The sequence below is a fragment of the Anabrus simplex genome, chromosome 3 (assembly GCF_040414725.1).
Source record: "Anabrus simplex isolate iqAnaSimp1 chromosome 3, ASM4041472v1, whole genome shotgun sequence".
Taxonomy (NCBI): domain Eukaryota; kingdom Metazoa; phylum Arthropoda; class Insecta; order Orthoptera; family Tettigoniidae; genus Anabrus; species Anabrus simplex.
The window spans coordinates 105,614,052-106,101,638 of record NC_090267.1 but is presented as its reverse complement, the minus strand read 5'-3'; the positions used below and the strand labels follow the sequence as shown (position 1 = coordinate 106,101,638).

General features: G+C 38.6%; 2 protein-coding genes across 5 annotated transcripts; one reads left to right on the top strand and one right to left on the bottom strand.

Moving 5' to 3' along the window:
• Positions 1–1,386: 1,386 nt before the first annotated feature.
• Positions 1,387–114,320, bottom strand: LOC136867070 (deoxycytidylate deaminase). Of its 4 annotated transcripts, XR_011017966.1 has the most exons (6): positions 113,592–113,834; positions 113,195–113,295; positions 74,001–74,236; positions 43,508–43,721; positions 2,756–2,911; positions 1,490–1,621 (listed from the first exon to the last, which is right to left on the bottom strand). XR_011017966.1 is itself a non-coding variant. In XM_067144175.2 (5 exons), exons 2-5 carry the CDS (start codon positions 113,272–113,274, stop codon positions 1,525–1,527), a joined length of 627 nt encoding a protein of 208 aa, XP_067000276.1. In that variant the 5' UTR covers positions 113,275–113,295; positions 114,208–114,320; the 3' UTR covers positions 1,387–1,524. The 4 variants fall into 4 exon arrangements, 3 of the variants coding, with proteins under 3 accessions (XP_067000276.1, XP_067000274.1, XP_067000273.1); XM_067144175.2 differs by lacking the exons at positions 2,756–2,911; positions 113,592–113,834 and adding an exon at positions 114,208–114,320 and having other exon boundaries at positions 1,387–1,621; XM_067144173.2 differs by lacking the exons at positions 2,756–2,911; positions 113,592–113,834 and adding an exon at positions 113,405–113,499 and having other exon boundaries at positions 1,387–1,621.
• A 2,205-nt stretch (positions 114,321–116,525) lies between these two features.
• On the top strand, positions 116,526–444,791 carry otu (ovarian tumor). The gene is made up of 16 exons (XM_067144171.2): positions 116,526–116,657; positions 172,832–172,979; positions 179,527–179,610; positions 184,544–184,641; positions 249,844–249,998; positions 261,191–261,323; positions 327,180–327,367; positions 329,439–329,601; positions 329,863–329,993; positions 351,735–351,876; positions 355,838–355,907; positions 371,767–372,046; positions 383,496–383,536; positions 397,415–397,508; positions 408,235–408,354; positions 442,624–444,791. The coding sequence occupies exons 2-16, from the start codon at positions 172,854–172,856 to the stop codon at positions 442,974–442,976; spliced, it is 2,178 nt and encodes a 725-aa protein (XP_067000272.1). The 5' UTR covers positions 116,526–116,657; positions 172,832–172,853; the 3' UTR covers positions 442,977–444,791.
• Positions 444,792–487,587: the final 42,796 nt, after the last annotated feature.

Below are 487,587 nucleotides of genomic sequence, written 5' to 3'. Positions count from 1 at the left end.
CACATCATCTTGGGTAATGTGTCTGGCCACTGATTGCAGAGTGAGGTGACCACTTAAAGTGGATATTAACGCAGTCTTTGTGGGAAAATTAACTGGTTCGAAAGAAAAAGGGTCTTTATTGAGGTCACCACAAAGTGAAAGTGTCTGTTTATTAATATTTTTGTGCCAGCCCCGTGGTGTAGGGGTAGCGTGCCTGCCTCTTAGCCGGAGGCCCCAGGTTCGATTCCCAGCCAGGTCAGGGATTTTTATCTGGACTTGAGGGCTGGTTCGAGGTCCACTCAGCCTACGTGATTAGAATTGAGGAGCTATCTGACGGTGATATAGCGGCCCCGGTCTAGAAAGCCAAGAATAATGGCCGAGATGATTCGTCGTGCTGACCACACGACACCTCGTAACCTGCAGGCCTTTGGGCTGAGCAGCGGTCGCTTGGTAGGCCAAGGCCCTTCAAGGGCTGTAGTGCCATGGGGGGGGGGGGGTAATTATTATTTTGTATGGCAAAATAATGATACATTGGAAAAGTACATATTACAATAAGCTATATACAGTATTTACAGATCAGGTAAATTAAAATGTAATGTCCAGTGTATTCAGCCAGTTCACAACTTCATCGGTGGCACAGTGTATATCCTGAATAGTTCTCTCAAATCTTCTGCTTGGGCACTCCGTAACAACGTGCTAGATGGTCTGGGGAACATTGTCACAATCGCAGTATGAGTTTTCAGCTTTTCCTCACTTGTGAAGCCAGAATTTGCATCTTCCGTGGTTTGTCCTAATTCTATTTAAAGATGTCCATGCCTTGGATTAAAATGTGATTCAGCAAGCCTTTCTCCTAATTTCCATGATGGGTTCCTCGATTTTTTTTTTTTTTTTTTTTGCTAGTTGCTTTACGTCGCACCGACACAGTAGGTCTTATGGCGACTATGGGACAGGAAAGGGCTAGGAGTGAAGGAAGCGGCCGTGGCCTTTATTGAGGTACAGTCCCAGCATTTGCCTGGTATGAAAATGAGAAACCACGGAAAACCATCTTCGGAGCTGCCGATAGTGGGGTTCGAACCTACTATCTCCCGAATACTGGATATTGGCCGCACTTAAGCGACTGCAGCTATCGAGCTCGGTATCCTTAATTTCAATCTCACTGTTTTCTGAAATTTCACGCCTGATGTAAGGGTAATTGAGGGTTGCTGCGACATTTCTCCCATTCTCTTACCAGAGCTGATTTCCTTCGTATATGAGTGGGGTGGATGTTGGATAACACAGGTAGCCATTGTAGGGGTGTTTATTTGATAGTGCTGCAGGGATATCCCAGCTCACAGAGGATACACTACAATTATACTGTATTAATAATAAGAAAAGAGGATTGTATGAAACTCTTGAACTAAATTAGGAAGGTTCTTTAAAGTATTACTCTCACATCAAGAATTAATTTATATTTCACAACTTGTGTTCGTACCTTCATATTATACATATTACTCATAATATACAGAATTAGTATTCACCATATACACAGTATATGTTTGTATATTTTTAATTTTTGCAAGGAGTTGGAGGAAGCTGAGTCATGTTATTCCAATCAATTTCTGTGAAGTCTATAACAATTTGCTTTCTTCGGGGAATATACTGCCTGAAAATAAAAAATAAAATAAAAAAATCACTTTTAAATGAAAGATAACGACCATTCTCCAAAAATATAAAACAAATATAATTCTATGAAACAAAAATGTTCTGATGATTATTTGAGCATTATCATTATCATCATCATCATCATCATCATCACTGTTCCATTCCAGTCACCCAGGTGTGGTTAACAAGACTCCTCCACTCCTTTCTGTCCTTCCACTTTTCCTGCTCCATTAATGAGCATTAATGATGGTCAAATTCAATAAAGAGAAATATAAAGGAAAAACAGCATATGCACATTACATAAACTATTATGTGGTTTGCTGTCATGGAGTTACTTTAATATATTCTTCTTGTTCTTGTGGACTTCTATGTAATAAAATATGCAACTGCAGGAGTTATTTATGCCATGGTTGTATATGGATTACCAGGCTAGTTGGCCGTCCGGTTAGAGGTGCACAGCTATGAGTTGCATCCGGGAGATATTGGGTTTGAACCCCACTGTCGGCAGCCCTGAAAATTGTTTTCTGTGGTTTCCCTTTTCCGCACCAGACAAATGCTGGGGCTGTACCTTAATTAAGGCCACGGCCGCTTTCTTCCCACTCCTAGGCCTTTCCTATGACATTGTTGCGATGTAAAAAAAAAAAAAAAAAAGTACATGGATAACGAGTTTAACAAAATTAATAATTATGAGAGAATTTCTGGCAGTTTGAGAGCATTCTGCATTGAGCTTAATTTTAGGAATTTCTTTACAATTGATTGGTAGGGGTGGTATTTTTTTACATCACACTAACACAGATAGATCTTAGGGTGACGATAGGATAGGAAAGGGCTGGGAGTGGAAATGAAGTAGCCGTGGCCTTACTTAAGGTACAACCCCAACAATTTCCTAATATGAGAATGGTAAACCATGGAAAAATATCTTCAGCGCTACCGACAGTGAGATTTAAATCCATTATCTCCTGAATGCAAGCTGACAGCTATGTGACTCAAACTGTGCAGCCATTCATTTGTTTACCTAGTTTTTTCTTTAAGGATTTCAAAGAACTTGAAAATTTGTCAAATTATTCCAATTCCTAATTCCTCTGCCTATAAATAAATATTGTCCTCAATTCACCTTTTTGAAATGCAACTTTACCTTCATATTATGATTTTTTCTACCCCTGAAAGCTTTACTCAAGCAAATTTGTCTACGTCATTCCACGCTATCTCTCCACTGACAGCTTGGAACATACTGCTTGGTCGAGCAGCTCATCTCCTTACTCCCAAGTCTTCCCAACATTTTCGTAGCTACCTTTAAAAAAAATACAATTATTTAGAAGAATGTATTTGTATTTCTCCACCTGTACATTTGGTCCATTATTCGACATAAACTATATTAGTATTATAAATTTACTAATTCGGGACAAATATTTCAGGTTACCTATGGGATCAACATCTGTATCTTTTTCCACCTGTTCAATACAATGTTGATACAAGATGTATACTCATAAAACTAGTAAAACTAGAACATGTTTCAGCTAGTATACATGAAATAAAGGCATCTTAACATTTCTGAAGTGAAATACATGGACAACGAAACATGATTAAAAGTTTAGTGCTGACACATTCGAAGTTTCATAACACAAATTCCAAAATGAGAACAAAGGGGTAGTGATGACAATTACGGTCATGCTAATTACAAAATACACTGACTGACAGTGACAATGCAACACAAAGGAGGAGTGGTTCGAAAGGGATGAAAGTTGGGGAAAAAACAGAGACGGCACGGACGAATAATTGATGTTTATTTCAAACCGATATGCAGGTTACACAATGCGCACGGCAGCGACTCAGTAGGATGTAGGACCACCGCGAGCGGCGATGCATGCAGAAACACGTCGAGGTACAGAGTCAATAAGAGTGCGGATGGTGTCCTGAGGGATGGTTCTCCATTCTCTGTCAACCATTTGCCACAGTTGGTCGTCCGTACGAGGCTGGGGCAGAGTTTGCAAACGGCGTCCAATGAGATCCCACACGTGTTCGATTGGTGAGAGATCCGGAGAGTACGCTGGCCACGGAAGCATCTGTACACCTCGTAGAGCCTGTTGGGAGATGCGAGCAGTGTGTAGGCGGGCATTATCCTGCTGAAACAGAGCATTGGGCAGCCCCTGAAGGTACGGGAGTGCCACCGGCCGCAGCACATGCTGCACGTAGCGGTGGGCATTTAACGTGACTTGAATACGCACTAGAGGTGACGTGGAATCATACGCAATAGTGCTCCAAACCATGATGCCGCGTTGTCTAGCAGTAGGGCGCTCCACAGTTACTGCCGGATTTGACCTTTCTCCACGCCGACGCCACACTCGTCTGCGGTGACTATCACTGACAGAACAGAAGCGTGACTCATCGGAGAACACGACGTTCCGCCATTCCCTCATCCAAGTCGCTCTAGCCCGGCACCATGCCAGGCGTGCACGTCTATGCTGTGGAGTCAATGGTAGTCTTCTGAGCGGGCGCCGGGAGTGCAGGCCTCCTTCAACCAATCGACGGGAAATTCTTCTGGTCGATATTGGAACAGCCAGGGTGTCTTGCACATGCTGAAGAATGGAGGTTGACGTGGCGTGCGGGGCTGCCACCGCTTGGCGGCGGATGCGCCGATCCTCGCGTGCTGACGTCACTCGGGCTGCGCCTGGACCCCTCGCACGTGCCACATGTCCCTGCGCCAACCATCTTCGCCACAGGCGCTGCACCGTGGACACATCCCTATGGGTATCGGCTGCGATTTGACGAAGCGACCAACCTGCCCTTCTCAGCCCGATCACCATAGCCCTCGTAAAGTCGTCTGTCTGCTGGAAATGCCTCCGTTGACGGCGGCCTGGCATTCTTAGCTATACACGTGTCCTGTGGCACACGACAAAATGTTCTACAATGACTGTCGGCTGAGAAATCACAGTACGAAGTGGGCCATTCGCCAACGCCGTGTCCCATTTATCGTTCGCTACGTGCGCAGCACAGCGGCGCATTTCACATCATGAGCAATTGGCATAAAGTTCTGACCACTCCTTCTTGGTGTTGCATTTGCTCTGTCAGTCAGTGTATGCCTGGCTGGAGGAATTGTTTCTTGTGTTGTCGGACATTTTATATGCTAAACTGTGACCGTCAATATGTAACGTGCGTACGGAGTTTGAACACGAAGACTCTATTCCTTTTCTATGACTGGTGAAATGTAATTATCTCTCCTCCAGCTACTTTAGTGGGCTCCTTAAGTTGTGTTGATGTTTGAATCTAGGTAAACGCTCTGTTATTTTCTATGTGATAATCTTCAATCAGAAGTCCAGTGACTTGAACTTCTGATTCTATTTCTCTGAGTGTGGAAAGTTTTTGTTCTTGTTACTGCCATGGGGCTCCTTTAAAAAGTTCCTTGTTTAGCGTCAATCTCCAAGATCTTTTGCTACCATGTGTTGTAACCATACAACAGGGTTACAGATTCCATTCAGTATTTATTATTATTATTATTATTATTATTATTTATTAACCCGATTCATTAGATTTTATATTCTGTTTTTCATCATTTAGACTGTAATAATTAGGTATCACACGTATTATATTATTTATTCATTGGTTAAGGGAATTTGGTTTGTAATTATTCTGTATGTTAATAAGTGAGATTTGTTGGTTTCAAATAGTCATGCTGTGGCTTGTAACTCTGGCCAGATGAGCTGGCATAGTATTTTGCAATCGAGGCTATGTTTAACCAAGAATGTATTGAGCAAGTAGGTTTCCCACTGACACATGCAGGGTAGTCATCGGTAGTCCGCGTGGGCAAGCTTATAGGACACATGACTGATGACATCAGTGCGTGGGCAAGTGATTTCGACCAAGTGTCTGTATTCGCCAGCTACTGTATGTTGAGGTGGAAGGGATGACGAGAGAGTAGGGAGAGGAGTGATCATCACGAGGTTATAAAAGTCGATGCAATGGTGGTGAGAGCTATGGAAGAAGTGAAGGAAAAATGATGGTCAGTGGTGTGTTTGAAGAGGTCTACGAGTGGTGGTTGTATCCGAGTAGAGACTGGTACTGTGCTGATAATGAAACATCATTTACTTGTGAGGATGGACTTCACAAGGTGTTTCAATAATATTTTCCAATTTCTTACAATCTATTGAGTGGACGTAACTACATTGGAGCTTACTACACTCGTACGGGGAATGTAGGTCAACTCCCGGTTACATAAGAAGATAACAGCAGATGGCTCCCGACTTCAGCTCATTGGTTTTTCCAGGAATTTCAAGTTCAACAGCGGTGTGTGCAGACATCAGGTAATTAAAGCATCAGACATGTTATGCATTAATAACATGAAGAAGAATGTAATCAGCGGCGAGATCATATTTCACTTTAAGTTCATGCCAATAGCTTTCTTTGTTTAGATTAAGTTTTCTTTTTGATTGTAACAGCAAATCTCACAATATATTTTTCTTTTGTTAAATTAAAATACGGCAATGCTTGTTCATTGTGACGTAAATTATAGTCATAAACTCAGTTTTATTTTAATTATAATAAGTGATTCTATTTCCAAGTGCAATCCTCAATTGTGGAAATGCAACCGTAATCTACCATTGTCCTGATCCATATCCCTGTATATTGCCAGATGTGTGAGTTTATCACCTAACGCCTTGAGATAATTGAGATAAGAAGCATGCTCTACCAAATTGTGTTGTTTTTTTTAAAAAAAAAGCAACTGGTGCTCAAACAAATGTTATGTATATTGTGTGAAAGAGATGAAGGTATATGAGTAGTGGTAGGAGTAGTCACAGCGTTTTTCTCTGTTCCCACCTACTAATACCTGCTCCCTTCATAAAGCTGCAGATTGTTCTTTTTGGGTTTTCTTGGATCCTTCTCTCTTCACCAGGATGACATGGTGTAGAAATTTGAATTCTTTCAAGCTCTTTTGCTGATTCCTCCTCTTGATTGCCTTTCCTACATAAATTGTCCCTTTCTACTCCAATTCTGCATAGGTGCTTTTTAAGATGGCAGTGGCCAGTAAGCACACCCACTATCCATCTTGTACACTGGATACTACAATAGTAGAGTATCGGCCTCTGGATCCCAATACAGTGGGTTCAAAGGGCAGACGAAAGTCCATTCGGCATTCCATGTCGTACGATGTCGGCATGTAAAAGATCTCTGGTGACACATTTGGTGTTTACACAACAAAATTCATCAAATCTCAGCCATAGACGCCCAAGAGATTTTCGGTTTACTCTGCTGCCATCAACTACTAGGCCTAGAGTAAAATGGAACATCGAAATTGACGAGCAGACAGCCAGATGGCATAAAATAGAAATGTCTGCACATGGTAGCTGAGGCCATATGGTTGTTATTATTATTATTATTATTATTATTATTATTATTATTACTACCCATCTTGTATTCTCTCTGCTAAATGCAAGCAGTTCTTTTGCATGCTTCTTCTAGTTCCTTTGAAGCCTGCATCTTGGAGTATTTTTCCAGTTTTTCAGTTTCTTCTTTTGTATCCATTTACTTATGTAATTGCAGGCATGCCCATAAGAGATCCCACACACTGGTTCTGGGCCCACAAAAGGTGTCTCTGATCCTTTTCTAGCTAGTTTTTCTGTGTTCCCATTTCCTTCTATTCCTGCATGCCCCAGTACCCACATCATTTTGACAACATTGTACTCTGAGAGCTTCAGGAGAAGCAAGTGGCAATACAAAACAATTTTGGATGAGTTTTGAAAAGCCTCAAGCATTATAATGGCTGCTTCGCTATCCGTGAAAATGAGAACGTTCTTACCTCTGTATTCCATTTTCAAGTTTTCTTCAAGGCACAGGGTAATAGCTACCAAGCTACGAAAAAGTTAAAGATAAGACACATGAAATTCTAGGTGAAAGGCTCATTTCTAAAGATAATAGGCAACTTGATATATTTGGAGTGTACAGATCGGGAAAGGGTAGCACTGACACGGATTCGGAATTATTTGATAGGATAGTCAGCTATGTGGGAAACGACATGGAAAGCAATGTGATTGTAGCAGATCTGAATTTGCCAGATGTCAATTGGGAAGGAAATGCAAACGACAGGAAGCATGACCAACAAATGGCAAATAAGTTAATATGGGAAGGACAGCTGATTCAGAAAGTGATGGAACCAACCAGAGGGAAAAATATCCTGGACGTCGTGCTGATAAAACCAGATGAGCTCTATAGGGAAACTGAAGTAATAGATGGTATTAGTGATCATGAAGCTGTTTTCGCCGTAGTTCAAAATAAATGTGATATAAAGGAAGGTCTTAAAAGTAGGACTGTTAGGCAGTGCCATATGGCTGATAAAGCAGGCATGAGGCAGTTTCTAAAAAGTAACTATGATCGGTGGAAAACGGTAAATAAAAAAGTAAACAGACTTTGGGATCGGTTTAAAGAAATTGTTGAGGAATGCGAAAACAGGTTTGTACCTTTAAGGGTGGTAAGGAATACTACAGACCCACCTTATTATAATAGAGAAATAAAGAGACTAAGAAGGAGGTGCAGACTGGAAAGAAATTGAGTTAGAAATGGCTGTGGAATTAAGGAGAAATTGAAGGAACTTACTAGAAAATTGAATCTAGCAAAGAAGGCAGCTAAGGATAACATGATGGCAAGCATAATTGGCAGTCATACAAATTTTAGTGAGAAATGGAAGGGTATGTATAGCTATTTTAAGGCAGAAACAGGTTCCAAGAAGGACATTCCAGAACATGGGAGTGTGTATGTGAGGATCTTCAAAAGGCAGAAGTATTCAGTCAGCAGTATGTAAAGATTGTTGGTTACAAGGATGATGTCGAGATAGAGGAGGAGACTAAGGCCAAAGAAGTAATAAAATTTACATATGATAACAATGACATTTACAATAAGATACAAAAGTTGAAAACTAGAAAAGCGGCTGGAATTGATCAGATTTCTGGGGATATACTAAAGACAATGGGTTGGGATATAGTACCATATCTGAAGAACTTATTTGATTATTGTTTAGTCGGAGGAGCTAAACCAGATGAATGGAGAGTTGCTATAGTAGCCCCTGTGTATAAAGGAAAGGGTGATAAGACATAAAGCTGAAAATTACAGGCCAGTCAGTTTGACATGCATTGTATGTAAGCTTTGGGAAGGCATTCTTTCTGATTATATTAGACAAGTTTGTGAAATTAATATCTGGTTCAATAGAAGGCAATTCGGTTTTAGGAAAGGTTATTCCACTGAAGCTCAACTTGTAGGATTCCAGCAAGATATAGCAGATATCTTGGATTCTGGAGGTCAAATGGACTGTATCGCGATTGACCTGTCTAAAGCATTTGATAGGGTGGATCATGGGAGACTACTGGAAAAAATGAGTGCAAATGGACTAGACAAAAGAGTGACTGAATGGGTTGCTACATTTCTAGAAAATAGATCTCAGAGAATTAGAGTAGGTGAAGCTTTATCTGACCCTATAATAATTAAGAGGGGAATTCCTCAAGGCAGTATTATCGGACCTTTATGTTTTCTTATATATATAAATGATATGAGTAAAGGAGTGGAATCGGAGGTAAGGCTTTTTTGGATGATGTTATTCTCTATAGAGTGATAAATAAGTTATAAGATTGTGAGCAACTGCAACGTGACCTCAAAAATGTTGTGAGATGGACAGCAGGCAATGGTATGTTGATAAAAGGGGTTAAAAGTCAGGTTGTGAGTTTCACAAATAGGAAAAGTCCTCTCAGTTTTAATTACTGCGTTGATGGGGTGAAAGTTCCTTTTGGGGATCATTGTAAGTATCTAGGTGTTAATATAAGGAAAGATCTTCATTGGGGTAATCACATAAATGGGATTGTCAATAAAGGGTTCAGATCTCTACACATGGTTATGAGGGTGTTTAGGGGTTGTAGTAAGGATGTAAAGGAGAGTGCATATAAGTCTCTGGTAAGACCCCAACTAGAGTATGGTTCCAGTGTATGGGACCCTCACCAGGATTACCTGATTCAAGAACTGGAAAATATCCAAAGAAAAGCAGCTTGATTTGTTCTGGGTGATTTCCGACAAAAGAGTAGCGTTACAAGAATGTTGCAATGTTTGGGTTGGGAAGAATTGAGAGAAAGAAGAAGAGTTGCTCGACTAAGTGGTATGTCAATTTAAGATTATTTAAATTTTATTAGTCAACCTATTCAATACAAATGATATTTGCAAAGTTAGGACTTACATCCTATTAAACTAAGGTCTAAAGGGACATGTTTCGCCCTTTAAAGGGGCATCATCAGCCTTTTTACACTCATGCTAAAGGTAAAAATGAGGATCCTGATTGTCGATATAAGAAAATGTATATAAAATGTGAATAAAAATTAGAATGAATATTATGCAATATGTGCAATCATGAGTTCTTAAATGACAATTGACAATTAAAAATCATTTAAAATGTTTGCAAAGAAATAAGAGTTGGTATGGTAATTACATCAGCAATCTTAAAATGATCTTATAAAACTGTACAAACTAGGCCTTGACCAAATAAATAATAAGAAAGTCTATGGCTAAAGTTGCCGTATCAAGGTTCTTGAAATTCGGCTGGAAGCAACCTGATTTCAAATGGAGAGCAAATTAGAATCCAATGGCCACTCAAGACAACATAAAACCTCTCTCGTTGAAAAGTCGTAATGAAACTGTAGTATGGCGCATGTAGATTATAAAGTTGTGTCCAATCAATCCATTACGACTTTTCAACGAGAGCGGTTTTATGTTGTCTTGAGTGGCCATTGGATTCTAATTTGCTCTCCATTTGAAATCAGGTTGCTTCCAGACGAATTTCACGAACCTTGATACGGCAACTTTAGCCATAGACTTTCTTATTATTTATTTGGTCAAGGCCTAGTTTTTACAGTTTTATAAGATCATTTTAAGATTACTGATGTAATTACCATACCAACTCTTATTTCTTTGCAAACATTTTAAATGATTTTTAATTGTCAATTGTCATTTAAGAACTCATGATTGCACATATTGTATAATATTCATTCTAATTTTTATTCTCATTTTATATACTTTTTCTTATATCGACAATCAGGATCCTGATTTTTACCTTTAGCATGAGTAAAAAAGGCTAATGATGCCCTTTTAAAGGGCGAAACATGTCCCTTTAGACCTTAGTTTAATAGGATGTAAGTCCTAACTTTGCAAAAATCATTTGTATTGAATAGGTTGACTAATAAAATTTTAATAATCTTAAATTGATGTACATTCTCAATACGGACCAAATATGAAGTTTGTAACATGTAAGTAGTATGTTACGAGCTGTCAGCGGAGAGATGGCGTGGAATGACATTAGTAGACGAATAAGTTTGAATGGCGTTTATAAAAGTAGGAAAGATCAAAATATGAAAATGAAGTTGGAATTCAAGAGGACAAACTGGGGCAAATATTCATTTACAGGAAGGGGAGTTAGGTATTGGAATAACTTACCAAGGGAGATTTTCAATAAATTTCCAATTTCTTTGAAATCATTTAGGAAAAGGCTAGGAAAGCAACAGATAAGGAATCTGCCACCTGGGCGACTGCCCTAAATGCAGATCAGTATTGATTGATTGATTGACCAATTTAGTTTGAAAAACTGTAGCATGTCCGCCCATACTCATTTGGATTGATCTCTCAGGTATTCCTCCGTTAATACCTCCTCTGCTGGTCCTGTTTCCGTCCTTGAGTCATTCGTCCACCACACCACGTCTTTCCCATTAGTTCTCCACTTCTCTTCGGATTATCCGTATCTCAAATGGTTTTTCAAAAATACATTTTGGAGCCATATGATAAAATGGCATGTGTAAAAATTCCCCCACCGAGCGAGTTGGCCGTGCGGTTAGGGGCGCACAGCTGTGAACTTATATTTGGAAGATAGTGGGTTCGAACCCCGTCGGCAGCCCTGAAGATTGTTTTCTGTGGTTTCCCATTATCGCACCAGGCAAATGCTGAGGCTGTACTTTAATTAAAGTCACAGCCACTTCCTTTCCCCTCCTATCCCACCATCGCCATAAGATCTATCTGTGTCGGTGTGATGTAAAGCAACTTGTAAAAGAAATCTTCCCCTATTACAACACTGTTAATTTTTCAGTGACCAAGATTGGGCCTTTCGAATTTCCAACATCCAGTTTGCTCCAATCTATACGAACTCATTGTAGCCTGTTCCTCAGTAAAGTTACTTAGTGAAGGGAGTTCTAGTAGTGTTCTAAGCTTCTGTCGACATAGTTTTCATAGCCCCAATCATGGCTATACATGCCATTCTCTGCAGGCAATTTAGTTCACTAGTGGAATGTTCCCTGAATATCTACAAAATAAAGAGTATAGCAAATATCAGCAAGAGTAGTACTAAAATTTAGTCTGTCAATGTGGTACAATTGAAAATTTATAAGTTTAACTATAGCATTTATAAGCTGTAAATTTCATTTTTGTTCTGTATTGAACTGCAATTATAAGAAATAAATTGACAAGAGGGTCCAGCTTTTCAATGCAATATATTAAGTAAATAATATTACATCAGTCTTGGGACTAGTTTCAGCCACCTAGTGGCCATCTTCAGCCAAATAAAAATTGAATAGATCATGTGATAACTAAAACATTTACAATATGTATACAAGACAAAGACAATGTTGCAGGAATAATTATAACATTAAAATAAATATAACAACAAAAATTATGGTTGTGATCTTGTCATAATATGGTGTCTTTAAGTTGAGTTAGGACCTCAGGCAAAGAAGTAAATCTGGAAATGATAGCCAGAATTAGGAATGAATGAGGATTGGCAAAAAGGAATAATCATCCTAATTTTCAAGAAAGGTGATAAGAAAGTATTGAAGAACTACAGGGGAATTACTCTGTTATCCCATGTTGCTAAGATAATGGAGAGGATACTGGAAAGTAAGACTTAGGTTGAGGGTTGAAAGTCAGATACAGGAAAATCAGTTCGGTTTCAGAAGTGGAAGGTCAACAATAGAGCCCATTTTCATTATGAAACAACTAATGGAAAAGCAATGGGAGTATGGGAATGATATGGTGATGACATTCATTGACACTGGAAAGGCATATGACAGTGTCTCCAGAGCTAAAGTTTGGGATAGTCTGGTGCAAAAAGGAATTGGACAGGGATTAATAAAAATAAAAATGATCATGGCAATGTACAAGGAATGTTGTAGTTGCGTGCAAACACAAGTTGGCAGGACAAGTTGGTTCAAAATCACTAGTGGGCTGAGACAGGGAAGTGTTCAATCACCAATCTTGTTTACAATAGTAATATAGTGAAACCTCGTTAGTTCGTTCCTCATTAACAAGTTTTCCCGCTTAGCACGTCGTAAATTTGAAGTCCCCACGCCCATTGTATTAAATCCGTATAAAAAATCCCTCACTTAACACATCACGATTTTTCACCTTTACCGCTTAGTACGATCATGTACTCCCCGGACCTGAAAATGTTCGTTGTAATCCCTTGTGTACGGAATGTGATTTCCAACAGAGATAAGAGCCCTCGCCTCGGGTTGGTCGGAGAAAGTTGCGCGATAAGAGGAAATGACCTTGAATTCTCGAACACCGAGTATATTGCGCCTTCGAGGGGCAAGCTATTAGCTTAGGTAAAGTTGAGTTTTGCGTCAATGATTGGCAGCAAAGACTTTACACTATAACAAGACAGGACAGTGCTAAATTAAAGCACAGTAATAGATTCCACTGCGGCTAGAAGCGCTGAATTCAGTTTTCACACTTTTTCTTTTCAAAGCTGTCCTGTTGACATACATGGCTTATGGCTGGCAGTCATCCGAAATTATGCATAACAGAAGTTACCGCCACAAAATGTGTAACGGAAGTGTAACTCTAGCAACTGTGCAGCCGTTGGTGGATGGTCATGACCGAGAGACACGGTATGCACTAGCCATGCGTCTTGGTGGGTGTGCTATTTACCAACTGATGAGCCCAACTTAGCACACTGGAGCGAAACGCTGGCGACCAGGAATGAGTTAGCTGGAAAATTTATAATTTCCAACAACGGACCATTTATATTTGTATTAGTAGGCTGTCACGCGACAAATAATCACTTCACTTATTTTTACCACTCAACACAATAAACTGAATGTAAAGCAGTGTACCATTCCTACAAAAATACAAACTGCTAGTTGACATGTTTATTCACCGGCGAGTCTGTCCTAACCAATGCCGAGTACTGCCGAAGTTTCGTGTTCAAGATGCAGCCGAAGGTGCTTAATCGCGAATGGCGAGTATAACCTCGCGAGAAATTCATGCTCGAACAAAGTGACCAGAAAACAGTGTTTACCCACTGGTCAGAAACCTAAGGCTTCAACTAACAACTTATACAATTGTTTTAGGAAGAAAGTGATTTGCTATAATATGTAGTTATTGTAGCTACTTCTATAAGCCGAAAGGCAAAAGAATATTGTATCTGTTTTTTAGAGTTTTTCACATCATTTAATAGTCTCGTTATTACTTTAACAGGCTCCAGTAGAGAACTATTGATATTTGTTCTCTCGACTCTTTCATACTTTTTAGTGCTCTCCTTTATCTCCTGAAACACTACACACACACACACAATGTAAAATGTACTACTGTGTAAAGTGATACGACCTTCCTGTTGGATAGTTTTTCATGGAATATTCTATAGTATGTTTTCCCTCTTAACACATTGCTGTCCAGCCCATCTGATGTATAACTGGCCTCTATGGCCGGAATGTTTGGCAGAGACATGGAGTTATTGCAGGGTATCATAATTTAATAATTTTGGTTTTATTCACAGTTATATCTGTCCACTTTAATGTTTATGGTGAGATCTTATATTTCGGTACATTCTGGTAATGATATCTGTTTGATTCCTCCACCATATACGCCAACAAATCATTACAAATGAACAACTTGACATCATAACCTATATTTTCAGGTCCACGCGGCGAAATTTTAACGCCAGGCGTCCACGAAAATGACTCCAAAACAGTATATTATCCTGTTAGGCCACTTACTGCCAGAAATAGGGAGAATATTATCAACAGTACTTATATCTAGACCATCTTTGCAATCTGAATGAACAGGTCGTTGTTCACATGGTGCAATAAACGTGTCATTCACCGCATCACTTCCACATAAATGCATGACACTAGCACTAGAATTATCATTAGACAATGCATCTTCACTCTCCTTACAATCACGGGAAACATATGACAAATTATCAGGGTATAATTCATGTATAATATCACCAGGAGTCAATCCACTGTTTTCTTTTACTGGCGCTGCCATTTTTGTTTACTAGCATTGATGGATACACGGAAGATATTCGAAGGCAAAAACGAATTCCACTGACGCACTAAAACGGGCAAAACCAGTACTAAAAGAAGCGGAGATTTTCTACCATTTACGTACATCAACGATAATCTCCAAATAGTTCCTTAATAACCGTTAGATGGCATCAGAAGACAGACTTGCACCAACACGTATTCATACGTGATCGGCTGCAGAGCACCATGCTTGGAAACACGTATTGATACGTGAGCGGACAGCATTGTGTTAACACAATTTTTTCATCGTCCCCTGCAGAAACGTACTAACCAGGTTTCACTGTAGATGACATCATGAGAACAGCAAAGGCAGTATATGGAGGGAGAGAAATTAACATGCTGTTATTTGCAGATGATACTGTGATTCGGGGAGAAGAGGACATGAATATTCAAGAACAGTTGGATGTGGTGAATGGGAAGATAGAAGAATGTGGATTGAAAATAATTATAGAAAAGAGTAAAACCCTTGTCATGACTAGAGGGGAGAAAGAAGGGAAAGGTCAGATTAGACTTGCAGACAAGCACCTGGAAGTAGTGGAGATGTTCAAATACCTGGGGAGTGAATTAATGGAGAATGCTCGACTGGATGCTGAGAGTAGTAAGAGGATTCAAACTGGAAGCTGTTTCTATCATAGTGTAAGAAACATGTTATAGGACAAAGATGTGCCAATGGAAGCAAAGGAAACTATGTACAAGATGCATTATGTACCCATAACAACTTATGGAGCAAAAACTTGGACAATGACAAAGAAGGATGAGGGTCTAATACAGGCAGCCAAAATTAAGTTCTTGAGGAGTATGATACAGAAGATTAGAAGAGACAAAATAAGGAATGAGAAAATCCGGGAAGAAATTGGAGTGGAAAAAATGAATGACAGAATAGAGAAGAGCCGACTAAGATGGTTTGGGCGCATACAGCCTGTGAGTGATGAAAGAATACCAAAAAAAGGTGACGGGAAATGCAAATGCAAGGAAGGAGAGGCCACGGACGACCATGACTGAGATGGAAGGACACAATCCAACGCAGTATTAGAGAAAGAAACCTGGACTGGGACACAGTGTTGGAGGAGTGGTGGAAAGACCGAAGAAAGTGGAGAGGAACCATATTTGCCCCTACCCGGCTACAGCTGGATGAGAAATGATGATGATTGTATGGAAAAGGTGGACCTCTTGTCAATTTATTTCTTTTGCTTGTGGCTTTACGTTGCACCGACACAGACAGGTCTTATGGCGATGATGGGATAGGAAAGGCCTAGGAGTAGGAAGGAAGCGACTGTGGCCTTAATTAAGGTACAGCCCCAGCATTTGCCTGGTGTGAAAATGGGAAACCATGGAAAACCATCTTCGAGGCTGCCGACAGTGGGATTTGAACTCGCTATCTCCCGGATGCAAGCTCACGGCCACACGCCTCTAACCGCATGGCCAACTCGCCCGGTTTTCTTATATTTTGTAGCAATCAAGTTGATTTTTTTTTTTTGGTGGTAATTCACAAAATATACTCAACAAGCCAAAACGAAGAAATAAATAAAAAATCATGCACCACCATTACAGAATGTTGGTTACTAAGTCAACAATGAAGAACATTTGTATTTAAAATAATGTTTTCACACTAAAGTAGTTTTTAACATCTGAAAAGAAAAGGAGGAAAGAAAATAAGGAATGGAAACGTAACAAGAAAGAAAAATAAAGTTAAGACAAAGAGGTGAATAATTAAAATAATGCACACTGTTTCTCTGCCTGCCTCACTCATGTGTTGTTGACATCTGTACGAGTTACAAGCATGAGTCAGCCTTATTGGAGGGGAGTGGCGAAGAGGGGAAAGGAATGACAATGGTGGGGACGTTGTGTTTACGACAACTAATTAGTCTTAACTGAGATTTTATTATTACCTCGTCAAACACTTTTTTTTTCCTTCTAAATTTTGTTTAGATTGGACACACATACGTAATCACTATAGACCGTTATGCCTTTCAGCGTTCAGTCTGCAAGCCTCTGTGAATTTACTAAACGTCACCACAATCCTCTATTTGTAGTGCTGTGGCCTCATTTAGTTTTATACAGCCTCTTATATTTAAATCGTTAGAAACTGAGTCTAACCATTGTCGTCTTGGTCTCCCTCTACTTCTCTTACCCTCCATAACAGAGTCCATTATTCTCCTAGGTAATCTATCATCCTCCATTTGCCTCATATGACCCCACCACCGAAGCCGGTTTATGCATACAGTTTCATCCATCGAGTTCATTCATAAATTAGCCTTTATCTCCGCATTCCATGTACCCTCCTGCCATTGTTCCCACCCGTTTGTACCAGCAATCATTCTTGCTACTTTCATGTCTGTTACTTCTAACTTATGAATAAGATATCCTGAGTCCACCCAGCTTCACTCCCGTAAAGCAAAGTTGATCTGAAAACAGACCAATGTAAAGATAGTTTCATCTGGGAGCTGACTTCCTTCTTACAGAATACTGTTGATCGCAACTGCGAGCTCACTGCATTAGCTTTACTACACCTTGATTCAATCTCACTTACTATATTACCATCCTGGGAGAACACACAACCTAAGCTCCATTCCGTTTTGCAAGTCTTTTATGTTATCAGTGGCTAGTGCCATATCATCCGCATATATGTATATGTTTACATTTTGTGCTCCCTCTTTGATTTTTGTAGGGAAGTCCTGGGTCAGCGCATTGAACAATAAAGGGATCAATGGGGCCCCCTTGTAGCACTCCGATAGTTTGATCTGTCCAGTCTGATTGGGATACCCCGTCACTGATTTGGACTTGGTTTGCCGCTAGTATGTTAGCTATCAAATTCGTCATATCCGAGTGTCGCACGAGGCTTTCCAGTTTCTCGATTAATTCCCTTCTATTAACAATGTCAAAGGTTTTGATGTAATCAATGAAGATTACATACTTCTTCCCCTGGGCTTGTGTTCTTTCTTGTACGTCCTTTAGCAGGCAGCTTGCCGCTATCAGGGTGGATCTCACTTTCTGGAATCTAAATTGTTCATCAGGTAACAGTGGTTCCATCAGGTTACTTATTCTCTGTGCTAATAGTTTGGTGAGTATTTCAAATGCCACCGATTCCAGGGCTATACCTCTGTAAGATTCTGGCTTGCTTGTGTCCCCTTGTGGACAATGCTAATGAACAAGTGCGTGGAATCCAATAACATACCCAATGTGTTGTATGTCCGTCGCGCCCTTCTCGATCCGCCAGCCAGCTACACGCGTGCCAGTGTGTTATTCTTCGAGCCTCGACGCGCAGCCCTCAGTGCGCGTGCCTGGAACGTTGTGTGTGCTATAAAAAGGAGCTCCTAGCCTGTCCAGGCCCACTGACCCCGGTGTCCAGCTCCAGAATACACCCTACGTTGAGCACGGAGGCTACTCCTCTTAAAAATGTGCTTCGGCCAGGTGGACTGAATTTCTGGCAGTAAGAGGTCTCAACTCGGGTCACCGCTCCTCTTGCTTGTTCCACTGTCCATGTCCAGTCTTACCATTATATGCCACTATCATTCCCTAGCTAATGCAAGCTCCCATTATCAACTTAGTTTCGCTAAGTAGGAACTCTTCAGTCATTGAACTTACGTTAATGAACTCAGACACTTCAACAAGGAAGGATTCTCTGAGATATTTACGTCAGTGCTTCTGATAGTTTTCGACTATCAAGAACTTTTCATGTCACAAGGACTATCTTTCCGAGATAGTAGTGAATGTGAATACTCCAACGTGTATATAGTGTACAAAAGACAGACTCTTTCTCCAAATTCATAGTTCATTTTGCTTCGAGATAACTTTCAGTTTTGTTAGTGTAAATATTGTAATTTTACATGTGAAGCAAATAAAGAAGTTGTGTTTTTGTAAACCCAACCTTGTTTACAACACAACTCTGTGGCGACGAGGTAAAAAGAAAAAAAAAAAAACAAAACACAAAACTACAATTCATCGGCCTCAGTCGCCAACTCTGTGGCAACGGGATAACAAACTTGCAATTCATCTGCCCCAATCGACACTCGGTGGTGACGAGAAACAGCACGAACTTTATAGGCCCCGTCATCCACTCATTCACCACGAGGTACAGCAAACTTCGTGCCCTCAGACACTTATACATTGGCAACGAAGTCAATCCGTGCTCAGTGTGTCGCCCACTCAGTCGACACAAAGTGCAAACCTGTGTCCATTCGGTTCTCAACTCATTTGCAACAGACCAACAAACGCTTGCGGGATATTGTCCACTCATGGGCACAGTGACATTATACTACGTAAATATCATCCTTCCACATTGGCACCAGTACGGCCTATCACAGCGGTTCGCTTTTCTCCAGTGAAGCTATTAGACTTGTTCACACTACGGAACGTCAACCGACATTCCACAGCTCTCTGTCGTGCGCTCCACCTGTGTGGCACGCTCCAGTGTGTTTGCTTGCTCTCTCTCTCACTCCCAGCTATACCGGTCAAGGTCTCGCCTACAACCAGTTCTGACACACAGCTATACTTGCTCTTTATTGCACGCATCTCGCAATGGCTACAGCTGAGCAACTCGCTACAGTATTCCAGGCCTTACAGCAGCAACAACAACAGTTTATGCAACAACAACAGGCAGCATTAATTCAGGCTATTCAAGCTATTTCTGTCTCTACACAGCCATCAGCTATTCCTCCGTTCTCTGCTTTTGATCCGGCTAAGGAAGAATGGTCCGTTTATTTAGCCCGCTTACAACAGCATTTCATCTGCCATTCTGTCACAGATGATCAACGCCGCCGAGCACTATTTCTTAGTTCGGTTGGCAATGCTACGTGTGAATTACTACGTAAATTAAGTCCAGAAGAAAACCTATCTGAGGTACCATTCGCACAGCTCTTGGCCCGTCTCACTGAACACTATGCCAAAGCTCCTCACATAGTGGCTGCTCGCTATAAATTTTTTCAGAGCAGAAAGCAACCCCATCAGACACATACTGAATGGATAACTGAATTGCGTGGTCTAGCTAAGCCCTGCCAGTTCATATGCTCCAAGGACGGTTGTGGTTCACCCTACACTGATTCTCTCATTCGGAACATGGTAATTTTACATACTCCTGAGGACAAAATACGTTTTGACGCTGTCAAGAAGAGTAACCCTTCTTTAGAAGACGTCCAGCGTATTGCTACGGTTTATGAGCTTACTACCAAGACTGCCGCAGCCATAGCTTCTCCACACGAAGTTGCTCAAGTCTCGACTCAAGTCCGCAAGTCCTCTGCTACGGTGAACCGCGCAGACAAGGCGCTCTCTACCAAGCATTGTCGCACGGTTCCCTCTCGTAATTCTACAAGGAAACCCAATTCTAAAAGCAACTCGAAACTCCTGCCTTCCTGCCGAGGCTGTTTCAAGCATCATGAACGTCGTGACTGTCGTTTTTTCAAAGCCACTTGTGAACGATGTAATAAACTTGGACACATTAAGACTGTATGTCAGAGTTCGCTCCGCCCTGCTAAGACTCCTGCAGCACGCCGGCAACATCTACAGCCCCGCCAAGACATGGAAGTTGATCAGATCAATCTTATTCTTCCCACAATGAATTCTCACAAGATCATCGTTCCTCTCTCATTCTCTGATCGATCTGTCGATTTTCAATTAGACACTGGATCACCTGTCTCTATTATTAACCTGGCTACATACCACGACTTAGGTTCACCTTCATGCTCTCCAGCTGACATCCAGCTCGTGACATTTAACAAAAGGAAAATTGACATTAAAGGTCAAATCAAGCTTCAGGCTAGTTATAAAGGAATTCAGAAGGCCATTCCTCTTCTCGTAGTTAACAACTACACTGCATCCAACATTATGGGCATGGATCTATTTAACTTATTTGGTTTCCGGATACATGACAACATTAACGTCGTATCTACATTGCATCCTAACTTCTGACGTTACCGCTCTCCTGGAGCAGTTTCCTGAAGTCTTCGACTCTCAGCTCGGAACAGCAAAAGCCTATACAGCTCACATACAGCTGAAATCCGGAGCTAAGCCTCGCTTCCTCAAAGCACGTCCAGTACCCCTCGCACTTCAAGACCAGGTCACGAAAGAATTAGACGGATACAAACTGGAATTGTGGTACCAGTTACTTCTAGTCAATGGGCTACTCCACTAGTGGTCATCAAGAAACCTGATGGTAATGTTCGACTTTGTGGAGATTTTCGATCTACCGTCAACGCACAAATCGACACAGATATCTTTCCTATTCCACGTCCAGAAGACTTATTCCGTCGTCTCTCTGGTGGACAATTCTTCTCTCGAGTTGATCTTAAAGAAGCATATCTCCAGCTACTTTTAGACGAAGAATCTAAGAAATTTCTCACACTCAACATTCCTCTCGGACTGCTCCAGCTCCAGCGGCTCCCATTCGGTGTTTCATCCTCAGCGGCTATTTTTCAGCGCTATTTAGCTCAACTCATCGCCTCCATTCCCGGTTGTGCTAACTACCTGGATGATATTATTGTTACTGGAAAAGATCATCAGGAACATCTAACCAATCTACGCCTCCTTCTCCAGAAATTGAAAGACAATGGCCTACGAGCGAATCTCGCTAAATGTACATTCTTTCAGCCTCAAGTTCACTACCTAGGACATATACTTGATCAGACTGGAATTCGCCCTAGTGCACAGAATGTCTCAGCTATCGTAAACATGCCGGCACCGCAGAACCTCAAGCAGCTCTGTAACTACCGCAAGCTATTGAAATACAGAACAGATAAACGTTGACTCAACTAAGTGAAAATAACAAGGATAATGGGCGCCACCTGTAAAACAATTACAGGAATATATAACTATATAGAGCAATGAGTAACTCCCTCTCCCAAGGCGACGGTCATCAGGCTGACGAAGCTCCAAACTTACTTCATAACCATACCTGTTTACCCCTGAAATTAGATGAAGGTAGCATGCCAGGTTCATCCTCACTCCACTGATAAAAAGATTTACTGCAAGTTTGATACCAGAACTTTACTCCCAAAATAATAAACAAACATATAATAAATACCACAATAATCATCACTTAAAGAGACCCCCTCCTGATTGCCGTCCGCAAAGGCAACGTACAAACAACTACGACCAACATTAATCAATTCCTCACGAGACCTACTCGCTTGTCGTTTACAAAAGCAAATATACACACCACTAACAACAACCAAATCATTACTTCACGAGACCTACTCGTTTGTCGTTTACAAAGGCAATATACACACTACTAACAACAACCAAATCATTACTTGACGAGACTTACTCGTTTGTCATTTACAAAGGCAAATATACACACTACAAACCATCAATAAAATTGTTGATACTATATATACATTTCTTAACATGCCTCCAGGTAAGAGTCCCACTACACTCACTACTGTTATAGAACAAAAAATCGTATTCTGGTAGAGAAAAGTACGACGACTTTCTCTACGTACGGATGCAACCTTCTTTACGAAGAGCATCCCTAACCTTATTTACACACTTCATCGACGTCTTGAGTTCTTCTTGAGTGCCGCACAGATTGGTGTAACGCCTCAGGTTTCTGCAACTGAAAGTGGATACTCGGCCGACGATTTCCTCGACCAAGAATCAGCTCTGTGCTCAAACACACATCCACTACCGAATCTCGATTCTGTACGCATCACCACATCCACTGTACATAATCTCGTAGAAGAATTGTAGTCCAACTTATTATACAGAGTTGGAGTTACAAATAAACACTTAAGTAGCGTCTTTGACCTAACAGCCGCCAGAAACTCATTAGCATCAGCAACATATAGCGTGCTCACTCCGAAAACGATACTCAAGAACAATACAACATTGCCTAGGACTATGCGCAAAGTAGCTCCCGCACGCCGGTCCGAGTGAGAAAACACACAGAATCAGAGACAGAAACACAATCAGAAACAGCATTAGAGTTCGAATCAGAATGACTTGCCGCACACGCGTACATGCTTATATAGGCTTGCTACACGTGGTAATCGCGTCCTGAAAAGTTTAGTGGTAGCAACGCTCACACCGGCACTTCTTCCCGCGTCACTCTGTCAACACAAACCTCGCTCAAAACAAAGCCCTCGCATTGGCTATCGAGTATATGATGTGACATAGACCGTCCACTCATGTATGTCCACATTGATTCACTCCATTTCTTCAACCGATACAACCTGCCGTAGCCCGTGTTTTCAAGCCACTTGTTGCAACACATCCAACTGACTTCAACCGTCCTTCCCGATATAGTCGCAGTTTTCCCAGTTGCACAATCCTTACGGCTAGGCCATATTTACGGACTCTTACCCAAACGGAAATTTATACAAAATATAATGATGAACATATGCAATATTCCCTAACTATACATTCTTCTTATAATATTACGTTTTTACATGGTAAATAAACAAAATTACATGATTTTAACGTAACAAACTATATACGAAAATTTCCTAACCTAAAAACTCGGGAGTCGTACATACGTACGGTTACAGCTCCAGTCATTCATAGGCAAAGCGAACTACTATAATAAGTTCATTCCCCGCTTCGCTACAGTGGCAGCTCCATTAAACGCTCTACGTAAAAAGGTGTTAAATTTCAGTGGACTCCACAATGCCAACAGGGATGGAAAACCATCAACAACGCCTTAATTCAAGCTATACAACTCACTCATTTTCAGCCCGACAAGATCATCACGCTAGCTACTGACGCTTCAGCCTACGGTATCGGTGCCGTTCTCTCCCAGAAGGATCGTCATGGACAGGAACGCCCCATCGCCTTCGCTTCGAAAACACTTAATGACCATCAACGTCGATACTCACAGATAGAGAAAGAAGCTTTAGCCATCATCTTTGGTATTCGCCGTTTCAATGAATATCTCTATGGCAACCATTTCCTGATCATTACTGATCATAAGCCTCTCGTACACTTATTCCATCCTGGTAATAAGATCCCTGAGAATTCCCTCAGAAAGCTTCAAAGATGGTCCATGTTCCTTTCTGATTATTCCTATCAGATTGTCTATCGAGCCACATCCCAGCATTGTAATGCTGATGCCCTCTCACGCTTACCAGTTGGTCCTGATACTGCCTTCGATTCTCAAGAATCTGAATGTCTTCAGTTGGACATAGAACTTGAAGATACTGTATCCAGTTTTCCTATTGATGCTACCTGCATAGCTAAAGCTACGGATAGGGACAGTACACTTGCTACTGTGAGTACTTACATCCGCAACGGTTGGCCTCTTCAGAGCAAGCTTCCTGCCCACCTTGCACCTTATCATCGTATGCAGCATCGTCTCACGACTCGTGCTGGAGTCGTACTGCTAGAAAAGGGCACCATCTTCCGAGTGGTTATCCCACTTAGCCTACAGAAACAAGTTCTCGAATTATTACACCAAAGCCATTGGGGTATATCCAGAACAAAGCAACTAGCACGTCAACACTGCTACTGGCCCGGTATTGATGCCGCCATCGAAAAGCTCATCCGTCATTGTGAACAATGTCAAATGAATCAGAACGCCCCGTCTTCTGATCTAGCTTCATGGCCTCCTGCTACTACTCCATGGGAACGAGTTCACATCGATTTCGCAGGTCCTTTCCTCAGTTCCATGTGGTTAATAGTCATCGATTCATTATCGCACTTTCCATATGTAGTGGATATGCATTCGACTACTACGACAGAAGCTACCATTCGTGCTCTTCAGAAAATATTTACTACAGAAGGCTTACCTCAAGTACTCATTTCGGACAACGGACCTCAATTTACAGCTACTGCTTTTAAGAACTTTTGTACATATAATGGCATTCGTCATATCCTAGCACCACCTTTTCACCCTCAATCTAATGGTGAAGCTGAACGCTTTGTACAAACATTTAAGAGAAGTATGAAAAAAGCTGTCTCTTCAGGCTTAACTAAAGACCAAGCATTGCTCCAACTCTTAAGCAACTACAGAACTCTGCCCGGCGCTGATAATATCACTCCTGCACAGAAGCTCCATGGACGACCTGACAGAACTTTACTTTCTCTGTTGCAGCCTCTTCCGGCCCAGCCTCAGACCTCACCAACGAAGTTCTCCGTCAACGACAAGGTCTACACCAGGACATTCAAGTCAAACCCACTCTGGATACCTGGAGTCATCTGCAGATCGTTGGGTCATCGTCTATACGAGATACAGACTACGGAGAAACGTATCTGCCGCCATCAAGACCAGATACGTCTGCGCTACCGCCCATGTCCAGCTATTGATTCTATTGCTAAGCCAGATAAATCTATTGCTGAATGAGCTTTAGACCATTTAATAACCATGGGTTCCTTTCAGGACGAGGCAGCGCCACTCCGCCCAGTCCCAGCTCCGGACAATACAACAGAGACGTCAGCAGCTCCGGCCCAGCATCGCAGCCGCCGCCAGCGCCGCCGCCGTTTCACGCCGTACCGGCGTATTTAGGAGGGGAGGGTGTTGTATGTCCGTCGCGCCCTTCTCGATCCGCCAGCCAGCTACACGCGTGCCAGTGTGTTATTCTTCGAGCCTCGACGCGCAGCCCTCAGTGCGCGTGCCTGGAACGTTGTGTGTGCTATAAAAAGGAGCTCCTAGCCTGTCCAGGCCCACTGACCCCGGTGTCCAGCTCCAGAATACACCCTACGTCGAGCACGGAGACTACTCCTCTTAAAAATGTGCTTCGGCCAGGTGGACTGAATTTCTGGCAGTAAGAGGTCTCACCTCGGGTCACCGCTCCTCTTGCTTGTTCCACTGTCCATGTCCAGTCTTACCATTATATGCCACTATCATTCCCTAGCTAATGCAAGCTCCCATTATCAACTTAGTTTCGCTAAGTAGGAACTCTTCAGTCATTGAACTTACGTTAATGAACTCAAGACACTTCAACAAGGAAGGATTCTCTGAGATATTTACGTCAGTGCTTCTGATAGTTTTCGACTATCAAGAACTTTTCATGTCACAAGGACTATCTTTCCGAGATAGTAGTGAATGTGAATACTCCAACGTGTATATAGTGTACAAAAGACAGACTCTTTCTCCAAATTCATAGTTCATTTTGCTTCGAGATAACTTTAAGTTTTGTTAGTGTAAATATTGTAATTTTACATGTGAAGCAAATAAAGAAGTTGTGTTTTTGTAAACCCAACCTTGTTTACAACACAATGCATGGCAGAAGGCAGTCATAAAGGACAATTAAATATTTATTGTAACGGAATAGTTCATTATAGTATTGAATAGGTGAACGTATGATGAACAAAGTTTCCTTCGTTCACAATCCACTCCCAATCCTGACCTCTCTCCTCTACATCCTTCTTCACTAAGTCTGTCCATTTTTCTCTAGGTCTGCCCACTGGTCTCTTTCCCCTGATTTCTCTTTCATACTCCTTTCTTGCAGACCTGTTGGCACTCATTCTTTTCACGTGACCAAACCAATTCAGTCTTACCTTTTGGATCTTCTGGACTAAGGAGTCTTCTAGTCCTACGTCTTCTCTGACTTTTTCATTCCTGATTTTATCCCTCCTGGTCTTCTGGATCATTGTGCGTAGGAACTTCATTTCTGCTGCTTGGAGTTTCGAGTTGTCCTTTCTTGTTAATGTAGCGATTTCCAGGCTGTATGTGAGGATAGGGGTGTAGTAAGATTTATACAGTGTCATCTTGGTTTTGGGTGGTACTTGTTTATCCCATAGTAGCTGTCTTACTTCGAGGTAAAAATGTATTGCTTTGCTGATTCGACTATTTACTTCATATTTAGCTAAGTTATCACTGGACATAATATTACCCAAGTACTTAAATTCTGTGACACTCTCCAGCTTAGTGCTATTTAGCATGATTTCTGACTGATTGTCACCCTTCTGTACCTTCACCACCACTGTTTTAGCCTTGTTGATGTTTAATCCATATCTCTTAAACTCCTGACTCCACCCCTGCAGTCTCTCTTCTACACCTTTCTCTGAGTTACCCCAAATTACTACATCATCTGCAAATGCAAATGCTTTTAAGTCTTGTTGCCCCTTTTCTTTTAGCACCTTTAATATGGTATCCATTACAATGATAAATAATGGGGGGGGGGGGGGGGGAAGCACTACCTTGTTGTACTCCCCTTTTTGTCTCAAACCAAGCTGACAGTCCAGAACCGACTTGTACACAGCCTCTGGTTTTCTCGTAAAGCACCTTAACATTTGAAATTAGACTGTCTCGAACTTCAAGCTTTCTCAGGCACTCCCAAATAAGCTCCCTTGGTATGCTGTCATAGGCCTTTATGATGTCAAGGAACAGCATCCTGACAGCAAATATAAGATCTGTTGTTGATGTTCCAGGCCTAAAGCCATATTGTTCCTCTTCTAAAAGTGGTTCTACAATTTCTCGTAGTCTATTCTCTATAATTTTTTCCAGAATTTTTCGTCCATGAGAGAGTAGTGATGCCACGGTAGTTGGTACATTTCTGTCTGCTGCCTTTCTTGAATATAGGTACAATTATACCTTTCTTCCAGTCTTCTGGGATGGTATTTTTCTGCCATACTACATTTAGGAGTCTACCATAGCCATTGGATTGCTGGGGTTCCTCCTGCTCTTAACATGTCCACACTTCACTCATCTATTCCTGCAGCTTTCCCTTTATTCATACTTTTAAGGCTCTTCTCTATCTCCAGCCATGTGATTGGTGGCTCCATATTTTTACTGGGCTCTTTGCTTTTTCCAGATTCTTCTCTGCTTTGAATTATATTTGATGCCTCTCCATTCAGGAGCTTGTCAAAGGAGGTCTTGAATTCTCTCCTGATTCCATCTTCCTCTCATACTACTGATCCACTGTCCTGCTCTATTACCTTGATGTCTTCTAGGTTATTTCGCTTGTTTTTAATTACTCTGTAAAGAAGCTTCTTGTTTCCTCTGCTGTCCTCTTCCAACTTTTCCACAAACTCATTCCATTTTTTCTCTTTCTCTTCTCTTACTATCCTGCAAGTTAATACACAACAAAAAATGAAATTCATTTGTTGTAACTAAATATATAATATACGAAAATCTTAATTCTTCTCTGCTCTCCACAGGGATATTTCTCGACTTTGAAAAGGCATTTGATGGTGTGTCACACCGCTTGCTCCACCAGAAATTGGAAAAATACGGCTTTAGGGGTAATGTGCTGGATTTGCTTGAGAGTTACTTGACAAATCGAGTACAGTATGTCAAAATGAATCAACATCTAAGCACACCGATGAGGATAATAAACGGTATCCCAAAAGGCACAGTATTAGGTCCTTTATTGTTTATTCTATTTATTAATGATCTAGAGAAAACAATAGCAAATGCCGAACATATGCACATCGTAACATATGCAGATGATACAGTCATTTATGTTGAGGGTGATAGCTGGAATCTCGTCAGACAGAGAGCAACTCGAGCACTGCTTAAAGTTATAGCATAGTTAGATAATAATGAATTATTTCTAAACATTAAAAATCAAAATTTATGAATTTTTCGGTAACAGATACATGAAACGATTTTAATGAATTTATTGTGCACAACATCAACTGTAAATTTAATTGTAACTCCTACAAAATTTATGAAGTAAATAATGTTAAGTATTTTGGATTATTAATTGATTCGAACATGAAATGGAAAAGTCACATTACCGATTTAAGAAAGAAAATAAGAACTGTTTATATATTTCATAATTTAAAATGCATATCCAGTATAAAATTGTTAAGAGAGGTTTATTACGCTTTAGTTCAGTCTATTCTTAGCTACGGAATTTTGGCATGGGGAGGAGTCTACAAAAATGTAATAAAAAAATACAGGTTGTTCAAAACTTTATATTACGAATAATGTACCAGAAAGGAAGATTATACCCAAGTAGTCAATTACACTGACTGACAGAGCAAATGCAACACCAAGAAGGAGTGGTCAGAACTTTATGTCAATTGCAGGGTAGACTGACGTCACTGAGGTATGATCATGATGTGAAATGCGCCGCTGTGCTGCGCACGTAGCGAACGATAAATGGGACACGGCGTTGGTGAATGACCCACTTCGTACCGTGATTTCTCAGCCGACAGTCATTGTAGAACGTGTTGTCGTGTGCCACAGGACACGTGTATAGCTAAGAATGCCAGGCCGCCGTCAACGGAGGCATTTCCAGCAGACAGACGACTTTACGAGGGGTATGGTGATCGGGCTGAGAAGGGCAGGTTGGTCGCTTCGTCAAATCGCAGCCGATACCCATAGGGATGTGTCCACGGTGCAGCGCCTGTGGCGAAGATGGTTGGCGCAGGGACATGTGGCACGTGCGAGGGGTCCAGGCGCAGCCCGAGTGACGTCAGCACGCGAGGATCGGCGCATTCGCCGCCAAGCGGTGGCAGCCCCGCACGCCACGTCAACCGCCATTCTTCAGCATGTGCAAGACACCCTGGCTGTTCCAATATCGACCAGAACAATTTCCCGTCGATTGGTTGAAGGAGGCCTGCACTCCCAGCGCCCACTCAGAAGACTACCATTGACTCCACAGCATAGACGTGCACGCCTGGCATGGTGCTGGGCTAGAGCGACTTGGATGAGGGAATGGCGGAACGTCGTGTTCTCCGATGAGTCACGCTTCTGTTCTGTCAGTGATAGTCACCGCAGACGAGTGTGGCATCGGCGTGGAGAAAGGTCAAATCCGGCAGTAACTGTGGAGCGCCCTACTGCTAGACAACGCGGCATCATGGTTTGGGGCGCTATTGCGTATGATTCCACGTCACCTCTAGTGCGTATTCAAGGCACGTTAAATGCCCACCGCTACGTGCAGCATGTGCTGCGGCCGGTGGCACTCCCGTACCTTCAGGGGCTGCCCAATGCTCTGTTTCAGCAGGATAATGCCCGCCCACATACTGCTCGCATCTCCCAACAGGCTCTACGAGGTGTACAGATGCTTCCGTGGCCAGCGTACTCTCCGGATCTCTCACCAATCGAACACGTGTGGGATCTCATTGGACGCCGTTTGCAAACTCTGCCCCAGCCTCGTACGGACGACCAACTGTGGCAAATGGTTGACAGAGAATGGAGAACCATCCCTCAGGACACCATCCGCACTCTTCTTGACTCTGTACCTCGACGTGTTTTTGCGTGCATCGCCGCTCGCGGTGGTCCTACATCCTACTGAGTCGATGCCGTGCGCATTGTGTAACCTGCATATCGGTTTGAAATAAACATAAATTATTCGTCCGTGCGTCTCTGTTTTCCCCCCAACTTTCATCCCTTTCGAACCACTCCTTCTTGGTGTTGCATTTGCTCTGTCAGTCAGTGTATATGCTGAAGCAAATATTTTTAATGTAAAACAGCTCTATGCCCTTGAAATATACAAATATACTAGCAAATGTACCCGTGCTTCGCTACGGTATTCTACATTGTATACGGATATCGACGTAAATACTGTGCGTGCAGCAAATGAGATTGTTTTAAAATTGCATGTCTCTTAGCCTTATCCGAGAAATAGCATGGGGAGGTCCCCATACGTTGTTTCCAATGTAAAGTGAGGGTTGCGGAGTTGTGATGATAACGGCAGGCTCACTTGCCTACTGCCATTCACAATTGAGTTGGCAAGTTTACATTATAATTGCAGGCCCCATTGCCTACTGCGCGGTCACAATCGATTTGGGGAGTTTTAGTTACAATGGCAGACCCATTTCCTACTTTCAGACAGGTTACCGTTGAGGAGTTTTTATTATAATAGCAGGCAACTTCCCTACCACCAGTCAAAATTGAGTTGTGCAGTTATCATTATAATGACAGTCCCTTTTTACTGCTGCCAGCCAGCTTACTGCCAGTCACACAGAATTAGTGAGTTTCCATGAAAATAGCAGGCCACTATGCCTAATGCTAGTCAAATTTTAGATTGGAACATTTGTTTATAATGGCGGGCACCGAGGCCAAGAGCCAAACACAATAGGGTAGGGGACTTTCGAACAAAACTGCATGATCCCTTGCCTTCTACAAGACAAATCGAAAAGTGAATTATTCATTGAAATGGTAGGCCCTCCTTACTAATGCCAGTTACACAGGAGTTGGAGAAGGACCCCATTCCTACTGCCAGCTGTCAAAGTCGGTGTAGGGAGTACTGATTACAATAGGAGACACATCCTTTCTCAATTGCTACAAATCGACATCAATGAATATATACAGATGGACATACGAAAGTATATGAATGTTTACAATATTGCAGACCTTCATTTACAGATTAACTGCTGCTAAACGGTACGTCATATCGACAAAGGATTGTACCGTAAGGCGCAGTATTTAGCGATCTAAATGGCTGGTCCTATGATATTTTCTCGCATCTAATCTATTCATGGGTCAGATTGAATCAGAAACGTTGAATAGGTTGAAATTTGTGTAAGAATATCTTACATTACATTACTTTTCGGATAATTATGTGACATAGCATTTGGCTCACATATGGGTACTGGGTGGGACAATGTTCGTGTAGAGTTTGATCATACTATCTTTCCTGTAAGTGATTGAAATGATGCACATGAGAAGAAAAGGTTTAGAAATTAATTTCCATTAAGGCAGGTAGATTTCCATTAAGTTTGGTTGTGTGTATTTTGAGGGAGTGCAAAATCACGGTTTCGGTTTCGTATAAACCCCCAATTAGTTCAGGGATTTAGAAACAATATTTGCCCTATAACCTCCCCAAGGACAGGTGGATTCTAAATATGAAGTTTGGTGGAAATATATCCAGTAGTTTTCAAGTTAGAGAAAGACAAACAGATCAACAAACAAACAAACAAAGAAATAAACAAACAAACTAACTAACTGACACCAAGAAAACCTACCCTTGGACAGATGGATGCTATATATAAACTTTGGTTCAAATATCTTGTTAGTTTTCAAGTTGTAAGAAGTACGCTTTACACGCACCCGCTCTTGCGATAAGTCCGCTGGGATTTGTCCCGAAAAACGGTCCGTTAATGATACATCCCTTACTAAATCCTGTTATCGAAATGATGCAGATGAGAAAAAAAGGTTTAGAAATTAATTTTCATTAAGGCAGGTTGATTTCCATTAAGTTCGGTTGTGTATACTTTGAGGGAGTGCAAAATCACGGTTACGGTTTCATAAAAATCCCCACTCAGTTCAGGGATTTAGAAGCGATATTTGCGCTAAAACCTACCCAAGGACAGGTGGATTCTAAATATGAAGTTTGGTGGAAATATATCCAGTAGTTTTCAAGTTATAGAAGGACAGACAAACAGACAAACAAACAGACAAACAGATACCAAAGCTAAAAATGATGCAGATGGTCATTATTACACCTGAAACGGATAATTGTACGGAAATTTCGCCAAAATAATCAATGTACAGACACACGGTCGTTACGATTCTATTTATATAGATGACGGATAAGCATGAGCACGTTGAAAAGTGCAGACTTCCACTTCGAGATTCATATCTCCTAAACGGTTTATGATATTAAGAAACAGTTTGCGCCATTAGACGCCTCATTTATCGCTCTACATGTTTGTTTCTAAATCATATCCTCGTATCTCCCATATTAAGGGGGTAAATTGAGTTCAAATTTTGAATAGGGTGAAATTTGGGTGCATTTTTAACATTTTACATACTTTTTGCCTACTTATGTATAAGCTAGAATCATGAAATTTGGCACACATATGTCCCTTAATCGTGCCAATGTGCGCACCCAACGTGATGATCCTATCATTCTTATAAGTATGTCAAACAATGAAATATACTTGTAAAAATCACCAAATTTACGAACAATCCAGAAAAACGGCCAAATTTAACGTATAAGGGAGAGAGATACGACAAAATGTCACAGGAACAAAGTTGTAGATCACTCCGAATTGAAGGGACATTGTGCCATCCGTTTTGTGATACGACTTACCGTTTAGCCAAAAGATAGCTCAAAAGGAATGTCTGCACAGTCATTAAAATTGCCTCCATATTTCGATATCTTTGGGGGTAAAAAGTGAAAAATTTGAACATCTTGGAATTTTCCCGTCGGTTAGGGACCAAAAGCTATAATTTCACCAAATTTCAATTGTCTACCTCGTCTGGCAGGTTGTGCCGCCATCTTGATTTGGGGGGATGGGGGATAAAAATGAGGAAATTCCCGAAAATTTTTAATCCCACGAAACCTATAGGTTATCGTTTCGGATATACTATACGACTGTGTTCTTATGCTGAGCCCAAAATTTGAGCCCCCCCAGCGTGCCCCATTCAGGGAATTTGAGAATTTCCGATTTTTCTAGGGATCCTGGGGTCATCAGTTTCCCCCGTACCAAGTTTCAAATTTCTGAGATTTCTGGAAGTGCCTCATTAATTCACGTCTTTTTTCATTTAATATTTATATATACATCGCTCCAGCCCGACTTGCTTTTATATATATATAGATGACGGATAAGCATGAGCACATTGAAAAGTGCAGACTTCCACTTCGAGATTCATATCTCCTAAACGGGGTATGATATTAAGAAACGGTTTGCGCCATCAGACACCTCGCTCTACGTGTTTGTTTCTAAAAGGGGGTAAATTGAGTTCAAATTTTGAATAGGGTGAAATTTGGGTGCATTTTTAACATTTTACATTACTTTTTGCCTACTTATGTATAAGCTAGAATCATGAAATTTGGTACACATATGTCTCTTAATCGTGCCAATGTGCGCACCCAACGTGATGATCCTATCATTCTTATAAGTGTGTCAAACAATGAAATATACTTGTAAAAATCACCAAATTTACGAACAATCCAGAAATACGGCCAAATTTAACGTATAAGGGAGAGAGATACGACAAAATATCACAGGAACAAAGTTGTAGATCACTCCGAAATGAAGGGACATTGTGCCATCCGTTTTGTGATACGACTTACCGTTTAGCCAAAAAATAGCTCAAAAGGAATGTCTGCACAGTCATTAAAATTGCCTCCATATTTCGATACCTTTGGGGGTAAAAAGTGAAAAATTTGAACATCTTGGAATTTTCCCGTCGGTTAGGGACCAAAAGCTATAATTTCACCAAATTTCAATTGTCTACCTCGTCTGGCAGGTTGTGCCGCCATCTTGATTTGGGGGGATGGGGGATAAAAATGAGGAAATTCCCGAAAATTTTTAATCCCACGAAACCTATAGGTTATCGTTTTGGATATACTATACGACTGTGTTCTTATGCTGAGCCCAAAATTTGAGCCCCCCCAACGTGCCCCCCTCAGGGAATTTTGAGAATTTCCGATTTTTCTAGGGATCCTGGGGTCATCAGTTTCCCCCGTACCGAGTTTCAAATTTCTAAGATTTCTGGAAGTGCCTCATTAATTCACGTATTTTTTCATTTTTAAATATTTATATATACATCGCTCCAGCCCGACTTGCTTTTATATATATAGATTAACAAAAACAAAAATATAATTGAGAACATTAAACATGAATATTCAACACGCAGTAAGATGTACCACCATTGTATGTTATACAAACCCAAACTTAGCATAACAAAGCGCAATTTCTTGTACTTCATTCCAAAATTCTTTAATGTCCTTCCCGGTTCTTTACCAACTACTTCATTAGGTCAGAAAATGAGTCTGAAGTGTCTTAAATCCATTGTCAGGGATAATAAAACTGTTATGGAAGAAATAACTAAATGAGAATATCACGCCACCATATCCAATTTCTATTCAATGCTCCACCATGTGCTGTTGATCATATCCGTCATTCACTCATACACATACTCGTATTGCAGGCATCATTTTAAAATACATTTCTCTTTATGTAATTAATATTCTAAATTACCACACACAAGGTTTCACCTTACGTGGTATTTTAGTGATATCTACTTGACTCTGTGGAGGTTGGTGTGATTTTGTATAATAATAATAATAATAATAATAATAATAATAATAATAATAATTGATTTAACGTGTGCAAGAGATACAGTAGAAGTCCGCTATAGCGAGTACGGCATATAACGAGAACCTCGTTATAACGGTAACTTTTGTCCGTCCCTTCAAAATTCCTATATTAAACTGTGTATTATCCTTCGGTTACAGCGAGAGCTCAATCACTGACGCATCCGTTATTACGGGCGATTTACGCCCTCGATATTTTCCGTTGCCGATATTTATGCACGCAGTCACTGTACTGCATGCGATCGATCATCTTCGGTACCGAATCGTTTTCTCGCTATGCCCACCAGCGAGCTCTCTCGTCGACATTCGAAGGCAATGTTGGAGTCTATTAGTAATATCCGTCGACTGCTCTTACGCAAGGAAAGTGAAGGAAGAGAACATTTTTTCGTAATAAATGTGTAAATAACGTGTCCGATAACCGCTGTTAACTCGTTAAGCTAAACGCTGTATAAACGATCGCTTAATTTTAATGCTAAATACCGCAATTACGTAAGAATGAAATAGGCCTACACCTCAAGATATGGCAGAGTGCGTCGTTGATTACGAGGTTAGTTTATATTTTCTCGCGTCCCGTAAATTACGGAAAGGCTATTATCATGTCAATTTATAGCGAGAAGGTTATAGTTTCTCTACTGGCGCTTGACGTTTTTCATCATACATATAGTACAGATATGTTAGGATAGGTGACGCTATTTAAATAACAAAACTGAAACGTTTGCCACAAAATGCGATCGATCATCTTCGGTACGGTATAATTTTCGATCTGTGTGCATTTGCGAGCTATGTCGTCAACATTCGAAGGCGATATCGGAGTCGATTAGTAATACTCGTTGACTGCTGTTCTCTAAAGAAAATTCGAAATGAAAGAGGATAACACGTTTTCGTAATCAATGCGTAAATAACGCGGCCGATAGCAGTTGTGAACTTGTTAAAAATAAAGTCTGAAGTAAACGGTTGCTTAATTTTAATGGTATACCGTATACTGAAACTAAGTAAGAATGTGATACACCTCAAGATATGGCAGGGCACAACACTGATTTCAGAGGATAATTTATATTTCTTCGCGTCTAGTTAAATTTCGGAAAGCTATTCCTATGTCAATTTTTAGCGAGGAGGTTATCATTTCTCTATATGCGTTTCTAATAGGCTTTCATGATACATGTACGTTTAAGTTAGGTGATACCGTTTGAAGAAGTAAACTGAAATGTTTGCCACAGAAGCCTCTGGAGTGATACCGTATTTCTCCGAATCCAAGACGACTTCTTTTCTCCGAAGCTCATGTGAAAAATCAAGCAAGGTTCGCTTTGCATTCACGGCCTGATAGTAATGAACACCACTGGCAACTACGGTACCGCAGTAACCACGCTGTTCACCCCCCCCCCCCTCCCCCGCGTGCACCAAAAACTCGTTGACAATAAACGACCCCCTCTTTATCATACATCGCTAGCCACGGCGACCGGTTGTACAATGCCTTTGTGTAACGAAATAGTGATCTCAAATCTGCAGAATGGCATCAAAACATGCGAGACTTCGAATTCTTAGAAAGGCCACGGCTACTCAGTAGCAGAGTTTTAACGCGTCTGCTGTACGAGTACCTGACGCTTAGTAAAATTAAGTTTTTTTTTTTTTTTTTTTTTTGCTAGGGGCTTTACGTCGCACCGACACAGATAGGTCTTATGGCGACGATGGGATAGGAAAAGCCTAGGAGTTGGAAGGAAGCGGCCGTGGCCTTAATTGAGGCACAGCCCCAGCATTTGCCTGGTGTGAAAATAGGAAACCACGGAAAACCATCTTCAGGAAATTAAGTTTTATAGACAGCAGGAATATTTTCGTGATGAATCGTTGTATTGTAAAGATACGCGGAACAGGTATTGCCGGCAAATTTTCAACGGGTTCTCGTCGATGTTATGATGCCAATTTTAAGTTAATGGCTATTAAACACTCGGAAATGTATAATAATTGTGCAGCCGCAAGAAAATACGGCATAGGCTTAACTAAAGCCAATATTCGGCGTTGCCGTGAAGACAAAGATAGCTTACAAATGCGTACAGCATAAAAAATTTATTCAGTGGCCCGCAACAAGGACGCTTTAAAGAAGTCGAAGATGAAATTGTGAGGAATGTGCACAAAAATGCAAGGGCAGAATTGCCATACCGCGGCGCAATAAACTCGTTCGTTGACTTTCAAAGTCCGCGATTAAGACCTATTTGTACATCGTTAGCCGCTGAAGTTGGCCGAATCCGGCAAGCAAGACGTGCGTGTAGCGCCTGAGTGAAAGTAACAGTTTTATAGTAAGCAAGAATATTCTCCTTATGGATCGTCGTATTGTAGAGACGCGTGGAATGTGTATTGCCGGCAAACTTTCAACGAGTTCCCTTTGATATTATGATGTCAATTTTAAGTTAATGGTTATTAAACCCGCTGAAATAAAGCATAATTGTACGGCCGCAAAAAAATACGGCATAACTACAGCCAATGCTCGGCGTCTACAAATAGTCTAAAATGCGTACTGTATAAGAAAGACATTTATATGATTTTACAAAGCACTTCTTAAGCCTGATTAAAATTTTTTGAAGGCAAAAGTGGGGGTCATCTTGGATTTGGAGAAATTCGGTAATATATATTTTTCAGAATGAAATTAAACACACGCTGTCATGTAGTATCGAATTTCGAAAAACACACAAGTAAGCCGTAGTGTGGATATTACCCGCGAAAACGCAAGTTTTGAACAAACTGATTGCTATTTCATACTGATTTTAATGTGCATGGGGGTTTTCCCGACTTTTATAAAATCGGATATAACGACAATCCGTTATAGCGAGTAAATTATTCGCCGTTATGGATTCTCGCTATAACGGACTTATACTGTAGTTACAAGTTCAATTTATTTTAAGTATTAATATGTTAATAATAATACCACTACTTCTGTAATATATGTGGTTAAGTTACAAGATTAATATTTCTCAAGTAATAATGTTATTAGAAGAGTTATGTATATATAAAACAGAGTCCTGTAAATATGTAAACAACATGATGAATGAATGAAATGTAAAATTCCAATATTACTGCCATGCAGAACGCCCCATTTTATCATAACAGGACCAGATAAAGCTTCACCTACTCTAATTCTCTGACTGTTTTCTAGAAATTTAGACCCCTGTTAAATCACCCTTTCGTCAGTAATCTCCCATGATTACCCTATCAAAGGCCTTCGATAGGTCAGTAGCGATACAGTCCATTTGATCGCCTGAATCTAAAATATCTGCTATATCTTGCTGGAATCCTACAAGTTGAGCCTCAGTGGAATAACCTTTCCTAAACCTACCTATTAACAATCAAGTTGGTAATTTTGCAAACACGTCTAATAAATTAGAAAGAATGCTTTCTCAGAGCTTATGCAGCATATGTCAAGCTGACTGGCTTGTAATTATCTGCTGTATGTTTACCAGCCTTTCCTCTGACCACTTTGGTTACTACAGCAAGTCTTCAGTCATTTAGCATAACTCCTTCATGCAAGCAGTAATCAGATATGGTATTATATATTAGCCCATTGCCTATAGTATATCCCTAGAAATCTTCTCAGTTCCAGCTGTCTTTCAAGTTTTCAACTTACATATACTTTTGTAAATATCTTTGTTTTCATAGGTAAACATTTCCTAATATTACTCACTTCCTCTACCTTATATCCAACTATCTTTACATACACTACTGACGTAATACTTTTGCTTTCTGTAGATCCTCATATATTCCCTCCCCTTGATCATTCTCTTACGTAAGGCCCTTTCTGTTTAGGTAGTGACAAACAGGTCTCGCCTGCAGCAGATGGCACCTCAAACTGATGTTCCTCACTAATGAATAGTCCCAGCCTATCAGAACCAGTCACAAAAGGCCTTCTCTGTCTCAATTTCTTTCAGTGAATGGCTAGCTAATGGGACATGTAAATTGAATACAACAGTTTAGGGCCGTTTTTGCACAATTTGGATTATTTCTTCCTTTGAAATTCAAAGTGTGGCTTTACTGCAGTGAATGAGATCTTTTTCTTCTCCTCCTCCCTCCTAGAGTTTTTGCTGCGACACTGCAGAATCAGCTACTTTGAAAGAGATTCTCCATTTGATTCTGATAAGAACATCATTAAGTCTGACACCCACGATCTTCATGTCTTCCTTCAGACAATCAAGCCACCATTTCCTGGGACAGTCACGTGGTCAATTTCCTCCTGGGTTGTACTGGAGAGGTGTCTTAGTAACTGATCGATCTTTTCTTCATGTGACATGTCTGCACCATCTGAAGTAAGTTTATTGCAACTACTTTCGTGGAAAAAAGTCTAGACACCCAAGTTTATACGTTAATAAAAAGTTTATTCTTTGTCCCACATAGAAACTTCCTAATGGGTGGGTAGGAGATAGAGATCTGCAATCAGATGGCCTTCACTTAAACCACAGTGGTACGTATAAGTTAGGAAATTTGTTTGGAAGGGTAATAGGGAGGTACATTCAGAGAAACGGGGTGGCCTAGGGAGCGGTGATAAGGGAACAGGGAACTGGAAATCAAGTAGGGATGAGATAAAATTGTTAGTGTTGAACTGTAGAAGTATTGTAAAGAAAGGAATAGAATTAAGTAATTTAATAGATATATATTTACCAGATATTGTAATAGGAGTTGAATCATGGCTGAGAAATGATATAATGGATGCAGAAATTTTCTCATGGAACTGGAGTGTGTATCGTAGAGATAGGATAGGAAAGGTGGGAGGGGGAGTATTCATTCTAGTGAAAGAAGAATTTGTAAACTACGAAAAAGTTGAAGATGACAAACATGAAATTCTAGGTGTAAGGCTCATTTCTAAAGATAATAGGCAACTTGATATATTTGGAGTGTACAGATCGGGAAAGGGTAGCACTGACGCGGATTCGGAATTATTTGATAGGATAGTCAGCTATGTGGGAAACGACATGGAAAGCAATGTGATTGTAGCGGCAGATCTTAATTTGCCAGATGTCAATTGGGAAGGAAATGTGAACAACAGGAAGCATGACCAACAAATGGCAAATAAGTTAATATGGGAAGGACAGCTGATTCAGAAAGTGATGGAACCAACCAGAGGGAAAAATATCCTGGTTGTCGTGCTGATAAAACCAGATGAGCTCTATAGGGAAACTGAAGTAATAGATGGTTTTATTGATCATGACGCTGTTTTTGTCGTAGGTAAAAATAAATGTGATAGAAAGGAAAGTCTTAAAAGTAGGACTGTTAGGCAGTACCATATGGCTGATAAAGCAGGCATGAGGCAGTTTCTAAAAAGTAACTATGATCGGTGGAAAACGGTAAATAAAAATGTAAACAGACTCTGGGATGGGTTTAAAGAAAATGTTGAGGAATGCAAAAACAGGTTTGTACCTTTAAGGGAAGTAAGGAATGGTAAAGACCCACCTTATTATAATAGAGAAATAAAGAGACTAAGAAGGAGTGCAGACTGGAAAGAAATAGAGTGGAAGTAAGGAGAAATTGAAGGAACTTACTAGAAAATTGAATCTAGCAAAGAAGGCAGTTAAGGATAACGTGATGGCAAGCATAATTGGCAGTCATACAAATTTTAGTGAAAAATGGAAGTGTTTGCATAGGTATTTTAAGGCAGAAACAGGTTCCAAGAAGAACATTCCAGCAATCATTAATGAACAAGCGGAATGTGTATGTGAGGATCTTCAAAAGGCAGAAGTATTTAGTCAGCAGTATGTAAAGATTGTTGGTTACAAGGATAATGTCCAGATAGAGGAGGAGACTAAGGCTAAAGAAGTATTAAAATTTACATATGATAACAATGACATTTACAATAAGATGTTTGATAGAAGGCAGTTTGGTTTTAGGAAAGGTTATTCCACTGAAGCTCAACTTGTACGATTCCAGCAAGATATAGCAGATATCTTGGATTCAGGAGGTCAAATGGACTGTATCGCGATTGACCTGTCTAAAGCATCTCATAGGGTGGATCATGGGAGACTACTGGCAAAAAGGAGTGCAATTAGACTAGACAAAAGAGTGACTGAATGGGTTGCTATATTTCTAGAAAATAGATCTCAGAGAATTAGAGTAGGTGAAGCTTTATCTGACCCTGTAATAATTAAGAGGGGAATTCCTCAAGGCAGTATTATCGGACCTTTATGTTTTCTTATATATATATAAATGATATGAGTAAAGGAGTGGAATTGGAGGTAAGGCTATTTGCGGATGTTGTTATTCCCTATAGAGTAATAAATAGGTTACAAGATGGTGAGCAACTGCAACGTGACCTCGAAAATGTTGTGGGATGGACAGCAGGCAACGGTATGTTGATAAACGGGGTTAAAAGTCAGGTTGTGAGTTTCACAAATAGGAAAAGTCCTCTCAGTTTTAATTACTGCGTTGATGGTGTGAAAGTTCCTTTTGGGGATCATTTTAAGTATCTAGATGTTAATATAAGGAAAGATCTTCATTGGGGTAATCACATAAATATGATTGTAAATAAAGGGTACAGATCTCTGCACATGGTTATGAGAGTATTTAGGGGTTGTAGTAAGGATGTAAAGGAGAGAGCCTATTTGTCTCTGGTGAGACGTCAACTTGAGTATGGTTCCAGTGTATGGGACCCTCACCAGGATTACCTGATTCAGGAACTGGAAAAAATCCAAAGAAAAGCAGCTCGATTTGTTCTGCGTGATTTCCGACAAAAGAGTAGCGTTACAGAAATGTTGCACAGTTTGGGCTGGGAAGAATTGAGAGAAAGAAGAAGAGCTGCTCGACTAAGTGGTATGTTCCGAGCTGTCAGCAGAGAGATGGCGTGGAATGACATTAGTAGATGAATAAGTTTGAGTGGCGTTTATAAAAATACGAAAGATCACAATATGAAGATAAAGTTGGAATTCAAGAGGACAAACTGGGGCAAATATTCATGTATAGGAAGGGGAGTTAGGGATTGGAATAACTTACCAAGGGAGACGTTCAATAAATTTCCAATTTCTTTGAAATCATTTAGGAAAAGGCTAAGAAAACAACAGACAGGGAATCTGCCACCTGGGCGACTGCCCTAAATGCAGATCAGTATTGATTGATTGACTAATTGATTGATTGATTGATTGAAACAAGCTACACCAAATTTTAGCTTATTTTATTCTACGTTTAATTATGTGTAGTAGAAATTTTTATCATACCCAATTCAAAGGTTAATGCAGGTTGAACCAAAAAGTGCTGGGTTTTTTCCCTTTCACTTTGCAAATACATAACTTTTGAAGTTAACAAACTTAAATACGTCTCAAAGTAACTTAATTTTGATCTGTATATGAAGTTTTTATTTCACCTGATATTTGTGAAAAAATTGTTGAAATTTTGTGGAACAACATTTTCTCGTTACTGGGTGATCATAGCCGTAAACAATTCGGCTTGTTACAAAGCCCATGAGACTGTCAGGCTAAAATTAAAACTATTTTTGCCTGCACGTAATTGTTGATTTTATATTGATTTATATTTATGAATATGATCACCCAGCAATGAGAAAATGTTTCAAAAATTTCAACAACTCTTTTCACAAATATCAGATGAAATAAAAACTTGATTACAGATCAAAAGTAAGTTGCCAAATTGAGCACTACGTTGGAAATGGAAAACATATCGGCAATTTTTTTGTTCAACCTGCATTAAAATTTCAACTGGGTATGATAAAAATTTCTACTACACATAATTAAATGTAGAATAAAATAAGCTAAATTTTGGTGTAGCTTGTTTCTATGTGGGACAAAGGATAAACTTTTTATTAAGGTATAAACTCAGGTGTCCATACTTTTTTCCACAATAGTAGTCCAAAATTGGTGCAGCTCCCATCAGTTGTTTGACGTGGTCATTTTTGATGTGGTTTAATTTCATAAGTCCAAACAACCAACAGAGCATTTTCATTTCTGCAGTGACCGACATCATCCAGGTAAACTGTCACCAGCTCACTAAACTTTTCTTGTTTGCTATAGCCGAGATTTTCTCTAGGTGAAAGTGACAAAAATGTCTACAAAATAACTTTATCTTCGTAACTCTTTCCGATTTGTTATTTTTTAAATACTGGTTTTTAAGTCACACCGGCACAAGACAGGATGTCAGAATCCCAGTAGGATAGGACATGGAAATGACCGTGGCCTTAATTAAGAACATCCCAGCATTTGCCTTGTATAAAGTGGGAAAACAAAGAAAAGATTCTTCAGGACTTCCAGCAGTGGGATTTGAAACCCCAACTCCTGAATGCCAAGCTTACAGTTTCATAGTCCCAACCGTGCAGCTAACTGGCTCAGTTAACTTGCTATTTACAGAGAAAAATATCAAACACCTTTAATACACTTCCTTGTTGTTGCATAATATATACATCGAGCTTGCCTTGTCAATGTCCTCAGTATACTAATGACAAATCCCATATCATTGCTTCTGTCGAGTGCTTCTTCAAACAGGCTACGAATCTCAAGATTATTTCTAATGTTGCTAACAAGTTCAATAAAGTTTCATGCTTGTTCAATAGCAGAACCAAGTTATGTATCTGAACATTGCAGAATTTTGTTCAGAGACAGTGTAGCTGCATAATTTCTCTGCGCTCAATTAGGCTATGTTGAAGTCAGGAAATGCTTTTGTAGAAGCACTAATGAATACATCATTTTCACATGAAATTACTTGCAACTAAGACATAATGAAGAATCTCACCAATATTTTACACCAGCTGAATCAAACATGCGCTTGGCTGCAACAGTTTCTGCTTTATATGAGTGCTTGTCAGACATGTAGACTACTTCACGAATGCCAGACTGGATGATTAATTTTGCACATTCATTGCATGGAAACAATGCCACATAAATTGTGCAGTCTTTGACATCAACAGAATTTTTATTCAAAATGGCATTCATCTCAGCATGACACACTGGAAGAGGAAAACAAAAGAAGTTACAAGATGAACATTAGAAAATGCACTGGTGCGCAAAATATGATGATGAAATATCAAAGTAAATGTAAAAAATAACAGTTACAACCAAATATCAATCCACTCTAAACACAGTCCATTAGAGGAATTACTAAATTTGAATTACAGCTTGTGAACGCTATGGGTGAGTAGAGTCCATGAGCAGCTGTTGAATGGAAGTGCATCTTCTTTCTCCAGACTGATGGTGTATAATTAGACTGTTTTGGTAGGTACATCAACCAGCCTCGTGGTGTAGGAGTGGTGTGACTGCCTCTTTACTGGAGGCTCCAGGTTTGATTTCTGGCTTGGCCCAGGATGTTAATAGCCAAGAGGAGGATAGACATTGTATTACACATGTCAAAATTGCTAAGTAGGCATATAAATGCCCCTGAAAAAAAAAAAATCAGTAGAAGGAACAGCTATGACACAGAATGCTGTTTTTTCTTTATGTTGCACCAACAGAGATAGGTCTTACAGTGATGACAGGATAGGACACAACTAGGAATGGGAAGGAAGTGACTAAGGTCTTAATTAGCAGGTTGAGAGCACTCAATTTCTTGAACTTGACGTCCCCATGTAGGGTAGTATGTTTGTTTGAAATCGAGAACTATGCAAACCCATTTGGGTGTGCAGTAAGTGTGTGTTTCAAAACTGTATAATGCCTCTTCCTGCCCTCTGTCGGGAGTCAGTTTGTTTATTACTATCTTTAAATCATTATGAGTAAATCAAGCAGTTTGTAATAGTTTGGATGATTTATTGAACAAGTTGGACAATGATGATATCAATGAAGAATGTAATTACAGTGAACTAAGTACAGACAATGAGATTGTAGAAAGTGCTGAAAGTGAGTCTCAAAGTGAAAACGAGGAGATAAGGTTACGATATAAGGAACAACAACAACAATGGGGGACCTTGCATTGGCGCTTGGCGTGACATTTCCTTTTCAAGGAGCAGAGGCACTTAACACAGGGATGGCTAATGATTCTGAAACTTCACTTTCTGACATTTATTGTTTATTTGTTATAGATGAAGTAATAAATTTAAGGTAGAGGAAACGAATCATAATGCTCACAAAGGAGGTACTGTATCAGGTAAAACAAGTCAAAACCAACCTTGAAATGTTTTTAATACAATCGTTGTACTGTAAGACGATAGTGTGCAGAGAATCGGCCTCCAGATTTAACTGCAAGGCTCTGAAATTGTACCTGGAATCCTGGTACGCAAGCATGGCGGGTGGCGGAGTTGGACATCCCTGAGCCAGCACGGAGTTGTGGTGTGGCGGAACATACATGCATGCAGTCTCTCTACCTGCTCTGAAGCTGTATTATTTCACTCACTTGTCAGTTACTCACAAAAGAATAGCAGAAATGATTGCATGATGATAACACAAGTTTTTGTACACCAAGCACACCAAATTAGAACTTCATTGTCGCACTGTGCTTCACACGTTTCTTTCTTATTCTCCACGCAATATTTAGCAGGCACTACAAACTCAGGAGGTTGCTCTCTTGCATAATTCACTGGAAATGATGAATATTTTATCAGATCTTGACATCGTAGAGATGAAAACTGAAAATCTGTAAAGGACTGCAGTTTAAAGGTTGTCTCTCTGTGGTGAACCTCAACTTTAATATCATTAGGAGAGGTTAGAATTTCTGTTAATCGGCAGTTAAAAGCTTTCCAATGCCAGAAGAAGAATTTGTCTAACGGTTGAATTATGCCCGTGGTACCTGGAGGAATATGAAACAGTTTGATTGTTTTGCGTGGAGGGATGTCTACATGACAAGTTGTATCACTGTATGTGGTCCACAAATTAAAAAGCAGGATACGGTTTTTCCTTCAGAGAATGGAAATGTCACAATACAAATCCACTTCCCTCATGGATCATGACAGACGACTGGTTTGAGGAAGTTTACCTCCAATAATGTCGCTGAAAATGTTCCAAGCGCTTATTGGACAAGAAGGCTGAAATGCACCAGTTGTAGATGAAAGTGAGGACGGAATGTCAATGTCTGCTTCTCACTGGGCTGGGCGTTTCTCTTTATTAGATCCACTACTAAATTACATACTCCCATTTTGACGTTATCTAGTGCCACAGGGTCTGAAAAACGTGGTAATTAGAGCGTGGATCTAACAGAGTGCATAAGGCAAAGGTGCTGTTGTGTTCAATGTTCTTGAACCTTTCTCCTAACCCTTTAGTAAGGCTAGCAATTATCGCCCTCACTCCTTCTGTGTACTTGGCTGATGGCCCGAGTTTTTCGCATATACACTTTAGGCACCCGACGACCACAATCACAGAACTTCCAGTCATATATGCTTCTACACTCAACGAATTAGTCAATTCTTGAAACAGAGCTAGAACATTGCAAAGGTGACGGCAAGCTTGCCACACTTCACCAGTTATTACGGGCAGATTTTTATCTAAGAAAACAATAGTGGCCCTGATAGCATCTTCGAGTTCAACAAATTGACGCAGCATATAAAAAGTTGAATTCCAGCACGTTGTGACATCTTGGGAAAGGTGTTTAGGCGCTGCATGTCCAGTTGATATCTGGTACTTCAATTGTTTTTTGCTTGCTAGTGAACTTCTCTTGAAGAAACTGACAGTTTTTTGATTTTCTCAATGGTGACTTACATTTCCTGAAGAGAACCCTGGACAATCAAATTCAGTTTATGAGCAAAACAGCTATAGTGTTCCCTCTTCAGACTTTCCTCAAATGTGTTTGTTATATTACTAGCAATATCACAAATGGAAAAGTTAACTTTGTCATTCAGCTTCCAATTGGTTAGTATGCTCTTTATTTCGGTTGCCAACGCAACAGACGTATGGCTTCCAGAAAAACTAGAACACTTCAGTAAAACAGTTTTGAAGGAAAACTCCTTTGCAATGTAATGCTCTGTTATGGCAATGTTAACTCTCTGCAACTAACAATTTCCACAAATCGGTTGTTATGCACACACTCTCTGCTTCATTGGTCACTGTGTCTCTTATTAAAGAATGTTGTTGATGATGATAGAGTGCTGGAATCATCACATTTGAAATAGCATTTCTACCAGGTAATTCCCTCCCTGTGAAACATGAGTATACTTACCGCGGTGGAGAGGTCTGCATGTCCCAATGAAGCAGGTAGCCAAGCCGTAGGTGCAACCAAATAGGATGGGTATCTATCAAGAGACCAGACTAACGAATGGTTCATCGAAAGGGGTGTAGCAACCTTTTGGATGTTGCAAGGGTGGCAGTCTAGGTGATTGACTGATATGGTCTTGTAATATTCCGTAACATGGCTTAGCTGAAAGCAACATGAAACTATAGCCGTAACAGACTCCCGAGCACATGCAGCTCTCTCTCTCTCTCTCTCTCTCTGTATGAATGATGTTCTGATGATGGCTTCCTCCTGGGTAAAATATTCTGGAGGTAAAATAATCCTCCATTTAGTGATGCACAGAAAAATGCCCAACTGCTTGGAGAAAACAGTTTTCCAGTGGAAAACGAACAAACTGTTTTTAAAAGTTACACCGAACAGTTTTTCCTTCAATACAGTCCACAGTTTGTCTTTCACTGTTCGCTAGTGAGTAGACACTGATGTAATCTTGAATGGAACGTACCCACACTTTCGGAGCTATTCAGCCTGAAATCGGCATTGTTCAGTACTTAACCACTCCCATTCCCTCGCTATCAAATCAACTGTTTGTCTCGTATTAAGCAGGCAGTGAGACAAGAGCTGTTTGGAAAAGCAGTTTTTAACTAAACAGTTCTTCAATGTTTTTGCTAATTGTTGGTTACGAGCTGTTGGAGGGTGATTTACAGGTGTTTTCAAAACAGTTTTAAAATGGAACGGTGTTAAAGTTTGCCAAGTGTTGAGGGAAACGAGTTGTTTTATAGCATGTCAAAATGAAGCGAGGTGTGGAATTATTTCATGGAAAGTGAAAATGATAAGGTGCTTTGCACCATCTGCAAGCAATTTATTTCATACAAGTCAACTATTACCAATTTGAAAGGACATTTGCAAAGAAAACATATAGCAATATATACTGAACTAACGTGTCATAGTGTTAAGGAAATACCGTCAGTGCAAAAACGACCAAGAAGGCCTACAGAGGATAGAGAGGAACCTAGTGATAGCAGACCTGATAGCGAAGCCTCGATGGCAGATTCATGTCTTGCACCTAAAAAACAAAGATTAATTAGGTTGTACAGCAACAAAAATGTTTCATCTGCCCAAAAGAAATTAACTTGATTTATTTACTGTATTTTATATTATATGTTTATAATACATGTTCTTGGATTTTAAATGTTCACTGTTCCACATTAAACTTTAGGCTGAGTTGATAAAGCATTTTTGTAGCAGAGGTAAGTTCATACGATGTTTTCGTATTTTGTACTTATGTTACTATATTACATCATATGGTCAGCCGTATTTGCCTACTAATGACCCAACTATTATTATAAAGGATTGCTGGATCCAGTGATAAGAGTTGCTTAAAGTGATGTTAACACTTCTGTTGAAGTATTATCAAGTTCATTGTCTGTATTTGATGAAACTTTGTCGATTTACATTTAAATGAAACAGAATCTATCAGGTACACTGTTGTTCAGCATAAAGCTGTTGCATGGCATACTTTAAGTCAATGTTAAGGATTGTAATTGTGCTAGGAAACATTGTATAAAAAAGCTTAGTAGAATTTGTGTAAAATTGTAAGTAGATGGTTAATCTTGCGACGTGCTTCCCTCAGTCTTTATGTTATCTATTTTCGTTAAAATATCGTGATGTGTAGTTTGATTTTGTGACATATCGTACGTTATATGATTAGTGTGACCAGGCAAGTTGGCCATGCAGTTAGGAGCGCGCAGCAGTGAGCTTGCACCCGGGAGATAGTGGGTTCGAATCCCACGTCGGCAGCCCTGAAGATGGTTTTCCATTTTCACACCAGGCAAATGCTGGGGCTGTGTCGGTGCGGCATAAAAGCAAATAGAAAAATTATTAGTGTGAAAGCTCCTTCTCCAGTTTTATATTGTTGGACATGTTTAGTATCTGTAAAAATAGAAAAGTAAAGTGTAAGAAATGTACGCCTGCCAAGTTGGAATGTCTATTAAACATGAAATGAGTGCATGTATACTTACTGCCGCAGTTGACTTCTTGATGTGTGCTACTCGGGAGCACGTCGTGCACTGTTTCGTGTGCGTCTGGGGCTGATGCTTATGGTTATAGAGGGGAGGGTTGGAAGGGTAGGAGGAGCGGCTGTTAAGGGGGTTGGGGTGGAGCGGGGCGTGTCTTCTGGCGGTTCTTTAATGTGTATTGGGTTCTGTTTTTTGACTCTTTTTAGATAAGTGTTTTTTAGGGAAGGAATAACTGTATTGAGAATGATATTGATTCTGCCGGTAATTTCATTTAGATTGAAATTTGGATTGGCGCATTGATCTAAACTGATGTAAAATTCTTCCGTTATGTTGAGTAAGGGGCCCTTGGGGTTTACACTTAGGATTTGCATGTTGTTTTCATTGTTTGTAAATTTGTTTGTAATCTTCAATATGGCTGAAAAATGATTATGTTTTACCACATTAATATGCTTATTATAAAGTATCTGAAAGTTTCTTCCAGTGCGGTATTGTGTAAAATGTTGGCGTAATTATATATGGTTCTGTAGGCTATTTTTAGATTTAGTTTCTTAAAAATGTTAGTTGTAGTATATATATGGGTCTTCTTAGAAGTGAAAAGTACGTAATCTTTCTTGCATTTGTTAGCTCTGGTTAGTTTTGATTTAGGTTGATGTTTTATCTTTTGGATATTATTTTGATCATTTCTTTTTTATATCCATTTTGTCTGGCTATTTCATGAATCAAATTCAGTTCTTTGTTTAATTCTTCTTGTGTTAGTGGTATATTGAACGCTCTGTATATCTATGGTATGCTGTTTTTTTTGTGTGCGTTAGGGTGGATAGAATCTATTTTTATTGTGTTGGACATATGTGTGGGTTTTCTATATATTTTATATGTTAGATGATTTTCGTGCCTGGTTATAGATGTCTACGTAGTTTATGATATGATTATTTTCCGTTTTCATGGTGAATTTTATGTGTGGATCTCTTCTGTTTAATAGTTCTAGTAATTTGATTTCATTGGTGAATCTATTTTCTATTAAAACAAAAATGTCATCTACGAATCTACACCATAACATGATGTCTACTTTGCTGATTTCTTGATGTTCTAGGTGATCTATGTAGATTTCGGCTAATATGCCTGATGTTAGGGATCCCATTGGTAAACCTTGTTGATACATGGTGTCATAAAATTTAAAGTAGTTGTTGTTGATAGCAAATTCAAGTAATTTTATGAGCTCTTCTATTTCGAGGATGCTCCATTTGCTGTGGTTTTTTAAAATGGATTCTATTAATTTTATAGTTTTTTGTGTAGGTATATTAGGGTACATATTTATTATATCATATGATGCTAAGCAGTGATAAGCATATGATGCTAGTTCTTTTGTAATATTGCAGAAATCTATTGAATTCTGTACTGTTTTTTAGCTAGAAATACAAAACGTATTTTAAGAAATGTTTGGATGAATATTGATTTTAAATCCAAAAACATGTATTTTAAACATATATCATCCATGTACAGAATAGTAGAATTTAAGTCTTAACTCTCATATCATTTAACTTGATGATTGTTTAAGTCAGGAAGAAGAATATTGTAAATTGATAATGCTTCTATTTATAATACTAGCTGATGTACCCGTGCTTCACAATGGAACTCTAAATTTTATACAAAATTCTAGGTTAGGTAGTGTAAACGTTGTGAGCAAGATTGTATTAAGTTGCATAGCTCTTAACGTTGCCCTAGAAGCACGACAGGCAAGTCACCAACGTCTTTTCCCATATGAAGACTGGGTTAGGGAATTCTCATTGTAATGGTAGGCCAGCTTGCCTGCGGTCAGTCACAATCAGGTTGGGGAGTTTTCATTATAATGGCAGACACTCACTCTCCGCCTGCCTTTATAGATTCTCAGAAAGACTCTCTTAGTGGTTTTAACTGAAATGAACATGGGTCATTACAATGACATCGGTAGGAATGGCACGATTAAAAGCAATGCCTTCATATGAAATACTCGATCAAATGAAAAACTACACATTTTCTCACTTTTAACGAACAGTACTATGCTGCCGAACTAACAGTCCAAAGCTACAGAGCTGCAATGACCAAGACGCAGATATCCATGATCCGTGAACAATCTTCGTCCTTTTTTCGGCAGGGGTGCGTGGGTGGGGGTTGAAATAGTGGATAGTTCAAGGGCAAAAACTATGCCCGTTTACTTATCTGTTTCCTGGGAGTACCCGATGAGTCGGAAAATATCAATTCACTACACTGCGGGGGAAAGAACTATCTGACGTGGAGGCAATTTTTCCTCCAAGTCAGAGAAGAAACCACATCTTCACTGCTAATTTGGAATAAAATTAATGTGGATTTAATGAAAGTGAAGAGGAAGAAGCTTTTCCTAAGGAACGGCTCTTTCAGGGTTGAATTTTGAGTTATTTAGTGAATTGTGGTACTATAATTTGGAATAGGGCTAAACTGTAATTCCAGACCAGTTCATACTACTACTACTAACTGAGCCTCTAACTTAAGTGCGTACACTGCTCATTCAAAATAGCGTGTCAGAGTAGGTATCGAATAGGTGGCATACTATGATGAACCAGTGTGATACGTACCAGCAGTATCAGAAAATGTATGAACCAGAGGGTTGGCATGCTAAAGAAGAAAGTTATCTAACTCCTTAGCTATTTCCCGCCAATATTCAGTTAGGCTGTTATACTCGGTACGCAACAGTAATCCCATCTATCGGAGTTGAATGTCAGCATAAGAGACAAAGAACATTACAACAAACAACGGTCAGTGTAATGTTATTGTTGATCTGTGTTACGCGCTTTCGATATTGTAGGTCTTTACATTATTAATTGTCTTCCGGTTCTGAAATACCACTCTTATCATAGTCGGTACGGTAAAACTGAATAAAACATAAATGATCGGAAATTATATTCTCTATAACTTTTGTTATGTAGTACTTTTCCATAGGACCAAGAACATAGGTAATTAAAAATTAAATTTTAGGTGCCTTCCCCTAAACTACCATTTCACTCAGCGTGAATAAAATAATTTATAGCCTAGATTGTAGTGGCTCACCCCCCGACTCTACATACCAATTTTTATTAAATTCTCTTCAGCCGTTTTCTCGTGATGCTTGTACAGACAGACAGACAGACAGACAGACAGACAGACAGACAGACAGACAGACAGACAGACAGACAGACAGACAGAAATTACGGAAAAGTGAAAACTGCATTTTCTTGTTATTGTGGACATGATCGATACAGAAATACCATTCTTTTCAAATTCTGAGCAATGTACAGAGAAAACTCTTATTTTATATATATAGATGTATTTATTGTATTTTTTTTTTTTTTTGCTAGGGGCTTTACGTCGCACCGACACAGATAGGTCTTATGGCGACGATGGGATAGGAAAGGCCTAGGAGTTGGAAGGAAGCGGCCGTGGCCTTAATTAAGGTACAGCCCCAGCATTTGCCTGGTGTGAAAATGGGAAACCACGGAAAACCATTTTCAGGGCTGCCGATAGTGGGATTCGAACCTACTATCTCCCGGATGCAAGCTCACAGCCGCGCGCCTCTACGCGCACGGCCAACTCGCCCGGTATTTATTGTATTTAGTGATGTTTTAATTATATGTTATGTTAGCCAGCTGAGAATGGCCTTCAAAGGGGTTGAAACTGGTCCTGTACAATAATAATAGATAAATAAAGTATTGATTAGGTGGAAGCTTTAAAACTTCAAATTTGTGAATATTAAAATTGATACGAACATGAAACTGATAAGACTATGATATCGTAGCCAACCAGGCAAAACGATCTGCCTATAAATATCAAAACCTGAAAATCAAAATAACGAACGTAATTAAAAGCATCACCTTTCTAAAAGAATGTCTATTGAACGACCCCACACCTAAATTCCTTAAAAAATACAACGAACACAGAAACACCAACCAGACTCGTAATACACAGAAAAGGACAAACAAAATTTGGCTAAGAGAAGAAATAAAGTTTCTATATAGGAAAAAACAACATCTCAACAATAAACTGTATGAAGCACATCTAAAAGCTTCTCGCGATCTACCCCATAGTTACTGGGACAACTTTCAACAAATGACCAATGAAAAACTAACAGATATAGCCAATCGAAAAAAGAATACATTAAACAAGAAATTAAACGCACTCAAACAGTCACAGAATCAGAATATACAAGACAAAGTTCCCAACAGTAACTTCCCCATTACAAGTAACGATATCAATAAACATATATTTCAACCATCCATGAAAAATCTAAGATACAATTTTTGATGAAACAGAATCCATTATAATGAGTAAGGGACCCAAACATAATTGGGGAAATACCTCAGCCTTCCAGAACAATGTCGCTATCATTACGGAAACTGAAAATGCCATAAAAAAATTCCTCACGAACAGCGCGATGGAGTCAGACACAAAATTAAAAAAAGATTACCACAATACATTAAAAGAATTAGTAACAATAACAACAACCAGTCAAGATGGCAGTGACTTACATGATGTTCGCGTGTAATATTGTCGCTTGGAACTATTGAATAATCGGTCATTCTAAGCTAAAATTTACCGTCTGAAGCACCAGAGTGAAGCTGCTAAGTACTTTTGTAGTGAGTGTGGTTTTAAATCTGTGTTGTGGAGATTAGTGTTCATTAAAGGATCACTCTCATACCTATAACCTCATCTTGTTAGCTAACCGATAATGGCCGCCTCTGTTGATGGAGGTCGGCAAGTTTTTTCTAACTCAATGAATCTAAATAATGAAAATCAGCAAGTCTCAAGTAACCTCACGAATGGACAGAATAAAGAAAGCATAATTCCCACCCGTACCGGTGAACCAGGTAACCTCATGACAACCTCTATTACTGTTCCTAACACACTTAATCAATCTCCTAACAACCCAAGGTTAAGTTACTCTGCAGCAATGCAATCCTACCCTACCAAAGATCAAGCTATTGTTATTGAATCTTGCGATGGTATTAGTATCCGAGATTATATACTAGCAATTGGAAAAGTCACTAGCCCTAGTAACATCCGATTTGTCTCACGGATATCTAATGGAAGAATATGTATCTTCCTTGCAAGTCAAAAGTGTGTTGAAGAATTAATTTCAAAACATCCTAAGATTCTCATAAATAACGTCTCCTTGGAAATAAGACCTCTCCTGACTAAAAACAAACGAGTTATTCTATCCAATGTTTGCCCTGTGATTCCTAATATTGTTATTGAAGAAGAATTTCTCAAACTCGGCATGAAACCAATGTCAAAGATATCACCTATTAGAGCAGGTTTAACAATCCCCGGATTTTCTCACATTCTCAGTTTTCGGAGACAGATTTATATTCAAAATGAAGACTTTAACAAACTTCCAGACTCACTCCAAATCGAATATGAGGGTACCAATTACTGGATTTATTTATCCTCTGACACACCCACCTGCTTTCTTTGTAAAACTGAGGGGCACTTAGCTAGAAACTGTCCTGATAATGATGAAATAATAAATGAAGGCTCCTCATTAAATCAAAACAGTCATTCTCGTGGTAAGATCAATCTAACAGAATTTCCCCAACTAGTAGAGGATACACAAAAAATTGAAACAAACTGTCAAGAAAATATTACCTGTACTCCCTCACAAACTACTGTTCAGACAACTGCTACATCTACATCTCTTCAGTGTTCTCAAAATCAAAACTGTGGGCCTTTACCCTCAGGTGAAACGACTCTAACCTCTCATTTGGAATGCCCTCAAAACCCCTCATGTGTTCATCTTGCTGGATCGAAGAGACCAATATCACTATCTAGCAGTGAAACTACAGGCAGAAAAGACCTTGATTTTAAGGAACCTCCCCTAACAACTGAACCTAAGACAAGCAAACAGACAGGGAAACACAAGACAAAACAAACTTACAAGAAACCAAAGACAGAAAAAGAAAGCACAACTATTAGTGATATGCTTAAGCCAATTAAGCAAGTTCTAGAAGCCAACCCTCAGTCCTTTCGCCTCAATTACTTACAGCTCCAATCCTTTTTTGAAAACAGTATTGGAGTTAATGACATTGCAGCAATAGCTTCCAATTACACCCAAGATCTAGAGGGTTTAGCCCAAGCCCTTCAAAAACTATATCCATACTACACTGAAAAATCCATTAAGAACAGGAGTACTCGAATAGTCAACAAACTGCTTAAGGCTAGCAGTGAAAACCGAGGTGAAGCAATTAACAGTTTAGTTCCAGATTACTCCAGCGATGACTCTACTTCCCTCACATAATAATGATAAAATTCCCTCTACACTTGTTTGTCATTCTTATGACTATATCATTACTTCAATGGAACCTCAACAGTTTTCGATCACAGCGAGAGTATTTACAACTTCTACTAAATAAACATCAGCCTTCAGTTGTCTGTCTACAAGAAACTAACTTTAGAGACAACTTTGTTTCCCATTTAAGACAGTTCAACGTACATTATAAAAACCGAATTAATCCAAATCATGCAAGTGGAGGCGTAGCCACCTATGTTAAAAATAATTTACACCATCAAGAGGTTCCTTTAACTACTGATTTAGAAGCAGTTGCACTTTTATTATACCTTCCACAAGCTATATGTGTATGTAATGTTTATTTTCCTACGAATAGTACATCTCACGCTAATGATTTAAGAAACCTAATACACCAACTCCCCAAACCCTTCATCTTGATGGGTGATTTTAATAGCCACAACAGTTTATGGGGTAGTCGCAATACTGATGCAAGGGGGAAAGAAACAGAGAAGATACTAGATGAATTTACTCTAGTATTATTGAACTCAACTGCTCCAACTCGTTTTGATATAGCACACGGAACATACAGTAGCATAGATTTAACTATATGTACGCCAGACATAGCTGCACTATTTAACTGGTCCATTTATTCAACTCTACAAGGAAGTGACCACTTCCCCATCATAATTAATGATGATCAAAGTTCTTCAGACAACACATCAAAACTCCAATACTGTAAATGGAATTTAAAGAAGGCAAATTGGCAATCATTTAGAAAGATTGTAAATAACTATTTAAATGATCTAACTCCAACAAATAAATTTCCTTCTAAGCACATCAATGATATTGTTCAAGACTTCACTGAAGTAATAATTAAATCTGCTGACCAGAGCATCCCAAAAACAGCTCCTATGCCCTTCAAGAAAACGGTTCCCTGGTGGAATGACTCCTGTAAAGAGGCTATCAAAAATAAAAACCGTGCTTACTACCTATACAAAAGAAATCCTACGCCTGAAAATAAAATCAATTTTCAAAAACACCGAGCAATAGCACGAAATAAAATAAAATTAAGTAAGAAAACCTCCTGGTTAACATTCATCTCCTCCTTAACCTGCCAAACTTCACAAAAAGTTATGTGGAATAAAATCCAAAGAATAAGTGGCAAATACAATAAATTCGGTATTACCTCTCTAAGAGATCCAGTCGCTGGGTCAATTGTAAATGAACCTCAACAAATAGCTGATCAACTGGCTAAATCATTTTCAAAAATCTCTAGTGATAACAATTATGAATCTGAATTTCTTCGCATGAAAACAACTCGAGATCCAATAGACTTAAGTGAAACTGTACCTACACCGAACTATGCTTATAATGATACTTTACAGTTACAAGAAATGGTTACAGAACTCAACAAATGCGGCAGATCTAGTCCTGGCCCAGACACCATTCCATATGAATTTTTAAAACAGCTTCCACATAGTGCACTCAATTATCTACTTGCTATTTTCAACTACATATGGAGTTCCAAACTATTTCCAGATCAATGGCGTTGAGCTATTGTAGTGCCTATACTCAAACCAGGAAAGGACATTTTGATCCCAGATAATTATCGTCCCATCGCCTTGACAAATACAATGTGTAAGCTACTGGAGAAAATTGTTAACAAGAGATTACGCTGGTATTTGGAACATATACACTTTTTTAGTGATGCACAAAATGGTTTTCGTCAAGCACGTTCAACAACAGATACTCTGATATGTTTAGAATCAGAAATCCGAGAAGCTTTCCTAAATAATCAGCACCTCATAGCTGTTAGTTTAGACATTGAGAAGGCATATGACATGGTGTGGAAAGACTATCTAATTGAAACACTGATGAAACATAATATTTCAGGAAACATGCTTCACTTCATTTATAATTTCCTTAAAGATCGCCGAATTCAAGTCAGGACAAATGGAACTCTTTCACATGAAGTAACCATTGACAATGGAGTTCCCCAAGGATCAGTCATCAGTGTCACATTATTCCTCGTTGCAATAAATGGCATTGTCTCCAACATTCACCTACCAGTAAAGGCTTGCCTTTTTGCCAATGATTTGACTATACTAAGTGCAGGAAGAAATAAATTAACTACTCAACAGTTACTTCAAGAATCAATTGATAATATCCAAAAATGGGCTAAAGTTACAGGGTTCAAGTTTTCCAAAACTAAAACCAAATGCATACTCTTCTCCAAATGTAAACAAACTGTACAAGACCCTGAGCTGTACATGGACAATCACAAAATTGAAACAGTAACAACTATGAAAATCTTAGGAGTTTTATTTGACACTACGTTAAGTTGGATACCTCACCTGAAAAACCTTAAAGATGACTGCTTGCAAAGGCTGAACATAATGAAGATCCTGGCAGCAAAGAACTGGGGGGCAGACTACCAAGTGCTAATGAACACGTACAAAGCCATTATTAGGGCTAAATTAGACTATGGCAGCATTGTAAACAATTCCGCAAGAATGTCTTCACTCAAAATCCTTGATTCCATCCAGTCCTCAGTTCTTCGAATTGCTCTAGGAGCCTTCCGTACCAGTCCAGTAGCCAGCATTCAAATAGAAGCAAATAAACCACCACTCACAATTAGACGTAGACAACTAAGTTTGACTTACGCGCTCAAGGTAGCAACTATGAGTGAATCAAGAATTAAGTTGTATGCTCTTCCTAACAAGCATCAAGGTACACTCATTAAATCAGGATCACAACCACAGCCTTTCAATGTCAGAATAGCCAAGTTTCTTGAAGAACTAAATTTAAATATCCCTCTAATACTCCTCACAGACAACTCTCTTAATGTCCCACCATGGACTATTACCCTTCCAAAAATTAACTTTGAAATAAATTACAGTGTCAAAGATGAAACTGACAGAACTCACTACCATCAATTATTTCTTGAAATTTCTAATAAATACCCAAGGCACACTACAATCTATACTGATGGATCAAAATGTGAGGAAAGAAATGGATGTGGGATTATATATCCTGAACGTACCATGCTATACCGATTGCCTGACTACTATACAGTCTTCTCTAATGAGCTGTACGCAATAAAGCAGGCTATGCTATATATTTTGAAAACCAGCACCTGTAATAACACCATCATTTTTTCTGATTCAAAAGGTGCATTAAACGCAATAGAAAGTCCATCATCGAAACACATCCTTGTACAAGAAATACAACTGTTGTTTAACAACATCATGAAAGAAGGCAAACAAGTCATCTTTGTGTGGATACCCTCTCATAGAGGTATTCAAGGCAATGAATCTGCTGATCAAGCAGCTAAAGACGCTACTTACCTCCCGCTAGGCGATCTAACAATAGCTACCCCTCACACTGACATTATTGCCTATGCTAAAATAAAATTATACCAACAGTGGAAGATAAAATGGCTTCAAACTTCGAACAGCAAACTCCACGAAGTAACAACGGAATCTACAGTACAACACTATCTTCACAACCTTCACAGGCAAGATCAAGTCCTAATAACTAGAATATGGATTGGCCACTCCAAGATAAGTCACAGCTACCTCCTTGAGAAGAAACTGCCTCCCATCTGTACAACATGCAATAGTGTGCTGACTGTGAAGCACATCATAACAGACTGTTCACTGTATGACAAATGGCGCCAGTACCACGGTATACCTAAGGATATTAAGGGGACACACTCATCTCCTTCACTGTGCAAACAAATTATCAAGTTTTTCAAAGACACTGGTCTGTATTCAAAAATTTAACTGTTCAGTTTAAAATACCACTTTTATATTTTTTTCATTCTTCACCCTACGGTAATTTAATGTAAATTCTACAGTTAGAAGTCACGATAAGACCTTAGGGTTAAAGTAACTCTAAATTATCTTAATAAAAAAAAAAAACAACAACGAAAACATCGTTCACAACTACAAATAAAAAAACTTGAAGATAAAATCAAACAGAACAACTTACTAATAACTAAAGCAGATAAAGGCAATACCACACTCATTATAGACAAAAATGAATATGTAGCTAAAACTAAACAATGTTTCCTAGATAATACTTTCCAAATTAAAAATAAAAACCCAACTACCAGCATCCACAGAAACCTTAAAATATTATTTTAAAAAACACCCACTTTCTTCTAAATGAACAAGAAACTGCAAAACTCGTTATAATGAACCCTAAATTACCGACCGCCAAAGCTTATCCAAAATTTCACAAAGAAAACGTACCGATGAGACCCATTATAAACTACAGACCGAGTCCAACTTAAAAATTGTCATAATTCATCCAACATTTCTTAAAAAAACATTACAGTATGTATTTTTAGCTAAAAAACAGTATGGAATTCAATAGATTTCTGCAATATTACAAAAGAACTAGCATAATATGCTTATCACTGCATAGCATCATATGATATAATAAATATGTACCCTAATATACCTACACAAAAAACTATAAAATTAATAGAATCCAATTTAAAAGAAACACAGCAAATTGAGCATCCTCAAATTAGAAGAGTTCATAAAATTACTTGAATTTGCTATCAACAGCAACTACTTTCAATTTCATGACACCATCTATCAACAACAAGTTTTACCAATGGGATCCCCAACATCAGGCATATTAGCTGAAATCTACATAGATCACCTAGAACATCAAGAAATCAGCAAAATAGACATCATCTTATGGTGTAGATTCGTAGATGACAGTTTTGTTTTAATAGACAACAGATTCACCAATGAAATCAAATTACTAGAACAATTAAACAAAATAGATCCACACATAAAATTCACCATGGAAACGGAAAATAACCATACCATAAATTACCTAGACATACAGTATCTATAACCAGGCACGAAAATCATCTAACATAAAAAATATAGAAAACCCACACATACGCCCAACACAATAAAATTAGATTCTATCCACCGTAACGCACACAAAAAGGCAGCATACCATAGATACACAGAGCGTTTAATATACGACTAACACAAGAAGAATTAAACAAAGAACTGAAGCTGATTCACGAAATAGCCAGACAAAATGGATGTAAAAAAGAAATGATCAAAAAGAATATTCAAAAGATAAAACATCAACCTAAATCAAAACTAACCAGAGCTGACAAAACCAAGAAAGATTACATACTTTTCACTTTTAATAAGACCCATATATATCCTATAACTAACAATTTTAAGAAACGAAATCTAAAAATAGCTTACAGAACCATCTATAGGCTATATATAAAATAAAGAGTTTTGTCTGTACATTGCTCAGAATTGGAAAAGAATGGTATTTCTGTATCGGTCATGTCCACAGTAACAAGGAAATGCACTTTTTACTTTTACCGTAATTTCTGTCTGTCTGTCTGTCTGTCTGTCTGTATGTACACACATCACTAGAAAATGGCTAAAGAGAATGTAATGAAAATCGGTATGCAAAGAAGGGAAATAAGTCGCTACAATCTAAGCCATAAGTAATTTTATTCTCGCTGATGAAAATGGTAGTTTAGGGGAAGACCTAAAACTTTATTCTCAAATATTTATGTTATTAATGGTCCTATCTTAATGAAAATCAGTATGCAAAGTCGGAAAATAAGTCGCTACAATCTAGGTCATAAATACTCTTATTCATGCTGAAAGAAATGGTAATTTAGGGGAAGGCCTAAACTTAAATTCTGGAATTTTTAAGTTATTAGTGGCCCTATTGTAACCGTACAACAGGGTTACAGACTCCATTCTGTATTTATTATTATTATTATTATTATTATTAACCAGATTCATTAGATTTTATATATTCTGTTTCTCATCATTTAGACTGTAATAATTAGGTATCGCGTATATTATTGTATTTAATCATAGGTAAGTGAAATTAATTTGTAATTATTCTGTATTGTAGTAAGTGAGATTTGTTGGTTTCATATTGTCATGCTGTGGCTTGTAACTTTGGCTAGATGAGCTGGCATAGTATTTTGCAATCGAGGCTATGTTTAACTGTGCAAGGAGATTTCCCGGTGACGCATTCGGCATAGTCATTCTCGGACCGCTTGGGTACGCTTAGACGACACATGACTGATGACATCAGTGCGTGGACACGTGATTGCGACCAAGTGTCAGTATTCGCCAGCTACTGTATGTGGAAGTGGAAGGGATGAACAGTGAGTGGGGAGATGAGTCGTCATCGCGAGGTGATATAAGGTGATGCTACGGTAGGGAGAGGTACTCAGTCAGATGATATCAATCAGTTCATAGTACTCAGTTCATAAGCAGTTGATATCGTGCAGATCATATGTAACAGTCAGATGTATCAAATGGAAGAAGTGGTCTTAGTGTGATGGTCAGAGCTAAGAGTTGTGTTTGAAGAGGTAATCATCGAGGAAGTCTACAAGTGGTGGTTGTATCCGAGCAGAGACGGGTACTATGCTGATAAAGAAACATCATCTTCTAGTGAGGATGGACTTCACACGATGTTTCAATAATATGTTCCAATTTCTTATAATATATTGAATGGACGTAATTACATTGGAGCTCCCTACACGCGTACATGGTATGTAGGCCAACTCCTTGTTATATAAGAAGATTACAACAGACGGCTCCCGACTTCAGCTCACAGGTTTTCCCAAGAATTTTCAAGTTCAACAGCGGTGTATGCAGACAACAGGTAATTAAAGCATCATACATGTTATGCATTCATAACATGAAGAAGAGTGTAATCAGCGGCGATATCACATCTCACTTCAAGTTCATGCCAATAGCTTTTTTTGTTTAGATTAAATTTTCCTTTTCTTAGTACCGCAAATCTCACAATATATTTCTCTAGTTAAATTAAAAGATGTCAATGATTGTTCATTGTGACGTAAATTATAGTCATAAACTCAGTTTTATTTTAATTATAATAAGTGATTCCAGTTCCATGTACAATCCTCAATTGTGGAAATGCAACAGTAATTTAATATTTTCCTGATCCATATCCCTGTATATTGCCAAATATGTGAGTTTATCACCTCAGGCCTTGAGATAATTGATATAAGAGGTATGCTCTACCGAATTTTGTTGTTTTTCTTAAAAAAACAACTGGCGCTCAAACAAATGTTATGTATATTGTGTGAAGGAGATGTAAGTATAAGAGTAGTGGTCAGAGTAGCCACACTATCTTAGTGAAAATCGGTATGCAAAGTCGGGAAATAAGTCGCTATAATCTAGGCCATAAATATTTTCATTCATGCTCAGTGAAAATGATAGTTTAGGGGAAGGCCTAAAATTTAATTCTCAAATATTTGTGTTATTAGTGGTCCTATCGACAAATACTACATTACTAAAGTTATATAGTATTAAATTTCCGATCATTTATGTCTTATACATTTTTACCGTACTGGCTATGATAACAGAGAGATTCATGAATGTGGATTTTTGTTGCTAAGTCCATATCAGCGCTAAGTCACAAAATGGGTAAACAGAATTTAATGAAAATCGTTATGTGAAGTCGGGGAATAAGGAACTACAGTCTATACTATAAGTAATTTCGTAAGATGCCCTAATATCACAGAGTCGAAAGAAAACTAAATATGAAGGCCTACAATACGGAAAGCTCATAACACTGAACAACGATAACATTACATTGACCATTGTTTGTTGTGATGTGTTTTGTGTCTTTTGTTGCCAGTCATGTCCGATAGACGGGATTACCGCTGTATATTGAGTATATTTTTAATTTGCTTTACGTCGCACCGACACAGATAGGTATTATGGCGACGATGGGATAGGAAAAGGCTAGGAGTGGAAAGGAAGCGGCCCTGGCGTTAATTACGGTACAGCCCCAGCATTTGCCTGGTGTGAAAATGGAAGACCATGGAAAACTATCTTCAGGGCTGTCGACAGTGGTTTTCGAAACCACTACCTCCCAGATGCAAACTCACAGCTGCCCGCTCCTAACTGCACGGCTAACTCGCCCGGTCATACCGAGTATAACAGCCTGCCTGAATATTGGCGGAAAGTAGCTGGGGAGTTAGATAACTTTCTTCTTAAGCATGGCAATTCTCTGGTTCATCATAGCAGTCAATCCATACCCTGAGGCACTGATTGGAATGCGCAGTGTGTATGTTTAACGGAAGAATAGCAGAGGAGTGTTCATGCCTGTCTGCGGCCTGGTCATTCCAGCACTGGAACTTTGGACTGTTAGATCGGCATCGTTGTAATGTTCGTTAAAAATGAGAACATGTGCGGTTTTTCATTTGATCGAGTATTTTATATGATAACATTGCTTTTAAACCCTACATTGCTACTGATGTTTTTGTAATGGCCTAAGTTAACTGTAGTTAGGAAAACCACAAAGACAGTCTTTCTGAGAATCCCGTAGCGAAGCACGGGTACATCACCTAATATATAATAATGCCAACATTTTACACAATACCAAATCTATCAACAACAACAATAAATACAATCATTCAGGAGTGTATCGTATGAAGTGTAACAGTTGTGAGGCCGGTTATATCGGACGCACTGGAAGAAACTTTCAAATACTTTATAATGAGCATATTAATACAGTAAAACATAATCATTTTTCAGCAATAGGGCAACATATTGAAGATTACAAACATAAATTTACAAACATTGAAAACGACATGCAAATCCTAAGTGTAAACCCCAAGGGCCCCTTACTCAACATAATGGAAGATTTTTACATCAGTTTAGATCAATACGCCAATCCAAATTTCAATCTAAATGAAATTATAGGCAGAATCAATATCCTTTTCAATACAGTTATTTCTTTCCTAAAAAACACTTATCTAAAAAGAGTAAAAAAACAGAACCCAATACACATTAAAGAACTGCCAGAAGACACACCCCGCTCCACCCCAACTCCATTAAGAGTCGGTCCTCCTACCCCTCCAACCCACCCCTCTACAACCACAAGCATCAGCCCCACACACACATGAAACAGTTTTCCTTTGTTCAAAGAATTGTTTGATTCATCATGGCCTCTCAGAGAACTTGTTTAGCCAAACAGTAAACAGCATCAATTCTTAGCACCTCCATGTTTTATTTTTTACTTCCTTGTTTTTATTTCCATTATCTCTAAAGGAGGGAATCGACAAGTGGTTTTTTTTCTTGCTTATGGCAACCCTAACCTCACAGCCAACTCACTCGGTAAATGAACAAGACGTCGCTTCTCTGTTTTTCGTTTTGCATTAGAAATTATTCCATATGTACTTCTGACTGTTCATATCAGTGTTGCGCTACAGTTAAATGGCTACAATCCGAAAATCCTAGTTTGGTCTAAACTCCTTTTTCATGAAAAAATAAAAGGCAATTTTTTAAAAAATAATCTGCTTTATGTTGCACTGACACAGATAGGTCTTATGGCAATGATGGAATAGAAAAGTGCTAGGAGTTGGAAGGAAACGATCATGGCCTTAACTAAGGTACAGCCCCAGCATTTGCCTGGTGTGAAAATGGGAAACCACAGTAAACCATCATCAGGGCTGCCGACAGTGAAGTTCAAACCCACTATCTCCCGAATGCAAGCTGATAGCTATGTGGCCCAAACTGCACAGCCACTTGCTCGGTCAAGACAATAATTTATTCAGTTTGGTGCAACCTGCCAAGCAAGGAATCAGAGCGTACTGCAAAAAAACACACACAAAAAAACTGTTGTATTCTTCTTTCTTCCCTTTAGGTTTAGTAGTTAAATTCGGCATTTCAAGACAGGGTCTTCATTCGTCATGTTTTTTCTTCAAAAGTTCTATATGAAAATCCCCATTCGTCACCAAAGTAACATATTAAATTCATATTCAATCGTCCAATTACCTAACAGGACACACACAAGGCGGACAAGGGTTGTTGGTATAGATGTCCTACATCGTCCCCACAACGGCAAACTAGCGAAAGTGACAAAGTAGGGAAAGTGTAGTTGTGAAGTTTTGGTCTAGATTTTATTATTTATATAATGTCTAACCCTCTAAAAATGTATCACATTTGCAGCTCGTTCTGTATGTCTAACACACGAAACCAATCATTAAATATCAAATTGATTTGACATGAGTAATCACAACTTCTTTGAACTCTCCTAATGTTTTGCCAATTTGTAGATTCGTTAGTTTGCCAGAGCTGGGACGATATGAAAAGATTTCGCACTATCAGATGACAATGTTGGTACAGTTACGTGTTTATGATACTCCGAATTGTCACTAAAATACTCATTAATACCTATAAACACACCAACAAAACAAAATCACAGTTGGCTTCATTAAATTCCTAGCATACTGCATTATTGCTATAGAGAATCGCACACAAGGCAGGGGTATTTCTCGGCAAACCCACCACACGCATTACAAACAACACTGAAGCTGAGTAAGTTCTCCAGCCAGCACACACCCGGTTGTGAAACAAAGAGAGTTTGTTCTCATGTCACTTTGTAGTTTGTTAGAAGAATCATTTATTAATATCAACTGCATATAATAAATAACAGTGTATATTCTACTATCTTATCCAAGAATTTCACGTTAAATGATGTACCACCTCCTTTATTCGAAAGTGTGCACCACACGCATTGCGTCTTCAAGGCTTCAAGTAAAGATTTGCTTTTAAGCTTCTATGGTTGGCATTTGTATTTTTGTACTCATACAGATGTTAACAAGACTTGACTGTGTACCAGTACACTTCCGAGGCAGGAGGATAATTCAGTGAGCAATTTTAATGAATTATTTACCTTGGTTTATTCAACACATTATTGTCTACATTCCTTATTTTTCTTCAATCAATCAATACTGATCTGCATTTAGGGCAGTCGCCCAGGTGGCAGATTCCCTATCTGTTGCTTTCCTAGCCTTTTCCTAAATTATTTCAAAGAAATTGGAAATTTATTGAACGTCTCGCTTGGTAAGTTATTCCAATCCCTAACTCCCCTTCCTATAAATGAATATTTGATCCAGTTTGTCCTCTTGAATTCCAACTTTATCTTCATATTGTGATCTTTCCTACTTTTATAAACGCCACTCAAACTTATTCGTCTACTAATGTCATTCCACGCCATCTCTCCGCTGACAGCTCGGAACATACCACTTATTACATGTTATAAACCTCATTTTAGGTCCGTATTGAAAACTTAACAGTTCAACAATGACAAAGGTGTTTTAATTTATTCCACCTATTCAATACTTATATTATCACGTATAGTTGTTACATAATTAAATTCTTAGTTACATGGGACATGTTTCGCCCTCAATTAAGGGCATCTTCAGCCTAAATACAATAATCAAAAATACAACTAAATTAAAAGTGGACGTTAAATACAATCATCAAAAATACAACTAAAATAAAAAGTGGAAGTTAAAAGTTTAGTCTGTTCTTAAAATTCAGAACAATAAAATTGTGAAAAATGATAAAATAAAAAGATGCTAATGGAAAACTGTCTTATGATTAAACTATAATCTTGTCAGAGACTAAAACTTCTATTAAAATTCGAATTAAAACAGTTCATATAAAATATTGGAAAATCAAAGTGGTAGTAATAAAAAGCCAACGACATGAGGGCGTGTACACAAGCATAAACTTGATTGTCATGAATACAATCTTTTCAAGGCCGTTGATGAAATTCGTAGTAAGTAAGGCAGAAGCATCTATTGAAAAATTGTAAGAGGCCGTTAGCACCGGTAGGTAATAAAATGGCTGAATCCTTGCCAGAAAATGTCAACAGATGCAGAAATAAGTTTTCTGTAAGAGAAGGAAAAGAAGAAATAAGAAATTGAACGTAAGGAGAGAATTCAGTCTTACATAATTTTGAAACAGATGAGGACTTACATGTAAGTGGAAGTTGTTATTTCTTAACTACTGTTGAGTTGGTTGCTGCCCGTCTGTTGGCTCTAAGTCTGGTGTTATAACTGTGCTGCAGAGGCGGTAGCGAACTCGGAGGGGAAGGAATAGGGGAGTGCGGAAGGGAGGAGAGGATGGGTGGAGTCAAATGTGACGAGGCTGACAAAGGGGCGGAGTCAACTGCATTGCTGGAAGTAGGCCTAATATCTGTAGGTATGGGAGGAGTATTAGGGTTTGAAGAATTAAATATATTAGGTATCCTAAATTTATTCGAACTAACTGACTTTAATAATTTCGGCATTAATTCATGTAACATACTTTTATTGTCCGTGGTTTCATTGAGATTCTTTTGCTTATTGTACGTCTGATCTAAATAGATGTATAAACTTTCTAATTCATTCAGCATTCTTCCTTTTTGTATGTTTCTAATTATCGTTAAGTCTTTCTCTATGGATTCAAATCTGTGGCCAGTCTCCCTCATATGCAAACTCATCGCTGAGTATTTCCTATGTTTTTCCGCGTTAACATGTTCCATGTATCTTGTCATAAAATTTCTCCCAGTCTGTCCAACATATGAAAAATTACACTGAGTACATTTAAGTCTGTATACTCCCGATCCTAAATAACGATTCTTATCATAATTAACTTTTTTATGATTAAAGAATATGGACTGGTTAGTATTAGTAGTTTTAAAAGCTATATTAAAATTATGTTTCTTGAATACGCTAGTAATCTGGTGTATAGCTGGATTATTAAAAGTGAATGTAGCATACTCAGTTTTTTTGGTCTTTTCTGGTATCAGATTCGTAGATAATTTGTTCTTAATTTTATTGATTAATTTGTTGATCATTTCTATTTTGAAACCATTTTGTTTAGCGAGGTATCTAATATAATTCAATTCTTTCTTCAAATTCATGGGAGATAGAGGGATTCTAAATGCTCTATAAATTAGACTGTGAAAAGATGCTTGTTTATGTGAACTCGGGTGTAAGGAGGAATTGTTTATAGTTGTAGATGATTGTGTCGGTTTTCTAAATATTTGGAAATCAAAAGTGTTAACCTTACGCGTAACTGTTATATCTAGAAAATTCAATGAGTTATCGACTTCGTCCTCTTTCGTGAATTTCAAATTAGGTTCGATTTCATTTAATTTATTTAAGATTTCTTGACTATTAGTGACATCTTTGTTTATGATTACAAATGTATCATCTACATATCTCAACCATAAATCTATTCCTTTAATTTTTGCTATTATTTCATTGTGTTCGATTGAATCCATAAATATGTCGGCAAGGATGCCCGATATTGGGTCACCCATTGCTAATCCATTCTGTTTATAAATATTATTGTTAAATGTGAAGTAGTTATTGTCTAATACGAATTTTAACAATCTAGTGAATTCTTCTACTTTCATTTTACTAAGATTACTGTGTTTACAAATATTATCATGAATGATATTAACAGTTTTATCTGTCGGAATATTCGGGAACATATTCACTACGTCATACGAACACATCATCTGGTTTGGAAGTACGCCAAATCCAAGCAAAATGTCACACAAGTCAATGGAATTTCTTAATGGTTGTTTATTATTAAAAGTGTAATGTCTTTTCAAAAAATTGTGAATGTATTTGGAGACTTTATACGTGGGAGAATTACGGCAATTGATAATCGGGCGAATCGGAATATCTTTTTTATGTATTTTGGGCATAGCTCTAGTTTCCGGGAGCCTAGGATTCATATTGACAAGTTTTAATTGTTCTTGTTCAGTAAAGAGAGATGTGGATCTTTTAAGTAAGGCTTTTAAGTTGCGTTGAATTTTAGTTAGCGGATTTTTTGTTACTAATGTGTATTTATTATTATCAAAAAAATCTTCAGTTTTTTTGATATATGTATCTTTATCCATCAAAACGATCGCACCCCCCTTGTCAGCCTTGGTTACTATAATATTGTTATCTTCAATTTTCGATTTCATGTTTTTTATTGTTTTCTGTTGTTTGGGATCAAAATTGGAATAAATTTCTTTAGCCAGTCTGGGTAATTTCTTCTTTAACTCCAATCTTACTTCATCTTGTACATCGCGTGGGAGTTTTGATATGTTCGCCTCCGCTTCTGCAACTGTGTTAATGATATCTATTTCTCTATCTTTATTAGGCCAATTGTATTTTGGACCCCTTTTAAGTAGGTCATTCTCTCCTTCCGTAAATTTTACCTTGGTCAAGTTAACTACCGTGGGAGTGACATTGTCCGATGGGCCCTTAATTTGTTCTTGTTTCGTTTGTTTACTACGACGTATTTGTGTGTCTATTAAATGATTCAATTTCTTATTCAATGTATCCTGTTTCTTACTAAGTGCGTATGTTAATTTGTGTTCCATGTGTTGATAAAAAGACTGCCATTCTAATGGGGCTAAATCCTGTGTCACCGCTAAGTGAACGTTATATAATTGCAAATTCAATTTGGACTTCTTCCTGTAATATGCCTTGATTTCATTTTTAAGCCATAATTCATTTACCTTATTTTGGGTTACATTATGGCTTGGATTGCTTATGTTCTTACGTTGTGTTGATTTTAGAAAAGTAGGTACAAGTTTTAGTCTCAGACATTGTTTAAGAAAAGCTAAATCTTTTCCTAACTTACAAATCTTCATTTTCAGATTGAGAAACTTATTTAATCTACATTTTGCCTGGTTGGCTGTCACATTACATGTTATAACCTCATTTTAGGTCCGTATTGAAAACTTAACAGTTCAACAATGACAAAGGTGTTTTAATTTATTCCACCTATTCAATACTTATATTATCACGTATAGTTGTTACATAATTAAATTCTTAGTTACATGGGACATGTTTCGCCCTCAATTAAGGGCATCTTCAGCCTAAATACAATAATCAAAAATACAACTAAATTAAAAGTGGACGTTAAATACAATCATCAAAAATACAACTAAAATAAAAAGTGGAAGTTAAAAGTTTAGTCTGTTCTTAAAATTCAGAACAATAAAATTGTGAAAAATGATAAAATAAAAAGATGCTAATGGAAAACTGTCTTATGATTAAACTATAATCTTGTCAGAGACTAAAACTTCTATTAAAATTCGAATTAAAACAGTTCATATAAAATATTGGAAAATCAAAGTGGTAGTAATAAAAAGCCAACGACATGAGGGCGTGTACACAAGCATAAACTTGATTGTCATGAATACAATCTTTTCAAGGCCGTTGATGAAATTCGTAGTAAGTAAGGCAGAAGCATCTATTGAAAGTTTATACATCTATTTAGATCAGACGTACAATAAGCAAAAGAATCTCAATGAAACCACGGACAATAAAAGTATGTTACATGAATTAATGCCGAAATTATTAAAGTCAGTTAGTTCGAATAAATTTAGGATACCTAATATATTTAATTCTTCAAACCCTAATACTCCTCCCATACCTACAGATATTAGGCCTACTTCCAGCAATGCAGTTGACTCCGCCCCTTTGTCAGCCTCGTCACATTTGACTCCACCCATCCTCTCCTCCCTTCCGCACTCCCCTATTCCTTCCCCTCCGAGTTCGCTACCGCCTCTGCAGCACAGTTATAACACCAGACTTAGAGCCAACAGACGGGCAGCAACCAACTCAACAGTAGTTAAGAAATAACAACTTCCACTTACATGTAAGTCCTCATCTGTTTCAAAATTATGTAAGACTGAATTCTCTCCTTACGTTCAATTTCTTATTTCTTCTTTTCCTTCTCTTACAGAAAACTTATTTCTGCATCTGTTGACATTTTCTGGCAAGGATTCAGCCATTTTATTACCTACCGGTGCTAACGGCCTCTTACAATTTTTCAATAGATGCTTCTGCCTTACTTACTACGAATTTCATCAACGGCCTTGAAAAGATTGTATTCATGACAATCAAGTTTATGCTTGTGTACACGCCCTCATGTCGTTGGCTTTTTATTACTACCACTTTGATTTTCCAATATTTTATATGAACTGTTTTAATTCGAATTTTAATAGAAGTTTTAGTCTCTGACAAGATTATAGTTTAATCATAAGACAGTTTTCCATTAGCATCTTTTTATTTTATCATTTTTCACAATTTTATTGTTCTGAATTTTAAGAACAGACTAAACTTTTAACTTCCACTTTTTATTTTAGTTGTATTTTTGATGATTGTATTTAACGTCCACTTTTAATTTAGTTGTATTTTTGATTATTGTATTTAGGCTGAAGATGCCCTTAATTGAGGGCGAAACATGTCCCATGTAACTAAGAATTTAATTATGTAACAACTATACGTGATAATATAAGTATTGAATAGGTGGAATAAATTAAAACACCTTTGTCATTGTTGAACATACCACTTAGTCGAGCAGCTCTTCTTCTTTCTCTCAATTCTTCCCAACCCAAACTTTGCAACATTTTTGTAACACTACTCTTTTGTCGGAAATCACCCAGAACAAATCGAGCTGCTTTTCTTTGGATTTTTTCCAGTTCTTGAATCAGGTAATCCTGGTGAGGGTCCCATACACTGGAACCATACTCTAGTTGGGGTCTTACCAGAGACCTAGATGCCCTCTCCTTTACATCCTTACTACAACCCTTAAACACCCTCATAACCATGTGCAGAGATCTGTACCCTTTATTTACAATCCCATTTATGTGATTACCCCAATGAAGATCTTTCCTTATATTAACACCTAGATACTTACAATGATGCCCAAAAGGAACTCTCACCCGATCAACGCAGTAATTAAAACTGAGAGGACTTTTCCTATCAACCTGACTTTTAACCCCGTTTATCAACATACCATTGCCTGCTGTCCATCTCACAACATTTTCGAGATCACGTTGCAGTTGCTCACAATCTTGTAACTTATTTATCACTCTATAGAGAATAACATCATCCGCAAAAAGCCTTACCTCCGATTCCACTCTTTTTCAGATTGCTTTTATAAATTTGTTTGGATTTTAAACAACGAATATTCTCAACTGTTTCATAATGAAAAACCAGCAGTAGTATTACACAATGAAGGTTACATTTAGCCGCAACAAAGGAACATTTTAGCTTTGATATCGTCACCAGTGATTTTAGTCCTTTGTATTGAACACCAAAACCTTCAGTTTTTTATCCTCTTTTTAGACGCTAATCAGCAAGAATTTTGAAAGATGTTCTAAACTTTGAATATTGATATTTCACGACCTCATTGTAATAAAAATCGACTTCCAACCTATTAGATCGTGTTATACGTTCATAGTACGTGTTGAAGAGATGTTAGATACAGAACAAAAATGGCCAACCGGACACCAGTCGGATCCAAACCCACAACCTCCCTATGTTGCGTCCATACAAGGATCGGAACATGTCCTAATTAAACATTAAAGTGACTATTTTTATAAATAAATAGTTTTACAGTTTGAGCAGGTAGATATACAGTATATAACAATTTCCTTGTGGAAATTTTTTGTTCTGAAAAAAAAAAAAATCATTACTGGTGCTAAATAGACGTTTAATGCCTAACAAATACTGTAGGCTATTATTTATTTGAAACAATATCACTTCATGCATCTGCTAAGTTTTGTTTTAACAATGGCAGTATACAAGCGGATATTCACTTGATCAACAATGACTCCATGGAAAGTGTAAAGTTGTAAGAACATACTCTGTACCATCTAAAATATTCCTTTTTCCAAAAATAATCAACTAAGTGAATATTAGTATTCAGTTTGGATCTGGAATATCCCAGACCTAATCTCAGAAATTGTGCACTGTCCATTTAGAGTCAATTTGTATGGCTGCATTATCTCTTAAGTCTTGCAAATTACATGGCAAAGGTGATCTTGCTGTGTTCTGCTCATGATTTACTGATCTTAATAACACCTGCCTCTTGGGCATCAACAACAAAGCCTCTTCATTTCTGACGGTTTCTTCTAGAACAACTGCTGGGGGTGCCTGGTTTGGATCATTAGCAGCTCATTCCTTTATATTGGCACAAGATTTCCTGACAAGGATCTGAGTTCCTCTACTCTGATGAGTATGTGTATCGACTTTGTAAACTTGAATATTATCAAAGTCCTCATTGGTGAACAAGGATCTCTGAGTGAACATCTCCAGTAGAACTTATTGCAGGTTCTATTACTCAATCTCAAGTGGCAATCAAAATCTTTATGAACAAGAATATTTTTATGCATCCATTTCGCTAAAAAAAAAAACTGGTAAGATACCGTATTACTAAGGAAACGTACAGTTATTATCAAAACAATATCAGCTTCTCAGGTTGCTTTTGTTAAAAAAAAACTAGATATTTAGTCATTATTTAGAACTGTTGGGCTATTCATTCTGTCGGATCTAATTTATGAATACCTGGGGAAAAAAAATAAATCATATAACAAATTATACTTGAAAAACAAAAACAACTTAATTAAATTAGAATAACTTTTTTTGTTCCTGAAAGAACATCATCATACCTTTTAAATTTAAAAAATATACCTTATGTATTGAAAACATTCTAAAATGTGTGATTTCACAGAATCTGATGATATTCCTTCAAGAACGAAACATGTCATTCTATTTGAATAAAGTTGTTTCTTTTTCAAGTATAAACTCATATTTTATGTTTTCTTTCAGGTATCCTCTAAATTTTATTTATTCATAAATCAGTTTTGACAGACTGAACAACCTAGCAGTTATAAATTAACTGAGTCGAAACTGAAAAGAAATGCCTTTCACTATAACAAAAAACGGAAATTGAGTCAGACATTTACTTTTTAGACCCGAATTACTGTTGGGCATTCTTTTCACTAGAATTCATGTTTTATCAGACCAGCTGTCCTTGAAACCATTAAAACACTACGACCAATACTGCAAGTGTTTCTAATAATAAATGCTGGAATAAAACATTTCACTTTTAATTACAGGAAAGGATGGTAGGTATCAAAAAATCAGGAATCTCTCATCAAATGCAAGACAGTTAACTTATTTTTAATCAAATATTTAATCACAAGTAAGTTGTGCCATTACCATAAAAATATTTTGTTTCCAATTTTGAGTTTGATGACTTTCCCCAAGGGTATTCATCGTCATCACATCCTATTGGCATGCCATTATAGCCCACACCAACAATCTTCTTCTCGCGGTTGACTATACATGCTCCCACTTGAGAACAGGGATCCTTACTACGTTTGGCAGCAAGAAACGCTGTAGCCATGAAATAGTCTGTCCAGTTTAAATAGTCTTCCCTCTTCTTGTCAATATTCCTAAACAGAAAATTAAGCACCTACGTGTTAATATTACGAAAGATGGATCTTTATTGGGGTAACCTCATAAAAGGGATTGTAAATAAAGGTTACAGATTCTCTTCATGTGGCTGTGAGGGTATTAGGGGTTGTAGCAAGATATAAAAGAGAGGGCGTGTAAGCCACTGGTAAGACCCCAGTTAGATTATGGTTCTAGAGTATGGGACCCTAACCAGGAATATTTAATAGAAGAACTGGAAAAGATTCAAAGAAAAGCAGCATGATCTATACTGGGAGATTTCCAACAAACGCTGCAAACTTTGGGCTGGGAAATCTTGGAAGTAAGGAGATGGACAGCTTGACTAAGCAGAATATCTTAACAATTATACTGTTGTATTGATAATTATAAACAATAAAGAATGTGTATTTATGGGTCCATCTTTCCAATACTATTTAGACTAAACACTAAAATTAAGTGTTGGACTTAGTCATATACAAATCTTTTCATGTGTTTCAACCCTTATTGAGCCATCTTCGGCTACTTTGAACAAATGAAAAACGTATCTTAAAAACTACAAAAATATATATATAAAGCAATACAAAATGATGATTGAGAGCTGTTGTTGTTGAGGGAAGGTGGCTAAGAGATGGAAGAGAGAGGAACTTGTGGGGAAGCAATGGCTTGCCTGTCACATGTTTTAACTGATTATTGTTTTTCGATTCTGACAACATTTACATTAATTCATGATAAATAATGATAACTTTTACGGAAATTTTGTTAAGACTGAGGTGAGGGTTAAATCACTTGTCAAAGTGCATATGGATATTCTCAAATATTTGTCGTTGGCCGCTACTCATTTCAGAGAATATGTTTTTCTCCTGCAGTTCTTCTTAAAGTCTGTTGGCTCTGTGGAGATGTCGCTGATGAATGATCAAGCCAATCTTTGCATGAAAAATGCGGCTTCATAGGTCACATCTAAAGGTGGGTGAAGGACGCAATTGGATCTGACACAGTTTCCGCTTTTCATGGGTTTCAATTTCTTCTCTGTGACGTACCTCCTGAAACAGTGAGACACCTTCTGCAGTACCTTTGCACCAAAGAACATGGTTTTGTTCAGTTGTTAGCATTTATTCAGAGTTTTCTTAAGCTGGTCTTTTTAACGTTTCAAAGGAGCAGCTTGAGGCATTTTGCCATGACCAATCTCACCATAGAGAAGTTGTTTAGGCAGTCTGCTATCATTCATACGCTGGATGTGACCAACCCATCTAAGCCAATGAGTGATGATGAAGGTTTCTATGCTGTTCATATGCGCCTTGTCAAGAACAGTCACACTGCTAATGCAGTCATCCCATTTGATGTTCATGATGGATCTAAGTTTCTGCTGATGGTAGCGTTCCAGTTTCTTTATGTCACGATGGTTCAAGTGTCCAGGTTTCACATCCATATGGTATTGTTATGACTACAGCTCGGTACACCATTAGTTTGGTATATATTTTGTGATCCTTATTCAAGAAAACTTGGTGGGAGAGGTGGTCATAATCTGCAAGGGCAGAGCAAGGCCACACTAGATTTGCAGGCCACGCTGCTCCCCCACCACCTGAGATGCCATATCACAAATATGGATGGTGCGAGCGCCTTGCTTCATGCCCATTCATTGTCTGCCAGCAATCTTGGATATTTACGTGTAGTTCCTTCGATAAAGTCACCCTGTTCTTGATGTGGTTAATAATTTCTAGATCTAGTTATGTGATACATTGTTAAATTCAAGTGTGAATTACATGACAGTGACTGAATATGCCTTCTACTTGTTGCGTCCCAGGTTGTAAATGTAACTATGATCCTAGAAATCCTGTTAGTATATTTTCATTTCCTAAAGATCCCACTAAATTTCAAATGGCTTAGAAAGTTACTAATTTGTCAAAGGTATGCATCAAACATGTGGATGAAAGGTACATAGTGCGGGAAGATTCGATGACACGGTCTGATGATTCTCTACTAACTGTGAAACGTGACAGGTTAAAATTAACTAATGATGCCATAACCACAAATTCTGAACACTTGCCAGCATATTTATCGAAAGTTTTGCCTCAAGAAAGAAAAGATCCCGAACAAAGGCAGAAGGGAGCAGAAGAAGGAATTCAGAATTCCAAGAAAGAAAAGGAATTAGTAGACAACATTAATGGCTTCCAAAAAATAACAAGGAATTTTGCAGTAGTGTGCATCTGAACTGGAAAATGTATATGCAAAAGTAAACCAGCCAAGTTTATTTACAATTAGTTTAATGGAAAAACAATTTCCAAAAATAGGAATATCTTTGATAATCAACCCTGATCTGACTTTCAGTGTTGTTAAAGACGATTTAGTGATAAATGATAAATAATCTTCTATAGTTTGTAAATGGTCTCAGTTCAAACAATTATGGAACTTGATATTTCAACAGGGGAAAAGGGTTACAGTTATATGAACTTACTTTACAGGGTTCGGAAAGGGACAAATTAGCAACTTTGAGTAACTTTATGAATGATATTACGGATGAGACTGATAACCAGAACATTTGTGACAAATGAAATTTCTACAAAGAACAAATTAACTTACCCATGTCAAAAACTATCACCTATTCTTCTAAACTTTGATTTGGTTTTCAACAAAAATTTTCTCCTTCCCTGCTGCAAACAGAAGCATTAGATGGTCAAAATTGCCACATCCATGATATTTGAAAATATTTACTTCTAAGATAGGCTGCGAAAGCTCTGGAATAGATGTATCTCATGCAAATGATTTAAAGATGAAATTATCTGCACTGAGTGAACAAGAAAGACATTATAATTTGCTTCTGGATTAAATGTATGTTAGGTCAGAAGTAACATACAAAGGGGGCAATCTTGAAGATTTAGCTGTACAACCCTCCAATGATTATTCACTCGATGTAGCCACTACTATAAAGACTTTTATGATATCCTCTTTACTGTCAAACAATAAAGATGCTGTAGGTTTATTTGCTTGCAAAGATTTAACAGATCAGTTACGTGAACCTACAGACTGTACAGGTCTTGAAGGTGTTGACCGAATTGGGCTATAAGGTATTTAGTTTTATTTCATATAATAACTGCATTAATTAGTCAATGTTTATGAACTTATGTGGTGAAACTTTAACTTCTAAGTTTGTTAATCCCTACAACAATACTCAAAATATGTTTGTCCTGTTCGACTTAGTACACATTTTTAAGTGCATTAGAAATAACTGGTTTAAACAGACTGATAGTAATGCACCCTTGAAAATTGGTTATTTTTGTATGGAAAGAATATTTTATTACTTGAGTGGAACCATGCATAAAATTGTCGTCCAGGAAGGTGACTTCAACTCTGCACTATCTGATAGCCAGCAGGAAACAGGTTTTTCCCGTGCCGTGTGTGCGAGTCTGGGTTTTTTTTTGTGCCTTGTTGAAGACATCAGAAGGGTGGCACGTGGACAGGAACTCGACCAGATTAAAAGCGATCAATACTTTGAGATTTTGACGTCATGATATTTAACCAATTGGACCGCAAGGTTAGCCCGATCGCAAAATCTCAGCCAATTAAATTTAATTAACAAACACACCTACGTCTTGAAGAAATAAATACCCATGTACTTGGGAAAATCTTTCTCATTCTATTCTGCTCATTCTGCTCATTCTGTTGCTCAGTTGTCTACAGGAATAATTGTATGAGCACGTGTTATTGGAAACGACGTATCCGACGTGGAATATTACCAGCATTCATTGAGGAAAGACGATAAATTTTCTGCTTCTGAGGAAATTTTGTGACGCCGAAATATCGGAAACGCAGCAGTTCAGATTTCTTTAAATTTATAAATCTGAAGAAAATTTTTTAAAGTAGGTAAAACTGTGCCATCTTGAAGAATCGAGTGTGTGTCAGGAATTATTTCTAAGACAAATCTTTTAGTTTCAGCTTTCACCAGAAGACGCAAGATTCCTAGCAGTCCTGAAATACTTTGGAAGAATGGAATTTCAGCATTACGACGGAGTTTGTATTTGTCCTAAGTCCTCGCCTGCTGCAGCCATGTATCATTAAAATGTGAGGCATAATTCAGCCCGGGAGAGAATAACATCGGAGATGGATTTTGGTTAAATATTCACTGATCATCAACCGAGTCCAGAAGCCAAGTCTACTACAGCTAAGATTTTAAATTATACTTTTCTCTGTTTTCTGTTGTAATAATTATGTAGACATAGTCCTTGCTTGAATATTTGAAATCATTTCTAATAGTCTTTGTAGTTAGGAATTTCACCCTTCTTTCACTGGTGTTGGTAGATTTGATGTGTGTGAGAGTGTATTTGGGACCTATAATTTGTTCTATTTGAGTGAGTGCTTCGTGACATGTTCTCACTGTCCCATGATAAGTCTAGGGAAGTGTTAAAAATATTTGACCCACGCGATAATAGTTATTAATTTATAAATTAATGATGGAATAACTTCTGAATTATTTGGGACAGAATATCGACGTGTTCTGTGAATTTAGGATTTTTCCTTGATGTTTTGTGGTTTACCATAGATTCGAGATAGAATAGAGTCATCTATGATTTCATTAAACCATAGCCTGCGATGACGCAACCGCGCGCGTATAATAATAATAATAATAATAATTATAATAATAATAATAATAATAATAAGTGACATTATTACGGTCTAATAGAATGTTTAAAGGTCATGAGTGTAATTATTGCTGTGCTTATAAGTGATTAATGTGTGCTATATTGAGGTAGATGTTGGCCTGGAATATTGGTCGTGGTTTGAATGTCCACAAATTTTGCATTTACTGTTATTGGTGTTTTTCGAGACTTGTAAATGGATCTTAAGATAGGATTTTATTTGTGTGTCCATTACATGAGTCAGTTAAGGAAGAGAGTGTGTTTGTGAACATAATTTCTTTTTATGCAGCACATGTTGATCAATAATTTGTGATAATAAGGGATTAAAAATAACGTAGTCGTGACTCATAGACCGTATGCGCGAATGTTTATTTATCTGTGACTGTAGGCAGTTCTATGGAATTTTTAGTGACGATTTCTACTGTAAAATTATCCTGGAACATCGTTGAGGAATTTATTTCATTGGAAAAGTGATAATCCTGTCACAATCACACGTCAGACGATCGTAATGGTAGCCTTGTCTGATATGGTCATCGAGAGAAGCTCTCATATTTCAAATAAAATTTAAAAATAAAAATAAAGAGATAGGATTCGATAAATTTGTTTAATAATATTACCGTGGACCAAAGCTTGAATGTGAGATGGATGAATGACTGATTTTACTTGTAATTGTGATTTCCATGGTTATATTTCGTCATGTTGTGTGTACGCTGAGCGCGTAAAGTTTCGATTTTTTTTGTTGTTTTGTGGCGAGCATATTTGGCTCAATTATGAATCTTTAAGTGATTTTATGACGGAATAAGATAGATTAGGATCTTTGCTTCGAGGGAAAATACTTAAGCAAGGATCGCGTCAATGAACTAAGCTCACAAAATGTAATATGTTTAACGCTACAATGCGAGAAATTTAAGTCTTTATTGTGAGTTGTGCACAACACTAGGACAATTGACATAAAAATAAGAGTTAAATGAGTTGGATATTGGAGTTCAAAATATTTTTATGATATAATTTGAAGCTTAAATAATTAATTGAAATAATATTTAATTAATAAAAATGAGTTATTGGATTTTTCGTGTGAGGTAGAATTTTGACTCACAGTAAAATGAATCGCAGAGATTTGTTAATTTAAATGATAACTTAAAAGAAAGATATAATTCGGAATTTTGATAATTTGAGATAGGATTCTCTCAAATAATAATTTATTTAATTTCTTAGGACGATTTACTAAGACTTAATTTCGTATTTTTACAGAATGAAATATAATGGAGAACTGTGGGGAATTTCCAGCAGGGAAGAGATAAATAATTTATTTCAAGATTTTGGAAAATATTTGTTAAATCTGGAAAGTGCTAATGTTTTATTTAATAAATGTTAAAACCCATTTCTTTTTAGTGTTTTCATTTGTCGTCAGTCCTTAGATTGTCCCTGCCCTCTATAATTTAGCGTCGCCTGTAAGCGAACGTTCCGCCTCTGGGAACTTTTGCTTACCGGCTGAGCTGCCCGGCAAAACGGGGGCAGTAAACAGACATTTTATCTCCCAGATTTTACAAAGCATAATGCCACTCTTATTGCCAGTGTGTCCAATTTAAAAATGCTATAACAAAGTGAACAACATGATGCAATTAAATTAGCACCCGCTCTTGATAAAAAAAAAGTATTGTTCCCAACTTCCTTGGAAAGGCAGAGTGGGAACTTATGTGCCAGGATTTTTTGATGAAAAAACGTGGCTGCTCTCGAACAATGTCAGCTAGAGCATAGTGACTACAATGTTGAGGGTACCATTTGTTATTTAGAAGTTATAATTAAATGGTGGAAACTAATGAATGTAAATCATGAATTAAAGGGAACAGATTTAATGACAATTATTGCTGCCCGTGTACTGCTGCCGGTAACATCTGTGGGTCTTGATAATTAATTACATTTGAGAAACGTTTTGTTTTGGCTAGAAAAATGGAATTATGTTGTAGTTCCAGGAGAAGGTGAAAAGTCGAGGAAAAGAAACGGTTAACTCACATTAGATACTAAGCTTTGACTCATACTGTTGTACTGTACTAGAAATAGTTAAGTATTTATTAACTGTGTTAAGTTTCAAATATGTGTTGCTAAGTAAATTTCGGACGATTTGGAGGCTAGGTTCGGACAGTATTGTCAAATTAGTGGAGCTTGTTATAATATTTCAGCTGCGCAAGTGATCAAATCAGAGAAAAAGCTCAAAACAATTAGTATTATTAAGGTACTTTTTTGCTAAACATTCTGACGTAGAAATAAGAGATTTTAGTGTAAATGAAGATGATGTCTACTATGATGAAAATGTTGAAACTTGTGACATGTGAAGGAGTTCTTCATGAACTTTATTATGTACATAAAAGTGAAAATGATATTGTCAGCATTACGTACATATGGAGGCTATCTATGTGTGTCATAAATTACTTAAGTACGTTAAGTGTGTAGGATGTATTTCATATTTGTATCACTTGATAATACACCAGTTCTTAGTTCTGACGTTCTTTCCTGTTATTTAAGGTCATAAACAGAGGGAGCCTGAAATATCCATCACATGTTGTGATAAATACTTTAGTAACTGTTCAGAGTTATGATAATCGAAAGGTTGAATACGCATCTTATGTCATTCTAACCAGTAGGAGCTTCCATATAAGATGCTTAGAGCATGTTAATACCCTTAATCTTAAATTGTAAATGTCAGGGACCAGAACTAGTATGTGTGATGTTCAATGTCCTTGATAGACTGGACTTTGATGTATGTCAGCCATGTAGCAAGGATTTAAATTTGTTTAAAGGAAGGTGTATATTTACATTTTGTAATGTGTTACTAAACAATTATAGTAAGTTAATAAAGAAAAAGTTAGGTGATGAAGGAAAGAAAGACATAAAAAAAGAGAGAATTGGACAAGCCCAAAAAGTTCCTTTAATTTGACGTACAAATTCCGAAAGTCTCTGGTATCGGAAAAATTTTGGAGTTCCTTGGCTTTCTACTGCCACCATTTATTTTTCATCTGTCTTATATCAGCCTGACATTTCATCTTAAGCTCTTGGAAACATGCTTTCTTCACTACCGAGGAAGGGTCTTGTGTAAGGGATAAGTAGGCTTCCCTTTTTTTCTTACTAATTAGTTTCAGAATGTTTACATAATTATCATCAAACCAGTCACTTCTCTTCCTTTTCTCATAGCCAGTTGTTTTCTCTGCCGAATCTTTGATGATAGTTTGAAATGTGGCCCAGTCCAGCTCTACATCTTTGGTATTGATTGGATTGGAAGTCAGTTGCTCTGTTACGGCATTTTGGAATTATTTAGCAACAGTTTCATTTTGAAGTTTGGAGGTATTAATTTTCTTCCTTGAATGATTTGTGAAACGAGTATGTGGTTTCTGGAGCACCATAATCTGAGTTGGCTGATTGTTTCGAACATGGGTTCATCCACGTAGTCTTGTATCTGGTTGGTAAACGGAATACCGGGCGAGTTGCCCATGCGGTTAGGAGCATGCAGCTGTGAGCTTGCATCCGGGAGATAGTGGGTCCAAACCCCATTGTCGGCAGCCGTGAAGATGGTTTCCCATAGCTTCCCATTTTCACACCAGGCAAATACTGGGGCTATACCTTAATTAAGTCCACGGCCACTTCCTTCCCACTCCTAGCCCTTTCCTGTCCCTTCGTCGCCATAAGACCTCTCTGTGTCGGTGCAACGTAAAGCCAATTGTTGGTAAACGGAATTGTGTGTTGGTGATGAGTTCAAGCTCAGCACAGAGGCTAAGAAGTAGTAATTCATTTGCATTATAGTTTCCTATGCCCCTCACAGCTGACTTGCATCGGGCCTCCTACTGTGCTCAAAGCTGCTCCTGAGGAAAGATGAGGGGGTATTGGGTGATTTGGACGTAACCACATCACAGAGAGCTGCCGTCCATCTTGAACTCGATTAGTCCATTTCATCTGACAAGAAAATTCCCCCTTTCCATTCACATCAAGTGTTGAATGTTACAAGAACTTGCACAGCTGTACGCTACTGTTTCATTTATACATTAAGAAATTTTAATATTCCTTTATCTTGGATAGTTTTTAAGTGGCATTTCATGAATAACATATCTTTTACATCAAGAGGTATCAAATAGTGACAATGAAGAGAAAACCAGACTCTTTAGACATTTAGACCTTTTATCTAGTCAAGGACAAGTTGTTTTTAATATTGTGTTTTACTTATGTAACTTGTGTTTTTGTGTACATTTTAACTGTTATTGAAGGTCACGACTGAAGATGTTTTATATTAAAAACGAAATATGTACCGACTAATTTTAAAATAAATTAATGTTATTTTAATCTAAGAAAAACCGTAAGATTTTAAAGTGGTGAAAAGGTGGAACTTCCCAAACATACAAGTTGGAATTTGTTATAAATAACCCCACCACAGTTCAAGATGAAATTTATTACTTGCAACATCACACATCTGCCGCCAATGTGCAGGTCCATACTGGAAACTCCCAATTTCACCCCAAGTCCGCTTCCACCATCCTTATCCCATCGCCATTGGACGTTGTAGGAGTAGCAGGGGAAAATGGACCTCAACTTGCAGGGAGGAGGCCCACACACTATGATTTCAGAGCCTTTCAAAGAGGCCCATGTAGTATGAGACAGGCAGTAGTAAGCTCCAAAACTGCAATGGACTGACACAGACTATAGATTAGTTGAGTAGCACCTTTATAGCCAGTCCGTCTGGCTTTATCCTCTTCTGTCTCCAAAGCCATTGGGAAACCGTAACATTGGAAACGGATCCTCTTCCGTCTATTTTGCCTATGGGCATATTACCTTATGTTAGGGCCCTCCCTATTTGTCCCCTGGAGAGAATGTGTCCCAGTATTTTAAAGTAGATAGGGGATTCCCTGTAGGGATGATCTTCGGATCCGTGGACCAATATTCTTGAATATATTAAGTAAAATGCATTTATTGGCTATTGTAGTTTGAAAGTCAGTTTTCTGCTCCATGTGTCAGCATTAAAGAAAAAAGGGAATAAAGAGCTTATCTGGATTCTGAAGAAGAAAGAGAATTGGCCATCACAGGTTGTGTTCAAAATGATTACCACCAGCTTCAATACAAGCTTCCAGTCTGCCATGTAAAGGTTGATGCACATGTTCTAGCATTTCATCCAAAATTTCAATGCAGGCACCAGTAATATGTAATTTCTAGGGCCCGGATTTATATGCACTAAAAAACATGAAAATATGCGTGCAAATATGCACTACAAAGTTAGAATATATGCACAGAAAATAAGGAAATATGCTCTAAAAACAGGCAATTTTATTCACTTACCTATTTACAGGTTCAAACCCGGCAGAGGTAGTCGGATTTTTGAAGGGCGGAAAAAAGTCCATTCGACACTCCATGTCGTACGATGTCGGCATGTAAAAGAACTCTGGTGATACATTTGGTATTTACCCGACAAAATTAATTAAATCTCAGCCATAGACGCCCAAGAGAGATCCGGTTTACTCTAGGTCCGCTAGATGGCAGACAGAGTAAACCGGAACGTCGAAATTGACGAGCAGACAGCCAGATGGCGTCAAATCGAAATGTCTGCAAACGGTAGCTGAGGCCATACGATTATTATTATTATTATTATAGGTATCATTTATTGCACAAAGAAGCATCACAATAGGTATCTAGTAGTCTTTCAATGTTTTCTGGGGACAAACTATGTCTATTGTCCGTCAAAATGATTTTATAGGCTGAGAATGATCATTCTACATCAACTGATGTGATTGGACAGTACTTATACATGGGCACCAACGTTTCGGAGCATACATCTGGCAAGGATACCCTAGTTCCACTCAAGTATTGATTAATTAACTTATTCTTCTTCAGTCCTGGGTTAGAATTCAACACCTTTTCTAACTTGCATTTTTTCTAACTTGCATTTAATCTTCTCTTCAATTTCGCCTGGAGCGGAATTCAATGAAGATGCAGCTTTCTCAACGAGATCAAGTGATTCATGGAGGGGAGTACCAAAAGATTCTAAGCTCTCAATGGCTGTTGGAAGTTTAGAAAAATGTGTATGAATGAAATTCACATCTTGATAAACAGTAGCGGTTTCAAACACAACTTTTGCATCACGGACACACGCAATATGCTCATCTTCAAGTTTTGTAACCACTTCTTTCACTTCATTAAAATTTACCTGATAAAATGATACTGCAGATAACCATGTCCCCCACCTAGTCAGTGTTACGACCGCGCTACTACGTCTTACCTTCTGCCGCATTCTTCTGCTTGCTCGCCCAGCTGTTCACTAACTGGCCTGCTATCTCACACTGCTGCTTCCTCGTTGTGACGTCACACCTACGTATTTTTCATCGAGTAACTTCTCGAATATGTTCACCACCTATATAAGCAAGCTATTCCTTACTCTCGGCGGTCAGACATTCAGTTGGAAAACAACTCGAGTGGAGAGAGCGGAACTGTTCTCCAACGGCTGGTCCGTTGGGACGTTTTACCTACTTTTATTTGTGAATTGCTGCATTGATTTATCAACAGACTGGGTGAGCAAAAGTTACAACCTTTTATATCTTTCAATATCAAGATTTGAACTTTGAATGTTAAATTATATGGGGTTTCGTGGTTTCAATTCTAACTAAGTCCTTCAGACTGGAACCTTTTATCAACCTCATACGCCAGAATCAACTGTGTTTGGACAAGTGAGAGTAGTGTTGCCACACCTTGAACTTTTCACTGACCCGAGTGATCGTTTACATTGCCAACGTGATAGCGTCTAAGCAGCCTGGAAGGATCCCCCCCCCCCTCTTCATCCCTTTTTTTTTCTTCTTCCCTCCTTACTTCGCTTTCTTTTTCTTTCCTTTTCTTCCTTTCGGATATTGAGTACTAAAAATTCTTGTCATCCGATGCGCTATAACCTTCCTGCCCTCCTTTGGGTGCAAAATCGAGATTGTAAGGGTGGCCTTAAATCATTGTTTATATAAAGATTTAGTGGCTTTGTTTCTTAATTAAAGTGTTTGTGTACTTATATAGGTGTTGATTATAGTTTTCCCTGTCGAACCTTGCTCTTGGGCTTTTCTTGAAAGTCATAACAACAGATCCCAAGAAATCTTAATAATTATTACTCTTGATTGTGTCTTGGTTGTCAAACGGGCTGAGCCCTTATCTAATGTTTGTAATTCCCCCCCTCTTTGCTTGTTGTACCCTGCTTATTCTAGTTATTTGAAGTTTAAAATACAACTTGTTTTAAAACCATTCTCCTCTTCTTACATTTGTTCAGTTGTGCGTTCTCTCTCATTCTTTACCTTTCCCTTTTCCTTTCTTCTTTTTAAATAAAAAAAAAAAATTGTACTTAACACGGACACCCCTCTCGGGTAGCCCGCCGTGGCGTCCACTGGCTCTGCTGATTGGTGAATGATAAAATCTGATATACTAGGTTTCACCCAACGAGGCATTGACCGCAAGTCTTTCCGTGGTCCGACAAGTCACCACCAGTGAAATAACTTTGGTATACCTTGAGCGTTGTGGTGTCCCAATGATTATCTTTTGACGATCTTTGTTGTTGTGGGTCGAGCATCTCATTTTCTATGCTAAGGTTTTCGTTCCTTTTGCCACTGGTATGAATAAAATATTTATTGGTACCCCACATTGACCTATCTTGCCACATCAGGACAGGTTGAAGTGGCAAAGGAACTTAAGGTAGACAATCTTTGTAGAACTGGATACGAGCTGGTGCTTTCAGAAACAGTTTCTTCCCACATCCAATTAAATTGTTAACATCTGGAAACTGTGCGCATATTTCTTCTGCAATGCGGTGTAATCCGTGCGCTAAACAGGTTACGGGTATGATTTTTGGATAAAATACTTGGAGGGTCTTTGCTGCTTTCAACATATACGAAGCTGCATCTGTGAGCAGTACAAGCACTTTACAACAATTATTCTCAATTTCAGATGGCCACAATAGTCGCAGATCATCATTTACAAATCTTGCTATTGTGCTATGGTTGGTTTTCTCTAGTACTAGGTTCGTCTGGATGTAATTTACCAAACATGAAATTTCCTATGTAACAGCCACATGAATCCGTTGTCTCATCCACCGATGTCCAGACACAGTTCCTTCCGATATCAGAACGGATCAATTGCAGGGTAGATTCATATAACGGAGGTAGGTAATTTTTCCTAAGAGTTGATTCATCTGGTATTTTTTGATTTATACAATATTTCTCAAGAAATGATCGCAGAACTGGATTGTTTAATTTATTCCATGGAATGTTGTTGCATACAAAAGCCCTAAAAAGATCATTTGAAAATATATTAAGAATACAGGACTTGGGCTTTACCTGTGTAAATAGTAGTTGTTGTGGTGTGCTGTTCTTCTCCTCCTTTGCTTTAATATGTGCAGTTGTTTCTGAATGCTGTTCAAGCTGAAATTCCTTTTCACATTTCATTTCCTTTGAGCAAACTTGACAGTACACGATGACACCATCTGTTGAATAGTCCCTATTACCCGACACCCACTGATTTAGTAAATCTCTTCTGCTGCTCTTTTCATTAGGCATTTTTAGAAACTAACACTTTTAAAAATGAGATGCAGGGCATTGAAATGGAATGTAACTAGTGAACTGAAGATACTTCTGTCCCCACCAAGTGCCCAACCCCCTGAGATTATTATCTGCTGTGGTAGAGAAAGGAATTCAGGGAAGTCCAGCCTGCCTATCCACACCTAAGCTATCAGTCAGCTATGTGGGAAACGACATGGAAAGAAATGTGATTGTAGCGGGAGATCTGAATTTGCCAGATGTCAATTGGGAAGGAAATGCGAACAACAGGAAGCATGACCAACAAATGGCAAATAAGTTAATATGGGAAGGACAGCTGATTCAGAAAGTGATGGAACCAACCAGAGGGAAAAATATCCTGGATGTCGTGCTGATAAAACCAGATGAGCTCTATAGGGAAACTGAAGTAATAGATGGTATTAGTGATCATGAAGCTGTTTTTGTGGTAGTTAAAAATAAATGTGATAGAAAGGAAGGTCTTAAAAGTAGGACTGTTAGGCAGTACCATATGGCTGATAAAGCAGGCATGAGGCAGTTTCTAAAAAGGAATTATGATCGGTGGAAAACGGTAAATAAAAATGTAAACAGACTCTGGGATGGGTTTAAAGAAATTGTTGAGGAATGCGAAAACAGGTTTGTACCATTAAGGGTGGTAAGGAATGGTAAAGACCCACCTTATTATAATAGAGAAATAAAGAGACTAAGAAGGAGGTGCAGACTGGAAAGAAATAGAATTAGAAATGGCTGTGGAAGTAAGGAGAAATTGAAGGAACTTACTAGAAAATTGAATCTAGCAAAGAAGGCAGCTAAGGATAACATGATGGCAAGCATAATTGGCAGTCATACGAATTTTAGTGAAAAATGGAAGGGTATGTATAGCTATTTTAAGGCAGAAACAGGTTCCAAGAAGGACATTCCAGAACAAGGGGAGTGTGTATGTGAGGATCTTCAAAAGGCAGAAGTATTCAGTCAGCAGTATGTAAAGATTGTTGGTTACAAGGAAAATGTCGAGATAGAGGAAGAGACTAAGGCCAAAGAAGTAATAAAATTTACATATGATAACAATGACATTTACAATAAGATACAAAAGTTGAAAACTAGAAAAGCGGCTGGAATTGAGCAGATTTCTGGGTATATACTAAAGACAATGGGTTGGGATATAGTACCATATCTGAAGTACTTATTTGATTATTGTTTGGTCGGAAGAGCTATACCAGATGAATGGAGAGTTGCGATAGTTGCCCCTGTGTATAAAGGAAAGGGTGATAGACATAAAGCTGAAAATTACAGGCCAGTAAGTATGACATGCATTGTATGTAAGCTTTGGGAAGGCATTCTTTCTGATTATATTAGATATGTTTGCGAAATTAATAACTGGCTCGATAGAAGGCAATTCGGTTTTAGGAAAGGTTATTCCACTGAAGCTCAACTTGTAGGATTCCAGCAAGATATAGCAGATATCTTGGATTCTGGAGGTCAAATGGACTGTATCGCGATTGACCTGTCTAAAGCATTTGATAGGGTGGATCATGGGAGACTACTGGCAAAAATGAGTGCAATTGGAATAGACAAAAGAGTGACTGAATGGGTTGCTATATTTCTAGAAAATAGATCTCAGAGAATTAGGGTAAGTGAAGCTTTATCTGACCCTGTAATACTTAAGAGGGGAATTCCTCAAGGCAGTATTATCGGACCTTTATGTTTTCTTATATATATAAATGATATGAGTAAAGGAGTGGAATCGGAGGTAAGGCTTTTTGCAGATGATGTTATTCTCTATAGAGTGATAAATAAGTTACAAGATTGTGAGCAACTGCAGCGTGACCTCGAAAATGTTGTGAGATGGACAGCAGGCAATGGTATGGTGATAAACGGGGTTAAAAGTCAGGTTGTGAGTTTCACAAATAGGAAAAGTCCTCTCAGTTTTAATTACTGCGTTGATGGGGTGAAAGTTCCTTTTGGGGATCATTGTAAGTATCTAGGTGTTAATATAAGGAAAGATCTTCATTGGGGTAATCACATAAATGGGATTGTAAATAAAGGGTACAGGTCTCTGCACATGGTTATGAGGGTGTTTAGGGGTTGTAGTAAGGATGTAAAGGAGAGGGCATATAAGTCTCTGGTAAGACCCCAACTAGAGTATGGTTCCAGTGTATGGGACCCTCACCAGGATTACCTGATTCAAGAACTGGATAAAATCCAAAGAAAAGCAGCTCGATTTGTTCTGGGTGATTTCCGACAAAAGAGTAGTGTTACAAAAATGTTGCAATGTTTGGGTTGGGAAGAATTGAGAGAAAGAAGAAGAGCTGCTCGACTAAGTGGTATGTTGCAAGTAATGAAAATCATTTTATTTTCCGTATTGAAAGATTCTCAATAATAATAATATAAAAGAATTTATTGGACTCCAACCTATTCAATACATTACTGGATGTTAACATTTTTAGTTAAACATCGTTAAAATGGAGACATGTTTCGCCCTCCATGTGGGGCATCATCAGTCATATCAAAGCACCTCAAAATTAAACCAGACGTCTGGTTGGAAATTATGAGCAATATTTATAAGAAAGAATACATTAAAAACACGTACAAAGTCCTATCCAAAACGAAATAACAACAGACTAGTTAGGTACACATAGTAAAATACGCTAGTGGTTTCTTAATATTAAAATGCACAGTATAAAAATGGAAGTAATCAAAGTCCGTATGATATTGAGTTCGATGGTGGTTCTGCGTAGTATATACAAATGTTGGCAAAATAAAACACAATTTATAATTACTGTACACTTATTTCTAATTGTTAAAAATGATGAGGTAAAACATTCCAATTTGACTATTTATAATTTGGCTACAACCAAAATAATTCGCCCTAGAATTCATGAGGTAGTCAAACTCCGTTGGTCACTCTCTATTTGAATGGAGTGCACAGTGCAAGTGAACAGCTTTTGTTGATTATAAACTGAGGCTGTGCTAAGACAGAGTTAAAACAACACCAGCTTCAAATGAAGATAGTTGAAAACATCATTAGGTTCTTCCTAGTTGACTAAAAATTTGCGTATATTTTGTTGTTGAAGTGTCGAACTCAATATCATACGGACTTTGATTACTTCCATTTTTATACTGTGCATTTTAATATTAAGAAACCACTAGCGTATTTTACTATGTGTACCTAACTAGTCTGTTGTTATTTCGTTTTGGATAGGACTTTGTACGTGTTTTTAATGTATTCTTTCTTATAAATATTGCTCATAATTTCCAACCAGACGTCTGGTTTAATTTTGAGGTGCTTTGATATGACTGATGATGCCCCACATGGAGGGCGAAACATGTCTCCATTTTAACGATGTTTAACTAAAAATGTTAACATCCAGTAATGTATTGAATAGGTTGGAGTCCAATAAATTCTTTTATATTATTATTATTAAGTGGTATGTTCCGAACTGTCAGCGGAGAGTTGGCGTGGAATGACATTAGAAGACGAATAAGTTTGAATGGCATTTATAAAAGTAGGAAAGATCACAATATGAAGATAAAGTTGGAATTCAAGAGGACAAACTGGGGCAAATATTCATTTATAGGAAGGGGAGTTAGGGATTGGAATAACTTACCAAGGGAGACGTTCAATAAATTTCCAATTTCTTTGAAATCATTTAGGAAAAGGCTAGGAAAGCAACAGATAGGGAATCTGCCACCTGGGCGACTGCCCTAAATGCAGATCAGTATTGATTGATTGATTGATCTGTTGCTATTGTCAGTTGTGAAAGTAAAGTGCCGTTACACAGAGAGTCGAAAATACCAACTAGTGAGGGATGCACATAAAATAGGCAACTAGCTAAGGATGTACAAAACAGATTTATTTTAGTAGTTCTTGTAATTCAGACATTATGTACCGGAATATGCTGTTACATCTAGAATATGCACTAACCCTCAAAATATATCAAAATATGCAATTGCATATGCGCACATGCATTTTAAAAAATCTGGGCCCTAGTAATTTCATATCATCTGGTGCAGTCAGTATGTCCCTGTAAACAGTATGTTTATCTTTTACCTTCCCCAGAGAAAAACTCTAAATTGGGTCAAATCTCATGAACAGCCTGGCAAATAGTGTTGGCTACTGAATGCATGATTTGAAGCAGTGTATCGATTCAATCAAGTGTCCGAGTGAATCGATTCACAGGAACGGCGAGTTCACGGCACACGATTCAGGTTACTCCCAGCGGAGAGTGCTGAGTGGCGCACTCATTGGACGTTGACGGGGAGCGAGCTTCCACTGTAACGAGACAGTGAATCATGGCACATCGAAAGAATCGTGAACGAGCGCGGCTCAGTGAGACACAAGAACACATGGCTCCTTATCGGCTCACTGGACACTGGTGGAGAGCCGAGCTTCTGCTGCAGCGAGACATACAGTGAACCATGGCATACCGAAAGAATTGTGAACGAGCACGGCTCAGTGAGACAAAAGATACACACGACTCCTTATTGGCTCACTGGACACTGGCGGAGAGCTGAGCTTCCGCTGCAGCGCGACATACAGTGAGCCATAGTACACTGAAAGAATCGTATGCTATAATGGACTCTCGAGCTCCGCTCATTTGAAAATAATACCCATTTGCATTCACTGTCCTCTTCTTACAGGGAGGTTTAAATAATAGATGGATTTATTTGCAGTGTTAAAAAGGTAGTCAAAACATAATTCTGAAGTAGCTAGTGAGTAGGTAGGCTATTAGGTTATACTATTTATTACTTTAATGAATCTTAGTATTATAACTTAGTTGACACTTGACAATCAAACTCGACTCTAGCCTGCCCTATGACTATGAGTCATGCTCATGACCACTCCAAAGTACCTGTTTTATATTGGGAAGAACGGCTCAGTATTCTCTCAGTTCATATGTCACATCATTGCACAAGACTTCAATCATATGTAGACAAATGCAATAACTTAACCAACAGTATGTTGAATCAGAAAACCAGCGGGCTACACAAAATATGACGATTCCAAAAATCCTCAGCTGATAAAAAAATACATATTTTCAAAAATGACTGAGCGAGTTGTCGCACAGTTAGTATCGCGTAGCTATGCGCTTGTATTTGGGGGACGGTGGGTCTGAATCCCACTGTCGGCAGCCGTTATGATGGTTTCCGTAGTTTCCCCATTTTCACACCAGGAAATGCTGGGACTGTACATTAATTCAGGCCATGGCTGCTACCTTCCCAATCCTAACCTTTCCCACCCTGCGTCGCCGGAAACTTTTGATGTATTAGAGTGACTAGCATTTTTTTCTAAGAAAGGAGTTCATTGTATGAAGACCAGATGGCAGCTGCGAGCACTGAATGCTGTTGCTGCTGTCTTACCAGCACATACTACACAGATACAGTAGGAGCGGTGACTAATGTGCCTTGAATCGGATCACGGTATTGATTCAGTAATGTGAATGGAATCAAATGAATCGATTCAGTAAAATGAATCAAATGTCCCATCACTACTGGCAAAGGTACAGGTTCCCTTCGTCCAATCTAATGATTTGGAAACAATCGGTGAAGACTAGCTGTAGTACGTCATGCACAAGACCAACCACAATACTCTGACCTCAAGGCAAGCTTTGATTTCTGGCAATATGGCCGCGGGGACGGGCCATGCATAGGTTCAATGTGATATAGATGTTGATTCCCATAGGGAACCTGAAATATTTGTCCTGAATGAGTAAATTTACAATACCAATATAGTTGGTCCGTTATTGAACATTATAAATTCCAGCTAACTCATTCCTGGTTGCCAGCATTTCGTCCCAGTGTGCTAAGTTGGGCTCATCAGTTGGTAAATAGCACACGAACCAAGACGCATGGCTAGTGCATACCGTGGAGGCCACTGTGCAGGCTACTTGGAGCCACCGGCAGTACCAATGTACCATGAGAGACTTTGTCCATTTTCAAAAATTGATACCTGCCTGGCCATCAGATGATAGATGTTGATTCCCATACGGAACCTGAAAGATTTGTCCTGAATGAGTAAATTTATATTACCAATATAGTTGGTCCATTATTGGACATTATAAATTTTCCGTTGCCAGTGTTTCTCCCCAGTATGGTAAGTTGGGCTCATTAGTTGGTAAATAGCACACCTACCAAGACACATGGAGTGGCCGTGCTTGTTAACACGCTATGGTTATGGAGCCGAGTTGTGCATTCGGGACAGTGTGAGTTCGAACCCCACCGTCAGCTATCCTGAGACTGATTTTCTGTGGTTTCCCATTTTCACTTCCAGGCAAATGTCAGGAAAGTTCCTATTCATAGGCCACAAACAATTCCTTCCACCTCCTTTTGCAATATCATTCAACATGATTACCTGTAATTTTATAATTAGCTCTTCAACTAAGGTTGGTGTCAAGAATGGCATCCGGCCGTAAAACATGCCATATAAATTCACCTCACCTCATCCCCGACCTAATAAAAAAACGGGACTAAGGGGTAAATTTACATACATTATTTGATTACCCCTAACCATGTCATCTTTGGCTCAGTACGGCAGCCATGTTTTTTCCTATACTGTGGTCTGAGTACTGTGGTTGGTTTTGGTCGTGCACTTTGCGCTGGACAGCCATTATGCTGATACCATATGTTCTTCCTAGTCTGCAGTGGAACATCTTCCAACATCTGTGGAAGTAGGTCTGTTAGGTGGTTGAGATACTATGGTGAATCTAGTGTTCCTTCTATGAAAAAAAGGGCCTACGAGCTGATGGTTCGCTATTCTACACCATAAATTTAAACTCCATGGATGATGACATTCCACCTGAAGAAGCCAATGTTTACAGACTAATCCTGACGTTTACCCTTGGCCACGTTTTGTAAATGTTGCTTCATCGCTAAACAAGGTACATGATAAATCTCTTGTCTTAATGCCCATGTACAAGTTAACACTAGGTTCAAAATAGTTTCAGTGCACCTCGTGATGGAGATGAGAGAGACAGATGGAACTTACGACGGTGGAGATCGCGTAGTATACTTGCCTGACCCATGGCACTTCTTCGTGCGATTATGTGGGAACTAACATGCAGATCTACAACAGTAGAGCAGGTAGAACATTAATTTGACTCTCTTCTTCAGTAACTTGTTTGTTTCTGTTATGCTTTCTAAGTATTGCACTTCCAGTTTCACATAATTTGTTGAAGAGGTTCACAAATAATTGTCGAGATGGGTGATGTCTACTAGGATATCATTCTGTTTACAAAGCATTCTTCCTACATTCTCTATACACCAATAACATGTTGACCTTTTAAGCACTGATAAACACCATCCACCACGTCCTACTTCTTGAACTATCACAAAGTAACTGACATGGAAGTCTCAATGCAATCAGTGTACTGTAAGGGCCGATTGTATAAACATCACTGACTGGAGATCAGTTTTGATCTAAGGTCGGAAAATGATCTATGATCAGACCGGTGTCGTGTTGTATAACACAGACCTAAGATCAACTAGTCGAAGTTCAATTCTGATCCCAGTTCATTTTTGAGCGCTTGGCAACAGTGCAGAAACAGCTGAATATCGCTGATCGCCGCGCGCATTTTGACACTGTTTTCCTTCTTATTCACGTGTGCTGTGGTGAAAAGAAGAAAGTTATGTCTGAAATTAAGCAGAAAAAGGACCGTTTGCCTAATTTTTCCAAGGAGGATAAGGCTTTCCTAGTAGAAATTGTATTGGATAAATATAAAGACATTATAGAGTCGAAAATGACGGATGCGATAACATCCGCGCAAAAACAGGATGCTTGGAAAAATGTTGCTACAGATTTCAATTCTCGTAACATACATCGGCCTAATCGGTCTTGGCAAACATTAAAATTGTGTTACGAGAATTTAAAAAAGAGAACGAAGAAAGCATTTGCCCATGATAAGGTAAGTTATAAAATATATTATGGAAATGTTATTTTGTTATCAAAAACAACCCAACTATTAACCTAATGCATTTTTTTAAGATTCAACTGAACAAGACAGGAGGTGGTTATTTTAAAAAACCAACCGTGGATGAGACGGGACAAAAATTGATTGCTGCCCTGGAGGCGCAATTTTTTCCCCTTGCCAATCCATATGATGACGATGCCAGTTTTCATCCTGAGGTTATGTCAGGTGAGCTGCATTTTACTGTGTAAGATGCTATCTTATAGAGACCTAAATATTTGTATCGCCTGCCTTTTAAACCGAAATAATTTTGCTGTTACTTTTCAAAGAAAGTTCCTGTTGATGAGGTGTGTCTATATAGTCCTTTGCTGTTTTGTTTCAGAGTTGCACGGCGGTAATGAGTTTATTTCCGTCACAACCTCAGATGAGTCGCAAGCTATTGCAGCGCAGGAGATGGAACATATCATACTGCTAGAAGATATACCAGCCCATACTGAGGTTGTAGAAAGTACCTGTATTGAAGAAGTAAGTGAAGAAAACTTACATTAGTCCCTTCAACATATGTTAAATTTGTTGGCAAGCAATAGGCCTACACATCTTTGTTTCTTCTATTTCAGGTTTCTGATCCCAAATCAATAGGCCTACAAGATGATCTTCACACTGCTCTTGCTTCCACCTCAAAAACAGCTACTGAAGTCACAAAGTCAAGGTCGCCAAAGAGAAAGAAGACTGGGGACAGTGTACTTGACATGAAGAAAGTATTTTATGAAAGAAGATTGGAATGTTTAGAAAGTGAGCATAGGATGAAAATGGAATGTATACAAGCTGAACATAGGGTGAAAATGGAGACCTTAAACCTTGATAAAGAATTGAAACAATTAGAAATTTTAGAGATAAAAATAAAATTAGGCCTGGACAAGGAAGACTGAGTTTAAATAGTACACTGACATTAATAGGGCAAGTATTGTAAAATAAATATTTTTAAAGCTTTTTTATTTAAATTTAGTTTTTTGTTATTGTAGATAAAGTATTGCAATTATTAGGTTAGTCATACAACTGTTTTATGTACTTTTCACAATAGCTCAACTTTATACTTTCATAAATATTACATTTATTAATAATTGCTATCCTCACAGCATTGTTCTCTCTTTCATGAACGTTGTTTGAAGCATGTACTGGACTTTCTTCATATGCTTTTCTTGCAGCGAACAAAAGTGAAGGAAAAATGGTTATCCGACTTCCCTCTTCTTCTTTTCTTCATGGGGCCTCTAAATTTTAGTTCCTAATTAGCGTCGACCTCTTAAGATCTTTTGCTACCATATTTTTCCTTCATTCCCGCCTAGATATACCTGCTCCCTTCACAAAGCTGCAGGCTGTTCTTATTGGGTTTCTTGGATTCTTTCTCTCTCTTCACCTGGTAGTCCTAGGTGGACAGTCTGATTCTACCCAGCGCCTCATGTTCGAAAAGTATGTGTGTTCAGCTGATCTAACTACCTCAGCCAGCCAGCCTTTTTTTTTTGTTTTTTTTGCTCTCAGTTTTTTGTTAGAAGTTTGGATAGCTAGCTTCTCCGATTCCCAGGATGGAAAGATGGTTTGACGTAGCTGAGAACAAAATAGCTTTAGCAGTTATATTCATACATCTTGGAGGTAACTTCCTGGTTGTGTTTCACTTCGGTTTCTTTAATAATGTATATTTAAGGCTGTGCGAGTTATTACCCCGCAACAACACGAGTTTGGTGGCGGGGCTGCCACCTGAGCCTCCAAGCTTGCTGTTTTCTGTAGGGGTTGTCTCCCTTAGCCTCTGAAGATCCCTTTCCACCACAAGGCAGAGTTTCCCCTTGTTTCTTTAAACCCCACGGAAAGAGGGCTGCCTCATCTTCCAGCTTTGCCATTCCAAAGGTGTCCTTTTCCGCCGCATCTGCCATTGAGGACTTCACCAGAGCCCTGTTAGCCTTCACTTTTCAGAGTTCCTGTAGGGCCTTCACAGCCACCATAGTGGTCATGGGGCACACACAGATCCCGCTGTACATCACCCCTACAGGCAATCCCCTACTTCATGCCATCGTCCACCTCCCACAATGTGAATGAGGGGTTGGGCTTAAGAGAGACATTAATTTCATTAGGTAGGAGCAAACAAAAATAAATGTCCTTGTAATACACATCAGTGGAAGGATAATGAAAGAAAGAGCAGTTAGCAGTATATGAGACAAAACAATCCTGTCTGAGAAAGTAAGTTACATTCTGTAAATAACTAACTTGATTTTATTTTTAACCACTGTGTAAATGACTGAATACGTAGTAGTATACACATGAGTACTATATTTTAATAATTATTGACCTCATCGCATGTAAATGCATATTTTATATATGAGAAGCACTGATTCTCCTATAAACATTACTTTTTGTGGCACAGTTGAAGTCCTTCTCAGCTCAGTATCAAACTGTACTGGAACAATTAGGAACGGTTTGTTAACATGTGCATATGTAGAAACAGAGTTTTATGTCACTAGTTTTAACAGGTGCTGTCATCAATGTACAAAACCTGAACAGTTGTACAGAATATATTAGAGGTAATATGTAAATAACCCTCAATCCTGTATCTTCCATGTTTCTAACTAAAAATAAAAATTAGTATTGCCCTCATAGCATGAGAATGTGGTTGACACACCTTAAATCTTGCACCCTCGACAAGTACAAAGTATGATACAGATGTCGATTCCCATAGGGGATGTGTAAGTACAAAGTATCTACTATGTCTATGATCTGCTGGACAACCTGTTTTATGTATTAAGAAATACTAATATAATGTAGATATTATGTGCTGGTTACATAACATTAATACATTTTTGAGTCATTTGCACTCCAAATTAAAATGTAAATACTGTAAACCTGTTTATTTAAATGATAAATCATCATTATTGTCAGCATAATTACATTTGGATTAGTGTGGAATCACATGCGAACACACTATTCCACATGACATCACAAACCTGCACGTTACTCCACAGCAATTGAGTGGTACGCTCCGGAGTTAAATGGTTATGAACGAGCAGTAGAACATGAAGTTCAAAATACCTCGCACCGACACAGATGGGCTTATGGCGACGATGGGATAGGAAAGGGCTAGGAATGGGAAGGAAGCGTCCATGGCCTTAATTAAGGTACAGTCCCAGCATTTTGCTGGTGTGAAAATGGGAAACCAACCAAGGAAAACCATCTTCAGGGCTGGCGACAGTGGTGTTTGAACCCACTATCTCCCAAATACTGGATACTGGCCACACTTAAGCGACTGCAGCTATCATGTTTTGAAATGTAATATGCTTATAAAATTTGTTTAATTGCACTAATCTACAGTATTACAAAATATTTCAATGTGAAAATATTATACAAGAGTGCAATGCGAACATACCAACAAGTTTGTCTTTTCATAGTGTTCATTATTATTTATAATTCATTACCTTAGTCCTGTCATTCCCTACTGCCACTTCTCGCTGGATGTGAGGAGAGAAATTAGGTGTCATTCTCAGTCCTGTATTGCTGAAAGGGCCTGTCTTACTGTCAGTACCCAATCCTTGTTATACTAAGGAATGACAATACATTTCTAACATGACTTGTGTGCAAAACCCCTTTGTGCTGGTGCTGTCATAGCTAGATGAGTGGTGTATAGTAATTTTCTATGTATCATATAGATGCTGTATGTTATGATGACAATGTTCACCAATGAAGAATATTTTTTGAACTGTAAAAAAAAAAAAAAAAAAGTGGAAAAGAAGATTTAGGTACTATAAGATAGCTATAACAACTAAAACTTTAGCAAGCTTCCATAAGATGTAGGGAGTGTAGTATTTTTTTTACCAGATACTGTTACAATGTTTAATGAAGCAAACACATAATCTGTAAGTATTTGAAGTTAAATTATTTAGGGAGGAAAACATTGCTGACATGCTATACTCGATTGGGGTGGGGAATAGTCAAAAGACTGATCTACAAGAAAACAATTTATGTTGTAGTCCTTCATTCAAAATCTCTGTCCCACAAGTTATTTCCTAATGAATGTGCTGATTCAAACAATCCTTCCTCCACGACTCAGATTCTAAATATTACAGTCAGTGAAAAAAACAGTGTTTGCTTCATCAAACGAAAGCTCTGTTTGTTTCTTGCTGACATAAAAAACATGGATGTAATGTGTGTTCTGTGTGCAATAGTCTAACTGTTCATGTTGTGCGCTCTAGATGATTGGTTTACGTGAATGTAATGATAACTTTATATTTTGATGTTGAGTTGTTTTGTAACAAAGTGTAATGTACCCACATATTAAGTACAAATATATCTGCAGCAATTATTTCATACTTCTTTTGACCTTGTACCTGCCTGGTGAATCAAATTATATTTTGTAATGAACTGCTAGAATGAACAAGCAACAAATCAAAATATGTACAGGAGGTCAGAAACAACGTGAAACGCTAACTTCACTCTTATGTCGATATCTCGTGATATTGTCATTTTATCTGCTGCTCAAGTTAGCCAATCAGATCGCTAAGCAGACAAATTCAAATGGGCTATACGAGGCGGTGTTGCTAAATCTGGACGTGGCTTGGTTGGACTTGAGACCCATGCTGAAAAATGAGCATCAAACCTTATCACACCGTGGGTTTTAGCCAATGCCACCGTAGTACCGTAGCGTGCTTACTATGGGCCGAGTGGTGGCGATTATTGTTTTAAAGAGGAGGTACAACTAGGCAACCATCCTGTATATAACACTAACCAGAGAGAGAAAAAATGGGAGGGATGCGGCACTTCAAAAAAATGAAGATGTCAGCCAAAGAAAAAAAGGGCCACGAAGGGCGTGAAATGAAAGGCTCCCTAGGATTCGCAACCCTAATACCATTGGGGTTGGAAAAGAACAAGGTGGGTGTCGTCCACCCACGTTCCCTAAGTTTAGAGCCCCTGGGGCCCCTTTTTAGTCGCCTCTTGTGACAGGCAGAGGATACCGCGGGTGTTATTCTACCGCCCCCACTTACAGGGGAGAGCCGAGTCTATCAGCAGGGAGGTCTTTGTTCAAGTCCCTCCCCTGGAAAAATGTAATTTCTTCTGTTGGTTCTCGCAAGCCGCTCATAAGCCACGTCCAGATTTAGCATCACTGGCTCGCAAAGCCCATCTGAAGCCCACTTGAACATTTAACGAAAACCACTCATGACGATTCCTACAAACTTCTGCGTTATCACCCCCAGGAGATATCATAGGTATGCGGCTAGAAATTAAAAAATGGATATTTTAATGAAAAGGAGAAAGTTAGGCCTGGACAGTAAGGAAAACTGGGCTTAATTGCGTAGTACAGTGGCGTTATTAGACGCATATAGTTATAAAGTACATTATGTATTTGGCTATTTTTGTTGCAGATAAATTGTTCGTATAATTTAGTTTGAACCACTTTTCGTAATAGCCAACTGTAAATTTTTTGTAAATATTGTTACCTAAATACATTATTAATAATTGCTGCCCTAATAGCAGTGTTTTCTCTTCCATGAACGTCATTTGCAACAGGTACTGGAATTTCTTCGAATGCTCTTCTTGCAGCGAACACAGCCTCATCTCTCTCAGGGATCTCATCTACTGCATTTACAGCGATATTGTGCAAGACGAATGCTGCAACTATGATTACTGGAATACGAGCTAACTTCACTCTTAGCCCCATACTGAGACAAGGGAACCGTCTTTTCACAACCCCAAATGTTCTTTCTATTGCTGACCTGGTTGCTTTATGGGCTCGATTATAAGCTCGCTCTGCAGCTGTTTGGGCATGAAGTACTGGAGTCAGCAGGTAACGACAACACTGATAGCCATTGTCTCCCAGGAGTATGCCTTCTGGAAAGTCGCCTGTTACATGTAATTAATCTCATAATAGAACCGTATTGAGGACAATATATTAAAATTATAAAATCCTTTTAATCACAACCACCTACTCAATACATTATATTACTCATTGAATTATAAAATAATCATGAGGTGTCTTAAATAAAGGAACATGTTTCGTTCGACATAGCGAACATCATCAGCCTTAATTTACAAGGATTAGGTCAGGGCCCTGAGCTGAATGATAAAAATTGTTAAAAGAGTGACAATACCATAATAAAAAGTAAAATGATAACATTAAACATGAAATTATAACAATATGTACAGATTAACAGCAAGTATGCAGAGGAATACTTTGAATGATGGTAGTCTATAAAGTTAAAACAAACATGAGGTTGTAAAAGTAAAAAGATATAGATATAGTAGATCTTATGTCAATGCGTGAAGCGTGGATTAATTGTTGACTATGGAGTTCTTAATTGAGCAAAACAAAAGTTAAAATAGAGTTTATTGAATAGTGCGAGTCAAGCTGAGTCAGTTAAAAGGCGCAAAGCGACGAAGCTAAGGTTGAAATGACGTAAACTTCAGTAGTTAGGAATTCTGTAGGAGAGCCAACACAATGCCAGAAGGAAATACAGGTTGAACTAGTCCGTATTTACAAGCTAGCAGTAGAATTAAACTTATACAACGTAGGACACCAATGTGGACTCGTTAAGCAACTATAACTTGAAAGTAGGGAGAGTTCCAGCAAACCAGAATGGATGGAGCAGATTATGGCACAATTGGAGTTAGAAATCTGAAAAGAAAGAAAAGGGAGGAAAAATAAAATTATGTTATAATGAAAAAAAGGTTAGTAAAAGTTAGAAGGAGGCTTACCCTTGGGACTAGTGTGAGGTGTTCGCTAACGTTGGCTGCGCGAATCAAACTGGCGAGTAACCTTATTGCTGCTTCTAGTATTGTATGTATGTATGTATGTATGTATGTATACGTAGAGGCGGGGAGTGAGTCATGTGAGGAGGAGGGGTGACCGATTCCTTAGGCGGGTCGGGTAATCGTGGAGGGGGTGTCGCATGAGAGGGCAGTAGGGTAGTAGTTGTTGTATTATTAACAGTTGTGTAATTAAAGATTCTCGTAAAGTTATTATTATTTATATTGAAAAGAGAGAGTAGTTCTGGAATTTTCTCGATTATTGGACTTTTAATTTCTGAAGTATCATTTAAATTTTGATGCCCGTTGAAATGCTGGTCTAGGAATATGTAAATGTTCTCAAACTCTGTCATAAGTTTACTTTTATTGACGTATTTCAAGATTTGAAGGTCTTTTTCAATTGTAGTAAAACTGTGGCCAGTCTCTTCCATATGGGTACTCATGGCGGAATACTTTTTATGTTTCGAAGCGTTGTAATGTTCAAGGTATCTGGTCAAAAAGCTACGTCCAGTCTGTCCGATGTAGGAGAATCCACAATGGGTGCATTTAAGCCTATAGATACCAGAGTTCGAGAATTTATTGTGATTAATGTTAACTATATTTGAATTGAAGAATATATTACGGTTCGTATATCGGGTTCTATAAGCGATATTAATATCGTATTTCTTTAGAGGGTTAGTAACTTGAAATAGGCCTGGATTTGTGTAGGTGAAGGGAGCATATTTCGTTTTTTTAGGCTTGTCTGGAATCAATTTTGTTGCAGTTTTTAATTTTATCTTGTTAATGATTTTATTAATCATTAAGGGGTTATAGCCGTTAATTCTGGCTAAATCCTTAATATAGTTTAGTTCTTTTTTGCGATTTTCAGTTGTCAGTGGGATTTTTAATGCTCTATAGACAAGACTAAAAAATGCAGCCTGTTTATGAGATTGCGGATGTAAGGAATCGTTTCTTATAGTGATGGGGGCACAAGAAGGCTTTCTAAATATTTGAAAAATGAACTTATTATTCTCTCTTGAAATGTTTAAATCTAAAAAGTTTAGAGAACCATTGATCTCATCTTCCTTAGTGAATTTGACATCATTGTCAAGCTCATTAAGGGATGTTAGCACACTATGACTATCGTTTTTCTGTGTATCTATAATGGCAAAAGTGTCATCAACATACCTTAACCATAATTGAAGACCATTAATATTATTGATTATTTTGTTATTTTCCAAATCATCCATAAAGATATTAGCTAGAATGCCCGAGATCGGGTCACCCATTGCTAGGCCCTTTTGATGATATATTCTATTATTGAAGGTGAAATAGTTGTTATTAAGTACAAATTCTAACAGACTGATGAAATTATCTATTTCGCATTTGCTAAGGTTACTGTGTTTTAAAAGGTTTGATTTAATAATCTTGACAGTTTTGCTTACCGGAATATTGGAATACATATTGGTAATATCATAGGATACCATTATATGATTATGCTCAAGATTGAATTTCGATAATTTTTCACAAAATTCAACGGAATTTCTTATATAGGCTGTATTATTGAATTTAAAGTGTTTACTGAGAAAATTATGCAAAAATTTTGAAACTTTGTAAGAAGGGCTGTTCATGCAGTTGATGATAGGGCGTATAGGTACGTCTTTTTTATGGATTTTAGGCAAAGCTTTTGCAGTTGGAAGTTTCGGGTTCATTATTATAAGCCTCTGATACTCGTGCTCTTGTAGTAAGAACGGCAGATTCTTCAATAGGTTCTTCAAACTTCGTTGAATTTTGGGGGTGGGATCTTTATTAATAATAGTAAAACTGCCATTAGCGAAGAAATCTTCGGTTTTTTTAATGTAGTCATCTTTATGTAGTAATACTATGGTGGGACCTTTATCAGCTTTAGTGACGATGATATTATTATTATTAATTTTATTTCTTACATCATGTATTTGTTTGCTAAGGGTCGGATTCGAGGTAGTTTTCAGTTCTTTCGCCAGAAAAGGAAGCTTTTTCTTTATTTCGTATTTAATGTCTTTATGCACTTCTACGGGGAGTTTTTGAATGTTAGATTCAATTTCCGCGACTGTAGTAATCAGATCGTCGGTTTTTTTCGGGTTAGGCCAATTAAATTTCAGGCCTTTATCAAGGAGGGATAGTTCATTATCTGAAAAGTCAGTATTAGATAGGTTCACCGTAGTAGGAAAACGATTTAAGTCGGCGGAAGGGAGGTTAGTTTTACTGTTGACACTACTCTGTTTATTCTTAGTGTTTTGCAATTGTATCAGTTTATTGTCAAATGTTGTTTGTTTCGTCTTCACTATGTCATGTACCTTTTCATTGACAAACATGGAGTATGAACTCCATTCTAATGGGGACATACTAGAGGATATTTCAAGATGCGTCTTATAAAGTTGTAGGTTTAGGAACGATTTCTTTTTGTAATGCGCCTTGATTTCGTTTTTTAACCAAAATTCATTAACTTTCGTTTGAGTTTTACGTAAATCAGAAATCGAAAAGTTTTTTCTTTGAAGGTGTTTTAGAAATTTGGGAATTAGTCCATGCTTCATACATTCTTTTAAAAATTGAATATCTCTAGATATTTTGCTGACCTTGACTTTGAGATTAAGATATCTATTCCTTTTCGTAGCCTGGTAGGCAGCTAAGTTACATGTAATTAATCTCATAATAGAACCGTATTGAGGACAATATATTAAAATTATAAAATCCTTTTAATCACAACCACCTACTCAATACATTATATTACTCATTGAATTATAAAATAATCATGAGGTGTCTTAAATAAAGGAACATGTTTCGTTCGACATAGCGAACATCATCAGCCTTAATTTACAAGGATTAGGTCAGGGCCCTGAGCTGAATGATAAAAATTGTTAAAAGAGTGACAATACCATAATAAAAAGTAAAATGATAACATTAAACATGAAATTATAACAATATGTACAGATTAACAGCAAGTATGCAGAGGAATACTTTGAATGATGGTAGTCTATAAAGTTAAAACAAACATGAGTTGTAAAAGTAAAAAGATATAGATATAGTAGATCTTAAATTATATGTCAATGCGTTCAACCTGTATTTCCTTCTGGCATTGTGTTGGCTCTCCTACAGAATTCCTAACTACTGAAGTTTACGTCATTTCAACCTTAGCTTCGTCGCTTTGCGCCTTTTAACTGACTCAGCTTGACTCGCACTATTCAATAAACTCTATTTTAACTTTTGTTTTGCTCAATTAAGAACTCCATAGTCAACAATTAATCCACGCTTCACGCATTGACATATAATTTAAGATCTACTATATCTATATCTTTTTACTTTTACAACCTCATGTTTGTTTTAACTTTATAGACTACCATCATTCAAAGTATTCCTCTGCATACTTGCTGTTAATCTGTACATATTGTTATAATTTCATGTTTAATGTTATCATTTTACTTTTTATTATGGTATTGTCACTCTTTTAACAATTTTTATCATTCAGCTCAGGGCCCTGACCTAATCCTTGTAAATTAAGGCTGATGATGTTCGCTATGTCGAACGAAACATGTTCCTTTATTTAAGACACCTCATGATTATTTTATAATTCAATGAGTAATATAATGTATTGAGTAGGTGGTTGTGATTAAAAGGATTTTATAATTTTAAAGTCGCCTGTTTCGAACTGAGCATGCACTCGTGAAATAATGAAAATATTGCTATCGTGAGCAGATCCTGGCCATCTTGCTACGATATTTAGGGACCTGAGCCTAGCATCACAAATAACTTGAACATTTAACAAAAACCACCCATGACGATTCCTATAAACTTCTGCGTTATCGCCTCCAGGAGATATTATAGGTATGTGGGTACAGTCTATAGCGCCTGTAACACCAGGGAAGTGTTTTGCATCAAAAAAATCATGCATGGTTTTCCTCACGTCAATTTGTTCGGAAGGCATTTTGATGAACTCTTGTTTCAGTGCAGCTATAAGATTAGATACGCGATGAATGGCTCTGCAGACTGTCGCTGCATCTACATGCAGTAAATCACCAACGACTAACTGAAAACTTCCCGTGGCAAAGAATCTCAAAGTTAGTAACAACATGTGCATTGGAGACAAAGGTTTGTTTCTCTTGGTAGGTTTAACTAGATTATCACGCAACCTGAGTTCTAGCTGTTCCACGGTATCTTTCCCCAAGCGATACCTCAGTTTAAATTTCTTGTCACTTAATTCTTCCATTGGATTTCCTCTTTCACAGAAGACATGGGGAGCCCGACGAAATTCATCATTTTCATCATCGGAAGATATATCTGAGAAATCAGAGTAATCAGACATCTGTAAAATACGAACGAGATAAGATAATAACGTAACCAATTTATCGAGGTTATGTTACAAAATTATTACATTACACTGCAATAATAAAAGAAGCTTAATATTGGCTATATACGGACAACTATATCTAGCAATATATGAGGTTAGACTCAGAATAACGTTTATACAATACAAATGTACGAGTTTTGCCTGAACTGGGATCAATTTCGTCTCTGATCTAGGATCAAAAGGTTTATACAATCGGCCCTAAAGGAAACAAACCTAAGAACATAGCCTCAAAACTAAGCAGCTGGAGCAGAGAACTGTTGATATTTATAATTTTCAAACTATGATAGTTCGTTAACTACTTGTTCTAGAATCCTGGGGAGAAAAATAAAAACCATCACTGAAATTCTTATTTACTCAAGTTTTATTTTGTTAATATCAACTTTGTAACTTTGTAAAATAATACAAATTCTAACAATTATTAAAATCTGTATATGGGCTTCAATTATGAGCCCTTGGTTACACTTCATTTTTGTGAAAACAGCACATCGATAGCACCTTCCATTTCAGAAATATTTTGGATGCAAGTTTTAGGTGATTCACCCTATATATATATACGGTGGTCGAAAACAATGTGAACCAGGTATATGAGTGTAGTGTTAGATGGTTGGTCATGCTGATAAATTGAAAAAAAAAAAAAAAGATATTTAATACCGTTGTCATTTAATTAGCTGCTGAAATTAGCCAATCATATCACTTCGTGGGAGAATTCATATGGACTTTGCGAGGCGGTGTTACTAAATCTGTACGTGGCAGACGAGCATGAGAGCACCAGTCGAAGAATAAAACTTCGGCAGGGGAGGGGTGTGAATACAGACCTCCGAGATGACACGATCGCGCCAAAGCAAGTACACTACGGTGACACTGGCTGAAACCGACACTGTGTTTGTGTTTGATACTGATTTCTCGGCATGGCTCTCAACCATTCTTAAGTCATGTACATATTTAGCAACACTGACGTGCAAAGCCTACATGAATTCGCCCAGAAAGCGATATGACTGGCTAACTTCAGCAGCTGATAAAATGACAACGGTACCAGATTGAATTATTTCTTTCAAATAATTTATCAACATGACCAACCCTCTAACATTCACATACCCGGTTCACGTTGTTTCTGACCAGCCTACATATATACAGATGATGATGATGATGATATACTGTATAAAGTAAAAACTAAGTTACAGGATTCTGAGCGATTTTAAGAAGACCTTGACAAAGTTAGACAGCAAACAATGGTATGATGGTAAATGGGGTAAAAAGTCAGGATGTAAATTTCATCAATGGCTTAAGATCACTCAGTTTTACTTCCTGTGTTGTTGGAGTGAAAATAGTTCATGTGGATCGCTGTAAGTAGTTAGGTGTTAAAATAAGGGAAAATCTTTATTGAGATAATCACATTAACAAGGTTTTAAATAAAGGTTACAGATCTCATATGGTCATGAGGGTATTTAGGGGTTCTAGAAATGATGTAAAGAAGAGGTTGTATAAGTCACTAATAAGACCCCAATTAGAGTATGGATGAAGTGTATGAAACTTACTCGATTCGGGAACACCATAAGGTCCACGGGAAAGTAGCAAAATTCTGGGCTATTTCCAACAAAAGAGTACTGTTACGAAACTTTTAACTGGGAAAACTTGGTTGTAAGGAGATGATCTGATCACTAAGCAGTATGTTCCGAGCTGTCAGCGGGGAGGTGGCGTAGGAAGATTTTAGTAGATACATAAGCTTGGATATATTTTATTTTTTAAAGCCACGAACCTACTACACTCGCGTAGCAGGGGGAGAGTGATACTCCCACATGGTGCATCCCAGGTGGCAGATAGGGGGGTCCTAACCGGCTTGCCAGCAGACTTGAGGGAAATAAAATACCTCTCGCGGACCAAATACACAACCCCCTGTGGGTGGGGATGCAGATGAATACACCCACGGTATCCCCTGCCTGTCGTAGGAGGCAACCGGCCCCATGGTGTAGGGGTAGCGTGCCTGCCTCTTACCCAGAGGCCCCAGGTTCGATTCCCGGCCAGGTCAGGGATTTTTACCTGGACCTGAGGGATGGTTCGAGGTCCACTCAGCCTACATGATTAGAATTGAGGAGCTATCTGACAGTGAGATAGCGGCCCCGATCTAGTAGGCCAAGAATAACGGCCGAGAGGATTCGTCGTGCTGACCACACGACACCTACTAATCTACAGGCCTTCGGGCTGAGCAGCGGTCGCTTGGTAGGCCAAGGTCCTTCAAGGGCTGTAGTGCCATGGGGTTTGGTTTGTCGCAGGAGGCAACTAAAAGGGGCGACCAAGGGATGATCAAATTAGAACCATGATACTACTTGTAATTAGTACTACCATGCAGGGAACACCATGGGTCGCTTTTACTTGCGCGTAAACCTCTATGTTAGGTACACAATAGGTTTGTGATTAGTAGCGACAGTGTGTGCTCAGAATGCATTTTACAGTACCTGGGATTCGTACCACTATAAGCGACACCATGGGTGAGCAACACCATGGTTCTGCCTTGCCTATGATTAATACCCACTATGTGAGGAACGCCACGGGATAGTGAGAGTCCCTGTGGTTAGTCCACTTATGTGAAGAACACCATAGGTTTGCGTTGTCTGTAAATAGCGACACAATGTGCAAAACACCATATGTCTGTGTTACATGTACGCATTACATTACCTATGAGTAATACCATAATGTGTGGATTACCGCGAGTCTACGCAACTTTTGATTAGAACCGCAACATGACAAATACCACGGTTCTACTTTCCTAGCGATAAGTACCATTATGAGGGGCCGATGACCTAGATTTTGGACTCCTTTACACTACAAACATCATCGATTCAGTATTGTGCTTTAGAAGCAGTCCCTTGGTCAGTAATACTATTGTTTAACACTAGTTTCTGGGAATGTGGGGCATTGCGGGTCAGATCCGTTGATTGTTTTAACTTCATATCCATCCATTCCTTCTTCGTCCTCACATTTTGAATTCTGGTCAGTGGAGGATTATGGATTTTTAATTGTCCTTACATTTCGTCTCATTTCGTGCAAAAAGGGGCCAATGACCTAGATGTTAGGCCCCTTTAAACAACAAGCATCATCATGTTTTTTAAAGTAAGAAAGATGAAGATAAATTTGGAATTCAAGACAACAAATTGGGGTAAATATTTGTTGATAAGAAAAGGAATTAGGGATTGGAATTGTTTACCATTTCCAACTTCTTTGAAATCATTTAAGAAAAGACAAGGTAAATAACCGATAGAGAATCTGCCATCTGGGTGATGGCCCTAAATGCAGATCAGCAGTGATTGATTATTGGTTGACGATTACATCAAGGAAGTCAAGCTTTTCTTCGCACATGTAAGTTTTGGAACATTTTTTAAATCAACAGAAAAAATCCATACTTCGGCTATGTGCCTTGGTGGATCAGCCAACTAACGATGCAAAAAAATACTGGCACTCCATGCCGTCGTTGGCATGTTAAAGATCGTCGCAGACTTGCGACTCTTAACTGATTGCATTCACTCGCCACAGACTCAATCTAGACTAACAGACGTTCACTGGCTCTACTCTTCATATAGGCCAGCAAGATGGTGTTCGGTGGTTATTAATGTTTTAAGAGGAAGTACAGTAACAACTGGGCAACCATCCTCTATTAACATTAATCAGAGAAAAATATGAAGGGGTCCAACACTCTGAAAAAAAAGGTGGGCAAACATCCTCTATCAACATTAATCAGAGCGGGAAAAAAAAGGGATCCGACCCTTAAAAATGAGGGTATTGACCAAAGAAAGACTAGGGCCACAAAGGGCATGAAAATAAAAGACTCACAGGTCTCGACATCTAATACTGTCAGGGTCAGAAAAGGACAAGAGTTGACCAACCTACGCTCCCAAATTAAGAGATCCTGGTGTCCATTTTATTTGCCTCTTACAACAGGCAGGAGATACTATAGATGTTATTCTACCGCTCCCACCCACACGGGAATAGGCCAGAAAGAGATTTTATAAATATTCATATACAGATCTTTCTGGGAACATTCTCCACCGTCAACTACAGTAGCTTCTAGCTTCTTCTAAGTAGCTTCATTATCATAAGCCTCAATAATTTGCCTATGGTATTGTTTAGCTTGATCCTAGCCCCACACACATTGTCACTTCTTGCCTCCACTATAGGTTCCAACAACCTTCTATACTCTCAGCCTTTACTGTCGCCATACTGTACAACGTTACCTCAGACTTAGCAATATTTTAAAGCTACAATTTCTGTCTTCTTGATCATGTACACTTTTCAAACTTTAATCCGCCAGTGATCGCTATATGAGCAAAATGCTCATGGTCGTAGAAAATCATCTGCACTTGAGCCCTGGTGTACCTGCGCACTGCAGTTTTAAGAGAAGGACAGATGCATTGAAATGCACATCTGTGACCTTGAGAAGGGACAGGGAGGGAGGAATTATCAGCGACCGTCAACGGTGAGCAGTTTGCTTCACATGTGACCAGTCACGTTGGCACTAAATTCAGTGTGTGTTATGCTGTTTCACAGTTGTAACAGCTCTTTGCAACTTACTGTATTAATGTGTTGTGTAATTAGTGCGTGAAGATGGCTTCAAGTCGTGACATTTTACCTTGGTTTGATGAAATTCCTAGTGATCAACTTGAGGGCAAAAACAGTGACTTGGACTGTGAAAGTGAACACAGTGAACATAATACGGATACTAAACAGTCCGAGCCAGAAGAACGTGCTGATGGAAGCGAACCTGGAGAGCAATCTGTAGCTGGCGAACAACATAATTGTGTTGGAGGTAAATGAGAATTTCATTTTTAATGACAATATTTTTATAGGGAAAGATAAGGTGACAAAGTGGGGCAGACTTTCACAGAGAAGAAATCCATGCTCACGCACTTGTGCTGAAAATATAGTGAGTCATCCTCCTTGTGTAAAGGGCATTGCAAAAGACCCACACAATATTTTAGAAAGTTGGGAAATGTTTTTTCCAGATACAGTTATAACCATTTGCGATTTATTACTATTTGTAATTTTATTGGTCTTTATAACCATTTGAGACTTATTCTTATGTTAATTTAATGTATTAATACATTTACGCTTGAAATCAGTTATTATTTATTATGTAAACACGTCGAATCATACCGTGAGCATTTTGCTCAACGCGCGACCACTCGTGTTACTTTCATCCTAGCGACCACTGGCGTGTTGAAAAGAAATTCACAGAAAAGGAACTTGCAAGTCTGAGAATAATAATGATGGTGTGTTTTTGCTTATTTCATTAGGCTTAACATATTCACTTGTGATGACATTTATAAGCGTCAAGAGCATGCTGCAAGACCATGCGGTTTCTTAAGGACCGGCAGTGAACGTGTTAAATGTGAATGTATCGTGATCCTCATTATGAAGAAGAATAACATCAATATAAAATAACGGATCTTTCCACAGTGTTCCCTGAACCTTCAGACTGACAAGTGTTAATCATGACCATACCAGCTATTAGTGCTGCAGTAGAAAAATCTTTCTCCTGCTTGAGAAGAATACGATTTTTATCTTTACAATAACTGACTGTCTGCGAATTCGCAAGCAAGCTAAAAGTGAGTTGGCAACTCTCATTTACACATTGTGCATTATCCTAACATACTAATGTCCTATATCACTCTGGTGGTCGCACGAAGGAAAGTCACGTCAGTGGTCGCGCGGATCACAATTGTGATCCATTTTTCTTTGTGATATACGGCTATTCTATACTATTTATTCAATGAATATGATTATGCATTATGAAAAGTACTCTATTTTCTGTACAATATAATATAATTATGCATGCATTTATAAAAAATACCTGAAAAATTACTGGACATTGTGATTTTTCTCACTTACTCCCTCCATAATATTTTTGAGGTACCTCACTCTCTGGTTAATTCAGCCATCGATTTATATTCTCATAGTCACCCATTTTGTATTTAAATACCAATAATTAATATAAACTCATAAAACAGAGTAGATATATGCACATGAACTGAAATTAGACACCGTAATAAGAAAACAAACAAAGTCAAAATAAGTCACGCTAGTGGTCGCACGGATCACAGTTGTGATCCACAAGAATAAATTGTTCTATAACACAATAACCATCAGTCAAGGTTAGCAGACTACTACATTATCAGAGAGGGCATGGGGCACGAGGAAGGTACACGGACGCTCAAGGTCAACAATCATACAAAAAAACAGGTGCGAAAAAAACTAAACAGCTGGACCACTACTGTGATCCGCGCGACCACTGGAGTGATATGCTTATGATTTGTTTGTGGCTCCAGTGAATTGGATAACAAAGATGCATTTCTTATATAGGCCTAGTATTAATAAGAGATTCAAAGTAGTAATTATTTTAAATAACTTGCCCATTATTTTCAGTGTCTGTACTACATTGTAACCTATGTCAAATACACCTATGGACAACACATTATAGAGAAATCAGCAACCAGCATTTAGGTAATATTCAACATGTAGGCAACAATCTTGAGGATTACTTTTACAATATTAGCTGGATTACATATCCCAGTTTAAAAAGCAGCTTACACCAATTGTTATAAAATAACATCCCATTCAGTGGTATCCCAAGACCAGGGAACAACACAATCACAACACTAACCTATAAAAACAAATATTTGTACACATAATCTTGGTGCCTTTAAGTGACATGACGTACTTTTACAAAACAATTTGTTACCTTTCGGTGCCAGAAAGAATCTCGTTGGCAGAATCAATTTCAGTATTCTGGGATTTTGAAATACCCTCTCCTTCATTCATCGTCGCCAATCAGTTAGTTCACTGCAATCACGAAAGAGCGAAACAGAATATATCATAATTGAAAAATAAAATTAAATATAGGCTCAATGTTTCCGGAGAAAATAACCAAGCAGAAGCAGAAAATAATTACGCTCGAGACAGCATCGGCTACAGCTTTCAGCTTATATCAGCTGAGTAATATCAGACTGTTTAGAAACAACACGATTTTCCCGCGAGGAATTTTCGTTCTTGTTCAAATAATCAGAAAGGGTTCATTTCATGGTGTACAAAGGGCGGAAGTTAGAGTTAACATGCAACTGAGAATAATTCAACTTTACCTTTGGCAAATTAATCAATATACGATTAAAAAACACGTCACTGCTATTGCTAAAAATGCATGAAAAGAACAGGTGTCTCCTCGTGCTCGTGCTAGCCAGTTCCTCTTTGGTTTTGCACGTTGCACCTTACAGATCAAATTCGCGGGTAAACCGCATGGCTAACAAGAAAATACCTCCAAATTTAATCTCAAAATCGACCAGAATTTTTCAACGAAATGTCCATTAACCAAAAGGAAAGGACTGAATCTTTGTGCAAGATTTTTTTTTTACGTCGCACCGACAGATAAGTCTTACGGCGACGATAGGACAAGGGAGGGCTGGGAATGGGAAGGAAGCGGCCGTGGCCTTAATTAAGGTACAGCCCCAGCATTTGCCTGGTGTGAAAATGGGAAACCACGGAAAACCATCTTCAGGGCTGCCGACAGTGTGGTGCGAAATTCTTTTTTTTAAGTGAATTATTCCGTTTTAATTGGTTAAACATGCTAGGTACAGTAGAAGCTTCCACTTCGTAGTTCGCAAAGATGCATATACCGACATATATATACCCAGAGTTTAAATTGAAGATTGTAAACCCTATCAATCAGGCAATTATCAATTTTTTAAAATGAATATTTACCCTATTTATGCTCTTGAAGTCCAACTTTATCTTCATATTATGATCTTTTCTACTTTTAAACGCTCCGCTCAAGCTTATTCGTCTACTGATGTCATTCCACGCCATATCTTCACGCACTGACAGCTCAAAGCATATACCGTAACACAAGTCGATCATCTCATCTCCTCGTTAAGTCCCAAGTTTGCCCATTTTCGAAACACTACTACTCCGTCCGAAATCACCCAGAACAAATCATAGGTACTCATTTTGAACAAATACAGTACCGTAACAAATTTCAACATACAGTATGTCAATTCAAGTGTGTAACAATCAATACCTACAACAAGAAACGGTAAAACATGAGCTGCAGATAGCAAGACGAATTAATCATTTAATAATTTCATTACTGTAGGCCTATAATACAGTTACAGGATACCTATTTATCGTGCTAATCATCGTGCTCTCCAAGACATTTCGGACAAAAATTGCACATTCTCTTTTTGTTTAGATAAATTGGAAATCCGATAGCACGCTTTATTCTCCCATAAGGAAAACATTGACTGTATCAGCTCAATGTGAAAATGATATAGTAAAACGCCAAGAACAACACCAAATCTTACGGCTTGATTTTTTTAAAAAGTGCCGGTAAACATACCGACACGAGGTTGGATTATTTAGGCAACTTCAAATACAATCAATACAATCACATTGAGTCGGGATAAAACTCGCCCACTTCGGTTTAGTAAGCCAGCACTCTACCATCTGATCGCTCAGCCGGCCAACAGTGTTGATGTCACTCCAGCCCCACTATCACGTTCCATAATCACAATGATATTAATGATCATCGTCTGTGGAGGGGAACTATAATGTCAAGGGAAAAGATACAGTAATATGAACGAGAACATCTGTTTCTTTATCCCTCCTGTAATAATTTTAAGTTCTTAAAAACAATGAAGTCATCCTGTCTGTATTGAGTCACGTTGGAAACACATCTGGAAAAGTGAAATTAAAATTACCCCTCAGATACCGAGATAAAAAGGAAGAGGTAATTTTGAAAGTGTTAAAGATTTGGCGTTTTTGTAATACATTTATGTACTCTTTCGTCTTCTGTACCGTAACTAAACATAAAGTTGGTGTAGGCACTAGTTATTATGACGGTGGGCGAATAATTTGATGAAGGATGGTTGGGGACCTGACAAGCGTACCGTTCTTTACACCGTTTCTTACCTCATTCCTTAACATCAGACAGACTTCATATTTATTTATAATATATATTTATTGGTTAGTTAAAACAGCCCTCTTCCAGGTCCAAATTTCAGCACTCCAGCGTAAGACTTTATGGAGGTCAAACATCGTAATATCCAGTGGTATTTTTTTTAAGAGACAGAAGTAAGACTGTGCTACTAAATAGACTAATCAGACTGCGGGCTCGAATGCTACTTTTCTCTGGAATTTCCTATCTCATTTTACGCTCTTGAAGTTAAGACGTTTTGGTTACTAACTTGTTCCGAGCCTCGGAAGAGTTCTGTATGATTGGCACAGAGAAAAAAAAAATGCATTATTACTAAATGTTTTCATTCCTGCCCTAAAGGAGGAGGCGGGTCTCTTAGACGGTGAAGCCGTCTTTCAGGCCCTGAAAACTAAAATAAAACTGCTGTGAATGTACGCTATAGTCTTCCGAACACACAACTAGTCAGGTTTAATCACTGTTTTAGTACGGTATAGGCTCGACTTCATTAAGTTTATTGAATTATGGAAAGTTACGTTCTACTGTACATTTGACACTGAAGATGACCATTATTCCAGAAGACTTCGATTCAGTCTCTCTTGCTGGCTCTGCAGCGGATCACGAATTTACTGTGAAAATGAAAACCCGTAAAAGTTTGGCAACGTTTTGCAGTAAGTTTCAAGGTACCTACGGGAATATACAGCAATTCGGAAGTTGTTCTGGAAGATACAAAATCAGCTAGAAAGAATACAAAGGAAAATATAAATACCAAACCTGTTAAATATTGTTCTCTACCTAATAAACAGGCACGTATCAACTAAGATTGGAAAGGCTGACTACTCTAGATGTAGGTCTCTGGTATATAATTTCACTTACGTTAAATAATGTCGACGTTTAAATTCATCACAGGATGAATAAATAATTTTCTTGCACTGGTAAGTTTAAGTCTGGATTTGTTTCACTTTTCCTTAAATAAAAGAGAGTAATGTACATATTTGGGTTTGAATAGATGAGAGAGTACTTTTTAAACCTGCTAACGCGCCTTGGAGGTTACTCCAAAGAGGAACAAAATTCGCTTCAAGCAGAGCAGCTTGCAAGTACGGTATTACTCATTTTGAGTTTGACACTGCGGGTGCATTCGACAGGTCAATCTGTGTGACAGATGAGGTGTGAAGTGGGGCGTAAAAAGAGTAGTGCTGAATGCTACCCGGCTGGACAAAAATTACGTAGAATCTATTGAAAGGTAAGTTCAAGGCTTGATATTTATCGAATGTTGTATTTTTGTACTTTTCTACAGTAAAATAATGAGTTTATACACGTAAAGAGGAGTTGAAAGCTTGCCTTCCTCTCAGTACGACAGACTACGTACCGTAGGTTACGGTGTCAGATTCGTAATAACCCCAAAATTTAAAAAAATCCAACTCTGCTTTGTAGATCAATTACTAATATTCTCAAGATATATGTTACCTCCTCCAAAACTTTCTTTTACTGAATAAGTGAGAACTGAGAGCAGTAGCAGCAACAGACAGTAAAACTAAATTATGTGATAGGGAAGTATGAAATCCGATTGGTATTATTGTTAAATGCTTTTAGCTTACACTTTCGTTACTGGAGGCCGTAAGGTAGGCTATGTGGTATTTTGGTATTTACTGAGCATTCACTTTTGAAATTTGACAGATGTTACAGCTCCGGTCAATGTATGATTTTCAGCCAAGGGGCGTTCATATTTTACGTGAATAGAGAGAAGAAATATACCGGTAATGTTAAATTTGATTCCGATAATTCGTTGTTAGTTTTTATGCCAGAATAATGCAAATTTATTACAGCAGGTCGTCGTTCAATGCTCTTGGACGAAGACTGGTGGAATAGTATGATACTGATGAGATATTTACGGTCCTTTATCATTGGCAGCACTTCGTTTCTACGTCGACGACAGTGCCGTAGTGTGACAGCGTGGTCTAGGTAAACTAAGCATGTTTTCGATTTTTTTAAACATTTATTTTTTAAAATATCGATGCAGTCGTTTAATACTAAGTAAAAAACTTTAACTGTGAAATTTGATTTTATCTCTTGTCTGTCGAAGTACGGAATTATTCATTTAATTTTATGAATTATTTTATTATTTGTGCCATTATTGTCAATATTATTAAAATCAATTTAGCTTAGGTTTTAAAATAAATATTACTTGGGTAAGCCTGTTATTTTACAAAAATTCTGTTAAATAATCTCTTGAAATTAAGAGAATGTGGCACTTAATCACTAGAGTCGTCCATACTTCCAAAATGAAAAAAACTTTAACACTTGGTCCATTGAAATGCAAATTAGGACTGGTGCTACATAAGTCAAGTACGGTAAGTGATAGGAATGTAGTTCTACTCTTCTGCCTGTCCCCATCCCCTACTGTCAAGTCTGCTCTCCTCAAGAATCTCTCTAGTCTCAGATGTCACTTTTTGGAGATTAATAAACATGCTGAAGATGGAAAGAAAAGGTGTAGCAAAAAACAGAAAACAAAACAAAAAAAAGAGAAAATGAAGGAGAAGGACATACTAAAACAAGGTTACTTTCATAACCTGCATACACCTGTTACCAGTAGCGGAGCCAGGATTGGTTGATGGAGGATGGTGGTTATAGTTACGAAATGATGATAGAACATAATGAAGTTGCTTGTGCATGTATGGTGCGTGCATGCATGAGTGTCATTATAAGGACACTATGCAAGTAAATTATGTTGATATTCAGATTGCAGTACTGTACATACAAAATTTTATATTAAACTACAAAACAAGAACAACATGATCAAGGTGAATAGTTTTACTGTGAATGGTATGTTCAGATTACAATCCACAATCCAACTTTTGAGGCTTTTTAGGAAATAGAGTCAAGAGATCTGTTGGTATTACAATTATCTCTCTGAGCCAACCCATTGAGTCGATTTTAACTTGTTTATTGTCAGTTTCTGTTCATTTTCTTTTGTAAAAATTCCACAGGGAGGGGAATTCTAATCACCATTTTTCCTCCTACCCCAGCTATGCCCTTGTCTATTACTATTTTATTCTTCTATCCTGTCAGTCTTTTGTAGTACTTATTTTAATTTTATTTAATTAAAAAAAAAATTCTACCACATTTATCCCTGATTCATCTGATGATCTTGCTGTTTACTTCACAATGCACATTCGACAGAACAAGAAATGTCTTAGAGTTAAGATGGTGGTCTCACCTTCTACTCAGAAGGCTAGTGCAGAGTGAGCCGTCTAGTGACGAATGAGAGTACAATTTACTATAGACTATAAGTTGGAATTCAAGAGGTCAAATTGGGGCAAATATTAGTTTATAGGAAGGGGAGTTAGGGATTGGAATAACTTACCAAGGGAGATGTTCAATAAATTTCCAGTTTCTTTGCAATCATTTAAGAAAAGGCTAGGAAAAAAACAGATAGGAAATCTGCCACCTGGCCGACTACCCTAAATGCAGATCAGTTGATTGATTGATTGATTGATCGATTGATTGATTGATTGAGAACAACGGTAAAGCATTTTGAGATTCAGACCTTCGTTATTAGAGAAGCCTTGCCCGTGAATAGACAAGGTTTCCTTCTGAAGACTCGGAGCAAAGTTCTCTGCAAAACGCAAAGAATTTCACCCTGTTTTCTGATACGGCAAAAGCCCAAAAGCTTATGTCTTATCATTAAAACTTGTTCAACTTTCAGCTGGTTGATGAGAACAGATGAAGCTGTGGATAGAGCAGATCATTAGTAGATAGGACTGTAATATACACTCAAATATAAATTATACCATATAAGACTCCAAACTCTTTTAGTGAAACTGAAGCAGCAATGCATGCCTTTGTTTGTAAATGGGGCTTATGCATAACATTATGTAAATTATATGCACTCTTCTTCATTGTTCCAATAAAAAATAAAAAAATAAAAATTATAGCTAACAGAAGCCTTTGGGAGTGGTAAACCCATTGTACATACAGCCTATAAAATGAGTGCAAGTGAATCGAGGCCTCAGAAAATGCTAGGGCGTCACCCTGAAGTGACAAATGGTGTTGGTGTTTTATTGAGAGAAGATCCAGTGCAATATGTGGACAAAATTGACCATATCAGTGACAGGATAATTAAAGTTAGACTTGGACTTGAGAATGGGTTCATGGATTTTATACAGGTTTGTGCATCCCAATTGGGGAATGCAGATGAATGTTTAGAAGAGTTTGTAGAAGAACTGGAATGTTGTATTGAAGACAAAGAGGTTATAATAATGGGAGACATGAATGCACATGTTGGAACAGACAGACAGAGAAGAGAACAGATAATTGGTCCCCATAGTTACGGAAACCAATATGATGGAGGAGATTTGGTAATAATTTTGGAAAAGGAATGGGTTGTTGGCAATACGTGATTTAGAAAAAAGAACTCACAAAAAATAACTAGATATGGTTGGGGAGATAGAAAGACAAAGGCAATGATTGATCTTATTCTAGTGGGGAAAGAGAAACGTAGAAACTGGAAGATGTGACAGCAATGCCAAGAGCAGATTTTGAAGGAGACTATAAATTGGTGGTAGCCAAATTAAGACTTGGTAAAATGACAAAGTTAATAGAAAAAAAGGAAAGAAAAATAAAGGGATTGAAGTTAAAAGAGTAAGAAATATGGGAAAACCTTCAAGAGGATCTGAAGAAAGAAATTTCCAAAGATGACTTGAACAGTGTGGAAGAGGAATGGACGTTTCAGAAATGGATTTGTAAAGTGTGCAGTAAACACCTGTGGAAGACTATCAGGCAGGAAAAAAGAAAAGGAGACTCTTTGGTAGAACAGCAGGGTAAAGGGAGCAGTTAAAGAGAAACAAATGGCTTGGAAGAAGTGGAAAGGCAGCAGTAGTACAGAGAATTGGCAGAAATATAAAGAAGCCAAAAAGGTATGTAAGAAAATAGTGCAAGAAGAGAAATGTAAGAGCAGGGAAAGTTTCACAGAAACTTTTCAGGAGGATATGAAGGGAAGTAAAAGGTGGTGTATTGTTTGGTGAAGAATAGTTTACAAAATAGGGAAAATACAATATTTGTAAAAACTGAAACAGGGCAGATATTGATGCAAAGAGAAGGCATACTAGAAAGATGGGAAGAATATTTCTCAGAATTGCTAAATATTAAATACAGTGAACTGGTAGATGAGAAGGAGCAAGAAGAAACAATGGCGAAAGAAGAACAAGAAAAGGAGATATTGATGTTAGAAGTAGAAGAAGCCATAGAAAAGATGAAGAGCAGGTGTGGATGAGGTAACGACAGAAATGATAAAAGCAGCAGGACCAATAGGGCTACAGTGGCTGTATAGATTATTAGAATAATCTGGAAGAAGAAAGAGATCTCAGAAGAGTGGGGAAAGGGTTTAATTATCCCGATATTTAAAAAAGGCGATAAAAAAGGAATGCAATAACTACAGAGGGATCACCCTTATTGCCCACGTAGCTAAGATATTTGAGAGAGTATTGGAAGGAAGACTGAGGAGGAAGCTAGGAGAAATGGAAGAACAGTATGGTTTTAGGAAAGACAGATCAACATTTGACGTGATCTGTACATTAAGACGTATGATGGAGAGAAGATGGGAGTCTGGAAAAGACATAGTGATGACATTTATTGACAATGAGAAAGCTTGTGACAGTGTGCCCAGACAGTTGGTATCAGACACATTAAGGAAAAAAAAGAAGTTAACAGAGTGGAAATGCAGATGATAAAAGCGATGTACAAACATTGTGTTAGTAGTGTGATGACTAGTATAGGAAAAACAAAATGGTTTAAAGTTCAAACTGGTCTCCAACAGGGAAGTGTACTATTCCCCATACTATTTGTCATCGTCATGGATGAAAGTCATAAGAACATTAAATAGAGATTGGGAAGACAGGCAACAAAAGCCATGTTGTTTTCAGATGATATAGTGATATGGGGTGTGGATGAAACTGATTTGCAAAAACAAGTAGATGTATGGAATCAAGAGATAGAAAAATTTAGGGTGAAAGTAAACACAGAGAAAAGTAAAACAATAGCGATGACAAGGGGAAGGAAGGAAGAGGAAAGATAAAACTAAATGGTAAAATTCTGTAAGTGATTAAAAGTTTCAAGTACTCGGAATGTGTGATCACAGAAGATGGAAAGATTACCAAGGAAATTGGAAAAAAGAATACAGCCAGCAGACAGCTTCCACCAGAGCGTAAGGGGTATTGTGTGGAACCAAGATGTCCCGAGAAATGTAAGAAAGTATTATATTCAACTTATTATGAACCATCCTAACCTATGCTGCTGGATCGTGGACTACAACAAAATGAGAGGAGAGTAGAATACAGGCAGCGGAGATGGAATTCCTATGAGGTATTGAGGGCAAGACCAGAATGGATAGAATTAGAAATGAAGAGATAAGGTAAAGGGCAGGAATCTTGAAACTTCAAGACAGGATAGAAACAACAAAGCTAAAGTGGTATGGGCATGTGATTAGAATGGGAGAAGAGAGAGTGCCAAACAAAGCCTTTTCAGATAAGTTAACAGGAAAGAGACCACGAGGAAGACCCCAAAAGAGGTGGACAGATTCAGTGTGCGAGTGCATAGAGAAGAGGAGAGGAAAACCAGAAGATGTACTTAGAAAAGGACGAGAGTGGTGGAGAGACAGGCAGCGATGGAGGTCCTCGATTTACAACCCGAGCCGGGAAGCTGGAAACGGGAAATGAAGATGATGATGATAGCTAACAGAACAGTTTATTAAAATTTCTACACTTTCGTAACTTTGGTATCATATACTTGGAAACAGAAAATGTTTACTGTTTTGCTGCCTGTTTTACGAAGCGGATTGGGACTGGGCAACAATGGTGTAGGTTGGCGTTTAGAAATTAGTTCCTTTTCTTTTTATGGTAGCTTTCAGATCGTTTTAAAATGAATTAGTCAAATTTGCAGTCATAAGGTTTATTTACTGGGTTTTCACTACACATTACAGGCCAGTTTAATATACTAACCTGCACAAAATAATTAATATTGATTTTCTGTTGCACTTACTTCTTCGCATAGACAGGGAACTTTTTGAGGTGAGTCACATAAAAACAATTATGTTATAAGACACAATTTCATATCTTGCCTCATCGGTGAAGTGATTGTTCATAACATTCTTGTTATTACAGGTCCACATTGAACTGGGAACGTTGCTCTTGATAACATCTCAAAGGACTTACTTGCTCGTTTCCACCTCATTAGGATTGCTCCATTAAAGGGACGCTGTATTTTTTATTGAATTATTTCTACTACGATACTGCGAGAAGTTTTAAGAAGTTTGATAAATTACGCACAGAGTGTTTCAAGACTATTCTATTTTATAATTTGTTCTTTTTTAAATCCACTTTATATCATAAGTGAGCAAACCGGTTTGCATATGTTTTTATCAGTTTATGGCATAAGACTCACAAGTCTTTGACTTGTTGACAATATGAACTTAGAGACAGTTTATTTTTAACACAGTTTCATGTTGTTAATATGGTTTTAAATTGTGATGAATTTGACGTTGATAAACTTACATGATTGTCAATTTTTCTACAAACTTCTGTCACCTGATGACACAGTGGGTCATTGAAACTAGTACTGATTGAAAAATATATGTTGTAATTACATCTATGCAACAATTTTTATGTATTGAATAAGGTGGACCAAAATTATAATAAAAAGTTGTAATTACATTTCGTCTCATTTCGTGTCAGGGGCCAATGACCTAGATGTTAGGCCACTTTAAACAAGCATCATCATCATCATCATATGCACGGCATCTAAATTGTTCCGTCGTAGCATTAATCTGCCATGTCTGTCTCCAGCAGTCATTACTGTTAAACCCGTTGTCAACTAACATCCTTTGCAGTTTTCCTGGGGTGGGTGATGAGAGCAAAGCCTTCCTTTACTGATGATTGGGATGTCTGTGTGAACAGGGAGGTGAGGATTTTTCTGTAGTTTTTTGTACTCCCATACAAGTGCTCTTTCCTGCTGCATAGGAGGTGGTATGTGGCTAAGTATGGATAACTAGAAACTAGGTGTAGGTCTGATTGTGCCACTTAAGACTCATGGTATGGTTGAGGTGTATGTCAACAATTCTTGCGTGAGTACTATTCATCCAAGCCGGAGAGCAATTTTCTGCAATGGGGTAAACCAACCCGAAAGCTGAAGTATGTAGTGTCGATGCAGAGGATTCCCATTATGTGCCAACGAGATTTTGGAGAATGTTATTTGCGAGTTTTATTATGGTAGCTGTTCTTAATAGGTGGTGTTTGCAACTGAGCGTTCTATTGAGCGTGACCCCTAGATATTTTGGGGTTATGTTTTGTCCGAGCAGCCTTCCTTCAAATAGACCGTGAACTCTTTGTTTGCCAGCTTGTTGTATATGTGAAATGTTGAGACTTATGTCTTAGCGACACTTGGCTGCAACCTCCATTTGCAGAAATATTCACCAATAATTGTTAAATCATTGGTTAATACGGACTCTGTAACTTCAAGATCTTTATGCCGCATTGCGAGTGCCCAGTCGTCAGCATACTCAAACGTTGTTGTGTTTTCAGGTATATCTGGTATGTACAAACTGAACAGGAAAGGGGCCAGGACTGATCCTTGTGGCAGTCCATTGTTTAGCTTCATCTGTGAACTCATCTTGTTGCCCATTAGTACTTGGAAACAATGGTTATGGAGCATTTCGTTGATGATATTGCCAATTTTTAGGTTTGGAATGACTTATAGAAGTTTTAGTGTGACACCTTGCCTCCAGACAGTATCATATGCAGCTGTCAGATCAATGAATATGACTGATGGCTTTTCTTGATTCTGGAAGCCAGCTTCTATGAAGATTGTTAGGGAAAGGACTTGATCTGTGCAGCTGCGATTAGGTCTGAATTCTGCCTGTTTGACAGGTGTATTTTCAAAGATCTTGTGAAATATTCTATTGTACACCATTCTTTCCAGAAGTTTATATAACATACTATGTAAAGCTATGGGTTGATAATTTTCTGGGTTGTCATTTGGTTTACCTGGTTTCAGTAAGGCTTGGACTTTTGGTCGTTCATTTCTTGTGGTATGTTGCCCATTTGCAGAATGTTTGTGAAGAACTTGGCCAGCCACTTTTTCACATACTTGCCACAGTGCAAAAGGAATTGTGTGAATGCCATCAAAGCCCTTTCCCGTGTTTCATTTCTTTTATGGCAGTAGTTACTTCTTCAATGCTGAATGGTAGAGAATATTTGGTTTCAGCTTTGAAAGCTGTTTTAAGTGCCTTTTAATTACTTCTTAGCCACAATATGTTCTCGTACTTGTGGAGTCCTGCAAGTGGTCACAATGTTGGCTGCAACTTTGTTGGGGGTAACAGCATTATATGTTCGATCTCGTGGGGTGCCACCACCTAGTTTTCTGAGCAAAGACCAAGCTTTCGTACTTGATATACGGAAATCAAGGGATTCAATGGTCTCAGTCCATTTTATATGTCTGTATCGATGTTACTCAGCAACTAGTCCATTTCACGATCGTTACGTTCACAGAATTCTTTGTATAGGTTGTCACACTCTTCTCTCCAGCCAGGAAGATATACCTTACAGAATCCTCTTGGAATAAACTTCTTTGCTGTTCTAATTACAGCTTCAATAAACTGCTTGTAGGTTGAACTTGCTGGTGGGATTCATCCTATACATTTATCCAGATTTTCAGAGAAGGTATCCCTATCGGCGTTTCGAAAATTCAAACTGGGCTGGGAAAATGCTCTTATTAAAGGGATACTAGTCCCAGATTCAAGAAAAATTGGGTGGTGTTGACTGTGTGGGTAGTCTTCAAGGACTTTCTTTGATACTAGAAGTGGTGCATTACCGGGCGAGTTGGCTGTGTGGTTAGGGACGCGTGGCTCTGAGCTTGCGTCCGGGAGATAGTGGTTTCGAACTCCACTGTCGGCAGCCCTGAAAATGGTTTTCCGTCGTTTCCCATTTTCACACCAGGCAAATGCTGGGGCTGTACCTTAATGAAGGCCACGCCTGGTTCCTTCCCATTACTAGGCCTCTTCTATCTCATCGTCGCCAAAAGACCTATCTGTGTCAGTATGATGTAAAGCAAAAAAATAAAAAATAAAATGGTGGATTTGTACTATCAGATGAGACAAAGCAAAGATCAGGATTGTGATCAGTTTTTCAGGCGCCAGATCTAAAAGTGCCCCGATCCTTAACATCAAAGATAAGAAGAGTATCATGTTCTTTGGCCCAGTCCACCAAAACGTATCCATTTTAATTACTGTGCCTGTATTTCCACAGTTCATGATGGTTATTGAAGTCCTCCAGATATGTTGTAGGGTGGTTAAGTATTAAGCACTTTAGAAGGCCAATTTATGCTTGGAGGCTTATAACTATTTACAACAGTCATTTCACCTAGTCTTGTAACACCTTCATGAATACCATCGGCATAGCTTATAAATAAGGTGAGTTTTTTTCTATATTTTGTCTAGCATGTTGCCACACTATAAACATTATTGTAGCTAGCACCCAGTAAGTCATAATACACTTAGGGTTTGTGATATATGTACTATTATACTATCACAGTCTTTCAGCTGGCTTGATGGCCATGATCATTAAGGCCTATGGGGTGTGACTATGTGGTTAGCTGGTTAGATTCCTCTTGGTGGAAAAATATTTCACCATCAGAATGTTGACCGACAGGGTAGGTAGCCGGGCTGAGTGACTCAAATGGTTGAGGCGCTGGTCTTCTGACCCCAACTTGGCAGGTTTAGTCCTGACCCAATCCAGTGGTATGTGAAGGTGGTCAAATACGTCAGCCTCGTGTTGGTAGATTTACTGGCTCGTTAAAGAACTCTCACCGGACTAAATTCCGGCACCTTGGCGACTCCAAAAATCCATAAAAGTACAGTAGTTAGTGGGTCATAAAGTCTATATTATTACCGGTATTATTGACAGGGTAGCAGAGGTAGTGGTATACAATTTCTAGCAGTAAGATTGTGTGCAAAAAGCCTCGATTCAATTCCAAACCTCTCTGCAGTGTTCATATGGAGAGAGGACATATGACACTGTTTATGGTGATTCGTCCATCGGATGAGGATGTTAAGCCTTGAGCAGAACCCTGGGTGTTATTCAACAGAAGTAGGCTATGTGCTGACAGAGTTTCAACCTCTCCCTACGTCGTCATCATCAGTTATCATCCCAGATCCACATGCACAGGTTTCCCATGGTAGTAAATTAGAAACATCTGCATCAGGTGAATCTGGGTTGTGAAAATGAAAGTGATATACACTGAGCGGCATGAAAACTGCAGCACCCAATAAATGACGTGTGTATTGTGTAAATATCTATTTAATCAGAGTGAAGCACTTCAACCAATTTTTTAAGACTGGGTATGTTATTGGCGTTGCTTTGCGAGCAAACAATGAAGTGTTGATTGTTTATTGCACTAGCGTCAATTGTTTTTTCCCATGCAACCTGGAAAACACATCACTGTATGTGAGCCAATAATGTTTTTCCGCTCTTATAGCGCTTATTGTTGTACCTTTAATTGTTCCCCTTTCAATCACACGTGTTTGTAGGATCTTTCTGTGATTGTCTTAATCAGCTTTCTGGAGTAAACATGTCGTTAAGCTCTGAACAAACTGCAAAAACTGTTGCTTTGGTAGAAGATGGTCGCATCATGCATTACATTGCAGAAGTGTTGAGGACTATACCTTCCACGATTTCCAGAACCGTACGAAGGTACAGGGAAACTGGAGGCTTTGCAAGGAGACCAGGATCAGGCCTGAGAAGAGCAACATCGGTGAGAGATGACCGCTTCTTACAACTTCAAGTTTCCCGCAACCATCTCGCCACCGCAGTTGAAGCACGAAATCGACTCCATCAAGTTTGAGAGGTCAATGTTAGTGAGAGAACTGTTTGAAGAAGACTAGAAGAAGCCAATCTTAAGTCCAAAAAACCCGCTACATGTCCAGAACTTGCCAGAGAGCATCGCACAGCTCGACTGCGTTTCACAAGGGAACATCTTGGGTAGATAGTACAACAATTGGATTAGCTGTTGTTCACCGCTGAGTCATGATTTGGCCTCCGATCACCTGACGGAAGAGAGAGTCTGGAGAAGGCCAGGGGAAAGGTATTTCCCTTGCACATTCTCATTCAGGACGCCTTTTCAGGGTGGTTCTGTGATGGTGTGGGCAGGAATCACTACAGCTGCAAGGACGAATTTGGTCTTCGTGGAGAATGGAAGCCTTACTGCACATCGGTATGTGGAGGAAATCCTTCTGGAGCATGTTGTGCCTTTCACTCAATTTATTGGTGATTTTACACTAATGCAGGACAGTGCACGTCTGTATGTTGCGGGAATTGTGCAAGAGTTGTTGAATGAAACAGGGATTTGTGCTATGGCTTGGCCTGCTCGAAGCCCTGATTTGAATCCTATTGTGCACGTTTGGGACCAACCAGGGAGAAGAGCCCGTCAGCACTATCCAGAGATCTTACAGGACCTACAGAACGCCCTCCTGGAAGAATGGGAGATCATTCCTCAACAGGACATTACCGCATTAATTAGGAGCATCCCTGAAAAGTTGAATGCCGTCTTTGGTGCAAGAGGTGGTGATACACGCTTTTGAAGATGCAAGTAGAGGTCCCCGAGATCGTCTCGGAGGTCTGTGAAGTGTATAACATCAAAACAGAAGTGCATTACTTTTATGAGCTTAATATTTCCTTGAAACGTGCATCTCTGGCTTAATTTGTTCAATTTGTTTATTATCGTCTTTTCATTGTTAGACACTTAGATGGGACTGTATGTCAATATTCTACCATAATATAGTGGATTAGTGTCATAAAAGTGTCATAAATTTAAAATAAATTTCAGTTTTGAAAGAAATTGAAGTGTTGTGTTTTTCGTGCTGCTCAGTGTAGTTTAGATGTAGATATAATTTCCTCACTGGGACTGAAAGTGCTATTGCAGCGCAAGTGACTCTACGAGCAACACCTTTCATAACAATCAGACACAGTAGTCCTAAGTTTGCTTCCCTTGTGATTTCCTTCTGATCTACAGATTTCACCACACCTTAACAATACTTTTCAGTGTGCATCATGTAGTGACTTTTTTGGTTTTCTGTTATGTACTTGGCGTTTATATCTATGTATATATACACAAAGGGATAGAAAGTTTAATTGATACACTTTGTAACTCAAAAACTGAGTAGGTTCTGGAACAGAATGATAAATTGGTGTCCAACTTTGTATGTCACATCCCGTGCTATGGTCTGGAGTAAAAAAAATAAAAATAAAATAAATGTTGGTTGAATCTTTCAAGTACATTTATCCTGTAAGCTTGCATTCGGGAGATGGTAGATTCGAATCCCATTGTCGGCAGCCCTGAAGGTGTTTTGTGTGGGTTTCTCATTTTCAAACCAGGCAAATGCTGGGGCTGTATAGTACCTTTAAGACCATGGCCGCTACCTTCCCAATCCTAGCCCTTTCCCATCCTTGCATCACTGTAAAACCTTTGGTGTTATGCAATGTTAAACCACTAGAAACAAAACCCACATTTGTCCAGTACATGTTTGTGTAGTTGTGTAAGTTTTGGGAAGTGGCAAACTTCATTTTGGGCTAATGTTTACAATTCATTGTAAATTTCTCTGTGAATTATGTAGCCAGGAAATCTTTCTGATATTGTGCTCCTTTTAATCATCCTCATACTCAAATACTTCAAAATTTTCAGTTTTATGACAGGAAACATCTGGAAATCTTGGTAAGACTGGGGTCCACACCGTGAATGATGATGATGATGATGATGATGATAATAATACACAAATATTTACAGCAACATTAAAAATGGACACATTAAAAGAATGCATCCAGCCAGACTTACCAAACAAATAGTCAAATTCTATGAAAACACGAGTAAAGCTAAAACAGACACAATGAAATGGATTGGCTAAATCAAAACCGATTTGAAACAGGCAGGAATTACACCAGCAGATGTCCAAAACAGGGTAATCTTCCAATTCAAAATTCACGAATGGCAAGTTGACAGGGTAAAGACCAAAGAAGAAGACCGGAACGACCTGGTCTGAAGACAGAAAGGAAGCAGACAGTAAAAGAATGAAAGAAATTGGGCACAAAGCAAGGCAAATGCATGCCTAATAATAATAATAATAATAATAATAATAATAATAATAATAATAATATATTATTATATATTATATATTATTATTATATATTATTATATTATATTATATATATATTATATATTATTATATATATATTATATATTATATTATATTATATATTATATTATATTATATATATATTATATTATTATTATTATTATTATTATTATTATTATTATTATTATTATTATTATTATTATTATTATTATTATTATTATTGAGGAAGTAAATTGCAGAAGCAAAATCAAAAAGAGCTAGGATATTCAAAGGGGAAGAAGAAGCAGCAGCTTGCGCAAGGCAGAGAATGACTGAGTATAAACATATGAGGAAGGAAGGAAGGAAGGAAGGAAGGAAGGAAGGAAGGAAAGAGAAAACAACTTGAGAAACCGATAAATATTGTGTATTTGTGGCTCATAACTGGTACATGAGAATGCAAAAATTAGTGAAATAATTCTAAGTCACTTTTTTTATTTTTTATGAGGATGTATCCAGCAATTTGGAAGTGTCTGTTTCTCAAATCTCACAGATTGCATATGTAGAGCAATATAAAATAAAACTAGAAGAAATAACCTTGAAAGAATTTCAGAATTCCAAGATAAGTTCTATATAGTCTTGGGACAATGATGGAACTGATGCTGGAACAATTCAGGAGGAGGAAATAATACAAGGTTATGTACTGTATTCCATTAGCAGAATTGTGAGCTTTGGAATTTTACTAGATTTTTATTAAATACCAAAATATGTAGCTACAAAATGCTTCGTGTTTCAAAAATTATGTTCATAATCACCATGATTATACAGAATTTGAGGAAGACTGTATTAGCCCTAACAATACAAAAGTATTTTTTTCCCATGCATTACCAGAAGGATGGGGTGGGGTAACACTCTCTCTCTCTCTCCTTCATCAGCTCAGAGGCTGGTTGGAACCTCAAATAGAACTACCGAAGGTTATGTGGTTATAGCAAAACCACAAAAACCAATGGTGGTGACAGGATGAGGTGTATTAGGCAAGATGAGACTGAGGTAGCCTAGTTTGCCATTACTCTCCTCACAAGGTTTAAAAGTGCTATTGCAGCACAACTGACTTTATGAGTAGCATCTTTATTAACAATCATACACACCAATCATTCTTTGAATGTCATTACTCAGCATCACCCATACTCAGCGGCTTCTGTGTTGTCACTGCTATGGATGAGACGGGACTTTGGTGGAAGCTAAGAAAGTATATTAAAAAAACAAAAATTTCTCTATTCTCAATCACAACTGAGGTATATGGATATTGAATTTTATTAACTCATAAAATAAAAAAGGGTCAACTACTCTATTTTTAAGTTTAACCTCAAACTTAAGGAAATGTCTTAGACATTATTTGTTACATAATGCAAACTGAAACAGATTTTACAAATAGACCACATTTTGTTTCCACAAAGTCTTTTCAGAGTTCTTACCCAAAGCACAAATTACAGATTTTTTGCTTTATTTTCCACACATATTTTTGAAACACTTTGAGCATGTGCTGTAAATTTTCTCAAGTTATATTTCATCTTCTTTATCTCAACCAAACGGCAGCATGCATGTTATCTACCGTGTGTTCGTGGCTGCAATGAAGGTCATGGTACTTGTACAAAATACTTCAGCTTCCTTCCAACAGTGCACTCCATGGCCAAGATAGTGTGCTTCTGAAGACCATTTAAATTGAGGGGCCTCTGATCTATATATAGCCTTATTAGCTCAATTCCTAAGTCAGAAAGAAAAATCTTGAGGCGATTTGAATTATTTTCTCTCCAAATTGGGAATTTCAGAAGCAAAACTGTATAGGCATTTATTCCTACAATGTCAATAATGGTGTAGAAGAGGGACAAAGAACATCTTCATGTTCACTTCATTCTAGAATCATTCCTTGCTATTTAGTGTATTGTATCTGCGTAAGGTATTTTAAGGTGTATGTAGTTTTATTAGTGGAGTAAGCTTGTTACTTTCATATGGAGAATATCTATATCTGTATATCATCATTTCATGTTTCCAGCTTCCCGGGTCGGGTTGTGAATCAAGGACCTCCGTTGCTGCCTGTCTCTCCACCACTCTTGTCCTTTTTTAAGTACATCTTCTGGTTTTCCTCCCCTCTTCTCTATGCACTCCCACACTGAATCTGTCTACGTCTTTCGGGGTCTTCCTTGTGGTTTCTTTCCTGTTAACTTATCAGAAAAAGTTTCTTTTTTTTTTTTTCTTTTTTTTTTTTTTTTGCACACTCTTTTCCCATTGTCATTATATGCCCATACCACTTCAGTTTTATTGTTTCTATCCTGTTTTGAAGTTTCAAGATTTCTCTCCTTTTTCTTATGTCTTCATTACTAATTCTATCCTTTCTGGTCTTGCCCTCGATACCTCTTAGGAATTTCATCTCCTCTGCCTATATTCTACTCTCCTCTTGTTTTGTTGTAGTCCACGATCCAGCTGCATAGGTTAGTATGGGTTCATAATAGGTTGATATAATACTTTCTTACATTTCTTCGGGACATCTTGGTTCTACAAAATACCCCTTACACTCTGGTAGAAGCTGTTTGCTTGTTGAATTCTTTTCCAAATTTCCTTGGTTATCTTTCTAAACTTTTAACCACTTCCAGAATTTTACCATTGTTTTATCTTTCCTTATCCTTCCTTCCTTCCTTCCTTCCTTCTTTCCCTCCCCTTGTCATCACTATTGTTTTACTTTTCTCTGTGCTTACTTTCATCCCATTTTTCTCTCTTGATTCTTCTATACATCTGCCTGTTTTTGCACTTCCATTTCATCCTCACCCCATATCACTATATCATCTGCAAACATGGCTTTTGTTGCCTGTCTTCCCAATCTCTGTTTAATGTTCTTATGAATTTCATCCGTGACGATGATGATTAATATGGGAAATAGTACACTTCCCTGTCAGAGACCAGTGTGAACTTTAAACCATTTTGTTTTTCCTGTACTAGTCTTCACACTACTAACACAATTTTTGTACATAGCTTTTATCATTTGCACTTCCACTCTAACTTGTTTTTACCTTAATGTATCCAGTACCAACTGTCTGGGCACACTGTTATAAGCTTTCTCAATGTCAGTAAATGTCATCACTGTCTTTTCCAGAATCCCATCTTTTCTCCATCGTATGTCTTAATGTAAAGGATCAGGTCAGACGTTGATCTGTCTTTCCTAAAACCATACTGTTCTTCTATTTCTCTTTCTAGCTTCCTCCTCAGTCTTCCTTCCAATATTCTCTCAAATATCTTAGTTACATGGGCAATAAGGGTGATCCCTCTGTAGTTATTACATTCATTTTTATCACCTTTTTAAAATATTGGGATAATTAAACCCTTTTCCCACTCTTCTGGGTTCTCTTTCTTCCTCCAGAGATACAGTGGCTGTAATATATTATTTACAATAATCTGAATATATTAATGCATTATGACAAAGGCAGTTGTACTTGTTTAACACCAAAGAAATGATTCAGTGACCTTTCATAGAGTTCTTATACATATTTATTACATCCTTTTCTTTGTACCTCATAGTGATGTCTGCTCATTTGTGCTGTGTAGATAACATCAAAAGTAGCCTCTTCAGTTTCTCTTGGACCAAAGTTGACATGAGGGCAATAGGTGGCCTCTGCAATTCGGGATCAGTGAAAGCAAAGAAAGATGAGTGGAGAATGTGACCTGCAGTAGACTTCACCTCTTTGGGTACCATGTTTTCTATTGGATCTGAGGATAACAAGAATTGTTAATTTGAAATCTATCCACAGAATTTCTGCAAGCGTCAGTGAAGTGTATTACCTCTCATTAGTTACATTATGTACAGACTGCTCAATAAATTTTAGCAATCTTTTCACTATTTTCGTGTCCGCCTCCATAGCGTAATGGTGTTATTAGCTGCCGTCCTCGGGGGCCTGGGTTCGATTCCCGGTACTGCCAGAAATTTAAGAATGGCAGGAGGGCTGGTATGTGGTTGAAATAGTACATGCAGCTCACCTCCAATGGGGGTGTGCCTGAAAAGAGCTGCACCACCTCAGGATGAGGACACGAGTTTACTTTACTATTTTCGTGTCATCTTCCCCCTCCCCCCCCTCTCTCTCTCCCTCCTTGAGTACTGCTGGTCATCCCTGCATAGGTTTCCATGTTAACAACATGTGGTCTCAGTTAGTTTTCTTATTAGAATCCCATACTTCCCGGGTTTGTCCTTTCTTAAAAATTTTGAAAGGACATTTACCTCTAAATAAGGAGAGCATTTCATCCACAGTAGCTTAGTATAAGGGCCCTGAATAAAATATTTAGCAAAATACTTAGTCTCTTCTCAATTATTGTGATCCACCACAATTGTCTTTTATCCCTAACCTGATTCCTCCCCACTAGACATTACTGAACTTAGAGAGATCATCACTTTGCCCAGAATAATAAAGCTATGGGTGAAGACTCAGTGCTCGCAGAATACTGGAAATTACTAGATGATGGTGTGTTACAATCACTCCTCCAAACTATCCAACAGATTTGGAAGGCCAATCAGATACTCTCCAAATGGAACGCGGCTCTTATTCATCCCCTTCATAAAAAGGTGATACATTGGAGTCAATAGTTACTGCAGCATCTCTCTTCGTCCTGTTACTTATACAATCCTCTCCAAAGCGTTACTTGCTATTGCCGTAGAACAACTTGACTCGCAAATAGGTGAATAACAGGCCGGCTTCCAAAAATCCAGATCTTGCGCAGAACAGATCCAGAATGTGAAAATGACTATTACCTACCTGAAACTCAGAGCCAGACCATTTGTCATCACTTTTGTACATTTCTAGAAGGCGTATGACTCGATTGCCGCACGACCCTTTTCCAAGTTCCCTTAGACAATAAGACCCGGCAGATCATCCAAAGTACACTCTCAATCTTACAATCACCAATGAATTTTTTAATGCTGAGTCTGGTATGGTCTGGATAAGTGTCCGGGATTTTGTTTATTCTTAAGAAATTCAGCATCTCCTTAGGAATTGTCCCTCTAGTGCCAATTATAAGGCCAATAACTTCCCATTTTGTAATTTTGTACTTCTGAGATCCTCAAGGCATGGTTCATATATGGCCTTTTTCTCCTCACACATTAATCAAGGCTGCTGTTCATTTTCCTCAAATCTTACAGTGGGATCAATCACCATACCCGTACCTTTCGCCTGGTCGATGACAACATCAGCTCGTCTTGTGGATCCATTTGTTGAAAGACATCCTACTTCTTTGGATCACCAAATATTGTTTACAGTGACTTCCAGCAATCAAGTGGCGAACTGTATTGTGCCTATGGATCCTCATCAGCTCTCCCTTAAAACAGAACCCTAATACATGAGGTACGGTTTCAAACTCTTCACATCTTCTGCAACGGGATGAATTAAGGCTCCTTCCAGGGAAAGATTTATCTGGAATGACATTACAGTTCATTTATATTGCTTCTGTCGATTATGCACACGACATACCTCTCTTATTACTGATCCAAGCGTTTCCTTTCTTCCAATGTGAAAAGAATATCACTCCCTTACCCTTAGATGGTAACGTGCACCAACTTCTAAAGGAATCTTCGTGGAGTACTTTTCGGATGAGCTTGGAAATAGGGTTTTTTTATCTGTTCATCTTATTCCTTGCTAAGCGGCAGGCATTCAAAGCAATGGACGATTTTAGTACAGAGCTCTCTAGTGGCTTCGATGTATGGGCTTCTCACATGTATCAGCCTTTTGCAAATATTTATATACTGGGCGAGTTGGTCGCTCGGTTAGAGGCGCGCAGCTGTGAGCTTGCATCCAGGAGATAGTGGGATCGAATCCCACTGTCGTAAGCCCTGAAGATGGTTTCACATTTTCACACCAGGCTGTCCCTTAATTAAGACTACGACCACTTCCACCTCCTAGGCCTTTCCTATCCCGTTGTCGCCATAAGACCTACCTGTGTCAGTGCGACGTAAAGCCACTACAAAAAAACTATTATATCCTGAATGAAAGCCTTCCATTAAGCTTTGAAAATTTCAAGTCCTCTAAGATAGCATGGTGCATAAATCATTGCATCTGGGGCATCAGTAGGTAATCCAATAATTTCTTTAACGGAACTCCTTATAATATTGTCAATGTCATCAAGAAATTTCATTGTCATATTTTTCGAAGGTGCACACTGGAATGGGTACATAAGTTGTGGCCAAATATATTGGTTGAGTATACTGTATTTAGCTGATTGATTACTGCAGAAGGATGAAATTTAATTTTGTTGTGATATGTTACCCCAAAGTACAGTGTTGTTTCATTGGGTGAAATGCACTCAATTGTATTCCCATTCAGAGTTTTGAGAGCAGAGGTGATCAGCTGACCTTTACACATCAATATGGCCTTGCTTTTCATAGTATTTATTTGGAGTCTGATCTTGGCTAAAGAAGTTGTTACTAGATCTGTAAGATGATCAGCTGCTGCTTTGTTCTTACACAATAGTGCCAAATCATCAGCAAAAGCAAGCGCTGTCAGATTTTCCATACCCAGTGTTAAGTTGTACCCATATATCTTGGCTATTTCTCTTTCACTTAGTTTCCTCAGAAGATCGACTGCTAAATTGAATAGTATAGGAGAGAGGGGAACAGCTTGAGCTACACCTTTCTTGATAGGGATTCCACTTGTTCTAGTTGTTCCGTTAATTTGTATGCTGGTTGATATTTCCTTAAGGAGATTAATAATCATTCTAAGTTTTGGTGAAACAGGAATGGTGCTTAGGGTTCGTACTTGTAACCGTTACTTCAGCGACTACACCCAACACAGTAAAGGGAGGAAAGTAAGTGCAATTACACAGTACCTAAGACACTACACACACAATAAAACATCTGATGAACTACGCGGAACTCTGCCGATAACAACACTGGTAAATATCAGTAGGAGCAACTTGACGATAATAAACCAGGAACGTGGAAAGAAGGTGGGAACCTACCAAGGGCATGGGGATGACTTAGGTTGCAGTTTCTGGAAAATCAACAGTGATCCTTGATTTTCAAAATATATTATTTACAAATGGACTTTACAAATGAATTCCGAACAAATTCAGCCATACGGAAGGTACCGGTACACAGTTTGTAAATACAATTACGTGTTCTTTGAGACACACAAATTAGACTTTCCTTGACAATAGCTTCCTGTAAGTTCAAAGAGTCAAGCAAATGCCATACATCTAATTACAAATCAAGTTGTACAATACAATTTGGAAGGTAAGGAGAAACGTAATATGCTATTACAATTTAGAGTGAACTTAAACGTACCTTGCAAAATATCTGAACAACACAGTTGAAACAGGGTACAATCAGAAATATCTAAACTTGGCGCAGAGGCTGGTTCAACTTGGTCCTACACCAAAAACACTTCTGATGTGGGCCAGTGGAAAAACTAGCGTGCATCAAGTGACACGGAACTACTAGAGGCAAAACCCCAAGGGAAATACATAAAACTGCAAATTACATGTTTAGCAAAACAAGGAAAGTGGATTGCCTCCAAAACAAACAGGCAAGCCCAGCTGAAAAGCTAAGGCATCTGAAATAATTGGGTGGCGAGTCTGGGTGTGGTTAGGGCAAACTCCTCAATGAAAAAGCAAACGAACATTAAATGTAATTTACGGTGGAACAGAAATTAAGAATGCTTACCCCAAAGTGGCCCATCCCGGTAGCGACGCGTCGCTGACGACGTCAAAAAACTTCGGACAGTCAAGAGATAGAAGACAAACCACGAACTGCTGCCTCACTCTCTTTAAAAAGGGAACCCTGGCCTTAGAGCAGGAGCCTGCCTATCGTCACCCAGATTCACCAATCACAACTCTTACTTTGGTCGCGATGTTTAAATAACTTTCTCGAATACCCACGATCTCAAATCTTCCATTTCCAGAATAGTAAGAACATACTTTCTAGAATACATAGCTAACAAAGGCCAACATACCCTTTTCTAAAATTCTTGTGACAACTTTCTGGACAGTTCCAGTAAATATAGAAATGAAACCTACTAGTTACACTTCCAGTGTGTTACCAAAATATTTACTCTGTACAGGTTAGGTAATTACATGGCATACAAATAAAACATTCTATCACCACACTTCAGATCATACAGTAGGTACTACTTAACAAGGTTTACAAATAAAAACTTCTATAAACACTTTCCCCTTCCAATATATTCTACACCTGTGTCATCTTCCTTCCCCCAGAAGTCGAGCCACGCTCGACCCTTAACATAATTTTACTGGGGAGAAAGGTGATCACTTTTAAAAACATTCTCACAATAATATAGATTAGTAAAGATACAGGACACTAACAACCATGATTTTCTTAAGTTGACTTTCCAACCATAAACCAAAACAAACTGTCACTACAAGAAAGGTCTTTTTAGTAGCCTGGAGTTTACAGTTTACCTATAAATTTCAATAATAATATAAGGTGTTCATTGATCCACCTATTCAATAAATACCACATAAATGTCCACATGGATAGTCACACTACACTTCAAAATGCCTTTTGAACCTTTTACAATTGCTTTGACAATTTCTACTCTGTTCACCAAAGGATGTACACTCTTTCCTTCTGCTCATTGTTAGTAATCCAGAACCTTCTCGCTTTCTTGTCAGACAGTGTTCAAGGCCTCCTTTTAGGCGAGGTTATGGACTAAATACTTTGCACCACTTCTCACACCAGTCACAGCACAGCTAGGCCACAGGTTCTTGCTGATGATGTGGCTGCCGACACGGCCATTTGCTGCCAGCCTCCATTCAATTTCAGTCCAAACCAGATAGCTAGGTAAGTTGCATTCCAGTGGTATCTTGCACCAAATAAACAGATGGGTGAGATACCGTCCAGTCAGACTGCCTCCATTAGTATGTTCGTCACAGGATTGTGGTGCCGAATGGTAGCGCCAAAGGCACACAGTGTGCCTCCCAACTTGGCACTTTAGGTTGCCGTCAGAAGAAGTTGGTCACTGTAACCACTGTAACATACACAAACCGCAGCAGACAGGGGAATACTTGAGGCAAAATTATGCTGTTGGGCTCCCAATGGGTGTCTTAACCCCTTAACTGGGGAATAGTTTCATAACATCAACCAGCCAGTAGGTAATTATTCAGTGCAATGCACACTTTTGGAATGGGTACAGTAGCGTGTGGCAGATGTAATACAAAAAACAAAAACAAAGCATGGCACTACAGCCCTTGAAGGGCCTTGGCCTACCAAGTGACTGCTGCTCAGCCCAAAGGCCTGCAGATTAAGAGGTGTCTTGTGGTCAACACGACGAATCCTCTCGGCCGTTATTCTTTGCTTTCGAGACCGGGGCCGCTATCTCACTGTCAGATAGCTCCTCAATTCTAATCATGTAGGCTGAATGGACCTCGAACTGGCCCTCAGATCGAGGTAAAATTCCTTGACCTGGCCAGGAATCGAACCCGGGGCCTCCGGGTAAGAGGCAGGCACGCTACCCCTACACCATGGGCCGGCGTAGATATAAATACTCAATAGAAAAATACATTTTACTTGATTTATTTAAATTATTAGTGATACAGTAGTAATGCAATAGCATTATATTATTACCGTTTTTCTTGTAAACCCGTAAGTATATACATATATACACAGTGTGTTCATACAAAAATGAATTTAAAAAGTGTTATTTCATTATTATGATATTTTTCAAGTTTTCAGATATGCATGAATAGGTTCTACATATTTTCTGGTTCATAGGCCATTCAGAAATTGCACACAGGCTGGTAAATACGGAAGCAAGGGCAAGCACAAAGTGCCACGTCACATTCCTCACAGTAGTAGACAGTTTCCCATCGCCTCTGGTTTGACAGGCACCCAACACGACATTTTCTTGAGTGATTCCTACATCTGGTAGGCGAATTCTCAGATAATTCAACATCTTTCCTAACCAAGCCATTATCACATCACACAGAACAGTTTAACATCATATACAGACCAATTTATGAAACTTTACAGAACATGGGCAATGGAGTTCGCAGAACAACTGTATCATAGTAACAACAACAACAGCGATGACAACAACTCGCAAATTTAGTTATTTCAATGTACATATATACAAATAAATTATTTACGAAGATTTTGGCGCGGACCGTACGAGGCAACAGGAGATACGGAGACAGCTCTTGGACTGCCGTCGAGGCGCGAACTACCCAACCGGCGTGAGACCGGATAGAAATGAATAGGGCAGCAATAATCACATCTAATATGAATGGAATTTGTTTTAAATTATGATGGTAGATGGCAGAAGTGATTAAGAATAGTCAGACGCCTATAGGAAGCTAACCCTATGCAAGAACTCATTTAGAAGTACAAGAACGCCTAAAGGCATCAAACCCAATACTTGTGCGACAGCTGTTGACGCCTTTAGGTGTCAAACCCAGTTAAGGGGTAATGAGTATGCAGTAGGGGCTCTCCCTCGCACACCAGGGATATTAGGACACCTAGCCCCGGGGTAAGCACTACCTATAATTCATTCATTTAACAAGTTTACGGTGGGGATGAAAGAGAATTACAGGAGTTTACCCTAACCCTGAAAATAATGGGAATAAATTCCAAGCAGTGACCTAAACTAAAACCTACCTAACTTATAATACTAAATCCATTACACTAGAGGATACCTAAAGTATTTACCTACACAACTACTTACAACTTTCTTACCATAAAACTTATTTTACCTTATAATAAACTCTTACAAATATCTTACAACTAAATCTACATGGTCACCAATAATGGTATTTACCCCTTCCTACATGACTTAAGGTACCTTCACCTGGGAAAGGTGGACTCTGCTGATCCTTTTCCTTTCGGGATTGCTCACCAATGATGTCACCGGGGTAAGGAACTTTAAGATGGTGGAGGGATCTCGAAATCTGGGGTCCAACTTACTGATAACATGGTCCGCAGCGCTACTGACGGGGTGCGTTTTAATAAACACCCGGTCATCCACAGACAGATCGTGCGGTCTTTGCCTGTGGTTGTAATTACGCTGGACCTTAGCGTAATAGACCTTCAAGTTCTTTCGTGCACGGTGCCAATTAGCTCGGATCTTTTCTGGGCTGGCATCTTTGGGCAGAAGATCATTAATTGACCACAGATTAGATAGGGGAGAATTTGGAGTAAAAGCCAACATTAACGAAGCAGGGGTTTTCTTGTGGCTTTCATGGACAGCCGTGTTAAATGCAAATGACAACCAATTTAGAGATGAATCCCACTTGGAGTGGTCAGTGGAGTGATAAGCGATGAGGGCAGATCTCAGGTTACGATTCACTCTCTCAGCATAATTTGGCTTCGATTAATACGAGGTAGTGGTTACATTAACAATGGATAGATCAAAACAGAAATTCCGGAACTGGACAGAAGTAAATGCTCTTGCGTTATACATACATACATACATAAATACATACATACATTATCATTATAGACTGTTATGCCTTTCAGCGTTCAGTCTGCAAGCCTCTGAGAATTTACTAAACGTCGCCACAATCCTCGATTTGCAACTAGTATTGTGGCCTCATTTAGTTCTATACCTCTTATCTTTAAATCGTTAGAAACTGAGTCTAACCATCGTCGTCTTGGTCTCCCTCTACTTCTCTTACCCTCCTACCCTCCATAACAGAGTCCATTATTCTCCTAGGTAACCTATCCTCCTCCATTCGCCTCACATGACCCCACCACCGAAGCCGGTTTATGCGTACAGCTTCATCCATCGAGTTCATTCCTAAATTAGCCTTTATCTCCTCATTCCGAGTACCATCCTGCCATTGTTCCCACATGTTTGTACCAGCAATCATTCTTGCTACTTTCATGTCTGTTACTTCTAACTTATGAATAAGATATCCTGAGTCCACCCAGCTTTCGCTCCCGTAAAGCAAAGTTGGTCTGAAAACAGACCGATGTAAAGATAGTTTCTTCTGGGAGCTGACTTCCTTCTTACAGAATACTGCTGATCGCAACTGCGAGCTCACTGCATTAGCTTTACTACACTTTGATTCAATCTCACTTACTATATTACCATCCTGGGAGAACACACAACCTAAATACTTGAAATTATCGACCTGCTTGTATCACCAATCTGACATTCAATTCTGTTGAATTTCTTACCTACTGACATCAATTTAGTCTTCGAGAGGCTAATTTTCATACCATACTCATTGCACCTATTTTCAAGTTCCAAGGTATTAGACTGCAGGCTTTTGGCACAGTCTGCCATTAAGACCAAGTCGTCAGCATAGGCCAAACTGCTTACTACATTTCCACCTAACTAAATCCCTCCCTGCCATTTTATACCTTTCAGCAGGTGATCCATGTAAACTACGAACAGCAAAGGTGAAAGATTACAGCCTTGTCTAACCCCTGTAAGTACCCTGAACCAAGAACTCATTCTACCATCAATTCTCACTGAAGCCCAATTGTCAACATAAATGCCTTTGATTTTAATAATCTACCTTTAATTCCATAGTCCCCCAGTATGGCGAACATCTTTTCCCTTGGTACCCTGTCATACGCTTTCTCTAGATCTACGAAACATAAACACAACTGCTTATTCCTCTCGTAGCATTTTTCATTTACCTGGCGCATACTGAAAATCTGATCCTGACAGCCTCTCTGTGGTCTGAGACCACACTGGTTTTCATCCAACTTCCTCTCAACGACTGATCGCACCCTCCCTTCCAAGATGCCAGTGAATACTTTGCCTGGTATACTAATCAATGAGATACCTCGATAGTTGTTGCAATCCTTCCTGTTCCCTTGCTTATAGATAGGTGCAATTACTGCTTTTGTCCAATCTGAAGGTACCTTACCAACACTCCACGCTAATTTTATTACTCTATGAAGCCATTTCATCCCTGCCTTCCCACTATACTTCACCATTTCAGGTCTAATTTCATCTATTCCTGCTGCCTTATGACAATGGAGTTTATTTACTATCTTTTCCACTTCCTCAAGCATAATTTCACCAATATCATTTTCCTCCTCCCCATGAGCTTGGCTGTTTGCAACACCACCATGATGATTTCCTTTTACATTGAGAAGATGTTCAAAATATTCCCTCCACCTCTCCAGTGATTCCCTGGGATCTATTATGAGTTCACCTGAATTACTCAAAACACTGTTCATTTCCTTTTTCCCTCCCTTCCTAAGATTCTTTATTACTGTCCAGAAAGGTTTTCCTGCTGCTTGACCTAGCCTTTCCAGGTTATTACCAAAATCTTCCCATGACTGCTTTTTGGATTCAACAACTATTTGTTTCGCTCTGTTTCTTTCATCTACGTACATAGCCCTGTCTGCCTCAGCCCTTGTTTGGAGCCATTTCTGATAAGCCTTTTTTTATGTTTACAAGCTGCTCTCACTTCATCATTCCACCAAGATGTTCGCCTTTTCCCATCTTTACACACAGTTGTTCCTAGGCATTCCCTTGCTGTTTCTACTACAGCATCCCTGTATGCCACCCATTCACTTTCTATATCCTGAACCTGTTTACTGTCTACTGTTTGAAACTTTTTACTAACCATATCCATGTACTTCTGTCTAATTTCCTCGTCCTGGAGATTTTCTACCCTTATTCGTTTGCGGACAGATTTCACTTTCTCTACCCTAGGCCTAGAGATACTTAGTTCACTACAGATCAGATAGTGGTCTGTATCATCGAAAAATCCGCGAAAAACTCGTACATTCCTAACAGATTTCCTGAATTCAAAGTCTGTTAAGATATAGTCTATTATGGATCTGGTACCCCTAGCCTCCCATGTGTAGCGGTGAATAGCCTTATGCTTGAAGAATGTATTCGTAACAGCTAAACCCATACTAGCACAGAAGTCCAGAAAACGCTTCCCATTCCCATTAGCTTCCATATCTTCCCCATATTTACCAATCACCCTTTCGTACCCTTCAGTTCTATTCCCAACTCTCGCATTGAAATCGCCCATTAGCACTATTCTATCTTTACTGTTCACCCTGACCACGATGTCACTCAATGCTTCATAAAACTTGTCCACTTCATCCTCATGTGCACCCTCACATGGTGAATACACGGACACAATTCTAGTCCTAATTCCTGCAACTGACAAACCTACCCACATCATTCGCTCATTTACATGCCTAACAGAAACTATGTTGCGTGCAATGGTATTCCTGATAAAGAGCCCTACCCCAGACTCTGCCCTTCCCTTTCTAACACCCGTCAAGTACACTTTATAATCTCCTATGTCTTCCTCATTATCTCCCCTTACCCGAATATCACTTACTCCTAGCACATCCAGATGCATCCTCTTTGCTGACTCAGCCAGTTCTACCTTCTTTCTTCCATAAGCCCCATTAATATTGATAGCTCCCCATTGAATTCCATTTCGTTCGTCAAGTTGTTTCCAAGGAGTCCCTCGCCTGTCAAATGGGAGTAGGACTCCATTACTCCCATAGGTCTGAGGCTTGCTTAAAGTGTTCTGAGCTCGGTAAATTCATGAAGCTTTACATAAAGTCATCCTCAGCTGAACCATGCATACATATCTATGTGATGAAGCTATGATTAAGATAGTATTGTCAAAGGAATGCCGTACGATAATAAACTTTAGGTCTCATCCAAATGGGGCAAATCTTAACGTGAACTGGCATATATGTCACTATGTACACCAATGCATTGTATGTCTAAAATAGTATGTTTAAGATCTTAAAATTAGTTGATAAAACATATCTCACTTAAAACTAACATATAAAAATGTACAAGATGATTACAATATATGGGAGCACTTCATGCACATGAACGTTCGTGTCTTGCTTGTTGGCTGACTCCCGTGTTCAAGTCTTATTTACACAGTTGTACACTCAGCTGCTGTTCCTGGAGTTTAAATGATATGGTTTGCTTGTAAAATTGTATGAGTAAAACATTTTGTCTTCAAGTATGTACATAGAGTAAAACACTTTCCAATTTTAAAAAGGTGCCAGACGTATAGTTAAAATTAGGCTAAAATATATTCAGCTCTGCTGTGTGTGTTGCCTTATGTTAAAATCAAATCATGTTGTCCTGTGACTTCCATAAAATTTGAGTGAGATTGGGTTCAAAGTAGTGGCTCCTTTCCTATTTGTAGCTGTGCAGTGATGTTATAGTTCTCTGTGGAAGATAAGATTGAGCTATGAGTGATATTTATGTTGGGGATCTAGACGAGTATTTGGGACGGGTTTACTGATGTTACGAGTCTTATAGGACTTGGCAAGGGTACGGATTTCATTATCGATGGATTTCCAGATGAAGTGTTTACGAATTTTCTCTCTCGTTTTGAAAACGCCCAGATGACTGCCCACTGGGGATTCATGAAAATATTTGACTAGAGCCAGGACCAGGTTAGTTGGGACTACAATTTTGGGGTCTCTGTGACCGCGAGCAGGACAACGCAATACACCATTCCTAAGGATGTAAGGCTTAGCATGCTCACTGGATTTAATCCTCTCGATAATAGCTTTTAACTCAGCATCGTCCTCTTGATGTTTGGTTATATCCTTGAAAAGGAAGGGAGAGTCGGTGAGAACTACATTGACAAAGGCTGATACTTGTTCAGGAGAGGGGTCTGCAGGCTCTGATTGAGGATCAGAGCTGCCTGGATAGAACATCCTACTGAGCCCATCAGCCACAACGTTTTCCGTACCACGAATGTGGCGGGCTTCAAATAGGAAGGCTGAGATGCGCACAGCCCTACGTGCTAGACGACCGGTCCTTCGCGGCTTGGCCAGTATCCAACTCAACGCCCGATTATCAGTTTCCAGATTGAAAGGAAGATATTCCAGGTACATTCTAAAGTGTTGTAAGGAGAAGACAACAGCTAAGGCTTCCAACTCATAAATGGAATAATTTCATTCAGCAGGATTCAGGGCACGAGAAGCATAAGAAATAGGACGATGCTCTTCTTGAAATTCCTGAAGAACAACACCGGATATGCCTGAGGAAGAGGCGTCAGTCTGAAGGATGAAGTGTTTAGAAAAGTCTGGCATAGCCAGTACAGGAGCATTACATAAGGCACATTTCAAGTCCATGAAGGCTTCGCGTTGGGCATCACCCCACACAAATTTGGCATCCTTTCTCCTCAAGGCATTTAATGTGGCTGCCCATTCAGCAAAATTGGGAATGAATTTTCGAAAGAAAAAAAAAAAATAACCATGCCAATGAATCTGGCTATAGCCGTGATGTCCTTTGGAGTGGGAAAATTCTGGATGGCAGCAGTACGAGACTGATCGATTGAGACACCCCTCCCCGACACAATATGGCCTAAGGAGGACATCTGGGGTTGTGCAAAGGAAACTTTGGTGGTCTTGAGGGTTAGGCTGCTTTATGCAGTCTTTCAAGCACTTCGTTCAGATGGACAAGATGTTCCTCCAAGGTTTCACTAAAGATCACCAAATCGTCAAGTAATTATAAACGAACTTGAACTTAATGTCAGATAAAACATAATCCAGTAACCGAGTAAGGACAGTAGCTCCACTCGCCAGCCCAAACAGGATGTGCTCAAATTCATATAGGTTCCAATTGGTTGCAAAGGCTCTGAGATGCTTGGATTCTTCGGCAAGAGGTATCTGGTAATAGGCCTGATTTAAATCAAAGGTGGTAAAAATTTTTGCATTAGCGAACCAAGAAAAAGAAGAGTGCAAATCAGGAAGGGGGACAGATTGGAGGACCACCTTATGGTTCAACATCCGATAGACCACAACAGACGATAACCAACTTGCGGTTTAGGGACCAGAAACATGGGAGAGGAATAGGCTGACTTGGAAGGGCATATCACTCTGTCAGCGAGCATTTGATCAATAATAGCCTTAAGGGCTTTCATTTTGGGAGATGACAACCGATATGGAGGAGAGCGAACAGGTATGTTATCCGTAACTTCAATTTTGTATTCTAAGACATTGGTGACACCTAACCTATCGGTAAAGACATCAGGGAACTTATAGCAGAGTTTCCTCAGTTGATTGGCCTGCTCTTTGGGTAAATGATTAAATTCAAAAGCTTTGGGTTCGTCAGAATCTTCAGGAACAGTGTGAACGTGACAAGGCAGAATAGGGGAGCGATCACACTGCTCAAAGGTTCTTGCACAAAATTTAAAATGGAATGTGTTGAACTGCAGATCCAAAATCATGCCTGTTTTAACAATAAGATTGGCACCCAATATGAACTGGCAGGATAAATTCTTTGCCACTAGTACTGGCATTTTCCATGTGAAATCACGGACTCTACTCTTGATGTCTAGTGATCCTACAACGTTCAATGAATTGGAATTAGCAGTATGGCAGGTTAAGGACACAGGTTCTAATGTAGGTAACTTGCAAACAGTTTTCACAGAATTGTACTAGTGTCTCGCTCATCAAGTTGACACTACTCCCAGAGTCTAGTAACGCACAGGCAGGTACATTATTTACCTCTATGCATAAATACAGTAATTTACAAGAAGGTATGGCAGAAATCCTACAAGATTACAAGAAATGAGCACGAGTCATACTGGGAGCAAACATTAGCCTCAGAATTAAGTAAATCATCCAAGATACAGTCATGATTGACAAAACAAGATTTCATGCTTTGGGGTTTACCATTAGAACTGGTGGTTAGCCATCTCGAACTACTATTGCCTGGGGGTCCAGTCCCAGAAGTGTTACGTGGGCACTGCCTAGAGAAGTGCCTAGTTGACCCACAGTTATGGCAAGAAGTATTGGTGGAAGAGCCTTTACCCATGGCAGGTTTTGCATTGCCTAATGCCCCTGCCTTGGGACAATCCCGCTTGAGATGAGCCGTGGAGCCACAACTGAAGCACAAACGAGGATTATGCGAATTGGAAGCAGGTGAAGGGATGGTTTTAGAATCCTGAGGAGAGGGCATGCTCACAGGAGGTGGGGCTAATGCGAGGCGTAACTGGTCGGCATATTGAACGCCTTCAGCAGACGCTGTAACGGCTTCCAACTGGGCGAACGTTGCTGGTCGAGGTGAATGAGCCAGACATGATCTATATTTCGGGGCGAGATCTTCAATTATGTTGGCAACCATCTGGGCCTCTGAATAGTGCAGCCGGAAAATCTTAGCCTGGAGCTTAATATCTTGAACATATTCAGATAATGACTTGTTGAGATGTTGTACTCTGAAATAGTGCTTCTGCACTAATGCAGACAAGGCACGTGCAGGAATGAAATATTAAAGCATATGTGCATGAAATTGATCTACAGACCATCTTTCGGAAATGGCCCTGACAGGATGCTCAGAAAGAGCTCCAGATACATGCGGGTATAGAATTTGAAATACGTGGTCGTTAATGAGATTATACACTGTTGCCTGATCCCTGAAATCAGTTAGGAACCAAAGGAAGGAAATAACCTCATCAGCGGAGTTAGCTGAAAATGTAGAGATTCCCTTAAACACAGTGGTCAATGGGTGAGGCAGATTAGAGAAAATATGAGGAAAAATAGGTGTAGGGGGTGCCTGGGAAGGCTTAGATTGCTCCAGAGGGGTTACTGAGGCATCGTACCTTTGATTCGGGTGCCCTTGTGAAAAGGACTGATTACAGGTTAGGTTAGGACTAACGTTAGCCTGTAACGTTACGGGCGCAGACAACCTCATTTGTGAAAGGTCCTCACTAATCTGAGAGAGCATCGGGGCATTAACCACTTGTGTAGGGGTTACGCAACCTAAAAGAGCACTTGATACAGGTCAGGTGGCGCTAAGACAGGGAGGTGGTTTTGCACCATTGCATCCGAACCGGGCTGATTAACAATAGAGGGCAGACACTGAGCCACAACAGAATTACCAGTTACCTCAGGAAAATTAGTACGCTTGCTGACATGCAGAAGAGATAGATCATTTGAATGACTTTCAGGTGTCCTAGTTCCAGACAACGAAACAGAAGATCCCAGGGCAGCCTTGGTCACCTCCGACTCCTGAATAACACCAGCACTAGGTATCACACTTGAGCAGCAACAGATGCAGCACCAGAGTTAACATTTTCACACATTTCAGATGGGATAGACACTTGAACTTCAGAATCTGTGTAATTCAACTTATTGCCTTCAAGCAAACCACTGATTCTGTCGAAAATTCTCAAACTGTACTAGTAAGGCTTGACATTCCTGCCGCTCAACTTCCGGCAATTCGAGAGACAACAAATCCCTAATTCTGTCCAGGTAATGTAATAACTGCCCCTTACCCCGTGCTAATTGGCCATGCGAGGGCTCAGAAGCACAAAAGGACACAAGAATGGCATTAAATTCAGCTAACCTATCTTTAACCACGGTCAAAGACTCGCGCAACTCGTCCGTAGTTACTGTAATTCGGGTATGGTTATAGGTAAGTTAAGAAACTGTTTCAATAGGCTAGTGTTATCTCTGACATTGCCTGTTGAATTAATTTTTTGGATACGAAGTTCATAAACGAGTTCTGTTTTTCTGAAATGGAAAGGATAGGAACAGCGTGAGCCATCCTGATGGGCAGAAAAAAGATTTCAAGCGATATATGAATCAGAACTGTGTTTTAGGTTAGGTATGATCATGGTTCACTTTTCTTCGTCCGCAACCTAGCACTTGCTTCTGCTACCAACATGTAACCGTTACTTCAGCGGCTACACCAAACACAGTAAAGGGAGGAAAGTAAGTGCAATTACACAGTACCGTACCTAAGACACTACAGTTCTATATGCTCATGGGATACATTATCAAACGCTTTAGAGACGTCTAGGAATACAACGCAGCAATCCTTCCTCTTAAGTTTTCAGTCTTTCATGCGCCCATCTACAATAGATGAATTAATAAATGTTCCCGGGCAAGATACAAAACCATTCCGATCAGGACTGAGTACAACATTTTTCCTGAGCATTTTATCTATCACTCTTTCAACAATTCTCCATAATATGGAATATATTGTTATAGGTAGCCAGTTCTGGACGTTTATGAATTAATACAGTTTTACCATGCGTGAAACACGATGGGACGTATCCCCTACGAACCATGTAAGTTGCAATGAAAGAAATGGTTTTCTATGCATTGAGGTCTTTAATAACCTTTAGCCTTACCCCATCTTTCCCAGGGGCGGTGTCTATTCGAATACCCCAACATCCATTAAAAATGTCATTTCTAGTTATGACAACTTGCTCATTTTCAGGATTATCGGCCTCGCACACCTCGTCGTATTTATCAAGCAAGTGTACACTGTTAGAGAGCCAAACAGACTGTTATAATATTCAGAAACAGTTGTAACACTCAGTTTACAATCTACTAAGGATGGCGAACAGATCATTTCCCCTTACCACATTCCTTCGATTATACAGTAATGATATTGAAACTGTGCAAGTTCAAAGTCATATCTATTCCTTTGTCGTTCAGCATTTTTTTTACTGGCTTGTTTAGGGTTTAAAATCTTTTGTAAGTCCATCAGGATTATGTTTCCTGGCCTGCCTCTTTTTATAGTGTTTTACTGATGGGTGCTGTGGTCCTTTACAACAATTCACAGCTTCCTTGAGAAATACTTAATAGTCATTCACTGCCTTATCAAACTCTTAATTTTCAGGTGAATCCAAGGAGGCAAGTCCTTCAAAACTACTTTCCCATTCCTTACATTTAAAAAAAGTCTATTTCTCAAAATGCAAAAATTAGACATTATCAAATTGTAATTAGACCTGAGGCATTATGCAGCAGAACTTCGAAATAGCCTTCCTGAAGAAACTGGCAATTAAGGAAAGGAAGATTATTTGAAAAATTATTGGTCCCAACCTCAAGACTTCGGACCAACTTACAAATATATACTCACACCAAACAGATACCAAGCGTAATCTGGAAAAGGAGGATAACTTTTTATGCTCACCTCTTAAGATTGCCAGCTGAAAGAATTTGTAAATGTTTGTTATCCTACTTCAGAAGTCTCAAAACGATTCCTCCTTGATTGGTGGAGAACAGTAAGGATCTTTTATAGTATGGAATCACAGAAAAACAGCTATTGAACTCTGAGCACCACTCAGACACGAACTTAGACAGGTTCTTCATCAAGAAGTAGCCCTAACTTGACTGAAGCATGTCCATGCTGATACATGGAAGAAAGCACACTCCGAAAGGATGAAAACTTGGTGGGCTCACAAGAAGACAAATAGTTGAGATGTCGCGTTCCTTAGTGGCCCTAACGACAAAGAAGAAATAAATAATTTATGTTTACAATCAGTTTTGTTATGGAGCAAACTTGTCTCTCTGTAAGCGAATTTTTCTAGAATTATAATCCTTAATTTTGGGGATATTAGGTCTTGTAATACTATATAACAGGGCCTCTCAAACATCCAAAATCTCACGCGTGCAAACTGAGGCGCAGAGTTCCTGTGCACAGTGCATTGGTCCCACTCAGCTCGGCTTGGACCAGCGCTTCGTCTCTGGGCTACTCGGGGAAGCTTGGCTCAACTTGGCTTGGATTTGGAGCACTACGGAGCAAGTGAGGAAGAGGGAGACAGGCTGGGCGAGTGAGACAGGTGTGGGGAAAGAGAGAGACAGCGCTATTGCTCCAAATCAAGGAGTGAAGGTCTGCACTCTGGTCAACCGAACAAAGTCGTCTTTTGCACCGTGCACAGCGCAATGCACTGGTACATGCACTCTGAGAGGTCCTGCTATATAATATGCTGACATGTTTCGAACCTGCAACCAGAATCATCCTCAGAGCAATAACAAAGATATTGGCAACTGTCACTCCATAGTAACCACACTCAAGACAGAGCCCCTCTTAGAAATGTAGTTCACTCTAGGGCCTTCAGAGTCAAGGAGAAAGATGTTTATCAGTAAACTGCAGAGGGTAGCCATAATCTACATGTATATAGCTGTCACCTTTGTTAAAGTCATTCTAAGTATAAAATGTTTCTCTTGATAAATGATAGAAGTTGTGCCAAAAATGATTTGGTGGTCATTATGTATGGCATGTTTTATTACAGCAGATTTCTCTGGCTGGCAAAGACGTAAGTGCTTGCGATGTTCCTAACCCTCATTGCTGCATTCCTACATGTTTGGCTAATATAAACCAATCCACAGGAGTAAGGAATTGGAATTCTATATAATCCAGCACAGTTTAAACCAATAGGATCTTTTAACAGATTGCAAGCAATTGCCTTTGACAATATTAGGCTTAAAAATGGACTTGATATTGTGCCTTCTGAGAATATTGATAATTCTATCCATGACAGATTGTACGTATGGCAAGAAGACCAGACTCAAAGACAAGATTCACGTGACAATCTGTCTTTTGGGTTAGGATGTTGCACTTCGTCAATCTGTCTCCTTGAGTAGCCGTTGCTCATGAACGTTCTGGTTAGGAAGTTAAGTTCACCGTTTAATTTATCCTCCTCACAGACCTTGCTTAGCTGATAAGGGTGTTAAGCACAGCATGCTTTTGGCAAGGATGGTGATCAGAGGACCCATGAAGATATCTATTAGTATTGGTGGATTTATGGTAAACTGAATGATCTAAAGTTTCCTCGGATCAAAACATCCAAGAATGGCAAACATGCTCTTCATTCAGTCACCATGGTAAATTTAATGTTTGGATGTATGTTGCTCCAGTGATCCAAAAAATATGGATAATTCGTGTTCACCATGGGGCCAGATAACAAATGTGTAATGGACATATCTCAACCAGATCGAAGGCTTGAGCATGCAAGACTGAAGGTAACTCTCTTCAAAATCTTGCTTATAGAAATTGTTAATGACTTGTGCCAATGGCGATCTCATGGCAACAGCATCCATTTGTGTATACTGTATATATTGTACCGTGTATGTTCAGTCGTCAGCCCTAAGGCTGGTTGGATCCTCAACAGCTCTGTCATCAGCTGTTATAAATGGCCTAGGCATTACTGAAGAGGCGTACTAGGGAAATGAGTGAGATAGTTTCCCGTTGCTTTCCTCACCAAGCCAGTTATTACATATGTCTGCCAAGCCCACTGAAATGCATGCATCAACCAACCCTATGAGCAACATTTTCACACCATTCATGGTAGGACTGGCTACATAAGGAATGGCATTACTAGTATCACTCATACCTCAGTCACTTTCATATTGTAAAAGCCAAAGATAAGACTGAGACAGGTCAATGAAAGTAACAAAATTGCTCTAGCCTATACCAGAAGACATAGTGCACTGTAAACACTAGGTCCCACCAGGAAAGATTTTATCCAATAGAGACAGTGTCCATGATTGGATCCCTAGTGAACAGAGACACAACATCAAAACTGATTAGAATATCACCAGGAGAGACATGCAGATTGGATAAAATACCAATAAACTGCAATGAATTCCTGATGGATGCCCCATTGCGTATGTATGGCTTGATAAGTTCTCAAAGGTATTTGGCCAGGCTGTATGTAGGGGAACCTATACTATTGACACTAGGTCTAAGGGAAACTCCATCTTTATGGATTTTCGGAAGACCATAAATATGGGGAAGTGTGCAAGCCTGCAGTTGCAAACCACGAGAAACATAATTCAGAATCAAGGTAGCTTCAAGAACACAATTGACTGTAATAGCAAGATTGAGGAACTTCTCAGTGATCCCACCTATGAGGTGCTATAAAAGGACCCTACCAACGCCATTGATAGGAAAACAGTGTCTCTTCTTAAAGATAGACAATCTCTAGCAACAGGCTGAGAAGAGATGTGAAAGAGCTGGGACTGATGAGGAGAGAGCCTATCTATTTGAAGACGACAGTGTATGAGATGTGGAGATTGTGTCTTGTGTTTTAATGTTTGTCCTAGAATCCTATTTCTGTTGCTCCCCCTTCCCACACTGACCTGTCATTATCTTTGTCCTATTATATGTGAATTTTTCTTATTACTCTTCCCCCCCCTCCCCCATTCTGTCTCTTTGTCTTTATTTCACTCTTGAGGGGGGGCGAGTTGCAGTATCTGCCTTTGTGACCTTTACAACATTTTAAGAAAAATGAGAAAAACGTGTAACTTCTATACTATTGCCATTCGTGGTATCTATAAGTATCCAGAATATTCAAAGATCTGAAGCCATTCTTGCCAAGAATTTTGTGTATTTTATTTGCATGTTGTCAGTTTTGAAACTCAGATTGAAGGGAACAGTGAAAAAAGTGTTAGGGCCTATAGGATTTTTTTTGGAGCAAGTAAAACTTTCATAATTAATAACATTATGCTTTATTCTATCTTCAGAATTAACAGTGTGAAAATGTTAGTGGTTATTCAAGTTTAGGCATTAAGTTAATGATCCTTTACATTTTGGCTGTCAACACACTCAGTACTCACAACTACAGCTCACAAAAACTAACTGATGCTTTCAAACTCTTTCTTTGTCATTGAAATGCATTTGCTTAGGCTGATAACATAATCTTGTACTAGTTTCAGTCTATTTTACATGTAACAAGCTTTAATATCTTCATTTCTAATAATAATCCCGTATTGACTATATGTCAAATAGAGAATATTTAAGATGAACTTAAATATTATAAACAAATGATCCGCATATTCAGTGCAATTTATCATTTATTATATTAGTACATGTTTCGTCCCCTAAGGGACATCATCAGTTATAATAAATTAATATTAATATATCAGAATACCAAAATAGACATTATTAAAATTGGCAAGACACATTAAGTTTGTTGAGATTGTATTTTAGATGTCGTAACATACACAAATGTTTTTCTTTAATGTGTCTTGCCAATTTTAATAATGTCTATTTTGGTATTCTGATATATTAATATTAATTTATTATAGCTGATGATGTCCCTTAGGGGATGAAACATGTACTAATATAATAAATGATATTAGTTGTATTGAATAGGCGGATCACTTGTTTATAATATTATTAAGTTCATCTTAAATATTCTCTATTTAGTTCCAGTCTATTCAAGGCAGAGAGAGTGGCGTGACCTTACGTGAAGCATTATGATGGGTACATACACGTTGCAGGTTTTGAAAGGAAAAAAATTGAAATAGTTCTGTTCACATTGCAGGATTTGAAACTCACCCCAATATTCAAAGCCTTATATTACAGCAGATGATTGACTTATGCAAGATTACTTTTCAGCACATGGTAGAGTTTGATATTCTCCAACTGGAGCATTAGAGTACTTGTGACAAGTTTGTGAGTAGTTTCCCCAAAGGAAAGTAATTAGAGAGGTAATTTGGATTAGATGTTCTTTTACATGTGCAGCTTTAAATGTGAGTGCCTTCTTCTCATTCTTCAGTATACTGTGAAAATATCTTACAGCACTGTTGGAATCTTGTGAATGTGAGAAGTACTCCACCAGATCCAGAAAAGAATCAAAAATATATTCTGCTGCTTTGATTCATGAACCCCAACTTACCTTATCACTGGAGCAGGAAATATTTGACAGGTTTCACCCCACAATTATATTTCTTCTGTAGAAACTGGTGTATCGATGCCTGGGTTTCCTTATGTTTTCAAACGCTTTCTTTGTCGTTGAAATGCATTTGCTTATGCTGATAACATAATCTTGAAGTACTAGTTTCAAAATCAAGTCTAATTTATGCGCCCAACACTGTAGATGAATAAGGTAATCTGAAATTAGTCCATTCAGAGTCGGTCACTATCGCATTTTGTCGTGCTTGAGCAGTGTCTTGATTAGCATGGAATTGCATGAGAGTACTTAATTCCACGTGACGTCATGAAACTGTACAGCACTCCACAGCAACCAAGTGGTATGTCCTAGTGTTACCTGATTATGAAGGAGCAGTAGAACATTAGAAGTTCAGAGTACTCTGTTATGTCTTGTTTGTAAATAGTTCAATTTTGCATTTAATGTCTGATATTCTTGTTATTGCCCTGAGGTGAATAAATTGAAATTTTATCATATTCATTTTTTATAATCAATCAGTCACAACTGATCTGCATTTAGGCAGTCGCCCAGGTGGCAGATTCCCTATCTGTTGTTTTCCTAGCCTTTTCTTAAATGATAGCAAAGAAATTGGAAATTTATTTGGCATCTCCCTTGGTAACTTATTCCAATCCCCAAGTCCCCTTTCTATAAATAAATATTTGCCCCAATTTGTCCTCTTGAATTCCAGCTTTATCTTCATATTGTGATCTTTCGTACTTTTAAAGACACCACTCAAACTTATTCATCTACTGATGTCATTCCACGCCATCTCTCCAATGACAGCTCGGAACATACCACTTACAAGTAAATATTCTCATATTTGGGCCTGTATTGAAATTAAATATAAATGTAAAAATACAAGTGTTTATTTGTAAGTTCACCTATTCGATGCATAAAATACATTTATAAATAGGACTTCATCCTTGTTATAAATTCTGTATTTGGTACATGTTTTGCCCGTCTACCAGGCTTCATCAGCTGTAATAGTGTCTCAAGGTTAGTTCAGGATTCTGACTTTAATCTTTATAAGTTATTTGTACTTAATTACGGTCTTAAACCTAGTTTATAAAAAATTATATTGTAATTGATCATTTATTACACAGTATATAAAATAACAGCTTGTCTGTGAACAAGAAAATTGCAAGTTCTGTACACTTTCAATTAGATTAATTGCAATAAAATTCTTGAATTCTTTTAAACACTGGATGTCTAAATTTCAATAGTGTCGTTCAGACTTGAAATGCCGAATGAAGGCACTTATGTTGTAAAACACTTTAAGGTTTAGGGCAAGAAATCTGGCTAAAAGCTTCATGCGTTTCCTGAACTTGCAAAATTCTTAAAAGTCTTACGAGCCTTGATCTTCACATTACGTACTATTTATTTAATTATTTGTAGTAATGATCATCACAAGAATTTGTATTTTGTTTCTAATAAATTAATTATTGATGTAATCAACTATGTCGTACTGATGATGTTTACTATTTAAGGACTTGAAAGTGATCAGTTGACATTGTAGAGTTTGAGGTTGGTAGATTTTTACAAGAGCGTCAGTCGAAAGGGACGATCAATTTTTAACCTTCGTTGTTGAATTAATTGCTGCTATTTATGCCAATCTGTGTTGATATGTCCCTTTGACTACTGCTAGGTTGACTACTCTAGTTATGCTGCAGTAAACACAGTATTACATAGATGCAAGAAGTATTCAACACATTGATAGGCAAGAAAGCTAGCTGAATGACCGATCACATTTCTGGAATGGCTATGATCTTCCATTGTTTACAGAACACACATGACTCAAAACAATCTCAAACATAATTTACAAACTTACAATCTCATCTAACCATAGAACGTATTTTTCCATTATCCTTCATGGTACATATGATGCATAATGGGGAACTCCCTTTACGGTACACCAAACATTTAATGAAGTCTCATTTCTCATTGTAAAGGTAAATGTTAGAGGATTGTTGAGTCTCACAATTTGGAAAGTGGGATTGTGTGAGTATTACAGTAAAGAACAAGTGTTTTAAATATTTTATAGAATTCATTTGATCTACTTAGTCCTAAATACTGTATTTCATATGTTTCACCTAGATACCATAGCCAGGGGGAGATCTCTTACGTGGAGGGCAAATACTTGGCTTCCCTGTAAAGTCAGCCATCATTTCACAATTGCAGGAACATTAGAAGGTGAAAATTAACAATTAAAAGCTTTGACAAGTATTACTCGTTAAAAAGAATAAAAATAGCCACTAATGATGAATTAACAGATGAAATTCCCTTGTACATACAGTAAATAGTAATTGCATATTATTGTATTACAGTAATAATGATGGCGTGTGGCCTCTTCAGAAGCATGGTGCAAGACTTTCGAGTTGACACCAGTGAGGGATCTGTGTCTATGAGGATAGGGCTGTACACAGAATGCAATCTAATGTTGAAGACAGCACAAAAACTTGATCCTCGTAAATATCCCTGAATGAGCTGGGAATTGAACCAGAGATCCCTTAAACCAAAGTCCAGCATACTAACAAGTTAGCTACAGAGCTGGATTATTGTACTTATTTTAATAAATAGTAACAGTGAAACAACGAAGTGCTATGTATTACCAGCAGCATGCACTGGCAACTTATGCTCTAGATATGCAATAGGAACTGAGGGATCACCCATTTTATTCACTTTTACCATATCTTCCCCTGATTTGATTCCTTGGCATTTACCATGTATAGCCTAAATCTGCTGTTGGGACTTGATGAATGATTCAGGGTAGACCTATGTTGGTTTATGGTAGTTTTGACTAATTTCGGGGAGGTATCAACAAAGATCTAGAAAACAATTTCACATTTACCTGCGTCTCACAAGCAGTTCTTGGATTATTGACAGCTACATCAGTTCTTCTCCCTCTTAGCAATCTGAAGTTAGCTTTTTTTACGAGGGTGAGTCAATAAATAAGTCGCAAACGTGTGTGCCTTATACCATTTGAAATTACGCGTGCAAGTTTTGCCAGCAGATGGCAGCATACGTATGCTTGTCGTATGACATCTCGCAGGCACTCAGTCAGTCGGAGGCTGTTAGTGCACGATGACACGTGTTGCATGACTGTACACGAGAAGAACAGCGTGCAGTTTTGCGTTTTTTGTGGGCCAAAGGGTTGTCCACAGAAGAAGTGCATCGCGAAATGCATCCCGTCTATGGTGAAAACTGTTTCTCATGGAAAGCTGTGTTTAATTGGATCCAGAAGTTTAACCATGGAAGGAAAAGCATCAGAGATGGGGAGCACTTGGAACATCCACCGTACAGTCCTGACTTAGCCCCCAGTGATTTTCATCTGTTTGGGCCCCTAAAAAATCATTTGGGTGGCCATCATTTCGATACAGATGATGCCGTAATGTATGAGGTTACATGTTGGCTGCGACAGCACCAAAGGACTTCTTTGCTGCTGGCTTTCAAGGACTTGTAAAGAGATGGGATAAGTGCCTGAATGTACAGGGTGACTATGTGGAACAGTGAAAAAAATGTCAGAAAGTTACTTCGATTATTTTTGGCTCAATTCAGTTTTGCGACTTATTTATTGACTCACCCTCGTATGTAATTCTTAGGTCATACTGCACTGACCAAAGTCGAACGCGCTGAGAAGACTTCTTTTCTATCTTTCCCTGCAGATTGTAACAAAGAAATTCACCTTCTTTCTCCAAATTAACATCAGATTTTCTTGTAGGTGTCATGAAATTAAATTAAGATATTGTGTACATTTTCCTCTCTTCCAGTTATTACTCCATAACGATAAGAAATACATACTTATATCACTTTCCTAGCGATAAGTACCATTGTGAGAGGCCGTTAACCTGGATTTTGGACCCCTTTAAACAACAAGCATCATAGATTCAGGATTGTGCTTTGGAAGCAGTCCCTTGGTCAGTATATACTATTGTTTCTCTCACTGAACCCACTGGTTTTTTTTGCAAGTTGCTTTACGTCGCACAGACACAGATAGGTCTTATGGCGATGATGGGACAGGGAAGGGCTAGGACTGGGAAGGAAGAGGCCTTGGCCTTAATTAAGGTACAGACTCAGAATTTGCCTGGTGTGTAAATGGGAAACCACGGAAAACTATCTTCAGGGCTGCCGGCAGTGGGGTTCAAACACACTATCTGCCGAATACTGGATACTGGCCGCATTTAACTGACTGCAGCTATCGAGCTTGAACCCACTATTAAAATATCACACATTGTATTACCTCACCATCCAGAACAGCCTTTCTAATTATAATGTTGGTAATGTTGTAAATATGAAATATTCTTGTCCTAGAAGTTGGTTAGTGATAATGATAATAGTTCCCGCATGATTAAAAGTGCTCTGACAAGGTAATGAATATATGTAAATTTATCATTCCACATAATGGATGTCAACCTTCAAGAACTGTTCATGTTTGGAAAGTATTAAGTTTAATTTTTTTCAATACATGTTGCAATGTGATATTAAACATAATATTTTAAGAAGGAGATATCTTTTTATATAATTTTAAAGATTTTTGCACTTGCCAGTTACCCCCTCTGAGCGGGGGATGCAGACAAAGAATACACCCATGATATCCCCTGCCTGTCATAAGAGGTGACTAAAAGGGGTGACCGAGGAATGATTGAATTAGAATCATGAGACTACTTGTAATTAGTACCATCACTCGAGGAACACTATGGCTCACCTTTACTTGCGAGTAGTACCACTAGGTTAGGTATACAATAGGTTTGTTATTAGTAGCAACAGAGGGTGAATCGGTGTGGGTTTTGGGCCGATGACCTGGCCCCTTTAAACAACAAGCATCAATATGGGTGTTATAGTACCCGTGATCAGTACCATTATAAACGGAACACCACGGGCTTACGTTACCTGTGATTACTTCCGTTGTGAGAAACACCATGGGTCTGGGCGTTGCCTGGGATTAAAACCACTGTATGAGCGACACCGTGCATCCGAGTTGCCTGTGACAAGTACCCACTATGTGAGGAATACCACGGGATGGTATGAATCTCTGTGTTTAGTACACCTGTGTGAGGAACACCATGGGTTTGCATTGCCTATGAGTGGTGCTGTTATGTGAGAAACACCATAGGTTTGAGTTACCTGTGCATATTACATTACCTGTGACTAGCATCATACTGTGTGGAACACTGTCAATCTACATTACTCATGATTTGTACCACTACATGAGAAATACCATGGTCCTTACTTTCCTAGCGATAAGTACCATTATGAGGGTCCGTTGACCTGGATGTTGGACCCCTTTAGACAACAAGCATCCATAGATTCAGGATTGTGGTTTGGAAGCAGTCCCTTGGTCAGTATATAGTATTATTTTAGGATAGATTCTGGAAAGGTGAGGTATTGTGGTCAAATCCACTGATTGTTTTAAGTTCATGATCATTGTTAATCATCTCTTTATAAAAAAACTTCTAGTCAGTGGATTAATTTTCAAATTATTTTTAACTTTAAGTATTGTAAACTGGATCTGCTGATTATTTTAAATTCAGATTTATCCATTCATTCTTCATAATCAAGTTCTGAATTTCGGTCATTGGATGAGCTTTGACTTCTAAATTGTAATTACATTTTGTCTCATTTCATGCCATTAGGGGGCGATGACCTAGACGTTAGGCCGTTTTAAACAAGAAACGTAGTCGTCATCATCAGCACTTGACAATTGAGGTTTCTGAAGTTGTAATCCCATTAATGGGAATGATACGAGTGCTTAGGTGATGAGTTATAACATTTCCTATATTTTTATTTGTAAGATATTTGATATTATAACTAGTATGCAGTTTGATAAAGTCCGCAGAATATTTTATGAACGTTTAGTCACTGATGAAGAGAATGTAATGGTTTTCGTGAAACATGTACAATGGATTAATTGAATTCTGGTCAGTGGATTAATTTTGGAATTATGCTAACAGCTGTGGAGTTGGGCAATAGGAATAATGACGACCTGTCATACAAAGTATACAGAAAACCCACTCAGACTTCACACACACACACAATAGACAATGAATCCAACAACTCAAATGCACACAAATTAGCAGGACTGAATACAGTGATACACAGACCATACCAATAAGCACAACAGATTTTGAAAACGAACAATATGCACTGAAACTGCAAAAGAAAACCACCACCCATTTGACACAGTACATTGATTAACCCTTATCAGATGAGTGGTCACAATATCAACCAGAGAATTACCCCTCGGAAAGGACGAGCAGTCACAATTTCAACCATAGCCAAACCCCACCAAAAGGACAAGCGGTTGATATATCAACCACGTAATTTATCTCACATTTTGCCGTGAATTCTGGGTTATGAAAATGATCTATTGCATCCGAGAGATAGTAGGTTCGAATCCCACTATCGGCAGCCCTGAAAATGGTTTTCCGTGGTTTCCCATTTTCACACCTGGCAAATGCTGGGGCTGTACCTTAATTAAGGTCACGGCCGCTTCCTTCCAACTCCTAGGCCTTACCTATCCCATCGTCGCCATAAGACCTATCTGTGTCGGTGCGACGTAAAGCCCCTAGCAAAAAAAAAAAAATCTATTTGTTTAGTTACTGATATGAGTTTCTACAGTGCGCAATGTTGTAAATTACAGCTTATGAAAATGCGCAGAAGTATTTGGCGGCTGATTTTACCACTAGAAATAAAGCAATTAGTTCCTCAAAAGCAGTGAACACTGTTGGACATGTGAGAGAAGGGAGATACTACTAGCAAAGCAAAGGGAAACCTGTGCACAGTAAGCTGGAAAGATAAGAGGGAAGTGTATTTGCTAACTTACATGAATAACCCCCACCATCCTGTCACTTTATGGATGACAGTGGGATTGCACTGAAGCCTACATTAATTGAGAGCTACAGTGCACATATGGGATACTGTGACAAGAGTGATTGTATGGCCAATAGTTACAATATTTCCTGCCAAACATGGAAGTGGACAAACTATCTATTTTTCCATCTGCTAAATATAGTTATTTTGAAGCCCTTCATCATTCACACATCGTGTCTCACAAGCAGTTTTGTGAGCTATTCCTTAAAAATCTGATAAATGCTGCTCACGACATGAATCCAGAACTACCATCCACTAATCTTGGCAGACTGTTTACCAGCGTTGCATGTCTATCTTGCCTTGAAGTGAAAAGTTCTAAACATTGGCCTCAGAAGGGATCATCTCGCATTTGCAAAGAAGGGAAAGAGATCAAAATCTAATTTCCATTGTGAGGAATGTGGTGTAGCACTTTGCGTGTATCCTCGGTTCAAAATGTATCATATCAAAAGTACCTTCTAAGGTCCGTGTTTTCACCTTCTTTATGAAATCAGTCATTTGTTTGAATGTTGTTTTGTGCCTCAAGAAGTGTAATGTGATACAAAGCAATAAGAACAAAATAACACGCTACTTCATTGTAGAATCTTCACCTCAGCATGGCCTGTTTCCTGTCATCGTGTAAGCGCATTGTTTTCCTGTTACTGATCTTGCCTGACTTCAGAACATAAATTGCCATGTCAAGCAATACTATTGCTTCATATCTAACAAATGACTCGGGGAGGTTTTCATATCATTTCGCCACAAACCTACTATGCTGGCGTAGCAGGAGGAGAGGTGATAATCCCACGTGGCGCATCCCAGGTGGTGGATGGGGGGTCCCAGCGGGCTTGCCCTCGGACTTTAGGGAAATAAAATACATCTCGCGGACCAAGCACACAACCCCCTTTGGGTGGGGGATGCAGACAAAGAATACACCCATGGTATCCCCTGCCTGTCGTAAGAGGCAACTAAAAGGGGCGACCAAGGGATGATCAAATTAGAACCATGATACTACAGTACTTGTAATTAGTACAATCATGTAGGGAACAACATGGGTCGCTTTTACTTGCGCGTAGTACCACTATGTTAGGTACAAAATGGGTTTGTGATTAGTAGCAATTGGATGCATTTTACAGTACCTGTGATTCATACCCCTATATGAGCGACACCATGGTTCTGCCTTGCCTATGTTTAGTATTCACTATGTGAGGAACACCACGGGATAGTGAAAATCCCTGTGGTTAGTCCACTTATGTGCGGAACGCCATAGGTTTGCGTTGCCTGTAAATAGTGCTGCAATGTGTGAAACACCATAGGTCTGTGTTACATGTGTGCATTACAATACCTATGAATATTACCACAATGTGTGGAATACTGGGAGTCTACGCTACTTTTGATTAGTACTGCAACATGACCAATAGCATGGTTCTACTTTTCTAGTGATAAGTACCATTATGAGGGGCCTATGACCTGGATTTTGGACCCGTTTCGACTACAAGCATTATCGATTCAGTATTGTGCTTTAGAAGCAGCCCCTTAGTCAGTAATACTATTGCTTAACGCTAGTTACTGGGAATGTGGAGCATTGCGGGTCGGATCCACGGATTGTTTTAACTTCATATCCATCCATTCATTCTTCGTACTCATGTTTTCGAATTCTGGTCAGTGGAGGATTATGATTTTTAAATTGTCATAACATTTCGTCTCATTTCGTACCATTAGGGGCCGGTGACCTAGATGTTAGGTCCCTTTAAACAACAAGCATCATCACCCTCATATCATTTTGAAGGTTTTCTTACATGCAATATTTTGTACAGTATGTGCAAATTCAAAGGTAATGTAGTGTAATAAGAGATTACCTGGACTTATTAATAAATTGTAACTATTGTTTTATAAATCATTTACACCTATTATCATGGCGTTATCCATTTTGTATGGAATCATCCAATCCTTATTCGAAATTGTTCTTATGGGCTCGAACCTTACCAATACTCCGTCCGCTATGGGACATGCACGTGCACACATGCATGCTCGTCCGATAAAGGTTAAAGAAATAAAAGAAAAACCACTAGAAAAAACACACTTAAAAACAACGAATACATATAGCAATTGAAGCTTTCACAGCCGACGTTACAAATCATATCTGTGTTTTCTGGGCTTGTAGTCCATGATCCGGGAGCATGTAATGGTCAAAACATTTCACCAAAGACTGCGATCGGTATTATCAAGGGTTACAAGTTATAAATATTGTAAAACCGTATTGGATTTCAGAATAAGAAGTTATTATATTAATAAAACCACCTTTCCAGTACACAATAGTCCTTTATATTTAGGATAAAACCATTTAATTACAAGTAGGACATGTTTTGCTCAATCTTAGTGAGCACCATCTGCTATAGATAACATAATCCATGATGAGTCAGGGCCCTGATCCTGGTATATATATAACGAAAAAACGTCTAATATACATTGATAAAATATGAATTTTAACAATTTAAAAATAATCAGTAAGATTATATTATGTCTATTAAAACAAATAGTGATCATTAAAATTGCTTAAAATGTAAGTGGAATGAATGACATGAAATGTTACTATAGTATGTAGTGATTAAATGTTCGTATAAATCAATGACCATAATTGTACCGGGCGGTACACCTCCACGCCGCTAATTCAAAAGGTGCGCCAGTTGAAACTCCTCTGCTGGAGGAAACCTGAACTTTATTGGCAGTATTAATTTTCTACTTTCTCAGAAGATGTCACTACCTGTAAATTTCGGAATTTTAGAACTGTGTCATTTTTTATGTGTTTTTGTTTTGCTTGAAGTAAGAAGTGTGAACTTTCTCTTCTAGAGGACACTACTGAAGAACTACAATAGTGCACCCTAGTGCGAAGAAAAAGAACTGTTCTTTGGAGAAATTTTTATTTCAAAAGTTTGTTTCTTGTTAAATTTCCTTCTGTTATTGTTTAAGTTGGCTGTATACCCCTCTCTTTCTCCTTGTTTTGTATTCAACCAATCCCGAATTTCTTAACTTAATTTTCCACCAATAATGTGTTTCTTCTTCATCTTGTGTAGGGGTTTCTCTTTATTCTCCAATAAAGTGATTGTGGGCGGGTGTTCTCATTCCCCTAACGCCTAGAACCTTCCGCGAGAGTATATAAACTGCTGATTTTAGGGTCTCTGCGCCACTTCTGTTCCATCTTTCAGTGTGTAAAGTACATAGCAGGGGGCGGGAAGCGCCTCATTCTTCGGCGGCGGTCAACAACCAGGTAATGGCCGATTAATTACTTATTTTCTTGCTTGCTCAGCAGTTTAACTCTCGGGGCGGGTCCGAAGCTTTTTCCATTATGTAACCTTCCTTAAAATGTAAAGAAACTTGTATCTATTTCATCTTTTAAACTGCATATCGGGATAGAGAGTGCTTTACCCTCTCGAGCTCCCAATCATATTGTTTTGAGGTGAACTTATCTTTCTCAACCTATTCTTCGTTAATATAATGTAAATTGTTCTTTTCTGAAGTCACCTCGGTAGTATGGGATTAGCCCTTGCATTAATGGCCTAGTGCCAAGTAGGTTTTAAACAAAGTGTATTAGGAGTGCAGATCGCCTCCTCTCAAATTGTTATTTTGGAGGTCATGTAATTACCCCTTTTCATTTAATAGACCTCAGTAGGTTGGGTATTTTACCCCTGTGTCTATGTCCAGTGAGGACAACTTGAAGGTGGAGTTTGGTGTGGCCTTTGAGAGGCTTAGAGTTGAGAGCGAGGGGCTCTCTTTTTTTGAAAATTGAGTGTTTTAATGCCTCGTGGAGGCTTTTCAGTGTAATTTGGAGCAAATGTTCCTGAACATGAATGGGGTTTTCTGCCCCTCTGGTAAAACTTATTTTGAAGTAAGGTTGGGCTGATTGCCCACGAATGGTGAAGCAAGGGCGCTGAGCCCAAATTCTGTAAATATTGTAACTACCCTTTTGACTTGCTACTCTGTACCTGCCATGTTTGTTATTTCTTTATTTTAAAAAGAAAATATAACCTTGTTAAATTTTACATTTAACTTTAATTCCGTAGTTGGAGACCTATTCACACCCGCACCTTCTTTCACCTCTACCTACCACGGAAAGCTCCGTAACAATAATAATCTTCGCTCAATTGCATTAGACTGTTTATGATTAAAAACAGTTATTCACATAAGGGTGAGCTCTTGTAATGAACTATGATGTTGTTTTTTAAAATAAACATGATGAGGAATGCTAAAATCACATATATTGGTTGAAAAACGAACTGCTCTGATGATAAAACGTCGTCTGGATCGGCGTAAATAACGCTATGGGACTTCCTCATGTTGTGTTTCAAACATTATTATATATATATGGCTGTACCTGTTAGCGAATAGTGCCATATTTAGGTGTCTGAGCTCCTCGTTTAAGTGCTGAGGTTGACAAATTCTCCCTGCACAGTCAACTAGTGTCTAAATCACTCCTTATTTTTGTCGTGGGTGGTGGTTGGATGTCTTCTGAAGATAGCAGTCTGTGTGGGTCAGCTTGTACACTGTGTGTCCCAAGTATAAATCAGCCGTCTTCATCGTGGTAAGGGAGTTTTCCTTCATTTTTTGTCTCCATAGTGAACCGAATATTGGTGTTAATACTATTCAGATGCTGCAGAAACAGCTGTAGTTGTTCCTATCCATGCCTCCAGATTATAAAGGTGTCAGCTGTGAAGCGCAGCCACACCTTAGGTTTCAGTGCTGCAGTCTTGAGTGCTGTTTGTTTGAACTTTTCCATAAAGAAATTTGTGATCACCAGATTCAAAAGGACTGCCAATGGCGACACCATCAATTTTTGTAGAAATTGTCATTCCACAGGAAATACTTGTGGTGAGGAAATGGTTGAACAAGTTGGTAATGTCCTCAGAAAAAATCTGAGCGATGTGGCCCAGGGCCTGTTTTACAGGTACTTTAGTGAAGAGTGAGACCATGTCAAAGCTGACAAGCAAGTCTTCGGATTCTAACTGGAAGTTCTTTAGTTTCTCTATGAAGTGGCCTGAATCTCTGACGTACGACTGTGTGCCACCGATGTAAGGGTGTAGAAAGGTGGCCAAATGCTGCGACCCATTATGTGCCCTTGGACTCGAACTGGTGGCCTCAATTGCACCATCAACTTGGGACCCTGCAAATTCCTATCTAAGTTTTCGTTAGGAAGAGTAACTCCTAAATATGACATCCATTTATTCAAATCTTTATTGTAGCAAATTAGGAAACGGTTATCAATGCCTCTTCTAATATGAGCTGCGTTCATGTGAGCACCTGGCATTCATCTCTAACATGGAGACCTTCGTTCAGCACGGCAATCCCTTTAAAAAGAAACCACGTTCGTGACCACTCCCTCTAAAACCATAAATCTTCAGGCAGGGTCTCGCCTCTAGTCAGGTGGAGAACCTCGTCTTAAACCAAATCTCATAACAAGGAAGCATATTCTCAATAAATATTTGTGGCTATTATTCAATTTGACCGCACCAGTGCTCAAATTCAGTAGTGCGTTCACTGCACCCGTCAATCATATTATCACGTCATGCCATCTCATCACATCTCTTACTTGGGTTCACACACGGTTCATTGCATAGATTATTTCCCTACGGTTTTCCTCACTCTTAGAATAAAATACTCGAAATTCAGAGATATTTAAAAGTAAGGAAAAGTGACTTTAATAAAATAAAGGCAACCAAACTCAACTAGTTAAAGGAATGAGAACCTATCTACATGGGGTGGATGGTACTTCTTGTCCAGGCACGGCACATTTTCACACACATATATACAGTCATCACTATCTCTATTTATGCAAACTAAACTACAAAGAAATTGAACTTTACAGAGTGCATTGCTATTCCTGCAATTGATACATTGCAACAAGTAATTGTAAGGACCCTGTCATCATGCTATCATAAATATAAGTGAATATTTGAACCAGAAGAAAATATACTTCGTTGGGTTATCAACAACCTTAAAATTTTCCCCTCTATCTAAAGCACTCTCAAAGCTTATTGAAAATTTAACTCCGTGCACATGCACTACTATAAATTAAGTTAGGTTGCTTGAAATTGATATCTGCTTCTCTAGTATCCATTTCCCAACTAAGCTAACCTGATTTGATTACATCCTATTGACCACTCCAAGCTATTCCCTATTTGATTATCTCAATTCAACATATTCTTATAATTCTATTCTAACATTATCTACATATTTACAAAAAGGAAATTACCCCGCATTCACAAATATTTCAAGTGAATGTACTTAATGTCATGGTGGGTTGGCCATCGTTCGAGCCTTGAGAGGCTTCTGGGCATTGTTTACTCCATGTTAATGTTGGTGGAGACCGTTTCTTGCGTCCATTCTGGGTGTCTTCATTCTCCTTGGTTCATCAGCACTGAAAACACACTAAGCAACACCATGTTCAATGTTAATTAGTCTTCTTTCGTCATCGTTAATTGCGCGTCAATCCTAACACTTTTTGCAATATCCATTTCAAAGATTAAGGAATGCTCCTTCACGGTAAATTATTTATACTTCCACGAGCACAGTTTCTGCATTACCCGTTTATGAAACATCACTCCTCTGAATTCAACAGATAATTCCACTTCTTGGTTTTTTATGCGCAAAGTTACTTTACGGCAGATTATTATAAATTTACTGCTACAGTTTTATGCGACACAAAAATTATGGTGGATTCCTACGTGTGAGTCTCCGTTGCAGTTTCTGTATTTCTGCAGACAGAAAATTATCTGTACATTCTGATACTAACACAGTTTATACACTTCTAGTTTACAGTAATATCATTTTACATGGGATTTTTCCCCTCTTAATTCGCGTGTCCTTCCACACTATTTCACCCAGCTTGTTCGTGATCACCACCACGGGCTTCGTCTTGAATACATGGCACTGTCTGGATGACTGCTTCTCACTCCCGAACAACAGCGTGTTCTCACGTCCTGATATCATGGCATGAGTCAATGTCACAGTCTCATGATATTTCAGTACGTCGCGATCGTTCCGTGAATCAAACTTTCACCACCGTCTACAATGTTTCCACAATTATCTAAGTCTTTACTACCGAATTACCGATAACTTGCGCATTACACGTTCGAACAAAGGCTAGGTCAGAACACTCGCCGGCTGTGTGTCTGCCTTGAAAACTTTGCGTCAAGTGTCCTTCTCCCCTCACTAGCGGCCTCTTTTATAATTTCGCCCTGGTTCGGAGATTAGTTAAGGAGTCGTCCCCACTCCACACTCCAATTTTTACTTCTCATGTTCTGCAAGTCCTACAGTACAGGCAATGCAACTGATTGTGTGGCCCATCGATCACTATCACTTGATGTGATGCGGAAACCAAATCGATCGGTAGATTAATTATTATCCGTGATCAAAGGTTAGCACCGCCCCTGGGATTTCCCATTGGGCGTTTGGGTGCTGCTCAAGCGTGGGCACGCTGTTGCCGATTGCATCATCCTTGACGGCGTTATTTCACTCACAATGCTGTGTTAAGCTCACTTATAATTTTGTCGAAGAGCTAATATTCACAATTTTGTCATGACACCTTTTCTTTATATAATTTAGGTGATGTTCTAAGAATATATCATCTAAAATCACACTCTCACGTTGGCATTACTGTGATCTGGCATTTGTTTTTGGGGCGGAGCTATCCACCTATATCTTCCTTCCTTATCTTTCCTTGGCTTACGCTCTCATTTTGGGGGTTTTTCAAGGCACGAAACTCTTGACTTTGGCACTACCCAGTCGAGTATGTTGCGCAATATGAAGCAACCTCTCTTCCATACAGACAAAGAAGCTCAAAAAATATCTTCTTCCCATACATTAATTACCAATAAATATCCACATTACTCATACGGTTACATCATGTAGTTACAAATTTGTTTTAATATGGAGTTTCTGTCAATTTTCATATGAATTTCACCAATCAGCCCCTCCGATGTTAAATTGTTGTCTGTTGTAATACCCAAAATCTTTGTTGGAGTTTTTTCTTGAATATTTCCACATTTACAAGTTAGGTCAGTATCTACCTCCAAATAGTTTTCTCTTTAATATTCTATTCTATCTTTGAAATGCTTATTCAAGTGACCAATTCTGTTCAGTAAACTAGCAATATTTGAGTCCAAGTTCAAAATCGAAATATCATAAACATATACTGTAGCATAATGAACTGTGTTCTGATTGTGGTACATCAACATGAAGAATATAAATAATAGAACCTTTTGGTGTGCCTTTATAAACTATAATCCTAATATTAAAAGAATCATTCTGACAGTAAGCAGAGGGAGGGTCCAATTATTGTCTGCCCAGCTGGACAGAAGGGAGTAGGAGTATGGTTCCCATGGAAACATGGGTGGGCTCACTGCGGTCACCATGGAGGCAATCCTGCTAACCACTTGAAGTTGCCACTTCTTAGCAATGGCGCTACCGTAGCCTCTCCCTCCCTCCTGTGTTAGCTGTCAGAACATTTCTTTTAAGATTAGGACTATAAATATGGCATTGATCTAAATTTTGTGTATTTATTTTCCCTTTTGTTAACTGCCGTCTATTAGTCAAATATGATTTTACTAAATGAAATGTTATCTCTCAGATACCATAAGTCGTATCTCATCTAGCGATGTCCTGCTGAACAGAGTTGTCCCCCCCCCCCCCCCCAATACCACCCCTGCAGACAAGTTAGTGTTGGCAAGCCATACTTAAAACAACTGACCTGGGTTCAGTCCAGCTGTTGTTAGAGGTAATAGATGTGAATTTCTTCAAATTTACAATGGCTGATGACCTAGACATTAGGCCCTTTTAAATAACAACCAAGCATCAATTTTATTTAAGTGTCAATAACAGACTTCTACATTTGTACTGAAAATGAAAACCTACAACCTGTTTTCCAGTCACTGACTGGGTCAGGGATGTAATGAATGAAACATATATAGGCTGTTATTACAATAGGGTCGCCACTCCCAAGGTGATTTCTTAATGAGTGATAAATGCTATGAAATGATGATGGAGAGTGTTGCTGGAATGAAAGATGACAGGGAAAACCGGAGTACCCGGAGAAAAACCTGTCCCGCCTCCGCATTGTCCAGCACAAATCTCACATGGAGTGACCGGGATTTGAACCACGGTATCCAGCGGTGAGAGGCCGACGCGCTGCCGTCTGAGCCATGGAGGCTCCTCTACATTTGTATTATTTGTCTCATTAGTACATATATACGGCTACTCATGGTTAGTAATGGTGTGTGGCCTCGAAAGAGGCATGGTGCAGATCTTTCGAATTTGACACCGTATAGGTAATTTGTGCATCTATGAGGTTGGGGCCCTACCTATAATGAATTCTAATGATGAAGAAGGCACATACACCCAGCTTCTAAGACATTGGAACTAAGCAGTGAATGTTAAAATCCCAAAACTGACCGGGTATTGAAGCTGGAACCCCCTGGACCAAAGGCAGCATGCTAACCCTTTAGCCATGGCGCCCGCGTGGTGAAGTGATTTGATAGAAGTTGAGGATGTTCTTGTAGAACGAAACATGTCGTTTATTTATTTATTTATTCATTCATTCATATATATATATATTTACAGGTATGTTATAGTGTTCTAAGTGTTATATTTCATGTTTCAACTGACTGAAGGACTTGAGTTACATTAACATTGAAAAAGTGGACCCACTCTTACCCCATTAAACATGCATTAACTGAGTCAACACTTGAAAAGAATGGCTTCTTTCTTAACAAATAGATACATGGTGTAAGATTTTGATCAGAAATTTAAATGACAGGAGCTAAGTTAAAGATCAAGTAAAAATTAAACATACTGATTGGCTCGGTTTCATAAGGAACTATCTGCTGGTGCAGTACCTCATTTGATGATTATCTATTCAATTATCTGGAACTGAAAAAATTTGTTTTTAGTTTTGGGGTCTTCATTGACAATGGTAGTTATGCCTATTTTGTACTTGCTGTCAAGATTTGCCTTTCTATCAGGGATTACAATTTAAATACAGGGCAGCAACCACTATGACCTCCCTGTTGACCTCCCCTTTATTGGTCAACATTAGGAACATTAGACGTTAGACTTAGACAATTAATCAGTTAACACCGATCTAAATTTAAGATTGTAGTACAGGTGGCAAATTACCTGTAAATTGTTTACCTAGTCCTTCTTTAAATTATTTCAATGGAAACAATGGCAAGATTTCAAAGAAGTTGGAAATTTATTGAACATCTCCCTCGGTAAATTATTCCAATTTCTCTTCCTATAAAGAAATATTTGCCCCAATTCGTCCTCTTGAATCCCAACTTTAACTTCAAATTATGATCTTTTGTACTTTTAAAAACTATATTCAAGTTTATTTGGCAACTATTGTCATTCCATGCCATCTCTGCACCGACAGCTCTGCACATACCACTTTAAAAAAAAAAATGCTATTGGTGGATCTTTTGCCCCTATTGTATGAACCTGTGTGGAATTGGAATGGCGGTAGTGTGGTATGTTGTATATGAGGAAAGGAAGAGTAAGGATGTCACAAATACCCAGTCCCCAGGCCAAGGATATTAATCATTACAATTAAAAACCCCTGACCCGGCTGGGAATCGAACCCCTACACCACTTAATTCGAGCAGCTCATCTCCTTACTTCCAAGTCTTCCTAGCCCAGATTTGCAGCATTTTTGTAGCACAGCACTATTGCTACTGACCTCTTAGAAGCTAGAACCATGAGAGCTGATTGCTCATTGTGGTTACCCAAGCCTTAGAAACATACTGAAACATGCATTCATTCAGGAAGAACCATCCATGAGGACAATAAAATCTGTTTTCAATATACTGAAAAACCTCTTTTGTGTTTGTGTGGTAACTGTTGCAAATTATGTTCATATGTATAATATTATGATAAATGTTTTGATTTGACAATAATGACAATATTGTGTCAAAGAAGGAACTTAATTTCTAATGAGTTGTGACAAATGAGTGCTTTTTCTCCTCTCTTTCCAGCATTATTCAACAAATCTTTAAGATGCCTCAACGGAAACCTTATGGCAAGGTTTCGGAGCCCATTGATCAGTGGCTGGATTTACAAGGGTTATATCGTAAGCATACTGCTCGTGATGCGTCCTGCTTGTTCCGAGCTGTGGCAGAACAGGTAAAGATAATGTGTCAAATAATTGAAAAATGGTATTCGAGGAATGGAAAGTTGTTTTGTTGATATACAGAGTGATTAGATATGCTTTACTCCAGTGTGTGCAGTGTTTTGCCTATAGGGGGCTCCCTGTTTGTTCACCCTGCATGGGACGAGGATGCCATCCCAAATTAGAGTTTGGAATTCAACCATAGGGCAACTCAATTACATGTACAGTATATAGACTTTAATGTTTTCAATTTTACATGGATAAAAACATTATTTACCTAATTATACCTGTGTCACTGGTGCAGGTCTTAAAAAAAAAAATGGAATTTTGGATAAAATATTAACATTTAAAAGAAATGAAAGTGTCATAGCAATAATAATAATAATAATAATAATAATAATAATAATAATAATAATAATAATAAATGAAATTTACAACATTGAGTCATTCCATGGTCACTGAAATACAAAATGTGTTATATGAATAAACATGAGTATTAAGCATATACTCAAATTTTCTGATCAAATACTGCACTTCATAAGAATTAACTTCTTTAGATTGTACCCTTCAGCTGAGCATATGCTCTTGATAAGAAGGTGGTGGTGTATGAACTCACATTTCGAACAGGCTGAGAGTAGAGTGGTGGTATGAATGAAATAGGGTATCCCTCCAATTGACAGTATATGTTCTCTTTGGATTGGATTTTATTACATATATCTGGCATCTAAGGCATATCTACTGATTTCTTGCTTTTGAGAGAGCTAGAACGAACATTTCCTTACAATTTTCATATGTGAATTTTTATATTAGAAAGGACAGGGCTGTTAAGAATTATTTCACTGCAAAGCTGGAACACCCTAATTTTCATGGAATGGCTCTTACAGTGCTACAGTGCCGGGCTGAGTGGCTCAGACGGTTAAGGCGCTGGCCTTCTAACCCCATCTTGGCAGGTTCAATCCTGGCTCAGTCTGGTGGTATTTGAAAGTGCTCAAATACGACAGCCCCGTGTCGGTAGATTTACTGTCACGTAAAAGAACTCCTGTGGGACTAAATTCCGGCACCTCGGCGTCTCCGAAGACCTCAAAAAGTAGTTAGTGGGACGTAAAACAAATAACGTTATTATTATTACAGTGTTACAGCTGTCTGGCTCCATGGTTAGCGTGCTGGCCTTTCGTCAGAGGGGTCCATGGTTCAATTCCTGGCAGGGTCAGGAATTTTAACTATCATTGGTTAATTTCACTGGCATGGCGTTTGGGTGTATGTGTTGTCTTCATCATCATATCACCCTCATCATGACATGCAGGTCACCTGCGGGCATCAAATCAAAAGACCTGCACCTGCCGAGCCAAACATGTCCTCGGACACTCCCGGCACTAACGGTCATATGCCATTTCATTTCATTGCTACAGCTTAGTCCTTGTCTACTTCTATTCTTCATTCTTCCTCCGACTCGTTGCTTCCATGATAAATTATAACTTTTACAATTCGCTTTACGTCACATCGACACATAGGTCTTGTGGTGACTATGGGATAGGGAAGGGCTAGGAGTAGGAAGGAAGCGGCCATGGCCTTAAGGTACAGCCCCAGGATTTACCTGGTGTGAAAATGGGAAACAGCAGAATACCATCTTCAGGGTCACGAACCTACCACGCTGGTGTAGCAGGGGAAGAGTTGATACTCCCATGTGGCAAGTCCTAACTGGCTTGCTGGTGGACTTAAGCAAAATAAAATAGCTCTCGCGGACCAAACACACAACCCCCTGTGGGTGCGGGATGCAGACGAAGAATACAGCTGCGGTATCCCCTGCCTGTCGTAAGAGGAGACTAAAAGGGGCAACTAAGGAATGATAAAATTTGAAGTATGAGACTACTTGTAATTAGTACCATCATGCAGGGAACACCATGGGTCGCCTTTACCTGCGAGTAGTACTGGTATGTTAGGTACACAATAGGTTTGTGATTAGTAGCAACAGTGTGTTAATCAGGATGGGATTTACAGTACCCGTGATTAGTACCACTACAAGCGAAACATCACAGGCTTTTATGTTGCCTGTAATATTACAGTAGTACCATTATGTGAGAAACACCACGGGTCTGGGCATTGCCTGTGATTAGTACCACTATATGAGCGACACCATGGGTCTGCGTTTCCTATGATTAGTACCCACTGTGTTAGGAATACCACAGGATAGTAAGAGTCCCTGTGATCAGTACACCTATGTGAGGAACACCATACGTTTGCATTGCCTGTAAGTATCGTATTGTATCTATCTTATTATTTGCTTGTAAGTGATGCCACAATGTGAGAAACACCATAGGTCTGAGTTTCATGCGTGTATTACATTACCTGTAAATAGTACCATAATGTGTACGCTACTTGTGATTAGTACCGCAACGTAACAAATACCATGGTTCTACTTTACTAGCAATAAGTACCATTATGTGGGGCCAATGACCTAGATTTTGGACCCCTTTAGACTACAAGCATCATCGATTCAATATTGTGCTTTAGAAGCAGTCCCTTGGTCAGTAATACTGTTGTTTTACGATAGTTTCTGAGAATGTGGAGCATTGGGGGTTGGATCCACTGATTGTTTCAAATTCATATTCATGTATTCATTCTTTGTCATCACGTTTTGAATTCTGGTTCGTGGATGAATTTGGACTTTTAAATTGTTCTTACATTTTGTCTCATTTCGTACCATTAAGGGCCAGTGACCTAGATGTTAGGCCCCTTTAAACAACAAGCATCATCTTTATCTTCAGGGCTGCGACAGTGGGTTCGATCCCACTACCTCCCGCATACAAGGTGTTAGCTTCGTGACCCAAACCACTTACTCAGTTAAATGACAAATTCTTCCACTTCAGGAACACCTCATCATTATAGTACTTCATAGTTATTTCCTCGGCATATTTTACTTCATTTCTCCATACCTCTGCTGTCATCTGTTGGATATTTATATCACAACTTGACAAGTATCTCGTTAAAGTCCAAATGCCCATATCCAATAACACTTTCACTTCCCATATCTGATCAAGAGACTCCTTCCATAGCTCTGTGTAATCCATGGCCTGACCTTGAAACCACTGTTTTGTATGAATACTGCTTCGTTGCAGACTAGACCAATTCTATAGCATTGAAAAACTAGTGATATGGAGGGAATTGTAGGTAAGTATGGCCTTCATTGTGTAGTATCTTGTCAACAACATACCTGCTTTACAATATTAGCTAAACTCTTATTTCGATGCTCTTTAATCTTCTATGAATGTATGTCAATATATAATCGACAAGCGTAATATGCTTCCAGAGTCGGTTGTCAATATATGTAGTCGACATCTATTTTTTCCATTCTGTGTGGTCGCTTGTCGATTGTATAACACAGCGGCACCAAAGGATGCGTTCAAGGATCCATGTAGTAGCTTCTATTGCCATCTCCATGCAGTATTTGCAACTACTAGGAAATCTACATAGAGAACAAGCTACGAGAACATGCACATGGCCAGATGGCATCAGACCAAGTTTGAGCTGGCCCTTCCGGGGTGAATAGTAAATGGTAAAAACATTCAGATGAGGAACCGATAAATGAAGTGTTAGGAGAAGACACCGGCAGAGATGATAGCAACTTTAAGATTGATTTACAAGGGACATAAGAACAATCAAGTGACGAAAGCGCCTAATGACTGGAAACCTAATGAACCCACGTTCTGTAATAAATCGCATCCTGTACAGACGAACCTATTACTTTATGCAGAACGTATCAATTATTTTTAGCAGGGTTTTGACAATGACTAGTTCGCTACAGTTGATGGATGTAAACCTTATGCATTGTATATTAATTGGAAAGGTCCCCATTTTGAAAAGTAGTAGGATTTTAGGCATAGAAATTCGTATTTTTAGTGCACATAAATTTTGTATAAAATTTTATGAACCTGCTTGTTTACTTCAGACCAGGTAAGTCCTGGCTGCAGAAATTTCTCGGACCCATACATCTGCAAAGGGTTAAATGACTTCACTTCATATGACACAACTTTTGAAGCTCATTTTTCATTGCATTTTTTGGGAGGACACACTGTTCTTCCTCAACCATGAATATAAAATGAAGGAAATTTTAAAATTAAATTTATAACATTAAATATCGTTCATTAGAAATTTTTTAAAAAATGTATAATTACAACTAATTAATACTTGGTCCATTTCATTGTCAGTTGCTGTACCACAAGTTTACATCGGTATGGTATGCTGTATTATCCATCACAATTACACAAGATCCTATATTTCTTAATCCTATTATTATTTACACCCACGTCTGAAATTTGTGACTATTCATAGCACCATGGTACTCCTGATTTACCTTCAGATTTGTTGCAAATATTAAATAAACACCTGCAAGAATTTTGAGATTTAACCTGAAGTTGTCATAAAATGTATTTACAAAAAAATATAAAGTAACCTTCTTTAGGGATATTAAAGGACAAAAATAGTGATTTGTGATGTATGGCTGAAAAAGATGTCCAATTTTAAGTCAAAGCAACTTAAATGCAGCAACGTCACTTAAAGTTGATGTGATGGAATTAGTAGCCTACTCTAAAATGTATTATGAATGTACCTCTGTTATTATTATTTCTATATTACAAGTCCCTCACTTATTTGAATATATCAGACACTAAGAAATAAGGTGTTTAGAAAGTAAATGTCTGACAGGCAACAGTTATACGAAGTACACTGACAAAATTATTTGGCTTGCCTAAGGTTGAGATTAATTGATTACTGTTAGGTTCTTCAGTATGCCAAAACTAATTTTGAATAAATAAATTTATAGACTATCTGAAAAAGAAAACATATGGTAACAGAATTATACCCAAAAAAAGGAATAATTAAAATAGAATGACATTTTCGTTCTTGAAAGTACATAATCAGGTTCAATCAAATCACACTCACATATATTTAGAAATGGGTAAACAGTTATGTTTATTTCCTTAAAAACTTGAAATTTGGAATATAATAAAGTCCTCACTGCTCTCCACTCCAGCATAAAATGCCAGCTGTTGCAATACCGCTACTCTGTTATTGGCGTGATTCGGCTGGCTAGCCAGTCTGTTGACCCACCGCCATGCCACACTCCCCCAACCTGGCTAGGTCAATGACATGCTGTAGTTTACTCACAGGTGTTCTATTTTTCTGCTCCCCTAATTATTATTATTATTATTATTATTATTATTATTATTATTATTATTATTATTATTATTATTAGCCTGCCTGGTGGCCATGATCGTTCAGGTGTTGGCATAAATGGTCTGACATTGTGGTTAGCCAGTTCAAGTCCCGTTGGTTAAAAAAATGTTTACCATCAGAATGTTGGCCGGCAGGGTAGGGAAGGTGGTGGTATACAATTTCTAATCACTAGATTGCATGCCAAAAGACTGCTTTAATTTCCAAACCTCTCTGCAGTGCTCGTATGAAGTGAGGGCATATGATTCTGTTGATGTTGATTCGTCCGTCGGATGAAGACGTTAAGCCTTGATCAGGCCCCTTGGTGCTATTCGACAGGTGTCATTTTTACCATCGTATTAAAATTGTTTTGCCAACTATGCAGTGGCTCATAATGACCATTTAATGGGTTGCCAATTATACTGGTAATTTTCATTGTCATTTTCTGTTTACGTCAACTCTTTTGGAATTGTACTTGCAGTTTTATTATTATTATTATTATTATTATTATTATTATTATTAATTTTTTCTTCGTATTGTTGTCATAAATTAAGTTTTTAACTTTTTATCATTGTAAATTTAGTTGTGGAAATTCAGTTTTGATTTTCCAAAATATGTGGCACTGGAATTTGTTACTTGACATTTGAGTTCATTCAAATTATGCTACCATGTTGTTGTTGTTGTTGTTGTTGTTGTTTAAATTGTTTTTGAAAACTATTTTGAGGTTGTCTAATGAGTTTTTAACGGGCTGGCTAATTTTCTTAAAATTTTTTGTTAGTCATTTTCATTTACGTGAATGCCTCTCGTGGGATTATATTCATAGTTTCGTTGTTGCTGTTATTTTTGTGTATTTGGGATTAAATTTATGTTTATTATTTGACTGAGCAAAGTATGAATTAAAGTGTACCTTGTAAGACATTATTTTTATTGGTTGATGACAACCTAATGAAAATGCCTGTAGTGGCCAAGTGAGTACACGCATGCAGTCCAAGCTTATTTTCTAGCTCATTTTGTCATGTCAGGTTATGTTTTTTTTATTTAATTGTATGGCAAGAATGGTAGGTAGGTTTTATATTTTTAAATATACTATCAACCTGTTACTATTAAGTGTAACTTTTCCTGTTATGGACATACAATCTGTCACACGCTGTGTCACTGTGGGTAGCTGTATGGACTAGGATCAGAAGTAGTAATAATTGTTTTAATTAAATATACTTTTTGTCTCTTACAAACACTGTGCAAGAATGTGTTACAAGTACTATGCTATCATTCTTTTTATTTTGAGTTATAATACTGAAAAGTCACTGTGTGCGTAGAGCACTTGTACTGTATCTTTTTTCTTATGTTTTACAGCTGTTCTACACTCAAAGTTGCCATGAAACTGTGAGGAGGCATTGTGTGGAATTTATTCAAAGAAAAAGGCACCTATATGAAGAGGTAATAGCTTAGTTCTATAACATTTGTTTTATTCATCTTATGGTCCTCTTGAATTTTTGTTTCAAATGGTGTCTGGTGTAGTATCAGTAGCTCCCAGAATAACCGTTGACAAATGAATGGCTTGGTTGGCTGTCATTTATGGCTGAAAAATTCTCGTTGCCTATCCTTAAGATGATAGCTGGGCGGGGTTGGCCGGTTCTACTCACAATCTGACCAATCCCTCTCCTACTTGAACCGGGTTGCTTGTCTGTCGTGTCTTGAGACGCATTCCTGTTCCCAGTCCCATCCCCCCCTCAATCCAGAATGGGCCGGACCTAGTTTTCTGACATCAAGGCTGGGCACTTGTTCTTCAAGTATCGTGTTCTTCCACACTGGTAGCACTTCCTAACTGCGCTGGTCTCTTCCGTAGCTTTGATGTTGTGTTTCTGCCGTTGTCCAGTTTTCATTTCAAGTGACTGATATTTCACCCCTAAATTTCACTTTTGATTTGGTGTTAGTGAGAGTCAATTTTATCATGTTTATTAGTTTGGGGTGTAGTTCAAGGTGTCTTAAAATTTTAAACAGGGATTCTCTGTGGATGCAATCGTAAGCTTTCTTGAAATCTACAAATGTTATCACTATATCTGTGTTTCTTCTGTTATAGTCCATTATCATCCATTCTGTTCTACCCACTGTTTTCTTCGCACAGCTGCAACAATTATCATATATTGCTTTTATGATTGTTATTAGTTCCTTGCGAATGCCCCTGTGTGTCAGGTTTTCCCATACATTTGTTCTGGGGATGTTGTCGTATCCTTCTCTAAGTCTATAAATGCCATTACTTATATCCCAAGGAACTTAGAATACTCAATAGGTAGGTTGTTCCGGGCATGTGTGCTGCCATTGGTCATCGGCTTGTGACGTCATCGGGAAGACCACATCTGCGGTCTGTAACATTCTCTGACTATATCCTTTCCATATTCCCAGCTCTTTTCCATGATCTGTCGCAGAATGAAAATGGATTCCACTTTGACCTTCCAGTTCTGAATCCAAATTGTTCCTCTTGTAACTGGCTTTCCACTTATTTCCAATATCCTTCCATTATCTTAGCAACATGGACAATGATGGTGATTCCTCAGTAGTTTCTGCACATCTTCTTATCTCCTTTCTTGAATACTGGTATTAAAACCCTCTTTTCCCAATCCTCGGGCACATTTTTCTCTTTCCGTACATGCTTGAGAATTCTATAAGACCACTGGAGTCCCATTAGTCCTGCTGCCTTGAGCATTTCTATGATTACTTCATCTATTCCCACAGCTTCTCCTGTCTTTATCTTTTTAACTGCCCATTCCACCTTTGTCATTGTAATGTCTCATTCCTTTTCAGTTACTACTTCTATACCTGCTGCCTGGATAGCTTTCTCCACATGTCTAGTTTCTTACGTTTATCAGTTCACTGAAATATTCTTTCCATCTGTTCATTATCTTTCCGGGTTTTATGTATTACTTGTGGGCTGGTGACCTAGATTAGGCACCTTTAAACAACAAGCATCATCAGTATTACTCCTTTATTCTTAAAAAAATCCTGTGTTCTCTGCTTCATTACCATGGTTTCTTACAATTACAAATAATAATTTATTTCCCCCACAGTTCAAATCTTCCTTCTCTTCTTGGGTGAATGTTTCTAAACTTTTCTTTGGCTATTTCTTTTTTTTGCAAACTCTTTTCGCTACTATGTATCTCACTCAACTCTCTTCATTCTTTTGTGTTTCCCATTCTTTCTAATTTTTCTTCTTTTCTTTTACATTATCTTTCACTCTGTCATTCCATCATGTTGTCTCTTTTACCCTTCCTGATGTTCTGCCACGTGTCTCTGCACACCTTACAAATGCACTCTTAAAATTATTCGATTCATCTTCAGTATCTGTCCTTGATATCAGTTTCTGTAATTCTGTCCTAAACTCTTCCTGAACCTCCTTTTTCTTTCAATCTCTAGACCATAATCTTTCACTTTTTTCCTTGTAGTTTTGTGACCTTGCCTACTTTCAACTTATCTATCACTGCTCTAAGGGCATTCCAAAGGCTTCCTCAGGCTTAGCTTAACATCCATAAGACATTTCTGATGACCTTTTTCCACTAATATGTAATCAGTCAGTGTTCTTTTGTCTCCCCATCCATTCCTGGTAATAATCTTCTGGCTATTTTTCTTCTTGAACCATGTGTTTCCTTTTATCAGTTGGTTCCTCTGACAAAAATACATTAAAATATCTCTTGTTGCCATACCCATATGGCCCCAGAATTTTTTCTCTCCCCAGTGTCTCTCTTCCCACTTGTGTATTCAGATCTCATTGTATTTCTCCACTTCAAGAAATTGTTCTGTTTTCTTTTCTTTATTTCTAGCTTGTGGAGCATATACTTGGATCATATCTGTATTCCTGTATCAGACTGTATCATTGCTATAATCATTCTGTCAGTGATCTTCCTCACCACCTCCACATATTCCAGGATGTCTTTTCTAACGTTCATTCCCACTTCGTTTACTGTATCCCCTTTAAAACAGCCTGTACCTTTCAGTTTTCATTCCCCTCTTCCTTTCCATTTTGTTTCACTGAGACCAAGGATGGCTATGTCCTTTTCATTCATATCAGCTCTTCGGTCTTGTTTGTCAGAGTTAGGTTATTGACTGTCTCGATTCAGATATATTGTGATAACTGGTCGCTCACAGCTTCCTCAGTCCCTGAAGAACTGCGCATTGTCTGCAGCGGACGCCCTAGCATTTTCTGAGGCCACACCATATTTGCACTCATTTTAGGCTCGTATTATGATGGGTTCGTCACTCCCAGAGGTATTTTAGAGCTGCTGCCAGCAGGTGGTGGGGTCGCTCCTAACTTGGAGTACAGAAGTCTTCTGCAGCCACCCCTAATCTGGGGACAGACGCTGCTTGATGGGTTCCAGTGTCATTTCTTTTACTGAGGGGAGCATCACCCCGATCTAAGAGAACTCAATTGGGAGTTCTAAATTCCCATGGAGGGAATTAGATATTTTTCCACCAATAGAGCATGCTAGGCGGGCATTAATTCCATTGTGGAGTTTTATCTCCCGTATGCAGTTATCAGACTGTGCCTCATAAAGAGGCTTCTGATAAGTTCACCTGCATACACCCCAGCATCGGTGGGTAGGGTCTGACACATCCCACTCTGACGAGTCTAGTGTCACACCTAAGACGAAATGCTGGTTAATAGAGCAAACGCCTGAAAAGCCATACATCTAATTTTGATCTGACTAAGAGAACTCATCCGCCCGAAGCCGTTGGTCCTCTTAGAGGGTAGAGTTATTTCTTGCCACCCGACACATGGCACAGTCACTGGCTGTACTGTATACTGTATTATCGTAGCAGACTGGACCAGCCAGACAGGCTCAGTTTACAGGACACATTCTTCTTTTAAAAATGGTTGTGGTTGTTGTTGTTATTATTATTATTATTATTATTATTATTATTATGGTTATGGTTTGTCGTTCAATTGTATCACCTGAGAACTGAGCATGGACGCTGCAATTTCTTACACTATAAGTAGGGTTGGATGGATTCTCCTATGTGTGAATGCAGTGAACAGGAGCAGACCACGAACCATGTCATCCTGCGCTGCCCTCTTCATGCCTACTCCGCAAGCCCCAGCGACCTGTTTCATCTTTCATAAAGTGCTGTAGAGTGGCTGAAACACTTGGACCTGGACTTATAAATTTGTAGTTATAATCACCAAGCGATTAAATAAATAAATAGATAGATAGATAGATAGATAAATAAATAAATAAATAGATAAATAAATAAATAAATAAATAAATAGATAGATAGATAAATATTAATTAATTATGGTCTGTATATTGCTTGTTGTTTAAAGGCGCCTAACATCTAACGTCATCGGCCCGGTTTGTATATTACCATAGATTGTTGTAGAAATAATATTGTAGCATAGTTATGTAACTTTTGAGGGTGGCAGTGGCAGTATCCTTATGATCTGCCTACTAAATTTAAAAAAACTGAGTAATTTTCAAAAGTTCAACATTTTAGATTGGATATTTAGTAAGATCTGAGCAGGGAACCACTGGGAATCGAACATCAGCCATCCAGGTAGAAAGGCTAAACCAGTGCCAACCATGGCCATAAGTCTTATAAATATATGGATTGGTTCCAATTCACGTACTGCCAGCATGTGGACCATTCCACCCAAAATCTGGCAAAACACTGCAATAATGAACCTGTGTTTTAATATTTTTATATAAATTTTAAAATTGATTTAAAAAAGAATCCAAATCAAGATTCTGTAAAAAAATATTTTCCTAACTGTTATAGCGCTCGCAGAAGAAGTCGTTAAAATTATTGTATACCGGTAATATTATTTTCAGTGATTTCTGAGGCCCTTATTTCAGTTATCCTTAGAGACAGAAAATCGAATGAGTTTTTATTTTCTGTGATTATATATTTTATGCTTTAAGTTTTTCTCTGCAGGCATTTTGATTTAAGCTGCCTGTATGTCAGTAATGGGGTTTCATTTTATTCCACCATATGGCAGAAAAATTGGGCAGCCTATTAATGAGTTTTTATTTATTATGTAAACACTTATGGTGTTACCGGAGATCTTTTAGCTGATAGCACATCTTTCTGTCCAACTACTTCTGCCTGATTTAAACCTGCATTCTTGGGTTCTGGAGGCTGACATACTACCACTGATCAACAGGAAAATAGGTTAATCATTGAATGAGAACCAGGCAGGTTTATTGATGTTCCAGATGTTCATTGGCAGTATGGTATGTGGATTTACTGCGTACATTTTCTTCTTAAAGAACGAATAAACTAATTGCAATTTACCATTATAATAGACAGATAATTTGAACAGTTTCTTAGTAATTATTTGGCAAGTATGCTCTTAAGTTAGTAACATATTCATGGTTTCCAGATGATCGAATGTTCCTTTGAGACTTACATATCGAGGATGTCAAGTGTAAAGGAATGGGGTGGTCAAATGGAGATGGATGCCATGTCTCACTTGTATTGGTAAGTACAATTATGTAGAAATACTGTTTCTGGTGCAGTCTGAATGTTCGTAACTGGTTGAATTCATACCCCCAGAAATATTTCTTTCATTAATGATAATAACAATGAGTATCATAAACATGGATGAATCTAATAAAGGCAGGTGATAACTATGATTAGTGCTCTTAGGTCATTTAAAGAGTCATGAGTGGGCTAAGATGGCGCTACCCAGACTGACCGCATGTTTAGATCCAGAAGGAATATTTAATGAACTCTATACGGATAATTATTCGGAATGCCCAAGTAACGTTGAAGAATGCAAGTTCAGTATTCAGTTCTCTTCTGAGGAAAGTGTGAATAGTTATTTATTTATATCGTGTCAGAAGCATACATAAGTTTAAAATTAAATATAAGGAAAAAACATAAAACAATATAAATACTTCAATGACAAAGAGCCATGTTAAACTATGCGAGCCCAAAATCTTGTGACATCAAGTGCATTTGGCTTCGCTTTAACCAGGTCTTCTTTTGTGCAGCTGAATGGGCATGAACTACATTGCAGCAAATGGGCTGTGGTCTGCTCTTCTCCACATACACACAAGGTACTGTCCACTTCAAAACCCCATTTCTTCTGGTTTGCCCTGCACTGCGTAACACCAAAGCGCAGTCTATTCAGTGCTCTCCAATTCACCCAATCTGTGACATGGCCAGGAGGGAGCTCCTCATTTGGGGTCATCCATTGACTGATCCTCGTATGTTGACTCCTGACACGCCATTCTTGAATTCTAGTGTGAATAGTGATGCTGAAGATATACACCCTACGTACAAGTTACTGTGTGTCCTTCACCAAGATCAGTGCTACACAACTTACCACACCAGAAGCCAGGCTCATTTGATTGTATGTATGCGATTTTGCATTAAGTTGCTCAGGAAATGGCTGGGCAAAGGGGATGTGAAGCATATGGAGCACTCGGTCAGCAATGTGTTAAATATCATGGTAAGTTTTTATGTATTTCATTTTGCTGGCATATCGTCTACGATTAATAATAATATTTCAAATGTGGTAGGTTTGATGGTTACGTTGATCTGAATGAAAAATTGTTCTTTTGTTCATGGGGCTTCTAAATATTAGTTCCCAATTAGTGTTGACCTCAAAGATCTTTTGCTACCATGTTTCCCCTTCATTCCCACCTGCTCCCTTCACAAAGCTGCAGGTTGTTCTTATTGGGTCTTCTCGGATTTTTTCTCTCTCTTCACCTGGTAGTCCTAGAGTGGAGAGTCTGATTCTACCCAGTGCCTCACATTCGAAAAGTATGTGTTCAGTTGATTCCTCTGCTTCATAGCATTTCCTACATATGTTGTCTGCAAAATTGTTGCTTTGTAAGGCAAATCAGATCAGTATTGGGAATTAAAAAAAGGGTCCAATGGAAGATTGAATTATAACTCCATATACACAAGGTCAAATCCAACTTACAGGATGTCTGAAGGACCTAGAGATAGTAAAGGAATTTGTGTACCATGGGTCAGTGGGTCAGTCATCAATGACACAGGAAGCTGTGAAATAGAGATCAAAGAAGTATTGTTTTAGGTCGTGCTTCAGTGGTTAAACTCACTAAGATCTGGCAGAACCGGGCAATATCAAATGCAACGTAGATGCGATGGTGGAATCACTAGCGTTCTCAGTCTTTTTATACAGTTGTGAGACCTGGACCGTAAATGCTAGAGATAAAAGTTGAATTGATGCCTTTGAGATGTGGTGTTGGCAGAGAATTCTGCATGTACTGTGGATAGAAAGAAGAACCATTGTTTCCATTCTAAATGAACTGAGCATCCAGAAATGTCTATTTTCCCATGTGAGTGAGTATTTCCTTTAGTTCCTTAGCCACATTTTCAGAAGAGAACTTGGAAAAGACCATTTTGCAAGGCAAAGTTGAAGTTAGTAGACCCCAGTGAAGAACAGCAAGTAGATCAGGCAAAGAAGATCACTATCATGCTAAGGAAAGCTGAAAACCTTTCTGGATTGAGGCATCTCGTCAAGGCTGCAACGCAGAAATGAGGGAGTTTGAGGTCTCAACGCTCAGCAATGAGCAAAATGACTGATACATAACACGTTGAATTTTATCAAGTCAGGAAAGTTAAGCATCAAAAAAGCATATGAAGAATATACGACCCTGCCTAAACAATAAATGCAAGCTTCCCCCCTTTGGGTGGGGCGCAGATGAAGAATACACCCACGGTATCCCCAGCCTGTCCTGAGAGGCAACTAAAAGGATAACACCCCCTGCAGGTGGGAGATGCAGATGTAGAATATACCCCCAGTATCCCCTGCCTGTCGTAAGAAAGAGGGATACTGACTGGAAGGTGATTGGGGATTTAAATGAGACTATGGAGTGGGTTGCTGAGATGTGTGGAAGTAGGAGGAAGGGAAAAGTTAGGAAAGGGATATGTAGTGTAGTGAGGGGTGACCTAGGCACAGACAGGGATTGCGGTTTGGTATTATGTGTTGGACCCCCTGTGGATGGGAAGGGCTGAATAGATTCATAGGTAATCCCTGCCTGTCGTAGAAGGACTAAAAAGGTGATCTGGCCATCATTCCCCTCTTGATTTATTATTATTTTTTGAGGGTTAGTTGGAGACAGATTCAAATTTCTTAATGTGCATGCTGCTCGGAGATGGGCTTCTTACACGTGCAAATATGCCTGAAAGCTCTCTCGTGACCGCCCAGGAATCTTGTGGGGGGGGGGGGGGGGGGGAGGGCGCTATGTACCCGTGCAGTAGTATCCGCCTGACAATAAAGGTCCCTTCACAGCTGAATGCCGGGACATATTGTTATTGTTTTTTATTTTTTCTCTATATTTTTCTGTACATGCTATGGGTACATGCTATTGTGGGTTATTGGAGGAAGGGAGCACTTACCAGATATTGTAATAAGAGTTGAATCATGGCTAAGAAAAGATACAACGAATGCAGAAATTTTCTCACGGAACTGGAGTGTGTATCTTAGAGATAGAATAAGAATGGTAGGAGGGGGAGTATTCATTCTGGTGAAAGAAGAATTTGTAAGCTACAAAAAAGTTAAGGATGAAAAACATGAAATTCTGGGTGTAAGGCTCTTCTCTAAAGATAATAGGCAACTTGATGTCTTTGGAGTGTACAAACCGGGAAAGGATAGCCCTGACGCTGATTCAGAATTATTTAATAAGATAATCGGCTATGTGGGGAAATGATAAGGAAAGGAACGTGATTCTAGCAGGTGATATCAATTTACTAAATGTCAATTGGATAGGTAATGCGAACGACAGGAGGCATGACCAACAAATGGCAAATAAGTTAATATGGGAAGGGCATCTGATTCAGAAAGTGATAGAACCAACTAGAGGGAAGAATATTCTGGATATGGTGCTGGTAAAACCAAAAAGCTCTATAGAGAAACCGAAGTAACAGATAGTATAAGTGATCATGAAACTGTTTTTGTGGTAGTTAAAAATAAATGTGAAAGAAAGGAAGGTATTAAAATTAGGACTGTTAGGCAGTACCAAATGGCTGATAACAGGCATGAGGGAGTTTTAAAAAAAAGTAACTATGATCGGTGGAAAATGGTAAATAAAAATGTAAACAGACTCTGGGATGGGTTTAAAGCAATTGTTGTGGAATGTGAAAATAGTTTTGTACCTTTAAGGGTTGTAAGGAATGGTAAATGAAATGAAATGGCGTATGGCTTTTAGTGCCGGGAGTGTCCGAGGACATGTTCGGTTCGCCAGGTGCAGGTCTTCCGATTTGACTCCCGTAGGCGACCTGCGCGTCGTGATGAGGATGAAATGATGATGAAGACGACACATACACCCAGACCCCGTGCCAAGAATCGAACCTGTGACCAAAGGCCAGCACGCTAACCATTTAGCCATAGATTCACACATAAGGAATGGTGAAGATCCACTATATTATAACAAAGAAGTAAAGAGACTAAGAAGGAGGTGCAGGTTGGAAAGAAATAGTTAGAAATAGCTGTAGAATTAAGGAGAAATTGAAGGAACTTACTGCAAAACTCTATGAAATTAACTCCAGTAACAGAATTGAAAGTTCTTAAAATCATACAGTCTTTGAAGAAAAAAACTTCCACAGGTGTATGTGAAATTTCCATGAAACTCGTTAAAAAATGTGCTCCATATCTGGTACAGCCATCAATACATAATTTTCTAGTGGTCAGTTTCCTAATCTCCTAAAAATAGCTCAAGTTATCCCAGTCTTTAAAAGTGGAAACTTACACTTTACATAATTACTGTAATTTAAAAAATATTTGAATGTGATATGAATGTTCGGCTTACTACATATTTAATCAAATATAACTTGTTAAATAATGCACAACACGGGTTTATAGCTGGCAGAAGTACTTTGTCTGCTTTATCACATTTTACACAGTTGGTCGTAAATGCTCTTCTTAATGATGAAACTGTGATAGGACTATTTCTTGACCTTTCAAAGGCATTTGATACTGTTGATCATGAAATATTGTTGCACAAATTATATCAGACTGGAGTTAGAGGAATTGTTAATGACTGGTTTAGATCATACCTGGATCCCAGTTTGTTGAAATTACACATCGTAACAGTAAAGGGCATAACGAGACATATTGCTCTCGGGTAAAAAAAAAAAACATAGACTTAAGTATTCCGCAGGGTAGTATTTTGAGGCCTGTTCTTTTCTTGATCTATGTGAATGATCTCCCTCACAATAATCAAGTAGAAACTGCAGTTCTGTATGCTGATGATACAGACATAATTATTAATAATCCTGACCCTATGTCTATAGAAACTGCAGTAAATACAGTCCTGTCTAGGTTAGAATCATGATTCAGGAAAAACAAATTAACATTGAACTTAGAAAAGACCCAATACATGGAATTCAAGGCATCTAACTACCATGACAAAACTGCAGAAAGAAAACACAACCTTATATTAAATGCAAAAGCAATTGAAAATAAGTTGACCACAAAATTTTTAGGTGTCCATATAGATGAAAAATCAAGATGGGTTTGTCATGTTAAAAAAATAGGGAAGTCTCTGAGTTCTGTTTGTTTTGCCTTAAGGATTTTGTCTAATAGTTGTAGTGAAGAATATGTTAGAATAGCGTATTTTGGATATTCAGTCATCACTTATACTATTGGTCTCTGGGGCTGCTACAAATCAAGTCTTGATGTTATTTTACGAATACAGAATTATATTGAGACGTAACAGGTTAGATCATTGTAGACCATTATTTAAGAGACTAAGGATACTCCCAGTACCAAACATATGCAATGCATTCTACACATGAAGAAAAAAAATTGATCACTTCAGAAAGAATTTTGACAATCACAGTTACCAGATGCGAACAAGAAATATTTTTATCGAGCACAAAAGTAAAACCATTGCCTTGAGACATGTAGACTCTGTTGGAATCAGATTGTACACTGACTGACAGAGCAAATGCAACACCAAGAAGGAGTGGTCAGAACTTTATGCCAATTGCAGGGTAGACTGACGTCACTGAGGTATGCTCATGATGTGAAATGCGCCGCTGTGCTGCGCACGTAGCGAACGATAAATGGGACATGGCGTTGGCGAATGGCCCACTTCGTACCGTGATTTCTCAGCCGACAGTCATTGTAGAACGTGTTGTCGTGTGCCACAGGACACGTGTATAGCTAAGAATGCCAGGCCGCCGTCAACGGAGGCATTTCCAGCAGACAGACGACTTTACGAGGGGTATGGTGATCGGGCTGAGAAGGGCAGGTTGGTCGCTTCGTCAAATCGCAGCCAATACCCATAGGGATGTGTCCACGGTGCAGCGCCTGTGGCGAAGATGGTTGGCGCAGGGACATGTGGCACGTGCGAGGGGTCCAGGCGCAGCCCGAGTGACGTCAGCACGCGAGGATCGGCGCATCCGCCGCCAAGCAGTGACAGCCCCGCACGCCACGTCAACCGCCATTCTTCAGCATGTGCAAGACACCCTGGCTGTTCCAATATCGACCGGAACAATTTCCCGTCAATTGGTTGAAGGAGGCCTGCACTCCCGGCGCCCGCTCAGAAGACTACCATTGACTCCACAGCATAGACGTGCACGCCTGGCATGGTGCCGGGCTAAAGCGACTTGGATGAGGGGATGGCGGAACGTCGTGTTCTCCGATGAGTCACGCTTCTGTTCTGTCAGTGATAGTCACCGCAGACGAGTGTGGCGTCGGCGTGGAGAAAGGTCAAATCCGGCAGTAACTGTGGAGCGCCCTACTGCTAGACAACGCTGCATCATGGTTTGGGGCGCTATTGCGTGTGATTCCACGTCACGTCTAGTGCGTATTCAAGGCACGTTAAATGCCCACCGCTACGTGCAGCATGTGCTGTGGCCGGTGGCACTCCCGTACCTTCAGGGGCTGCCCAATGCTCTGTTTCAGCAGGATAATGCCCGCCCACACACTGCTCGCATCTCCCAACAGGCTCTACGAGGTGTACAGATGCTTCCGTGGCCAGCGTACTCTCTGGATCTCTCACCAATCGAACACGTGTGGGATCTCATTGGACGCCGTTTGCAAACTCTGCCCCAGCCTCGTACGGACGACCAACTGTGGCAAATGGTTGACAGAGAATGGAGAACCATCCCTCAGGACACCATTCGCACTCTTCTTGACTCTGTACCTCGACGTGTTTCTGCGTGCATCGCCGCTCGCGGTGGTCCTACATCCTACTGAGTCGATGCCGTGCGCATTGTGTAACCTGCATATCGGTTTCAAATAAACATCATTTATTCGTCCGTGCCCTCTCTGTTTTTTCCCCAACTTTCATCCCTTTCGAACCACTCCTCCTTGGTGTTGCATTGTCACTGTCAGTCAGTGTATATTAAGCTTCCAAAATAAGATAAGATATTAGTCCCGTCAGTTCATTTACCACAGCTTTAAAAAATCTCCTACTGAGTAGCTGCTTCTAAAGTACAGAAGAATACATGATGAAGTGCTGGTAATGATGCTATTACTTATTAACTTGTAAAAGTTCTTAATATCTAGTATATAGCCTTTAAAATATGTTAATGTAACATTGTGTACATATTATGAACACCACACCAATAGATTTTTTATTTTGTCTTGTAAATATTGGTTATTAATATTATTTATGTTAAAAATTAAGATTGAGGTATTTGGTGTTTCTGTTTTTCGTTTCCTTCTTTCTTTTTTAAAATGTTCATTATTGTGCATATACTGTATTATTGTTAGTATTAGAAAATCACTCGACAACTCCTATACTGAATGTAGGATGCTAAATGGTTTATTTTGTCACCTATTCAATACATATAAAATATTTTACATTTAGGAATTTATTTTAATTCCGCTTGAGACATGTTTCGCCCTTCATTGAGGGCATCATCAGTCAAATTACCTTCTCAAGGCTAAAATCAGGTACCTGATTAGCATTTAACATGCACAAATTAATACACATTACAATGACGAAATTAAGTATGAGAAACACTTGTACAATGGTGATGGTTAAACAATATAAGTTTAAGAATAAGATTAGCACCAATGCTTAAAATTACTGGGTAATTATAGCAGAGTTCTGTAGTGGTGCTCTGAAGAATAATTGACGCACTCTTGGGAAATTATAAAGTTTATAAAATTATTTACAGTATAACAGTCAGGGGGGAAAGGGTATAGTGCTCGGCGTCTATGTTTGTAACAAAAATTACTATCAATATTCGGAAACTATACAGTAAATTTACATTATCCAATTGAACAGTTGAGAATATACAGTCCCGGGATGCACTTGGTACTAGAATTTTTTTATATCCTTGCTCACCAAGCTGCTCTCTTGTAAATATGTATATAAACTGTATATTCTCAACTGTTCAATTGGACAATGTAAATTTAGTGTATAGTTTCCGACCATTGATAGTAATTTTTGTTACAAACATTGACGCCGAGCACTATACCCTATCCCCCCTGATTGTTATACTGTAAATAATTTTATAAACTTTATAATTTCCCAAGAGTGCGTCAATTATTCTTCAGAGCACCACTACAGAACTCTTCTATAATTACTCAGTGATTTTAAGCATTGGTGCTGATCTTATTCTTAAACTTATATTGTTTAACCATCACCATTGTACAAGTGTTTCTCATTTTTAATTTCGTCATTGTAATGTGTATTAATTTGTGCATGTTAAATGCTAATCAGGTACCTGATTTTTGCCTTGAGAAGGTAATTTGACTGATGATGCCCTCAATGAAGAGCGAAAAATGTCTCAAGCGGATTAATTTCCTAAATGTAAAATATTTTATATGTAATGAATAGGTGACAAAATAAACCATTTAGCATCCTACATTCAGTATCTTCAATACGGATAACAATGATTATCACTTGCAACTCCTATACTGTCAGCATATTTCAAAATATGTAATTGTACAGTCTATGGAAGCTAAATGAATGAATGAATGAATGGCTCTAGCAAAGAAGTCAGCTAAGGATAACATGATGGCAAGCATAATTGGCAGTCATACAAATTTAGCTAAAAAATGGAAGGATTTGTGTAGGTATTTTAAGGCAGAAACAGGTTCCAAGAAGGAAATTCCAGGAATAATTAATGAACAAGGAGAGTGTGTATGTGAGGATCTTCAAAAGGCAGAAGTATTCAGTCAGCAGTATGTAAAGATTGTTGGTTACAAGGATAATGTCCAGATAAAGGAGGAGACTAAGGCCAAAGAAGTATTAAAATTTAGCTATGACAACAATGACATTTACAGTAAGATCCAGAAGTTGAAAACTAGAAAAGCAGCTGGAATTGATAAGGTTTCGGGGGATATGCTAAAGACAATGGGTTGGGATATAGTACCATATCTGAAGTACTTACTAGATTATTGCTTGCATGAAGGAGCTATACAAAAAGAATGGAGAGTTGCTATAGAAGCTCCTGTGTATAAAGGAAAGGGTGATGAACATAAAGCTGAAAATTATTGGCCAGTCAGTTTGATGTGCGTTACATGTAAGCATTGGGAAAGCATTATTTCTGATTATAGTAGACATGTTTGCAAAATGAATGGTTTGATAGAAGGCAATTCAGGTTTAGGAAAGGTTATTCCACTGAAGCTCAACTTGCATGATATCCAGCAAGATATAGCAGATATCTTAGATTCAGGAGGTTATTTGGATTGTATTGCGATTGGCCTATCTAAGGCATTTGATAGGGTGGATATATATATATATATATATCAATGATATGTGTAAAGAAGTGGATACAGAGATGAGGCTTATTTGCTACAGAGTAATAAATAAGTTAAAAGATTGTGAGCTACTGCAAAGTGACCTCGATAATGTTGTGAGATGGACAGTAGGCAATGGTATGATGATAAATGGGGTTAATAGTCAGATTGTGAGTTTCACAAATAGGAAAAGTCCTCTCATTTTTAATTACTGCATTGATGGGGTGAAAGTTCTTTTGGGGATCATTGTAAGTATCTAGATGTTAGTATAAGGAAAGATCTTCGTTGTGGTAATCATATAAATATGATTGTAAAAGAAGGGTGTAGATCTCTGCGCATGGTTATGAGGGTGATAATGGGCTTCTGGTAAGTTCACCTGCATACACCACAGCGTCAGTGGGTAGAGTCTGACACATCCCACTCTGATGAGTCTAGTGTCAGACCTAAGACGAAACGCTGGTTAATAGAGCAAACGCCTGAAAAGCCTTATATCTGATCTGAAGTTCTGGGTTTCGGTCCCCTTGTCCGTCGACAACGGGATGGACGTCAAGATTTCATCTACATCTGCGGATGTAGATGTTGATGTTAGTGCGTAGATTTTAAGTATAACCTAACACTCGTCGTTTCTTAGTTCACACTGTGTCACTGTTACAGTGGAATAGGCTTCTTGCTGAGCTGCGCCATATAATTAGTTAGTATTCAACGAGCATAGTCTGCATTCAGGAACTAATCTCAGACCCGGTCATCATACGGTCTTGAGAAATTTGACTATACTCGACAGGATGACATTATGCTAACCGGCCTTCCGATGGTGTTGGCATTTTCATCCGTTCGGATGCCTGTAGCTAACGTATCCACAAAGACACACACGAGATGCTGTCAGTTGGTTCACTTATTTTATTCACATCTATTCACAAAACTAACACACACATTACCTTAAACAGTGCTGTCACAAACAAAACACTCGCATCACAAAGCTGTCATTAAAAAAAATACTGATCGCTACACATGGGGATTTGCAACCTTAACACACAGTTTAAACCCGTTCTTTTTGGTTGAAACAGGTAACTACTTAAAAGCATGTCACAACACGTGGTCACAAATACAAGCTTGCTACACCATAACTCTACTAAACAACAACTCGTCTTAACCAATAACTCCATTACCGTCAAGATCGTCTCCTTATATATATGTACCTGGCCAGGCTTCTAGAAGGATACGTTACAAAAAACTACCTTCTTGAAACTTCTAGAGTGCCTAATACATAGATAATAATGTACAGAATATTCTCCATCGTTCTCGTCACCTATTACTATTCTGGAAGTTAGTGTGTTTCACAATTATGGATTACAAATTATATATACAGGTAGTAAGAATGAATTATATAATATTAATTTACAGATATTTACATTAACTGAACTCATATGTATGTTTATGTACAGCACATGTTTCATGACATAACCTCACAAACAGCATGTTCATATTGTATGTAAATAATAATACTCTCATGGATGCACATCACTCATATCACTTCATAGCCATACATACTACTACTAGTAGTAGTAGTAGTAGTAGTAGCAATACACTGAAGAAAATGGAAATTGCAACACCCATAAGGATGGGTGCTACATTGCTGCAATTGAACATGCAGGACAAGTGTTTGGTTGTGATTCGATGATTACACTTTCAAGTCCCTCTGACCGCAAGTTTGGACAACAATAAATACAGGATGTGCCCACCACGAGCTGCAATGCATTTATGAATTCGTCGAGGCATGGAGTCAATAAGGCCCTGGATCGCTTCGTGAGGAATTGTGGCCCATGCTTGCTGCACTGCACTTGTCAGTTGTTCCAGAGTTGTGGGTGGCTGAGTACGGTTGGCCAGTTGTTGACCCATCATGTCCCACACATGCTCAATAGGACTGAGGTCCGGGGATCTGGCGGGCCATTCTAAGGTTGTGATGTCGTGGAGAGCTTCTCTGGAGATGCGTGCAGTGTGAACCTGGGCATTGTTCTGCTGAAACATCCCATTAGCAATGTTCGCCATCATAGCGACAACCACTGGATTGAGTACCCTATCAACGTACTGTCGAGCAGTCATAGTGCCCTCAACAAGCACTAATTGTGATTTCACATTAAAGCCTATAGCTCCCCAGACCATAATGCTTGGTGTTGGCTCTGTGTGCCTCTCGACAATAAGATCTGGGCGGCCCCTTTCCCTGGCACGTCGGTGTAGACGATTCCGGCGATCACTGTGGGCAAGACAGAAGCGCGATTCATCACTAAAGACGACCGTGTGTCATTCGTCGACCCACGTCAATCTTTCTCGACACCAGGCCAGCCTTACACATTGCTGTTGTGGGGTCAATGGAACACCTTCTGCAGGGACACGGGCTCGTAAGCCAGCTGCACACGAGCGATTACCAACTGTTTGTTGTGTAACGTGGGGTGCCACAGCTGCTCGATTTTGCGCTGCTGTTGCATGTGGTTCCATCTGGGCCATCCGAATGACGCGGCGATCCTCTCTCACAGTTGTCTGTTGCGCTGGGCCTGTGCCAGGTCGAGTGTGGGTACCTTCATTTGACCACTGCTGCCATACATGTTGTACCATAGATGCCTGTCGGCCAACACGTGCAGCGACAGTCCTTAGCGATAACCCAGCCTCGCACAGCCCAATTATCCGAGCCCTCTCAAACGGCGACAGTTGTTGATAGCGTGCTCTTCTCTGTCGTCGAGGCATGTTTGACGGGGAACACTTCACTGCACAGACTGCAAGTCAACTACGCTACACCAGAGTCCGTATACTGGAGTTGATTCCTCCACGACTAATCACGTGGGGAGACCTGTAACAACAATCCAATGGGTCTGAAACTTTGATTGTTTACATACCTACATGGCATTGTTCCATATCTTGAAAATCAACACAAATGACCAATGCCTTCATGGTGTTGCAATTTCCATTTTCTTAAGTGTAATAATAATAATAATAATAATAATAATAATAATAATAACAATCCAAGCTCAATACCCGCGTTAGTCACCCATGGGTGAGAAAATATTGTTTTCAAGTTATGTGTTTATTGCACTTGCATCAATATCCCCCTATAACTTGAAACAGTTTCCACACTTTGTCACCCTCTCTTGGTCCTCACCATTTAACTACACATAGACTACGTCGGTCACACTCCTGATGGCGCTGTGGAAGTCCACAGTTCGCAGCCTGGCGGTTCCATTGGGGACCACCACCTTCCCACGTTGGGTCTGCTGGGTCCGGTTGACGGTGTCTTCGTTCCTTGTGATGGTGATCCACAGGTCCTCGCGTGGCATTCGAAGCTCCACTGGCTTTCCCCCTCATTCGTACCTTTGTGTTCTGTCAGGTGGCACCCTCGTTTGTTGGTTGTCGGTTCAGACCCCATTGGTTCTCAGTCTCGTAAAGGGGGTCCCACTGGCTGTGTCATTGCCATCACTGCCTCCATCTCTTGGGACATCATCTGAGCCTCCCCATAGTTCTGCTCCACGCTAAACATCATCCCTGGACAGTCCACGGTGCCATGGAGCTTTCTGCGGCTGTCAAGCGCCTCGCTCTTAATGTCATACTGGTACGGCCCATTCACCATCACGTCGTCTGGTTGTTCGGTCTGTGTCGAATACCCGCAGCATTCCATTGGTGTGCTGAGTCCTCTCCTGTGGCTGGACTCGGTAGTCGGCTCTCAGTTGGTGGGCTCTGCCACGCCCGCTGAATTCTCCCACAACTTCCTCGCAGGTTGAACATAACTGCAGGCTGCGTCGTACTTCCATCTCCTGCCCACGAAGTCCAGCGATTGGATATTCGGCTCCCTCTTCTAACATAAATACGGTCTTGAACTGGGCCCGGATTTTCTCCTCGAGTTTTCCAAACTGGGCCTCGATGTTTTTAGCCAAGGAAATAAACTGTTGAAACATCACCATCGTCCTCTGGTCGTTCTTCTTTTTTGATTCCAATGGATTCTAATAATCCTGTCATGGTCGCCAGTTAACGTATCCACCAAGACGCACAAGAGATGCTGTCAGTTGGTACAATTATTTTATTCACATCTATTACAGATTAAACACACACATAACCGTAATCACTGCTGTCGCAAACAAAACACTCACATCACAATGCAACCATTATAAAAGAACTGCATGTCATTTCAATATGGCGACTGCAACCACTGCATATCATGAGGTCAAGTACATTCTTGCTACACCATAACTCTACTAAACAATAACTCGTCGTAACCAATAACTCTCCAACTAATAGCTCTACTGAACTATCACTGTCAAGATCATCTGCTTATGTATGTGCCTCACCAGGCTTCTAGAAAGATACGTTGCAAAAAACTTCCTTGTTGAAAATTCTAGAGTGCCTAATACATAGATTATAATGTACAGAATATTCTCCATTGTTCTTGTCACCTATTACTATTCTGGAAGTTACAGTGTGTTTCACAATTATGGATTACAAATTATATATACAGGTAAGAATGAATTATATAATATTAATTTACAGGTATTTACATTAACTGAACTCATATGAATATTTATGAACAGCACGTTTCGTGACATAACCTCACAAAGAGCGCGATCTTATCGTATGCAAATAATACTAATACTCTCATGGATGCATATCACTTCATAGCCGTACATACAAGTAGTAGTAGTAGTAATAAAAATAATAATAATAATAATAACAGTCCAAGCTCGATACCCGCATTAGACACCCAGGGGTGAGATAATATTGTTTTCAAGGTATATCAGTTTATCGCACTTGTGTCATAGTGAAGGGGTGACACTAAGAACCCCGCTGGAGGCTGTAGCAGTTCGCGTTCCCCTGCCTCTCATAGCAACAGTATGTAATATTTATTTTCCACCAGACCAGCCTCTTAATATAAATGATGTAACTGATCTTATAGATCAGCTTCCACCTCCCTCCTATTGGGTGATTTTAACGCCCATCACCCTATATTGGGCTCTGAAACGTCTTGCCCCAGGGGAAGGGAGTTGGAAACATTAGAGCTGGATTTATGTAATTTGAATACAGGTGAACCAACTCATTACGTTACGGCACATACTATAAGAAATAATATGAGTCACCACCTTATCAATACACTATTTTATTTACTACCAAACTGGTAAATAGGGTCAATACCGGTTTCGACCCCTAAGGGGTCATCCTCAGTTGACACATATAAATATCTATAAAAACATCACATATAATAGTTAAAGTTTAAATTTCTATGTCATTAGTATACTGGTAAGTACATCTTAGTTTGGATATGCATATATTATGGAATTATAAGTTTGTTCTATTAAAGCTATTATGTAGGTTTTCTGTTCCTTTGTATACAGTGTCAAAAGTATTGTATTGGATGTAATTCATCCATTTGACAAAATGCTAGTGGATTGAATATGTACATTTACTGAGAGGTACATGCTATTCTATTTTACAATTTTTGTTTTACACAATGTGGGGTAAAATTATTGCATTTGCACACGTATGATGATATTAGGTACAATGTAGGGTCTTAAAGATATACTATTTGGATTTTCAGTATCCTGATTACATTTCATGTAGTGGTTGTAAGGTTTACTTATTCACTTGTTTAGTTCAGTTAAATACATAAATAACCTTGTTGGTTTGAATTCTTATGATTAAAATATTGGTATGTAATACCTAGTTAACATGAATCCTTAATACTAATATATAAGTTTGTAGCACCTCTTATTCCCGTTTTCCGTCTTAAAATAGAATTGTGTCTTGACACTTTATTTTGTTAGGCATATAAAAGTCTTGTTAAAATAAAACTTTGGGGCTAAAACACCGGTATGAAGTACCTGTTAAAATACTTTAGATAAATGGTATTGATATGTGGTGCTATGTGCATATTCTAGAAATATAAATGAAATATAAATATAGATTGGTGACAGTACTGTAGGTTATTGTGTTGTAGTTTGATGGCTGGTCCATTAGAAATATATAAATGTTTACTTGAATAGGATCGATCACATGTTCATGCTGTATGCGTTACGAGTGAAATTGCATAATATATGATAGTAATAACTGGTAATTTTGTAGGATACTGCTGTTGTAGCTGGAAATCTTGAATATCATTGAGAAAACGTTCTCATCTTGTCGCGTGTCGTATACAGGTTGAATAGGTGACCATTAAGAGATGAAGTGCATATTGGATGTCGTATATCTAAATTGGGTTGCACGTTGGTTGTATCGTGAAGGCGTGTTGTAAATTAATATACAGGGTGTCCACCCGTATGGAAAACCTGGGAAACAGGGAAATGTCAGGGAATTAGATAATTAACGGGAAAACCTGGAAATGTCAGGGAATTCAGGAAAAAATCTGGAAATTCATTCTTCTGCCAGATAAAATTGACATACCGTATTTATCCGTGTAATACAAACACATTTTTCAGTTTTTATAACATTAATCTAGGGCATGTCTTTTATGCCAGGAATAAATTTTAATGAAAAATGTGATCTCGAATGTGAAGTAATCAATAATATCAATAGCTATATGATTGATCGATCGAATTTTCAATGTTTTGATCTGCTTACTATTGAATATTCTGTGTTGTTGGGGAATGGTGAGCTCGATGAATTAGACCTATATTGCGTTCTCAGTTTTTTCCAGTAATGTTTCCAGACTCTGAAACAGCTTCGAAAGTTCAACTGCACAGAACAAAAGTTGCATATACAATCACTCATGGTTTGGCTCTCTATTTCCATAAACAAGTTCTTGAGATGGGTAGTAAGTGCACACATTTCACCATTGGGTTTGATGAGTCACTGAAAAAGTTTCTCAGATAGGCCAAATGGAACTTGTAGTTCATTGTTTCAATCCTGATACTAATGAAGTATGCACTTCTTATTTTGATTCCATGTTTCTTGGTCACTCTACCTCCTCAGATTTGTTTATGGTTTTTTGCAAGCACAGCAAGGACCGTATCTAAAATAAATTACAAATTTCAGTGGATGGTCCAAATGTTAATAAAATGTTCTTTCAGGATTTTGGTAATTTATTAGATGATCTAGATGTTCCTATTTTGTTGAACATTGGATCTTGTGGCTTGCATAGTGTGCACAATTCATATAAAATGGCAGTAAAAGAAACCCAGTGGAATATTGCAGAATTTCTTCGTGCTCTTCACTTCTCTTTTTGCTGCGCTCCTGCAAGTTGTGCTGATTATATACATTATTCAGGTTCAAATGTATTTCCTTCGAAATATTGTGCTATAAGATGGCTTGAAAATTTTCAAGTCATTGAACATCCTATAGATATCCTACCTAATGTCAAAAAATATGTGGAAGGAACAAACAGAGACAAGAAAATCCCAAGCTGTAACAGCTTCAAAATAGTATCAACTTCACTTAAAGATAAGGTTCTTAAGGTCAAGTTGTCATTTTTATTAACACTTGTTGGAGATTTGGAACCATTCCTAAAAGTTTGACAGGTCTCCCATTTGCATCACTCCTTTATGAATCTTTCATTGATGATAAATATCATGACAAGGTTTGTTAAGTCTGAGTCACTGCAGTCTTCAGAAGATCTCCTAAAACGTATTTAGACAGTAAAGAAAATCTTCTGCCTGCTTCTAAAATTGACATAGGTTATGCTGCTAAAGCAGCACTTCGTGGCAATCCTGGATTAAATGATAGAGATATATTGGTGTTTTGCACAGATTGTGTAAGAGGAATGGTAGCTTTGTGCAAATAGTTACTGGAAAGGTCACCGCTGGCATATCGACGTCATCATCTGCAGTTTCCAGCTGTTGGCCGTATCTGCTCACCGTTAGCTTATAAACTGACTAAATTAATTTCTTGTTTTGATCCAAGTGTAGCCAAGTAGCCTCTAAGCAGCAGACTGCTAAGGATAGCTTTAAATGCCTTTGTTGAAAACAAATGGATCTCGGGTAATGAAGCCGTTCATGTACAAAGGGAGTTCACTTCTGTTTGTGAGAATGATACTTTGAAAGAAGTGAATTCTTTGTATTCTAAAGACGAGAGGTTAGATCACTTGTGGCTTCGCACTGTTCTTCCAATAGTAAATTTGAAAACAGAAAAGTTGGCTTCATTTCTCAAAATGATACTAATATTGTTTCATGGAAATGCTTCACTTGAATGTGGTTTTCCTGTCAATAAAGAAATTATAGTAGAGAACATGCTACAAGTATCCCTTGTAGCACAAAGAATAATATATGATTCTATCCCAAACCCTGGTGGAATTGAAAAGGTCTCCATTAATAACATGCTCCATGCTGCAAGGAGTGCTCATGCTTTGTACGTTCAAAATCTAAAGGAGAAACCTGAAATATTGGAAGTAGAAGATTCTTTGCAAAAAATAAGAGAAAGGCCGCTTTGTTGCTGAAGGAATTGGAAGAAAAGAAGTGGAGGGTGATGGCAGAAGCTCGAGTCGTTGGTGGCTACAAAGAAGTTTCTTCGCTGAAGCAGTAATGGTAATACATGTAAAAAAAAACTTGAAGTGAATTTAATCAGACTAAATTAAACTTCCAAGTTTTAATATGCACATTAATTGCTCATTTATTTTTTTGGATGTTAAGTTTTAAAAATGTTTTTAATATTACTGACACTTCCTTTATAATTATGTTTTTTGTCATCATGTGTCAGGGAAAAAACTGGTTTTTATGTCTGGAAAACAGGGAAATGTCAGGGAATTTTAAAATCTGGATTTGGTGGACACCCTGATATATGTTAGCTGTTGGGATCGTGCGCTCTGTATGGCTGTCGAGATGTGATGTTTTTATAGATATTTATATGTGTCAACTGAGGATGACCCCTTAGGGGTCGAAACCGGTATTGACCCTATTTACCAGTTTGGTAGTAAATAAAATAGTGTATTGATAAGGTGGTGACTCATATTATTTCTTATAGTGATACCAATCAATACGGATATGAAGCTTATAAATAATAAATAAACGGCACATACTGTCGGATAGATGTCGGTCTATGCAGCCGAAAGCTGGTTCCACTGTTTCAGTGGAATACACATGATGATTTCTGTGACAGTGTCCATTTTCCCTTGTTCTTACTTTGTTGAAACATAAATCCGTTGAGGCTGCTCCTTGATGGATTCTTGAACATGCTTATTGGTCAAAGTTAACATCACTAGCTGTCTTCTTTAACGACGTTACCAGGCGGACTGTAGACAGCTATATCAGTTACATAACACAAGTTATTCTTGCTGCTGCTGAGGAGTCCATTCCATCATTTTCAGGGGCTCCTCGCCAAAAACTCGTTCCTTGGTGGAACGAAGAAATTGCAGCAGCTATCAAAGAATGCTGTTGCGCTCAAACGCTATCATAGAGAGCCTACTGTGGCCAGTTTGATAACATTTAAGCAACTCCATGCTAAGGGGCGAGTTCTTATTCGGCAGAGTAAGAAAGTTTCGTGGGAGAGATATGTGTTGTCTATGACATCACATACTCTGTCATCTCTAGTGTGGACTAAACTTAGACATATTTCGGGTATCCAAGGATCATAATCTGTACCAGGAATTTCCATTGCAGGCAGTATCATCCCTGAACCGCTCTCGATTGCTAACCATCTAGCCAGGCATTTCACGGCTGTGTCTGTCTCCAGAAATTACCATCGTGATTTCCTTGTTCTGAAGCGGGCGGTAGAACGTCATAACCTTAGTTTTACAATTCCAGCTTCAGAGGACTCTAACATGCCCTGTACAGAGTGGGAACTCCACAGCGCCTTGGCACTTTGCAAGGACATGTCTCCTGGATCAGACACTGTCCATAACCAGATGTTGAAACACCTTAGTGAGGATAGTCTGTTATATTTCCTTCATGTGTTCAACCGAATCTGGATCGAGGGCGAGTTTCCGTCTCATTGGCGAGAGGGCATAGAAATTCCTGTCCTCAAGCCTGATGAAAATCCTAAGTATACAGGAAGTTACAGACCTATTTGTCTTACTGTTTGTGTAAGGTATTTGAGAGGATTGTGAATCGTGAATATAAACTGCTGAATGAAATTTGGGTATGGTGGAGTTCTTCTATATCTAAGGCCTATGAGGTGGAAACACATAAATAACTCCTCAAGATGTAAACAGGAACTATGTTTCTCAGTTCAAATGTGGAACCCCGTACGGCCGTAGACTGATCGTAATATAAATAACGTGCAGTAAACAATGAACTGCTCAAATCGGGTATGCAGCAGCTTATATTCACGATTATTTTAAGATGACTCCACAGTTTATGAACCATAGTTGAATTAAGGTGTAAAGATGTTTTAAAACACAAGCTATTTTATTGTTGTAAATTGTTCACCAAATTTATTGAGCTTACTACTGTATGTCCACAGGGACATGAATCAACTTGAGAACTGTCATTCAACATTCAGTATATTTTTGACTCACAAGTTTTTAACTTGCTCAATAAGGTTATCATGTACAATTTAATATTTGTCATGAGTTTTATATAATTTGCCTATTTTCTGATTTCTTTGTACAGTTGAGGATGACTCAAAAATACATCAAAACTAGTACTGAATATAATTAGAATGTTGTAATTACATTGTAATTACCATACCTGTAAACCGCACTGTTGCTTACAACCGCTCCTTTATAATCTCTGCGTCCAGGGCATGGAATTTGCTACCTGCGAACATTAGGGACAATCCCTCTCATCGCAAGTTTAAAGTGGCGTGCCGCGAGTATTTGTTGAATAGATCCTGCTGACTTGCTGGATAATTGTTGAGTGATTGAAAGAATGAATGGGATGAATGAACAGATTATTACAGTGTATTTTAGTTTGTGTATTTTAAAATTAAGGATTCTTTTGTTGTTATTTTTAATATTATTACTATTGTTTTTGCTATTAATATTATTTGTTTTATTTGTATTTGTAAGTACTGTATAAGTTATGTACATGTATACTCGTCTAGTGGGTAAGTGTAAGAGAGGGCCTTGAACCCTAACTTCGCCACCAATAAAGGCATTATCTATCTATCTATCTATCTATAAAAAACATTATTATTGTGTTGAATAGGTGGACATTAAAAGTTTATTCATTGTAATTCTAAGTTCAGTATGGACAAAAAATTAAATTTCTTACGTTAACCTCTTGTCATGATCAAAGTCTTACTTTTTGCAGTACTAATCTTCATTCCAAAATTTCTTACCCCCTCATTCCATAAATCAACCTGTGTCTGTACTTCCTCTTCGTTATCTCCCCAAACTACAATGTCATCAGCAAAGAGCATAGACTTTACTTGCTTGCCCATCATCATCTCCTTGATATTATGTAGAATTCTATCCATGATGATAATGAAGAGTAAAGGTCGATTCACACATCTCCGGGACGTGACGGCGCTCTCCGTTTCCATATCCGTCCTTTCCGACATGAATATTTCACGTCTGTTCTCACACTTCAGTTCCGTGCAGTTATAAGTCGGCAATCAAGTGTTCCATGATGAGTTTTCTTAGTGATGATGAACTGTTAATGATAGCTATAATCTGGGATGAAGAGGAGAAAGAGAGGAAGAAACAGTGGGTTCATCCTATATGGAAACGCAGGGATAAGGAAGGCGAGTTTTCTACTCTATAAGTGCTTGAAGGACGACGAAGTAAAATTTCACGGATATTTCAGAATGAGCAGAAATACATTCAGTGAGCTGTTTAAGAAGATAGAGCCTTTAATTACAAGAAAGGACACGTTTTGGAGACCTGCAATTACACCGATGGAAAGACTGGCTGTATGCCTGCGGTAAGTAGACTTAAGTAATATTAAAATAAAATAAAAATGAAGTAGGTACACCCGTGTTCATGACAACAATTTTATAGTAGCAGAAATGTACAAAAATACAATATTTTGTAAAACATCATACCGTGAACTTTACGAGGAAGAATCTAAGAAATATGTATTTAAAACAGCAGGAAAAAAAATTGAAATTATTAGTGTTTTTGGATGTTGAAATAACTGTCATGTTACTGAGTTGATTTTTCACCAAACTTCTGCCAGTAAAGTTGTAGGTTATCTTCATTGTTGTTGACTGTTGAACACGATGAAGAACTGAGAGGATCTGTAGTCGCATTTTCTGGTAGTGCCTCTAAGGGTTGAAATGCCCTCTCACCAGATGCTGTTGTCGAGCTGGTACTTTGCTCTGTCAGCATCATCATTTCATATTTACGTGCGGTTGCGAAAATTTCAGATTTAGCTAAACTCAAGTAGTATGGAGACAGTGACTTCAACATAGGCGAAATTCCAAATAAAAAGGCATCAACGGGGTGTTGTAGATGTTCATTGGCCCGGTTAGATATAGCTGAGCCCTGCGCAGAATTTTTTTCGATGATGTATTTCATCAGTATCGACGATGCTGTTGGTTCATCCTGTAGCTTCCTTTTCTTACAATACCTTCGAGGGGTTGAAAACGTTGAGGAGTCAGTTTTATCACTGATGTTTCCTGTACATATACCCTTGTTGTTTACATCGTGAGGTACAGGCTGCTGCTTGGATTGCGGTTGTTCTGCTGTATTTGAAGTATCATGCTCTTCCTCGTCTTCACTTTCAAAATCGTCATCTGCGGACAGATTGATGTTTCCCTTAGTTTCTCTTTCATTGAAGTATTTATTCAAGAAACTTAATTGATCCACAAATCTGTAACGTTTTACAGTTTTTGCTGCCTCCCCACTTTTAGTTCTCAGTTTTTTCAGCCACTTCTTATAATTATCCCTTAGATTGTTCCACCTTGCTTTGCACCTTTCACCTGGAAAAATAAATTATTTAGGCCTTTACACTTTTGAAATTAGCTACGAATTTAATTAATAATTAAGTATTTAATCGTTAGTGTTTACTCATAATGATAAGTTTATGATGAATTCATAAAATTAGGTATTTTTGTATTTGTTTCAGATTCTTGACAACCGGAGATTCATTTAAAACAATATCTTACAGCTATCGTCTTGGGCATTCCACTGTACACAAGATTGTGAAAGAAACTTGCGAAGCTATAATAAGAGCACTGATACATGAAGTAATGCCTCATCCAACAGAAGAAATGTGGAAAGCCACAGTGAAAGACTTCCAAGAACGCTGGAATTTTCCGAATTGTTTGGGATCAGTTGATGGTAAACACGTTGTCATTCAGGCTCCGCCAAACAGTGGCTCCCAGTATTTCAATTATAAGAAAACCTTTTCAGTTGTTTTATTAGCACTTGTAGATGCCAACTATAACTTCATTGCTGTCGACATTGGATCGTACGGTAAGAACAGCGATGGAGGTGTCTGGGCTCATTCGAATATTGGGAAAGCTTTTGAACAAGGTGCCTTATCATTTCCTGGATATACACAACTGCCAGGTTCGTCCATTGAAATTCCACATGTAATAGTGGGTGATGAGGCATTCCCTTTAAAGTCATATATTATGAGACCGTATCCAGGCCAACAATTGGACAGAACAAAGCGAATATTCAACTATCGATTCAGTCGTGCTCGGAGGGTAGTTGAAAACACTTTCGGTATTCTAACCCAGAAATTTCGAATTTACAACAGAAAAGCCGGAAAGCGTTGATAACATAATGCTAGCGACTTGTGTGCTACACAATTTCATTGGAAAGTATGACGACAGTGTTTTCACGCTTATAAATGAAACAAGTGATTCCACAAACCAAGAGCTTGTCAATCCACAGCTCCAAAACTTACCCCCTCGTGGTGGGAATTCGACCAGAGAGGCTTTCTGCATAAGGGATAAGTTAAAAGATTATTAATCTGCTCAGAAGCCGGTTCAGTACCATGGCAAGAACACATTGAAAGATGTCGATAACGTCACTTAATGAGTGGCTGAAGACCTTCCTGATATGCTAGTATATTAAGTTCTGAGAATGTCAATTTTTAGTAACATAATTAGTGTATTATGATTATTATATTATTTTATATAGGCCTACTGTATATGATTATACTCGTATAATTGTTATAACAATTGTTTATAATGTTATGTTTATAACTATATTAAATTTGGATTGATATTCACATTGTCGCAGGTACATAGGCGTCGACTTGTTAAACATTTAGAAGGTGGGGGGGGGGGGGGGAGGAGGTTGTGCAATAAAGTGAGGTATTAGTAAATTATTTACTACAATTACTAGAGAAGAAGGTATTAATGATATTAGTACACTACATTTGCTTTTAATTACTTGAAAAATTAAATAAATGAAATTGTTGATTAATTTTTAATGCCCCTGACTTTGTAGGTTGGGGGCAGAAAGTGCCTTGTCGCGCTAAAGTCGGTGCCTATGTACAGACAGACTGATTTTCTTAATCTCAAAAGCAGAAAAAATTGCTTACCTACCTTCAGCTTTCATTTTCTCGCCAATTTCCTCCCATACACGCTTCTTCAAACTACTATCCATAGCCTATATTTTGAATCAGCTAAATTATATAGAAAAGAGTGTGCCTTCACTAATTCAATCAGCAGTTCGTCCTTCATTTTGGGAGATAAAGTTCAAATGTACACAGATAACCTCAGTACTCTACGAAAGCAGAGAAGCAGGAAGGCGTGATGAGAGAAATCACGTCCGTGAAAACAAGAAAATATCGTTGGCGAGCGAATACGTATTGCCGGCACGGATCACGGAGAAGCACTGAAGGTCACGGCGAATGAAGTCAACGGAAGTGTATGAACTCATCCCTTCGTTTACATGGCGACAATATTTTATTTTCACGGAAGATGCCGTCACGTCACGGAAAGCGCCGTCACGTCCCGGAGATGTGTGAATCGACCTTAAGGGAGACAATACACTTCCCTGTCTTAAGCCTGTCTAAATTCTGAATCATTCAATTTGACCCACTTTGGTTCTAACACAGCTTTTTCAATTTTGATACCTTGCTATTACTATCTGCATTGTTTCATTCCCAATCTGTGGCTCTGTCAATGTTTTCCATACCAAATTCCTTGGGATACTGTCATCTGCCTTTTCAAATTCTAGAAATGTTACTACCATCAGATTCACAGATTATTTTAATTTCAACATCATTGTTCATCTTCATTTGTTTTAAATTCTAGTCAGTGGATACATTTTAAAATTTTAATTATCATATGTCGTCCATCTCGTAACATTAGGGGCCGATGACCTTATATGTTAGGACCCTTTAAACAACAAGCATCATCATCATCATCATCATCATCATCAAATGTAAGCTTAAAGGGGTTAAAGGGGATGGGAGGCAAACTGCATTAAGCAAGGAAGAGAAAACTTTGATTGAAGGGCTACTGCTGTGTGTTGAGTGGTGTTTCACTCTAAGAGATACTAATATCCAAAATATAGTTCAGAGATATCTCAACAGGTTACAAAAAACGGAAAAATGATTCACCATCAACAGGTCGTAAAAGTACTGGCTCCATGGGTTCCTTGGAAGAAACAAGGAATTATGTGTGCGACTTCGTGGAAACTCATTACGAGAATAATTTTAATAACCTCAGTTATTTACCAGATTCATCTACATTCGAGACTTGAGAGTTTTAGTGGGGGGGGAAAAAAATACATGATCGGTAGTTCCAATCTGTGTTTCACTTAGAACCAACATTATTGTCGTGTGGCGGGCTAATTTAGACATAAAATACAATGTAAGAATAGTTAAGAAAATCACCTCATAAAATCAAAATTAAACAAAGTAACACGCACGAAAATTAGCAGGATATGGAAAGCAGGAGGAACTCTACGAGGTTGTGAAATCGAAGGACTTTTGTGGCTGAAACTTCAAACAAATAATAATTTAGTTAATATCTACTTATCGTAAATACTTATTTATTATAAACACAGATGAAAGTAAAAGGTGAACACTACGGTTAACATAAAATGCCCAAACGGTAAAACAGACACTGAAGTTTTAACATAAAGGGAATAATGAACTTTACTTTTAACACAAAATGGAAAATAGAAAAAGAAAACCCTGAAGTAATTAAGTTGCAGTCTTATAATCTTGTCGATACTAAACTTAATGGAAAATACTTTTAAATGTGGAGTGACCACCTTCCCAAAAAAAGAAAAGACAAACAAAAGAACCCAAGTTGCAAGAAAATAAAAATGGAACAGAACTACTGAGGCCAAGCTTAATGAAAAATTAATTTAAATTTTGTTACCAAATGTTATAAAAGCCTTGCCTCGAGGCAACACAAAGACGGATGTAAGATTTCTCTACACCATCAGAAATTTACATTTGTTTACTGGCAAAAAAATTGACGGGTAAACTCCTGTGACAAATTAACAAGGGTGAAATGAAATAGGTACATTAGGAAATTAAGATTTGCTTATCCCAAGAGAAGCCTGAGCTCTCATGGAGCGCAGAGCTCCCGGACAACCTGTCCGCTCTACCTGATACCAAGCCAAAGACAGAAATCCCACCACCCTGCAATGCGCTTCCTGATGGTAGCTCATGTTGGCTGGTGCAACTGGAAATGCAAAATTAATGACCAATGGCCGATTTATTTCAGCCAATCGAATTTAAGTATTTTTATCTGATGCTCGACGTCTTGGAAAGATCTCAAATGTATCTTGTGCAAGTCTCAGCAAAGTCAACATGTGCAGTACAGGGTGTACCACAATTTTTGATGATAAAATTTAAGACAGTTTTAAATGATAAAGAATTTACTTGAATTTGGTCAAATATATATACTCTCATATCACACGTCACAGAAGAACAAAGATTATTATAGATGACGGCAGATCAAATATAAGCAGGAATTTGAATGTACCACTGCTGTTAGTAATAATTCTGAGGCGGGGCTTTGCCAGGATGTTGGTAGGGTGTCTGAAGGAGTTTGCGCACGCAAACGACGGTGGAGAGCTGGGCTGCTTTAGTATGCCATGAGTGAGCAAGACGTGCACACGTCTGTTGCGCAATGCATCATTATAAAATTTCTCGCAAAAGAGGGCACCAAACCTTCTGAAATTTTGAGACAGCTCCGCGCACAGTTTGTGGAAGGAGCACTTTCATAGACTCGAGTGTAGGCTAAAAAATTTGTGGCAGGAAAAGAAGCTGTGGAAAACGAACCTCATGAAAGGAGACCATGGACAAGCATCACTGCAGACAACATTGTTGCCATTCATGACTTTATTGAAGAAGATCAGTAAATAAAAATTTTGCAAATTGTTTTAGTTGTAGAAATAAGCTACAGAAGTGTTCAAACCGTCATCTGAGATGAACTCCATTTAAAAAAATTGTCTGCCAGGTGGATTCCTTGTCTTCTCAACCAGGAACAAAAAACTTCATGTCAGGAAGTTTGTCAGAGACTCCTGTTCTTCTTACAAATTTGTACAAAAATTTGTGACAGGTGTGTGTCGCTATGTGGAGGAAAGAGAGGATTTCTTGTGTTGTATTGTGACTTGTGATGAAAGTTGGGGGCATCATTACACCCCAGAGTCAAAGCAAGCATGCATGGAGTGGTGGCGAAGAGATGAAGCAGGTCAAAAATTAGATGTAGGGTTTTTCCAGCATTTGCTGTAGTTCTCTCCATGGGAACTTAGAATTTCCATTTGAGATGAAGCAGGGTCGGTCAAGGCCAAAACGCCCATCTGCTGGAAATATGCTTGCATCTGTTTTCTAGGGCTCCACACAATTTTTGTTAGTGGATTTTCTTCACGAAGAAAGGACAATTAATACTGCCGCTTTAACGTGGGAAAACCTGGAGGATATTCACTCGACACCTCTGGAACACCCTCTGTACAGTCTAGATTTATCGCCCTGTGACTACCATTCGTTTGGACCACTCGTACGAGACCTAGGAGGACAGCGGATCGATGATGTTGCAAGTGAAGATTATTTTGTGCTCAACTGGCTCCGCACACACCCTCTTCAATCAATCAATCAATCAATCAATGTCAATACTAATCTGCATTTAGGGCAGTCGCTCAGGTGGCAGATTCTCTATCTGTTGTTTTCCTAGCCTTTTCTTAAATGATTTTAAAGAAATTGGAAATTTATTGAACATCAACTCTCCTTCCTACAAGCGAATATTTGCCCCAATTTGACCTCTTGAATTCCAACTTTATCTTCATATTATGATCTTTCCTACTTTTAAAGACACTGCTCAAACTTATTCTTCTACTAATGTCATTCCACGCCATCTCGCAACATACTACTTACATCTGATAATTTTTTACATTCTACTAAGACGAGCAGCTCGTCATCTTTCTCCCAAGTCTTACCAGCCCAAACTTTGTAACATTTTTGTAATGCTGCTTTTCTTTGGATTTTTTCCAGTTCTTGAATCAAGTAATACTGGTGAGGGTCCCATACGCTTACACTTACCCATTTATGTGATTACCCCAACGAAGATCTTTCCTTATATTAACACCTAGATACTTACAGTGATCCCCAAAAGGAACTTTCACCCCATCAACGCAGTGATTAAAACTGAGAGGAATTTTCCTATTTGTGAAACTCGCAACCCGACTTTTATTCCCGTTCAACATCATACCATTGCCTGCTCTCCATATCACAACATTATCGAGGTCATTTTGCAGTTGCTTACAATCTTGTAACTTATTTATTACTCTATACAGAATAATGTCATCTGCAAAAAGCCTTATCTCTGATTCCACTTCTTTACTCATATCATTTATATTTATAAAAAAAAAGGGCCAATAATACTGCCTTGAAGAATTCCCCTCTTAATTATTACAGCGTCAGATAAAGCTTCGCCTACTCTAATTCTCCGAGATCTATTTTCTAGAAATATAGCAACCCATTCAGTCACTCTTTTGTCTAGTCCATTTGCACTCATTTTTGCCAGTAGTCTCCCATGATCCACCCTATGAAATGCTTTGGACAGGTCAATCACAATACAGTCCACTTGACCTCCTGAATCTAAGATATCTGCTATATCTTGCTGGGATCGTACAAGTTGAGCTTAAGTGGAATAACCTTTCCTAAACCTGAATTGCCTTCTATCAAACCAGTTATTAGTTTCACAAACATATCTAATTTAATCAGAAAGGATGCTTTCCCAATGCTTGCATGCAATGCATGTCAAACTTACTGACGTGCAGTTTTCAACTTTATGTCTATCACCCTTTCATTTATACACAGGGGCTATTATAGCAACTCTCCATTCATTTGGTATAGCTCCTTCATGCAAACAATAACAAATTGAGTACTTCAGATATGGTACTATATCCCAACCCATTTTCTTTGGTATATACCCAAAAATTTTATCAATTCCAGCTGCTTTTCTAATTTTCAACTTTTGTATCTTATTGTAAATGTCACTATTATCATAATTCAATTTTAATTCTTCTTTGGCATTAATCACCTCCCCTATATTGACATTATCCTTGTAACCAACTATCTTTACATACTGCTGACTTAATACTTCTTCCTTTTGAAGATCCTTACATGCACACTCCCCTTTTTTCGTTAATGATTGCTGGAATGTCCTTCTTGGAACCTGTTTCTGCCTTAATGTACCTATACATACCCTTCCATTTTTCACTAAAATTTGTATGACTGCATATTATGCTTGCCATCATGTTATCCTTAGCTGCCTTCTTTGCTAGATTCAGTTTCTTAGGAAGTTCCTTCAGTTTCTCCTTATGTCCACAGCCATTTCTAAATCTATTTCTTTCCAGTCTGCACCTCTTTCTTAGTCTCTTTATTTCTCTTTTACAATAAGGTGTGTCTTTACCATTCCTTACCACCTTTAAAGGTACAAACATGTTTTCACATTCCTCAACAATTGCTTTAAACCCATCCCAGAGTCTGCTTACCTTTTCATTTACAGTTTTCCACTTTTTAAAAACTCTCTCATGCCTGCTTTATCAGCCATATGGTACTGCCTAATAGTCCTACTTTTACGACCTTCCTTTCTATCACATTTATTTTTAACTATGACAAAAACAGCTTCATGATCACTAATACCATTTATTACTTCGGTTTCTCTATAGAGCTCATCTGGTTTTACCAGCACCATGTCCAGGATATTCTTCCCTCTTGTTGGTTCCATCACTTTCTGAATCAGCTGTCCTTCCCATATTAACTTATTTGCCATTTGTCTGGTCTGTACACACCAAAGGCATCAAGTTGCCTATTATCCTTAGAATTGAGCCTTACACCTAGAATTTCGTGTTTGTCATCTTTAACTTTTTCATAGCTACAAATTCTTCTTTCACCTTTCCGATTCTATCTCTACGGTACACACTCCAGTTCAAAAATAATAAAGGTGTTCGCTGATCCACCTATTCAGGAACTTATCAGTTGCCATAGTCCAAAAACTCTCAACACAAACAGATAACATCTCGGCGGTCTAAGGGGTAAGTGTCATTACTTTTTGATTAACTTCACTAGTCAGTTCCATCCTTTCAAATGATAATTCTTAATAAAGAAAATTTCTTTAATTACCGACTTTCAACACACACTCGGCATTCCGCCCACTCACAATATCTATCAAATGCTTGATTATTCCCTTTCGACCAGCCTGCTTGTATCAGCACGTTCCAACATCAACAAGCTATGCTAATTGCAACTTTATTTCTCTTATCAACATTCTACAAAGATGGAAGATGGCCCAATATAGTTCATGACAACTTTAATTACGTTGTTCGTTGTTTAAAATGAATTCTTGAACTCTTCCCCAAGGACTACATCAAATGCTAATACTTCAACCAAATACATATACAAGTATGTCAAACAAACTGTTAATCTCTCGAACCGAGGACTCTAACCAGATGATTTTATATTTTTAACATTATTATTTATTTCATATATTAATAATAATTGCCAACTGATATCTTAATTGGAATGTGTTTTCTAATAGTCATACCGAAAAAGTGTACAGCTTTTAACGTAACTTAATATTGCCACCACATGTCATTATATTAAGTGCATTTGATACAATCAATCTTTAATCATAGCTATTGCTATAATTTTGTTAATTCAATACAATACCATAATTTTACATTTCAGTTCTTCTATAGTGACCGTTTATCCAATTATAAGTGTCTGGATTTATAATCTTAGTAAATTATAAGTTAACTTTAAATCAGGTGCCTGATTTAGTCTTGAGGTGATACAAGGGCTGCTGATGCCTCCAAAGAGAGGCAAAACATGACCCATTTCATCTAATAAGGATAAACTCCTAAAATTTATTATGATAATATTTATTGAATAGGTGGATGATCAATAAACAGTTATTTATTTTAGCAAGTATCTTTCAGTATGGATCTACAATGATATTAATCACTTGTAAAGCTGTAGACTGTACTTGTGTACAAATTAAGAAGCCACATATTCATGGGAATGAGTACATTTACAGAAAAGGCACCCCTAGCATTAATGTACAGGCGCTTGCAATGGAAAGGAAGAGTTCAACTAATGTAGATGTAGCATGGCCTGACTCTGTCCATGACACCCGAATTTAGAGCAACTCTGATCTTTGCAGAATTATGCCGCCTCTGTTGGAAGTGGAAGAGATGACAACTCCTGCAGATCTGGCTCCGTAAAAGATATATCTATTCATTTGTCAATATACTATTTTCATCATCATGAATTTTTGTTATTTACGTTATACCATTTTCCTCAATTTATTCATGTAATTTTCAGGCTATGATTTCTTACCCTTCAGACGGCCGGGGGTAGAATTATCCCCTTGCATCAGATTCATCAGCCGCTTCTCCCATTATTTTAACGATATGGGTTTGTTTCCAGTACGCTTTAAATCTACTTTATATTTCAGTCTTGTTTTCATGTTTTGTAATTTTTTACCAAAAGTTGTTGGATGGAAATATTTAAGATAATTTTAGCAAGTAGTTCACACTGAACTGCATTTATTGCACTGGTTTTCTTGTGCTTCTTATCCTGTGGCTGTGACTTTGAAAAGAGAATTGTATGTTCCTTTAAAACTCTGGTGGTTGTGCGAAGGAAAGTCACGTCATAATTGTGATCCGTACTTTCTTTGTGATATAAGGCTATCCTATGCTATTTATTCAACAAATAAGATTATGCATTGTGAACAGAACTTTATTTTCTGTACAATATAGTATAGTTATGCATGCATTTATAAGAAATACCTGAAAAATTACCGGACATTTTAATTTTTCTCACTTACTCCCTCCATAATGTTTTAGAGGTACTTCACAGTCTGGTTCATTCAGCCATCGATTTATATTCTCACAGTCATCCATTTTAAACTTATATATCAATAATTAATATAAAATCATAAAACGGAGTAGATATATTCACATGAACCGAGATTAAACACCGTAATAAGAAAACAAAAAAAGCCAAAAGGAGTCATGCTAGTGGTTACACGGATCACAGTTGTGATCCACAAGAATAAATTGCTTTATATAATGCAACAACCATCAGTCAAGGTTAGCAGACTACTGCATTATCAGAGAGGGGATGGGGCACGAGGAAGGTACACAGATGCTCAAGGTAAACAGTCATACCAAAAAACAGGAGCGAAAAAACTGAACGACTGGATCACTGGAGTGTTAAAATGGAGATAAAAGCGGACTGGAATTCTGCATTGTCTTCTGCCATGTTGACCATTGAACTATCCGGAAGTCATCGAAGAGTAATGTACATGGCACATGCATGAGTCTGATCAATACACTAAGTGGGTGCTTCAGGCATTCGAGTTCACATTGTGCTTCCGCTCTACATTTTCATTCACTGCAAATGCGGAGTGAAAGCTCAACAGCAGGAAGGCAGACACTCAGAGAGCACATGCTCACGTTCTAAGACTAATTTTTTTTTCATATCACCAGTTGTTTCGTTCTTATCATTGAAGAATGTGTAGTCATATTTTTTGGGTTGTATTTATAACTAGCAAATGTACCCATGCTTCGCTATGGTATTCTACATTATATTCGAATATCGAAGTAAATACTATACATGCAGTAAATAAGATTGTTAAAAAATTGCATGTCTCTTATCGTAATCTGAGAAACAGCATGGGGAGGTTCCCATACGTTGTTTCCAATGTAAACCATACGTTGTTTCCAATGTAAAATGTTCGTAATGGATTTGTGTTGATAACGGGAGGCTCACTTGCCTACTGCCATTCATAATCGAGTTGGGAAGTTTACATTATGATTACAGGCTCCATTGCCTACTGCGCGCTCACAGTCGATTTGGGGAGTTTAGTTATAATGGCAGGCCCCTTTCCTACTACCAGATGGATTACAGTTCAGGGTTTTTTATTATAATGGCAGGCAACTTCCCTACTACCAGTCTAAATTGAGTTGTCCAGCTGTCATTATAATGACACGCCCCTTTTCCTACTGCCTTCTGCAAGTGAAATCGAGAAGTCAATTATTCATTACATTGGTAGGTCTTCCTTACTAATGCCAGTTACACAGGAGTTGGAGACGGACCCCATTTCTACTACCAGTCAAAGTCAGTGTGGGGAGTAGTGATTACAATAGCAGACACACCCTTTCTCAATCGCTACAAATTGACATCTGTGAATATATATAGATCGACATATGCAAGTATATGCATGTCTACACTATTGCAGAAATTTTTTTTACAGATTAACTGCTGCTAAACGGTACGTCATATCAACAAATGGATTGCACCATAAGACGCCGGATTTAGCAGCCTAAATGGATGGTCCTATGATATATCATCTATTCATGGGTCAGATTGAGTTAGAAACATTGAATAGGGTGAAATTTTTGTAAGATTATCTCACATTGCATTACATTTCGGATAATTATGCGACAATTACATACATAGCATATGGCTACTGGGTGGGCCAATTTTTGTGTAGAGTTTGATGATTCTATCTTTCCTATAAGTGATTGAAAGTATGAATTATGCATGTGAAAAGTACAAATTTACTTAACATCGAGAAATAGAGAAAAATCAAACGTAAAAGGGATACAGATATGACAAAAAGTCATAAGATCAAGGTTGTAGATCACTCCAAATTGAACGGAGATTGTGCCATCCGTTATGTGATAGGACTTCCCGAAGGTCTGCGCCATCATTAAAATTGCCTCCATATTTCAATATTCTTTGGGGATCAAAAGTGGAAGTTTTCCGACCGTTACAGGCTAAAATGTATAATTTTGGGAAATTTCAATTTTCTTTTTCGTCTGGCAGATTATGCCACAATCTGGTTTTGGGTGAGGAGGGTAAAAATGAGGACTTTCAGGTAACTGTACCAAAAAATATGCATATGGTCATTATTACCCCTTAAACGGGTAGCTGTACGAAAATTTAGCCAAAATAGTCAATGTACAGGCGTACAGTCGTTACAATTTTATTTATATGGATATATAAGGAATCTGCTCCACGTACAACACATTTTGAGCTTTGTCCGCTGCATTTAACCTTATTAATCCTCCTGCCGAACAAATACACATAGAAATAAAAAGTTTTAGAAATGGATTTCCATCAAGTTGGGTCAATTTCTAATCAGCTTGGTCTCGTACTGTATATATTGTGGAAGAGTAAAAATCACCATTTTGGTTCCCTATAAACCGTCGGTCCATTCCGGGAAGATGAAATGCTATTGCTCTTAAAAACTATATTTGGACTGGTGGCTGCTATATATAAAGTTTGATTCAAATATCTTCATTGGTTTTAAAGTTGTAATAAATACGCTTAACACACATCTGCTCCTGTGTTAAGTCCGGTGGAACTTGTACCGAAAAACGGTCCGTTAATGACATCTCCCTTATTAATCCTCATATCAAAATGATGCAAATGAGAAAAAAAGATTCAGAAATTAATTTCCATTAAGACAGATAGATTTCCATTAAGTTTGGTTGTGTATATTTTGTGGGAGTGCAAAATCACAGTTCCATTTCATATAAACCCCCAGTCAGTTCAGGGATTTAGAAACTATTTGCCCTAAAATGAAATGAAATGACGTATGGCTTTTAGTGCCGGGAGTGTCTGAGGACATGTTCAGCTCGCCAGATGCAGGTCTTTCATTAGACAGCCTTAAGAGACCTCGTGTCATGATGAGGATGAAATGATGATGAAGATGACACATACACCCAGCCCCCATGCCAGAGAAATTAACCAATGATGGTTAAAATTCACGACCCGCCCGGGAATCGAACCCGGGACCGCTGTGACCAAAGGCCAGCATGCTAACCATTTAGCCATGTAGTCAGACAATATTTACCCTAAAACCTACCCAAGGACAGGTGGATTCTAAATATGAAGTATGGTAGACCAACAAGCAAGCAAACAAACAAACAAACACACAGACACCAAAGCTAAAAATATGTAGATGGTCATTATTACACCTGAAACGGATAACTGTACGAAAATATCGCCAAAATAGTCAATGTACAGACACACTCAGAAGTGCAGACCTTTATTTTGAGAGTTATTGCTTTGAAACTGTACGACATATCTACAAACGGACTTCACCATGAGACGCCTCATTCAGTGTTCTGCATGGCTGGTCCCATAACATCTTCTCGTATATCCTATATTTTTGGTTTGATTGAGTTAGTCATTGAATGGGATGAAATTGTGTACAGTTTTCACATATTACTTTATATTTTTGATACTCGTGACATATAATCATAAAATGTGTCTATCACATGGCCACTGGTCATGTCAATGTGCATGCCAAATGTCATGATTCTATCTTTCCTATAAGTGTGCCAAATGATAACATATATGTGTAAAAGTACAAAATAAACTTGAAATCGAGAAATACAGCTCTATTTAACGCGTAAGGGATAGAAATACGACAAAAGTCATAGGACCAAAGTTGTAGATCTCTCCAAAATGAAAGGCGATTGTACTTTCTGATTTGTGGTATGACTTACCGATTAGCCGCCAATTATCCCGAAACAAATGTCTACACCGTCGTTAAAATAACATCTATATTTAGATTTTTTTCTGGGGTCAAAAATTATACATTTACATAGCTTAGAATATTTCCTCAAAGAAAAATGTGTCTAGCTTTCGGGATTAACACTCGCATACATACGGAGTAATTAAGGAAGAAAATAATACAGTTAAGAAAGCTGACAATAATAGAAAATGAATTATAACTGAGGATAGCTGGATGACGACATATTTGTAAATACCAAGTGAATGTATTGGAAAATCAAATGCCCCTCAATAAATTATGCTGGTGTGAGCTATTCGAGGACGGTTATAAATTCCAATATTCTGCCAATATCCCACAGAATGGCTGATTGACGCCTCTCTTGCCGTCTACCCCAGGAACGAGGAATTTAAATGCATGAGGAAAATGGCAATACGTTACTTCCCTGCTGGCATGCAGTCAGACATTGCCACAGTAATCTGTAGGTTCGTTGTCGGTGTGTAGGTCACTCAATTCAGAGCATGATAAATGCAGAAAATAGTAAATTTCCCAGTCATTTGAAGAGTAAGGTAAATTATGAACATAACGAAAGTTGTTTATAATGAAGATGCGTTTCACATACGGTCCACGGAGTTTACATAAAATCAATGGTATAAGAAAAAATGGAGGAAAACCGTTCTGGTTTTGCTATAAACCACCTGTCTATTAAAAGATTTTAAAATGATATGCATATCGAAACCTTCCTCCGAATGAGTATAATCTAAATATGAAGTTTGGTTGAGATCTGTCTGAAACCTTCCTCCGGATGAGTATAATCTAAATATGAAGTTTGGTTGAGATCTGTCCAGCCGTTTTGCCGTGATTGTGGAACAGACAGACAAACAGACACGAAAAATAAAAACCACCGATTCAGTCTTGAGTTGACCTAAAATGGATAAATATCTGAAAAATTGGCAAAACAAATGAAATTAGACAGCAGACCCCACTACAACTTTATTTATGTAGATATGAATGTAGGAGCTTTTTCAAGTTTCTTGTATACAATTGAACCTATGTTACAGTGATTGGCTTGTAAACCTTCTTCTTCTTCTTCTTCTTCTTCTTCTTCTTCTTCTTCTTCTTCTTCTTCTTCTCCTTCCACCTATCATTTACTTCATGGTCTTCAGAGCATGCACTCTTGTTCCTCAATCATTAAGTGAAATTTGAGGAAACCATGGTTCTATTACCTCCCCCTCAGTGTCATGCTTGTCTCTACCGAGAAGGTGTGGAAATAATGAAACATGACAATTGATTCAGCTGAAGTCCTGCAGATTTGTAACCATTGCTTGCTGCCAGATGACGGAAGAATGAAGGCTCTGGGTTAAACTGCACATGTCTTACCTGAGAGAGAAGAAAGTTGATGGTGCTGCCACCAACTAGCCTTTTCACTACGATGAAAGTATGGGTGCCCAGCCAGTGTCATCTTGACAAGGACTACCAAAGTTGACTGAAACTGTGTTTTTAATGTCAACCCAGCCTAATATCCTGGAAAAACATCAAAACGTGTTAGTTGACAATGGCCATTGAAAGTCTGCGCCAGTGTATTAGCCCTTCCTATTGGTATCATATCTATGGACATATTCGACAGTTTGAAGACATGAGGAAGAACAAGGCTAGTTTGCTATCATATCTAGCATTTCCCTTGTATTGTTAAGACTATAACGTTATTTCGAGCTTCTCATGCATGAAACATATGCAACAGTCATCATAGGTGGACCATATTTACCGCCATACTGAGAGAGCTATTCTACAGAGTCTGTACACTCTCGATCTTCAGAATTCCAGGTAGGAAGGGAATCGGATAATGTTTGGACATAGATTTTGACCAAACCTGAGCATGGGGAAGAGAGCAGCTGGGCAACGTCACATATATTCGTCTTCCCCGAAGTGTGGCTTGTGGCGTCAGGCATTCAGAAGTCACTCCTACTCGATTGGCATTTTCTTGGGAACCGTTTAAGATGTTTCTGTAATTAAATATTCTGGCTGTACTGGCCATTCCTAATCAAAAAAGCAATTAACATTAATTTCATTGTGTAGAAATATGCAGTCCCGAGACAATACGTATGGCATTTAAATGTTTGATCAGCTCTGATGAGAGTTTTTCAGACACCCTGTTGTCTGTAATGATCATAAATATTTTATGCCAGATTATTTTTAATTTGATTGTTAATGATGATTATAATATTAATAAAATCCACAGCCTGTTTCCAGTCATTCGACCAGGTCAGGAATGAATGAGGATAGGAATTGTGCCAGCTGCCAAAGCCTGTCGCACTTCTTTGAGGCAATGATTAATGAATGATTAATGAAATGGAATGATTTTGGAGTGTGTTGCTGGAATGAAAGATGACGGGGAAAACCGGAGTACCCGGAGAAAAACCTGTCCAGCATAAATCTCACATGGAGTGACCGGGATTTGAACCACGATATCCAGTGGTGAGAGGCCAGCGCGCTGCCGCCTGAGCCACGGAGGCTTAGATAATAATAATAATAATAATAATAATAATAATAATAATAATAATAATAATAACCTCAACAGTTATTTAAAATTAAATGGCGTTATAATGGTGGAAAAAATTGTGATCATAAGAAGCAATATTTTTATAACACACCAGGCAAGTTGGCCATGTGGTTAGAGGCGCACAGCTGAAAGCTTGCAACCGGGAGATAGTGGGTTCGAGCCCCACTGTTAGCAGCCTTGAAGATTGTTTTCCGTGGTTTCCAATTTTCACACCAGTCAAATGCTAGGGCTGTACCTTAATTAAGGCCACTGCCGCTTCCTTCCCACTCATAGGTCTTTCCTATCCCATCATCGCCAAAAGACCTATCTGTGTCGGTGCAACGTAAAGTCAGTTCTAAAAGAGTTAACATAATTTATCTTTGTTCCTCAGTTGTGTGCATATGTTCGCTTCTATATTAGTGTTGGCTACTGAATGCATGATTTGAAGCAGTTTATCGATTCATTCAAGTGTCCGAGTGAATCAATTCACAGGAACGGCGAGCTCATGGCACACGATTCAGCTTACTGCCAGCGGACAGTGCTGAGTGGCGCACTCACTGGACGTTGACAGGGAGCCGAGCTTCCGCTGCAGCCAGACAGTGAATCATGGTACATCGAAAGAATCGTGAACGAGTATGGCTCAGTGAGACAGAAGATACACTTGGCTCCTTATCGGCACAGTGGACACTGGCGGACAGCCGAGCTTCCGCTGCAGTGAGACATAAAGTGAGCCAATGTACACTGAAAGAATCGTATGCTATAATGGATTCTCAAGCTCAGCTCATTTGAAAATAATACCGATTTGCATTCACTGTCCTCTTCTTACAGGGAGGTTTGTGTTAAAAAGGTAGCCAAAACATAATTCTGAAGTAGCTAGTAAGTAGGTAGGCTATTAGGTTATACTATTCAGTAGTTTAATGAATCTTAGTACTATAACTTAGTTGAAATTTGACAATTAAACTCGACTCTAGCCTGCCCTATGACTATGAGTCATGCTCATGACCCCTCAAAAGTACCTGTTTTATATTGGGAAGAACAGCTCAGTACTCTCTCAGTTCATATGTCACATCGTTGCACAAGACTTCAATCATATGTGGACAGTAAGTGAGCTGACTGATGCAATAACTTAACCAACAGTATGTTGAATCAGAAAACCAGCGGGTTACTGTACATCTCGGGTAGCCTATACAAAATAGGACAATTTAAAAAATTCCTCAGCTGATAAAAAAATTACGCATTTTCAAAAATGACTGAGCGAGTTGGACATGGGGTTAGTATCGCGTAGCTATGCGCTTGCATTCGGGGGATGGTGGGTTTGAACCCCACCGTCGGCAGCTGTTCAGATGTTTTTCTGTAGTTCCCCTATTTTCACACCATTAAATGCTGGGACTGGACCTTAATTCAGGCCATGGCTGCTACCTTCCTAATCCTGGACCTTTCCCATCCTGTGTCATCAGAAACCTTTGATGTATTGGAGTGACCAGCATTTTTTCCTAAGAAAGGAGTTCATAGTATGAATACCAGATAGCAGCTGCGAGCACTGAATGTTGATGCTGCTGTCTTACCAGTACACACTACACAGACGTGGTAGGAGCGGTGACTAATGTTCCGTGAACGGAATCGAATGAATCATTCAGTAAAATGAATCGAATGTTCCATCACTATTCTGTTTGGTTTTGCTCTCTGACCCATGAGAGGGGGGTGTAAGCCAGTACTACTGGGTGGTTCTGTGGGCTGTACAGATTTTCTTGCCAGAAATGAATATTTCTGGGCACTAGATACAAAATCATTTGATGATCATGAGTGTACCTGATACTTGGAGGCATCTTGGAAGGAATGTCCTGAAGTTTGTGTGATGTACCGGTACATCTCAAGCTCAGTGCAATCCTATGTACTGAAGACTGGGATATAGCAAACTGTACCTCTTCTATCTCAGACGTGTTGCAATTGAAGAGTTCCATATCTCGATACAAAAAGAAATTCCATCTTATTCAACCAGCAGAACCTGTATTGGCCTTTGATACTAAGAGATTTGTCATCAATCTCTCATTACTGACTATGAATGAACACTCAGTTCTCACAAAAGGCGAAAACTTGTTCCACACAGGTGGCTATTGAGGATATCATCTCTAAAATTGAAGCTGCAATTTATCCCCTCCCTATGGATGATCCTGAAGAGTTGTGCACTGATATCAGCATGGTACTGCAAGCTCCCGTTCTGCCAAAAAGTAACATCTCTGTGAGAAAGAAATGTATTCCATTGACTGAGGAGAAATCGAGAAATAGTAATCAGACCAATGGACAAAGGAAAAATGATTGTAATCACGAATGCTAGTGATTACAAGAATAAAATCAGCAAGCTACTAGGCCCTTAGAACTGCAGGGAGCTGAATAGGGATACTTTCAATGGGCTTCCAACCCTGTAAGATATTGCTAGCAAAATACTTCAGAGGTAGCTGTTTTGTGACAGGAATTCAGGTTTGAAATAAAAAGGACAAATTGGGGCAAATATTCATTAATTTATGCTGGGCTGAGTAGCTCAGACGGTTGAGGTGCTGGCCTTCTGAACCCAACTTGGCAGGTTCGATCCTGGCTCAGTCTGATGGTAATTGAAGGTGCTCAAATATGTCAGCCCAGTGTTGACAGATTTACTAGCATTTAAAGAACTCCTGCAGGACTAATTTCCAGCACCTCAGCATCTCCAAAAACCATAAAAGTGGTTAATGGGACGTAAATCCATTATTATTATTATTATTATTATTATTATTATTATTATTATTATTATTATTATTATTATTATTATTATTATTATTATTATTATTATAAGCGTATTCTCCCAATAATGGAAGACGTTAAGCAAACAACTCAATCAAGCTTTCTTTGGGTTCTTCTTGTTCTTCCAATAGGCTTTCATTCTCTCTGAGAAGGCTTGTTTACGTTCTTCCGACCATTTCGGTCTGCACTGTTTTTGCTTTGGTTGCTCTGATGTAACTTCCCACTTGTTGACTTTGTGTCTGAAGGTGTCTCTTTCTAAAATGTCTGTTGCACATATGTTTGCGTTTTTGAGGCCCTTTCGAAGTTCGTCCAGCCAAGGTTTTGAATTCTTAAGTGAGCTAACATAATTTAATATTCTTTTTGACAGTCGATTTTCTGGTAATCTTGTGAGGTGTCCAGAGAATTTCATTCGTCTTTTCTTAATATCAGTTTCAATGTTTGAAAATTTTTCTGTTGTTTTGATTGATTGTAGCCTGTAACCATCTTGGGTATATCTTGCTCCTAGGATTTTCCTGATGATCTTCCTCTCTTGCTTTTTTATTTCTTCTAATTCTTGTTTACTGTTAAGTGACAATGTTTCACTTGCGTAAAGGACTGTTGGTTTTATGACTGTGTTGTAATGCCGAATTTTGTCTGTCTTGACATGCATTTTTTGTTGTAGATGTCTTGAACTAACCCTAATGCCTTCTTGACTTTTTGGAGACGGTTTTGCTGTGAGATCTTCTCAAGGCCTGTCGGTTCGATGAATTCTCCGAGGTATTTAAAGTACGAGACCCGGTCGATTTTACCATATTTTGTTCTCAGGCTCGTGATATCTGTCTTTGAACAGAAGAATTTAGTTTTCTCAAATGAAATCTGTAGTCCCACTTTTTCTGCAGATTCCTTAAGTATCTCAGGCTGCTTGATGGCAGTCTCCTCATCCTCTGTTAAAATCGCCAGATCGTCCGCAAATGCAAGGTATGGTACGATGAGGTTGTTTTTGGGAAAGCCCAATCGGATCGGTTTCCAAGATTCACGTTTCTTGAGTTCCTTCTCCCATTCTTCCATAACCTTGTCTAGGACGACGTTGAACAGAATAGGAAAGACTCCATCACCTTGTCTCACACCTGTTTGAATGTCGAGGGATTCTGAAATTTCTCCCATAAATTTCACTTCAGATTTTGTGCCCGTTAGTATTTGTTCTATGAGTTCTAGGGTTTTGGGATCTAGTCCTTTCTCTTCTAGAATTTGGAATAGTGAGGGTCTGTCTATCGAATCATACGCCTTTTTAAAATCTATAAATGTGCATACTGTAGGCTTTTGTCTGAGGGCTCGTAGTTTAAGTATGGTTTTGAGATTGAAAATTTGTTCTGGGCATGACCTGTTTGGTCTGAATCCTGCTTGAAATTCTGATAATTTGGGTTCTAATTGTTGTTGTGTTCTATGCAAGAGACAGGCTGATAGTATTTTGTATGTGACTGATACAAGTGAGATTCCTCTGTAATTGTTTACGTCTAACTTGCTGCCTTTTTTATGTAGTGGATGGATTAGAGCAATCTTCCAGTCATCCGGGAGCTTTTTGGTTTGCCAAATGTTTTGGATTATTTGTGTAATTTCTCTGAGTGAATTTGGGCCTAAATTTTTCGGAAGTTCAGCTACAATTCCGTCTTCCCCTGATGCTTTGTTGTCTTTAAGTTTCTTGATATGTGAATAAATTTCTTCTTGAGTTGGTGGTGCCGAATTTTCCGGTATGATTTCTGGCTGTGCTTTCGGGAATCTCTTTTTGGGTTCTGGACAATTTAAAAGCTGTGAAAAATATGTAGCTAATTCTTGGCAGTTTTCCTTATTTGTCAAGGCTAGTTTACCATCTTGCTTCCGAAAGCAAAGGTTCTGTGGGGAATATCCTTTAATTTGGTTCGCAAAGGTCGTGTAGAAATCGTGTGTGTTGTAATTTTTGAAGTTGTCTTCAATTGACTTCAGTTGGACATTGACGTATTTCCGTTTATTTTGTCTTAAAATCTTGGATACATGCTTGCGAACTTCGAAGAATTTCTTCTGTGTTTCTTCTGATTTGTTATTGTAGTTTTGAAATGCCTTTTTTTCCTTTCTTCTAGTGCGGTCTCACATTCTTGATTCCACCAAGGATGTTTTGATTTCTTGCGAAGAGGGATTAGGTCCTTCGCCGTTTCGATGATTTTAGTCTGGAAATTCTCCCAGCTCTCTGCAGGTCGTTTTTCCCATTCTTCTGAGATTTTGGAGTCCTTGATTTTGTGTAGATCAAATTTTGGAATCAGCGATGTTTTCCTGTTGAATTTCCCTTTGGGTGTGAATTTAATTTTGATTCTGCTTAAATAATGATCCGAATCGATGTTACCACCTCTGCGCACTTGCATATCATGAATTTCCTTTTGGCATTCATATGATATTGCCACATGATCAATCTGAAATTCTCCTAAATGATGGATGGGTGATCGCCAAGGTTTTTGCTTTTTGGGATTCTTTCGGAGTGATGTTGACATAATTTTGAGGTTATTTTGTTGGCATAACTCAATGAGGCATGTGCCATTTTTATTGGTGAATCTGTGGGCTGGATAGTCTCCCACTGTCCTTGTATTTGTATTCCCTGCCAAGCTGTGCATTGAAATCACCGAGTAGAATTTTCACATCATTTTTAGGGATTTTGGCCATTTCTGTTTCAAGTTCTTCCCAGAATCTTTGTTTTTTCAGGCTCCTTTTTATTGTCTCCATTTGTTGGTGCATGCACATTAATAAAGGTGTATTTTTTGTTTGTATGCCTGATTCTTAAGGTCATAAGCCTATTGTTGATGGGTTTCACCTCTATTACTGAATCCAAAACTTTTTTGTCTCCACAGAAGGCCATTCCTAACAATGCTGCTCCTTTACCAATTTTCTTGTTTGTTCCACTTTTGAAGATCCTATAATTATTGTAATCCATTGTTTCTGAATCGGTTAAGCATGTTTCTTGTAGGGCCAGAATTTGGATTTTCTGCTTTGTAAGTTCTGTTGTGAGATTGTGCAGTTGTCCTGTTTGAATCAGTGTCTGAATGTTGAATGTGCCAATGAAAGTGTGAGTCTTTCGTGGAAGTTTATCAGAGCACTCCGACTTACTCTCTCGTATTCGCCCAAGCTCCCCAGAATCGGAATGCTTGGTTGCCACTTTATAGTGGGTGAATTGTCCACCTGGGGTAATTTTGTCTTTACTTGTACAAGTCATGTCTGCTTGTAAGCAATCTTCTAGCTTTCGCTAGTGGTGTAGAACCAGGGATTGTTAGTTCCTGGAGCATATTTACAGCCGCACCTCTGGTGATCAGACGCTGACCACTTGCCGCTTGCTGCAAGTCAGACGCGAAGTGGATTTGATTCGGTTCTTCCGCCCTCTCTGCCATTGGGATATGTCCTCTTCTGCCATTGAGGCCGTTAACCATATCTCTGTTTACCTCACTTGATCCGTGGGTGCTTATTTGGCTAAGCCTTATTCACACCTGTCCTGCATATCTACAGGAGATTCCCCTATCAGCCATATGGGACGCGCCGTGTCGGGGTTGAGGGCCCCCACCCCAGTGTCTTACGCAGGGTTATGCCTAGCTCCTACTCATTTCAGAACCAGACCCCCACGTAAGCTGACCGGGTTATTATTATTATTATTATTATTATTATTATTATTATTATTATTATTATTATTATTATTATTATTATTATTCCCACGAACCTACTACGGTGTCGAAGTAGGCGGAGAGGTGATACTCCGACGTGGCGTGTCCCAGTTGGCAGATAGGGGGGTCCTCACCGGCTTGCCGGCAGACTTGAGCGAAATAAAATATCTCTCGCGGACCAAACGCACAACCACCTCTGTGGTTAACAACCATATTTGTAAATCAGAGCTTGCTCCACTTAAGGTTCGTTGGCTTCAATAGTCAATATGGCAAAGTCTTCTAGGAAAGTAATTCCACTGTCCTGTCCAGTCAGGCTTCAGAAGAAGGCTACTTTGGATTTGGTGGGTAGCCAACTGAGAGACAGCAATGAGTCAGCATTTGCAACCAACTGAACTTAAGAGGATTAAACATCAACAAATTAACTACATTGGAACACACACATTAATTCTCTCTGTAAAATTGGAAGACTTTAAGACTTTTGCAGATGAATTAGATAAATAATGGATTGCAATCAGCTACCCGAGTATTGGCGGGAAAACCATAACATATGCGGAGTATGGAGGAAATGCCTACTCCCAGTCCTGAACAACTAGGATGAACTTGTAGCACTTCATTCATCACCAATTCATACTTCATTAATCACCTTTCCAGATCACATCTGGAATTGTAAAGCCTGACCTTGGTCAGAAATGTTTCGATCGAAAGATCAGACAATCAATGATGATGAGTCTTCTAATGAATAAATCCACCGGTGTGGACAAACAACAACAAGGATCTGCACAAAGACACCACTCGGAATCGGTGGGGTGTCAAGTAGAAGACCTAGGCGAATCGGAGCGCCTGGAAGCCCAACAGACAATTGACAGACAGCTGACAGACAGTGGACTAACCCAACAATGTAAGAAGAGACTTAAGTTGAACAAATCAGGAAAATTTTCATACTTTGCAACATTAAACATTAATTCACTAAGTAAGGTGGGCAAGTTGAAACATTTAACTGATGTGATGGACCAACATAGGATTTTAATAATGGCTTTACAAGAACTTAGGAACACAGACCAGGACCCAATTGAATCAGGAGGTTATCGTCTCTACAAAGGACCTCCAGGAGAAAGAGTAATGAAGAATGTCCCTCAATTTGGTGTAGGTTTTCTTGTTCATAGTAGCATAATAGACTCAATTGAAGAATTTTCTTCAAAATCTTCGAGGATGGCACTTCTAACAATTAAAGTAGGGAATAAAACTTATACTTTAATAAATGTCCATGCACCAATAAATGACAAAAACAATAAAGATAGAGAAGGAGTTGAAAACTTTTGGGAGGAACTTGATTACATATTAGCGAAGATCCCTGATGAGCATATAAAAATCTTACTTGGAGATTTCAATGCTAAAATAGGCAGAGAAAAGAAGTATCGCACAGTTGTAGGAAAATGGCCAGCTCATAAATTAACGAACAAAAATGGCCAAAGATTAATTGAACTTTGTGCAGATCATAGACTCGTTTTGGAAACCACCAGATTCATGAGGCGACCACATAAACTTATGACATGGAAATGCCCTAACGTAAAATTGGGAGAGTTTCAGATTGATCATGTTGCCATGGATAAAGATTATCATAAAGAAATTTATAATGTCAGAGTCCTCCGTGGGGTAGACATTGACTCGGATCATTATATCTCAAAAATAAAAATCAAGTTAACACCAAAAAGGAAACACAAACATAATCATCTCAAAGCAAGGAGAAATTATGATCCCAGTTACTTAATAAATAATAAAATATATTTAGAGAGATCCAAAACACCTTTAAATGACAAATTAGAGACAATGATCAACAAACTTAAAACCATAGCTGAAGAAATTGCCCCAATCAAAAGGAGAAAGAAACATGCGTGGTGGAACGAGGAATGTGACAAAGCAATTCAAGCAAGACACAAGGCATGGATAAATGATCAACAGAGGAAAACGGAAAAATCTCGAGAAGAACTAATTAATGCCAGAAGACAAACAGCTAAAGAAATTAGGACAATTACAAGGAATTATCAAAAGGAAATGCTTAGCACTATAGAAGAAACATTCAATCAGCATAAAACAAGAGACTATTACAAAACATTCAAGCAATATCAATCTAAATTTACCCCTCCCACACTTATCTTAAGAAATAAAAATGGTAAAATGGCACACAATAATCAGGATAATGCTAACATTCTTGCAGAATACTTTAAAGAGTTACTTAATTGTGAGGATCCTGTGGAACATTTAGAATTTGATCCTAACCCAAAAAATAAAACTCCATTACAAAAGATTATACCACCAGTTTACAATGAAGTGAAAACGGCAATTAATGCACTTAAAAACTACAAAGCAGCAGGAGAGAATCAAATAGTAGCAGAAATATGGAAGAATGCTAATGATCAGACTATTCAAAACCTACATAAATACATCATTGATATTTGGAACACGGAGAAGCTTCCTGAGGAATGGAATACAGCGATAATCCACCCGCTGCACAAGAAAGGTGATCGCTCCGATCCAAATAATTATCGGGGGATATCCTTACTTGATATTACATACAAGATTTTATCCAAGATTATATACACAAGAATCCAAGAACAACTCGACCAAGAACTTGGAGAATATCAGGGAGGATTTCGACCAGGTAGAAGCTGTCCAGATCAAATCATTAGTTTAAAATGGATAATGAAGCACCAAAGAGTTCGAAGTAAGGGTCTGGTCATCACGTTTGTAGATTTAAAAAAAGCATACGACAGTATTCATCGTGACTCATTATTAAAAAGCCTTAAAGAATTTGGCTTACATCAAAAACTTGTTAACCTCATTAATATGACTTTTAAAAATACGAAGGCAAAAGTTAAATTTAGAGGTGAATTATCAGAATCATTCACTATAAGAACTGGACTTCGACAAGGAGACGGACTTTCACCATTGTTATTTAATTGTGCATTGGAGAAGGTTATGCGTGAATGGAACAAGAAATGCCAACCAACTATCAAGATCGGTAGAAATATTAAACTCAACTGCCTTGCTTTTGCGGACGATTTAGCATTACTTGCAAATACAATAGAAGAGGCTAAATTTCAAATTGAACAACTAGAAATTATAGCTAAAAAAATGGGATTACAAATTTCATTTGAAAAAACAGAAATGATGCCAACTTTTAAAGTTGATTTACCAGTTATTCAGCTGAACAGTAATAAAGAGATTAAAATTGTTCAGAAATTCAAATATCTTGGGGAAATAATAACATGGAACACAAATGAAAAAGAAGCAATAGAACACAGAACAACTAAATTTAAACAAGCACAAAGACTTACCTGGCCAACCTATAAAAAAAAATCTCTTTCGATAAACGCTAAGCTGAAACACTATAATTCCATAGTTAAACCAGAGGCAACCTATGCTAGTGAAACTTTATTCAAATTAAATGTAAAATCTACAACAGACAAATTACAGAAAACTGAGAGAAGAATTCTTAGAACAATTATTAATAAAAAACACCAAGTTGATGGACAGTGGAGATTGTTGCCTAACAACATTGTCTATCGTGAATGTGAATCAATAATATCTACAATGCGTAAAAGAAGAATTTCCTTTTTCTGTCACATATCAAGATTAGCAGACACCAGGATATTGAAACAACTATTCGATTACTTTTTGAAGAATAAAATCAATAATAATTGGTTCAAAGAAGTTCAGGACGATTTGGAAGAATTGGGTATAACTCGGCAACAAATCAAAGACAGAAAAGAGAAGAGGATTTTGAAGAACAAAAGCATAAGTCTCAAACTAAAAGCAGTTGAACGGAAACAATATACTATATCGGACACACAAAGGGCTTCCAGGTCGGAGAGGATGAAAAAGTTCTGGGAGAAGAAGAAGAAGAAATTAACTCAAATGTATTGATTTCAGTGCTCCAATGTGGGCGTAAAATATATAAATAAATAATAATAGGCCTTCGAAAAATGAGAAACACAACGGAAGAACCTTTTGAATCACAAGGTTATAGAATTTATAATGGGATACCTGACCGAAGAGTTAAGAATCAATGCCCCCAATTTGGAACAGGATTTATAGTGAATTTAAAAATAATAGATTTTATAATTGATTTTCAAGCAATATCACCAAGAATTGCAACTCTTACCTTTACAACAACAAAATTTATACAATAATAAATACCCATGCCCCTACCCATGCCCCTACTAATAAATTTTTTTTCTAACATGAACAAAGAAAGATGTGGATAAATTTTGGATATCTCCTTGAACACATAATAAACAAATTAAATAAGTGTAATGTTAAAATTTTATTAGGGGACTTTAATGCCCAATTAGGAAGGAAAAAGAGTATAGAGTTATAGTTGGAAAACGCGCTCCACATAAATTTACAAACAAGAATGGCCAATGACTTGTTGAACTTTGCAGAGATCATAACCTTATATTTAAATCAACGTATTTCAAAAGGAAACTAAACGACTTAACTTGGAAGAATCCTGATTGCAGGAAAGGGGAATGGCAGGTAGACCATGTTTGTATGGATAAATTTTTCCATAAGGAAATTTGTAATGTAAACATATTAAGAGGAATCGATAACTGGTTCTGATCACTTCATTGTCAAAATTAAATTTAAATTTGCACCACTAAAGAATAATCTCAAAACTAATAAAGAGGATTTATGACCCACACCAGTTAATAAAAAATGACAAATATAAACAAGTCAGGCAAACAGTGAAACTGAGAGATGACCTGGAAGAATTGATCCCAGTTCTCAAAAAACAAGCTGAAAATTTAGCTCCATTGAACCCTTGTAAAAAAAATATGCCTAGTGGATGAGAGGAATGTGGTGAAATTCATAGAGAGAGACATTAAAATTAATTAATTTACGGAATAGAACATGTCCTATTTTATAAAAATTTGATCAAAGGTTTTATAAAACTTGAATTTGACCGTGAGCAACAGAAATTTTATGAAATTAAATTATTGTACAATATATTTGACAGAAAATTTTACGGTGAGCAACAGGTATTATTCTCTCTGGAATTCATTCATTTCATTGATTTGGCACCTATTACCTAGCATAACATGTTAAAACACTGTTACAGTGAAGCTTTCACATATTCTTCGAATAAATATATCGATACAGAAATATTGCTTTCATTGCAGAATACCGTATTAGATACTGTACAACAATCTCATTTTGATACTTACCTTAGAAAGTTCTTCTAGAGAATCATTCTCCGATGTAACCTTCTTAGCAAGCTGCATTAGTAGCATTGTCCTTCTACTTACTTTTGGAAGTACTTGAAACATCGCTGAACTTCGTCACTTGATAAACCACTCGATGTATCACCACGTAAAAATGTTAGCACTATCGAAAATGTGGGCTCCCTCGCTGTCATCCACGTGCAGTGTGAGAAATGTGGCGCTTGGTCTAATGATGCAAACTGGAACTACTGATGCATTTCACATTCTTACCGATTCCCACTTTGTCGCTTAGGTTTTCAGTTTACTGACAACTAACGGCCTCTTGTAATGCAGTAGGAAATTTTTTATAAATAGTTCAAGCCTTCCTCTACAAGACAGCGCCAAAAACTCAATTTTCGTCAAATAGCACTTAGTCTACTGATGCATAACAACATCCAATAAATGTACATTTTCTATATGTTATTAATATTATATAATACAATTGTAACTGACCAAAAATTGTTACCAAGATTAATCACCTAAAATAAATTCAATCCTAAATTTGGTCCTCAATCAAAAATTTAAATTTTTTTGGTAATCTCAAAACTCTTAATAACTTAAATCAACCATACTTAATTCAATCAAATATTGACACCCCTTAATTTTCCAAAATTTGATGCCACCCCAAATTGCAAAAATGTGCATCCACCCCCCGTGCTCCTGGACCAAGAACGTGCTGCCTCCTCTCAACTAAAGGAATCTCATATATAAATTATCCCTCTTGCACCATCCTCTAACACTTGTACTTTTAAATTTTTTTAGCAAAAGTGCCTGATTTAAAAGGATGACTGTGATAGAGTAAATCATGTAATTATTTACCTTTATTATATCTAATAGACTTAAACTACTCCCTAAAGTATCAAAAACTTTTGTGTTTCATACACCTAGATATACAAATAATCTTACAGAAAGGTAAGCTAAATATACAGTAGGCTAATGGGTTCATACCCCATAAATAGGACTGTCCTCCTTTTTAATCTTTAATACTCCTGCAAAGCTCCTCTTTACTGCTACTTTAGTTCTTGGTAGACTCATTGCCTTTACATCTAACACAAAAACATAGACTGAAGCATCCTTGAAATACTTTCTTGTACAAGCACTCACCTCAGCTATGCTACTTTCTCTATCATTCTCATGTTTACATTTTCACACAACTCTTTCATTACAGATTCTTGAATCTTTCATACCATAATCTGTTCAGCGTTGTTACTAAAAATGGGAGCCACCTGCTTCTGTTTTAGATTTCCAGGAATGATAGGATTAAGATGAAAGAACTGCTTTATTTTAATAACTTGACAGAAAATTGCCCTGTTAATACTCCTAGCTTACATTATTGAAATAAACATTTTCATTAGCATAATCATAATTACCTTAGTTTTAATTGGATTATTAGGAGGTTTAAATCAAAGCTCTTTATGAAAACTAATTGTTTACTCTTCTATCAACCATGTTGGTTGAATAATTGAAGCAATAGTAGTTGGTAAAAACCTATGAGAGTTTTCATTTTATCATCTACACATTCCTCGGTCTATCTATTGTGTTCGTGTTCAACGCACTTCACATTTACCAAATCAATCAAAACTTTTTAACAGTAACCAATGACCGGGTTACAAAATCCTGCACATTCCTTCTCCTGTTGTCTCTCGATGGATTACCTCATTTCCTCGGCTTTTCCCCCAAATGATTATCATTCAAACCCTAACTGATATAAACTGCCAATTCATTGTAATCATAACTCCATGTAACTTTGTTCTACTACCTTCGGCTAACATTCCTTGCATTCCTTTTCTCCTACACTGAATTAAAGCTAACTCTGCTTAACTCTCTCAGTTCTACTTTCTTCTTTGTCGTACTCAAACAGGTGTATCAATCTTGGGATTACCTTTTAGCTCCATCGTCTGCACCATGTTTTAAAGGCTTTATTTTAACTAATGGCCATCACAGCTATAAATAAAGACAAAATATTTTTTAAGCCTTAGTAGTTTTATCCTACTCCTTCAGAATTGCAGTCTTATGTCATTATTGACTATAAAGCCTGGTAGGGGAGAAAATGACGTAAATAAGTGTACCAGTTTACTGCCTGTAACCTCAGCCAACCTATCACAACAATGACGTTTCTCAACTAGTTATAAGGAAATTGGAACATTAGATTTTTCATCTTCGGTGCCTGAGCCGGTATAGTAGGTGCATCCCTTAGCTTGCTAATCCAGGGAGAGCTAGAACAGCCAGGATATCTAATTGGTGATGACCTCATTTATAATTTAATCATTACAGCTCATGCATTTGTAATAAATTTCTTCATAGTAATGCCTATTGGTGATATGGGAACTGATCAGTCCCACTTGGTGCTTCTGATATGGCTTTCCCTCGTATGAACAATATGAGCTTTTCAATATTACCTCCCTCACTCACATTATTACTTAGAAGTCGTTTAGTGGAAAGCAGTGCAGGTACTGGTTGAACTGTGTACCCTCCTCTTTCTTCAGGAATCGCTTATGCTGGGGCCTCTGTTGATTTACCAATTTTCTCACTCCATCTAGCAGGGGTTTCTTCTGTTCTAGGGGGGTTAATTTCATTTCCACAACTATTAATATGTTTAATGACAATATTCTACTTCCATTCACAGGATTGATTGTTCATTTTCTTTGAAGTCAGATTTTATGTGATCATTTTGGCCATGTATGTCAGTATACAGATGTTTATAGTAATGCTGCCACCAATCAATGCTGGCTTGTTTCTCGTTAGTGATAGTACATCTTCTCCTAGTGTTGCCCATGAACTAGGTTTGAAATCACATGTTACGGTTTTCAACTTCTTAAATAGATCCCCAGTCTGGTTCTTTTGGCTGTGTCTCTCAACAACATCACAAACTTCATGTTTCTGTTCATCTCTGCACCTCTTCTATATCTCACAGCTCAGAACTGATATATCTCAGTCTTTGTGGCATTTGCATGACCACTTCTTTTCATGTTTTCTGTCTTCAATTAGAGAGAGACTCCTAGAGCTTAGCTAAGGTTTTCTTCTATTTTTTATTGGACTTAACCTCATGAAATGTGCTGGTAACTACAGATTTTAGTTCTTTCCTTATCTCACTTGCTGACTGATCTTCAGATGTCTGTAAAAGTTTGTTTCAGCTTAGCTAGTTCTCAATTTTTTTAAAGGAGATTTGTATTCCATGTGAAATCTCCTGTCTTTTCCTGGTTGTCCTCTTAAATTTTGGATGAAAATTCATGACAAGCAACACGTGATGAGAGCCTCAGTCTGCTCCTGGGTAGGTTTTGGCATTCATTATAGACTATTTCTAGCTACTTTTTATAGGTTCTGTCATCAGATGATATCCATGTATAAGAGCATCTATAATAATGTCGAAATAATGCATTTGTCACAATCAATCAATACTGATCTGCATTTAGGGCAGTCGCCCAGGTGGCAGATTCCCTATCTGTTGCTTTCCTAGCCTTTTCCGAAATGATTTCAAAGAAATTGGAAATTTATTGACCATCTCCCTTGGTAAGTTATTCCAATCCCTAACTCCCCTTCCTATAAATGAATATTTGCCCCAGTTTGTCCTCTTGAATTCCAACTTTATCTTCATATTGTGATCTTTCCTACTTTTATAGATGCCATTCAAACCTATTCGTCTACTAATGTCATTCCATGCCATCTCTCCGCTGACAGCTCGGAACATACCACTTAGTCGAGGAGCTCTTCTTCTTTCTCTCAATTCTTCCCAACCCAAACATTGCAACATTTTTGTAACGCTACTCTTTTGTCGGCAATCACCCAGAACAAATCGAGCTGCTTTTCTTTGGATTTTTTCCAGTTCTTGAATCAGGTAATCCTGGTGAGGGTCCCATACTCTGGAACCATACTCTAGTTGGGGTCTTACCAGAGACTTATATGCACTCGCCTTTACATCCTTACTACAACCCCTAAACACCCTCATAACCATGTGCAGAGATCGGTACCCTTTATTTACAATCCCATTTATGTGATTACCCCAGTGATGATCTTTCCTTATATTAACACCTAGATACTTACAATGATCCCCAAAAGGAACTTTCACCCCATCAACGCAGTAATTAAAACTGAGAGGACTTTTCCTATTTGTAAAACTCACAACCTGACTTTTAGCCCCGTTTATCAACATACCATTGCCTGCTGTCCATCTCACAATATTTTCGAGGTCACGTTGCAGTTGCTCACAATCTTGTAACTTATTTATCACTCTATAGAGAATAACATCATCCGCGAAAAACCCTTACCTCCAATTCCACTCCTTTACTCATATCATTTATATATATAAGAAAACATAAAGGTCCGATAACACTGCCCTGAGGAACTCCCCTCTCAACTATTACAGGGTCAGACAAAGCTTCACCTACTCTAACTCTCTGAGATCTATTTTCTAGAAATATAGCAACCCATTCAGTCACTCTTTTGTCTAGTCCAATTGCACTCATTTTTGCCAGTAGTTTCCCATGATCCACCCTATCAAATGCTTTAGACATGTCAATCGCGATACAGTCCATTTGACCTCCAGAATCCAAGATATCTGCTATATCTTGCTGGAATCCTACAAGTTGAGCTTTAGTGGAATAACCTTTCCTAAAACCGAATTGCCTTCTATCGAACCAGTTATTAATTTCACAAACATGTCTAATATAATCAGAAAGAATGCCTTCCCAAAGCTTACATACAATGCTTGTCAAACTTACTGGCCTGTAATTTTCAGCTTTATGTCTATCACCCTTTCCTTTATATACAGGGGCTACTATAGCAACTCTCCACTCATCTGGTATAGCTCCTTCGGCCAAACAATAATCAAATATGTACTTCAGATATGGTACTATATCCCAACCCATTGTCTTTAGTATATCCCCAGAAATCTGATCAATTCCAGCCGCTTTTCTAGTTTTCAACTTTTGTATCTTATTGTAAATGTCATTGTTATCATACGTAAATTTTATTACTTCTTTGGCATTAGAGGAAGAGACTATCTCGACATTATCCTTGTAACCAACAATCTGTACATACTGCTGACTGAATACTTCTGCCTTTTGAAGATCCTCACATACACACTCCCCTTGTTCTGGAATGTCCTTCTTGGAACCTGTTTCTGCCTTAAAATAGCTATACATACCCTTCCATTTTTCACTAAAATTTGTATGACTGCCAATTATGCTTGCCATCATGTTATCCTTAGCTGCCTTCTTTGCTAGATTCAATTTTCTAGTAAGTTCCTTCAATTTCTCCTTACTTCCACAGCCATTTCTAACTCTATTTCTTTCCAGTCTGCACCTCCTTCTTAGTCTCTTTATTTCTCTATTATAATAAGGTGGGTCTTTACCATTCCTTACCACCCTTAAGGGTACAAACCTGTTTTCACATTCCTCAACAATTTCTTTAAACCCATCCCAGAGTCTGTTTACATTTTTATTTACCGTTTTCCACCGATCATAGTTACTTTTTAGAGACTGCCTCATACCTGCTTTATCAGCCATATGGTACTGCCTAACAGTCCTACTTTTAAGACCTTCCTTTCTATCACATTTATTTTTAACTCCCACAAAAACAGCTTCATGATCACTAATACCATCTATTACTTCAGTTTCCCTATAGAGCTCATCTGGTTTTATCAGCACCACATCCAAAATATTTTTCCCTCTGGTTGGTTCCATCACTTTCTGAATCAGCTGTCCTTCCCATATTAACTTATTTGCCATTTGTTGGTCATGCTTCCTGTCGTTCGCATTTCCTTTCCAATTGACATCTGGCAAATTCAGATCTCCCGCTACAATCACATTTCTTTCTATGTCGTTTCCCACATAGCTGATTATCCTATCAAATAATTCCGAATCCGCATCAATGCTACCCTTTCCCGATCTGTACACTCCAAATATATCAAGTTGCCTATTATCTTTAGAAATGAGCCTTACACCTAGAATTTCATGTGTCTCATCTTTAACTTTTTCGTAGCTTACAAATTCTTCTTTCACCAGAATGAAAACTCCCCCTCCCACCTTTCCTATCCTATCTCTACGATACACACTCCAGTGCCGTGAGAACATTTCTGCATCCATTATATCATTTCTCAGCCATGATTCAACTCCTATTACAATATCTGGTAAATATATATCTATTAAATTACTTAATTCTATTCCTTTCTTTACAATACTTCTACAGTTCAACACTAACAATTTTATGTCATCCCTACTTGATTTCCAGTTCCCTGTTCCCTTATCACTGCTCCCTAGGCCATCCCGTTTCCCTGAATGTACCTCCCTATTACCCTTCCAAACAAATTACCTAACTTGCATGTACCACTGCAGTTTAAATGAAGGCCATCCGAGCGCAGATTCCTTTCTCCTACCCACCCATTAGGATCTATAAATTTCACTCCCAGTTTCCCACATACCCACTCCATAGTCTCATTTAAATCCCCAATCACCCTCCAGTCAGTATCCCTCCTACACAGTATTCCACTAATAACAATCTCCGCTTTCTTAAACTTCACCCGTGCTGCATTTACCAGATCCCACACATCTCCAACTATGTTGGTACTTATATCAGTTTGCCTTACGTTGTTGGTACCAACGTGAAACACTACCACCTTCTCCTTCCCCTCCTCCCTCTCTTCTACTTTCCTCAACATCTGCCTCAACCTAATTCCTGGATAACATTCTACCCTGGTTCCCTTTCCTCCACACACTTTCCCCACATGTCTAACGATGGAATCCCCCATGACCAGAGCCTCAACCCTACCCACCTCATTTGATCCCCTCCCCTCCTGGTCAGCCCTATCTTTCCTGATAGCTGCAGAAGCTACTTCCTCCTCCCTATTCTCCTTCCCATGACCCTGTTCCACCTGTCTTTTCCTATCCTCTACTCTACATTTCCCTTTCCTACCTTTTCCCTTCCTCCTACTTCCACGCATCTCAGCAACAGTTCCCTGTCCCTCATCTTCCCTCTGTTGTTCTACCTGGAGTGACTCGTACCGATTTCGCACAGACACCTGTCCTGAATTCTGATCCTGAATAGAGCCCTTGGCCTGCAATCTCCTTCCCCTTAGAACATTAGACCACCTGTCTTCTACAACTCCTCCCTTTCCTTCCCCTCCCTCTTGTACACCTACTGTAACCTGTACATTGTTTGAGGGAGTCCTATCTTCCTTCCCGTCTTCAGTGAGAATCCTAATTATCTCCCTCAAACTTTCCAACTCCTCCCTCATACCCCTCAATGCCTCACCACACCCACAATAAGTACACTCGCGCTCCTTAGCCATTCTTTACGGGGGGAAAATTTTAAATTAAAAAAATAAAATAACTTATTTGAAAAAAAAATAAATAAATGAACGGAGGGATATATTGTCTGGGATAGTACACAACAATAAGGTAATTAATATACGACTACACTACAATACTACTTAGTCGTGCTCTATTATTTTTTATTTTTATTTTTTTTATCCTAAAACCCCTAACAGGATAAAAGCTGCTGTTAATTACTGAATATCGAAAGTAATACACAAGAACTACACAATTCCAAACTGCAATTAAGCCTATCCTAATTTCAACAATATTTTAGTAAAAGTTTCTACGGATACCTCTACCACACCAGTACTACACAAATATTTTACAATAATAAAATAAGCACACTAAATTCTAATAGGATATTACTCGTATACTACTGTACAGTACACTACAGTAATTTTTAAACTACTTTCAGACGTATCCTAATTACGATACCGGTACCGTACCGTATGTCACTACTAAGCACAACAGAAATGAAATTTGCAAGAACTACTGTACTCAAAGATTACCAACGAAGCTAAATGCTTAGACAAATTATTATTAGTATTACGGTCTAATAGATATACACGAAAGATAACACACGAATATAGCACGCAAGATACGGCACTATCTAAATGTACTGTATCTATACTACAATGTAACTACACTACACTGCGTTTGGTTAAATGCTTAAGTATCAAAAGGATTGCCGTACACGAAGAAAAATAACTGGCAAGATACTATCTAATATATTATACCTTATCTTCACTACAATTCTACTGAAATGTGGTTATGTGATTATTACAGCTGGTGGATTACTATTATTTTCCCTACTCCACGGGACAGAGAAAAAAAAAGTGTCCTTAATTAGGCCTACTGAAAAATATGAGGTTGTCTACAATAATTTCTCAAATATTTCTATCAAAACAACTACTACTACTCCAGGGACTTGAACTGCAATTACTGGGATATATGAACTTTATTATTATTAGCTAACCGCTCATAAATACTGAAAGATTGAGGGAGCGAAATATAAATTACGGATACTAACTACCTACTCAGAAGTACAAATGAATGGAATACAAGGTCAGCTGATTTTCATTTATATTTACTTGACTACACTACACCCTTTGTTCACGACTGTAGCCAACAATGCAATATTTGAATATGAGGAGCGACAATAATCAATAACAATACGACTGTTAACTATTACCGTGTAATCTTTTTAACTTCTTTTTAAATGGAAGTTTACAGGCGTATCGTGTTTTTTAATGTAGTAAATTATTACCTTCGCGATAGTTTGAACGTATATCTATACGAAATACCGGAGAAGTTGCTGCAGAAGTTACGGTACTATTCCTTATGATAATCTGCCTTTGTAAGTACAACCAACGAATCTACAGATATTTACAAATATTTTTAAAGTTAATATTGTTACCTAAAGTATTACCTAAACCTAAATTCGAAACAAGGTGCACCTAGCTAGCCTACTTAACCTAGAAAACGTAATTTACTGAAGACCAACTGAATTACTTGTTACAAAATTTAAATAATTATTACTACTCCCAATTTCTACCAACAAGCACTAAACACCACTATATAAACAGCACTAAATGAATCAGATATACACAAAATTAAGCTATTTCAACAGGTTTTCACTACTTTATCACTACAATAATGCAAGAGCTCTCTCAACAGCCAACCGTTCAGTCATGTCATTACCCATACAGAATTGTAACAGCTTTTTTTCCCTTTTGTACTCCCAGACCAAAATGTCCAATATAACTAATACAATCATCACAATTCTTCTCTCCAATTCTAGCATTTAAGTCTCCCTGAATAACCATAATTTATCTGTTTGGGACACTGTTGGAGGTTTCTTCCAGAAGGCCATAATTTTTTTGTCAGTTTCTTCATTGGGTGCTGCAGATGTTGGTGCATAAATCTGGATGGTGTTCAGTGCACATGGCCTTGAATTCAATTTTATAAGCATGATCATACTGTTAACAGGCCAATATCCAATTAAAACATGATTCAAAGTTTTGGCAATGACTATGGCTCCATTACAAATTTTATGAGGGCAGATCAGATATAAATGGGAATTATTTTTTTAAATTTATTGCATCAACAAAAAAAAAAATACATAGAGATCGCTTTTCTATATAGTGTCATGCCTTTGACACACATTTTCTCGATCAGATTGGTAAGTTTTTGATGCCGTCCTGATAGAAAGAAGAGGGACGTGTGCGGTGCCAGTTGCGCATGAACGGCTCTACACTTGCATCATATCGAACCGCTGTCATCCTAGGTCTTGTTTGAGTGGTCCAAATAAATGGTAGTCACAGGGTGATAAATCTGGACTGTACGGAGGGTGTTCCAGAGGTGTCCAGTGAATTTCCTTCAGTTTTTCCCATATTAAAGTGGCAGTATGCGGCCTTGCATTGTCATGGAGAAGAAAAACGTTTCGGATCTGTTACCGGCGTCGCTTGTTGCGATACGCAGCTTGTGCTTCATCCAAAAGCAACAGTAATAGGCTGCATTAATTGTCCTTTGTTCATGAAGAAAATCCACCAGCAAAACACCTGCAAAGTCCCAGAAAATGGTTGCAAGCACCTTTCCAACAGATGGGCATGTTATGGCCTTGAATGGATCTGCTTCGTCTCTTCACCGCCACTCCACGCTTGCTTGCTTGCTTGCTTTGACTCTGGGGTGTAATGATGCACCCAAGTTTCATCACAAGTCACAATACGATTCAAGAAATCCTGTGCTTCCTCCTCGTAGCGAGGCAGGAGTCTCTGACAAACTTCCTGGAGTAAAGATTTTTGTTCCCAGTTGAGGAGACGAGGAATCCACCTGGCAGACAATTTTCTTAAATGAAGTTAATCTTGGATGATGGTTTGAACACTTCTGCAACTTACTGCTACGGCTAAAACAATTTTCAAAATTTTTATTCATCGAACTTCACCAATAATGTCACGAATGACAAAACAATGTTGTCTGCAGTGATGCTTGTCATCAGTCTCCTTTCATGAGGTTCATTTTCCACAGCTTCTCTTCCTCCCACAATTTTTTTTAGCCCATTTATACACTTGAGTCTGCGAAAGTGTTTCTTCCCCAAACTGTGTGCAGAGCTGTCTCAATTTTGGAGGTTTTGGTGCCCTCTTTTATGAAAAATTTGATAATGATGCATTGCACAACGGACGTGTGCACCTCTTGCTCACTCGTGGCATAGTGAAGCAGCCTAGCTCTCCAGTCGTTCGCGCGCGCAAACCCCTTCTCCAGACACCCCCACCAACATCCTGGCAAAGCCCTGCCTCAGAATTACTACTAACAGCAGCGGTACATTCAAATTCCCGTTTATATTTGATCTGCCTTTGTTACTGTGGTGACCAAAAAAGTAAACAGTATTTCCATTGATAGTATCGAAGTTACCACTACCATGTCCATATAAATGTGTCTAAATCTTTAAATTACATTTTACTGGCTGGTGCTTATGTAAGTTTTAATCCTTTCTTGATTCCTGTTTAATGGGATCTGAATCAGTATTAGGAAAGCATCTGAAATTTCCCAAGTAGAACAAATTAAAAGCATCTGCTGACCAACCATCATATAGATATTCAAACTCGGAAGACCTTTGCAAAAACCTTTGTGTGGAGCATGCTTCTGTATGGTTGCAAAAGCTGGACATTAGGAGAGCAGGAAAAAAAAAGACTACAGGCATTTGAAATGTGGGTCTGGAGAAGAATGCAGAGGATAAGTGGGACTGAAATGAAGAGCAATACCTAAGTCCTTAGAGAGGTAGGAGAAAAACACAGTCTGGTAACTTTGAAAAACAGAAAATAAAGTGTATTGGTCACATTCTGTGGCATGAAGAGTTTCTTTGTAACATCAATGAAGGAAAAATTGCAGGGAAAAGAGGAAGAGGACAACCCAGAATGTCTTATTTCAAGAACTTGCTTCAGAGACTGGACTCCAATACCCAAGCTGAGTTGAAAAGACTGGCTCAAGATAGACTTCTATGGTTGTGGCGACAAGGCTTAACCTTTACAAGATGATGATGATGATGATGATGATGATGACAGTCTGTCTGTATATTTCTAAAAACAGTTATTAGCATTACAACAAGGGTAGGAGATGGGAAGAAGTGGCAGAGTCAGAGGTATTTTACAAATAATGACCACAAGAGAAAACTAAACATTTTGCTGTAATTCCAAAGGGTTTGTTCTTTCTCTCTTTCCTCAAATCAGTTACAAGTAACAGTTAACAAATAATAGGAATTAATATTTAGAAAGTTTTCAATGACAACATGTTGTGATTAACAACTGGGAAGAATGAACTCCCAGTTCCTCAAGGCTTGTTATCCTGTGTTAGGTTAAGACAAAACTTTGGTATTCTTCATAACCTGAGTGAGTGAGTTCCCGATTTGATGGAAACTGTTCAATTAATATTCTGTCAGAGAGAACAAACTCACAACCTTTAAGACCTTAAGAGTCTGACATTAAATTTATGGCACTTTCTTAATTTATTCCCAGAGAGGAAACAAAATCCTGAGAGCCTTTCAAAGCTTTTACACCCTTGACACTCACTGCCCTTATTTCACATGGAAGTAACAGAATCAAAACTTGGATCAGAAGGATCCAGAATAAATAGTAGCAGAAGCTCATAGTACAAAGCCTGGTGTAAATTTAAATTTCCACTGAGAAAAGAGGCCGAACACAAGAAGGGGATGCTGAACCACTCACGCAGTCCCAAGACATGATCACAAGAAGACCTAATGGGGCCCATTCTACCTTGTGACTAAGCAAGGGAAATTAACAGCCAAAAATGCAAGAATGGAAATTTAGAAAAACTTAGAATAAATCAAAGTGAACGAGGGTCTACACTAGTGCTTCCTTATGACATTACACCCACTCGGGTGGTTACATCCTTGGCTAGTAAACTAAGAAAAACCTACATTTTACAAAGTTAAATTAATTTACAAAACCGTACGTTAAAATTTTGTAATTGTGGCACAGCGTTACATAATAATTTTGTGTGGCTATTTCTAGCTGAGTGCAGCTCTTGTATGGCAGATCCTCCGAGGTTGGACGGCATCTGTCATGTGGAATTAACCAATGAAGGTTAAAATCCATGACCCAGCCGGGAATCGAACCTGGGACCCTCTGAACCGAAGGCCAGTACGCTGACCATTCAGCCAACGAGTCAGACACAACATTACACGCTAGAGGAGAACGCTGATATCTTCCAGTCACCACACACAAATAAACAAGTTCACATGATCGGGATTACGGAAGCCGCCTACCTTAGATATTGCCCCAGCTTGCCCACTGCCTTAAGCAAACGAGACCCTCACATGTTAGTACACCAGTCAAGATGGATTCTGGGAGGCCAAGATCTACCTTATTTATAATGGGGAGCTGGGCTATTTAAATTTGTTAGTCGATAGGGGCAACTCAAGAACTGAATAAATAAACCAGGGAGTGCCAACTCTTAACCATTCCAATTAGGTAGGTTGCACCGTAAACCAAAATAGGGACGTCTGTTAACGAGCTTTAGAATTATGTAGTGTTCTTAAGGTTCAGCTTGTTTTCACAAGGAAGAGGCCATACTGATATCACAATTAGAATATACTACATAGCTTCCAAAGTTGTTTGAAATATGAATCATACAAGAGTACCACGAGGAAAGTGAATCCTGTTGTCAGACTTCAAGAAGAAGGTGTGTATAAGTTTTTATGTAATAGCAGAAAAATCCTGGCATATCTTATCCCACATTTGTTTTTTAGTTACAAATGTATTTTCAATAATGAAAACAATTAAAACTGTAATAAAAAGTGTGTTTTCCACCCTGCTGTTGGAAGTTCCACCAACACATCATTACCATCATAGGAAAGTGGTGTTCTTCCTTGTGTGTAGGGAGAATAGAGAAACTAGAAAACAACTAATGAGGGAACTGAATAGAGTGAAAAAGGAAGCAAAAGAGAATTATATGAATGGCATTCTTCAAGAGGGTAATGACCACAAAGGGAAATGGAAAAAGCTGTATTCATATATTAGGAATCAAAAAGGAAAAGGAATCCAAATTCCTACAATGGTGGGAGAAGGGGGTGAACACTATTTAACAGATACTGAGAAAGCAAACCTCTTTAGTAGGGAATTCCGAGATTCAGTAGAAGATTTTCAGGACTTGGAAACCGTAACAGAAGATAGAGAGGGAGAGACACAGAGGGAAACAAGAAGCTTCTCATTCACAAATGAAGATATTTTCAGAGAAATCCAACTGCTTCAGCAAGGAAAAGCAGCAGGAAGTGATCAAATTACTGGGGAGGTATTAAAGACAATGGGGTGGTATATAGTGCCTTATTTAAAATTTCTCTTTGACTATGTCATAAATAATAGTGTGATACCAAAGGAATGGAAGGAATCTATAATAATACCAATTTATAAAGGAAAGGGTGATAAAAGGAAACCAGAGAACTACAGACCAATCAGCCTGACGAGTACAGTTTGTAAAATACTGGAGAGTTTAATAGCAAAGTACATCAGAGGGATATGTGATGATAAAAATTGGTTCATGAGGAGCCAGTATGGATTTAGAAAGAAATTTTCTTGCGAGGCACAACTGGTGGGATTTCAGCAGGACATATCAGATCAGTTAGATTCAGGAGGCCAGTTAGATTGCATAGCCATAGATCTTTCCAAAGCCTTTGATAGAGTGGAACATGGAATATTATTAAAGAAATTGGAGGGAATAAAATTGGACGTAAGGGTTATACGTTGGATAAGAACATTTCTAAATTCAAGGGTTCAGAAAGTCAAAGTAGGAAATAATATATCACAGGAAGAGAAAGTCTGGAAGGGAATTGCGCAGGGTAGTATAATCGGTCCGTTACTTTTCTTAATATACGCAAATGACTTAGGGAACAATATAACATCGAAAATAAGATTGTATGCAGATGACATAATTGTTTATAGGGAAATAAATAACATTGAGGATTGTTCAGAATTACAAAGGGACCTTGACAGTATACAGGAATGGGTTGAAGAAAATAATATGAAGATTAATGGAGGCAAATCAACTGTTACAACATTTACAAACAGGAGCTTTAAAACTGAATTTGAATATACTTTGGATGAGGTAGTTATCTCAAAAGATGGCAAGTGCAAATACTTAGGTGTGAGATTTGAAAGTAATTTGCACTGGAAGGGTCATGTTGATGACGTTGTTGGGAAAGCATACAGATCGTTACATGTCATAATGAGGCTACTTAAAGGATGCAACAAAGAATTAAAAGAAAAAAGTTACTTAAGTATGGTTCGTCCATTATTGGAATATGCAAACAGTGTTTGGGATCCTCACCAAGAATACCTAATAAAAGAACTAGATGGTGTGCAGAGGAAAGCAGCAAGGTTTGTAACAGGGGATTTCAGGAGAAAGAGTAGTGTATCAGAAATGTTAAAGGAACTTGGGTGGGAAACTTTAAGTAAGAGAAGGGAGAAAACTAGACTTATAGGATTATATAGAGCCTATACAGGAGAAGAAGCATGGGGAGATATCCGTGAGAGGCTTCGGTTGGAAAATAATTATATTGGTAGAACTGACCACAAGTACAAAATTAGAAGGAATTTTAGCAGAAGCGATTGGGGTAAATTTTCTTTCATTGGGAAGGGCGTGAAGGAGTGGAACAGTTTACCAGGGGTAGTGTTTGATCCTTTTCCAAAATCTGTACAGATATTCAAGAAGAGAATAAACAACAACAGAGATAATAAATTAAATGTTAGAGAGCATTCGACCAGTGCAGGATATTGTAAATAATAAATGTGTGTGATTAAATTAATTCCATCCCCTGGTCTAAGGTGTTTGGACAGCCCAAGTAGGGGACTGCCTGTAGGGGTGAAGTACAGTGGGGACTTCGAGGGCCCTGGGATCGCTACGGTAGCTGTGAAGGCCCTTCAGGAACTCTGAAAAGTGGTGGCAAAAGGGGCTCTGGTTAAGACGCAGCAGGTTGTTATGCTACTTAGGTTCCAAAATGGGTAAAATATAAATATGTAAATAAATTCAATGTTAATTTTAATCTTATAGCAGTTGTATAGTATTATTAGAAGTAATTTCACATACCGTACTCTAATGAGTTGACTATGTTTGTAAGATATTATAAATAGAATTTTGTAAACTATATAAATTTATTAAGGATGATGTGTGTGTTTAATAGAAAAAATTATTAGCGTAAATTGTATAATATTGTATTCTAGGAAAATTTTCTTCGTTTCCTGTTAATGTAAAATTTAGTGCTTGACAATAATGTATTTTAGTGTACCATTTGCCACCGAGGTAGACACCTCATTTGCAAATAAAGAGATTTTGATTTGATTTGATTTGATTTGATTTTTTTATTACTCTTTTAGGTACCACTAAGTTTCTTGTAAACATTACATTTATAAACATGTTAAGATACTTACTTAAAATGACTGCCTTTCTGTCTTTGTGTACGATATTTGGCTTTCTCCAATGAATATAATACATTCCACCTTATGTAAAGTCACATGCCATTACATCTGTCATACTTTCAAGCACCTCATTTTGAGAATTTATGTTCATATACTTGTTTGCTCTGTTTGCATTACTTATTCTAAAATGTATAAAACAATTCCTAATGATTAACTTTCATCATTTTCTTTTACTTTAGCCGAGATTTTCTAGTCTTTCAGCAGTCTGGAAAACCACCCTTGATTGCAACAAGCAATGGTTTCAAGGAAACAATTTTACTGTGTTCAACATCTGATGGTCATTATGATTCTGTTTATTCCAAGTCTTACATCGAGAAGGCAGCATTCTGTCAGTGTAAGTTTTCTCTTTACTCCTAAATTGTACTTTAGTTGTGAAATGAAGGTTCTTTTAAGAGAGGATTTATATCAGAGTTCAGGCAAGCAAAATGCAATTTATGATTGGAATTCTGAACAGAAACTACTAATTTATGTTTTTATTTCCACTTATGTCACATCTTTTTTTGAGAATTACTTCAACACAAATTATAAAATATTGTTAACCCTCTGTTAGGGCTCTCTTAGCCTTCAGATTGAGGGCAGAGTTTTCTCATTGCCACACATGCGTTGTTAACATCGTCTGTCTCTCCCCTCTGATATGCTTACTGTAGTGTGCGCATGACACACTAGTTGAGTGAGAACCCTAGTCAGCTTTGGGTTTGTACAGTAGCATGATTTAAAATAAATCTGTGAGATCGCACACATTTCCATTTGTATGCCGCTTTGTCTGGTCTAGATATACCGTCAGACGGGGTGATTTTGTACGGTTTTGAAGTTATTTTCGTCTCAACTCATGAAGGGGATCTTAAATTGTATTGTGTTTCATCCTAATAATGAGGAATATATCCAATTAATGCAATATCCTACAAACGAAAAATATACACCAACACGGGTTTTCCTGAGAAAACATAAAGTAGTGTCCGAATTCACCCCGTACTTTGGGGTGATTTTGGACGCACATGCATTTTAAACCGCTGTCCGAATTTTCAAAGCGTATTAGGTGATTTCAGACATAAATAGTTCTTTTTGCTTTAGTTTTGTGCTATTTAAAGTGTACTGAGGGTGTCCAAAATATGACTAACTGGTTAAAATCATTGTAATGATAAATGTAATGTGTTACAGATCGATCTTTTTTTTCTGACAAGGTTAATGTAAAGTTTTATGGTCTAAATTGAAATATTAATAGTTATAAACCGTACAGAGATCCTACTGAGAAATCTTAATAATTTTTCTTACAAACGATACAAATCTCAGAGCAAAAAAAGATCGAGTAGTTGCCACGGCCTATAAATCTAAAATACGTTTTCTTTGAAAATAAACATTCCTCTCTTCTCAACTTGGAGTGGAAGTATTTTCAAAATTTGTTCTTTAACTATTGTATCCTCAACAGGGATGTTAGGGAACACAAACACTTTTCTGCTATTTTTATATGGATGCAAGATTTGACACCCACATCCCTTGAACGAATATTTCAGGCCAGGCCAAAATACTGCCTGTATGCTCTTTGTTCCTCAACTTGTATTTATAATCTGCAACAAGAAAAGCCTCTTCTTGCAACACCAGAACGTCATTACATTCATTGTGTGTTTCATCGCATTCATTTTCACTGCTGCTGCCAGCGTCAGCACTTCTGCATTGCTTTCATCTCAGCGGAAGTCAGGCCAAAAATAGACTTCCCAGGAAGAACATTTAATTTGCGGCAGCAGCGGGAAGTAGCAGGTTGTGTTGGGTTGGAGCGTGGCCGGAGGGTGACGAGCTTCCTTAAGCATTGTCTTTTTCCCATTTTGTCTTCCCATTTTTAGGATGTACATTCCGCACTTAACTTTATAGGATGGACCAAGGCATAGGCCTACCATACAAATCAAATGCTTTCCTATAAGACAACTGGACACTTTTAATATCACGTACGGCTTTTTAAAATAATTTTGGTATCGTAATCGCCCCTCAAAGCAGCTTCTTTCTGCCTCTGACAATTTCTAGGTATTGTCCAAAATCACCCAGACTGCTTTCAATTTTCAGCAAAATGTGCATAAAACACTATTTTTCACTAAATTACACCAAAATTCCACAGCAAAGGTTTATAAACACTTCAGTCAGTTGAACTCACTAAAAACCATAGTTATAATGCATTCCTTCCGACCGCGGCAATTGAAAGTATCCACTTAATGATACTGCATGAACTTTCAACATTGCCAGTGCACACGGGAAATTTTCCAAAGTATGAAGTCGATTCGTAATAAAAAGCACAGAATGCGGGAAACCTAACCTCAAGGTCGAACTAAAACGCACGCAGTAGTGCAAAGCACCAGCGGCTCATTGCTATGCGACAAAATATGGCAAATCTACCATACTGTCCGAAACCACCTCTGTGTCCGAAATTGCCCCGTTTGACGGTATGTGATAGGAACATGTTTGTATAATAACGACAACAACAATAATAATAATGATAAACAGTGAAAAAATGTAAAAAAAAAATGCACACTAAGACTATATAATATTGACAAATAATCTGATGTCTGCTCCTGTCTTATCTTATGTTCAATCTATTAGATGGTTTGTGACCACTCATGCAACATAAAGTAACAAAAGTGCTACCTTATATTATGCATCATTTATAGGCTATCAAATTAGTTAAAACAAACTTCTTTTCAGTTGATTACCTAGTCTTTTCTTAAATGGTTTCAAAGAAGTTTGAAATTTATCAAACATCTCCCTTGGTAAATTACTCCACTCCCTAATTCCTCTTACTATATTATTAAGAAGCATTTGACTTTTCACTACATTACATGCATAGTAAAATAACTACAATTTAGAACTCTGAACATATTCAGTTGGCTGAGATGTTAAAAAGTGGAAGTCTTTTGGATCTCCTGCATAAGCCTGTATAGAACATGCTGAACAATGTTTATCAGCTTCACATTCACACTGTGGAAAATAAATTTTCTTGCATTTGAACAGGAGGCCCCACATACTCCATGTTTAGGCCTTTTGTGGTTAAGTGTTTACCAGGCTCTCCTGGGTATCAAAACTTAAGCAACATGTTTGTAGTTGGTGATGAATCCCATGTTGACTGAATTGGTCCTTTTGGAATTATTGATGACATTGTAAAGTCGTTCGATCCTGGGTCTGTAGTTCTTTTCCGAATTCAGTGAGTATAAGCTGAAACTGAGAAATTCTTCTGAGGACACAGAGCACAGTTTTCTGCGAAACGTTAAGAATTTCACCTTATTTTCTTGACACGGCACAAGCCCTAAAACCTATACAATATCATGTCTTATATCTATTAAATTACTCAATTCTATTCCTTTTTTTTTTTTACAATACTTCTACAGTTCAACAGTAACAATTTTATGTCATCCCTACTTGATTTCCAGTTCCCTGTTCCCTTATCACCGCTCCCTAGGCCACCCCATTTCCCTGAATGTACCTCCTCATTACCCTTCCAAACAAATTTCCTAACTTATACGTACCACTGCGGTTTAAGTGAAGGCCTTCTGAGCCCAGATCCCTATCTCCTACCCACCCATTAGGATCTAGAAATTTCACTCCCAGTTTCCCACAAACCCACTCCATAGTCTCATTTAAATCGCCAATCACCCTCCAGTCAGTATCCCTCCTACACAGTATTCCATTAATAACAATCTCCGCTTTCTTAAACTTCACCCGTGCTGCATTTACCAGTTCCCACACATCTCCAACTATGTTTGTACTTATATCAGCTTGCCTTACGTTGTTGGTACCAACGTGAAACACTACCACCTTCTCCTTCCCCTCCTCCCTCTCTCCTACTTTCCTCAACATCTGCCTCAACCTAATTCCTGGATAACATTCAACCCTGGTTCCTTTTCCTCCACACACTTTCCCCACGTGTCTAACGATGGAATACCCCATGACCAGAGCCTCAACCCTACCCACCTCATTTCCAGTGTTTTTCAGGTCTGTTCAGGTTCTTAACAGCCAAATTAGAAATGAAATGAAAATCCACAGCCTGTTTCCAGTCATCTGACCAGTTAAGGAATGGAATGAATGAAACCCCTACCTAGCGGTGAGGATAGGAATTGTGCTGGCTGCCGAAGCCTGTCGCACTCCTCTGGGGCAATGATTAATGACTGACAGATGAAATGAAATGATATTGGAGAGTGTTGCTGGAATGAAATATGACAGGAAAAACCGGAGTACCTGGAGAAAAACCTGTCCCGCCTCCACTTTGTCCAGCACAAATCTTGCGTGGAGTGACCGGGAAGCCAAATTAGAATTCGTGTATAAATCACAATGAGAAGTTTTACCTGGAGATAAACTTCGGGATATTCTGCTTCTTCTGAATTACAAACTGAACCTGTTGTATGCTACTTTTTCCACCAATTTTGAAATGCAAGATTTTGTAGGGATGTTAGTTGTGGATATTTACTAGCAAATTTCTAAATTCATATTCCAGAGTTCCTGTTTTTCACATAACATTCCACCAAATGACTTTGCTGTTCGATGTATACTTAATTTTCCAATCAGTTACTTAATACATAAGCAATATACATAGTAATACAAAAGCAACAGTCTCTCATGCACATTGCAGTACAATTCTCATAAGCAACTAGCTACTGGGAGGTTTTTGAATACCTGGCTTCTCATGCTGCGGAGAAGAGTGATGCGAGGTTTCTTCATAAAATGAGAGCACAGTATGAAGCCACTACTGTTATTTCTGTAAATCTTCGTAGATCAACATTTGTTCATTTCTGTCTTCAGTAGTATAAAATACTTGGAGCGGAAAGTCTTCGTTTTTCCTGCTTCTCTTTCCTTTTCCCTATAGTTTCCTGATGCCTCCATTTATGAAGTAGGATAATCTTTCGTCATCAGTTATTGAATCCTTTATTTCCTCATATTTTAGACTTTCACCACAGCCCCACATTTCTCTTTACATATATTTTTTTCCTTCCAACTCTCTGTTACCTCTATTTTGTTACTAATTTTGCAGCTATAGTACTTTACTTTTTGACTTGGTTTTTCAAGAGAGATCACCTGAATAATGTCCGGCTCCATGGCTAAATGGTTAGGGTGCTGGCCTTTGGTTACACGGTTCCCAGGTTCGACTCCCAGTAGGGTCAGAAATTTTAACCATAATTGGTTAATTTTGCTGGCACGGGGGCTGGATGTATGCGTCGTCTTCATCATCATTTCATCCTCATATAATACCAATATAGTTGGTCCATTATTGGACATACTAAATTTTCCAGCTAACTCATTCCTGGTTGCCAGTGTTTCGTCCCAGTGTGCTAAGTAGGGCTCATCAGTTGGTAAATAGCACACCTATTGAGACGCATGGCTAGTGCATACCGTGCAGGCCACTGCGTAGGCTACTTGGAGCCACTGGCGGTGCCATTGCACTATGAGAGATTTTGTCTTGACGCAAGTGTGATAAACAGATGTTACTTGAAAACAATATTCTTTCACCCATGGGTAAATAATATAAGTACCTTGGCCTGGTAGGAAGATCTGCATCTCTTCGACATCTTGAGCCTTGGCCTGGGTGAGGGATCTCTTCTCGGCCAAAGCTTGCTTCTCCTTGATGTTCTGCTGCTGCTGCTGCTGCTGCTGCTGCCGCCACTCTGCCAGGGAAAACAGCTGCATCATCTTGACCCGAAGTGGGTGGTGGTCGAATCTTCCAATCCCCGGTGCTGTATCCAGTATTCGGGAGATAGTGGGTTCGAACCCCACTGTCGGCAGCCCTGAAGATGGTTTTCCATGGTTTCCTATTTTCACACCAGGCAAATGCTGGGGCTGTACCTTAATTAAGGCCACGGTCGCTTCCTTCCCATTCCTAGACCTTTCCTATCCCATCGTCGCCATAAGACCTGTCTGTGTAGGTGCGACGTAAAACAAATAGAAAAAAAAGTATGCTGTCAACCAAGGAACAGCTCTACTGGGGAATAGCCGCTGACACGGTTGATGCATCATTGTAGGGCAAAGAGTGACTGCGGTACCTGACGGTTCCACAGTCGATGTTCTTGGTCTATCAGATGGACCTGTAGCATCCTTTTCAGCTCCTCGTCTTGTCGTCCTGTTGGATTGGCCCTTGGGTTGTAGATAGTGGTGGTCTAGTGCTCCAGACCCCATTCTCTCATTATTTGCTGCCACTTCCTTGATGTGAATTGACTCCCGTTGTCTGACAGAATGCACCGTGGATAACCATAGCGGCTGAATACCTCGTCTTGTAGCAGGCTGGTGATGCGTCCCGTCGTGGCTTCAGGTATCGGAAAGGCCTCAGTCCATCTTGTGAAGAGGTTGGTGATTACTAGGAGTCCTGTTTTGCCCCGTGGTGTTCTAGGGTAAGGACCCATCAAGTCCAGGGCTATGACCTCCCACAGGCATTGTGGCAGTCTTCCTCATTGGCTGAAATCTGCCTTCCTGTTGCTAGCCTTGTTGCAGGCACAGGTGTAGCACCCCTTCACGTAGTCCAGAATGTCTTTCTGCATTCTGACCCAGAAGAATCTTCGTCAGATAGACTAGTATGTCTCTTTGCCTCCTGGATTTCCAGCCTCAGTGCTGTCGTGGAACTTCTCAAGAATGTCAGTTGTGTGCTGTCTGGGGATCACCACTACTGCAGGCGTAACGAAGAGGTGCGACGTGTTCATCAAGAGTCCTCCGTCAACTCGGAAGTTCTTATAGCACATCTTGAATTCCTTTGGAACAAGTCGACTATCGGTGTTCTGTCTGCTAATCCGTTGCGTCATGGTCCTACAGGTCTTGTCTTTTTCCTGCCACTGTTTGATCACTCCCAGATCAAGTTCCTTCTTGATGGTCATAAGGACAGGTTCCTAAGGCTCCTTCTGGTGTCTTTGTGGGAACTCCCTCTCGACAGTGGTGCTCCTAGCTTCAGGTTCCATCGTCGGATGCCTAGATAAGCTGTCTGCTCCTATGTTCGTAGGCCCTGGAACCTGACACACATGGAAATGAAATTCTGCGATTAAGATCTCACCGCATCAATTTGGATTTTGAGCCGAGACTGAGTTCAACCATTTGAGAGTGGCGTTATCGGTGTAGAGCTGGAACTTCCCTCCCTCCACGTAGCCTCTGAATTTGCCCTGGCTCACACCACGGCTTTCCTTCTCGGCAGTGCAGTTGCAATGTTTGGTGGGAGATAGCTTCCTGCTGGCATACTCAATGAAATACCCTTCTGCCGTCACTCCTCTCCTGGAATAACACTGTTCCTAAGCCGAAGTCGCTGGCATCCGTCTGCGGGCACATCTTCCATTGAGGGTTGGGATGGGCTAGACCGGGAGCATGCATATCGCAGCCTTAATGCCTTGGAATGCTGCATCTTCCTTGCTGGTCCATCGGAGCGGGCAGTTGTTATGGAGTAGATCGGTGAGTGGTATTGCCTTCTCAAGGTGTGGCATGAAGCTGCTATACCATCCACACAAGCCAAGGAATTGATGTACTTGTCGCTTGGTCCGTGGGCGTTCAGCTTCTTTGATAGCTAGATTCTTCTCTGGTTGCCTTTCTAAGTCTTCAGAGGTTAGGACATGGCCAAGATATTCTACGTGGGACTGGGCAAAGTGGCATTTCTCCACTTGGCAAGTCCATAAATCTTCAGTCATTCCAGCACTTTCCTCAGATCTACAAGGTGTTCTTGAAAATTCTTGCTGTGAATTAAAATGTCGTCCAGATACACTTGGCAAAAATCTCCAACATATCCTGATAATACCTTATCCATCAGTCGCATGAAGGTGGCAGGAGCATTTTTCAATCCAAAGGGCATTACTGCAAACTGGTACAATCTTCTTGGTGTCATGAAAGCGGTCAGTGGTCTAGAACTTTTCTCGACCTCCACTTGCCAGTGTCCAGAGTTGAGATCCAGCATGCTGAAAATCGTAGACCCACATACTTGTTTCAGCGAGTCTTTCAGGTCAGGCATGGGGGAGGCATCACTAACGGTCTTCTCGATCAACCTGCGGAAGTCCACAGACAGTCGATACTCCCCATTCTCCTTTGGTAGGACGATAGGTGATGTCCATCAGGATGTAGAGGGTTCGATGAGACCTTGTCCTTCCATCTCTTGAATCTTCTGGGTGACGAAGTTGCGCTTATCTGGTCTGATTGGATATGGACGTTGCTTGATGTGTGAAGAAGCGCTGCATTCAGTGGTGTGCATTACCATGGTAGTCCGTCCTATTTTACTGGTGATGGCTTCTGGAAAGTCCTTCAAGGTGTGCCTCAGCTCCTCTTCTTCACTCGGTCGAAGATGCGTTAACTGGATATCTCCTAGGTCTATGGCGACTTCTGTATCCTTGCGAGTCCGGAGATTTCCATCATGCCAGGCGACCCTCAGACGTCTGTCTTTTCCCAAAAAAGACCTCATGAGCTGCATAGTCTAGGATCACCTTGTATTCCACCAGAAAGTCATGACCTAATATGATGTCAGGTGTCAGATTCTGAATCACTGCAATATCGATTACAATAGGCATGTTCATGCATTTAGCGGTTACCCTGTCCACTGCTCCTACTACCCTTCCGAGATGGTGAGACTTCATAGGCGGTAGTAATCTGTCAACAGTCCCATTGACGAATGAATTCTTGCTTGGCTGTCGAGTATGGCTGAAAAATTCTCGTTGCAAATTCTTAAGAAGATAGCTGGGGGGGTTTGGCCTGTTCTATTCACAATCTTGCCAATCCCTCTCCTACTTGACCAGGGTTGCTCGTCTGTCAGGTCTTGAGGCGCATTCCTGATCTCGGCCCCATTCCCCCTTAATCCAGAATGGGCCGGACTTAGTTTCTCCAACGTCAGGGTTGGCCACTTGTTCTTCAGGTGTCCCCATCTTCCACATTGGTAGCACTTCCTAACTGCACTGGTCTCTTCCGTAGCTTTGCTCTTGCGTTCCTCCTCCAGCTGGGCGATGATTCTGCGTAGATCATAAAAGGATCTGGGTTGTGATACTTTCACTAGGGGTCGAATCTTATTGTGGAGTAGCTCTGTGATATGGTAAGATCTCGTTTTTGCTTCCTTCCTGGTGCAGTCGTTTGAAGAGTTGGTACTTCTGTAGGACGAAGGCGCTAGCTCTCATGTCAGTGGGTTGTGCCTCAGTCAGTAGCTTCCTTTTCATGGAGCTCTTCACCCTTTTGGAATTAATCCTAGTGAGGAATTCCCTCTTGAAGTCCATCCAGTTTAGAATTAAACTCTACAAGTTATTCCACCAAGTAGCGTCTTGCCCCTTTAGTCGCGGTATGATGAGTTGCACGAAGATATCATCTGGTAGGTTAGTCCTTCAACAGACTAACCGATCCCTCAATGAAGCTAATTGGGTTCTCTTCCAGTCGCCCATGGAATTCCGGAAGGCTCTCCATAATCACCGTCTGGTCTAGGTTTCCTTTATTGCCGGTCTGATATGAGGTGGTTACAAGTGTTACGGTCTGTCCTGTTTGTGTTAATCGATTTTCTACCGTGTGAAGGATGCTTTCCCTTATTGTCTGCACATTTTTTTAAAATCCTTTTTTCAACAGCAGAAATACAGCTCCTGAAATTTCCCTCGACAGCAGAGATACGGCTTTCAAAATTTAACGCAATTTAACTCAACGGTAGAGATTCTCTCCTCAACCTGTTGCTTTATGTCGGAAACCTGGATTTCCACCTCCTCCTTGAGGTTCAAGATATCCCCTTCCAGATGGCTTACTCTACTATTAATCTGGTCAACCTGTCCCAGTTTTGACCTGATGTCGGATATCTGCTGCGTTAATCGATTGGTGATGTCGCTAATTTGTGATGAAATTTTGTCATTTATGGTTGAAATGTTTGTTTCTAAGCCCTGTTCAACTGTGTAAACCTGCGTATACACCTGTGATATTTGTCCAGTTAAAACTGAGTTAACTTGAGAAATTTTGTCTGAAAGCTTGTCATTTACATCTGAAATTTTTCCTTTTAGGCTGGAATTGACATCTGAAATTTTGTCATTTACATCTGAAATTTTGTCATTTAGTGCCTGCATCATGGTCATTAGGTTAGATCACATTTAGGTTGTATTTACCTCTTCTTCTGTCTCCGAATTTTCATTCAATTCAATGAAAATTTTTCGAGATCTTCTCCTTTTTCCACGAAATCTTCCCATAGCCGCATCTGTAGCATTTTTTCATCCCGTTCATTGGGAGATTCCTCTTGGTAAGTCGTCTCTAATCTGTTTCAGTGACATATGCTCTAGTATGACTTGCATTTTGATCTACTACACTACTACACTCGTATTCACTCCTAAATTTTTACGTCCTGTCCCATGGTCACCAGTTAATGTATCCACAAAGAGGCACACGAAATGCTGTCAGTTGGTACAGTTATTTATTCACATCTATTTACAAATTAACACACACATAACCTTAATCACAGTATCACAAACAAAACACTTTGCTCCGAGAATGTCAACAAAGCCACCATTCTAAACAACTGCTGATCACTTCAACATGGAGACTGCAACCACTGCATGTCAACACAAGGTCACAAGTATATTCTTGCTACACCATAACTGTGCTGAACAATAACTCATCGTTACCATCAAGACCATCTCCTTATATATGTGCCTGGCCAGGCTTCTAGAAAGCTACATTACAAAAAATACCTTCTCAAAAATTCTAGAGTGCTTAATAGATTATAATGTACAGAATATTCTACAATCATCTAGTGCCTTTCTGAAAGTTAGTGTTTCAAAATACTGTAGTGGATTACAAATTATATATACAGGTAAGAATAAATTATATAATATTATTTTACAGGTATTTACATTAACTGAACTCATTTAAATATTTATGTACAGCACGTTCCATGACATAACCTCATACACAATACCATGATTCGACTATGCAAATAATAATAATAATAATAATAATAATAATAATAATAATAATAATAATAATAATAATAATAATAATAATTTGAGCTTGATACTTTATCAGTCTAATTTTCAAAAATTGATGCCTGCCTGGCCATCAGTTGATAAAGATGTTGATTCCCATAAGGAACCTGAAATATTTGCATTATAAATTATATTGGTTTTCCTTCAGGCTAGCAACATGTCGGAAGGACACTTGATTGCTTTCAAGACTTGTAAAAAGAAAAAGGCAAGACCGTAACGGGACACATGGCCCAGTACTTGGAAGGAAGATGATGATTGATGATGATGATGATGATAATGATTATATTGGTATTATAAATTTACTCATTCAGAACAAATATTTCAGGTTCCCTATGGGAATCAACATCTTTATCATTTCATCCTCATCACGACGCGCAGGTTGCCTACAGGCATTAATTCAAAAGACCTGCACCTGGCAAGCTGAACTTGTCCTCGGACACTCCAGGCATTAAAAGCCACACGCCATTTCATTTCATTTACCTGAATAATCCTGTAACAGAAAATAATGACTACATCTACCATTTTTATGTACTTCATTTTTTCATTCATTGAATAAAATGTTAAGAATTTTAACTAGTAAACTAAATTTCTTTTATTTTGATAGCTCTGGTGTATGAGGTGCTGTACGAGGATGTGTTTAAGCTCCAGGATGTAGGCTATGCTGTTGAGAAAATGCTCCACAAATCAGGCCGTAATCGGAGGGATAGCCATGTCAACCAGATTAGCTCTACTGGAAGGTTGGTTCATGTCTTTGTATGAGGAAGATATAACTGATGGTCCTTGCATATGTTAAAATTTATATTTTATTTTATCAGTAATGAAATATACTATTACACCTGTATAGTTCCTTATTTTGGTGTATGGAACTATATTTCACTTTTAATGTCTGATAATCTGAGAGTAGAAATTTGGGAAAAGTTTCAACTGGTTTTTTTTTTTTTTTTACATCAAAGTGTAATTTGACATACTGTATCTACTATATGTATCTTCTGACAGAAATATTTTTTGTTTCTCTCCTTTCTTTCCAATCAAATGCTTCTAGGACTTGAGTCATTTGATAAGAATTTTAGACAGATCAATGAAAAAGGAAATCTTGTATGAGTATTCTTCTGTAGTATTAAAAATATACAATATTTCCTTTACATGCAACTGCAGCTTCTTATTTTTTAACTATATTTTTGAACAAATGTTGGAAAGAGTTTGAATTGCCAGAAAGGAATAATGACAAACCATTTATCACTCCTATACAAGCATCTGGAGTTATGTTCAGATTCTATTTATTGTTATTTTTGGACCAGTCTGTCACATTAGTTTTGTTTGTTCAAGTATATTTCACAAATTCTATTTAAATTTTACTATTCATCTCCTGTTACTTTTATCATTCTACAGTTAAAAAATAACTTGCTGACTTGTTTCAGATAATGTACAAAGTAACAGCATCATATTTATTTTTGGATCTTGATAGAGCTGGTTTATGGAATATTTGTTTGAATGTTGAGGGAAAAATATATTTTAAAAATGTTTCATTTTACAGTTATACCCAACTTACATTTTGTGAGAAAGAGTCATGCCAACTATCTACTGTACTTACAACATTGGAGTCTGACAGGTATTTAGTTTGAGATGAGTTGACAATGAAATTGTCTAAATTAAAAAAAAAAAACAGATTAGCACTGACAGTGAGTTTTAAATTCATTTGTTTACATGAGAATGATAAAGGGTTCCTACAAAAAGATTCCATTTCTTTATGCGCAAAGATAATTTTTTGCACTAAGTGTTTGTGCTCTGTAGATGAACTTTATCAGGGCTTATTACTTGGAAGTTTAGAAAAGGAACTTGAACGGTTTAACAATGCTTATGAGTTCTAAATCATAGAAATACATGTGCCCACAACAGAACTATCCCTGGAAGTTTTCTGCTAGTATTCATTATGCTTCAACAATTCTAACCTTACCTAATTTGAGCCTTAATTAATGTTTTCTCTACTGCTGATGTTGAGGGGGTAGATCAGTAGGCACAAAAATGGAGAATAGGTAAGCAAATTTATTTATTTATTTAGTCTGATCCAGGACACCCTAGATTTGCCATAAGACACAGAATAATACACAATAACAATTTTGAGGGAAGATAAAAAGATTAATGTTTAAAAAAATAATAGGTTACAATTAACCATGTTAAATGGCATGAACTCCATATAAACGGTGATGAAGAATCGAAACGGAGTACTTACAATGTTGAGGAATAGGTGCTTATATAGGAATTTAAATTGAAAAATTTACTCGTAAAGACATTGGAATAGTCTTTAATTGACAGGTTTATAGGTTATTATTATTATTATTATTATTATTATTATTATTATTATTATTATTATTATTATTATTATTATTATTATTATTATTATTATTATTACCGTTGTTTCGTGGATTAGCAGAGGTGAAAGAAGGTGCGGGGGTGAACGGGCCTTAACATACGAAATTAAAGTTAAGATAAAATTTAACAAGGTTATATTTTCTTAGCAAAATCAAGAAATAACAATAATGGCAGGTACAGAGTAGCAAGGTAACAAATTACAATTACAGTATTCACAAGATTTGGGCTTCGAGCCCCTAACTCACAATTCTTGGGCAATTAGCCCAACTTTACCCCAAAACAAGTTTCAACAGAGGGGCAGAAAACCCCATTCATGCCCAGGAGCACTTGCTCCAAATTACACAGTAAGGCCTCCTTGAGGCGCGCAGAAAACAAAATTTTCAAGAAAGAGCAACTTGCTCTCAAAATTTAAGCCTGTCAAAGGCCCCACCAAATTCCACCTTCAAGCTGTCCTCTAAGGACATAAACACAGGGGTAAAATACCCAACCTACTGCGGCCTATTAAGTGAGAAAAGGTTAATACATGGCCTCTAAAATACCAACTTGAGAGGAGGCGATCTGCGCTCCTAATACATTTGTTTAAAACCTAATCTGGCTCTAGGCCGCTAATGCAAGGGCTAATCCCATACTAAAGAGGTGACTTTGGAAAGAAACAATTTACGTTACGTTAAGGAAGAATCGGTTGAGAAAAATAAGTTCACCTCAAAACAATATGAGTGGGAGCTCGAGAGGGTTAAGCACTCTCTATCCCGATATGCAGCTTAAGAGAGAATAGATACAAAGAGTCTTTACATTTTAGGGAAAAGTTACATGGAGGAAAAGCTTCGGACCCGCCCCGAGAGTTAAACTGCTGAGCTAGCAAGAAAAGAAGTTATTAAACGGCCATTACCTTGTTGTTGAACTGCTGCCCGAAGAAAGAGGCGCTTCCCGCCCCCTGCTATGTACTTTACACACTGAAAGATGGTACTGAAGTGGCCCGGAGACCCTAAAATCAGCAGTTTATATACTCTCGCGGAAAGTTCGAGGCGTTTGAGGAATGAGAACACCCTCCCACAAAAACTTTATTGGCTAGGGTTAAGCAGCATATCCCCGTTGAGGAAGATACACCTGATTGGTCATAAATTAATTAAAGAAATTCGGGATTGGCTAAATTCAAAACAAGGGGAAAGAAAGGGTTATACAGCCAACTTAAACGATAACAGAAAGAAATTTAACAAGAAACAAACTTTTGAAATAAAAATTTCTCCAAAAAACAGTTCTTTCACTTCGCACTAGGGTGCACCATTGTAGTTCTTCAGTAGTGTCCTCTAGAAGAGAAAGTTCACACTTCTTACTACAGGTAAAACAAAAATACATCAAAAACGACCCAGTTCAGAAACTCCAAAATTTCCAAATAGTGACATCTTCTGAGAAACTTGAAAATTAACACAGTAGATAAAGTTCAGACTTCCTCCAGCAGAGGAGTTTCAACTGGCGCAAAGTTTAAATTAGCGGCGTGGAGGTGTACCGCCCGGTACAATTATTATTATTATTATTATTATTATTATTATTATTATTATTATTATTATTATTTATCAACTTGCAACCTACTTTTCAACCATTGTCTGCTGTCAATCTCACACTTTGTCGAGCTGTAGTATAAATCTGCTATGTATGTATGTATGTATGTATATTTTGTCACTTCTGTGGAATATAATGAATACTAAGAAGGTACCTGTATTTTTTTTAATTTGCTGGAAGCTTACCTTCTTTATCTTGGTGAAATTTCCAGTGTAGTGTACTCACCAACTTAAAACCAGGACCCCATCTTGTCAGAACTAGCTGAGATGGTAATGACATGTGTGGAAAAGCAGTCTTGAAAGCAGGAGTTAGGGACGTTACTTGGAGGTAAACTTTCTTTTTAGCAAATATTATTGCATTCACAATGGGCAAAGCCATACCCAGGGACGCTACTTTTGATTAGTACCGCAACATTACACATAGCATGGTTCTACTTGACTAGCGATCAATACCATTATGAGGGGCCGATGACCTGGATTTTGGACCCGTTTAGACTATAAGCATAATCACTTCAGCATCGTGCTATAGAAGCAGTCCCTTGGTTAGTAATATTGTTGTTTTGTGCCAGCTTCTGTGCATGTGAGGCACTATGGATCGGATCCACTGATCCATCCATCCATCCATCCATTAATTCTTTGTCCTCACGCTTTGAATTCTGGTCAGTGTACAATTTTGGACTTTTAAGTTGTCACTTCATTTTGTCTCATTTCGTACCATTAGGGGCCGATGACCTCGATGTTAGGCCCCTTTAAACAACAAACATCAATCAATCAAAATAAAATTGAGCTTGACAAATTTAAAAAAGCACATACAGGTTTTGCAAATTCAAGACGTTAGGAAATTAAGCATTTGGAAAATAAAACAGTTGATTTAACTATTAAAAAAATAATGTATTTATAATTTTTATTGAAAAAAGTAAACAATATTATAAAATGCTAATGAGAGATATGGACTGTTTTGTTGGCTGCTCCTCGTCCAGCACACGACTGCACCACTGCTCCCTCTCCCCACGCTTTTATAGCCGAGGTCAGCGTGCGTGTAAGCGGGGAAAGCACTGGCGAAGCCGCAAGCTGGCAGAGGTAGCAGCGGTGATGGTCGTTGAAGGCTACCCCATCACCAGTGCCTTCTTTATTGTTATAATGATATATACATGTCATATAACACCAAACTAAGAAGAGAATATGGTAAGACACAATGTTTACATTATAAATGGTAGGCTGAAAGCCCTTTTGCAAATAAATAAATGAAAATACAAGGAAGAATGATGTAGCGAAAGCTACCGACTTAGAGTTCTCAGGGACTTGTCCTTCTTTCTTCGTGGACACTTTTGCTGGTAATCCGTTGAGATTTCCACAGGTGGAGATGGTGGTGGGAGTCCTGTTATCCACCGTGATATCCTCGCAGGTCTGGAAACCGGGGTGGACGGAACTTATTCAGTGTGGTGAGCTGTGCCTGCGTCGATCCTGTGCTGCACTAAAAGTTTTCCTCATGTTTGAGGTTCTCTTTGCAAGCCTTATTTTCATACTTCTGAGTTAGGGTTTAGACTTATGTTAATTGGCTGACTCAGGCATAGGTTATACAAATGCAGTTACTCAAAGGAAAATTCAAAATGACGAATACTTTGTTCTAGTGACTATGAACTATTCAAAAATAAACTTGAGTGCAACAGTTGTTCTTCACAAAATCTAGTAAGTCACTGAAAAAATGGAAATTATGAACTGCATATGTTGTTTAAAAAGCAAATTGGTTGTTAGAATTTGTTACTATAGACTGTGGAAAATGCCTCTCTGCCGGGCTGAGTGGCTCAGATGGTTGAGGCGCTGGCCTTCTGACCCCAACTTGGCAGGTTTAATCCTGGCTCAGTCAAGTGGTATTTGAAGGTGCTCAAATATGTCAGCGTCATGTCAGTAAATATACTGGCACGCTAAAGAACTCCTGTGGGTCTAAATTCCAGCACCCTGGCAGCTCTGAAAACTATAAAAGTAATTAGTGGGATGCAAAGCCAATAGCATTATTTGAAAATGCCTCCATTTTTAATATATTTTTTTGGAATATCTGAAACATGATCCGTGTGAACTTATATAAGATGTGTCAAAAATAGAAAGCAAAAACTGTTGCAAATTTTTAGTTCTGTTTGTTTTCTTCACCTAAAAGGTCATTTTTGCAGTAAATCAATGGAGAAATGAAATGAAGTTAGTCTAAAATCTTACACGGTCATCACAAGTCTCAGCATCACATCGTTTCGACTCCCAGATAACTGCTTAATTATTTAAAAGTCTGATCATGTTCTTGCGAGTTACTTATTCTAATGTTACAACAGACCTACAGGTTCTATGAAAACTGTATTATAAAATACAGTATACAGTAGAGTCTCGCTCAACCGGCCTTCGCTTGTCCGACATTCCGTGTTATCCGACACTGGTAGACTTAATTTTGAACTTTCGGTGAAGACTAAAGGACCTGCCAATATCTGGCCCCATTCTGCAAGAAAAGGCGGTGAATTTCCAGAAGGAGGTTAATGAAGGGGACCCTAAATTTACTGCCACTGCTGGGTGGCTTCATCGGTGGAAAAACGGTACGGCATTAGGCAGCTTAATATCTGTGGAGAAAAACTGTCAGCTAAATCCGATGAGGTTGTGAAATTTAAAAAGGAATGTCAAGTAATAATACTTGCTGAAGGATTAACCGGTTATCAGATTTTTAATTGTGATGAGACTGGGCGAAATTTCAAGATGCTGCCATCAAAAACTCTCGCAGCCCAAGTCGAGACGTCTGCACCTGGCTACAAGCGTAGTAAGGAAAGATTTACTGTTCTTGCCTGTAGTAATGTTACTGAGTACGTAAAAGGAAAATTGCTTATGATTGGTGAAGCAAAGAAGCCTAGGGCATTTAAAAATATTTCTGTTAATGCTCTTCCAGTCCATTACACAAATCAGAAGGCTGCCTGGATGTCTGCTGACATCTTTAAAGACTGTTTTGTTACACAGTTTGTTCCAGATATAGAAAAATTTCTAGCTTCAAACACTCTCCCTAGAAAACTTCTTCTTCAACTAGACAACGCTCCATCACACCCAAATGAACAGCAACTTAGAAGTGGTGATATCAAATTCATGTTCCTCCCTCCTAATGTGACGTCATTATGCCAACCAGTGGACCAAGGTGTGCTGGAAACACTGAAGAGGAAATATCGGCGGAAACTCCTTTCATCCTTGATTGTGGCAAGTTTCTTTTCATAAGATACTTGGAACGTTTTCGTTCAATACTGTATGTACTGTACAATTGAACTGATAATTCAATAAATAGAGTGCTTTAAAACATGTTATTGTTTTAGTAATACAGTATGGCCTTCCTGTTTGTTTTAGTTAATTTTCAAAGTCATTCTGTATTATCCGACATTTTCGCTGATCCGACATACTCCAGGTCCCGTTTAGGTCGGATAATCGAGACTCTACTGTATACTGTATAATCCTGATTTATCCCTTTCAGACCTGAAAGAAAACTGGTGGTATGGATTTTTGTTTGTAGGTCAAAAACTGACTAAAGTGCTCTTAAATACATATATTTTAATTTATTCTACAAAATAAAAATTAACATTTAAAAAAAATGCACCCACACGATTGTGTGTGTCGGGACTTAATTCACGACTTACAAAAAAGAAAAATCAGCTCAGTACATGTGAATATATACATGTACATGATCAAATGTTCTTTCTTACAGTGTGGAATAATTTAAAACAATTAAAATCTTCATTCAAACTGAGTAAACATTACATTTTCTACACTGAGAACGAGTTTTGCTTTTACAGCCCTTTTGGCGACAGCACCTTGTCGTCAGACATGAAAGAAAACTGGAGGTGTGAATTTTTATTTGTATGTCAAAAAGTTACTAAAATGCTCTCAAATACTTGTTTTTAAGTTTATTTTACAAAATAAGAATTAGCATCTGAAAAACAGAACCCACACAATTGTGCGTATCAGGACTTAATTCACTACTTACAAAAAAAAAAAAAAATCAGCTCAGTACATGTGAATATATACATGTACATGATCAAATGTTCTATTTTGCAGTGTGGAACGATTTTAAACATTTAAAATCTTATACATTACATTTCTCACGTAGAGTAAAAGTTCTGCCTTTACAGTCCTTTTGGTGGCAGCACCCAGCACTCCCGCATGCATTGCGTGTACGTGAACCTAGCCCGGACAATTGTGCATATCAACATTCAAAACCTCGTGGTATTACATACGAGGTAAGTTCACAATTTATGTTTGCTAAACAATTTACACACTTCATTGGTTATATTCTGATAATCAGTACAGCTTCTAGATTAATATGAATGCAATAAATGAATACTTACTTTAGGCATTAGAGCTTCCGGCCGTCTTGCCGATGAATTGTATTTTTAAACTCTTCTTCCAGCCCCCTGGTGGTCAAGCAGTAAATAAAAACAACTGAAGTACATGCTACATGTTCCACACAAGCACTGCAGTCTGGTCTAGCACCAAGAAAATGTCAAATAAGCTCAGGCATAAATAAAATACGAACCCACACAGTTTTGCGTACACTGTCTGAAAGGATTATCACCCATCACAGAATAAGACCCGAACCCTGAATTTCGACTGTCAAAACTGGCAGAAAAAACCTTGTATTAACCAATTCCATTAAATATCAGCAAATGTCATAAAATTGCTAATTCCAAACTCCATATAAGTAATAAAAATTCCAAATAGAGTACTAGTCCTCTATAATGTGAACAGCATTGTAACAAATTTTTAAAGTTTCTCGAAAATTCCTTTATTGACCTGTATAATATCCTACGGTTACGAGGAGCCTTTCATTCATCTATCTACCGGGCGAGTTGGCTGTGCAATTAGGAGTGCGCAGCTGTGAGCCCGCATCCGGGAGATAGTGGGTTAGAATCCCACTGTCGGCAGCTCTGAAGATGGTTTTCCGTGGTTTCTCATTTTCATACCAGGCAAATGCTGGGGCTGTACCTTAATTAAGGCCATGGTCACTTCCTTGCCATTCCTACGCATTTCCCGTCCCATCATCGCAATAAGACCTGTCTGTGTCAGTGCGACATAAAGCAAAATAGCATTCATCTATCACGTGCATTCATCTGTTATTACCATGTTACAAGTGATTTTGAGCTTGTTATTGTTTCGTTATCGACAATCATACTTTCCAGCGTTTAAACTGAATACGATCGATCATCTTCCATCTTGAATTCCCACTACATGCAGTAACGAGTGTTCTTGCTGACTTTCAAAGACACTGTCAAAGTTGATAAGTGATATCCCTCGACCAAAATTGACTTGTGATTTGGTACAGGAATTTTATGTTCTATTTGCTGGTGAGATGTAGTGTTTACAGTGCACTATGTCTTCTGGTATGGGCTATATCAAATTTGTTACTTTCATTGACCTGTCTCAGTCTCATCCTTGGCTTTGACAATATGAAAGTGACTGAGGTATGAGTGATGCTAGTAATACCATTCCTTATGCAGCCAGTCCCTGTTACGAATGGTGTGAAAATATCGCTCATAGGGTCGGTTGGTGCATGCATTTCAGTGGGCTTGGCAGACTGATATGTAATAGCAACGGCTGCCTCGGTGAGGAAAGCAACGGGAAACTACCTCACTGCTCATTTCCCTAGTACGCCTCTTCAGTGACGCCTAGGCTATTTATGGCAGCTGTTGGCTGAGCTGCAGAGGATCAAACCAGCCTTCAGGCTGAATACCCAGCATACATACAACATAATGCCTTTAACACGTTGGGTGCCACGTGCCGCCATATGGCGTCACGGTGGTCTTCAAATTTGAGATGGCGTGACGCCATATGGCGGCACACCGTTCTTGAAATCAGAGTTGGCGTGACGCCATATGGCGATGCACCATAGATAATCAGCTGTGACATCTATGCGCGTAAAATTGGTACTACGTGAAGGGCGAACTTCAGGGTTTATTCCAGCTATGTATTTTTACTCTATGCCACTATATGGCGCCACAGTATTCTTCCGAAGCCACTGACTGGCCAGTGATCATTGTCACAGGTGAAAGCGCGCCAGGCATTGTTTATTCCTCGTTTACGTACGTATTATCACTCAGTTTATATAGTTGTGCAAAAATATAAAAAAATGGAAAATATTGGTAATAATCTTACGAGGGAACACATACATGTGTTACACTCGGATTCGGTTGACATTTGGTAGAAATATTTGTGGGAGGCAGTAGAATGCTAAGGTGAAAACTGCATGTACCCAGCGCAAGTTTAAACGCGAAAATTGAACAAATAAATAATCGTAAAATTAGAAGTGCGGCGGGAGTCTCGGGGTGTGGCGGAGAGGTAGGGAGGAGCAAAGCAGCGGACGTGAACCAACCGGGCTGCATCGAGCTGCTCTAGCAGCCTAGTAGCCAGATAGCGTATAGTTAGCGCGTTTCCCTTAACTTTCCGATCAGATGTGCAAAATGTAAATATGAAAATAGCACATGAAACAAGTGTACAAAGGACGATGTTTGAACAACGATGCCAATAAGGTTTGAAAAATTACGAGTAACAAGAACTCGGGCGTGCCGAGACGCATATTTTCATTGTTTAGAGTTAACAGAAAACTGTTCACAACAATATGTAATGTAATATAAGTACTTGTTTTGCATTTTACTAGGTTTTCATAAATATTGCGTTAATTTGAATTAGCAAGTAAATATCCCGTATTTGAAATTCGTATTACACATTCCATGACAAAAAATTCTCTGACACCATATGGCGTCACGCTATATTTTATCTTTCCTAAAAATTGATGTGACACCATATGGCGTCACACATGACCATGGTATGGTGAGATAAAATTTACTTAGTACATCATATAAATACATCCCAAGATTATATAAACAGGCTACAACACGTACAATTGCTTTGGCACCAGCGGAATGCAATTCAAAAACATGCCTGGCACCAGTGGAATAGTGTGCTACAATCGGCTCGGCAGTCAACGTGTTAATATACATGCGTTAATGCACTGAAAACTTCAATCACATGCACATAAATATGGCTATGTAAAAGTACGAAGACATCATATGTGACCTATTGAGTGGAAAGGGACTAAAGTCACCAATGGAAAATTTACAACAGACCTGAACAAAAGTGTTGGGGTTATACAAATTGCATTTCTATGTTTTAACTTCTTGCACTACCTGTGGGTCTTATTAATAAACTGTTATGGAGCAGTTCGAGTCTTTGCCACCCAGTGTCATGAAAACTTTGTATAAATGGTAAGAAAATTAGTGAAAGCTGTAATTTCAGTTTTCTCAAAATACAGTTTTCTTAATTGCAACAGTCGATAATTAATATCTTCTGAAGTTTTGAACCTAGAATCATGAACTCCTTTCCAAAATGAATAATATCTTAAGGTCTATTCACACATATCCGTGACGTGTCATTTCCGTGAAATTGCATCAGTGTCAGTGATGATCCATATTGTTCCTTTGAATCTGACTGTCGTGTCCACTCTTGTCCGGCGCAGAGCCGTATTTTCTGCGTCAGTATCAGTGCAGTATCCGTTCCATGATATTGAGTATTGTCGCCAACGATATTTTTGCTGTTTCACGGATGTGTTCTGCTGTGAAGTTTGTACGCGCTAGTGAATATAAAATGAGCAACGTAAGTTCAATGTGTGTGGTTAAGTAAATATTTGTTTCATTGTATTTGTACTGTATTATTCACTTACCTCAGACAAACTGCTAACCATTCTCTCGGTATTATCGCCTTTCTCCAGCGGGTGTCTTTTAAATGAACTTCCAGTTTACTAAGCAATATGTTAAAACAATTTTCAGACATTCTGAAATATTCAGAATATTTAGTTTGATCATCAATTAGTTTCTTATACAGGGTACCCACTTGCTTTTCTTAAACTGACGCTGTTCCTCTTCACCTAGAATTATAGCAATAGCTGCCAATTCCTCGTCCGTAAACTTTGACATCTCGGCAATCATTCAACTGAAACTGAAACAATACTGATAGGTGTGGATAGCCATCACTGAGACGTCATGTATGTCATGGAAATGATACGTCACGGCACTGACACGGCACGGATATGTGTGAATAGACCTTTATGCCAATTTTAGAACCACAAAAATCTCCAAAATGAAATACTGAGTTTGATATGCAGTTGTCAACTGCCTCCTGTGTTACAAGAGACCAGGATCTTATACAGCTGAATCCTCTTTTCGTTTCCCAACTTTATTGCCATGGAAATGTCGAGTAGATATTGCTGATCCTTTATACTTCTGTCTATTGTGGGGATCTGACAACCAATGCTCTTGAAGCCAATCACTGGACATTTTTTTGCAGCCACTTAACTTTTCACCGATTGGCCCTCTCAATGTTTTCGGACCTGTTGATTTACCGTCTAGGTATTGGAACAGATGCCGGAATGGCAGTTCATTGAAATGGCAAACTGCCCATAGTAATGGTTTCCCCAAATGTATTTTGATTTGGTGAATCAGACAGTTTTTCCAGCTTCTATTAACAGCAGTTCCATCACATCCTGTGACAACTAATTTTTCGAGAGAAATGCCACGACCAGACAGATAAGAAATAATAAAAGTGAGAATATCTTCAGAAGTTGGAGTAACATGGCTGATATAGACTGAACCGGGTTCTTGAACTGAGTAGCTCATAAGTGGGTGACACAGCACAGGTGGTTGAAGGTCTGGAGATATCAGAGGCAAAGTATGAGGCAGCTTGGATATTATTGCAAATTCATTGTCAAAACTAACCTTTCATGGTTCACATTCAAATTATAGGTATTGTAGAATTTCCTGATATAAATGTACTGATTTGTAGAATTTCCTTAGTTAACAAAACAGTGTGGTTCTTTGTTGCACAATTTATTGAACTCTGTACAGGGACATTTGCATGCATTGCAAGCATTAGATTAGCCAACTAAATATTGGGACACCATATTCATTTATTTCATGTCAGATAAATTTGAGAATGGTAAAAGCAGCAGGTAAATGAGGAAGAAAGAGCAACTGTCATTGCAATCATGGAATTTCTAGAAAGGCAGTGTCAGTTAATGGAAAAAATGAACAAATTAAATAAAGCATCAAATGATAAAACTCATTCTCACAATTCCAGAAAAAACAGTATTAAAAAACCTCCAGCGATTTCAACCCATGCATCAACTGTAAATACAAGCTGCCCTCTATGCAATCAATAACGTGCAAGTTTTTCATGTAAAACATCTCTGGACTTAACAGCACATGCACGGGTTTCAGAAATAAAATGCTATAAAAAATTATTACATTGCTTGCAAATGGGTTACATATAGATTAATTGTAAATGTAAAGGCCGCTGCAAATGTTTGAAGATGCACAATACCTTGCTACATTTTGAAAACAGTTCAGACAACAAGAAGCAAGAACACTCCCAAAGTGAAGCCTCCCACAGTGAAGCATAATGGTCCGGCCATAGACTATAACAATGCAGGTGGAAAATAGCCATAAAACATTTAAAGTTTTGCCCACTGTGGTGATTGAAGTTTTTGACAGGAATAGAAGTGCTCATGAATGCACTGCATTGTTAGATTCAGGATCCCAAATTCTGTCTAAAAAATTGTCAAAATTGAAAAAAAAACATAATCAATTCCAAGGTTTCAGGTACAAATAAATTCTTCTTTTCTTCATGGGGTCTCTAAATATTAGTTCCTAATTAGCGTCAACCTCTAAGTTTGCTACTATGTGTTTTCTTCATTCCCACCTAGATATACTTGCTCCCTTTACAAAGCTGCAGGTTGTTCTTATTGGGTCTTCTTGGATTTTTTCTCTCTCTTCATCTGGTAGTCCTAAAGTGGAGAGTCTTAATTTTACCCAGCGTCTCATATGCGTAAAGTATGTGTTCAGCTGATTCCTCTGCTTCATTGCATTTCCTGCATATGTTGTCTCTTATTACTCCAATTCTATATAGGTGTTTTTTCAGATGGGTCAACAGTCCTACTACCCATCTTATATTTTCTCTGCTGAGTTTCAACAGTTCTTTAGTATGCTTCTTGTTTGGTACTTTTTTCAGTTCCTTTGCAAGCCTGCATCCTGGAGTATTTTTCCAGTTTTCCATTTGGTTCTTTTGTACCCATTTTCCTACGTAGTATTGGGCTTGTCCATAGGAAACCCCGCATACAGGTTCTGGGCCTACAAAATGTGTTTCTGCCCCTTTCCTGGCCAGTTTATCTGCCTCTTCATTTCCTTCTATACCTGCATGCTGTGGTACACATATTATTTTGACAATGTTGTACTTTGAGAGCTTCAGGAGAAATGAGTGTCAATACCAGACAATTCTGAATATTACCCGGACTGCCTCTAGTGCCTTAATGGTTGCTTGGCTGTCCGTAAAAATGAAAATGTTCTTATTCCTATAGTTCATTTTCAGATTTTTTTCAAGAGATGTTGTGATAGCTATAATTTCAGCTTGAAAGACTGTAGTGTGTCTGCCTAGGCTCATCTGGATTTATATCTCAGGTCTTCCCCCATTGATCCCTCCTCCACAGTCTTCGAGCCATCAGTCCACCACACTATATCTTCTTTTTCAGTATTCCCTTTGTTGATATCCCAGTCTTCTTTTTTTATTATCTGGGTCTAGAACGGGTTTTCAGAGTTGTACTTTGGTATCATATGATCAGAAGGCATGTGTAGAACTTCCTCTGTTATTATTCTGTTAATTTTACAGTGTCCTAGATTGGGTCTTTGTGCATTCCAGTGCTCTGATTGTGCCAAACTCTATATGAACTCATTCTAGCTTGTCCTTTTATGAAATTGCATAGTGATGGGAGGTCTAGTAAAAGTATTCAAGGCTTCTGTTGGCGTAGTTCTCATAGCCCCAGTTATGGTTATGCATGCCATTCTCTGTAGGCTATCCAATATACTGCTGAGGACTTACTTTCTGCCACCAGATGATTGCAGCATAGGCCATCAACGGCCTAATGTACATTGTGTATATCCACATTACCATTGATGGTCTTAGGCCCCATTATAAATCAATTAGAGCACAGTATTTCAGAATCAATTCATGCTGCCCTCAAATCAAGAAATACCAAATTAAGGGCATCTTTACCATTTTTATTAGTGCCTAATATTACTTCAAACCTTCCCACCCCCTGTGGGTGGGGGACGCAGATGAAGAATACACCCACGATATCCCCTGCCTGTCATAAGAGGCGACTAATAGGGGCCCAAGGGGCTCTCAACTTGGGAGTGTGGATTGGCGACAACGGGGCCCTTAGCCGAGTCTTGGCATTGCTTCCATTTACTTGTGCCAGGCTCCTCACTTTTATCTAACCTGTCCGACCTCCCTTGGTCAACTCTTGTTCTTTTCCGACCCCGACGGTATTAGAGCATTCGAGGCCTAGGGAGTCTTTTGTTTTCATGCCCTTCGCGGCCCTTGCCTTTCTTCGTCCGTTACTTCATCTTTCTTCTTTTCTCTCTCTCTTTACTCCCTGTGGGTGGGGGACACAGACGAATAATACACCCACCGTATCCCCTGCCTGTCGTGAGAGGCGACTAAAAGGGGCGACCAAGGGATGATTGAATTAGAACCATGAAATTACTTTTGATTCGTACCATCGCACAGGGAACACCATAGGTTGCCTGTACTTGCGAGCAGTACCACTATATTAGGTATGAAATAGGTTTGTGATTACTAGCAGCCAAGAGCCTGTCGTGGGGTTTTCCAGTACCCGTACGTCGTACTCATGTGAGCAACACCGCGGCTCTGGGTGTTGCCTGTGATTTGTACCACTATATGAGTGACACCGTGGGTCTGGTTTGCCCGTGATTAGTACCCACTATGTGAGGAACACCATGGGAATACCAGCACCCGTGACTAGTACACCTAGGTGAGGAATCTCAACGGTTTGCATTGGCTATGAGTGGCGCCATTGTGTGAGAAACACCATAGGTCAGCGTTACCTGTACGAAGTACAATACTTGTGAGTAGTACCATCTTGTGTGGAACATCGTGAGTCTTTGCTACTTTTGATTAGTACCCCAACATGACGAATACCATGGTTCTACTTTACTCGCAACATGTACCTGGGGCCTTAGACATGGATTTTGGACCCCTTTAGACATCAAGCATCCTCGATTCAGGATTATGCTTTATAAGTGGTCCCTTGGTCAGTAATAATATTATTTATGATTTTTTTTTGCGTCGGATCCACTGTTTTTTTGTTTATTTTTTTCTCTTTCTTTGTTTTTGTTTTTGGGTTCATGTCCATCCATTCATTCTTCATTACATTTTCTTATTTTGGTCAGTGGATGATTTTGAATTTTTGTTGCTATTTCATTTTGTACCATTAGGGGCCGATGACCTCTGTTAGGCCGCTTTAAACTACAAGCATCATCATCATCATCATCATCATCATCATCAAACCTTCTCAGTGAGCTTTTAGATGTAAAGAAGCTTTGAATTCCTGAAAGTATCACCTTAGCTGATCCTGAGATTTACAGAATTGAAAGATAGACATGGTGATAGAAGTGGATTTATTTTGGGATCTGCTCTGTGATAAATCTAAATCACATCCTTATTTACATGAGACAGAGTTTGGTCAAGTTTCATCTGGAGATTGACATGATATTGACATGATCCTTCAAGGCGAACCACAGTATGCAGTATAGCAAATGTTTCCAACAAATCAGAACAAAGAAAGAAATTCTGCTAAAGTTATCCACAGAACAAAGACTGTGAATCAAATTTCGTAGAAAACACAATAAGGGATACTGATGGTCACTTTATCATCACAACTCCTTCCAAGGGTTCATTATAATGTTTGGGAGACTCTAGGGAACAATCAGAACATAGATTTGCTGCCCTGGAATGAAAATTGCAGTATACCAAAGCATTGAGAGAAAAATGTGTTGAGTTTATGCAACAGTATGAACGGTTAGGTCAGATGTCAATGATTATTGAAAACCATCCTCCTAAATATGTCTTTTATCTACCACATTCTGGAATACTAAAGGAAGAATGTTACGAGTTGTATGTGACGGTAAGGAAGAAAGTTTGTCAAAGTTACGAGTTGTCTTAAAACGACTCGGCACCAACAAGAATAGGAGTGTCCATAAATGAATTGCACGTGGTGGATCTCCTGATACAACAAGATCTTCAGTTTATACTATTGCATTTTTTCAATATTCTTTTGTGGATGGCAGATGTTTTTATGAGGTACCATCAAGTTCTTATCAACCCTCCCCAAAGAGTGTCGCAACAAATTATCTGGAGACCTACCCCATCTGAAACAACTCGAACATTTGAACTAAACACTATAAGTTACGTGGTAACTTCTAGCTCGTTTCTTGCTATAAGATGTTTGTTTCAACTTGTCGAAGAAAATGAACAGTTGTACCCCAGGATCACAAAAATAATTTGATATAACATGTACATTGATTTCCTAAATGGAGCAGACAGTGTAGAAGAAGCAGTTAAAATTCAAACTTAACGGAAATTGAGAAGGTGAAGGCGTATTTCATGAAGAGAGTTATGGGTGTGAGCAAGGCATCCCCTTATAGTCTAGTTTATGTTCTTATGAGGGAAACCTTCTTCATAGAAGACATACGATTAAAACACTATTTGCCAGCTACTAGATCAAGCCAGAAGCTTCAGCGACATAGAGAGGTGAAGAGAGAAGAGATAGTTGAGGAGTTCTACAGCACAAGTGTTATATGTGACAGAAACTGGACTAAAGAAGGTCAAGAGCAAAGGCATGTTGTTACCAGGCTGGCCATACATGGCTTTCATCACTGTATTTGCAGGAATACCACCTTTCATAAACCAAACAATGAGTGCGTTTGCACCCTCTGTGATCAGAAGTGCAGTTTATATCATATAACGGAATGTCCGAAAAAGGTGAAATCAATTAGCGAATATAGTAGGGAAAATTCTAAAGTTTTGAACTGAGTATATAAAAATTGCTAATTTGTAAATGTTTTTACTTGGTTAAGTAATGCTCTTTCGAGCGCACCTTAATAAGTTATTAAAGGTGTATTTCAGGCATTCTCAATTCAGGTGGATTTCAGCTGTGAAAATCTTTTTCAAACAAACTAAACATTTTTGATGATGTAAATTTTTCCATTGAATATTTACAATGTCAGACTATAAAATTAAAAGATTGCCAAGACATTGGGGCTATCTTGGTCATGCTCTGCAGTAGTGACTAACTTTCTTGAAAGAATAATCAATATCACCCCTCTGAAAAAATATAAACAAAACAACTCCTCTTTTTCTACCTTTATGTTCAACTTGTGGTTACACTTCGTCCAGTCCTCGCATTCAGTCATTTTCCTTTGAATCTGGAATTATTCTTCTCTCCTAATCGAGATGTCTTCAGGAGATTTGTGAACGATTTGCTCCTTGACTTTTCCGAACTCTGATTTTCGGTAAAGTCAGGAAGTCTCTTTAGCACAGGATGAGGAAATTAGACAGAAGTACATGGATAGCCGGGCTGAGTGGCTCAGACAGTTGAGGCACTGGCCTTTTGAGCCCAAGCTGGCAGGTTCAATCCTGGCTCAGTCGGTATCTGAAGGTGCTCAAATACGTCAGCCTCATGTCGGTAGATTTACTGGCATGTAAAAGAACTCTGCGGGACTAAATTCCGGTACCTCAGTATCACCGAGAACCGTAAAAGAGCAATTAATGGGACGTAAAACCAATAACATTATTAGTACATGGATATGATTAGTGATAAGTTCCGAACAGTGGACAGTAAACAGGGTTCGGAATATAAAAAGAGAATGGGTGGCGTACAAGGATGCTGTAGTACAAACATCAAGGGAATACCTAGGAACAACTGTGTGTAAAGATGGGAAAAAAGTGAACATCTTAGTGGAATGATGAAGTGAGAGCAGCTTGTAAACATAAAAAGAAGGCTTATCAGAAATGGCTCCAAACAAGGGCTGATGCAGATAGGGAATTGTATGTAGTTGAAAGAAACACTGCTACACATTTAGTTGTTGAATCTATAAAGAAAGGAAGATTTTGGTATTAACCTGGAAATGCTAGGTCAAGCAGCAGGGAAACCTTTCTGGGCAGTAATAAATAATCTTGGGAAGGGAGGGAAAAAGGAAATGAACAGTGTTTAGCGTAATATAGGTGAACTCATAATAGATCCCAGGGAATCACTGGACAGGTGAAGGGAATATTTTGAAAGCCTCAACGTAGAAGGAAATCCTCCTAGTGATGTCACAAACAACTGAGCTCATGGGGAGGATGAAAATGATGTTGGTGAAATTACTCTTGAGGAAAAGGTGGTAAATAAACTCCGTTGTCATAAGCAGCAGGAATAGATGAAATTAGACCTGAAATGGTGAAGTATAGTGGGAAGGCCGGGATGAAATGGCTTCATAGAGTAATAAAATTAGCATGTAGTGTTGGTAAGGTACCTTCAGATTGGTCAAAAGCAGTAATTGCACCTGTCTATAAGCAAGGATTGCAACAACTATGGAGGTATCTCGTTGATTAGTATACCGGGCAAATTATTCACTGGCATCTTGGAAGGGAGGGTGCAGTCAGTGGTTGAGAGGAAGTTGGCTGAAAACCAGTGTGATTTCAGACCACCGAGGGGCTGTCAGGATCAGCTTTTCAGTATGCGCCAGGTGATTGAAAAGTGCTACGAGAAGAATAGACAGCTATGTTTATGTTTCGTAGATCTAGAGAAAACATATGACAGGGTACCGAGGGAAAATATGTTTGCCATACTGGGGGACTATGTGATTAAGGGGAGATTATTAAAATCAATTAAAGGCATTTATGTTGACAATTGGGCTGCAGTGAGAATTGATGGTAGAATGAGTTCTTGGTTCAGGGTACTTACAGATGTTAGACAAGGCCATAATCTTTCACCTATGTTGTTCGTAGTTTACATGGATCATCTGCTGGAAGGTATAAAGTGGCAGGGTGGGTTTCAGTTAGGTGGAAATGTAGTAAGCAGTTTGGCCTATGCTGATGACTTGCTCTTAATTGGCAGATTGTGCCGAAAGCCTGCGGTCTAATATCTTGGAACTTGAAAATAGGTGCAGTGAGTATGGTATGAAAATTAGCCTTTTGAAGACTAAATTGATGTCAATAGGTAAGAAATCCAAGATAATTGAATGTCAGGTTGGTGATTCAAACCTGGAACAGGTAGATAATTTCAAGGATGTAGGTTGTGTGTTCTCTCAGGATGGTAATATAGTAAAAGAGATTGATTCAAGGTGCAATAAAGCTAATGCAGTGAGCTCGCAGTTGTGATCAGTAGTATTCTGTAAGGAGGAGGTCAGCTCCCGGACAAAACTATCGGTCTGTTTTCTGACCAACATTGCTTTACAGGAGCGAAAGCTGAGTGGTCTCAGGATATCTTATTCATAAGATAGAAGTAACAGCCATGAAAGTGGCGAGAATGATTGCTGGTACAGTTGGGAACAATGACAAGAGGGTACTGGGAATGTGGAGATAAAAGCTAAGTTAGGAATTAAGTCGATGGATGAAGCTGTATGCATAAACCGGCTTCGGCAGTGGGGTCGTGAGGCGAATGGAGGATACCTAGGAGAATAATGGACTCTCTATGGAGGGTAAGAGATATAGAGGGAGACCAAGATGATGATGATGATGGTTAGATTCGGTTTCTAATGATTTGAAGATAAGAGGCTACAGAGGATTGTGGTGACGTTTAGTAAATTCAGAGTCTTGCAGACTGAACGCTGAATGGCATAACTGTCTAATGATGTATGCATGGTTATTAACAGCTCATGGGATGCGTTGTTGCTACTCCAACCACTACTCTTATACCTTCATATCTTCCACACAATATAAGTAACATTTGTTTGAGCGCCAGTTGCTTTTTAAGAAAAACAAAATTCGGTAGAGCAAACCTCTTATATCAATTATCTCAAGGCGTGAGGTGATAAACTCGCATATCTGGCAATATACAGGGATATGGATCAGGACAATATTAAATTACTGTTGCATTTCCACAACTGAGGATTGTACATGGAACTGGAATCACTTATTCTAATTAAAATAAAACTGAGTTTATGACTATAATTTATGTCACAATGAACAAGCATTGACGTCTTTTAATTTAACAAAAAAAAAATATATATATATAGTGAGATTTGCGGTAAAAATAAAAGGAAAATTTAATCTAAACAAAAAAAGCTATTGGCATGAACTTGAAGTGAGATGTGATATCGCTGCTGATTACATTCTTCTTCATGTTATGAATGCATAACATGTCTGATGCTTTAATTACCTGATGTCTGCATACACCGCTGTTGAACTTGAAATTCTTGGGAAAACCTATGAGCTGAAGTCGGGAGCCGTCTGCTGTTATCTTCTTATATAACAAGGAGTTGGCCTACATACCATGTACGCGTGTAGGGAGCTCCAATGTAATTAAGTCCACTCAATATATTATAAGAAATTTGAAAATATTGTTGAAACATCTTGTGAAGTCCATCCTCACAAGAAGATGATGTTTCTTTATCAGCATAGTACCCGTCTCTGCTCGGATACAACCACCACTTGTAGACCTCCTCGATTATTACAAGACCTCTTGAAAACACTCTTAGCTCTGACCATCACACTAAGACCATTTCTTCCATTTGATACATCTGACTGTTACATATGATCTGAACGATATAATCTGATAGATATGATTCGAATAAATATGATACCTCTCACCACCGTCGCATCGACTTTTATAACCTCGTGATGACGACTCATCTCCCTACTCTCTGTTCATCCCTTCCACTTCAACATACAGTAGCTGGCGAAGACTGACACTTAGTCGCAATCACATGCCCACGCACTGATGTCATCAGTCAAGTGTTGTCTAAGCGTGCCCAAGCGGATTGAGGATGACTATGCTGAATGCGTCACCGGGAAATCTACTTGCACATAACATTCTCAGTTAAACATAGCCTCGATTGCAAAATACTATACCAGCTCATCTAGCCAGAGTTACAAGCCACAGCCTGACTATATGAAACCAACAAATCTCACTTACTACAATACAAAATAATTACAAATTTCACTTAACCTATGATTAAATACAATAATATACGTGATACCTAATTATTACAGTCTAAGTGATGAGAAACAGAATATAAAATCTAATGAATCAGGTTAATAATGATTGTACTGGGTTTACACCCGATAGCTTTCGAAGCAAGAAGCGGTGGGCCAAGGGAATGGGGCTTGAAGGCACATAAAGTTTGCCTGATAGTAATTTATTATATAAATTAGTTTGCGTTACTTCGGTATACAAAGTTAAACAAGACCAGGGACATGTCCCAATTTAAAGTACCATACTAAAAGAATTTAAACACATGTGACCAGCACAATATACTGATTAATAGAACATTCATTAGAAACGGGGGTCTAGCCCTGTAAACAATACATGATTTAGTTTACCAACACCTAACTTAGGGTCTCTTGGTATGCCAATCTGCTCAATAGTACCAAGATTCTAATTCTAACCAGTATAATCTTTACTAGAAAAATACGCAAGAGCGTTTGCCACTAAAGTGTCATGCATAACAGCAAGAACTTTAAGTACATACTGCTTGCTCAATACATCACAGCCTTCTGTTCGCCTCTCGTTCTCAATTATTTCACACATTGACCAAAACTCTTTAAAGTTCAGAGACCGGAATAGTTTACGCTAAAACAATTTTAAAACATTATCCGTCCCATACATAAGGACAACATAGCAAACGAACTCAGGTCTACAGACCTTAAAATACCTCTATCATACATACTTTATTTTAAGTGAAACTTGCCCGGGGCAAAGAACTATTGAAACCTTACGTAGGCTAAAGCCTTAACATGAAATTCTTTACAATTGCAATCCGCTTCCTCAACTTTCATAACGCGCTACACAAGGGGTTCCTGTCTTAACGTCTTACCTCCACGTCTGGTGAGTTCTCAGTTCGAGGCCGCGGCGGGACTGGCTGCGAATGCAGCGAGCAAGTCAAGCAGACCGGAATCAGAATGACGGCAAGGAGCAGCGAGCGCTCGCCTGCCCAGCAGGGAGAGGCGCGCGCGCACTCAAAGGGGAGGGGAGTTTTGTCACCAGACGTGCAGGCAAGAGGAGGATAGCCAACCTAATGTTGAAAACACCCCAGGACGGGAAGAAACTTCCCTTTATCCTGGGGCCATGAGGGCATGAGAAGAACGTTTATTTAGGAAGGGCAATGCAAAACATAATACAACATGACATATATAAATAACATCTAAATAAAAGAGCTTGCAAGCACAATTACACTGATAAAATAAAACGAAGAGTGAAAGGAAATCTTCTTCACGGTACAATGATGATAATAATAATGATAATAATAATAATAAAAAATACTGAATGGAATCTGTAACCCTGTTGTACGGTTACAGGGTTTAAAGCAATTTTTTAAGATTGTAAAGACAGGTATGTACCTTCAAAGGTTAAAGAAATGGCAAATATCCACTACATTGTAACAGAGAAATGAAGAGATTGAGGAGGAAGTGCAGGTTAAAAACAAATACAGTTAGGAAAGTGGAAGTAAAGTGAAATTGGAAGAACTTACCAGGAAATAAAATTCAGCGAAGTCCACTAAGAATAAGAATAAGCCAAGCATAATTTTATTGGTATTCATGCAAGTTCCAATAAAAAAAAAATAAAAGGGGATGTACGTGTACCTTAAAGCAGAAACAGATTCCAGTAAGGGCATTCCGGGAATTATTAGTTACCAAGGGGAGTGTGTATGTGAGCATTTACAAAAGGCACTCAGCAGTATATATAGTTGGATAGAAGAATTATGTTCAGGTAGAAGAGGTGATTAATTCTAGCCAAGTACTGAAATTTATGTAGGATGACAATGACCCTTACCAAAGGATAAATGTCAAAAACCAGAACAGCAGCTGGAATTGGGAAGATATCTGGAGATAAACTAAAGGCTATGGGTTGAGATACAGCAACATATCTGAAGTACTTATTTCATTACAATTTGCATGAAGGAGCTATGCCAGATGAAAGGGCATTCCCTATAGTAGCCCCACTGAATGAAGAGAAGTACGATAAACATAAACTAGATAATTACAGACCAGTCAGCTTAACATGTGTTGCATGTAAACAAGGATTCTGAGTAGACAAGTTTGTGAAATTAATAACTGGTTTGGTAGAAGGCAGTTGGGTTTGGGAAAAGCTATTCCTGTGAGGCTCAACTTGTAGGATTACATAAAGATATACCAGATATTTTATTAGATTCGGGAGGTCAAATGGACTGTATCACTACTATCCTATCTAAGGCCTTTGACAGTTACAAGTAATAAACTTTGACAGGGCAGATCATGGAAGATTATTGGCAAAACTTAGGGCTATCTGCTGGGCTGAGTGGCTCAGACAGTTGAGGCCCTGGCCTTCTGACCCCAACTTGGCAGGTTAGATCCTGGCTCAGTCCGGTGGTATTTGAAGGTGCTCAAATACATCAGCCTTGTGTTGGCAGATTTACTGGCACATAAAAGAACTCCTGCGGAACTATATTCTGGCACTTTGGCATCTCTGAAAACCATTAAAGTAGTTAGTGGGACATCAAGCAAATAACATTATTATTATTAGGGCTATGTCAAATATATGCTATATCTTGCTGAAATCCTGAAAGGTGAACCGCACTGGAATAACCTCTCTTAAATTTGAACTGTCTTCTATCAAATCAGGTGGTAATTTAGCAAATGTCAAGTTTCAGAACTTCTTGTTAAATCCGTATTGAACCGAGAGTAATGGGAACAAAATAGTGGGGTATTGCTTCGTTAAGTTTTCCAAACAGCTATGAGAAACAAAGTAAACGGTTCCTGCAGTGGTTACATCTGAGATTCCCGCCTAACTGTTTGTGCCATTGTTTGTCAGCATATACAATAGAAGCCTGAATAGGTGGACTGCACTATTTTGTTCCCATTTAGCAAATGTGTCTAATATATCTAAAATTAAATTCCCCAAAGCAAACCATAATTAACTTTAATGTATTGCAAATATTGAAGTATTCAAGCTTTTCAGGCTTTTTCAACCATGAAATACCAGTGTTTTGCCCCAGTGTGTCATTGGGCTTGTTAGTTGAACTGCCACACCTATCTGATGATGACTAGTGCACTGTCGAGACATCACTTCAAGCCACCTTTTTACGACAATACAGTGACTGTGCATCAAGGGAGGTATATACTGTACCTTCACCTTTATAAATTCCTTCCTTTGGCTTTTATATAAGAAATGATCAAGCTGCCCAGAGGAAACTGTAGTCAAATTTTATTGATTGTGAAGATAGAAGTATTCAAGCTCTTCAGACTTTTTCAATCTTGAAATTGCCCAGCTTTCTGTCCTAGTGTGCCAGTGGGCTCATCAGTTGGATTGCCTAATATACTCAGAAAGAATGCTTTCTTAGAACTTTCGTGCAACACATGTGATGATGATTGGCCTTCATTCATCTGCTTTATGTTACACATCCTTTCCTTTGTACACTGGGGCTATTATAGCAACTCTCCATTCATATGGTATAGCTCCTTCATGGAGACGGTAATCAAATAAAAACTCCAGATATGGTGTTATATCCCAGTTAATAGCCTTTTGGTATACCCCAAGAAATCTTACACATTCCAGCTGGGTTTGTTTTTAAGTCTTCAACTTTTGTATCTTTCTGTAAATATCTTTATTACCATAGGTAAATTTCAATGCTTCCTCTACCTGGACATTATCCTTATATCCATCATCAACCCTCAAGCACCTACCATTGTTGCGTATTGCTTCGTTACGTTTCCAAAATAGGTATGAGAAACAAAGTCAACAGTTCCTGCAGTGGTTACATCCGAGATTCCCGTCTAACTGTTTGTGCCATTGTTTGTCCGCATATTCAACAGAAGCCTGATGATTAAGGTGTTGAACTGTTCATCATGTTTTTCTTTGCCACGACTCACTGACTGAAGTAAGTACAATGTTAGAAGTGTTTATTTTCTTTATTTATGTATGGTAGAGAATATGATGTTAGTATCTCCTTGCATCAGCTTGTAATATAATTAACCATTATTTGTATATGTGGCACATCATTGATGTAAAATGTTTGTCAAGTGCCATTTGGCAGCGCTAGGTGTTTGTATTAACAAGGAGTCATTAGTGATATTGTCTGTATAATTGCATATTGTATAGAAATGTGAATGATTTTGTTCTATAGAATACTTCCAATAATTTTCTTCAAACTGTAGAACATTACTGTCACCAATATCCAACAATATGTGCATAACACATGATTTGTTACAGAAATTTCCCTCACGTTTTCTCAGTGCTCTTACTCTGCAAGAAGCTCTTTGACTGCTTGAGGATGCCAATTTTGAGGTTACTGAAATCTTTATTGAACCACCTGAGATCATAGTACTTATGGATGAAGATTCAGGTTATGAAAAAAGAATGTATCCTTGTAGATAACTTGCCTGAGAAGCAGTTGCAGGCACAAGATGAAGTTGCGTTGTCTGGAGATCAGCAACTGGGCAGAGAGATGAAGCTAAGTACTCGATGGTTAAAGAAACAGAAAGACCTAAGCCTAAATCATTGCAGATAAGCTGCCAAGCACCAACATGGATACTTGAAGAAATGACACTACTGGAAGAATGCAAATGAAGTGAGAAGTTATGCAGTGTTCGGTGCTATGTACCATGATTGTGTTTCTTGCAAATTGTGCAATTTATTTATTGTGCTGAATATAATGCTATGGATGCAGGAGATCATATATGGAAGAGCCACCCTTTTATGGACCTTTTGAGAGTGCAGTTTATTCATGTATTCAAGGCTGAGAAGTGTCTTTTGTGTGATGAAAGTATGATAGCTTACCTTGGACGGCACAGTTGTAAGCTGTTTTTGAAGGGTAGACCTGTAAGATTTGAATATGAGGTTGTGGTATCTTGAGACAGTGGATGGTTTACCTAGTGAACTTTGAAGTTTATCAAGGGAAAGATCCAAGAGGCTGTGATGATGATGATGATGATGATGATGATGATGATGCTTGTTGTTTAAAGGGGCCTAACATCTAGGTCATCGGCCCCTGTTCTGATTATGAAGTGCAGTATGAAAAGTGTCAAGCCCTTCTTGTTGAGATGAACTTCAGGAGCTTCTCTTCAAGCTTTATTTTGATAACCCATTGGCTAGCATTTCCCTAATAAAGGACTTGAAGGGACGCAGGTACCATTTGACTGATACCACTAGAGAGAATTGTGTACTGAAAGATTGCTCCCTTACAGAATCCACACTTTTGAAGAAAAATGATTGAGGCACCTATAAGTTCCAGGACAGTCCTGAGGAGGGGTCAATAGTTGCTCAGTGGGTTGAAAAAGCCGTTATTGCAGTATAATTTTTCAGAGATACTCCAGTGTGAACAAGAAAACTGTACTAGTACCACGACCTGCAATGTTTGGTCCTTGCAACTTGTGCATGGGTGGCACAGACCACATTAATCAAATATTGCTTGTTACCGAGTCTGAATTGAGGGTTAGAAATGGTGGTGGCCAATTTTCATCTGGTTAGTGGATGCCTCTGTCCATAAAGTCTGGGTTACCATTGAAAAATAGACATCCTGCAGCTTAGTTTCCACCGTGAGATTGTGAAGACCTACTTGGAGAGATATGAAGTGACCCCTAAAAGATCCGGCCACTCCTTTGCTGCCCAAGATAGCATAACCAGCTCTTGGTACGTACCAGACTGTAATACTTATTTCTTTTCATCTGTTGAAGCTAAATGTAAGGTTCTAATACCTCAGTCTGTTCTTTTAGGATTCCGGGTGAGCTACAATATGACTGCATTGTTCATCGTGTGCATAATTCAGAGTCGGGAGGGAAATGTGTAAGTGAAGAATGCGGCTCCCAGACGCGTACCAATTATATGAAGTATAAAGTAAGACTGCGTAAAATGTTTTGTCAGATTCCATGTTTGCAAGCAGTATTGTGCATTGCCTTATTGCAGACACTTCAGATTGTTGACATTCCTTGAAATATATTAGTTTGTTAGAATAGCATTGGTAAGTTTCTGGATAAGATTAATTTTGTGTATGTATGCTTTGAAAAATATAAATGATCAGTTTGTTAGTAAATTTATTCAATTTATTATTATGCAGAATAATAATAATAATGAAAATCCACAGTCTGTTTCCAGTCATTTGAACATATCAGGAATCGAATTAATAATAATAATAATAATAATAATAATAATAATAATAATAATAATAATAATACCCCTTTTACTTATAAATATAACCCCCTGAGTGCATGCTAGCAAAGTTATTCCAATACTATAAAAACTAAGGAAACATTGAATCTGTTGATTATAGGAGTACCTAGCAGTGCCGCATAGCACCCTGCCTGTTTCTTGCAAGTAGGAGTACTGAGCAATGCAAACCTTAAATTCACAATTAATTAAGAGTAGTTTATAAGTACAAACATAAGCACAAAAAAAGGATTTCACGTAAGAAAAAGACTTCTGTGTTCAAGGGTTAACATACTGCTGACTATCTATCTTCTGTAAATCCTCATGTATATACTTCCCATGGTAATTTATGATTCCTGAAATGTCCTTCCTGGAACTTGTTTCTGCCTTTAAAGATTTAAACTACGGTGGTCCTTATTTTTCAACTTCCAAATTTCTTCACACACACTTCCTAGCTTCCTTCCTTTGGTTATAGGAAGAATTTTAATACCTATTTTATTCAAATGAAAGAGGAGGAACCTGTGCTGCAGTGGCCGGGAATTTGCGTCATGTTGGCTTACTCCTTCATATGCGTGTGCTCGACTGCTGTCTACATTTAGTTGAGTGGCAGCTTCCACCCGGTAAATGTTGTGAATATTAACATCATATATCATAAAAAGAAAGAAAGGTTCCACCTAATCAATACTTATTTATTATCACATGTATGATGGAATATCACATGTATAATAGGACCGGTTTCGACCTCTTACAAGGTCATACTCAGCTGCATTAGAATCCTATGTTTGCATTTTGTAGTATGCCTCATTCCTAAAAGCTTTGACATATTCTGAAATTTAACAACATTATGTTGATTACACTTTTGCTAAGAGTTCCAAAGTTACACTATAGCTAAAATTATAACAAGTTAAATACTCTTATTACATAATATAATGACCCAATATACACATGTAATTATAATAAAATGGATTTGTCTTTTCTTTCTAAGAAAAGACAAATCCATTTTATTATAATTACATGTGTATATTGGGTCATTATATTATGTAATAAGAGTATTTAACTTGTTATAATTTTAGCTATATTATAACATTGGAACTCTTAGCAAAAGTGTAATCAACATAATGTTGTTAAATTTTTGCTAATTGCTTTACGTCGCACCGACACAGATAGGTCTTATGGCGACGATGGGACAGGGAAGGGCTAGGAGTGGGAAGGAAGCGGCCGTGGCCTTAATTACGGTACAGCCCCAGCATTTGCCTGGTGTGAAAATGGGAAACCACGGAAAACCATTTTCAGGGCTGCCGACAGTGGGGTTCGAACCTACTATCTCCCGAATACTGGATACTGGCCGCACTTAAGCGACTGCAGCTATCGAGCTCGGTGTTGTTAAATTTCAGAATATGTCAAAGCTTTTAGGAATGAGGCATAATACAAAATGCAAACATAGGATTCTAATGCAGCTGAGTATGACCTTGTAAGAGGTCGAAACCGGTCCTATTATTCATGTGATATTCCACCATACATGTGATAATAAATAAGTATTGATTAGGTGGAACCTTTCTTTCTTTTTATGATATTTGGTGGCTATCAATAAAAAAAAAATAAAAAAAAAAAAAAGGAAATTTATAAATCAAGATATTAACATCATGGCGAGTAGTTTCAAAGTCGTGACACAATTATTTATTTAGTTGGCAAAGTTAAAGCAATCGGTGGACATAAATTACCATCTAATGGACTAGTCTTGTCAGTCTTGTTTTATAACATACGCAAGGTGAAATTGACTGTCAGTGTAAGTGCTAATTTAGTTGCGCATGATTGTGTAATATTTTGGGAGAAGTCTAGGATTCCCATGAGTTTTTATCTCACTGCACAAAAAAAAATTATATATACCGGTATATACTGTGTATATATATATTTATGATTCTTGAAATGTCCTTCCTGGAACCTGTTTCCACCTTTAAAGATCTAAACTAGGGTGGTCCTTATTTTTCGACTACCATCTATATACATACATACATACATACATACATACATACATACATACATATCTGCATTCAGAGTGGAGCAATATGGTTGCAAAGAAAAATGTTAGGCAACTTTCATCCACTGCACTTAATATAAATACTACTAACCATACTATTTATATCAATGACCACCTAACAGCTAAATCTAAAGGTCTTCTTAGGAGAGCTAACCTTAGAGCAAAAGGCTTCAAGTATGTGTGGTCAAGGGCAGAGATAATTTTTGTAAAGAGAAATGATACTTCTAGTATTATACATATCAGAAACATAGATGATGTCTTAGCTCTCTCTTCCTCTTAGGACTTAGGTCGGCTATTTACTTGTAGGTACATGAATAATCCAAGTTATTCTTTATGGAAGGTTCTGAATTCCAACTAAGTGAATTACAGGAGCTTACTAACAAAGAAGGAATTAGAATTCTATACATCAACTCCCAAAGCATTTGTAATAAGTGGAGTAATTTACTTTATACAATACAGGAAGCACAATATCCTGAAATCATTGTAACTGTTGAAACATGGGTTTCTCTTGAGGAAGAAAAATATTTTAATCTGAATGGATATGATGGTCTCTTTCGCTCGAGATCACATAATAGGGGTGGTGGAATTGTCATTTATATAAAGGAACTGTATAAGGCCAATGTATTATTATCTATTAACAGTAATGATAGTTCGTATAGTATATCATTAATCGTGATAAAGGGTTTTGTGAATGACATTCACTTAGTGTCGGTACATAACCCTCATACCAAATTCTCCAAAGATTTTCCAAAATGTGCAGAATAAAGGTGGTAAAACCTTTTGTGTTATTGTTGGTGACTTTAATATAAATAAATCACTCACAATTTATTTATCTTGGATATTAATATTACACCCAAAATGAATACACAAAGAAATTATGTGATGCAACCTACAAAATAACATGTCCCATCTATGGAAAAATAAATGTCTCAAACTTTGTTAACTACAAATGATGATGATGATGGCTCAGATATAACAAATAAATTAATTACAGTATAAGTCCGTTATAGCGAGAATTTACAACAGCGAAAAATTACTCGCTACAGTGGATTGTCGTTATATACGATTTTTGTATAAAAGTCGGAAAACCCCCCATGCACATAAAAATCAGTATGAAACGGCAATCAGTTTGTTCAAAACTTGTGTTTCCGCAAATGATATCCACACTACGGCTTATTTGTTTGTTATTTTTCGTAATCTGATACTACATGAAAGTATGTTTAATTTCATTCTGAAAAAAAATATAGTACCGTATTTCTCCGAATCCAAGACGAACCCCACTTTTTCCTTCAAACATGTAAATCAGGCTCAAAAAGAAGTTTGGAAAATCATATGAATGCCTTGTTGTACAGTGCGCCTACGCATTTTTAGACTATTTTTAGACGCCGAGCATTGACTTTCGTCACGCCGTATCTTTTTTTTTTTTTGCGGCTGCACAGTTATTCATTTCCGCGGGTTTGAGGACCATTAACTTAACATTGGCATCATAATACCGAAGAGAACCCGTTGAAAATTTTCCGGCAATACTTATTCCATGTGTGTCTACAATACAATGATCCATCAGCAAATTATTCTTGCTGTCTATACATAAAACTGTTACTTTTACGCAGCGTCAGATATAACCGGTTATCGCTACACGCACGTCTCGCTTGCCGGGTTCGGCCATATTCAGCCGCTAGCGATATATAGGCCTAATCACGGACGTTGAAAGTCAACGAACGAGTTTATATCGCCACGGCAAATACAGTAGAGACAATACAGACACTGAGCGAGATATCGAGGGACAGCTATTGGAGCTCACTCTAGCGGATAGACCTGAACGGTACTGATTCTGTCATAAGAACCCGTGTATTTTTGTGTGAAGTTTTTGGTGTTATTTATGCATTTTCAGTGAGTTGACATAATTAAATAGTAGCGTGTGTCATTCCTTGATATCTCCTCTCAACATCAGGGGAAAGGTATGTGCTGTGTTTGGCTGCAGTAATTACGAAGTAGAGAAAAATGCGCGCTCGTTCTTCAGGTTCCCTCGTGACAAGAACATGTAAGTAATATTGTGTTTGCACATATATTCTTCCAGTGACAGAGATTTTTATAGTACTTCATAATCTTCTGACCTGCTCGACCCATGTTTTAACGGGCTTAAAATATAATACGCATATTTTATTGTATAGTGCAGCAGTTAACCTTCAATACCGATGTGTTGTTGTAGGTGTGATCTGTGGATTTTGAAATGTCACAGAAGCGATTTGGATAAAGTGTACACGAAAGAAGGGACGTTACGCTTGTATAAGAATTATAAGATCTCTTCAGATCATTTCCAGGCCAGCGACTTTAAAAATCCTCGACTATACAGCCAAGGGTATGTTACATTTTTACTCTAATTGTACGTAAATATTCCTCAGAGCATCATTATCGACAACATTTTCAAATTTTTCTTTCTTTTATCCCTCTTCTCAGATTATAGATTTTCTTTCTGTTAGTAGGCTTCATGTTAAGAGGAAAATTGTCCAGCTATTAAATGTTAATTCATTGCATCACATGTGTAAGGAATGTGCCGATATTTTTATTGACAAATGTCTTAATGTGATGATACATTGTTTTTAAATGAGGAAAAAAGACAAATCCAACCGTAAGATTTCAGGCAGGTATGCTAAAGCTAAAAAAGTAATGCATAAATGAAAGATCAAGCCATTTCACAGCAGTCCATTTCACTCCTTGTTTATATGTCTAATTTCAGTCTTTACATAATAACCTTTTAAATAATTCTTCATTCATTTACCCAGAATTGCTTTAGCAACTTCGAAGTTAATATCTCAATACCACTGTCTTTCTAGACGTAATTTATTTATCCATTTCCGTATATACATTTCCATTGATATTTGAATTTAGCGCGATTTGTTCAGGTCAAGTCACTAGGAGCGCCACCGTCGAATTGTCTCCCATTTTAGCAAGGCGAAATCCGTAAGTGTCGTGTATTGTCTCTACTGTATTTGGCCACGGTATGGCCATTTCGCCCTTGCGTTTTTCGTGCACATACCTCACAATTTCATCTTCGACTTCTTTAAAGTGTCCTTGTTGCGGACCACTGAATGCATTTTTTGTACAGTACGCATTTTTTAGCTCTTTGTATTCACGCTAACATCAAATATTGGCTTTAGTTAGGCCTATGCCGTATTTTCTTGCTGCTGCACAATTATTCTACATTTCCGAGTGTTTAATAACCATTAACTTAAAACTGGCATAATATCGACTAGAACCCGTTGAAAATTTGCCGGCAATACCTTTTTCACGTATCTTTACAATACAACTATCCATCAAGAAAATATTCCTACTGTCTATAAACATAAATTTTACTATGCGTCGAGTACAATAGGCACGTTATAACTCTGCCACTGAGTAGCCATGGCTTTTCTAAGAATTCTAAGGGTCGGATGTTTTGATGCCATTCTGCAGATTTAAGAAACACTCGGGCACTGTACAACCGGCTGTCGCGGCTAGCGATGTATAGTAAAGAGGCGGTCGTTTGTCAACGAGTTCTGTGCGCGCGTGAAAAGAAGCAGCATGGATACCGCGGTAGTTGTCAGTGGTATCCATTAACTTACTGTTAGGCCGCAAATGCAACAACCCTTGAGTTTTCGCATGAGATTCTGAGGAAAAGAGTCTTGGATTCGGAGAAATACGGTATCACTCCAGAGATTTCTGTGGGAAACACCTCAGCTTTCTTCTTCAAACAGCGTCACCTTACCTAACCGTATATGTATCATGAAAACATATTTGAAACGCATATAGAGAAATAACCTCCTCGCGAAAAATGTACATGTAAATAGCCGTAACTAGACGCGAGAAGATATGAAATATCCTCTGAAATCAGTGATGTACTCTGTCATATCTTGAGGTGTATCACATTCTTACTTAATTTCCGTAATAACATTAAAATTAAGAAATAGTTTACTTCAGTCTTTTAACAAGTTATCAACTGCTATCGGCCACGTTATTGACGCATTTATTACGAAAACGTGTTATCCTCTTTCATTTCGAATTTTCATTAGAGAACAGCAGTCGATGGGTATTATTAATCAACTCCCACATCACCTTTGAATGTAAACGAGAGAGCTCGCAAATGCACAAAGTGAGAAAACTATACCGTACCGAAGATGATCGATCGCATTTTGTTGCAAACGTTTCAGTTTTCTTATTCAAAAGAGCGTCACGTATCTTAACTTAACCGTACTATACGTATGATGAAAACACACTTCAAGCGCCAGTAGAGAAATGATAAATTTCTCGCTATAAATTTTCATAATAGTCTTTCCGTAATTTAACCAGTCGCGACAAATATAAACTAACCTCTGAAATCAATTAAGCACTCTGCCATATCTCGAGGTGGATCCCATTCTTAATTGCAGTATTTGGCCTCAAAAGTAAGTGGTCGTTTAGTCAGCCCTAATTTTTAACGAGTTAACATCCGTTATCGGGCACGTTATTTACACATTTATTACGAAAATATGTTCTTTTATTTCAAATTTTCTTTACGGAACAGCTGTCGATGGGTATTACTAATCGACTCCGACATTGCCTTCGAATGTCGACGAGAGAAATCGCTAGTGCACATAGTGAGGAAACGATGTCGAAGGTAATCGATCGCATGCAATATCATCGCTGGGGTGCATAAATATCGGTAACAGAAAAATCGCGCGCGATTTATCGCTCGTAATAACGGATGCGTCAGTGATAGGGTTCTCGCTGTAACCGAAGGACGATACATAGTTTAATATAGGAATTTTGAAGGGACAGAAAAAGCAGTAGCTATCACGGGAGTTCTCGTTATATGCCGTACTCGCTATACCGGACTTTTACTGTATTTGAAAGAAAGTACTGCTTTAGTTAAAAATCAAAGTCCAGATCTACAAAAGAAAGAAACTTTTGCCCATGGTTTACTTCAGAGCTGTTAAATTTAATCAGACAAAAAAATTATATTATAAAATTAAAAGGCAACAGATGAGATTTTGTATGGGATGTGGCTATATTCCACAGCAGATCGTTCAAGACTATAAATACATATGTAATTGGGTTACTAGGATGAAAAGAGATCTAGAAAATAATTATTATATCAGTAGGTTAAACAGCACAAATAATCAGTGAAAAGTTATTGATAATATTTTAATAACTAATAACTGTAATAATGAAGAAATACAATTGAAAGTAAATTATAAGTTGGTGCCTGATTCTCGTCAAATTTATACAATATTCAATGATTATTTCACTGATATGGATCTGTCTTTAGCTAAGAACATTCCTCAGTCTAAATACCCTCACCTTGAACCTAGCCCATCTAATTCCTTTTTTTTTAAGCCCTACTAATGAAAGAGAAATTGAACAAATAATTAAATATCTTAAAAACTGTTGTAGTGTTGACTGTTTTGGTATTAGTAATATTCTTATAAAGAGACTCTCTAAATTTATTATACCTCACATCACAAAATTAGTTAACAAATCTCTTATCAGAGGGTAAAGTACCAGGTAAACTTAATATCGCCAGAGTTGTACCAGTCAATAAAAGCATGCATATATTTAATGTAATTACAGACCAATCTCGGTATTACCTCCTTTTTCTAAGATTTTAGAACAAGTGGTTGAAAAAAGATTATTAGATTTTTTGTTAAAAAATAATTTTCTCAATTTCAGTTTGGTTTCCACCTCACTCGAGTACCAGTAATGCTATTCAGGATATTATTAAACTACAACAAGCTTCAGACTCACGTATATTAGCGGCTGGTTTATTTATAGATCTTGAAAAGGCTTTTGACACAGTTGATCATAAAATACTATTACATAAATTGGAAGTAGCAGGCATTATAGGTATTGCATTGCATTGGATTGGTTTGTTGATTACCTCTCTAATAGGGAGCAGTTTGTAACATGTAATAATACTCAGAGTAATGTAAAGGTGATCTCAATTGGTGTGCCTTGGGGTTCTGTGTTGGGGCCTTTATTGTTTATCTTCATTAATGATATTGGTTTGGTTTAAGTTAAATGGAAGACTATCAATTTTTGCTGATCACACTAATATTTTTTGTGCAGGCTCTGGCAATCATGAACTTGAACAAAATTTGTAGCAGGATATTCTATTACTTGAAACATGGCTTAATTCAAACTGATTAACTATAAATCTAACAAAAACAAACTACATAATTTTTCACAAACCTTTATACGTACCGGTATTAAATTTGGATAAAAATCTGCTTTTCTTCAATTACAGAGTAATGAAAGTGCACAGTACTAAATTCTTAGGACTGGTAATAGATGAAAATCTGTTGTGGAGTAATCATGTGGAGACTATTTGTAATAAAATTATCCCTGTGATTGGTATCCTCAGTAGATTGAGATGTAAATTCTCTCATGGGTTGTTGAGGGGTATTTACAGTACTATGCTCTTATTGAAAGCCACATCTCTTATATGATACATGTCTGGGCATGCTGTAATAAAGAATTATTTGGAAAGGTAGAGGTCCTTAGGAAGAAAGGGCTGAAAATAATTTTTACACTGCCCATTCTGACACCCCCCTGATTAGTGTTACATGGAGGATGGCTGCCTGGTTGTACTTCCTCTTAAAACAATCACCACCACCACCACCACCACCACCACCACCACCACCACCTGAGGTACAAACTGCAAAATGTGTGCCGTTACATAGTCAAACACCACAACTATTACCATAACGGCCAGCCCAAAATACGAACTAGCAGTTACACAGTGGCCCTAGATCGTCAGTAACAAGTGGAAGCACAAACTGACACAATTCTCTAAACACAAAACAACAACAAAACAAGAAAAACTTACCTTAACAAGTGGAGAAGTGTCACAACCAACCGTGGATAATTAAATAAACCACTGTACTGGACATCAGAACACTTAAAATGAGTGAAAGAAAGAACACCTTTACCTTAAGGAAAATGAAAAAATTTTAATTCATGATTTTAAATGATAAAACAACATCGTCGTTAAAGAAAAATTAATCAACAAAATTAAGTTTAGAAGTTACCAGAGTTATAGAATTAAAACTTATCACGGATCCGCTTTTCAAAATTAAAATAAACCAAAGACACCAAGAATTAAATAAAATATTAGCCTTGAGATAACACCTATAAAGTTTGTGTCTTGTGCCAGTAGGATCTCACATCAGCATGAAAATCCCATTCAATAAATTTAATTTTGGTAAGATGGATACTTTCCTCAGATCAGGAAAGGCAAAATAAGCAGAAAATTAGATAATATGCAAGAAAACGCACGACGAAAACTTCCCAGAAGCAAGAGTAGGAGAGAAAATTCGTTACACGACCAACATTGCATCAACCGAATCACGCCCACACCCAAAGAAGATGGCATCATTAAAATAATAATAATAATAATAATAATAATAATAATAATAATAATAATCTCACTTCACATTGCCATGGCAACAACGGCAACACAAGTAAATGGCCAATGGCGGCATAAGGTAGCAGCAAAGGATCAGGCGAAAATGAAACAAAAGAAAAACAACCCACCCAAACAGAAAAATATCAAGAAAAATGAAATAAGGGAAAAATAATGGACCAACAAAATTTATAGTGAATTAGAATTTCATGCTCATGTTCCTCCCATGTACATTAAACCTACCCTAGCCTGATTAGTAATTTTCCAGATACACAGGTCAAGCCTATTCACGGGTGAAAACAATTCCATAAATTTACACACAGCTTTTACAAACACAAAAGTTCAATTTTTAGAATTTCCTGAGATACTTTTTCGTCCATATTATCGTTTCTTTCAAACGGATTAAACATACAGTAGGCGCCGCAAGAAGGTTACAGTTGCTGATTACAGTTGCACAAAGAACATTAGAAACGCAGAATATTTTCAGTATCACAGAAGTTGAAGTTTACGTTGCTTCCAGTACGTACTTGTGTACATCCAAAAGCTTAGTACAGCATGATACTCACAGAAGTTATCTCGCTGGTCACATAACTAAATAAGGTAAGAATTTTACGAGGACAATGTCACCAAATAAAGGATAAGGTAGAAAGGTGTAAAACCCACTATGGCAGACTTTAGCCTGGGTCGAAATTCCTCCCAAGCTCAAACATTTTGGTAGACTTCCAAGTGCGTGCTCTCGCCATTAGCTCCGGCAACGAACTCATCTCATAATGGCTTCCAGCTTTGTTGCATGAAGCTAGCCGTACACTGATTGGATGAGACAACAGTGGGAGGAGCTTGCAACTTAGCGCATTGCCACAAGAGTGCAGTACACATCAGGAATCGTAGAAATAATTTCACTTTCGTTAATGAATAAATGTATGGAGTTTTAAATTAGTTCTTTCCTGTCCACAGGCTGGAAGAACACATAATGAGGAACGAGTAATTCCACAATTACGGATAGTACGTGAGAAAACGCTTAAGTTACTGAATTAAAAGATACGAATTTCCACAACTGAATAGCTAGTTCGAAGCGGTTCCTTGGGAAAGGGGCATTAAGTCAGTAATACTGTCTCAAATGTTACTGCCATCAGGCTGAAATTTTGTGAATCCAGTTTCAATCGTACCATGTGAGGAACAAGGGTATTAAAAGCACTACAAAAATCCATTAGAACAGCCACTTTTTGGGTATCACCGGGCAAGTTGGCCGTGCGGTTAGGGGTGCGCGGCTGTGAGCTTGCATCCGGGAGATAGTCGGTTCGAATCACACTGTCGGCAGCCCTGAAGATGGTTTTCCATGGTTTCCCATTTTCACACCAGGCAAATGCTGGGGCTGTACCTTAATTAAGGCCACGGCCGCTTCCTTCCAACTCCTAGGCCTTTCCTATCCCATTGTCGCCATAAGACCTATATGTGTCGGTGCAACGTAAAGACACTAGCAAAAAAAAAAAACCTTTTGGGTATCATCAGTTACTTTCAATAGGGCAGTTGCTGTACTGTGTCCTTTCTGAAACCAGATTGGTATGGGTCAAGCAGTGCTTAATTTTGGCTGGAACAGTGTTCCCGCTCCTCCTAGGGAATTTTTTATTCACTGTGTTTTTAAGGGGATTGATTGCTCAATAAGAAGTTACTGGAACATGTATGTTCATCCATGCTCCATACAGTTTTATCACAAGTTTTCAAATGTCAAAATTTGTGACTTTTAGGGGGGATATGGTTGAAAAGGGGGCAAAACGTGTGAGCATGCATTCCAGCACCTACCATTTTAGAAATTAAGCACTGGGGTCAAGCAGTGAGTGGTTAGTCACATATGCTCATGTACCAAATGTTCCAATATTTTGGAACAGATGGAAGAATGGATATAGGGTGATAGTCTGATGATATACTTGGTGAATTCTGCATAAGAATGATACCATGTTGTACTTCCATGTAATAGGGAAAAGCCGTTGTGCAAACCACTGATTAAATATATGGGTTAGGATATGAAATATTGCACCAGTGATGCTTTTTATAAATGATGAACACATGTCATTACCTGAAACATCTGACTTGGAATATATTATGTTAAATCGTTCGTACTACCTTGTTTAAATGCAAAGTTTACTTAATTTACTCAGGAACAAATATTTGTGATCACAATTATCAACATTATTATTATTGTTATTATTATTATTATTATTATTATTATTATTATTATTATTATTATTATTATTATTATTATTATTATTATTATTATTATATATAATTCGCTGGGGCCATCAAGGACCACGTCAAGTCTTGTTGCATTTGACACTGAACTTGGCCTTCTTTAGAACCCAAATTTCCCTCATTCTTTGTGAGTGGGCCTGCTTACGCTCCTCTGTCCAAGGGGCATCGTGTCTTCTCTTAGGTTATGAATTTCATGTTTTTGGTCCGTATTGAACTGAGAATAATATATAAGTAATAATAATAACAACGTAAACGTTATTATTATTACTTATATATTATTCTCTTAGGTTGCTCGTCTCGGTTTAGCCCATTTGTCAATATTTTCTTGCGGAAGAGATCTCTGTTAAGGGCATCTTCAGCTGAGATATGTAGCATTTGCAGGTCTTCTTTGGTATTTCTAAACCAGGGAATTGTGGTTTTGGGGTTCGAATCAAAAAAGTGAAAGATTTCCTTAGTTAACTTTCTTCCGTCCATTCTTTTCAGATGACCGTAAAATCGTGCCCGTCTTTTCCTGATTGTGTCGGTAATTTTCTCTATTTTGCTGTAGACTTCCTTGTTGGATCTCTTTTGATGGATTCCATTTCTGTACTTTGATCCCAAGATTCCTCTCACAATTTTGCGTTGTCTTTTCTCCAGTTCTTCAAGGAGTCCTTTGTTGGCATTTAGAGACAGGGTTTCGGCTGCATATAGAACTACTGGCTTCAGAACTGTTTCATAGTGACGTATCTTGGTGTTTTGGGAAAGGCATTTTTTGTTGTAGATTGTGCGGGATGTTTGGTAGGCTATTTCCAGTTTGCGTACTCGCTCCTGAAGTGTTACTTTGTTCAGTCCATTTTTCAGCTGAAGATGCCCTTAACAGAGATCTCTTCCGCAAGAAAATATTGACAAATGGGCTAAACTGAGACGAGCAACCTAAGAGAATAATATATAAGTAATAATAATAACGTTTACGTTATTATTATTACTTATATATTATTCTCAGTTCAGTACGGACCAAAAACATGAAATTCATAACCTAAGAGAAGACACGATGCCCCTTGGACAGAGGAGCGTAAGCAGGCCCACTCACAAAGAATGAGGGAAATTTGGGTTCTAAAGAAGGTATTTGAATTTGTCTACTCGGCTGATGTCCCCGTATTTTGTATGGAGTTTTGGTGGAGCCTCTTTGATGTTAGTCATTACTTCTGTTTTCTCAAACGATATCTGCAGACCAGTTTGCTCGGCAATTTCCTTTAAAAGTTCAACTTGAGCTCTAGCGGTTTCTATGTCGTTTGAAAGAACAGCAATATCATCGACAAATGCTAAGCAGTCTGTTGCGATCCCCTTGGATTTGGTTCCTATTCTCAATGGACTGTAGTTGGTTTCCTGTAATCTCACCTGCCAGGTTCTGATGATCTTTTCAAGAACACAGTTGAAGAGTATCGGGGATAGCCCATCACCTTGTCGGACTCCTGTTTTGATGTCAAAGGAATGCGAGAGACATCCGTGGAACTTCACCTTGGATTTTATATCGGTCAGGGTGGCTCTAATTAATGCCAGCAGTTTCAAATCAACTCCAAATTCATTTAAGATGTTTAGCAGAACTTCCCGGTCAATGGAGTCGTACGCTTTCTTAAAGTCCACAAAGACACATACTGCTTGGACCTTAGTGTACAATATCTGATGATCGTTTTGAGATTTTGGATCTGTTTAGCTGTTGAGCGACCTTTTCTGAACCCTCCTTGGTATTCACCTATTTGATGTTCGACTTGTGCTTCCAAACGCTCCAGGATGGCAAGTGATAGAATTTTGTAAGTCACAGGTAGCAAAGATGTTCCTCTGTAGTTGTTGATGTTCTTCATGCTGCCTTTTTTGTGTAATGGATGGATCAAAGCTATTTTCCAATCTTCAGGTAGGGTCTCCTTGTTCCAAATTTCTTCAATTTGCTTTTGCAAGGTGTCAAGTGATTCCTCTGGGGCATATTTCCATAGTTCTGCTACTACTGAGTCTTCCCTCGGCGCTTTGTTATTTTTGAGACGGGCAATGTGGCACTTGATTTCATCTCTGTCGGGTGGTCTGGATTCTGGGTACCTGAGTAAGGGTTCCTTGGTCTCAATGGCGCTTTGCGGTTTAGTGCAATTAAGTAAATTCTTGAAGTAATCTGCCAGAATGCTGCAATTTTCTTCATTTGACGTCGCCAGTGTGCCGTCCTTTCGCTCAAAGCATAGAGATGGTGGTTTATAGCCAGCGAGTTTGCGTTTGAAGGCTCTGTAGTACTCTCTTCTTTCATTCTTCCTAAAGTTTTGTTCTATCTTTTCAGTGAGAGATTTTTCATATTTAGGTTTCTCAGTTCTGAACACCCTAGCTGCTTGGACACATTGGGTTTTGTAGGTTTCCCAATAATTTTCTGATTTCGTAGAGTAGTACTGTTTCCACGCAGTGAGTCTTTCTTGGAGGACTGATTCGCAGGTACTATTCCACCAGGCATGCTTTTTGCTTCTCTTGATTTCTGCAACGTCTTTGGCGGCCTCAACAAGGAGACTTTTCACGTTCTTAAAGTCACAGTCATTTGGTCTAGCCTTCTCCTGGAACTCCTCGACCCGTTGCCGAAGTTTATCATTGTCGAAGCGTGTGATCTGTTTGGTTGTCTTCCTTGTGTTTGCGGGAATTGGTTTGAATTTGATAAGAGACATATAATGATCTGAGGCTACATTGATGCCTTTATTTACCTTGACATTCATAATCTCAGGGCTGTTCTCCTGGAGATTGCAACATGATCAATTTGGAACTCTCCGAGAGCTTGGGCGGGAGAACGCCAAGTCATATGCTTTCTGGGTAGATGGCGAAAGTGGGTCAACATGACCTGCAGGTTGTGATTTTCGCAAATGGACACCAGTCTTTTGCCGTTGGGATTGGTTCTTTTGTGAGCAGGGTAATTTCCTATAACTTTCTTGTACTTCTGTTCACGACCTAGTTGGGCATTGAAGTCGCCCAAAAGAAGCTTGACATGGTGTTCGGGGATTTTGTTTAGTTTTTCATCCAGTAGGTCCCAGAAATGATCAACTTCGCTTGGATCAGACTTGTTCTTATCGTTTGTAGGAGCATGTGCGTTAACTAGGGTGTAGGTTTTGTTCGCGCATTTAACTGTGAGTATAGATAATCTGTCATTCTTAGGTTCGAAATTTGCAACCGATTTAAGGATCTTGGTTCTAACAGCAAACGCGGTTCCAAGCATCACAGCTCCATTGAGGATTCCTCTTTGCGCTTTGCTCTTGAAAAATCGGTAGCCTTCGGATTCAAAAATCTCTTCATCTGGGTACCTTGTTTCCTGTAGGGTCATTATGGATATCTGATTTTCGTGAAGAGCTTTGTTGAGGGTTTTCAGCTTGCCAGTTTGTGTAAGTGAATTTATGTTGAAAGTTGCTAGACAGGTTTTAGATTTTGGCCCGAGTTTTTGACTCTTCGGGGTACACCGAGATGCTCCGACTCATCTCTTGCATGATGTCGAGTCTCCCCCAGAATCCGAACGAGACTCGTGCGCCGTGGCGTTCACGACAAGGGATTTATCCGAAGATTTACCCCCTGGGGTATGTTTCTTGAAATGTTGTGCCATCATGCTTTTTGACTTGACTTTGCTTTGGACGGGTACCCATCCTTTTACAACTAGGGTTGTTAGCTCTAGAGGTTGCCTCAAGATGTTTTCTGGCTTCTGGTCATTTACCAGTCTTCGCCATAACCCTGGCAAGGGACCAGTTTTTTTTTTACGGTGGTATTTTATTTCCCTACTACCCTCTGACTCTGCTGGGGGCAGAGTCAGTGAGCTTCCCCAATTCCAATGAGACGCGCCCGATGGAGGTAACCGGTAAATCCCCACACTATTATTAGTATTATTATTATTATTATTATTATTATTATTATTATTATTATTATTATTATTATTATAAACATGGCCAGAATGTAAAAGGAGTCCACAGTTACCCATTTATCGGGGCTGTATACAAAAAAAGGCCTGAAAGTCTGAAATCAAGAAACCCTCTAGGGAAACTGGATTCAGTTTAGATAAGATTGGGCTACCTCAAACCCTGATGAGTTAAGTTTGATAACAGCTGTCCACCTGCCTTTAGGCTACCTAAGAGAACCTGAACTTCCCTCAACTGAATACGGACAGATCGTGGCAGGTTTCAATTCTAGCTTTGTAAGTGGAATAGTGCCAAACATCTATACTGTGATTGTGGGAATATGTCACAAACTGCTGGGCTGAGTAGCTCAGATGATAGAGCGCTGGCCTTCTGAGCCCAGCCTGGCTCAGTCCGGTGTTATTTGAAGGTGTTCAAATACGTCAGCCTCATGTTGGTAGATTTTCTGTCATGGAAAAAGATTCCTGCGGGACAAACTTCCAGCATCTCGGCGTCTCCAAAAACACAAAAGTAGTTAGTGGGATGTAAAAACAATATTATTATGTCACAAACTATCATGTGGCAATGGAATATCTGTTACGTAATTTCAAGGGGACCATAGGGGAGATACACAGAGCCACTGATGAAGCTATCAACCGGATATTCTCACTGGATGTGCAGTTCTGAAGATTTGTTGACTGTAGTTTTTGTATATGATGTATATTTGTTGCACATTGGCTATTTAAGCAAGGCTGTAATTATTCGTAAACCCTTTTCTTCGCCATTTGAAATAATATTACATCTACTACTGCTGCTGCTATTAATGTGACATGTGTATGGCTATGGCATACATATTTCGGTCTTGTGCCAGATGAAAAAGCTGTTGGGCATTGTGAATGTTGTCCATTCTTTGATGTCTTTTAGCCACAATTTCCTTCTGCACCTAATTCTGTGGTGACTTTCATTTTCTATTATAAGTTGTAAAAAAATAGTATTTGTTTCCTTGCCTAATGTAACAAAGATATTCCTATTTACAATTATTGTTTTTAGAAATTCTCACCAATTTCTTGCTATTTGCAATACTTTAGTATTTGAAATATTTTGGTTCCAGAAGATACAGAGCATCTGTCTGTGAACCCACATTTTAAAAGATTGAAGTCATTTCATAGAGGATGATTTTAGTCCGGAATGAGAAAGGAGGAGGGTTTGCTGGTCTGGCACCCAGCTGTAAAACTGCCAACGCCGAGTGTTGGGCGGCGGAAAATAACCTGACTCCCTAAGGGGGCCAACGGCTTCGGACGAATGAGCCCCTTTGGGTGGGGTGATGGTCCCCACAGTGGAGGAAATGCCACTGGAATCCATTAAGCAGCGTCTGTTCTCCAGGTTAGGGGCGGCTGCACAAGGCGTCTGTACTCCAGAGGAGCGGCCTCATTATCACCTCACTGGATCACATCCAGAGTTGTAATTCGGGACCTAGTCCCACACAGGTGACACCTTGACAGTCAACCATGGAAGGTCTTTTAAGGAATACTCCACCGTCTGAACCAAGAGTTCAGAGAAGGCAGCATTCAGATACGGTGGGCTGCCACCTGAAAGATACCGTGAAGTCGGAGGCACGGAAATACCCAGTACCACATACACGAACGAGACAAAATCAAGAATCAAACCAAAGCAGATAACATACTTCTCTACACACAATATAAACTCACTCATGCAAACCGGTAAACTAAAAGTGATCACCGACATAATGGACCAACACAAAATTCTTATCATGGGATTACAGGAAATTAGAAACACTGACCAGGATGCCTTGGAATCTCAAGGGTACAGACTTTATAAAGGTATACCCGGGAAGAGAGTGATGAAGAATGTCCCACAATTTGGAACAGGATTTTTGGTCAGCCTTAAAATAATAAACTCAGTTCAAGAATTCAGATCACAGTCTCCACGACTCTCAACGCTCACCTTAAAGGCATCTAATAAAATCTATACTATAATAAATGCCCGTGCTCCCACTAATGATAAAAACAACTCCTCAAAAGACCAGGAAGAAACAGGAGAATTTTGGGACCTATTGGACCAGACCATACATAACATCCCCAAACACCATATAAAGTTATTAATAGGCGACTTCAACGCTCAACTAGGCAGAGAAAGAAAATACCGTGACATCATCGGAAAATGGCCAGCACACAAGAAAACAAATAAAAATGGAGAGAGACTTGTTGACCTGTGTAAAAACCATAATTTAATCTCAAAATCTACATGTTTTAAGAGGAAACCTCAAAAACTTAAAACATGGAAACACCCTGACTACACTAAAGGAGAATGGCAACTGGATCACGTCTGCATGGACAAATACCACCACAAAGAGATCTATAACATCAAAGTCCTCCAAGGAATAGACACAGGTTCAGATCACTACGTAGTTAAAATTAAAATTAAACTCACTCCCCAGAGGAGGCAACAAAAGCAAGCCCTTAAAACTAAAAGAAAAATAGATCCTACCCAGCTAATCAACAACAAAAATTACCAGAAAGCAACTGAAGAAATAAAAATCACAGATAAACTTGAAGACTTAGTACACAACCTTAAACAAATTGCAGAAGACCTGGCTCCAATTAAACCACGTAAAAAACACCAATGGTGGAACAGTGAATGTGATGAAACAGTGGAGAAAAAACATCAGGCATGGCTATTACATCAGTCCCAAAAATCCTATCAAAAGCTAGTAAAACAGAAAAGAAACTACCCAAGTCTTAAGAAGAATAAAAAGACAACATCATAAGGATACCCTGCAGTTAATTGAAGAATAATTCAATAAAACTCATTCAAGGGACTACTACAAAACCTTCAGAAAGCAGCTCCAAAAATATGAACCCCCGACTCTACTGATGAAGGATGAAGATGGTAAGCTGGCCCATAACAATAAAGACAATGCAGAAATTCTGGCTAAACATTTCAACAAGCTTTTAAATTGTGAGGAACCTACAGAACTCCTTCATTTGGACACCAGCACCCCGATAAAAACATCACCAGAGAACATCAATCCCCCCACAATAAAGGAAGTCTACCAAGCTCTGAATAAATTAAAAAACTACAAAGCGCCAGGAGAAGATCAGACCTTTGCGGAAATCTGGAAATATGCAGGAACATCAGCAAACATTGCCCTCCATCAACAACTTGTCTCTGTCTGGATTAAAGAAGAACTACCAGAACACTGGACAACAGCTGTCATTCATCCACTGCACAAAAAAGGAGATAAAACCGATCCTAATAACTACAGGGGAATCTTGCTCCTAGACATAACATACAAAATATTTTCAATAATCATCCTTAATAGGATAAGTTTACAACTTGAGAAAGAACTAGGAGAATATCAAGGAGGTTTCAGACCCTGGAGGAGCTGTCCTGATCAGATCATGAGTCTTAAGTTGATAATGGACTATAACAGGAGAAGAAACATAGATATGGTGATAACATTTGTAGATTTCAAGAAAGCTTATGATTGCATCCATAGAAAATCTCTGTTTAAAATTTTAAGACACCTTGAACTACACCCCAAATTAATAAACATGATAAAATTGACTCTCACCAACACCAAATCAAAAGTGAAGTTTAGGGGTGAAACATCAGAGACATTTGAAATTAAAACTGGGCTACGGCAGGGAGATGGGCTCTCACCACTATTATTTAACTGTGCTCTAGAAATGGTAATGAGGGAATGGTTTAGGAAATGTCCCCCCCAAAATAAAGATTGGCCGAAAAATCAAAACAAATTGCCTGGGTTTTGCCGACGATTTAGCATTACTAGCAGTGGACATGAAAGAAGCAAAAACCCAGATAATAGAACTTCAAAACATTGCAAATAAAATTGGCCTCAAAATATCATTTGAAAAAACAGAAATTATGCCGCAAAAACCAACACAGCTAAAAGAAGTCACCATAAATGGTAATAAAATCAAAATAGTAACTCAATTTAAATATCTTGGAGAAGTAATAACACATAACCTAAATGAAAAAATCTCAATCCAAATAAGAACAAATAGATTAGCTAAAGCACAAAAATTAACATTGGATATATACAAAAAGAAATGTCTATCAATAAATACAAAAATAAAACACTACAACACAGTTATAAAACCAGAAGCTACATATTCAGCAGAAACACTCTTTTACTTGAATAAACAATCAAAGACTGACAGACTTCAGAAAATTGAAAGGAGGATTGGAAGAACCTGCATCAACAAAAAATACCAGAAAGATGGACAGTGGCGGTTAATACCTAACAAAATCGTGTACAAAGAGCTAGAACCCATTACAGATGCTATGCGTAAGAGGAGACTGGGATTCTTTGGACATATCATGAGGATGCAGGATTCGAGACTTCTGAAACAACTAGTACGACACAATCTCGTCTCAAAAAATACCACAACAGGATGTAAATGGATCAGAGAAGTAAGAGAGGATCTGAAGGAAATAGGCCTTACAACAGAAGACACCACAAATAAGATAAAATTGAATACAAAACTCAAGAATACAAACCTCCGCTTTACCCTTACACAAAACAAACCAACAACACGCACATTTTCAACTGAGGAAAGGGCACGAAGTTCAGAGCGTCTGAAGAAGTACTGGGAGGACTGCAAAGCCCGAACAATCCCTTCAGAGACCTGAACGACGGACTGACTAAAGTGATCCTATGTGGTCATAAAAGAAGAAGAAGAAGAGGAAGATTTTAAAGTCCATGCCTCCATGCTGTATGAGAGCACTGGCCAACAATACCTCCTAATCATACTTCGGTATATTTTGAGTTTTAAGGTCATCATTGGATAACAGTGATCTCATCTTATTATATGTTGTTGTAGCTAGCTATTACAGTGTGGCAGCAAATTTTCCGTTCAGGATCAAAGTTGCCTGAAATGATGCATGTGAGGTACTAATAGATATTCTTTCAATTGGTTGCCCATTTATATGTAGCAATAGTTCTTGGTGTGTTTAAAGGCTATAGACCAGAGGTGCTCACGCTGGGTGCACAGCACTGTAAGTGGGCGGGCAGGCAGGTGATGACCGTATGCTATTGAACCAAATTTTGCCAAATTGTTCTCCTCTCGCCAATTCATTTCAGTATCTCATCATTTGTGATTTGATCTTCCTTCCTTAACAAGGACCTTCCTTGCTTGGGGTAGTCTGCATTTTATGTTGTCCTTAATTCTGCCATCATTAGTTATTCTATTATTTATTTATTTATTAATGCCTTTTTTCAGTGGTGAAGTTAGGGCTCTTCCACTTAACCACATAATAATCAAAATCTTAAATAAAATACTGAGATATTTAAAATAGGTAAAACAACAAAAATTAATAGAATTGAGAATAAATTTAAATACATTACTAAGTTAATACTAAAACTAATTAATATTAAAAACTCTTATTAATGACTAATCCTCAGGCGTGCACACATTCATACTTCAAGCATTCAGTCAGCTGTCCTCAGCAGGTAGTCTCAGCAGGTGGCCTTAAATCTTTGTAAAGAGCTAGTTTCTCTGACCTGAGCTGGCAGGGAATTTCATAATCTGGTGCCGGTCACTACAAATGATCTATTAATTTTATTTGTGCGGTGCACTGGAATAAAAAGAGAGGATCTGGAACGTGTATTTAAGTTGTAAAATGATGATAAAAAGGTGAATCTAGAAGAAATATACAGTGGCTGACTTTCCGCTAGTACTCTAAACACCATCGTTAAAATGTGTAGCTGCCAACGCTTATCAGGCTTCAACCATGAGAGAGCCTTATAGTATGGAGTGATATGAACGTCGTACCCGATATTATAAATAAATCGTAGGCACGAATTCAATGCTCATTGAAGTTTAAGTGTTTCTTCTCTCATCATATCAACTAGAACAATGTCACAATAATCAAGAATAGGGAGAACCAGTGTCTGTATTAGTTTGACCTTAAGCTCAAATGAAAATACATCCCTTTGCTGTTTAAGAGGTTGAAGTACTCCAAAAATCTTTTTACAGATTTTTTTCGTGTGATCAGACCAATGAAGTGTTTCATTCATAATTACACCCAGATTTTTAACTGTTAGAGTATTCGAGGTCTAGGGAGTCTTTAATTTTCACGCGCTTTGTGGTCCTTGCCTTTCTTCGTCCGTTACTTCATTTTTCGAAGTGACGGATCCCTTCTTTCTTCTTCTTTTTCCTCTTTCTCTATCCCCTGTGGGTGGGGGATGCAGACAAAAAATGACACCCACGGTATCCCCTGCCTGTCGTGAGAGGCGACTAAAAGGGACGACCAAGGGATGATTGTATGAGAACCATGACACTACTTTTGATTAGTACCATCACGCAGGGAAAACCATGGGTCACTTTTACTGGCAAGTAGTACCACTATGTTAGGTATACAATAGGTTTGTGCTTAGTAGCAGCAGAGAGGGGGTCACTGTGGGTTTCCAGTACCCATGTGAGCAACACCACGGGTATGGGCATTGCCTGTGATTAGTACCACTATGAGCGACACCATGGGTCTGCGTTGCTTGTGATTAGTACCCACTATGTGAGGAACACCACGGGAATACTGGCGCCCGTGATTAGTACACCTAGGTGAGGAACCCCATCGGTTTGCGTTGGCTATGTGTGGCGCCATTGTGAGAGAACATCATAGGTCTGCGTTACCTGTACGGCGTACAATACTTGTAATACCATCATGTGTGGGACACCGTGAGTCTTCGCTACTTTTGATCAGTACCCCAACATGACAAATACCATGGTTCTACTTTACTAGCGATAAGTACCATTTTGAGGGTCCTTTGGCCTGGATTTTGGACCCCTTTAGATATCAAGCACCCTCGATTCAGGGTTGTGCTTTAGAAGTGGTCCCTTGGTGAGTAATACTATTATTTATGATAGTTTTTTTAGTCGGATCCACTGATATTTTAAATTCATATCCATCCATTCATTCTTCATGACATTTTTTATTTTGGTCAGTGGATGGTTTTGAACTTTTAATTTGTCATTTCATTTTGTACCTTTTCGTACCATTAGGGGCCGATGACCTCGATGTTAGTCCCCTTTAAACAACAAGCATCATCATCATCAGAACTCAGCTCAGTTGAAACAAGTGCGAACAGAATGATGTTGATGGGAAGATGTTGAGATGTTCATTTGTTTCCAACATGAATTCATCATCATATCCCTTTATCCAGCTGTAGCCGGGTAGGGGCAAATATGGTTCCTCTCCACAGCAGGGGACGCTCTAACCTTTTCCGAGTCACCATATCTGCTTTATTCGTATAAGCTATTGTTACGATGGGCCCGCCACACCCAAAGGCATTTTATACCTACTGCCAGGTTTAAAATTAGGCCGCCCCTAACATGGAGACAGACGCCTTTCGTAGCCGCTCCTCTGGAGTACAGACATTACGGGTTTGCCCCTTCCGCCATCTCCACCGTACCAAAGTCCACCTTCTCTGCCGTAGATGCCGTTGAGGTCTTCACTCGTAACCCTGAGCTGGGACCCATACCAGATGTTACACACCGGGCCAATGTGCTCTGGGACTCGCATAGGCAGGGGCGCCACTCTCTGGGTAGGGCTACCTCTGGAGAGGGTCCCTACCTGTTACTAGTTCCAACATGAATTAAAAATTTAGAAAAAAATGCTTAAGGTGGTGCTGAGGGATGTGGAATGGTGGGTGATTGCTGGAGGGAAAGAAGGGGGTTTAGAGTATTTAATTTCTTTTTATTGAAAATAGGAATGAATAGATCAAATAAAGGGTTTGTTTTTTCAGATATTTCATCAAGGTTGAAATTGGTTTTAAAGAATTGATCCAGCTGGATGAGATAATTTTCAAAGATATTGAGCAGAGAGTCCTTATTAACCATTTTTAAGATTTTTAGATCTTGATCAATATTTGTGAATTTATAGTTTTGAGTCCATCATATGTTTTCCTATAGCTGAAAATCTAGTATATTCACGTGGATTTTCATGTTCTTAGTACCTCGTGGCAAAGTTTCTACCTGTTTGGCCGACATAGGTGGACGGACAGCTACTACATTTAAGCATATAAACAGCTGAACTGTAGAATTTTTTATTATTATTATTATTATTATTATTATTATTATTATTATTGAGTTTGTATTGTGCAGAATTGATGCATTATTATTGTCTGTTTTAAAATATATTTTTATATCATGTTTTTTTTGAAAAATTGGAAATCTGATGTATCTTTGGATTATTAAAAGTGAAAGTGGAAAATTAAGGTTTTGTTAGTTTTTTCTTCTGTAGTGAGAGTAGTGGAAAGTCAATGTTTGACTTTATTTATTACTCCTTCAATTAAGTGTTTATTATATCCGTTGGCCTTGGCTATGTATCTGATGGTATTTGATTCGTGTATAAGATTTTTTTTTTGACATTGGTATATTGAATGCACGATGAACCATGCTGTAGTATGCAGCACGTTTCTGGACTAGTGGATGTAAAGAGTAAAGGTGTTTATGGTTTGTGTAGTTGTTTTAGCTGAGCTGAGTCCTAGAAGATTACTTTTTAAGTGGAAACAAATGAACATCTCAACACTTTCCAATCATCATTATCCTGTTCACACTTGTTTTCGGCTGAGCTGAATTCTAGAAGATTCCTTAAGTGCTGGTATTTCAGTGTTTCATCCGGTCTTCTGTGAGGTACATTCTTCAAATTAGAGGAAAGCTGAGAGCTTGCGCAGGACATGTGATTGTGATGAGTATTTTTCAAATCTTCACTTGTCTTGCATTGAATTTCATGCTTGCTTCATAAATTTTATTTATATTCATGTCTTGCCTTGACTTTGATTTTGACTGATGATGGTCTCTGGTAAGACTGAAACAAGTTTCAACGAGTATATGCAACTTTTTTAAGGTTACAAGTTGTATTGAGTAGGTGGAAACCTTTAGCTTTTGGTTTACACTATACACAAGAACCTCATTATCTGGCCCCCATTAATACGGATCTCTGATTTATCTGGATCAAAAATAAAAAAAATTACTTTTATTTGTACAATATATCTTTTACGGGGTCGACTTTTCTTGAATGTCTATTCCACTAAGGATAGTTAAGGACAGGAATTGAAAGTAATTTGACTGTCAAAGGTACAGACCCAGCATTCGCCTGGAATTAAGAATGGTAAACCGTGGAAAACCATTCCCAGGTCGGCCGAGGTGGGATTTGAAACCATTCTCTTCTGAATGCAACGCACTACTAATTCACTGATGGTGAATTTGAAAATGAAACCGGCACTTCATCAGAAGAAACAATGATTCATGGAGAGGCAACAATGCAGCTGGACAAACTGATGGTCTATTTAGAATCCTAGACTGAAAGCACACTGGCAGAACCGTTGTTAGGAAAACGCCTTTGTGATTGTGCTCTGCACAAACGCTATACAAATGTAAAACAGAGAAAACTTACACATTACTTTAGTGCATAAAACAGAGTCGTAAATGTAAGGAAAGTGTTCTTATATTTTTTTGTACAATTGAAAAAAGGTGTACATCTTATGTTAATAAATAATATAACACGTACTGTATTTGTTTTTCTAGGTTTTCCGGATCATCCAGATTTTCAATAATCCGGATCTGTTCCGGTCCCACTTAATCCGGATAAACGAGGTTCTTGTGTATTGCTCTTCAATATGAATTAATATGAAATTTATTACATATGATAGGAAACCTTTCTAAGGACAGCCGACGGTGGGGCTCAACTGCACTCCATTAATTCTGTTTTGGATTTATTTATTTTCATCTTGTTCTCCATCAAGGCTCCATTCAGCAATTTCTCCAGATCTTTTGCAGACTTGGTTAAAATAACATCGACAAATTTTGGAGTTTTTTGATTTGCTCTCCTTGAATTGTGATTCCTTTTCATAATTCTTCTTTCAATTCCTTTACTGGCTGTATATAAACATTGAAAAGGAGAAGGGACAAACTGCAGCCTTGCCTCGCTCCTTTCTGGATTGCTGCTGCTTTTTCATAGTCCTCAGTTCTTAACACTACAGACTGACAATAATAATTATTAAATTAATGGTGTAATGGTCCACCTTTCAATACTGTATATGCAATATTTTGATATACATTAAATAACGACTAGTTTCGGCCTGGGCTGGCCATCTTCAGCCTTAATATAAAACATCTAATAACTAAACAAATGTACATACATACATACATACATACATTATCATCATAGACTGTTATGCCTTTCAGCGTTCAGTCTGCAAGCCTCTGTGAATTTACTATAAGTCGCCACAATCCCCTATTTGCAACCAATGCTGTGGCCTCATTTAGTTCTATACCTCTTATCTTTAAATCGTTAGAAACTGAGTCTAACCATCATCGTCTTGGTCTCCCTCTACTTCTCTTACCCTCCATAACAGAGTCCATTATTCTCCTAGGTAACTTATCCTCCTCCATTCGCCTCGCATGACTCCACCACCTAAGCCGGTTTATGCGTATAGCTTCATCCATCGAGTTCATTCCTAAATTAGTCTTTATCTCCTCATTCCGAGTACCCTCCTTCCATTGTTCCCACCTGTTTGTACCAGCAATCATTCTTGCTACTTTCATGTCTGTTACTTCTAACTTATGAATAAGATATCCTCAGTCCACCCAGCTTTCGCTCCCGTAAATCAAAGTTGGTCTGAAAACAGACCGATGTAAAGATAGTTTTGTCTGGGAGCTGACTTCCTTCTTACAGAATACTGCTGATTGCAACTGTGAGCTCACTGCATTAGCTTTACAACAGCTTGATTCAATCTCACTTATTATATTACCATCCTGGGAGAACACACAACCTAAACACTTGAAATTATCGACCTGTTCTAGCTTTGTATCACCAATCTGACATTAAATGGTGTTGAATTTCTGACCTACTGACATCAATTTAGTCTTCAAAAGGTTAATTTTCATACCAATCTCATTGCACCTATTTTAAAGTTGCAAGATATTAGACTGCAGGCTTTCAGCACAATCTGCCATTAAGACCAAGTCATCAGCATAGGCCAGACTGCTTACTACATTTCCACCTAACCGAATCCCTCCCTGCCATTTTATACCTTTCAGCAGATGATCCATGTAAACTACGAATAGCAAAGATGAAAGATTACAGCCTTGTCTAACCCCTGTAAGTACCCTGAACCAAGAGCTCATTCTACCATCAATTCTTACTGAAGCCCAATTGTCAACATAAATGCCTTTGATTGATTTTAAAAATCTACCTTTAATTCTATAGTCCCCCAGTACGGCGAACATCATACACACGATTGACATTAAAAACTGGGTTGAAATGATGAGAATAACTTCATGCTCTAAAATCTTAGCATCTTGAGTATGCTCATCATCGAGACTCTTTCACCCACTAATATTCTCAGAACTGTTAGTTGCATCACTGCTAATCATTGCAATTTCAATTGTAAGCCAGGAACTGGTAAATGTTGATCCTGTAGTCAGTCACCAAATCTACTGGAGTGGTGTTAGCTGTATGCAAGTCACTGAATGCTGTTGTAAACAAGCACCAGCTGACTCGGAACTGCTAGATGGTGTTTCAACATCAATCAACGTAGGACGGCATATAAAGATGTGGTTGAAACAGATACATTGTCTGGTATAAAATTTGCAATTCATTGTGGTGTCCATGAAGTTAACCTGAATAAAATAAGATAAAATTTAATTAATGAATTGAAGGAGAGAGCGTGTTAGTTAGGTGGCATAGGTTATATGAGACTTACCTCTCATTGCGGCATGTGGTGTGTGGCCTATTGTTGTATGTGCCTCATACTAACGGTTGTGAGAGTTAAAGGAAAAGGAAGGGGTGGGACAAGGAGGGGGAGGTGGGCAGGGGAGAGGGGTGGGCTGTACTGGTAGGAACTTTTTAACTCATTATAATGAACACACAAACGCTGTAAAACAATCATTTTTCTTCACTAGGTCAACACATCGAAGATTACAAACACAGGTTCACGAATATGGAAAATGACATGCAAATACTGAACATAAACTCCAAGGGCCCCCTGCTCAATATAACAGAAGAAATTTACATCTCTCTAGATCAATATACTAATCCTAATTTCAATATAAATGAAATCACAGAAAAAACTAACATCATTTTCAATACAGTCATCCCCGCTCTAAAAAACAGTTACCTTAAAAAAAATCAATAAACAAACCATGACAAGTGACAGAGAACCACTGAACGACACACCCAACTCCACCCCAACCCCCACAGCAGCAACTGTCCCTACCCCTCTACCCCTCCCCCTCATAGCAGGCGGTGTGAGCCCAAGACGAACACAAAGCAGTACACAGCGACCTCTCATACCAAACGCAACTCAGCCATGCTAACAATAGTAAATACATATTTAAATTAGCACACACAATCCTTAGACATTCCTCCAATACAGATATCACTCATACTCAATCTTATCTTCCACAGATAATCATAACACCAACGCACAGCTACAGATGGGAAAGGAGCTACCACCTTGGGTCTAATGCCACCCAAATTTTATAAATGTCACAGGACAGAATGATTCGATTTTAATATAAAACAAGATTCAACACACAGCATACATTTTTATCCCAGTTGTATCTACACGCCTGGAACTTGTTTAAATTTTGGAAAGTGTTTTATTCTATGCACATATCCAAACCAAACCAAACCCCATGGTACTACAGCCCTTGAAGTGCCTTGGCTTACCAAGCGACTGCTGCTCAGCCCATAGGCCTGCAGATTACGAGGTGTTGTGTGGTCAGCATGACGAATCCTCTCGGCCGTTATTCTTGGCTTTCTAGACTGGGGCCGCTATCTCACCGTCGGATAGCTCCTCAATTCTAATCACGTAGGCTGAGTGGACCTTGAACCAGCCCTCAGGTCCAGGTAAAAATCCCTGACCTGGCCGGGAATCGAACCCGGGGCCTCCGGGAAGAGGCAGGCATGCTACCCCTACATCACAGGGCTGGCTCTATGCACATATACAAAGACAAAAATCTTTTATATAAATAATAGGATAATTTTACAAGCAAATCATATTATTTAAGCTCAAAAGCATCAACCAAATGCACAACCATGACAAAAGACTCAAATACAGAAGTCAACTGATGAACTGAGCAATATGCACTATAAGAACGTTTATGTGCATTAAGTGTTCATATATGTTGTTTTTCATCACTTATAAGTTAAGATAGTGTTGTACAAACAAATTTTAAGTTTAAAGTATGTTATTATAGACATATAATTGCAGTGTCATACATGTCAGTTCCCAATTTGACATGCCCCACTTGGATGTATTTAAACATTTGTTATCATATGGCATTCCCCAGACAAAGTAATATCATTCACTGCTTGATGTGAATGTATTGTTCAGTTGAAAATGACCCAAAACTGGGGGCTGCTGTAGTATAATATAGTAATTATAATAAACAAGTATTGACAAGGTGGAATTCCTTTCCTGTTTATAATTGTGTAATTTGTTAATACGGATATGAAGATTATAGATTACGATACTTCATTTGGTCGAAGACAAAATTCCAAAGGGGGTAGAAATTGTATACAGGACAGATGGAGGACTATTCAGTCTTGGTATACTGTGAGCAAACACTAAGGTATATACTACTTCTTTTCTTGAACTTCCGTATGCTGAGGATAATGTTATATTGGCAGACTCTGATCTTCAGTATACCCTGGATGCATGTAGTAGTCGTAGTAGTACATTTATTTATTTCTCCAGATTGTACAGTTTTTCAACCAAATTAATCTTTACGGAGAAATAAAAGAGAGAACAACCCAAAAGGAAAACATATAGAAAGCAACCCACAATACAATCAAAACAAGATGTAAATAATGAAAAAACCTTATTGAATAAGTCTTCGGCAACACGGCAAACAAGGAAAAAAACAAGCAAAAAGCTAACTATAGCAGTCCCTACAATGGACGTATGTCCGAGCGGCGAGCCCTTGGTCAGCTGACAGTCTTCCAACAGATTCAGGCAGCCAAGCCCTGCCATAGGCCGCCACACGTGCACACCCATTATCCCCCCCCACTCTGCTATCCAGCAGTGTGAGGATCTTAATTCTCTGCTGCTTATCTCGTCACTCCTTGCTGACCTATCTTTTCAGCAACACACTCGCTATGACAGGAAGAACAGTATATACATCTGTACCACACAACAATCTACTAATTTCAGTTTCCTTTAACTTCTTAATGCAGTGTTTTTTGATAGCCTCTAAAAACTTGTTTAAGTTTCCAGGTTCTATCCAGTTAATAATCTTCCGGTCATTGTCTAACACTTTCATGGCTTCCAATTGTCCCTCGCTCTCCGCACGAGTTCTGTTACATGCTATTAACAAATGTAACTCCTCCCTTGTCTCTCCACACAATAAACAAATTGAGTTGTCGTTCATTCTTGTCCACCCTTTATTTCTGTGATTACCCAACATCCACCAAATGATTGCTCTTCTCTCTAATCTATTCAAATGATCTATTCTTACACTTACTATTTGTTTGATTGTAATAAACATGTTTAGGGATGCTCTTCTTTTCCAATCAGTCTCCAGCCCCTGTAAGTGAATATCTTTAATCCTTTTTAACGTCTTCCTCCAACAAACTGCATTCCTTCTTTCCCAGTCCATCCCCCAATAAATTCCTAACCCCAACCTTTCAATGATATTCTTCACCTTGTCAACCCAATAGTCTCCAAAAGAACTCTTCATTTGGTGCTGGTAGACCACCCTCTCCCTTACCGATCTTCTCCAGTACCCCAACACTCTCTTCATGATATCAACCTCTAAGCACACATTACACATGACTCTGACCGCTGTGTTAGCCATACAATTTGGGAGATCCAATACAATTTTTCCAGATCTATTAACAATCTGATTTAATATAATACAATCCTTTTTAACTCCCCATATTTCTGCACCATATAACACCTTACTTAGAACACCGTTTTAAATACCATTTTCTGAATTTTGTAATCGACCCCTGGGAATTTATTTTCCAATATTCTTATAACTGAAAGTGCTGCTATCCCCCTCCACTTACCTTGATTAATTTGTTCAGACCATTTGCCATTCCTACTTATACAAACCCCCAAATACTCTAACTTATTTGTCTCCTCTATTACCTCCCCATTTATCACCCGATGCCTCTTTGTCTTCCCATTCCTGCTTTTCCTACATACCATTACCTTTGTCTTAGTACTATTTACTCCCAGCGACCACTTCCTGGCGTAATCCGCAACCTTATTTGAACTTCTCTGTAAACCTGCCCCCGTCAATGTCATCAATAATGCATCGTCTGCAAATATCAGACCAAGGGATCTCTATATCACCCAATACAGGACTCGCCCACTCCCTCCCATGCCCTTCTAATATGTCATTGATAAAGATCAAAAAAAGAATGAGAGATAATTTGCAGCCCTGTTTTAAACCTACATTTGATTTGATTAGACCACTTACAACCCCTTCTTCTGATCTTATACTACAGTACACTTCCTCATGTATGGCCTCAATAGCCCGTCTCATCTTTTTGGAAATTCCCACCCTACCCAATCTCTCAAGCAGCGCCTTCCTACTAACTGTGTCAAATGCCTTTTCAAAATCCACCGCTGCTATATACACCTTGCTTCCTTCCTTCCTTCCTCACATAGTTATCAGTTATTGTTTTCACTATCATCACGTTATCCATTGTTCTACGTCCCTTCCTGAACTCGCTTTGGTAGATCAATAAAATAGACAACTCTTCCGCCCATTTCTTCAGTCTATTCGCTAATACACCCGTGTACACCTTACTCAACACATCTAATAGAGTTATGCCCCTATAGTTACTGGAGTTGCTCCTCGCTCCTTATATATAGTGCATATGATACCTTTTTTCCACTCTTTCGAAAAATTGGTACCCTCGAACACCTTATTAAATAACTTTACTATACACTCCCTCATCCTATCATTCTTTACCGCTTCTTTCCAAAACACATTTGTTATTCCGTTTCTATCCCCAGCTGTTCTATTTTTAGCTTTGCCTATCACTTCCAATACCTCTTCCCCTGATATTTCTTTGTCCAACTCATAATTCCCTACTTCCAACCCCCACCCAGTCGCCTCCATTCTTCTATTCCCCTTCCATCTATCCTTCCCTCCTAACAGTTTACGGAAATATTCCATCCATATTTCGTAATCAATTTTAGGTTTACTATCCCTCCTCTGTCCCCTATTCATTTTGATAATTCTCTCCTATACCTTTTCCCCTTCCTTACTTTTGCATTCCCTGTTGATCGCCTCCACTTGTTCCCTTTTCCATAACTTTTTCCTTTCTATTATCTTAGCATTGTATTCCCTCCTCAGCCTACAAAAGCTTTCCCTTTCTTCTCCCCCTCCATGCTTCCTAAAGTCTTTCAGCGCCCTCAGAACTTCTCTCCTCAATCCCTTACACTCACTATCGAACCACCCCGCTGTCTCCTCTAACCTTTTCCCCCTATGACGTATCACCTCTGCTGCCCTCTTAATGGGGTATTCCACTAGCTCTAAAGCCCTGTCTACATTATTACATCTCAGTGCTACTTCACAACCTACATTAATAATTTGAAATTCATTTTGTAAATACTCATCAAGTCTTGTTTCAGTCTCCTCGGTCCATTTATATTTAATGAGACTCATGCCCTTTTCTCTATCACTCGTTCCTTTTCCCAACCTATCCCCATGTTCCCCTCTCCTCAGGTTTATGGATATCGTGGTATGATGAGATTCAGCCCAGTTAATCACTTCCATTTTATTTATGTTCTCCAACATTTCTTCTGAGCTGATTACGAAGTCAATAACACTCCCTCCTTGTTTTGTGATATATGTCAACTCCTCCTCGTTATCCCCCATCCACCATCCATTCAGAATGTATAAATTGCTTGCCAAACATAATTCAAGCAATTTCTGCCCATACCCATTTATTCCCTTATCTTTACTCCTTCTTTCACTCCTTCTGATTCCTTTTGCCTCTTTATTATATAAGGGGCTTAAGTTCGCTATTCTCTCATTCCAGTTGCCCATCAATATCATCCCCGCTTCTTCGTATTTCTCCTTTATCCCACTAATTTCCACTATCAGTTCTTCAAAGGCCGGGCTGAGTGGCTCAGACGGTTAAGGCGCTGGCCTTCTAACCCCAACTTGGCAGGTTCGATCCTGGCTCAGTCCGGTGGTATTTGAAGGTGCTCAATACGACAGCCTCGTGTCGGTAGATTTACTGGCACGTAAAAGAACTCCTGCGGGACTAAATTCCGGCACCTTGGTGTCTTCGAAGACCTTAAAAAGTAGTTAGTGGGACGTAAAACAAATAACATTATTATTATTATTATTATTATTATTATTATTTCTTCGAAGACTTTATCATTTGCATATACAGAACCACTGGGGTAGTTGTATAAAAAGGCCAGGCATACCTCTTTCGGTTCGCCCCCACATAGGTTAACCCTCACCCAAATCGCCCCTTCCACCTGATTGTCTAAAACTTCAATCCTGTCGCATATTTCTTCCTTTATTAGTAATGCTATTCCACCAGGATATCTTCCCATCCTCCCCCGTTTTTTCTTAGTTATATTCCTTACCACAAACCCTTTCCAGGTCAAACTCCTTCCTTCTCCTAGCCATGTCTCCAAAAGGGCCACAATGTCAAAGCTCTCTACTACTTTTATCACCCCCCCCCCCCATTTCCCAATTTACTTAGAACCCCCTCAATATTTACAAATCCTATTTTCCAATATAGTTATTTATTCCCCTCTCCATCTTCTACCCTTCAACCCTTAAATTTATTTCCTTCTGTTGTGTTGTTCGTTCTACTTCTCGTTACCCTCACTCCTTCTCTTTCAACTACCCCTTCTTCCTTTTTATTCAATTTGGTTCTCTCCTTACTGCTCTTGTCATCCTGCCTTTTGTCTTTCTTACCCCATAAGTCTTTTAAACTTAGACTCCTTCCCCTACCCAAACCTTCTCGTCGTCTTCTTTCTTCTCCTTCCACAGCTCCACTTGCGTGAGACAGCACCAACCCCTCCTCACTCGGTGACCTACTCGATGCTCCTTCCTCCTCTGGGCACTGGACTTCAGTCGCTTCGTCACAGTTATTCACTACTGCGTCAGCACACTGCACTAGCTTTGACTTTCCTTTCACCTTCACCCGCCATTTGCTCGCTAACCTTCTGATGTCTGACATCCATTTCCTGGAGCTTTTTCACTCCTCACACACGTGACCACCAGCCGTCTCCAACTACCAACTGATGATCTCTAATATATGCTCTCAGACCTTGTTTTCTCGCTAACCAAAGATGTTTTCTCAGAATTCTCAACTCTTTAATTGCTTCACTGCCAATATCACTCTTCAACCATATTTCCTCCCCTTTTAAATTTCCTGCGTTCCTTAGCACAATATCCGCCATCAGGGTGGATAATAGCGTCACTTCAGTGGGCCTATTTCCCTTCCTTCTCCCCACTCTGTAAACATCATTAATGTCAACCTCGCTGAAATTTATCTTCATTTTGTTTTGTACCATGTCCACCACCTTATACACTAAGTCCACTTTATTTTCTCCGGCCCCTTCTTGTATTGTATAAATAAAAATATTTTTCCTTCTTCTTTCCTGCTCACCATTAAAACTTTCCATCTTCACCTTTACCAGCTCCTCCTCCAAATTTTTTACCTTCTTTCATAGTATTTCTACCTCTTCTCTGTTGTTCTCCACCTTCTCCTTTAGATCTTTCATCTCCTCCTTGATGCATTGCTTGATATCCTCAGTCTGTTTCGTTAACAGGTCCCGTACATGTTCTGCCTGACAAGCCTCCTTCACCAGCTCCTTTATTGCCTCAATTTCTTCCCAACCAAGAGCGCCCACATTGCCTTGTCCTGGTCCTGGGTTCATCTCCACTCCCCCTATCATTATCAACACTGCCACCACCACTGCTACAAGCAGAGCTGCTATTAACCCCTCTTTCATATCCTTCGTCTTCTTATCGTTTAAGTCATTACTCTTCCATCTACTCTGTCAACTTCCTATCGCAGCTCTATATTGTTGCACAGTGTTCCCCATTATGCAGCACTCGCTCAGCACATCTGTTCCGTTCACTATCTTAATCAAGACTGGATGGATGCATGTAACAAGGCAGACAGGAGCATTGGTCTAGACATCCCAAACCAACCAAACCCCACGGCACTTAACACCCTTGAAAGGGCTCTGGCCTGCCCAGCGACCGCTGCTCAGCCTGAAGGCCTGTAGATTACGAGGGGCCATGTGGTCAGCACGACACATCCTCTCCGCCGTTATTCTGGGCTTTCGAGACTGGGGCTACCATCTCATAGCTCCTCAATTCTAATCACATAGGCTGAGTGGACCATGAACTAGCTCTCAGGTCGAGAGAAAAATCCCTGACCTGGCCAGGAATCGAACGCGGGGCCTCCGGGCAAGAGGCAGACACGCTACCCCTACGCAACAGGGCTGGTTGGTCTAGACATAAACACCAGTAAAACTCAAATTTTATGTCAACCTGCACCAACCTGTAACGCTGCTGCTTCTGCTATCATGGTTAATGGAACTAGCTTAAAAAATATTGAACACTTTCCCTATCTGGGCAGTCACTTTTCACCAAATACAAACATTGATGCTGAAATTCAATATCATCTCAAATGTGCCAGCGCAGCCTATGGTCATATGCGAATTAGGGTGTTTGACAGCCATAACATCAGTACTCGAACAAAGCTGTACGTAAACCAAGCCGTTGTTGTTCCAACTCTACTCTATGCCTGGAATAGATCATATCCCATCCTACTCATACTTGTTTGTTCTGCATTCAAATAATTTCGCAGAGGAAAGTTGCAGAAAGACTTTTTTTTTTTTTACAATTTGCTTTACTTTGCACCAACACAGGTCTTATGGTAACAATAAGACTATATTTAAAATGCTGTAAATATGTGTTTCTCACCTCAGGCAGCATCATTCCATGGGGTTGGCTAACAAAAACTTGTTTTCCTGTTACGACAGATGTGACAGATGTTAGCTATTGTATCCTGGCTTAACTAAATTGATTATAAAAACAGGCGTCAAGGACTTGGACTGTATTGGAAGACTTATGGGGGCATGATCATTGACTTCTCACCGATTAGCTGCTGTTCTTGGAGGCCTGGGTTCGATTCCTGGTACTGCTAGAGATTTAAGACTGGCAAGAGGGCTGGTATGTAGTTGAAAAGTACAGGATTGTCACAGTTAAAATTACTCGGTTTGGCAAGTTTTATATATATATATATATATATATATATAGAGAGAGAGAGAGAGAGAGAGAGAGAGAGAGAGAGAGCGCGAGCGCGCCCACATGTAATATACACTAGCAACTTGGTGGATACATAATGTAGGCCATGCAGAGGGGAGTTACGACATAGACACATTTGTTCCAAACTTGATACATCTGACACCATAGACTCAACATGTTGTCCATCTGTGTCCAGGACATGTTGCAAGCATCGTAGTGCCTGTGTTACTGTTTCATGAAGCATCTTTGCTGGGATATACCACCACCTACGTGGAGCTCACCTTCAAATCAGCATTTGTTTAGGTGTTTGCTCAATAAATCCAATCTTTGAGTTAACCCCACAACCAGAAATCGCAGGGATTTAGGTTCAGTGATTGGGGTGGCCACGATGTTGGGAAACCTTACCCAATGATGCAGTCATTTCCAGGTGAGTTGCAGAGAAACTCTTGTGCATGGTACGTGATGTCTGGTGATGCCCTATACATGTTGATTGTTGTGTCCATTGTTGTTCTTGGAGAGGGGGATGATGTGTTGGCACAACAGAACACAGTAACATTGGTCTGTCACAGAACATATCTTTGGGCCATAGGGTCCATTCTGTTAAAGAAAAAAGAAAAAGAGGGTCTGTGATTAAGGGATCCATAAAATGACACTAAACATTAACACGTTCAGTATCTGCAGTTCCGTGTGTTGAGGTGAAGTTTGCTTTGTCGGTCCAGATGATGTTGAAATGCCAGGCATCCTTGAGTTTCACTTTTGCAAGGACATTCAACACGAAATCAGTACGTTTATGTGGGTCATCCTTTTTTTATTTATTGTCCAGTATGCAGTTCGTCAGGATCCCATTTCTGTGGTTCAAAGTGCGTTTTGCACTGTGGTCCAGCTGCCGTGACATAGCTTGTGCACTACTTGACAGCTCATTACCTCCAACGATTCAGTCACAGACAGAGTGACGTCTCCAATAATTTCTGGCTAAACAGGTTGCTGTCTTCATTCAGAGGCATCACCCAAGTCACCCTATTCTTCAAATTTTTCTATCATTTTACACAAATCAGTTCCGGAAGAGGGACCTCTCCATAGTCCCTGCAGTTGTTAAGGCTTAGAGAAACTGTAGTGTTTTTTTTTTTTTTGTTCATGAGTTTTACTAATGCTTTCTCGTTCCTTTCCAGCATCATGTTTACCCTTGTCTGATGTGCTGTGTTCTGAACTGGTACTGTGACTCGTTGACTTGTATTGTGCACATACCACAGCTATGACCATGGCAATGCCACCACCTAGTGGTGCATTCTGTAACTTGTGCTAACCTCCACCTTCCCCCAGTGTTTACCGATACCATGCCAGTAGATGTCAGACAGACGCGTACTGAATCTGATATGTCCGCGACCATATGTATCGTATGTGTTGTGTGTTGAAGGTGGTGGGATGGAGTTGCCAGTGTCAAATTCCCTTCCACGTGGCCTAATATTACCAAGTTTTGCACGTGTTGCAAGTCTCTGTAACCTGCCAAACTGAGTACTTTAATTATGCCTACCCTATACATTCAGCTCGCCTCCAGCAGGGGTGTACCTGAAAAGAGCTGCATCATCTTGAGGAATATGAGGACACAAGTTTTCTTTTACCAAGATGCATATGGTATTCTTAAAATGGAAAGTCACATCTCTGTGATTCAGATTCCTTGTGAAAGTGGATGCCCATGACTATTATCATGATGCTTGTGTAAAGCTTGCTTAAGCCAATGTTATGTGAAGGCGAAGCTACAGCATAAGATTGGATGCTGTTCTTTTATTTTTACAGAGTATTTGAAGCTTGATTCCATATCATCTTTATTTCTTCTGGTCTTTCTCCTTGTCCATTATTCTTTCTTTCTGAAACTTTGCGAACGTCTTCACTCTTCTGACTATGGTGATTTTGTTCTGGGCCTAATTAAATTCTAAAAACCTGTGCAAGCCTGAATTTTTTATTTAAAAGTCACTCTGTCATATATCTCTGGTTTCTGTATCCTAATTTCTTCTAGATCCCTTTGTACATTTTGGATGCGTCATATGCTAGTTCTCTTGCTCACAAGAAACTGTATTACTTGCAGTGTTAACCTCGGATGTGTCTGAAGAACACACTCCTTTTCCATATGACATCCAAGATTTTCTGTATCTTGGTACACAGTTCTTGATTCGCTCGTCTTCTTAATTGACCGTCCTCTGCTCTTCGCGGTCCCAATATCTGTTGAGAATTCATTCCACCATTTCTAATCTCTTAAGTACTCCTGTTCCTAGTAGGTTAAGTGTTTTTGTTGTAGATAAGGCTTCAGGACAGATCACTGTCTGGTAATGTCTTAATTTTTGTATTAATTAAAATATTCTTCTTATTGTATATCTTCATAGTTTGTATGCTAAATTCATTTTGTTTATTCAAGCTTCCATTGCTTCTTTTCCTGTCAGCCCAGTTTCTATCCATTCTCCTAGGTATTTACATCTCTCCACCTTCTGAACTGCATACCATTGAAAGAGAAAAATATTTATTAAAGCAAGTTTTTTTTTTAATGCCTATTGTTGCAGGGATTCGGTAGATGCGTTCCTTCCTGTTAAGCCTGGCTGGAGGCTTGAGTCTGATTATGAAGGAGAGTTGAATGTTAAGGTCCTGCTAGCTCGTGGTATAACACCCTTCCCGTACAAAGTGGCGAAAGCTTTAGATCCTGAAATATATAGGAATATTGAATTTGACATCTGGAGTGACATGAGGAGAGGTAGGTAATATATGTGGAGTCCCTTTATTATGTCTACATACCTTTATGGCACTTACTGTTGCCCATGATATCTAATGAACTGTCTTCTTGTTGCATTTTCTAATTTAAAGGTATAATAAAATTAAATATAATAAGTTGAAAAGTAATGAAGATATTTACTGAAAGTCTGTGTCAACAAGTATAGCAACTAAAAATATTTTATTTACATATCTAATACATATCGATATGCACACCATGAGTGGTACAACAGATCTTTGGTCAGCTTGTATTTAGCCTTTCTCCATAAGTTGCACAGCATTGTAGGTGTCACATTGTCAGTAGCTGCATGATTTGTGTCAGTGAATTGTAGTAGTCGTAGTAGTACAAATGTTTTAACACATCTTCACTTACTGTAGATTTTAAAAGTTGCCAGGGTGTTGGAAATCAGTTTTGCAAGGTATTCTTCAACATGCTCACTGACATTGTCTTGGCAGGGGTTGCATGCTTGCCTGTTTGTGATGGATGTATTTTCTTTGTGGCAGGAGTAATTTCTTTTCAGTATGACACTTCACAGCCTGTATATTTTAGAATGACTGCCCTTAGATATTTGACTGATTCTTTTATTTGAATATTCTCAGTGCGTACTGTAGATAAGCCACTCCGCAAACTCAGTGGAAATTTAAAAACCTTTCCTTCTTCTGTTGTTGCACAGTTATTCACAATTATCTAAGTCTTTGCCTCATTTTGTCGAAGTTGTAATAGCACACAATTGTCTGATTTAAATTTAAAATAACTTTGAAAGTCATGTCCTGGTTCATGAACCATGGGTGGTGGCTGAGTGGCCTAGTAAGAGGTCCTGAAAGTCATGATACCAGTTGCTGTAGAATGGAAGTAGGCATTTGAGTGGTGATCCTCCTTGTGCTCAGGAGGCTTGGACTGTACCATCCACCGGTGGTCCCTAACACAAGTGTGTTTCCTGCTGGGACTTGAGCGTAAGTAGGGTAGCATCCTACTTCATAGAAAATTTACATGAGTGCTCTCAGAACATTGTAAGCAAGGTATGGGAGTGATGGAGTTTCACTTCCATTTGACAGGCCAGGGATTCCATGGGAATAATTTGGCAAATGAAGTGGAATTTGGTGAGGAGCTATCAGAATTATTGGGTCTTGTGGTAGAAAGTAGAACTGGCTGAGTTCTACAAAGAGGATGCATCTGGATGTGTTAGGAGTTGATGTTCAGGTAAGGGGATATACCATGCAGGAAATAGGAGATTGATTGTACTTACCAGGTATTAAAAGGCGAATGGCATAGCATGGGTTAGGATGGTTCATCAGGAATGCAGTAGAACACAATATAATTTCTGTTAGGCATGTAAATGAGCGAATGATGTGAGAACTGAGTTCTGAGTTCCAGTATAAATGGTCCATTATTGGAAACGGTAAATTTTCCAGGTAACTCATTGTTGGTTGCCAGTCCAACTTGGCACACCGGGGCAAAATCTCCAATTTCTTTATAATGGGCTCTCTGTTCCGAATGTCAATTTTTACAGATCAATTTCTTGTCCCTCCACCACTAACATGGTTTTTGCTTCCTGGTTTCATCAAGGTGGTGTTCATGCTTTTCGAGGGGCCATTCTTGATGATATTTATTTCTTGATGTTCGAAAGAGGTTAATGCAAGTGATCAGACAGTGAACAGAGGACAAGCATGGAAGAAATAATGTAGGATGGTAAGGAAAATGATGACAAATATTATGGGATTGTGTGTTTGCAACCCAGCTTGCAAGATAAGTTTTATGCTTATGATTAGCTCCCTCAGTATTTTTTATGTCTTGGTGCTGCCATAAATGATTACAGGCCATGCTAGGAGTGAAGGATGTTTCAAGTCTAAATACTGATGATTGGGTATAGTATCTTCACAGATCCTATTATCTTGTTTTAAGTCCCTTAATGGATGATTTCTTTCACATATATCCATCTTCAGTTGTGAAATGTAATAACTTTCATGCAATTTTCATTTTTTCCAGACCTTTCCTTTTATTAATGAATCTCTTAAAGTTCATTGATATTATGATTTTCTTTCTTTCTTATCAGAAATGAGACTGGGTATGCTTATGGGTATGAACAACGGTGAGCTCCAAGTTGGTGTGAAGTGTATTGTGAAGCTTAAACCTGACCAGGTATACCATGCTCACATCCAGGAAATGGCTCCCAATAAGGGACCTGTCATTGTTTTTGTGGAAGAGTTAGGATGCAAGTAAGTGATATATTTCAGCAGTATTGTAATGTGGTAAATAAACACTCAACTCTCCAGTACTACACACTTGCGCAGTCTCACCAGTACATCATTACACACTACACAGTTTGTCATGCACGTCATGCACTGTCTGTCAACTATGGGCCTAATTTATTTATCAAGATTGAACCATGAAAGGCATTAAAATGTGTAATGAAAATATGTAATATTTAAAAAATGGAATATACCATATATTTATACTGTACCATATAACTGTTTTAGATGTACAGTACCTCATGATGTGCTAGAACCTTTGCCTCGTGGCCAACGGACACAGTGGGCTCTGCCCTATCATCAACAACGTCAACTGGCCATGTCAGCTAAGACATCTTTCTTGGCTATGCAAGACTTTGGTGAGTATCAAATTTAATCTAATCTAACATGTACAATAATAATAATAATAATAATAATAATAATAATAATAATAATAATAATAATAATAATAATAATAATAATAATATTAAAAAATCTCCACTGTGCTTTTACAAAATCTCAATCCATCTTTCCTTATTCTAATACTGTTCAGCATGTTATTCTGCCATTGTAAACCAAAATTATAATTTACATTGCCTTGTTATGCCTTGTCTATTTTGTCAACGTTCAGTTGAGGGAAGATTTTGTATACAAAAACAAAGGAAGTATCTCAACTCAAACATCATGATGTGATTTAAACATGGTTGTGATGTAAATGTAAGTTTTGTGATACTGGTGTGATCCATTTTCCACGTACAACTTAACATGTGATGTGCAGAGTTGTTAGTGTGTTGATCTATTGACATTCAAAGTGAAGAGCTTTGTGATAATGTGTACCTCTTTTGCCTCTATAGTAAGAAATTCATTTCAAACTCATTTGTATCTCCCATCAAAGTTTTTTCAAAACTCTTGATATTATGGAAACAGAGTTCATTATCAAGGTAAAGAGGAGAACGCCAATTAAATTATCAAAACACTGAGTTACTGAGCAATTTGCTTACCTGGCAGTAGTTAAATTTTCAGATTATCCACTAACTGTGGTAATTCTAGTTTGTAAATGCCAAATACTAAATTCTACTTTAATTACATATATGGTCAAGTCGTGTGTGTGTGTGTGTGTGTGTGTGTGTGTGTGTGTGTGTGTGTGTGTGTTATCATTATAGACTGTTATGCCTTTCAGCATTCAGTCTGCAAGCCTCTGTGAATTTCCTAAACGTCGCCACAATCCTCGATTTGCAACTAGTGTTGTGTCCTCATTTAGTTCTATACCTCTTATCTTTAAATCGTTAGAAACAGAGTCTGACCACCATCATCTTGGTCTACCTCTACTTCTCTTACCCTCCATAACAGAGACCATTATTCACGTAGGTATCCTATCCTCCTCCATTCGCCTCACATGACCCCACCACCGAAGCCAGTTCATGCGTACAGCTTCATCCATCGAGTTCATTCCTAAATTAGCCTTTAAACCTCATTCCGAGTACCCTCATGCCATTGTTCCCACCTGTTTGTACCAGCAATCATTCTTGCTACACTCATGTCTGTTACTTCTAACTTATGAATAAGATATCCTGAGTCCACCCAACTTTCGCTCCCGTAAAGCAAAGTTGGTCTGAAAACAGACCGATATAAAGATAGTTTCGTCTGGGAGCTGACTTCCTTCTTACAGAACACTGTTGATCGCAATTGCGAGCTCACTGCATTAGCTTTACGACACCTTGATTCAATCTCACTTACTATATTACCATCCTAGGAGAACACACAACCTAAACACTTGAAATTATCGACCTGTTCTAGCTTTGTATCACCAATCTGACATTCGATTCTGTTGAATTTCTTACCTACTGACATCATTTAAGTCTTCGAAAGGCTAATTATCATACCATACTCATTGCACCTATTTTCAAGTTCCAAGATATTAGACTGCAGGCTTTCGGCACAATCTGCCATTAAGACCAAGTCGTCAGCATAGGCCAGACTGCTTACTACATTTCCACCTAACTGAATCCCTCCCTGCCATTTTATACCTTTCAGCAGATGATCCATGTAAACTACAAACAGCAAAGGTGAAAGATTACAGCCTTGTCTAACCTCTGCAAGGACCCTAAACCAAGAGCTCATTCTACCATCAATTCTCACTGAAGCCCAATTGTCAGCATAAATGCCTTTGATTGATTTTAATAATCAACCTTTAATTCCATAGTCCCCCAGTATAGCGAACATCTTTTCCCTCGGTACCCTGTCATATGCTTTCTGTAGATCTACGAAACATAAACACAACTGCCTATTCCTCTCGTAGCATTTTTCAGTTACCTGGCGCATACTGAAAACGTGATCCTGACAGCCTCTCTGTGGTCTGAAACCACACTGGTTTTCATCCAACTTCCTCTCAACGACTGATCACACCCTCCCTTCCCAGATGCCAGTGAATACTTTGCCTGGTACACTAATCAATGAGATACCTCGATAATTGTTGCAATCCTGCCTGTTTCCTTGCTTATAGATAGGTGTAGTTACTGCTTTTGTCCAATCTGAAGGTACCTTACCAACACTCCATGCTAATCTTACTACTCTATGAAGCCATTTATCCCTGCCTTCCACTATACTTCACCATTTCAGGTCTAATTTCATCTATTCCTGCTGCCTTATGACAATGGAGTTTATTTACCATCCTTTCAGTTCCTCAAGCGTAATTTCACCAACATCATTTTCCTCCTCCCCATGAGCTTGGCTGTTCGCAACACCACCAGGATGATTTCCTTTTACATTAAGATGTTCAAAATATTCCCTCCACCTCTCCAGTGATTTCCTGGGATCTGTTATGAGTTCACTTGAATTACTCAAAACACTGTTCATTTCCTTTTATACTCCCTTCCTAAGATTCTTTATTACTGTCCAGAAAGGTTTCCCTGCTGCTTGACCTAGCCTTTCCAGGTTATTACCAAAATCTTCCCACGACTTCTTTTTGGATTCAACAACTATTTGTTTTGCTCTGTTTCTTTCATCTTTGTACAAATACCTGTCTGCTTCGGCCCTTGTTTGGAGCCATTTCTGATAAGCCTTCTTTTTACGTTTACAGGCTGCTTTCACTTCATCATTCCACCAAGATGTTTGCCTTTTCCCATCTTTACACACAGTTGTTCCCAGGTATTCCCTTGCTGTTTCTACTACAGCATTCCTGTATGCCACCCATTCACTTTCTAATATATATATATAGATATAGAGAGAGAGGTGGTGGTGGTGATTATTGTTTTAAGAGGAAGTACAACTAGGCAACCATCCTCTATATAACACTAATCAGAGATAAAAAATGGAAGGGGTCCGACACTTCGAAAATTGAAGATAACGGCCAAAGGAAGACAAGGGCCACGAAGGGCGTGAAAATGAAAGACTCCCTAGCCCTCGCAAACCGAATAGCGTCGGGGTCAGAAAAGAACAAGAGTTGACCAAGGGAGGTCGGATAGGATAGATGAAAGTGAGGAGCCTGGCACAAGTAAGTGGAAGAAATGCCAGGACTCAGCTGAGGGCCCCGTGGTCGCCAACCCACGCTCCAAAGTTCAGAGCCCCTGAGGCCCCTTTTAATCGCCTCTTAAGACAGGCAGGGGATACCGTGGGTGTTATTCTACAGCCCCCACCCACAGGGGGAAATATAGAGAGAGATATAGGGTGTTATAGAAAGGAACACATATATAAAATAGGACCTCAGTATTTCATAGACATGTCAGCTATAAGAAATTGGAGGATTTTTCTGTTTAAACATAAGATACTAATTTGAGATGGGCTCATTGTATTCCTGCGTGTGTGCCAAACTCTGTAGTATTGTCAGTTGCAACCTGTCATTGTAATAAGGATAATATAACTTACATGTTTTCTAGTCTGTCAAAGCATGAAATATAACTCTTAAAATACTGAGTCCTATGTAATTAGATAGGAGGAGGAACAAAAAAGGAACACAGAATAGGATATGGTGAACTGATCCACTTGTACTTGACTATCAAACCCAAATCCACTCAAGATGTTGAACAAACATTGCAGTCCACGACCATTCTCGATTGCCGTACCCGGCATTGTCATCAAGTGGGATCTGGCATACTGCACTTTCTGTGCAGGAAGGTACAGTTACGGTACACAGGGTGCGAGTATAAGAAATGCAGGGCCTTAAGGCTGAACAAGGTACGGTACTGCAACTAGTATGGAGGGAGAAAGTTACAACAGGAAAATCGAGACAAAGTTAATTTTAGAATATTTGTCGCAGTGATGAAATGTTGATAAAGGGAAACAAGGGATCACACTCGTGCTTCCTTTAGCAGTTCATAGCCATAATTTAGCACCTACATATGAAAAAAGAATAGAGAAAAGCCAACCTGCTTAATTTAATAAAAATGGCAAAAACAGAAATTCCTATCCCACACTTTAAATGATCAGATTGCTAGAAAGATCTCCATCAGCCAACAGATTTTAACACATGTTACATAGTCAGAGCCACTTAATTTCTCTTGCCAATGCCCCCAGCGGCCAGTTATCCATCTCGGAGAGGTCTGTATACCAGCAGACGAGAATTGTCAAGACCTTAGACGATGATCCTCCATAATCATCATCATCATCATCATAATCATCATCATCATCATTATCACCTCCCCTTATCCAGCTCTTGCCAGGTCGGGGTATTTATGGCACTTATCCATCTTTCTCTTTCCACCATTCCTCTTCCAGGATCTTGTCCCAGTCTAAATTTCATCGTCTTATGCTGCTCTTCACTGATTCAATCCACCTTGTTCTAGGTCTTCCTCTTGCTCTCTTGCCCTCGCACTTTGCCTCCAGCATCTGTCTTGTAATTCTATTCTGCTCCATACTCTTTACATGTCCAAATCACCTTAGTTTATTCTTTTCAACTCTCTCACTTAGCTTTCCTATCCTGACTTCCTTCCCAACATCTTCATTTCTCACTCTGTCTTTCCTTGTCTTTCCTAAAATACTTCTTAGGAATTTCATCTCACTGGCTTGAATTCTACTCTTTTGCCTGCTAGTCAAAGTCCAAGTCTCAGCTGCATGAGTCAGTATAGGTACATAGTAGATTTTGTACATTATCTCTTTGCTTTTCCTTGGTACTTCTTTGCTCCAAACAAGTTTTCTTACACTTTGGTAGAATGCGTTACCCTGCCGTACCCTCCAGCTAATCTCCATGTCCACCCTAGCATTTTGCATTAATTCCCTTCCTAGGTATTTAAAGCTGTCCACAGTTGGGAGACTCTTGTCTTCCAATTTTTACAGTGCCATTTCCTTGCCTTTCCCCTCTCAACATCACCATAGTCTTGCTTTCCTCTGTACTGATTTTCATGCCATACTTCTCAATTTTTTCGTTCAGTACATCTAGTTGTTTTTGCATTTCTTTCCCCAGATCACATCACTGCAAATAGCAGTATCTTCATCTCTTTATCTACATAGGCTTCCTTTCTTTCCTTTACAATTTTGTCCATGACCATAATAAACAAAACAGGTGACAGCACATTCCCCTGTCTTAGTCAAGTCTTATTCTTAAACCATTCTGTCTTTCCAACTGGGGTCAGTACAGTGGAACCTCGATTCTTTGTTTTTGGAGGGACCACAGGAAAAAATGTACAACAAGGGAAAACTGAAAATCCGGCAACGAATGAACCACCGGAAATTTGGCTAAATGTCACAAAAATGAAATACAGTAAAACCTCGTTAATTCAAAATCGTTGGGACGCAAAAATTGGACTTTGAATTAAGTGATTTAGAATTAACTGCCAACATGTACTTCGGAAATGCCCACCCTTGTGGCATCACAGTATATTCTAAGACCTGTTACTGCATGCAATTAACCTTGATTCACAGTTTAAAGCTCTCAAATGCCATGGAAAAAAATCTATTTCCAAAATATATCCAACAAGGTGCATTTACAGTATTCAAATAATGCACTTGGATAACTCACTGGCACACACAACCTCACGCAATGAAATCAAAAGAAAGAAAACATGATTCCAAGAGGTGGATAAATCTATACTGGCTCCCCTCTGCAAATGATTTATTCATTGGATTACTGTGCTGTATGCATTTTATTAGATGCCTTGTGCTTGCACGGAAAGTACCCGATGCCCTTAAAACAGCGCGGCTTATCGAACTTTCCTATGACGAGGGGAGAAAGTCTCTCACTTCTGTCCACATTACAACAGTACATTGACTATACTTGTACGATTTCCCGCCATGACACTTCTAAGACCTATTAATGCATGCAATCACCTTGATTCTCAGTTTAAACTTTTCAAAGGCCATGAGAAACACTATTTCAGAAATGTACCTAACAAGGTGCATTTACGTTATTCAAATAATGCACTTGTATAAAACAATGGCAAACATACCCTCACACAACGAAAGGAAGAAAAACACAATTCAAAGACGAGGAAAAATTATGATGGCTTCCCTGCGCAAATGCTTTATCTTTTGGATTACTGTACTGTTTGCATTTTTAGCTGCCTTGTACTGGCATGGAAAGTGCCCGACGTCCTTAAAATATTGTGGCTTTTCAAACTTTCCTATGACGGGGGAAGGAAGTCTCTTGCTTCTGTGTGCAGCTGTGCACTGCATAGCAACACAGTACATTTCCTGGCTGGCAATTCTCTCCTTTAAAACCATTAGTCCGTTTGGCCTCAGCACTTAAAAAAATAAAACAAACCGTGCAGTTTAATCGGCATTGACAATTTTTGGTGCGTACGAATTGATTATAGACTATAAGCCACGTTTTATCGCCAACTGTCGGCATTACCAGTGTTTGCGGATTCTACCTCTCCGCACACTGCCTGCTACATGATATTGTGGCATTCCTTAAAACGCCGAATGCAAAATAATTAAGATTCCACTCGAGCATAGCAGATATGAAGCACACTCACGCCGAAGTAGGTGAAATTGCGCAAAGTTACCCCTGCATGTTCCGGAAGACGCGTTCTTTCATGACGTGGAGAAATTTTGGATTTAAATTACTCTGTAAAATATTAATTTTTTTTCAAAATATAAAGGCAGTTTCGAATTAAAAGACTGAATTTCGGAAACGGGACTGACATTGTTCTTCGAATTACAAATTATCCATATTTCAAATTAAACGATTTAAATAGGATGCAAAACCATACCTCATGTTTCCGGGAATGAGAGCTGCTTCGAATTAAGCGAGATTTTAAAGTAACCGATTTCGAATTATCGAGGTTCTACTGTATGTATTGTCATCATCTTACAAACACTCCTAAACCGAACCAAACTACAGTCCCAATGGACCTTCCACCTACCAAGCAACTGCTGCTCATCCCGAAAGTCTGCAGATTACGAGGTGACACATGGTCAGTTTGACAAATCCTCTCGGCCGTTATTCCTGGCGCTCTAGATCGAGGTTGCCATCTCACAATTCGATAGTTCCTCAATTAAAGGTAATCGTAGAATGAGTGAACCTTGAACCAGCCCTTCTATACAGATAAAAATTCGCGACCTGGCCGGGAATCGAACCCGGGCCCTCCAGGTGAGAGTCAGGCAAGTTAGATCGTGGGGCCCGCTTCAAATATTAATTACTGGTATACGACTTAAAAATCTCGAAACTTTACATTCAGTTTTACGGGGGCAACTTCATCAGTTTCCCGTGAAAACTGCTTTCAGTTCAGCAACTTTGATCAGCCAAACTCTTTGAAAAATCTAATACTGGTATCGCCAAGCCAAACAGCAATCGACCACAAGTAGTTTTTAATTTTCTAATCTATTAAAAGAAAACACATTAGATACAAAAGCGCCCAACATTTTCATTTGGTCACCGGTATACAGTTCATAGTCAGTTGATGGAAATCTTGTACCACGTAAATAAGGCCTACATCAAATTTTAAAGGTTATGATGAACTCGAGAATATGGTTTGATTCGAATGTAAGTATTGATTCTGGAAAGTTCTCAAATGCATTATATCCAGTTCTGCCTGTCACTAATCACAATCAAATTGGAAAGAGAAAAAATATCATCAAAACTTCAGAAATTATGGTTATTCGTGACCTTGAGCTCAGCTGGTATGCGCGCTCGCTGTTAAAGTTGATACGAGTGCGAAGTGCTGCAAACTTTTTAAATGTAACGTGCGCAAATAAAACGACTGTGGTTTTTATAACATTTTAACACAAAAACATGAAATTCCCAATCTTGTATTAGGACGAAAACAGTAATAGGCAATCCCAAAACCTCCCATGGTATTATATATGTAAGGTGCAACATCTGTTCTAGTCTCGATAATATAATCGTATACGATGATATTAAAATACTAAATTTGTGTTAAGAAGGAGCAGTTTCGATTCCTGCCTGATAGCCCAGCGACTATACAATGTCTCGAGGGAAGTGCCAAAAACCTGTTCCGCCATTTAAAAAAAAAATAAAAATAAACATGTAACCCTGGACATAATGTAGATGTTTTGCAAGTACAAACATTTGATGAAACTCGTTCCGTCTTCAACTAGAGCTGTCAAAATGCGCTCTGTCTCTTTCCAATTGTTATGGCTACTCTTACGATTTCCGAGAATTCTCTAAACAGCACTATGCGAATACGATGCTAAGACTGTCCCTTATACAAGTTCACTGCCGATCGCTTTTCGAATACAGTACTTCCTCTAATGACGGGACATTAACACCAAGATCCATAAGTATGCCGTAGCCATCCTTTCATGAGATACAATTTTGTGAAAAATGCGAGATCGAGGATTTAGTGTTGATGGGACTGAAATTTCTGGACGGATGATCCAGGAAATAGTTTCTTCGAAGAATGGATAATGAGGGATTTTTACAATGTGATGTAGTTAGGTTGCACGCAGGACCACGTAATTTGAACGAATAATACGGGAAAACGTAGTTTCCAGGAATGTATAATCGAGGTTCTACTGTACTCTGCTAATACAGTTGTACATTGCTTGCACCAATTCTAACATTTCTCTTCTGAGTCTCTTTTTAACCATGGTTTCCCAAACCTTCTTTCTGATGACACTATCAAATGCCTTTTCTATATCTATGAAAGTCATGACCAGATCCTTTCCATATTTCCAGTTCTTTTCCATCAGCTCTCTCATGCTAAAGATGGGGTTCACTTAAGATCTTCCACTCCTGAAGCCATATTGTTCCTCTTGCAACTCACCTTCAATCTTTCTTCTTATTCTTCTTTCTAATATCCTTCCCAGTATTTTAACTACCTGTGATATAAGTGTGATTCCTCTATAGTTACCATATTCTTGTCCCCTTTCTTAAACACTGGTATTATTATCCCCTTTTTCCCGTCTTCTGGTACACATTCATGTTTCCACATACACTTTAGTAGTTGGAACAACCATTACATACAAACAGGTCCAGCAGACTTTATCATTTCCACACTGATTTCACCCATACTTGTTGCTTTTGCCATCTTCATCTTTTGTACCGCTAACTCCACCTCCAATATTGTTATATCATCCTCTTTTGTTGAGTCCTCACACTGTATTGCTTCTATCTCCCCTGTACAGTTGTTCACATTCAATAGCTTACCAAAATACTCCTTCCATCTTCTCTTTTATCTCCTTTGGGTGTGTTAACAATTCTCCAGCTTCCTTTTTCACTAGCTTTGTGATAACTCTTTCTGTTCTCTTACTTCTTATAAGTCCATACAGCATACTTTTACTGCCACTTACATCCACTTCCATTTTTTGTGTAAATTCTTTCCAACTCTTTTTCTTTTCTTCTCCTACCACCTTCTTACATCTCAGTTTGCTGTTGAGATACTTCCTTTTGCTTTCTTTTGTTTGATCTAGTTCCATTCTCACCAGGCTGTCTTCTTTTCTTTCACAACTTTCCTCACTTCCTCATTCCACCATGGTGTCTCCTTTTCTTTCACTCTTGTAGATGTCCTGCCACAAGCACTCTCCGCTGCACTAACAAATGCCTTTTTAAAATTGGCCCACTCCTCTTCTATATTTTCCACTTCAGTAACTGGGATTTGTTGCTTCATTCTCTCCTGAAAATCTTCCTGTATATTTTTTCTTTCAATTTCCATACTTTTATTTTGCTTTCTCTTATCTCTTTTAGTTTTTCCATTTTTTGTGTTTTTGCCTTTGAGTAGGTGTCACTCCAGTATATATATTTAGCTCATAAGCAATTGGCAAACAAAGAAAGTCCATGTTTTGCCTAATTCATCCTTGATGGATCCAGTTACAGCACCCTTTCCCTTCCACTATCAACAGATTTCAACAGATTGGTCACACTTGTAGTACTGCAATCAACCCCATCATGCCGAAAGTGAAGTGCATTGAACAGAGTGGTGCAGTGGAAGCATGCTGGGCCCATAACCCAGAGGTTCGTGAATCGAAACCATGCTCTGCTACCAAAATTGAGGCACTATGGTAATATTTGATATGTCATCTATAGAAAAGTACACGATAGAATAAAACGGATGATTCCAGGAATTTTCATAAAGAGGGGTTGAAGCATATAATATTTTTAGCCCTTCACCAGAGGGAAATCCGTGTATGTACTGTAACCATACAACAGGGTTGCAGATTTCATTCAACATTTATTATTATCATTAATTGACCCGATTCATTAGATTTTATATTCTAATTGTCATCATTTAGACTGTAATATAATTAGGTATCACGCATATTATGTTATTTAATCATAGGATAAGGGAATTTTGTTTGTAATTATTCTGTACACAAATAAATTACATTTGTTGATTTGAAATGGTCATGCTGTGACTTGTAACTGTGGGCAGGTGATCTGGCATGATATTTTGCAACCGAGGCTGTATTAGGCAAGTAAATTTTCTGCTGACACATTTATGTAGTCATCGTTTGGAGGCGTGGTGGAGCTATTAAGACACATGACTACTTTTGTATATTGCATGGCCACGTGTTTTCGATCGAGTGTCTGTATTCGCTAGCTACCATGTGTCGGTGTGGAAGGGATCTGAGTGGTCATCATGAGTTTTTATAAGCCAATGTAAGGATAGTTATGCTGTCTAAAGCAGACCCTACACGGTCAGTAATACTGATCAGTAATACTGAGTCAATAATACTGACAGTACGCATCAATATTGTAGCGACCTTACACGATCATTATTACTGTCAATACTTTGGTCAGTACCAGTGCACTAGCTTACCATTGCGGCATTCTCACTTTACAAATAAAGTCAATAACTGTCACTACGGAATGAGATTTATAACATGCAATTGCGGTATTCTATCAAAATGGATCGTAAAAGATGGGCATTTTGTAGCTATCATATTAGTACTGCACGAAACGCAGTTTTAAACGTAAATGATGGGTTAAAGATTGGCTTAGGAAAAGAGAAGAGTATTCTCATATGAAGTGTTGAGGGAAACACAATATACCGAAGCAGAAGATTTTATCAGAACTATCTCCGAATGCGTGAGGGTACTTTTGCAAAATTACTACGTATGGTAGAGCCTTTTGTAATAAGGCAAAATACAAACATGCGGTGCTGTTTATCGGTGGCAGAGAGATTGGCGGTGACAGTGAAGTATCTTACAACTGGTATAAATTTTGAAGATTTAAAGTTTTCCGCTATAATGTCACCAGTTTCCATCAGTACAGCAGTTGTGGAAACATGTAAAGTATTGTGTTAAGTACGTTTATTCTGGCAGTGTTTCATATAGCTCGATAAACTTTTGCAATAGGCCTACTTGACGGTTCCACAAGCACCTCTACTTGGCCTTGGTGAGAAAAGCATTTGTCGTCCACCGCTGCTCCGTTGATACTGACAGAAATAATGACAAGCGCACTCACACGGTCAGTATAACTGTCAGTATCCCCATCACTCTACAGTACTGACGCTCGCAGATCAGGAAATCCGGATCTGCTTCAGTACTAGCCTTCATTCCATCATTCCAGTCCACACGCGGTCAGTATTACTGTCAATATTTTTCAGTACTGACAGTTTTATTGATCGTGTAGGGTCTGCTTAAGAGTGGTGGTCAGAGCTAAGACGTGGTCTAAGAATCATCAAAGAGGTGTAAGAGTGGTGGTCTGATCTGAGTAGAGACTTGCCCTGGGTTGATAGTGAAGCAGCAGGTAGAACTTTGCAATGTAAGTTTATTTCAGTAGATTCACCAGAAATTTAGTGCCATGGTCTGCAGAGGTATAGGAAAAATATATATAAAATTTAACCAATACATGCAGTTAAGTCATCATGGTAATTTGAATTCTTTATTGAATTCTACTGTGCAATACGCAAACTTTGTTTGAGAATTTAATCTAACGTATATACATCTAGCATCACATAGAACTGTTTTATTTATTTCAACAGTCTCTCTATTAGCTATCAGGATGTGTTAAACTAGATAGTATGCCTGAATATTACGGGTTCTTTCAGTAAAGTTTTCCAATTTCTAACAATAAACATTGAGTGGACATAACCACATTGGAGCTTACTACACTTGGACAGGGAATGTAGGTCAATTCCAGGTTACAGCAGACAGCTTCAGACTTTAGCCCAATGGTTTTTCCGAGAATTTCAAGTTCAACAGTGGTGTGTGCAGACATCAGGTAATTACAGCATCAGACGTGATATGCATTAATAACATGAAGAAGAATGTAATCGGCAGCGATATCATAGTTCAATTCATTCAAATTCATGCCAATAGCTTTCTTTATTTAGATCAAATTTTCTGTAGATGTAACAACAAATCTCACAGATTATTTTTTTATAGTATTAAAGTACGGTAATGCTAGTTCATTGTGATGTAAACTATTGCACGTAATAAATTTCATATTGCAAGTGATAAATATCATTATTGATCCGTATTGAAGATACTATATGTAGGATGCTAAATAATTTATTATGTCACCTATTCATTACATTAGAAATTTTAAACATTAGGAATTTATCATTATTGCCATATGAGACATGTTTCGCCCTTCCTTGAGGGCATCATCAGTCATAGTACTACCTCAAGGCATAAATCAGGTACCTGATTTGTAATTAAATTGTAAATACTAAGATATAAAATTTGCATAGTGGGGAAAGTCAAGAGAAAAACAATGTTCATTGATGATACAGGTAACAATATATCAGCCGTTGGTTGTAAATTATCAGTTGTGAAGGATAATAGCATCAAAATGTACCCTTTCTCCCCAAACTGCTTCCATGTAAATATATATATATATATATATATAAACTTTACAATTTCCTAAGATTTTCTAATAGAATAGCATCAATGATTCTTCAGACCACCACTGCTGGACACTGCTAAAATACCCTGTGGTTTTATGCATTGTTGCCAACTACTGTGTATATAAATAAGTTAATACAACCCCTTTTAGCTCCATTTATTAACCCTTTGAAGGTCACGGCACAATATATGGCTTGTAGCGGTAAGTGCCGCTGTGGTTACGGCACAATATATTGCGTGTCGGAATTTGAAGTGATATACTGTATCTTCGTAACTGTATGTCTTTGGACAATGATTGAAAAACGGATAGCTCCGTACATCTCTTGGCTATATTTTGAAGTCATTAGGTTATTGTTATCACCACGGGGAGTGCTGGAAATGAAATGTTTTTAAGCGGATGTCTTCAGCTTTAGCGAGTCAATTGCGAACAGTTGAACATGGCTGCACGAAGTCGAGCTGACTTGCTTACAAGTGATGATACAGTTTGTGAAATTCTTATGAATACTGAAAGTGATTGTTCAGTATTTGAAGACAGTGATGAAGACGATGTAGGAGGTATATCTGGAAATAATTCAAGTGGCGAAGACTTAAATGAAAGTGAGGATGAGGTCTTACAGCCGCCACGTCAGAAGCCTTGCCTATCCTTTCCAATCTTCCCATCCCCCACCAAGGCCCCTGTTCAGCATAGCAGGTGAGGCCTCCTGGGCAAGGTACTGGTCATTCTCCCCAGTTGTATCCCCCGACCCAATGTCTCGCGCTCCAAGACACTGCCCTTGAGGTGGTAGAGGTAGGGTCCCTTGTTGAGTCCAAGGTGAAAAACCAACCCTGGAGGGTAAGCACATTACGTAAGCAAGTAAAAAATTGTTCCCTGTACCTTGTTTTGAGGATTATCATACCAAAAAACATTACTAAAAATGATGTTTCACAATTTTTGTGCTCAAACTAGTTGTTTGATGTCTTGTTAACATACTATATTAAATTCATTTGTTTCATTAAAATATAATGCCTCTTGAGGGTTGTTTCGCAAACATGTGCAATAACCTAAATTTTGGGGCGTGCAGTGGACTAAGAAACCTGACTCTCAAAGGTTAATGAACATTGTTTTCTCAATGAACACTGTTTCCTAATGAGATTTTGTAACAGTTACCAACATTTCTGATAATATAACATCAATACTTTATATGGACCACTGCTGCTGGACATCGTCAAATACCCTGTGGTCTTACCATTAGAGCAAGTCACTTATCTTTCCCTTAAACTGCCCCATGTTAATATGTTAAGTCATCCTTTGTAGGACATACCCTAACATTTTGGTGCTCTTATCCTTCACTACTGATAATTTACAACCAACGGCTGATGTATTGTTATCTATATCATCATTGAACATTGTTTTTCTCTTGACTTTCCCATCGTAATATGTCTATTTTATATCTTAGTATTTACAATTTAATTACAAATCAGGTACTTGATTTATGCCTTGAGGTAGTACTATGACTGATAATGCCGTCAAGGAAGGGCGAAACATGTCTCATATGGAAATAATAAGTTCCTAATGTTCGAAATTTCTAATGGACCGGTATTGAATAGGTGACATAATAAACTATTTAGCATCCTACATAAATTTCATATTCGTAAACTATAGTCAAGAAGTCGGTTTTCTTTCAATAACAATAAGTGATTCTATTCCCAAGTGTAATCCTCAATTGTGGAAATGCAATCGTAATCTGTAATTGTCCTGATCCATATTCCTGTATATTGCCAGATGTGTGAGTTTATCACCTCACGCCTTGAGAATAATTAAGATAAGAGGCATGATCTTTGAATTTTGTTGCTTATTACAGCAACTGGCGGCTCAACCAATTTATAGTATATTGTGTAAAGGAAATTAAATGTAAGAGTAGTTACAGTACAGAAGAATAAAAGAAATATTTCTGCAAGTGTTAAATTTAATTTGACAGTGATTAGAGTGTGTTGACATGGAACAAGAATTTATTTTAAAAACAGAGATAACAACATTAAACACCGTTAGAACTGTGATATATAAAAGATTGAGAATTTAACCTCACCGGGAGGATAAATGTAATCAAACAATGGCTTATAACAAGTAATGATCAAAAGGCTAGCACATCTTGAAAGAAAATAACAATTTAAAACTTTAACAATAATAGAATAACTAGGTACCTGAAAATACAAAAGATCGATAAGTAGAGGAATAACCTTTCCTTCTTCAAATATTAGAAAAGAGCTGACAATTTAAATACTCACAGTACACAGACAATGGACAATTAGGAAGAGTACAGTAAGATTTGAACATATTCAAAAGAAAAATGTCTCACTGTTTATAAGAGTAGCCATGACACAACAGTCCAGCAACTTGACCACACGAAATAAAGATCTTAAAACAGTCCAAAAAAAGAAGAAGAAGAACGGAGCTCACTAGGCTGAGCGCATCGGCACGACAGGCCCACTCCAGAGTTCTATACAATTTTTGTTGAAGGCACAAATCAAAGATAGCGGGGCGGGGGTGTGTGTGTGTGTGTGTGTGTGTGTGTGTGTGTGTGTGTGTGTGTGTGTGTGTGTGTGTGTGTGTGTGTGTGTGTGTGTGTGTGTGTGTGTGATGACAAATAAAGAAGAGCAGAAAATTTTAGAACTCCATGGATTAGGTCCCCAGGATCATCTAGCACTTCAGAAAAGCCTACAATGTATATAAAAACTTGATAAGAAAAAAACTGAACTGGGAAGAACCAGCTTACCCAGAAAGTTGAAAGGTCTCTCCCACTACCTGAGTCATAGATGAATCTTCAGGTGGAATGAAGTAAGGAGCTGTCATGCAGACGGAGTCAAAATAGGTTCCAGTCCTGAGCTGATCCGATGCACACTGATTAAGAATGAAATGACGGCCTAGAATATATAGTCGGTAGAGTGTGACTTAAACAGACGTAACGGTGGGGGTGAGTAAATTTATAATACCAATATATTACTCATTCGGAACAATTATTTCTGATTCCCTATGGGAATCAACATCTACATCATCTCATGGCCAAGCAGGCAACAATTTTTGATAATGAGACAATGTCTCTCATAGTGCATTGGCACTGCCGGTGGCTACAATTTAGCCTACACAGTGGCCTCCACGGTATGCACTGTCCATCGTCTTGGTAGGTGTGCTAGGTACCAACTGATGAGCCCAGCCTAGCACACGGGGGCGAAACGCTGGCAACCAGGAATGAGTTAACTGGAAAATTTATAATGTCCAATAACGGACCATTTATATTGGTATTATAAGAGCGCTTGTAACGAATTTGCAGCCTCTATCATGTAGGGTGTTGCATCTGTTATTAAAAGCAGCACATTGTCATTCCGAATGCCATCGGGCCACAATAGCCTCAAAGACTGGTCAAACAGTTTGCTAATTGTTGACCAGTTAGCTTTGTCCAATTGCTCACAATGTAGTAGAAATGGTTCTCCAGCATTCCCTGCTTCCAGGACGCCTACAGTAACGTTGGCTATATATCGTCCCATACTGTCTGTTGTTTCATCTGTGCATACCCATATGTTTCCGTCTCCTACCCTTATCCTTATTTCTTGTAACGTTTTGTCGTAGCATCTTCCAACGTAGGTTCTTCTTAATGTTCTGGGATCTGGTACAGATTTTCCAGTCTCCTCTTCTAAGAATATACGCAGCTTCGGATGGTTCAATTTGTTCAGTGGAATATCGGCGCATAAAAATGTTGTACACAGTTTCTCACAAAATGGAGAAAATGTTGAAGATTCACCCAGTAGTGTCTGGTGTAAGTCACTTTTTGTATTGAAAAGGTGGACCGTTTTAAGTTTTTCCTATCATCCACGGTTTCTTTTATCTTCAAGTCACTGCACACCACGTTTATGTTTTTCTCGCGACACATGTTGTTCAACTGTAAACTTCTTTTCTGCTGAAACTCGCACATCACACACTTTGCAAAATAATATTTTCCCATCAGTGGAAAATATATTTTCTCCATATTGTGTAACAAATTGTTTTAATTTAACAATTGTACTTCCTTTAACTTTGGGCATCTTACAGGACTTGTCAACAAAGAATTCACTCGACTCTCAGCACGCGGGCGACTGACTTCCTTCTTATCTAGCTGAAGATAAGGAGCAATGCCCAGTTTGGGCGAGTCCATTATGCGTCTTACATATAGGGGAAGCAGGTACTGCTTATAGTATGTTTTCTTGGAAGTGCAATCGAGTTGAAAATACTTTTTCCTTGAAAACTAGAGGCAGCAGGGTATGTTGCAAGTCTACGTTCTTTCTTGAGCAAGTTATTTGTCTAAGTTAAACATAATAGACAAGTATTGTAAACATAAATAATATTAATTAAATATCCAAATATAACACTTCCCAGAAAACAATTAAAAATGCCAAAAATGACCTATCTCTTGTAAACGGCAAAAAGTGAAAAAAAAAAAATGCCCTAACAAATTGCCCTTATTTAATCAGTCAATTCATGAAACACATGTACATATACTCAAACTATATTTTGGCCTTCATGAAAAAAAGATGCAAAATCATCAAATGCCTTGCCCTAACAATTAATAATTATTCCAAAATATTTTTTTGATTTTTTTTTAAATTTTAAATTCCATTTTTCATGAAATTTAATTAACATGTTAATGGAAATTTGTAATTAGCAGATAATACTTATTTAAAAAGCAGTACATCTTGATTTTTCTTTACAAAATTTATACAAGGAGATATATCGTACTAAAGTTTGTGTAATATTTATATTTTAAGGGGACACCGAACGCCCTATGCTTACAGTGTTAAATCATGGTTCACAAAGGTACATTTTTCTAAAAACCTATTACAGCTATCAATTTGAAAATTACACAGCATGTACCTACATATCTTGGCTTGGTACTGAAATAACTGATTTTGAGTAATATGAAATACTTCCTGATTTTCGAATTATTATTTGGAAGTTACAAATTTTGGCAATTTTTTGCCACTTTTTACTCTTATAAAATACTTAATATCTGACCTACAACAATAATAATTCTTTCAGCATGTGCACAACAACATTAGAAAGTAACCCTGAAAGGTTGAATCCTCTGTATCTCACACAACCTGAGAAAATGTTCCTTATGTATTAAAAATTATTACTTTCAGGAAATGGACTTTAAAGTCACAGCTTTAGTGCATGCCTGCTCCATAGCTTGGATTATCTTTATCCTCTTCCATTTCATCTTCTAGGCTTCTCTTACTAGCTCTTCTGACTTGTCTGGCCTTCTGGTGCAAGTTTTTAACAGCCATTTCAGCATATTTCAGTCTTTCCAAGTCGAGTTGCAGCATGGCATCACAGGTATGAGAGCCAATGCCCAGCCCCAGTCTTTGCAGCACTTCACATTTTGTGATTATTTCCCTGATTAAATGATGCCACATCATCATATACACCACAATGAAGTATCCTTATTGACACAAACACAGCTTTTGGCAAACGGCTCCCTATAATGCTATTTACACATTCATTAGTATATTGTGTGCGACCATGGAAGCAGTTTTCAAAAGGTTAATGTATGACAGATCCCTGAAAATAGATTGTATTTCCTTCATAATATCATATGGCAGACTGTGAGAATGACTGTCAATTTCTCCTGTCTCTATTCCTCTGTTGAACTTACATCAGCTGTCTTCTCCCCGTGGACACAGTCCATGCTGGAGCTTGTCATCGGTTGATGACTTATCACAGAACATTACTAGGAGAAGGACTGGTTATAAAACGGTCAGCATCAAAGTTCTCTCAAACTCTGGCCTCCTCCTTCTTCTTCTTCTTCTTCTCCTTCGAATGAACACGCTTTTTGAACACTCTAGTATTAACACGAGGCATACTGGTTCATCAAAATACAGTAAGAACACCGAAGTAAACAGAAACACATGTCATGTAATCATATCAACCATAAATAAAGCAAACAAATGACAGCCAATAACCAAATCCATGACAATGCTGCATACAGTGAAATTCCACAGCAATATATTTCACTCATCTACTTAAATCTACCACTCTATTGGAATATATATAAAGAAAATACTGCTTCCATCAGTCTAAATGTCAAATTACCTGCGTTGCGGGAGCCTGGAGCCTATGCATCATATTATAAAATAATTAATTAAAAATACTTCCAGCAGGAGGATTATCAAAATTGATACACCATTGGAAAGGGGAATGGTCACAGATACAAAATTCAAAATATAAAATAAAAAGTTATTTTTCAGTTTTTTCGTTCCGTGTCCCCTTAAAATTTTAGACTTAAAAATCCTTACTACTTGAAAAAATTCTGCAATCAAAAATTCCATACACAGGTTTTCTGATATAGCTGTGATACATTACCATACAAATTTTGTTACATTTGGCAGAATATTATGGAAGAAAAATGGGATTTACGTGTAAAATTACAATTGGCAGGAAAATGGAAGCAAAGTTCAAGTGACGTTTTCTTCCTTATTAATTACCTAAAAGTCACCAGAACTGTATGTTTTTCCTTCCTTTTCTTTTTTAGCAGCTTCTGTACGAATACTGGTAACTATGGAAGCTTGCCTCTTCTTCTCCTTCTCCAAAGAGCAGAAAATGATTTACCTGCATCTTGTTTTTCACAATGCAACTTTTCCGTCAAAGTTATGGGGATTGTAGTTTGTCATGTCATGATTGTTAGCTATAGATGTAGGACTTACATGACTTGAAGTTGATGCGACACTTTCCTGATGAGAACAACCTGCTTCCGATAACATTTCATGACCTTTCATCCCTGGTTTCTTCAGTGGAGACTCTTATTTGGTAATAGCTGATCGCTATTTCTTTCCTATCAAATGTTCAGCAATTTGTTGCTTAGCTAAGGCTAGCTATCAATGATTACAGCGCACTATCCTCCAATAATAAATGATAAACATCTACAAGAGGTTACTTGTGCATGTACTTCACACAAGTAAACAGACTGGCTACCACCACAGAACTCGCACACAGAGTTCGATAGCTGCAGTCGCTTAAGTGCGGGCAGTATCCAGTGTTCGGGAGATGGTGGGTTCGAATTCCACTGTCGGCAGCCCTGAAGATGGTTTTCCGTGGTTTCCCATTTTCACACCAAGCAAATGCTGGGGCTGTACCTTAATTAAGGCCATGGACACTTCCTTCCCACTCCTAGCCCTTTCCTGTCTCATCGTCGCCATAAGACCTATCTGTGTCGGTGCAATGTAAAGCAACTTGCAAAACAGAACTCGCACAAAAAAGATGAAACAAACAATAACAAAACTTACAGTTGTCGGCACTATAGTAGTTCCATCAGGAATGCCAATACAAGCATACAATGTTGTTCACTGACAGTAGAGTACTGAAATATTATCGTAGTCTGTAATAAGCTTTATAAATTCATTAAGAAATATGCTAGATCTTACAGCTGGATTCTGTATAAATATATTGGGTGTGTGTGTGTGTGTGTGTGTGGGGGGGGGGGGCTGTTGGCCCATCCCATGGATGCCTAATTGCAAAGAACAGGCATATTTAATTGAATGGAAACATAACAATGACATCATTACCTAACATAGCAGTTCAGCAGATGCCATGCCAATTTCTGCTGTGTGCAGACTGGCAAACAAAGCATTATTAAAGTGATAAATTGTTTGAATTCAGTGGAATAACTTTGTGACAAGAAAGAAGAAACTCAATCCTTTCAATTTCAGTCATTAAAAAAATTGGCAAAATGACGAAAATATTGCTTTTTATCTCCGGAGTATCGCCTTAAGGTACTTTACCCAAAAATGATCCATTTAACTTGTCTTGCTCAGGGGTTACACAGAGTTGCTAAAGAAATACAGCAGAATTTTTCTGATGTTGAGCAGTTGATATCAAACGTTACAGAAATATTTGTGAATGCTTATGGCAGCGTCGCGCATGCTAATACCTTTTTTTTTTTTTTACTTTTAAAGGAAAACCAAGTGAGAAATGTTCTCAAGGCTATTATACTGAATTAATGTTGAAAGTTTTAACGTACTGTAGCTCTGTCAGTTTGTATGATGAAATGTGTCTGGTATGTTATGGCTGATTGTTTTTAGGTCATATATAGCTAGTTTATAGCAAATATGTAGTTGCATATTTTGTACTTCTTTAAGTCATAAACTTCCGAACCCTATGTATCATCCAATTATATACAGTAATTGTTGTTAGACCATATATCTTTCACCTTGGCCAAATAGTTGGAATATTTTCGACATTCAAGGGCCCACTCGATGCCCCACAAGGAGAATCCGATATTGAAAAGCCCTTCATTCATTTTGTAGACTCTTAGCTTCAGAATATATTCAATTGAAATTTCAAATGATGAACTTTTTCAGGAATATTGGGTCTCATTAACGTTGCGAATGTGAAATGACTGGAATAGGATGGACACCTGTACTTTTTATAGCAATGAGATCAGCATTTAAACTTGTGCAGTATTATTCTGTTACAACAAAAAGTAAGAGAGAGAGAGAGAGAGAGAGAGAGAGAGAGAGGGAGGGAGGAGGCTACAAAATAGCAAAGTTTTGGCAATGTATTCTTGCTAAAAGATGACACAAAATAACTGCACTGCGCAAGTCTTCAGACCACCAAAGTGATACAGAGGCTAGCTTATAGCAGTACTACCACTGCTATAAAAGTACAGACACCCTTCCTGCTCATGCCATCTACTGAAGATTACTTTACATGTTAGCATATTCACAGTGTTAATGTAGCCTAATACAGTAGTAGTTCATTTCCTCTTTGAAGGCACCATCTATGAAAGGCATGCCTAGTATACTGAAATTAAAATTGCCTAGTCTGTAAATCAGTTCATATATATATATTGATTTAATAAGGTGCAGTGTTTAGTAGAGAGAGAGTTTGTTTATTGGAGAAGTCAGTGCAATATACTATTTTTGTTTTCCAGGTAATAAGTGCAGGAAGTCCAAAATCAATAAGCAGCGTAAATTGAAGGAGATGTTGATGCCACCTGTTACCACTCAGCAAATGCAGTTTCAGGCTAATGGATTGCAGCAAGAGGAATCACAGAAAGACTTGCTTGGAGACAGGTAACCTACTCTCTCTCTCTCTCTCTCTCTCTCTACTCCACTACCTTAAGAAATTGACTGATATTGCTGTCATACAGGCAGGTTGTTTTCCTAGAAAGGACCCATTATAAGGAACTCATTAAGGGGAAGTTCTTAATAAAATAAAATCTATCATCGCCATAAGACCTGTCTGTGTCGGTGCGACGTAAAAAAAAAAAAAAAATCTTCTATTACTTAACTGTGTAATGGGGATTTCCAACTGCCACACTGAGTTTGAAGTATGTGAATGTTAGAGTACAGTGAAGGTAAATGCACTTGACAGTAGAAAAAGGTTTAAAAACACTTTCCTGTTCAATAGTCTAATCAATGAATCTCCTATATTTTTCCATCCTGTCTTGTGGCCTTACTTGTTGTCGTGATGTGTTTTTGTGTATGTACTTTCCTTGACACAAAAAGCAATGGGCTGAAAATTTTTATTTCCTGAGTAAAAGCACAACTAAAAGGAAGGATTACTTTATTATAAAGGTTTCTCTACATTAAACCAATATAATTGTGCTCTTTCGTGTTTTAGAAACATCTTAAATAATACATGCTGCAAATTAGTGTAAACTCTGCTTGTCGCTATCCTAATATAATAGTAGAACTACACAAGTTTATTGCAAAAGTGTATGTTGAACAAATTGTATTTCAAAAATTAAGATAAGAAATTTATTAAGACAGACCATATTGCTGGATCATTTATACGGAGATTGGTGCAGACTCTTACATGCAAGAGTCTGCCCAATTTTTGTGTCAAGGTATGTACGCCTGGTTTAGGTAAATTTCAATGAACAATTCTTGCCTTCACTTCCATACTTAGCACTAAAGGGTGGCTGCACTTAAAAGGGAGTTCCCGCAAGCTGCAATTGCAAGGAAGTTGTGGCTCATGTGAATGTGCATGATGTGTAGATAACAAATACAGTATGCAAAACATAAATGCCATCATCATTTACATTGCAGTTTACAAAGGTTTTATGTTCTACTCATAAGGGACCATTTTTAACTGCATATCACAATAATTGCAGTCCCTTTAGTTATTTAAACATTTTGTTGCAGTTTTTTTCAGAATGTAATAACCACATCTCTTTTGTAGTTGGAATAGGCATCACCCATTGGCCTCAACTGCCAGCTCTCAGCTGTGCTGGTAAAGCAGGTCCATTTACCAATACACAGTTCTGAGGCAATTGCAACATCATGGCTGTTCCTTCCTGTACGTATGTTTGGTCTCAAAAGATGGCACGATGTTTTATATGCCATATTGAAGCTAAAGATCTAAGCTATAGATCCGTAAAGCTCCCTCAATTTTGTTGCACAAGTGTATCATAGATGGCTCTTGTCATTTCAAGGTTGCTTGTTTGAGAGAAGGTTATAACATTGTTACATTTGTTATTTTTCTCTACTATCAGTAGAAATGATGCAGAATGGACATAGAGATCAGTAGGATACGAGGAAATGTATTTTATCAAAATATGAGGAACTTGATCTGGAAGAAGAAAGTTTCAAGGAAGAGTAAAGAAGTGATGTATAAGATACATTATTGCCCCATGCAGGAGACAAAAAGGCACAAGAGTAAATTACAAGCCAGTGAGGTGAAATTTTTAAGAAGTATGAAGCTTTCAGACAGAATGGAGATACTAAATCATATGATGGGGCTAAGACAGTAGGAGAACAAGACTTAGACCCAGACTAAGGTGATTGGACTCGATCAAGAACAGCATAATACAAAGAAACCTGGGTTGGAACTCACTCGAGGAGCAGCAATGGTGATCGAGTAGAGGAAGATGGAAAGGTGCCATTAACATCCCAACCTGGCTGGAGCTGGAAAAACAGAAACTGAGGAAGAGGAGGAGGTACAGATTTATAAATACACTTGTGACGTAGTGCTGCTTTGCTCAGGCAGTCTTCATGTACATGGATACATAAATACTGTCCGACACAGCCAATATGCATATAGTGTACATGGCACTGGTGCTGCTCTATTTATATGCGGTCAACCTAATAACAGGATAGTCTGCATCAATAACACATTGTCTCGTGCTCAGTCTAGGTGCCACTGGCATACAAGGGTTTGAAGGGTTTGTCATTTATATTTTCTTTGAGGCCAGGTAATATACACTGTTATTAGTAATGTAGATTACCCTCCCTCACTTTGAAATAATTAATCATCTAAATTGGACTTAAAGATTAATAAAAAAATTACTAGAAGAAATTCATGATGGTATCAAAATTCACCAACGGATGGCAAATACAGTTGTGAGAATCATCACGCAATCTCAGAAACACTTACGAAAGGAGATGTGACCAGTTTGGTGGATTAGCAACAGTGGCTGATCCAAGTGGATTATGGAGGAGGGCTCAAGGGAGATATTACAGTTCTGCAGTATCAAAGATGCACATTGACCTTCTCTTATTAATATATGCTTTGAGGAAACACCAGTTGATGCATTTAGTTACACTATTCTGTTACCCAGACTTGCAGCCCTTCCTGTCTGAAGGTGAACAGCTACCGCTGTAGGTTTGTTAACTCATTGGCATACTTTGCCGTCTGCTAGGCGGCCGCACATGCAGTGACCATTCATACACAGATGCCTGGCAGGCGGTCTGCTGAGAGGTAAGCTTTCTGCAACTATGTACTTCAAGCTTTCTGTCCATAGATGGCATGACGTGCGGTATACCATCTGTAAGCTGAGAATCTGCTCTCTCTCTCTTGAAGTTGGAATGACACCACAGATTGCATCATGCAGCAGGCAATCGCTCTCCAAGTACGGTGATTACCCGCTTGATAATCAGCAGAAATGGCCAGCCATAGTAAACATTGCATTACAAGGAATAAAATTGAACATATATTATGGGATAGTAGGAGTGAATTGGGCAGTGATGTAGTTTTAGAAAATTAATCAATTTTATGTACTAGCAGTGAAAATTATAGCAGCATAACAAAAAATTTCACATGACAGTGATGATGCGTTTGAAAGTGATGATGATAATGAAGTCCATCCTGCTACAAAAAGACAAAGGAAGGTGGCTGGGAATGGAGTAAAACAGGTCATAAACCATCTAATTATGATTTTATATGAAATTCAGGAATAAAACCCATCATAAACAGGACCCTCCCTCCAGATCCCTCCCCTCTACACATTTCTCAGCGTGTGATTCACAACTCTTTATGGGATGAGATAGCTACTGAAAGAAATAGTTTTGCCAATCAGTTATTCACAGAAAAAAATTCCAACTCTCCCTGTATGAGTTCACTGGGAGCATTTCACAAGACTTATAACATTAAATCATGCCGTGACTCTGTTGAAAGCTAGACCAGCAAAAAAGTGTAATAAGATGTGACTGTGAAAGTATTTGGTGGCTTTGCATTTCCAGCAGTGTTTCAGGGTGTTTCACACCATTAAACCTGTTCTTCTGGGTGCTGCATTTCATCACATCAAACAAGGGCATGATTAAAATTCAGTATGTTGCAGATTACATGTGTACATCTCAGTAATGTAAAACTGTATCTTATGCATGAAAAAATTGTATACATGCCTATGCTTAGTTCATTAAAATGAGTACCGGTATGCCAATGGATTAAGGGGCTTGTGTCTTAAGTTCAAGTTTGTATAACAGAATCCTGGCAATGAGATATTAAAATTACCTGAATGTGAGCAGTCAATGCCTTAGATTAGCTGGCTGGTTTAAAAAAATTTCATGGCAAAATTAAGGCACTCTTGCATCTCGCAAAGATTGATCCTAATTAATGAAACATTAAACACACAGATCATCATAAATTAAGTAACTTTTCATCATTTTGTATGTTTTCTTGGCATTCAGCTGTTGTAGAAGTGTCTTCTATTCTTAATTCTTAGGAAGTTACTATTGTTGATTTTGAAAGACATTCGTATTTATAACTCCATATTCTTAATAATTATATGCAAAATTTTCTATTTCATTTCAGATATAATCAGGAACAAAATTCAAATCAACTTGGTTATCATAATTTTCCTGCTGAGAACATGAATTACACAGTAAGTAAAGCATTGTCCTAAAATTTGTAGAGCACTTCATATAACTCTCCTAACTTGGTCATTCATATGAGTGTTGTGATCTCGTGGACTGCTTAATAATGGCGTCTGTTATTTCTTGGCATAAAGTCGTGTTTGTTTGCCATCCTCGTGCATTACTCTTGTGGAACATTCATGATGATTTAAATTCGATCCACTTGTCTTGTTAGAGCTCCACCCTGGCTTCTGTGTCCTTTAACTAACAGTTGAATTATACTACTTTTCTAGGCCATCCTGCCTTATAATATGCCCGAAGTGCTTGGCAATGTTGTAGTTAAAGGTACTGTCAGTTTGAGCTCGTTTATTATTGATTGATTTGTTCTCATGTCAGTCCATGGGATTCTCAGTATCTGCCTCCAATAGTGCATTTCAAAAGCATCAGTGTGTTTCAGGTCTATCTTTTTGAGTGTCTAGCATTTTTATGCATATACTACAAATAAGGAGAACACTACCGTCTTAACCAAACGTATTTTTGAATCAATAATGATTTGGCCGCAATGAATTGGAAATTAGGCAGTTATTTGTGGAACTAGAGGAAATGGCAGCAAAAACTGGCTTAAGGGTAAATGACAAAGACACATTACATGGTTGTACAGAGACCGAATCATGAGGAGGTTGACAGATTGCCTTTGAAGATTGGGAAATATATATTTAAAAGAGTACAGGAGTTTAAATTCCTTGGTGTATTAATTGATGAGCAAAACCTAAGTCAACAGGAACACCAAGCTAGAATTAAGAATGAAAATAAGGCATTTCACTCCATGAGCCCTATTAGTCTCCAAGTTTTTAACAAGGAATGCAAAAATGATTATCTACTATACAATAATTTGATCAGTACTTCTGTATGGTTCCGAGACATGGAGTATAGCCAAGAAAGAGCATCAGCAGTTGCAAGTCTCTGAGAATAAAGTTTATAGAAAAAATTTGGCCCATGGCTTGATCCTATCTCTCAAAGCTGGCAGAAAAGATCTAATTATGAGATTTACACCCACTCTCAACCACACTATAATGGGTATGATAAAATCCAACAGACTACGCTGGGCTGGACATGTACTGAGGATGCAGGATAACAGACCATCAGTAGATCTATACAAGGGATCTCTTTATGGGAAAAGACCTTCAGGAAGATCCCAAAGCACCTGGAAGAAGGATATCAACAAGGTATGCCGGACCCTCCAAATTGATAACTGGGAAGAGCAGGCTCAAGATCGAAAAGGATGGAAGAGGATTGTAAGATCTGCACAGGAATTTCATGTCCCTCAGAAGCATACGGAGGGAGTGAGTGAATGACTGAATAATGTTATCTATCCATCAATCAGTCATCATCATTGACCTGCATTTAGCGCAGTCACCTAGGTGGCAGACTCCCTATCAATCGTTTACTTAGTCTTTTCTTCAAAGATTTAAAACAACCTGGAAATTTGTCAAACATTTTGTTTGATAAATGATTCCAATTCCAAATTCCTCTTCTTATAAATGAATATTTGCCCTAGTTTTTCCTCTTGAATTCCAGCTTCGTCTTCATTTGATCTTTCCTAACTTTAAAAACTTCACTCAAGCTTATTTGTCTACTAATGCCATTCCATGCCATCTCTCCACTGACAGCTCGGAACATACCATATAGTAGAAGTGTCATTTGCTAACTGTAAAATTTCGTTAACTACACTCTTGACCATGTTGTCAGCTTTCAGCAAACTTTTCTTAGAAGCTTTTTTCCAGTCAAACAGCCTGAAAGGGATATTAATGTTGAGCTAATAGCAGTCAGTATCTGACTTGATTGAAATGAATCAGTCGTAGTAAGCTTACCGAAGTTGCCTTCCAATTTTTCAAGAATCTCATTTTCATTAAAGCCAATTGACTGGCTGAAAGTTGCATCCAAATTTTTAATTTCTTCATTTTCACTGATGCTTGTAGCTGTGCCATTGACCATTCAGATACTGCCAGATTCAAGTCTTCCATTCTTTACAATAATAGCTCTTGATTTATCTTCATATATAGACCTATTTCTTGAATGAGATTAATGACACTATTCAACAGTATTGGAGGTGCTGCTTGGTCTTTGCCAATAATCACTAAATCATCAGCAATACAAAGTACTGTGAAAGGGCTTTATCAAAACCCGTACCTTTCTGAAACTTTCACGTCAGTCAGTTCATCTAGAATATGATTAATGCCTCCGTTGAATAAGAAAGGTGATATAGGATTGTCTTGCTTCTCTCCACATTTAATGTAAGTCTTTTCTGTTCAATCATAGGCAGTTCGTATTTGTGTGGTATTATACATTTTATTTTATTTTATTTTTTATTTTTACAAGTTGCATTATGTCGCACCAACTCAGATAGGTCTTATGGTGACAATGGGACAGGAAAGTGCTAGGAGTGGGAAAGAAGCGGCCGTGGCCTTAATTAAGGTAAAACCCCAGCATTTGCCTGGTGTGAAAATGGAAAACCATCTTCAGGGCTGCCGACAATGGGGTTCGAACCTGCTATCTCTTGAATACTGGGTATAGTGGCCACACTTAAGCAACTGCAGCTATCAAGCTTGGTAGGTATTATCTTCTGCTTGTTGTTTTAAGGGGCCTAACATCGAAGGTCATCGGCCCAGGTATTATCTTCAGGAAGATAAGTAAACTCTTTAGGCATTCTAGCAATGAATAGTGTTCAATAGCTGCTTTTAGACAATCATGGCTAATTCTTCCAAAGGCTTTGCTGACATCAGGGAATACAGTACATCCTGAAGTCTTTTTCATATCATTGTTCATAGAATATCATCAATTCCATTAATATTGATGAAGGAGCCAAGAGTCGCCATGAATTCCCTCCGATACTGATTCAAAGGGATGTATTCCTTAACGATTTGTCTGATGTTGTAGTAATTACGCTCTGAATAACAGAACAAATACGCATTGGCCTCCATGTATTCAAATCACCATCTTAATGAACGTGAACTGTTCTGGCAGTCTTGAGAATTGCAATGAAGATCTTCACATATATTTACACAAAGATACTTGCAGTAATCCCCATGAGGTATGTCACTCTATCAAACCAGTAATTAACACTGAGAGGACATTTCCTCTTGGTGAAACAACGTAACTTTTCATCCCGTTCATGAGCTGTCCGCTGTCCAACTCGCAACATTGTCGAGGTCTTTTTGTAGTTGTTGACAATCATGTAACTTATTTACCACGTTATTCAGTGTAGCATTATTAGCAGAAAGCTGTATCTCTGATTCTCATTCCTTAATCATACCATTTATATTTAGGAAAATATAAAGGTACAATAATACTGCCTTGTGGGACCCCCCCCCCCCTCTTAATCGTTACAGGATCAGGTATTGCTTCACTTAGTCTAATTCTCTGAGGTCTATTTTCTAGAAATTTAGCCACTCACTCAACCACTCTTTGTCTAGCACAGTAGGCCTCATTTTCTTCTATAGTCTCCCATGATCTACTCCAGGGCCTCTCAGAGTGCATGTACTGTGCACGGTGCAAAAGACGACTTCGCTTGGTTGACCAGAGTGCAGACCCCTACTCCTCGATTTGAAGCAATAGCGCTGTCTCTCTCTTTCCCCACGCCTGTCTCGCTCGCTCCGCCTGCCTCCCTCTTCCTCACTTGCTCCGTAGCGCTCCATGTCCGAACCAAGTTGAGCCGAGCTTAGCTGAGTAGCCCAGAGATGAAGCGTTGGTCCGAGACGAACCGAGTGGGACCGATGCACAGTGCATGGAGCTCTTGCGCCTCAATTTGCACGCGTGAGATTTTGGGCATTTGAGAGGCCCTGATCTACTCTATCAAAAGCCTTGGATAAGTCAATAGCAATGCAGTCCATTTGGCCTCCTGTATATGAAATATCTGCTGGAATCCTACAAGTTGAGCCTGACTGGAATAACCTTTCCCGAACTCAAACTGCCTTCTATCATACCAGTTGGGAATTTTTCAAACATGCCTAATATAATCAGAATGAATCCTTTCCCATAGCTTACAAGCAACACGTGTCAAGCTGACTGGCCAGCAATTATCTGCTTGATGTTTATCACCCTTTTCTTTGTACACTGGGGCCACTACAGCAACTCTCCATTTATTTGGTATAGCTCTTTCATGCATATACTAATCCAATAAGCATTTCCGATATACAATTTATCCCCAAAAGTCTTATCAATCCCAGCTGCCTATATAGCTTCCTGCTTTTGTATCTTTCTGTAAATGTCTTTATCATCATAGGTAAATTTCAGTAATTCACCAGTATTATTTGCCTTCTCTATCTGGACATTATCCTTATATCCAACTACCTGTACATATTGCTGACTGAATACTTCTGCATGCTTTCAGTCCTCACATATACGCTCAGCTTCCTGGAACATATTTCTGTCTTAAAAATATAAATGCATATCCTTCCATTGCTCCCTAAAATTCACATAGCTGCCAATTAATTTGTCATGTTATCCTTAGCCAACTTTTTCACTAAAAACAATTTCCTAGCAAGCTCCTTTAATCTTTCCTTACTCCTGTAACCATTCATCATTATCATCATCATCATCATCATTGTCCCACTCCAGTTGCCCGGGTTTGGTTAACAAGCCGCCTCCACTCCTTTCTGTCCTTCCACATTTCCTGCTCCATTACTTCCACCACATCCAATCCAGCTTCTCTAATGTCCTTCCAAATCTGATCAATCCACCTTCTTCTTGGTCTTCCAACTGGGCTCTTTCCCTTAACTTCTTATTTTAATTCCCTTCTTGCTACCCATTCCTTTCCCGTTCTTTTTACATGTCCAAACCATCTCAGTCTTCCTTTCTGTATGTTCTGTACTAACAGTTCTATATTTAGCTCTGATTTTAATATTTTTAATTCTATCTCTTTTTGTCTTTTTAACCTTTGTTCTTAAAAATTTCATTTCTACTGAATGGATCTTACTATCTTGTCTCTTAATAGTTACCAGAGTTTCTAGTCCATATGTTAAAATTGGTATGAAATACTAAGTAAGTAATTCGTCTTTATTCATGGCGAAGTTAGGGCTCGAGGCCCTCTCTTACACTTAACTACAACATTTAAAATAATTAACATGCATATATTTTTTAAATACAACAAATCATTTTTTAAATAATATAGTACTAATAGAAAATATGGAGACAGTAATAAAACAAATAATTATAGAATATACAACATGATAATATAATGAACATGATAAAAATTTCAAAACTAACACTAGTAATAATAAAAGAAAGAAACACATTAAAAAAAACCTATAACTAGCAAATACATTTCTAATTTTTATGAAAATAAGCTCATTCATGCACTCATTCACACTACGCACATCGAACAAGTCAGCTAGAGGTATTCAGCAAGTGATTTCGGCAATCGATCTTAAATCTCCTATGAGAACGTAAATCCCTAATGGTAGCAGGGAGGGTATTCCACAGCCTAGCGGCAGTGACTACACAGGAGTGGTTGTAAGTCCTGGAGTGACTGAGAGATATTGTTAAACAGGAGCCAGATCGTGTATTGTGGTTGTGATAGGAGGAGGGGTAATTAAAGTTTGACGAGAGATAATTCAGTACATCTGAGTTTAGAACGCCATGCACAAGGGACAACATGTGGAGACTGCGACGCTCATGAACATGAAGCCATGACAACTCCCTATGATAAGGTGAAATGTGAGAACCATATCGCAGCTTAAATATAAATCGAATACAGGTGTTTAAACTCCGTTCGAGCATCTTGTTACTGTCTTGAGTTATGTCCGTAAGTACAATGTCACAGTAGTCTAGAATTGGTAAGATTAGGGATTTTACCAGTTGATGGTTTGGAAATATGGAAGAGTAGCGTTTGAGAGGAAAAAGAGATTTCTGCACTTTACGGTATGTATTTGTCACTTTTTCAGTCCAGTTTAGTGTCTGTCATTATAATACTTAAATTTCTTACTGACGTACAATAGGGCACAACAGTATTATTTAAAATAACTGGGGGTACATGTCTACTTTTTAACAAGTTAAAGTTTCTTTTGGTACCAAATATAATAGTCTGAGTTTTGTTAGGATTTATTAATAAGCTGTTATTTTTGGCATAGTCATTCAGTCATCGTAAGTCAAAATTTACTCTGTCAATGGCTACATCTATTTCTTGTGGATATGAGTCGATGATAAATCTGAAGATCATCTGCATAGATATGGTTCTTGCTACATTTCAATGCGTCCACTATGTCGTTCACACTAACAACAAATAAAAGTGGGCCCAAAACCAACCCATGTGGAACACCTATTGACTTGATACGCCGTCCTGAATACATTGTTCCCACTGATACTCGGTGCCGATGGTCAGTAAGGTAGGAGCTAAAAAATTTAAGAGATGTCTCATTAAAGTTGAGACTACGGAGTTTTAGCAGTAGTAACCCAGGGCTAACTGTGTCAAAGGCGCTGCTTAGGTCTAGTAGTGTTGCTACAGTCACATATCATTGGTCTATTGCATGTCTGATATTGTCCATAACCCGCAGTAATGCTGTCGCGGTACTATGTCCTTTTTGAAAGCCAGATTGAAAAGGGTCAAAGAGGGAATTCTGGGTCAGGTATACAGTGATTTGTGTATGACTCGGATGTTCGAGTGCTTTTGCAAGGTGGTAGGATGGACACAGGGTGGTAATCTGATGGAGAATCTAAGGTAGCGTTTTACGGGATTGGCCTTATTAGTGCGACTTTCCAAACATTAGGGAATACACCATTGGTCAGGCAGTATTTGAATATGTGAGTCAGAATTGGCAGTACAGCTCCGATGATGTTTTTAATTAATTTTATTGAGGTACCGTCATTACCTGTCGCATTGGAAGTGATAGAGTACTGCACACATTGAGCATCATTTGCGCTAACGGTGTGGGAAGAGAACGGGTCATACTCGGAACGTCATGTTGAGTTTGTGGGATTAGCCGGTAATGGAACTGGTCTGACATTAGGCTGAGAAAAGAAATCGTTTAACGTATCTAGAGATATGGTGAGAATATGCTCTTCTACAGCTTTGCCTATGCCCAAAGATCGTAGCTTCTTACATGTTTGGTTTAAATTATTATTTCCCGCTAACTGTTGAAAGTAGTGGCATTTGCTGTTTCTAATTAGTTGCTTAACTTTGTTTCTCAGTTTCCTGTATTGTTCAAAGTCATCTTTGTCACGTGTTCGTCCGAATTGTCTGTACCAACGGTCACGGCTGGCCATAGCAGATCTTATCTTGGTCGTCAGCCAAGGAGAATCAGGGCGGGTAAATCTTACCTGCCTCTCTGGAGCATGTTTGTTATACAAGTTCAGCACTAAAGAGTTGAATCTGTTAACTTTTGAGTCAATGTCCTGAAGATTACATATGTCATCCCATGGTAAGTTATATGCGTCATTGCGTAGGTAATCTAATTCAATATTTTTTATGTCTCTTAAAATAACGTAGCGTGCTTTATTCTTCGGTCCACGGATAGAGTAACATAAGTACAATAAGTCGTGAGTTGAAATCCCAGGAGCAGGGATCTGTCCGTGCTTCATGACTTTCTGGGGTTGATATGCAATTATAAGGTCAATTAATGTGTGAGTCGAGTGATCAGGGTAGTAGACGTGGTTTGTAGCATAAAGTGGTAGGATTTCCAGGTTCAGAGCATGGAATATATGACGCAACTTATCCGATTCGCTGGTTTGTTTTAACAAGTCAGTATTAAAGTCTCCCATGACTATGACATCTTCGTAGACCGAGATAACATCTGTTAAAGCTGTTTCGAAGTCCTCCATTTGTTTAATATTAGGTGGCTTATATACAATTCCTGTTAATATTTTCTTATTGCAGTCGAGTTTAACAAACATATACTCAGGATGCAGGGGAAGGCTTGGGTCTGAGGTGCAGATGTTCTTGCATTTTTAATCATCCTGTAGTAAAAGGCTACTCCGCCACCTAGTCTGTCAGTCGGTCATGTCGTAAGAGCGAGTATCCGTTGAGATTTACAGCACAAGACGGCAAATCTCCACGTAACCAGCTTTCTGATATGCCAATACAATGCACCTTATTATTTTTGAAAATAGTCTGTAGTTCTTCCAGGTGAGCTGCAATGGATAGTGAATTTAGGTGGCAACAGGAGAGAGCTCTCAGGTGTTTCATCAGCTGTCGCCTCAGAATGGATCCCATTGCCTCAGGGTATGGGAGGGGTGAAGGTTGAGTTAAGAGGGGAGGCGAGGAATGTGGATCGTTGACATAAGTCACAGGTTCGTCTACCAATATAACACAGCACACAAAGCAGAAAACTAAGAATACATACTTCTTACCTCCGAATTTTCTCTGATATCGTGCCGACTTTTCATGCGCTCAATCACATTCACACTCAATGATAACACGCAATAATACAAACTTAAACTAATCCACATTACATAAAATCAGCTTCATGGTCCGTATCGCACTTCAATAGATTCACAATTAAGAATTTATTTATTTTCCACCTAGTCGATACAATGATTGCTTAAGGCAACTTAATGGTTAAAAGTGGTACATGTTTCGTATATTATCAATATCTTCAGCCACATAACACTGCTTAGATGAAAAATACATAAATTGACAAAGTACAAATCCTTTAGAGGAAGTGTCCTTAAAATTAACGTGAGATTGACAACATTAAAACAAAGAAATAAAAAACTTAAAACATAAATTCTTCTACAATTGAAAGCAGTTGTCAAGGAAACACTTGTACAATATTCCATAGAGAATATGTTCTAATGAATATTCTTTTCTTAATAATTCATGAATAAAGGTAAATTTATAAATTAAAATTATACAATTTATAAGTAATTGTCGAATTGAAGAAATCCAGATAACACAATGTGGCTCCAGTTACAAAAGCAGATGAAAATATTACTAATTCCTAGTTGTTAATTCGTATTAGGCCAGCTTTCCTTTGGAACAGTAACTCCTGTCATTCTTTCACAGTCTTGTGTCTGGTGTAATATTGATGATGCATTCTTCCTTGCTCTTGCATCTGAGGAGGTGGAGGAGCAGGGGATATAGGTGTGTCAAGAACCTCCTTGCTGTCACCTATAGCTTCAACTGAGGAGGAATATGTTGTAGGTCTATCTGTAGGTGGAGAAATTCCAATTCTTTTCTCATGATCTTCGTCAAGCATTTTCAAATATTGAATTCTTTTCTCGTGATCTTTCTCAAGCATTTTCAAATATACTAGAATTTGACAATATAATGGGTTCTTATATTCTACAGCCATTATATTATCAAATTCTAGTATATTTGAAAATGCTTGAGGAAGATCATGAGAAAAGAATTGGAATTTCTCCACCTACAGATAGCCCTAAAACATATTACTCCTCAGTTGAAGCTATAGGTGACGGCAAGGAGGTTCTTGACACACCTAGCACACTTAGCACACGAGGGCAAAATGCAGGCAACCAAGAATGAGTTAGCTGGAAAATTTATAATGTCCAATAACGGACCATTATATTGGTATTATAAATTTACTCATTCAGGACAAATATTTTAAGTTCCTTATGGGAATGGACATCTATATCAACACCTATATCCCCCGCTCCTCCATCTCCTCAGGTGCAAGAGCAAGGAAGAACGCACCATCAATATTACACCAGACACAAGACTATGAAAGAATGACAGGAGTTACTGTTCCAAAGGAAAGCAGGCCTAATATGAATTGACAACTAGGAATTAGTAATATTTTCATCTGCATTAGTAACTGGAGCCACATTGTGTTATCTGGATTTCTTCATTTCGACAATTACTTATAAACTGTATAATTTTCATTTATAAATTGACCTTTTTTCATGAATTATTAAGAAAAGAATATTCATTAGAACATATTCTCTATGAAATATTATACAAGTGTTTCCTTGACAACTGCTTTCAATTGTAGAATTTATGTGTTTTCTCTTAAGTTTTATGTTTGTTTGTTTTAATGTTGTCAATCTCATGTTAATTTTAGGGACACTTCCTCTAAAGCATTTGTACTTTGTCAATTTATGTATTTTTCATCTAAACAGTATTATGTGGCTGAAGATGTTAATATACGAAACATGTACCACTTTTAACCATTAAAGTTGCCTTAAGCAATCATTGTATCGACTAGGTGGAAAATAAATAAATTCTTAATTGTGAATCTAATCCACATTGTCGTTACTTCCCTACACTCTTTCACCCCCTAGCTGCTTGAATAACATTAAGATCAACTTGATCAATTTTTTCCCGTCAGAGCTTAGAATTATGATACGTCCATCCTTAGTCCATACAGATTTCTGACCGAAGTGGTCACGCACAGCGTTTAGTATGTCCTTTCTCGTTGCTGTTAGTGATTCCGTTATCAGCATACCTTCAGCAATTTCTTTGCACGCCAGATACGGTCACGTTCGTGATATCGCGTGAACTTTATAATGATGGGCCTTTTCCCTCCCGTCACTATCTCAGCTGTTGTTCTCCTTGGTTTCCCAATCCTGTGACAGTGATCTAAATTGTCCATTGTGAAGTCTATCCCTAGGTGGGATTTCACAACACCGAACACCTTGTCATACACAATTAGAAATAGGAAAGGATTTGCACCTATCAATACTTGTTTATTACACTTATTATGCTACAGGACCGGTTTCAACCCCTTACATAAGGTCATCTTCAGCTGAACCATACATTCATATCTATGTGATGAAGCTATGATTAAGATTGTATTGTCTAAGGAATGCCATATGATGATAAACATTTGGTCACATCCAAATGGGGCATGTCGTAACGTGAACTGGCGTATATGTCACTATGTGCAACAATGCAATTGTACGTCTAAAATAATATGTTTAATGTCTTAAAATTAGTTTATAAAACACATCTCTACTTAAAACTAACTTATATATATAAGATGAATACAATATATAGGAACACTTCATGCACATGAATGTTCGTGTCTTGCTTGTTGTTCAATTCATCGGTTGACTTCTGTGTTCAAGTCTTATTTACATAGTTGTACACTTAGTTGCTGTTACTGGAGTTTAAATGATATGATTTGCTTGTAAAATTGTATGAGTAAAAGATTTTGTCTTCATGTATATACATAGAATGAAACACTTTCCAATTTTAAAAAAGTGCCAGACATATGGATAGAATTAGGCTAAAATATGTTCAGCTCTGCTGTGTGTTGAATCTGTTGCCTTATGTTAAAATCGAATCATGTTGTCCTGTGACGTCCAAAGTAGTGGCTCCTTTCCCATTTGTAGCTGTGCAGTGATGTTATATTTATCTGTGGAAGATAAGATTGAACTATGAGTAATATTTATGTCGGAGGAATGTCTAAGGGTTGTGTGTGCTAATTTGAATATGTACTTACTGTTGTTGGTCTGGCTGAGTTGTGTTTGATATGTGAGCTTGTTGTGTACTACTTTGTGTTCTTCTTGGGCTCATACTAGCTGCTGTGAGGTGAAGGGAAGGAGGGGTAGGGAGAGTTGCTGTTGTGGGGGTGGGGGTGGAGCTGGGTGTGTTGTTTGATGTTTTTCTGTCGCGTGTCGTGTTCTGTTTATTGATTATCTTAAGGTAAGAGTTTTTTAGGGCGGGTATAACTGTATTGAAGATGATGTTAGTTTTTTCTGTAATTTCATTTATGTTGTAATTTGGATTGGTATACTGATCTAGAGTGATGTAAAATTCTTCTGTTATGTTGAGCAGGGGGCCTTTGGAGTTTATGTTCAGGATTTGCATGTCGTTCTCGATGTTTGTGAAACTGTATTGTATTCATCTTATATATATATATAAGTTAGTTTTAAGTAAAGATGTGTTTTATAAACTAATTTTAAGACATTAAACATATTATTTTAGACTACAATTGCATTGTTGCACATAGTGACATATACGCCAGTTCACGTTATGACATGCCTCATTTGGATGTGACCAAATGTTTATCATCATATGACATTCCTTAGACAATACAATCTTAATCATAGCTTCATCCCATAGATATGAATGTATGGTTCAGCTGAAGATGACCTTATGTAAGGGGTCGAAACCGGTCCTGTAGCATAATAAGTGCAATAAACAAGTATTGATAGGTGGAAATCCTTCCTATTTCTAATTGTGTAATTCGTCAATACGGAAAGAAGATTATAGATTACGACACCTTGTCATAGACGTCCTCGTTCGGAGCTTCTGCCACCCCGTGGAGTAATAGGCAGTTTCTCCTGCTGTACTGTACTGCTCTGCTTCGTCGATTAGGTCGTCCTGTTTGGAGATCTGGTTATGCATTTCAGTAAGTTCGGACTTCACCTCCTTGAGCTCCTCGGTGACAGCAGCTCTGAAAGACTGAAACTCAAGGGCGAGTGCATCTAGGGAAACATCGCCGAGGTTGGTAGCACTGCTGTTGGCGGTGCGTGTTTCCTTCTCAAAGCGAGCTTGGATGTCGTTTAGCTTTTCTTCGAATGAAGAAATCCGCTTGTTCAAAGGCTTTAGAGGTATAGTGAATGAATGTATCTAATCCCTAAGTGTTATTTAGTAATGTAACTTGATCTAGTACACACAAATTGCTGTTTTGCTAGGTGGTTTCCGGAGCTCACTTACATGCACTTTCTCACTGCCGCCATGTTAATTTCCCTATGTATACTGTTTATATGGTAATTTCATTCTCTTGGGTACTTTGTCATCCCATAAAAGGTCTCTGACTCGATGATAAAATGTTGTACCTTTACTTGGTCTGTTGTTAATTTCAGGGTTGATTTCATTACTTCCATTAATAATGCCACCCAGATACGTAAACTGTCCTACATTTTCCTTATCTTCCTCTTTCTGTTGCTCCTTATTTATACACTGACCTGCTTTTATTTGTCCTATTATTTCATTTTCCTTTTCTTGTTTCTCCTATCTATGTATGATCAATGAAAAATCAGTGCAGTAAGAGGGAGAAATAGAAATACAACACAAACTGATGACTATTTGTACAACTTCAAATAAATTTGCTCTCTCTTCATCAATCCCAGTAGTCTCTTAACACCTGTATTCATCTTTATCGCTTTTGTTTTCTCCCTTTTTTTGTATTTATTCAACTTTCTTAAACTTCCAACCCACATAAAGACTGAAGATTTGTCAAGGTGGCCCCTCAGCAAGTGTAAAATCCCACCTTCCGGATGAAGCTGTCTGAGAAGAAATGGCTGTACCAGGATTGGTATTGATGAGGAGAGATACAATCCCTTTAGAGATGGCAGTGTATGAATATAAGGAGATTGTCCTTTTATCTTTTTGTTCTCTTTCTCTTTCTCCCACTTGTTAACTGACCTGTCATTGTGTTTATCTTTTGTGTTCCTTTTGGTCTACCTGCCTTTCTGTTTATGGTTTGCTCCCTTATTTTGGCATAAAATGAAACGTCAACCTTTTCATCTGGAGGAACTCTAACATCTGTTGAAAGAATTCACTTCTGATCGCTGAAGGAAATGACAGTAATTTTTTTGCCTTGTCTTCTATTGTTGTGAAAATTCTGGACTTTTCTCAGAGTAGACTCAATTTTGATCATGAGCATTAACTCAAATACGTAACTGGTTTGATACAAAGGCAGTTTGGGTTTAGGAAAAGTTATTCCAGTGAGGATCAATCCTGTAGAATTTGAGCAAGATATAGCAGATAATTTCGATTTTGGAGATCAAATCATCTGCATTGCTTTTGGAACCTATGAAAGACTTTCAATACGGTAGGTCATGAGAGACTACAAATGAAGCTGTTGGGCTAGACAAATGAAGGGTTAAATGGGTGATTACATTTCTAGGTAAAAGTTCCTGGAGAATTAGAGTTGGTGAAGAATTATTGGATCCTGTAATGATAAAAAGGGGAGGGAGATTAAGCAAGGCAGTATTATTTGACCTTTGTCTTATATATGTAAATGATGTAAGCAAAGGAGTGGAATGACAGGAAGGGCTTTTTGAAGGTGTTGATTTATGGGTAGACTAACAAATAAAGAACAGGATTGTGAGCAACTGTTCATAGACCTCTACAATGTTGTGATATGGACAGCAGATTACGGTTTGATGGTAAAACAGGGTGAAAAGTCACGTAAGTTTCACTGAGAGTAAAACTTAGTTTTAATTACAGTATTGGAATGGAAGTACCTCATGGGGATCATTGTAAGTAATTTGCTTCTGAAATAAAGTCCATATCTTCCCATTATAAGGCCACAAAAAGTGCATTTCAAACACCAATGTGATTTTAAAAAGGCAGACTGGACAAAATTCTCTAACTTGTTAGACGAGAACATACGAACTGTAGATCCACTACCTGAGAATTCTCCTTTGTTGATGTAGTGAAAAGCTACTCAAGGGCATAAATTCCTAGAGCATGCAGAACAAACTACCTGCCAGGAATAACATCTGAAATTTCTACCTTACTAGTCGAATACCATAAACTCCATTAATAAAACCCTTTTCGAGAAGAAACTAGCCTATGCCACTGTCAAATATAATCACCTTGTGGTAAAACTATGAAATCACTCATGATTATCAGCTTACCTGTATGATCAGAAACCTGCTACAAAACAGAAGGTTCTTTGTGGAATTCCAGGGATAAAGAAGCAGGTGGAGAATGCAGAAAAATGGGTTACCTGAAAGTAGTGTACTTGCACCAGCCCTTTTCAACATCTACATAAACGATCAGCCATTACCCAACGGAATTCAGAGTTTTATTCATGCTGACAACATTGCTCTCACTGCTCAAGCTGAAATGTTGTCAACTAGTGCTTTGAAAAATATTAGCACATACTACAGGAATAATCAATTGAAGCCAAATCCTGCAAAACTCAAACTTGTGTTTTCCATTTGGAGAGTAAACAAGCTGTTAGAAACCTGAACATCACATGGGAAGGGATCAAGCTGGCACACTGTAGGACCCCAAAATATCTTGGGGTTACTTTAGACTGCACACATTTCTTATAGAAGCTATTATCTGATTACCAAAAACAAAGTGGCTGCCAGGAATAATGTGGTATGAAAGCTTACTGGAACAACATGGGGAGCAAAGCCAGACACAGTGTGAATCTCAGCACTAGAATTATGTTACTCAGCAGCAGAGTATGCTTGCCCAATATGGTATAGATCTTACCATGCCAAAGACGTACACGTGGCAATTAATGAAATGTGTCACCACGTCATCACAGGCTGTCTTAATGCTTACACTTTGAGAAAAATTGTACCATCTTGTTGGCATCACACCTCTTGACATCCGATGTGAGGTTGCAGCTCGCAAGAAGGCCACATCATTAAAATCCCAAGCTCATCCACTGTATGGACTCCAACCAGCACCATCACAGTTTAAGTTCACACAAAAGTTTCTTGAAAACCACACAGAAACTTGAAGGAATGCAACAGCAAGCAGGACTCGGTTTGTGGTGAGTTAGGGTTGAGTATCTTAGAGAGTGGAAAACACCTTGTGAAGAATTATCAGCTGGACATATGGAGTACTGGATGACTTGGAAATCCTTAAATAGGCTGCGCTCAGGTGTTGTTAGGTGCAAGACCAATCCGCAAAAGTGGATATATTTTGTGGATTCTGTTTTGATTGGCTGTGGTGAGGTGCAGACTACAGCTTATCTGCTAGAACGTCATCTGTAGATGTAGTCTGCTGTAGCTCTTCAGTTTGACTCTCTTACTGTTATGAAACTATTTTGTTGTGAAATGATGATTTTCAGAAACAATAAAATAAATTACTACCTACTCTATAAGATATATACAACATGAACTGAGGGTACATTTAGTAGAGGTAACCTTCAAAAGATCTCATTCTAGAATTGTGTAATTTGATACAATAGACTAAAGATTTTGTAACTTCCTGTATTTTTTTTTTTTTTCTTCTAGAATAATATGAATGTGCCGTGCCCTCCAAATTCACCTGTGCATAGTTCGGATGGTATTACTGTGACATCTCAGGCAGACTCCACAACCCCAGCTTTGAGTCCAATGGGAGAGCAGGAACATCCACAGTTGCCAACATCGTCATCATATGTTAATCCTCAGCCTCAGTCCCCAGTCGTTTCACTACCCTCTTATATCTTTTACAACAACAATGTACAGCCACGAGTGAATCTCCATGCACAGAAATCAATGCAAATCAGTGGAAGTGACCTGCCTTTTTCAGGTAAATTTATACTCCTTGAATGTGTTATTTTTATCATGCCATGTTGAATGCATTTAGAAGTAACCTGTGGAACTATTTTACTCCATATATAAACTTTAAGGTTTGAAGACTAGGCTTGTTATTCTGTTACTCTAAAGATCCTTGTGAAAACACAGGAGTGAAACTTTTATTCTTTATATCTCTGTTGTTTGAATATGCAAGTTTTGAAGTTTTAACTTCAAATATAGAAAGATGGGAACAAGGAGAGGAGCACATACTAGGATAATAGTAATTATAGATTGGTTGACAAAGAATGTTAACCCCTACATTTTTTTAATGGTAATTAGTTTTCCTTTCAAGCAATTATATTTTGTTGTCCACTTGTTTATCATCAAAACTGTAATTAAGTAACATTCATTGTTGTTAATTCTTATCAGTACATAATGGATGTCAGCATTGGGCAGTCAGTGTAAGAAAAGTAATGGAGAGAAGAGTCAAGGACAAACATGAAAATAGTATGTGGCGAACTCTACATCTTCATACACTGTCTGTATCATATAGATGGGTTCTATCAGTTCTATATTTGTTTCTTCAGTCTGCAACAAGCTCGTTTCTGCTTACCTGCTTCATCACTTTCATTGTTCGTCTTCTGTAACTACCTGCCATAGTGTTTATCCTAGTATGTGTTCTTGTCCTTACTTTTTTACATTTGAAATTGCCACTTCTTTGTTTTTGTTTTTTCTATTACATACAGTATTCTATTTGAATAGAAAACATGTTTCACGAAATGTGATTTCCACTAATGAGAAACTGAATTAGAGGTACCTGACTAGTAGCATGTAGCACCCATTTTTGCCTTTATGACCGTGACAGTGCAGTATGGCATAGATTCCACAAGACACTGGAAGTGTTGGGGAGCCACACTGATCTATTATCGCGGGACATCCTACTAGATTGGTCGGAGCTTGCTGCAGGGCACAGACATCTCCCTCTTGACAGCATCCCAAATGTGCTCAGTGGGACTGAGATTGGGGCTCCTCAGAGGCCAGGCTAGATCTTCACATCCGTGGAGTGCTCATCGAACTAGTCTACTACAGTTCAGGAACAATGGATTGGGGCATTGTCTTGCTGTAGGTACAAGTCGCATGCAGGTTGCTGGAGGCAAACATAATCTGCCAGCAGGTTCCTGTAACATTCATGTTGAGGGATGTCAGATTTACCAGAAGTTCCATTTCATCCCTTATGAACAGTCCCAGTATGATGATACCACTAACACTAGCCTGAACTGTACCTGCTGCCAAGAGGGATCTATTACCTCATCGCTGATGGCGCACTCTTACCCAGCCATCGACGTATACCAACTGATACCTCGACTCATCTGTCCAGGTGAACTTTCTTACATGCTTCGAGTGTCCGGTAACGGTGTTCCTTTGGCCATGTCAGTCATTGTGCCTTTTGATGGGTGTTTAGCAGCAGTACCCTCATGGGACGCTTGCTTCTGTACCCAATTAAATGAAATAAGAATTGTAATGGTTCAACCTTTTCAGTACATGTAGAATTAGAAATGTAATGTTACATTCCTAGTTGATTATAAGCAGTACCAGTTTCGACCACTGTTCCGGGTCATCATCAGCTGATCACTTAAAATATAAAAATCAATGCACAGGAAAATAATAGGTGATGTATGAATCTTTCACTAGTTGTAGTTCATGAAGTATTATAACACTTTTTGCAGTAGCACTGTGTTTTGAAAGTTCTTAAAATCTTGAAGTCGAGGATCAATTATATAAATGAAACCCGATGTAAGTTCTTGGAGAGCAGTAAAACATACATGCTAATTGGCACTGTGTTTTTAAATGTGTATGAAACTCTATGAAAAACAGTGCCAATTAGCACATATGTTTTACTGCTTACATCTGGCTTCATTTATATAATTGGTCCTAGACTTCAAGATTTTAAGAACTTTCAACACGCAGTGCTACTGCCAAAAGTGTTATAATACTTCATGAACTACAACTAGTGAGAGATATATACATCACCTATTATTTTCCTGTGCATTGTTTTTTATATTTTCAGTGATCGGCTGATGATGACTCGGAACAGTGGTCGAATTGCAAGTAATCATCTTTATTTTCCGTATCAAAATTTAATCACTAAGTTTTACAATATTTAAAATTCTTCCACCGTTTTGATACTTTTTTTGCCTTTTGGCAAATTTTTTATTTGTCAACAGTACATGTTTCATTCCTTATTTAGGAACATCCTCAGCTGTTATTGTAGCTTAGGTGAATTGCTAAGATTTTAAACACGTTAATTTGCAGGTACATTGATTCACTTAAAAACTACTAAAAATACCAATTAAATTAAATGATCTTAAAAACAATGTAGGGGTTAGTGTGTTAATGATATGAGAACTGATGATTACATAGTTGGTCAGCTTAAAAACTACGTCTATTCATTTGAATAGTTGTTAAGAATTTCATTTTGTTACATTAAGATGTCTGTTTGCGGTTAAAAGTTTTAAAAATGTTTGACTTCATAACACTGTTCAAATTATTGAATGTTTTATCTTCTGTTCCTTCCAGGTAAGTTGTTATATATTATGAGTTTGCTTATGGTGCCTTTGATTGAGTCTAATGTGGAACTTTGAAGCTGATTGCTGATCAATTTTAGTGAAGGAAGCTTCGTTTCAATTTCTTGCTATTGTTAGACTCCAATTCTACTGTGACCCTGGAGGGACGTTTGTTGCTGCTTTGCGTCTTGTATAGTAATGGTGTGCACGTTCTGTTGTATGCTCCTCCTTACGGGGAGGCAAGGTTGCGGAGAGGGGAGGGGGCATGTCGATAATAAAGTATCAAAACGGTGGAAGAATTTTAAAGATTGTAAAACAGTGGTTGAAACCGATACTGCTTATAATGAACTAGGAATGTAACATTACATTTCTAATTCTACATGTATTGAAAAGGTTGAACCATTATAATTCTTATTTCAATTTAATTGTGAACTCAGTTCAATATGGATCATAATGAAATTCTTCTCTCATTCACAAATATAAAGGCAGGAACTTTCCACTTAATCAATACATTTATTCTATTATAAAGTACTTAAAATGTGCTAATATGTCAGTACTGGTTTCGACTCTTTTAGTGGGTCATCTTCAGCTGAAGAACCTCTCGTCTTAATAATAACAAATTATAATGCTAAAACACAGCTTGTGAATGACTCTTGCTAACTTAAGGTGATGTATTGTGGTACTAAAATATAATTAGAAAAATGGTTTTTAAAGTCTACAAAGTTCACAAGTTCGTTTTAATGCTGGTCTTGATGTTCATTCATTCAAACCAGTGTTGTGTTGACAAACTTATTTGAAAACGTTTCAGTGTTGAGCTGGTAAAATAATACTATGTTAATTGTGAATGACTAATGTTAAAATAATGATATGTTTTTGATAATAAAATGTGCTTGAAAGAGTACCTTTGACAGTCTAGAAAGTTCACCAGTCCATTAAAACACTGTTGTTTATGTTTGTATATATTCTCACTCATTCAATCCATTGTTTCAATGTTACACATATTTTAAAATATAAAATCTCTTACTGCTAAGTTATGTAGTGCTGTATTTATAAATTCCGCATCAGTAGGAGATTTATTGTAATAGATATAGCGTCCGCCATGCCAAGTCGCTACGCGCCGAGCTCGTCACCCATTGCCCCCACCCCCTTAGACTCGAGCGCGCCAATCGTGAGCATCATTTAAGTGCTGGGCGGGCCCTTCTCTCTTCTGTCCGTGGTCGTGCCGCGTGGGACGACAGAAATGACTCCGCGATTAATCTGGAGTGTTCCACCTCGCGATGTTCCTAGACCCATCCAGCATCCGGACGATTCTAGAAGAACCAGCGCAGGTATAAAAGAGCAGTTACTTGCCTACAGCGGGCGAGTCAGTGAGAGCTAGTCAGTGAGAATCGTTCAGAGTGTGAGGGTGAGGAGTGAGCGCAGTCAGGCTGAGGTGTCAGTCTAAATGGAGTATCTGCCTGTGGGAGCGGAGGACTCGTTCCTGTCTCGTTGACGTCGTGCGTGTATATCTCTTGGGACCGGCTACGGGAGAAGAACCTTGGGTGTTCTGGAGTAGCGCGAAGAGAGCACTGGGTGCCGACGTGGAAGACTGCGGAGTTCAACGGGTTGAGTGAACAGCGAATACTATCCCGACCTGCGAGGCTGACAACCGTGACAGCGCTAACGAGTGTGACTGAGTGGCTGAGAGAGTGTACTGTAAATAATCGTCTGTGTGTGTCTCATTGTAGATGGAACATAAGAGAAACTAAGAGAGAGAGCGCGAACCGTCTGTAAGTGTGTGACCGTGTACGTGTGTAACTTGTGGCTCGGCTATCGTCTGTATGTGTGTAAATCTGTAGTTGTAGTGCTTAGTTAATAAATCTTAGAAATAGGACGCTACCAGGTGCTGTACGCATTTATTTATTTATCTACCCCGCCAAGACGTTACATTATTATTGTTTGATGATGTATGTTGATGAGCTTGTACAACGTCATCATAAGTTCATCTCAGAGTCAATTTGTTGAGCTTTGAAGTTCTGTTAACTAATGTGTAAAAGTTCCCTTCTTCATACTCGCATTCGTTGTATTGTCAAAAGATCTGGTGGAAAAAGATAAAAGAATTTTACTAATAAAGAATGTCTATGGAGCGTGTTTTAAAAATCAATGTGTGTGTTACTTATTGTTGGCTTAGCATGTCCTTGTGCGCTAGTCGGGAGCACACCGTCCGTGCACTGTTTCGTGTTGCCAAGGACTAGCTATTGCGGCATTGGAGGGGGGGGGGAGTAGTGGGGCCAAGGAGACGACTTAGGGAGGAGTTGGGGTAGGGCGGAGCGTGTCTATTGGAGGTTCATTTGTGCGTTTTCGCTTTTTGTGTGTTGACTCTCTTTAAATAAATGTTTTAAGTACTTTATTATTATTATTATTATTATTATTATTATTATTATTATGCTTTTGTGACCGCATTGGACCACTGTAGTCAATTTCTGTCCGGTCTTCTATGAGGTTTTATGTTTTTTCTTTTCTGTTCTTCCAGTATTTCTTCATTATATCTGATCTTCGTTGTCCTTCTTCTGAAAATACCCTTTTAGTTGTTTATCTTTTATCACATTTTGGTAGGAATCTAATTTTACTATTCTTAAATTTATTTACTTTATAATAGAATAAATGTATTGATTAGTTTGAAAGTTTCTATCTTTATATTTGCAAATACTTTAACCATCAATACGGACAATGAAGTTAATAAAATATAATAAAATTATCTGTACCCAATGGCGAGGAGATGGTTCTGGATGGTATGCCTGCTCACATGTCATCATCGTCCAGCATGGAACTGACGAGTGATCTGCTGCACTGTGGCCCATCTATCCACTTTTACGATCAGAGCTAGCTGACGCCGACCCATGTCGCCAGTGCATCATACACCACGATAGTTGACTCTGGCTTTATCCTAATCTACAAACTTACGGTACACTCTTGTTACAGTTGCCCTTAGAGAGTCCAATGCCTGCATGATTTCAGAGATGGAGTGGCTCATACGTCTCATGCCAACAATCCGGCTACGATCAAATGCACTGGTCTCATGTTTTACCCATCCTGTAGTCAACTGTTAATTTATAAATAATCTAATGTTCTTTGCTGTCCACTAACTACTTCTACGGTTTTCGGAGACTTCAAGGTACCGGAATTTAGTCCTGCAGGAGTTCTTTTACGTGCCAATAAATCTACAGACACATGACTGATGTATTTGAGCACCTTCAAATAGCGCTGGACTGAGCCAGGATCGAACCTGCCAAATTGCGGTCAGAAGGCCAGCGCTTCAACCGTCTGAGCCACTCAGACCAGCCTGTTAACTTATACAACACATATGAAGTCTTGAAGTCTTTACTGGTACACGCCTTGCCCTCATATCGCGGGCTGTGCACAGCACCATTTTCCCATTACGACAGCTATCTCTAATTCAGTTGCTCACATGTGTGTAGGTTATTTATTGTTAAAAGTGAAAATTAGAATACTTCGTCATTATGATATAGTATGTAGTTCAGTGTAAGAGAGGGTCCGGAGCCCTAACTTTGGCGTGAGCACTAAAGTCATCTGACTACTAGTAACAATTTGTTGTAGCTGTCAGGTTACATTCAGGAGATAGTGGGTTCAAACTCCACTCTCAGCAGCCCTGGAGATGATTTTCTACAATTTCCCATTATGACACCAAGCAAATCATAGGGCTGTACTTTAATTAAGGCCATGGTCGCTTCCTTTCTGCTGCTAGTCCTTTCCTATTGCATCATTGCCATAAGACTTGTCTGTGTCGCGAGGAAAAGCAAATTGTAAGAAAGAAAACTTTTCTCCTGTATTTTAACATAGTTGAAGATTTTCATCATTAGATTAGTTAGGAGCCAGGGATTAACATAACATACTTAAACAAAATGAACATAGTAACATTTAAAGTAAATTGAAAAAGTGAGGTGTAGGAACAGCTCAATGTATGGGAGGAAGTTGTGTCATCGTATGGAATGAGGTTCTCAGCACAAAAGAGTGAAGTCCTGGTAATAGTGTATAATGGCATGACATTAGGAGGGGAGCAGTTGAAAAGAGTTGACAGCTTTAAATACCTGGGAAGTGCAATTGAAGAAAATGGAGGAAACGGAATAGAAATCAATGAGAGGAAGGTGTGCAAATGGATTCTTTAAGAGTGTAGGAGGATTGATGTGGAACAGGGATGTGCCACAGATGTGTAAAGGTGTTATCTACAAGACTTATTTTGTGCCAGTTCTGACATATGGATCAGAAACATGGGTGTTGGAGAGGGATAAAAGTAGATTAGAAGCAGTTTCAAAGGTGTCAAGTAGGTTTAACAAGAATGGACAAAGTAAGAAATGAGAGAGTTCAGGAAATGATAAATGAAGTACCCCTACAGGAAAAGATAGAAAAATCAAGGCTGCAGTGGTATGGACATGTTAAGAGAATGGGAGAAGAAGGGATACTGAGAAAGATGGAGATGAAGAGAAGGAGACCAGAGGAAGACAGAGAGACAGATGGCTGAAAGGTGTAAAGAAGAGCATCGAGGCAAGAGGAGGGAACTGGACTAGAGTGAGAGAAGAGAAGTGGTGGATGGACAGAAAACAATGGAGAGGCTTATGTTCCAAGCAGACCAAGCCTGTGGTTGGAAACTGCTCCAGATGATGATGATGATGATGATGATGATGATATGATTTGCAGAGTGATTTCCGAACCAGCTCTTGGGGAACTTAGAATATTTTATGTATCTTTCTTTCAAATTACAGTACTTTTCTTATCAGTAAAAGATTGGCATATATAAATCAAGTCATTTTCCAGGGAACATTAAGAGAGATAATTCCATTGTAAACAAATTGAAATACTCTTAATTGTATTTCTGAATTTCCTGTTATCTATTTCATTATGTGGGTATTGTCTGAGTTTCTCATATCACTTCCTCCTTTCAAGAGACATGCAGGTAATATAAAGAAAGATATACCATTTTGGGGTTACATCGGAGGCTATGTAATTAAGCCAGTTCTCCTCGAGCTAAAACAGTGTGTCAAAGAAGAGTTGAAAGTGATAAAAGAGAAGGTGGCTCAAAAACACGGATGAAGAAGAACAGCTGAAGACCAGTCAGGGACTTGGAGGAGAAACTTAGCCAAGCAAAGTGGTCAGAAAACAGAACTAATCAAGAACTCAGGAGGAAAAACCTTTTTCTTTATGGTGTGCTGGAAGGAGATGACGAAAGCAAGGTTGAAATAGTATATAAAGTGGTAGAAGTGATCCAGAGCAAAATCAAGATAAATTTTAGTGAGGTGAACATAGACGATGTATATAGAGTAGGGAAAGTGATGGGTATGAGGCTGTTGGCGGAAATAGTGATAAGAAATACCAGGAACCTAAAAGGGGAGAAAATTTGAGTGAGAACGGACATGGACAGCAGTGCCATCAAGGAACAAAGCATTCTGCGCAGACATTCCCCAATGATATAGACGTTGATTCCCATAAGGAACCTGAAATGTTTGTCCTGAATGAGTAAATTTATAATACCAATATAAATGGTAATGAGACTAAGTCTTTCATAGTGCATTGGCACTGCCAGTGGCTCCAAGTAGCCTATGCAGTGGCCTCCACGGTATGCACTAGCCATGGCGTCTTGGTGGGTGTTACATTTACCAACTGATGAGCCCAACTTAGTACACTGGGGCGAAATGCTGGCAACCAGTAATGAATTAGCTGGAAATTTATAATGTCCAATAACGGACCATTTATATTGACATTCCCCAAGGCGGAGTCTTAAGTTTGAATACCATTGATGTGAAGAACTTATAGTATAGCAAGTTATCTGCATTCCTTACAAATCAACTTATGACAGAGATTTCACAATGAATCCTTGGCATTCCTAATTCACAGAGAGTAGAGAAAACGAGAATGCTTGGAAATTGGGAGATGTGAAATTAGTGGAGGTTGACAGTTTGAAAAGGATCAATTGAGCACTTGTGCTAATTGTGGAGGTCTACCCTGGTATGGATAAACATGTGAGGGTTGCAAAGGTAAAGATCTACACTGCAGGAAAGATCAGATCTGTGCAGCAGCTGTACCCTTTGGAACTGGCTGAGATTTCTAATGGTACCCTGCCTCTGGATGGAGACAAGTGATGGATGTCAGCCTGAGTGGGGATGTTTATGTGGAGAAGGGTGTTGGTACATCTGACAAGGTACTTCAGGTCAGTATTAATAGGTCTGGGAGGAATGTTGACACTAGACTTGTGAGATCACTGAAAATGGAAGGAGTTTGCAATTTTATGTTTCTGGAAACTTTCAAGGTGGGAGAGTGCTGTTAACTGATAGAACATTGTGTTCTGTAAGTTATTTTATTCTCCAGTTTGTTTAAGCTAGCAGCCAGTGAATTTTGGTAAAATAATTGCAGGATCAGCTGTGACTTTGTATTGTGTTAGTGATGTACTTTGGCGATTATTGCTTATTCATTGATGGTTTTCTATATATTCAGTTGCTAGGTGAGATCAAGCAATGTTTAAGGTTGATTTGAGTACATTAAATTATTCAGAATACCTACTGACATCTTGCATTTATAATTTTATGGTGTTCTACTGCTTTCCTAAGACTTATAGACCCAAATTTATTTCACAGGTTTTGTTTTCAACGATTTAACTATAGTATTATCAACACAATTCAATTCTTCAGAACTCAAGCCTGATTTGGTGACAGTGAGAACAAACAATGTTTAATTTGAGATCTCAGGGCCGGGATGTGTAGCTCAGATGGTTGAGGTGCTGGCTTTCTGACACCAACGTGGCAGGTTCAATCCTGGTTCAGTCTGGTGGTATTTGAAGGTGCTGAAATACGTCAACCTCGTGTCTGTAGATTTACTGGCACTTAAAAGAACTCCTGTGGAACTAAATTCTGGCACTTTGGCATCTCTGAAAACCATAAAAGTATTTAGCGGGACGTAAAGTAATTATTATTATTATCATCATCATCATCATCATCATCATCGAGATCTCGGTAATCATGGAAATGCTCGTAATATTAAGTTGCCTGCGAAAGGATTGTATATAGATTCTCCCTCACACAAAATATTACCTTCTGGAATTCTTAGAAAGCACCACAACAGAAGAAAACATTTGTGTCCACAAGAACCTTGGATTCATTAAGGGTAACATTGAAAAGTATTCTTAAAATGTCCAAAATTTTTGTGAAACAGAGGATTTAGCTACATTTTAACAGCTAAATTTAATCAGGATCACTTGGAGCACCATTTCAGGATTTTTCATTCTCTAAGTCTTGAAACACCGTACCTGAGAAACTGGAGACTGTTAACTGGTGATGTTGATAAGTTTTGACAATCAGCCTTCCACCATTGATGTTCTACATTTTTACATGCTGCAGTCAGTGTATGTTCCAATAAAAGTTGTTGTAATTTTGACTGCAAACTGTGAACCCAAGATAGAATTGTTCCTTACTTCGTTTGTAAATCAGATGCATGCAGTGGCTAGAGAAAATGAGAAGGGCCAAGAAATTAATGGTTCTAAAGAAGCAAAAATCAAGTATAAAATCGTGTTGGTAGTGAAGGACAAGGAAGATGAAATAATTCTTCCCTGTGAGAGAAATCTCATTAAACAAAATTTTGTGATCTTTCTAGCAGGCTACATAGTAAAAGGACGTGAAAAGTAAATCATAAACTGTTTAAACTGTATTCGCACCCTATCTGTCGAACTACTTCCCGATTGATCATTAAAATCTTTTACCTTAATGAAATATATGTACCATAAATGTCACATATTTGGCATCTCATACCCCTACCTTAGTGTATTCCAGTTGTGTTTACAAGCAGAAATGGTAATCTCAGATAAATTGTTCAGTGTACTATTTATTGGGGTAACATAAATTTGGATACTCTAAACTCCATTTTTGTCGGTCCATCAGATTTAGCATACAGTACTGACCACAGATGCAAACTTACAGGAAATCTAGTTTTCTATTGTTTTAGTGGCTCATTTTCTTCCTCATGAAAGAAGTAAGGAAAGAGCTCCTATTGTACAAATCAGCCAAATCATCGCAGACTCTCCAAGGTTTCTTACAGTAAATTCGCACTGTGTCATGGAAGATTTAAAAGATTTTTTATCCTCTTGTTCAATTTGTGTAACATAGTTTAACTTATTAGATAGCCTTACCTGTAGCCTTCAGTTAAAGATAAATTATATGCAAGTGTATATGAAATGAAACCATTGTTTCATTTATTGCAACGTTTACCGTACAGATATTAGTTTTTGCCTTAGGTATTGTCATACGCTCACTTGTTCTGACATGCCTCACAGTTGTTTGTGGGTCTGTAGTGACAAGAACTCTGCTGCCAGAACCTAGTAACTGTCAGAGTGTGTGCACTTTTCCATATACTCGTTATGGTTGAGGTGTGCTCTGTCTCTTCAGGTGCCACCCACCTCTGGTAGATGGCACTCCTGCTGCAATTATACAAAATTAACTTGTCAATTATGTGCTAAACTACTAGCCTTGACCCTTTTTTTGTTATTTAAATTTTATTGTGAGTTGCTGTGAAAACAACTTCTTCCTCCCCTTATAAATTCTGTAGTATGACCTTGCAAGTTCATAAATTTATATTTGACAGAGAAACCATCAAATTCCAGTATCCTCTAGTTTTGCTGTTATATAATAAAAATGCTGTCCTTGATGCATGATTTGTTATTTTGCTTCCAGAGATTGTTTCAAACATTAGTTCTCTATATAACAAATGATTTTACAAGAATGTAATAATTGAAATGGTTGCATATTCCTTTAAGTTATTTCTTTAGAAAACTTTTAATGGAGTTACATTGTAGCTTACTTTTAAAGTCTAACTTCAGGTTAATTGATCAAGATCAATGATTCTTGTTTCCTGTTTCAGATATTCCAACACTACGCTTCTATTACAATCTTGGTTTGGACGTAAGTAGTCTTTCATGAACCTGATCTTTCTTTCTTTCTTTCTTTCTTTCTTTCTTTCTTTCTTTCTTTCTTTCTTTCTTATTTATTGTTACTGTATTATTTATTATCCACACTCAAACTAATTTTAGATACACTAGGTGGATCTCACTCTCTTCATTCCTCTCAAATGAAGTTGCACAAACTAGATTACTTGCGCTTAAAAATTTTTGTTCTCAGAGAGAAACTCGGCACATCCGTGTTAAAGTTTTGGCTGATTGCTGCTACTTCTACTTCTTTCTTCTTATTGTCATCAACATCATCACTTTAAAATTTTTATTAAGCTTACTAGTATTTTTACATTTGTATTTATTTCATTGTGTATTGAAATGAGTATTTTTTTCAAATCTGTATTATGTAGGCAGTTCATTTTTCTTTCTGTCATCTTTGCGTGTATATATTCATATTTGTCTTAAAAATTAGCGTTATTTGTAGTTCTTAGTATTTTAACTTAATCAGTGTCATTGTATTAACAAATAATGTGTGTGGTTAAGTGTAAGAAAGGGCCAAGAGCCCTAATTTTGCCACAGAAAATAAAGGCTTTTATCTATCTATCTATCTATCTATCTATCTATCTATCTATCACTTTACTGTCTCTCCGTTGTGAATATTCTTCTAATGATTGTAAATGAAATATATGGACTAGCTCATAGCGAATTACAGTAAAACCTCATTAATTCAGTCATGGGGATGCAAAAATCGGACTTTGAATTGCATGATTTTGAATTAACCGCCAACTCTTCATTCTGAAATACCAACCCTTGCTGCATCAAAAAATATTCTAAGACCTGTACTGCATGCAATTAACCTTGATTCAAAGTTTAAACCTTTGAAATGCCATGGAAAAGAACGATTTCCAAAATGTATCTGACAAGGTGCATTTACAGTATTCAAATTCACAATACAGTATTCACTTGGATAACTCACTGGCAAACATAACCTCATACAACGAAAGAAAAAAGTGCATGATTCAAAGACGAGAAGTCTAAGCTGGCTGCCCTGGATTACTGAACTGAATGCATTTTAGATGTCCTGTACTTGCACAGAAAATACCCGATGCCCTTAAAACATCATGGTTTATCAAACTTTCCTATGATGAGGGGAGAAAGTCTCTCGCTTCCGTCTGCATTCGAACACAGTACAGTGACTCGCCTATCCTTGTATCCTTCCCGCCATGGTACTCATCTTGTCATTCAGAAATGTAAACCCTTACCGCTTCACAAAGTATTCTAAGACACATTAATGCACGCAATCACCTTGATTCACAGTTTAAACCTTTCAAATGCTTTGGAGAAATCTATTCCTGAATATGTCCAACAAGATGCATTTATATTATCGTATAATCTCGAATACCAACCGCCACCGAATAAGACCTTCACCCTTATTTTGAAAGAGCAAAATTTAAAAGTAATAAAGTCAAAATTATTTACAATCTTTACTAACACGCATCAAATGATTAGAAAATACAAATAAGTAAACAAGCATTTCCAGAACGATATCCAATAAGTTCATCATCAGTACCAACTTCGGAACTTTTATCACCTTCACTTCCCCTCAGAATGTCATCATCGCTATCATCCATAGCATTAGAAATGCTACATTACCTGAAGCTCTTCCGTATGAGGTTCTCAGGGATATGTTTCCATGCCGTCAAAAATCCATGAACACAGCAGCTGAAATTCCAGGCTCTGAATGCGACCAGTTGGCGTCAGTGTGTGATTATCAGCCACCATCCATTCTGTACAGACCTGTTTCAAGGCTGCTTTAAATGGAAGGTTCACGCAGACATCCAGCGGCTGTAGCATTGACGTCATCCCACCCGGAATGACTGCTAGGTCGGTTTTCCATCCTTGATATGTTTCTTCACAGCATCTGTTGTGTGGCCATGGTAACTGTGGAGAACAAACAAGCTCTTTTGTCCCAATAATGCACCAGGGCGACGTTGCCACACTCGCTTTACCCAGTCTTCCACAAGTGAACTGTCCATCCAGCCGGAGTTCTGAGATCTGACTATAACACCAGCGGATAGATTTTTAGGAAGCGTCTTTCGCTTCAGAACAATGTACGGCGGTAATTTTGTTCCGTCGGTGAGAATACACAACATTACCGTACACCGTTGTTTTTCATTACCACCTATTCTAATGGTAACACTTTTCGCACCCTTAACATTCACAGTTCTGTCCACTGGCATTTCAAAGTAGACTGGCTTCTGATCTGCAGTGCCAATTTGGGAAAGCAACTATGCATCCTTCCGCAACCGAATTATATTACGCTGAAACGACAATTTCTCATTGTAGGCACCAGAAAAACGTTGTTAAATTGAGGTACTCCTTCGTACGCTCGCCCCATTTCTGTTATAAAAATTACAAACCCATCCTCAGCTTGCTTAAACCCTTCCGATGAAAGTTCCTTTGCGATCTCTAATGTCTTTAGCTGACACATTTCGGTTGACAAACCATATCCCAATTCCCGCCTTTCTGTCACATATTTATAAAGTTTTTTTTAATTTCTGGAAACTGTACACTCAGTCCATGAAAAGCTCTACGATCACCACTACATGTTAATAGCACATTTTTCTTCTTTCTCCAATCGCGAATACAGGACTCGTCAGTATCGTATTTTCTACCGGCGGCACGATTTCCAATAATTTCGGCTTCCTGAACTACTTTTAGTTTCTCACTCGCTGTAAAAGATCGCAAACGCTTTGAGGAATTCATGTTGATACTCAGAGAACATACGCGAGACTGATGCCAAGCTTGGAAGTAGCGTATACTGAGAATGGAGAGAGCATTGCTGCCAAGCTGCGCCGGCGGTGATGCCCGATTTGCGCGCATTCGGAAAGATAAATTTCCAAAAATTTTAAATAAGACCCGCACCCAATTTTGGAAGTGATATTTTCGAAAAAACGGTGCAGGTGGTATTCGAGATTATACGGTATTAAAATAATGCACTTGGATAAATCACTGGCAAACATAAACTCATGCATCGAAAGAAAAATATGCACTATTCAAAGACGAGGACAAATTATGCTGGCTCCCTTGTGCAAGTCCTTTATTCATTGGATTACTGTACTGAATGTATTTTAGATGTCCTGTACATAAACGGAAAGTGCCCAGCCCCCTGAAAACATCGTGGCTTATCGAACTTCCCTATGATGAGGGGAAGAAACCTCTCGCTTCCTTGTGCATTGCAAGACAATGCAATGACCCCTCTTGTACGATTTCCTGGCTGGCACTTCCCTCCTATAAAACCGTAAGTCCGTTTGGGCTCGGCATTAAAAACAATGCAGTTTCATCGGCATTGACAATATTCGGTGCGTACGAATTGATTATATGAGCCACGCTTTTTCGCTATCTGTCGTCATTGCCGGTGTTGTCATAAAAGGAAAAGAAAAACTCCACCTGATCAATACTTTTTATTTGCATGTAATGCAGATTATCACATGTCTAGGACTGGTTTCGACCCTCTATAAGGTCATCCTCAGCTACATTAGAATCTTATTTGCATTTTCACCTTATGCCTCATAAAGATCTTCATGACATACTCTATTATTTAACAATTTTTAAAATTTTATGCTCTTGCTAAAAAAAAAATTAAAAACGTTACACCATAACTGAAATTGTGACAAACTAACAAGCTTATATCTTAATATACACATGCAATTGTAGCGGAATGAATTCGTCTTTAAGCTTATTGAGTGTTTACCATAGGCGTTTTGCCTATTCAGTTGAAGTAAGCCCCATTTTACAAATGTATAGTCATGTTTGAAATGAGCTTTGTTTATATTCGTGAATGTTATAGCAATAAGCTACCAGTAAAATATACTAATTAACTAGAGTTGCGTGTTGACTTGATTTAATTAAGGAAATTATTACCTTCATGATAATTTGAATGGATCTTTATGTCTGTATGTAATATAATATATATTGCCTGCATGAATGTGGAAGTTACAACTCCTTGTAATAACCAGTCTTTATAAGTATTCTGTTAACAACGTTACATATATTTAAATAAAATAGTTAATATTATTTAAACCAAATGTTAGAATCAGTGAACACTGTATTATAAAGGTACAGTATCTGTGTAATAAAGCAAGTGCCAATAATGAGAATATGCCAGTTGTGTTAATACACAGAGATAGTGAACATATTTATCCACATATATATGCTTTGTAATGAACTTTCATTGGGCTGACTGCAAATGGTAGCTTAGTCCTTGCTTTTGGTTTCCCACTGTTTTTGTTGTTGTTGTTGTAAATATGGAGTCTTCCAGCAGTATTTTGAGTGTGTATTTTATGTATATTTTGGTGTGTTGATGAAGTGCTCATGCACGGATGTTATTTAGAATAGTTAGTTATTTTAGAATCAGTGGAGTTATTGATGAACCTAGGTGCAGTTCCTACCTATTTAGTCATTTTCAGAAGGTTAGGTAAGGCCTGAAGCAGATGTACCAGTACGCAGCTTTATGTACACACCCTGCGAGAGAGAATGATCATGCTTTATTGAAATTTGAGGGATCCTTTCTGGTGAACTCTGGCACCCATACTAGGGACATTTTGATTACTTTTATTAAATTATTTTAATTATTTCAGTTATTTATTTATTTATTTTATATATTAATTAGATTTCAAAGTGGCCAGGGAGAAGAGTGGTTGATCAGTTCCTTGTTCTCCAAAGTTATCTGGTACCTACTGTTAGATGATGTTGAAAGTTTTCTCGAATCCTCAGACTCGTAGGATGGGTACTGTGCTTTTTCATAAGGTCTATGAACATAAAAGTTGTGAAAGTGGTGATCTTTCTGTTCTGGAATTAACAGAGGCAGAGAGCAGACTCTCGCCTCTTGTTCAAACAGGAGTGCAAGAAACCTAAGAAAGACTGAACTCCCTCTGTACTTTTGTGGATCAAGATGGTCTTCTGAGGCTGAAGACTCGTCCATAGATAGGTAATGACAATTTCAGATACCCTATTCTTCTACCTTCCAGTCACAAATTTGTGGAGATTCTGATCAAGTCTATCGTATCAAGTACTCTCATCTGGAAGATTGAGGGAAGATTACTGAATTGTAAGACACAGTAAGACATTACATCGGGGGATCTAAATGTGTCAAGTGTCAGAAGATTAGAGTCTAGGAAGATTGACATAGATGTAAAAGATTAATCAGTCTTTGAGGTCAGCAAAGCTGGGGCATTGGTTTTAAAGTGGATAGAGAAGTATTGGATTTTATTCTTCACGTGAGCTGTGTGTTGGGTTGTACACATTGATCTAGTGCTAAGCCTCTTCACAGAAGCATTTTTCAAGGGACAAACTTCACTGGAGTGGTGAATTCCTTTAACTCCTTAGATTGTTGGAATAAGGTAGAGGAAGAAACATCTACAAGGAGAATCTAGCGGAAATTCATTCCGCCCACTGTTGCATTGTGGGAGAGGATCATTCAAATAGTTGTAGAGATGAGCAGTAAGCAGTTTCAGGTTTGGCTGGGCTTGTTACGTCACGAAGGTCATATCAAGGCAGCTCGGCTAACAGGGCTTGGTTTCCTTTGCAGGCTGGGTTTACTAGGGCTTCTATACCACCAGGCTTGCTGAGCGGCCGATCATTGGCGTGCTAAATTCACAAATAGTGTAAGTTAAATGAAAGAGACATTCGCTATTGTTTTGTAAATAATGTAGTTCTAATAATCAAGGGTGACCACCATAATCTCAGGATAATGTTCTAGCTCCTCATCCACGTCCAAGTATGATTCCCAGTATTGGATAATGGAAACAAAGGAGCACGTCTTTTATAGTTGGACTCCTGTCTCCTTCTAAAATGTCTGTGGCTTCCTTGAAAGGTTCTTGGAAGTAAACAAAGTCACTCTTGAGTTCTTTATTGATTGCTTCCAGTTTTTCCAGTTTGTCTACTTACTCTTTTTCGCCTGCAGTTGCAGCCGATAGGACCTCGATCATTTTGCTGTACTGGTTATGTAGTGTCCCCGTTTCTACCATCAAGGTAATTTGCCCCAGACTAGTCAGCTGCTCCCAGCGGTGCTCAGTTTGAACTATGATAAAAAAAATTGCCCTAAAATTACATACACCCTGGATTTGATGGGGAACATATAACTAAATATGGACAGGGTGAAGTCAACTAAATAAAACTACAAATAAAGCAAGGCGAAGCATGATGTCAGTTTTGGAGGAAATCTGTTTATTAAAATAAACAAGAAAGTATGAAAAAAAAACCAAAAGTATCTCATGATCCAAATTTTTACATGACTCAATTTTTCTTTCAGCTTGATAAAGTCCATCTTGAGAATCAAAAATATATTACAATTGTACAATGTATGCCGACACACATACTGGTACTTAACATATCAAATCAAATCTTGAAGTTTCATTAATTTTACGCCTTGGGCTTGCATGCTCACACCACGCTCCTGGCTTTAATTTTTGTTAATACTTTCAACTGTAGATGAGTAAGTTCCCCTCTCCTGCACACTTGACATTGTAGTGGTAATCCCTAACCTTAAGAAAAGACTTGATTTAATGCACAAAAAGGGGAGATAAAAACTAATCTAACTGTACAAAATATAACATGCTGAGTGGTAAAACGTCCTACGCACAAATATATACACCCCGAATCATGAGCAATCTCATGAGCACAACAAACAATGTTGATCGGAACCACACAAAATCAAAACCACATAAGTGGCAAATATACACATTCAAAGAAACAAAAACATGGTGTCATATTTTTCAGAGCTCACCAAGAAAAGCATGCGGCATTCACGCAACTATACACTCAAAGCCTTGATGGAAAATATAAGGAAACAAATTACACTTTAAGCAACACTTCCTATTCAACGCAGGTACCTTAAATAAATTACACTGACTGACAGTGACAATGCAACACCAAGGAGGAGTGGTTCAAAAGGGATGAAAGTTGGGGAAAAAACAGAGACTGCACGGACAAATAATTGATGTTTATTTCAAACCGATATGCAGGTTACACAATGCGCACGGCATCGACTCAGTAGGATGTAGGACCACCGCGAGCGGCGATGCACGCAGAAACACGTCGAGGTACAGAGTCAATAAGAGTGCGGATGGTGTCCTGAGGGATGGTTCTCCATTCTCTGTCAACCATTTGCCACAGTTGGTCGTCCGTACGAGGCTGGGGCAGAGTTTGCAAACGGCGTCCAATGAGATCCCACACGTGTTCGATTGGTGAGAGATCCGGAGAGTACGCTGGCCACGGAAGCATCTGTACACCTCGTAGAGCCTGTTGGGAGATGCGAGCAGTGTGTGGGCGGGCATTATCCTGCTGAAACAGAGCATTGGGCAGCCCCTGAAGGTACGGGAGTACCACCGGCCGCAGCACATGCTGCACGTAGTGGTGGGCATTTAACGTGCCTTGAATACGCACTAGAGGTGACGTGGAATCATACGCAATAGCGCCCCAAACCATGATGCCGCGTTGTCTAGCGGTAGGGCGCTCCACAGTTACTGCCGGATTTGACCTTTCTCCACGCCGACGCCACACTCCTCTGCGGTGACTATCACTGACAGAACAGAAGCGTGACTCATCGTAGAACACGACGTTCCGCCATTCTCTCATCCAAGTCGCTCTAGCCCGGCACCATGCCAGGCGTGCACGTCTATGCTGTGGAGTCAATGGTAGTCTTCTGAGCGGACGCCGGGAGTGCAGGCCTCCTTCAACCAATCGACGGGAAATTGTTCTGGTCGATATTGGAACAGCCAGGGTGTCTTGCACATGCTGAAGAATGGCGGTTGACGTGGCGTGCGGGGCTGCCACCGCTTGGCGGCGGATGCGCCGATCCTCGCGTGCTGACGTCACTCGGGCTGCGCCTGGACCCCTCACACGTGCCACATGTCCCTGCGCCAACCATCTTCGCCACAGGCGCTGCACCGTGGACACATCCCTATGGGTATCAGCTGCGATTTGATGAAGCGACCAACCTGCCCTTCTCAGCCCGATCACCATACCCCTCGTAAAGTCGTCTGTCTGCTGGAAATTCCTCCGTTGACGGCGGCCTGGCATTCTTAGCTATACACGTGTCCTGTGGCACACGACAACACGTTCTACAATGACTGTCGGCTGAGAAATCACGGTACGAAGTGGGTCATTCGCCAACGCCGTGTCCCATTTATCGTTCGCTACGTGCGCAGCACAGCGGCGCATTTCACATCATGAGCATACCTCAGTGACGTCAGTCTACCCTGCAATTGGCATAAAGTTCTGACCACTCCTTCTTGGTGTTGCATTTGCTCTGTCAGTCAGTGTACATGGCACAAATTCAAAGAAAATAACAGAGTAGGCTTTAACTTTCAACACACAATTCAACGTTGTATCGTGAAAAAGATTACACGACACAAAATATTCCTCAGCACGGTTATATCCTGAAAGAAAATCCAAACTAAATGTCGCAATAAAAAAAAAAGTCTACGGCAACATGTAGTGACATGCACAAAACCCAATAAAATCATCACGAAGTGTAGGCCGCTCAAATAAAACTCTCCTCAGTAGACAAACATATCACCCTCGCCAACACATGGCGGAATGACTCAAAGTGGAGATTCACATCTCCCAAAATAAAGCAGCAAGTACCAAAAACGCAGGGGTCAACCCTTTACACATGGTGCTCAACAGTCTACGCGAGGCAAGTCACACAATCAAGAAAAATGCAGGCCTTTCAGATGAGGAACGCGTCCTCTTACTCAAAATAACACTAAATAATATCTCATGTCCTAAAGTTGCCGAATCTGGAGAAGTATATAAAATGACTTTGACTAACGTACGCTCGCATGAAAAGAAACAAGACCGTGCTGGTCACAAATCAAAGCACTCGCGCTCAAAGTTAAACATGAATAATAAAGTGGCCAACTCTGTAATAAATATGATAAACTGAAACTAAGAAATTGCCACATAAACAATCGATCATGTCTGAACATCAGAAAGTTACTGAAATATCTCAATCCTACAACTTGACAAACTCGCATTGATATTAATATTAAAATAATAACAAATTTTATAGAAATTTTTTTCTAATATTCGGAACTCGAAATACGAAACTGCGTTCGCGGAACTTGTGAATGAATAATTTACAATCTTGATATACAAAATAGTCATGAAGACGATTCTATCAAAATTTGTGGATCCAAACTCCGTCTCACACTCTCTCATTCACACATCATGCAATAAATCCCAGAAAACATGACAGCATGTTTCCGTACACTTGGAGCTCCGATTAATAATTCTTTAATCTAGTCCTTCCTGACTTTAATTTGAATCCTGATTTACATTTACATTTAAGCCCCGAGATGTACACTGCGTCTCAAACATCAAAGCAAAACACATCAAAAATATATATGAGGCTAAAATAAGAAACTGACTTGTAAAAGAAATGACACTACCCACTCAGCTAAATAAATTGGAATAAAATGTAAGAAAGCAAGCTGCGACCTTATGCAAACGTTCCACATTTACGTTACAATTATATTTACATTAACAAGCTTCCTAACATTTACTTTAAATAGGACGCTGTCCTTCCAAACAAAGCAAAATTTACTGTCATTAAGTATTAAAACTAACCTATCCCCTTTTGCAACATTAACACACATTCACACTCACAAAATTACACTGAAAATTCTGGACTCATCTATTTTGTTGACTTATTGCCACCAGCCTTTCAGGACAGCTGGTCTCCATCATGTTTCAGCCAGCCATATTGATGAGATGCCTTCAGAAAAGACTGGGATCAGTCCTTTGGTCTCCATTCTGGCATCAAAAAGTGATTTATTTTCCATCGTTGCTTCTGCTTCTGGATGTCGTCTAAAACATTCCCTCGTTCATGATGTAGAATCTGGGTCAAGATTAAACCAGCCAGTTACTAGAATACTACAGCCAGGGTAATTTCCACTGACCATGAAACCAGTTCCCATTCAGTCGCGGAACAACTTCTCTTATCTAATCCCGTAACTAGGTCAAATATTTCCCATTTAAAAGTTGGACTGGAAATTGTAAAGTTTATGCCCTTGGGAAACTATTTACACAGGCAGGCTACTATGCATTCAGAATGATTAAATGAAACTGTTCTGTCCTTCTGGAAATCCGAAGTTAAATGCCATTCTCCCAGTATTAGAAAACTTGAATAGATTAAATGCAGACTGAGCGTCTTCCAACAAAATTTAGAAGTCCCCACACGATCACTCACCTAAATGAAAACTTCTTCTCACGATGTTACCTGCACAGAATCTCGCCGAATAATAGGGTAGCTAGCCCACGCTCACAATCGTTATTATCAATTCGTCCTGTAAGACGCCGTTGTATCCTCGATTGAGGCCATCACTTGCATAGACCAATGCCTATTCAAATTGACTGTGGCTCTATCATTTCATTGACTCAACACATCGCGTACCTGATGCTTACTTCAGACATATATTTGCAGCTCGTGTAGCCTCTTGCCGGGCCTCCGAAATATTGTCCGTTGGTCTGGCTGTTGGAGTTCTGTTGTTTCCTTTTTCTGCATTGTGTACGTCATGTCAAAATTCCTCCTTCTAAACTTAGATGGCAAGCAAACAAACCCGTGCTCCAAGCTCCCTGCAGAAATTGCAACATGTGCTGCTGAATGTAGATTTTCCTTGCCAATTACTAGTACTTAATAAAAATTAAATATTCTCTGTACATTTGAATAAATAACTGATTAATTAAATGAGCACTTCAATAAGGGCTCAGTACAGATTTTAGCATGACAGCTTAGTATTCCATCTTTTTTCCATATTTGACACAGAGTAAGCTTGACACGACTAACTGAACCTGTACGTTTGAAATAGACCACAGCTTTCAGTGTTTCCTTAATGATGTATTGTGCATCCTGTGCCTGAGAATTAAGAAAATAATCTTAGAATGTGTGCCACAAAACTGTACTTAAACAATGCCATACACAAGGTATTCACACAAAGCCTTTGTGAACCATTAAGGCTTTCCTAATATTCATACCTTCATCTGTTACAAACATAACTCTTTGTAAATCTGGCAGCTGAATCCCTAACACAGCACATTTCATGGTATATTCCTTCATGTTTTCACCAGACTTCTGAGTATGAGGGGAAAGGCAGGTTAAAATAACCTTGTTTTCTATTGCCCACTCATGAATGTAGCGAACTGTAAGGGAAATAAAATTATTTTTGTAATCATCTGTCCACATGTCTATAGTTGCAGCACAAGAATTACACTGCATTGCATCATGAATGCCCAATATTATAGAACGACAAATATCATCAGTCACTTCATGACTTTGCCGGGAAACAGATGTTCGTGCGGTAGCACCTTAGACACATTCATTTTACCGAAGTCATTTCCTACATTAATTCTTGCGCTACCATTTGAAACCCTGTACCTGACACAATAATGAAAGTACATAGGTCTAAGGCACACATTTTAACACAAACCTCTGTTTTATGTTTTATGGAGCTGAGAATAACTTACTACATGAAGCACTCATGTGGCTCAAAGGAGAAAGAGTGCAATTATGTCTTGATAAAGTGCTGATATTTGAGCTTCATAAGAGGCACTGTCCTATTTTGGATTGCATAAAATCTTTTTCCTGTTTCTTGTTATTAATATAACATAAAATCGTTCCTATACTCTATTCTTCCCAGCTCTATTTTTTTAATGCATTGATTTTTTTTTTTTTTTTTACTTTGCTGTTGATTTCACTTACAATATTCGTGTTCAACGAGCATCTAACCATATTGAACTGAACACAGGCATTCTGGATTCGGCACTCAAGTGGCCCAAGATCGTTGAGCTCATCATGACTTGACCTTGTAAACCACTGAGCTTGCTTACTTCCTAGCGCGAACACCAGGAAGCTTGCACTGGCCAGCTGGTAACATCATCGCCTTGTGTTTAGGCTGACACCTGGAGATATACAGGCAATTTCCTCTACTTGAACTGGGCTTGTTCTCTTCTCTAAATTGTTGAGAAGTTTTTCAAGAGGACCATGGGAAAAGCCTCTCTCAGGTAAAGAAGTCTTGACCATCCTGTGCAGCATAGAACCTGTGGTAGATCCATCAAAGATCTAGAATTTGTCTGAGCATTCAAGCGACTTGATACCGTTGACTTCTGTGATGTTCCTTCAGCTGTTCCATTGGAGTGCCCGCACCTTTGACATGACCATCCTCAGAAAATAGGTGAAGTACCTCTAACGTTCACAGGAGAAAGTGAGGAAAATGTTCTGTGATGATAACCTCTGTCTTGTCCAGCTGTAGATTGAAGGAAAGAGTCGAAGGATGCAGAAAATTGGCAACATTGTGCTGATACATTCCAATGTGAAAAATAGAGTAGAGTGGCCAGTGGGAAGAATGTCAGAGATGATTCCCACTAAGTGTGAAAATGTCAGAGTGGTTCAAGTGCAGATTGCTGGGTGGACATAATCAGACCCATCTAATGTGTGTACCCATTGGAGATAATCTCATCCACAACATGACATACCAGTGGAAAATGCTGAACAGAAGTGTGTAGTTTCTGGTGCTGAAGATTGGAGTGAAAATGAGACGTGGGAATCTGGTGAAAATTAGAAGTTCTTGTTTTCGTTAAACTGTGTGTAGAATAAGAGTGTTTTTCAGATTATTTAGAGTTCAGGTTATTTTGATTTTATGTTCAAAAAACAAAAATGTGGGAGGTATGTCACACCCACCAGTTGTGTCCCTTGTCATCATTTTTTATTCTTTGGAAACTATGTACATAGAGCAATTTTTTAGAATGTTTGTGTATCTGTTGAAATGTAGATTGATGTTGGGGGAAAATATAACCATCACTAGTACAATTTATCAGATGAACCCTGTTTATTTTAGGCCTATTATTCCAATATCCGCATTGACAAAAGATCCAGTTGTCAGGTGAAAAAGTGTTGACAGGTGGACCTTTTCACTTGAAAATGGGATAGATTTGTGGGTAAATATAAAATCAAATTGTTTCAGATGGCGTAATTACTTTCAAAAGCAATGTGAAACAATGTGACTTTGTGGGTTTTTGTGTTGTTGTTTAAGGAATTCAGGGTCAGATTGGCAGTATTGCCATCTTGTGTCTCGTGATTTTTCCTTATCAGAATCTGGTTATACTGTATTAAAAAAATGAATTTGGAATTCCCACTGTGCACCAGGGAGGTTAAATGGCAAAAGGATTTCCATTCATATTGACTACTGAAAGTTTCATAGTACAGATTTAAATTGCTTTGGCTTCCAAGTCTTGGCGTGATATACTTTATATACCAAGAGATTTATGTTTAAATCTCTTGTGATGAAGTTATATGTTTTCATCAAACCCTTTCAGACCCAATTTTTTTCTAGATTATGTGGTGTTGGCTATTTAGCATTAATACTGTAATACTGCAATGAAAATTTGGTTCAAAATACAAAATTATTCTTTCTTGAAAAATAAATACTAAATTTTGGTTTTCTACAGAATGAATGGGACATTTTTATAAAAGTAATGTATCTATTCTGTTGTTTAGAAAAGGAAATCTGTTCAGCACTGACTTTACCAACCATGGAAACTCCCTTAAACAAATGTACCAAAGTAGCTTCAAACCCCATTGGATGACGCATAAGTAAATGTACACATACGTGACAGTTGCATAGAATAATTCAAATGGGTAAAATGTTTGGATTTCACAAGGCTTTTAAACCATAAAATCTATTTATACCTTTGATGGTTATATTTATGGAATTATGATTATAGTATTACTTGTTTCATTTTTACATTTATTTTAGATCAGTATGACAGTGTTATGAACTCTTTCTAACAGTTTGAGACTAAATTTAAAGGTATTGTTTAATTTCCACAGTATCTCCGTTCAGGCTGTGTGTTGTGGCCTAACACTATGATTCCTGCACCTCCAGTATCATCTTCCTCTGAAAGCAATGGACAGTTAATGCCAGGTGAGAGTACTAGGGAACATAAATTTCCTGTATTTGTTGCCGTCAGCATAGTGTATTATATCGTTCAGCAGTAAAAATTATGGCCTATGTGATTAGCCATTTATTTGTATATTAACTGGAAGAAATATAGAAGGTGAACATCTCCTTGACTTCTGTATGAGGAGTGGGTTGGTGGTGAAAAATAGTTAGTTCAAGAAGAGCCATAAGATAACACAATACAGTTGGGATGTTCTACAAAAGACTGTAATTGATTGTCATCTGAGATGAAGAAAGGAGCAGAATTTTAACAGATGTCAGAATAATACCCAGCGAGAGCCTTGACAGTGACCACCATCTATTAGTGGCGGACCTGAGAAACTTCTATGTACGAAAAGTACAGAACAGGAAAATGCCAAAAATCAAAGTATGGGAACTTCAGAAAACAGATAAGAGAACTGAGTATCAGAACTAGATAAAAACCCTGTTAACCAAGAGATGAAAGGAAAACTGGAGAGGCAGAATGGACCAGACTAAGGGACACATTGGTTAAGGAAGCAACTGAAGTTTGTGGAAAGACAAGTATGAAAACAAGTGAAAAGGAAACACCGTGGTGGAATGAAAGAGTGAGAGCAGTAAGGGAAAGAAATCACTTGTGGAAAGTAAGGGATTGCGAGAAAAATAAACTGGGTTTTACTAGAGACAAGGCAAAGATCAGAAACCTCAAACAATTATACCAAAACAAGAAACTGGATGTTAAAAGAACAGTTACAGAAGGAAAGACCAAGGCATGGAATATATTCACTCTGAAACTGGAAGAAGACAGCAGAGGCAATAAGAAACTACTATATAGTGTTATCAGATGTAAAAGGAAACCAATGAATACCATAAAGGCACTTGAAGATGAAAATGGAAATCTGGTTAGGACAGAAAATGACATGAGAGAAGTCCTGAAGAACCATTTCAACCATCTATTGAATAGACCAGTTCAAGAACAAAATACAGAACCAGAAATCCAAGCCTATAATGAGGAACCTCCCATCAAGTGGACAGAAATTGAGACAGCCTTAAAATCTATGCCTAAAGGAGAGTCTTCAGGTGCAGATGAAGTGAATGGAGATATGATAAAGGCAGCAAGCATCAAAGGTATATAATGGCTGCACAGAATACTAAGTGCCATATGAACAGACAACAAAATACCTACAGATTGGAGCAAGGCTGTTATAATTCCCCTGTTCAAGAAAGGCAGCAGAGGGAAACCCACCAACTATAGAGGAATAACACTGCTGTCTCATGGGCTAAAAATTCTAGAGAAGATCATAGAAAGGAGGTTGAGAACCATCATTGAACCACAGTTAGAGGAGGAGCAATATGGATTCAGAAATAACAGATCAACAATATATCTACTTTTTAGCACCTGCATGGAAAAGGATTGGGAGAAAGGCAAGAACCTGGTCATTGTATTCCTGGATATAGAAAAAGCCTATGATAGTGTTATAAGAGATAAGATCTCGGAGTGTCTGAGAAAAAGAAATATGCCTGAAAGACTGGTAAGGAAAATTCAGATGTTGTACAAAAACTGTACTAGCTGTGTACAAATTGGGGAAAGTCGATCATCATGGTTTGAGATCAAGAGTGGAGTTCAACGAGGAAGTGCACTGTCTTCACTACTGTTCATCACTGTTAGGGACAATATAATAAAGAACATCAAGGGAAAGTTAGATGAACTGAATGCAGTGGCCTTTGCTGATGATATCATGATTTGGAGTGAAACAGAAGAGGAAGTACAGAACAGACTCAACATATGGAAATCCCAGTTACAGGAATATAACCTCAACATCAGCGAGACCAAGACAGTGGTGATGGCAGTCAACAGAGAAGGGCGTCCAGCAAGTGTAAAACTAGGAGATCACCAGCTAGATTGTGAAAGTGTAATCTTCAGTGATAATTTGGTCAGAAAGGAAATTACAAACAGAGTGCAAAAGGGATCAGAATTCTACCAACAAGTAAGAACACTTTTATGGAATGACATGATTCCAAAACTGCCCAACTACTTACAACTCCAGAAGAATTCTAATACTGCATATTCAGTCTGCACAATTCCAACAATTAATCTTGCAGTCATATCAACATAGCTTGGTTACCTAATACACCAAGTTCAAAATTTCTGCTTAAGCTGATACAGTGCATAATCAACTCCTCATAGATTCTTCTAGAGAGAATCATGTACATATTTGTTACTCAAACATTTTTACATACTTGCACACTTTTACTATAAATGTCACGTTATATTGTGTTCATTCTTAGTACCATACCACTCGGTCCACAACTGTAATGTATTGCCAGAACCTACTGAATTCTATCTGAAAAATTAAACTCGAGTCGATCCACAACATAGAGCATCTCATTTGTACTTCTATACCCAGACTTAACGTATTTTTGTACTTGTATTATACCGGGTGGTACAGCTGCCCCTATTTTTTCCCGAATATATGCAACCAGCTAGGACGTAAATGCCTGTTAGTCCCATCTTGCGCAACACCTTACAGCAATGTTATGTGCAGTTAACCCGATGGAGACTTCTCCGCACAATGGAAAAATGGTACAAGAGGCAGTAAGTGAGGTCCATCTCAAAAACACTGTACCATTTTATGTAGAGCGGTGTCCAATACTCTACTATTTTTTACGAAATGTTACTATACTGTACAAACCATAAACACGCCTATAGCTGTCGGTAGACAATTGCGCACCTGATTGGTCCAAGAGGCCATTTTCTTTTGATAGAAAGGGCGGTCGTGGTATCATAGAAAACGTGATAGGGTAAGACCAATTACAGACATGTCAATGCACCACCATTTTGTACAGTCTCATCACATCGAAATTGATAGAAACGTGTTTTGCACTGTAGTTTATAATCTGTGGCACGCAAATGCTGTACAGCAGATGTGATAGCTTACGCCATGTAATTACTACTGTTAGAGCGATCAAAAAAGGCATAAAACAGGACCATAAGGCTGTAACTCATCAGTAACTTGTCAAAGCGGGAACTTCCCGCTCTCCTCATGAATACAGAGTTACAAGGATGGCGCTTGTACGTTGCAAATAGCTGCGCGGAATTACGTATGGAAGACGTACCTCGATAGGTTACTTGAAGCAGGAAGGGTTCCTACCATTCTTGAGTCATGCATTTTTTAATGTCATTTCGTATTCGCCTAGGCATCGTTTACGAAGACCTTTCTGAAGTCTCCGATATTCTTCTACGGAAGTTATAATAAACAAGTATCATAAATATCGCCACATATGCACCAATTGTGAATACCACCTGAAACATAACGCTGGACTCATTCAACCAAGAAACGTGTAAAAAATGGTTGTAACTATCTGGGCGTAAGAGAGACGCGATTCTTTAGTTCACTGTGGTGTTTGCACATTCGAGTTCAGAACTTTTAACATCAACGATCAGTATCGAAGCGAAAGCCTAGGTAATTCCATTAGTACAGAGCTACGAGACCAATTCTTTGTCGCCTGCAGTGGCTACATGGCACCAATCGCAGCGAGCATACGATATGTTAGCAGGCATTTAGAGTTCGAATCTAGTTATGAGCTTCTCAATTTTATTTTTATATTATACTTGTAAGGCCATTCGTAATACATATTTAACGTTCTTTTCTCAAAAGTAATTTGCCACCTTTACAAAGAAAGCATACATACGAAAGGAATAATAACATGCGACTTCCATATGGCAAACGACTACAGGGAATGAAGCGCAGTGCACGTGTTGTCAACATTCTGACCCACCCATTCAACCAAGCAACTGCGCACGTTCGACTCGAAGACCTACTAACAGCGGTCTACACTTCATACATAGGGCACATGAAACAGCATATCGTAATCCTAGCAGCAACGTGTGAGCACGTACTGTACGGTTAGCACGAAAGCAAACATTATGTATTCACGGGATGATTATGTGAATATGGTACTACTTTATGGAGAAGCAAGGTAAAATGCACGGGAAGCCAGACGCTTGTATCAAGAACGATTTCCTGGACGAAGGCTGCCAACTGCAGATACATTTTGACGTGTTGAAAGACGCTTGCGTGCAACGGGGTCATTTCATACATTACCCCCCGTTCGGGATGCTCCAGTGACGTCTGGAAATAACGACGAAGCTGTTCAAAATGCAATTGCATACAACCCGCATACAAGCTCACGGGCCATAGGAAATGAAGTGAACATCAGTCATGTATCTGTACTGCGAATATTGCACCGCCATAAATTCCACCCTTTCCATCAACAGCTGCACCAGGAACTTCACGGAGATGACTTTCCAAAACGGATAGAATTTTCGCAATGGATATTACAAAGAGTTGAAGCTGATGCGAATTTCTTAATGAACATTCTCTTTAGTGATGAATCCAGATTTCACAACAACGGAACTGTTAATCGTCACAACTTCCATTACTGGAGCGTTGAAAATCCTCACTGGATCAGGGGAGCTCGATTTCAGGTACAATGGGGTGTCAACGTGTTGTGCGGGATACTAGGTGACAAGATAATTGGACCATATTTCTTCGAAGGAAACCTCACGGGACGACGCTATCTAGAGTTTCTTTGTGAGTACCTCCCACTCTTATTGGAGGATGTGCCCCTTATGACACGGTTACGGATGTGGTTCCAGCAGGATGGAGCTCCCTCACACTGGTCGTTGGCAGTACGGAACCACTTGCATAGGACATATCCTGGACGATGGATTGGACGAGGGGGTCCGGTCACATGGCCGGCTAGATCACCTGACCTTACTCCACTCGACTTTTTCCTCTGGGGTTATTTAAAGGAAAGAGTCTATGAGCAGGAGCCTGAGAGCCAGAATCATTTACGGCGGCTCATCACGGAAGCCTGCAGGCAGATTCCACCACATATGTTGCAGCAAGCAAGAATGTCTCTCCTCCACCGTGCTCAGATGTGCATTAACGAAGCAGGTGGTCATTTTGAACATTTGCTTCATTAATCGAATGGCCATGCATAAGCCCATTGCACCGCTGTCGGTACAATCTCACTTTATTGCAAATAGCTCTTTTAAGAGCTCCTTAAAAAACAAACATAGCTGAGTACCTGCAATATGAGAACTGATCATGATTTAGATTTGTCGTCAACAACACGACTCTCACGAACATCAACAACGCAATAAAAATATTCATAAAATCAGCTTCATGGTCCGTATCGCACTACAATAGATTCACAATTAAGTATTTATTTTCTACCTAGTCGATACAATGATTGCTTAAGGCAATTTTTAATGGTCAAAAGTGGTACATGTTTCGTATATTATCAACATCTTCAGCCACATAACACTGTTTAGATGAAAAATGTATAAAATTGACAAAGTAATGCTTTAGAGGAAGTGTCCTTAAAATTAACATAAGATTGACAAGATTAAAACAAACAAATAACTCAAGAGAAAATATATAAATTATTTCTACAATAGAAAGCAGTCGTCAAGGAAACACTTGTACAATATTCCATAGAGAAATTGTCCTAATAAATATTCTTTTCTTAATAATTCATGAAAAAAGATCAATTTATAAATTAAAAATTATACAATTTATAACTAATTATCGAAATGAAGACATCCTGATATCACAGTGCGGCTCTTATTATTAATGTAGATGAAGATATAACTAATTCCTAGTTGTCAAATCTTATTAAGCCTGCTTTCCTTTGGAACAGTAACTCCTGTCATTCTTTCACAGTTTTGCGCCGGGTGTAATATTGATGATGCGTTCTTCCTTGCTCTTGCACCTGAGGAGGAGGAGGAGGAGAAATTCCAATCCTACAGATAGCCCTACAACTTACTCCTCATCAGTTGAAGCTATAGGTGACAGCAAGGAAGTTCTTGACACACCTATATCCCCCGCTCCTCCACCTCCTCAGGTGCAAGAGCAAGGAAGAACGCATCATCAATATTACACCCGGCGCAAAACTGTGAAAGAATGACAGGAGTTACTGTTCCAAAGGAAAGCAGGCTTAATAAGATTTGACAACTAGGAATTAGTTATATCTTCATCTACATTAATAATAAGAGCCGCACTGTGATATCAGGATGTCTTCATTTCGATAATTAGTTATAAATTGTATAATTTTTAATTTATAAATTGATCTTTTTTCATGAATTATTAAGAAAAGAATATTTATTAGGACAATTTCTCTATGGAATATTGTACAAGTGTTTCCTTGACGACTGCTTTCTATTGTAGAAATAATTTATATATTTTCTCTTGAGTTATTTGTTTGTTTTAATCTTGTCAATCTTATGTTAATTTTAAGGACACTTCCTCTAAAGCATTACTTTGTCAATTTTATACATTTTTCATCTAAACAGTGTTATGTGGCTGAAGATGTTGATAATATACGAAACATGTACCACTTTTGACCATTAAAAATTGCCTTAAGCAATCATTGTATCGACTAGGTGGAAAATAAATACTTAATTGTGAATCTATAAAAATATTCGTCGTACACAGGACTCGAACTGCCTACTAACGTACACCGGTACTCTCCTCTAACTTTTAGCAAGCTCGGCTATCACGGGTTGCTGTTTAGCGCAGTTGTGTTGCTGCTACTTCTAGTCATTCACCAATAATATTCTCTGTACAGGACGTTTCTGCGACACATAATTTTCACGATTCTTTACCATCAATCGGTATTTTATCATTAATGCTGATTTGCTTGACACGAATAAACGAATTATGGAAAGCGTTGTAAGAGCAGACATTGTAGTGAGTAGTCAAGGTGAATATTTTTAGGTTCGACTATAATCTGCGGGTTGCATAAAACTGCGTGAATAGGGGCAGCTGTACCACCCGGTATATTGCACACCTATTGTCACACACAATATTTCACTTTCATATGCAACATTTTTAGCACCACATATCATAGAGTTAGTTGTATATTTGTTTCAAAGTGTTTTTACTGCTCATTAAAAACATGTTCCAGGAATTCGTCAAATATTTTTGTATTGTTTTAATATGGCTGATGATGACCCCAAGTTGGGTTGAAACTAGTCCCAAGCAACCCATGTAATGTAAGTACACGCAGTGTAAATAAAACTATGTATTGAATAGGTGGAAAATTTTTATGTTTATAATTTATATGTATATACATCTCGGTCGTACTCTTAGACCCAAGACTCGTCACTGGTGATGATCCTTGATCATCCGCGGCATACTCGTGGAGATCTTCGACATTGCAGCATGATGTTCTTTCTGCACAGCAATTGGAGGGGCAGTCTTGGAAGTGATACACCACATGTTCAATTCTGACAAGAGGATTGCCTGCACTATCCCGTAAAACACACCATCTGCAAGGTCGTCAATTGTCTTCTGATGATCCTTACACAAAAGTTCCTGAATTTGTTCCACATTTTTCAGGAATGATGCTCAAGAAGACCTTCCAGAATGCTTGTTTTCAAGGGATGTTGTTTTTCCACCTATGAAGTGCCTATACCACCCAAGACATCGTACAACTCCTTGCTGCATTGTCATATGCTTGCCAAAGCACGTTCAGCATCTCTTTGACTGATTTTCCATGTTTAATGCAATATTTCATGTTAGTTCTTGTTCCTCCTTTCTGCTCATGATATAATTGCAGACTGCCATGCATACTTGATGTCTCCTTGTGGACTGTCTTATCATGATTGAAGGTAGTTTTTAGTGCAACTCTATCCTGACAACTGTTGGCACACATTTGGCACAATTAGTCTGGGAACATTTTGATCTGAACTTATATGTCTGAAATACTTATGATTTGATGATACTATCTGCTTCCATTTTTCGAAACCAGGACTTACTGAGCTCATCCAGGATGTGTGTTAAGCCTAACTGTAGTTGTAATGTTTGTTTGTTTACCCCTTAGTCCCAGTTCTTGATACAGGTAATCATAACATATGATCAATAGTAAATTTAAAAAATGTTTTTTGTAAATGTTCATCTGTTGCAAATAGTAGTGGAAAAATAGTAGTGTCATTGGGATAGAGTGCTAAAGAATGATTCCTACAACTATGAGACTTTTTACAGCTGAAGACTTTACTTTTGGCTGTTTCCTTCAAGAGCATTTCAACGAAGTTTTAGTATTGAGTAGAAGTCTGTTATAGCGAGAATTCATAATGGCAAAAAATGTACTTCTTATAGAGGATTGTCGTTATATCCGATTTTTCGTAAAATTGGGGGGCGGGGGGCGGCATACACATTAAAATGGTATGAAACAGCAACCAATTTGTTCAAAACTTGCGTTTTCACAGATGATATCCACACTAGGCTTACTCGTTTGTTATTTTACAAACTTCGATACTACATGAAAGTGTATATTTAATTTCATTCTGAAGAAATTATAGCATCACTCCAGAGGCTTCTTTGGCAAACGTTTCAATTTTCTTATTCACACAGTGTCACCTAACGTAACCGTATATGTATCATGAAAACATACTTCAAGCATCTGTAGAGAAATGATAACCTCCTTGCTATAAATTTAAATGGGAATAGCCTTTCTGAAATTTAACCAGATGCAATAAAATATAAACTATCCTCTGAAATTAGTGATGCACTCTTCTATATCTTGAGGTGTATCACATTCTAACTTAATTTCAGTATGCAACATTAAAATTAAGCGATGGTTTACTTCAGCCTTTATTTCTAACGAGTTAACAATTGCTAATACCAATATAAATGGTCCGTTATTGGACATTATCAATTTTCCAGCTAACTCATTCCTGGTTGCCAGTGTTTTGCAGTTGGGCTCATCAGTTTGTAAATAGCACATCCACCAAGGTGCATGGCTAGTGCACAAAATTTTAGTATAGAGTAGAAGTCTGTTATAGCTAGTGCACTAGCCATGCGTCTCGGTTGGTGTTGGGCTCTGCCACCTCTTGAGATGTATCGCATTCTTACTTAATTTCAGTTTACATACATACATACATACATTATCATTATAGACTGTAATGCCTTTCAGCGTTCAGTCTGCAAGTCTCTGTGAATTTATTAAACGTCGCCACAATCCTCGATTTGCAACTAGTGTTGTGGCCTCATTTAGTTCTATACCTCTTATCTTTAAATCGTTAGAAACCGAGTCTAACCATCGTCGTCTTGGTCTACCTCTACTTCTCTTACCCTCCATAGTAGAGTCCATTATTCTCCTAGGTAACCTATCCTCCATTCGCCTCACATGACCCCACCACCGAAGCCGGTTTATGCGTACAGCTTCATCCATCGAGTTCATTCCTAAATTAGCCTTTATTTCCTCATTCAGAGTACCCTCCTGCCATTGTTCCCACCTGTTTGTACCAGCAATCATTCTCGCTACTTTCACGTCTGTTACTTCTAACTTATGAATAAGATATCCTGAGGCCACCCAGCTTTCACTCCCGTAAAGCAAAGTTGGTCTGAAAACAGACCGATGTAAAGATAGTTTCGTCTGGGAGCTGACTTCCTTCTTACAGAATACAGTCGATCACAGCTGCGAGCTCACTGCATTAGCTTTACGGCACCTTGATTCAACCTCACTTACTATATTACCATCCTGGGAGAACACACAACCTAAATACTTGAAATTATCGACCTGTTCTAGCTTTGTATCACCAATCTGACATTCAATTCTGTTGAATTTCTTACCTACTGACATCAATTTAGTCTTCGAGAGGCTAATTTTCATACCATACTCATTGCACCTATTTTCAAGTTCCACGATATTAGACTGTAGGCTTTCGGCACAATCTGCCATTAAGACCAAGTCGTCAGCATAGGCCAGACTGCTTACTACATTTCCACCTAATTGAATCCCTCCCTGCCATTTTATACCTTTCAGTAGATGATCCATGTAAACTACAAACAGCGAAGGTGAAAGATTACAGCCTTGTCTAACCCCTGTAAGTACCCTGAACCAAGAACTCATTCTGCCATCAATTCTCACTGAAGCCCAATTGTCAACATAAATGCCTTTGATTGCTTTTAATAATCTGCCTTTAATTCCATAGTCCCCCAGTATGGCGAACATCTTTTCCCTCGGTACCCTGTCATATGCTTTCTCTACGTAGATCTACGAAACATAAACACAACTTTCACTATAAATTTCTGAAATTTAACCAGACGCGAGAAAATATAAACTAACCTCTAAATCCAATAGTGCACTCTGCCATATCTTGATCTGTACCCCGTTCTTTATTTCAGTATATAGCATTAAAATTAAGCAATCATTTACTTTAGCCTGTATTTCTATCTAGTTAACAACTGTTATCGGACATGTTATTTATGCATTTATTACAAAAACATGTTCTCCTCTTTCATTTTGATTTTACTTTAAGAAACAGCGGTAGACGGGTATTGCTAATTGACTCCGACGTCCCATTTGAATGTTAATAAGAGAGCTTGCTACTGGACGTAGCGAGAAAACTATACCAAAGATGGTTGATCGCATGCAATATAATCACTGGGGTGCATAAACATTGGTGACAGAAAAAATTGCGCACGCTCAACTGCTTGTAAAAACGGATGTGTAGGTGATCGGGCTCCCCCTGTAACTGAAGGATAATACACAGTTTAATATAGGAATTTTCAAGGGACAGGCAAAAACTGTCGTTACAGCAGGGTTCTCATTGTATGCCGTACACGCTATAGCAAACTTCCACTGTAATTATTTGAATTGTGTAGGCCTTTCTTTGCTTTGTTTTTTAATGGTGAATGGATGTTACATTTTTGGACAGATTCCACCGTGACTGTGGAAGAGGAACAATCTCAGTCAAGATCAACACATCCAGTGACAAATGCAGGCACAACATGGCAGTCACAATCTACAGTGCTTAAAGAAGGGGAACATCATAATGGTAAGCAAATTACCTGCCAGCTGCAGGAAAGATGTATGATTTGGATCTTGGCTATGTATTCACCTTCCAGGCTTTTTAGAGCTATTTTAAATAATTCTGTACATGATGTTTTTTAAAAATATACAGTACGTAAAAACCACTACCATATTCTGACTGGAAAAGCAACTAGAATGATTCAGCAAATAAGGTCAAATTAGTTTATCAGTTGTAGAGAATTAAGATTATTAACCAACAGCTTTGGCAGCCCTTGTACTAAGTTCTACAATTACAATTCTAATAAAACAGTAGTAGTGCTGAGTGAACAGGATAAAAAGTGTCAAAAATTTTACACCCTGTGAAAAATCATGGGGAACCTACTCTGCTCCTGGTAAGTAACTGAGATGTAGTAAAGAAGAAGAATGAGAAACAAAATTCACTAATTGAGATAAACCATCCTATGTAATAATAGGGCTAGAGTCATGGTTGAGACAGGAAATAAAGAAAAAAGAAAACTCTCAATTATTACAAAGTACTGTACATAGGAGGGACTGAATATAAGCATGGAATGACACTTTTATTTTAGTAAGGTCAGGAATAATAAGCTATGAATGTGAAGAAGAGCATGAGATTTTGGGAATGAGAGTTTAAGGTAGGAGAAGGAAATATTTTGATTTGTAGGCCTAGTAAGATGCAGGTTAAAAAATAGGATGAGTAAATGGAGAGATGTGTCAAATTATCAGGTTTTCAAACTGGAGAGTAATTTTAAACTTCCAACTCAGCTGAGAGGAGTTCATGCACATACATCAAAATTGCTATAAATAACTGGGAACAACTGTTGGAAATTGATTTAATTGGGCTAAACATGTTTGTGCAGTGTTGTAAGGAGATAAAAGAGAGCATGATCTTGGTGCATCCAAAGTTAAAAGATGCAAAAAGTGTATTACATAAAGTACCACAAAACATAGCAAACTTTGTGATTGGTGATTTCAGTAGTGTCAAAATGATGATTTAGAGGATGAATTGAGAAACCCAAAAAACTAGAAGGGAATGGACATTTGTTAGTGCTAAACTATAACAGTATTGTAATGATAGGAATATAATTAAGTAATTTTGTAGATGTATTATCGGCACACTTTATCTTGGTGCATTTGTGTACGGGGGTGAGGAGTAAGGAGGGAGCTGTCTCGGTTCCGATAGTGCTGCCAACTGAATGAAAATGAAATCTGAATTGAATCAAGAATATGATCGATCGATATGAAGTTTCTAAACCGTTATTATCTTAAGCCAACAACTATGTCACATACACATTATATAATATTATATAACATTTCTCGATGCAAAACTTGTTCGTTGCATGAATTCTATAATTTGGCTTTGCTGTGTAAACAACAACAGTACTAGTACGTAAAGTGTACGCCAGATGTCGCACAACGATGCTTAAGCGATTCATAGTTTGTGTTTCAGAGGTTGCCAGTACGAATCTCGAAGATTGCCAAGGTCGACTGATTCAGCACTAGGGTGTAAATGCACCAAGATAAAGTGTGCCGATAATATATTTACCAGATATTGTAATCAGAGTTGAGAAGTGATGATATGGATGCAGAAATTTTCTTACAGGATTGGAGTGTTTATCATAGAAGAAGGGTAGGAATGGTAGGAGAGAGATTATCATACTGATGAAAGAATAATTTGTTAGCTACAAAAAAGTTAAGGATGAGAAACATGAAATTCTTGGTGCAAGGCTCATCTCTAAAGATAATAGACAGTGTGTAGGATTGGATGAGGTGATGCTATCACTGATGCATAATTATAAGATAATCTGTTGTATGGGGAATAACACAAAAAGGAACGTGATTGTGGTGGGTGATCTCAATTTACTAAATGTTACGTGGGAAGGTAATGCGAATGACAGAAGGCATGACCAAAGTTTAAGTTTATAAGGTAATATGAAAAGGACAGCTGCATCAGAAAGTGATGGAACCAACTAGAGGAAAGTTATTCTAGACATCGTGCTGATAAAATCAGACGAGCTCTACAGAGAAACTGAAGTGATAGATGGTATAAGTGATCATGAAGCTGTTTTTGTTGTAGTTAAAAATAAATGCAGGTTATAAAAAGTAGGACTAATAGGCAGTGCCATATAGTCTTTATGAAAGGCATGGGGGAGGTTTTAAAAAGTAATTATGATCAGAGAAAAATGGTAAACAATAATGTAAACAGCCTATGAGATGGGTTTAAAGCAGGTGTTCAGGAGTGTGAAAAGAGGCATCTTCCTTTAAAGATGGTAAGAAATAGTAATGACGCATAGGTTAAGGAGGAGCTGCAGGGGAGAAATAGTTAGGAGAGATTTAAAGAATTTAGTAGGAAATTAATTTTAGCAAAGGATAACATGATGGCAAAAATAATTGACTATAATACGAATTTGAGGGGAAAAAACAGGAGGATATGTGTATAGTCCGCGCACCTTTTAGCGATATTACTTTGTTTGGGGCTGAGGAGTCAGGAGGGAGCTCTCCCGGTTCCGGTTATACTGCCAACTGAATGGAAATGAAATATGAATTTGAATCGATAATATGATCGATCGTTATGACTTTTCTAAACATTTATTATCTTACGCCAACAACTGTGTCACACATACAATATTTAACATTATATAACATTTTTCGATTCGAATCTTGTTCCCAGCATGAATTCTATAGTTTGGCTTTGCTGTGTAAACAACAACAGTACTAGTACGTAAAGTGTACGCCAGATGTCGCACAGCGATGCATAAGCGATTCATAGTTTGTGTTTCAAAGGTTGCCAATACGAATCTCGAAGATAACCGAGATCGACCACTTCAGCACTAGGGTGTGCTTGTATCACTAAAAGGTGCGCGTACTGTAGGTACTTCAAGGCAGAAGCAGCTTCCAAGGATCATTAATGAACTAAGTGCGTGTATATGTGAGGACTTACAGCAGGCAGAAGTATTCAGTATGTATGTATGTATGTATGTATATATAGTTGGATATAAGGATAATGTCTATGTAGAGGAGGTAATACGAATAACAGATGCTGCACTCTAGTGGTGAAGTACTGAAATGTATCTCTGATAATAGACATTTACAAAAAGTACAAAAGTTGAAAGTTAAAGGAGAAACTTGGATTGATATGATTTCTGGGGATGCACTAAATACAGTGGGTTGGATATAGTGAAAAATATACTGAAAAATTATTTGATTACTGTTTGCATGAAGGAGCTATACCTGAATGGAGAGTTCCTATAGTAGCCTCAATGTACAAAGGGAAGAGTGATGAAAACATAGCAGATAACTACTGGCCAGTAAGCTTGACATGTATTTCTTGTAAACACTGGGAAAGTATTCTTTCTGATAAAATTAGACATGTTTGTATTATAGAAAGCTTGGAACCTAAATGAGAAAGCCTCAGTAGAATACAGAACAATAAAACTGAGACAAGCACGAATCACATGGTCAACATATAAGAAGAAATCTCTCTCGATAAACTCTAAATTCAAACATTATGGTTCAGTAGTTAAACCTGAAGCAACTTACGCAAGTGAAACTCTGTTTAAGTTGAATACCAAAGCAACAACGGATAAAATAAAAAAATAAATAAAATACAAGGATCATCAGGATAATCATCAATAAAAAACATGAAGTAAATGGACAATGGAGACTGCTGCCTAATGAAATAGTCTATCAGGAAAATTAATCAATTGTGGATACAATGCTAAAAAAAGAGAATTGCCTTTTTATGCCACGTAGTAAGACTACCAGAGACCAGACTACTGAAACAATTATTCAGCTTCTTTTGGAAAAATAAAACCAAGAACAACTTGTTTGTTGTGGTCCAGAATGATTTAGAAGAGCTGAATATAACAATGAAACAAATTGCACAGAGAAAAGAGAAGAGGATTCTGTGAAGTAGAGGTACAAGACTAAAATTAAAAACAGTCAAACGAAAACGGTACACCATTACAGATGAAGAGAGGGTGGCCAGGTCAGAAAAAATGAAGGAAGAGAAGAGGAAGTTGAGAAAACATTACAACTAATATTGTGAAGACTGTAGTGTATATGGATTGATTTGTGTGCTCCAATTGGGCATGAACTATGGAAATAAATAAATAAATAACTAGAAAGATGTTCAGGTTTTTGAAAGATTATTCCACTCAGGCTCAACTTGTAGGATTCCAGCAAGATATAGCAGACATTTTAGATTCAGGGGGACAAATGGACTGTATCACTATTGACAAATCTAAGTATTTTGATAGGGTAGATCATCGGAGACTGCTGAAAAAAATGAGGGTTATTGATTGGACTAGTCAAAAGGTCAGTTGAACTGATGGCTAAATTTCTAGAAAACAGAACTCTGATGGAGTATGTGAAGGAACCATTCATCTGATCATGTAACTATTAAAAGGGGCTCTAGCAAGACAGTATTATTGGAACTTAGTTTACTTATGTATATAAAAGATATGAGGATAGAACTGGAATCACAGATAAGCCTGTTTGCAGATGATGTTTAATCAATCAATCAATTAGTCAGTCAATAATAATCTGCATTTAGGGCAGTTGCCCAAGTGGCAGATTCCCTATCTGTTGTTTTCCTAGCCTTTTCTTAAATGATTTCAATGACATTTGAAATTTATTGAACATCTCCTGTGCTAAGTTACTCCAATCCCTAAATCCCCTTCCTATAAATAAATATTTGCCCCAATTCGTCCTCTTGAATTCCAACTTTATCTTCATATTGTGATGTTTCCTACTTTTAAAGATGTCACTTAAACTTATTCGTCTACTAATGTCATTCCACGCAATCTCTCCACTGATAGCGTGGAACATACCACTTAAAAGGAGAACAATAAAACTTTGGTTTCCACCTATTCAATACATTAAAAGCAATTATAAAATTAGGATCTCATCCTTATTTTATTGCTTAATTGTTAGGACATATTTCATTCATATTTTGAACATCTTCAGCTATAAATACAGTATTCTTACAAGATTAAATTGATAACATTGTTATAGAACTTACACTTATGGTTTGCCATTAACAAACTTATTTATAATAAACTTTAAAAATACTCTTAAATATAAAGCGTTTATATATTATGTCGTCTTATTGAAAATAATATGACTATTTATTGAGTTTCAAGTTTTACAACCTTATTCTAATATTCAGAATACAATGCCTTTAGTTAGTCTCTGAAGAAATACATTTTCAATCTGTTAAATTGCTGAATGTCAATTATTTGTTGTATACACATCAAAGAATTTTGTTACAACAGGACGTAAACTTTTTCACATGTTGTACCATATGGAATTGAAATCTTAATACACTCTCCAAACAGCTGAGTTTAGGCATGAATATTATTCTTTTCATCCATAAAATCGACAAAACTGATGCACACTGTTGAATATAGGTTATGAATTTTGTCCTACTTTAAATATTTAACGTCAAAATTTGTCGAATTCACAAATTGCTTGTAGTCTTAACCAGAGTATGGCAGTCCTATAGACGTAAGCAGTCAGTTTATTGTTCTCCTTTTAAGAGACTTTCAATATGGGAAAAAATGAGGATAGTCTCTTGTAACATACCACTTAGTCGAGCAGCTCGTCTTGTTACTCCCAGTTCTTCACAGCCCAAACTTTGCAACATTTTTGTAACACTACTCTTTTGTCGGAAATCACCCAGAACAAATTAAGCTACTTTTCTTTCCATTTTTTTCAGTTCTTGAATAAAGTAATCATGGTGAGGGTCCCATACACTGGAACCATACTCGAGTTGGCTTCTTACCAGAGACTTATATGCCCTCTCCTTTACATCCTTACTACAACCACTAAACACCCTCATAGCCATGTGCAGAGATCTGTACCCTTTATTTACAATCCCATTTATGTGAATACCGCAATGAAGATCTTTCCTTATATTATCACCTAGATACTTACAATGATCCCCAAAAGGAACTTTCACCCCATCAATGCAGTAATTAAAACTGAGAGGACTTTTCCTATTTGTGCAACTCACAATCTGACTTTTAACCCCGTTTATCATCATACCATTGTCTGCTGTCCATCTCACAACATTATCGAGGTCATGTTGCAGTTGCTCACAATCTTGTAACTTATTTATTACTCTATACAGAATAACATCATCTGCGAAAAGCCTCCGATTCCACTTCTTTCCTCATATCATTTATATATATATGAGATCATAAAGGTCCAATAATACTGCCTTGAGGAACTACCCTCTTAATTATTACAAGGTCAGATAAAGCTTGGCCTACTCTAATTCTCTGAGATCTATTTTCTATAAATATAGTAACCCATTCAGTCACTCTTTTGTCTAGTCCAATAGCAATTTTTGCCAGTAGTCTCCCATGATCCACCCTATCAAATGCTTTAGACATGTCAATTGCGATACAGTCCATTTGACCTCCAGAATCCAAGATATCTGCTATATCTTGCTGGAATCCTACAAGTTGAGCTTCAGTGGAATAACCTTTTCTAAACCCAAACTGCCTTCTGTCGAACCAGTTATTAATTTTGCAAACATGTCTAATATAATCAGAAAGAATGCTTTTCCAAAGCTTACACGCAATAGATGTCAAACTGACTGGCCTATAATTTTCAGCTTTATGTCTATCACCCTTTCCTTTATACACAGGGGCTACTACAGCAACTCTCCATTCATTTGGTATAGCTCCTTCAACCAAACAATAATCAAATAAGTATTTCTGTAATGGTACTATATTCCAAACCATTGCTTTTAGTATATCCCCAGAAATCTTATCAATTCCAGCTGTTTTTCTAGTTTACAACTTTTGTATCTTATTGTAAATGTCATTGTTATCATGTGTAAATGTTAATACTTCTTTAGCATTAGTCTCCTCCTCTATCTGGACATTATCCTTGTAACCAACAATCTTTACATACTACTGACTGAATACTTCTGCCTTTCAGGGCCGATGACCTTCGATGTTAGGCCCCTTAAAACAAGCATCATCATCATCATCATCATCATCATCATCATCATCATCACTTCTGCCTTTTGATGATTCTCACATACACACTCCCTTTCATTAATTATTCCTGGAATGTCCTTTTTTGGAACCTGTTTCTGCCTTAAAGTTCCTATACATACCCTTCCATTTTTCACTAAAATTTATATGACTGTCAAGTATGCTTGCATGCTTGTCATCGTGTTATCATTAGCTGTCTTCTTTGGTAGATTCAATTTCCTAGTAAGTTCCTTCAATTTCTCCTTACTTCCACAGCTATTTATAACTTTGGGTCTTAACCATTCCTTACCACCTTTAAAGGTACAAACCTGTTTTCACATTCATCAACGATTATTGCTTTAAACCCATCACAGAGTCCGTTTACACTTTCATTTACTGTTTTCAACCGATCATTTTTACTTTTTAAAAACTGCCTCATGCCTGCTTTATCAGCCGTATGTTACTGCCTAATAGTCCTACTTTTAAGACCTTCCTTTCTATCATATTTTATTTTTAACTACAACAAAAACAGCTTCATGATCACTAATATCATCTATTACTTCGGTTTCACTATAGAGCTCGTCTGGTTTTACCAGCACCACGTCCAGTATATTTTTCCCTCTAGTTGGTTCCATCACTTTCTGAATCAGCTGTCCTTCCCATATTAGCTTATTTGCCATTTGTTGGTCATGTTTCCCGTCGTTCGCATTTCCTTCCCAATTGACATCTGGTAAATTCAGATCTCCTGTTACAATCACATTCCTTTCCATGTTGTTTCCCACATAGTTGATTATCTTATCAAATTATTCTGAGTCCGTGTCAGCGCTACCGTTTCCCGGTCTGTACACTCCAAAGATACCAAGTTGCCTATTATCTTTAAAAATGAGTCTTACACCTAGAATTTCATGTTTGTCATCTTTAACTTTTTCGTAGCTTACAAATTCTTCTTTCACCAGAATGAATACTCCCCCTCCCACCATTCCTATCCTATCTCTACGATACACACTCCAGTTCCATGAGATTATTTCTGCATCCATTATATCATTTCTCAGTCATGATTCAACTGCTATTATAATATCTGGTAAGTATATATCTGTTAAATTACTTCATTCTATTCCTTTCTTTACAATACTTCTATAGTTCAACACTTGCATTTTTATGTCATCCCTACTTGACTTCCACATCTCTGTGCCCTTATCACTGCCCCCTAGACCATCCCATTTCCCTGAATATACCTCCCTATTAACCTTCCAAGCAAATTTCCTAACTTATATGTACCACTGCGGTTTAAGTGTAGGCCATCTGAGCGCAGATCCCGATCTCCTAGCCACCCATTAGGATCTAGAAATCTCACTCCCAGTTTCCCACTTACCCACTCCATAGTCTCATTTAAATCCCCAATCACCCTCCTTCACAGAATTCCACTGATAACAATCTCCGCTTCCTTAAATTTCACCTGTGCTGCATTTACCAGATCCCACACATCCCCAACTATGTTGGTACTTAATAATAGCTTGCCTTACGTTGTTGGTACCAACGTGAAACACTACCACCTTCTCCTTCCCCTCCTCCTCTTCTCCTTTCCTAAACATCTGCCTCAACCTAATTCCTGGATTACACTCTACCCTGGTTCCCTTTCCTCCACACACTTTCCCCACATGTCTAACAATGGAAACCCCCATGACCAGAGCCTCAACCCTACCCACCTCATTTGATCCCCTGCCCTCTTGGTCAGCCCTATCTTTCCTGATAGTTGCAGAAGCTACTTCATCCTCCCTTTTCTCCTTCCCATGACCCTGTTCCACCTGCCTTTTCCTATCCTCTACTCTACATTTCCCTTTCCTACCTTTTCCCTTCCTCCTACTTCCTCACATCTCTGCAACAGTTCCCTGTTCCTCATCTTCCCTCTGTTGTTCTACCTGGAGTGACTCGTACCGATTTCTCAGACACACCTGTCGTGAATTCTGATCCTGAATAGAGCCCTTAGCCTACAATCTCCTTCACCTTAGAACATTAGACCACCTGTCTTCTACAATTCCCCTTTTCCTTCTCCTCCCTCTTTAACACCTACTATAACCTGTACATTGTTTGAGAGAGGCCTACCTTCCTTCCTGTCTTTTGTGAGAATGTTTGTTTAAAAAAACGCAAGAGAGTTATCGGTATCGACATATCAGACGGTCCAGTGCTGGAAACTAAAACTAAAAATTTCACGTGTAGCACAAAATACCACGCTTCAGTCTACGTTATTACGGCCTGTGTCATGCGGTGTGACATCACCCGGTGATTGCCAAAACCTATTTGAAAACAGTTGACTGCTTAACACACACCCTCAGTCACGTCATAAAGCTGCAGCTCCTGAAAGTTCAGCGGACCTTCTTCACCATGACTTTTATGATTTGCTTGAAGATGAAAAATATTTTTTGACACGCACAACAGCATTACACTTAAGAATCATCGCAAACATTTTCAGAAACATTTCAGAAAATATAAACTAACAAATACAATGTGGGAATTACAAAGGAGAGATATGGGGAAGGCTGATAGAGTACGCAAAGTGTACCACCAGTCCTGTTCGACAGCTAAGCAGACGGACAGGCGCAGGTAGAAGGAAAACGTGCCTCAGTGAACCAGCAGGAGGGGAGGAGGTGCAGAGGTGTGGCATGAGGCAGGCAGTGTGCCTGCTTAGCATTTTTTAAAATTTTGTGTGGCTATTTCTAGTCGAGTGCAACCCTTGTAAGGTAGACCCTCCGATTAGGGTGGGCGGCATCTGCCATGTGTAGGTAACTGTGTTATTGTGGTGGAGGATAATGTTGTGTGTGGTGTGTGAGTTGCAGGGATGTTGGGGACAGCACAAACACCCAGCCCCCGAGCCACTGGAATTAACCAATGAAGGTTAAAATCCCTGACCTGGTCGGGAATCGAACCCAGGACCCTCTGAACCGAAGGCCAGCAATTCAGCCAACGAGTTGGACTGCTTAGCATTGACCAGCAGGTATTAATCTTTGTTCGTGCGGAACTTCAAATGTCGCAACATTTAGGCCCGTTAGTTAACGCTCTAATGAATGTCTGCATCGAAAATTGATGCCGACATCTTTTTACATGTACCTCAATGTGTTTTCCAAATTTCATCACAATCTGAGACTTAACCATTGCAAGTGATAAATATCATTATGGTTCCGTATTGAAGATCACTATACTTGTAGGATGCTAATTAATTTATTATTTAACCACCTATTCAATACATTATAGTCTTATACAATTAGGATTTGATCCTTATTACCTTATGAAATGTAAGGCATGTTTTGCTTTTCATTGAAGGCATCTTCAGTCACTGTACCTCCTCAAGGTTAAATCAGGCACCTGATTTATAATTAAAATATAATTATTAAGATTTGGTATTATTGTGAATAACAGTATCTGCCATTGGCTGTTGATTAATAGTTGTGACTAAGGTACATAATACAGTGCTTAGTATCACTGGTCTGTTTTGAATTTTTAAATATTACAATGTTTTGGAATGTTAGGAAAAACATTTCAGCAATATGGGAATGTTAATTGAGACCTTATTCAGAAGTAAAGTCATAAAAATTGAAAAACTATCTAGTTGAAGTCTTAGGTTCGAGATTTTTGGCTTGCAATAAGCAATTGTTGATTTAACATTTGGCGTAAACCAACAACTTGATTCTAATATCTTAACTTGTTACAAACTTAAAATAGGAGCAGTTGAAAAGAAAGGTTAAATAAACAACTATTGGTACTATTGTGAATAACAACAATAACAGCCGTTAGCTGTTGATAAATAGTTGTGGCAAGGGTACATAGTACAGGGCTTAGTAGCAGTGGTCTAATTTGAGTTTTTAAATATTACAGTTTTCAGAATGTTAGGAAATACATTCCAGCGATGTGAGAATAGTTAATTTAGACCTTATTTGGAAATAATGTAGTAAAATTGAAAAAGGAAAACAACAGATTTAAGTCTTTGGCTCGTGATATTTGCCTTGTTAAAGTAAAACAACAACTTGATTGGAGTATCTTGACTTAAGCCTTCATTAATCTTGTTAGTGAAGTGAAGTTGTAAGTAGCACAGCTTGATGGTGTTGGTGCGTGCTGAATGCTTGCGTGTTGGTCAAAAGGGACATCTATTTTGTGACAGATGGTGTGAATGCCACGTGTGCATAGACTGACTGTAATTGAGAGAATTTATTATTAAACTTATTGTTCAAAGGAATTGAGCTAAGCAGTAAAGATGAGTAAATGTTAATATTCACTTACCCCTTAGGCCGCTAAGATGTTATCTAGTCATGTTGAGTGTTGTCTGACTAATGAAGGTCGCTCGGTTCCTACTTCTCATATTGTATCCATGAGGTCGTAGTGGAGGGGGAAGTGCTTGGGAAGGAGCAGCTATGGGCTTGCTGCCCATGTGCAGAGGAGAGTTGACGGAAACGGGGTAGGTAGAGGGGAGGGGCGTGCCTGTCAACGTGTTGGGAGTGTTAGCTGACATGGAATTAAAGATTTAAAAAAGTTATTGTCTTGAAAATTCATTTTTTGAAGTAGAATAGGAATTTGATCATAGAGGGGGCTTTTTATATCTATATCATATCATTCAAGTTTTTGTCTTTATTAAAGTGTTGGTCCAAGAAGATGTATAGGTTTTCAAATTCAGTCGTTAGTCTGCCTTTCTCGATTCTTTTCATGATTTTCAAATGTCGTTCTATTGTGGTGAAATGGTGACCAGTATCCCTTATGTGGATACTCATCACGGAAAATTTATTATGTTTTTGAGCGTTAAAGTGTTCTAAATATCTAGTTGGGAAGCTACGTCCAGTTTGACCGATATGTGAAAAATTACATTCTGAACAACTGAATCTATAAATTCCTCAGCCTGTGTAGCTGGTATTATTTACGTTGACATTGTTTTGATTAAAAAATATGTTTTGATGTGTGTTCTGCGTTTTGAAAGGGATATTGACCTCGTGGTTTTTTTTTAGGTAGTCAACTATCTGATGGATAATTGGATTAGTATACGTAAAAGTTGTGAACTTTGGTTTATTGGGTTTTATTGGGAAAAGTTGTGTTGTTAGTTTTAGTTTTACTTTGTTAGTAATTTTGTTAATCGTGCTGGTGTTGAAGCCATGAATTTGGCTGTTTCTTTTATGTAATCTAGTTCTTTTTCAAATTACTTGCCGAAAGGGGAATTTTTAAAGCTCTATATATTAAACTGTAATATGAAGCTTGTTTATAGGAGTTGGGGTGTAATGAATTAATGGAGTGAAGAAAGGATTTCTGTAGATCTGAAAGTCAAATTTATTATCCATTCGTGTGATAATGATGTCTAAAATATTAATCAAGCTGTTATTCTAATCTTCCTTTGTGAATTTTTTATTATTATTATCTAAAGTGTTTAAAAGTTATGAATGTTATCACTGCTATTGCATTATTTGTCAATTATTGCTAATGTGTCATTGATATAACGAAGCCATAGACGAAGCCCATTAATGTTTCTTATTAATTTTTTGTGTTCCAAATTATCCGTATAGATGTCCACTAATATTCCTGAAATAGGCTCACCCATTGCTAAACCTTTTTGGTGATATATTTTATTGTTAATTGTGAAATAATTATTGTTTAATATGAAAGTTAAGTTTTTACAAATTCTTCAATTTCAATTTTGGTTTCAGTAACTGAGATGTTTGGATACATGTTAGTGATAATGAACATAAAATATGGTTAGGCAACAGAGTAAATTTATTTAAAGTTTTGCGTAAGTCAGTTGAGTTTTCATTGGGGTTTTTGTTGTTGAATTTGGAATTTTTTAAAGAAAATAATGTAGAAAACTTGAAGTTTTGTATGTCGGACTGCCTCTACTATTGATAATTGGCCGGATAGGGATGTCTTTTTTTTGTGGGTTTTGGGTAAGGCTTTGGCGGTGGGTAACCTTAGATTCATGTTGATTAGTTTAAGATTTTCTTGGTCATTTAAAAGGAAAGTTGAATTTTTGAGGAGTGTTTTTAAACTATGTTGTATTTTTGTTATAGGATCTCTGTTGATGATAGTGTAGATTTTATCCAAAAAGAAATCTTTTTTTAAATTTTTATATATAGTCTTGTTTGTTCATTAGTACAGTTGTATTACCTTTATCACCTTTTGTTACTATAACATTATTGGTATTTATTTTAGTGTTTAAGTCATGGATCTGTTTAGAGAGGATAGTATTTTTGTTGCTTTTTATTTCTTTAGCTCGGGTAGGTAATTTCTTTTTTATTTCATGTCTAACGTCATTTTGTTTTTCTAAGGTAATTTGTTTATTCAAGTTGGATTTGACCTCCGCAATTGTGGTGACTACGTCATCGATTTTTTATTGGCGTTTGGCCAATTTTTTTTAAAGCCTCTCTTTAGAAGTCTCATTTCATTGTCAGAGAAGGTGGTATCAGACATATTAATTGTAGTAGGGGTATTATTTAATTTAGTGGATGTGGTCTTAATGTTTTTATTGTGGTCCGATGTGCTTGGTTTAGTTCCCTTCTGATGAGCTAGTTTGAGGTCTAATTTTTTTCTGTTTCTTTTCCAGTACATTTGCTAACTTATAATTGGTATGTCTTAGGAATGATTTCCATTCGAGTGGGGATAAATGTTGTGCAATAGTTAAGTGCGTTCGATACAACTGTAAATTCAAAAATGATTTTTTTCTTGTATGATTGTTTAATTTCGTTTTTCAACCAGATGTTATTAACTTTGTTTTGAGTGTTTATAAATTTTTGAGATGGAATGTTTTTCCTTTGCAGTGGTTTCAAAAATGTAGGCACTAAACTTAGTTTTAAATATTCCTTTAGGAAGTTAATATCTTTGGAAATTTTGCCAATTTTTATCTTGAGGTTTGGATACTGCTCCTATTTTAAGTATGTTAATATTAAATCTTAATAATTATATTTTAATTATAAATCAGGTGCCTGATTTAACCTTGAGGAGGTACAATGACTGAAGATGCCTTCAATGAAAGGCGAAACATGTCTCGCATATCATAAGGTAGTAAGGATCAAATCCTAATTGTATAAGACTATAATGTATTGAATAGGTGGTTAAATAATAAATTAATTAGCATCCTACAAGACTTACCAATTGCCGATGTTCCCTCGTGGGTTCAAACAACTTGCCTCCAAGAAAACTCGTGATGCTTACTGAATGTGCATGCCTACTGCATTACCAGGATTTATGTTTGTCCTTATTAGTTAAAATTAAAAAAAAATATAATCAAATGTCATGTCAGATTTAAGCATTTTAACAGAATACTGTCACAGTACGGTCTTAGACTGAACAGAAAGAAGACCGAATACCTGGAATCAGTTCCAAGCAACGGCTCAATTCGAGTTGATAGAGAGACCTTAACGAAGATCGTAAGCTTCAGGTATCTAGGATCTCGCCTACAGACTGATGGTTGGATACGTGATGAAGTGCGAAGTAGGATACAGGCACCACGGATGAGATGGAGGGAAGTCACAGGCATACTACATCTGAAGTCCAAAATATTCCGCATGGTAGTACATCCTGTTGCTTTAAACAGTGTTGAATGTCGACCAGCTGACAAAGCTACAGAGCGCCAGTTACACACCGTGGAAATGCGCAAGGTTTGCTGGTTGATAGGCATCACACTCCTACATCATGTCAAAAACATCACCATCCTCCAGCAAGTGGGCATTGCACCCATCACTGAGAAAGCATGGGAAAAACTTCTCCAATTATATGGTCACGTTCTGCATACTGCACTTGAAACAGTAGCCAATTTCACCCACACCTTTGAAAATATAAATGGGCAATGACCACGCAGACGTCCAAAGAAGCACTGGCAGTGAATGCAGATATGAAGACTCTGGACTTAAGATCACACGATGTCCAAGACCGTGCACAATGGGGAGCCAAGATTAAAACAGCGGACCCTGCACCAGTGGGAAAACTCTAGGAAGAAGAAGAACACAACACTGAATATAGATAGAAACGCATCTCTCGTCGGCATGTAGCGAGGGAAACTATGGAAAGCCATTTTATATATTTATATAAATATTTTAAATATAATTTGATATTCTTACATTGCAATTATTTCAGAGGTATCATTTTTGCACTTGTGACCCTCTTCTTCCCAAGGTGCGATTTATTGAAATTAGAATTCACTTTTTATTAGAGAACCGAGCATTTATTTTTTCTTATCGGTCTATCAAGGAGAATATACTTTCAACAAACGCATGTAAACCAGGGATATTAAGCACAAAAATATAAAGTTCTTTACATTATGCACTTCATCATACTCCGTAAACACTTTTACCTACTTCTCGGGTGTATCCACGATATCCTTTTAGCATCCTACATCCGAAAGGATGTCTCCAAAAATGCAGAAGTCTTCAGAGAGCTCTTCTGTATCAATATCCTCCTGCACCCTCCAGACAAAAAAAAAAAAAAAAAAAAAAAAAAACATAGTTTTATTTGAAGTGAATTTTGTCTTCAGAGAAAGCACAGGAGGAGATATTTTAGAGCTTCATTACAAAATTGGATGAAACTTCTGTCTGTTTTTCTCCTTTCTGAATCATCTATTTCTTAACGTTTGTTACTGCAAAATATACGGCAACAACAGATGATAAGGTACACATCATTTTGCCTGAAATACTGGACGTCCTGTATAATACCAGTACGGGACATGTGGAAACTGTATGTGGAGTATCACAGCGTTTGAATTTCTGCTAACAACGATTCTACTTTATATTTTTCATCATCAGCAAAGATGGCTACAAGTTTGCTACTACCTTGCGACGGTACATTAGCGTGCCGTGGAGCACCAGTTACTAGGAGCTGCACTTGGACACGGCGACAGTTTTTAAAAAAGTATCACAGTGTACTGTAGTAATTATGAATAAAATTATCAAATGCCTCAAACCCTAGAAAATACCTAGTTGCGTACGAAGATAAATACTGATCTAAAAGGAAAGCGACTGTCATTACTGTGAAGCTGATCGGTCAGGGAACAAGCAAGACAGACACTGTTGTCCCTTCTTTCTTCGCAAATGGTGACTGGTTTAGTGGATGGATAAGCTTGAATGGGGTTTTTAAAATAGGAAGGATCATAATATGAAGATGAATTTAGAATTCAAGAAGACAAATTGGTGTAAATATTTTGTTTATAGGCAGAGGAATTAGGGATTGGAATAATTTATCAAGGGACATATTAGACAGACATTCAATTTCCTTTAAATCATTTAAGAAGAGTCTAGTAAACAACTGATAGGTAATCTGCCACCTGGGTGACAGCCCTAACTGCAGATCAGTGGTAACTGATTGATTGGAAGTCGGGTTACACCAAAATAAGATCAAATCAAAGGAGAATGCGTGAATACATTTTTAATTACACGAAAGGTAAAGCAATACAGTCCATGGATGTATTAGATATGGGATAACATTACCAGGATTAAAAGAAACAAGAATTTAAATTGTAATGAGTACACGAACGGCCCATGGATATATTAGATATGGGATAACATTACCAGGATTAAAAGAAACAAGAATTTAAATTGAAAAAAAAAAATGTCCAGAATCTATTTTAACATACAGCCTTGCTTTTGAGTACAACATCATTCATCACCTTTTGGCCAAGGGAATGTCATATTCATTTTTTAGGTATACGCCTGCACAGAAATGGTGTCCCAATGTAAACAAAGCATGGCGTCTCACTGCCTCCTCGCTTAACTCATTGCTGTGAGTAGACAGCTTGCTACAAGACTGTTGTGATTGAAATTGGCACAGTGGTGGATGTATAGCAATACATACACCAAGCCTTCAGCACAACCCGTTCACTCCCTTCCCCTCCTTTTCGGTACTGGTGTGGACTTGAACACTACCTCTTTACCACCTCCCCTTCTTTTCAGTACCATACTGGAGTGGGGCAGTGTTGTTTGTTTGTTTGTTTGTTTGTTTGTTTGTTTGTTTGTTTGTTTGTTTGTTTGTTTGTTTGTTTGTTTGTTTGTTTGTTTGTTTGTTTGTTTGTTGGGACACCATTTCTGTGCATGCATGTACACTAGCATCAAAAGTTTCAAACTCGCCTTAAGAAAACCCTCCTCCTCCTCCTTCTTCTTCTTCTTCTTCTTCTTCTTCTTCTTCTTAGAGTGCCATATCCGTTCCCCCATTTATTGGCCATCACCCTGGGGTAAGTACCCTTTTCTTTGAATAATTTGAGAGTTGTTCAGTGTTGAAAATGCCAGTCCAATTTTTTACATTTTGGAGCCACGAGATCCGGTGGTCTGCCAGTGCCTTGCTTGTCTTCTATCTTGCCTTGTAATATCAGATGTAGTAGCCTGTACTTTCCACCCCATTCCAATTCTCGTTGTTTGAGTTAGCAAATAAGTAACATTTTAAATCAAAACATAAACATAGGCAATATGCAAACTGACACAGTATAAAGTAATTTTATGCTTCAAATAATGGAGAACAATGTTTTTTTAGAGCTATACTGTTCGAACTCTGTGCTCATCTGTTTCTCCCCCTCTTGCTCTGATTACCACTCGACAAATATGCGTCATTCTTCTAGTTAGTTTTTCCAGTTCTACATGCTTGCAAAAGGCATTGCCAGAGGTCTTAACAACTGTTGACAGAAGAGTGTTTTGTCTTACATTTGAGGTCGTCCCACAATAACTCGATGGGTGATACATCGGGTGACTGAGGGGGGGGGGCAGATCACATGCTGTACTTAGTGCCAGCTTTGACATCTTTTTTGGGTCATTGTCCTGCTGCAGAACAAAATCTCTTCCAATAAGTCAAGTTCCAGATGGTACTGATTTACTCAATAGAATGCCATGATACTGCTCTTTTCTAAGATACCTTCCACAGTGTAGGGGCCGATGACCTAGATGTTAGGCCCCTTAAAGCAACAAACATAGTCGTCGTCCTTCCACTCTTCCGAAGTTTCCCACCTTATTGTTACCAAAACAACTGCAAACAATAATGCTACCACCCATGTGCTTCAGAGTTGGTGTTAGCCTTGTAGCATTCTTTCTTTCTTCTGTAAGACAGCAAATATACTGACGACGATTTGACCCGAACTTCTCAAATTTTTAATTTGTCAGTCCATAGCACATATTTCCACTGATCATTGGTACAATCCGTTTGTTGCCTGGCCTGCTGAAGTCTGTGAGATTTATGCCTGCATGTTAATGAGTTGTTTTTACCAGATGCACATCCACACAACCCAACATGACGTAAACAATATCTCACAGTCGACACGGACATTGGTTGATCTCTAGTTATGTTGATTTCACTGCAGATTTTCAACTGTCTTGCAGGCACATGCCATAGCATGATTTTCTTCACTTACACTAGCTTTTTTTTTTTTTTTTTTTTTCCAATTTCTGCAGTGAGTACCTATCCAGCAAAAATTGGAGCAGTACTGAAGAAAAGTCAGTGTTGGAAAATAGTCTAAGTCAACAGAGACTTTCAAAAAGCAAGGAAAGTAGTTCATATTACAGCTAACAATATCTATCAATAGATAATTTCAACGAGGACAGCAGAGTCTTTCAAGGTTTGTAAATGCTTTGCTTTGGTATAGCAATGCAACAGAAGCTGCTGTCATTTGGTGCACACAGTTTCATTCTCCAGATACTTATATAATTCCTAAATAATAATTAAATATCATATTTTAGTGTGTAATAGATCAGAAAGGACAAATACTGCATCAATAAATACAGTAGATAAGAAATATAATAAATCTCAATGACCAATATGAAGATTAGCGTACCGGTATAGAGAATTTGAGGTGAGTGTAAACTTTTGATGCTAGTGTATGTACATCGTAATTGAGAAACTTACAAGTGGGACATTTCACATAGGAAATAGATAGAAATTGAAAAATATAACATATGAGTGTAAAACATGTACTTGTGATATAATAATAATAATAATAATAATAATAATAATAATAATAATAATAATAATAATAATAATAATTTTTTTTTTTGCAAGGGAGTGTGGAAAATCTTTCATAAGACGCTTGTGAGGGTCCGCACTCAACAAGTGTGTTGAGATTCTTGCCCACTAAAAACCACACTCCCTTTTCCCACGACGTTTATCTCCGCCCCGGAAACCGCTCTCGCATTACTTCAGGACAGATGTCGTGCTTAATGCATCTTGTGCTTCATCTTCCTTCTTCTGCTTTACTGTCTGTCGTAATCATCCAGGTCCTTCTTCTTCTGACGCAGAATATTTTCTACGTAAACTGTCACGTGGTCCCAAGATTCTCGACTTCGTAGCATTACTGACACGATCCCTTCTGGTGTCATTTCTCCCTGCATAACTTCTAAGCATCTTCTTTATGGCAGCCAATGAACACACACAAAGAAAGTATGTAATACGTCATCGATATCACCGCAGTATATGCACGCCGGACTAGTTGCTAGCCCTAGTCTATGAAGAAATTTTCGGAAGTATGCATGACCTGTCAAGAACTGTGTGAGATAGTTCACCTTACCATGATTTCGGCCAACCCATACGCCCAGAGAAGGTATCAGTCTTTTAGTCCATTTCCCTCTAGAATCATCTTCCCATCTTGTTTGCTATCGTTGCATTCTGCGACTAAGAGCCAAAGCCTTTGCCCTTATCCTTCCTAGCTCTTCTTGTGTGAGCCAAATTTCTTGTCTTTCGAAGGCCAACAAGTCAATAGGAGCTACTGCTGCTACTACTAGAATCACAGGTTCTGATACTGTACGATATGCACAAGCAATTCGTAAAGCTGCTCTCCGTTGTACAGCCGCAATTCTTTTCCGATATTTTGCAATTTTTAACGATTCAGCCCAAATTTCCGAACCGTATAACAGTATCGATTGAACAGTCGACGTGAGAAGCCGCCTTTTACTAGATTTCGGCCCCTTGATATTTCCCGTGAGTCTACTAAGTGCAGTCATGGTTTTTGCTGCCTTATCTGTTACCCGTTGGATGTGGTCCCAATATGTAAGCTTAGTATCAAGCGTTACACCAAGATATTTTGTGCTCCTAGTTGTTTCGATGGCTATCTGCCCGATCTGCATCGGTACAACAGTATTAATCCTTTTCCTCGTCAGAAGGATAATTTCCGTTTTATGATCTGCGAGTTCTAACTTGTGATTTATCATCCATTCTTTGACACGTTGCATTACCTGATTCGATTTAAATTGAGCCAGCTCTAGGTTACGAGTTACTATCACAGCAGCCACATCATCAGCATAACCCACAAGTTTTACATCTTCTGGCATCTCCAGCCGTAACAATCCATCATACATGATATTCCAAAGGTGTGGTCCGAGAATTGAGCCTTGCGCTGCACCAGCTGTGAGCCGTTTCCTTCTCTGACCATCTTCCGTGTCGTATAATAATGTACGGTCTTTCAATAGTCTCGCAGTTTATACATGAGATATTCAGGTAGCTTGAAAGTTTCTTTTAGAGCTTCCAAAATATCACTCCATCTTGCCGAGTTGAAAGCATTTTTAACATCTATAGTCACAAGAAGCGTCAGCTTTCTAGAGTAATGATTACCCATTTGAGCTCGTTCTGCTGTCTTCAGCACTTCTTTCACGGCATCTAAAGTTGAGTGACCTCTGCGAAATCCATGTTGTTGGTCAGATAGGTCGCCAGCTAATTGGACTGCTGCTAGTATTCTCGGTTGTAATAGCTTCTCTAAACCTTTCCCAGCAGTGTCCAGCATACATAGAGGTCTGTAACCCCCAGTTTTCCCTTTACTGATCAGAACCAGTCTAGCTATCTTCCAGCGAAAGCTAAAAATTCCCGCTTTCAAACAATGGTTATACATTCTCAACAGCAGCTGAGGACATAATTCGACTGCCACCTTTAGTACTTCTGCTGGAATACCATCTGGTCCAGGGGCTTTCTTATTTCTAAGGGAATTAATTGCTGTTATCAGTTCTTCAGTTGTAAAAGGTGGTACATTAACTAGTTCTTTCTCGGCCTCATCATCAATCCTCTCTGCATGATCAGGGAATAGTGTGTGTACTATTTCTTCCATTGTGCGTGGATCCATGATAATAATAATAATAATAATAATAATAATAATAATAATAATAATAATAATAATAATAATAACAACAACAATAACAATAATAATAATGGCATGTGGCCTCCGTCCGAAGAGGCTTCATGCATGTCTTTCGAGTTGATATCTGTGAGGATGGGAGCCCTATCTATGATGACATCTTATCTTGAAGATGGCACTAACAGCCAGTCCATGAGCCAAAAGAAATAACCAATGAAAGGTAAATCCTAAACCTGAGTTGAGTCCCCTTGGACTAAAGGCCAGCATGCTAACAAGTTGTGAGAAACACGTTAGCATATTTACTGTACTTTGTAAAAGTTGAATTTTTATAAGAACCATATGAATTACACAGAACATTGAACTACTGTTCATCTAAAAAATTTCCGCAGACATAATTACGATACACAGAGAAAATGAAAGTAAACAAGCTTGTTGGTGTAGAGAGAGAGAATATGACTAAAAATTTAGTTATGCTCTTTTGTATGTCACTGATACATGAGAACCACACTGTGTAATAGTGACAGCTTATGGACTACTGAATGAGAGAAACTTCTTTTTTATTTGTTGATTGTTCATGACTGAATTTAACATTAACAACTGATTGCTTGCTTTAATGATGTCTGCAGCAAAGAACATGAGTTGGAAATGCTGTGTGAACATACACTATGTGATCAAAAGTATCCGGACACCTGGCTGAACATGACGTACAAGTTCGTGGCGCCCTCCATCGGTAATGCTGGAATTCAATATGGTGTTAGCCCACCCTTAGCCTTGATGACAGCTTCCACTCTCACAGGCATATGTGCAACCAGGTGCTGGAAGGTTGCTTGGGGAATGGCAGCCAATTCTTCACGAAGCGCTGCACTGAGGAGAGGTAGCGATGTCGGTCGGTGTGGCCTGGCACGAAGTCGGCGTTCCAAAACATCCCAAAGGTATTCTATAGGATTCAGGTTGGGACTCTGTGCAGGCCAGTCTATTACAGGGATGTTATTGTTGTGTAACCACTCCGCCACAGGCCGTGCATTGTGAACAGGTGCTTGATCGTGTTGAAAGATGCAATCGCCATCCCCGAAGTGCTCTTCAACAGTGGGAAGCAAGAAGGTGCTTAAAATATCAATGTAGGCCTGTGCTGTGATAGTGCCATGCAAAACAACAAGGGGTACAAGCCCCTTCCATGAAAAGCAGGACCACACCATAACACCATAACACCACCGCCTCCGAATTTTACTTTTGGCACTACACACGCTGGCAGATGACATTCACCAGGCATTCGCCATACCTACACCCTGCCATCGAATCGCCACATTGTGTACCATGATTCGTCACTCCACACAACATTTTTCCACTGTTCAATCGTCCAATGTTTACGCTCCTTACAGCAAGCGAGGCATCGTTTGGCATTGACCTGCGTGATGTGCGGCTTATGGGCAGCCGCTCCACCATGAAATCCAAGTTTTCTCACCTCCCGCCAAACTGTCATAGTACCTGGAGTGGATTCTGATGCAGTTTGGAATTCCTGTGTGATGGACTGGATAGATGCCTGCCTATTACACCTGACGACCCTCTTCAACTCTCGGCGGTCTCTGTCAGTCAACAGACGAGGTCGGCCTGTACGCTTTCGTGCTGTACGTGTCCCTTCACGTTTCCACTTCACTATCACATCAGAAACAGTGGATCTAGGGATGTTTAGGAGTGTGGAAATCTCCCGTGCAGACTTCTGACACAAGTGACGCCCAATCACCTGACCACGTTCGAAGTCCGTGAGTTCCGCGGAGCGCCCCAGTTTGCTCTCGCACGATGTCGAATGACTACTGAAGTCGCTGCTATGGAGTACCTGGCAGTAGGTGGAAGCACAATGCACCTAAGATGAAAAATGTATGTTTCTGGGGGTGTCCGGATATTTTTGATCACATTGTGTATATTAAATAGGGTTTGTCTGTGTTTCTTGTCTGTCATCAACCCTTTGATACTTTGCCTCTTCCTGTCCTGTATTGTCCTGCCTGTGATCCCATATCAAGACTAAACTCTCTTAATACAACTGGAAAGCTAAACAAAGCTTGTCAGGGTTGAGACGAAATAATTGGAAGGCCTGAGACTTATGTGAAGGGAAGTTGTCTTAGAAGAATACAGTTTGGTAATACCATACGAGTTTATCCCTGTAGTTTTGTGTATTTGTGTTTTATTTAAATTCTCTTTTCTGTTGCTTTCTTTACCCCTGCTTAAATTCTCTCTTCTATTACTTCCTTTTATCTATGCTTACCCATCATTATGTTTAACCTTAATGTTTCTATTCTCCTTCCTGTCTTCCTGTCTTTGATAAATTATCTACATCAACCAGGCTTGAGTTGGCCATTTCTTACAAAATAAATTTTACCCTCCCCTCATCAGGGAGTATTATTGCTAAACTTGTAATGTAAATACAGAGAATACATAACAGGAGACATATTACAGGTTATATTGCAATTTCTTGCTATTAATTTCATGGCAACAATTATTTTAAACGGTGGCAGACTCAAGCCGACAAATGGGCTTGAGTTGGATATCCATTTGAAATACATGATAGCACTGCTTTCGCACTTTCCAAGCCAGTTTTGGCCATACTATCGCAAAGATTGTATTTTTGTTTGTTTTCTTTGGTTTTATGAAGACTTTGAACTTAATTTTTAACACTATTTTCAATACAATTTGAAGTAAACTATTGGTAATACATGTTCATACATTATCACACAGAGAGGAATATTAAAAACCATATGCCTCCGTGGCTCAGGTGGCAGCACGCCAACCTCTCACCACTGGATTCCGTGGTTCAAATCCTGGTCACTCCTTGTGATATTTGTGCTGGGCAAAGTGGAGGTGGGACAGGATTTTTTCTGGGTACTCTGGTTTTCCCTGTCATCTTTTATTCCAGCAACGCTCTTGGCAGAAAAAAAATTTCACCATCAGAATGTTGGTCGGCAGGGTAGGAGAGGTGGTGGTACACAATGTCTCATCGCTAGATTGTGTGCCAAAAGGTTGGATTGTATTCCTAACCTCTCTGAAATGTTCATTATGAAATGAGGGCGTATGACACTTGACGGTGATTCGTCTGTCAGATGGAGATGTTAAGCCTGGTGTTATTAGACAGGAGCAAGCTATGTGCGGACACCGGGTTTCACTTCCTTATCGTTGTCATCCCATAGCCAGACGTGTCAAATAGAAAGACCTGGACCAAGCCAGCTGAATATATCCTCGGACACCCCGGCAGTAAAAGCCATACAAGGAATAAATAATAACTAGAGCCCATATTTCCATGGGCCATCAAATCTCAAAATATGCATGCAATCATGCTCTATCATATGCACAATAAATGGGAAAATATGCACCATCAAAATTCAGTTAAACATGATTGCATTTTCAGCTCCTTTGAAACATATTTAAGTTCTCCAAATTGCCTTGATTGTCAGCACATTCTTAAAACACAAAAAATGATCTTTCTACATTACAAGAAGTGACAGGTGCATACTTAAATGAAGACATTTGGAACAAAGGTAGGTCAATTTGTACATCTTTTAGAAGCTTGGTGAATTCAAAATCAGGATTTGAATAGATCACTTCATTCGGTTTATCTCTAGCTGCCTCAGCTACTTCTCTGTGTGGTGATTGGAGACACATTTGAATGTCTTCAGTAACTGCTAACGACGTAGGCCTGTAGCTTCCAACTTTATTGAAGCTGGCAATTTGCCAACATTTTATTTTATATAAATTATTAAGTCTTGCTGCACATTATTTTTACGGAATTCCACTTGTGCATCTTTAATGCAAGCAGCGTCATCTGCTGAAAAACTGTCTACGACCTACAAATGAAAAAAAAAAAAAAAAAAAATCAAATGATATTACACCTAATTAGTGGCATTAAGTTCATTGATAAATTTAAAAATTATGTAATTTACTATTTAACCTATAGTCTAGATTAATGTTTTCTTACTGACTTAACTGCTTCAAAATTATTGCAACATTTGCCCAGGTACCCCATCTCGTCATGGCAAAGACAAATCTGGCAAGCTCTCTCTTTATGCAGCAACACAAGCAGGAGTTTTCAGAATACCTTTAATATGAAAATATTGTGTCGGTGTATGATTTACAATATTAAAGTATTGCTCTTTTTTTTTTTTTTTCTTTCTTTTTTTTTTTTTTTTTTTGCTAGGGGGCTTTATGTTGCACCAATTTTTTTTTTTTTTTTTTGCTAGGGGGCTTTATGTTGCACCAACACAGATAGGTCTTATGGCGACGATGGGATAGGAAAGGGCTAGGAGTTGGAAGGAAGCGGCCGTGGCCTTAATTAAGGTACAGCCCCAGCATTTGCCTGGTGTGAAAATGGCAAACCACGGAAAACCATTTTCAGGGCTGCCGATAGTGGGATTCGAACCTACTATCTCCCAGATGCAAGCTCACAAATATTGCATTTTAGTATATGATTTAATTAATATTCAACAATACTTATATTTTATGCATTTATTTACCATCTTTGTGGAAAAACAAATCACTGTGTTCACGTTTTCATACTTAAGATTACTGTTTCTGCTACACGATGGAGCACATGAGCTAAACATGTAATATGCTTCATATTGGTTTAAAATACTGTAAGGACTTTTCCAGCCTTCACCATGTATAGCGCACCATCACTCAACATTGAGAACCCTTTCCTTATCTAAATTATTTGGCCACAAAATTCATGAAATATCAATAAAAGTATCAGATTTAATTTACATCTTAAAACACGATGTACACAATTTTGTATGATCATTTACTCGTGCATTCCTTCATCGAAGTTCACAAATGAAGAAAAGTTTGTTTTTGTAAAACTTTGCAGCATGCAAGATGAGCTTGACCATTCTCACTTAGATTTGCAAATATCAATTGGGCAACATATCGACCTGCTGAGTCAGTAGTTTTGTCTATAGAAGCCCATATGTTTGAATCTCCCAAGTCATTTTGAATTCTATCTAAAACCTGCTAGACGAAGTCATAAATAAAATATTATTCTTGTAAGAAAGAAAGTTTGAAGCTACCTCTTTTCAAAAATGAATTTCACATTTCCAAATAACATTAATTGGAAATCATGTAAAAAGTAACGTAAATAAATTAATAAAAATCTGCTTTTCTTGTACGGTACCTGTGCATACAGTATGATACTGGAAGACCTTTTTTTCTTAAGGTTGATGAATCTTGGATATAATGTTTCGTATACTTCTCTAAAAACGATTTCAATATGGGATTTGCCAGTTTTTCAAGCGGTATATTTGTCACCATTAGAGCATGACATAAATCCATAAAAAATGGTTTTTGGCTTGGCTTAGCTGGTGTCGTAATTTTTGGACACATTACGTTTTGCTTTCCTTTCTTTGTATCATTTTTTGCAGTGTGTGGAACGGGACTTGAAATTTTTTGAACATTTAATCTGCCAAGAAAATGTGTCTTTTACGTGTGCATTTTTCAGAAATAGTAATATTAAATAGCCTACTCCATGGCTCAGGTGGCAGTGCACCGGCCTCTCACCTCTGGGTTCCGTGGTTCAAATACCGGTCACTCCACGAGAGATATGTGCTGGACAAAGCAGATGCGAGACAGGTTTTTCTCCAGGTACTCCGGTTTTCCCTGTCATTCATTCCAGCAACACTCTCCAGTATAATTTCATTTCATCTGTCATTCATTAATAATTGCTCCTGAAGAGTGCGACCGGTTTTGGCAGCCGGCACAATTCCTATCCTCGCTGCTAGATGGGGCTTCATTCATTCCATTCCTGACCCAGTCAAATGACCGGAAACAGGCTGTGAATTTTCATTTTCATTCAAACTTTCCATATGTACGGGTTGCCAACAGTGGAAAAAGTGTGCAGTAGTCAAAAAATGTAAAAGGTACAAAGCTGAGAATTAACATGTGTTATAAGTAGGATGATTGAAGGCAAGCTATAAATCAAGAATTTAGATTATAAATGATGTTTACAGGTTGCAGATGCAAGATCTCACTGTTCTCATTGAGCCACAGATTACAAGTATAATGAGGTCCGAAATCCTGTTCTTTGGTAAAATGAACAGTTTCCAGAACTTGATGAAGAAGGCTGGCACAGTACCACTAGCTCCAACCATTGGCCCTCAGATTTATCTGCTGTATGAATCACCAATATAAGCATGCAACTAAGCTGCAGTGGAATGTGCACTTGTGTATACACTTATTTTCATGCTATTGAACACTTGTATGAAATGCAGGCGTATTCCTTTACTAGACTCACACAGTTCACACACACCAATACATGAAATCATGATCATGGATAAACAACTGAATGAAAAACAAAAAAATCATACTACTTACAGCTGCTGCTGTTCCACTAGTACAAATAGTCTGTGCAAAGTTTGTCAGTTTTCAGTCTATCAGTGTTCACAGTTAAAACAATATGCACACATCTTCCCCTGGATAAGATACACACATTCCTCTTTCATTTTACACTGCACGCCCTGCTTTTCCTGTCCATTATTTGCTGTACAGTACGCTACAACAGATTTCAAGTTTTCTGGTATAAATCTGTGGTGTTTGTTATAACTAGCTTCAATAGGGAGAATGATCTTTACATCTACAGGACAGTACTTGAATTCGATAGCAGTTGTAGGTGTCAAACATTCTGATAGATCCAAATACTTGTTTATAGCTACCGTGATGTTGTAGCCTGGACCTCGCTTAAGGACATCACAATATTTGGTTTGCAGATGGAATCCAAGGTTTTCTGGGATACCTTCCAGTTCATGCTTCAACGTTCTCCATAATGTCCAGTGAAACATAAAGTCCTCTTTGAACAGTTTCGTTGCTGAAAGAGTGCTCAGTGTTAATTACTTTACTTTTTCTTGAAGATTGCTTGTAAAACATTTTAAAATATGCATGGTAAAAGTCGAAAACATGCACAGTAAATCCAAAATTTGAAATGTAACCACTAATCTCAAACATACATGCAAATATGCATATATACCAGGATTGGGGCAATAGTCATGGCAACTATTTTTTTCTTGTAGATATGTGAACGAATCACAAACGTATATGTGTCATGTGGAAGTTCTGCAGGCATAGTATGTATGCAGAACAACAGATGGCTCTGTGATAGCTAGTAGTAGCGCAGCGAGGGCTGTGAAATCAGTCATTTGGCGAGTGTCGTGCGAGATGACCCCCTGTGGGTGCGGGACGCAGACGAAGAATACACCCATGGTATCCTCTGCCTGTCGTAAGGGGCGACCAAGGGATGATCAAATAAGAACCATGAAACTATTTGTGATTAGTACCACCACGTGGGGAACACCATGGGTCGCTTTTACAGTACCTGTGATTAGTAGCACTATATGAGAGACACCATGGGATGAAGGAACCCATGGTTCTGGCTTGCCTGAGGAACACCACGGGATAGTACGAGTCCCTGTGGTTAGTACACTTGGGTGATGAACACCATAGGTTTGCGTTGCCTGTCAAGGGCGCCGCAATGTGCGAAACACATTAGGTCTGTAATATATGTGCGAATTTCATTACCTGTGAGTCGTACAATAATGTATGGAATACCGTGAGTCTACGCTACTATTGATTAGTACTGCAACATGGGAAACACCATGGTTCTACTTTTCTAGCCATAAGACCACTATGAGGGCCGATGACCTGGATTTTGGACCCCCGTTTCGAGAACGAGCATATTCTAATCGATTCAGCATCGTGCTATAGAAGCAGTCCCTTGGTCCGTACTACTATTGTTTTATGCCAGCTTCTGTGCATGTGAGGCACTGTGGGTCAGATCCACTGATCGTTTTAACTTCATATCAATCCATGTCATTCTTCGTCCTCACGCTTTGAACTCTGGTCAGTGGAGGATTTTGGACTTTTAATTTGTCATCTCATTTCGTACCATTAGGGGCCGATGACCTCTATGTTAGGCCCCTTTAAACAACAAACAACAAACACCAATCATCAATCATCGTGCGAGATGGAAGTAACCCGTGTTGAACAGCGTGCTTACGTCAAAATAGCCGTTCTCCGAGGGAGAAATGCGATGGAATGTCACAGTGAATTAATGGAAGCCCTTGAGAATGCCCTACCATACCGTACAGTAGCACGATGGGTAGGAAAGTTTCAGCAAGGACGTGTGACAACCCGTGATGAGTAACGTTCGGGACAACCTGTCAGTGTGCAGACCAACATGGCACATGCCGTCATCGAGCAGCTCCTGGATGAAGACAGGCAATGGCATTGAGAAACGCACCATCCACAGGATATTGCATAATGAGCTGCAACTGCACAAAATCGCATCGCGGTGGGTACCGCATTTACTGACGGAAGTTCAAACGTGGGTGCGCTATGAAATATGCTCCAACCACCTTGCACGCTGGCAGTAGGACGGCAATCAATTCTTGTCGCAAATAATCGCCATCGATGAATTTTGGGCCAGGGCATATGAACCAGAACTGAAACGTCAGTCCGCGGAGTGGCGACGTGTTGGATCGCCAAGGAGGCAGAAGGTCTGTCAGAATCCTTCCCCCAGTCAAATTAATGGTGATCGTCGCGTATGACATCAGGGGTGTCGTTCTTTGCCACTTTGTTCCACATGGCAGAACAGTGACCGCACAGTACTACAGGGACTTCCTGGTGCGACAGGTACGACGTGGCGTTCGGGAGAAACGTTCGGATCTTATGGACAGTGCAATAATCCTGCACGACAGTGCAAAACCACATAAAGCAGTGTGTGTAGGGCAGCTACTGTGACATTGGGGATGGGAAGAATTGGAGCACCCATCGTACTCTCCCGACATTTCGTCCTGTGACTTTGATCTCATTTGAAAAATTAAGGAACCAGTATGTGGTAGGCAGTTTGCAACACGAGAGGACATTGCTGTGCGCCAACAGGTGACCCGATTCACACATGGTGCTGCAAATGCTGAGGCAGATGGTATTCAGCGCCTCCCACATCATTAGCAGCATGTGGTGTCAGTAGCAGGGGACTACTTTGAGGGTCTTTAAGCCCAGGTTTGTCATGTCAACTTTTTGTGTACTGTGTTGTCATTCTTTCGCACCGGGAAGGCTATATTGCCCTGTATACTACCATAATAAAAGAGTGTATTACGATAGTTCAGTGCTATTCATTGTCCACACATGTAGTTAACACCTTGTCCTTTCATCTGTATATGTCATATTTTCCTACTGGACTGGTAGCTTCAAGAAAAAAAAAGTTGCCATGACTTTTGCCCCAACTCTTGTATATGTTTCAATGTTTTCTGGTAACAAACTTGTTCTCCTCTCATGCATAGTGTTCTTGTACTGAGAGATGTCAACATCACATGAAGTGATTGGACAAAACTTCAGTGAAGTCACTTCATCTGGTTTAATTTCGCTGACAGCGGCTGCATTCCCAGAGGTTCGGTCAAAACTTCCCCTGACTTCTTCCACAATCCTAAATGACTCCACCAGGAGCACGCCACTCTTCTCCAACTTGGTGATTGCTCCCGGCTGCTTGTTGAAATTTGAAGATGCTCCGGTTTATCCAGGAGCATATTAGCTCCCAACATTGCAGTGCATAGGTCTGAAGGAAATGGTTGTTAGTGGCTGCCCAAAGTGGATTGGTGGAAAGGCTGCGTTGATACAGATTTCTTTACCTGTATCAGATGCATCGCAGTATTTCTAAGTTGATCTCTGTGGTATTTTTCTCACATTTGATCTGAAAAATAATAAAATTGACATAAATTACATTGTCCCTACAATATATCTTAAATTTCTACAGTTACGCAAATGGACAATCGTGCATTTGTTGCATAATAAAAGACTGTTAGAGATGATGTTTCCAGAAGTACAAAACTTTAAAGTAGGAACAAGGGAATTAGCAATTTACATGGAAATATGTGCTCAAGGATTTTCAGTTAAAATTTGGCAGTATTGTGTCCAGTTCACTGGGTGAAAAATATAATAAAAAGACGTGAAATGATACCGGAATAGCGTAGAGGAGAGATCCATCCTTTATGCTTGCCAAGGATCCACCAAGCTGGCCCTAGCAGTATTCTTACTTATATAAAAGAATGAAAACAGAGGTACTATAAATCTCAGATTTGTGAACATTGTATTTGTTTCTGTTCACCAGCTTTGGTAAGCCAGGTCAGCTGTCATGAAGAATACTATATTTTCTGGTGCCTGCAATAGGTCCTGCATCATGTGTGTCCACAAAGCCACCACCCTCATTGAAAATTAAAAACCGCGTAATTTGAAATTGTCATGACATGCGCCCATAACCTTATTTTTGTCATAATTTAGTAGGACTCTAGAGGGGGATGCTAGAGGCTTGTTAACCTGGGAGCTTATGCCTCTCACTCTCTTTGCTCCCTTCCCCCTCCGAAACACAACGGTTACTAACCGAACCTCACCAATCCAGAACAATGGTCTTTTTGCTGGCCTGGTCTTGTAAAGATTGTCTTGGCAACCTTGTAAAACACGCTGTGGCATCATCCTAGCCGGGCTACATTGGATCTGCAACCTATGTTTCACGAAGGTTTAGTGGAAGTGTAATAGAATTCATGATTTTTTGAAGGGAGTTTTAAAAATTGCATGTCAGTTGTAAATCTGTTTTCACAGGAAATGAATCTCAGTTCAAAATACCAAATTTAATTTTCATCCAATCTGTGACGAGAGACCACCAGCGTTCTAACTCCTCGTTCAGTAATTTAATGATTATTTACATTTTAGCAATATAACTTATTGAAAGTTCACGACTAATACAGTAATGCAACAAAACAACTTGCCACAATACATAAATTAATAGGCCTATATATGCTACAATGAAATACGATAATAGTTCTCAAACACAAAAAAGCTAAAAGTGACAAACGAACTTACTTCCTTACAGCAGGCTTGACAGACTACCCTTCCATTCATAGTGAAATTGGGACCCCCTGTGATCCACTGCTTCAGCCAGTAGGACTTTGGCGATTTTTCTTTGGGCATTGCCGCAAACACGTCTTCTTCTTCTTCTTCTTCTTCTTCTTCTTCTTCTTCTTCTTCCTCTTCTTCTTCTTCTTCCACTTTGCAGTAAATCACAACACATTCTGACATTCTGAACATACAGCATATGCGTACAACAGTTCACATCAGAAGGGATGTACAGGGCATATGGGTTGTTCAACATAGTTCGACGTTGACTGGTTCTCGCATATGGAGGTTGGAGGGTTGAAGGCTTCGAGGTCAAATTGTTCCTTGTTCCTCCTGATGGAAATTTCCCTAGAACTATTTTGGGTGACTGAGAATTCCCATTTTTGTTCATGGGGTAAACAGATATTAAGAAAAGAGAAGATAATTCTGTCAAGCACACTAGCTACAATATAATGCACTGGAAGAAAATCGGCTTTTATAAAATACAGTCAAAAGGCATCAAATAGGCAATTATACTCCAGTAGGCACAAACCCCTGAAATAGTAATTTATGGGCACAATAAAACACACGAAATATAACAAGAAAGACCCTAAAACGGATTTATATCTCAAAAGCCTACGTTTCTGAACACAGGAATAAAATAGGCAAATTCCCATCTCTAATCATCAAACACTTTGGATGTATCAAGAAAAGCTATTGTTCTATCCATTTTCTTTTCTTTTGTGGTTTTCTGTAATCCATCAAGAACAGGTGTGTTTACAAGGATTTGCAGATGACTTCAAAAAACCACTTTGATGTTTCTTAAAATTCATGAAAGAACATAGTTATCTAGGACTCTTCTAATCACTGAGCAATGCTAATAGGACACCAGTTTGATAGGATATTAGTTTCACATTTTTTATGTAGTAGAATTTTTCTAGCTCTCTTTAAACATGTAGGTACTTCGCCGTTGAAAGCATTCTCGTGGCAGTGAGTTATTATTTTGCAAACAATATCTTATAGTAGAAAAATGTTCAAAATTTGTTGATAGAGTAGCCTGGAAGTTGGTTTTTGAATACCCTCACAATTTTTCCACTCTTGTCTAAATTTTGTTTTGCTAACATGCGTAAATCAATTTTTGAGAACTGAAATCTTCATTTTGACACCACAAAAATGTTCGGTGTTATCCTATTCCTCCTTGCCAAATATGGGCTGTTTCTCATACTTTCCAGCACATTTTTCACTAATTTGATCACCTAAGATCAATTTTGGGATACTGTATTTTTAGGTAGCTTGTCTAACGGACAATTTTTGTATGTTTATATACTCAGTCACAGTTTTAAAGTGTGGATACTTGTTTCCCATCATAACATGTCCACTGTGGCATGCAATGTTGTAAAACAGAGCAATTCATTCAGCTTGCACTGTTACGACATTTGAGTCATTCACTTAATTTTTCTTTGATTGTATCATTTTTCATTTATAGCATCGATTATCGATCTGTAATCTACGAATATTGTTATCCTGATATCTCTTCTACTTTTTACGATAATGATTCTTTGAAGAATAATGTAATCAGTCTATCTGTTTTAACTTGTGAAACAAGGGGTATTTTACAGAATTATATGCAGTTTATTTCCACTTTAATCTTAATATGCATTAGTTGCAGAAAGCACACCAATTTCTTTGCAAGAATAGCGAGGTGGCAGACTCAGTACGAGAACAGAATTTCTTAACATAATCCATCTTATAAGAAATAAAAGTAATTGTTGCTACTGTTGCTAGCTAGCAAAAATCCCAGGAACGCTTAGTAATAATTGTGTCCATATACAATAAATGCAACCATGCCATATTATTGTAAGTGGAATGGACTAATTCATAACAGTGTGTTTTTGTTTGCTTTACGTTGCACCAACACAGATAGGTCTTATGGCGACGATGGGACAGGAAAGGCGTAGGAATGGGAAGGAAGCGGCCGTGGCCTCAATTAAGGTACAGCCCCAGCATTTGCCTGGTGTGAAAATGGGAAACCACGGAAAACCATCTTCAGGGCTGCCGACAGTCAGGTTCAAACCCACTATCTCCCGGATGCGAGCTCACAGCTGTGCGCTCCTAACCACACGGCCAACTCGCCCAGTATATATATAACTGTTTTCAAGGTCAAGCATTTTTAATTCGCTAACAAGAAGTTTCTTATTTAGTTGTAGTTACAACAAAGTGGCAGATACCCAGATCGACTCAAGCCTGGTTTTTGGCACCATATTTAGTATGCTCTGATGTATTTGTGTTAAACTTGTATCATCCCTCTTGTATACACTGTATCTTGCCTTATTTTTTACTATAGGACATCTGGTCCTGGCTGCTGCTCAGGAGCATGAATATGAGACGGCTAACATTATTCCAAACTCTGCAACACATTCACCAGTGCCTCAGATGGTTGAGCCCTATGCTAGCACTACACTGATCCCATACTATTCAGTGGAGATGGATTCTGTCCCTTATTTTGCTATGGGTACACCATTCCCCTACTTGCGTCCACCTGATGTTCAGGTACCACTCCAGCCACCAACAGTGTACACTCCTCCGATGACGCCATTAGTGTACCACCAGCCGCCACCGCCTCCTCCACCACCCCCAGCATTTACCCACTGGATACCATCACCAGAAGTACTACCTCAGTATAATGTGGCTATGTGATGAAGAACTTTGCAATCTCCAATTGTCTTTTAGTAAAATATATATTGTTATCGAAATCCGATATTTATATATAGTGTTAATTTGTGTCAAAATTATACTGTTTAAAGAAAGCATTAGATAGTAAATTTTATTATAAAAGCAACATTCATTAACAAGAAACTGTTATCAAATGACCATTTTCAACTGTCCAATAAATATTTAAAAAATAATCTCTTGGGAACTTCAAGTAACTTGTCCTGAAACGATTCTGGAAATAAATATTCTTAAACATTTCCATATTGCTCCATAAGGATACTTAAAAAAAAAAAAAAAAAAAAAATTATTGGAAGCAAGACATTAATCACACACTGTCAAGTTCTTTCTTGCAAATCTATAAGAAAAACATTTTTTCTGGACAGTTGAAATAAGCAAGCATCCTGATGAGTTGTTTGTTAGAAAAACTTTGTAAGCTTAAGCTATTGAAGTAGGTGCAGTTTGAAGTCTTTAATGTAATGGTTGCTGCAATACAAATTTGTGGTGGACGATGCAAATACATAGAACAATGGTCTCAATTTTGCCAGTTAATTTCTAAAAATGGAACAACCTAATTATTGTTCAAGCAGGAGAATGTATGTTTATTGTGCTGAATAATAAATGGTAAACTTTCTGGACATTAACCACATTGGGAGGAAAAGTCATTACCTAAGACAGAATGTATGCAGATCCTTGTTGCGTCTTTTTAATGTAGCCCTATTACATTATGTGTAAAAATCTGCATCATTGTTTTCTTACTAATTGTGAAGTTTTGAAGATAATTGAAGATTTTAATGTAATTCATTATAATAATATGGCAGCACTGAAACTGTCCATTATAAATTATAATTGCTGTATTGACACTGTTGTTAAAATTGTAATGTTTTACTAAATGGTTACTTAATGTTAACAGAATATAGAACAGGAACATATACACCCTTTTTGACAAACATTAGCCATCTCCTCCCAGTGAATTGAACTACCCTCTATAACTTGTTATCTTTAGTATTGTGCATGGAGACAAGTGCTTAGGCAGGATGTCGAGATATAACAAATCGTACATGTCCAGAGTGGATTGGACTGCCCTGTCTTACAAATATTATAAATAGCTATTTTTGAGTAAGAGTACATTCTGCTTTGATTCTCCTCCTTTACACCAACTTAATGCCAGTGGCAATGTCATTGTAGTGTTCTGAATCTGACTGGAGATCTCTAATGTTGATCAGGTGATAAGAAAAGTTTCTTAAATGTGAAAACAAACATAAAGATCTGCTGAGGCTCTGCAGCTCAATGTGTCAGACCAGTTCTTTAGCTTTTTTTAAGTCTGTGACAATCTTGACTTGTGCCTGTCATGTTTGTGGTAACTGTTGTGACGAATTACTTGTTTAAATCAATGCTGTGATACATCAAACCATCCATCAGCTACTGTGTTCTAATGATAGTATTTTGTAACAAATTTAAGTAGTGAGAAAGATTAATCAAGAATTATGGAGTAATTTAAATTCAAACTGTTTATACGTCATATACACAAGGTCTAGTTCTAAGTACATCTTAATCTTGCTAGTTGTAGCTTGTATACAAAAGATCTCTTTCAAACTACATCCTATTCATTGATTTTTCTCTTTTGATATGGTAATAGACTTCATAAATCACACTTTTTTTCCCTCCCTACTAAATTATAGCTCAAACTTTTTGTATGTAAATGTTGTTCATTATTTATTTTCATTCTTAATGTATAGTAAACAAAAATATTTATGTACAATACATTTTTGTTATATATTATAGTATAAATTCTAGTCTTTAGCATGTTTGTGTCATTACTATAAACCAACATTATTTTGAGGCAATTTTCAGCATATGAAATAATGTCTCATGAGATTTTCTGTCTCCATCCTTCCCTTCTTGCACCTTAAGAATTTCCAAGCCATTGAACAATTTCCTCCAAATTTTGATTTAACTTAGTTCAAATTCATGTCTGACCCATGCTGCCGAACACAAACAGAAAGTGTTTACCTTAAATCTAGGTAGGCCATATCTTGCAACCTGTCTAGAGAAACAACATAAAACACATTTATTGCACACTCAATTCAAAGTGGATATGGTCAGATTTGGTGGTATGAGTGCTATAAATATGACAGTTTCCTCTGAAATGTGCTAACTCTATTATATCTCGCAAACCACTGTAATCAAAACTCTTTTTAATTACTATAATGGAAACAATTTTACAGTTTATGCCACAGTAACATTATATGTAAATATCACCATTGGAGAAAAGCATAAAATAAATGTATTTTGGAATTGGAATATTGCAGGCTTAGGAATATTATGTGGTAGGGTGTGTGTAGTCTTGTTGTGATATATAGCACTGTATACATACAAGTAATTCAATTGCTTGTTTACAATATAGCAGAAGTCTCTGCCTACAGTCTGTGTTAAGCCTGGAGTGAACTATGCCATTTCATGTAAAGACTGGTAGTAGAGTATACAGCGCAGAACAAGTTTGTTTGACTGAGCCAGAATTGTGGCATTAATTCAGGGTGGACATACACGAGCAGCATAATCATGCATCATAGGAGTTACCCAAAGAGTGCATCAAAAACATAGTAAATAATACACTAGAGGTAGCAGTGGCGCCACATTCTGCGAGAGAATCATTGTAGTGAGCAGAGTACATTGAAATCTCAGCTGTTTGGCAAAAGGCTCGCTCCGCTGTGCTCATCAATGTAAATAGGGAACTTCTAAAACTGTGTGGATATCGATATAGTTTAAAATTCTTACATGTAAACATTCTCAGAGACTACAGTATACCTGCGATGTTTCTCACCAGTAGAAAGAAAGCCCAAAAGTAAGAATTACAGGACAAATGCTTGATAAGAGAGGACAGTGTTCAATTGCAATTAGGTAAACAAAATCAATTTACTGTTCATGTTAAGTCTTCTAACAACATATTTTTAGAATGGGGATATGTATATTTTGCTATCTTTTGTATAAATGGACAGGACTTCGGCATAATTCTGCTCAACGATCAAAAACATTCTCTCGTATGGAGCGAATAAGTAAGCTTTCAGACCTAAAAGTGTTGGCAAGATTTTGGAGCAAAATAAGCGCTGACTTTCTGAGCCCAAGTTGGCAGGTTTGATCCTAGATCAGTCCGGTGATATTTGGTGCTCAAATATGTCAGCCTCCTGTCAGAAATTTGCCGGTACGTAAAGGAACTCCCATGAGACAAAATTTTGGCAACTCTGCATCTCAGAAAACCGTAAAAGTAATTAGTAGGACGTAAATCCAGTAACATTGTTATTATTACTTATTATATTATTATTACAGAACCCATAATTCTACCTTGATTAAATTTCTACTTCAAGATGGACTGCATCCATATTTTTATTACAAGCTCACCTCGTGTTCCGTGGCATGCCAACTCACAACGGGAGGTGACCCACCAAAACATTGAATGGGGTCGGAACATTTCGGAAGTCCTTGGGTAATTAGTAACGAAATAATAACCCTCATTGTGAGAGATTTTGGCACTGTCATTAACAAAGAAATAAGTAATTAAGAATTTTGGGAAATACCTGATGAAGCAAAGTCCACAGGGTGGAAATGAATTAATTAGGCTCGGGGAGAAGGCAGCATCCATCCCGGCCAAGTGGAAAACACGTGTCAAAGACGTACGGTCAAAAATGCGCGGGAACCATTGTGCATGAAATTAATTACACCCGTTAAAGAAACGAGAAAAATCAGCAAACGACACCATCTTCACTGGAAAGATGGGTTGAGTCTCGGAGAAATTGGTCCAGAGGTCATCAAAGGGAATGATTGCACAACAGTAGATAACGCCATGCAAAGCTTCCCTAGAGAATGCATAAATACCCCTCCTTGAGCAAGAAGAGTCAATCATCGTTCAATTGTCCGGAAGGGTGTACCACCTCCTGTGGCTGGGGGACACAGACGAAGAATACACTCACGGTATCCCCTGCCTGTCATAAGAGGCGACTAAAAGGGGCGATGAATGGATGATTATATTAGAGAGATGAAACTACTTTCGATTAGTACCACCACGCGGGAACACCATGGGTCGCTTTTACTTGCGCGTAGTGCCACTATGTTAGGTACCAGATAGGTTTGTGATTAGTAGCAAACAAGTGTGTGACGGCTTTTACAGTTCTTGTGATTAGTAGCACTATATGAGGGACACCGTAGGATGAGGGAACCCATGGTTCTGGCTTGCCTGTGATTAGTACCCACTATATGAGGAACACCATGGGATAGTAAGAGTCCCTGTGGTTAGTACACTTATGTGATGAACACCATAGGTTTGTGTTGCCTGTACATGGCGCCGCAATGTGCAAAACACTGTAGGTCTGTAAGACGTGCGAATTTCATTACCTGTGAGTAGTACCATAATGTGTGGAATATCGCGAGTTTACGCTACTTTTGATTAGTACCGCAAGATGACAAATACCATGGTTCTACTTTTCTAGTGATAAGTACCATTTTGAGGGGCCGATGACTTGGATTTTGGACCCCTTTCAACTATAAGTACCATTGATTATTGTGCTTTAGAAGCAGTCCCTTGGTCAGTAATACTATTGTTTAACGCTAGTTTCCATGCAAGTGGGGCACTGTGGGTCGGTTCCACTGATTGTTTTAAATTCATATCCATCCATCCAGTCATTCTTTGTCCTCATGTTTTGAATTCTGGTCAGTGGAGGATTTTGGGCTTTCAGTTTGCCATTTCATTTCATCTCATTTTGTACCATTAGGGGCCGATGACCTACATGTTAGGCCCCTTTAAACAACAAGCATCATCATCAGAGGGTGAACCTATGTCGCGTGACATTAAGAAGAGGACTTAAAATGTGAAAAATAGATTTGGAGAATCTGTAAAGCTAGTTGGTGTGAGGGATGAATATTTTCCCATGTGGTAATGGGGAGCAAAGGCAATTTAGATATTGAAACATTGTATTTATGACATCCATTGCGGTTGGGGGAAAAATCATAAGTTAAATAATTGTAGGATTTCTGAACTACTGCATAGGGAGACAACAGATTCATAGGTAGCTCTTTGAATGATTGCAGACAAGGTTATTTTGACAATCAGTAAGGGAGGACTGTTGCAGTCTGGCGGAGATAAGCTTTTGTCTCACGCTCATTCATGTCTGTGGGGCACCTGGAAGATTAGGGGGGTGGAAAATTTCCCCAAACTGCATCAGTTGAATTCTTGACACGAGGCTGGGTGGTTCAATTGTATGTGTGTACAGAAAAATTTAGTGTTAAGTTTCATAAAGAATATCAATATTGCTTCAAGACAAGTGCAGAATCAGTGTATTTATAAGGTAGTATTTAAGCAAAGAATGTGTCCTGCAATTATGAGAGGCTAAGTCAGAGGTGGCTGGTGCAAGATGAAGCAGAGATAATGCCACGCCACCGCAGCACAATTACAGGTCTGTCTAATTTAAATATTATGTTTTGTAGTTAGAGATGTAAATGCTTGTCCCTTTAACTTAATTATTTGATAAATCATAACATTGCATTGTATCTGTGGCGTGTGTAAAGTGAAGTATGGTGTGATGATGATGAGTGTCTTGTCATTCCATTGTGGAAATGAATTGTCTGTTATATGTCAGCGCGTGAGATATTAAACTGTGATTACATTTCTTTAAAAATAAAAGTGAAGTTAAATATTGCAATGAAAATCAATGAAATAATGTTCGGGCTGGTAAAAATTACAATAATGATAGTGATGAAATAACAGTTATGAGTGTGATAAGTTAAATAACAACATATCCAAAACTGATAATAATATTCACATCAGGATAACAATGAGGTGATATAATTATGCGTTCAGCAGTTAGGTAAGTGAGATTTGCGGCTTATATTGAAATCCCGTGAAGTATGATAAAGTTTGGCATTTTTGGGGAATTTAAATTTTGTGACCCCGTGTATTTGTGATACAGAAAATCACGGCAAATTATTTTGCTCCTGAGAGAATTGTGATATCATTATAAAGTTGTTTGGTCATGGGATCGCTTGTATTTAAAAACTTTCAAACAAGAAGAAAATGGATTGTAATGAAAATGAAATATTATGAGAATAATTAGGAAGATGTTAAAAGCAGAGTAAGTCGGTATTTTATGAGTGATAAGCAGGACGCCGAGCGTAAGAGGACCTATAGTTCGACGGAGAGGAATTTTTGTGACATGGTGTATAGGTAGAGGTGTAATATTTCTGAGACAGGCTGTGTAAGAGGAACAATGTCCTTTAGAGATCCAGAACAATTGAAGAATGTAAGGGTTGTCAAATCCAAGTGAGTGCGTCGTAACGCCTATTGTAAGTACAAGTTGAAGTTATCCTATGATTACTATTTTATTTAAGACCGTAGGTAACGGCAGTTAAGTCTACAAAGGGCACTAGGAAAGTTCTGCAATAAGTAAAAACGGTTGGCTGGATACCCCTGTTATGGTGAGGGGTGAAAACCGGTCTAGAAGACAGCAAGGCACGACTTTCACACCAGTTGTTACGAAGCAGTGGAATTGAAAGCAAGTTAAGATGTCAGTGTAGTCTAAAGGTGAATATCGCGCAATTTTGCGCTGCAATTTTGCTTGTGGATTAACTGTTGACCATTGCCTGGAGGAAGTGACTCATGTGCTGGGGAAAGACTGTCCACATCGGACAACAATTTTCCACTGGTACAAAGAGTTCCAGAGGGGAAATTTTGGGGTTGAAGACGACCCTCGTTCTGGGTGACCGTCTGAATCAGTGACTGAGGAAAACATTGAAGCTGTGAGGAAAATGTTGCAGCAAGAGAGGCAGTTGTAGGTGACAGTTCTACTCGATACCAGCAAAGTGCATTTCGTGATAGCCGACCTCCTGAACAAAATACATTTTGACTCACGGTCAAGATAATAATGATTGAAAATTGAATTCTTTACTGTATCTTTGCGAGATGAAAATATCGCTGACTGGAAACATAGCGGGTGTGAAAAATGAATTTTATTAGAATGAGATTTTAGCCTACGTAGTTTGATGAGACGTCACTTCACTGGACAGTTCACGATGTTCCATGTTCGGAGTGCCGACATGGCAGGTCAGTTGGAGCCTCGCACTCGAGTTATGCCGTGAATATCGTTATGGTTGTGATTGTTTTCAGTGATATTACACAATATGAAACGAGAGTTGAGTTTATTTAGCAAACTTCACCGTAGGTGTTTAGATTGTATTGAGTGTGAGGAACAAGTAATACGTGTTCTTTGTGTTGTTTACTTCCTTGAAGTTGGTTATGTACCGGTACTCATTGGAAATGTGGAATCCTGCGAGTGTGTAAAAAGGAAAATTGTGTGATTGTGGTTTGTAAATGTCTGGAGAATTAAACCTCATGTGAAAGTATGTTCTGTGTTGTGAACTGTGTTCACATGTGTAGGTGACGTTCTGTAGTTATTAATGTTGGTGCAAGGATCTGTGACGGGTGGTGCGCGAGTGTCTAACCCAACATTTAATTTGGTGATCCCGACGTGATAAGTATGCCACAATGGAGAATTTGTGTAAGAAACAGAAACCTGTGAGGATATCATTCACGAAAACCTCCCGACTTTTACTAGATGAGCTAAATAAAGACGCAATAAATGACGGAGGTGTTAGATTAATGTCCATAAAATTGGAACGGTTATTTCAAGAACTTTCTATGTTCGATGAGCAAAGACTGGACTTGGTTTTGCAGGAAGAAGGGAGTGATAAGAAATATGAAGGTGAGTATACCAATATTGAAGAATATAGGGATAAGATGGACACTGTGAGATTCAAAATAGAAGCACACACTCAGAGGTTAGGTGTAACCCAAGGAAATGATAGGTTTAAAATTGCATGTTCTGTTGACTCGTATAGAAAGAAGATGAAATTACTAAAAATAGAGTTGGTTAAATTTAGCGGTGACATAAAGGACTGGCTTTCCTTCTGGAGTCAGTTTTGCAGAATCCATGAAGATGAAGACATAGCAGCAGAGGACAAATCCCAGTACCTGATCCAGGCGACAGTTCCAGGAACAAGAGCACGAGAAATCATCGACAGCTATCCACCGACTGCAGAAAACTATCAGAAGGCAGTGGACGGACTGAGTGAAAGATATGGTAAGGAGTCGCCGCGTACAGAGTTCTTCATCAGAGAGCTCCTAGGTTTTGTCATGAAAAATGTCACCAGTGTGAAAGGTAAGGGACATATTTTACAACTGTACGATAAGCTTAAGTGTTACTTAAGAGCACTGGAATCCATTAAAGTGACTTGACAAGCATGCGGCAATTTTGATTCCACTTATTGAATCAAGCATTCCAGAGGAGATTTTGAGAATCTGGATGAGTAGTAGTTCAAAAGTGACTCAGGCAAGTGTACAGTGAAAAATTGAAGATGTTGCTAGAATTTCTAAATGCTGAGGTGGTAGGAGAGGAGATGATAATGTTAGCTAAAACTGGGTTTAAATTGAGTCATAGATCTAGTAAAACATCCATTGAAAGAAAAGAAACAGAGGATGAAAGTGTACCTACTGCATATAATCTGTTGACTGGTGAAAAACGGAATACATGATTAAATGTTTGTGTATTTGATTAAATGTTTGTGTATTTTGTGAGAAGTTTCATGGGAGTAAGGAGTGTTTTAATGTGCAAAGAATGTCTCTTAGGGAAAAGACATGCATGTTCAAATCTAAACAGGCTTGTTTCACATAAAATCTGGACACAGGTCTGTAGGGTGTAAATCCTCGCTAAAATATTTGATCTGTGGGAAAAAACATTATCCGATCTGCCTAGAAATAGCAAGAAATCAATATTGTTAGAAGAGAATAGGAGGGAAAACACGAGTGTCGTTGGAGAAAACCACTGTTGTTCTCCAGATGTCCTGCTTCAGACTCTAATGGTAGTTACCACAGCTAAGGGTTGTCAATGTGTGGTAAGGACGATAATAGATACAGGATCCCAGCGTTCCTATATTCTAAAGAAGACGGCTCTGGAAACAGCTTGTTCTTGTGTTGGATCTGACAAGTACACAAGAGATATCGAGTATCACTTCAGAGTATGACAGGAAATTATTCATGTGAGATTGAAGCCTTAGATCAAGTTTCTATATGTGGTTCAATTCCTCGCATTAATCAAAGTGCTTGTCTGCAAGAATTAAAGGAGAAAGGCATTGTAGTCTCTGACACTGGAGCTGGTCATCCTACTATTGAAACTTTAATTGGAGCGGATTATGCAGGAAGCTTGTTCACGGGAAATATGGTAGAACTACAGTGTGGCTTAGTGGCACAAGAAACTAGTCTTGGCTGGCTGATAATGGGATCAACACGAAATACAGGGCACGGTAACACAGCAAACCTGGTAATATCCTTACTAACACATAGTGAAGATCTGGCAAGACTCTGGAGGTTAGATGTGCTCGGGATTACAGATACAGCAGACAGGAAAAACAGAGAGGAGGTGCAGTTAGCAGTTCTGAATCATTTCAAGAGAACAGTCGTTGTTAACAAAGATGGTGGATTTGAAGTCTGCCTCCTCTGGTGTGAAAGAAGAGAGGATCTTGAAAGTAACAGAATGGTGGCAGAGAGAAGACTTGCATCGATGACTTCAAAACTTGTCTCCAAGAACAGATACGAAGAATATAATTCAGTACTACAAGACTGGCTACAAGAAAATATCATTGAAGAGGTTGATAATGACATAACAAACAAGCAGGGATACGTGATGCCTCATCGTGGAGTTTTCAAGAGTGACTCAACTACGACGTGCAGACCCGTATTTGATGCCTCCAGTAAACCAGGAGGAAAGTTGTACCTAAATGACTGGAGATAGGCCCCAACTTGCTTGAACTTCTACCACCAGTCCTGTTGCGATTTCGAGAAAGTGAAACTGGAGTAGTGTCAGATATAAAGAAGGCATTTCTGCAAATCTCTGTGAATGAAGTGGATCGTCATTATCTGAAATTTCTTTGGTGGTATGATTATGCGTCCAGGAAGATTAAGATTTTTTGCCACTGTCGCGTTGTATTGGGTGTAAATTGCAGTCTGTTCATTCTAGGAGCTGTTATAGAGCATCATCTTGGTAATTGTCCTGCTGGATACCGTGGAACTGCAGAAAAACTCGAGCATTCATTTTATGTGGAAAACTGTGTTGCTTCAGTCAGTTCGGAAGAAGAATTAAACTGTTTTATTCAGGAGGCTTCTCTTTTGATGGCCATGCAAAGTTTGAGTTAAGAGGTTAGGCGAATATTGCACTAAATGAAAGCTATGCGATTCGAGAAACCATACTGGTACTCGGATTACTATGAAACGGAACTAGTGATGGCCTGTCTTGTGCAGGGAAAGTACAAAATATAGAGCCACCTGTAACAAGAAGATATATTTTGTCTGTCTGTCAGGCAGTATTTGATCCTGTAGGGTATACATGCCCCATCACTGTTGTACCAAAAAAACTATTGCAGGAAAGTTGGAAAGAGAAGACAAGCTGGGATGCTGAGGTCTCGGAAGATATGTGTTCTGACCATACACGAATTATATTTATAATTAAGCATGAACACATTGCCTACAAAAATATTGTATTGAAATTCTCTCATGATACATCTGAATAATCAACCTCAACAAAGAATAAAACAGTCTCTATATAAATCCTGTGGTCGACATGCGCGCATTCTACTGGGATATAACAATATGAAAACAAACTTCGAAAGGTGGTTGGAAGATTTGCATTGTTTGGCTGATGTTGAAATTCCTAAACATTTTACTTCGAGCAGTGATCGAACATCATACACTTTACATGTCTTCTGTGATGCTAGTGCTTCAACCTATGCTGCTGTTGTATTTTAAGAAGTGGAAGTAATTGTGGGATGACAGTGCAGTTGTTACTAGCGAAGTCACGAATTGCACCGGTGAAGAAAGTAATTATGCCTAGACTAGAATTGTTATCTTGCTGCATTAGTGTCCGACTGCTAGTCACTGTCAAGAACTGTTTAGGTCTCATGGAGACTCCTCAATATTGTTGGACTGATTCGACTATTGTTTTGAGTTACATTTTTTTCTAGTGGCTTTATGTCGCACCGACACAGGTAGGTCTAATGGCGACGATGGCATAGGAAAGGCCTAGGAGTTGGAAGCGGCCCTGGCCTTAATTATGGTACAGCCCCAGTATTTGCCTGGTGTGAAAATGGGAAACCACGGAAAACCATCTTCAGGGCTGCTGACAGTGACATTCGAACCCAATATCTCCCGGATGCAAGCTCACAGCCGCGCGCCCCTAACCGCACGGCCAACTCGCCCGTTTTGAGTTGGATTAAGAGGGATGGAAGACAGAATAAAGGAGATACTAAACTTCACACACAGGAATGAGTGGAACCACGTTCGTGGAAAACAAAACCCTGCTGATTTGCCGTCGCGATGATGCTCGGCTAAAGAACTCTTAGAATCTGCCTGGTGGGAGGGACCAGCATGGCTATGGCTACCTCAGGAGGAATGGCCCAGGAATATGGTTGTGGGCATAGAATCCTGTTGTCAGGAAGAGGAGAAAGGGGTAGTGATGACAGTTGGTGGTTCTACTTCATTGTTTCTGGAGTAGTGATGGGCAACGCTCTCACTTGAGACTGTTGTCGCAGATCTCGAGACTCTCGCGAGAATCTCGAGGCCGATCCTCCTGTAGTGCAAGCTGTGTGACGTACCGTACCAATAACTCTGTAAACTTTACAGTATATCATTAGCAGTTATTGCGTGAAATAACGTTCTTATATGAAAACGTGTGAGCGAATACATTTTGTCTAAAGCCTGGAAAAGTACCTACTGTTTGTTTAACTATGGACCCCTTGATAACATTAACGAAAGTGAAAACAGAATGTTAGTATCTTCAACTGTTCACGACTTATTCGTGGTGGACGTCTTAGCTGAATAACCATGCATAATTTGTGAATAAATGTATATAGGATGTACACATACTTGGACACTAGAGGCGTGCATTATTCGAACCTGTGACGGGGAAGATGTGTTTTCCTACATATGCAACCCCCATTACACATGAGTGGAACGTGTAATCTAAAATGCCCGACTTTGCTCCAATTCTTTCAGCAGAGGTGATGGCAACGCTCTCGAGACCGATTCTCGTGTGCTGCGAGCTGTGCGACGTCCCTGTAACTAAGAGTGTAAACTTGATAGTTATCATCAGCAGTTCTCATATGGAAACGTGTGTGACGTCAAATTTTGCCAAAAGCCTAGGAAAACCCTGCATATTGAACTATAAACTCCTTAATAACATTAACAAAAGTGAAGACAGAATGTCAGTATCTTAAACTGTTCACGAGTAATGTCAGGTGGACTTCTTAGCTGAATAACCCGTATAATTTGTTAATATCTGTTATTAGGATGTAAACCTGCCTGGATGCCTCACAATCGTTGTCGGCAGGGTAGCTTCTTGTGATTCAGACCGGGCCGGAGGTGTTCTGTGACGATTCCTCCTCATTGATATTATGCGTTTGTAAGTGTCCGATCATCCCAGAAGTATTTCTGCCGACGTATTTTAGTTCTTTTGAATAAGAAACACAGCGGGCTGTGCTATGTGACATCTCTTCAAAATAACCGACATCCACGACTTACGTTGCGTTTCGGACATCTTCTTCAAGTTGTCGCGTACAACTAGACACCTTCACATTGCACCGTCATAATATCGAAGTACCTAATTATGACGCAAATACTATATAACATTGTAAGGAATTATTTCCTTCGTCACCAAAATATCGGTAAACACAAGCAGTGGTCATATGTTATTAAATGTGGGGTCTGATAACGATGTACACCTACCTGTCGAAAGAATTGGAGCAACTGACGCATTTTAGATTACACATTCCACTCATGCGTACTGGTGGTTGCATATGCAGCGAGGCGCATCTTGTCTCGTCTCGAGTTCAAATAATGCACGCCTCTAGTATTCAGGTGCGTGTACCTACAGTAGCAGTCGTGTACCTACCAGTGCATACAATGCCAGAATGCGTTTCCTTTATAATTATGTTATACTGCGTCAAAATAGACCTCGGTAGAAATGAACGCCCTTGTCGCTTGTTGACACGTATTTACGAAACTGAGAAGGCCCGTGGTTGGCTATTCGCATACTCGGCACAAACAACATTCAGCTTCGACTACCTGTAGGCCTTCGACACGCTGCTCGCCGCACAATGCGGGGACAACGCTCTCGAGATCTCTCGAAATTTCTCGCGAGAAATAGTGCCTGCGCTAGTCTCGAGAAATCTCGAGACCTCCTCTCAGACAGCCCATCACTAGCTCCAGCTACCTGTAGGCTTACGACACGCTGCTCGCCACACAATGCAGGGACAGAGCTCTCGAGATCTCTCGAAATTTCTCGCGAGAAATAGTGCCTGCGCTAGTCTCAAGAAATCCCGAGAAATCTCGAGATCTCGTCTCAGACCGCCCATCACTATTCTGGAGTACTTTTCGAAGGATACCAAGATAGTGAGGATGGTGGCAAAACAAACAAATGAAATATGTAAAGGGAAGCTAACAGTGCAAGAAATAGATAGGGCTGAAAAGAGGAACTGCTGCAAGAGGAAACATTCATCAAAGGGTTTCTAGTTTGAAATCTCTGTGTGTCTTCAAGGATGCAGAAGGAATCCTGCGGGTGAAGACGAAGATTGTGGAAAGGAAGGACGATGATAACTTCAAATGCCCCGTTGTCTTGCCAAACAAGCATAAACTAGTTCAGCTTTTGATTCAAGAGGAACTCATATATTACTAACTCACCTGCGAGAGAGATACTGGATACTGAAAGGTCCAAGAACTGTTAGAAATGTGATTGCATCGTGTAGGAAATGCAGACGACATGAAGCCAAAGGTATGGTTCCAGAAGTACAATGCCTCCTTCCAGAAGATGGAGTGAAGGACGCATCGGTGTTTGAAGTTGTGGGAAGAGACCTTGCAGGTTCACTAATCCTCAAGGAGGACAGAAGTCGTGGCTTGTACTATTCACTTGTGCAGTGTATAGAGCAGTTCATCTAGAACTAATAACCACTCTGTCAACAAATGTGTTCATTATGAATTTTCGTAGATTCATTGTGCGAAGAGGAAGGCCAAAGATAATTTACAGCGACAACGGAAGCAATTTTGTTGGGAGTAACAACCTAACCAATCCAAACCCCATGGCACTACAGCCCTTGAAGGGCCTTGGCCTGCCAAGCGACCGCTGCTCAGCCCGAAGGCCTGCAGATTACGAGGTGTCGTGTGGTCAGCACGACGGATCCTCTCGGCCGTTAGTCTTGGCTTTCTAGACCGGGAGTAACAACATGCTCAGATCCATTGACTGGAGCAAAATAGAGGAAGATGCCTCGTTGCTACGAATTCTGGAAGTTTAACCCTCCAACCGCTGCCTGGTGGGGAGATTGGTGGGAACGGATCGTCCAAACAATTAAAAGAGACCTTCGTTGTGTGCTGGGAAGAACATCTCTAAATTACGAAGAACTACTGAGTATATTATGTGACTGCGAGAGACTGATAAACTCTCGATCTCTTACTTACATGTCAGAAAATCCTGAAGATTTGAGTCCAGTCACGCCTAGCATGTTTCTACAAGACATGTCCAATGTGAGTACTCCTGATTTCGACTTGATAGATGAGAAGTGTTTATCAAACAGGATGAGTTATATTCAGCAAGTACGTCAGGAAGTGATTCAGGGATGAATACCTGGGTCAGTTTGTACATTGTCATCGTAAATCACATGGTGAAACAACAAAATTTAAATCGAGCCATAAGCTGCCCAAGAGACTGACATTTTCGTTAAGAGAAGTATAAGACTTAAATTTATCGAGGAACTCCAGTAGTGAGAGTGCCAAACAATCCAGCTTTTACTAAACAGCGCACTCGTTCAGCTCCGCACACGACTGGAGCGCCAGTGCTACCTCTAGTGTATTATTTACTAACTATATGGTCAAACGCATAGAAAAGGTACTTTGAGACCAATGATGGGATTGACAGTCTGGGGGGAGGGTGGGTCACGTCAAGATCGGTATATCTGCATAACAGCACAGCGGGGACAGACTTTGAATGTTATAACTTACTGAAGGCAACCGGAGTCTGTCAATTTGCACAAACGGTATGCAATCAGCTTCTGAGTGTCCACTTGATTAAATGCATTCGACTAGAGAATTGTCATCGTGTTAAGAGGAGATGAGCCATCCAACATCTTAATGGGGGCTTACATGAATTGCATAATGTCATGTGTGCAGATTCACGGCAAGGGTGTGAAGAAATAAAGGGCGTAGTAAAAAGTTTCAGCATGTTGAACAGGTGCATGCATTAAATTTGGAGATGCGCTGGGATTTTGTTTGGCCGTCATACACATCTGATAACCAATTCGAAGGGCATTAACTTCCAAGCGGTATACTCAGTGGCGTATCCTGGAATCTCCACTGAGGCATGCAACTAGTAACCATGCAGTTAACCCAATGTATTAAGTATATTTCAATTCTACTCACCCTAATTACATGTAAGTGAACTCGAGCCAAACAGTTTTACTTAAGTTCCTGGACTGAACGTGCGTACACAATTCTTGTTTTCTATTTTTAAATTTACGAGAGTCCGCCTCTGTGGTGTAGTGGTTAGTGTGATTAGCTGCCACCCCCGGAGGTCCGGGTTCGATTCCCGGCTCTGCCACGAAATTTGAAAAGTGGTACGAGGGCTGGAACGGGGTTCACTCAGCCTCGGGAGGTCAACTGAGTAGAGGTGGGTTCGATTCCCACCTCAGCCATTCTGGAAGTGGTTTTCCGTGGTTTCCCACTTATCCAGGCAAATGCCGGGATGATACCTAACTTCAGGCCACGGCCGCTTCCTTCCCTCATTTAGAATTTCGCTGAGTCCGAAAAGCCGAGGGAAAAGCCAACCCTGGAGGGTAAGCAGATTAGGAAGAAGGAGAAGTAGAATTTTTTTTGCTACGGGCTTTACGTCGCACCGACACAGATAGGTCTTATGGCGACGATGGGATAGGAAAGGCCTAGGAGTTGGAAGGAAGCGGCCGTGGCCTTAATTAAGGTACAGCCCCAGCATTTGCCTGGTGTAAAAATGGGAAACCACGGAAAACCATCTTCAGGGCTGCCGATAGTGGGATTCGAACCTACTATCTCCCGGATGCAAGCTCACAGCCGCGCGCCTCTACACGCACGGCCAACTCGCCCGGTAAAGAAGAAATATACGAGGGAAGGTAGAGGTCTCCCGGCTTGAACTATTTGAATCTTTTCAACAAACGAACGGCCAGTAAACTGATTTACAATTATATGCGTTTTAGACTCATCCATCGTTAATACCACAATAAGCGCAAAATATAATAAAAGACCGAAAACGAGGAATAGCACAGGAACAGCACACACAGAATGAACTCACTAATCAGCAAAACACACAATGAATTAACTCACTAGTTAGCCACAACTGAAGCACTGGAGGAAAGTCACCTCAGTGGCATTGGTCAGTTTCGTCACGTTGGGTTCTCGCTGGGGGATAATCTGTGGGTCCCGTTCGCTGTAAACATGTCGACTTTCTCCAAGTTGCTAACAGATGGCAGAGTGTAGCACGGGTATGGGGTGACAAATTCTGACCAAGTTTCAATTGCAGCGACATCGTTCGGAGGGTTTCAGAACTACGTATGCCACCGAATGCAATTTTAAGATTGAATGCCTTTCTTCCTGAACTCGTCCATTCGCTGTCTCTTTCTTCCTAGAGAGGAGTAGACGGCGAGACTACACCAGCACCACACGTAGTCAAGCAACGGAACTAGTACAGTCGCGCGGACCTTTTGAACTTCTGAGAGATGAAATCGTTAATATTTGACTTAAAACAACATAAAATCGTACATCAGACAGTTCTTTGTGTTATCATAACGCATGCAGTGAATGCCTTGCATTCAAGGAGAATACGCCCCTGGGTATACTGGTGAAATTCTTTAAATATTTGTACAGCCCTTTAGAGATGATTTTTAATTTCATCAAAAATGCTCCTGAGAGAGGCTGGCATCAACCATATGAATTACATACATACATACATACATACATACATACATACATACATTATCATTATAGACTGTTGTGCCTTTCAGCGTTCAGTCTGCAAGCCTCTGTGAATTTACTAAACGTCGCCACAATCCTCGATTGGCAGCTAGTGTTGTGGCCTCATTTAGTTCTATACCTCTTATCTTTAAAGAGTAGAAACCGAGTCTAACCATCGTCGTCTTGGTCTACCTCTACTTCTCTTACCCTCCATAGCAGAGTCCATTATTCTCCTAGGTAACCTATCCTCCTCCATTCACTTCACATGACCCCACCACCGAAGCCGGTTTATGCGTACACCTTCATCCATCGAGTTCATCCCTAAATTAGCCTTTATCTCCTCATTCCGAGTACCATCCTGCCATTGTTCCCACCTGTTTGTACCAGCAATCATTCTTGCTACTTTCATGTCTGTTACTTCTAACTTATGAATAAGATATCCTGAGTCCACCCAGCTTTCGCTCCCGTAAAGCAAAGTTGGTCTGAAAACAGACCGATGTAAAGATAGTTTCGTCTGGGAGCTGACTTCCTTCTTACAGAATACTGTTGATCGCAACCAACTGCGAGCTCACGGCGTTAGCTTTACGACACCTTGATTCAATCTCACTTACTATATTACCATCCTGGGAGAACACAACCTAAATACTTGAAATTATCGAGCTGTTCTAGCTTTGTATCACCAATCTGACATTCAGTTCTGTTGAATTTCTTACCTACTGACATCAATTTAGTCTTCAAGAGGCTAATCTTCATACCATACTCATTGCACCTATTTTCAAGTTCCAAGATATTAGACTGCAGGCTTTCGGCACAATCTGACATTAAGACCAAGTCGTCAGCATAGGCCAGACTGCTTACTACATTTCCACCTAATTGAATCCCTCCCTGCCATTTTATACCTTTCAGCAGATGATCCATGTAAACTACGAACAGCAAAGGTGAATGATTACAGCCTTGTCTAACCCCTGTAAGTACCCTGAACCAAGAACTCATTCTACCATCAATTCTCACTGAAGCTCAATTGTCAACATAAATACCTTTGATTGATTTTAATAATCTACCTTTAATTCCATAGTCCCCCAGTATGGCGAACATCTTTTCCCTCGGTACCCTGTCATATGCTTTCTCTAGATCTACGAAACATAAACACAACTGCCTATTCCTCTCGTAGCATTTTTCAATTACCTGGCGCATACTGAAAATGTGATCCTGACAGCCTCTCTGTGGTCTGAAACCACACTGGTTTTCATCCAACTTCCTCTCAACGACTGATCGCACCCTCCCTTCCAAGATGCCAGAGAATACTTTGCCTGGTATACTAATCAATGAGATACCTCGATAGTTGTTGCAATCCTTCCTGTTCCCTTGCTTATAGATAGGTGCAATTACTGCTTTTGTCCAATCTGAAGGTACCTTACCAACACTCCATGCTAATTTTACTACTCTGTGAAGCCATTTCATCCCTCCCTTCCCACTATACTTCACCATTTCAGGTCTAATTTAATCTATTCCTGCTGCTTTATGACAATGGAGTTTATTTACCATCCTTTCTAATTCCTCAAGCATAATTTCACCAACATCATTTTCCTCCTCCCCATGAGCTTGGCTGTTCGCACCACCACCAGGATGATTTCCTTTTACATTGAGATGATGTTCAAAATATTCCTTCCACCTCTCCAGTGATTCCCTGGGATCTATTATGAGTTCACCTGAATTACTCAAAACACTGTTCATTTCCTTTTCCCCCTCTCTTCCTAAGATTCTTTATTACTGTCCAGAAAGGTTTCCCTGCTGCTTGACCTAGCCTTTCCAGGTTATTACCAAAATCTTCCCATGACTTCTTTTTTGATTCAACAACTATTTGTTTCGCTCTGTTTCTTTCATCTACGTGCAATTCCCTGTCTGCCTCGGCCCTTGTTTGGAGCCATTTCTGATAAGCCTTCTTTTTTACGTTTACAAGCTGCTCTCACTTCATCATTCCACCAAGATGTTCTCCTTTTCCCATCTTTACACACAGTTGTTCCTAGACATTCCCTTGCTGTTTCTACTACAGCATCCCTGTATGCCACGCATTCACTTTCTATATCCTGAACCTGCTTACTGTCTACTGTTTGAAACTTCTCACTAATCATATCCATGTACTTCTGTCTAATTTCCTCGTCGTGGATATTTTCTACCCTTATTCGTTTGCAGACAGATTTCACTTTCTCTACCCTAGGCCTAGAGATACTTAGTTCACTACAGATCAGATAGTGGTCTGTATCATCGAAAAATTCGCGGAAAACTCGTACATTACTGACAGATTTCCTGAATTCGAAGTCTGTTAAGATATAGTATATTATGGATCTGGTACCCCTAGCCTCCCTTGTGTAGCGGTGAATAGCCTCATGCTTGAAGAATGTATTCGTAACAGCTAAACCCATACTAGCACAGAAGTCTAGCAAACGCTTCCCATTCCCATTAGCTTCCATATCTTCCCCACATTGACCAATCACCCTTTCGTATCCTTCAGTTCTATTCCCAACTCTCGCATTGAAATCGCCCATTAGTACTATTCTATCCTTGCTGTTTACCCTGACCACGATGTCACTCAATGCTTCATAAAACTTATCAACTTCATCCTCATCTGCACCTTCACATGGTGAATACACGGACACAATTCTAGTCCTAATTCCTCCAACTGACAAATCTACTCACATCATTCGCTCATTTACGTGGCTAACAGAAACTATGTTGCGTGCAATGGTATTCCTGATAAAGAGCCCTACCCCAGACTCTGCCCTTCCCTTTCTAACACCCGTCAAGTACACTTTATCATCTATCTGTTCCTCGTTATCTCCCCTTCCCCGAATATCACTTACTGCTAGCACATCCGAATGCATCCTGTTTGCTGACTCAGCCAGTTCTACTTTCTTTCTTCCATAAGCCCCATTAATGTTGATAGCTCCCCATCGAATTCCATTTCGTTCGCCAAGTTTCTTTCCAAGGAGTCCCTCGCCTGTCAAATGGGAGTGGGACTCCGTTACTCCCATGGGTCCGAGGTTTGCTTAAAATGTTCTGAGCTCGGTAAATTCAAGAAGCAGGATGCTACCCTACTTACACATAGTCCAAGTGAGGATCTCTCCTCTAACGGGTTATGGACCACCGGTGAATTGTATAGTCCTAGCCGCCTGAGCACAAGCAGGGCCATGACTCAGAATATGTCCGAGATGCCCACTCCCATTCCATAGCAACTGGTATCCTGACTCTCAGGACCACTTACAAGGCCACTCAGCCGTTGCCCATGGTTCACGAACTAGGACGTGACTACAGTAACCCACAAACCTGAACCATACCATATGAATTAGCCAGCTGATTTAATAAACACGAACTGCATTGAGCATGCATGGAACGTGTTGTGAACGGTTGTTTTTGATTGCCGACAACTTCCACAGACACTCCCAGACTTCATTAGAGATGCCCAGATGGAACAGAATCATCATCTTCTCCTTCCAGATCAGGTCAATGCGTGTCGGAATTCTAAAAAATGCCAAAGGAGGCCATACACTGCACTAAGTGAAATGAGGAACAACTTTCACTTTAAAAAAAACCCACGGATTGTGACCTTTTCATTGCTGCTGTTTTTTGTATTAGATATCGAAAGAAAAGCATTTCAGTTAGCGAAAATTTACATTTACAGGTCGTGTGCTTTACATTTCCAGGTTGTATGTCTCTGTGATTCAATAAATGACATTCTGCAACTTTATCACTGCATTGCATCCTTGATATTCCACACTTTTTTTTTCAGTGTATGCAACTTCATCATCTCATACTGTTTAGAAAATGTATAAATTAACGTAGTTGAAATCATTGATGCTGGAAGGATAATATTTCATGAGATTTTAAATTTTCTGTTAAAAGTTCAACCCAAGACACGTTCATGATGAAGTGTATTAATGCTGTTAGACGTTCCTTAAAGCCCACGGCCGCTTCTTTGCCACTCCCATATCGCCGCCGCCACGAGAGTTAACTGTTAGTGATGGGCAGTCTGAGACGAGATTTCTCGCGATTTCTCGAGACTAGTGCAGACACTATTTCTCGCGAGAAATTTCGAGAGATCTCGAGAGCGTTGTTCCCACATTGTGCGGCGAGCAGTGTGTCGTAGGTCTACAGGTAGTCGGAGCTGAATGTTGTTTGTGCCGACTATGCGAATAGCCAACCACGGACTTCTCCATTTCGTAAATACGTGTCAACAAGCGACTAGGGCGTTCATTTCTACCGAGGTCTATTATGACGCAGTATAACGTAATTATGCAGGGTTCGCATTCTTACACTGTATTCACTGGTAGGTTCACGAATGAGTGGTTTAAGTACAGAAACTCACGGCTACTGTAGGTACCGCGTACCTGGATGCTAGAGGCGTGCATTATTCGAACTCGAAACGAGGCAAGATGCACCTTGCTGCATATGCAACCACCATTACGCATGAATGGATAGTGTAATCTAAAATGTTTCAGTTTGCTCCAGTTCTTTCGACAGGTAGGTGTAGCCTACATCGTTATCAGGCCCCACATTCCATAACATATGACCACAGCTTGTGTTTACCGATATTTTGGTGACGAAGGAAATAATTCCTTACGATGTTATAGTGTTCGCGTCATAATTACGTACTTAGATATATGACGGTGCAATGTGAAATTGTGTCTAGTTGTATGCGACAACGTGAAGACGATGTCCGAAATGCAACGTAAGTCGTGGATGTCGGTTATTTTGAACAGATGTCACATAGCACAGCCCGCTGTGTTGCTTGTACAAAAGAAGTAAAATACGTCGGCAGAAATACTTCTGGGATTCTCCGGCACTTACAGACGCATAATCAGGAATCATCACAGAACACCTCCGGCCCGGTCTGAATCACAAGAAGCTACCCTGCCGACAACTATTGTGAGACATCCAGATAGGTTTACATCCTAATAACAGTTATTAACAAATTATACGGGTTATTCAGCTATGAAGTCCACCTGAAGTAACTCGTGAACAGTTTAAGATAGGCCTACTGGCATTGTCTTCACTTTCGTTAATGGTATTAAGGATCACATAGTTCAACATGCAGTGCTTGTCTAGGCTTTTGACAAAATGTATCGTCACACACTGCTGATGATAACTATCAAGCTTACACTCGTAGTTACTGGGACGTCGCACAGTTTGCAGCACACGAGAATCGGTCTCGAAACCGTTGCCCATCACCCCTGCTGAAAGAACTGGAGCAAAGTCGGGCAATTTAGATTACACATTTCACTCATGTGGAATGGGGGTTGCATATGTATCAAAGCACATCTTCCTTGTTGTTCACAAATTATGCATGGTTATTCAGCTAAGATGTCCAGTCCAAATTTGTCGAGAACAGTTTAAGATACTGACATTCTGTTTTCACTTTCGTTAATGGTCTTACGGGATCCGTAGTTGAACATGCAGTACTTTTCCAGGCTTTTGACAAAATGTATTCGGCTCACACGTTTTCATACAAGAACGTTATTTCACGCAATAACTTCCAATGGTATACTAATGATGGGCAACGTTCTCGCTCGAGACTCTCGAGACTGACGTCACAGATCTCGAGACTCGCGCGAGAATCTCGAGACCAATTCTACTGTATTGCGAGCTGTGCGTCGTCGCAGTAACTACGAGTGTAAGCTTGATAGTATATCATCAGCAGTTCCCATATGGAAATGTGTGTGCCGATAAACGTTACTAAAAGACTGGGAGAGTACTGCGTTTTGAACTGTGAGCCCCTTAATACCATTAACGAAAGTGAAAACTGAATGTCAGTACAGTATCTTAAATTGTTCACAACTTATTTGAGCTGGACATCTTAGCTGAATAACCCTGTATAATTTGTGAATAACTGTTGATAGAATGTACACCTACTTGGATATTAAAGGCATGCATTATTCGAACTGGGGACGAGGAAAGATATGCTTTGCTACATATGCAACCACCACTACACATAAGTGGAGCGTGTAATCTAAAATGCCTGAGTATGCTCCAATTCTTTCGAGAGGGGGTGATGGGGATCGCTCCCGAGACCGATTCTCCTATGCTGCAAGCTTTGTGACGTCCCAGTAACTACGAGTGTAAGCTTGATAGTATATCACCAGTTCGCATGTGGAAACGCGTGTGCCAATACATTTTGTCAAAAGCCTAGGAAAGCACTGCATGTTTAACTATGAGCTCCTTAATACCCTTAACGAAAGTGAAAACAGAATGTCAGTATCTTAAACTGTTCACGACCGATTTCAGATGGACTTCTTAGCTGAATAACCCGTGTAATTTGTTAATAACTCTATATAGGATATACACCTACCTGGATACCTCGGAGTTGTTGTCGTCGACTGGGTAGCTTCTTGTGATGCAGACCGTCCCGGAGGTGTTTTGTGACGATTCCTCTTCAGCGATAGTATGCGTGATGTGTTATATGACATCTCTTCAAAATAACCGACATCCACGACTTACGTTGCGTTTCGGACATAGGCTTCAAGTTGTCGCGTACAACTGGACACAATTACACATTGCACCGCCATATACCGAAATATCTAATTATGACGCGAATACTATATAACATTGTAAGGAATTATTTCTTTCGTCACCAAAATATCGGTAAATACAAGCAGTGATCATATGATATTGAATGTGCGGTCTGATAACGATGTACACCTACCTGTTGAAAGAATTGGAGCATACTCAAGCATTTTAGATTGCACTCGTGCGCAATGGTGGTTGCATATGCAGCAAGGCGCATCTTGCCTCGTCTCGAGTTCGAGTATGCACGCCTCTAGTATCCAGGTAAGTGTACCTACAGTACCCGTCAGTTTCTGTACTTAGCCTATTCATTCGCATACTTGCGCTGCATGTAATGAAGCCCATCAACGCTAAAGGTAAGCGTTAACATCACAGATGTAAAACCTCCTCTCCTTTCCTTCATTCTTTCAACCCAATTAATTTTGGATTTTCAATAGACTACATCAATTACGACGTGCCAAGGTCAAACATTACGGAAATTGGCACAGTATTGGAATGCTTTTCCTCATCATTTCGTTACATAAATATCTGCATTGTTCTATACGCATTTCCACTTTGTAATAATATTTTTTAAACTTTCATTAATATTTAGCATCAACCATGGCTCCAGGCCATCAACATTGTTAATTTTACTTATATGACGTCTCTTTTAAGTGAAATTTGTTCAATGTATCATTAGTGTAGTAAATCTTTGATCAACTTTATACATAGGTAACGATATGGTTTGTAAGTTTATTTAATGTATTTAACTTCGCAGCAGATTTTATAACAATTTTTAACCATGTACCTGGTAGGATTTGATGTACTGATACGGCTGATAATTCCACATAGGAAATGCCGAAACCTGTCCCAGCTCTCGTTTTAATAATGTTTCAACTCAAACAGCAATATTTTGAATTGTATTGAATAGGTGGAAGTGAAATAAATTTCCTACATTTATTATATCTCCCTTAGTTTGTCGGGTTTGGTCCCAGCCGCCCAACCTTCAACTAGACAGTCACAGGTAGTAGGTTACGATAATTGCTTTTTTACATTGATTTTACCCTCTAGATTCATTTGCCGCTTATGATACTTCGCCAGCATGTGCAGTGGAGTCCGATTGATGTATTAACATCAAAACCTCAATTTTGACAAAAATGTTGCTTACGATACTTTGCCTTTCGGGGGATGATATGTTCAAAGTAGTGCATGATCCACTGAGATACCTTGTACGACAGAAGAACTTTTATAAGTTGGATCAGAATCAACATGTTCGTATGATGAGCTATGTAAAGAATCCTCAGCATTTTCCTCCAGCACCATATTTTGAAATTTTCTATTCGTACAGGATCACGTTGTAGGATGTTTCATGTCTCTGCACCATATAAGAAGATTGACAAGACTAGAGATTCAACGAGTTGCTGTTCTTTTTGTATTGATGGTGATGTTAAATTCTTTCCGGATCTTCCGCAGGGGGATCATTGCTACCTTTGCTATTTGATTTGTTTTATTCTCTGTTTGGAACCACCAGAATTGAAAAGTAAGGAGCCTAGATATACCTATACTTTATACTAATTTACAACTTCCCATCCTCCAATCTGCTAGATACGTGGGCCGCTGCCGTTCTTAATATCAACAAACATGTCCTTGATTTTCTGCCTATTTAGACGTAATCTAATTTCTCGACTACTTTTCTCCACTCCATTAATGAGGTCTATCAACTCCTCTAAGACGATCCCAATTCGTTGATCTTGTATCTCCCCCAAATGGAAAATCCTTTATCCCAGTCATCTAGTGCAATTCTCATGGCACATTCACCATAGAGATTGAGAAGTAGTGGTGACAGAGTACATCCCTGATGGACTCCAGTCTTTGTTTGAAACTGCTGGGATTTTTTTTTGAATCTTCACAGTGGATTCGTTTTCCTTGTGCGGAGACCTGGGAAGAGCAATTCGATGTCATCCAAAATTTTCCAAGGATGGTTCTATTTTATGGTACTGAAGGCGTTTTGGAGACCAGCGGACAATATATCCTCTGTGACAATCCGTGCAAGAAAGACGAACTGACGATGTATTGTCAATGATCGCACTGGCTAACTAAACCAGCTGGCGATATTTCGTTGACGGAATAAAACGAAAGATGTACGCCAAATATGACTAATATGATGCTATATTTAGTGTCTTGGTATCTTTTGAGACTCTTAGATTAAGGTTTGATTGACTACAAGAGTCAAAACTCCAAATAAACTCCAACAAGTAGAGTGCAGTATATCTAATGCAGAGCGCCAGATCGTGCTGTTCTTATCGCTGAGTTGTGCGTTGTGCTGCTGCTGTTTTAATATAAACAACGTCTGGCAGCAATTATCCTAGTGCGCTCTTGTCAGCTTTATTGTTATTTACGGTACGTCCTTCCCAAGTGGATAATTATTTCGAGTTTGGTTTTCCATTTCGAGATATAACCATTATTTTTGTGGATAACGAGTGCTTTTCGTAGATGTATGACAAGTAGCAATTTGAAGGCAGAATCATGAGCAATGCATTTTATGCTGATCCGTATTGAAAAGCAATTACAAACATGGAGGCAAATGCTAAAAGAATTCCACCTATTCGATTCTTTTTCTTACTATATATAAAAGTTACATATATTCGGTACTAGTTTCTGTCTCCAGAGACCATCGTCAGCCGAATGTTGTTGTTAGGACAAGTCATGACATTGAAATAATACTAAAACAGGTGTGTACAATGCTAAAATTAACAATGTTTGAGTGTATCGTCAAAATTTAAGTAAAGGTTAGGTTTAAAAATATATTAAAAGACACTCCAGAACATGGGGTACAGGTTCATAAAACAATTATGAAATGCTGGTGCATGGCCAGGTTATTAAAATGGAGTAAAATGTTTATCACAGTTATGTCAAAAGTCGTTTCTTGAAGGCTCAATTAAAAGATTAAAATAGCAGCACCTGGATGATTCATCTCAAGGTTTAACAGAATAAGGTTATTTTTGATCAAATATAAAACAGAACCACGTAGCGTTCAAATGGAGCCATCCTTGTGTAGAAACAGTCTCAAGTGATACATTTTTGCTTTCCAAAATGGCTCGCTGTTAAGGATTTGTCTGAAAAAACGAAGGCGATGAAAATAGAAAATGAGAGGATAAGAAATAATTATGAGACATGCATAATATGAAACACAACTGACCCAAATCAAATATGATTGATAATGTAATCACCACTATGGTTGAGACTGAATTAGCCATCAGCAAACTCCCTCTAATAGACAAGACGACGTAAAACACGAAGCAAAAACAAAATTAGATAACTTCTTCAAACCACTGCGTACCGATAAGTGTTAATAATAACGATATTAATGAGAATAAAACTTTCACACAGGGACAAATTTATGCTCTTAAAATGGAACTAACTCTGACCTTATAATTACAAAGACAGACAAAGGTAATTCCACCGTTATGATGGATAAAGCAGAATACATAGAAAGCTCCTTTTCTATACTAAAGAAGGATCCTACATCCAAAATCCAAAATTCAGCGTCAACTTAACACAAGTTCTTAAAAATACACCTTATTTGCTAAAAGATCAAGAACAAAATGAAATCTTCAGTATAAACCCAGGACTACATACGGCTAGAGTGCTCCCCAAAATACCCAAGGCTGGCATTCATATTCAACCAATAATTAGCTATAGACCCAGTCCATTATACTAAACATCACAATTTATTCAGAAGTTCCTGAAAATAAATTATTGTTTTTAGCCAACAAATCAATTAGGAACTCTAAATAATTAGTTGACAGTATCAGTCATATTGAAATTCGAGCTAACTACTCCATTCATTCATTTGTTGTTGTCAGTATGTACCACAGTATTCCGATATCCGCAGTTTATTTTCCATTGTCCAAGAGAATTTGATTAAACACAGTGGTTTAAGTCAACTAGAAATTCTAGAATTTACTTATATCCTAAAATTTGCTTTGATTAATAATTATTTTAGTTTTACCAACACTATACAGTATATAAACAAAATGCTCTAGCTGCGGGTTCGCTGGCCTCAGAAATTTTGGCCGAGATTTAACTTGACAATTAATATACTCAAATTTCCAATAATTGCATTTTGAATAATATCCAGTTTTTGGGCCAGATATGTGGATGACACCCGAGTAATAATGGACGAGAGCCTAAATGATGCCACCAATATTCTCACAAACCTGAACACACTCAATTCGCATATCATGTTTACCCTAGAATCGGAAACTGAGCACAATTTTTTTTAGATTTAACCATCATTAGACATCCTAGTTCGTTTAGTTACAGGATCTGTAGAAAACACATGCAAACCGTCAATCTATAAACCAAGACTCTCTACACCCCCGAGTCTATAAATGTGCTCCATATTATAGTGTGGTACACCGTGCTTTCAGTATCCCATTATCAAAAAGGAGATCATCCACAACATAGCTAAGATCAATGGGCATAGCAGATATTTCATATAAAGAATCATAAACAAAGTCAAGCATTGACTTTCTACTACCCTGTTCCACCTTCACTTTTAATAATGAAAATGTATACCAGATCTCCAGCATTTTCGGAAATCATGACCATCAACAGCAATGCGTCCATTCTACATACAAACTCTCTTAATCATAATAATTTCTACAGGTCAGGTGTCTACATGCTTAAATGTAGCAACTCTAAATCCACCTATTGTGGTCAAACTGGCACAAGCTTGCGCACGAGTTATTTAGAATATGCCAATGCCCGTAAACAAAACTTTCTGCTATAGGGCAACGCGTGAAGGATTTAAACCATAAATTAACTGCCATTGATCAGGACATGGAAATAATAAACGTGGTCAATAAGGGCTCAATGCACATCATTATGGAAAATTGTTTTGTTGATCTAGACCAGTGCTTCAATCCTAACTTTAATCTCGACAAATCAGAAAAATCTAACACTTTAATTGATTTAAGAATTCCAATTCTCAATAAAGAGAAATCAAGCAACCAATACCCTCTCCTCCATAATGCTTTAAAATCTTCCCTCCAGCAATTCCCATCATTCCATACCCCTCGGCCCCGCCTTTAGCAAGTCATGCCTTTCCTTCCCCTATCCCAGCCTTCCTTTCCTTCAGCGTAGTTCCACTCCGGCACGTTATTTTGCTCCAAAAGTCAGCACAGTTTGCATACATTAAGCTCCATATCAGGGGGGAGTCTCACAATCTCTTTACTTATCCTCTAATTTTGTTTTTTTATTTTTGTAATTCCTCACCTTAATTTTTCAGACAAATCCTTAATAGCGATCCGTTTTGGACAGCAAAAGTATATCACTTGAGACTGTATTTCTACAAAAGGTGACGCAAGTGCGATAAACAGAACTTGAAAACTATATTCTCTCACCCATGGGTAACTAATGCAAATGTCGAGCTCGAATTATTATTATTATTATTATTATTATTATTATTATTATTATTATTATTATTATTATTATTACGGGGATACCCGTGGAGCAGAAAGAGGTTAAAGAAGGTGCCGGGATGAATGGGTCTAACTACAATGTCAAGAATTGAATTTAAATCTTAAACTAAAGGTTATATTTTCAGAACTTCAAACTTAACCATTTTTTTCATGACGATATCACAGGTACAAGTAGCAATCATTAAACAAGATTGGGAAAAAAATCCGAGATACATAACATTAATACTTTGGGCCTTTAGCAACCACAATTTTATTAAAGGAAGAGGTATTATTTACTGAAGGGCAGAAATCTCCTAATTCAAGAGCACTTGCTCCCTAAATCACAACATCTAGCCCCCCCCCAGACGCACACTTTACAATTACAAAACGTGAAAAAGAGCTAACATGCTCTCAGTTTTCCAGGCCTACTCAAGCCAACAACAACTTACAATTACTGGCCTCTCGGGGCACAACTTACAATTTGAAAATGATTTATACAGGGGTGTTTAATACGCAACCTACGGGGGCTTTCATAGAAAAGGAACAGGTTAAATAACTGGCCCATACACAAAATGAATGGAGGCGTACCCTGCACTCCAAGGTAATAAACACTAAAAACCTAAAGGGCTCTAGGCCGATGAAACAGGGGCTATTCCCAAACTACCGACGTGACTCGTATAGAAACTACATTACCACATTACAGAATGGAAAACAGTTATGAAACGTAGTCACCTCAAACCAAGGTGAAGGGGAGCTGGAGAGGGTACATCACACTCTATTCCCGATTTACAGTTAAAGATTTATGAAGTTTTTACATTAGCCGGAAGAACTTACATTTTAGAAAAACTGGTTACATAACTAAAGAGTCGGACCTTTCCCTCGGGTTAAACTGCGGAGGTAGCGAGAAAGAAAGACGTTATGTGGCCGTTGCCTGGTTGATGTTCTGTTGACCGCAGAACGAAGCCGCCAGCCTCATGGTTTGACACACACACTCAGTAAGATGACGATCAGTTGGCCAAGAAACGTGAAAAGCCGCAGTTTATAAACCCTCAGGGAAGGTTCGAGATCATTAAGCAATAAACCAGCCACACCCTCTCAATTTTATTGGTTAAATCCAAAGTGAAGAAGAAATACGGGATTGGTTGGAAATTAATTACAAAAATTAGGGATTGGCTGGATTCAAAACTGGCGGAAAGAAAAGGAAGAATTTCCAACCCAGAAATAAATAAACATCATTCAGTTCCAAAAGCCTAGAAATACAAAACTTCTTTAAATTATAAGTTCTTTCACTTCGCACCGGGGTGCATGATCATAGTTTTTAGTTGTGTCATCTTGTTTTAAGTTCTAACTTGTTGTATTATTGGTTTCACTTTTGACTGATAGAAGAGTTCTTTTTTGGCGCAAATTTTGAATGTGCGGCGTAACTACTGTAACTACCGGTACAGTTATTATTATAATTATCATGGTTATTGAGCGATATACATCCATTTAGTATTAGTATTATTTACGTTGTCGAATGATCGTATTGTGTGTGAGTTTATGAAAGTATTAGTATTATTTACGTAGTCGAATGATCGCGCTGTTTGTGGGTTAAGACATGAAACAAGTGCTGTACATAAATATTGATATGAGTTCAGTTAATGTAAATACCTGTAAATTAATATTATATAATTTATTCTTGCCTGTATTTTGTAATCCATAATTGTGAAACACACTGTAACTTCCATAATGGTAATAGGTAGGCGAGAAAGATTGAGAATATTCTGTTCATTAGAATCTATGTATTACGCACTCTAGAATAATCACGAAGGTATTTCTTGTAACGTATCTTTCTGGAAGCCTGGCCACTGTTGAGGAAAAAGTGAGTTACTGTTAGTTACTGTGAGTTGACGGGTGAGAGTTATTGTGTAGCATGATTCTCTCGTGACATGCATTGGATTCAGTCGCCATGTTGAAGTGTTTGCAGTTTTTTAAGTGGCGGTTTGTGATGCGAGTGTCTTGTTTGTACCAACCGCGAGTAAGGTTATGTGTGTGTTTAATTTGTAGATAAATGTACGGTAAATAAAATAATTGTACCAACTGACAGCATCTCGTGTGCGTCTTTGCGGATACGTAAAAGGATGTCCTCGTTTAAACACTACATGGTTCTGTTTTATATTTGATCAAATACAACCCTATTGTATTAGACTTTAAAATGAACCATCCAGTTGCCGCTATTTTAATCTTTTGTTTTAAGCCTTCACGTAACAAAACTTTCGACACAACTGTGATGAACATTTTGCTCCATTTTAATAACTTGCCCATGCACCAGGATTTAATAATTGGTATATGAACCTGTACCGCACGTTCTGGAGTGTATCTTATATATATAAAGCCGCAAGGCTGACTGACTCACTCACTGACTGACATTAATGTTTGCCCACTTCCAGGTGAGGTAGGAATTTGAAATTCGGCAGTCTGACAGTTCTTAGGCTGCAACCCAAGGAAAAATTCCAAAAAGTTGAAATTTTTCATATTCAGCCCCCCTTCCGCCCAATCAAAATATCGGACTGAAATTTCATGTTAGACCCTGCCAGATGAGCTAGGAACTTGAAATGTGGCAATCTGATAGCTATTAGGGTGTGTCCCAAGGGAAAATTCCAAAAAGTTGAAATTTTTTGTATTTGGCCCCCCCCCCCTTCGCCGGAACACTGAAATTTCGTGTTACACCCTTGCAGATGAGCTAGGAACTTGAAATTCGGCAATCAAATAGCTATTAGGCTGCAACCCAAGGAAAAATTCCAAAAAGTTGAAATTTTTCATATTTAGCCCCCCTACCGCCCAATCAAAATATCGGAGTGAAATTTCGTGTTAGGCCCTTCCAGATGAGCTGGGAACTTGAAATGTGACAATCTGATAGCTATTAGGGTGTGTCCCTAGGGAAAATTCCAAAAAGTTCGATTTTTTTGTATTTAGCCCCCCTTCGCCGAATCACTCAAATTTCGGTGTTACACCCGTGCAGATTAGCTAGGAACTTGAAATTCGGCAATCAAATAGCTATTAGGCTGCAACCCAAGGAAAAATTCCGAAAAGTTGAAATTTTTCATATTACCCCCCTTCCGCCCAATCAAAATATCGGAGTGAAATTTCGTGTTGGGCCCTTCCAGATGAGCTAGGAACTTGAAATGTGGCAATCTGATAGCTATTAGGGTGTGTCCCAAGGGATAATTCCAAAAAGTTCAAATTTTTTGTATTTAGCCCCCCACCGAATCACTCAAATTTCGGTGTTACACCCTTGCAGATTACCTAGAAACTTGAAATTCGGCAATCTGACAGTTATTAGGCTGCAAACTAAGGGAAAATTCCGAAAAGTTGAAATTTTTCATATTTAGCCCCCTTCCGCCCAATCAAAATATCGGACTGAAATTTCGTGTTAGACCCTTCCATATGAGCTAGGAACTTGAAATTCGGCTGCCTGATAGCTATTTGGCTGTAACCCAAGGAAGAATTCCAAAAAGTTCAAAATTTTCATATTTAGCCTCCACCGAATCGAAATATCGTTCTCAAATTTCGGGTAAGACCCTTCAGTTCCGGATGAGCTAGAAACTTGGAATTCGGTAATCTGATAGCTATTAAGCTGCAACCGTGGGAAAAATTCTAAAAAGTTGAAATGTTTCATATTTAGCCGCTTTTCCGTCCAATCAAATTATCGGACTAAAATTTCGCGTTAGACCCTTCCAGATGAGCTACGAACTTGAAATTTGGCAATCTGATATAAATTAGACTGCAACCCAAGGGAAAATTCCGAAAAGTTCAAATTTTTCATATTTATCCCCCCACCGAATCAAAATATGGGACTCAAATTTCGGTTTAGAACCTTCCGTTCCAGATGCGCTAGAATATTGGAATTCGGCAATCTGATAGCTATTAGGCTGAAACCCAAGGAAAATGCCAAAAAGTTAAAATTTTTCATATTTAATCCCCCCCCCCGCCCAAACAATATATCGGGCTCAAATTTCGTGTTAGAGCCTTCCAGATGATCTACGATCTTGAGATTCGGCGATATGATGGCTATTAGGTTGCAACCCAAGGAAAAATTCAAATTTAGTTCAATTTTTTCATATTTAGCCCCCTCCCCGCCCAATCAAATTATCAGACTCAAATTTCGTGTTAGGCCCATCCAGATGATCCAGGAATTGAAATTAATCAATATGATAGAAATTGGGCTGTAAGCCAAGAAAAAATTCCAAAACATTCCATTTTCTCATATTTACCCCTCCACCACCCAATCAAAATCCTCTGCACCCCTCCCCCCTAACAAAATGGCGGACGCCATGATGCACTGCCCTACAAAATTAATATTTGGCAATGCTCTAGATCCAAGCCTGTAACCGACGAAGAAATCGCAACAAGTCCAAATTTTGAATAATTAACCCACTGAAAAATCCAAATATGAAGCCAAATTTAATGACGATGCAGACTTTCGTTTAGAGCTATTTTGTGGCTGAACGGTAATTGCTATCAATGAACTGATTGCACTTTCGCGTCCTAAAATTAAGATGTCTACAATTTTGGTCGTATGACTTTTTGTCGTATCTCGACCCCTTCTACCTTAGACTGACCTTCATTTCCCCGATTTTTATCAATTTTGTTAAATTTCCATACATTTTTTACTGATTAACACACTCATAAGACAGATAGACAATAAATTCAGCACGCTCCCTGACACGACCATTGGCCATATGTAGACCGACTTTGATTATTCTACTGCTATGAATGTATGGGAAACTGAAGGAATAACTTACCTAGAAACACTACCTTAATTTCAGCATAATGTATGTACCGTAATCAATTTATGGTGAAGACCATGGAGATACGGCAAAACCTCAAACAACCAAAATTGTAGGTCGTTATATTGTCGTCCAGCGTGCCAAGTTTCAAGAGTGTAGGTGTCTGCTAAGTTGGCACAATCTTTTTTTCAACTTGTTTAAAGCGGTCGAAATTTGACATGGATCGATATGTTCACCTCCTTCCTTGGTATAAATACGCAAGATACTAGAAAAGGCCTAAGACAGTAATGTAGAAGACTAAAGGGGTCGTCTGATGGCGCAATCCATACTTTGATACAACGTACCGATTTTCCGCAATAAATTTCCTAACCAAAGTCTGCACTATTTAGCGTGCACATTGCCTGGCTCTATATTTTATATATATAAAACTGTTTGGCTCACTGGCTGGCATAAATGTTTACCCACTTCGACATGAGCTAGAAACTTAAAATTTGACAATATGATAGCAAATAGGCTGTATTGTGGAAAAGTTCCATATGTTGATTTTGTGTTATTTTTACTTCCCTTGCCTTAAACTAAATTTTGGACGATATGTTGCAGTGCGCCAAAGAATTAAAATTTGCCGCAGTTACATCTTTGGCCTGCAACCGACGGAGAAATTCGAAGGAGTTGAATTGTTTAACGTTTTCATCTCCAGAAGTTATCAAAATCTGGAAGCAAATTTCATTATGGTGCTAAGTAACGTTTCGATAATTTTGGTGGCTAAACTGTAAGTCGTACAGCCAAATGGACAAGACGTTCGGATCCTATCATGAAGGGTTCGACAATTTCTGTCCCGGGAATTTTAGTCGTATCATGATCCCTTATGCCTTGGATAGAACTCCATTTTTCAGATTTGAACTTGAAATTCGGCGATCTGATAGCTATTAGGCTGAAACGCAAGGAAAAATTCCAAAAAGTTAAATTTTTTAATTCCAAAAAGTTGATTTTTTCTTTTTTGTCTCCTTCCGCCCAATCAAAATATCGGACTCAAATTTCGTGTTAGACCCTTCCAGATGAACTGGGAACATGAAGTTCAGTAATCTGATAGCTATGGAGCTACTACCGAAGGAAAAATTCCAAAATGTTCAAATTTTTCATATTTAGCCCACCAAACTCCCAATCAAAATATCGGCCACAAATTTCGTGTTACACCCTTCCATATGAATTACAAAGTTGAAATTCGGCAGTCTGATAGATATTGGGGTGTAAGCCATGGAAAAATTCCAAAACCTTCCAATTTTTCATATTAACCCCCCCACCATCCAATCAAAATATCGGACTTTAATTTCGGGTTAGAACATTACAGATGAGCTACGAAGTTTAAATTTGGCAATATTATAGCAATTAGGCTGTAACCCCAGGACAAATTCCAAAGCGCTCAAAATTTTCTTATTTAGTTCCCCATTCACAATGGCGCACTGAAATTTCGTGTTAGAAGTTTCCAGATGAGCTAGGAACTTGAAATTCGGTAATCTGATAGCTATTAGGCTGCAATCCTAGGAAAAAATCCAGAAAGCTGAAACTTTTCATATTTAGCCCCCCCTTAACCCAATAAAATTATTAGACTAAAACTTCGGGTTACACCCTTGCAGGTGAGCTAGGAACTTGAAATTCGACAATATGATAGCTATTAGGCAGTAAACCCATGAAACATTCCAAAGGTCGAATTTTATAAATATTTAGACCCCTTCACACCGAATCAAGTTATCGGACTCAAATTTCGGATTGGACTCTTCCAAATTCGGCTATCTGATAGCTATTAGGCTGAAACGCAAGGAAAAATTCCAAAAAGTTCAGTTTTTCATATTTAGTGCCAAAAAGCAAAATGGCGGCCCAAATTTCGGGTTAAAAGCTTCCAGATGAGGTACGAACTTGAAATTCGACAATCTGATAGCTGTAACCCCAGGAAAAATTCCCACATTTAGCCCACCTCACCCAATCAAGTTATCGGACTAAAATATCGTGTTAGACCCTTCTAGATGGGCTAGGAACTTGAGATTCGGCACTCTGATAGCGGCACTCTATCTAAAATCTATTCAAAAATCGCACTTTTATCATATTTAACCCCACCCACCGAATCAAATTATCGGACTCAAATTTCGGGTTAGAAGCCTCCAGATGAGCTTGGTACTTGAAATTCGGCAATCTGATAGCTATATGGCTGTAACACAAGGAAAAATTCCAAAAACTTCAAATCTTCATATTTAGCACCCCCAACGAAATAAAATATCGGACTCAAATATCGGGTTAGAAGCTTCCAGATGAGCTAGGAACTAGAAATTCGGCAATCTGACAGCTATTAGGCTGTAACCCTAGAAAAAATTCCATATTCAGCCCCCCTCACCCAATCAAGTTATCGGACTAAAATTTCGTGTTAGACCCTTCTAGATGAGCTAGAATGTTTTCATATTTAACCCCCACCCAGCGAATCAAATTATCGGACTCAATTTTCGGGTCAGAAGCTTCCAGATGAGCTTGGAACTTGAAAATCGGCAATCTGATAGCTATTGGGCTGTAACGCAAAGAAAAATTCCAAAAAGTTCAAAGTAAAACGGAAACACTGTACTCTTAATCCAAGGTTCTAAGCCAATCTACGGTGAAAACGATGCAGATACGACAAAACATCAAATAACGGAAATATAGAGCGTTTCAACCACGATAAACCTACCAACTTTCAAGACTATAGCTCCCCGTTACATTAGGAAAATAATATCTTATCTTGTGAGAATCGTACGTAATTTTCACCACGTCGAAACGTTTAACGCTATCTTTTCTATAAAACGTGAATGTACGGTACGAGAAAATATTGGAGGACCAAACATGTAAGCGAATATATGGGCCGTCTGGTGGCGCAATCCGTTTTTCGTAACGAAGTACCGGTTCGTCACAGTAAAATTTCATGTGACCACTTGTAATGTAGGGGAATGGGGGGTTTGGGGGCGCAGCCCCCAACGAGCGAAAGCGAGTCTATATATATAAAATAACTTGTCCTGACTGACTGACTGACTGACTGACTGACTGACTGACTGACTGACTGATTCATCATCGCCGAGCCAAAACTACTGGACATAAAGAAATGAAATTTTGGGGATCCATTCATATTAAGATATAGGTGCTCGCTAAGAGAGGATTTTTGAATATTCCGTCGCTAAGGGGGTGAAACGGGGGGTGAAATTTTAAAATGAGTGTATCTATATCTCAAAACTTTAAAAGTTTACAGATGTAAAAATTTGTATTTATAATCTTCTTTAAAAATAAGGAAACACGTATTTTTTTCAGAAAATCTCAATAGGAGGGGTGAAAAAGGGTGAAATAGTGGTTGAATGCCTTTAATCAGGATACCGGTACTTTTATTTCAGAAACGGAAGATATTACAGACCTGAAAATTGGTACTTTTGATCTATCTTAAAAATAAAGAAACACGTATTTTTTTGTTTTTGGAAAATACAATTATGTGAGGGTGAAAAGGGGGGTGAATTTTTAAAGTGAGTGTATCTATATCTCAAAACTTTGAAAGTTTACACATGTAAAAATTAGTATTTAGAATCTTCATTAAAAATAAAGAAATACGTATTTTTTGTTTTCGGAAAATCCCAATAGGAGGGGTGAAAAGGGGTGAAAAAGCGGTTGATGCCTTAAATGAGGATACTTATATATCAGAAACTGAAGATATTATAGACTTGAAAGTTGGTGTTTGGGATCTCCTTTAAAAATAAAGACACACGTATTTTTTTGTTTTTGGAAAATCGAATTAATGGTGGGGTGAAAAGGGGGTGAATATTTAAAATGAGTGTATTTATATCTCAAAACTTTTAAAGTTTATAGATGTAAAAATTGGCATTTAGAATCTCCTTTAAAAGTAAAGAAACACGTATTTTTTTTCGAAAAATCCCAATAGGAAGGGTGGAAAAGGGTGAAAATATGTTGAACGCCTTTAATGATGCTACTTATATTTCAGAACTTGAAGATATTACAGACCTGAAAATTGGCATTTGGGATCTACTTCAAAAATAAACAGACAGGTATTTTTCATTTTTGGAAAATCCAAATAATGGGGGGTGAGAAGGGGGGTGAATTTCTAAAAAGACTGTATCTGCATCTTAAACTTTAAAAGTTTACAGATGTAAAAATTGGTACTTAGAATCTCCTTTAAAAATAAAGAAACATGTATTTTTTTGTTTTCGGAAAATCCCAATAGGAGAGGTCAAAAAGGGGTTGAATGCCTTTAATGAGGATACTTAAATCTCAGAAACTGAAGATATTACAGACCTGAAAATTGGTATTTGGGATCTCCTTTAAAAATAAAGAATTGTTTTTGCTTTTGGAAAATTCAAATAGTGGGCGGGGGTGAAAAGGGGGGTGGATTTTAAAAATGAATGTATCTATATCTCAAAACTTTAAAAGTTTGCCCATGTAAAATTGATATTTATAATCTCCTTTAAAAATAAAGGAACACGTATTTTTTTCTGTTTTCTGTAAATCCCAATAGGAGGGGTCTAAAAGGGTGAATAATGGGTTTTAATGAGGATACATCTATCTCAGAAACAGAAGATATTACAGAACTGAAGATTTGTATATGGGATCTCCTTTAAAAATAAAGAAACACGTATTTTTTTTTTGTTTTTGGAAAATCCAATTAATGGCGGTGAAACAGGAGTGACAAATTGGCATGAATTTTTTGAAACACTATATCTACAGAATATCTGAGAAACGTAGAATGTTACAGACGTAAAAAGTGGTATTTGGAATCTCCTGTAAATGTAAAGAAACATAGGTGATTTGTTTTTGGAAACTCCTCTTAAGGGGAACTAAAAAGTGGGTGAAATTTTAAAATGAGAATTTATAGTATATCTCAAAAAACTTAACATGTTATAGAAATGAAAAATGGTATTTTTTATCTCTGTTAAAAATAAAGAAACATGTATTTTTAGTTTTCGGAAATACCACTTGGGTGGGCTTGGGGGGTTAAAGTGAATGAAAATGGTGTTGAATTCTTTTAATTAGGCTACTGTTATCTCAAAAATGAAAATATTACAGACGTGAAATTTGATATTTGGAATCTGCTTTAAAAGTAAAGAAACATGTATTCTCGGGAAATCCAATGAATGGGGGGGGGGGGAGGTGAAAGAATTGAAAAATTAATTGACGTAATTGTATGATAATACTTACATCTAATAAAAACTAAAGTTGTTAGGGCCTACAGACGTGAAAATTGGTATTTGGATCTCCTTTAAAAACAAAGAAAAACCCGTTTTGGCGGGGGAAATCATCTTGGGGGCGGGAGTGAAAAGGGTTTGAATTCCTTTCATGAGGATACATAAATCAAAAACTGAAGAAGTTAGAGTCGTGATAATTGGTAGTTAGAAGATCCTTTACTATTAAAGAAACAAGTATTTTTTTCCTGGAATATTCACTTAGAGGAAGGGGGGGAGTGTGAAAGTGAAAAAGTGAATTATTTTTATCTCAAAACTGAAGGTAATAGACGTGAACATTGGTGTTTGGAATCTCCTTTTAACATGAAGCAACACGCCTTCTTTTAGTTTTTTTTGGGGGGGGCGGTAATAAACTTAACGGCAGTGGTGTGTAAAAGGAGGTGAGATCAATTGATTTTACTGTTCATAATATATTTATAAGGAGCCTCTGTTGCTCCGGCGGCAGCGCGCCAGCCTCTCACAGCTGGGTTCCGTGTTTCAAATCCCGGTCTCCCCATGTGACATTCGTGCTGGACAAAACGGAGGCTGGACAGGTTTTTCTCCGGATACTCCGGTTTTCCCTGTCATCATTCATTCCAGCAACACTGTCCAATATAATTTCATTTCATTTGCCTTCATTAATCATTGCCCCAGAGGAGTGCGACAGGTTTCGGCAGCAGGCACAATTCCTATTGTCGCCGCTAGATGGGGGATTTATTCATTTCATTCCTGACCCTGTCGATTGACTGGAAACAGGTTGTAGATTTTCGATGTACTTATTCTGATCATAAACCGATTATTTTTAATCTTTCCTGGGTTCGTTTTCAAGAGCCATCTTTTCCTTCGGAGAACGTTCTTAGATTACAGTAGATTCTCCTGGCATATAAATAAAAATTTAAACATATTTTAAATAAACGGTAGGAATGAGATTGACCGTCCAATTGTTCACCTCTATAAGAAGGTTAATAATGCACGGAAGTATGTCATTCGTATCGCCAAAAATCCCGCACACTTGCCTACACGCGACAATGGTGTTGGTCACATTCTCAACAATGACAATGACAGCAGATGTCATTACTGCCAAGTAGCGTTCTTGCATCTTGCTGTGAGGTCCAGAACAGCTATCATAATAATAATAATAATAATAATAATAATAATAATAATAATAATAATAATAATAATAATAATAATAATAATAATAATAATGTTCTGGACCGTCGTCTAATGTGCGGACCGCGCAAACTGGTCCTGGCGGGGTAATGACTAAGAATGCAGTCCGCCCGCGGGTTCAGTATCGCCAAGGCACCTAAGACGACACCACGCTGGATCTCCTGAAGGATTTGATCCATATTAAAAATGCTTATAGGAAAAGATGGCAAAGATTTAGGGACTTAGCCCAGGAAGTACGAAATCGATTGCTGGAAAGAAAGATTGGAAAATGGGAGGAAACTTGCCGTAATCTATTAGAAAACGAGTCAGATCGCGAATTTTGGCTGATTCTCTCAGAAAACGAGTCAGATAGCGAATTTCGGTGGATTATATATAATACGCATTCAATTCTAAATTTCAGTATAATACCGTAGCGAAGCACGGGTATCTTGCTAGTTTTTATATATTTTTTAAACCTAACCTTTACTTAAATTCTGACGACACACTCTAATATTGTTAATTTTAGTCTTGTATACACCTGTTTTAGTATTATTTATGTCCATGACTTGTCTTAACTACAATATTCGGCTGATGATGGTCTCTGGAAACCAAAACTAGTACTGAATAGAAGTTTTTATATATAATAAAAAGTACTGAGTAGATGGAACTTTTTAGCATTTACTTTCCTGTTTGAAGGCAGAACTCGACAAGAACTCTGACAATAATTTGCTAGTAGATAGATCAGATTTCTTTGATGATTGCAGTGATCTGGACCCATGTTTTGATCTAAATCAGCCTTTAACATCCAGATTACAACACAAGAATGCTGCTCGTGGTGAGAACGAAGACAGTGATAGTAGAGCTGAAGTTGGACGTGTACTCAATGATTCAGACATTCAAGTTCAGATGAAACTGATGAACATACTAACTGGACGAAGAAATCTGTTTAGGTTTTATTTGGCTGAAGATGGCCAGTAGGTGCCTGAAACTAGTCCCAATACTGATGTAATATTATTTTCTTCATATGTTGTATTGAAAAGGTGTCCCTTGTCAATTTATTTCTTATATGCACCCATTCAATGTCATTCTGGAAAACATTATATTGAATGCCTCTTTTCTCAATATTTTATCATACGCCGCTCCTTGAGGTAACTATACTACTTTGTATCATTTGTGTCAATCACTCCCATAAACGTATTGCAGTAACAGATCATTTTTGGCTTTACTGTCAGAGTTTCTTGCCCATACTTCTTTTTTTATCTTCTCTTGATAATTTATTTCAGTGAATTTCTGGAATTTCTTCTCCATGGAAGCCAAACTGACACTGTTGCTCCATCTTACTACTTACTGTGGCTTACTAGCTTTAGCTTTCAAATTGAAAAACCGTAACTATATAAGTTATACAAAAAGGCACCCTGCTCAATATTACGGAAAAATGTTTTATTCATCTGGAACAGTTTTTAATCCTAACTTCAATCTAAATGAAATATCAGAGAAATCAAACATTTTATTTGACCTTCTAATTCCAATCTTTAGTAATCATGTCTCAGTTAAAAATTCTTTATTTTATAATCTCTTAAATTCCCCTCTCAGCAGCAGTCTTTCTTTCCGCATCCTTCAGCTCCAACTTAGACACCCCTTATCTCCGCCTCTCCCTATCTACTCCTTTGTTTACATTGCCTGCTTCCTACAAGAAGTCAGTGCTTGTTCCCTATCCACTACTTTGTTTACGTGGCATGTCTGCTTCTTCCAGCAAGTCAGTGCTTGTTCTACGTGAGACGTTAGAGGTGAGTCTCATAAATATTTTTTCTCCTTTTTAATTTCTTTTCTGTATGTTTATTCATTCCTAATTCTGGCTATTATTTCTAGATTTACTTGTTTGTCTGAGGTCCTAAGTCAACTTAAAGACAAGCAGATCATAACCATAATTTTGGTTATTGTATGTATTTTAATGTTATAATGAAATGGCGTATGGATTTAGTGCCCGAAGTGTCCGAGGACATGTCCGGCTCGCCAGGTGCAGGTCTTTCAATTTGACTCCCGTAGGCGACCTGCGCGTCGTGATGAGGATGAAATGATGATGAATACAACACATAAAACCAGCCCCCATGTCAGCCAAATTAACCAAGGACGGTTAAAATTCCTGACCTTGCCGGGAATCGAACCCGGGACCCCTGTGACCAAAGGCCAGCACGCTAACCATTTAGCCATGGAGCCGGACAATATTACTGCAACAATGTCTTTGTCTAGTGTACATATGTTTTAGTTATCACATAATCTGTTTAATATTTTTTGGCTGAAGATGGCCACTAAGTGGCTAAAACTAGTCCCATGACTGATGTAATATTATTTATTTGATGTATTGTATTGAAATTTATTTCTTATATGCATTTCAATACGGAACACAAATGAAATTTATAGCTTATAATTGAATGCGTACATCATATACGACAAGCAGCGTATAATAAAATATTGAATAAATTGGCAGTCAATATAATATTTTCCAGAACGACATTGAATGCGTACATTATGACGAGCAGCGTATGACAAAATATTGGAAAAACAAAGGCATTCAATATAATATGCCGATGTACCAGTTTCTCGTCTCAGTAGCCAATGATGTGTCCGAAGAATGGTTCCAGTAGAAGAAGAAATCATCAGCATCCATTAGGCCTTCAAATTATGATTTTCCTATTATTATCCTATTATCTGAGACACTACCTGTTTTACTACGTGTGTTTATTGTTTTATCAATTTGTACTATACTTCCATGAGGGGAACTATAAATTTCCCCTAACTTCTTTCCTTCCCGTTTATTACATTTTCCATCTGAGAACACTCCCTTCTTAGCCCATAAGTCCTTCAAGCTCTGTCCCTGCTTCTTTTTCTTATCGTCCTCTGTCCTGCAGCTGCTTTTTTCAGCTACCGGGGTAGTACACGAGCTATTACCCGGTTCCTCATCAGGTGTTAAACATTTACTTACAGGTCGTCTCTCCGTAGTAGTGGCAACGCCCTCACTGTCAGTAGGTGTCAGCAACCTTGGCGACACGAGCTCTGCTCCTGTTTCCTGCACGTCATCATTCTTTCTTCCGTGTTGCGCCGGTACCGCATTTCCTCCTCGCGCCAGGGCTTCCAGCTGGGATGGCGTGTAGTTCTTTCTCCAACCATCGCCTGTGATGAATAGTCTCTTGCCTCTAATAAACGCTGTAAGGCCCTCCCTTCTTGCTCTTCCCAAGTGAAATCGTAGTATTTTCATCTTTTTCCTTTCTTCAACTCCCAGGTCTCTCTGGATCCAGACTTCCGTCCCTTTTAAATTCCTGGCATTCCGGAGAATTTGGTGGGTTTTCATTCCAGATACCAATTGTACTTTAATCGGCCTGTTCCCTTGGATCCTTCCTATTCTCTGCACGTCGTCCACATCGGATTCCGTGCAATTTACTTTCACTCCTTGTGTGAACACTTCCAACACAGCATCTAGTAACGCCAGTTTGTCCTCGCTTCTATTGTCCTTAATCCCATGTATGACCAGACATTTGCTACGTTGGGCAAGCACTGAACTCCGGACCTGCATCTCGATTGGAGCCCTGCAAACGAAGCAGACGTGTGTGCGGAGTGCTGAGTGTTGTGGCGTAAGCATAATGGGAATAAGCATAGAACTCTACCGAGCGGTCATCGGCCGATGGAACAATCGAATAAAATATCAGGTATGTGGTTTAAAATGTGATATAAAATACTCTGAAATTGTGCTGGCAGCGTTAGTGATTGCTGCATTATTAGTAATTGGAGGAGTGGAAAGCAACCCTGGGCCACTGAATTGGGAAGATATAGCTAAGATCAAGGAGGTGATAAAAGAAGGCAGCCAAACAGACACAACGAGGGAGCTCATTATGGCACAGAATAAAGATATTCAGGATATGAAAGACAGCCTTCGGGGTGATATGGCAGGTATAAAAGAATCTCTAGATAAATACCAGGAAGAAATGAAAATTGCTAAGGAACACCGACTGGTATTGGAGCAGCGCACACGGGAGCTGGAAATTATGATTTTCAAGGACCTATAGAACTTGTTAAACTTTCAGGAAGAAATGGGAAAATATTGATCTATTAGTACGACAGGGGGAGTTAGGGAAAGTTTAAGAACTGTGTGTACCCAACGTCAAGAAGGTTGCGATGGCGAGTGCATGGCAAATTTTTTTGTAATTATGGAAAACAAATGGAATCACATTATTGGGTCAGTTTCAGTGTGTTATTGGTGTGTATCAGTGTTATGAGTCTGTATGTACAAAGTGTAGGCAAACAATATGTGTTTATCGATACTTTCTTACTTACTGGTCGGCGCTACAGTCCTTGTAGGTCCTTGTCCTCCTTTATCACCTGCCTCCATTC

Bases quoted from the DNA above. Each gene is read 5' to 3' on its own strand.
- LOC136867070 (XM_067144175.2), bottom strand. From the start codon at position 113,274: ATGAATGAAGGAGAGGGTATTTCAAAATCCCAGAATACTGAAATTGAT. The intron at 74,237-113,194 runs GTAACAAATTGT...TTTTCTGTTTAG, and splicing joins ATTCTTTCTGGCACCGAAAG to GAATATTGACAAGAAGAGGG. The intron at 43,722-74,000 runs GTAATGGCACAA...TTCCTCTTCCAG, and splicing joins GGAAACAAAATATTTTTATG to TGTGTCATGCTGAGATGAAT.
- otu (XM_067144171.2), top strand. From the start codon at position 172,854: ATGCCTCAACGGAAACCTTATGGCAAGGTTTCGGAGCCCATTGATCAG. The intron at 383,537-397,414 runs GTAAGTAGTCTT...TAATTTCCACAG, and splicing joins ATTACAATCTTGGTTTGGAC to TATCTCCGTTCAGGCTGTGT. The intron at 397,509-408,234 runs GTGAGAGTACTA...ATTTTTGGACAG, and splicing joins CAATGGACAGTTAATGCCAG to ATTCCACCGTGACTGTGGAA.